General features: G+C 38.6%; 2 protein-coding genes, 3 long non-coding RNA genes and 2 pseudogenes across 27 annotated transcripts; 3 read left to right on the plus strand and 4 right to left on the minus strand.

Annotated features, from left to right (window-relative positions):
* The first annotated feature begins 443 nt into the window (after nt 1-443).
* On the plus strand, nt 444-32,279 carry LOC118968262 (uncharacterized). 5 transcript variants are annotated; one of them, XR_012131574.1, is made up of 9 exons: nt 444-1,165; nt 1,767-1,877; nt 6,722-7,310; nt 9,669-11,664; nt 18,146-18,293; nt 21,357-21,548; nt 25,025-25,285; nt 28,219-29,572; nt 32,155-32,279. It is a non-coding gene; the product is annotated as an uncharacterized lncRNA (long non-coding RNA). The 5 variants fall into 5 exon arrangements; XR_005055821.2 differs by having other exon boundaries at nt 9,669-10,307; XR_005055825.2 differs by having other exon boundaries at nt 9,669-10,307; nt 25,132-25,285.
* LOC108388228 (uncharacterized) lies at nt 32,123-97,374 on the minus strand. Of its 3 annotated transcripts, none has more exons than XR_005055827.2 (6): nt 97,159-97,374; nt 96,246-96,352; nt 43,402-43,450; nt 33,945-34,027; nt 33,111-33,293; nt 32,123-32,821 (listed from the first exon to the last, which is right to left on the minus strand). It is a non-coding gene; the product is annotated as an uncharacterized lncRNA (long non-coding RNA). The 3 variants fall into 3 exon arrangements; XR_001851040.3 differs by lacking the exon at nt 97,159-97,374 and adding an exon at nt 96,924-97,126; XR_001851043.3 differs by lacking the exons at nt 96,246-96,352; nt 97,159-97,374 and adding an exon at nt 95,987-96,162.
* Nucleotides 97,375-109,814: 12,440 nt separating this feature from the next.
* On the minus strand, nt 109,815-334,748 carry LOC108388251 (uncharacterized). Of its 6 annotated transcripts, none has more exons than XR_012131577.1 (3): nt 334,219-334,748; nt 329,905-330,148; nt 109,815-109,967 (listed from the first exon to the last, which is right to left on the minus strand). It is a non-coding gene; the product is annotated as an uncharacterized lncRNA (long non-coding RNA). The 6 variants fall into 6 exon arrangements; XR_012131578.1 differs by having other exon boundaries at nt 330,046-330,148; nt 334,219-334,739; XR_012131576.1 differs by lacking the exon at nt 109,815-109,967 and adding an exon at nt 219,747-220,384.
* A 53-nt stretch (nt 334,749-334,801) lies between these two features.
* PGRMC2 (progesterone receptor membrane component 2) lies at nt 334,802-362,805 on the plus strand. 3 transcript variants are annotated; one of them, XM_036997908.2, is made up of 3 exons: nt 334,802-335,244; nt 357,464-357,619; nt 362,298-362,805. In XM_036997908.2, the coding sequence occupies exons 1-3, from the start codon at nt 334,833-334,835 to the stop codon at nt 362,372-362,374; spliced, it is 645 nt and encodes a 214-aa protein (XP_036853803.1). In that variant the 5' UTR covers nt 334,802-334,832; the 3' UTR covers nt 362,375-362,805. The 3 variants fall into 3 exon arrangements, with proteins under 3 accessions (XP_036853803.1, XP_036853804.1, XP_036853802.1); XM_036997909.2 differs by lacking the exon at nt 362,298-362,805 and adding an exon at nt 358,852-358,983; XM_036997907.2 differs by lacking the exon at nt 362,298-362,805 and adding an exon at nt 359,007-360,220 and having other exon boundaries at nt 334,804-335,244.
* A 26,305-nt stretch (nt 362,806-389,110) lies between these two features.
* On the minus strand, nt 389,111-392,368 carry LOC108398279 (DDB1- and CUL4-associated factor 13 pseudogene; annotated as a pseudogene).
* A 143-nt stretch (nt 392,369-392,511) lies between these two features.
* Nucleotides 392,512-562,290, minus strand: LARP1B (La ribonucleoprotein 1B). Of its 10 annotated transcripts, none has more exons than XM_073237050.1 (20): nt 561,445-562,290; nt 554,965-555,023; nt 554,508-554,567; nt 552,688-552,874; nt 545,613-545,753; nt 540,800-540,943; nt 540,386-540,551; nt 536,876-537,020; nt 533,446-533,620; nt 528,632-528,804; nt 524,016-524,369; nt 474,696-474,819; nt 439,465-439,688; nt 438,843-438,949; nt 414,099-414,259; nt 413,576-413,720; nt 404,316-404,425; nt 403,498-403,625; nt 394,958-394,998; nt 392,512-393,723 (listed from the first exon to the last, which is right to left on the minus strand). In XM_073237050.1, the coding sequence occupies exons 1-20, from the start codon at nt 561,941-561,943 to the stop codon at nt 393,591-393,593; spliced, it is 3,276 nt and encodes a 1,091-aa protein (XP_073093151.1). In that variant the 5' UTR covers nt 561,944-562,290; the 3' UTR covers nt 392,512-393,590. The 10 variants fall into 10 exon arrangements, with proteins under 10 accessions (XP_073093151.1, XP_036853777.2, XP_073093150.1 ...); XM_073237051.1 differs by lacking the exon at nt 392,512-393,723 and adding an exon at nt 393,741-394,828; XM_036997882.2 differs by lacking the exon at nt 394,958-394,998 and having other exon boundaries at nt 561,445-562,289.
* Nucleotides 446,449-447,334, plus strand: LOC108398281 (ubiquitin-conjugating enzyme E2 D2 pseudogene; annotated as a pseudogene).
* Nucleotides 562,291-576,716: the final 14,426 nt, after the last annotated feature.

Here is a 576,716-nt window from a genome sequence, read left to right on the forward strand (position 1 = left end):
TTTTCCTTCTTGAATGGGGCCCTTTAACAAAAGACAGATTCATAAGAAAAAAGCAAACAAATGTATTTAATGTAAGTTTTACATGACATGGGAGCTACCTAAGGAGATGAAGACCTGAAGAAGCTGTTCAGCTGAACGTTTTGATACTAGGTTTGATGTGGAATGAAAAGTCATAGAAAAATCTGATAGGATAAAAGTATAAGGGAAGGGTAGTAAACTGGGGGACACTAAGCAAAGCCTGTTTATTCAGATTCCTCCCAGCACCTCTCCATCTTCAGAGATAAGGGTGCTCCGTTCCTCTGTGTATGGGAAGGGCGCCTCCCCATGTGAGGTTTTAATGACCTGCTTTAGGGGAGAAAGTCAGAGAGGCCTTCCAACACCTACTGTTTTTCAAGTTCCTTCAGCTTATAATATCCAATAAGCCACGGTGCCATATTTTGGGGTAGTATGTTCTGAACTCCACTATCATTAAACCATCAAATTTGTAAGTCTGGGATCATGTTGAAATCATGGGGGGCTGAAAGCCAATCATTTCTCATTCCTCATTACATTAACTGGGTGTGATCTTTGGAAGTCTTCTGTATCTATGCCAGGTATTAAGTTTTCACTTTCGGTTCCCAGAGCAGACTTTGGCACTCTCTGCACGTCTGTTTTGCCAGCAGCTCCCTGTTAGGCTGTGTCAGTAGGGGGTGCTGAGTGAGACTGCAAGGACAGAAGAGGGAGTGATTTGCTTCTTCCTCCTGGTTTTCTCTTTGCTTCCTGTTGGCCTCCTGTCTGCTTGTGGCTCCTGTGATCGTCACTCCAGCCACACTTCTTCATCCCAAATATGGGCGGAAGCAGCAGTTTCTTCTCAGAGAAGCGCTTGAATCCACTTCATAGTTTTCCAACACCTATAGAACCAGCTTCATTCTCTAGCACCACCCGATGGGGACCTTTTCCTTAACTGTCTGAGTCTTAGCTTCTTTAACACCTTCTCCTAAGTCTTGAAGTTTTAATAACTCCAACCTCTTACCTTTCATGTTATAGCCCTAAGAGTGTGAGGCAGCCGTGAAAATGACCCTCACAGACCTTTGGCTACAGAGATCATAATTAGGGTTGCTAGATTTCACAGATAAAAGTACAGGATGGATGCCAGTTAAACTTGAACAACAAATAACTTTTTACTGTAAGTATATCCTATGAAATATTTGGGTTATAGTTATACTAAAATTTTATTCACTGTTTATCTGAACTTCTAAGTTAACTGGATGTCTTCTACTTCATTTTGTAAACCTAAGCTTAATTGACCAAGGGCCCCAACTACTGCTCTTTGAAATACGTACATTGCCCTGTTTGCTCTGAGGCCAAGCCTCTGTCGCCGCCTGCTCCCCACAGTGACTGAGCACGCCAGAGCACTGAGGCAGGGTCCTGGGACCCTGGGATTCCTCAGACCAGCAAGTTTGGCTCACTGACTTTCCTGTGGTTTAGAAGAAACTTCCCTAGACTTTATGGTCCCTCTCTGCTTCATCCAGTTTAGACATCTAAGTCTGACAGCTTTCCGAGCTCCCTTTAGGTTTCCCTTCACACAAGAATTTCCCCTAATGAAATCCTTACAGGTTTAATCCTGTGTTAATATCTAACACAAGCTAGGCTAGCACAGGAGAGTAGCTGCTTCTTACAGTTAGTAAGCTGTGGTGCTTTAATATTCCTCTTCACCCTTTCAGTCACCAAATAAGCAATTTACTACCTTGCTAACAGTTCTTTATATTAAATCTTCTCTCTTCTAGTAATTGGTGTGGTTTCCATCTCTTGACTGGACCCAGACTGGATGCCCCTAAGCTTGGTGAGAATGCTAAACTGCTCCAGGAAGTCTAAGTGACTAACTCATGCCATTAAAGGTATGTGGGATGTTTTTTTTTAACTTCCCTTATTATTTAACACAGAGTTGGCAAAACAGGTTGAGCAAGGTGACTTTTATAAATGTCACACCAGACATCGGTCACATCATGTTTGATAGTTGGAGTGACACTTGGACACTGGCAAACAGAAGGCCTTTGCAGGAAGGTAATTATGAAAATGACTAATCTTGAAGCCATTCCCACTGAGGGTCATGTGCTTATTTAATCTGACAAAAGAAGATGACAGTAGGATGGGATAACTGTTCTCAAGTATTTGAAGGTCAGACATATGGAAACTGGATTAAACTGATTTTGCATGATTCCAGATGTTAGAACTGGAACCAATCAGCAGAGCTAGAATGAGACATGTGGGCTCATAGTTTGACAATAATGCAAACCTATATTCTTTGAGTGTTTGCTAAATATGTTATCTGGCATGAGTGGGAAAACATTTTTTCTGCTAATAAAATATATAGTTCTTCATGCTCAAAATTATGGCCTTACAAAGGATTTGTGATTTAGCTAATAAAATAAACTGCCTATGCCTAGTAAAACCAATAACATTATTCAGTTTTTGAATTTCAGATGACCACGTCTTCAACTCTAGCAGGCAAGTGTTGAATTTGGGGGACTAACTCTTGGTTGCTTTGTGCTGCTTAAAAATGTACCTCCCAGGAATTCTCAACAAAAATAGCTTAGTATAGGTGAAGAATATGTTTTTAAAACTGCTCCTTGAAATCACTAACTACTTCCATGTAGCAGGACCAGTTTACATGACCTCAGTTATGTGAGGAGTAATGTGTGTTAACTAGCACCATTTTACAACCTTGTATGGGTATATTTTAGCACCCCTTTTTGATTACTGCTTAGGGGATGACTGGTTTGTCTAACCCTTAATCCAGAATCTCCAGTGAGTAAAAATTACAGGAGAGTATGTTTCTGCCAGTACCTAAGAACTAGTTTCTAAGAGTGAATTGAGGTACTTTGCAAAGTAGGAAATTTCTCAACATTGAATGTCACTTACCACGGACATTATAGAAAAGAATCCTGCATTGGGAGGGAACAAAAACCAAAATAACAAACAGAAATAACTTCATAAATAAATGTAAATATATTTTGTTATACTTTAACATATTGTTAAGAGACTGGAAAAGCAGTCTTGTTAACAAATATTCTGTGATGCTTGAAGATAAAGCAAAAGACAGGGTTGCATGTCCTTTCAGTGTCATACTGAGACATTGTTCAAGAGGCCCACTTTAGGAATTTTTAGCTTTCTAAGAGAGTGTGTCTTGTTTGGTTTTATTTATTATTGACTAGAGCCCACACACTGTTGAAGGTACATGTTAACTTGTAGGTTTTTACCTGATAGAAATACAAATGATTTCTCTTTGGTGGGAAAATGATCTCAAAAGTTATGCTTCATTGCTCTATAGGATATTAACCAGATTTTTTTCTAACTTAAAAAAAACTTATTGCAATGTGCCTTTCTTGATGGACTATGTAAGTTTCAGTTCTTCAAGTGTTTTATAAACAAGCTTTATTATCTTAGTGGTGCCTTCATTAATTATATGAGTTGAATACATTTTTGACCTGTGTTCTTTCTGTGTCTTTCATGACAATCATGTTTTTATCTTTGAAAATTATATTTGATAAAGACATGAGTTAAAAGGTAACGTGGTTGTCCAGATGGTTAATAAAATATTAATAAATCCAGACCTCAGAACACACACTGCCCTAATCAGCTGACACCTATGGCATTTGATTCTGCGTACCTCACTTTTAGCATGGCATTGTCCAAACAGAGACCTACAAGAAGAGGGCAGCTAAGATGAGATGTTTTGAAATATTTTAGATGAAATACTGATATAGCTAAGGAACAAAGACTCAAGAGAGATGTGTTGTGACAGTTTTTAAGTTTCATCTTTCATTCCCTCAAATATGATAAATTACAGTGCTGCATGAATTGAGGAAAGTCATTAATCTTTCTGGGTTTCTGTTTCTTTACCTGTGCTATGAACTGGGGTAGCTCTAAAATCATAAGATAATTGTACTCAATATTGAATAAAAAAGGAAGAATAAGATTTGTTTTGTGCATATCCAAAGAGCATGACCCTCTGGTTAGAAGTTATAGGAAATAGATTTTTGGCTGAGTATAAGGAAAGCTTTCTGACTATGAGAACTATTGACAACTACAAGCTGTCTTCTGTAGTACTGAGTACTGAGACTGTTTTGGGAGATCCACTGAGATACTCAAGTGGACTTACCTGCTGGTGCCATTAAGCTGCATGGCCTGAGAAGTGTATCTCATGGTCTGATTAAACCCAGGCATATCTTTCTGTCTCCCAGAATGAATTCCAAATGACTAACTCGACATTTCTAAAGGCTTTTTTTCTTTTTTCTGATTTTGTGGTTTTGTTTTTGTTTCTGTTTGTTGGCCAACTCCGTTAAGGCTGTCTGTGTTTGGATTAACTCATGGTTAAGCACACTTGTATCCTGGAGAAGATCACAATGGTATGCAAGAACCAAATACATGCATTTCCTCCCAGTTCTGCACTGTGGCATTGTGTGGGTAGCTTGAAAACAGCCCTTATGGGAAATTCACACCACAGAAATAGGCAAATGCCACACATTAGGCCATGGTTTTGGAAGAGCTGGTGTATCTAAACCAATGTGCCTCTTTTCACATCTGGGTTCAGGCACTGGTTAAGTTCATGTCTTGCCTCTAACCACTAGACTGGTCTCAACTGCATAGTCTAGAAAGCATCCTTGTGAAACGAGGTCTGGACTGTACCCCATTGTACAGCCAGACCCAGGACTGCTGAGCAGGTCTTGATTCCATGGTTAAGAGATGACCTTGTGTATAAATAATTCTAATATGCAAACAGCTGATTATTATAGGGAATTTGGCTTTATGATCTGACCATTTGATGATTTCTGCCAGGTGGATAATGAGGGAACTATTTTTCTATCAGGCGAGAGATGATAGCTAATCTAGTTTGATAGTCATTTTTTTGGGTCTATTCTGTCTATTTGTGAGCTAAAATTATTTTAGAAAATATCTTGTGTCAACTAAAAAGGAAAACAGCTCTTTGAGAAATAGACTGGTGAGTTTTTTGTTTCTATGTTCATTCATGACCTGTAGCTGAGGTTATAGAGCTGAAGGCAGCCAGTTCTCTATAGTTGAGAAAAGCTTTTATCTCTCTTTGTGTGTGTAAAACATTTTCTTACCTCTGGAGGATATTAATAAATTTGATTATGAAGTCTTCTAATTTAAAGAAACTCTCTTTTAATTTGACTCATAGAGTAAGTCAATTATTTATACTTATAACCTGCTCATATAAATCTAATATTTTCAGAATTCCAAAAAAATTAATTTCTAATAGTCTAAATATTCTAGTCACTTAACAAAAATTCTTTCAGAAAGTGCTAACCAGAAGTATATGATTATCTAAATGTATACATATACTATATAAAATAACACCTAAAAATCTAAATCCACATAAGATGAATCTTTGGATAAATCAGACTGCTTATATTGGTTTAATGAAAAAATTCTGTATCTTTTTCCTCTGATTTTAGTAGAGTTAGGTATAATTGTGCACTTTATTTTTTAAAAGATCTAAATTTGTTTTCTGAATTTCCTCAACTTCCTACACTAGTTTTTTGATTAAATAAATTAACATTACTACTTAATAATGTTAAGGATTATGAAAAAATGTAAAAATTATGTACCTAACCAAATTGAATTATAATTTTGGTAATCTTTTTGATATCAACAATCATTTATGTTCAATAGTATGTTAGCTGAAGTATAATTTCTGATATCCTTAAGTTAGCTCTAAAGTATTGAACTAACATTAAAATCAAGTTGATTAATGGATAATTTGGGAAACCAAGATTATTTCTAAGATAGAATGGTAAAACATTGATCACTGAAGTTTTTAAATATATATATACATGTGTGTTTCATATTGTACTATGCTACAGAGTGCAAACCTTGGATCATGCTAATGATAATGTTTATTTTTGCTTGTATATAACACTCAATTATTAATTACCCATCTCTCAGTTTTCTGTGTGACCTATGTTTGTTTAAAAGTTATTAATTAACATGGGTGATTAAGACTATATTAGGAGCTATGGTGACAGTAGTGCAAGCAATAATGAAGAGAAGAACAATGATCAAAGTAAAAGAATATTTTGTTTTTTCAAAGAAAAAGCGGATAGTTTTGTTCTAAAAGAACATGTGTGCTCAGAATATGAAACAGGATAGGGAAAGACAAAACTTGAATGGATACAGAAAATTGTAGGTTTACTGAACGTAAACCCTATTTGTCATGATTGTCTGAAGAGAAGCGATAGAATATGGTAAAATTTGGAAAAGTTCTCTCAGTTTGATGGGCTTTTCCAAAAGATAATTTTTTTAAAAAGAACTTGGGATCTTTTATTGACAAATATTGAGTTAATTAAAACTAGAATTTGGCCTTCTCTCTATTAATATTAGATGGTCTTAGAGCTCTTAACAAGGGGTAATGAGCAGTGATTTGACCTTCTGTGTAATCCATTCAGGTAGCGGAGATTTATATTCACCATAATAATTTTCTGTACTTTGTGTTGATTTTATCATTTCTGTGATTATGTTTTAAGAACAAAGAAGAAAGTTTCCTCATATCTGAAAGAGCCAAGATTTCTTAAAATCATTTTACATACTTCTATGTCTATTTAAAAATATGTTGTTATTGCTTTAGTGAATAGGTAACTAAACTTTTTTCTCAAGCACCTATGACGTATCTTACTTATGGACCAAATCTCTTCTGTTAAATCTGTTGCTTTTTCTTTTTCAGATTGGACCCTAAATTTTAAAAACCTGAAGTTCTCAGAGTATCTTTACATCTAAAACTATCTTGGAGATTTCCAAAGAAATTCTGGAAAATCACAAAGATGAGTTCTTTTATCTTATAAAAAATGTTAGAAATAATCAGGTTTGTTGGGTAGCTCAATATTGTTAAAAAAGCTCAATACTACTGCAAGAGCAGAACGGGAAGGGTTATCCAATCAGAAGGGAGGTGCAGCCTTCTCTTAGTTAAGTTTGTAGAGGTAAAATATTATTAATATAAATATTTCAGAGACTGTACACTTTGCAGGAAGGGCCTTAAGATTTGGCACTTCCATTGCTGTCCATAATATGTTCTTATCCTCTGGCAAATATTGATCGAACCATTATGAAACAAGCATGCATCAGACAACTTTGTTCTCCTCCACTCTAATATTGCTGGTCGCTGTAATAAATTAACCACAGCCATTCAGTCTTAGAGGTCATTTCTGCTTTTCTCTCATGTTTGCCTGGAGGCTCTGCTATAAGTTACAAGCCGGAGATAGGATCTTCAACAAAATAGTTTTAGAGCCTTGAGCAAAGGACTCTACTGGGTGCTTGTAAGTATTGATACTTCAAAGAACAGACTCCTAAACACCGGCTTCTGTGCTGACAGCCCTCGGATGACTCTCAGACTGTACCGTTCTGAGTCAGGATTTTCAGGATTCATTTTTTTGGTCTGGAAACTGATAATTTTGTGAAGCCAGATTGCTGACCCAAGATTCAGTAAAGCAAGAATTAATGATACAGGACCAAAAGACTGATGAGAGAAATGTAATAATTGTGGTTGTTTGGAATACTGTTGATATTCTTTAATGTTCTATTTTCTGATGTGTATATTATTATTGTTTTTTTAGGTAGCAGGTTTTCTTAAGGAATTCTTTTCTCTTAGGGGTACACACTGAAATATTCTCATATGAAATGATGCAATGTCTGAGATTGGTTTCAAATAAACTGGGTAGGACAGTGAATGGGGTAGATGAAATGAATTTGATCTGTGTTGATAGTTGTTCAGCAAGATGATGGGTACATGAGGGTTCATCATGCCAATCTCTCTACTCTTTTATCTGTGTGATATTTTTCCAGAGTAAATGCTGTTTAAAAAACCCATTATCACAAATTTTCTTGTGTTTTTAAGCTCTTCATAACCATTATTTAAGTACCTACATCTTAGTCAATATACACACAACTTTTTTGTTGAGTTTAGGTTGCTTTTAATTTCTTGCTATTATAAATAATACTGGAATATATCTTCTTGTGGATACTTTTCACAATATTTGAATTATCACCAGAAGAAGACTTGGCGGATCCAGAGGCATGACATTCTACAGCTCTTGATCATGCAGCCATTTAATGTCCCAAGTGTCTCTACCAATATACACACCCACCAGCCTCATTGCCATTGGGTATTTTACTTTGCCTTAATATTTTATAGTTTTGTGAGGAGGATAGTATCTCACTGTACTTTCACTTGAGAATTATTTCCAATAGGCTATTCCTATGCTGCTATTGAAGTTTCACTCTCTTGCACTCATTTTTGTTTGGATAATCATCCTTACTGGGCAGGGACTTTGATATCTGGCTGCTGTTGGTCATGATCCCTTGCCTCGGAGCCAAGTACATTCCTGGAGGTTCTAATGTGGTGATCCTGAAAATTTCTGGCTCTTAGTATGAGAAGATCTGGGTTAGTGGGAGGGAACAGGTATTGATTGGCACAATTGAAGCTCTGAGCCAACTGAATAGAACATTGCCCCAACTGGTGTCTGTCTAGAGCCTGGTGCCTGGGAAGAGATACTAGGGTTAACATGGGAAACTTACTTGAGGGATTACATGTTACACACCAATATGGCTCTCATTAAAACAGGGAGGAAGAGAAAGTGAGCTCTCTAGACTGATAAACCATCCACTGGCCAATATTTTTATTTTACAACTGGATATAGCAAATGTCAGTACAAATTAGTACATGATATGCTGAGAAACTGCCCTTAGTTTGACTGATTTTGAGACTACATTGCAGGCAGCAGGGTGGAGGGATGGGGGTGAAGTAGCAACTTTCTATAGGTGGTTTGAAAGTGTCAAGAGTAAACCACCTGCCAACAGGGATAGGATAAACAATGACTCACTTTTCTTAAGTCAAATTTTGTTGGATGCAATATTAAAGTTTTCTTCATTACTCCAGTATCAAATCGTCCTTGATGACAGCTTGAAAGAGAGAGACAATTTACAGGAAAAGAGAGGTAGGGCAAGAGAGTGGTAACTGGCTAACAGAGATCCTCTGTGAACATCTTTACTATTTTAAGGAATCTTTTCAAGATACTACCTCACCTGGTTGCTGTACTTGATAAATAAGTTTTTATTTATGAATCTGTCAGGAAAACCTGTGAAAGATTTTTGAAATGGGTAAAAGATGACCAGGTGTCTTTTCAATAGAAAACTAGGCATTCATTGTCTAGAAGACCTTAGGGACTTATCTGGTTTTATAAGGATCTGTGCCTCTCACTGCCTTTGACTAGGCTAATTTACAGCTCTGCAAATTATGGAAAACTGACAGTAATGCCAATGATTCTTGTCCACAGAGATGCAAATGATATTTGTCGTATAGAGATACATTTGATTTTCCCTTGCAGAAAAGAAGATTCCAACCTCTACATTTTATTGGCCTATGAAGTTTTGTAGCTATTAGCAATTTCATTTTCTCATTCCCAATTGTCTTTTTTTAAGTGTCTGTTCTTCAGATTTTTCCTTTAAACTGGTTGTAACATCTTACTGGTTTTCTCATTAATGAAAGAGTTCTATCAAATCCTTGGCACTTACTCATTTCATATTTGTACAAGAGTCTTAATTTTTAATAACCCCAACCTCAATTAAATATGTATTAATTCTTTCCAGCAGCCATTAATAATTTTTTTTTTCACTAGGAGGCCCCAGATTGTTTCTGGCATCAGTAAAAGGAAACCAGGCCCCAGGATCAAACTAAAGACCTCCCTCCAAAGCGGACAGGTCTCTCTCTCTCTCTCAACTCTGCTCTCAGGTAAAGCAATGTCTGAGGTTTGCCTGGAATAAGCTTGACTTTGTAGAGCTTCTAAGGACACGCATGAAGCCATTACCTACCCACAGAGGTCCATATAAGTACTCAAAATGCACAGAAAAATGGAAAGAAAAGATGGAAGAAAGAAAATGCAGTGTGATGTCCTGAGGTGAGCTGGAGAAATAGTGCTAACCCTTATACAGTCTTGTAGCTGAAGAGTGACATCATTTCTAAATGTCTTGGACTGATGTTTAGAATGGAAATAAGAAGAGAATAATATTGAGAATGTTGGCATGGTTTTTAAAGTTTCCCTCAAGGATCTGAACAGTGAAGTGTCTACAAAGGAAGAGACAAAGGTGAACCGAGAGAACAACAAAGGGTGGGACACAGACTTCAGCCTCCCCCACCCCCCTCCAGGGACCTTCTGCCTTAGGGCTTGGGGACAGAGGTATAGGTCATACTCCTGAGTTGTCCATCAGGGAGCTGATTTTCCACTGAACCTTCTCATGTCCATCCCAACTGGCAGAGGGTAAGTTTTTAAGGTGTTTTCTAAAGATAACTGTCCCTGTAATCCAAGGAAAAGCTCTAAAATTAAACTTCCTATGGGGTCTCTTCAGACGTTCTCCAGGTACTAACTTTAGTTTTCTAGCTCTTTGAGAATATACCACTTACAAGGAAAGCAACGTACCTTAGTGTTTAAGAGCCCAGCTTGTGGTGGGAAACCACCCGAGTTCTAATCCCAGCTCTATTATTGTCAGCAGTGTACTCACAGGGCTGGGGGTGCTGCTGCTTGAACTCTCTGTGTCGTGGTAACATGAGTCCCATGATCCTATCGGCTTCACAAAGATGCTGTGAGGTTTAAATTAGTTAAAGTAAAAGCACTTAGAATAGTGCCTGATACTAATGAGCACTTAGAAAAGTGTTGAATAAATGTTAGCTGTTAAAAAACAGTGTGTGAGTAAGAGCTGGACTGAAATGCTTACTCACTTACAAGCTATGTGTCCTATGGCAAGTTACTAAACTTCTCTGTGAGCCAGTTCCTCACCTACTAAATTGGGAAATAGTTCCTAACTCACAGAGTTGTTATGATGATCAAATGAGTTAATATGTGTAATGTACTTCATACAGCATGGATACAAAGTGTATGTTGTGTCGAATAATTATTATTACACCCATAGTTATTAGATATTATTTTTCTGTCTACCTTTTTAATGCAAACCTTTGCCTTCCTTTAAGAAAACTCTACTTCAATGGTGGACAAAAAAATGGGAGGATACCCAATAAATTAAGAGAATTATAAGAAATAGCAACCATTCACTTTGAACAAACCTTATTAGAATCCTGATTCAAACACACAAATGCTAAGAAAAAACAAAATGACAGTCATAAGACAATTGAAAATGTGGACACTGTAAACACTGAATAGGTATTTGAAGGTATGAAGAATTATTAATCTTTTTAAGTAAGATAAGATACGGGCATGTAAAAAAGTTCACCATTTTTTAGTTTGAGATTAAAATCATACATGCCTAGGATTTGCTACAAAGTTTTGTGTGTGTGTGTGTGTGTGGTAGAAAAATGGGATACAGTTAGCCAAATGTTGCAAATGGATGTTGGGAACATAGACATCCATTACTCTATTCTGCTTTCTTTGGGGCGCACCTTAATTAAAAAATAAGAAAGAGGAGAAGGAGAAAGAAAACAACTACAACCGCAGGATCTGGTCTTACCCTCAGATTCATCTGTCTTCACCTGGCCTCCAGACAATCAGTAAGACCGAGCAAAGTAGGAGTTATTCGGCCAAGAGAGATGTAATGGCACCTTCAGCAGGACAGCTGGAGGGCTTTGGCCTGCCAAACTGGACCACCTCAAGTTTTCCCTCCAAGGTGAAGTCTGAAGTGAAGATACATTTTCACGTCCCCTTGGGTAGTCTAGTGGGTGTCTGTTGTATACCTAACACACACACACATACACACACACAAAGTGCATGCACACACAAGATTTTTCAAGAACAGAAACTAATTTTCAGAAATAGTAGAATCAAAATCCATTTTTCCATATGCAACATAATCAGAGCTGCTTCTTCCCAGGAAGGAGATGGCTTTCAATGGAATTTTTATACAGAGCAATGTCAGTTCCCTTTGTTTATCCTTAGACTGTATCCTGAGACTTACCATTGCATAAGAAATGGGATCCACTCCATAACAATCTACCTCTCCATGGACACCCTCAGAACTCACAAAGAACCGGAAAAAGCTTTAGTATTTATGGGTTTTTTTTTCCCCTTTACCACCTAGTCCAAACCCTCACAACTTTCTGGGGTAAATATTATAGAAATGCCGAAAGATTTGCAGGTTTAAGCTCTTCTCCAAGCAAACTCCTGAGGATTGGGCAAGAGAGAACTGTGGGAGGTGAAAGGGGAAGACTGCATTTTCTTTCATTCACAAAAGTGTAATAGATATCACAGACTGTTGGAGCTGAAAGGGCCTTAAAGATAATTCTAGACCAACCCCTTCAATTTACGCTGAGAATGTTGCTTCAGGGGTCAAAGCAATTGCTACAGGGCATTTATAGTACATATATAAATGATTCTTCTTGCAAAAAGTTGGCTAATAACTAAAATCTTAAAAGTTGAGAAAATAATATACTTCTGATCTTTTATTGCTGTCCCAAATCTTTAACCCAAAGTTTTATGTACACTTAATTATTTATTACAGTTAACTTCAAAATCATCTGCGGTTTGGAGCTGCAGCCTCCTTGTCTCAGAAATCTGCAAGCGCTCTTTACCAGCAGCTTGCCAAGGGCAGAGCCACAGAGTGGCCCTAGGGCAGGCAGTAAGGGGAGCCTTGCCTAGAGAACGCTGAACTGTAATAAAACTAAGAGTTGGTCTGCTTTTTATTATCACCATTCTCTGCAATTCTAAACAATATCAATGATAAAATCGTCCTTTCTGAAAAAAGGGAGGCCTTTTTCTGGTCTAAATTCTAAATAACTGCTGCAAGTACTGTTAAATTTTAATATATTAGCAAGCTTCAAATCAGCTTCAAAAGTTTTGTTACATTTTCTTTAATAACCATTGCATTCTATACAGAAATGAATTCAGTGAGCTCCTAACTGTCCAACCAGCCTTTAATATACACGGACTCCGCCCAACACATTTGTTTTGTTAATAACTCCTCCAACCCCTGCAGTACTTTGTATGTCTGAATTTAAAATTTTGATGTTTAGTAAATAATGATAGCACAATGACTTTAAAGATGAATAGAACTTAAGTTACTTCAATTCTGCCATTCTGTGTGACCACTTGTTTTTATTTGTGCTGCACAACTGAAAGTTGACATGTGAAATATTTTATTGACTTTGAATGCTATCTTTAAGATAGAAATTTATTTTTGGTTTCAAATGATTTAAATGATTTTTAAGCCAAAAATAAATCAAGAAAATTAAATATTATATCAGTAATATAATTTAGTAGTTTACTAAATAAATACCTTTTACTCAAGCTTAGGTTTTATTAAAATGGGTTCATTAGTTATTAGTAATTTTTCATGTAAAATATTATTAGACTATAATCAACAGGTGAAATTTCAAGCTGTTAGGTAGATATAAACAATTGAAATATCTAAGATGCTGCTGTTACAGTGCCAGAAGATATCAGAAGGGTGATGTTTGAATGCCTCAGTCATTTTCACCAAGGACTAGACACCCTAAAGCAATGGATCTGATAATGCCAATATTAACTACCATGTAGTCATTTTCTTTCACTTTTGCCAAGAATAAAACCTTCAGAAAGTTATACCAAATAGAAATGAAATTTATGATAATTTTCCTAGAGAAGATATTTTAGCGAGAAATATGTGACTGGGAGACATCTGAAATGATCTCAAAGAAACTTTTAAAAATTAGTTTTTAAAATAATTATTGCAAATTTCTGAAATTTATTGCAAAATGACATTTTCATAAATTTCTGCTAAACTCATTATGTTTAAGACTTTCCTATTTGCATACATGTTACTTCATGCGAAATTACAATAAATCAAGTGTTCTGTGATTATGAATAACAATAGATTGATAAATCTGTTAAAATGTTTGTTAAACCTAAGCATGCAAAGAAGATCAATTTTCACAGAATCACTGACACATTGGTGACTTAATAACAAATACCACCATTGGGAACCAGAGCTGGAGAGGAATAAATGAAAAAAGCTAAGAGGGATTCTTCAAGACCTCTTAGAAGTAAGGTTTTAAAGACACCTGGCTAATCTAAGAATTTGAGCGAGGATGGGTTTATTGCAGAGTGCTGAGGACTGGGATCAGAGAAGTACTGTTTGTTAATGTTATGATTTCTCTATTTTTATCCCAGGATGGTGTGCTTGGGGCAATTACAGATATAAAAGTTCCTTCTCTTGCTAAAAAAGAGAGAAGGTCCTTCTAGAAAGCAGAAAGCATCTTTTCCCTATGTTCCCTCAACTCCTCCCTGCTTCCCACTGTCACAAAAATTTGTGGAGGGAAGTGTGCACATCTTCAGCATGTCAGCCCAATCCTTTTTGTGTGGGCAGAGAGCCTGCAACAGGGCAGTTGGTTTGCTCTTCAAAGGCCAGAAATACTTAAGTCTGACTCTGGGCTCTCACAGTATATCCATCACATATATTCTGCTGGTGTCTTTGCAAACATTTTCAACATCTCATGATTTTGTGAAAGTAGAACCCATATAAAGTCCATCCACCTTGTAGCCCAGTCTTAGGAAGGAAACTTTAGTCCAGTCCCCCAAAATAACTGAACATGAGTGAATATCTTTTTGTAGATTTTCTTAGGAAAATGACTCTGGAATTGGATTTTATTAAAAACACTTGGTAAATGTCTTAAAATTTTCTTTCTATAATTATCTCTCCTAGATCTTTCTCTTTTCTCTGCAAACTCTTCCAATTTGTTCTGAGATCCAGGGAATGCTAACTTTGGTCTTGCCTTGCCTTCCTCTGTCATATTCCAGAGCTATTATTCATTTCCATGTGGCTATAAATCTGGCTTTCCCAGTCAAGCAGCTATGGTTCTCTCCTTATCTAATACCTCAAATCTATACAAGATTATGGGGAATATTTGGCCACAAAAAGAATTCTGCTTTACAGAATTTTGGTGTTTCTGAAGAGAGGATCTTCCAGTATTTGAAGACAAGGAAAGCCAATAATAGTGATTTATATATTTGGCACTTGAAGACTACCAAGAAGGGAGATTTTTGCTTTTCCATTTTTGGTGTGTTGCAATGTGTTCTCACTAACACTTTCTGAATATGGGGGAGAAATAAGGAAGAATGAAAAATGAAAATATGGTGTGATAGAAGTTTTCTTATTAGTTCTGTATGTCATCCTCTGGCATGCCACATAGCCTGATGAAAGAGCACAGTCTTTGGAGCTAGATATTTATACTTAAGCTTGAATCCCTGCTCAGTCACTTTCTTTGTGAGTATTAATTATAACATGTCTATTATCAGTAAAGGAAGGGAAAAAAAGAAAGAAACCATTGTCTTCTATAAATGGAGATAACAGCTGCTTTGCAAGATTATTGTGAGGACTAAATGAAATAATTTTTGTAAAATATGTAGTATAGTACCTGTCATATAATAGATATTCAACCATAATAATCTATAGCAATAATAATGATAATAATAATGATTCGTATTATTGTTATTATGATTTTTTTAATGGAATTGGAGGGCCTCTGTCTAAACTTCTGTTTCTAATGTTTTAAAGTTACTTTACTACTACTGTTTGAAGCCAGTTTTACTTTTAAAAAATCTAGAATAAAAGCAATGCTCAACAAATATTAGTGATATGCAAGTATCTGAGAAACAAAACTTTCCGTATTTCAACGATTGGTTGCAATAACAGAAAATTTGAATAACCCCTTTAGGTGACTGTAAGTGACCTCCTCCATTCTCCCTCTAATTTGTATATTTCCACAAGCTCCCCCCAGTCCCCTCTTCATGACCAAGAAGAAGACCTAGAGGACCTTAGAGGGGGCTCAGAATAGTACTGCCTTGATTTTGGCAACATGCGTATTGTTTCTGCAGCTAACTCAGCATGCTTGAAATCATTTTAACAGCATAGTGTTATCATGTGGTTTCAGCAGAAAAAGTCCCTATGTAAAAATAGCACCTTCTTCCTCAGCAAGTCTGCTCCCTTTAATGAAAATAAGACTTTAGCTCAGACTGAGCCAATGCAACTATCAAGGAGTGAGCTAGAATCTCTTCTGCTTCAAACACTGTTAGCCAGATTCACTGACAATGGCACTGATAAACCACTGACAATACGAAAGACAATGGAGTAAAAGTCATGAACAATACAAGATAATTCATATCCAATACACAATAATTAAACAACAGGTTCCTAGAATGAGCCCTCAGACAATATGGTCAATGAGAAGAGTCAAAATTGCTCTACAGAATATTTACAGCAATATAAACAAACAAAAAAGGAGGAAAAAAGAATCAGTAACACTCACAAAATCTTATCCAATCCCCCCAAAAAGGAGGAGATAAACTAATCTAGTTCAAGCCATATGGCAACTTAGTCTTCTTGGAGAATGATATTTCATTCATTCTTACCAGCCTGCATTCAATCACACCATGTTTCATTTTGGCACTGGGAAACTTCTATTGCATTATTGATATGAATATAAAACAGAGCAAAGGTAGTTTTATTTTATAGTTTTAAGGAGAGACACAATTACGCTTTTAAAAATTATCCTGGAAAACACAGTTTCAGAAACTATTATTAGGCCATCAGCATCCTCTCATATTATCTTCAGAATTTCTACATCAAGCCTCATGATTTGATTAATTATGCTTATCATAGTTCCTTCAGAAGAGCAATGCCAAAGTAGTACATATGGCTACAAACATACAGTTGTGCAACTAGCCTATCACTAAGAGCTCCGTCAAGGACCCTGGCACAGGAAATAGCCAGAAGTATGTCCATCTTATGACCACCAGAAATTTCACTTCCATTGGGTGAAATCTACACACAGAACAGAAGAAACGTTAGGAGGAGCTAAGTTTAGTACCTAGGGGTCTCTGAGATCTTTTATCAGGAGGAATAAAGGAGAATTGCTATTTTATTTTATTTTATAATCAATTGCCCTGAGAAACCAGACCTTTCTTATGGAAAGAATGGTTGTTTTTTTTTTTTTTTTTGCGAACTCCCTGATACCTTGAGCAGAAACTCTTTGAAAGTTGTCTGCTGGATACCTCTGATTTATTACAACAAACAGATCTCTACAGGCTCATTCCCTTTGGTGTGACTGCAGTTTTCACTGGGGCACCAATACTGTTTGCAATGATACCTTTGCAGGTTCCTTATGTGCATCTGACCAGCCCCTATAACTACTATAGGAAAGCAATCCTAGAAGGTATTCACCTCTGTCAATTAAGAGAGACTACAAGGCCTTGCACACAGTAGGCATCCAGCAGATGTTAGTTAGCCCTGTGCTCCCTCCCTTTATCACCACTAGTCTCTTTCATCTAGAATCAAACGATCTAGAAGCTGCAAGCATTATACAGCTCCCAGCACTATCTGCTTAGTTTGCAGCCAAAATAGATTTCAGAGGAACTACAGATAAAATATTTGGTTGCAAATATTCAATTGGCCATTTGAAAAAGGTAGACAACCTCAAGAAATAAATTTAGTCGTTGGGAAAATCATCTGCCCAGAGGTTTACAATGAAGCTGTAGAAGTGAATGAGTTTACTAAGAGGACATAAGAAAAAGAAGATAGAACACAGCTCTGAAAATTGAAAAAGCAGTGAATGAACTGGGAAGGAAATGAATACTAATTGTAATGCTACAGGAGGTGAGTTTAAAAAAGGAGATTAACTGTGTTAAAAACTATAAAACATCAAGGAAGACAGGGACTGAGAAGTCATCATTGATGATTAGGAAGTAGCTGTTTAAACTTGTTACTAGAATAGTTGCTGCAGAAACTAGCTTGCAAGAATTAAGAAGTAAATCCAGGAGAAAGAAATGGAAGTGATGAGAAAAGCTATTTTTCCAAGAGTTCTGATGGTAGTAGGAAGAAGAGCACTAGCTCAGTCCATCAAAGGAGTAGCAGACCATGAGGTGCACATGCTGAGCTGTGGTAAGAACTATGCATGTGGTGAACTGTAAAATAAGCACAGGATCCTTCTATCCTTGTATGCCTGCTGCTTTGTGCTGTGGCTTTGTAGCCCCTCCCATTAAGATATGGAGTCTATTTTTTCCCTGCTATCTGGATTTGGCCACATAACTTGCTTTGGCCTTTGAAACATTAGCAAACATGACACAAACAGAGCTTAAAAAGTGCTTGCATAATAGATTCACTTTCTCCTGTTCCCCAGATGAACAAGACTGGGCTTGTTGGCTGGAAGATGAAGTGACTTGGAGAGAGGCCGCAACTATTTGAGCTAGGGCCCCACCCATGTGAATGGGTCTAGCTCAAGTAGAACCTGCTCAGACTAGGAAAATTTTCCAGTGAGCCACAGAATGGTAAGAGACAAGAAATGCTGTTATAAGCCCCTATTTGGGGATGGTTGTTACAAGGCAAGAGCTACCCAATACAATGAGATTCCTTCCTTTTGTGCTTATTCTCTGGATTGACTTAATTCTGAAGTAATAGTATGAAACTAGAGCATTGGGTGATGTCATCTTAGAAAACAAAGGACAATAAGACTTGCAATACCAATAATGTCCTATCTATCTGGTGGTCAGACTCCAAAATTCAGAAGCATTCTGAATACAGCTGTGAATTTACATAAGTGCCAATGTAAAAGATGCCCAAACATCAAGGAAATTCCTGGCCACAAGTCAATATGATTTGTTTATGGCAGATACACAGGTTATTTCCAAACCTTTATATCATAACCTATTGATAGAAAATTCTAAATAAATACGGTGACAGTTTAAAAAAGATTGGTGACTTGATTTTTACAACAGCTATCAGTTCACACAAAGTTAAAGATGATATATTATGAGATTATTGCTTAAAGCAGAAGGACTAGAAACCAGTACATATGTGGAACTTGGGGATAAGAGCAGAAGCCAATAGTGGTCACAGGCAGGGAGGACTATCATCTCCTCTGGGTGCCAGAAAGATTGCAGTGGGACCCTGTATATGTCACCAATCCCTGAGGACACCTTGTATCACTGCCCAGTGATACAGCTGATGTTCACAGCAAGGACTCCGAGCCATTAAGAACATGTTAAATGATGTTCCATATACTCTATTTAATGAGGCCAAGAAGAATGGAATCCACTTTATTACAATTTCCATAAAAAAAGCTGTTTTTTTTTAACTTGGTGTTTAAAAGGGCTAAGCTTCTGTTCACTGGAAAATTCACTTATTTGTGACATTTGATTTTCTGATAATACAGATTGGCAAGGTATTAATTTAGACATATTCATTAAATTAGACATATTTACACGTATAATGGATCCTAAGACTATAAATGGCAATTACTTCCAGAGACAGAAAGGAAGCCTTGTCCAGCAAATGGAGAGTAGAACAATGCTTTGTTCAAATTAGGAAATAGACATGAATTCAATTTCTCCATGGTTTTTTTTTTTTTAAACATCTGTCAGCATTCTATGGCTTCCACTGTTTTAGGTTCACATCTCCCTGGGGCCAGATACTGTCATTAACCACTTTGCCCCTTTACTCAGTAAGTACTGGAGTGGCCCTTGGTCTTGGTTCAGCAATTTCAGGCTTTAGATCTGCCTCCATAAAGAGCCCTCTTTTGTAAGCCTACTTCTTGAACTTCCAATTCTCCTCTATCATTACTGTTGTTTCCTGGATGTGGCATAATTATTGTCATTTCAGCTCTCATCACTAAAACATTCATTGAGGGCCAACATGCCAGTTTCCATGTAGAACACAATTAGTGATTCCTCAGTCCTTTGTCCCATCTTGTCTATTACATTATCCAGTAGGTCTAATTTTGGAGCCAAAGTCCCACACCCCAGGTTAAAGGTACCCATCCCCTTGTTATCCCTCCAAAGGTCATTGGACAGAACTATAAGCATATGTTTGGTGCTTTATTAAGTTCCCAAACTTTTCAATTAATTTTCTTACTTAGTCTAATATTCTCCAAATACCAGCTCTTCTGTTTGGGATTTTGCCTTGGATAAGAGCACTTCTCAAAGCAATGTGGAATATTTACTAAAAGCACAGATTTTAGTGGAAGACTTGAGCTCTACTCCTAATTCTAACCCATGTTAGTTATATGACCTTTGAAATTTGCTTTACTTCTCTGAGCCTCAGTATATTTATCTCTATAAGGAAGTCATTGCAACAGTTTCATTAGATAATTTATATATGTAAGTCACCAATATGCTTCCTGACACACTGGAGATACTTAGTAAATATTAATCCCTTTCATTTTCTCCTTTCTTCATTATAAATCTATGTTTGATTCAGGCCATTGTCCTTTGGATTTTGCTCCTTTAACTAAGGCCATGTATACTAAAATGTTTCCAATTGTTTTTATGAACTTTCAGCTTTTCACCAAGTATACAGCAATATGGGGAGGGCTGGCTTAGCAAATGCTAAAAAAACCCTGCTCTTTAATTATGAAGAGGCTGGTATTTGAGATCACAAATCCCCAACTTCCTTTCTGTATACATGCTCCCCACCTGTCATGTTACTCTTCTCCTTTAAACATCCCCAAATTCAAGAATGGTAGAAGCACTTGTAGGAAAAACCACTTTCTCTCTCTCTGGACATTCAGAAGTTGTCTTCCAAATTGGAATTTCTGCTCTCTACAATGAATTGTACATGGTCTTTTACTGCTGCAATTTCCTCCTCCATTTTCCCCCAAGGGATAAGAGACTGATTGGTGATATTAGGAGAGTACTGAATTAGCTCAGCTCCACCGGGCTTTCTCTTTAGAGACGCCTGCCTACAAGACAAGCTGACGTGCCACCCCAGCTTCAAGGCAGCATCCTGCATAGTCTGGAGGACCACAGAGTGAGAAGCAGACCACCATTGTCCATTCAGCTGCCTGGGTGTGTGCTCTGCAGATCTAATACACTCCTTCCATGGGCCCCAAGGTGGAGACTTGAGGCAAAGGAGTAGAAGGCCTGATTTCAGCCATAGTTCTTTTCTCCAGTCCAGCTTTTTTCAGCAAGAAAGCTGTTATTTAGATCTTCATGGATTCTTGTGACTATTTCTCATTTGGCATGTCAGCAATCTCAATGGCAACCTACTAGTGTGTATGGGATTCAGTCTGACCTCATGTCTTCCATTTTTTCTCACTAGTGAATAATTATTGTGAGCATATTGTCAGAGGAGAGCCTTAGACCATGAACTACCTCCAGTCTCACCTGCCTCATTTTATAGACAAGGACCATGAAGCTCAGGGAGAGCAAGTCACCCAAGCTCACTAGAGTAGACAGTGACAGTACTGGGGCTTGGGACCTAGGTGTTCTGACTCCTGGCCCCGTGCTTCTGCCAGAGAACCATGTTACCTCTTCTTAGCAAAGTATTATTCAGAGCAGGTCTGTGCTGGTGAACAAAATTCTCTGGTCCCTCACATTCTGACTCTCCCCTCCTAGGCTTCCATCCTGTGTTTCAGCCTGGCTCCACTTAGGACTACGTCTGGTCCCTTTATTCACTGAGGTACGAGGGCTGCATGTACTGACAGTCTGGGTATTCTCAACACATCTCCAGATCCCCAGGAGAACTGAAGAATCACAGGATATTATTTCTGAGTCTTCTAAATCAAAACCACCTAGTTTGGAAATAAGGTTGGTTGGCTTTTCTGTAAGGCATGTAAGGGCAGTGCTTACATTCCAGGAACTTTATAGTATCAACCCCTTTTCCACGGCTAAGCTCTGTGGAATTGTCTTTTTTAAATTTAATTTAATTTTATTTTGATATCATTAATGTACAATTACTTGAACAACATTATGTTTACTAGACTCCCCCTATTATCAAGTCCCCCCACATACCCCATTACAGTCACTGTCCATCAGTGTAGTAAGATGCTATAGAATCATTACTTGTCCTCTCTGTATATACTGCCTTTCCCATGTCCCCCTCTGCTACATTATGTGTGCTAATGGTAATGCCCCTTTTTCTCCTTTACCCCTCCCTTCCCACCCATCTTCCCAGCGCCTTTCCCTTTGGTAACAGTCCATTCTTGGGTTCTATGAGTCTGCTGCTGTTTTGTTCCTTCAGTTTTTGCTTTGTTCTTATACTCCACAGATGAATGAAATCATTTGGTACTTGTCTTACTCTGCCTGGCTTGTTTCGCTGAGCATAATACCCTCTAGCTCCATCCATGTTGTTGTAAATGGTAGGATTTATTTTCTTATTATGGCTGAATAATATTCCATTGTGTATATGGACCACATCTTCTTTATGTATTCATCTACTGATGGACACTTAGGTTGCTTCCATTTCTTGGCTATTGTAAATAGTGCTGCAATAAACATAGGGGTGCATATGTTTTTTTCAAACTGGGCTGCTGCATTCTTAGGGTAAATTCCTAGGAGTGCAATTCCTGGGTCAAATGGTATTTCTATTTTTTAGTTTTTTGAGGAACCTCCATACTGTTTTCCACAATGGTTGAACTAGTTTACATTCCTACCAGCAATGTAGGAGGGTTCCCTTTTCTCCACATCCTTGCCAACATTTGTTGTTATTTGTCTTTTGGATGTTGGCCATCCTAACGGGTGTGAGGTGATATCTCATTGTAGTTTTAATTTGCATTTCTCTGATGATTAGCAATGTCGAGCATCTTTTCATGCACCTGTTGGCCATCTGAATTTCTTTGGAGAAGTGTCTGTTCAGCAACTCTGCCCACTTTTTAATTGACTTATTTGCTTTTTGTTTGTTGAGGTGCGTGAGCTCTTTATATAATTTGGATGTCAACTCCTTATCAGATATGTCATTTACAAATATATTCTCCCATAAGGAATTGTCTTATTCTTCCTTTTTTCTCAACAATAAGGTCATAAGTTTAGAGCCCCTACAATGATGAAAGTGCAATGATATTCTACATCAGTATACAATTTTGTCTAATGACAAAATGAGACAGGAGTCTCATAAGAAATACATACAATGTATATATGCAGGGCAAGGGATGTAACTGTAGCTGACTTTCCTAGCTATACACTGCAACTATTTTCCATGATGCATGTCCATCATGTATTTTTCAACCACCCCAGCAAAGGCAGAGCATGCAGACTCTTTTGGAAGTACACTGCCTGTGCAACACGGATAGGATGCATCTCCACTTTCAGCTCCTGACAACCCGTGTTTAGTGCCACTTATTGGGCAGCACTAACAGCAGCTGGGACCCTGCCTGAAAGGCGGGGAGATCCATGGACTGAGCAGGATGGATGACTGGTCTCTGGAAGACCCAGGTGATGCAGACTCTCAGAGTGTGCATCTGGGCATGTTTTTGTCTGCGTGTGGGAGGAAAGTGATGGTAGCACAGGAAAGGGTGCTTTGCACTTCCTAGATGCTCTTAACTGGCAGTGGATACCTTCCAAAGAGAAATGGCTGCTGTAGTTACAGTGCAGAGATATTCCAGGGCAGAGCCTTTGTCCACCAACCTGAATAACTCATGATGAATTTCTTAGAGGGGTAATGATATTTTTTAAAAATATTCATCCATTTTATTTGTAATCTCCCTCCTTATCATCCCCAGCAGCCTAAATAGTGGACCAGACAAATACTACCCTTTATAAAGGAGTTCTTAAGTTTTGTAAAGATGTTCTGAAGCTACTAACAAGCAGCAAGGGGAAAAAGGAAAGTCTTTTTGTCCTGGAGACAATGAAAACCAAGCAGTTAGCCAGGTATGCTCCAATTCGGTCTTCTGGAACAAAATCTTAGAGGAAGAAGCAATGAGACAGGTTTCAGGAGAAATCAAAAAGCAGAGAGAATTGGTACCCTACTCCTAGGACTGGGAAATGCATCTCTTGTATAACTCACCAGCAGGCAAGCTGTACCTCCAATTCTAACTGCAAAAGCAGCCTACAATGCAAGGTGTTCCACTGTGGCCAAGAAGCCTCAGAGGAGTAAAAATGGTGGCACAACACAGCTCACTGCGGAGGCCTAAGTTAGCATTGCCAAGCTTCCTTCGTTAGCCTGTAGAGCCAAAACACCCAGGAGCTCCCACTAGCCCTGGAGCTGCAAACTGTAGACAGTGGGGGCAACTGGAGCATTTGCCAGAAGATGACCATGTAGAAGCTCAGTGACCCTGGGACAAAGGCTGCAGGGCATACCACCCAGGTGGGTCATAAATGTACAGCCATACAATGATGACAGTGTTCCCTGACTGACATTTAGAGCCAGACTCAGGAGTCACAGAGCCAGTGCCTCAGGCCCTGGTCAAGCTAAGAGAACAGATGATGTGGCAATTTTCCTGAAAATATAGCTGCTATCATTCCCTCTCATACCTGTATCTACAAAGACAAGGAGTCTGTTTTCCTTCCCTTTGAATCTGGCTGATGCCACACTTTGTCTTGACCAATTGATTGTGACTGAAGGGACATTGTGCCAGTAGGAGGCCCCAGTCCGGCAGCTTTTGCTTTTGTTCTCTTAGAAGCCAGTTGCCTTGCTGTAAAGAAACGCAGGCCACACTCCCGAATAATGAGAGGACGTGAGGAAAAAGACTGCGGAGGATAAAGGTCATCTTAGATGTTCCAGTCCAGGCCAAGCTCTCAGCTGAATACAGCCACATGAGTACCTCAGATAAACCAAAAGAAACAGAAAAATTGCCCAGCTGTGCCCAGTCAATCCCCAGAATCAGGAGAAATAATTGTTGTTTTATGGTTAAAATATTGTTGGTTCAAGCCACTAACTTTTGAGGTGGTTTGTAATCTATCATGAGATAAATTCACAAATCACAGATTTAATTGGTGGGATCCAGCCCAGCCAGAAACGAGCCTAGTCCAGCACTTTGTGGTGGAAACCAGCAAGAATCCAGAGGGAAATAACCTTTGGGTCTGAGTCCCTCTCTCCCCATCTCCAGGGACCCATGTGCCATTTTAGGAAAGAACAGTAAATAAGCGAGAGAAAACAAGTTGAAAAGAGTAGTGTGTCAGGTAGAGCAATGCCTCCTCCCCATCACACACACAAAGATGTCCAAATTCTAATCCCTGGAACCTGTGAAAATCTATATACATAGCAAGGGAGAATTAGGATTGCAGATGGAATTAAGGTTGCTGATCAACTGACCTTAAATCGGGGATTACCTGGATTGTCTTTGCAGGCTCAGTGTGATCCTGAGCATCCTTAATGTCAAAGAAAGAGACAGAAGAGTCAGATCAGAGGGGAGAGATGTGAGAAGAACTGAAGCCATTGTTGCTGGCTTTACAGATGGAAGAAAAGGGCCATACTCCAAGGTACTTCTGGAAGCTGGAAAGCCAAGTGAAGAGAGTCTTCCCTAGAGCCTCCAGGAAGGAACACAGTCCTGCTGATACCTTGATTTTAGCCTACGGAGACCCACTCTGGACTTTGGAACTTTAGAATTGTAAGATAATAAATTCATGCTGTGTTAGGCCACTAAATTTGCATTATTTTTTATGGTAGTAACAGAAAACTGACACAGGGGTTAAATTGTAAGTGATTAAATAATTGCTCAAAATAAGACTATCTGAAATTGAGACAGACTGAGATGGCTTTAAATGGAAATTTTAACATTTTTTCCCCTATTATCACCCAGTGTGAAGGCTGGAGAAGGAAAATCATTTATGGACAACAAAAAAAGCTGCCTTTCAGCTTCTCATACTCCTGAGCATTAGTGAGTTAAATTTGGGACCTTGGTGCCCCTTTGTTCCGAGGCTTAATGTTTCTGTTAAAACCGGGCTCCCCTTGGAAGAGTCACACATTAAACTTTCCAGAATGAGTGAGTTTATCTGATTGCTTCTAACCTGGAGTTGGGTGCAGGTAGAATGGAGGAAACAGAGCCAAAGCCTGAGCATCCAGATTCCTGGGAGGGGGGAAGAGAAAGGAGGCCGGGCTGGTCCTGACCCGAGGGTGCGGCAGACACCCCACCCCCACCCCCAGAAGTATTGCTGTCCCTGAGCAGGGCTGTTATCAGCCCCACCCAACACCGCTCTTGGCCAACAGTCTTGGAGGGGCCGTCGAGGGGCCGTCGTCTCTGCCTCACGCGGCACTGAGGGCAGGAGTTCATCATGCCCAGCAGCGAGACCTGTGGCTTCCTGTTACCGAGGGCTTCTGGCTTTCACTGCTGCGAGTCACTGTATTTAGGTTCCTGAGGTTCAGCTCTGTAACTGGAGCCCCCCACTTCATCACTGGTCCCTGACACTCCAAAGTCAAGGCTTTTTTAGTCAAAAGTTATTTTTAGTTTTTAAAATAGACTTTCTGCCACTATCATCAATTACTATCTTGGCTCTCAAAATGATTCTTAACACTATCATGTTAGAAACAACACTAAGTTAGAATGAAACACCACATTCTAAGCATGTCCCACACCACTGTAATGATTGCCAGGGGCTTAGTGTTAGGCTGGAGGAAGGAAAAACAAGGACATGCAAACAGAACAAAGAGATGCCATAGGGGGAGAACAGACCAGACCCCAAGGTCTGTGTCTTACATGGAAAGGGGACAGCTCTTCCTGAATTCCATCCTTCTGATGTGCCAACTAAGACCAGGATGTCAGCCTCCTACCTCTTGGAAGGAAAAAAAGTTTCTAGTTGTCTATCATGTCACCTTTAGCCAATCATACCTCTCCACACCCCGTAGGATAGCTTGCCCACTCCTCCCCCTCCTAATCCCTTATAAGCCCCCACCTCCCTGACCGGGTATGACTTCCCCAGCCTGTAATACCCAGACTGAGGAACATCACCCAGGAGTTGCACTCAAATAAACTACCTGGCCTTTTGTTGCCTCTCTTCACCTGCTTATTTCGGCTAAAATTTATCTTATACTTAGTATTTCAAAGACACACAAATACAGGGGGCACTTTAGAGCAACTACACAGGTACCTCCAGAGCTCTGGAGTTCACCCTTAATTAGCAGTAGTTCTTACTCAGACCAGGGAGTGGTAAATAAGCAGCACTGGAGGAGGGAGGGAAAAGAACAGTCTGGTGATTGCTGAAGTCACTGGGAGACAAGACAGCAGGGATCAGACATCAGACTAACTGCATTCAAAGTCCCCCTAACATCCTGTGACTCTTGGAGGTTACCTCACTGGGCCTCTATGTCTATATGAGAAAGAAAAGTGGGAGTGGAAACAATAGTGCCTGCATCATGGGGTCAATCTGATGATAAGTAAGTTAATTCATATAAGACATTTTGTTCTAGATAGAAAGTAAAGGCTTGATGAAAACTAGTTATTTTTATACAAAAGTCCCAAATTGAGAAATTCAACATTTTTTGCCAGGCCACAAATATTTTCCTCACTTATTGTCCATTTTTACCACACATGAAGATAAATGTTGAGCTGATTCTGACAGCCCTCTCAGGTGAGGTCAGTGTCCAGTGCTTATATAACTGGAGTCCCTAGAAACACCAGAGAAGACTGACGCTCTGTCCAGGTTCCCTTATCAAGGCAAGCTCCATTTGGTTCCCAGTCCCTGCCTTTCCCCATGTGGTTCCAATATCAAAATATTTAGTCCATCTGTCCCAATGGGGTTTGGACTTTCTCTTCATTTGTGCTTCTTGAAATAATATGCTCCTGAGGTACAGACTGTGCCTTCATCACTGAAAAAGGTCAAGCATTCATTAGTCTGTGTACAAACAGGACAACAAAGGAGCCCTTGTAAAAATGGAATGTTCAGCTTGGAGAGAACACAGAGGAGTTCCTCTTCAATCTGGCAGATTCCCTTGGACTTCATTCCCTTTAAATACACCAGGCTAATGTCACTGTGTCTTTCTGGATTCTCAAGCCTTACTTACAAATCTGCATGAACTGTTTCAAGTACAAGATTTTTCCTATATGCAGTCTGAGTGCAATTTCTTTTCAAATTCAAACACATTAAGAGTTTCTTCAGATAAACCAACCCTAGCACTATGAATAGAAGGTGTACTTTCCAGTGTCAGCCAACCACTTATCACAAAAAGGGAAATGGCTTTTTGCCTACCAGCAGCCATTTCATATAAATATTACCCCCATTATTTTGGGCAGCAGCCCATGGAAGCCTAGCCTCTCACTCATTTTCCTTTTTTGATGTGAGATGATCTTAACCCAACACAGAACCTCCACCACCTGGTTTTCACGTCCATCATGATGGTCAACTGCCTTGCACCTTAGCCTGCTCCCCTTCTTGAACCTTGATCCTTTCAGACACGATATATTCTCTCTGTTTGTAAAACATAGCCTCTGATTCACTGATACGTGTGGTCTGGGTTTTTTAAGTTTACAGATTTCCATATTGTCTCTTTCTAAGGTGTTGTTGGTACCACTCTTTACAGAAAATTTTCTTGCTTTCCTCACCTTAGGAATGAAGAAGAGATGCATGCCACAGCGAGGCACTTTCTAGCCAGCCAATCTCAGGTACATCCTACCCTGGAGAACATGTTCCATGTCCCTTCAAGGCCGGCAGAGTTAAAAAAAAAATCCACCTCTGATTGGAGAGCCCAGATTTTATTTCTGGTGAAGCTTGCAGGTGGTAAGGCTTGTTAAAGCAGTTTGATCCATCAGCCTCCCCTCTCTTGAGGCTCTCAGTATGAGAGAATCGTACATGAACAATAGTTGTTGGTTTTCTCCTTCTTTTTCCTCTTCCCCTCCTTCTCCTCTTCTCTTCCTCCCCCACCACTCCTCCCTGTTTTTCCTCTCCCTTCTTTTTCTTCTTAACCTGACTTGCATTATTGTCCAGAGCTGACCAGGGAAGCAGTGAGGTTTGGAAAAGGATCTACAACACATTGGTTCACTAAATACTTATTTTGCTGCTATGAAATTCTCCAGTGTATGGCAGGAAGTCACATCATAATACTTTTTTCAACTTACTGTCAACTTGTATTATTTTGTAACTACTGAAGTGAATGCCAGCCCTGAAATTTAGCCGTCTACCCTTCCAACAGGAAGGACAAAGTACATTTCATTCAAGTAAATAAAACAAACATCTGCTTTCATGGGCTGGCCCCAACTTACTTTTCTAGTTTCTTCCTCTACCACATTCCTAATTTGCCCAACACACACACACACACACACACACACACACACACACACACACACACACAATGCTATTAGCACATTCTTTTCCTCTAAGCTTAGAACAGTTTTGGAGCTCTAACTAGTCGAATACATGAATGAAATAAGCTGTGCAATTACACTAGGTGCATTTGCTCATACTTTCCCAGTTTTGGAATACCACCCTTTCCACTATCCTAATTTTAATTTCTATTCATCCTTAAGGTCCAACTTGCTGCTCTTTTTGAAGTCCTCATTGAGTATCACTCCTTTTCTCCTCTGTATATTCATAATGTCTTACTTCTTAATGTCACCTCACTTCACCTTTGTGTTTGCTTGGCTTCCTCTCCCTGTGCAGTGCAGGTTCGTCGTGGTAGGAAACATCTTTCTCATCTCTGTACCTACCACCTAGCATACTGGTTGCCATAAGGTAAGCACTGAAATGTTTAATGTGTTGGTCAACTCTTTGATAAGCTCTGGGAGAGTGACATTCCTGGCATGGGGGGCAGGCGGTGGCCATCAACCAAGATAAAGGAGCAGAGCAGGAGTTGAAGGTGACTGTGTGCCCTGACACAGATATCTGCGAGTCACCTGTATCTGCAGGTCTGGAGCTGAGGAGAGATCAAGACCAGACATACAGAGTTGGGAGTTCCTGGTGCAGAGGTGAGAATTGAAACCATGGGTGGGCACACTGAAGGAGAGGGTACAGAGTGAGCACTGAGGAGCCTGAGGACAAGCTGTAAAGAAAGTCAACATTGAAGGGTGGGTAATGGTCAGGATCCAGCAGTGGACTCTGAGAAGGAATGGTCTGAGAAATAGGTGGAGAACAAGAAGGCAGTGAGTCACGGGAGCTAAGGGAGAAGTCAAGCTCAAGAAAATGGAGTGGTAACTGGGGTCAAATGCTGTAGAACTAGGGCAACAACTAGAGAGGAGTGTAAGATCAACAAAGAATTTTCAAAGGAAGGAAGTATTTCTTTCCTTTGAAAGGTTCTCATTTTGTAGGATGAACCTAGTAGTTGATCATTAAAACCTAACAGGTCTAGGGGCTATGGGAACCAACCTCTCATTAAAACAATTACAAACCTCATGAAATTTTACCAAGAACACCAATATATCCAATCTGAACTTACCTGCTCCTCCCTATAAAAGGGATTATAGGAATATGATAAAAACTTTTGTTACTACATTAGAGTAACTGAGGAACTCCAATCATATGCCTTCCCTAAGACAAAGCACAAACACGTCAGTTATCCATGCTGTCATGCTACTCTACCAGAATCCCCTTTGCTCTTCTTGAAAGGTTCTGGTGCCTCCAGTGTTGTAGGAGGCACTAGGGTTAATGAAACCCTGTCTTGTTGTGGGGTCACTGTGGAAGGGTTCTCAAGGAAAACCTTTGAGGGCATGAAGAAAATTTTCTATCACCATGGGCCTCCAGGAGTAATAGAAGAGGAGCATTTGAAAGCAAAAGATGCCTTAGGATAAGCATTCTGATTTATTATTATGATAATAATGGTTATAACAACTTAATTTACAATAATTTGTATTTATTATATCTGTATTAAAAGCAAATATGGCCTTCTCTCAGAAATATAGTATATTAACATCAACCAAGAAACAATATTTTTTTCCTTATATTATCCTTATTTATTTATAGCAGTTTAGGGGGCTGTGATCCCAGGTATCTCTTCTTCCACTCATTCTTTAATCTACCCCCCCAATCCACTTATCTCCATCCATCTGTTCACCCAAATCCTTTTCAAGGCCCTCTAAATCATTTACTTTATGCAAGTTCCTGAGCCTACAAAGGTGAGTAGGACAAGACCCCAGACCTCAATCACCATCCAGTATATAGGAATTTGATCTAAAACATCATTAAAGTTGGGCCAGGGGTTGGGATATATATAAAATTCTTTTAAAACAAAATCCAAGGATATGCTTTAGGCAGCATCTCTGTACTTATTCTGTATGCTAATGCTCCCTGACATTACTGCTATCACTGATAAACATCAAAGGGGAGAGCCATATTCTTGGAGCTGATTTTTCCTACCCTATTATAAAAATAAATTATAAAAACATACACATATGTCATCGAAAGAACTTAAGGCTAATATTTCTATACAGGGACAAACGTTAGCATATTTTTAAAGTTCACAGTTACATTCCTGTTGGCAGTTATAATCATCCGTTGGTTTGGACTCCTTATTTTATGATAGCTATCAAAGTCTCTTGGTATGATGTAATCTGCTTAAATTTGACAAGAGTATGAGAATTTTCTAGGCAAAGAGTTCCTGGAGGAGGCTGTGTGATTCAATATTTTCATATAACCATCTTTATAAAGGCATAGCATTAACTTAAATCAACAAATAATGGGCTCCAGGAACAACGAAAAGCTATACTTGACCTCAAACTCATGAATGTTTTATGTTTTGGCAGTTGTTCCCTGAAGGACATTGGTCTAAGTCAGTATTTAGTTATAATTCACACCAGGCATATGCTTTGAAGGAAGACCATGGACACTCAGACAAAGCGTGAATGAGTTGAAGTTACCCATGTGGTTGTAAGCAGGCCTACCAGGGGCCCTGTGCTCCCCTTGGGAGGTTTTGGTGCCTCCAGAGTTGGAATGGGCACTAGGGTTAACCCTGATTGCTGCTCAGAGAAGTGAAAGATACAATGACTTTCATGAGGGTCTCTGGAGAAAGCTAAGTTTTCTCTCGCCTTGGAGGTACAGCCTCATAGACAAGTCCCTTTCTTGATCTGTTGACAGTTGGAATGTCATATACAGCATATTATGCTTCATTTAGTTCAAGGAGACTATTGGACACAGTGTCAGAACAGCAGGTACCAGGCCTGCAGGAGCTTTTATTCCTCCCATATTGGCAGTCCAATGGTAAAGACCAGTACTGGTAGAACACTCAAGCCACAAACTTCACTTTGCTCCTCCACTCACCCAGTGCGAATTAGTCAGCTCACCGGCTGGAACAACCCCAATTATCTCAGCTACGACTATGAAGGCTTTTTCTGGGATTTGGAATGAAGAGGACACGTGCATCAAAACTGACTTGTGTCTTCGTCATTCCAGATCCAGGCTGAAAGAGCAGTCCACTTTTGGGCATGCCATTCATATGGCAAAGAGGAAATAGCAAGAGAGCTGATGGGAACATACAATGACTGTTTACCACGTTAGGGGGCTATAATAAAAATACCATACAGTGGTAACTTAAACTACAAACATTTATTTCTCCCAGGTCTGGAGGTTGGGGAGTCCAAGATCAAGGTACCAGCAGATACAGTGTCTGGTGAGGGTCCACTTCCTGGCTCGTAGACAGCCACCTTCTCACTGTGTCCTCACATGGCTGGAAAGAGACTGTCTCTCTTGCATCTCTTCTGAAAAGGACACTAATCCCATCCTCCTGACTTGATCAGCTCCCAAAGGCCGTACCTCCAAATACCATCACACTGGCGGGGTAGGGCTTTAGTATGTGAATTCTGGGGAAAAACAACCCTTCAGTCCATCGCAGACTCTTAAAGCTTTTGCTCAGATGAGACATAGTCAAGGTCTCCCACACGCCAGTGGCCAGAGTACTCACATCCCCAAGCCTGACGTCCGAGGTACAGTGTGCACTCCCCCACAGGAGACACCACAAGCTGTGTAATCCTCTTTCAGGAAGGGCGTGAGTTGCTGGGAATGATAACAACAACACCACACCCTGCTCCTTGCTGCAGCCCCCACCTAATTCTCCAGCCCACCCCTTCAGCCCTGCCCTTTCCTGCCAGCCCAAGGAAGGTTCTGCGGACAGCTCATCAGAGGAAGCTCTACAAGAAGCGAGGCTGCGGCAGCTGTTGTTTTTACTCTTCCCTGTTTGTTCTCATCAGCCTCTGAGTGCAGAAGGCAGAGTGCGTTGGGAAGGAGACCTGCAGATGAGGTGGAAGACAAATGAGAGAACTGAGACCTTTCCCATCAACCAGCGGGGTCACTCGGGTGGTGCTTAGGGCAAGAAACAGGGGACCTTTCTGTGCATGGCTAGAGGGCTTGTGCCTGACAGAATGTAATTAAGCGCACTCCTCAAAGCCGTCACCCTCTTCAATTAATATTTACTGAGCACCCACGGAGACACTGGCCCTCTACTCAGAACTAGACTCTATTGGGCTGAGAAAGGCTCTAATTTGCACATTAAAAAGCACAGAGACAGAGCAAACCTACCTTTTTTCGCCTTCCCAGTCACCCTGGGAGAGAACCTCTTCTCTTCTTCATTCAAGTGTGGAATCCCAATTAAACATAGTAAACAAAGGAAACTTCTTGCATTGTGATTTTCCTCCCTCTTGCCTTGCTTTATTTGCAGTCTGGATTTATTGCACAAGAATTGCCTCCTTTAGGCAGCATCCCCTATTAACCAGAGAGATAAAAGCCGTAAAGGGAAGGGAACTCCTTCAGTTCTCTTTGCCAGTTGTGAGACAGAGCAGTGCCTTTACAAGGGAGGTTGACATCTGTTGCTGGAGACTGCCTGTCCTGCACCAGGGCTGCGCTCATGCTCAGAATGCAAACTGCAGCCATCAGAGACAGAACCCGTTTAATATCTGCTTGAGCCCATAGCAAATCAGCTTGGGCACTAGAAAAGAAATTACATAGTTTTAAAGCAGATGTATATCCTTAATGTAAGCAGTAAAACATGCGTTCTTCCTCCCTTAGCCTATCATAACTGTTAAATAGTGTAACTTAAGACAGGATGATTCTATCACAATTTCATGTAATATTTAGTCCATATAACAGGATGAAACTCAAATTAGCATCACATATAGAAGGCATATCATTTTCTCACGCATGGTACGATATTAGGAGCAAACAACATATGTCTCCATGGTTATAAACAAAGGTGTCGTGTTTGCAAAACAGATCCTATATGTAGAACAACTATAAATGGGATGAAATATGGGTTTTCGTTGTTTGAAATGGCATTAAATATTTCAATCGCATGATCTTTATCATCAGAAATGTTTTCCCCTTCCCTGTGAATACCAAGAATTGTCTTTGCAATACCTTTCTTCAGACCTGAGTCTTTGGCTCAGTTCTTCCTCTGTGACCTTGAGAAAATCAACTAATCCAGGCTTCTTTTTCTTCACCTGTAAAATAAAGATGTTGAGTTGGATGGGGGTTTCCTCTAGGTCTACTCTTCAGAACACTGTTTCTGAGGAAATTAAAGTGGGTAGCATTTTTTAAAAAGGATTCCATGGTCAAATAAGTTTAGGAATTGTGACATTAAACAAAATTAAACACATTTCTTTACTCAGAACTGTTATATACTAATAGCATTAATTGTGATTCTGCAAGTGGGAGATCGAGTATGCATTGTTTCCCTAATTTTTTTAACCAAAACCCTGGCCATCATTTCACAGAAGCAGTCTAAAATTAGACTTTAAAAACCCTTCAACTTATGATATTCTATGATCCTACTGCCTATTTCATCTGCCTAACTTTCTAATTTCTCTCCCCTATTTCAGGAAAAGAACTACCTGGGCTTTCTGATTCATTCATAAGTTGAAAGTCAGTTTGTTCTTCTTTTTTCCCCTGCATTTTATTTTGAAAATTTTCAAACCCACAAAAATGTGGAAAGGATAGCACAGTAAGCATATACTCTTTACTTAGATTCAACAATTGTTAACATTTTGCTCCAATTATTTTCTCTCTCTCCACACACACACATTGTATGTACTATATATATATATATATATATACACATATATATCTGTACTGCTGAGCCATTTGAAAATAAGTTGCAGACATCATGAAACTTTATACCTAGATTTTTCAAGATGTATTTCTGAGACAAGAACGTTCTCCTACATAACCTCAGAATCATTACTATTACTACACTTATATTCTGTATTTAAATTCCCTAATTAACCCCAAAATGTCCTCTATAATTATTTTTTTAAATTCAGGATCCATTCAAGATTCACACATTGGATTTGGTCATATATTCTTGGCTTCTTTAATCCAGAACCATATCCCGACTTACTTATCCTTCATGAAATTAACTGTTTTTTGAGAAGTCCAGGTCATTTATTTTGTAGCATGTCTAAGATTTTAAACTTGTGTGATTGTTTCCTCATAACTAGATTGTTTACATATTTTTGACAAAATATTAATAGGTGATGCTGTATACTTCAGACTGCAGTCACATGAGGAGGGACGTACCATCCTCTGTCCCATTATTGGTGGTGTTTGGAGTAACAGCCTGGTTAAGATATTTGTTGTTGTATTTCTCTGTTATGATAAGGTATCCTTTCCCCTTGGCAATTAATACATGATCTGGTAATTGACATTTTGAGACCTGTGAATAACTTCTTTCCCAACAACACTTCACCCAATGGCGTTAGCCTTTATTGATGATCCTTACCTGGACCAAATATTAAATTGGGATTACAAAATAGTGATTTTTAAAATCCTGTCTTCCTTTCTACTTCATTAGCTGTATTCCTCTGTACAGAAGAACTTTCCCTCTTCTCTCTTTCATTTCTATCTCCATTGCTGTCTCTTATCTCTCACTGAGTATTATATTTCATAGATCCTTTTTTTACTTAGTATTTTATAATATATTATTTCAATTCATCCTTTTAATATTTATTCAGAGACTACTTTGTGCCAGGTACTAATGTGAAATTAACCTAACATTAATCTTAGTCTCCTTTCCCTTTCCCTGCAGTACTTAAGCAAGCTATCTGCGGAGCATGGACAGGTCCTTGAACCAGCCACCACTTTGCCATGGAGTTTTGTCATGTGAGAGAGGGAACTGAAGATGGAGATGGGGATAGACAACCATCTCCAAACTGTAAATATTATTCCCTTTTTGTAAACTTTGGCCAGGGTACTCTGATTCCAGCAACCATCAGTGGCCACCTGAACCATCACACAGAAGGAAAAAAACCCAGCTACCACCTCTGTGGAGCAATGCCAGACCTGCCGCAGAAGGCAGGCAATTCCAGCACAGAGAGCTTGGCCCCGGCGCTTGGGCTTAGGATTCATGGAAGGAGAATCCTAATTTCTCTTTTAACTCTGAGCACAATATAGGTGATTTAATGGTCATCCAAGTCACTAAGAAGATGAGGAAATATTTCCATATCTTAAACAACTAACAGATTCTTTATCAAAGATCAAGGTCATCAAAGGTTCTGGGCAAGACGGGAGCCCCGGAGATCTTCCTTGGCCAAACACAGGCAGCTGGCCCCATGGTGGCAGCATCCTCACTTCTCCAGCAGGACCCAAATGATGGATTCCAAATATTTAATCACCAAACAAATAAGAAAACAGCCTTCACTGGCAGGATAAAGGACCCTCTCTTCCTGGGAAAGAACAGACTGATCCTCTTCATCCAATTTTCCAGTGGAAGGAGGGTTCTGAGCGTCATACAAGAGGAGACCGTATACAGCACAACAAGTCTCGGTGCCTTAGGGCCTTGCTGACTGTCAGAGGTCAGAAAACATATCCAATCCTTTGGACTTGATTTTGTTTCTCATTTGCATTTTATTTCACTTTGAGAATAGAAGCCTCTTAGAGGTGAAATTGTGCCCCCTCTGAAGAGAAAGCAAAGGAATTCATTCAGTTTGGCCACTGAAAATTAAACTAAGAGAAAACTTGCTACAGAAATTTAGCTGGCTTTTTCCTACAACTGCAGACCACATTCTCAAGGACAGCAATTGTGCATAAAACCAATATTCCCTCCCTCCCTCCTTTCCTTTTTCTTTCCCTTTTCCCTTCCCTTTTTCCTTCCCTTTCTTTTTTTCTTTCTCTCAGGTAGTAAATGTTTACCAAGCTGAGCATTGTGATATTGACTGAGGTACAAAGGCAGGCACTCAAGATGTTGTACACATTCACCTTTTTTCCTGGGATAGCAGAGGGTCCAGGATGGGATTTCAGGAGTGAGGCTGGGCATTAGAGTAGAGAAGACTGGCCCCTGACTATAGGAAGCACATCAAGGTGACACTGGGCGAAGGCAGCCCAGGGATTGAGGAAGGGCAAAGCATGCAGACCCAGAGTGGATAGAAAACATGAATCTGGACCAAGGGGTGACAACACTGAGTGAGCAAGGCCAAGCTAGCTGGCTGAGGCAGGGACTGGAAAGACCCGGAGACTACAGACTCCCAAGGCAGGAATTTGTGGGACGCACACAGGCCTTGGCCTCGGAGGGACCTCTGAAGGCACCCAGGCCTTTGGGACTTAGCAGGAACAAAAACGACTTCTCTTAAGGGAGAAATGTTTCCCACACCAAATCTTTCCCCAGTAGTTTAAGTCAGACTATACAAATCTTTTTTACTAATTGTATTTTCTGCCCTCCCTGAACACAACTTGCAACATTGTAATGAAAGAAATGTATTTCTCTAAATTCACTGTTAAGACTGAAATGCTCACAGGAGGTTAGACCAAACATCAGTTGTTATTTCCTTAAGAAACAACAATGTACATGTGATCACTTAAGCACAAATTTGTTTACATCACCACTGAGAACAAGTTTGGTCTGGATGGTAAAATATATTAAACAAGTTTCAGGGTTTATCTAGATTAGTAATTTAAATCTGAGGCAGTATTTTATCTTCTTCTATTGGCATTTCCCCCCCCCCCCACTATGTTTCTCAACCAATTGGAAACCCCTGAATCACTGGAAAATATTTAATGGGTAATAAGAATCACTTGAGTGACAAGTCCTATCTGACTAAATAGCCCAGCTATGTCTTTGCTATTGATATAAATGCTTCCATACTACATTTATATCATTTATATCCATTGTAAAAAAAAGGCATTTCAACAGTGCAAAAATAATGTGGCAGGAAGGCAACCCTGGGGTGTTATAAATATCAAGTAAGTCATAACTGTAATGATAATATTGGAATTTATCTTCAGAAGATAAAGTTTGAACTTATCAAGAGGCCACAAGTGAGCAATAAAGACTTCCATAGCGAGTGCAGATAAATTTCAGATTTTTGATAATCTTGTTAAACAGCCTATAGTTCCTTGTTCTTAAGGCCATCCTTTAGTTTTACAACTGCTCACTGCTTTTATAGTTCCTGCTTTGTTGCTTTTTGTTGTCTGTTGATTTCTGATAAAACACTAGCATGGTGGTGTGAGATCATCTCTTTCTTTCCTCTGCCTCCAGGTCTCCTTTTCCCTAATTCCTTTCCCATCTCCCTTCTCCCCACAGTCTCCTAACCCCCTTTACCTAGTAATAGAACCAAGGATGTACACAAGGAAAATAAAATGTAAATGAGAATTAGATATTTAAAAGAACAAGAGAGAGAAGCATAGCACCCATTTGCCCCCTTTTGTCTTCTTAAAATGCTTCACTCTTCCTTCAAGGCCATTGCACTAGTCTACTTGGGCTCCTTAACGAAGTGCCACAGCCTGGGTAGCTTACACAGCAGAAATTCATTTTCTCACAATTCTAGTAACTTGAAAGTGTGAGGTCACTGTGTCAGCAGGGTCGGTCTCCTGGGAGGCCTCTCTCCTGGGCTTGTAGGCGGCCGTCTTCTCCCTGTGTCCTCGCGTGCTCTTCCCTCTGTGTGTGTGTGTCCCATTCCCCTCTTCTTAGAAGGACCCCACTCATTGGATTAGGGTGCACCCTAATGACCTTATTTAAACTTAATCATCCCTTTTAAGACCCTATTTCCAAATACAGTCACATTTTGAGGTACCAGAGGTTAGAATTTCAACATATGAATTTGGGGGTGAACACAATTCAGCTCATACCAGTCACTCTCACCTACCTTTACTAAATACCACTTCTCTGCCACACTGTCCTACCCTGATGTCCACTGCCCATAGTCGTGGTGATCTCTGCTGTTATTTAGTGGTTGATTACATGTAATTGGGCATTTAGGGACACTGTCTTGAGTGGTCTTTAGATGAAAGTCATTTCTTCTCCACCAAGACCCACGAGCACAGGTATAGTATAGCTTTTATCCCCTCTCAAAGCTTAGAACATGGCCAGCATATTACTAGATAGGCTTACAATAAAACAAAAAACACCCAAAACAAATCTCAAATGAACTGAAATAGAAAGTGTCTTTCTTCTAGTTGCTGTGTGTTTGTACATTCTAGCCCTTTGAGAATAGAAGCCCTTAGAGGTGAAATTGTGCCCCCTCTGAAGAGAAAGCAAAGTAATTCATTTAGTTTGGCCACAGAAACTTGGACAATTTTCAAAACTCTGTCTCTTTGATATGATTTTTAAGTATAGTGATGTGAATATTTGGTAAAGGGGTCAGTTTCAATATTTTCATATATTTGGCTGAGCAAATTTTGTTCCTAGGGACATTAATTTTGGGCGATGATCACTAAGAGTTGCAGTAGTAACAATGTTCCCTCTTTCTGGAATAACTTTAGGCAGCTGTTGCACAGATACTGAAACCAAATCTTGACAATGGTTACTAGTGGGGTACACCTATATTTCGTTTTGCACAGTTTGATTTTTCCATTTACAGCAACCTCATATGCCCTTCTTAACTTCATAGACATGGTGGGTTAATGTTTTTGCAGTGACCATAACTTTTAGGAAGTTATTTGGCTCTTCACTTCTCCATAACTACATCTCACTTTGTTCATGCCTGAGGGGATGCCTATATATAGGTTATCCAGCTATATTCTCTCATTCAGCTGAAAAATTCAGTCCCAAACAAGAGCTAAAATTTATGTTGTTTTCCTGACTCTTTAGGAATGTAAGCAAATATCTACCTTATTGAAAAAATCATACTCCTCAGCATAAGAAATACAAGCCAGATGGAGGGAATTTCCAAATGGCCAAAATAACGGTTTATGTTATTTCCCAATACAGCTAGCTGCAAAGTGAAATTAACCCCCATTATCATGTAGTTGGTGATAAAAAGGGAAATGACAGGTAATGGAAATGCTGACGTAATGCTTTCTGAGCATCTGTGTGCTCCAGATATCTGGATGGTTGTGAGGGAGACTATGATGCTATGAGGCTGGTGCAAGGCTATGCACAGGAATGCTGCCTGCTTGCCTCCTGTTGTGATGAGCATGGTTTCATTTATTACCATGGGCCAAATGCTTTGCTCACATTACTTAACATAATCCTCTAATCCTCACAATGCTGTACTTCATGACGTGTATACTAGTCTCATGTTTTTACAGATGAGGAAACTGGGGAGTCAGAGTTTATGTAACTTTCCCCAAATTGTGCAGCATAAGCAGTGGGGAGAGAGGAATGCCAGTAATATATATTCCTGGAGAGTGTCAGACCCAATTTGCCCAAGACTGTACCAAGTTAAAGGCATGAAATCTGGGTAGGAGAAATGTTTGCCTAAGTGACAGCACAGGGGTTTCTGTCCTCTAAATTGTATTTCCCTAATGCAACTCCTTCAAGAGCTGTCCCTGTTCTCGCTTCCATCTTCTATGGGGAAATCGAACTGGCAGAATGATTGAGGACTTCACCCAAGAGGTTCTGCACTGCATTAGATACGATAGTCTCCAAACTGCCTGAAAGACAATTATTTATGTCATAAATAATCACGGTGCATTTCAGTATAAAAAAATTGCTCCCCTCAAAATCTGTAGGAACAATTACCACTTACAGTCGAAACCATTAGGGAGGGTGAGGGGGTGGCTTTTGCTTTCAAAAGACTGCAAGCATCTTTCCCAGCATCTCTGGTCCCCAAATTACAGTTCTCATTTGAAGTTCCTTTGGGCCTCTCCCTAAGCCTGCTTTTCCTGTGACCCTGGCTTCTGCAGGGGTTATTCTAGGCTAGGGAGGAGCACATCACCCTCACTGTCCCCAGCTCAGGCACAGGCGAGGGGAGGAAGAAAAGTACAGTTGCTCTCATGGTGAAAAATTCCTAGTGAGGCCCTAGCTTTCACATCCCTGGTTTCAGGAGATAGCCGAGCCAGACCTGGCAGGGCCACTAGTTGTCAGAGCCTCCTGTTGGTTCCCACCCTCAGCAAAAATCCTTTAGGGAAGCCAGCACAGCAGGAAACCTGTCATTAACAGCCACCATAGAGTCACATCAGCAATTCTCGAGAGTGTCGGCTCCACTATTTAATTCGGCTATTTACCTCATAGGGGAGAGCTTTGTTTGATTGTCAGAAAATAGAACACGTACATTTGTCCATCATAAACATGCACAGTTCTCCTGAGCACAAATAAAACAATCCTGCACATTGGTAAATGTGTTTGCATTATTTAACCAAACCAGATGAAGCATGTGAATAACCCTGCATATCAAGTACCATTGAGTAACTCGCTTGTAATCTGTCCTATACAATACAGCCATTGCCACTCATGCCGCTCACCCAATTCAGACCCTGGAAATGTACTATTTTTAGACCAGCTTTATACACCACTATTTACAAAGTGCACTGTTAAAGCCTTTGACCAGCAGCCAAGAAGTTGGGTAAGAACCTAGAAACCTGCCACGCAGATCAGCATCCTAATCAACCCCTGGACAGCCAGTGCTAAAGATCTGACTTTCTTTCCTTTACTTCTTTCCCTTTGTCTCCCTCCACAGGAATATCAATTTAAAAAGGCAAGGGGACAGAGAGGAGGGCCTTATCTGTTCCTGTCATTCAAATGGGTTGCTTTACTCACTCTCCTAGATTAACAACCCATTTGTCAACATCTTTGGGGTTTTAAACTGTTCTTTGTCAAAACCACTTTTGGAAAAGATTGGACCATTTGTTTACTTGGTGCCAAGTGACTGTAGCAGGTGCGTCACGGAAAACCCAGGAGTGGCTTCACGGCCCCTGGGGTTGGGTCACGGGACGGCCACTTTCCCGGCCAGCCCACTGCTGGCAAGTCCGCCAAGTGGCCACATGGGAAGGAGGGACGGAGAAGAAAAGAGTAGGCAAAGCATTGGCAAGAGGCAGGTGGTGGCTGAGGCAATCGTGAAGAGGAAGGATGACAACACCAGGGAGGAGATGAAGGGCCTCACATCATTTTGCAGCCAACAAGAAACCTGAAGGAATTAAGTTTGGCTCTGTTCCTACAACTCGAGAAAAGCTGAGAATGGAAGCAATGACTGGTCTAAGTCTGGACAAAATTTTTTTAAATGATTTTTGAGAGGAATCCAGATTTTGTCTCAATTCCTAGCTTCTGTGTAAATGGCTCGTTTTCCAAAATTCTTTACTTTTTTTCAGGTGACTTGATTTGTATTTTGTATAATGGGTGGAATCATTTGAGACATCCCTGGTGGCCTAAGATACTGAAGAGTTCATTTCTTGTTTCCTTTTGTCCACCTTCCTTGCAGTGACATTTTGTCCTTTCACTTAGCCCGGACCTGCCGGTGACGGCAGCAGGGCCAGATTGCAGCCTGGCGATGATGGCTCCCCCCACCCCTGCTCCTCTATGGGGGTGCCCTCATGTTGCCCATGACAGGAGTCCTTTCCCTTTACAGAACCAGTCTGAGGAGTAGAAATGGGGTTTGAATACATTAGAACAAAAGTGATCTCTGAATTTAAGGCATTTTATGCTTTTATTTATTTCAAATTCAATAGGGTCTTTATATTCATTATAATATTAGAGGTATTTGATGGAAAAGTAGTGTGCCAGATCATTAATAACAATAACAAAAGCAACTTCTGAGTCTCTGTGCCAGGCACTGTTTCATACATTTTGCACAGTATCTCTAACTTGGTATCATTTTCCCCGCTGTGTGGAACAATTGAGAATCAGAAGGGTACTTGACCAAGGTCAGTCAATAGCAGATCTGAAATTCAAACCTACATTTGTTTTGCCTTTTCTGCCACATCAGGCAACACCATTTGCAAATGTGAACCCATTCTGAGCATCACAGGGCAACTGGCTTTACTTTGATGAATCTCAATTCCATTTACTGGGTTCAATTAAAAGATGCAACTTGTTTATCTCAGAACTCTTACAGAAGAGTAATAGATTGTTATTTGGGTTTTCACTGGTAGAATTAGGTTTGTCTACTGCTACTTTTAATTTTTAGTATCTTCTAAGTATTCCATTTGACCAGATTCTTTTCTTGAATGTGGAGTGGAGAACATGGCCTCTAGTAATAGTGCATAAGGATGTCCTGGATTTCTTTACAGGTGCCTAAATAAATGAGGAGAGGATTTATCCTCAACTCTGAGCATTAGGCAGCACCACTATATGGAAGGCTTGCATGCACGCCAAGTTTGGGAGAAACCAACCACTGGACAAAGCTTGGGCAAGGGTTGGTGCTAAACAGGAAAGGAAACAAAGTTCATGAAGATGTGCAAAAAAAACAGGGAGCAAGTACTGAAAAATTTAGCATGAACAACAGTATTACTGTCATAGTGAATGTCTACTCAATAGATTATTGTCACTTTTGTCCTATGTATCCATTTATCGGTTGGCTACCATTACCTGGTAAGGGTAATGAGGGGAAATAAGGAGGAATATTGGTCTTAATATAGATTCTAGATAGCAAAAACTGCCTTTTATAGCTCTAAAACCAAAGCTTTTGGCCTCAACATAGATCGTACTTATTTCTATACTTATTATTACCTGGGTTTTTTTCATCTGCTTGTATCACCATGTTCCGTTTCTGTTTCGTCTGAAAAGAAAATGAAATAGAATTACCTCCTACACTTGTACTGCTATTGACATTAAATTTCATCGTCCTTTATTATGATCAGCAAAGTTACTCATAACACTGAAATTTGTTTTTTGCTTTCAAAGTTATAGCTCCTGCTATTGTTGGAATAATTAGTATTCCCTTGGCACTGTGTTCCACCTAAACTCACGGCATTTGTATACTATTTACCTTTCAGAAAAGCTGTTTTTCAAGAAGAAAAAGAAAATGGGGAGTACAGACCTCCAACAGCACACATTTTTTCTGCTCTCTCCTTGGCTCCTGAAGAGACCGTGTGAAGCAGAATTTCAGGCTGTAATTAATGCAGCTCTTCATGAGATAAGAGGTTCTTTTATCTACAGAAAAATTGCTGCACTAATTCTCAATGAGAATCAGAATGCTCTAGTTAATGCTCTTTTTACCAATGGAATTCACTTTTTCTAGTTTCTACATATTTACAGTACAATTTTAATATTTTGTTATAGGAACCTAAAGGTGGGTAAACATGCAATGTTTTATAAGGCTGAGACTAGAAACCTGAAATATTAGCATTATGTTTAGGTAAATGCAGAATAGGGATTATATAAAGAATTTCCAAATAATATCGACTCTACAGGAATGTACTTGTAAGCACAGACCTTAACTGGACACAACTGAGACCCAGCCCTTTCTGATGGGGAGGTTAAACAAATTGGGAAATCCATCCTCATTTGACATTTTGAGGAAAAAGAGCTGCAGTTCTTGGTTATGTCCTAAAGTGCTGTCCAAACAAGGACAAAACCTCTGCTATTTCTATCTTTATTTAAATATCTCCTTGTGGAATGCACATTGCAACTCCAAAACAATGTTTTCCTTATGCACGGTTCATGTGTGCGTGGAATGACTGGTAATGCATTGGCACTGGGCTTTATCTAAACCCATAGCATTTGTATACTATTTAACTTTTTCTCAAAACTGATTTTCCATGAAGAAAAGCAGAATGGGAGTACAGCAAATGACTAGAACTTAGAGCTCACGTGATTCTTCTCTGAGGTCCTGTCAAAGGAGACCCCACTGTAAAATAGTAAGGCCCCCTTCACACTGCTGATTCACTGATCCTTGGTATGGTCCTCATTTTATGCAACTACAGCTTATAATTTTGCTTCCCAACAAAACACTTGGCAAATACTCCTTATCTTGAGTAGACACTATGCAACGTTCCTAGGGTGGTATCTGAATCTATTCATCTTAGGTAAGGGTGTTGATTATTCTAGACTTGAATTTCTACACTCAAAAAATTCACCTAATGCCATTCTAAGGTGCTATGCTTCACAGAAAGACTTTTAAATCAATATAAGTATATACATACACCCAATACAGGTCCTTGCAATGTACACCAGGAGACATGTACAAAAATATTCATGGTAGCACTATTCCAAATAGGCTAAACTATTTGGAAATGACATAAATGATCACTGACAGGAAAATAAAGTGTGGCATAGTCACATATGGGATATTATAAAGCAGTAAAAATGGACTCCAGCTACATACAATAATATGAATGAATCTTAACACAATGTTGGGTGAAAAAGCAAATTCCAAAGATTACTTACAGCATAAAAGCCCCTTTAATGTAAAAAGTAGATGAACAATTTATTTAGTAGATATACATATACATCTAAACTTTTAATTGTTAATTCCTTAAACCAAAATGTTTTCCTCCTTTTTTAACCAAAGATGCCCATTTTTCAAGGACCAACTAAAGTTTCACCTATTTACAGCTTTCTCCAACATCTCAAAACTCTGGTGAATATACATTTGTTTTGTTTTGTTTTCTTTTCTTTTCTTTTATGGAGGGTATATCCTTCAGTGATCCTGGCTTATTCAAGGGTCTCAGTTCTCACTCACTACTTACCTGGCACTCCAGGCCTAATTTCCTGCATCCATGTGGGGTTTCATAGATCATATTAAGACCAGAAAACTTGCCTGACATTTGCTTGAATATCAGTTCATGCCTAGCTTTTTGTTTTTTCTTTCCTCTTAATTTTTAGTTCTTGGGGGTTTACTTTCCATTATGTTAAGCTCAACTATGCATTTAATGCTATTTTTCGGAAGGATCTTCATGTTATCTGATCTGTTTTATGCTACAATGTGAAATTCAAGGCCACAGTTTTAGATCTGGGTGTTGTGTCTCCATCAAGCCTCATGCACTTGGCATTCTAGACTGTTCTAGAAATAACTTTACCCAGGACTTAGACTTGGGATCCCTTTCCTTCCTTTCCTATGCCTGTGTCCTTGCCTGCCCAGAAGGGAGTATTAGCCAATAGCAGCCTCCTAGACCATGGCTGTAGCAATAATATCTCATCTTCAGTCCATCCTTAACATTGCTTCTAGGATAACTTTTTCTAAAACCTAGATCTGGTTATGTCACCCCTTATATAAAACACTACTCTATTAAAAAGGTGGGGGACTATTTTTATCAAAGAATATCAATGTTATAAAAGCCAAAGAAAGGCTGTAGAAATGTTCTAGACTAAAAGAGTAATAGGACACAACTAAATCAAATACTTTATCTTAGCATTCTAAGCTTATTATTTATCTTATCTTAGCATGCTGTTCTGGAAGGAGGAAAATGCTATAAAAGATGTTCCTGCTCAATCAACAAAATTGGCATATGAATTCCAGGTTAGACTAAAAGTACTATATCAGGGTTAAATTTAAAGTTGGTAACTGTTCTACAGTTATGAAGAGAATATCTCTATTTTTAGGAAAATACCCAGAGGTATTTTGGAGAAGAAGGTCATAATTGAACTTACTCTCAAATGGTACAGAAAAATATATTATATGTGCACACATATAGGCATGCATAATGAAAAGGAGAGTGAGAGATCAACTGAAAAAGCAAACGGGACCAAATATTAGTAAGTAAATCTGGGTAAAGGATACATATACACCAGTGTTTCTTATGCTGTTTATACTTGCAACATTTCTGTAAATTAGAAACTATTTACAAATAAAAATTTTAAAAAGAAAAGAAAACAAAAACCCTCTGCTATTTCCCCACTGCCTGAGGATATTTGTTAGACTCTAAACAGCTCGGCTCTGGCTCCAAACAAGCAGACCAGTACTTTCCAGGCCCGTCACAACAGACCACACCTCTCTGCCTTTGCACATGTAGGTCCCTATGATTGCAGTTTCTTCTGCCTCTTTTCTGCTCAGAAAATCCTCATTTACTCAAAGCCCAGATGAAAATTCTCTCTTCCCTGTTCTCTGAAAAATATTCTAGAAAGCTTTTATATGATCTAAAATTCAGATGATCAGAAAGCTAGAAAGAAACAATATAGTTTGTTTAAAGCAAGAAATGTGAAAAATAAAATATTTCGAGTTGGCTGATTTCATTTAACAATATTTTTTTTAACTTTTAAAGTTTTCTGCATGATTTAGAAGTATACATAGTTTCCAAGAGTTCATTTGACATGGAACTTGAATTTGAAGCATTCTACTATGCTATGGTATGTTGTATTATGTTACATTCTGGACATTCCATAAGACAGCATGATATATCATAATTATTTCTTTGAGTATTGGTTTCACCAGTCACAATGTGGGATGGGAACTATCTTATTCATCTTTATTTCCTTTCTGACTTTTGGCAAGTTGCCTAAGATGTACTGGAGTCTAAATAAATTGAATGGTCATTGTGTGAAACAACCTAATTACCAAATTTAATTTTAACATGCATATGCACACATCTCCTAAGTTTAACATCACTATTATCCTGGCAAATAAACAGCAAATACTTAGCAAAACCATTTTTACTGGACCTACTCCTTCCCATGGGCAATCTAATAAATAGACTACTTTTCTCCAGTTCTCACCAGGCAGAATGACATGTAATGGGTGGATGAGTAAATGTCTATAGGCTTATACATAGTGAAGCCTTTTAACAGCAAATTTACATAGAACCAAATCTAGTTATGGTCAGAATCTGAAAATCCCACCAGACTCAAAGCAATTTGTGAGTAACAAAATTCCATTTCAGAGCTATTTGTCTCTGGCCTCTTAAACTGTGTTTTAAAAATACTCCTGTCTGTAGGTAAATCAATCTTTGAACAAACATCAATATCTGGGTAACTAGATGAATGTGCCTCTCAATTTAGAAAGTAATTTTATACTCTTTTTTTTAATTTATGAAGACAATTATATTAGTGGATATTTAAATAAGTACTGTGGAGGTGGAAAATTTTCCCTTCTTCCCTTGTAGGTCCTTTGGCTGGTCTAATCATTAAATTGACATAAGACAGATGAACAGGAGGAAAACAAAATTACATACTCACGGGAGCCCCAAAAAGATAGGAAGACTCAAAAGGCAGCCAGATATATAATAACATCCTGGGCTGAAGAGAGGGATACAGGGGTCTAGGGATACAAAGAGGAGGAGGGCCACTCATAGGAAGGCAGAGTAGATAGTTAGAAAACAAATGCTGCCGTGGTAAGCAGATACATTCCTTAGGTAAAAGGTATCTCTGATAATAGCTGTCTTCCTAACATAGGCTCCCTTTCCAATGTAAATTTAGGTACCAAGGAAAAGTAAAGAGCTTTTCCTGAATGTGCTGGTTTTGATTGTCTTTCACTCAAAATAATCCTCATGCCCAAGTGCTATATTTTGGGGTGACAAATTCTGCTCCCCTTCAGCATCATCCATGTACTAGGTTTTCTAGAGAATAAAGAAAATACTGCTTTCTAGGATTTAAATTAAAGTTAAAAATCAAAGCAAGTTAATTTTTTATGGCCAAAAATCCATTGAAAATGACATATGGACAGCTTTTAAATTTGAGCTAAGAATGTCCTAGCATATCAGTTTTTTTCCTGGAATTTTAACTAATATTTGAAGAGGTAGGAAGAGATTCTTTTTTTAAAGAAAGAGTTAAATAACTGTTAAGAATTCTTTATTTCATAACTTAACTGTAATATTTTGAGTGTTATTGTGTTTTAGAACATTAAGTCTACAGAATCTGATATTAACTTAGATGTCTCAGACCACAGTCCTTCCAAATAAAAAGTCTTGCTTCTTATTTCACTGGATCTCCCATTACAATTCATAGCATTTGATTTATTTTCAGTATAGCTAGTATTTTCACAAGTTAAAAATTGAAGATGGACTGCAACCAGAATTCTTGAATTACAAAGCTCGATGAAGATGTTTGAGATAAGATACTCTGATCTACAATTAGGAACTAAGGAGGACACAGTGTTGACGTAGAAAGGTTGAGAAGCTTGTATTTGATTACCCCTAGTAAATCCTAACTCTGTGAGTTCTTAAGCCACAGCACACTATTTTCTCTCTCTTTTCACCTTTGCCCCATATATGACATGTAACTGGGAACCAGCAATGTCCTTCCTAGAAAAGAAGAGAACTAGAGCAAGCCTAACTGCTGCTGGCAAACATTTCCAGGTCTCGGTTCCAGAAGGAGGAACCCATAGGTGGAATTCATGGGGATAACACCAACTCAATGTAAAGACTTCCCAACATTAAAAGGTAACTGCATAATAGAATGGGTTGCTCTGGGAGAATCCAACTTTCCATCAGGGGAAGTGTTCAAGTTGTAGCAGATGACCACTATCTGCAAGGCTGCTGTCAACACTGGGTTCCAACACTGGGCCAGACACTGACATAGTAATCCAAAATCTAAGACTCTATAATTCCGTGATATTGGAGACTAAATGCTTACAATGTTATTGTCATTCAGTCTGGTTCCTGTTACTATAAAAGTCTTGCATGCCATTTTGTCAGGATAGGTTAAAGTTACTGGAAATGGTCACTGCACCTGGTCTAAAGGTCAGTTTCCTGATTTAGAAAGTGAAAGAAATGATGAGATGATCTCCAGAATCCTGTCTACTTCTAGCCCGATTCTGAACCCATAAAATAGGGCCACTGTATATTTACCTCTCTAACCCTTTTTGGATAATTTGTAAGAAATTTAACAAATGCACAACATTTTTCACCAACACTTACAACCTTTGGAATCCATTCATTTTCACTGATTCCATTTTAGTCATTTTGATTGCTTTTGTCAGTGGGGAAAGATAATGTCACATAATTAAAATAATAAATAACCTCCCCAATAATTTGTTTGTTAATCTTGTGACAGAACCTCAAGCTATATTTTGTTAGAACTAAATTAAAAATAGCACATAACTTACAGTTCCTGCAAGTTTTTACAATTAAAAAAAATGAGGATATGCTGCAACCAGAATTATAAGTAGAATTATAGGATTCTGTGATTATATTTTATATCAGATGCTCCAATCTACAATTAGTGACTAACGAGGACATGTTGTTGACTCAGAAAGGTTGAGAAGCTTATATTTGATGACCCTGAGTGAATCCTAATTAATTCCTTGAGTTCTAATAATAAACCACATACATAGCATATATATTATAGCATATATATGGCATCTATCACTTGCAGATTGCTGGGACCAGCATACTCCAGGCTGTTCAGGTATAGATACACCTCTTCTAGAATTACTACCATCCCATTCTCTGGAACTGGAATGTAGCTCAACCTCTGAAGATCCTAACACCACAAGCAGGATCCTTCAACCTCATTCTGTGGAATTCTTAACACCTCACCTGTGAGATAGCCAACACTACAGTAGGTGTTGAAGTCAAAGCCTCTGGGACCAGCAAAATGCTATGCTGTACAGGGGTTGAAACTGGTACTTTTGACTTAGGAACATACCAAGCAATGACACGTGCGGAACACCCCAACCTCAGGCCAGGTGACCAAGCCCTTTGACCACTAGGGCCCATGATCACTCCTATGACGGTCAACTTATTTCTTATTGTTGAATGCCCAAGTGTAAGTCCATCCCAGTCATCAGTCCTCTAGCTCTATTCGCCTGCTGCTCTTTGGACGTACCCTCTGTTCCTCCTCGTGTGCCCAAACTTCCACCATGCCCTCCATAGGCTCTATATTCAGCAAACTCTCCTGTATCATCAACCTCTTCTCTGAATAGGTCCTTCACTTTCTTGCTCCAACTAAAACCTGGCTTTTGCCAGGAAATCCCACTTCTGTGGACCTCTCAAGTGGTGGTTGCTTATTCCCTCACACAGCAAGTGGAGGGGCAGGTGGTGTTTGCTGCTCCGCATGGTCATTCCCAGACCCTTACCACACTGCACTCTTGTTGCTAGGCAGTGTCACACCCTCTGATGGCACCCCCTTTCCCTCCTAGTAGCTCTCCTCTCTGAGCCTCCGACTCACTCTGATTTCCTAGCAGTGCTCCTCTCAGCCCCAGTGATTTCAACACCCAGAGTTGACCCATGTGATAATCTGGCCTCCAGGTCTCCATCTCCCCATCTCTGATTTCTCTCCATCTCAGCTGGTCACTCTTGGACTCATACCCTGGATCTTAGCATCACCTGCAACTGCTCTGTTGCCAAAGGTGCTGATTCAAGTATCCTGCTCTCTGGCCACATCTGCCTTTCCTTCAGTTTGTCCTCCCACTATGCCTATTCTGTCTGACTTTGGACTTTCAGGCCATTGACCCCCTCCACTTGGTATGAATCCATCAGCCCTCTTCTTTCATGCCTTACTTCCTTACCCAGCTAAAACCCCACAGCCTGTCATTTCAAGAATACCCTGACCAGTACCCTGAACTCCCTAGTACTTCCCGCCCCTTCTGGCAGAATCCAAGCTCTGCATTTACCTTCCTTTCTTTCTCTATTTCTGCATCCAACCTGCCTTTTTAGAGAAAGTTATACAACAAGAAGGATTGTTGTCATTATAAATTCATGAGCACCAAATTCAGAGAGCAATTCAACATTGCCTAGCAAGCATCCTAGAGTTCCCTGATCTTGCTTTCTACTACTGTCTGAAATTCTTCTCTCTTCAACCTGCAACACTCAGCTTTCCCCGCCCTTCATTTCTCATCACTCTCTGGAAAAGGACCAGAATCCTTAACAATGCCTCCAAGTTTTTGCAAGCTTTCAGCCCTACTTACCTTTATGGCTTCATCTTGTATTGCTCTCACATTTTCTCCATCCACAATGGTCTTCTTTCAGTTTGTGAACTGTTTCCCCCACCAACAGAGCCTTTGCAGTGTATTCTCTCTACCTGTAATGGTCCTGTGCACCACTTTGCTGGTTAATTCCTCCTCATCATTCAGACTAGTGCCATCAAATTGAACTCTCTGCCATGATGCAAATGCCGTATACCTGCTCTGCTCGAAAAGGCAGGCACTGGGCACATATGGCTATGGAGTGCCTGAATGTGGCTAGTGTGATGGGGAAACTGAATTTTAAATTTTATTTAATTTAAATTAATTTAAACTTATTTCACACAGAGTTAGTGGTTACCAGTTTTTTCAGTGCAGCTTTAGATCTTCCTCAAGTCAGCCTTCCTTAGGACAGCCCCCGTCAGGGTTCAGGGCCCTGTCTCCTATGGTCCTTAGCCTTTCCTACAGCACTGTTTCAGTTTGTAATTACATATTCACTGTTGCTATTTGATTGTGTCTGTATTTACTCATGACTGTATCCCCAAAATATAGCATAGTTTCTGGCACACTGTATATATTTTTCAGTGTAGGAATGAATGAATGAACATTGTGAGAGGATGCAGGTTAACACCAATAATTTTTAGTGCAAAATCCTCATGGTCCAGAGAAAGAAGACTATGCTACTGGAGTTAGGGGTGCCATTAAGAGTCAATTGGACAACCCATCTCTTGATCAACTGACCAGTGCTGGAGCCAATGGATATAAGGATGGATAATACTGACTCATAGGCAAAGGCAAGCTCCTTGTCCTCAAAATGTAGGTATCATCTCATTATCCACATCCTATCAGGTTGCCACCTGCTAAATTTCAACTGTCAAAACACAATATCCTCCTCTAGCAAAGCTACGAGCCTGAGAATTTATTCTGATATACTCTGACTGCTACTGATTTTCTGTAATTTTAAAAATACGGGGGTAATATATTTAAAAGTAAAACACACTATTTCAACACCTGATTTACTCAATTTAACATACGGCTTATATCTAAATGTGCTTTAAAATATTATATATTCTCAAATAGAATTACAATTTCTCCTCTTTAAAGGTTACAGAATTAAATGTAGGCATGTAATTTTTTGTGGAAACAGACATAATATCATCTAGAACATCCCAAAATAGTCTTGCTGCATCTCCTACTGATATTTCCCTTGGGAAAAATTGAAAATAATTAACCTAAAAGAGGTCCTTCCATATCTGACACCTCAATTCTTCTAGTAACAAATTTGAAAATTCCTTTCAAAGTCAAAAAATTTTGAGGACTCTCCCTTTAAGTGCAAATATATTTTTAGTGTTCAGTTGAGTAAGAACACATATCATAATAAAAATTTCTATAAACTCAGTGATGTTCTGAAATTAATAATTGCCACAGTACTTAGATATATTTAAAAAATAAGAGCACAAATATATACATCATATTATTTATTTGCTATGCAAAAAAAGTTTGTAGTGGAAACACACACATGCTCCCCTATGCCTGTATCTCCCCCACAGTTTAGAGCCCTTAGGTGGTGAACAACTAGGAAAGTGTTTCATGCATATTTTGTTTCTGTTATATACATGATGGCTCAATATCCCAGGAACTGATCACTATTTAAAGCAGAAAGTAGAATCACTGAATGGAGAGTCTCAGGTAAAAAAAAAAAAATTACATCTAGTCTTATGTTGTACTTATTATATGTACTTTTGACAAGGGAATCACAGAACTTGGACACATTCCAAGAGTTTACCTGAGCTGTTTCCTACAGTGCAAAAAAATTGTATCTAAATTATTCATAATAGTAATAGCTGGATGTGAAGTTGCATTCAGCAATGGAACAATGCTACTATTTTACATTGGATTCAACATATTCAGAAAAAAAAAGTGTTCTCTCTTCAGTTATGACTATTGCCATTGAAAATTCTCAACTTCCAAAATTCTTTGGTTTTAGCTCCTCTTTTTGTAGGTGTGTTGAGAGGTACAAAAATCAGTGTACATTTCACAACAGACCAGTCTATCAGATCATATCCTAATAGCAGCACCTGCTTTTTATTGATTCAAATTGTACTTTAGCCACTGGGCATTCACTCATGATATTTCTTCCACTCTTTTTATGATAATGCTTTATAAAAATTTTGTTTTTGCATGTAAATGTCACCATTCTTAGAATAACTCCAGATCCACCTTACCTCATTATGATACATATAACATCAGTAATTCATGAGAACAATACCGTGAAAACATTCTCACTTAAGGAGCTTTTTTGGTTTTGCAGAACGTGGTACATTATATTCCTATTCACATAAACATACTTAAATGAGAACCAAAAAGCAAGCTTTCTGTAGGCAGCACTTATTAGGACCCAGCCATTCAACATTGCTCCCTTTGAAGTTAATTTTTCTCTATCTTCAAGCTCCAAGTCTGGAGCTTCTGGTTTTGCAAGGCATCTTAAATGAGTCATGGAGAAACAGCTGCTCTTTTAAGACCAGGTTTATTCAGGTTGTACTGACTTTGAATTTCTGAATCATAAGCCCACTTCCTTCTTGATCAAGTAAACTCACGACGCTCTGGCCCCTATCTTGTGGTCATTCATGAGTCAGAACTTCCACAAACAAATCCATTTTTGCCTATATTCCAAAAGGAAAACACCCTAGTTCTGAAGTCTTGTACTTTGCTGACAGACTTCTTTGTCTACTCATCTTCGAAGACACACAGTGGCAATTTGACTACTGAACCTGCCCAAATATCAAGGTGCATGTCCACTTTAATTCCTGCACATCCAGGTTACATGGCATGACAGGGAGAGTGCCGAAGTTCTCCTGAGCTCTTTATATCCATTGGTAAGTAATTCAGATTTCTCTGTTAATTTGAAATTAATACTAATCTTCTATGTATCACAACTCATAAAAGAATTATTTCATAGACTATCATAACATAATGGGTCCTCAAATATTTGTTGAATAAATGAATGAATGAATTTATGGGCTTGGGTGGGAAAAATAAAGACCAGATCTCTTTTCTGTAACTACAGCATTTACAGGTGTGGGGATGGCTGCCTCCTCCATAATTGTGTCACCCCTCTCCCAGCACCTATATGTGAAGTCACCATGTCCCGGGAATGGTGTTAAGTGCTTTGCACACACTACATTGTGAAATAGAGAAGTTGCCAATTGATTTTTCTGAAGCAGTGAAAACTTTTCTTTAAGATACAAACTAAAATCAAAGATAACCTTTGAGTGTTGTCCTATGAAGCAGTCGGCCACGGCAGTATTACCTGATGGCTTCTACCAACACCACCATGTTGCCATCCTATTCTTCTCTCTTCTACCTCCTTTGACAAAAATCTAAGGTAACTCAGGAATTTTCTAGTTCTTGGTATTTTTTTCAATGCTAGCTTTAAAAAAAAACACACATGGAACATATCAAGTAATTCCTTCTCACTCTATGAATAGCAATTCAAAGAATGATTTCTAAAGAATTATTAAAGTACCACAAGAATTTACATTATACTCCAGTAGGTAGTAATGGATTGAAAAGATTATCAATGATTCATGGTGTGGGAAAAAACCTGATTTATAGCTAATAAGGTTTTATTTGTAACTAATAAGACTATAAACAAAATCTTGGGTAGTGTAAAGAAATAACCCAGATTCTACAACTTGAATTACTGACTTTTTTGTTTAGCTGATCAGCATTTCTTCATCTCATTTGAATTTACAAATGTATGATTTTCTTAAGCTAAATTCTGCATTCACTTGGCATAAAATGTCAGCATAGCTAGGGAATAATTTTTCATTTTACATGAGAATACCTTTATCTTCACATAAAGTATGTGTCTTTGAAAATTATTTGAATAATTTGGTACCTTGTGATTAATATACTAGACTGAGATATATCTACATCTTATTATAGTCCACCAAAGGTTATACTGAGAAATATCTCAATATAACAAACATATGTATAAGTCCCAGCTAATATCTATTTCTAAGGAATGTTAGTTAAACCAAATTTCATCTTAGCCAAAGAACTTAGTCCTCTGAAGCTTTCTGCTACCTCTGTTATAACTGAATGTAAAATTTTCTATCTGGAATTTCAGGGGCAATTAAAACTCCTAATAACTCTTTTCCCCCTTGGCTGTACAATTATTGGTTGACAATTAATAACTTGGCTTTTAACCAACATAGGAAAAAAGTACTTCTTTCTCTTGTGATGACAGATGTCATTTTCCAGCTCTCAGATGCCAGTGGGAATTGTACCTGATAGTCACAAGCAACGAAGTTTAGTGCAGATAAAATCCTACAGACTGTTTTACATTAGGAAATTCCTTCCAATAAGAAATAACTAGAAACAACTTACTGTTCTGTTTAACAGGGAAACAGCTCTGTGACTGGCCCTCATTGCAGACCCCACCACGATGACATTACTTTAATACCAGCAATTCCTCAAGGTGGTGACAGAGCCCTGGGACAGAGCTGTGGAGGTGACTGAGCCCCAGATGTCTCCCAGGGTCCAAGGCTGCCCCACAGCCGTATGGCAGCTTTAGTGAGTCTCACAGGGAGGTATATCTAGCCTGATCACCATGGAGCAAGACAGGGTTTTGTAGAACATTCTTTTTCAGTCTCCTTAAAGAGCATAAGCAAGATACATGAAAACTAGAAACTGGCTTCTAGGAAATTTAACTTCTGAAAATGTAGGCATTATCTGACAATACAGTCCTTCACCAGCTGCTGCTATATAAATACAGTAATACATACAAAAGTTGAAGGACAACTTTGAGTAACACTCAGGACTGACAATAAGATTATAATGTTACACATCATCCTACACAAAGCAGTAATTTTCTTCTAAAGAATAGTTGATAAGTGCTACTGTCCAGTGAGGCATTTATTTTCAAACTAAGCCCAGTTAAGAAGCTGGGCCCCTGGCTGTAACACCTACAGAAACCAGCATACATTTCTTCCATGCCACTGACAGCCCAGCCCAGTGCTGAGGGCACAGCAATAGCTGAATTGTATTTCATAGGGTTTGTACTAACATGGCACCAAGCTTCAGAACTAACCACAGGTCTGCAAAGTGGAAGTCAGACCCACCCTACCCATGTGGCTGGGGATGTCCTTGTTTTGAGGACCTGCCCGAGGTCTCATCAGCATCACCTCTGACTCATACTTAGCATTCAAGAGCAAGATGGAGTCACCAACCATGAGGACCTGGCAGAAGGCCAGCCTGTTGGTACTAGAGCAATGCCTGCCGCAGAATGACTCTCTGGGCCAGACAGTTGTGGGAAATGGCCGACAGCTGGGTAAACAAGCAGCTCCTTTTTTGGTGAGCTGCAGAGGAATTAGGGTGGACAGCGTAAAGGCTTCAGATGCATGTTCAGATGACTCTGTGTTGCTGTGGGCTGCCAGAAAAGCATCAGAGACCCAGTATGGCACCCTTGGAGATGGGATGGCTCTCCCTCAACAAAGGCATTGGCAGGGAGAAAGAGGCAAAATGGCAAATTGTGTCCTCCCACAGAGTGAACCAGAGGACAGGCTCTATGCAGACACATCAAGTGTGAGAAGCCACTGGTCCGGGGCTTTCAGTTCCCCACAGTCCCTCTCAGAGATTGTAGGGGGCACTGCAGTGGCTCCCACTACACTGAATTCTGAACCCAGTGGAGAAGCAGAGAGACTTGCATCAGTCAGGAACCAAAAGACTCAAGACAGAAGCTGAAGGTGGCAGTCACGTAGTAGAGTTACCCCGACAGAGATGTATGGTTGGGTGGAAGTGTCCAGGCCCTGCAAGCCTCCAGTTGAGCCATTGTTGAGCTTGGTTTAGGTTCTCACGCAGTTTGGGAGTCTGAGACATATTTAGCACAGATAAGTTTAATGTAGCATCAGGAAGAATTACCAACTCTTTCCTTTATACCTTTTCAGAACAACAAAGTGACCTGGGTATGGGCAAATAGCAGTCAGCTGAGGTAAGCGCCTGTTTTGGGCACACATGCCCTTGTGCCAGGAAAACAAGAACAAGCATGAGCAGGAAAATGAAATCCGCAACACAATTCTTGATTTACAGCTGTGAGACAATGCTTCCTTTTCTTGGACCCCAGGCCCTGCAAACTGTGACTCACAGGAGGTGGGTGTGCAGCGGCCCCACAGAGAGGGCTGTCAGCGACAGGAGTACAATTACATCCCGCTTTGCCTGCTCCTGGCACCCCTGGGTCTCTTCCAGTTCTGTCCTAACCCTGTAACATGTGGGAAGCCAGTGTATTCTGATAGAATAGCATGGGATTAGACCCAAGGAGATTACTAGCAAAACACTTTCTGGAAAAAAAAAAAACCCTACTTTTTATACAGGAAGTGGTAAAGGAAAAGTTTCTTTGTTGGTAGCTGGAAAGCTTTTCAGGTACTGACTTTTAAGGAAAATCAGGACAGTCTGGCACACAGCTTTGACTGCATGGAAGTCATCTCTGTCCCTTTCCTTGAAGGCCTATCACTCTAAATTGAAGGCCCCAGGGTCCGTTCTTAAATAAAAACTCTTATGTTTGGGGGTCTTGTCTGAGCAGGGCCCACATAGGATCAAGAGAGGTGAACAATGTAGGCTCAAACCCAGTTGTCAGATTATGGCTCAGAGAGAGTGAGTCCACAGAAAGCCTTTGAGTAATGGCAAATGAAAGGTTTGGTCTAAATACAGGCTTCCAAAAGTAGAAATATGATTCAGGAAGTGGAGAGTTGAAGAAAACATACTAGCCAAAATGAAAAGAGTGGACAGAGAAGTAGAATGACTCTGGGGAAGAGGTTCTCTGAGGAAAGCCATGAGACTGGGCTCCTGCGGCTTCTCAGCTTCATTTTAAATGAGGGCCCCACATGATTCCCTTAGTACAGGTTGGGGCAAGGCTCCCATGGGTCCTGGCCTGCTCCCCGAATTATGTGGAGAGGAGCAGACTATACCCAGACTTCTCTTACCTCAGTGTCAGATACATGTGAGATGGGGGTGGAGGTGGAGCATTTATAAAGGAGCCGTGTAATTGATTCTTGGGAACTCCAGCCAATGGAACAGACTGGCTGTAAGGGATTATGTAGTCGAGTGTGACAATCAGTACCGACTGTGTCAGACCCAGAACTAGGCATTGGGGATGCTAGATGAGTAAGACGTGGTTCCTGCAACTGAGAAGTCATCACCGAGGAAGAAGACAGATGAATGAACTGAAAATTATGATTCAGTACATCTTGGGATATAGGTAAGACCCAGGGCTGCAGGGCCAAAGAAAAGGGACACTTCAGCCAGATGAGAAGGTCCTGGCCTCGGTCCCACAGAACAGAACAGCTCACAAGATTCCTGTGCAGCTTGGGACTTGGGCTTGTTCCAAGGGTATCACCACCTCCAGCTGTCTTGATCTTCTCCCTCTCTCTCACCGGCTCCCACTTCAGGTCTCTCCAATCCTGTACACGTTCCTTTCCAACTCTACTATGCCCTAAAGCTGCTGACCTAGATTTTTTTCTTTTCCTGCCAAAGCATAGCCTACATTTTCCTACATTTCCTCCCTACCCTCTCATTCTTTACCTACACTTGGTATCAAGTTCTCACCCATACCACTTTGCAGTACCCTCTGTCCTGGAGAAGAATCGCCAGTGGTTTCCTTACCTCCAGACCCAGTGACCCTCGGTGACCCTGCAAGAGCTGACTCCAGTAGCTGCCACCCTGCCAGCTGAGACTTTCTCCTCCTTCAGCTTCTTTGCTGACAGCCACTCTACTCGTCCCATGCTTCTCCTTCTCTGCTTCACTGGCACTGAGAGCTTATTCCTGGCCTATTGCTGTCTTCCAAGAAGCAGGCAATTTAGGGTCACAGAGGGGTCCCACATAAAAGCCTGCTCATGAATCTGATGATGGTCCCTTTCCCATGCCCCATGTGGGCATGTTCCCCAGTGAACAGTCACGGGGAGCCCACCTATGTCAAGTTCCAACTCTTCTCCATGCCGACAACACCCTTAACCTTAACTCTAGTTCTGATCCTTCAGTTTATTTCTCATCCAGCAGTTCCCACTGTGTTATCAGTCAGGCTCACATCTGTGTTCATCTGTGCCTCTGAGCAGCGCAGCTCCGTGCAGTGCATAGGCTGGACACAGTTGGATCGGCTGGACGGTGAAGGAAGCAACAAGCTATCCCAGCCCTTCGCAGAGAGCCCTACCTTGTCACTTCTGCCTTTCCTTCCTGATTCTGGTTCTGGCACATTGTTCTTTTCCAAGAAGCAGATAATTTAGAGTCACAGAGAAGTCTCAAGTGCAAAGCTTGCTAAGAGATCCTTGTATCACCTCTCTAGAGAGTGGTATTGTTGTCTAATGCCCCACCCCCACCCCATTCTCTTCTCAAGGCCTCTCTGCGTTCTTGGTGACATAGAACAAAAGTGATCAGCTCTCGTGGCAAGAACTATTACTCATTGTTCTGTCTTGTAGTTGAATGGCACTTGGACTGACATGCATAGTGATTTATATATACTTCAGCTTCACCATGCCCTTTCCCATGACCTTTAACCCCAAAACAATCAGTAACCGCAATAATAATAGCACTGTGATAGGCCCGGCACTCTGCTGTGCTGCCCACTATATATATGCCCACTACCTTTCCGAATCTTCTCTAAAACCCTATAAGGCAGAGAACATTCTACAGAGGATGACATGGAGTTTTAGGGAGGTTGGAGCTGGCTCAAGGCAACTGACTCTAGGATAGAAAAGTGAACATCCATCTCAGTGCATTTCACCACACTGTGTCTTGTGTCTACTAGATTCAGTAAGGGGTCTGGAGTTGATTCACTTCTACAAATAACGGAGTGTCTGCTGCATGCTGAGCATTCAAAGATTTAAAAAGACTAAGTCCATGATCTCAAGGAGCTCACAGTCTGGAGGAAAGGCACCAAGATGAGACTGACTCCTGGGAAGTAAACTAAGACTTTCAGTTGAAAGGGCTGTATTTATACAAAGTACACATGGTTCAGTCTTATAGGTCCCTGCCCTTGAAGAAGATCCCAGCTGCTGGAATTTTGCCTAAGCCATGTTCAGATTTAGCTTCCCCTCCTCTGTCTTTCTAAAGCTTATACTATACATATAATTTCCATTCAAATTCAAAATCTTTCCGATTATTGTAGTGAATGCAATGTTATTCAAGGATTTTTTTTTCCTGAAAGAGCACCTATCTGACATGCATTTTTAATTTTATGTGCAATATGCAAATGTCATCACTGTAGTTGTTAGCTGCAGTGCAGAATTGCAATTAACTATGGAGCTGTGCATTTTAGTTATATGCTAATGGTAATGAGATTTTCATAAAGCAAGTCCAATTACCAGCCCTATTTTTTAACTGCAAGAGCTAGTGCAAAGCAAAGGTGTTGACTTCCTTTGGAATAAATTACCCTTTGTCCTTGGCTCCTTCATCATATTCAATCATCCTAAAAAGTAACTCCTGCTCCTTTGAATATTTCATCCTGCCTTCCTCTACAGTATAATATTAATGGAGACCATGGGCAAGATTGTTTAGAAACCAATTTATACTGTGCAGACAGTGGGAAAATGTCCTCCCAGTGTAAACTGCTCCAGCAGAGGAGCAGAACTGTGAATAGTCAAAGTAAACAGGACCTGGAGGAGGCTGGAGGCTCAGACAGACAGCAAAGATAAACCATCAGAGAACACATACAGTGTTACCTTGGAGTGAGGAAGCTGCACACTGCGAGTGGGCATTTAAACCCAGATTCATGATCAGATGCGTTACTGGTTGAGAAGAACAACCTTGGAAGGATAGTCATTCATTCATACCAAACACCACTCTAAAGGTTTCTGTGTGCCAGATGCTGAACTAGGCACTGTGGGCTCAAATACAAAATAAACTGGTGGGGGCCGGGGGGTTGAGGTGGGCACGTGAAGACTTAGGGGTTAGAAGTGAAGGAAGGTTTTCATGCTAATTTCTGTACTGATTGTTTTATAAAAAGAAAGTGTTTGTTAATTACTTGGACAATGAAACAATGAATAAGCACAGTGCCTGCCTTCAGTGAGCTCAGAGTTGAATAGAATGATACAAGCATGGCAAATAATTGTGTAATGAAGTGTGACACATGTTATGTACTGGTTTACAGGGGATAAAATGAAGGAAAAGGTCAGTGTGAGGGCAGTGAAGCAGCACAGGAAGTTCACAAAAGATGGGGAGGTTCTTGAGCTGAGCCTTGAAGGTGAATGGGTGTTTGTTAGAAGGATGAGGTGGAAGGTCAGTCCAGAACAGAGCAGCAGAAAGAAAGCACAAAGATGTGAAACAGCCCAGGTTACTGCAAGCTGTTCAGAGCAACTGGAGCAATATGGTGTGAGATGGAGCAGAGGTGAAGGATGAGGCTGCACAAGGGGAGCCGCTCAACGGTGATGGCAGGAGAGCAAACAATCAGGCTTGCCTCTCAGAATTACCAGTGGGGCAGCCAAGTGGAAGTTGTTGGCAGGGTGGGTAAATCACCCGTGCGTACTTCCTTTTTGGCTGCCTTTGCAAAAAACTTTCCTCTGTTCAACTCAGAATCTGAGACAAATGATCGGGTCACATTTTCTCTCAAGAGGGTGTTTTCTGTGCCCTTGTTTTGAAGGCTATTAATCAATAAGTCCTGTTCTTATTTTTAATATTTTATTTTTTAAGAAAATATTTTCAATGAAAGTAGAAAGAGAATACAGGCGATAGGGATGAAAGCTTGATGATGGGGATGTACAGTCTGAGTATCTTCTAGACAAGGTAAAAGGAGCATAGAGACAAAAGCACAAGAGGAGAGCGAGAGTGAGGAAAACAAGGGAAGAAAGGATGATGCACATTCTGCCCGACACCCACTATCATTACGTGTGGGCAGTGAGCCTAGCTTTCCTTCGTCTGTGCCTAACCCTACCCACAGCCCCTGTCGCCTCCACCAGGGAAAGGAAAGCCAGGAGTTGGAAAAGGACAATGGGACATGGAATCTTCCAGAGCTAAGTTAGTGGAAACAGACTGTAAATATACACCAAGGTTAGGAAAAAGATAGTTATTTCAGCAGAAAAATGAAGTAAGTTTAGCATAGCAATATTTTAAGAACATCCTAAGAATGTGGGTTTTAGAATCTGAGAGAAGAGATGTACCTGTTTGGGTTAGAAATGAGAATAATTTAAAGATAAATATGGTTCTATTTTACTCCTCTTCCACCCATGAGCCTCATTCTTATATTACTGTGAAAGCTCCAGTGATCACATCCTTATTCCAGGTATCTGAATACATGAAGGGACTCAAAGAATGGGGCAAAAGGCATCTACCCATTGTCTTTTCTTTTTTTTAAATTAAAGTATCATTGATATACAATCTTATGAGGGTTTCACAAGAAAGCCATTGTGGTTTCAACATTCACTCACATTATCAAGTCCTCCCCAGACTCCATTACAGTCACTGTCCATCAGTGTAGTGAGATGCCATAGAGGAATTACCTGTCTTCTCCATTCTGTATTGCCTTCTTAGTGACCTATCTATATTGTGAGTGCTAATTATAATGCCCCTTAATCTCCTTCTCCCTTCCCACCCACCTACCCTCCCGAACCCCTTCTGCTTGATAACCACTAGTCCCTTCTTGGAGTCTGTGTGTCTGCTGCTGTTTTGTTCCTTCAATTTTGTTTTGTTGTTATACTCCACAAATGAGTGAAATAATTTGGTACTTGTCTTTCTCCACCTGGCTTGTTTCACTGAGCATAATACTCTCTAGCTCCATCCATGTTGTTGCAAATGGTAGGATCTTTTATCTCCTTATGGCTGAATAATATTCCATTGTGTAAATGTCCCGCCTCTTCTTTATCCATCATCTACTAATGGACACTTAGGTTGTTTCCATATCTTTGCTATTGTAAATAGTGCTGCATATATATATATAAACATAGGGGAGCATATGTCTTTTCAAATTAGGGATTTTGTTTTCTTTGGGTAAATTCCTAGGAGTGGAATTTCTGGGTCAAGTGGCATTTCTATTTTTAGATTTTTGAGGAACCTCCATATTGCTTTCCACAATGGTTGAACTAGTTTACGTTCCCACCAGCAGTGTAGGAGTGTTCCCCTTTCTCTGCATACTCACCAGCATTTGTTTCTTAGCTTTTGGATATTGGTCATCCTAACTGGTGTGAGGTGATATCTCATTGTGGTTTTAAAGTCATTTCCTTGATGATTAGTGATGTGGAGCATCTTTTCATGTGCCTGTTGGCCATCTGAATTTCTTCTTTGGAAAAGTCTGTGTTCAGATCCTCTGCTCATTTTTTAACCAGGTTATTTGCTTTTTGGGTGTTGAGGCATGCGAGTTCTTTATATATTTTGGATGTTAACTCCTTACTGGATAAGTCATTTAAGAATATACCTTCCCATACTGTAGGATGCCTTTTTGTTCTGCTGATGGTGTCCTTTGCTGTACTGAAGATTTTTAGCTTGATGTAGTCCCATTTGTTCATTTTTGCTTTTGTTTCCCTTGCCTGAGGAGATGTGTTCAGGAAAAAGTGGCTCATGTATATATTCAAGAGTTTTTTGCCTATGTTTTGTGCTAAGAGTTTTATGGTTTCATGACTTACATTCAAGTCTTTGATTCATTTCAAGTTTACTTTTTGTATGCAGCTAGACGATAATCCAGTTCCATTTTCTTACCTGTCTTGCCAATACCATTTGTTGAAGAGGCTTTTGTTCCCCATTGTGTATCCATGGCTCTTTATCGTATATTAATTGGCCATATATGTTCTATTGTCTTTTAAGTAAATTTTTTAAGTGATCCTATACTATGATTCCACTTATGTCTCTGATCAGAGCTTTGCCATATTTCCATAGCAGATGGATTGGTTTCTAGTAGGAGTTTCACTCCGCTATGATGAGGCTGGAAGATTAAAAAGCTCAGTATACACAGACAAGTAAAGGTAGTACCAAGAAGTTGGTGAGCTTCTATCAGGTATCTTCTATTTTAATTGTGCAGTATGAAGTAAAGTTATCTGCTGAGAGTGAGGGGGTAAGAAATAAAGACAATGAAGTTTGACCAAGCAGACAGTGGGGTTAATCCAGGATTGCGGTTTTACTAGATAACATCACTGGGAGGACCAAGGATCAGGGTAAGTTAGAATATAGGCAATATATTCTGGGTAAGAGGAATTCAAGGCAAGAATGGTTGCTGGATAGACAGAAAGGAGAGAGGAGGAGTGAAATGAGTAAGTGGGGAGGATTAGAGGACATAGTGAGAGGGGCAGTTTTCTGTGGTTGTTATTTCAGAGAAGGAGCTATATCAGGTGATGTCTAGGTCCAGGGTGAAGCTGTGGGAATGGAAGGCAGATGGAATGGGCATGGGGCTGGAAGATGAGGAGGTCAAAGAGCTGAACTGTCAGTGGTTTGATGGGTCACATAGAAAACTGAGACAAACATTAAAGTCTTCAATAACTGCGAACAGCATCATGGAAGGGTAGTGTTCTAATGACCTGGTGCTTAAAGGAGCAGGAATTCTGAGGCAGATTTTGATGGTTTCTAACCAACAGTCTTCCCTCACCCTCTTGTCACTTTTTGTTGTTGCTGATAGAGCCTTCCCCCACCAGAGAGGCTACACACATGACTTCACTACACAACCCCAGTGCATAGGACTGGGGGCAATGTGCTGGAGTGGCGGGAGGTTATGGACTGAACATTTGTGTTCCCTTAAGGTTCGTATGTTGAAATTCTAATTCCCAATGTGACGGTATTTGGAAGTGAAGCATTAGGGAGGGAGTTAGCTCATGAAGGTGGAACCCTCATGAATGGGATTAGTGCCCTTGTAAAAGAAGCCCAAGAGAGAGAGAAATTTTCTCTCTGCACTGTGAGGATGCAAGTAGATTCACCCATCTGAAATCAGGAAGAGTGACCTCACCTGACACTAGGTCTGTGATACTTTTGACTTTAGACTTCCTAGCTTCTAGAACTGTGAGAAATAAATGTGTGTTGTTCAAGCCACCCAGTCTATGGTAGTCTGTGATAACAGCCCAAGTAGGCCAAGACAGGGGGCTTCTAGGAAAGAATTTCTTCCTGTTAATAAATTATAGATGAGGAGAATTATCCTTTCTACCTTTGGACATTGTAGTAAGCTAATAATGGTCCTAGGTACCAGATGCTTACCTCTGGAATTTATAAAAGTCACCTTGCATGTGAAAATTGTCTTTGCAGATATGATTAAGTTTAGGACCATGAGACAGGGAGATTATCCAGGTGGTCCCCAAATGCAATCGCAAGTGTCCTAAAAGTCTCTCATAGAGAGGGGTGGAAGGGAATTTATACAGACAGAAAAGAAGACACACGCAGAGGAGAAGGCAATGTGAGATTGGAGTGATGCGGCCACAGGCCAAGGAGTACTGACAGCCAACAGAAGTTGCAGGAGGCAGGGAAAGATTCTCTTCTGGAGTCTTCAGGGGGATTATAGCCATGCTGACACCTTGATGTCAGCTCAGGGGTACTGATTTCAGACTTCTGGCCTCCAACCAGTGAGAGAATACATTTCCAGTGATTTATCACCAAGTTTGTGATAATTCATTACAGCAGCTATAGGAAACCAACACTGACACAGCTGTGAGGGACATGATGTCTGGAGATTGCAACAGCCATCTTGCAACCATGAGGGAACAAGCCTGAGGATAAAATCCAACAGCTGAAGAAGGAAGAGTGGAAATATGGAAAGAGCTGCTGATTTAGCCAGCTATCATTCATGCTTTTGACTTCTTGTGATGTGAGATTATAAGTGCCCTCATTTATGGCTCTTTTAGTTGGATATTCTGTTAAGCACAACCAAAGGCATACGACTTGATAGAGGCCTATCCAAAAGAGTGGGGCAGTCCTGGGTGGGAAGCAGCAGTGAGTGCTGAGGACGGGACATGCCGCACCTCCTGACCCTAAGAACAGTATATAAAACATTGGAAATGAACAGCTCCCAGCTGAGTGGGGAACAGAGCAAATAATTCAGGGGAAAGTCAGAAGGTTGAAAAAATGTTTAGGGAAGAGGTTTAGGGACAGGGGTATTTGCTATTACACAACAGGCTTTTTAGAGGACAAAGTATTTGGGAAGAAAGTGAGGAGCAGGTTTTTTTTTTAAATTAAGGTGTCACTGATATATAATCTTATGAAGGTTTCACATGGACAACATTGTGGTTTCAGCATTCACCCATATTACCTGGTCCTCACCAGCCCCCTTTGCAGTCCCTGTCTATCAGTGTAGTAAGAGAGTCATTACCTGTCTTCTCTGTGCTGTACTGCCTTCCAGTGGGAGGTGTTCTTAGAAAAGGATTATGTGAAACAGTACGGAGCATTATTGTGATAAGATTATATAGAGTATAGGTAGACTGGGTAATAGGGAAACTTGCACTTCAGGCAGTGACCAAAGAAAACAAGAATAAAGCTTGGTGGATTTAACCAACCCCAGGGTTATCAAAACAGTATGTTTCTACCAATGCTGGGGCCAAAGTGGTTTTTAAACTTTAGTGTGTATAAGGTTCATCTGTGGAGTTTGTTGAGCATGTGAAACCTTCCCAGGCCCCAGCACCAAGATTCTTACTCAGCATATCTCCATATGGCCCAGAAATCTGGATTTATAATGAGTATTCTAAGTGACTCAACCATGGTTGATCCAGGACCACATTTGAAACACACTGTGTAGAGCAGTGGCTTTCAAATATTTTCAACTAAAATATACATTAAGAAATACACGCACACGCAGGCACATGCACAAGGTAGGTGAAACAAGCTGGCTTAACATAGAAGAAGTTTATGTTTCATTACACAAAACCCAAAGCAGATGTCCCAGGTCTGACGACTCTGATGGGTGGCACTTCTCCCAATGATGACTCAGTAGCCCAGGCTACTTCCACATTGTGGCTCTGACCTCTTGTGCTTCCACCATTGCCCTGGTGTCATTCAGGCCGCATACAGAAGGAAGAAAGATTGGAGGGGCCCATGGGGTAGAGTTTTACTTATTGTATCTGAAAGTGGCACTTCCCTGTGGATGTACTCCTGCAGCCAGATCTCAGCCACATGGCTGGTTGTAATGAAGGCTGGGAAATGTCGAGAGGCCCTCAGATACCGGCACTATCAGACACTCCACTTTAGATAGACAGAGATGTGTGCATTTAACTAAAACTAATGTGTGTCAAATTAATACTCCTACCACATGCAATGTCCTCTAATATTTTTCTATTTTGTTCCATTCCATTCCATTCTATTTATTTTTTAAAAAGCCAGTCTTCACAACTTGAGTTTTTGTTCTACAAAACAAATCCACAGTTTGGAAAGTGCTGTTCAGAGCATGCTGGCATTTGTTCAGAGGTGTGTGGCCCCGTGGTTGGAGAGGTTCTGTTTCCTTTGCACATTCAGCGCCCCTGCAGTCAGGCACACCCAGGCACTCAGTAAGTGGTCACGGCAGCTGCTCTGATGATTATGGCAGGGAAGAGGAGGGAATAGAGAAAAGAAACAAGGGCTCTTCCCTAACAGCTACAATTTTTTGCAATTAATGAAGTGTAAAATGGCCACCTTTTGATATTCGGTTCAAGACTAGAATTGTAACTTGCCACTGAGGTAAGGTGCAGGAGAACAAAGTGCTGGAGGGAAAATGTACATAAATTAAGGACAGGACATAATATACAGAGTTGTTCTGCTTGCTCACTGTGCGGCTGGCATCCTCCCCACACTTACACAAGCCGTGATTCATCAGATGTGCTAACTTTACCAAATTGTAAATGCTGGAAACCCAAAGCTGTAGAGGTTTCCAGAGAGGCTTCTTATGTGTTCTGATCTAGGCTACCTGGATGATTCGTTTTGGATCAATGAGCATCAGCTGCATTTCTGGAGCTGGGCCAGGTCAGCGAGGGGCTGCCCAGACTCTGGCCTCCCCCTACTTCCTGAACTCTTTCCGCCCTTCCTGCTGTTTCAGGCTTTGGTGTGACAAAGGAAGAGAGATGAGGAGAAGGGAAAAGAGGATTTGGAAATGGCATGAAGATGGAAAAGACAAGGGAGAAGGGTAGGAGACAGAAGAAAATAAATTGGGGGAAGTATTGCAAAGCAATTTTGACCAGCTGAAGAGAAATAAAATTAAGTAATTTTACTTCTCTTTCCACCTTAACAATGTGGATTTAAAATAGAGGATGCAGAAGACTTCCAGTATTGCAGATTCCAAAAGAATTCAGAATTAACTGAGTGCCTGCCGTGGCCACTTACTGAGTGCCTGGGTGTGCCCGACTGCAGGGGCACTGAATGTGCAAAGGAAACAGAACCTCTCCAACCACGGGGCCACACACCTCTGAACAAATGCCAGTGTGCTCAGGACAGCGCTTTCCAATTGAGTTACATAAATGAAAAGTACGGGAGGAAAATTCTAAATGCCATTAACGAATCACAGGATAAGGGCTGCTCATTCTAGACATGTTAATATGAGGCTCTTGGATTAAAAATTAGAAAGAAGAAATTATGGGGAAAAGCCAGTGAGAGTGCTAAACCAGCCAGAAACCTGGAATGGCTCTCAGCCCATTCTTACCCAGGGGTAACTTCAGCCCTCTGAGAGTCTGTGGAGGTGAGACTAGAGTCCAGGTTTCTATTTTTAATTCATAGTGTCAAGATAAGAGGTAAATATAAAGCTTATTAAGACTTCCCTTAAATGAGAGTTCCTGTGGCCGGGATTCTCACCTGGCCCTGGTTGACTAGCTCACTGCACACCTGTGGGCAATACATGGCTGTTGACTCTATAATAAGAGCTCCACCCAGTGTGCTGGGCACTACACGGTGGCAGGACTGCAAGGCGGCAGGAGAGCAGAGCAGAGGCTGGAGTGGTGGCAGCACCGAGGACAGAGGCCCAGAGGACAGCTGTGTGGGACAACTGTGCAGAGAGACCCAAAGGACAGCTATGTGGACAGAGGGGCCCAGAGGCAGAGACTGGCTTGCTGCCTGTAGACTCCCTCTGAGTGAATGGATTCTAGTGACTGACCTGCCATCTGGAAATAAACTTGGGTATAACCCTTTCAACCCAAGAACGTTTTGCTGTCATTTTCTTTGGTCACACTGAATTCATAGCAAACTTGCCTGGGGCTGAAACCCAATGGCAAGACGCTCCTCTACAAAAGAAAAACTGGAATTATTCTACAGGTGCCTCTGTGGATAACTCAATACCATCATTTTCTAAGAATAAAATTAGAAGCAGAAAACTGTGTCCTTATCCTTTTGACATCCAAAAATTACTGCCATCAAAGTACTATAGCCCATGAAATTACTTTCCAGGTTACACTCACTAGATTGAACATTTTCATTCTGTAGACCTGTGGGTTTAATGGAAAAGAAAAGAAAAAAAATCCCCTCACTTCATAAGACAACTGTTTCCATACACTGGCCCATTAATGGGATGCTAATGCATGTGGAAGTCATTAGAGAATCATAAATGCAGAACTGAGAAGCAGATCTCAAGCACTGATAAGCCCGGGTTTACTGTGGAAGGCTGGACTGTGAGGGTGTTGGGTCCAGGTAGCACTCTGTAGTCTGTGTTCCCCACACACTGCGGCTAAAGAGGTACTCAATTACAGACCGTGGGTTTTTTTAACTTTTAATCATATTACATAGTATTACCTTCATGGATTAGACATTAAACAGGAAGGTAATCTGGCTGCTAGAGCCTTCATCACTAGGCGTGTTGGTAATGTTGCCACAGTAGAGCCAAAAACTAATGAGTGCAGGACCTGCAGAAGTTGGTCTGGGTTCAAACCCAGGCCCCGCACACCCCATTACTCCCTGTGTGACCTGGGGCAAGTTGCTTAATCTCTCTGGGTCTGAGTTTCCAATTGTGTAAAAGGAAGATACTGACAGTCCATGCCTCAACTGAGCTGTGGCGAGTATCACCAGCAGCAGTGGTTCTTATAGTCTGGTGTTGGAGATGCAAGAAATGAATCTGGGATGGCAGTGCAATCGGGTGGTTTAGTCCAAACCTGCTGAGATATCCAGTCCTTAGGCCACCTCAGGCTTCATCCTGCAGAGTAAGAGAACCCAGTCAGCTCTCTCTGATGGTCCTCTGTATATCTGAAGTCACCGCAATGCACTGGGCCCGGAATGGCATCTACTGCCCAGCATGTGCATTTAGTGTCCCAGGAAGTCCTGATGCTCTTCTTCTGAACAATTCTCTGCAGGCACAGTGCTTTTAGGGACATAGAAGAGTTTGCAAGATAAAGCTCTATCTATAGCATATGTGAAGACTAGTTGGAGAGATTCTGCACACCCAGAAAATTCTGCAAACTTTTTACAGGGTCTAACAGAGAAGGAACCGTACGTATGAGAGGCAGTTAGCATGCAAAGATGAGTGAGAACTGATCTCTGCTTTCAAGTTTACAATTTGCTAATTGGAAGGATAAAGTTAAGATGAGACTGAGTGAGTTATGTCTGTCAAAGCAGCATAAGCCGATTGCCATGGAGTCTCTGAAGAGGAAATGCCATACAAGTCACACTTCTGTGGAATTCAGAATGTGTTCGATGTATAATCAGAGGGTAGCACAGCACTAACTGATTTCACAAATACCTAATGGGCATTTGCCAGGTACTATTCTGGGCACTGGGATAAGTCACTGCCTTATATCGCTGACATTCTTGTGGGCAAAAAGACAATAAACAAATACAAAAGCCCCAAAGTGTGTCTATACACACACACACACACACACACACACACACACACACACACACACACACGTATAATATGTCAAGGGGTGTTAAGCATTATAAAGAAAAATGAAGCAGGGTAGAGGCTTCAGGAGTGACAGAGGAAGGAGGTGCTACGTAATAAGTTGCTAATTACGAGGTAAAGGCACAAAGGGCAAAAAAAGTTAGAGCAGGTGGGAAATGAATGTGGACTGAAAGCATCATAGGAAAACTCTGGGACCTATGTGGGCGGGAGGGCAGCAGCAGGAGGAAGGGGAGCAGGCATTTCCAGACATGGGGTAAGGAGAGCAGAGGGGGCCGGACAGTCAGAAAGGAGGAGAGGAGGGGCCCTAGGGGAAGGTGGGCACCAGCTCTCAGGGTGGGGGACACACACTGCCGAAGGCCCAGAAGCCAGAGGCGCTGGCTGGATGTGGAACCACACAAGCTCTTGGTGTAAATGTCGAGAGCTGCTGAACCCTGGGAAAGAACATGAACAGTCCCAGTTCCATTTCAGCTGGTGAGCAGGAGCCAGGGCTTCAAGACCACAGCAGAGCCTGGTGACATCACAGCACCTTTTCTGTCTGACTTGCATGGCTGCTTTTTGTCCTAAAGAATCTCCAAATGGCCCTCTCTCCGTGTGGCTGCCAGCAGCTCACACCAGCATCCTTTCGTGCGGGTAATGTGCACAAGCCCTTGCTTCCAGGCCCAGCTCATGCCTGTCTGTGTTTTGATGAGGTGGACACTGCATCTATGCCCACCTATGGTGGCTGGGGCTGGGGACATTACACATGGAGTGGTGACACCAGGACCATACAGAGAAAGGGGAGGAGCTGGCCTGGGGGATACGCCCTCTCCAAGCAGGTGCACAGCTCCATGTCTGGGCCTTAGTTTTACGGCCTCTTCCTTTAGTGGCCACATCTTCTGTGGCCAGTATGCCCACTGCAGCAGCCTTTACCATTCCTCTGAGCTTTGCTGCTGCAAATTTCTGTGGGTCAAGCAACCCAATAAACAGGCTTTTAAAAAATACATAACATAAGCATAAATATGCCTGTGAATGAGAATTTAAGGAGGACTGTTCACACGTTGAGCTATTTAGGGGTACCCATCAGCCTTTTCTAAAATCTGTAGCTATATTTCTGTGGGTTGAGCTGGCTGAAATTCTAACAGGTACCACAGAATATTAGGTGTGAAGAAAATGTAATTCCTTAATGTAAAATCATAAGACCAAGCCTCATGGGAGTTTGCCTGGCTTACAAACTCAAAAGTAGGCAGTCTAATCCCACCCAGGTAAGTGTAAGATATGTTATTTCCTTTTTTTTTTTCTTTTTTTTTGTAATCAGGTCAGCCAAAAAGTTAGTATCTCTGACATGCAGATTATCTGATGAGTAGCTCTCTTGGAAGCCTGCTAGCTCTGTTTAAACTTTACTATTTCAATAAACTGTGAATAACCAGCACATTCTATGTCCCACTGAGATAAGCCTGCTGATCGGAAGTTTGTTTATTCACTTATTGAACAAATACATTCAGCAACTAATATGTGCTAAGTATGATGCCACGTGCTAAGGAATCAGAGGAGGACAGGAGAGGTAGGCCCAGACTCGCCAGCAGGTAGGCACACACCACACCTCTTTGGGCTTCTTAAACGGGTTTCTCTAACTCCTGCAGAAAGTCTGCCTCTGGCAATGCTGTAAGGACTCTGTTGTCATTAGTTCTCTTTTAGGTGCAGCACCCTATTTCTGCTATCAAGTCATCAGCCACAGAGCAGGGAAAGATTGTGTGGAATCATATCTTCAAAATGTTACAAAACCCTTTAAAAAATCAGACTTCAGGATGAAAATCATGAATATGTAAAACTACCTTTGAAATTCTCTGAGGGGGGTATCATGCTAGAAACCAACACACACCATGTACTCAGTTGCAGAAAACAAAGTTACATTTCTACTCATATGAATAGTTACACATCGGCAAGTCAGCTATAGCTGCCTCCCAGGTCACACTCTCCCAAGCACACACTCAGTAAATGAAGTGGCAGGAAGGAGCACCAGCACAATTCAAATGGGTTTTTCTATGTATTGAGAAAACACATACTAAGTTTCATAACTGAAGAGGATGTAGGATCCCATCTCCTCATACTCTTTGTTTCCTCATTTCTAAGGCTCTCCTAATGTTGGGCTCAGAGGACGCAACAGTTGGCTTGGGTATGCAGCTTTACACAGTGTACCCATGAATACTCACATCCATCCATCAAAGCTCACCAAAATCACAGGAGAAATGAGTTTAGTCTCTTAACTTTATGCATTTAAATGAGACTGAATCTTTTATCATGAGGTTGTAGACATTTCTAACCCTAAAAGCTACTCTAGAATCATATTACATTCGATCTTGTCATCCACTATTAAATAGGACACATGTTCAGTAAAAGCTTGTTGATGGTTGATTAATAAATTCAAAGACTATAGTTATAAGCTGAATTGGTCAGCAAGAACTGAGGCAGGTTATATAGTCATACTTTAATATGGACCAATATAGTATACAGAAATTCAGTCAGATAATGTGACTTTGAGACCCTACTCAACCTGAAATCCTATGATTTCTAGCCCAAACCACCCAGTATAACAGCAGCTTCATCTTTAGGGATAAAAAACTATTGATTCTTTTATGGAGAAATGGCATTATCTTCTGCCATCCTCAGTCTAGTTCTCAAAAATGCTATTTTTAGGAAGTCCCAGCTCGACAGGCAAACAGCAAGATGGGTTGGACTTGGTGTTAGAAAAAAGGAAATATATCTTCCTTCTACTGTTGAAAAGAACTACTCAGTCAAGTCGGGTAGGAGAGTAAAACCATTTGTGCTGCCCAAGGCACAGCTCAGTGAGACTATTAAAATGTAGAAACTGAGGACAAATCTATTACAGAAATGCAATTAGCTGTGGAGAGCAGTGTCTCAGAGCCATCCCCACGGAGCCAAGGCAACTTCTCCCAGTGACCAGGACAGGCATTGCACAGCTGCTCAGGCCTTGAGGGGCCTGAGGAGTGCAAGTGAGCAGAGGTGAGCATGTTCTTGCAGATCCCCAGAATCCAGCAGGTGCGTCCCTGTGTGCACATGCTGGCAGGCTGCCCGGAAGGAGCCAGCCCAGCTGTTGGGTCTAGAGGTCATCTATTTTTTGCTCCCAATAATACTGGGAGCAAAACCCACCTCTCCACCCAGTGAGGCATTTTCCAGACAAAAGCTCTTCTAAGCATTCTGTTCAGTGGTCATTGCGAATCAGGAAGTGCTGAAGGAACAGCAGGCAGACCATCTACCCTTTCAAGGGAGAAAGTTAATTTAGATGTTTTATGGGTAGTGACACAGAGATCCTTGCAACTACAGTCATAGTTACCAACCAAGACTTTCTAAATCATATTTATTATAAAGTGCCGAAGCTTTGGAGACTGTCTAGTTTTAGGAAGGAATCAGGAAAGTTTAAGAGACTTATTAAAATTACACAGCCATCTTGTGACAAAGCCAGGCTGAAAACCGGAATGGCCTGACTGCTAATCCAGGGATCTTGCCATCATACCTGTCAGCTTTTTGAGAATATATAAGACACCTGTCCCTTGTCACTGTCCAGCTATTATAACTGCCTTCCCTCAAGTGTCTGAAGGGGATGCTTCTAAGAGTAAATACCTGGAAAGCTTTCAAGTTTGGTTTAGAAGATTTTTGCCTTGCTGCCAACATCCTTTCTAATATTTTGTGTCATTCTCCTAAATATATTTTCTAACTGCAATGGTAAAAAATAATAATTCAAAAGACACAGAAATAAAAGAAATTTTCAAAATCCCCAACCTCTAGATTGAGCTACAATAAAGATTTAGTGTATATTCTGCCAGATCTTTACTTATATATATAATGTAAATATATATTTGCATATCTATTATATAAATATGTGTAAGTATATAAAATATATGCTATAATACATGAGTTGTCAACAATTTTATGTAGCAGGATAGAAAAACTCAACCACATGAAACTTTTGCTATTTTAGAAAATAAACATGCTGTTCATTCTTGGTAGATGAGAGATAACCTATTGACTATCTAAAGAGTGAGATTTCTTACAGAAATGATCAGCCAGGCCTTTGTTCATAAAGTGGACTCTTCACCACAACCTATGGTACCCCCACTTCTCCCTACCCAACTGTTAACATATTTTTTTGTTTTTGAAGTCCAAAGATGAGAATTTAAACTGGGATTAAGGCTGTGTATTTGAAGAGTGAGAAGGTAGAGGGGCCCAAACTTTGGGAGAGGGAGGAGGGAGAGCTGGTTTTCAGAGACAGAAGGATGGATGGGGGTGTAGCACATTCCTAAGGCCCAGGAGCTGGTAGGAGCCCCAGGAGCGATGGATGCATGTGACAAGGTAGATTGGGAACTCAGCATCCCTTACTGATGCCTCAGTAGAGACATCAGAGCCAAAGCGTGCACATGGAGAGCTAGGCATTGCCAGAGGACCTACCAACCCACAGACGGATTACAAAGGGCAGGAAGACCAAGCACACTGAGATAAACTAAGATGCCTGGTAATCAAGCACTTCATCCCTATTTTTCTTTGACCACTAGTCCCTAGAGTTCTTTTATGATCTCATCTGGGTGAAAGGAGCTCCCTGAAAAATGACTGAGATTAGATTTTCCAACAACTTTAATGGAGGGGGCTGAGTCTCATTGAAATGGATTTAGAAAAATGAAGGTATGTGATGACTCTTTTTCCTATGAGTTGAGCAGATCAAACATGTAACATATATGGGATATTATGTGATGTGATATGGTTTTATTTACACATCAGCATACCCAGTGATGCAAAAATTATTTCTTTCTACTTGTACATCTACCTCACTCTAAACACAAAAATGTATTCAAGAGATGAAATACTAAAAAGTAAACAGACCAGACATATTTTAGAGAAAAGGCTATAGGTATAAGCTGGGCAGCAGAGAGAACTGCGTGTCCTGTGTGTTAGAACAACACATTTAGATGTGATGAAAGAAAAGACAGAGGTAATTGATGCATAAAAATTTTGGTAATTTAGTTAAAGTTAAAATTAAACAAAGTTAAAATACAAATGCTAGATTAAAGAAAATCTGACATAGAAATGTCAGATAAGGGGTTAATATCAGTGAAATGCAAATAACTCCAACAAATTAATAAGAAAAAGATAAACAAGGTAATAGACATAAGAGCAAATAATATGAATAGAAAATTCACAGATGAGCAGACCTAAATGGCAATTAAACCCACAAAAAGATGTTTTATTTCACTAGATGTCAGGGAAATGTAAATTAAAAGAACAACAGTACATATATGCCTTCTTGCTCATTAGATAGATTTTTTTGAAAGGAATACTCTCATACATTGGTATTGGAAATTAAGTAAAATTTCAACACACACACACAAATATATACCCTTTAGCCCAAAAAACTCGTTTCTGAAAAACCTATAACACCAGAAATACAAAAACTATCTCTTCATAGCATCAGATAGGGAAAGATTCCTTAAGCAAGAAAGAAAAAGCACGAAACATAGAGGAACATGTTGATAAACTGGCTATGGTAATATTTACTTCTACATGCAAAATAATATCCTCAACATATTTGAAAGGAAAGTCACAAACTGGCAGGAGATAGCTGCCTTTCATATAATGATCAAAAGATTAATATCCAGAAATATTTGCTTCATCTATATCAAATTGCCAATTATCAATAATTTTTGACCTACAAAAATTGCCATTTCATATGATTCAATTCACTACAAAGAACTATTCCAAAACAAGAAAAAGACAACCAACCCAAGAGAAAAAAAACTGGACAACAGATATAAATTCACAGATGAGGAAAACCAAATGGCCAGTAATGTTTTGAAAATATGCTTAACTCGCTAAGAAGTCTGTGAAATAAAAACGATGCTGAAATCTGTTTCATATTACAAGGTTGACAAAGATTCAAAAGTATTGGTAAAAACATGGGGAGATGGGAATTCTCACACACTATAGGAGTGCAAATTCATACAAATTTGGCAATACTAAGTGAAGTTAATGAAAAGCACACCAACCGCATAGGTGGGTATGTACACCAATGAGAACCTCAAGGAGACATGTCTGAGGATTAATGAAGCATGGTTTATGATACTGAATAATTAAACAATATGAATAGCATTGCATTTTATAAGTAAATATCAGATGAGTTAAACTAGTAGAGCCAACCTGTCGAAATTAAGGAATTGGCTCTACATGTGTCAATGTGGACCTTAAGAGATACAATGTTGAATAAAATGTTTTTGGATTGTCATTTTTTTCTGTAAATTTGAAATATTTATAACTTAAAAAAAAAGAAATAAAAGGTTCTATATGTAAGACCCATAAACAAGAATATTTGTTGCAGGATTGTTTATAGAACTGGGACTAGTGCCAGTGCCTCTGACAGCACAGTAGTTGGGAAATCGTGGTACATCCCTACCATGTACTTTACTCATCTGTGGTTTGCAATAGACAAATTGGGCTTTTGTTTAATTTGACTATTAAAAACAATATGGCATTGATTTAGTATCTCGCATTGCTGAAGTAATGAAAAATGGGATCCTATGATACAGAGTGTCCTGAAACTGGCTGTGTAATATTTCATTGTATAGAAGCAGGTGACATCACATGTGAATGTTTGCCCACTTGCCTCATCCTGCTTATTAATGACACATTTTCTTCCTTCTGCCCCTCCTATGTCTTTTAAGGTTTGATTCAGAGATTCATTTACCAACCTCCAATTCCTCTATGATTATGGCTGGAACCTCCAGCCACATCATTTTGCAGGAGAATAAATTATGACAACAGGGTCTTTGGTTGATTTCTAATTACACAGAAAGGCCCTTACTAACTAACTCATCAATTTATGTGGGTGGATATGTAAGGAAGCACTTTGCAATTTCAGCTTTCTCCTTTCCCAACAAGGAATGTGTCACTCTACCAATTTGTATCTCTGTGTCCACAGCACCTTTCTTCAGAAACTTAGTTAACCTCTTGTCATTGTGCCCCTGTGATGCCAGGTAGGAGATTAAATTATAGATATTCTTAAAGCATCTCTGCTGAGATAGAAAAAGTAGGTAACATGTATGGGACAATACTAATAATAGATAAATGGCTAACACAGGGCCCCACATCTCTGGACCTCTTGTGCTATCTCCATGAACTCAGTTCAGTACAAATACAGTCCATGAAGATTGTTGCTCTGTCACCAAGGTTACACCATTATTTGAAAGATTAAACATTCACACAGTTCCTTAAAGACATTCTGCTCTCTCTCAGCTCTCCCTCTGGGTGATATTTTAAGCACGACCTCTATACTTTGGATGTGTAGTCTACTGATGTTCAACAGCTGTGAAAGGATCACTCATATACCACACTATGGTCTTCCAAAGCCCTTGTCATCTAGAAATAAAATTCCATTTCTTAGGAGGAAAATGAGAGTTGCATATTATATATATATAAAAAAAATGTTGAGAGTTTCTTCTCACCACAGCAGATGGGATCAAAATCTCCCAAAGAGGCACAGAGACAAAGGGAAATGATCTGAAGCTGCCTGGTGAAAACAGGTCACATTATTCACCCTTCCCCCTCTTTCCCCTCCACACCTCTGCAGGAAGGGCGCGTTCAGAAAGGCAGCTGCACACACGGGCTTCCCCAACCTGGGAAACAGGACTCAAATTGATCACTACCATCAGCACACTGGCCATTTGCAAACTGCTCCCACTTGAGTGTTTAAAAGCGTTTTTTGGTCAGTTGAGGACAAAGGAAATGCCCTTTCCTGTGCTGGAAGAAAACAAGTTAACAACTTCAATTGCTTCCCCCGCAGTGGCTAGCTGGCTTCTGAGATCCTCACCGTGATGGTTTGCAGTGCTATAGGGCATTCCTCCTGTGTGCTGACATGGCCAGACAGAGCGTTAGTTGTCAAGGTGGGGGTAGCTAGGGGGCATGGACTTGGCAGGGGGATCTGTAAAACTCAGAATCCATTTCTCAGAGGTCGAATAACATTAGATGTCAAATGTAGCATGTTAAAGAAGAAAGTATATTCGTTTTAAATTATGTCCAATACATAGTACTAATGCCCACCCCAACTTTAAAATTACTCCCCAGGTGGGATGCATCGGCTGTTCTTTAAGATGCACTTTTAAACCTGAACCCTTTAATAATTCTGGCCTTCTATAGAGCCCCAATGCCCAAGGCCGCACTTTCTCCTCATCAGGATTCACTTGACAAGGCCTGTAACCTTTCTGCTGAGGAAGAACCTACTTGTTATTTTTCTCATGCTTTTAGATAACTGTCCTGAAAGGTAACCGTGATAGGCTTGTCTGGGACTGGGGAGTGTGAGCGCCCAAAGAATGGGGCAAGGGGGCCTTCCAGAACTCCACATTCCGATTTAAAATGCTGCTCTGACGGGCTGGGATGTCTCTGTGAATTAGTTCTAGCTTCAGGATCGGCTCACCCTGGGCGCCAAGAGCCCTGAGGGGTTACTCTGTTTCTCCCTGAAATTCTCTTAGGGGCCTAAAGCATACCAGTGCTTCCCAACAGACCTGGCTTTACATCCTCCCTGATTGTACTTGGAGATTGTGGGAAGCGCAAGGTCGGGCTGAAGATGGAGAGGAAGGGTCTGGATACTCTGGGAGGGAGGGTCATGCCTGTGGCTCTATCTGCACACCGGCCACGTCACCTCTCGTTTGGGGCTGCCTCTGTTACCTAGGATCCTCAGGCTTCCCCACTGTTTACACAGCTGTATAATCCAGGCACTCGGGCCTTTTTCGTAGTCTTGCTATAACTAACTCATAACTCACCTGCCCGGGTACATATTTGTGATTTTGTTTATTCAGCATTTTTTTGGCAGGTGAGGGGGAAAAGGATTCCCTCTAGAAAGTGAGCTTTCGTTACCATTAGTGTCCCTGGCAGACCCTGGCATTCCAGAGATAAGTACAAACTGAATCTTCCGATTATAAAAAGTACTTAAGCAGCCTATTCAGATTTTGAATAATAAAAGTTAAATGCAGTCTTGAACTTCTTCCCAATTCCTGTAATTTATATAAAATTTGTGGAGAAATTCGATACTATGACGCATTCTGCTAAAGAGTTTTAGTGCTCACACCTTCAGGAGTACTTCTACAAACCAAACTAAGTCAGCACGCTTCATTCCGACATCCTTAGGCTCCTCGGTTAGGGCAGTGGTGTTGAGGAGCCGGATGTCAGGCCCTTCTGCCGACAGTGAATAAGAACCAACGGGGAATGCCTACTGCCCCCTGCTGGTGAAAACGAGCCAATATTCCTGACACCTCTTGGAGACATTGCACTGAAACCACAGTATCAGCTTCACGAGACTTTAAATAGTTTTAAATAGTTCGCTTTTGAAAAAACAAATAACCTAACACTGAGCAGTAAAAATCTACTACTTGGTTTTTCTTTAATTATACTCCCATATCTCTTAGTTTTTGTTTGCGATCAAGTTGATTATGATTCTGTTTTAAATTTTAGGCTTTTCTACACCAAACTGTTAACTGGTCTTAGGTACTAAAGCTCCTCTTATTTGTAACAATAGACACATGTATAAAACTATTCTTACCGTGTCCTTTTGATTCTGCATCTCCTAAGTAATTACATGGAAGGATTTTGTGGCTGTAGCAAGTGCTGAACGTGGAATCCTATGTTATAGTTGAAATCTTAGTGCTGGCATTATTTAGCTGTTAAGACTCAGGTGAATTACCCAATCTCTTAGATCTCACTTGTGAAAAATATAAGGATGATAATATATAACACAGAGGGTTATTATGAGGATTAAATGAGATTATGTCAATAAAAATGTTTCTCAACAAGCTATACAATTGGAGGGCATTACAACTAAAGGAGTAGGTAAGTATGGAGTTGCCCATGTAACTATTATTGGACAGGTATATGGAGCAAGCACCCTAGAGCATAATAAGAACTAAACATTAAACTTTAGATACTCTTTGAGATTAGCATTATTACCATTGTTTCATATTTAATTCTTACCGTTCTCTGGGGGACCACACTCTGTGGAGAATCTAGATGTAGGCATTCACAGACTACTTGAATCTCAAACTAAAGTGCATACATAATAAAAACTTCTCATAGACATAACGGAAGAGTCACTTCGTGAAGCATTCTTAGAAAGCACTTTCTTCAATAACATGGCTACCAGTTTTAAATTAGCCAAGTGGGGAGGCTCTCAGCCAATCTTCCTCCTCTGGGAACAATGAAAAGTTATTACACTGAAGGTTTTCATGAGGGTTGTGCTTTTTGACAGAGGTTTTTCTGCTATAAAGGGTCTATTATTGATAAGACAAACATGATCAAAAAGTTAGAATCCTGGACATTCACCAAAATTGGCTGGCTGCTGCTGCCCAAAGATTTTTTTATTCCTTTCAATCAATGGTCTATAATCGTTATTTGGATTTACTTCTTAGAATCCTTGGTTTGTAATCCAATTTTAAGTTTTGCACTATTCAATGCATAAAGAATATTTTGTAATTTTAAAGAGTCACAAGAAGTGAGCCTCAACATACCAATTTTTGTTTTTGTTTGTTTGTTAGGGTGGAAGGATTGTCGTATCTTATTTTGCACTTAGTCTGCCCAGGAGGTTTTTCTCTGCTCACATTTCATTCAGAGCATACTTAATTTAGTGTACTGCTTTGATTGTATAGTAAACACTGCAGAGAACCTATGAGGGAGAGTCACCAGCAGGGAAGGCAGAAATGAGCATTTCAAGGATGCGCTGAAACCTGTTTCAAATACAGCTGACCCTTGAACACGGGTTTGAACTGCACAGGGCCACTTACGTGTGGAATTTTTTCAATAAATATCTTGGAAAATATTTTGGGGATTTGTGACAATTTGAAAAAAAAACACCATTTCTTTTCTCTAGTTGACTTTACTGTAAGAGTACATACAACATACAGAATATGTGTTAATCATCAGTTTATGTTATCAGTAAGGCTTCCAGTCAACATTAAGCTAGCTATCAGTTCTCCTAACCCTGCATTGTTCAAGGGTCAACTACACTGTGGTATCTCTAACTCTCTGGAGAAAAAAAAACAGTGGTTGGGAAATTAGCTTAGTACATAGCTATAAGGAACGGGGCATCTCCTTTTAAAAATAAAGCTTTGACCATTTTAAGAGAAGCTTTAAAACACAAGTTCTTGAAACCATGCCAGCAAAAAGTGTACCCCTTTTATTTCTATGGGACAGTAATGGGAACCGGGCCTTTGGCAGGCTGCCCGCAAACTGTAGGCACTTGGCTCAGGCTGTTGCCGACTCCTCTGGGAGGGCATGTCCTCGTCTAGTGAAAATCAGGAACATGGAGGACCTCTAGGGCAGCAGACTATTCCCAGGACACACAAAATCCTGCAAAAAATGAGCTCTGCTGTCTCCCACACTGAGTGACACTGACAGGCAGGACTCGTGAGGCAGCATGGCCACAAACACCTGGTGCACCTATGTTGCTCATGTTGTGTCAATGGGAGAACCACAGAGATGTGCCCAAGGAATTCCTGAGATCACAGGCTCATCATGTCCTCTCTGATGCCCCGCCGAACCACTTCTACATGATTTGTTATTGTTCCAGCTGAACCCCATTTCTTTCCCCTCTCTTGTGGTTTTAAGAATGAAAACCCTGACCATCTCTTTTTCTTCATCATGACTACTTTCCCAAGTGACTTGCTGAGTCACATTTGCCTGATTCTACTGACTTAATGGAGTCTATTTCCACCAACAAAATCTAACTATGCATGACCACATAATTATATCTTTTTACATATGGAGCTCCTTAATTTCCCATCAGTATTAATTTATTAAGTAGGAGTTATCTGTATTTTACTGTTTTCCTAATCTGAAGTATCATCTAATAAATGCCAGCCATATAAACATCACAGTTTTAATATATATTAGGAAGTAATAATGCCCAATAGTGCTTTTTATTTACCTTTCCAATGTTATTGAATTCCTATGTAAGAGTTTCTATATAAGTTCACTGTTATTAACAAATAAATATATGGTTGGATTCCTGAATACACTTGAATTTCAGTGTATCATTTCATGCAAAAGAAATATTCAGACCATGTTTTTTCCTATTCTTCCTATGTAGATTGTCCTTATCTTAGAAATGATTAATATAGAGTAACTATAAATAGTTGATGCATTTTCTGTGTGGTTATTTTTTTTTGCTGTGGGCTTTAACCCATTAGAACTTTATAATGCTATAAAAAAAACTGTAAGAATACCCTCAGTCTGGAATTTTTGTGATCCAAATTTTCCTCCATTTTGGGGAGGAATAATTATTCAGAAGCCTTGTAGATTAGTCATTTCTTAAGAAGTTAGATCATTCAGTGCTGTGTCTCAGCCAACTTTCTAAGGTCAACAAGATGCTATGGCACGTTCCATTTGACGTTCCCCAGCAGAAAACCACAGCATTCTCACTATTAATGTCTCTTGACTTTTCTACTTACAAGTAGAAGCATCTTGTGACCCTTTGTTTCTCTGTACATCTCTGAGAAACCAAGGACTGAGGGCTTAAGAACTTTTTAATTTACCTAGTTGTTAGATATAATCCTAGACTCTTATATAATGTATGGACTGCTTATCCATTTTGTGAGATTCTTAAGCACCAATTATGTGCAAGTTATCAGGTAAAGTATCAGGGAGACAAAGTTTAATCAGTCAGGTGTGTCCTTAAGGGGCTTATGGTCTGATGGAGGAGAACAAATACAGCAAAACGCTATGATGTAAGGTAAAAAGTAGGAAGTGCCATATGAGAAGTAGAGACAAGATGATTTGAGGGTTCAGGAAAGACAGATTATTGAATTTTGTGTGCTGGTGGCAGAGGGGAAGAAACTGATGATTAATCTGAGAAGAAGGTGGCATTTAAACTTGCCCTTAGTGGGTAGAATTTAAGCATGTGCAGAGGAAATATAAATGTAGACACTATATTGAGGGAAAAGCATGATTAAGGGTGTGGAGCTCAGAAAATATGGTGTAATAAAAAAAAGTTTCAGGTAGTTCAGTTTGGCCAGAGAACAGGGTGTATAAATGAAAAATCATGGAAAATAAAATTGGAAAATTACTTTGAGAGCAAATCCACAGGGGTGTTAATGCCAGATGATGGAAGTAAGCTCTGTTTTATAGACTTGGGTGCCCACTGCAAGGGAAGCTATTCTGAGGTATGTTGGACTAAATTGGGAAGGAGAGAGCCCAGAAGTGAGAATACCAACTCATCAGGTATATTCTATAACGGTCTGATAAAAAATAGCTAGATTCTCTAGAAAACAGAGCCTGACAGAAGGACTAAAGTGCTGATACGTTGTCTGGGAAGTGAAAACCTAGGTCAGTGAGGCTGAGGAAAAGGGAAAAGGAAGGAAGTGTACGAAGCAAGGCAAAGTGCTCCCTGCCAGAACTGGCCTCTGCTTGTGATGGGCCGCAGTGAGGCGCTCACAGGTCTGTGCCTTTGGCACATAAGACATCTTGGAATGGGAAACAAGGAGAAATCATGCCTGGCAAGACAAGGAGAGGGAGTTTTATCTTACCAGCTACCTCCCACTGCCTGTTCCTGGTTGGTCAAAATTTGTCCCACTGGAAATTAACTCCCTCACATTTCCAAGTTACATCAAGTAACCTCTCCAACTACTAGGGATACCAGACCCCCACATCCTGACATACAGTCTTTCTTCCAAGTGTGGAAGGGACAGGGAGACTAGAAACTCCAGATGAGTGTTGTTTGGCATGTGTGTGTGTGTGTGTGTGTGTGTGTGTGTGTGTAGTTGAGAGGTGAGGAGTCAGGGGGATTGCAAGACATGCAAGACAAGTGGCTGGTCAGTCTCAGTCAGTGGAACTTTGTTGGGTGGGGGAGTATCGGGGAATGCTATCTGAGTATCTGAAGGTCCTAGAGGTAGGCAGTGGCCATGATATATACGTAAGCGGTATGTTGGAAATAATGATTCACAAGAAGAGAGGGACATTCATCATACCACACTTAAGGAATAATTCTTTTGGTACACAATCATGTTCCTTGGGTTAAATTATTTTCTCTGCAACATTACTTAAAGAGTCACCTCCCTCTCAAAAGTGGAGACTCATTCATTAAAGATATTTCTGTATATTACCTGAGTTAGTCAGATTTAAGTATTACATCTCTTTCATTCCAATTCTATGATTCACTATCATAAAGGCTTAGCAAGTACGGCCCCACCTTTGGAAGAAGGGTTCAGAACTACATACTATCTTATTCAACATCATGAAGCAACATTTATCATCTGAGGATGGGATTATAAACACCAATCTGGACATAATGGAGCACACTTAGCCCCCTTGTTTATAACTGTGAAGAAAATAAGGTCACAAAAGAGCCCTCTGTCCTTAAGAAAAAATTCTCAATTGCAAGTCATTTCTGAGTGTCAGTGTAAAATACAAGAGCTCACCCTCAAGACTGAAGAGGAAAAGACCTTTTTCCTACTCTTTAAAAAAAACTACCAAAAGCTGATGTTAGCCAAATTTATCCTCATTTTTTACTTGGACTTTTTTTCCCCTAATCTAAAACAGGCCTGGTCCACCGGAAGAGGAATTAGAATTATGGTCAGACAGTCAAACCTCAAGTTGGTCTGCCTCCCTGTGAAGCAAATAACCAGTAACAACTCACTTCAAAACTCAGTCTCCTTAACGTAAAATGAAGGTAATGATACTGACGCTGCCGACCTCAGGGACTGTTCTATGAACTGTATGAGACAGAACTGAAATGCTCGATGCTTTCCAAAGTGAAGTTCCTGTGCTTTCTGTAGAGTCAGAGACAGTCCACTTTAATGGACCAAAGTCAAAGCCTGGCTAGAAGCTGACAGCCAAGACGGGCTTAAGGGCTGGGAAAAGGAGAAAATGCCTCAAACCTCTGCTCCACTCACAGTGTGGAAACTACCTAAAACACACTGCCCGAGACAGGGTTAAACTGATCCCAAATGTTTCAGGAATTTTAATGCCCTTCTAAGGGATTTAGCCAAGCCTTCATCTACTAAACATCATGCTGCTAACCCACTGTTTGTAGGTTTTCCCAGTGCTCTGAAGATTCTCTAGCAGCATTTGACTTGCTTTGCCTTTGATTTCAAATCTCTGCTTAGCCACTTGTTATGTGTGTGACCTGGAGCCTTAACTCATCTGAGCTTCCGCATCCCCCTCCAGCAATTGTGACTAAAAAGACCTCATTTGTAGGATTGTTATAAAGTTAGAAACAATATTCCTAATACATCTGATAATGGCTGGTATTTGGTAAATAGCAGTTGTAATCATGTATTATTGTAATCGAGTAGAAAGAACAACTGCTTTGAAACCAGGCAGTCCTGCATTTAAATCAGCTCTGTCACTTCCAAGGGGTGTGACCCTGAGCAACTTAAAAATTTCTGAGTTTTGAGACCATAATGTTTTCCGAGTATAATTATGAGAATTTCAGAGGTATCTATAATGGACAGAGTGATGGGTCCCCCCACAAGTTATAGCCGTGTCCCAATCCCCAGAACCTGGGAGTGTGTCCTTATTCGTAAAAAGGATCTTTGCAAATATAATTAAGGTTCCTGAGACAAGCACTTCCTGGATTTTCTGGGTGGATCCTAAATCCAATGACAAGTGTCCTTTCAAGGGACAGATGAGGAGAACACAGAGGCAGAGATTGGAGAGATACGGCCACAAGCCAAAGAACCAGAGAGGAAGATTCTCCCCAAGAGCCATTTGACAGAGTGCAGCCCTATCCACACCTTAATTTCAGACTTCCAGCATCCAAAACTGTGAGAGAACCAAATTCTATTAATTTAAGCCACCAAATTTGTGGAAATTCATTCTCACAGCCCCTGGACACTAATGTAGTGTCTAATGCAGAGTCCCTGGGACGATGCTGGCATGTGACAAGTGCTCAGCAAATGGTTCCTCACCTGTCTGCCCGAGCTCCTCAAGGAGTAAATATCTGTATAATTCCAGGGGGCTTCTGAGAGTCTGTCACAAGGCAGCAAGGGCACGCAGTTAGCCTCAGTCCATGCAAGACAGAAGCCTGACCTGAGTTTTGTTAGCGCCAGGCTCTAACACAGGCAATGGACAGCAGGGTTCTCCCACTTTGTAATAGCACAGATCCACTCCATGCATTGAAGGTATCGTTCTCCTGAAACTCTCATGGCCCCAGAGATTTAGAATTTAAAAATAACAACAAACCTCTGTTCAAAGGAATGAACAATACATGTAAAATTTCTTCTGGTAACAATAGCCTCTCTCATCCTGAAGTACCATAAAAATTCAGAGAGCAACTCTACCTAGTTGTGGAAGATAAAAGAAGAGCCGCTGAAACAGGCAGGCAGGCCACGGCCGAGGAGCCGCCTGCTGTCTCTGGGCTGAAAAGGCCTGCCTGCTAAGGCAGAGGTCCCCGAAGGAGGGGTGTGTGGGCACAGACAGCTGACTTCTGCAGCTCATGTTGCTAAGCTCAGCCTCTGGAGGAAGCAGGACCTTTCACAGACCACCCCCAGGGGCTGCTGTGGTAGGTGCGACTGTTGAAGCCAGGTGCCTGTCTATGGTGGGGTCCAAAATTTACACAGCATGGATGAGAAGGAGTAAGTATGGAACATTTTTTTAAAGTTTCTCTAACAGATTCTTACTTCCTCATGAATCACCATCCTTACTGGTCCGGCTGCGCATGCCAGGCACTCTTCGAAGGACCTGAGATACAAAAACCATTTAATCCTCACACACCCTAGAAGTACTGCTAGTAGGATCCCCCTTTTGCAAAGGAGCAGCCAATGTCAGAGAATCGAGTTATTCGCCCAGGGCCCCATAACTCACAAATGGAGCAGACTGGAGCCTGGGTCATCTGACTCCAGTGTCCATGCTGTTTGTTCCTACGCTAAACTGTGAGAAATAAAATTTAAAAATTGCCAACTAAAATGACCTACTCGTGTCAGGTTTAAACAATCTCTTTCAGATACAGTCAATCTTTTGGGTGCAGGCTCAGCCACATCCTCGTGTCTATGGAAGAGGGGCCCTTGTGGCCCTGCCAGTGTCTTGGCATCTGGTGGACGTTACTACTGAGAGTGTGTAGGTGGGAAGCCCATGGCCTGTTCTCTGTCGGCTTCTTTACCTGGCTGGTCTCCGGCCCTGGCAGTGTCTAGTAGCTGGCTTCTCATGCCATGAGAGTGGTTTTAAATGGCCCACAGGGCACCTCTTCTGCAGCCTGCTGGAACCGAGGAGGCTGTGGAGGTGTGTCCACTCTCCAACTCAACTGTGTACTCCCCCAGCTTTGGCACTGAGTCCTTCAACCTGCTGAGCAGGCTCCTGGTCTTCTCTAGACCCCCCAGAAACCTAGGAATCCTTGTAATGCCAACATCAGCGCTGACGAAAAGGAAAGGATTTTCTTTGTCCTTTCCCAACTCTCAACATGCTACCAAGCCATTTCCAAACCACCAAATGCTGCTCCAAAAGGACTTACAGATTTCCAATTTGCGTTCAGGGAGGCTGAAATGTAAACATTACAACTCAGATGTGCAAAAAATGTAGTTTTCTCTTACTTACTATTAAGGATTTCAAGTTGCTATGGGGTCCCCTTCCCACTCAGTAGGATAGATATTTTTTTTTTTTATTTCAACCTCAGTCTCTTTTGCTTTCAGGGAAATCTCTTTCAGCTTAATTTACTTCCTTTAAGATAAATATTTGATCAATTCAAAGTTAAACCCCCTATCAGTGCTGATTCTTCCAAACCCTTCAAGGTGGCTCTTTTCTACCCCCTCCTTCCCAAGATGGCCTCTAGGGAGGGATGGAAGTGAAAGTGGGAACATTGGTCTTTGGCTAGGAAGTTTTTGTTGGTCTGGTCTGGTCTCTGAGTGCCCTCTGCTGGTGTCCACCAAGGGGTGGTTACTCTTCGTTGGTCTTAAGGGGTTTATGCTGGAACCCAGTGTTGGACTCTGGGGTCCCCACCATTCGCCCCCAGGTATGTGTCCTCTACCCTTGCGATTTCCTTGTCTTCTCCCTAGGTCTCTGCAGATTCGCTGTTCTACTAAAACCTCTGTGAACAACTTTCAGGTTCACATGGAACCACAAATTTGGAGGTGGAAATAATTTAAGGCAGTAGCTAAACCCTCAATGAGACAGGTTTTTCCAATAAATATGGTATAAGCAGCCTTTGGCTTTTCCTGCATTGGCTGTGGAATCATTTTTGCCATTGGTCCCTAACATTGAGGCACCTCTAAAAACAATCCCATGGTGTAACTGGACAATTTTAGATGTGTTGTACTTTGCTGATTTGTTCTTAGTAATGTAACTAACAAGCCTGGTTCCCTTCAATGGGTCTATTAACTGTGTGATACTCTTTAATGTATTATTTTCTGTTTAGACTGACTCCACAGTGGAGTCTGTTGTTTGCAACTCAAAACCTTGAACAATGCAGCACCCTCTCCCCCTCCCCTCATTCCCCCTCATCTCACCACGTAAATGTTTGTTTATAAAATTTGTGTTTATAGAGTTCACATAAATTACTGAAAGAAATACTATAAAACTAGAGGGTCTTCATTTTAAATAAGAGACATTAACTTGAGCTATCTCTTGCCCAAAAGAAAAATTCATTAAGGGAGGATACTAGAAGATGTGTTGCACTCTGGAAATCAGAAAACCTTCAGGAGACAAGGAAGTATCTCTCTTTTCTTTCTTTCATGCTTCTCCATGCACAGTTCCTGAGTTCATATTACCTACATTTCTGCCACAAGTACAGAATATATATTTCTTGGTGCCAATCCCAAATTATTGAAAGAAAGATCAAGTCTATACAGAGTCAAATTATCCACCATAATCCAATGTGTTAAGGCCAGAGGACTGCACAGCATAAAAATATGGCTGTGGAGAGAACCTGAGTACTCAGAAAATTAGGATGACAGACATGCCGAATCTCACTCACAGAGATCTGTATTTAGAAAACTTACCAGAGTTCAAAATTTTCTAATGCTCAATGCTTGAGTGGTAACCAGGGCTCTGTGATTCAGCTCAATGTATTCTGAAGCTGCTGAAGCTTCTAAGGCTTCTGTGATACTTCTGGGGAATCTCTGGGTGGGGGATTTTGCTAAACCTTTACAAACCAGCAGCTTTGCCTAATGGCTATGGTAACCATTATCCTATCTTCCCATGAGCTTTTCCCATTCATGTCCCCTTTTCCAGTGTTGTTACCATAAAGCATCTGTGACATGAAGCTTGTCTGAGAGAAGTCCAAACTCAAGGTGAAACACTGTAGGATGGACTGGTCTGACTTTTTCCTTTTCTAGAAATTATGTTGAAGATCCCAAATAAGCCATGGCGGTCATAGTATAAATATACCTTGTAAGAGGGCACCAGAAAAGTCAAATCAAACATATAAACATATAACCAGTTTTACCAACCAAAGTTCTCACCAGACACCTCAACTGATGTTAGAGTTCAGGTCCTCAGGGAGGCTGGGATTTACTGGTTTAAGTGGTATTTAGAGTTCCTGAATGACACTAAGAACTATGATCTAAAAACTCTAGGGCTCAATCATGCACTGAGTAACAGCATAAGATGTGGCATTTCCTACTGTCTCAGAATTATGGCTAAAGCTCCAAAGCTGGGGATAGTAAGTGCTAGCACTCACACAAAATTTTTTTTTAAGTCTTAATAAAACATGGAAAAATCAGTCCAGCAATTACCATCCCATTCAGACTATAAGACTAGACATTCTGAAACAGATTCTTAGAAGGGCCCATGTACCAACAGAGAGGTCTTTGGCACCATTTCTCCAAGAGGTACACATGTAGGGACAGGCAAGCCCACAATGAAGGGAAATGGTTACCTTATTCCCTATCTGAATACTGGCAAAGCTTCCCAAACTCAAAGGTCCAACTTCTGCTTCCCCAGGCAGAACTGATACACTGAAGGACCCTACAACCACCAGATTCTGCATGAAACAATCCAATTACACAGCTAGACTCAAATCAAATAAGGGAAAGCCTCCCACCGAGGTTGGGAAAGCAAAGCCAAACAGAAGCAGCACATGGGGGCACAGATGTAAAAGGCAGAGTTACTCTGCAGGCAGGTGCTGACAGTGGCCCAAGAACTGATTGTGGGCTGGAGCAATTAGACTGAAGATTACCCATGGCACAAGGAGATGCTAGCTGTAGGTATACTGCTAGGGGTCACAGTCAGTCAGTGTCAAGGACTCTGAAAAACTCCAAAGGTAGAGAAGTGAAATTATAACAACACTGATGGGTAAGAGACACTTCTACCCAGTCTCCAATCCCTCTTCCCTGGCTCTGCAGAGAGAAAGAAAAGAGAATCAGAAGCAGCAAATGAAAGAAAAAGAACAAGTGGAAGAAAAGACCAGGCTTCCTTTCCCTCCTGGGGTCACTGAAACTGTGGGTTATGCCAAATACGGGTGCAGGGAGACTTGAGTGAACCTTAATATTGCACCTGAAAGTGGCTGGAAAGCTATGCATGGGGAAAGGAGATCCAAGAGCATGTTTTCAGGCAATGACAGGAGAAGAATAAATTCCAGGGAATGCTGGCCATTCAACAAATAAGTTACTCTCACCCAGAAGGTAGGCAGCCTGACTCTGCTCCATAGTTGTTTCAAATTATTGTGCATAAACTTGGGTGAGATTCCATGTAGAAGCCTGTAAATCAGCATGGGACAAGGAACTAAAGAAATCTGGCCTCCAAACAAATTAAAAGCACATCCCATGGTTCATGTTTTTTACATAGACTTGTAGATACCATGGCCCAAATTGTATCCATAGGAAACATACTTGAAAAGATATCTGATATAACCAGTTAGTGCAAAAGGTGCTTTCTGGGGATCTTTGTCATAAAGAAAGTGGCTCTGCTAAACTGTCTCTGTTTCTCGGGGATTTCTAACTCTATTGAGAAAGTAATGCATTTTTGAACTTCAATCATTTGGATACACTGGGAGAAAGGGCAATACGTAACTGACAGGTTCAACAGAACAGCAAACTGTGAAAGCTAGTCATAGAACTCAGGGAGTGGATCATTTTGTCACTTTTGTATAACCACAATATCAAACAACTCCAGCCCATATGCAAAGGAAGGACAAAAATTAAGATGAATGTGAATGAAAGCCATCACAAATCAGCGGGCCTCCGCATGCTACTTAGCAATGTGTCATGAACACTGTATTTTCTTTTCTTTGTAGAATTAGATGCTGAACCTAGGATATGAAGCCATTTTAATAAAATCTTTCATTTTCTGAACTACTGATCTTAGACAAAATTCTTCTTACAAGTATTTATCATTTTGAAAACAAATGGTTATTCTGGAGTTATTATTCCATAAGAATTATGTGTTGACATCTAGGTTACTACAAACTTTAAATTCTTAAGGGTTTAAGTAATGAGGCCCAAGGTATCTTGTATTTTCTCAGCTGTTTCAGAAGTAAGTCAGATGGGGGCTAGCTGAAGGAAAGGGGTCCTCTTTACCTTGAAACTTTCATTAGAAGCAGACAAACTTTTGGTGGATTCTGCATTTTTGATAAATGAGTGAGTGCAACAGCGATTTCATCAGCCTTTCATAGATAGCTTACATTTACAGGGCACCTGGTAGTGTTCAGAGAGCTTCACAAAAAGTGCAGCTTAAATCAACTGAGGAAGTCTAGCTGCTAGTCTCTTACAGACTGGTGTGAGGGCTCCAACAAGCCAGTCAGTCTCTCTGAGCTTCAAGCTCCTTTTATAAAATCAGGGCATTTCATAACCCATGTCAGTGTGCCTTCCAAGTCTAAGATTCAGTGGTCTTGCCCTCTTAACAGCCAACCGATGCAGTACAGCCACTCCAGCAAATGAGCAGAGAAGTTGGTGAAGCTTGGCAAGCTGAAGAAAATGTTTATGGACTCAGAGCATTGTTAAAACTGATGTGTAAGTAGTTCAGACAAAGCAAAAAGGAAACCATTTTTCTGAATATTGTTCGTGATGAGTATGCAATTTACTTCCTGAATAAAGAGGGAGTATTTTCATGGCTGGTGTAAGTCCAAACGTGACATAGTTGTATGCAATGCATTCTGGCTGTTTTAAGGTGCTAAGAAGTTTAGTGACAAGTGCTTTTCCGTTTCTTCATTTTAAAAAATTATTAGCCTTTGGGATTGAGGAGATGTAGGGGGAAGCTCGAGCAATCCTTTCAAGGGTTTCTTACTTTGGCACACGGAGAGTTCTTAAGAGGAAAAAGAGAGTTTTTCAACCATGTAGTTTCCCAGGAACAGGAAATTCATACCAAAACATTTCCATTCATTTTGAAGTAATCACAACACCACAAAACCCAAGGGCCCATACTGAAAAAGTCATATACAGATCTTTTGTATTTTAGCCAGTATTCCTTGCCATATTGTTTATTTAAAACATATGCATACACCTGAATTCACACATATGTAGGAAATGTAAATGCAAATATCTTTTCACATACTTATTACATGTATACTAAAAGCAAGTTTATGTAACAAGATTAGTCAAAAATATGCAGTATAGAAGTTCTAATCTTGTTCAAATCACCCTAATAAAGTAGGACAGTGATTGCCAACCAGAGTCCTGTGGTACTGTGTACATCAGAGAAAGCTTCGTAAGTGTGCTCATAGATTTTGAACAATGTGAATTTTGGCTACATAGGAGTATGGAGGCTATTACTGTGATGTCCATTGGATGGCCCATGGAGCTCAGTGGGCATAAGGAACATGATGTGGAACAAATGGACAACTTGCTGGGAGTGGGACATAAGGTGGTGGTACCATTAAACCAAAACAATAAACCAGACCAAAAGGGAGAACTTTGCCTTTAGGGGCCTGAAGAGAGTAAGTCAGATCAACACACTGTTCTGTTTCACAGAAGCAAAGTGATGAAGTGGAACGAGTACCAGCTGTCGTATCATACAAGTGGTTGTTTCATAATTACTGCTGACTTGCTAATTTTCAATTTCTTCAAGTGGACTGACAAAATTCCTAATATTTGCAAGTATGTTGTAAATACAAAAAGTGTAAGAATCATCATAAGTGAGCATGTGGGGTTTGATCCTGGCTTTCCTGTAATGCCTGAACACTGACACCCCTCATCCTCTTGTATGTCTCATGGGGGCTGCTGGGCCAATCCAGGTGCACTCATTTTGTAAAGCCACAGAATAAGGCCCCACGGAGGTGGACATTCCTACTATCGCTCATTCAAGTAAAAGGGTCCCTGGCTAGAAAAAAGATCATGAGATGGGTGGGGAGGGAACACTCATCTCTTTCTGGGACTTGGCCTGAGGCCCCCACCAGGTGGTAGGGATTGAGGATTTCCTCCGTAGGAGGTACAAGCAGGGCAGGAGCTGAATCCTGCAGATTGAGAAACCAGATCATCTGTTTTTATATTACACTTAGATTATCTCCCTTTGGTTATCCCAAAGTCTCTGCTTCCTAAAAATTGTGTTTAAAAGTTCCAGTGTGGTCACAGTTATGCTGTGTGCTTGGAAAAATTAAGGAGATAATTGGGTCTGCCCTGGGCCTGAGCTGTGTTGGAAAGGGAGTATCCCACAGGGATCAACATTGTGACAACAGCCTAGTAAGAAACCCCAGGGAAGGGGGCGTCATGGGAACAGACACCGGCCAGGACACCTGGGGGTCCCTCCCAAGGTGCAGCGGTTTCCTGCACTGCTAAGTCCTGATGGATCAGCTTTGAAACCAAGAGGTCTTGCAGGTTCCTTTATGCACATGTACAGGAGGATGGGGAAGAGCTGGCTAGTAAGTTTGGCACAGGAAAGTCATGTTCAGACCTAAAATATCACAACAATGACCAGCAAACCCTCAGCATGAGACACTGACAGAGGTTAAATTGCTGAAGGAACATTAACCCATTCATATTGTACTGTGGAATTATTTGGAGGCTTTGAATTTAGTATTTGCATGTAGAAGTGACATTTATCCCTTTTTTTTTAGCTCTTAAATAAGAGAGTGTGGAATAGGGGCAAATCCTAGGATTTTGTAATTCATAGTAATTAAATTTCTTAGCTTAAATTCTTTTATCAGAATTGTTGCAGTGTTAGTTGCAAACAAAGCTGGCTATAATTCCTAAAATCAAGCTGGAATTCGAGCCCGGTAGGATTTTTTGTTTGTGGGAACAGAAAGGGAAGCCAAAGTGAAATACAGAAATGACAGGAGAATCCAGATTAAATTAACCTTCTTAAAAACCAACAAGGGTGATCCCCCAAAATCACCACAACCTTTTGTCTGTCAAGTCAATGGCATTGAAGCACTTAGATATACAGGCCAGGCTAGAATTCAAACTCCTAGAAAACCACAGACTCACATATGTACCTATAAATTCTTTCCTTAACAAGCATAAAACAGTCCTCCGAATAGCAGACAGCAGTATCACAGTATTTAGGTCCTACTCAGACTCACTGATAATTATAATGTTATATGACTTAGGATAATCTCCATGTAGGGAATATATTGGTTGATTAAAAAAAATTATAAAATGCATTTCTATATATTAGCTCCAAAGTTACGACTGGTATTTATTCTAAAAAGAAGGTGGAAACTTTCCTTCTTTTCCCCAACCCCAAAGTTACCCCAAAGATATAAAGAGATTACAGTTTGAAAGGCTGAAAACTTTTAAATTATAAAGAAATAACAATGTATAAATTATAATTACCAGTCCTCAAAATGCATCACTAATCAAAAACATTGCAAATTCCATTATTACACAATGCTGCTTTCTATCAAGCATATGACACTGTTTCATGTATGTTGGGATTATTTTCCCTATTAATAAGAAATTGGTATTGACCCTTCTACATACTTTTTAGGGGCCCTTGATGAGTCACAGCACACATTTTAAAGTGGTTGCCAGGACAGAACAGGAGACAGGACCTTAGCCGGATGGAGCAGGAACTGAGTCAGTGGCCAAGGTCACATTAGCATGAAGCCCCATTTAGTGAACTCAGCTAAAGAGCTCGTCTGTGGTGACTCACGTAAGCAGGGGTGTGGCAAGCAGCCACATTCTGTGCCTGTCAACTCCCTCTTTCAGGCTGTATTAGAGCACTTGGCATCACTCTTACCTTAACTTGTGGTCAAATGTTGTTAGAGGATGATATTTTTCTTTCTTCTCGAAGTGTAAATGGCACGTCCATTGATAGGTTAAGTGAATGGACTAGTAAACAGAAATCTAAGGATTAAAAATCATTTGTTGTTACAGCTGGAAGGAATCGATTCCAACATCAATACTCTACAGATGAGAAAACTGCAGTGTTAGAGGGGTTAAGTCCCTTGCCCAAGGTCATGGAGTTATTAAGTGTTGGAGTTGGGACTAGAATTACATCTTCCATCTCTGAACTGGTTTCCACGGCAAAGGCTTCTGGACTTCACATGATATGTGGAGGGAAACAGTTGCAAGGGTAGAAAAGAATAAAGTTTCTTTCAAACTTCTTAAAAAGTAATTTTTATTGGTGTAACTGGGAGCATTGCCCTGGCAAGTTTCTTTTGTCCACCTCCTCCATACAAATCCAAAGGTCCTGAGAGGTCTGGGCAGCCACAGGAGCATCTCCGAGGCTCAGGCTACTGGCAATTGCACACGTATCCAGGGCCGGGATTCCCCATGAGGACAAGTGCCCCTAGCAGTGCCCTTCACGCCCCTGGAGACCCCCACTTCATGCTGGGCAGTGGGTGTCAGGCAGTGATTTACCACTGGTAGAGATTTCAGAATTTAACTGTACTACTTCATAGGCAAACAACTGTACCTGCACACAGAGGAGTCCTGAGGTCAGCCCTGCACAGGCCCGTTTCAGACAAAATACTCCCAGTGAGGTGCTCAGCTGGTAGGCTTCCTGAGACGTAACTCAATACACGCTGCTACCGAAGGTTACCCAAAGTATGGGGTGTGCCCAAGGACTGCAAACCCAGATCCACCCCAATCTTTTGCTTATAGACCCTCCCACCACCACTCTGTCATCCGTTCAACACAAACATACATACCGTACGTGTGCACGCACACATGAGAAAGCAAACACCACAAGCAGTTTTGAAAACGAAGTCAGAAAAGGGTCCTTGGCTTGCATATGAGTCTTTGTCCTCTTTCCCTCAGCTACTCCCTCCTCCCCAACAGGTATGGGCCCTGGGAATGGCCGTGTCTCTTAGATCTTTTCATCTAGTCAGGAATAAGCAATCAAGCCAAGGACATTATTGAGTAAAATGTGTTTGGGCCTGGATTTGCTAGAAGAGCTCTTTGGACTTTCCCAGAGCTCACCCAATTACTGAACCTACTTGTATTTAGCATTTGTGTTTGCTGGACAGAACCCAAGAGGAAGATATTATTATTATAGTGAAGTTAAACAAGGTCATTTCTGGCCTGAGTCTATGTCAAGAAAGGTAACCTGTTTTTCAGGGTGGTGTGATCAGTATTAGGCAATAATCTTGCAAGCCATCTTGTCTGAGGAGGCCAGCAAGATCACAGAAGGCAGTATCCAGTTTGCTCAGAGACAAGCTGTTTCCTAATCAAGTTTTCTTATACTTGGAACTATGGAAATATTTTCAAAGGTATTATTCTCGGCAGGTTTCCAGTCATTCAACATTTCCAGACTTCTCCAAATGGCTTCTGAAATATTTGCTGTTTGTTGAGAGCAGCTTTCAGGATGAGGTAATTAAAAGAAACCTATCAATTTGAGATTTTTTTTTTTCCATGAGTAAATAATGTTGACATACTGTTCAAATAAACCCGCAATTTACTGCAATCTGTTTTTAGACAAACCCTCCACTTTAACCTCCAAATGAGAAAAACGAAGAGACTTTTCTCTTCTCATTTAATCAAGAACATATGTTCAAAGATAATACCGGAGGCTTATTCTGGGAAGCGTTCTGCTCTTTCTCTGACTGTGGCGCAGCGAGCTCACAAGGCAGCCTCGATACATAATGAAAGCAAACGCCACCATGAATCTCTCGCCTGGCGGAGGTCACTTCAGAAAAATCGCCCACTGCTCCAATAAGCACCGCTACGCTGAGACACACCGACGGGCAGAAACGCCAACTGTGATAAACACCAGCAGGTTTACAGCAGACAGAGGCCGACCCAGGCAACTAGGAGAGAACGGAGCTGGGTTGAAGCAGGTGTGCGTGCGAGCGTGGGTTTGCACATGACCTCGCTGACCCGTGTGTTCTGGCTGGGCGAGAACGAGCAAGCTCACCACGAGAGTAGATGCCTTCCCTCTTAGGAGAGCTTGGGAGGCACCAGTTTTCATTACACCTAAAAGTACACACAATGGCAGGAGACCAAAACAGTCCTCAAAAGTGAGGCTTTTAAAAACATCTGTGAGGGGCTTTGCGAACCTTAAGAGAGTGAGAGAGAGGATTCAGAGTCCACTGCTTTTCATTTCCAGACTGCGAGTCATAAAAAAAAAGTGTATAAATCCAGATCGCCAGAATATGCTGACCTGAGTCTGGGTTTACTGACACCCGAAGTACATTTCATGGGAATTAGGTTTAAGGATCTACCTGATCATGGAGCTTGAATGGCTTTTCTCCCATCTCAGGAAGCCAGAAGTCCTCGGGAACCTGGAATGGGCTTTTCTGACAGCAAAGGTTTACTGTAGCGTAAAAGAAGTTATGGAGATTTCCCCACAAGGCATAATAAGGATGTGATCACTATAGGCACCCGTGGGCCCAAGCAGGTTACCCACCAACATCCCTTTTAAACACCAAATTATGGACTATCGGGCCACTGCTTCAAGGTTTCCACAAATGTTACACCTTGACAAATTCCCAAATAAAAGCCATAAAACCAGTCATTTTTTTAAACCTGCATGAGTGACACCAGGAAAATTAGAGCAGTGTGGCAGGTCACTGTGAAATGATGCCACCATAAAGAAGCTTATGCTGCTGTTGTGGAAAGGCAGCTAGAAGGTTACTTTCTTTCAGGTCTAAGATTGGATTTTGTTCTTCCTCCAGTCCCCTGCCTTCCACCTCCTTGCTGCAAAATGGATCAGTCTATAATAAGTAGTAGTTATATATCATAAGGCAGAAATTCCTTTCAGTTGCTCCACTATAAAAAAGCATCCAGATTTAGAACTTGACAGGAACCAGTATCGCCTGCCCCCAAAAACCGGCAGAAAGTTTGTGTGTGTCATTCAGCCAGCATGAAGTCTGGGTGTTTTAAAAGCTTTAATTTGAAGGGGATAAAAAACCTGGGCGTTAAGCAATTTGGCTGTGGATATTTAATGCATCAGCTATGCTACAGAATTGGAGCCCCCTATTTAAAATGAGAAACTGAAAATTTACATGCTCTGTAGGCAAGGTGTAAGTAAACATAGGATGGTTAAGTAGAAATCAACTGAAAACCTGCAGAAACACCATTAGAAGGACTAATGACATGTTCAGAAGTAGCATTAAACAAATGTTATGGTGTCATCTGCAGGTGGTTAGAACAGGTCTGGCATTAACTGAGCCAGAGCCATGCCTCCCAGCATTTAGAAGAAGACTCCACAATGAAGCAGTGGCCCAGATAGGTACATAGCTCCTCAGTGGCACATAGGTCCTCAGTGGGAGCACCAAGACTGAGGCCCAGTCTCCTGCTCTCTACTTTCCATGCTAGCACACCTGTGGCAGGCAGAATAATGCACACCAAAGACAGCCTCCAGAACTGGTAAATATGGCATCCTCCATAGCAAAGGGACTCTGCAGATAGTAGGGAGGATTTTGAGCTGGGAAGAGTGCCCTGGATTATCTAGGTGGTCTAGTGTAATCATAGGGGCCCTTAACAAATGAAAGAGAGAGCAGGAAAGTGAGGGTCAGAGTTGGAGTCAGAGAGAGACTGGAAAATACCACAGCACTCGCTTTGAAGATGGAGGAAGGGGCCACAAACTAAGGAATGCAGGTGGCCTCTAAACGCTGGAAAGGGCAAGGAAACTGTTCTTCCCTCCAACATCCAGAAGGAGCACAATCTTGCTGACACCTTGATTCTAGTCCGAAGACACCTTTCCAGACTTCTGATCTCCGGAACTATACAAATGCAGATTTGTGCTTAGGCTACTAAACCTGTGTAATTTGTAAACGGCAGCAACAGGAGGCTGACACAGAGGCACCTGGAGACACTCCACTTTGGCTCCAGACCACTGTGATAGAGCAGGCTTCACAATAAAGTGAGCCACACGAATTTTTTGGTTTCCCAGTTCATATAAAAGTTATGTTTACACTATTCTGTGGTCTATTAAGTGTGCAATAGTATTATGTAAAAAAAATGATGTATATTCCTTAGTTAACAAATACTTCATCTCAGGGGTGGAATTTGAGGTTCCTGATTTGGATAGGCATTTCTCAGAGTGCCTCAAGTCCCCCTATAGACATGTGCTTTGGAATCAAAGAGACCTGCATTTGACTCCCAGCTTCACCCTTCAGTAGTGATGTAACCTTGGGAAAATTAAAACTCATGTTCTTTATTTCTGAAATGGAGAATGTAACTGTAATCTTGCTCCATAGTGAGAAATTAATGAGCTTTTGTATTTAAAGTGTTTAGCACAGATTGTATGTGATCCATACAATCACTCCATGTGCAGTGGTGATAGTGGGAGTAATGAAGGTCCTCGGCACAGCCGTACCTGTAACCTCCAATTTCAAAGCAGTGTAAGCCCATTGCAATCCTGTGAGACCAGAAGTTTCAGACTCTGAGTGTTAAAAGGAAATATCCATCCTATGTGCAACAGCAGCAAGCATTTACACATTGCCAACCATGTAGCTTCTTCTGAAATACTGGGGATTATCAGGGTCAGACAAGTCATAAGAGACAATATACAGCCCTGTCCAAAAGAAATTCATGGTTTACTATGAAGTGGATATAAATACATAATTACTGGCATTTATCACTCTGTATTGAAGAGTTATGCACAATTAAGGGTGGTAAAAGGACCCAGGAGACAGTATCTTTCTAAGAGACTCAAGACCAAGATCACAGAGAAGATGACTTTTAATTTGGGTCCTGAAGGGTGAATAGAAGTTTGCCAAGCAGAAAATAAGAGAAAAAATAACCAAGCAGAGGAAACTGTATAAGAAAAATGAAGTAAAAATATATCATAAGGGAACATCTTCTAAGCATAACTACAACATTGAAACCATTGGAACAAACTAAACCCAGTTTAACAAGTTAAGTCCATGGCCAGTTGCTCTGAGTCATCAACAGCCTGACTCTCTGGGCCTGCTGCAAAGTGATTTCAGGGTCACACTAAACAATTCTTCCTTGACTAAAAATGATATCATGAGAATTCACTGATGCCCATAGTACAATCAATACTAATCAGGTAATATGTGCTGGCCTTGAGATAACGAAGCATCCAGAATCCTGATGTATGAATTCATACCTAATCAATACTGCCTTCTATGAGTGAAAGATTTTTTTTCACAATCCAAAGCATTTAAGTAAGATGTTGAAAATAATCAATAACTTATTAAATCCCAGTTACCTCATTAAAACAAACTATTAATCACTTTTGTTGCTATTACATCCGGACCACAGACCTGACTTTATATTTTGTAGCAGTGCATGCTCACAGGTTTACTCCATTCACTAGAGGAAATGATGCACAGAATGACCACACACGGCAGCCACGATGGTGCTATGACAGGAAATGGACTTCCAATGCATTATCAAAGAAAAAAAAAAAGCCCTGCAGTTGAAAAAATGAGAAAGCTGTGACTTCATCTGGGAAGTGGTAAAACTTAATTGCCACAAGCAGGAGAGACTTTATGTTACTGAAACAACAATAATCACTGGAAGTATTTCCTCCTGAAATATCTTGACTACCATTCTCATAACACCAAGAAATAAAATAATACTTCTAGTTTTAAGATGGCCCATTTGGGGCCATATGAGAGTACACATTAATGTATGTATATATTTTGTGAAATGGAAAAGTTAGAGCCACTCAACCATCTTGTTAAGTACATTCCTCAGCAAATAAAGACTATCTCATTGAATTGTTAAGGGACTTATTTCTGTAGCAATGGTTAAATTTTTAATTTTTAATGCAAATTTCAAGTTGCCTCTCCTTTTGCCCTTGTGCCATCATTTCCTTAGGAATTTTGAGAAAAGTTTGAGCTATATGCTTATGAGTTTGTGCATACATTACTTTTGTTACTAATGGAAATGCACCTTCAGTTTAAAAGTAGGGTCATCATCATGTGAGTTAAACTTGAGAAAAACTGAGTTAAGCACTTATCTCACTAAATCACATAAGATTTAGGTATTTTCTGGTTGTCTCTGAATAGCATTTCTTAAGAAATTGTGATCATTAAACCCAAATAATAAAAAATAGCCATTTTATTTGGAGGTGGTTACTATTTGTGTATATATTGTTCACCAGCAGCACTTACATGTCAGTCTTCTGTGCATGCTGCATGGTATGTTGAAAGGACACAGATGCTACATTTATGAGTCCTAAATTTGACTCCTGTCTAACCACGCTCACACTGTGTCATTAGACATACACTTCACTTCTCTAAATCAATATTCTCAGAGATTAAATGGGGATAGGTAATGTTTTACCTGCCTACCTCACTGGATTATTCTTTATGATCAAATAAAATCATGAGTGAAAGAATCTAATAATATCTGGGACTCCAATTTGTCAGTCTTAGGTGATTTTGCAGTAAAAGAAACACAACAAAGAGAAATCCAACAACTGAAAGTTAAGATTATTCTGATATTTCCTTTACCTCTTCAAGGGCATTAAGAGAGATTTAATTTATAACTCAGCACCATTTCACTTGATTCCCTTGTCCTGCCTCTCAAATTCTCTCATTTTCTATGGTTGTTTTTGAGCCTCTTGCTTTATAAATTACTCACTCGTAGCTATGCACCCAACGTCTCTCCAGCAGCCAGGACTCGAGGCTTGTCTGTCTGTCTGTCTTGAACCCCTTTGTACTACCCCTTTCTCCTCAAGCTCTTCAGTACATATGTCATTTTAGCCTCTGCCTTCCTGCCACCCAGTGTCCCCCAGACCCTGCACTGCAAAGCCCAGGGGAGAACCCAGGAGCAGGAATCTTCCACACAACACTCCCACCCCCACTGAGAGGCATGGGCTGAAAAGGAGCAATTGAGAATATTCATGCAGTAATATTTTTATCTTTTTTACACATTAATATTTTCATTCCACCTAATGTTCTTGATACACATTAATTATGTTATTGTTTTTTACATTTTAGCTTAAGTAATAAGTTCTTCTTTTTCAAAATAAGAAAACCAAATCATGAGGAAATAGCCAGCAATTGATCCAGAGCAGGCCCCCAGAAGTTGTCAAGAATGTAGGTAGGATATGGGCCTCAGTTTTTTCTACTTTACAAAGCAGTGGCTCCCAAAATCTGTTCCAAGGTACCTTGGAGATGCTTCTAAAAAATAAATACAAAGATGGAATAGCAGGGAAATGCTGGATTCTCTCTCCCTTCAGAAAGGTCCACAGTGCATATTAATGACTGAGATAAGTCCTGAGATAAAGAAATCTATTCACAAAAACAGAGATTAGAGACTTAAAAGTGAAAAGCAAAATTTTAGAATATTTAAGACAATATCTTTATTATCTCTGGGTAGAGAAATATTTCTTAAATTGGAGAAATTGGTAACATGAATCAGAAATTGGGAGAAGAAATTTACAAACATTAAGAATTACAATGAAGAATACATAAAGAACTCCTATTAATAAGGAAAAGACAACACAAATAGCAACTGGGCAAGAACATGGACAGCACTTACAGAAGAGGAAACTCAAATGACCAATAAATACATGAAAATATGATCAAACTCACTAATACCAAGAGAAATAAGAATCAAAATCACGAGATGGGCAAAAAATTCAATTTAGTCTGACATTACCAAGTGCTGAAGAGGATGTGGAGAGATGTATTCTTAAAACCTGCTGGAGGGAATGAAAACTGCAACTGTCATTTTGGAACACAATTTGGTTTACCTTATAAAGTTGAAGTTGTGCCTACCCTCACATCGGGTAATTCTCTCTCTAAGCTTATACCCTAGGGAGATTTTTGCACATGTGCTCCAGGAACCATATGTAAGCAAGTTCATAACCCCACTGTTTGTGATAGCAGAACACTGTAAACAACATAATATCTATCAGACAGGATAATAGCAGTGAAAAAGTACTACAACTGTGCACATCAACATGCATGAAGGCCAGGGACATAGAGTGAAGAATAAGTCCCAGAAGAACACCTACAGTGTGTTATCGATATAAAGAAAATTCAAAAGCATGTAACATTTACAAATGTATTATTTAAGGATGTATATTATGGATATTAAGGATATATATTATCTATTAGAGTATTTATTATTTAAGGATATATAATATATAATATTATATATTAAGGATATACATATACTATTTAAGGATATATATATTGAACAATTATGCAAAGCAAAACAAACACAAAATTCAGAAAACTAGTTATCTGGGATGAGAAGAGGACAAAATCAGAAAGAAGCAACCAAGGGGATTGATGGGACTGTCACTGTATTTATTAGAGTGGGGTTTTATTATTCTTTGTACTTCATGTATGTTTTTGTATAGATTTTTTGTATGCATGAATGTTGCATGTGTGCTTTCCAGATTGTAATTTAACTCATTTAACTTAGTACTCATAAATCTTGCCCATGTAATCCTTTTATCTTCTCACACGTGACTCACACCCTGTTGAGTTCAGTTTGGGAAACACTGCTCTAGGCTTTATAACCTTGCTCTTTTGGGAAAGAGACTTGAGCCAGTCAAGATTCGTGGCCATTACTCCAGCTGGGCAAGGATGCAGCCACAGGCACAGAGCTCTCCCTGGATCTAAGAGGCCCAGGGAATTTTTGTGCATTTTCTCATAGGTATTTATCAGTCTCACTTCAGGTTTAAAAAGTGCTAGTCTTGGAAGTAGCAGGTGGTCAGTTGATCTATACAAAAGTAACTGATATTCGAGACTCGCATGTCCTTGGAATCCACTTTCCCTCCCCATCCTGTCCAGATACCCATGGCAGCGGGAATGACACTCCAAGCTTAGATGCAGATTCTCCTAAGAGTAAAAATTACTCTGGAGAGGTCACTGTGTTCTGGGGTTTGCCGCATAAGTACCTACTCAGGGGTGCCATTTTCAGAGGCAATTGGTCTGTGCAGCTAATGCCTAATAATCTTCAAATATAAATAGCTCCTGCTGGGCTTTTGATGTTCACACCTTGGTCGACTCGTTGAGAGATACTTTACAGCTGGTTGCACTGCTGGGAAACCAATATATTTCTCCCCCACACCTTTGCTGATAAAGGGCTTTCGAATCGGTGATTGTAGGAATATGCAATTCCCATCCATGACTACTGAACTTTGGTCTTCCATTAGTATCAGGTGTAATGAGGTCAGGCTAAGATGGGATCATGTGGCCTTAAACTGCATTGATATCTATTACAGTGGAGCAGCCTACCATACTTTAAACCCTTGGATCTGAGGGAATATTTCACTTTTGCCAACTTTGTCTTCCATTGCCAAGACTGATTTCAGCATAATAGTCCATCACCTGCTAAAGTTTGTTCTGCTGCTTCTAATTCGGTATCTTGTAACCAGACATTTTATACTGTGCAAGTCCCGCAGTCCCCAGCAACCCAGCTCAATGCTGGTCAGGCCCATAGAGCTCCCAGCTGTGTGTTTCAGCCCTTGCTTTTCTGTCAGTCACACGCTCCCCTTTTAGACATTGCCTGACTCAGCCCTCCCTTCTTTGAAGGGATGGCCACAAACATGCCGGGGTCTCACTGTTTTTTCTCTACTTGCTTCTTCTAGAAACCTCACTTACACACAGTTTCTAGCTGAAGAGTAGGTCATGAGAAGCATGCACTAAAGTAGAGCCAACACATTAATGGCAAATTTGTTTCCATGAAGGGTTAAATTGCGTGAGGTATCCTCACCACAGTGGCTTCACTCATGGCATGGCATTTGAAGGGCAGGCGGCTGATATTTTCCTGAATCCAAGGGCAAGAAGACAGCTGGGCAGCAGGAAGATACTGGAATCAGGACCTGGAAAGTAATCCAGACTCTGCCTTGTGTCTCGTATCACATTTTCTCTTTGCACATCTCAGTCTCTTTTCTCTTTCTCTGCTCACCAGATTCTCTGATCCCCAGAGCAGAAGTCATGATTGTCCCAGTCTCATGGGGATGTGCCATATTTCTCCCAGCCCTAATTCCAGATCGCCAGGGTTGTAATTTTGATTGGCCCAGCTTGAGTCAGCTGTCCGATACACTGCAGCTGGAGGTCAGGGGCATGTTCAACCAAATGGTTCTGAGGGCTATTTCCTCTGAATTTGCCCAGTTAAAAAGGTTATTATGGGCCAAACAGATACTCCAAAATGTGTCCACTATAGGCACCTATGCTTAAGAACATGGTATTTTAAGAAATCATAATGATGCATTCTTTCATTTCTTTGTTAACAAATATTTAATGAACCTCTAATTTGTCAGCCACTGTGCTAGACTCTGAGGATTTAGAAAATGAGGTCCAGCTCTTCAGTGGGACAGATAAAAGAACAAAAAGCTTGCAAATAAAGTAATAATTGATTGGCATAATTGCTATACAGAAATTTGACAGGGTGATGTGATAGAGTATTTGAGAGGTACATGTGGAAGTGTGCTTACTTGGGGCCTTTGTGAAGAGGTGAGGTTAAATATCTAAGGAAGGCAGGTGCAAAGTTGGCCCTGAGAGGGAAAGAACTTAGAGGCCACAAAATGAGTTTAGGGAAGTGGACAAGATGCAGCCCACACAGGCCCGTGTGCACCATGTTAAGTGACTGGATTTTATTCTAAGTATGGTAGAAAGATGTTAATGAAGACTAGGCAGGAGAAAGAAGACACAATCTGATTTATGTTTTTAAAAGATGGCTTTAGGGTGGGACCTTAGACAAGCAGGAGTGGAAGGAGAGAGGCCGGCTCTGAAGCTGTTAGGGTAGCTCAGGAGACAGAAAGCAGATAAACCTTTGGACAAGGGAAGTGGCAGTTACTGGGATGGACAGAAGAGCCCAGATTAGAGATGTATTTTAAGGTAGAACTCCTGGAACTTGCTGAAGAGTAGGATTTGGGGAGGAAAAAAAATTGCAGTTGACCCCCAGCTTAGGTTTGAGTGGCTGGGTGGATGGTGAGCTATTTTCTGGAATGGGGCAGACCGGAGTGACCAGCCAGGTGCTCATCACAGAAGATGCCAGAGCAAGAACTCTACACCCACAGACATCAGGGTCCCTGGATCTTGATCTTTCCATTCTCTCTGCAGCTCAAGGGTGCCTAGACCACCATTGTAATCCCACCTCAGTTGCCCTGGTCTGCCCATCCAAGTCACCTTAACCACCTCCCCACCATCAAAATCCATCTACCTTCCAAAGCCTTTCCTTCTCCCTAAAGAGCTTAGAGGAAAAGGTCTCAGGGTTGAAGCAGTATTAGGAGGCAGTAAATTAATCCAAATATCAATTCTCCACCTTCTGGCTTTCTGCATAGTTGGGGCACATAGCTCAAAGTGCCTTATCAGCTTCCCTGTTGAATATGATTTGTAGGAAGTCTCCATGACTTAAGTCATGGAGTTTTCATTTTTAACACCAAAACAAATCTCTATATGCAGAGCACTTAGCACAGTGCCTAAATTACGTTAAGTGTTTAATACACATTCGGTATCATTATTCTTAGTGTTTCTTTTACCTATTTTCAAAGTAAATTTATTACCAGGTACAACTTGCTGCTTATACAGAGATCCTGGAATTTTTAAGTTTTTTTTGACTCTAGATCTATAGACTAGGAATGTTTAGTAGCAGTGTAATTACTCAGGCAAAAAGTTCTACCATATTCTATTTTTGCCCAAACTAAAAATGAAGATGGATAAAACAGAGGACCTGTTTCTGATTTATGAAGTTATTTGTATGAAAAGTCTTATCAAGATATAAAACTATATTGCATTTAGTTATACATTTAATTCTTTGTTGAGAAGAATAAAATTATATGGAACAAGAACTATTCCAAAAATTTAGGACATATGTTCATTGTCCAGTGGAGATCAATAAGGAGTTTACATGTATTTCCTGCCAAAGACTAGCTTGTTTGGCATGTAGACATGACTTAGAGGTTAAAGACAACAAAATAATGTTTCACTGAGGAACATTCTGGTATCTCTTTTCCTATAAATTTCTAAGTCTGGAGAAGACAGAATATGTCCTCTAAATAAAGTTAACAATAACTCTTCCAAGAGATTAGAACTTGTGTAACATGATTCCCTCTATTTCCATCTTTCCCAGCAATGTATTCTCTCTTGGAAGCCATCTCACCAAACAGGAAGATCGTAAACTCTCAGAGTTAGGAGGTACCTTAAAGGTCAGCAATCCAGCTCTCCAATTGGATAGAAAATAAATGAGAAAAAGAAATTCTCCCTGCTTTTCTAGTTCTATCCAAGAACTGTCACTGCTGTTCCTACCCTCCCACATTCAGCTGCTCTTGCAGGAGAAACTAACAATCCTCTCCTATCAATGGGCATAGCTTCACCATGTTTACAGAACCCAAACAGTCAGACTCCCCTGAACGGCCTTCTCTTAGTCTAAGTGGATTTTCCATTTTCAGGAAGTTTCCATGAACCACAAATATCTAATAAATCCTAATGTCAAAGAAGCAGGGTATGGTAGGCAAAATAATGACCCCATAAGGATGTCTACATCCTAACCCCCAAAACTCGTGAATACATTATATTACATGACAGGGGGAAAATAAGGTTACTAAGGAGTTAACTTTGAGATGGTGAGATTATCCTATTCTGGATTATCTGAGTAAACCCAGAGTAATCACAAGGTGGGAGACAAGAAAGTGGGATCCAACTTGGAGAGAGACTGGAAGAAGCTACCCTGCTGGCTTAGAAGGTGCAGGAAGAACAGGAAGGGGCTACAAGCTAAGGGCTGTGAGCCTCCAGAAGTTGGAAAAAGTAAGGAAACACATTCCCTCCAGAGCCTCTAGAAAGAAATGCAGCCCTGCTGGTATATGGATAACCCCAGTGGGACTTGTTTCAGACTTCTGACCTGCAGAACATAAGAGAATAAATTCGTGCCATTTTAAGCCATTAAATGTGTGGTAATTTGTTACAGCAGTAATAGAAAACTAATACACAGGTGGGTAAACAATGGAGGGTAATAAGAGACCTCATTTCCCCCCAGGTCCTCTTGGAAACCTCACAGAGCAAACACCCAGATGGAGAGCTGTTTGTCTTCAGGGGCCCCCAGGGGTCAGCCAACAACTCCTCAACTCCTGTGCTTCACTCGGGCATACAAGTGTGACAGTTCCAAAGGCTAAGTTAGTCTCGGAATGCAAAGAGGTTTAAGTCAGGAAAAGTGAGGGGGCATTATATAATAGGCCAGGTCTGAGGCAATAGAGCAGGACCCGAGGAGTGGCAGTGCAAGAAAAGTCATGACTATCAGGCTTAGCCCCACTGCCACCAGGCCCTGGCCACGCTGGCTTCTTTCTGTTCCTAGAACCCAGCAAGCTCATCCAGAGCTTGGTCCTTCTGCCTGGAAAACCTTGTTCCTGGATAGTGCGTGGACTTTCAGACCTCACTTTAAATGTTAGTTCCCAGCCTGCTCCACAATAACAGTCAGCCTGGCAGTATTCTGTCACTTGCTTTAATTCTCTTAGCACTTTCCGGTATCTGATCATTTTCTTGTTTATATATTTACTTATGATCTCTCTTCCCCAGCCAGAATGTAAGCTCCATGAGAGCAAGGATCTTGTCAGTTTTCTTCACACATTCATCCTCAGGGCCTGTATCAGTGAGAGAAAGAACAGAAGAAAAAAGTTAGTTGGGAACATAAAGCCAGATGAGTTTGGTTTTTAGTATGTTGGGTGTGAAGTAACAGCAGGAAGTCCTGTTACTTAACAACAGGAAGGTTCTACTGTGCATTTGATGTTCTTCCTAAACTGGCTGCATTCTCTCCTCCAACTACCTCATTTGGTGGCACCACCATTCACGCTGTTGTCCAAGCCGGAAAGCTCAGAATTCATCCTGGACTCCTTTCTCTCACTCATTCCAACATCCAATTAGACCAATTTCAAATTGCCAAACTTAAATAAGAGACATATTTTTTCTTTTATAAAAAAAACAAATAGCCTACCCTTGCTGTCCTTTCCTTTGATGGTGTCTGTATGTATGCTATCTCACAGTTGTTTTGGAAAAAACAGAAACAAAAACACTTATTCAGTCCCTTCAAAGAAAAGTTAACATTTTAACAACAAAGTGAGAAAATAACCACTTTTCAAAAGAAACTCCTTCTGAAGAGAAATTTGAAAATAGACATTTGGAAATAGTTCCATCATTTTATGATTTTATTGACAAAAATGATATAAGGATATCACATGTACAAACATTTATAACAGAACACTTTAAAGACATAGGATACAGAGCTTACTAACCTACTTTAGAAATGTTTTAAATAGAGATTCAGCAAGTATTGAACCTATTTGTTAATACTATAAAAAAATATGTACCCCTTCCAGTTAGCTTACAGGAACACCTGATTAATACGTGGGGCAAGAGAAACTTACTGATTTGAATTTCAACAACAATGTTTGTAGAATTACATATAGAACTAGAACTAGGCTCATGATTCAGGAAGTGGGTTTGCATTTGGAGATACATTGCTTTATGAAGCCTTTTCTACCGACATCAGCCATTAAAACCAAACCAGATAAGAACTTAGAAAAAGACCTACAAATTGTAGTATCACAAGTACAAAGCAAGACGTAAAAAAAAATTATAAATATTCAATGAGTTTTTGTTTATCATAAGTACATAAGATAAAAATTTTTCTAAAGGTTTTAGAAAACCTTTTTTTTTTATCTTATCCTTTTATAATTTCCATTTTGGAAGATGTTTTTAAATGGATATAATATATTTGTTCAGCAATAAACACATGCCATTTATGTGAACAACAACTACATTGGGAGTGTGCGGCTAAGGTTTCCTTACCCACAAGATGCCCCATCACGGCTCTGCAAAGCCAGAGGAATCGTGATAAAATACACATGGACCCACAGCGTGGAAACCCTTCCACGGCATTCCATCCCACACAGCCACGGTCCTCTCATGACCAACAAGAGGGGTAATATACACGTACAGAGGTGTGCCATCCCCTGGTGTACCCAGATTTGAGGAAACCTGAAAATCTTGGTAAGGAGGTAAAATGCAGAAGCAGTTTGTTAACACCACGGCCAGTTGGATGAGGTGAAAGAGAGTCATTCTCAAGCCCTGGCTCCTAGCCCTAGCCTGATTCCTTTCTTTCTCTCTCTTGCTCTCACAAAACCATATGGCATGCCAGTGGGGGAGAGTCACCACATTATAGGGATAACCTTGAATTTGTTCTAATTTAAGCTATAAGGAGTAAAGCCATCACAAACTTAATACTTTATTAGTAGTAGTACATTATTTGTCTGCACCCTGGTGAGTCAAAAAAACTCTGACTTACAGAATGAAATCTCATTCTCTTAGCAGTATTCTTGACCCCACTGTCCTCTCAGGTCTCACCTGTCACCAACTTAGGCCTTGCACTTCATGTTCTTGCCTGCACATGCTGTTTCTCAGCTTGTTTACATAGTCCCCTTTGCCCAAATGTACTCCATTCCCCATCCCCAACTGGCTAACTTCTTTTCTTCCGCTAAAACTAATCTCAAACCACCTCTTCCAGTAAGTCTTTCCTGACAAAGGCTGTTCGCTGGCCCTCTGTTACAGTCCTGTCATACTTTTGCATAACTTTGTCACTATACTAAAATTATTTATGAGCTGGTCATCCCCACCAGACTGTGAGCTTTCTTTTAGGATGAGGATGGAGTCTTACTGGTAAGCACAGTGCCTGGCATGTAGCAGACATTCCATAGATGTTTGCCGAATGAGTGAGAGAGCGTGAGCAAGTGAATCAGAGAGCATCTGTAAGCTGCTGGATATTTGGGATTGACAGAATCTAAGGTTAATCTAATGACAATACATCTTCATTTCATTACTGACCCTTCAGTGCCTAAAAATTTGACTTCAATGAGAAATTGCCAAAGAATGAGAAATTACACGGGAAGTAGAAATGGGTGAAGGGAGGTCAGTGTAAAGATATAGAGGAGGAAAGGACCATGGATAGGGTCCCCTCATCCCACCCTCTCAAACAAGGCCACTTCTCCTCCTTCAAGGTATTCTACAGAGCAAAGACCCCTGAGGTGGCCTGTGGCTAGAGAGGGCTAGGTGTCCTAGCACTATCACACATTAATTTCTTAGTTCTGTATTGTCCAGAAGTCTGAGGGATCTCGGAGGAGCCAGGAAGTATGGATGGTGGAGACAGGCTCTCAGGGAATCCTGGACTGTAGCTATCTTCCACCAGGTATGAAGCAATTTCAATTTCTTAACAATTGGTACAGCCATACCAGTGAATATCAGCCTAATATCAGCTTACCTATAGGTAAATCAGAGGTAATATTGTCTATACCCCTGCATAAAAGCATAATGGCCCTTTTAGAAGCTGAGGGTTTTTTACTAGCTAAGATCCCTTTCCCTCTTGACATCTGAGAACACTTTCTTTCTCAGAACTCAGGTGGATAGAGCAAGCTTTAAGTGAGCATTGGGTGATTTTTTTTCACTCTTTTTGTTCCCCTTGAGAATCTGCTTGTAATTGTGTCAGTTAGATCTGTGTTCTTCTCCTTAGTTAGCAATGAAATGAAAACTGATTCAGGCCTTACCATGTGGGGGACTTTTAGTCACAATAAGCAATAGCTTTACAGTTATTTGCATTCTAAGCTTCCTCCTTTGTGTAATTGGAAGAGATTTTGATTCAGTCCTTAACCTAGTTTTTACAGAGGCTCCACCAAATGCCTCAGACCCAGACACACACTATCACTCTTGGCTAAATAAATGAGATGGGCTTTCATCAGAAATGATCAGTCCTCTTCCCAGAGAGAATTTCTATGTTTCTAGCACTTAATGGGGCTTTTTCCTTCCCACCTAATGGATTTATTTCTCACTTGATTGTCCTTTCCACATTGCATCTAAGCTGCAGCTATTTCTCATGTGGAGCTGGCTTGGTGTTTTCATTTTCCAGGATTGATTCACTCTCAGAAGATGAAAAGTGGGGGGTTCTGAAATCATCTCTGAAATAACCTAAAATAGCTGCAGTGTACAGTAGCTGATTAAATTATTTTGAAGAGAGGTTTATTTTGATGAAAGCTTTAAAAATCTCTGCAGCGAATGTAATCACCAATGTTTGTCAAAGTGCACCTAACCACCTTCATGACTTGTTAAACATGTAAAGTCCCAGATCCCATCAAAGGACCAAACTTCTCATGGTAAGGGCCTAGAAACCCGCACTTTTTAAAAAGTAACCTTTTAAAAGTATAATATACATACAGAAAAGTGCACATAACATAAGCAGACACCTTGCTAAAGTTTCACAACTAAACCCATCTCTCAAATCAGCACTCAGATCACAAACCAGAATATCACTAATATCCTAGAAGATCCCTTCTGCTCCTTCAGTCACAGCCTATTCCCCAACCCTAAGGTTACCCATTATCTTAACTTCTAATGCCAGATATTAGTTTCATCAGCTTTTTTTTTTTGGTAGTGTTTATAAATGTAATCATACCGTATATATGCCTTTGTGTCCAGCTTCTTCCATCAATTACATTGGTGAAATTCATCCATATTGTTGCATGTAGTTACATGTTGTTCTTTCTTTTTGGCTGAATGGTAGTACACTGTGTGATTTGACTGATATGTATTCATCCATTCAATTTAAATCTAAATTATAATGAGATACTTTTACATAACCATCAGAATGGCTAAAATTAAAACATAAAATACCAAGTGTTGATGAGGTGGTGGGACAGCAAAACTCTTACACACTGACAGAGGAACTATAAATTGGTATAACCACTTTGGGACACTTTTCAGTGGCATCTACTAATGCTGGGTATGTGGCTAACTGATGATGCAGAAATTCCACAGTTAGATTTATGCCCAACCAAAATACATACATATGTCACCACAAAGATACAAACTAGAATGTTCACAGTTGTTCATAATACTCAAAAACTTGGTAGTACCTGAGAAGTCCATCAACAAGGTCATATCTCCATTTTTAACACATTCACCAGTTGATTCTTTTTTTTTTAATTTTGGTATCTTTAACATACAATCACATGAGCAAAATTGTGGTTACTAGATTCCCCCCATTACCAAGTCCCCACCACATACCCCATTACAGTCACTGTCAGCATAGTAAGATGCTATAGAGTCACTACTTGTCTTCTCTGTGCTACACTGCTCACCAGTTGATTCTTACACACAAAAAATTTTTGTGAATCTTGGCATTCAGTATTCTGAAGATTTGCTTTGTGAATAATCCTCAGAATTTCAATAACTATCAAAATCTGTAAGGTCAATATGTTTGAATCTGTCAAAGAAAAAAGATTTTTTCATCTTTAAATCTATAACAGGGATTCAAGTAGGAGTTAATACTTGAGCTGCCCATAACTTTGGAAACTGAGCACTACAGAAAAGAGTGCTTCACAAAATGTGTTACAATTTTAGTTGTGTTCTCACAGCCATGGACTTAGGGCAGCTGCTGGTATTCTTCAATCACACCATCACTGCTGTGAATGGATATTTCATATACTGCTGTTTTCCCATGAAGTTCCTGTGACTAAATAAAAGCTAGGATTTGTAAGCTCAAGAAGTAACTGAAGAAACTCCATTCTTAAAAACTTTGACAAGAATCAACTGAGCAACCTTACTCTGAATGTGTGAGTTTATTGCATGCTGAGGGCAGCTGACAGATTTGGAATAATTATTTACATAAGGGACTACCCTTCAGATGAGTTGCCCTAAATAACATACAGATAACTCAATTATTACTCCTAAGGAAGCAGAAAACATCCAGGAAGCAAGCCACCTTAAAGATGAACAAAGAAACAGCCGTTCTTACTCCTCAAGATTTTCAGGCTAAAAATGGTCTAAACAAACTCCAAATGCAAACTATTTGGAATCACCAAATGTTTAGAACTGAAAGAGATCCTAAAGGAGAGCTATGAAGAGGAAAGGAGGCTCTTACATGGATATAATCCAGGAACCAAAATTACACATGGCTGTGACTTTAAAATAATATTCTATAGCCAAATTCTTAGGCATTCAATACAGTGGCTGAATTTAGACTATGTGAATATCTTGGCAGTTAATAAAAAAGCACAACAAACTTAAGGAAAGTTTAGCATCTTTGGGTGTTAAGCCAGGAGCCTACCCTTCTGAAACTAGAGCCATCAGATATTGTTCCTTTCGTTATGTTTATAATGAACTATTCAGAGGTAATCTACCAAATTACAAGGTGAAAGAGCCTACTAATTAGGCACCAATATCTCCGACCTAAGGTTCAGAAGGGCACAGTGGTATTTAGGACACCTATAGGCTTGAGGGAAGGTGAGGGTCAGCCTGAGCAAGTGAAAGGAGAGTGTAGTCCCTGGGCCTTGGGAAACAACGCCTTCTATGTGCAAGTGTGGGTGACGTGACAAAATATGGAGGAAGAACTCTGGGTGTAGCAGCAGGCAGTTTAAAGTCTAAGAGTAAAGAGGAAAAAAATCACCCCTCCTTCCATCATGAATCTGCTCAGTCTCAAGAAAGATGGCAAATACTTAAAATATCAACAGGCTTGGTCACTTACAAGAAGCAGCCCATCTGGGAATACACATCTAATCCACCCTAAATTCCAGGACATGATTCACTGGGGCCCTTAAGATCGCACTTAACTCTCAGGCAGTGGAGTCACAAGCAGGGAGTGGGAGTGGGGCCAGGAGGTGATAATGGCTGGCCTGTGCACATGACATGGCAAGTCTGGGCTTTGGAATGTCCTGTCTTTGTGGCCTCTGAGGACTCCACACCCCGCCATTCACTGTCACAGAACAGTGGCCTCAGAGGGCATTGTCAGGTGAATGACTCTCTTTGTTTTGGCAGTTTTTTGTAGAGAAAAGAAGTTGACTCTTTTTAGGACAATGAAATGATTCCAGCTATGGTGAATTTTTTTCCTTTTAACTGGAAGCTAACCTGGCAGTTAGCTGTTCTTGGAGGCAAAAGGTTTATCTTCATAATTTAGTTTACTTGGACTGCACAGGAGTTTTCTAATTAAAAATGGTCTTCAACAGTGTTACTAGTGAACTCACTATATAACATACAGCTTTGCCCACAGAAGCCAAGGCAAAGCAAGAACAGCAGCTTTGGCCCACTGAGGCCCTCCCTTTCTGAGCAGGCAGTGGGTGTGGGCACATATGGGTTGTCCTGTGTTCCTGAGCTCTCATGAAGGCCCCTGGACTTCTCAATAGACCTGATGGGCTGCCAGCAGGGGAGGCCAAGCATCAGTGCCCAGCAGACTGTGCTCCAGGGTTTGTACCCCATTCTTAATGCCATCTTGGTACTACCCTGGCCCAGGCTCGAACTCACTTTCCCCTTTGTGGGTCAACCAGAAAATCCAGTTAGGGAACCCCTTACATTTCCAGCAAATAGGGGAAACTTGCAGATGGTCTGGACTAATTGCCATCAGGGCCATCCTGGTGCAGAGCCAATTCCTGCACGTTTGAGTGGTACTGGGAGCTGGGCAAAGGTACACAGGGACCAGATACACAGAATACAAGCCCCGTGAAAGCAAGTGTTTGTGTGCTTCATTCAGCTGTGCCTCCCCAGAGCCAAGAACAGCGCCTGGCATATACTAGGGTCTGGATCAGTGTTTGGTGGGTGTGGAGCTGATGCAGAGACAAGAGCATGAATCAGGGCAACCAGAGCTCAGCCGTGTGGGAGTGGCTCGCACAAGCTGGAAGCAATATGAGAGCCGTAGCTACACCTGGTAGAATTCAACACCTACTGCAGGCTCCTTAAGAACTAGATAATCAAGGTAAATCCTCTGTTATTAGTGTTTTTTCATTAATTTGGTAAACATTTTTTGAGCACCTACATTGTACTAAGCACTGTCTGTGTGCTAGGCACACCACAATGAGAAAGACAAAGTTCATGTTCTTATGAAGTTTACATACTAGTAGGGAAAACAGATTAGAAACACACTGGTATTTCGGAGAGTTTTAAATGCTAAGAAGAAAATAAAATATCATTGAAACAGGACAAGGTGATGAGGGAGGAGCAGTGCTACTGCTTCCGCTGGGAGGGTCCAAGAAGGCCATTAGGAGGCTGTAGAGGTGGTGCACTGAGCAGTGGTCAGCTTTAGATACAGTGAGCAGCTGCAGGGCTGTGGACGGATGGCAGGTAAGCTAGGAAATAAAGTGAGGGATGAAAGTGACTGCTAGGGTTTTGACTAAGCAATGCAGTTGATGGTGGTGCCATTTACTGACATGGGGAGGTTGAAAGAGAAGCAGGTGCATGGGGTGGGGGTAGAATCAAGAGTATCTCTTAGCCACGCTGAGTTTGAGGGTGATGGTTAGATACCCCAGGGTCTCATGATGTCAAACAATAGCTGGATATATCAATCTAAAAATATGAGCAAAAACAGGGCTAGAGATAGTGACAAAGGAGTCAAGAGCAAATCCATGGTATGTGAAGCTCTGGGCCTGGACGAGACCACCTGGGGCAGAGTAGCTTAGCATCACTAGCAGCCGCTACAGAGGTGACCAGCTCTGGGGTTACTGGAGAGCCCCCCAGAATCCTGCAAGCTCATAGCTGGGCTTCCTTCAGACCTATTCCTGTTTCTCTTGCTGACGTAATGTGAACAAATTAGGGGAAATTACAGGGACAAAACATCTGATCAACATGAAACTTCAGGGATAATGAAAGTTCCTTTTTAAACTAGATAATCTAGAGGGAAAAGCAACAAATAAAATATAAAAACAAAGCACAAATAATCATTCTTCCCTAACTTGGTTTCAAGTCTGTTTTCCTGCTGGAGCTAATGCCATGTGAAATGCTGGGGGTGGAGGTGGAAAGGAGCCTCCAAACATTCCTTTTTAATGACATGATTTTTTAGCCAAAGAATCTAAGAATCTTGGACAGAAGGACTTAGAAGATAAGGAAAAAGGGCAAACCATTAACATTTAGGTAACATAAACACAGAGCCTTACTGCTTTTTACACTTTAAACATATTCCATCCTAAAACTATGATGTTTCAAATCATATATATTTTATTTTCATTTTAAATTGTAAGGTCTCATTGTATTTACTGCAATAAGCTTCAACAGCACATCCGTAATTATGAGAAGAAAACTAAAGCTTAAGGTTCTATAACAAATGGATCTAGTTTTCTATTTTGGGTAAGTAGGCAGACTGCACATTATATTTCATGACCCGAATCTCCCAGAGTCCTTACATGAAACCTAAGCCATTTACATGACCCTACTTTGAAACAGGGGAATCTTGGGGTGCAGCCAACTTTCACGAAGCAGATCAAGGAATCTCCATGATGCTACGGGACTCTAGTCAGAGTCTGCCATACACAGGCCACCATTTTCCCCTCTTATCCAGTTCAAATATAAAAAGAAATAAAGTAGGAGAGAGAGAGGGAGAGAGGGAAGAGGGAAGGAGGGAGGTATTCACCCCTAGGGGGGAAAGCTTTTTCCTGTAATAGTTAAATCTCGATAAAAAGGCAAAGGAAGAATGGTTCCTCTCACTTTATACCAGAAAATGACAGATTTCTTGATCCTTTACTCTAAAACCACTGCAACATGAAACTGGATCTAAAATTCCTACTTTCGCCTTTTTTTTTCTACTTTCACCTTTAATCGGGAATTGATTTGAGTGTTCCTCACCATGCTCTCCTTTTATTGAAGAGAGAGGAGAGCGGTCCGCTGACCTGTGCATCCTGAGGGCAGCACCACACTACTGCTAATGAGCTGACACAAGCACCCCGTTTTCTCTCACTCTCAACTGTCTGCTCTTTGAACTTGACTTTGTCCATTGCATCCAATATATTGCCAAGTTTTATCAAGTCTACTCTGAAATCTGCCTGCTTTTCTCCACTCTCCGCTACATGCATTATAACAACTAGAACCATCTTACTAAAGAGAATTCTAAGAAAACCAAAGTACATTGTTATCAACTCCAAAACTTAAAAAAGAGCAAGTTCTTTCACACCTCTACTCTGTGCACACTCTTCCCTCTTATCACACTTGTTTCACATGCCTGTGTCCCCCATTTACATGTTCCATGTTCATACCTCTCTCTAGCATCATACCTAATGGAAGAGGCCATAAGTAGAATATTTTTTAAATTCCTCCCAATTTAAGTACTTTGGTAGATTGATGGCATTAATGGCCGCAGTACTCCACTTTTGCCATGTAACTTGGCAGTGCCCTTATGCTTTGGGCAGAGCGTTCTGCCCCACCCCTGACTCTGGGTTCAGAAGGTGAATTGCTTTGGCCAGTGGAATGTTAGCAAACATAATTCAGCAGAGGCTTCTAAAAGTGCTTGCACATTTCCACTTGCACTGCTCTGCCTCTGACATTGCTGTGAGAACACGTTCAAGCTTACCTGCTGGGTACCATGTAGCTTAGCCAAGTTGCCATGGTCACCCAGCTGAGGCCATCCTCGAGCAGCCCACCAAACTCCAGACATGTGAACCAGCCCAACCAAATCAGCAGAGCCACTGAGCCAACTCACAGCTCACTGCGGATTCATGAGTAAGTGCGGCCCAGAGCAAAGTCATGAGCTAAATTAGGGATCAGCCAACTATGACCCACTGGCCAAACCTGGCCCACCACCTGTTTCTATACAACGCATGGGAAAAACACGCTGGCCATTAAATTTCATGGTTAAAAAACATCAAACTAACATTTCATAGCATATGAAATATTATTTCCTAACATGAAAATTATATGAAATTCAAATTCCAGTGTTCTTAAATAAAGTTTTATTGGAACATAGGCACATGCACTCATGTATTTTCTGTGGCTGCTTTTGCACTACAAGGGCAGAGTTGGTTACTTGTGACAGTTTGCATGGCCTGAGAAACCCAAAATATTTACTGTCTGGCCCTTTAAAGAAAAAGACTGCCAACCTCTGAACTAAAATGTTTACTGCTCTATGACCCTGGGCTCAGTGGTATTTCATTACACAGCATCACTATAGCAAAAGTTCACTGATGCATCCCCTCTGAAAGCTAATTCCTTTTTCTAGTCCCACAGCAGATGCAGCAGTGAAGGCCCGCGGTCAGAACGAAATCAGCCCCATGCCCCTCAGTACCACAGGCATGGAGCTCATGACTAGGGCTCTACAGATGAATGCCAGTACATCAAATAATGTCACCTTCTTCAGTGGGTCCCATGCAGAGAGCAGACAACAGCCCTCCTGCCACAGTGACCAATGAGGATTCAAAAGGCCCCTTATCCTGCTGACAGGGCCACAAAACTGATCAGCCACAGATTCTGTCCATTGCCAAATCCCCAGAGGCCAAGTTGCATAGGAGCAGAAGTAGGGAGAAGAAATCTGAAAAATGAAAAGAACTGAGTATTTACCTAAATTATTACATTGTACTAAGTTTACCAAATTGGACCAAAACTTAATTCCCACCCTGGGATGCAATGGTAGAAACATGGGAGGAACATTATTTCAATTAATAAGGAAAAATTAAGACACTACATTTTCTTATCATCTCTTGGTATAATATGAGTGAATTTTGCTAACCTGATAGGAATTTTTGTGGAATGAATGAATTATTAGTAAATTCCCCACCACATTGCCATGTACTGTTCCCGCCACCTTCTGGCATTTCTATTTAGTCAAGGTATTAGTCCAGAAATAACCCATTCCTTCTCTTGAACTGCCTAACTTCAAGGAACAAGCAGCAACTTCTAGGTCCAGCTCCCCTCATTCAGAAATGTCTAATCACCCTCCCCTTCCTCTGGTCTTTTGACTCAGGCATCTAAGGGGGTCTCAAAGCTTAGATAAAAGTACGTGAAACAGACTGGCATCCTCCAGGTTAGAGAGACTTGGATCTTTCAGTAGATTTTGGCCTTAAACCTATACTGAATATCTTCTGAGATTATAACAAGGCAGTTTTCCCAACAGGGGAAAAAAGTCAGATTCCCACATCTGGAGTTTGACCTTCGTGCATGCTGTCATTTCACCCACCACAGGAAACTTTTCTGGGCTGGGCTGAAACATGTAACTTCTCAACAGTGTGGCTGGTAGCAATCCCACCCAGCTGTGTGGAACGGGAAATGACAGGGTAATTAATATTCTGTTAGAACTTCAGGGGGCTCCAGAGCTAGCCAGATTTCAGGGTGACTCATCATGTTAGAATCAAGCATGGTATTGTCTGTTCACTTTTGCTGATTCACTTGTTAGCCCTAACAAATGCTTACCTGGGTACAGTGGCAAGGTCTCAGGTCAGTCTTTCAAAGGCATTACCCTTTAGCACCAGCCATGTCAGTTCACTCTGTGGAGAAGCTTCTGTAACGAGCCATGGATGGTTTCCAAATGTGTAAAGGACTGTTTTATGGAGGGAAATGACCAGCCTCTTTCCTGTGTTGTTTTATATGAAAACAGCATGGACCACAACACAACTGACATTTGAGAAGAACCATAGCATTTCTAAGCTGGAAGGGAGCCTTAGAGATCAAGCTAAAAGTGCTTTCCTAAGACAGAGAGAGGGCACATAGCATACTGGGAAGAGTCTGAGTCAGGCGTCCTGAATTCATGTCCCATGTATGCCATTCATAGTGGAATTATAAGTAGGAGGTTAATGTGCCTATTAAATACCTTTGAGCAAATTGCTCGACTCTGTGAGCTTCAATTTCCTTACCTGTGAAATGAGGAATGATTACAGCACCCACATCACTGGGCTATTGTAAGGATTAAAGGAGATAAAGTATGAAAAGAACACAGTGCTTGGCAAAAAGCACTCAATAAATAGTAGCTATTATTAAGGCTGCTAAGGCAATCCATGGAAACCTCTTTTCTGGAAACAGATAGAACCCCCATGTGTTTGGAATTAGATGGGTAAAAGGTAGAGAAACATGACTGCAAGATGGGCATCAGTGGAGGTGGGGAGGGAAGAAGAGGAATAGTTGCCCAGGGTCAGGATGGGTCCTCAGGCCCCAGGTAGGGAAGGACCCACCTTTCTGTACTGGCTTTAGGTCTGCTGAAGACAGTCATTCATTAAAAAAAAAAAAGACCTGTGTTTCAGAGCTCTGCTCAGATTTCCCTTTAAGGGCCTTATTTAAGTATACACATAAGGCAGCACAGACCAGTTTTTAAGATTTTTTTTAAAAAGTCTGGCCAGTAATGTCATGCAGGAACTGATACTTATGTGTGACTGTTAAGTGCACTCTTTTAAACCACTAATTCTTATTCCACAGAAAGTGGTCTTTATGTCAGAGTCCTTAAGAGGTCTAACAGCTTGTATAACCAGCAAACCTCATGGTTAGTTAGCAGCTTTCAGGACTTGGATTCCTGGTGGTAAACAAAAGAATTCCAAAGGCCACAATCCATAAACTCTCCATAGAAACATATGGAACTACTTAAGTAGGTTGGCTCAGGGTTGTTGTTTTGAAAACAAGTATCCTCAGCCAGAATCTCCACTGAGTGCTATTTATTGAATGATTTGAGAAGGGCAAGACCCCATGGGCCCTATAGGGCTTGCACTTCAGCAATTTCAAAGGTTTTGTAGATATCACTCTAAACCCATACTTGGGAAAGGATACCAGAAGACTGTACATTTGTATCCATCCCACCAAAGGCATGGAGTTCATTTATTGAGGAGACTGCACTCCTTAAATAGCCACCTAAAATCTCTGATTGCCTAATTTTATACCTCCAATTCTGTCATTTCTTACTGTAGAACTTTTTTGATTATAGCTTCCCACCCAATCAGGATTCAACTGGTCACAGACTGTCTTTTGTACCTTGATAATAATGTATCCAAATTTCTATTATATGACAGATGATTGCAAAGCCAGTCTCCTATGACTGAACTGTAAGTTCCTTGAGAACAGCAACTTTTGTCTACTTCTTTTCCATATCCCTAGGATTTGTCTTCATAGGCGTTTGAAAATTCTTCTGTAGTATTTTTAAAAAATTTTTAATTGAAATATAGTTGATACACAATATTATATTACTTGCAAGTATAAAACACAGTAGTTAAACAGTTATACACCTTATTCAATGCTTATCCCAAATAGTGCATTTATGATCTATCAACAGAGAAAGATGTTAAAGAACCACTGACTATATTCTCCATGCTACACTTCCATTCCCATGATCAATGTATATTATGATTGAGATTTTGTGCCTCTTTATCCCCCTCCCTCACCCCACCCACTCACCCCAACCCCTGGTATTTATATTTCTCCACCTGGCTTATTTCACTTAGCATAATACTTTCCAGGTCCATCCATACTGCCACAAATGGCAATATTTCTTTCTTTTTTATGGCTGAATAATATTCTATTGTGCATATGTACCACATCTTTATCCATTCCTCTATTGACGGACACTTATGTTGCTTCCACACCTTGGCTATTGTAAATAATGTGGCAATAAACAAAGGGGTTTCATATATCTTTTCAAATCAGAGATTTTGTTTTCGTCTGGTAAATTCCTAGAAGTGCAATTACCGGGTCATATGGTATTCCTATTTTTAGTTTTTTAAGGAACCTCCATCCTGCTTTCCATAGTGGCTGCAGCAATTTGTGTTCCCACCAACAGTGTAGGAGGGTTTCCTTTTCTTCACATCCTCACCAACACTTGTTATTTCTTGTCTTTTGGGTAGAGGCCATTCTAAGTGGTGTGATGTGATATCTCATTGTGGTTTTGATTTGCATTTCCCTGATGATTAGTGATATGAAGCATGTTTTCATGTGCCTGTTGGATTATTGTTGTATTAATAAAATGTAATTAATTAGTTAAAATTACAAGTTACTTACTGACTTAATTAGGCTCAAGCCATCCTGACCTTTTCAGTCAGTGGTATGATTATGACTAGAACTCAAAAGCTCTGATACTCACTCAGATGAGCTGCATCACAAGTAAACCCATCATGTAATTGCTCTTGCTCTCTAATGGCAGATTATGTGACCATCAAGTTGAAGATACAGGATAGCTTTGGGATCCGTTGGGCATCATACTTCAAAACACAGACAGACAGACAGCCTTTCTGGCTTGTGCTGTTTGAGTGATTTCTCTTGGTCCCAGAATAACACAGATGTCTTTCTCATTTTAAAACTAGTAATGATGTTTTTTTCTCATTATTAAAGTATTACTCATGATATTCTCTTTGAGAAAAATGCAGACTATGATAAATCACACTATAAAAACCTAGAAACACAGGATAAAATATAAATTTTAAAATGTTTTATATTCATAGCTAAGCTCTCAAGAAAGAAAGAGAAATCCCCAGGCACCAGAAACAAAGAGGTAATTGAAAACAGGACAAAGTTTTAAAGTGTCAACTCATGATGCAGCTGCATTGTAGTGATGGAGGGTTTATTATTGATCTATTCACTAAGGTCTTAGAATTTTACATTCCTGTGGGAAATACAGTGGGCTTTAGACCCAGCTAATTGAACTGCATAAAAGCTACAACCCTTAAAGACCTGTACGCTATGTGAAAGGGTAGCCTAAGGAAAAATCCATAGGGAGATACCAAGGAAATTAAAATTTAATTAGATAGGTTAAACAGTAATTAGATAAAGCAAGAGAATTCAAAAACTGGAAGACAAATTTGAGGAAATTATCCAGAAGGCACAAAGATATAAAGAGCTGGAAAATAGTGAATGATTAAGAGATATAGAAGATGGATGAGGAGACCCAATACATATATATATATATATATATATATATATATATATTTTTGGGGGGGGGCAATCCCAGTAAACTTTAGTTTAAAAAATAATGAAACTTATATCTGCATGTTAATACACATTTGTTCTTATAACCAAACATGATGCAACATCACATTTTAATTTGTCTAAAATCATGCTTTTTCTTCTCTTTAAATCTAGATAGTGTCTTGTCACCTTTTTTCATTTTATTTTATTTTTTATTTTGGTATTATTAATCTACAATTACATGAGGAACATTATGTTTACTAGGCTACCCCCTTCACCAAGTCCCCCCCCCACAAACCCCATTATAGTCACTGTCCATCAGCGTAGTAAGATGCTATAGAATCACTACTTGTCTTCTCTGTGTTGCACAGCCCTCCCTGGGCCTCCCCCTACATTATACATGCTAATCTTAATGACCCCTTTCTTTCCCCACCCCCTTATCCCTCCCTTCCCACCCCTCCTCCCCAGTCCCTTTCCCTTTGGTAACTGTTAGTTCATTCCTGGGTTTTGTGATTCTGCTGCTGTTTTGTTCCTTCAGTTTTTTCTTTGTTCTTATACTCCACCTATGAGTGAAATCATTTGGTACTTGTCCTTCTCCACTTGGCTTATTTCACTGAGCATAATACCCTCTAGCTCCATCCATGTTGTTGCAAATGGTAGGATTTGTTTTCTTCTTATGGCTGAATAATATCCCATTGTGTATATGGACCGCATCTTCTTTATCCATTCATCTACTGATGGACACTTTGGTTGCTTCCATTTCTTGGCTATTGCATATAGTGCTGCGATAAACATAGGGGTGCATCTGTCTTTTTCAAACTGGGCTGCTCTATTCTTAGGGTAAATTCCTAGAAGTGGAATTCCTGGGTCAAATGGTATTTCTATTTTGAGCTTTTTCAGGAACCTCCATACTACTTTCCACAATGGTTGAACTAATTTACATTCCCACCAGCAGTGTAGGAGGGTTCCCCTTTCGCCACATCCTTGCCAGCATTTGTTGTTGTTTGTCTTTTGGATGGTGGCAATCCTTACTGGTGTGAGGTGATATCTCATTGTGGTTTTAATTTGCATTTCTCTGATGAGTAGCGATGTGGAGCGTCTTTTCATGTGTCTGTTGGCCATCTGAATTTCTTCTTTAGAGAACTGTCTGTTCAGCTCCTCTGCCCATTTTTAAATTAGATTATTTGCTTTTTGTTTGGACCCAATACATATTTAATTCCAAAAATGAAAAATAGAGAAATGAGACAAAGGCAACCTATGAAAAGATAATGTCTGAAATTTTTCCATAAATGACTAAAAGATTTGAATCCTGAAGTTCAAGAATCATAAATTCTGAGAAGAATAAATTAATCTAAACCCAAAGCTAGTCATACATAATAAAACTTCACAAATTCAAAGGCAAAGAAGAGATATCAAAATGCTGTCCAAAAAAAATTATTAACCTAGAATTCAAAACCCAGCTAAACTCTCATTCAAAAGCAAAGGTGAATAAATATGTATTTTTTAAAAGACCAGGAAAGTTTACTGTTCACAGATAATGATGAAATCGGCACCTCCATAATTAACTAAACTTTATGGTATGATTTCTAAAAGTTAAAAATTGACCTGACAAAAATTTACTGATGTTCTACTCCCTTGAACAACTATTGTGACCCCTATATGGACCTTTAATGACATATTTCTCTATTTCTTCAGAATAAAGAATTCCCCTCTTTTAAAATATATGTTTGAATCTATGTATATATATATATTTGAACTCTTTCGGCTTTCTTGCACTGAAAATGAATAGTTGACTCTTTCAAAGTATGTTTAAAGTACTTTGTGACTACTAGGCCCTTCCTTCCTTGTGGGTCCTAACATATTTCTTGGAATGGGTACATACATGCATGGGAGTGGAGAGGTAAGTAGTTCTGGTCTCCGTTTGTTCCTCTTTTCACTTCTTCCTGCATAAAGATCTTAAATAAATGGCAAAGAAGGCATACTTTAAAATTCTAAATTCATATGTTTTCCAAAACAAGGACTCTGACAGAGAGGATACTAAGGAAATACAAAGAAGAAAACTAACCAAAAGTAAAGAAGTGGAATACAAAAAGCAAAGGTTCTCAGAGTAACTAATAAACACATGTCTGTAAATTTGAACAAGCATTAGTCAGAGTTCTTCAGAGAAACAGAACCTAACAGGATGCATGTATCCAGAGAGAAAGAGAGGTAAGAGGAAACATTATAGAACTCCTATCATCTATCATTTGCAAGCTGGAGAACCAGGAAAGCCAGTGGTATGATTCAGTCTAAGATCAAGGGCCTCAGAGAGTTGGGGACCAATGGTCAGTTCCAGTCAGAGTCCCAAGGCCCAAGAACTAGGAGCACAGAAGCCTGAGGGCAGAAGTCAGCTACGTTAGCTCCAGCATAGAAAGAGAACTCACCCTTCCTCTCTTTTTGGTCCATTTAGGCTCTCAGGGGATTAGATAGTGCCCACTCACACTGGTGAGAGCCATCTTCTTTATTCAGTCTAGTGATTTAAACACTGATTCCTTACAGAGACCCTCCCAGAGACCCCTGGAAATAATCTTTCACTAGCTATCTGGACATCACTTAGCCCAGTCAAACTGGACACATAAAATTAATCATCACAAGCATTTAAAGTATTAAAACAATAAGAACAAGAGTAATAATAATAATTTTAATAGTGATAAAAGCTGTTATAAGTCAGCTTCCAGCCATGGAATAGGAACTATCCTAAGTCTTTTTTTTTTCAGGCTTTATTGAGATATAATTGACAAATCAAACTGTATATATTTAAAGTGTACAATATAATGATTTGATATATGTATATTTTGTGAAATGATTACCATAATCTGATTAATATATCCATCACCTCATACAGTTACCTTTGTATGTGTCTGCTGAGAATACTTAAGATCTACTCTCAGTAAATTTCAAGTATATGATATAATATTATTAACTATAGTCACCATGTTGTACATTACATCCCTAAAACTTAATCATTTCATAACTGAAGGCTTTTACCCTTTGACCAGCATCTCCCCATTTCTTCTACCTGTTAGCCCTTGGTAACCAGCAACCGTAATTCAATGTTCTGTTTATATGAGTTAGACCTTTTTAAAGATTCCACATATAAATGAGATCATACAGTATCTTTCTCAGTTTGACCTAGTTCACTTGGCATAATGTCCTCTAGGTTCATCTGAGTAGTTACAAATGGCAGGATTTCCTTCCTTATCATGGCTGAATAATATTCGTGTGCATGTGTGTGTGTGTGTAAACTGCACATCTTCTTTATCCATTCATTCCTTGACAGGCACTTACATGCTGGCCTGGCTGGCTGAGTGCTGACAGCCTCTGTTTGCTTTCTCTAGGGCAGTAATGATCCTCAGGTTTGTGGGCTTTCTCCCAACCCTGCAGAGCCAGGCTGGATTTCTGCCTGTGCTCATTAGCTGTGTGTAGAGGTTCATACCTAGGAGTATGCACAGGGAGCCAGCCATAAAGTTGGCGGCATAGGGCCTGTGGACCGAATGGGGGAATATAGAGACAAGGTGTCCTCAGCAGCTCATGGTGGGCTTTCTGGTGGATTTTGTGAAGCAGTTAGTATGATAACATCCCTTTGATATATTCTGAGCCCTCTGTGCTATGCTCCCAGCCTCTTCTCACCCTTCAGTTGTGCAGATCACCTCAGTATTCTGGATGGGACAAGGAAGAATCAGACATCTTTGGCAGTGTCCAAACAGCTGGGTATGCCAGGCACTTAGTCATATGCTCTCACTTTCTCCCACAGGAGAAAGGGTCTCTTGGTACTCAGCTGTGCTACCTTGGCAGGTGAGTGATGCAAGACAACTGAAAATTTTCCTCCTACCCTCTTCAGTGAGTCCAATCTCAAATTTTTTCCTTCAACAGTATACTAGCACTCCTTCCCTGGACTCCCAGACTCCCACAAAGGTACTCTTGTCTGTGGGTGATTGTCAAAATTGGTGTTCTTTGGGGAGAATATGGTACTATGCTGCCATTTTGCTGACAGTACTCTCCATCCTGTCTTTTTTGGAGGGAATTTTAACTGCTTACATAGATGACAAATGCATGAAGAAGTCAAACATAGAAAAGAGGCAACCCAGAGATTAGCAATAGCAGGTAGCTGGGCTAGAGTAGCAGGGTTCAGAAGCCATGCATTAAAATCAAGACAAGTTTTCTCAGCTCTAACTGGGACCATGCAGCAAGTAGGAGCTTACTTCCAGTGAGAGCTGGAGTCACGGAGGGTCCTCAGCCACAGTCAGAGATGCTATAGGAGGCACCCCATCTTCTGTCAGAGTCACCCACTGACTAAATTTACTCAGATATCAGAGGGCAAAGGGAGTCTGCAAATGGAGTTGCCTGTAAGAAAGGCAGGAAACGGATCTGAGAGCAATAGGCAGCTGATTAACACACTAAGAGCGACTAAGTTAAGGTTTAAAAGAAGGATAAAATTAAATAAGTAATAAGAGAATAAGATAGGAAATAAGTACAGAAGGAAATAAAAAATTAGTAAGAATGAAGAAAATTTGAGCAATACACTTAGAAGCTTCATATAATTCAGAGTTGCTAATAGATGTGCCAGGTACCCTGGAATGTCAAGAATCAGTCAGTAATTAATCCCCCAGTCCTCAGGGTAGTCTAGCTCAGCCTGGCTGCCTAGAGCCTCATTCAAGGCTCCTTGGAGGCAGACTGGAGCAGGACACTTTACAGAGTGCCCCACAGTTCTTGGAGGAGCTGAGCACAAGGGGCATTAGGGAGCACTCACTAGTCTGCCACATGCACTTTTCGTGGCCCAGTTGCTCTTCCACCTGGAGGTGTACTGTGCTAACAGGCACAGCAGGGCCAACCCTTGCCCACTGAGTACAAGGGCCAGTGGAGCTACAGGGAAGTCGGTGTTCCAAGTGCCAAAGGAGCAAGGAATGTAGCCCAAACTGAAGCCAGAGGGTGGTGATAGGGGGACAGGACTTCTGGTAGGTGCTCTTCCAGGCAGTGGACCCAAATACCTGTCTTCATATATATTACTGCATTGCTGTGTAACAAGCAACCTCAAAACATGATGACTTAAAACAACCACCACTTCATTATATCTCATGATCTTTTGGGTTAGGACATTGCGCAGCGCTTGGCTGGGAAGTTCTTTTCTCCACAGGAGGTATTTTGGGCTCCCTTGGTGGTATTCAGCTGGTGGCTGGGCTGGATTGGGCTTGGGGGAGGGCCCAAGATAGCTTAACTCACATCTGTTATCTTGGGATGGCTGGATGACTGGACCAAGAGGGACCCCTGCCTCTCTGTATAGTGTCAGGTCTTCTCTGCATGGTCTCTCCAGCAAGGTTATCAGATTTCTTACAAGGCAACTCAGATGCCAGGAGGCCAAAGCTGAAGCTGCCAAATCCTTTTAAAGAACAGGCCTGAAAGTACTATATCATCTTCCCTACTGATTTGGTCAAAGAATTCGCAGGCCAGCCCAGATTCAAAGAAAGAGTAAATAGACCCCACCTCGCAATGGGAGGGTCAAAGAATTTGTATCCATCTTTAATCCATGACTGGTGCCTTTGTGTGTTTGTGACTAATGTGCACTTGAATGATCTCTAAGCTATGGGCAAGTGACTGCTCTACCAGGACAGTTGCACAGTAAAACTTTACTAGAATTTTTAACCACTCACTATATGAAATTCTGTCTGAATTTGAAGTCTGTTTGTCCTAGATATAAGCCAGGGTTCAATTCCAGCAGCAGAGACACTAGATCAGAGTGGGATGGATGGATAGTTAGATGATAGGTAAGTTGATAGATAAATTGTTACAGGGATTTGACCTTACCCACCTGTCCAACTTTCCCAGCATACAAAATGGCTTCTGCTTCACTTTTACCCTCCAAATCTCAAGTAAAAATGCCTCTTCTAGACCATCCTAACAGGAAACTCACAGGAAGGGTCTTGTGGAAAACGCAGTCCACCTAGCCAGCTTGACACATGACAGAGCCTTCGTGACCCGTCACAAGAAATTCAACATTACATTTTTCAGTGAAATGAAGGAAGAGCTTTGGATGCTTTCAAAATAATTTCAACTGACTTATTTTTGAAATATTTTAATATTTTTTGTCATTTATTTGTGCAAAGTTTCTCTTTTTCTTTTTCTTTCTTTCTTTTTTTATAAACCACAAAGAATTTGTAAAGATTAGAAAAGATCATTATTAAAAAGTCTTGATCAAGAATGACAGATATATGGACACATCTAATACAAAGCCTGATATAAAAAGGTTATGTTTATGGAAGCAAACTAGAGTTTCTCATGTAAAATTTTGAAACTGTTTTATCAAGGTATAAAAAATTTAATAGTATCTTATTTAATGTTTTATACTTTTTCTTATAATTATATAAAATAAAAACTGTAATAAATATTTTACTAAACCCTACACAACATTTTTTCAAATCAAGCCCAGTTTATGCTACTGTGCTGTACAAATGCTACAGTTTTTCTATATGTGCAATGGCATGAAAAGGATTAGAATAACTGATATAAATTGACATATATAAATTTGTGTACCTAACAAAAAAAATTCACATTCTGTTCAAGTGCACACTGTATGTTTGTAGAGACTGACCACATTTTAGGGGACAAAGCATATATCAACATAAAGCAAAGAACTGATACCATATATACCAAGTTCTTTGACCATAATTCAATTAAGTTATAAATCAATTACATAAATCAAAGAAAGCAAAAAGAGCTCCACATATTTGAGGATTTTAAAACATGCTTTTCCTCTAGGCAAAATCTTAATCAACTTCTGGTTTTAATCTACTATCCAGAAGAAAAAGTCTGAATACACACATTTATGACATGAAGTTTTTGAAAATGTCTTTAAGTAAATAATTGACCAAAGAATAAATAAATAACAATGGAAATTACAATATTATTAGTACTGAGTTACAATGAAAACCCTACAAAAAGTGTGATGTACACCTAAAGCTACACTTGAAGAGAAAGTCATTGCTTTAAATACATGTATTTGAAATAAAAGATTAAAAATTAATTAAATTTAACTAAACAAACAACTTTAGGGGAAAAAAATAGCCAGCAAAGGCAAATTGAATAGAGGAAGGAAAATTATAAAAATAAGACTGAGAAGTAATGAAATAAAAGCAATGAAACAATAGAATCACAAAACCCGAAGCTGTTCTGAAAACAAACTTCTGAAAAAATTTTCAATAAAAGAGAGAATAAAAGATACTATGTATAAAAGGAAACCTATTTACAAATATGGTTGATATTTAATAGTCATAAAAGAATGCTTTGAACAGCTATATTATAATTTAATATAAATTAATTAGAAAACAAATGAAAAGGACAATTATCTTGAAACAAATGTAGAACCAAAGTGAACCAAAAAAAATGAAAATCATAGAAAAAATAAACCATTTAACTGAAGAAACTGAATCAGTAATTAAAATGTGCCCATTAAAAACACCAGGCCCAGTTTTTTAAGGGCATTCTACCATACCTTCAAGGAATAGACAAAATCATGCAGAGAATAGAAAAAAAAGGAAAGGAATCTACACACAAATGTATTTATTTCATGAAGCAGATAAACATTGATCCCACAGAACAGAAATCAATCACACCCTTGAGCAAAGACCCAAAATTTCTAAGTAAAATATTACCAAATGGATTCCAGCAATGTATTTAAATATATATACTATATTATTTTTAAGTCTTCACAAACCTATATTAAAGAGAAAAATATATAAACATTTCAATACATGCACAAAAAATATTTTATAGAATTCAGTCAACTTCTTGTGGTTAAACTGATAGCTATTAAAAAACAAAAGAGAACTTCCTTAACCTGATAAAAAGTACTTACCAAAAACATAGTATTATATTTAATGGTGAAATTCAGAAACATTCCTGTTTAAATTCCAAAAAAAGAATACCCATTATCCTCACTTCTAGTTAATTTTGTTCTGAGGGATATAAACAGTACAGTAAGAGAGAAATTAAAGTGGTAAGGGATTGTGAAGGAAGAAGCAGAATTATAATTATTTGGAGGTGATGGAGTTTTGCAAGTCTGATGAACTGAAATATCAACATATATATATAAATAGCATTCTTACACATCAGCCACAAATAATTAGAAAATGTAATTTAAAAACATATTCCATTTACAATAGTATTAACAAAAAGAAAAACAAATAAGGATCTAGGTATAAATTAAACAATAGATGTGCAAGACTATATGAAGAAAAATTATAAAAATGTTTGAAAGATTGAAAGAAAAGCTAAATAAATGGAGATACATATTTATTCCTGGATTGAAAAATATATTATCATAAATATCTCAGTTATCCTCAAATGTTTCTATAAATTATTGCAATTCTAATCAAGAAGGCTTTTAAGAGAACTTAATAAGTAAGTTCCAATACATACAGAGGAATAAAGTATGATGAATAGACAAGAAACAGTTCTGAAAGACAGAGTAGACTTGAATAAACAGAAAGACATCTTCTGTTCTTGGGTAGGACAACTCAATATTATGAACATATTAGTTCTGTGTTGATTTATATGTATTTGGGCAATCAATGAAAATACCAAACATCTTCATGAAGTTAGACAAGTGGATATTAAAGTTCATACAAAAAAAACCCAAACATAAAAGTCAGAAAAACACCAAAAAAGAAAACCAATGGAAGTGAGAGGAGAGTAGTCCTATCACAAAAAGCCTCTATAATGAAACAGTGTTATGCTAGCACAAGAATAGACAAACAGACCAGTGGACTAGAACAGAAAACCCAGAAGTAGATGCAAATTTTTATGGAATTTTAATATGTGATAAAGGTGGCACCTCAAATCACTGGTACAAAGATGTATTTTATTCAGAAATGGTTCTTGAACAACTTGGCATTCGTTGGGAAAAAAATCAGTTAGAACTGTAATGTACACCATATACAAAAAAAACTCCAAATGGAAAAAAAATGAAACCATACAGGTACTGGAAGGAAGTGTTGGTGAGCTCCTCCTCAGCCTCGGTGTGGAAAAGACTTTCTATGACGCAAAATCCAGGAGCACCATGAGAAAAGGTTGATAAACCTGACTACATAAAAAATGTTTTAAATTGCATGACAAAAAAATAAAGCCAAAAGGCAATTGACAAATGAGAGAATATTTCCAACATATAGTACATGCTAATACACCTAAAAATGACAAAATCCTAAAAATGGAGGGACAAAGGATTAAAACCTCACAGAAAAATGGGAAAAAGACATAAACAGGCAATTCACAAAAAATAGATATAAAAATCTTCAAACTCACTCATAAAAGAGAAATAATATTGAAACAATATTGTGGTACCATGTCACACCTCTCAGATTAGAAAAAATTAAAAAGCATGAGGACAGAATACGTTAAGACTATGGGGAAAAGGCACTTTCACACAGTGTTGGTAGTAATGTAAACTGGAACAGCCTTCTGGAGGGGAGTTTGGCAATACCTAACAGAACTACATATGTACTTACTTTTTGACTCAGTAATCTCACTTCAAGGAATCTACTGCAGATACACCCCGAACAACACACAGAAAAAAATGGATGTCCAAGGTAGGTTACTGTAGCATTGTTTATAATTACATAAAGTTGGAAACCACCAAAATACATATGAGAACGATTGAATAAACTACAATACATTCATACAATGGAGCATTGTGCAACAATAAAAAAGAATATGGAAGAGTTCTGTGACTTCCAGGATATATTAATACATTTTCTTAAAAAGAAAAGTGCCAAAGAGTATCTATAGGTCTACTATCCATGTAAAAAGGAAGTATAAGACAATACACATGTATCTGCTCATTTGTGAACATGTAAAAGAAATATAGGAAAGATAAACTTTATCTTTAAGGGGGTAGGCAAGAACAGAGTGGGAAGAAGGGGAGAATAGGAACAGGAATGAAAGAAGCAGCAATATTTCTCTGAGCATAACTTTTTGCATAATTCTGATTCTTAGAACAATGGTGTGGTTAATTTTATGTGTCAACAAGACTGGCCATGAGGTTTCTAGATTAAAGATTGTTTCTGTGTGAGGATGTTTTCAGATGATGTTAACATTTGAATTGGTAGACTCAGTGAAGTGGATTGCCCTCCCCAAGACGACGGGACATCATCCAATCCTTTGAGGACCTGAACAGAACAAAAGGCAGAGGAAGATGCTCACCCCTTTTTCTTACTTCACTGCTGAGCTGGGACATCTCACCGCATCTTCTGCTGCCCTCCAACTGGGACTTAAACCATAAGCTCTCCCGGTTCTCAGGCCTTCATATATGGACTGAATTACAACAATGGGTTTTCTGGGTCTCCAGTTTGCAGATGGCAGATCATGGGAGTGCTCAGTCTCCATAATTGTGTAAGCCAATTCTTCATAATAAACATATATATCCTCTATTGGTTCTGTTTCCCTGGGGAACCCTAATACACATGGTAATATTACACATATCAAAATAAATAAATAAATAAATAAAAATCAGCCAGAATGTGATGGAAACCACAAATGGAACATAAATAGTAACTAATGAACTGAACTGTATTACAAATGACTACCGTAACCAAAATGAGGGGGATGATGAAGAAAAAAACTGATCTAAAAAACTTTGGAAAAGAGTACTTTGACTAGATACTATAAGGCTAAAGACCAAAGGAAACTTACATAAATTCTGTACTCTAGGTCAGTATGGGTTGATAATTCTGAAACTACTTTATGTGTATATTAGGATAAAAAGATTAAGTAAACATACTGAAGATAGTACAGCTAGGTTTCTCACAATCATCACACAAAAAAAGCTACAAAAAAGAAGAGGGAAAAGGCTAGAATGAAACTTGTAGTGTTGAGTGAGGTAAGAATGCATGCACATAGATAGATGTAGAAATAAATGTGAATATATGTATTTCCTGGCTCTGTTGACTGAGAAGTACTAGAAACAATGACATACTGTCGCAGTGAGTGTACCTGGTGCCCAGATCCTGGTTCACAGTACCATTCTCCAATAAAAAGAATCAAGGCTACAAAATGAATCCCAGAGAAATGGTAGACTCCAGGAGTAGAGTAAGGAAAATAGAAAATGGTCTGGAACAGACTATGCTGACAAGTAAGAATGTACTAAAAAAAATAAAAATAACTGGGGCATGTTGAAAGATCAGAGAAGCAATATGAAGGAGTTCCCAAAGACCAAAGCTGGTTCAATTTGAGCAAGAAAATGAAAAATGAAGGTATCAGTTTATGACCCATAAGTCCATACTAATATAAATTTAAAATTAAGAAAGAAAATGGGAGAGAAGGGATAGCTCTTTCTTACAATGGATTTCAATTGACAAATCTAGAGGAAATTATGGGAAATAGAAAAATCACCATTAGGCAAACACCACAGAAATACATGTTAAATGCAAGAAGCATCCAATGGATGTTAAGATTAGTGAGCAAAAAGATGGCAAGAAATACATATTTACATAGTCTCCAAGTATCTCCCCAGAAGATGCATGTTGATTGCAAAGAAAAAAATAGTGGCTTCACAGTTGAGAAACTTGGCACATATCACCTTAACCAAGTGATAAAGGCTAACACCAACTGACATCATATGAAAGCTGACATATTGACATCCTGATATGATGTACTAAGATGGGTGTATCACTGGCAAGTGGTGTCCTTCCCAAAAAGGCATTACCTCAAAGTAATAATGAAAAAACAAAAGGCCATTTCAAATTAAGGAACATAAACTGACCAGTCCTTATCAAAAGTGTGGAGACCATGAAAGACAAAAGAAGATTAAAGATATGTCACAGTTTAGAGAAGACTAGGGAGACATGACAACTCAATGTAACAGAGAATCCTGGAGTGCATGATGGGCCAGAAAAAAAGGAGCTAGTGGGGAATCTGGTGAAGCCTGACAAAGATGTATTAGTAAGATGGCAATATTATATCAGTGTTAGCTGCCTGATTTCCATATTCTTATTACAGTTATGTAAGATGTTAACATTAGAGGAAATAGAGTAAAGGATTCACAGCAACTCTCTGTCCTGCTTTTGCAACTTTATTTAAATTTAAAATTATTTCTAAATAAAAAGCTTCTTTAAAAAATAGATTTGAAGAAAAGTAAGACAATGAAGTTTTTCTCTGCACAAAGCTTGCCTTTCGAGATGATTGCTTCACTAAAGAGGTTAAGAGAGTCAACTATGATTCAGATCCTATCAATTCTTTTTGTTCCAGATTAATTCCCATTTTCTCCTTCCTAGTACATAAGTTGTCATGGCATAGACTAGGAAATGGACAACTGCAATGAAATATGATTTATATGGGGGAAAGTGAAAGGCATTGGTTTAATAATTGGAAAAAGTTCCCATTTACAAAAAGAAATGATCATCTTAATGTTAATGTTTGTTTTTATGATCCTTTTCTAAGGTGCAAATGCCATAAGGTCCAAGAGTCAAAATCACATAGAGTGTGATTTAGAGATAAATAAATACAGTGACAGAAGGGGAAACTGGAGACTCAGGGAAGGCATTCAAAAAAATCAGCCAGTGTCTGCGTGATGAGCAGTCAAATGGCATCTTTGGTCAGAAGAAGCAGCTTAAGCCACTTTCTCACTTCCATTTAGTCTAGCATTATTTTTTAAATGTCAAATATATTGCTGTAATTATTTTTCATGTTTCTAAAAATATACCCATTTACCTTGGTTTTTTATCACACTTGTCAAAATGATGAAGAACACAAGAACATACCTAGTGTTCTTCAGTACCCTGTAGACAAAAATAAACACACCTTGGTCCTTCCATATCTGTGACGTCCTAAAACTCACGGTCAGTTTCTACGCCTGTCTAGTGTCATTTATTTTTTATTGTGTCTTATTTCCCTAGTGCTATAATCTTTGGGGTAAACATCATGTCTGGCCATGATGGTGTCCCTAAGGCGCCAATGCCTTGTGTACACAAAGTAGATGTTAACTAGAATAATGATGGCTTATGGGCTGGGGCTGATGAGATGTTAGAAATTTTGGGTGATGATTAGGGCTGTATAACTAAGTATCAACATTCATTCATTTTGTGGCTAATTATTCACTGCATATGATAGGTACTAAGTGGTATGTTAAGTGGTAGATACAGTGCTAGGCGTGGGAATATGAAGATGAATACAAATAATACTATATGCTTAAATAGTACATACAATGTCCCAGGCACTATTTTCAGTGATTTACTTATATTAACTTATTTAGTCCTCAAAATAACACTGTCAGGCTATTTTAGAGGTGAGGAGATGAGAGGTTAACTAACTTGCCTAAGGCTGACAGAGGCAGAGCCAGGATTGGATGGATGTACCTAGTAGACTATTGGAGATATTTGCCCAGAGAGATTATGTGGCATGTAGAGTAAGAAGAATGTCTGTAACCACAGCCTGATGCCAACTCACAGAGAAATATGTTCTTTAACCCAATTTGAGTACTTAGATACAAGGCGATCTACAAGGATTGTACTTTAGTCCATGCTTTACACTACAATCAAGCTTACACGTAAAGAATCTGGCATCTCACTAATAAAGTAAAGGCTTCCAGTTTATGGATAAAATCAAGAAGAGTAAACTTTGAAAACACACAGGAGCGCACACGAAAAATAGAAAGTTAAACTTGCAGTAGTGATGAATCCTTTCTCTTCAAGAGGCATATAAATCGTAGAAGTTAAACCATGAATAGTATAGAAGTTTCAGCTATCCAACCCAATGTGATGGGGTTTTTCCATTTTATAATAACAATGTAGACGTTAATTATGCTCCAGTTCCATATCTGGCTCATAACTGATAGGACTGTCCACCCCACTTCATGGGTAAGATAGGTTTATTATCAGCCATAGTAAAATTAGTGGGTAAAATAGATATTCAGATAAACAGAAAAGAGAATGGCTTCCCACCAAAATCTATCAGCAGAGAGAAAACAAACAAACCAGAAGTTTGGGGAAAGGAAAGTAAGTCTATGGTCTGTTCACAGTTCCAAGTTCTGCAGGCCTTCTGAGAGAATATTTTTTCACTTTCCATGTATTCATGCTGCTTAGAGACCCCTGAATTCCTGTTTTGAGGATTTTAAAAAAATTAAATTACAGATATTTCAGCAAGAATCCTGGGACATAAGAGCTTCTGTTAATAGAAGATCTTTTATAATATTATGACATATTTTGCTACTACCTCCTTCAAAAATATAAAATAATGACATACATAACTATAGAACCAAAGAAGTAATTATGAATCAGAAGATAGAAAGAAGCTGCAGTGCTTTCTAGTCCTATCCATAAAATTTGATCAACTGTAACGGTATGACTGAGAATTATGTAGGAAGAAGGACTATTTTGGAAATAAGGGAACAAAGGCTAAAAGGTAACAAAATCTCAGGGTTTTATATCAACTATATCTCAATAAAGGAGGAAAATACTAGGGATTACAAAAGCAAACTAAAAATACCTTTCATAATAGATGTAATAAACACAGCTGTCCTATAACTCTCATTTCCTACTCTTCCTACAGCTTCTGCTAAGTGGGCATAACCACAGAGGACATCTACTACAAAGACAGCCAATCCACAGGCTTATCAGCAGTCAGTGACCTGGGATCTGAATAGAATAGATGAGTTGGGCCAATCAGATTCCTCCCTCAGGAATCTGAACCAGAAGACTCTAGGGAAGTTTTCAGTTAGCAGTAGGACATGTCAGGAAGTGCCGTGATGTACAGAAGTCTGGAGTCCCTATTATGGGCCACATGCAAGCTGTGGTTATGAGGGAGCCAGGCAATAGAGAAAAGATGGCACAGGCAACATACAAAAGAATGTTTTGACTATGTGACCAGAGAGAGGAATAGGAGGGAGGCAAGACTGGCCTTGATTCATGACAGCTTCCCTTTAGACCCAACTACAATCCAATTACTGTCTTTGGATTTAGAAACTTAAAGTTCCTTATAAGTAAAAGAGCCCTAAACAAAACAATGCAGTCGAAGGTTAGTACACTTCAGGTCAATCTTTTATACTTTATCTGCACTAACTGATACTCGAATAAAGGCCTTTGATTAATCAAGGAAGCAATTTTCTATAAAGGAAACTGGTTTCACTGCTATTTATGTAATCTTGGGCAATTCACTTTTCTCCTAAGCCTCATTTCTCTCATCTATTAAAAAAGGGGATATATTTTAGGCTTGTTGCAGAAATAATAACAATGTGTATAGAACATCTGGCCCTCGGGCACTCAAAACTTGGTAACTGTCATCTTCATCAAAATAAAACCTAAGACTTGTTCAAAGCATTTCCACTCTCTATCTAATTTGATATGCTTTACAGCCTTGATGTCCATGTGACAGATGGCTTAGGACCAGAGAGCTAGCAAGTGAAATAATGTAGACTTGAACACAGGTTTTATGATTGCTGGTCCATTTGTTTTTTCACCAGACATCCTCTTATTTCATCTAAGTCCAGAGAGTACACTCATGGATTAGGAAAAAAACTGCAATTAGAACGTTGAAAATTTGTGGAGAGAAGGGTCCTGATTATCCTCAGTTCTACAGAAAAATCCATTCCAATAATATTCCCTTTCCCTAAGCATTCTTGATTTGAGATTTTACAGTTCTTTGCAATACCACAAGATCAACAAAATGCACACACTTACAGTTCCAGGAGATGCTGGAAAGAGTGGTACTTTCTAGGGTAGATGAAGAGAAATTCATTACATTAGACAATCCCAGAAGAATGACACGAGAGACCGAAACCAACACAAGCAGGTGGGGAAAGGGAGAGAGGGGGATGGGGAGGGAGGGAGGAAATTATTTCTGGCATACCTAATTACTACAGAAACTCACCTCCTAATCCCCAGGGTAATTCACACTTTTATAGATCAGTATGTCAAATTACTTTTTCAGATCGTAGTAAAATCCTGAAAGTTTCAGATTTAGATAGTGAAGCAAACTTCACATGAGATGACACGGCAGTTCTAACATAAGTTAGATGCTAAATCTGTTTTCAAAGTTTCCCTTTCATATAAAATATGAAAGATTTTAATTATTGTACATAGTTACCTTCTAATGATTTTAATAACTGAAACTATTAAAACCACAGCCAGGTCCTAGTATAGAAATCCCCTGAGGGGCAAAACTTCCACTTCATGAGGATTCTGTTTGGCACCTGGAGCATCATGAATACACAATACAAAGAGCACACGGCTCCCTGCTCACTCTTGCCGTCACCCCTGACAAGAAGATCCAGGTCAGAGGAGATGACACACACGGGGCTCTCATCTAACTGGTCCAGGGCCTCAGGTTCCTTGATGAGATGACCTCTGAGGTCTCACCTAGAGCTAAATTTCTAAACTCCATGAATTTTCTGAGTCACTCCTTCCAATCAGGTTTAATGAGAATATTAGACGACTGAACTGCCTCATGAGTCCAGTCAATGTTCATTACCTTGCATGTCTTGTATGACCCCAACACCTACAGTGATCAGAGGTTCAGGGTTAAGAGCTTGAGCTTTGCCATTTACCAGCTGTGTAGCTCTAAGAAAGTAGCCTAATCTCTCTGTGCTTTAATTTCCTCAGTCATAAAATCGGGTAATACCTACCTCATAATATAGTTGTGAGGAGTAAATGAGTTAATGAGTTTAATACACATTAAATAAATACTTAAAAGAATGCTTATGACATTATAAGGTTTCAATAATTGTTAGCTGCTCTTGTCATTGTTCAACTATGCAACATTCCTTAATATATGCATATACAAATTCTACGGAAACATCTGCCACCAGGAAGAAAAGATGAAATTCAAATGTGCATAAAGATCAAGGACAGGAACATATGAAACAATACATTACTTGCTGCAGGCTGCATCTGTTCAACTGAGCTGAGACCAGCTTCACATTGTTCCATGGTTGCCCTGCACTACCAGCCTCTGTTTGCAAATGGAAGGTGCTTATTATAAGGCAGAGTGTGGGTAAACCAGGACAAATCCATGCCTACCATTGGTCAAAGAGCGTGGCCATGAATTCCTAGTGTCTCTGCATTAGAGCATATTAGACATGATACACTTCTAACAGGTGTTAAGAGTCTGGAGAAAGAATTAAGGGCATAATGGAGAGCTGGCTTCAGGGTATCTCTGTGAAGTGGTCTTGGGCCACTTTTTGAAGGCAGGTGGGAACTGAGCAGAGCTTTCCGGATGGGAGTAGTGGGATGTGTGTGCGCCTGGGCAAGAAGTTTGGGGAAGTCCACATGGAAAAAGGCCAAATAGTGTTGCCAGGAAAAGGGACCATGAAATAGGGTGTAGCAGCAGATATCAGGAAGATTTTTAGCTTATTTTGCCAATTTCCAGAGAAATAATCTCTGCAACTGGGTGTGCTTTGTTGTCAGGGTAGCTGCCTTTTAGGATTATATTTAGAATCTTTTTCTTTTCTTAGAAAACCTCAAATGATTGGAACTTCCACAGAATGTTTAAATAGGTCACAAAAACCAATGCTTTTTTCCTTTCAAATAGACCCCTGAAACTCTAGATTCCAGAGAACTAGATGTTAATTCCCTCATTCTCCTGGGAAGACAGAATGGCAAATTCAACCTGCCCCACTTCTGCCTCTCTCCTCTCAATTTAAAGGCTCTGAGTCCACTATTCAGTAAAAGGAAGTAGCATTTTCTCAGAAAGAAAACCAATTATCCAGGTAAAAGAAAGCTGGGTGAGGATTTTTAAAGGTTGGAGACTTCTCATAGAACACAAGGCATTTTATATCACTCTAGAGAGATAACCAAGGGGATTAGAGGGATATTACTATAGAGAAAAACAATAACATTTAAAACTGCAAACCCCATTAACTTCCTTATATAGCAGCCAGTAGTGGTGTTCAATATCTGTTGCCACAGCCTAACAGTTAGATGTGAACCTTGATTCAATCATAGAACTCTTTCATCCATGCTGCTCATATAGAAAAGAGAAAACAAAAATGGAAATTTAGGAAGGATTTTTTTTCCCTTTCAAAGTCCATCCTAGGGTTCAGGGAGAACTTTAAAGCAAGATTTTAATTAGGAAGAAATTACCCTCACTGGGTCCAGCACTTCCTAGCATCCTGCTTCACAAGCTATGGGCATGTTTTCCACATTGTGAAGTCATGACTTCCCAGCTTCTTCATTTGATTCTTGTTTCCTTTTCCAATCAAGGGCAATCTTGCCAGAGATTTTCACTTAATGTCACTTTACCAAAAAGATCTTGATTGAGAATTTTGGAACTTTTAACAGGAAAGCTTTCCAGGTTATTGTAATCCAGGCTTCAAAGCAGTAGAAATTGAAAGTAAGAGAAACAATTATAGTAATCTATAAGATAGCTGCTGTTAATCACCTCCTCCCTGACTCTGGGTTCACTCTTTTCCTGTTAGCTTACTGATGAGATTCTCTTAGGCATTCCAGCCAAGACCATGGGATTTATAACAACATGATATAGAGAATAAAAAAGAAAAGAAGATAACTTCTGGGTTCCAAGCCAGGAGAAAAAGAGAATGGAGTAGAGAATATAGGTAAGGGATTGATTTTTTAATGGGAGAGGATTGGTTTATGGCCAGACCACCCTGAACACACCCAATCTCACCTCAAAGGGAGGATGGAAGTAAGCTGAGAGGCAGTTAGAAATATGAGACTGGAGAGACGACGTGAAATGCAGCTTCAAAGATAGGGAAACAGTTAAAGCCATGAGACAAGCGCTCCTAGAGAGCGAGTAGCTAGCAACACACATACAAGTTAGTATGCCTATCCACGTATGCAGGCACATATGCCTACAGATTCAAGGCCTGGTTTTTGGGGGTACTCAGGAGCAGGGGGAGAAAAATAAAAAGAAGGACATGGTGAAGATAGGTTGGAAAGGCAGGAGGAGAAACTCCAAGATGTTCCCAAAACAAAGAAGAGTATTTTACTCTGAGGCAAACACTAACCAAAAGAAAACTGGTGTTCAACTATTACAATATCATACAAAGTAGACTTAAAGGCAAAATTCATTGTTTCAGGTAAGGCAAAATTCATTTTTTTCAGGTAAGACAGTCATTATATGATAAAAGTCATCTTACAAGGAAAATAGAATAATTTTCAAGTTGTACATGATGAATAACAGTCTCAAAATAAAGTAATAACAGAAAATATCAAGGAAAATAAATACTCTACCATCATAGTGGGAGATTTTCACATGCTTAAGTCAGTAAATGACAACCTTAAAAAATCCAAAATATCATTAAAATATCTCCAGTTTTAACTATCAGTTTCCAAATTCTTTAGTAATGGTCTTTAATATTGTTACCCCACTCATCTTCTTCTACTTGAAACTTTCCAACTTGAAACACAAGCTCTGGTCAAGCCAGTTCACCAAACACACCTTCTTGGTCTCACTTGTATTCCTCTCCTCACGCTATGTCCTTAGCTCATGTTCTCTCCCCTCGATAGATGTTTTTTCTTTGTAATTGTGTGAGAAGCTGAAGTAGGATCGGCAAAAGTAGATTTCTAGATATCATGGACAGAGGAGGCTCAGAAAGGTCGTTGTCTCCAACCGCAGTGCTGCTCTCTGGGTTCCACTGGGAGGTCGAGTTTGTTTCTAGCCCTCCCTTCCAGTCGGGGGCCCTACTTCCAAATGTCTAAGGACTCAGCGTGGACAGAGTTTGGGCATGACAATCTGTAAGGAATATGGAGAAAAAAAGGATCAGAGGCAAGGGTCACCTCTTTTAGGAGAAAGTTGGTGGTCCAAGAAGGTGAGGCAGAGGAGCAATAGTGTCTGGGATGTCACACTAAAATGTGACAAAAAAGAGAGGAGCCAGAGAATAAGGTGAAGGCCCCAGGGCTTGTATGAGGAAGAGGATGTAAGTTGAGTCTGATGGGGATAAAGTAAAATCAGTTATATTGTGAAGTTTTAGGACTGATCTCTTAAGCCCACCACTTCTGGCACTTACAGGGGCCATGAAATGACTCAATATCTTGGGACAGACCCTTGGCCTTCTGTCTCTTCTGACAGGTAAGCCTTTACCAGAACTTAGGTACAGTTTGAACACAAGACTTGAGGAAAAAGGTGTACTGCTTTTCTCTTTCCTTCTTGCAATTGTAAGGCACCTGTAAATAGTCAATGCTTACAAAGGGACAAGTCATGATAAAGATAATGCTCTGTCCAAAACGTCTCCTAAGGTCAAGAAAAGCAGACTAGTCAATCACCTTCCTGTACCAGCTTGTGGCCCTGGTCCCATTATCATTGTCAACAGTTTACGAAAAAATACAAATAATTCAAAGCTAAGTATCAGTTGATAGTTTTAATAAACTCATAATCTTACATCATGAAAACCATGTTCTTTGCTCATGTTATTTGTTATCTAAAACAAGAACAACAATAATAACTTACCCTGTAAGATACACCCTTAAAGAGAAATTGCAAAACCCACATAATGTCAAAAGAGGCTATTTTCCAGAGTCAAAAAGCCATGCAATGAACCTTAGGGTATCTCTATATTCAGAACACTGTCTAAGAATCAGGAGATGTTTAATAAATCATAATTATTTATACAAATCATAGATGGCCCTGCCTCGTCCATAGCCTCAGAACAGGTGGAAGATGCCAGAAAGACAAATTTTCTCAGGTGTAGGCTGAGATTGCCATCAGCACCAGCAACTGGAAGAGGGATATTAAAAAGGGTTTTAATTCCTTGACATTGGTCTTGGTGATGATTTTTTGGATTTGATGCCAAAGTCAAGGCAACAAAAGCAAAAGTAAGCAAGTTGGACTTTATCAAACTACAAAATTTCCTCACAGCAAAGAAACTTGTCTATTGTTATTCGTAATAGGCAAGGTATGGTGCCTTGCCAATGGGTTTCAGCTCCAGGCAAGTTTGCTATGAATTCAGTGTGACCAAAGAAATTGACAGCAAAACATTCTTGGGGTGAAAGGGTTATACCCAACCTTATTTCCAGGTGGCAGGTCAGTCACTAAAATCTCATTCACTCAGAGTGAGTCTGCATGCAGCAAGCTGGTCTCTGCCTCTGGGCCTTTCTGTCTGCACAGCCGTCCTCTGGGCCCCTCTGCCTGCACAGCCATCCTCTGGGCCTCTCTGCCTGCACAGCCATCCCACACAGCTGTCCTCTAGGCCTATTTGCACAGACATCCCACACAGCCATCCTCTGGACCTGTCTGCACAGTCGTCCCACACAGCCATCCTCTGGGCCTCTCTGCACAGTCGTCCAGCACAGCCACCCTCTGGGCCTCTGTCCTTAGTACTGCCACCACTCCAGCTTCTGTTCTGCTCTCCTGCAGCCTTGCAGCCCTGCCACCATGTTGCGTGCAGAGCACTGGGTGGAGCTCTTCATAGAGAGTCAACAGCAATGTATTGCCCACAGGTGTGCAGTGAGCTAGTCAAACTGGGCCAGGTGTGAATCCTGGTCACAGGAACTCTCATTTTATCCATGTATGGAAATACCCTTAGTATCCAGCAAAGGATGAGTGGATAAAATGGATAAAGAAGATGTGAGATATACGTGTACACATGTATGTATATTCGCACATATACATACACAATAGAATATACATACCATTCCAAATACAATGGAATATTATTCAGCCATGCGAAAGGAAATCCTACCACTTGGGACATGGATGGCCTTAGATGGTATTATGCTAAGTGAAGTAAATCAGACAAAGAAAGACAAATAATGTGGAGTATCACTTATATGTGGAATCCTAAGAAAAAAGAGTCATAGAAACAAAGAACAGAAAAGTACCTGCCAGAGGCTGGGGCTGAGGGTGGCAGACATGGAGACATTGGTGAAAGGGCACAAACCTTGAGCTATAGAACAAGAAAGGTCTGAGCATCTAATGTAAAACATGATGACTATAGTTTCTGACAGTATAACATTTAATTTAAACCTGCTAAGAGAGTAGAACTTTAATAATCTCACCAAAAATAAAAAGATAAACAAGTGAGGTGATGGATGTGTTAATTAACTAGATAGGGTGACTCCTTTCACAATGTATACATATATCAAATCACCACAATTTACACTTTAAGTAGCTTACAATTTTATTTGTCAATTATATTTCAATAAAGCTGAAAAAAAGGTGTTAAACTCCCTAAGGAACCTTCTAATGCTGAATCTCTAGTTTTTAGAGTATTATGAAAACTCTGCTGAAAAGAAACACAGTGACAGAAAGTATGAGTACCATTGGAGATAACAGCAGAGGCTGAAGAGGATTTTTCCCACACTGTGGCTGATCAAGGTGGACATAAATGGTATTGAGGAAACGGGATAAGGCCCAACAGAGAGAAGAATGGTTTTCAGTTGGGTTCCACCTGACAGGAAGATTTAGTACCAAACTCCACATTATACAGGATTCCTCGATCCATAAGGATTCCCATGCAACTCAAAAATTGATTCTGTTGCAACATTTAGATGGCTCCTGAGGTATAAGACTAATAACTGTCCAGATTCTTTCTTGGTTTAATACCAGTTTTCTGTCTTGTTTATGCCAGGCTCTGTGTTGTTTTTGTAATTTACACAATAAAATGTCATCTGTTCAAAGGGGAAGATCATTGGTGGGTTTGCAGGTGCCTCTCAAATACTCCATTCATTTTTAATGGAGTACTTGACATCCTGCAAAGTTCACACTCATGGGGAAGAAATTGCACAGCATGAACTGGAAAAAAAATCCACTGCCTATTCCTCCAGGAAGATGCTGTTAACATGTGGTGACTAGTACATGACATGTTTCATAGGACAGCTCTGAAGATGGTCATGCCTTTCAGCACAAAACAAATTGAAACATAATCATAACCCCAGTACCACTGTTACCAGTGGGTGGCATTCTTTGTGATTATATATATATCATTGTTTTCAGGCCTGCCAGGGTAAAAACTGCCATATTTAGAATGGCCATTAACTTCAAGTTTTGAAAATAAAAGTGATGTACAAAAAATAATGTTTTTCAATTAACACTTTATTTGTAGTTTATGAAAGTCAAATCATTATGATGGATGAACATTGTGGGAGTGTCCAAATATCTTCCCAACACTGTAATGGCATGGTGTTGAATATTGTTCAAAATGAATAGGCCATATTGGTAAATATTTTGAAACCTATTCTTTAAGGTTTCAATTTATTGTCAAAAAAGCGAAGATATGAAAAGTCAGATTTACAAAATAGATACATTGGAGAGAGGATGTTATTTACATTTTCTTCAAGAGTTCCTCACAGAACTACTTCATAGCAAAGCCCTGTGATGACATGGAGAACTCACAGGCCTCAGGTAGGTTCCTGCTATTAAGTGCTTTTGGTAATTTTCTTCTGTCAACATTTGGGGGGGATCAAAAAGACAGGTTTTATTTCTCTTTTGAAGAGTGAATCTGTGAGAGATTCTCAAGATGGAGGCATGAGTAGGGTGGCGGAAATCTCCTCTCAAAACCATATATATTTTGACAATACAGAAAATACAACTACTCCTAAAAGAGTGACCAGAAGATATAGTACAACAGCCAGGCTACATCTACATCTGCGAGAACTCAACATCTCATGAAAAGGGTAACATACAAAGCTGTGACCTGGTGGGACCGGAACACTCCCCTTACCCCAGCTCACCAGTGGGAGGAAAAGAATCAGTGTGGGGAGGGAGTGGAAGCACAGGACTGCTAAATAACTAGTCCTAGTAATCTGCACCAGGAGCATAGACACACATTGCATGGTGTACTGGATATTAGAGGAATGGAAAAGTAAAATCCGAGACTAAGACTGCGAACAGGTCCCCACAGCTGGCTGCCCTGGGACAAAAGAAAAGCGGGTGCTTTAGAAGTCTTAAAGGGACAAAGGTTTAACAGGTGGACAAAACTGTCCCTGGCACGCACAGCCCAGCAGGCTGGGAATCTTAAGGAACTTCAGGCACCCTAACCCCCTGGGTGGCCATGCAGTCCGAAGCTCTTCACGGAGATAAGCAGCCTGCTGTTCATTCCTTCCCACTGGCACTGCAAGCAAACCAGCTGACCCGCCATTGCTGCAGAGCAGCCAGGGAGCAGACCTGCCCACAGCAACCACACAGAGGCTTATCCCAGTGCACAGCTAACCAGGCCAGACTCAGAGGCTGCCCCCTGTGTACAGCTGCCTGGCACATACAGCAGAGAGATGGTGGAGAGCCGGGAAGGCACAAAGGGGCTTTATTCTTGGGGCAAACATGCGCTGATCACATGCAACCACTGCCAGTGCTATTGGCCATCCTGAGGGCCACCTTGCCCACAACAGCTCAGGGGATTAACTCAGCGGCTGCCCCCTGCACCCAGTTCACTGGCACAGGCAGAAGAAGCTGGTGCAGAGTCTGGAAGGCAGGTGAGGGCTCTGCTCTTGTGGAGAACATGTGCTGATTGCCTGCAACCCCTGCTAGTGCCCTAGGCGATCCCGAGGATCACCCTCCCCATGGCTACTCAGAAGATTAACCCAGAGGCTGCCTGCTGTGAGTGGTTGTCCAACACAGGCAGCGGAGACCAGCACAGAGTCCAGAAAGCACAAAGTAGCACCATTCTCAGGGGAGAACACACGCCACTCACCTGTGACCCCTGCTAGTGCCCTAGGCCATCCTAAGGGCCGACCCACCCACAGGAGCTCAGGGGATCAACCCAGAGACTACTCCCTATGTGTGGTTAACCGGCACAAGCAGAGGAGACAGGCAAGGCGACCAGCAAGTGGGAAGGGACTTTGTTCTCCCAGCTGACACATGCACCACTCGCCAGCGATCACTTCTATCACCATGAAAAGGCAGAAGATCTGGTTCAGTACAAAATCACTCTAATGCAAGAGAAAAGGCCAATCTAATGAGACTGGAATAACCAATCTTCCTGAAAAAGAATTCAAAATAAAAGTCATAACAATGCTGATGGATCTGCAGAGAAATATGCAAGAGCTAAGGGATGAAGTCTGGAGGGAGATAACAGAAATGAAACAAACAATGGAAGGATTTAAGAGCACACTGGATGAGGTGAAAGAGACTGTTAATGGAATAGAAATCAGAGAACAGGAAGACAGAGAAGCTGTGGCAAAGGGAGATAAAAGGGTCTCTAGGAATGAAAGAATATTCAGAGAACTGTGTGACCAATTCAAACGGAACAATATTCGCATTATACCGGTACCAGAAGAAGAAGAGTGAGAAAAAGAGACAGAAAGTGTTTTTGAAGAAATAATTGCTTAAAACTTCCCCAATCTGGGGAAGGAAATAGTCTCTCAGATGATGGAAGTCCACAGATCTCCCAACACAAGGGACCCAAGGAGGACAACACAAAGACATGTAATAATTAAAATGGCAAAGATCAAAGACAAGGAGAGGGTATTAAAAGCAGCCAGACAGAGAAAAAAGTTCACCTACAAAGGAAAACCCATAAGGCTATCATCAGACTTCTCAACAGAAACCTTACAGGCCAGAAGAGAATGGCATGATATATTCAATGCAATGAAACAGAAGGACCTAGAACCAAGAATACTGTATCCAGCAAAATTATCATTTAAATTTGAAGGAGGAATTAAACAATTCCCAGACAAGCAAAAGTTGAGGGAATTTACATCCCACAATCCACCTCTACAGTGTATTTTAATGGGATTACTTTAGATGGAAGTACTCCTAAGGCTAAATAGATGTCACCAGAGAAAATAAAACCACAGCAAAGAAAGCAGACCAGCCAAATACTAACTAAAGGCAAAATAAAATCAGCTATCCACAAAATCAGTCAGTGGAAACACAAAAGAGTATAGAATAAAACACCTAACATACAAAGAGTGGAGGAGGAAGAAAAAGAAGGGAGAGACATAAAGAATCATCAGACTGTGTTTATACTAGTGTAATAAGTGAGTTAAAGTTAGACGGTCAGTAAAGAAGCTATGCTTGAGCCATTGGTAAACATGAACCCAAAGCCTGCAATGGCAATAAGTACATATCTATCAATAATCACCCTAAATGTAAATGGACTGAATATCATTTAAATCTCCGATCAAAAGACACAGAGTAATAGAATGGATAAAAAAGCAAGACCCATCTGCATGCTGTCTACAAGAGACTCACCTCAAACCCAAACACATACACAGACTGAAAGTGAAGGGATGGAAAAAGATATTTCATGCAAACAATAGGGAGAAAAAAGCAGGTGTCAAAGTACTCATATCAGACAAAATAGACTTCAAAACAAAGAAAGTCGCAAAGACAAAGAAGGACATTATATAATGATAAAGGGGTCAGTCTCACAAGAGGATATAACCATTATAAATATCTATGCACCCAACACAGGAGCACCTACATATGTGAAACAAATATTAACAGAATTAAAGGGGGAAATAGAATGCAATGAATTCATTGTAGGAGACTTCAACACACCACTCACTCCAAGGCAAAGATCAACCAGACAGAAAATACATAAGGACACAGAGGCACTGAACAACACACTAGAACAGATGGATCTAACAGACATCTACAGAACTCTACACACAGAAGCAGCCAGATACACATTCTTCTCAAGTGCAAATGGAACATTTTCCAGAATAGTCCACATACTAGGCCACAAAAAGAACCTCAGTAAATTCAAAAAGATTTAAATTCTACCAACCAACTTCTCAGATCACAAAACTATAAAACTAGAAATAAACTGTACAAAGAAAGCAAGAAGGTTCACAAACACATGGAGGTTTAACAACATACTCCAAATAATCAATGGATCAATGACCAAATTAAAACAGAGATCAAGCAATATATAGAGACAAATGACAACAACAGCACAAAGCCCCAATTTCTGTGGGATGCAGCAAAGGCAGTTCTAAGAAGAAAGTATATAGCAATACAGGTCTATTGAAAAAAGGAAGTACAATCCCAAATGAATAGTCTAAATTCACAATTATTGAAACTGGAAAAAAAACAACAAATGAGGCCCAAAGTCAGCAGAAGGAGGAACATAATAAAGATCAGAGAAGAAATAAAATTGACAAGAATAAAATAATAGAAAAAAATCAGTGAAACCAAGAGCTGGTTCTTTGAGAAAATAAACAAAATAGGTAAACCCCTAGCCAGACTATTAAGAGAAAAAGAGACTCTACACACATAAACAGAATCAGAAATAAGAATGGAAAAATCATGATGGACACCACAAACATACAAAGAATTATTAGAGAATACTATGAAAATCTATATGCTAACAAACTGGGTAACCTAGAAAAAATGGACAACTTTCTAGAAAAATACAACCTTCCAAGACTGACCATGGAAGAAACAGAAAATCTAAACAGACCAATTACCAGCAATGAAATCGAATTGGTAATTTTAAAAGCCACCCAAGAACAAACCCCCATGACAGATAAATACACCACTCAATTTTATCACACATTTAGGGAAGACATAATACCCATTCTCCTTCAAGTTTTCCAAAAAATAGACGAGGAGGGAATACTTCTAAACTCATTCTATGAAGCCAGCATCACTCTAATACCAAAACCAGACAAAGACACCATAAAAAAAGAAATTACAGACCAATATCCCTGATGAACATAGATGCAAAAATACTCAACAAAATATTAGCAAACCAAATTAAAAAATACATCAAGAAGATAATACATCATGATCAAGGGCAATTCATCCCAGGGATGCAAGGATGGTACAACATTCAAAAATCCATCAACATCATCCACCACATCAACAAAAAGAAGGACAAAAACCACATGATCATCTCCATAGATGCTGAAAAAGCATTCAACAAAATTTAACATCCATGCATGATAAAAACTCTCAACAAAATGGGTATAGAGGGCAAGTATCTCAACATAATAAAGGCCATATATGACAAACCCACAGCAAACACCATACTTAACAACAAGAAGCTGAAAGCTTTTCCCCTAAGACTGGGAACAAGACAAGGATGCCCACTATCCCCACTTTTATTCACCATAGTACTGGAGGTCCTAAACATGGCAATCAGACAACACAAAGAAATAAAAGGCATCCACATTGGTAAGGAAGAAGTCCAATTGTCACTGTTTGCAGATGACAAGATATTGTACATAAAAAACCCTAAAGAATCCATTCCAAAATTACTACAACTAATATCTGAATTCAGCAAAGTTGCAGGATACAAAATTAATACACAGAAATCTGTTGCATTCCTACACACTAATGAAGAACTAGAAGAAAGAGAAATCAGGAAAACAATTCCATTCACAATAGCATCAAAAAGAATAAAATGCCTAGGAACAAACCTAACCAAGGAAGTGAAAGACCTATACTTTGAGAACTACAAGACACTCTTGAGAGAAATTGAAGAGGACACTAATAAATGGAAATTCATCCCATGCTCTTGGGTAGGAAGAATTAATATTGTCAAAATGGCCACCCTGCCTAAAGCAATCTACAGATTCAATGCAATACTTTTCAAAATACCAACAGCATTCTTCAACAAACTGGAACAAATAGTTCTAAAATTCACATGGAACCAAAGAAGACCCCGAATAGCCAAAGCAATCCTGAGACAGAAGAATAACACAGAGGGGAATCTCACTTCCCAACTTCAAGCTATATTACAAAGCCACAGTACTCAAGACAATTTGGTACTGGCACAAGAACAGACCCATAGACCAGTGGAACAGATTAGAGAGTCCAGATATTAATCCAAACATATATGGTCAATTAATATATGATAAAGGGGCCATGGATATATAATGGGGAGATGACAGCCTCTTCAATAGCTGGTGTTGGCAAAACTGGACAGCTACATGTAAGAGAATGAAAGTGGATCATTGTCTAACAACATACACAAAAGTAAATTCAAAATGGATCAAAGACATGAATGGAAGTCATGAAACCATAAAACTCTTAGAAACAAACTTAGGCAAAAATCTCTTGGACATAAACATGAGAAACTTCTTCATGAATATATCTCCCCAGGCAAGGGAAACAAAAGCAAAAATGAACAAGTGGGAGTATATCAAGCTGAAAACTTCTGTATAGCAAAGGACACCATCAATAGAACAAAAAGGCATCCTACAGTATGACAGAATATATTCATAAATGACATATCTGATAAAGGGTTGACATCCAAAATACATGAAGAGCTCACACACCTCAACAAACAACAAGCAAATAATCCAATTAAAAAATGGGCAGAGGATCTGAACAGACACTTCTCAAAAGAAGAAATTCAGATGGCCAACAGGCACATGAAAAGATGCTCCACATAGCTAATCATTGGAGAAATGCAAAATAAAACCACAGTGAGATATCACCTCACACCAGTTAGGATGGCCAACACCCGAAAGATATACAACAACAAATGCTGGCGAAGATGTGGCGAAAGGGGAACCCTCCTACACTGCTGGTGGCAATGTAAATTAGTTCAACCAGTGGAAAGCAGTATAGAAGTTCCTCAAAAAACTAAAAATAGAAATACCATTTGACCCAGGAATTCCACTCCTAGGAATTTACCCTAAGAATGCAGCAGCCCAGTTTGAAAAAGACAGATGCACTCCTGTGTTTATCACAGCACTATTTACAATAGCCAAAAAATGGAAGCAACCTAAGTGTCCATCAGTAGATGAATGGATAAAGAAGATGTGGTACATATACACAATGGACTATTATTCAGCCATAAGAAGAAAACAAATCCTACCATTTGCCACAACATGGATGGAGCTAGAGGGTATTATGCTCAGTGAAATAAGCCAGGCAGAGAAAGACAAGTACCAAATGATTCCACTCATCTGTGGAGTATAAGAACAAAGCAAAACTGAAGGAACAAAACAGCAGCAGACTTTTAGAACCCAAGAATGGACTAACAGTTATCAAAGCGAAAGGGACTGGGGCAGATGGGTGGGAAGGGAGGGATAAGGGGGGAAAAGGGGCATTACAATTAGCACACATAATGTAGAGGGGGTCACGGGGAAGGCAGTATAACACAGAGAAGACAAGTAGTGATCCTACAGCACCTTACTACACTGACGGACAGTGACTGTAATGGGGTATGTGGTGGGGACTTGATAATGGAGGGAGTCTAGTATCCATAATGTTGCTCATGTAGTTGTACATTAATGATACAAAAAAAAAAAGAGGGAATCTGTCTCAGCCTCCTCCCTCTGCAGAGCTCCACATCTGAGAGTACAACCAAGAACCTGAGGCAAGTGGACCAGCTGTCTTTGTACCTTGTGCAAGAAAGGGCGCCCATTGTTAGTTCACAATCTTACGTCTTCTGTCAGCTTTATGTCAAAAACCACTCACCAGCATTTCAGGGGCCCTGTGGCAAGATTTTCTCATTATCCTGGGCACTCACTCTCTTCTCAATTAAGTTTATGCCTCATGCAAAGCATATGGGTATTGGATTCTGAATTCCATTCCTGACTCTATCACTTAGCAGCCAAGGAACTGCGGTATCCTTGAGTTCAGTTTTCTCATCAGTAATGGGGGTGATGATATCCAATTCACTGGAGAGTTGGAAGATAAGTTAAATGTTGATAAAGCATCCAGCCCTGGGTGTGTCATATAATAGGTGCTTAATAAATGGGAGCTTTAATGAATGGGAGCTCTTATACTATGTGTTTCCCAGGTGTCTAATTTCATTCTTCCATATGTTTTGTTTTTCTTTCTGTTAATTATTTCCAATAGGTTCTTAGTTGATCGAGAGCTCCTTTCTCTTAACCTTCTTTTCCCCCCATAAACCCCTCAGCTCTTCTCCTTTCTCCGCACTCACAAGCTCAGTGGATCGGCATTCCCATCCCTCTCAGGAAGAACCATCACATCACTCTCTTTAACCCCACATGGAGCCAACACTATTCCCATAGAACAGTAGTACATCTCCATGTTATTATCTGACCCTAGGCAGGTTGAACAGGGTACCAAACCCACAGTGACTTTTAGGGAACAGAGAATGTCAAAAAATTCCTCAGTGCATTTAAAATGACTTGATGTATAAAAAGTTCAGGTAACTTTCAGGATCAAGTGTGCAGTTCTTTAGAAGTGGTTCATAGGTCTAAAAAGAAGTTCTAAGCAATATTTGTCTTTTCACAATGTACTAAGCCTTCTCTTGAATCGGAAAGGAGACAAATAAAGGTACCTAAAATTTCTTGAGTGTCTATTTTGTTCAAGGCATTGTGCAAAGTGTTTCAGAGCCAATATGCTATTTAATCTTCATAACTACCCTCATAAAATGATAACTTGTTATCCTTACTTTGTGATGGAAAACTGAGATTCCAAGAGATCAAGTGGCTTACCTCAGGCACAAAGCTACAAAGTGGCAGAGCCAATAAAAGTCTAAGACTGACTCACTCTTTATGGTACAGAAAGCTTCATAACATGTAAAACACAATAAAACATGTTGTTCTATTTGACTTAAAGATTTTTTTTTCCGGGGTATACTGAGTGTAGTAGAAAGGAAAGCCTCAATAAGCGGCTTGTGTGAGTGAAAGAGACTAACGAGGGATATGATAAAGTCATGGCTGAGGAGCCCTCAATTGCGTTCTGAGGAGGTGAAATAAGGAGGACTATAGAGCTCATTTCATTGGGTGGGGTTTGCATATTTGCATCCAGAGCTGGATTGCCTAGGATAAGCTAAGCCCAGCCACCCAGCATTCCTACATTCATTCAACACATACATAATGAATGATTACTATATGCTGTGTTCTGTTTGAGTGCTGGAGATAATGGGTTTGTTCAAACAAACCATTTTGTTTGAACAAAATGACAAACAAAAAGATCTCAGACTTTCTGCTAAGTAAGTATTTAAAAATACTTAAAAGTATGTCATGCCAGTATGTCGCCAAAGAGGCTAATGCAGAACGCTCTTCATCTTATAGACTAAAAATGACTGACCTAACCAACAATGTTTTAACATAGCTGAGATTAAAAGAAAAGATATCCCAGGTTATCAGAAATAAAAAGGAAATAGAAAACTGAAGTAATAACAGCTGCCCAGGGAGGAGACTAGTAACTAGGGTTTTAATAGTGATGGGCCGCCCACAGGTAGCTAGAACTGAAACCCCTACATAAAGCGGTACCACAAAGTTAAACACCCACAGGGAAAGTGACTGAGAATAACCATTCATCAGCCCAGGGAAGTGACAAAGAAGCAAGGGAGCGTGCTTTTTCCCAGAGTATTTGGATGAAAAATAAAAACCACTGGTTTTCTAGTTTGGGAGTTCACATTTGCACTGAGATGCTAAAAATGAACATAAAAACTGGTCCCAGAGTGGCCTGTGACAGAGGCAATCTAAACCATTTCCTAAGACACACGGACATCATAGAAAAACATTTTCACTGAAGAGGAGTTCACAAAACATATGCAGAAATAGTCTACCTTATGAGAGAGTGAGCAGACACAAAATTTGTGAGGATTAATACCCCTAAAGAGTTGAGATAGTAAAATAATCTGTTATTTTAAAAAGTTATTTTATTTTAAAAAGAATGTCTAAAATGATTTTTAAAAGGAATGAATTGACTATATATGAAAGGAACTAGATACTACAGGGAAAAATTAAGAATATCAGTTTGTCGATGTGTCAAATGACTAACCTGCTGTGAGTATCAAAATGTTCACCAAAGTATTAACCTAACTTGAGTGTCATATGTCTAATTCTAACTCTGCTTCCATCTTATCATTCTGTAATTCCTTATCACATTCAGATAACAAGTAATCACCAATTTGATAACCAAAATTGGGAGTATTATTAGTGTTTCAAGAACTTCTCAATTCAATGTTTTCTTCTTTCTTTGAATAACTGGGGACACTGAGGAACAAAGACATCCACTGAGTTTGCCTATTATATTAGTCAGGATGAAGGCTAAACTTTTGTAACAAAGAGCTACCTAAATAAAGAGGCTTAAAGAAGGTAGACATTTACTCCTCTCCCAAGTAATGGTCAGGCAAGTCTGTTCTGGCAGGGCAGCTCTGCTCCACCAGGTCACTTAAGGACCCAGGTTCCTCTCATCTTATTTCTCCACTATCCTTAGGGCATTTTACCTAATCTGCACAAAGCTGGATCACAAAAGAGTCCTGTTTCACTTCAAGGGCAAGAGGCCAGACCAAAGGGGAACAAAGGCCAAGGTCTGGAAATGGCACACATCACTTTCACTCTCATCACCCGGCCTGACCTCAGTGACAGGGGCCTCATTCAACTGCAAGGGTACCTGGGAAATTAGTTTCTAGCTGAGTGACTGTGTAGCCAGCTAAAACTCCATTGCTCTGGAAGAAAAGGAACATGTATTTGGGGATCTGGTAGCAGTATGTCACAGCTATAATTTAGAAAATATTGGGACAAAGGTAAAAAACAGATAAAAATGCCCTCAAGTAGCCTGCATTTTAGCAGAGGGAGACAAAAAATAAATGAGGCAAAAAATACAAAATAATGAGTACATTATAAAGTATGTTAGAAGGTGATAAATACAAAGGAAAAAAAGAAAAAGTAGAGGAAGGGAGCTCAAGAGTGTTGAAGGTGGGAAGTTGGCCAGGACTCAAGCTTATTGAGAAGGATGTTCATTAAATGAGAGGGCAACATTTGAGCCAAGGCCAAAGAAGATGAGAGTTAGCCGGGAAGATCTGAGCAGAGAAGTTAAAGAAGAGGGATGGCTGCATTATAAAAGCATATGGTGGGTGCCCTCCTAACATGCCCAAGGAAGAGAAAGGAGGCCAGTGAGGCTGGAAAAATTCACAGAGATGGGATCAGAGAGGATTGTAAGGACTTTGGTGTTCCCTTTGAATCATATTAGAAGTATTCACTTTGAATCAAAACTGGAGAGTTTTGAGTAATAGAGTGACATGATCTGACTTTAAATGTTATAAAGGCCCACACTGATTGTTGTCCTGAGAGTAGATTGTTGGGGGAAGGATGGGGGGGAAGGGTGGAAGCAGGTAGGACAGTTACAAAGCTATTGCAATATTGCAAGGTGAGAGATGACGGAGGTTTCTATAAGAATAATAATGGTGAAGGGCTATGGATATATGTATAGAAAGCAGAGCCCAGGATATGATGTAAGATATGAAACCACGGGAGAAGTCAAGGATGACACCATGACACTTGGGGCTAAGTAAATGGGAAAATGGAGATGCTATTAGCTGAGATGAAGAAGACTAAGGGAAGGGTTGTGTGCAGCTTGGGGAGAGATCAAAGATTCGGTTTTGGAATAATCCACTTGAGATGTCTATTTGACATTGAAGTGAGGATGCCAAGTAATCGGCTGGATATATAAGCCTGGGGTTCAGGCAAGAAGTCTAGTCTGGAGTTACAATAATAAAGCCAACAGTTGTATATGTGCAGGCAATATTCTAAGCATTTGACATATGCTAATTCATTTAATCCTCACAACAATACCAAGAGGTAGTAGGAAATAGTACGATCCCTTATTTCACGGACCGGGTATCTGAGACACATAGAGATTAAGTAACTTGTCCAAGGTCACAAAGGTATGGACCAGCCATGATTTGAATCCAGGCAAATCCATGCTTTGAGCCATATGCTGTAGTGCAGGTAATAAATTTGAGAGTCTTCAGCATATGAAGAATATTTAAAGCTATGAGTCCAGGTGAGATCAACAAGAGAAAAATGATACCAAAATGACGGTCTGTGGAATTTGTTTAAAAATAAACTGGAGTGAGATGGAGCTAAGTGGGTGGGAGCATAGATGAAATGAGCAGCCATGAGTAGATGAGTGTTGAAGCTGGACAAAAGGCACATGGAGGTTCGTTATACTTTGCTACTAAAATTTTCCATAATAAAAAAAGTGAAAACAAAAACAGGAAAATAAGGAGGAATTATCAAAGGAGACAAAGAAAAAGTGACAGTGAAGCAGGAACAAAACCGGGAACATGATACCCTGGAAATCAAATGTTGCCATTGTCTATTAGTGCATAACAAACCACCCCAAAAATTAATGGCTTAACTAAACAACAATCATTTATTATTCTCAGGAATCCGCGATTTGGGCAGGGCTCAGCGAGGACCCGTCACCTCTGCTCCCTCCTGCAGCTTCGGCCGCCAGCCAGGGTGACTCTTGGGCCTGAGAACCCCTCTCTACGTGGAAATGGAAAACCGCTGGAGGCAGTGGAGAGCAAACTCTACTTTATGAACATCTCTTCACTAAGAGCAAAGCATGGGAAAGGGGCACAGGACTTCAGAGCTCTCTGAGCACATCACCCTCCCGGTGTCTCCAGGTGCTCACCAACCCAACTCACATGGTTGGCAAGTTGCCTGGAGCTCAGCCAGCACAGTCCTTTCCTTATCTGGGGTCAATCCCCAGATTCACTAAAGATAAGTAGTGCAAACAAGAATTACTTGAAACATCTTCAAGCATGTGCCTTACTCTCAACTGACAAATGACCCTTCAGAGAACACTGAGAAAGATTCCACTGATGCTGGGATTCTTGCCTTTACAATAATTACAGGAAATGAAGAAACACATTTGTTATCTAGGTCTTTGTAAATGCCAGGAGAGCCACTGCACTTTACAGGAAAAGATATCTGAGTTTTGTGCATACCCTTTGGTCACACTTCCTCCTTGGAACTTCTTTGTAAAATACTTGAAATAGCTGCAAGAAGATGGGGAGAGGGTAAAAAGATGTGCACAAATTTTTGTGTCTCTGGAGAATAATACGCAAATAGCAAAAACCAGTTTTTCCCTGATCTTCTTACTCGTGATTCAAAATAGTTCTGCTTATGTGTTTTTACAAAGTTTTCACCATGGGTGGGCCATGCAGTTTTTCCTCATCCGTATTCGAAGGCACTGCCCGCCACTAAAGCCCCCAGAGTTCGCTGAGAGCCTTTAACACTGAGACCCAGCTTCCAAAATGCTCTGACTCTTCAAACCAGGCAAGAGGTTGGAGTGCCAGTGCTGCCGCTGCCCCCAGTCACACCTGGCAAGTGCAGAAGAACCGGTACAGCTGAGTCTGAGACAAGAGGGTCACCTCGCATGCCCGTGAACATACATCACTGGGAGTGCTCGGCTACTGCAGAGGAACCAAGGAGAAAACAATTTTTAAAAATATCTGGGGAGACCCAAAAGGCAAATTTTGCCTTTACCTCTTCATTTTTGCTAATTTGAAAATACAAGGTGTATCTGAAATCATCAGATGTGACTTAGTGAATGTTTTGATCATGATGCAGTATTTCTGCAGGTTATACTTTGCCTGTATTTTATTATTTGAGAACAGATTTTTAACAAAACTGCTTGTTTAAAAATAATAACAGTAAATAAACAGGCCAATTTTTCTCTGTGGTGAAGTCTTTAAGGGCATCATCCCAACAACAGGTGCCCATCAGTGACCCATGTCATTGGCCAAGAGCTGAAGTGTTTCTCAGACACTCAAAGAACTCAAGTAAGTCCCAGGAGCAGGTACTAGTCCTCTTGTCGTCAGCCTTCCACTAGTGCAACGTAAGCCAAACCACAGTATGTTGATGAGGCACTGGAGAGCAGACTCTATTTCACTGCCAATACAAATACACTTTGAGTTCTTTTCTTCTTTCATCTCTACCCATCTCTTGTTAGCGCTCACCACCCTCTCCTTTGTTTCGAGGAGATTCCTCATCTCCTGATTTTCCTTTACCTCTCATACTGACCATCTTTACTCCAATTCTGCGTCCAGTTTGATGTGTGGGCTTTTTTGTCTACCACCAAACAATTCTGCAACACCAGCTGGGTGTTCTATAATTTAACACAATTCTGATGCTGTCTGTCTGTAGACAGCATGACACCCCACAGGTTAAGGATTCAGTCCTACAAGACTGTCCCCACTCCAACCGCAGATGTCAGTCACAAGTCCAGGTGCCACATATGCTTCTTACCCACAGGCTACAGATCAGAGATTGCAACGAACCCCTCCTTGGGTTGATTAATTTGCTACAGCAGCTCACAGAACTCAGAGAAACATTTTACTTACTAGATTACCAATTTATTATAAACCAATGGAAAACCACTGGAGGCAGTGAAGAGCAAACTCTACTTTATGAACATCTCTTCGCTAAGAGCAAAGCATGGGAAAGGGGCACAGGACTTCAGAGCTCTCTGAGCACATCACCCTCCCGGTGTCTCCAGGTGCTCACCAACCCAGAAGATCACGTCCTTTTCAGGTCTCTATGGAGGCTCATCACAGAGGCATGATCGATTTAATCATTGGCTATTGGTGACTGAACTCAATCTTCACCCCCTCTCCCCTTCCCAGAGGTAGGGGTTTTAGGACTGAAGATTCCAACATTCTAATCATATGGTTGATTCTCCTTGCAATCAGCCCTCATATTCGGGTCAACCAGGAGCTTTCCAAAAGTCATTCATTAACATAACAATACACCTTTATTGCTCTCATCACTTAAGAAATCTCAAGAATTATAGGAGCTCTGTGCTAGAAACTAAAGCAAAGATCAAATATATATTTATTAGAAATCACACTTTTCTCACAGACTCTTCTTCAGTTTCTCACACCTTCTCCTCATCATCAGTCCACTTCTGTCTCCATTCTATGCACTCTCAGTGGCTTCCTCCTCATTTATGGTCTTAGACGACGCTGCTGCGTCCTTACTGGTGGTGGTAAAAGCAGCAGTAGGCAGAGGAACAGTGCCAATGTCAGTGACAGTAGCAATAGCAGTAAGCAACAGAATGGCAGGATTGTTTTTAACCTTGGCTATTGTAGTAGCCTTCTAAAACTTTTTCTTACCTTTGGTCTTGCCTGTTATTATATCCTTCACATTGCTGCCAATGTAATTCTTCCAAAGTAGAAATCAGATCATGTCATTCCCTTTCACTCTCCTAATTCCCAGTGGCCTTGGAAATAAAATCTAAATTCTTAGTATGGTGTAAAAGGCCTGTCACCACCCAGTCCCATCGATCTTAGCCCCCTACTTGCCCTTTACCATTCCTATCCCAAACAACTTCCATTTTGTGAAATACAGCATGTTATTTCTCCTCTCTATTCCTAGAATGCCCTTCTCCTTACCTCCTGCTAGACTCACAACCAAACTGACTCCCATGTATCCTTCTAGAAACAGCTGCAGTGACCCCAAGTCCCCAGAATATGTTAGGTGCCCTGCCAATGTGCTTCTTATCTCACAGCACATAATAATAATAATTATTATTATTTACTCTTTGTTGATTTATGTCCCTCTTTCCTGTGTTAGAGATACTCAACATGTTAGAGATACTCACGTTAAAGAATAAACAAACAGGGGAAATATAGCTCAATCATGTACTAATACATACATTGCTTATCTTTTTCTGGTTCCAACTTGTTTCACTCCTGTTAAAGAAAAAAAAAAAGACAACAGACCCAAAATGGAGTCACTTGTGCTAAGCCCCATGTTAGCAAACCAAGATTTAATACCTAATCTAATCGCAGTTTCAGCTTCTCTGAGGATGTGACCTTTAACCAGTCAATCTGGAATGACTTGATCAACATTAGTGAGGTAATCTGCATGATAGGCCCCCACCCTTCCCCCAAAGGAAGGTGATCTTGCCTGAAACAATCCATTCTTAGTAAGAAATTTCCTTTTTCCACCCCCTTCTGCCTATAAAACCTTCCATCTTGTACAACTCCTCAGAGCTCCTTTGTATTTGCTAAATGGGATGCTGCCCAAATCATGAATTGTTGAATAAAGCCAATTTGGTCTTGAAATTTACTCCATTGAATTTTGTTTAATACCCCTCAGGTTGCTCATAATCTAGAAAGGGAGACGAATGTAAGTAGATCATCCTAGTATAATAACTTCAGAGGATTCAAGGACTCCCTGAGGCTCATCCAGGAATCCCAGGTTAACAATCAATTAAATAATGAGGAAATAGACACAGGATAAATGAGAGAACATCATTACTTGGCATATAATGACATATGTCAGAGCCTTGTCAGAGCATTTGCTTTATAAAATAAGGCTTGAAGAGTACTGGGCCATGCCTGTTCTCCAGATGGACGGTAACCCACTAGGCAGCACCTTTGGAGAAAGGTCACTCAACCAGTTTTGAATTCACCTCATCAAGGGCTTGAGGTACCTGGTAAAATGCTTTGTCATAAATCTTTGCTTTTCTGGGATTTACCACCCTTTTAAAACTTTATCTTAAAAATTACATGTTAGCTTTTTATTCCTCTGGATTTTATCCACATAAAGCCTCAAGAGCCTTCCTGGGTCCATGGTGCTCTGGCCATTTTTCATGGGAAGTTTCCATTCAGGCTCTCTGATCTTGCTTCCCTCAACTGGTTTCTTTTATACTTACCTGGCCCTACTTTCAGCGACCTAATTGACAGGGTGTGATTCTTCATGTCCTCAGCTTTGTTCACCACTTTCCTTAGTCACAAGCCTTTTCTTCTACACCAAGTATTATTTGTTTTTTTTAATCTCACCACCTTCCTCTAGTCTAGACCAGGTGCATAGTACTGGGTGGCGTTTTCCACCTTCCATATCATCAGCTCTCAATCTAGTCTCACTATTTTATGATCTCACCCAGGCAGCAGCTTCTACTCTAGTTCATCCTTAAATGCAATCTCCAAAATCCACAAGTATTGCACATCTATGACTTTGTCTGTGATAAGAAAGAGTATTAGAGCATCATACAGCATTGGAATCTGGGTTTCTACGTCCCATTTCCTTTTGTAATTGGTACAATCCTTGTGTGAGCTAACCGGCTCAATTGTTTAGAGCTGTCATTTCAAGCTTGTGAGCTGTAGAACCTCTTAAATAAATCTTAATGGTGGCAAGTAACACTTAAAATGCTGACTTGTTCTGACTGATGTGGGTGTAAAGTCCCATGCCCCCTTTGCCTCTAATTCCCATCATCCCTAGAAATTCTAAAGACTCTCAAGGTTGCAGACCTACTGGGTTAGAGAAAATTCTAATAAAACCCAAGTGGTAAACTCCACACCATTAGGCCAGGTTTTGCCACGGGCTGTACAATATCCCAGAAAGCAGTATGACAATGGCTGTGTGGGCTGACTATGGAGAAATCACTGCCAGGGTTCAGATCCCCAATCCCCCCAACTCACTATGTGAGGCTCATTGAGCAATTAACCTCTCTGTGTCTGAGCTTTCTCATCCGTAAGATAGGGATCATAGTGGTTCCTGTTTCTTTGTTAAAAGGATTAAATGAGTTCATAGGCAGGCAGAGCTTAGAAGAATGCCTGGCTGACCCAGAGAGATGGTAAATAAATATTTGCTACTATAATCTTCCAAAATCATACCCTTCTCCAGATAAGACCGAGGGGCAAAGTAAGAGTGACTCAGCATAGTCCTTCTGGTATCACAGAACACAGCCTGTGCCATCTGTCAGTACTGACGAACTTGTACATTGGGTACAACAGACTGTCCCTTTGTAGACTATGTTTTGCAGTACCTGATATGGTAACTCAGGGCAGTAAAAGGGATTATTGGCTTCGTCCAACAGAGTGACTGATTCCACAAAGGAGTTTACTTTCCAAGGTTTACTATAGATTTAGGTCAAGTGAAAGATTATACATATTCATAGCTTTTCAATGGAAACAGACTGGGCCATTTGATTAGACTTGTAAATCTAAGGTTAACAGAGAGTTGAGCATTGCACTTCTAGGCAATAGGGTACTTGGCATGTTTGTATATTTCTGAATCTGTCCTTTGTTTATAGCTACAAACACATACCATTAATTTATGATTTCCCCCTTCTATAGGCTTCACCAGGGTAGCACAAATAGAGGTTAATCATTAAATGCAGAGGATTTGAAAGCAGGACATAAAATTTAAAGGTTATACACTGAGGAAAAAAAAATGATGTAAGAAGTAAAGGCAATAGAAAATTAGCTGCTAAATCTTCAGGATAATGCATTTTTACAGGTTGCTTTTAGTAATATTTGCTATACTGTAGTTTAATCTGTGGTCCTCCAAGCTAAGCAAAGTAACTCCCAAGGGAAGAAGGGGAAAGCCTCTCTAAGTAGTGTAAATAGGTCTTCTAAATGAAAAAAAAAATCTGAATCTTGTCTTTCTTGAGTTTGAGTTTTCTATATTACTTTTCACTCAGCAAACCCACAGGGAATGTAGAGAGAGGAGATATGGACTCAATTTCCTGAGTGCCTACTTTCCCAAAGAAAACCTGGAATGAAAAGATTGGACCTGAGGTTCTTCAGGCCCAGCCCTAATCAGACACCAACCAACCAGTACAGGAAATGTAGGAAGAGCACTGTGGGCATCCTCATGCCCATGCCCCTGATTAGAGTGAGCAGAATTGAAGGTGATCCTGTCCACATTCCCTTAATGTCAATTCCAAAATCCAGAAAGCGCTGCAACCGAAAGTTTTTCCGCAATTTGAGACAAAAATTCACTTGGTGGCAAAATCTGACCTTGTTGACATGTAGCCAAGTATAGCCATTATCTGTCTCACTTTGGGAGACAATGCATACATTTTGTGGTGAAATATGATTGTATTTGTTTAGGGGGTGCTGACCCAGACCCAGGAGAAATTATACTGGATATATACCATTTCACCTTTCTAAAATCTGAAAAAGTTTGAATTCAAAAACATATCTGACCCCATGGGTTTAGATGAAGTGTGGTGGGCCTATCCTAAGTGTTCTGAGGTGGGAAGATGACAGAGAAGAAAGGCACATTCTGATACTGCAGAAGGAAACATGAACTGCAGATCTAGAAGGGTGGTGTGCTCAGATGGATGGGAACTCAGAGGGAGCTGTTAGTGTTATCCATCTCAGCACGAGGAGCAGGAAACCAGCAGTGAGTGACAGAATCAGTCACCAGCCACACTCCTTGACCAACTGCCCATCACTGCCCACCAGTACCAGCTGCAGCACAGGTGAGCACAGAATCAAGGATACTGCCACACCCACCCTCCTGAAACCCTCATCTCAGGACCACTGCAGTGCTTTAACCCGCATCTTCCTTTATTTTCACTCTTTCACCATCTTTCTAAACAGTTCCTCTTCTAGTTTTACCAAGTCCATACTAATTGCCACTCATAATTCACTGGTAGTGACAGTAAATTTAGGAAATCTGAAAAGAATAAAATTGGTTTCATTCTGGTTATACTTGTCTTATTTTTTTTATTCTGGATTCAGACTTCCTGGGTTCAAATTATGGCTCCACCACTTCCTAGCTATATGACTACAGATGAATTATTTAATCTCTTTATGCCTCAGTTTCCTCATTCATAAAACTGGCATAGTACTATCTATCTCTGTTTTGAGAGGATTAAATGAACTAATATCTGTGAATCACTGAGGACAGTGCTTGGGATATTGTGAGTACTCCCTAAATGTAAGCTACTACTATTTCTGCAGGTGTCTACAACTGTCTCCTAAATAAGCTCCATACACTGATAAGCTTTTTTTTCTTTACAGAATTCTTTATATCCAGTTTTCTGAAATGGTATCATAAAGGAGATTTAGTGGTCAATAATTATTTGCTAGATATGAAGATAAAGGAGAAGACAACAATAAAAAAAATAGATGCACAATCAAAACTTCAGTATGAGGTTACAATCTGCTTCATTAAATTGCCAACTGTAACATTCTGGTCATATGCAGTTTCTGCCCCTCCTCTTTCCTCCTCTTACTAATTTGTTTTGTAATCTGAGCAATGATATAAAAAGAGGATAATGAAACATTTGATATACAAATTTCAAAATCAAACCATCAGGCAGGAACAAATCTTTGAGAAAGTCTTTCAAATTACATACACTTTTTTATTTTCAGATTACCCATCTCTTAAACATCAATGCAAATATTAGTCACATTGTCCAGCTAAGAATGCACTAAGAACAATGAACTCTGTATTAAATTCAACCCCAATTACTTAAACACTGTAACTAGAAATCTTTCCAATGACATAACCTTCCCCAGTATCCTACAAGGCTGTTCCATTCAAAGTTAGACCTTGTAGTACATACTCCTTCTTGACCTTCCCCAAAACATCAAAAACAAAGCCTGTCCAGACACAGAGGTCATCTCCTCCAATGGATTCCCAGTTTCCAGGTGCATTTCCAGTGTGCTCCACCCTGAGCCCACTGTTGTACTGTAGAGGCTGGGAGTGGGAGCCCACACACTCACCCACTCCTCTCTCACCTTCTGCTCTGATAATGGAATTAATGTTGGGGCTGCTGTGACATTTTTTCCCCTACAGTCAGCCTTACTGGGCCAATCACATTTGTCTCAGTTGAATTTACCTCCACCCTATTTTATTTATCAAAAAAGTATTCACCCAAAAAAATGCCCAACTTAAGGAAGAAAAAAAAATCACAGCTAAATGTGGGTTTAAAGCTGAAGAGACTTGAGATTGAAAAACTGCCAGTTCTTACTGCTCACTTACTCACATGAGGGTTTACAGCTCCTGAAATCATGCCAGGACTTTGAAAATGAAAGCTTGCAGTTAGAAAACGATGGCTCATGACAGCAAAGATCAGTCATGTGATAGGCCAAGCGTTTTCGGTTATTGCCTTCCTCAATCAGACAGGGCTCAGAAACAGAGGTTAATCGGTCAGATAGCATCCACAGGGGCTGAGGGCAGCAGAATCTGGCTGCAGCAATTAATCATATAATTGCTTTCTGATTCATTTTAAATGTCTTTTAAAAAGATATTAAAGAAAAACATTATTGAAAGGACATTTTAGACTATTTAATAAAGATCCAGTATATCCTTTGTGAACTAGAAAATAAATGGATCTGTAGCCCAACTTTGTTCAATGTTTTCTTGGGCAACATTCACTTATACAGAGAAAGGAGCGACAGAGTCTCTGCTTCAGACAGAAGAAACAGTATCTATAAAACACTTAGGAAAGGAAGATGGGTGTAAATAAAAACAGGTTTTTTGTTTGGCTGCTTGCTTTTTTGACTAAAGAGTAGGATGTATGACAGGTTGATGGGAAAGCCTAGAAACATAGTAAACTAGACTTTAGAGGGCCTTGAATATCAAGATAAATAAGCCTGGACTAAATGTATTAGGCAATGAGAGTCACTGATGATTTTTTCTAATTGAAATATAGTTGATACACAATATTATATTGGTTTCAGGTGTACAACATAGTGATTCAACAACAGTTACATACATTACAAAATGCTCACCATGATAGCTTCTGTAATTAACTTCTGTTTCCATACAAAGATATTACAGTATTATTGACTATGCTATACTTTTCATCCCTGTGACTTAATTATTTTATAATTGGAAGTTCGTGCCTCTTTATCCCCTTCACCTATTTTGCCTGCCCGCTATGGCAACCACCAGTTTGTTCTTTGTATTTATGAGTCAATTTCTGTTTTATTTGTTAATTTATTTTTTTTAATTCCCTATGTAAGTAAAATCATATAGTATTTGTCTTTGACTTATTTCACACAGCATAATACCCTCTAGGTCCAAGCATGTTATCACAAATGATACGATTTCATTCTTCTTCATGGCTGAGTAATACTCCATTGTATACATGTGCTGCATCTTTTTTATCCATTCATCATCTATCAATGGACACAGGCTGTATCCATACCTTGGCTATTATACATAATGCCCCAATAAACATAGCAGTGCATATATCTTTTCAAATTATTTTGTTTTCTTTGGATAAATACCCAGAAGCCACTGAACATTTTTGAGTAGAGAAAATAGCATGAGTAGAGAATAGTGTGAAATATGGGGTCCAGCAGCCCTGGGTTACAATTCTAGCTTTGGCCCGCATTAGCTGGTATGAGCACATTATGACCTTTCTGGAGCTTCCAAATTACAAAATTGTAATATTATTATAATGGAAGTAATATTACCACTTCCAGGGATATGGCAACATTAGAAATAATATATGTAACCACTCAACCCAGAGTTTGGCCCAGAAAAGTACCTATTAAATGGTGTTAGCTGTTACTACTACTGTGCTCTGAGTAGGAAGATTGAAGGGGAAGAGAGAGGAGGAGGGAGACCAGAGAGGTCCAGGTAAGAGGCAGAAAGGCTGGACTGCAGAGAATACAGGCAAGGAGAGTGGCAAAGAAAAAACAAGGAACACAACGGAGATAGAATTCAAGGAAACAGAGACTAAGAAAGATTAACTTGCCCCAAACCCAAAGACTGGTCATAACCGAGGGAGGAGGAGTGGCCACAGAGATGCCCAAAAGTAAGCTGAGAGAAGCAGCACACAAGTCTGAGAGGTGCAAACTTCTATGGGGAGCCGAAACAAACAATATACATAAATAAATGCCAAACACTGAGCTTGGATTTCTGGAATGACTATGGAAATAACCAAAACCATATTCCTCTCTGTAATGATCCCACCTGAATTCCTAATAATAAGAGCTGCTCCAAGACCAGTTTTCAAATCCACAGGGCCAGATGATTTGGGCCATGACATTACTCTGCACCATTCACAAGGCACTGCCCATGTTCACTTTCCATGCACACCTTCACCATGGCTCACCTCTTCACGCCCCTCCGCCACAGACATCCCATCATTCCCAGAGGCACTTTCTATGAGCTTCATCGCCATCACTCACTTTATGATCCTCTCAGCACAGGTAACTGCTGATGCTCTCCCCACCTGGAACTGCTTTCTCCACAGACTTGCCTGCTTAGATAACAGGTAGAGAAATACCTGGCCCTTCAGAGCAGCAGGGCAGCACCTAATATCTCACTGCACCTGGCATTTTCATTACACACATGTTAGAAGTTTCCTCAGGAAGCAGCCTTATTAATTTTGTGCCACTTCGCTTGGCAGGGATTAATATTATGAACATATACATACAGGCCACAGCACAAGCTTCTGTCCTCGTCTGGGCTGTTGAGGTTTTCAGCTATGTCAGCTCCACATAATTCACAAAGGAATCAACCCACAGACGCTTCCTAGCCATGCATGTGCCTGCCAGGACACACAGGGGAAACTTTATAGCCTATAGAAATGGAGTTTAATATTGCAGTATACCTTTTGGGATGTATGTCTAATTTGTTAGAATGTGCAGGAAAGCTGACAAGCCACTTTGCACCTTTTTGGAGGCCTTTGTTCTGCACCAACCGTTGCACTGCCTTTCCACTCACCACACTCCCTACAGGCGTGCTTGCTCTCCCTACAGGAGTGCTTCCACCTAGTTCCATCTAGACTCGCTCTTGAGCATATAGTTCTAGTTAGAAGGCTATGGTGCATTTTTGTTCCTGCATCCCTTTCTTCTTCCACTAAAGTTGTTTCTCTTGAACATCTCTGAGAAAACATTGAATATGACTTAACTTTATCATTAATTTGGGGACAAATGTCATGGCTAGCTTATCTCCAGTTAATGATGTAGTATTTCCTGTGCAACCTAACCAACTCCAGAATAACAAAATTCAAAATACAGTGGTTTGTAGATAACAAGGTATTATGCTTTACAAAGGGAGGTAGGACTTGGGGAGGGGATTAAGGACAATGTGAGGTCAAATGTTTAGAAGTCAACTCATAGACAGGAAAGTGTTCCTTTTGGATTCTTCACAATATCTTTAATTTCAGGGGCACGTGGCACAGCACACCTAAGGACTCCTGGCGTAGCTGATTCTCCAGTGGTGCAAATATTTCTCTTCATCCAAGTGCCTCTTGGTTTAGAGGAGTGGAGACTGATATCTACGTTAAGGTTTCTAATTTTTTATTTCTGTGTACCAGAGTATAATTAATGATAAACATCTACTATTCATTTAGTGCTATTTCTATTTTACTCCTCTATCACTATTCTGTGTGATAATTAATGTATTATTATTAATCCATTTTCTCAAAGAAGAGACTGAGCCTTAGAGAGCTTAGATAATTTAACAAAGGCCAGACAGCTGGTAACTAGGAAAACTAGAACTCGAAGCCAGGTCTCTTTTATACCAGATTCAGAGTTTAGTTATTATAACTTATAGGTAAAATGGTAACCACAAATGACATCCCAGGAGCACTTACTGGAAAATTCCAGCTTGATATCCATGATAAAGAAAAAAAAAGCCTCAGTATTTATTTCTTTGCATTTGACTCCATACACTCTTATAAGAGTTTAATAACTTCAACCATTTCAGGAAAATGCTCATCAACTCTGTGGTACTTACTGATTTCTTAGTCTATAAAAGGTACATAGCTAATTAATCACTAAATGGGGGAGATTGGGTGTTAAAAGAAAGATGTGGTCCATTTCTCAACTGGGTAGATAAGCCCTAAATATGTGTTATGTATATATTTAGATGATATCAGAAAAGTCATAGCAAAGCTGGATGAGATTTATTACCCAACTAACAATACGGGGCAACAGTGCTAAAGGCTGAGTTGGGGGAGGGAGACTTCTCTCCAAGTGGCCGGAGTTAGAGAAGATTTGACTCTTACTGGTTGGAAAGATGGGACTTGAGGTGGGAACTGACAGATGCAGTAACACTTGGTGAGGTTAGAGATTGCTGGGAAGTGGAAAAAGCAGGAGAACTGAGAAGGAATCTCTGGATAGGTGATGGGTACGCTTGGCTCCAGAGCTCTGTGTCAAGTACTCCAAGGTTCTTGATTGGAATACAGTGTGGGCTCAGTTAAAATGACACATTGTTTTAGGCTGAATTGTGTCTCCTTAAAATTCATGTCCTGAAGCTGTAACTCCCAATATGGCTGCATTTGGAGACAGGGCCTTTAAAGAGGTCATTCAACTTAATAAAGTCATAAAGGTAGGCCCCTAATCCAATAGGACTGGTATCCTTACAAGAAGAGGAACAGGCACCAGAGATGCCTGAACACAAAGGAAAAACTATGAGAGTACATAGCAAGAAGGCTGCCACCTGCAAGCAGAAGAGAGAGACCTCAGGAGAAAGCAAACCTGCTGATCCCTTGATCTTGAATTTCCAGCCTCCAGACCTGTGAGGGAATACATTTCTGTTGTTCAAACCACACAGCCTGTGGTATTCTGTTATGGCAGCCCTACTGGACCAATGCATACACCTTCAGCTATTTCACATATAACTTTCCTTCCCTGGCTGGACCTGACATCCCTCCCCTATGCTACTCTTGATCCTAACTGTCTTAGCTTAAAACCTGCAGTAGCAGGTTTATACTGCTAATTCCATTTGGTTATCATGCAGGCCTCGGATGGAATGCTTGAGTCTCAGAAATAAGCTGAAGGTGATTTAAAGCACTGCACTTCAAATTCCCTATAGTGAAGGACCAGTCATCCTCTCTTCTTTTGCCCACAGATACATGATCCTACTGCGCATGTCAGGCAGGCAGCAGCAGCGTCACGCGACTCGTCATGCAAATTTAACACCACCTTATTCAATAGTGTCCCCTGAATAGGTGCCTGGATGTCACAGCCAAGCAGTGGTGTACCAGTAAATGCTTAGCACCTGATTCCTACAGGTGGAAGGAGCCCTGGTTTACAGCATTTGCTCATTTTCATGATAAAAATATCTTCTGCCATGGCTGATTTCAAGCTACCAACATGAAGTACAGTGACAGGGGCAAATGGCAGTCAGCTGTCCAACTAGTACCACCCACCTCCAGTACATCATGTGGCAAACCCAGTTACCATAAAGCTTCGAAATACTGTCATTTCTGTACTTTTGCAGAAGGCAGATCACACTTCACATTAACACTGACTTAAATTTCTCAAGTGTAGGACTCCCTAAAGAGGTGCCCTCAAGTCCATTATCTCATTATTGTATTAGGATAAATCCCAGAGCCACTAAAGTTTTAAGAAGATACTTCCAGAAAGGGCATGTTATCCATAATTAGCTATGAAAAAAAGGTCAGGAGTTCAGCTCTCGTCTTCTTTCCCTTTTTTATCCCTCCATCCAGAAATGCTATCTCAAAGACCTTCTCCCTATCTCCGCTTTTACTTTTTCCCCCCGTCTCTTATCTCCCTCTCCTAAAGGATTGTTCTTCCCCTTTCTTTGCCTCTCTTTAACATCATAGTCAAGTGCACTGGTCCACTCTTTCTCTGACAACTTGGCTTTATTGTAGGGAAGGGATCCTAGTCTTTGTTATAAGGAGCAACGAGGGGATAAACCCAGTCAGGCAACTCAAGAGTGATCCAAAGCAGTCAACAGGGCTGCAGGATTAAAGAAAGACAATGGAGAGTTACACTAGCCCTCTTTACCCTTGCTTTTTCAGAACCAAGTCAGCTGTGTCCCTTTTTTTCTTTTTTTCAAACACAGAGCTAGACATTAGCAGAATAGACAAAGCCTGCGACATACAGAAAAGGGATAAACGGTGATTAGAATGGGAGTGGCCAGTGTGACATCCAGACAAAAGGTAATACAGCTGCCCCTGGGAGGTGGCTGCAAGAACAGAAACAAAAACATGGGCACAAGCCATAACACCAGATTTTGAAGTAAAATCAACAAGATTGGACCACTGATTAGAGATGTAACAGCAGTGGCAAGGGAGGAAGACAGGGCAAGGTTTTGAACACTGACTGCAGCCACATGAGTCATACTGTTGCTCATCTCCAGCTGAGTTACTCAAATGAGAAAGGGCCTTCAAACACTAGGAGCCTACTGCACACAAAGTCTAAATTCCTCTACAAAGACTGCCCTGTTTTGCACCAAGCTATCAGCATGCTTGGACTCCTCATCATCCAACAATTTATTGAACAGCTACTATATATTATGTTGGATCAAGGAATCAAAAATGGGGAAAAGGCACAGTTCCTGACTTTGAGGAGTTCAGAATCTGAAGGCAGTCACCCTCAAGGAAATCAATACAGATACGCTCAAACTCCATGTTCTCTTCATCTGAAACCCTTTTTGTTTATTGATTGCTCATGACATGCCAGACACTGCTCCTGGCCCTGGAGGCCCAGTCTAATTTTTCTATTAATTTCCCAGTCAGATCTGTAGATGTGGATTTGGGACTGCCTGCATAGACAGCTGGGACCACAGGGAACCTCAAAGAAGAAAGACCAAAGAGCAAAAAGAGAACCAACATTAGACTCTTGGAGCGGTGCCTGTATTTCAAAGACTAGGAAGAGAGAGAAGAGCCAGATGTGGCCAGAGGAATAACCAAAGAGGGAAGAGAAAAAGAGTGAGTCACAGAAGCTGGGAGTGGGGAGTTTCAAGAATAAAGGCAAATCTGAACCATGTTCAGTGCTGCACAGAGGCCAAGGGAGAGAAGACTGAGAGAGGCATCAGACAGCCACTCATTTCAGGTGATACATGGCAAAGATTAATGACAGGCTGAGGGAAGGAAGCTCAGGGAGAGGGACTTTAGAAGATGCATAACAGAGCAAGGCGGTGCTTTACAAAGACTCTGGAGCAGGAATCGGGAGGGTACAAAATTCTGGGCACGACTGGAAGTGTTGGCCATGGAGAGAAGAAAGATGCTTCTTCCCACAGGACTAGAAAGAAGGAAGGACAGACCAATACGCAAAGACACAGGATAAAGGGAGGTAATCAAGGCTCCACGGGGGTTTGGAGTTAGAGAGTCCTGTGTTTGAATCCCAGCTCTCCACTTAATTTCTGTATTATAATAGGTAAATTGCCCAAGCTCTCTAATCCTTAGTTTCTTCATATTTAAGATGGATTAATAATGTCTTTCTTGGATTAATAATGTCTTTCTTATAGAGTTGTAAAGATACACTGAGAAAATATATATACCACAAGTTCCCCCCTTGCCTTATCAGTCTAAGGTACATACAGGGTATCATAAATAAATTTTACTGGCCCTTGCCCCTATCTGTCCACACAGGATTGTCACTTTCTGCAAAGGATTCTTGAAAAAGTGCTCACATGTGAGTACACCTCACTGAGCTCCAGTGGGTTAGCTAAGCCTCTGTTGTCCCCAGACTGTTGCAGCTGAGGTCCTGGAACAAACAAGATACCAAATCCAAACACTCTGCCTTGTACTGCAGAGTTTTGCTGAAGCAGCCTTTTCAATTCTCACTTAAGGTCTTCCCCCGACCAACCCTCCACCAGCCTCAGCCAGGGCCTGGAATGAAACACGGTCAACAAGAGATATGCATGCCTATCATTATCCCTCCTCTCCCATAACCAGCTTTGAGTCAGGTCGGGTCACCTCTCTGTCCTTCATAAAAACCACACTTTTGCTAGACACCTCATGATATGTATCCATTCCCATCTGGGTTAGGATAGACCCTGGCACACAGTAGGGTCTCACTAAAAGTTAGTTCCCTTTCTCCCTTAATTTAGAACAATAGTTTTATTTATACTTCTGATTTGGGATGTCCCTTCTGCCATCCTCAGTATCTCTGAGTTTGACTCAGGTGCACAAAGACCTTATGATAATGTATAGTGGTGAGCTGGCAAATGTTTAACAACCAGCTTTCTGGGAGAATAAGCCTGATTTTGTAGTGTTTGCCAATTTCCATGGTGTAAACATTCCCACAATGGCTGCTTTCAGTCTATCAACATGACATGAACCTTCTTGCAAAATTCCTGAAAAATCTAACAATCAGTTCTCCCACCTGCTATGAGTTGCCTCCAATATGCCACTAGATAGGTTACCTGGAAGTGTTGGCTAGCAGCACATTAAAACAGTGTTGAAGTTTATGTCCATTTAATAAACCCCAGGCATATCCAGCTACCGCTTTGTAAAGACAATATCCCAACCCAATTACACTGCAATTCACGGGGATGAATTGCAAAAGGCACCAAGTCTCATCTAGAGATCTTCACTATATTCATGTGGCTTGGGAAGGGATTGTACTTAAATGACATTTTGGCATTTTGAGGGGAACAGGCACACCCTGATGGGTGAAATCTCAGGGATGATCAGTGAACAAAAACACTGTCACCAAGTAAGTAAACAGTGACAAGTTTATAAGATGCTGTTGGCAGTAGCTGGATTTCTCAGTGCTGAACACTTGAGTTGGGTATGGTGGGAGCGGCTGGTTAGCCATTTGTCAGGCAAAGTCAAAACAGCCCTCCAGCTACAGCACAGACGGCAGACTGCAGCTCGTCAGCATTTTATTTATGACTCTTAATTAGCAAGCAAAAAAGGAGGGAAGAAGTTCCCAGCTTGTGATATACAGACTTATACATATAGATTTTGCCCAGTAATTGTCTTTGTCAACATAATGTAAGTCCTCACAACCCCAAGACATAGATATTATAATTTACATTTTATAGACAGGAAACTCCATCCTGAAAGGTAAATGTAATTATCCTAATTTTACCAAAGAAGATTCAGAAAGTCCAAGTGATTTTTCTAAGACAACACAGCTAGGACATGGTAGAGCTGGGACTAGCAATCTCAGAGTCTAATGCAAAGGCTCTTTAAATTACACCATGGTTGGCTCTTTCCCAGCAAGTTAGTAATAGTTCATTGACTTGGATTAAAAGAGTTGACTACCAAATTCATTACACTTTTGAACAAATTTCTCATTGTTATTACTAGAATTAATTCCTTGCAGTGAGGAGAATCATTGATTGAATAAGGAGCATAAGACGACTGAGTGAATAAGTGAGGTCGATGCCCTGTCCACTTTTGAAGAATCTGGGGTCTTACTTTGTGACTGACAGTCTAATCAGGCACAGGAGAGGAAACAGAGAGCAGACGGCCATAGCCTATGAGTCTGAAGGGACTCTGCTCTATGGAGAAGTCTTTGAGCTGCTGGGCCTTTAAGTGATTGTGAGGTATAGGGCATCAGAAGCATGAGCCAGCCTGCCAGCTATAAACACGGCAGATAGCTTACATCAACCATCCATTTACAGTCTAAGCCTCACTAAAAAATGAACTGGAAGGCAGCAATTTCCAAGCTTGCAGAGGAGGTGTGGTCAGCATTATGGAAGTCACCAGTATTTCTGGCTCTCCTCTCTCGCAGGACCACAGGAAGACTTTCTCCATCCCCGAGAAGTTAAGCATGGCCGTGTGACTTACACTGGCCAATGAAATACGATCACACATAATGGGCGTCACTCTGGGTGCAAGAGCTACTCAAGAGTTAGCACACAGTTCCACGCTTGCTTCCCCGACGCGGGGAGCCTGGCAGCACACCCTGAGATGACAGCCTACCAGCTGGATCCCAGAGTCCCTGTCAGGCAGGGTCTCCACTGAGTTTTACAGCTGTTGTTACCACAGCAGAATTTCACGATCCTGATAGGACAGGAGAATAGTTTGGTACGGTTAACTGAGAAGAAAAGTAAGAAGAAGTCATAGGGTGAAGATGCCTGGACACTCTGAATTCCACTAGAAATCTGGGCCTATGAGTTCTGGACAACCCAGGATCTAAGGTGTTGGCCTTCCTGAAGTGGGCAAGAGCAGGTCAAAGTTAGAAATCAGTGAAGGTCAAAGTGAATCTGCACCTTCAGGTTTCCAAACATGACTGGAAAGGATCTAGACTCCTTGAAACCTAATAAGAAATCTCCTGAGCTGTGTGTACATGGAATAAAGGCTGAGTCAAATCAGCAGATACCACTCAATACCAACTCCTTGTGTAATGCTGTGTTCGACACTGCAGGAGCTGCTGAGGAGTATAGAAGCCCTTTCTTTCTTTCAAGGAATTTAGAATCTAATTGGTGAGCTCAAACTTAACATCAGTTAACATCAAATAATAAAAGTTTTAAGTAAAAGCTTCAGTTAATGATAAATGTGATGCCACAAAGCAGCGCGATCAGTGACCAAATTCACCAAATATAGAAATCCCTATCGATGAGCTGAAGGGATTCAATCACCAATGAAAACCCAATCGCAGTTTGTACCCGCTTCATCCTCACACCCACAGTTAATATATTTCTGTCAGCGCCTTGTGGCTGAAAATGGAAGAGATGGAAGGGACATTCAGGCCCTCAAGGCAAATAGTTGAAGAGGAAAGAGTTCCTCGAGTTCTTGGTGGCTCAAGCAAAAGTAACCAAAAACAGGCACACTGACTGGTGAGGCGAGGCCTGCTTTGCTTTGTCACACGCCCTCGTTCTAACAGGGAAAGGACTAGGGGAAGGTCAAGGCCAGAAAGGCAGCAGCTATGTGGTTGTCACATTTATGTGCCTCCAGGCCCTGCCCCCACCCCTGCTCCAGATGGCTTGGCTGAAACAACCACGGGTGCTGCCAACTCACTGGGCAACAGGTGAGGAGCTTATTGCTGCATAGTTATGGCACATGGACATAGCACTTGAGAATCTATCTTTGAATTAAAATGTAAGTTTGAGATCTTATTAAGGAAAACTTGCTAAGAAGGAGACTGGTGTCTGATCCAATCACTTCCCTCCCCCAGCCCGGCCCAAACAAACTTGTGCACTGCAAAATTCTGACATCATGGTTCAAATGAAGGTTCTGTTCCCTTTCTTCAAGTCTCTGGAATCATAGAAGACTGAGTGTAAATTACCACCTTTAAGTTCATTCTCCAAGGTGCATGACTGAATTCCTGCAAAGAAGACAAGAGGTGAAGAGCTCCTCACTAAGGTTTGAGCAACCTACCAGGGCAGCAGTATTCAGACATCAGGACATCCAGCATCATCGAGTCTGAGAAATACTGCTGCTCCTTCCTCTGCATGGAGAAAGGGGCAGAATGGCAAAATCAGTGCCTTCCACATCCACAGCCCTCCTGAAAGAAATAGCTGTGCCCACTGGGGAGCACCCTGGGTGGGTCTTTAATAAAGGTGACTCAGGACTGCCAATCATAGTTTAGCTCATCCCCTGGGAGGTGGTCTGGCTTCCAAAGCTCTGTTCAACCAGGGACTATCTGTTTATGTTATTAACTGAGCCAATGAGACATTCTTTCTCTCCCTCCCACCCCTTTCTCCTTCTCTTTCTGGAAATTGAATGGGAAACAGAGGGAAGATAGTCATTGAGTTGTTAGTGGGAACAGATGCTGAAAAAAATGTGTACAGAGAGCACATGCCATGTTGGAAAGCAATGGGACAGAGGGTTTGAGAGTGCCAAAGTCAAGACTAAGCTGAAGGAGAGAGCTAATGAAAAGGTGCACGGAACTGAAAGCTAAGGGAAACAGTGGCAACAGTTCAGGTGGACACAGAGGCCATGTCCCTGCGATGGGTTGGCTGGGGGTAGGTACTCCCATGGCTGAGCTGTGTCAATCCCCTAGGCCCAGATTCCTTGTGGCCTCCTGAAGTCTAGTCTCCCATGAGACTCTCGTCTCCTGTATCTTGCCAATAAACTCCATCACCAAAGTCGTCTTGGTGTGTCCCAGCTGTTGCCATCAAACCGCCTAACACACATGCAGAGGGCCAGTTTCCACAGATACCTAGATGCTGGCCAATCTAGACCAGTGCAGATACTCCCTCATCCATGTTGCCAGATGCTTTTCATTCCAGGTATCTGACACATAACACGTCGGCTGTATTGTTACTTATTTGTGTAGGTTTTGCTGCTCTCTCAACAGCTATTTGTGCTGTGGAATATTTTTAGCATGAGATGGGGGAGGGGCCTGGGAGAATGACTGGAGAAGAAGAGAATCGTTCTAGGTGGGGATGGTGTCACGTTCTCGACGCTGTGTTAAGTGCTTTGCATACATGCATGCTCAAAAAAATGACTGTCGACAGTGCAGTCTTAATCCCACCTTCCTGTGTTTATAAAAGACAAGTACAGGTAATTGAAAATGAGCTCTCCAGGGGAATCTCTGGCAATTGAAACTCTTCTTCCCTCAGGAACAAACCGGGGAAGCCGGAAGGGTACCCATGTGGTCTTCATAGAAAGATATCACCATAGGGCAGAAGATTTCAGGGGAAAAGAAAAGAAAAACCTTAACAAATCCATTTAAAACAATCCATGCAGCTGTTTCCTGAACTGTCTGGAAGAACTAAGATGCAGAATGCTCTAGCTCCCCTCCCCCCAGCCACACAACTGGCTTTCAGGTGACGCCATGAGGAGCCCTCCGCAGGGAGCGGTCTGAGGGCTGCAGCCAGCCAGCACAGCGTGGCGTGCTGCCACCTCTTGGCTGTTCAAGGCCAAAGCAAGTCTCTGTCCTACAAGGGATGTATTTCAGTGATATTATGAAATGTTAACGGGCAATCTGTTCTGAAATAATTGCTCAGTGTGTTGGCCTCCTTTTCTGTTTCAGAATTTCAAAGGCAGTGCAGGCTGAAAGCAGTGCCAGCCTGTTAGTGGTACCTATGCTGATTAAATCCTGCCCATCACAACCACAGCCACACAAAAGCTTTTATTCTCAATTAATAAAATGCAATTAATGGTATCACTGAAAAATCCCTGCCACTTCAATTTAGAGCTATTTAGAGCTTCAATTTAGAGCTGTGTGCAGATTTTAGGATATGTATTTTTTTTTTCAGCTGACACAATGGTCAGCATCTAATTTCTGGGATACTCCCAAGTTTCTGTTAAGGAAAATAGAATGCTTGCCAGAAACATACACAATAATGACAACTCCTTTTCCCTTCCTTTACTACACACACACACACACACACACACACAGTCTCACACACATGCAGCCCAGTTCAGTTCCAGCTATTCAGTGGCCACACTGTCTCCCTGCCCTGTGGGAAACCTAGTATGTCCACATTAGAAATATCAATAGGGTGCTTTGAAGTAGGATACAAATTCTAAGGCCTTATTGCACTCGATGGCCCTTTTGAAATACTTATATTGATTGGCCCAGTTCCTGAGAGGAAATAGGTTGTTTCTCTTATTCTCCCAGGTATAGGTCACTTAAGCAGTTGGGTTGCCAATTTTGTATTCTCACATTTCCCTAAGGACAGTGAGAGGATGATTTAAATGGCAACATTAGCTGCTTTAGGGTAGATTTTCAAAGCTACACCAGGGGACTTAAAAGCGCAAATCCTGTTATTGTTACAGGATTAATGCAAAAAGTCCCAGAATACCACTTTGGAAATGCAGCCAAGGAATATTATTTTAATGTACTGTATGTTATTTTTAGACTCAGCTATAGCCCAATTATCAGCTGGTGTATCAGAAATGAGACAAGACAGATAGCTGCCTTTAATTCAATATCCTAATGAGGTTTGTGGTGTTTGTGTTTTCTTACCATTTAGATTTTGGATATTTAGAGGAAAAAAGTAAGACAGAAACTACAGCAGCTACTTTCTACCTGCTCTGTTGCTATAGAAGCTGCTACTTAAAAGTACTGGTTCTGTTAACTATTTCAGCATCTTTTTTTCCCTAGGAGAGGCAGGTGGCAGGAGAAGGAGGTACTGAATCCTGGGGACCTCTTGACCACATTATAAAAAGCTGCAAATCAACCACAGCATACTAATGATTCAGTCTGGGTTCCTGCCATCAGTCGTTTCTATTTCTGCTTTTACACATCTTAGATTGTTGTTCAAAAGTAGCTATCTGCAAAAGGTCTTCCAGCTGGAGTAACTTTGCTTCCAAGTTGCCCTGTGGACATCAGCCAACATTTATTGATTCTTTAGATGCTGCTGTTAGGTTTTATCAACCTGGGCTTGCCTTTCCTTTTGGCCTCTGAGTAACTGGGTATATCGGAGATGACCACATTACTGTCTCTAGGCTGTTTCTAGGCTGCTAGATGATGGCCCCCTAGAAGAACTCCTGATTTTCAATTAGTCAAGAAACCTTCTATACCAGTAGTTCCTCTTAGTGACCTTCAAATCCCAGAGTATCTTCCATGATCTCAAAAGTATCTTTCTGAAAAGGACAAGCATGCTTGCACAGACCTGTTTCTGTGTGGGGCATATTCCCACCTCAATAAACTTGGGTTTACCTATGTCAAAAAGGAGGGTTTACCTAGGAACTCTCCCCACTATTGGCAGCCAAAGACTTGTGGACTCCAGAGCCATCTCAGGAAACAGAACTGAACCTCTTTTGCACCGTGAGTGCCTACCAAAACCTTGCTTTTTGGAGCAGTAGTGAGGAAGAATGAAATGAGTAACATTCTAAGAAGTACTTAGCAAAGTGCTTGGCACATTGTAGGCTCCCCTGAGCTAAGGAAGCAGCAGTATCAACAATTCTAAAAAAATTGTCTTTTATAGTTATGTGCATTTTTCAATTTACAAAATCATTTTTGTAGATTATCTCACCAGCAATATAGTGATAAAGCTTGCTAATGCTTGTGGTAGGTACCTGTGTATTTAATGTGGAGCTAACTCAAGTCACATGTTGGCTTTTCCCTGTAGTTTGTACATAGAAGTTGGGCTATAAGTAAGACTGGAATGAAATTCTCCATTTCATTTTCTAAGGCACTGTTCATATCATAACCATTATTATCTATGTTTCTTCATCTCTGAAACAGAAGTGATAGGATTCTAGACACTGAAAAAAACAGAAGTGTGCTCCCAGTTATGTAGTTGAATACTTACTATTGGTACACCACAATAAATTAGGCACTATAATATAGTTTATGAACAGTTCCTTCCCTCAAGGAATACCCATTTAATAACTATGAGGATGCTTGAATACACCTATATTTTGCGAAGAATAAAAACTTACCAGCACCTAGCACAGTAGCATACCCAATATCCTGCAATTACACATACATACATGAGTGAACACTTTGGATCACTAAAGATGAGTTTTATTGTCAGTGGAAGAGTCTGAGAACTCACTGCCCCATCTATAAAATGAAAGGACTAGCTCTGTGTTAGAGTTAGTGTAAGAATGAAATGAGGCAGTGTGTGGGAAGGACTGTGGTAGGCAGCCTTCTAAAATAGCTTCCAGTAATCCTTGCCTTCTTGATTTCATGCCCTGGGTAAGCCCCTGTCCTTAAGTGTGAATTGGTGATGTGCTTCTAACTAAGAGAATCTGATGAAGGTGATGGGATGTCACTTCTGTAATTAGGTTACAGAAGACTGACTTCCACCTTGCGAGCACTCTCTCTTGCTGGCTAGTCTCCCTTGCCCTCTTGCCTGTGAGATGTTCATGTGGCAAGGGACTGAGCGAGAACTGTGACTAACAGCTTCTGAGGAATTAGGGCCTTAGTCCAACAGCCCATGAGGAACTGAATCCTGCCAAAAACCATATGAGTGAAAGCAAGTTCTCCTTTAGTCAAGCCTTGAGATGACCACAGCCCTGGGTAACACCTTGACTGCAGCCTAGTGAGAGACTCTGAAACTGAGTCAAGCCATACCCAGACTCCTGACCCTTAGAAACTGAAAGATTATAAATGTTACTTTAAGACAGTCTGTTGTGGGTAATTTGTTATGCTGTAGCAATAGGTAACTAATACAAGGTCCAATTGTATTGCACCATGGCTGAATTAAAGTATGCAGTATATAAAGCTGTTTTATTTTATAGTGGGGTTGTCAATTATAGTTGGCTTATATATAAGACTAGTTTTTAAAGGTAGCAAAAATAATCATAGACTTCCCCTTACTAAGGAGAAGAGCTAACTAGTTAGTCAGTGGAATGACTGAAATCCCTTCTGCTGGTAATCTCAGCAAAAACCTGGAGGTAGTCCTGTTTGGCAGGCAACTAGCACCAAACAGCAGTGATAAAGGAAGGTCTTCAGTTACACAACTGGTGGGCACAGATGTAGTTAAATTCATCACTGCCAAGCAGGGGTTGAAATGGCAGTGGTCTCCTGGAGCCACTTTAGTAAAACATTGGGAAACGTGGTTGTTTAGTGTGAACCCTGGCCTTGCAGAAATTAAATGATTCCCTCAGCAGTCCTATTCTGAACTGTTCTCATTGCCTGCTGTAGACAGTTGGCTCTTAATCCATTTTATAGAAGCACTTTCTGTTCCTTGGATAAAAGGAAGTACATAAATTTCAAGTGCCATATTACCATACATGCATGGTTCTGTTTGGGCACAAGCATGTTGTTCTTGTCATAAATTCTGACTCAGTATGGGAGCTCAGGATTTACCATCTCACTCTTTATAGTTACAAGATCGACTAAACTGATTACAAGAAGAAATATGTAAGCTTTGAAACTGTTCACACCAGTGATGTGGTTCAGTAGCTTGTAAAAGAGGCAAAAAACAGCAAGCCAAAAGAAGGGAATTTCAGGAAATAAAATGCTCTTAAAAACACAGGGTTGGTCATATTCAGAACCCAGGAGTAGTTGGCTATCTTTGGAGCCTGGGATACTCACTCCACTTCCTATTGTGCTGTGGTTCTTGGAAACATGGGTTTACTACCCGGTAGCCTCCCTCCATTACACCAGAATTTCCAGTGTCTGCCATCCTGCCTACCAGTGGTACCCGCCTCCAGTAAGAGAGGGGGGATTGCTCTGGGGAATGAGATTTCCTCCAATCCTCTATATATCTTTATATCTTTATCTACAGAGAGTGGGGGGAGGAGGGAGAGGGAGAGAGAGAGAGAGAGAGAGAGAGAGAGAGACAGCAGGAGGGAGACGGAGAGAGGGATGGCGGGAGGGAGAGACAGAGAGAAAACGTGTGTAACGTGTGTGTGTGTGTGTGTGTGTGTGTGTGTGTGTGTGTGTGATTATGATGGTTTGGTTTGGTTTTAGCCAGTCAAGAGCAATCTTGAGCCCCATTTCCGGGTTCCTTTTGCCCTTCTCCAAGACTTGGGGCAGGATAGTGTAGCCAGTAAATAAAAGGCTATGTGGGTAAGCCACAAGAGTACAAACTCTAGCCTCAGTGTGTACTAGCTGTGGAGCCTTGAACAAATTTTTTAAATCCTCTAAGCCTCAGTTTCCTCATATGAAAAATAGATATATTTACCTCCCTCATAAGATTGAGGTGAAGATTAAATGTGATGATACATATAAAACACTTAGCATTGCAACTGACATAAAGTAGATACCATATAAATGTTATTATTTATAATATTCTTGTTTTACATGTTATTAATCCTCTTTTTATGTGTCAATCAGCTCTTTGAGGACAAAGTATGTTGGAATTTTAGGCTTGGATATTTACACAGTTGGGTATTTTTGAGTAATTTTTCAGCGAGTTTACCTAGGCTGAAAAAAAATCCCTGCCAGGCAGTCCAGAGGATGTCCTCTTTTCTATTCAGCCTACATACCTTCCCTTGGTGATCTCATTCGCTTGAGATACTAAATACCACTGCTGGCCAACAACTCCTAAATTTCTATCTCCAGCCAAATCTCTTCTTGAACTCCAGAATCTGAAATCTAACTGTCTCCTTGACATTCTCATTAGGATGGCTAGTTGGTAATCTCAAAAGCAACACATCTAAAGAGAACCTCTGATCTGCCCAAAAAGCTCTGCTCCACCCACAGTATGTCAGCGGTAATCCTATTAATGTGGGTGTTCAGGCCAAAAACCTTGGAATTCTGTTTTTCTTTCATAACCGGTGTCAGGAAGTCTCATTGGTTATACCTTCAAAATATATCTGGATTTAGGCCATTTCCAGCAACTGTCTGTCAAATGTCTGTCACCATCTGTCAACTCCAATAGCCTTCTTTAGATATAAAACTATTTTGAAATAATTTAACTACATACTCTGAATCTTTTTAGAGTAAGTCTTACCACCCCAAGGACTCTCTATGGTGTGTTTGCCAAAATCAACAACAATGTCTTATATATCTAGCATATAACTATTAGAATTAGGAAATCAGGAAAATTACAGACAAATATCCCTGATAAACATAGATGCAAAACTACTCAACAAAATATTAGAAAATCGAATTAAAAAATACATCAAAAAGATCATCAATCATGATCAAGTAGGATTTATTCCAGGGATTCAAGGATGGTACAATATTAGAAAGTCCATCAATATCATCCACCACATCAACAAAAAGGACAAAAACCACATGGTCATCTCCATAGATGCTGAAAAAGCATTTGACAAAATTCAACATCCATTCATGATAAACACTCTCAACAAAATGCGTATAGAGGGTAAGTACCTCAACATAATAAAGACCATATATGACAAACCCACAGCAAACATCATACATACCTAACAGCAAGAAGCTCAAAGCTTTTTCTTTAGAATCAGGAACAAGACAAGGATGCCCACTCTCCCCATTTTTATTCAACACAGTACTGGAGGTCTTAGCCACAGCAATCAGACAACACAAAGAAATAAAAGGCATCCACATGGGTAAGGAAGAAGTCAAACTGTCATTGTGTGCAGATGACATGATACTGTACATAAAAGCCCTAAAGAATCCATTCCGAAACTACTAGAACTAATAAAACTGAATTCAGCAAAGTTGCAGGATACAAAATCAATACACAGAAATCTGTTGCATTCCTATATACTAATGATAAACTAGCAGAAAGAGAAATCAGGAACACAATTCCATTCACAATTGCCTCAAAAAGAATAAAATACCTAGGAAGAAACCTAACCAAGGAAGTGAAAGATCTATACCCTGAAAACTACAAGACACTCTTGAGAGAAATTAAAGAAGATATCAATAAATGGTATAAATAGATAGATAGATAGATAGATAGATAGATAGATAGATAGATCCCGTGCTCATGATAGGAAGAATTAATATTGTCAAAATGGCCATCCTGCCTAAAGCAATCTACAGATTCAGTGCAATTCCTATTGAAATACCTAAAGCATTCTTCAATGAATTAGAGCAAATAGTTCTAAAATTCATATGGAACCATAAAAGACCCCGAATAGCCAAAAGAATCTTGAGAAGGAAGAATAAAGCTGGGGGAATTATGCTCCCTGACTTGAAGATCTAGTACAAACCCACAGTAATCAAGACAATTTGGTACTGGCACAAGAACAGACCCATAGATCAATGGAACAGAGTAGAGAGCCCAGATATAAACCAAAGCATACATGGTCAATTAATATATGATAAAGGAGCCATGGATATACACTGGGGAAATGACAGCCTCTTCAACAATTGGTGTTGGCAAAATTGGACAACTACATGTAAGAAAATGAAACTGGATTATTGTCTAACTCCATACACAAAAGTAAACTCGAAATGAATCAAAGACCTGAATGTCATGAAACCATAATACTCTTAGAAGAAAACACAGGCAAAAATCTCTTGAATATAAATATGAGCAACTTTATCCTGAACACATCTCCTTGGGCAAGGGAAACAAAAGCAAAAATGAACAAATGGGACTACATCAAACTAAAAAGCTTCTGTACAGCAAAGGACACCATCAGCAGAACAAAAAGGCATCCTACAGTATGGGAGAACATATTTGTAAATGACATATCTGACAAGGGGTTAACATGCAAAATATATAAAGAACTCACACACATCAACACCCAAAAGCAAATAAGCTGGTTAAAAATGGGTGGAGGATATGAACAGACAAATCTCCAAAGAAGAAATTCAGATGGCCAACAGGCACATAAAAAGATGCTCCACATTGTTAATTATCAGGGAAATGCAAATTAAAACCACAATAAGATATCACCTCACACCAGCTAGGATGGCCAGCATCGAAAAGACTAAGAAAACAAATGCTGGTAAGGATGCTGAGAAAGGAGAATCCTCCTATACTGCTCATGGGAATGTAAACTAGCTTAACCATGTGGAAAGCAATATGGAGGTTCCTCAAGAAACTAAAAATAGAAATATCATTTGACTCAGGAATTCCACTCCTAGTAATTTACCCAAAGAAAGCAAGATATCAGATTCAAAGAGACATATGCACCCCTATGTTTATTGCAGCACTATTTACAATAGCCAAGATATGGAAGCAACCTAAGAGTCCATCAGTAGATGAATGAATAAAGAAGAAATGGTACATATACACAATGGAATACTATTCAGCCATGAGAAAAAAACAAATCCTACTATTTGCAACAACATGGATGGAGCTAGAGGGTATTATGCTCTGTGAAATAAGCCAGATGGAGAAAGACAAGTACCAAATGATTTTCTCCATTTGTGGAGTATAACAATGAAGCAAAACTGAAGGAACAAAACAGCAGCAGACCCACAGATTCCAAGAACAGACTGCCAGTACCAAAGGTTTGGGGTGGGGGAGGTGGGTGGGAAGGGAGGGAGAAGGAGATTAGAGGGCATTATGATTGGCACACATAATGTAGGAGGGGGCATGGGGAAGGCAGTATAGCACAGAGAAGACAAGTAGTGACTCTGGGGCATCTTACTACACTGATGGACAGTGACTTCCATGGGGTGTTGGGGGGACTTGATAATATTGGTGAATGTAGTAACCACAATGTTTTTCATGTGAAACCTTCATAAAGTGTATATCAATGATACCTTAAGAAAAAAAGAAGAAAGAAAAGAAAACAGAATTAGGAAATCAATATTGATACAACAATACTTTCTGTGCTTGTAAATTTCCCCTCTCATGTGCAAGACACTCTGTAGGATGACTTCTGTCTTAGTCCATCCAGGCTGCTATAACAAAATATGACATACTGGGTAGCTTAAAAACAGCCAACATTTATTTCTCATAGTTCTGAGGATAGGATGTTCAGGATCAAGGTGCCACCATGGTCATGCTTTTGTGAAGCCCTCTTCCTGGTTCATAGTCAGCACCTTCTTGCTGTGCCCTCATGTGGTGGAAGGGGGTTAGGGAATCTCTCTGGGGCCTCTTTTAGAAGGCACTAATCCCACACCTTCATGACTTAAGCACCTCCCAAAAGTCCTAACTACTAACACTATCACATTGGGTGTTAGGATTCCAGCATGTGAATTTTGGTGGGACACAAACATTCAGGCCACAGCAACCTCTAACATGGTACATCGGATGTTTCCTCATGATCAGGCTCAGGCAATTCATCTTAGCAAGAATTCCACATAAACAATGGTGTGCCCTTATCAGGGTATCATCTCAAAAGATGTACATCAATCTACATTACAATGGATCACTTGGTCATACTGATGTCTGTCAGGTTTCTCTAATTAAATTCACCATTATTTTCCTTTTGTAAATTGATTAATATTTAATGGGGAGCTATTCCTAGATTATGTCAAAATATCCTGAACCTTGTGAAATCATCATCCATCAGCATTAGCTGATTGACCACTTCAGTCAAAATCAACCACATCTGAGAAGGTTGCCAAATGGAGATCCCCTATTTACACTAGTCCTTCTACATTTGTTAGTTGGCATTCTACAGTAAGGACAAGCTTTCCCTTTTCACTTACTTATTTATAGATATGGATTCATAAATTCTTACTTCATTTAGTAGGTTGTAATCCATTATTATCCTTCTTTTATGCTAAGATTGTCTCTGATTTGGCCAGTAGGAGGCCGTATATCTTTTTGAAATGTTCCCATTATTCACTGAGCATTTCTTTATTTTCCAGGACAAAGTGTCTGAGGCTCATCTTAAACTTTCTATGCTCCCACCTGGAATAAACTACTGGCCATTTCTCCAAGGAGCCCTGGTTTTTTTTTAGTGCAGGATGATATTTAACAACCAGTATCTGGGTGCTCATTGTACTCACTGTTACCGTTACTAGGGTGTCATTGCTTCTAAGCCCTCTCAGTGGACAGAACCAGGAGATATATATATCTATATTCATGGACACACAAAACATATATCTATAATGAGAGAGAGATCAAGAGAGACCAGGAGTTCATTCTGATACCTGCAATTATAGTCACTTATTTATTTATTTATTTGTAAAATAATTTGCTTAATCTTTATTTCTATTGACATACAGTTGATATGCAATCTTATATTAGTTTCAAGTATACAGCACAGTGGTTCACCAGTTGCCCATATTATTAAATCATCACCCCAACTAGTGTGGTTACTATCTGTCAACATAGAAAAATTACAGAATCATTGGCTACATTCTCAATGCTGTACAACCATGTCCATGACCAACCTATATTATGATTCATAATTTTTGTCCCCATTTATCATCCTTCTTCCCCATCCCCAACCCCAACCCCACTGTAACCACCAGTCACTTCTCAGTGTCTATGAGTCTACTGCTATTTTACTCATTTTGTTTTGTTTTGTTTTTAGATTCCAAAAAAAGGTGAGACCATATGGTATCTGTCTTTCTCCACCTGGTTTATTTCACTTAGCATAATACCTTCTAGGTCCATCCTGTTGTTGCAAATGGCAGGATTTCTTTCTTTTTTATGGCTGAATAATATTCCATTCTGTATATGTACCACCTTTTCTTTATCCATTCATCTATGGATGGACACTTTGGTTGCCTCCATATCTTGGCTATTGTAAATAATACAGCAATAAACATAGGGGTGCATATATCTTTTTGAATCAGGAATTTGGGGTTTTTTTGATAAGTTCTAGAAGAGAGATGACTGGGTCCTGTGGTATTTCTATTTACAGTTTTCTGAGGAACCTCCATACTGCTTTCTACAATGGCTGCACCAATTTACATTCCTACCAACAGTGTAGGAGGGTACCCTTTTCTCCATATCCTCACCAATACTTGTTTTTTCTTGTCTTTTGTATAGTGGCCATTCTAACTGGTGTGAGGTGATATCTCATTTTGGTTTTCTTTTTCATTTCCTGATGATTAATGATGTGGAGCACCTTTTTATATGCCTGTTGGCCATCTGTGCTTTTCTTTGGAAAAATGTCTGTTCAGGTCCTCCACAGATTTTTTTAGTTGGGTTATTTGTTTTTTTGGTTGTTCAGGCATATGAGTTCTTTATGTATTTTCGGTGCTAACCCCTTATCAGATAAATTGTTTACAAATATGTTCTCCCATACTGTAGGTTGCTTTTGTTTTGCTGATGGTGTCCTTTGCTGTTCAGAACTTTTTAGTTTGATATAGTCCCACTTGTTCATTTTTTAGTTTGTTTTCCTTGCCCAGGGAGATATGTCCAGGAAAAAAATTGCTTGTGCTTATGTTCAAGAGATACTTAAATCATCACCCCCAATAAGAAAGGGTATTAGCTCTTATTTAAATGTTTGGTAGAATTCAGCTGTGAAGTCATCTTTCCTGGACTTTTGTTTGTTGGGAGTTTTTTGATTACCAATACAATACAACAGTTTAGAGTTGCTTCTAGTCTTTCTCTTTTCTATGCTCCAATATTATACTTTATTGTATATTAATTGACCATATATGCAAAGGTTTATAGCTGGGCCCTCTATTCTGTTCCATTGATCTATGGGTCTGTTCTTGTGCCAATACCATACTGTTTTGATTACTGTAGTTTTGTAGTATAACTTGAAGTCAGGTAGCATAATATTCCCAGATTTGGTCTTTCTCAAGATTGCATTGGCTATTTAGGGTCTTTTGTGGTTCCATATGAAGTTTAAAATTATTTGTTCTAGTTTATTGAAAAATGCTGTTGGTACTTTGATAGGGATTACATTGAATATGCAAATTGCTTTGGGTAGGATAGCTATTTTGACTATTTTGACAATATTAATTCTTCCTATCCATGAGCATGGGATAGATTTCCACTTATTTGTGTCTTCTTTAATTTCTCTCATGAGTATCTTTTAGTTTTCAGAGTACAAGTTTTTCACCTACTTAGGTTTATTTCTGGTATTTTATTCTTTTTGATACAATTGTAAATGGAATTATTTTCCTGATTTTTGTTTCTGCTAGTTCATTGTTAGTATATAGGAATACAACAGATTCCTGTGTAATAATTTTTTATCCTCCAACTTTGTTGAATCCAGTTAATAGGTCTAATAGTTTTTTGGTCAAGTCTTTAGGGTTTTCTAGATATAGTATCATGTCAGCTGCAGATAGTGACAGTTCTACTCCTACTTACCAATTTAGATGCCTTTTATCTCTTTGTGTTGTCTGATTGTCATGGCTAGGACCTCCAATACTATGCTAATAAAAGTGGTGAGAGTGGACATCCTTGTCTTGTTCCTGATCTTAAAGGAAAAACTTACAGCTTTTTGCCATTGAGTATGATGTTAGCTGTGGGTTTGTTGTATGTGGACTTTACTATGCTGAGGTACATTCCCTCTATACCCATTTTGTTGAGAGTTTTTATCATGAATGGATGCCAAATACTTTTTCAGCAGCTGTTGAAATGATCATGTGGTTTTTACCCTTCTTTTTGTTAATGTAGTATATCACATTAATAGACTTATGACTTGTATCACCCTTGCATCCCTGGCATAAACCCCACTTGGTTGTGATGGATGATCATTTTGATGTATTTTCGAATTTGGCTTGCTAATATTTTGCTGAGGATTTTTGCATCTATGTTCATTAGGGATATTGGCCTAATTTTTTTTTGTGGTGTCTTTGTCTGGTTTTGGTACTAGAGTGATGTTGCTTTATAGAATGAGTTTGAAAGTGTTTCTATTTCTTCCATTTTTTGGAATACGTTAATAAGGATGGGTATTAGCTCTTCTTTACATGTTTGATAGAATTCAGTTGTGAAGTCATCTGGTCTGGACTTTTGTTTGTTGGGAGTTTTTTGATTACCAATACAATCCAACACTTCAGAGTTGTTTCTAGTCTTTCCGTTTTCTATGCTCACAAATTTCTTCTCAAGCAGTGAAAAACTTGGCTTCCATTATCCTTGTTTTATTTACTTATTTGTGTAATTGATTCAATAATTTGCTCAATTTGCCCCCACCATGCTGGCTATCCCTTCTGTGTTCCACTGCCACATCCCCCCCTCTCTGCAGTATTCTCAGGTGCTGGCCCACCAGCTTGTACCTCCTCAACTCTAGTCCAAACCCCTACATAGTTCTCCAAGCCCCCTCACTGCCCCATGTTTTCAGCTGCCTTGCTGTCTCCTCCATGTGGAAGGGAAGGAAGGAGATAGGGTTACAGTAGCACCCACCACCCCCAAAATTTATTCTCATTCAAGAGCCAGAGTGATTCTGATAAAATATAAGTCCAATCATTTCCATCCTCTGCACAAAACCCTCCATGACTATCCATTTCACTCAGTAAAAACCAAAGCTCTAACAGTGACCTAGAAAGTCCAACATGACCTTGGATTTGTTATGTCTCTGACTTCATCTCCTACCATTTTACCTCTCACTCACTCTGCTTCAGCTGCAGTGTCCTTGCTATTGTTCAAACATGCCTAACATGCTCCTACCTTAGGGCCTTTGTACTTGCTCTCCTCCCTAACTACAATACTTCTCCCCATAGAGCTACATAGCTAACTACCTTATCTCTTTCAAGTTTTTGCTCAGATGTTACCTCAGTGAAGACTACCCTAACTATCCTTTTAAAAAGCTGATCCTTCTAAGCCCATTTGACCTTCCTTTTTCTTTATTTTCCAACTCTATGTTTTTCATTGCATTTACCAACTTCCAATATGTTACATAATGTATTTAAACTTTATGTTTATCATTTGTTATCTGGCCCCCTCCTTCTGATTACCCCCACTATAATGTAACATCCTTTGGGACAGGGAATTTGTTTTTCACTGATGAACCCCAAGCACCTAGAAGAGTATCTGACACATAGAAGGAACTCAACAGATAACCGTTGAATAAGTTAATTAATTAATTAATTAATTAACATGAGCATTATTATCTCCATCTTACTTATAAGGAAACTGAATCTCAAAAAATCCAAAATAATTGTTCTAAGATTCACAGAGGTTAAAATAAATTGCCCAAGGTCACATAATAAGTTATTCCTAAAATTCTATCCTAAAATTATTTAATTTCTAAACCAGATGACATTTTGATAAATACTGATTAAAATAATTGAGTAACTCAGAATGAGCACCTCCAAGGCACCTAACTGAGAACCAAAAGCATTCTAAGGGCTATGACAAGATGACTTACTGTGTATTAGATATTGGTATTTCTTCAAGGAGAAAAACTTATTTTTTGCCACATGTTAAGAAGCAAAGTAAGATAGAGGTTCTTGAGAAGATGGCAAAAATCTGAGTCACTGTGATCCTCAAAATGATTTACTCTACATTTTTTAATTCTACTTCCCTTATTGGGTCAGGCCTAACTCCTGCTAATGAAGCACATCCCTAAGGATAAATGACTTTCCATCTCTTTCCCATAAAGAAAGAATATCTCAGAGTAAAGGGGTTTTATACACAATGATGTTCATCATGGCATTGTTTATTACAGCAGAATAGTAAAGGCAACCAAATGTCTACCATATGGGAATGGTTAAGTAAACTGTGGAATATGTTCTTGTCAGGAATTGGACTTGTACCTGTGGACCTCCAACTAAGCTCAATGCTAGATCTATACAAATTAAACTATAAAGACAATAGAGTACTTACTATGTGCCAGGCAATGTTTCAAATCATTTACATGTATTATTTCTTTTAACCATCACAAGAACTCTATGAGACAAGTACTATTATTAACACTATTTTATAAATTAGGAATCTGGTGCTCAGAAAAGCTAAGAGTCAGAGAATAGACTACTGAAGAAAATGGCCTTTCCATTATGCTGGAAAGGTAAAAACACTTGGGCTCTCACTCCACTTTCTCCCTTTTATCCATCTGGATCCAACAGGACAAAGAAGACACATAGTAATTTGAAAAGGAATGGTTAACATAAAGAAATATTAACTAGATCAGAAGATTGAAATAAAAAGAAATTGGCCACTAAGAAATTAAGAAAACTCTAAAACTCTAAAAGATAATAAGGAGCGTCCACTACTCCACAGGGCTAAGATGCAGTGACAAGGAAGGACCCAAGCCTTTCCCCAACCAGGGCTGAAATCCAGATCTCCCAGGAGAAGGCAGTCAAAGCTCAATGAATGGCAGAGAAATCAATATGGTCTCACGTTAACCAAACTTGCTGGAAATCTGCTCTCTGGAACTTGTTAGAAATCCATTCTCTAGGGTGTCAGGAAAACTGCCCACAGGGAGATGTCTACATAACCACCCAAGATGAGGTATATGGGTAAGCTGCTGGCCACTGAATGCTGCTGATTATCATGCACAGCAGGAGCCAGATGCTGGAGAAGCCACATACTCTCCAGGAGCCTGTCTAGGGAATAGGCCAGACTATGAAGCAAAATTCATTTCTCCTGCAAGGTCTCTCAAACACTCTCTACTGATAAGGCTCAACATGGTACCATCTGGCAAAGAAAAAATATTTAAAGGTTATATCAATTTTCTCACAGCAGGCAATGAAGAGTAAATTAGCAACAGCAAGGCGATAAACTGAAGAACTGTAGAATATGACATCCTCCAAGGCAAGAACAGCACCTATTTTCACTGAGTCTGGCTCCAGGAAGGTTCAGCATTGTAATAATTATCTTCAACAGAAGTGTAGAGTTTGTTGGTATAAATGCTTCCAAGGATACAAGAAGGTGGTAAAGGGGCTGTGGAGTCTTCCAGATCAAGACTACTATGGAGAGTGTCAGCTGAAGCCACACACCTCACCTGGACCAGTGAAGGGCAGGAGAAGCTATGCTGAGATGTGCTACATCTGCTCCCACCTTCTATGGATACCTGGTTGTTCATAAGATTTTGTTCATTTGTTTCAGACTTTTTTTAAGGTTTTAAATTTTTTTATTTATTTATCTTACTGACTTTTTTAAAATTGAAGAACAGTTGACATACACATAAGATTTTATATTGCTGCCTAACTAGTTTGGGAACATAATCAAATCTGACTCTATGTGTATTTTGTAGTCTCCTCTACCAAGCTGTGTCCTTCCTAAAATGCTACAGCATTCTATGGAATGTTATGTAACCATTAAACAGGCTATTAAAAAGAGTTTATGGTCAAATGGAAAATGCTTATGTAATAATTCAAGCGAAAAAAGTAGGGTAATCTGTGAAACAAGCAAAATATTGTAATTACAAATATTGTAATCTGTGAAATGAGCAAAACTGCATAAGAAAGAAAGAACAGAAGGAATCATTCCCCAAACAGGTCATTGTTTCTAGGTAAACTCAGAGTTAATTTTTCTGTCCTTATTTTACAAATTTTACTATAATGAGCATGTATGAGTTATAACTTTGGGGCAAAACTATTTAACAACAAATATATATTTTTTGAAGTCTTTAAATGAGCCAGGAATCCAGAACCTGACAAATAGAGTTCTCTATTACAGTATCTGAACCATTTCTTTATAGTTTGCTCAGGCTAAGGTGGCTGGGACCTGATAGTTGTTTGGCCAACTGTGATTAGATAAATCATCTACCAGAAATGAGATAGAAAAGGGCAGTATATTTAGAAAACAAAATGAATCCCATTTCCTAAACATTAAAAGTTATTGAGACCCATACAGATATCAAAGTAGTATATGAGAGAAAACCAAATATAAAGAACTTACCAGCCAAAGATTGAAATTCAGCCATATTTAAGCAAAACCACCAGAATTTGAAATGTTGGCAATTTTCTTGTTTAAGAACTAGATAAGCCAATCTCTTTAAAGTTCTAATAGCAGTTTGGAGGAACTCCCTAAACACTAAACTCTCAGTTTAGGTCCCTATTCCCTGGAAATTTTTATTTTAATGTCCCAATACAAAGCAATAATTACCTCCAAACCATGGCTCCTGCTAAATATTAAGAGTTCTGCAACTCTAAACTCTAGGACATGCTCATAATCCCTTTGCAAAATCTTGGCAGCCACACCTCTTGTGCAATCCCATAGTAACTTGCAAGAAAAAACAAAAAACTGGATAAGAGGGAAGAAATTCAATATCAAATAGTAAGGATTATAAAATGATAGAATGAGCATCCGACTGCTCATTATCTGTGGATGTCCCTGCCCAGTCCACCACTAGAAACAGATAATCTGAAAGGACCAGCCAAATGAAACCTGCTGGGAGCAGCAGGTGACCTCAAGACACATGAGGATCTCTTTCAGTCCTGGGACTCCAGTATTTGGCAGAGGTCTGTTGTACAAGGAATATGACAGAAAGAAGTACTCAGCCTACAATAGAATGAAAAGAAGAAAAGTTGAGGCTGTGAAGGAGGAAAGATACTAGGTAGGGTTACCCCAGTTTGCCAAGAAATGTCCCAGTTTTAGCACTGGAAGTTTCACATCCCTTCACATCCTTGGCAATCCTACAATCATGGACAAACCAGAATGTTTGGTCACCCTACTACTTGGATCTAACAAAAGATTCGTTTCCATGCAAATTAAAAGCTTTAATTGACTCAGCTTCATGAACCCTTGCCAGGGAGATAACTAATTACTTCATTTTCAACTAATGACACTGATCTCTGCCCCTTCCACTCAGTTCCATCTAAGTATATTCTCACTATCACCCCACCCCTTCCACTCAGTTCCATCTAAGTATATTCTCACTATCACCCCACCCACAAAATATCTGGACTCCATAGGTCCTTCTAATTGGAGATCAGGAGCAATTGTGTGTGATTAAATCTTTGGTCCTGCTTAGAAATATTTGAGGAAAAAGCTTATTTTTCCCATTACTAACTATAAAATGGCAAGCTCTGCAGAAGAAAGAATCCCTCTCTTTGGTGGGTTCTCTAACTATAATAAGAAATGTATTCCTGAAATCCTAATAAACTCAAAGGCCCATATGATTCTGTTTTTGATTAGCCTCCCTCCAGGAAGCATAATTCAATAACCACATTATTTAATAATCATCTTATTATTTGCTTGCTTCTTTTTTAAAGGCAATAAATGGTATCCAAATGCATGACCTACACAATACTTTCCTATTTTCCCTGCTTCCTCTCATCCATTTCCTTCTGATGTTTTCATCTCTCTCTCCACCACCCTCTGTATCCCCAGAAAATATCCTTCTCCATACCCAGCCTTCTTCTCTCCCTACACTTCAACATATTAGCCTAGCTCCCATACAGAGCATTCGTAAAGACGTGGGAGGAGGGGAGACATTGGGTTGGTAATTACAGAATTCTCTCTGGCAGGCTAGGGAAGACACGAAGTTTGAAAACATTCCCATGTCAGCTATTTTTGTTCCACAGCACACCTAATATTGATAAGTTTCTGACACAGACACCTATAGCATGTTGGTGCAGAAAAGGATGACAGAATTCATGAGTCCAATGTCCTAATTTTAACAAATGAGGAAACTAACATTAAGACATTAAATAATTTGTCCAAGGTCCTCAAGCATCCTCTCTATTGTTCTACGCTATATGTGCTTGAATCCTGTGGTTATCAAAAGGAAGGATGATTGTCAGTGCTCCAGGCAAAGGCCACCAGAAACATACCTGTCACTAAATAACTTAGGATTATGTTTGCTACAGAAAGGGAGAACACACAGCACTTGGACCACAGCGTGTCTGCTGAGAAGATGTTAAAGAGGATTTATTACAGAATTTGGGTTCTGCTGGACATTTGAGGGAAGGATTTCAGGAAGCAGGCTTTGCTCTGTATTGGATGCTAGCAGTTAGTGGGAGTACTTCTATGACTGACTGTCTAAATAAATATTATCTAGAAAGAGAGAAAACCAGATCGAGGCTAATGCTGTAACTGGTAAAGAATCAGCTCACTCACATTAGACAGAATAAAGAAATGTTTGGTCATGTTTGGAGATGGACAATGCCTACACGTTGTCTGTGTTCAAACATGGTTACACAGTGGTTTTTCTTTTCTTAACCTCAATGGTCACAGAGTGGCCTTGCTTGATGTTGATGTTTTGCGAAATTGTTTATGTGCAAGAGGAGAGAACCAAGACCTCTCTGTATTAGACCAGCTCTCAGACATTGAGGACTGCTTTTCTCTTTCTCCTAAGAATAAAACTACCATCTACTGAGAAATTTTTATGTCCCAGGAAAGTTTTAACTTTATCACCAACCCAGGAGGTAGGTACTATTATAATTCTAATTTTCATATGAAGAAATGAAGACTTCATGAGGTTGTTCATTTGCCCAAGGTCACATACAGCTAGGAAATGGTAGAACAGGGCCTCAAAACTTGGCAGTCTTTCTCCAGGGTCTGTACTCTGACTGCTCTGTGGTACTATCAATGTAAAATGGAATATTGGGGAGAAGGGCAGTTAATTTGTGGAGATCTGGGACATTTTTGCAGTAAATACAAGGGAGAGAATAAAGTGTTAGGAATTGCATGACTGGATGAGGGGACATTCAGGATGGAAGAAGAGAAAATACCGAAAAAAAACACCTGTGTCATTTTGACCACAAAGTCTTCCTTGGGAATAGTCTAATAAAAGAAAAGCTGACTTCTTGTTCCCTAACTAAAGAATGGCTTTTATGACTTAGAGTATTACTTTAAACTTCACTCTCTGTTTTCAGTATGAATTTAAATCAACTGGCAGAGAAAAGGAAAACTGCACCAAGTCCTCTGGCATCACTCAGAGCATCTCAGGTAGTTAAATGGTAAAGCAACATTGTTCAGGGCTTTGCGATGGAAGTTGCAGGTACCTGGCAGTACCAACGACTTAATCATCATGATTAGGGGAGATCTACAGTTATTAATAGCATTATAAACACATTCATTTTTCAGAATCACCTTACAGAGTGAAATGACAGAATGAAACTCAGATTAACAGACAAAGGCCCCCATTCCTCTGTTCCCACCCACACTCCCAGCTCCTCCTGACTTCAGTGGGTGTCTTGGGCACATAGAAAGAATAGGAGCAGGATACTGATCTATTTCTAGTATTCAAAAGAATTCTTCTCTCTGTAAATTCCAATGCGGCTGAGATCCTAACATTACAGCAGCACTACATTCTGTGCCCACCTCAATAGATCCAAGGAACAGCACTGAGAGAATATAAACTCCTTTCCTAAACCAAAGAAAAACAGAGTTCTTTCAGGTGCAGGCTGGGAGGTACTGGGCAGGTAGTTTGATAAAAAGGAAGAAAAATGGGAAGGTAAAGGCTGCTCCTCAGTTGCTCTTTCACCAGTCTATTCTTTTTTTTGAAATACAGTTGATATATAGTATTATATGGGTTTCAAGACTCACTACTCTGTTCTTACTAAATATCCCTCTTTTCAGGTATCGTTCAACAACCTATTGTGCCTCTATTGTGTGACAAGCAGTACGCTAGGCTCTACGAATAAAAAGTCAATTAAGACTTCATGTCTGCCCTCAAAAATTCTTAGATTATGCCTCTAATTTGTCTTTGCACCACGTCTTGCACAGTGCTTGGCAGACAGCTCCTGCTAATGGCAGTGATGACGTTGACCACGATGACAATGGAAGGCACAGCTGTCCACAAGTGTAAGTGGCAAATATGGAAAAAGCCCATCCCAAAGAAACTTTTGTTCACCCAAAAAGTATTTACTGGGCAACTATTTTCTGGTTAAGATGTTGCCCTGGACTGTGTGAGAGGAAGAGAAAAGGTTTCCACCCCCAAAGGCCAGATCCTACAGGCTCACTCTGGAATGGATAGAGATTCTCAGGTCAGCCTTTTGTTCTTTCAGACCTCCGAAATGACTGATGCACAGTCAGTTTGGCCTTGCTTTCCTGCTTACCATCATACCTCTAGGGTGGGTTGAAAATTGGCCCAGGAAAGCAGCAAGGTATAGGTCAAATAACAACAAAGTTAAGTAAAATTGGCCCAGGGAAAGCACCATACATCCCACATTTTCATCCTGTGCCCACAGCAGGTCAGCAGCATGTGAAATACCCAGGAGCTCATGCCTGTAACTTAGCTTCAAGCAGCACAAGGCCTTAAAAAAATATGTATGTAAGGGAAGTCACTTGACTATGTCATTAATCAAGTAACCTATTTCATTCCTAAGTGTCAGCAAGCATCGTGTGGGCAAAGCACTGCAGGGTTAAGTGACAAGAACGTGAATAATTTCTCAGATATTTTCCAGGAGCAAGTAAAATCACTGACTATGGGATGTATTCTTTGCAGATGCCTCTGCCCAATAAGGATCATACCCCTGCCCACCTCCCTGCCCTGGTTCCCCCCCAGCTCCCCAAAGCGCACTGTCTCCTCTGCTTTTCTAGACTCCCAGACAGTCCACCTCATGCAAACTTCCCCATACCCTTTATCAAGCCCTGGATTCTGCATTTGCTCACTTGTCTCCATTCCAGGCGAGCCACTATCTTCACATTTGCTACTGTAATCACTATTGAACCACAAAGGTGAGGACAGCACAGCATACAGAAGGGATAGTCCTGGATTAAATCGGGGGTTCTTAACCTCAGTAATAAAGAAAAGCAGATAAATCTGTGCTGACTGGGATAAGAAACTCAAGAATCTCTTTATTAAGCCTCTTTTATCAATCAAAAGCAGCCCAGGAAAGAAATGAACATTTCTTGAGTATTTACTATTTGCCTGGTTCTCTGTTAGCTGCTTAATATCATCTATTTATCTTCACATCATTCTGTTAAGTTTGGTATTATTATTCTCAATAAATCCTACAAAACCTTTCAGAGACTAAAAGAAAGAAAACAACTGGCCCAAGGTCACCCAACTAGTAAGCAAAATATCTGGGCTTAGAGCCCAAGTCTGTCTGATGCCACAGCTTTCACTACATCCCTTAGTCGTTTATTCTGAAAATGTGCAAAGGGTGACTCGAGGTTTACAGACCCTCCCTCAGGATCATAGTCCATAGAGTCAACAAGGCACACTTACGTCTCCTATGAACCTGACACAGTAGCAAATGGAGTCTAACCTCTTAGATTATATAAATACATTTGTGATTTTCATAAAGCAAAATAGCAATTATGTACTTGAAATATTTATAAAATAAGTCAACTACATTTGAGAGAAAATGTAAAAGCATTGCAATTAAACAGATCACACACACTGCAGGGTGTTTTTCTAACAAAAGAAGTAAGGAATAATGCTGCTAATAAAAACAATGATGATCTTGTTTAAATGTTCTAATAACTCATTTAGCACTGTTCTGAGTGGAACTGTATATTAGTAATTTCAAATAAAGTCTTTGATGAAAGATTAAATATATCTTCTGCTTATTCTCCTCTGCAAAGCTAGTGATTCAAGTGGGCTAATTTGTTCCCTTTCTTCTAGTAAAATGTTTTAAGAGATCTATAAATGTTTTTCTTCTTCTATTCATATTGTAAGAGGAACCAAGTGAATAATAATGAGTAAGGATAAGGAGTTACACTGATGCATTGGGAAGCAATGGGTATCCCCCCACACACACACGCATGCAAACACACACATACATATGAACATGCTTTGAATTCTCATTTGGCCTTCTAATACGAAATGGGCAGATATGACATCTTAAATATTCACTCAGGAAAGTACATTAAGTAGGAGCCAGCCTAGAATAATTTCCTGCTCACATTTGAAAAAATTATCGTATGAATTAATAAAGAGAAGGGCTTGGTTTGGTTTGGTTTTCAGAAAAGAGGGAATCTAAAAGTGTACAATACATATTTAGCTCTTCCTGCAGAAATAAAGATTGGCTGATTAAATTCTAAACTGAAAATTTTCTCTTTGACACTTCAAACTTAATATATAGTATCTATAATGCTTCTAAGCTCTTGTGAGAAAAACAGACCAATCCATTTTAGTCTCTTTGGGGATGTAGGACACACAATGATAGATTAGAATAATCACATGCTGTGAAATGTTTCACCTAAATGAACAAACCTACACTTAGGCAACATATCAGAATGGTCATTTAAAAAAAAAACCCTCCTTTTAGAGGACAATATTGGATATAAAGACCTTTGGCTGCAGAGCTGTGCTGAAGTTCTCTAATGCACAGCAAAATGACCATAGCACTCCTCACACTTCTTGTAGGTAATTTGCCTTCTCCACAGCATCTATGGACATCCTGAAGAAAGAGATAACACCTTATTCCTTCTTATGACCACCAGCCCTAGTATTAGGCATTTAATATCTGTTGAATATAATGAATGAATCCATCGATCAACATGTGGTCTGAAGTAATTTCTTAATTAGTATTCATATTTCTAATTTTTTCTTCATCAGATATTATCTGAAAAACATCCTAATTTCAAAAAAACAGGTCAAGTATTGTTTCTGGAACTCACAAAGCCAATTACTACCTAAAACATGTTGATTCAGGCCATCCCCGCTCCAAAAATGAGTATCAAAGCAGATCATATTTTCTCTGCAGGGAAGATTCAAGGATGGCAAAGCCACATCTCAGAGCCCCAAGCCCATTTCCTGAGGAGGAGAACTACAGTGAAGAGAAGCACAAGGATCTCAGGTAGTCTACTTGCTCCAAATTAAAGTGAAATGAAAACCTGAACTCCTCAAAGAGATGCAAACCCATTTGGAGGCACAACATTACCCATAGCCAAGGAAAATCTACATGGAAAAGCTCTCTCTCTCCCTAGATAATCAAACCAACTAAACATCCCAGTCCTTTAGAATAAAAAGGGTCTCCTTTAGGGGTGACATTAGAGCCATAAATTCAGGCTCTCTCATTATAAAAGGGACTGACTGACTTCAGTCGGTTTTTGGAATTACTAGATCAGGACTTATCCCCTACCTCCAAGTTGAGGGCCTCCCTGCCTCCTAAGCCTATCTGTTCTAGGACTTGCCTTAGCCTCTTCCATTTATCAGCCATTTCCCCTGTAACTGCTTAGCCTGAGTCCTGACCATAACTCTGATACTGACTCCTGCAGCTTCATCTACATCAGCCCAGAGTCCCAGTCCATTTTAGATCCATAGATCTGGTCTCAGTGTTTTGACACTTCCTCCAGAAACTCATGATACTGTGAACACTTAGATTTGCAATTGTACATTCTGCACTGTAGTTTTATACTTTAGGTTGAAAGGATTTCAGCATGTTGGATAGAAATGGAAGAAGGGACAATCAGGGGGCTATCATCAGCCAAACACACACACATGCGTGTGGAAGGACACACACACACACACACACACACACACACACACACACACACACCACACACTTCCTTGTTAATGAGAAACAATCATGCAATTTAAGCCTTATCTGAAACTTGTCAGTCTCTTTCAGTGTTTTCTCCTTAGAAATACAGCATAAGATAAACCTACCATTTTGGAATAACCCTTTAGTAGGGTGATTGAGTATTCTTTTTTTAAAAAAAAATTCACTGCAGATCCAACAAAAATAAATCAGTTCATCAGAGAAACAAAGAGTAGAGTGGTGGTTACCAGAGGCTAAGTGTGGGCGAAATAGGAGACATTGGTCAAAGGAAGTGTATAGCATGATGATTACAACTAAGAAAACTGTATTATATACTAGAAAATTGCTAGGAGAGTAGTTCTTAAATGTTCTCACCACAAAAAAGAAACAGTAATTATGTGATGGGATGGAGGTGTTAGCTATGAGATAATCATTTTGCAATATATAAGTTTCATACCAACCCACTGTATTCCTTAAATATACACAATGTTATATAGCAATTATATCTCAATAAAGCAGAGTGGAGGGGGGCGGAGAAAAAGAAACCAGTTCATATTATAGCAAGAGGAATTTAGGTTACTTACAAGAATTACCCAATGGTGAGAACTTGTTAGCAGTAGCATGGTAGAGTGTAAGGGAGGAGGGTTCCTGATTTGAGGAGCTAGGTTGGCTTTATCACAGATTAGCTATGACCTTAATCAAGCTATTCTACCTCTCCAAGTTCAAGTTGTTGTGATGTTTAAATGAGGTAATATAGACAAAGTACTTTGTATATCAAAAAATTTTTTTAATATTATTATTCTCATGGTGTGAATCCAGCAAGATAAATAACCCAAACCCAAACCCAAATTTCTCATTATTGACACACAATTTACCTGAGCCTTCACTTTCACCAGAGAAGAACTGCAGACTGGGATGAGGGATGTTTAAAGTTCTGTTTTGACAAAAAGAATAAGGAAGGGAAGGGGTAGTTCCAGGAACGTGGCATAGTGTCAGGAGACGGTATAAGATAGTAATAGGAAGTGGTTACTCTCCTCCACTAATGATGATCTCAAGTGTGGAAGGCCAAACAAAAACATCAGGATAAAAATGAGGCCTAAGAAAAGATATTAAATGATCACAGGACAACTTTAAATTAGCTCAAAACTCAAAGCCAGTTAGACGGTAATGCAAGGCACTAAAAGGACTTCTAGGTTTGAGTTCAGAACCATTATCAATAACCTTTGAGGAACAACAGCCTGTAGGAGGGAGGTCAGAATACTGAACAGAATAGTGCCTGAATTTTCAAAGAGGGGCTTCTTCCAGAAATGATAATCCACTGAACTTGACATAAGTCCTCAGAATATTCTACAATGGATCACTTCAAATGACTTTTGGGCATAATTATGATTCAGAACAAAAAATATTATCAACCTTGACATGTGAAAGCAAATTAAAGCTGAGAGGAGCTAGGTATATATATAGAAGGCAAGAAGGGAGGGAGGGATATCAATATCCTCTTCTTACACAGTGAATAGTCAAGAGATTACATCAATAGTTGATTGACCAAAAGAGAGGTTTAAGTCCATATTTTGAGTAAACAAAAGTAACCCTTGAAGAAATAGTGATATAATTACATTGCAAAGAGAAAGAAGGATGGGGGTGAAAGAGCTAAATCTTCACCCTCTATTGCAGGATATCAATATAAAATAGGATCTACAGTGGATGAATCAAGAATTCATAGTAAATATGTTTTTAGTGATATGGGGGTTATGGCCAAAAGAACTAAACACAGAAATGGTTAAAGGTAGGTCTTCTAAGAAGTGAGGAGTGGGATAGAATAATACTTCCCGGTATAGGCCCTTCCACACTACTTACTTTTTCAAACCATGTTCATGGATTACGTACATTTTTAAAAATTGGTTTTGAAATTATATATGAACAGTTTAGAAAAAGCTGCTATTAATCTCTACGGCTTCCTATAAGCTTACCAAGAACAATTCATCCCTTAGTAGCCTGGATAAAATAGGAGGTTGGTGGAAATATATAGCATTTATTTCTCTCCACCTCACACAGTATCCAGAATATAATATGCATTCAACAATTATCCCCTGAATGAATGAATAAATGAATGATGACACTTAGTTTCAGCCTTTAAGTTTCAAATAAAGTCTTTGTGTGTACAATAAAGTAATGTGTGAGGAAGATGATTAATTTGAGTACATGTGGCTGAATCTTTCCAATCCAAGAGCCCTGAAGTCAGGCATTGGCCATAATTCTAGATCTTTCCCAGAGACCACCAGCAGCTATGAATCACTGTTACCCAAATCTGCCAACAGTCATGCTCATCCCTGGCCATAGAGACTTCATCCTTCATGGACCCAGATGTGACTCCAGCACCACAAAAGCATACCCAAGTACCAAGGGGAAATTTCTCTCTGCACCTGTTAGGTGCACTTAGCAATCACCCAACCTCCGCTTAGAATGAGTCTTTTAAGCAGCATGAAAATACTACTTTGTGTTGAGCTTACTTTTAAATACTGTGGCTCACTGTTTGTAATTTAGTATATAACCTGGCTTTGAGTTTCTTTGCTGCCAAAACATCTCCAAGGTAGGTCTCCCAGGCTGAAATGGACAATTCTGACAGTTAAATTGAGAGGTAAAACACTTCATCCAAATTCAGAGTAGAGTGAATTAATTTTCCAAGTCTAGCTGGCTCTTGAATGCCTAATTTTGCTGAAGAAAATTCTCCAACATCTGGCTCTTTTTTTCCTGTGTAAGGACAAGCATAGGGGGAGGAAAGTAAGCCATCTGTCCTGAAAGTAACTAACTCATTCCTCTTAAAGCTAGGTGGAAACCATAACTCTACAGGCTTCAGAAGAAAGCTTTAGAAATAGCCAATAAAATAATTTAAATATACCTTTGATACAAAAAATGTGTTCACTTTTATGATTGAAAGGAAATATAAGACCTGAGTATCCACAGAGGAAGTCACTTTTGAACTGGGTTTTGAAAGATGTACAAGATTTCACCATGTAGTGTGTGGAATGGAAAATCATACCAGGGAAAGAATAATATGAAATCTTAAAAATAAATAAATACAAGGTAATTTCTGACAGCTATTCAGAATCTCCCTTATGAAGCAAAATTAAATTACCATAAATGACTCTACCCAATTAGCTATGCCCTCTCCTATAGCCTCCCTTACCATCCCACCCACTGCTATTCCCACCCACTGATCCCCCGCTCCTCCCCTGAAACAAACTTACCACATCAAAGTCAAAAACTGTGGCTCCAAGATACCAAGTCCAGGTTGACAGGAGCAAAGCTGAATAGCTTTCTAAAGCCAGACTCAAAAGCTCTGCCATTTGAGTCTTAATGTCATTTAGTGATAAATGATCCTTTCCCCACAGTTTGCCACTGTTGTTAAACAGGGATCTTAACAGGGCCCTCCCACCTGCACTCTACCTTTGTAATTCGTACATCTGGTCCCTGTGCATATATTTCATGGGTGACTCACATATAAGCTAAGTGATAGGTAACCAAATTACAAGGCTATAAATACATCAAGTAGTTACCTAGAAAAAAAAAAAAACCTGAGTAGTTTATGAAGTCAGCAATATTCTGACACCGGATCCTTACAGCAGAGCTTGGTTTTCTGTCCCTCCCTCCTCCTCCCCACTTAGGTAATTTGATATTATACATGTCTCTGAGTATAAATCACAAATGAATTATAGAAAAAGGTAACTTGGGCCTGAAAGACTTTAATTATAGCAACAATATTTTTATTCACAAGAAGTCTTATCTGGATAATCTCCAAATAGTCTACATCTCTCCAGAGCATTTGGAAACAGGCACAAATTACTGATATGTAAAGTAAATCTGGCCATGTGCTAATTGACTTCTCTTGGTGTTATCATTTTATTTTTTCTGTCCAAGTAGGTTTAGCTACTAAATCTTAGAAAGATATACACTGGATAGCATTTCCCAAAGTATGCAATCAAAAGGACCAAAATTAATAGGAAACATTATTAACAGTGAAGACAACCAACACTGAATGGAAGTGTACAGTTAACACTGTCAATTTCTACCCTCCAGTTTACTCTCCTCACCAACAGCAGAACTACTTTAATTTAAATTTTAAAAATTGTCCTTCTTCTGCCTAAGAACTTCTGTTAGCATGAAGACTAACCATTTCATCTGAACTCCTCCTGTATTATTATTTTTCATGATGCAGTTTGACACCTCATTGAAAACAAGAACTACCACTGCAGAAACTAACTAAACCTTAATAAACAAGATGCCTGAATGTGTATGTGTGTGTGTGTGTGTGTGTGTGTGTGTGTGTGTGTCCATATAAAGCTTCTGTGAGCTTCCTGATATTTATAGCTTAAACTCTAACCTCCTTGATATGACATAGGGCGCTTTTCTCAATCTGACTCCAATATTCCCTTATGGCATCATCCCCTGCCTCTCCCCCTCAGCACCATACTTGGGCTTAGCTTCTCTGACCTTCTGTCAGGGCAAAGATTTGCTCTCCTCCTAGGCACACTGCCTAGACATTTCTGGAATGATGACCTCACGTGACAGAAGTTAAGTCTTGAGACATTCCAATGAAGGTCAGAAGCGGAGACAAGAATGAGTTGTGGAATGCAAGGAACAATAATCAGAAAACAAAGACATTGTAAAAGAATGGGAGAAAAAAAATTAGGCTTAAATGTTTTTTTTAAACACTAGGACATGATTGTGGGTAATGTTTATTTATTCATGGGAATAAAGGAAAAGGGATGGATTTTGCTCTGGTAGATAAAGAATTAAAGAGTTGGTCCCAAGTATACTGTGACATCTAGAACAGAACTAGTTGCATAAATCTACACATATCCCCTAACCAGTATCTCATGAAGTAGGCTGTTTTCCTGGTGATGATGGGTCAGCACACAGCCAACACCACTGTCCCATCCTTCATGGTTTGCTACTGCCCTTGTCACAAAGAGCCGGCTCTCAGTTGAGCCCATCATTAGATAGGACAAGAACCATGGGGAATCTGTGTTGCTCCAGTCAAAGCAGACTTCCTATTCGGAGCTGGCTCTCTGCACACCCAGATCCCCACACTATTGGGATTAGGTCAGATCACCATGTGGATCAGAAAGTACTACTCAACGAGGAGGGGCCCATGTCTGCAGGACTCCCAGCAGACTTTCAGACAGATGAGATGCCAAGAAACCTCGCTTCTTAAGGTTGAATGAGCTCATCAGAAGTCAATATTCACAGAGTTTTACAGAGACTTACAGGAAAGGCCTTACCATAGCAACCTCACCAAAGAGATAGAAGCCCCAACTGGTCAAACGACTTGCATAGAACATGTGGCAAGTCCACAGGAAAAAGGTGTTTTCCTGGGCCAATGTAGTGCTTCAGCCTCAGAACTGTATCATCTCTCCTTTTAAACATGCCCCTGCTCTGTGGATTAAAACATGTTCTCAGAAACATGGAATGGTTAAAGAATGTTTCCGTTTCTCTGGACTGCCCTCTCTTACTTGGTCTTTTCTTGTGAAAGTTATAATGAACACCTCTTTATCAGTAAGTAGGGTTGGCCTAATGAGATCAGCTGCCCCAAGAGAATTGTCTCCACTTATAACAGAAACCCTGATGTAGAAAAGCAAATCTCTCCTGCAGAAAAAGTGGAATCAAGACCAAAAGGAGAGCTAAGATGCAAAGCCTGGTCTGGGTTTCCTCTGAGGCAGATTGCACTTCTCTCTCTAGCCGCAGCCAGGAGTTACCAGAGTGGGGAGGAGAATGGCATAAACATTTCTATAGGATCACAGGATATTTTTTTAGCTAAATAAAGAAACTGAGGCTAGAAAGGTGACATGACTGCCTGAGATAACACATGAAATTATTAGCAGAGCTTTGACTGGAATTCAGAGTCCTATTACCTGGTTTATTACAAAAATAAGCACAGCAGAGAGGTTTCTGAAGCCAGGCTCCTGGTCTGAATGCTGGCCTGAGGCTAACCAGCTGTGTGACCTTGGGTAGGTTTTTAAAGGTCTATACTGTTTCCAATGTAAAATAGGGGTGACTGATTCCCCCATGGGGTTTTGTAAGGTTTAAGTGAGTGACTGTTGATAAGTGTTTAGAATGGCAATTATTGAAACTTGGAAAACAATTATTGTTAGCCTCATTTTAGCTTAGGATTCTTCCTAAATTTTTCAAATACCAAATGAAAAAACTGACTGGAAAAGAGGAGGAAAACACCATGGAGCTGGAAAACAAGTTCTTCATATAAAGCCCTTGCCATCCCAGTCTCCTTCATACCTCATGATGCTTTAAGGCAGGCTATAGTATCTTTCTCTGTGTCTAGTTCTTTGCCAACTAGAGCTAAGCACTTCTTTTTTTAACTTTTTAAAATTATTATCCCAGGATGCATCCTCTCAGTGACAGCATTACTGGTCATGCCAATCTGTACAAAATTATCTCTTACCCAGGATGGTGAAGAATTATCCAATGAAGTTGTACAGTTCCTCTCCTCATCTCACCAAGCCTGTCTATCTCAGGGGGTGACCGTTGCATTCCCTGAACTTACTTTGGGCTAGTAAAGAAAACGGCCATTACATGAGTGACTGTGAGCAAACGAGAGTGAGTAAAACGCCCTTCCCTGAGGACTCCTCATCACAGTGCAGGAGTCCTGAGAAGGCACACACAGGAACAAACAAGGTCTTAGAAGAAGACAGTGAATTCTTGCAGTGACTTTAGGAAGCAATGGTCTGGAAATTTCTAACACTGTGCATTAGGGAGTTCGGTTGGTACTGGTATAAATTTGAGAAATGCTAAAGAGTAACTGGAAGAAATAGAAGGAGAGGAGGCAAAATGAACAAAATGCCAGATATGTCCATGTGCCAACGAGGAAAGCGTGAGGAGGTGAGGTGTAAGAAGAAGTCTGTCACAGTGGCCAATAAACCGCAAGGGCCAAATGTTTGGCTTGAATAACTCAGAATCTGCTCTGCCTGCAGCAGGGCTTGGCAATGAGTCAGCAAATCCAGCAACAAAATTTCTTTTTCAGGAGCCAGAGACAGTCCATTTACATACATGTGCACATGCACACACATGTGCATGCATACACACACATGCACTTGCATGCACATACACTATCTTGTAGATATGTCCTTTATCAGCAAGGAGAGAAATATGGCATTTCTTATGAGGTTTCCGAAACCAAAAATAACTTAAAAAAATATCAGGACCCATTTGCCAAGAAATGAAAAGATGTACTTAAGCACCATTTGAATATTCTACTAAGAATGTCTTACAGCAATTTCTTCTATCCCTTCCCTTTGTAAAAAGCAAAACAAAAACATGAAAATGTAATGTTTTCAACTGTTTCAAAATGTTAACAGTAGCTTTATCTGAGCTGTGAGATTACAAGGTAACCTGTCTTTCCCTTTTATTTGCTGTTTATTTGTATTTTCTAACTTGCTTTGTGTTTATTGTAATACTTAAAAGATATGTTAAAGATAACAACAGAGTGAACAAGAGCAAAACATCTCCCATGAGCAGCCTTGCTGTTTTACCATGTTCCCTCAAGTGACACCTCACTGAAGCAGCAAGCATCAACTACAGTATCCTCTAGAAAGGGCAGGACAACCAGCGAAAGGCAAAGGGATTCAGAACACAAAGGAATCACAGAGATGATTTCAACAGTCTTGCAAGAAAGCTGAGGTGACTCTTAAAGATACACATTAACATCCTGAGCAGGCTCCATGGGGCATCAGTACCTGCCAGTCCTATGAGTGGCAGGAGCCCCTGAACTATCGCTGGCCCCAGGTGGGCCCTGTGCAACTCAGTTGCGATTGTCCCTCTTGCAGAAGTACACACAGTTCCCACTCTGCACATGAGTTTAAGGGCTAATTTATCAAGTGTGGATAAAGGATAAGACCCTGTGCTGTCTGATAGTGTCATTTTCAAAGCAAAGGCTATTTGGTTGCAGGCATCAAGCAGACTGTAAAACAGCCATGCCCTCCAAAATCCTTCCTGCCCCATTAATGGGAAGATATGTTAAAGGACCCACTGCAGAGTCTCACTGTGGTTTCAGGTGACATCTTCCTTACCTCCACTTGGTGCTCCTGATATTAAGGAAACCACAGTATCAGCAGCCCTGACCCTTCCTTTAAGAAGTGCCTTTGTTGCCAAACAAACCTTCCCAGGACTGGCTGTATTGCCATTCAATTCAGAGTCATCAGTTCCCACTAACTACTAGTATTTCACATATACCGGAGATCACACTAGCCTCAGTTGTCATGTTACAGGATCTTAAATGTACCAGAGGTGACCAGCAACCTCATGCTGTCCAGTCATTTCAATACACATGGCCCCAAACCCAAGGCCACCAGGGCAAGTGGAAAAAGCAAGGATTGAGGCAAGAGAATGGCTGCTCTGAGGAAGGAATGAAGGTTGGAGTTGGGGACCACAGTCCAGTGGACAGTTGGAATTAAAAAGGCACATTTGGGCTCACATCAGGTATCATATCTCAGAGGTCAGGTGTCAGGAACAAATAGGAGACAACAACTGTGCACAGACAGATGTTTATCAGTGACCAAACCCTGAACATGCATCTCATTTTCAGAGCTTGACCTCTAGCTGAATCAGCTACCTGGTAGTAATTATTTATACAACACTTACAGTTATACTCCCGAATCCCAGCCCTGCTTCCAGCTGGCAGCCCCCTTATGCTCAGCTTTCCTCACAGACGCCCGTATTCTAGCTCCATTTCATACGGCGACAGGGTGAGGAAGAGGCACCTACACTTGTGCTGGAGCCCCAGATACCAGCTACATGACCTTGGGCAAGTTACTTGATAAATTACAGTTTTATAGTCTATAAAATGGGGACAATAAGATTTCTTCATCCTAGGATTGTTGTGTGGATTGAATGCGATAATGTATGCAAAATAGAGTACCTGCCACATGGTAAATGCTTAGTAGATTTTATCAATAATGATGATGAAAAAGGATGAGGAAAAACATGATGGAGGATGGCCCTGTGTAACACTGGCCACATGCCCTGCCTCAGTCAGACTGCCACGGTTCTCAGCCAGGGGTGACTGTCTTGAGATTTGTTGGGAAGCCAGAGGGAGACGTAGGGGTGCGACTGACATAGAGTGGGCAGGAGCCACAGATGCTGCCACCCACCCTACAGGTACAGTACAGCCCCACCCACAGAGAGGAACTATCCAGTCCTAGGTGTCACTAATACCACGATTGAGTAGCCCTGTCTGCCAGGACTGGCATCTCCCAACTCCCTTGAGCCCCTGCTTTCCATGTGCCCCTGCATGGGGCTGGTCTCTAAGACCAGAAGCCTCCAGGACTAGCCCATCGCAGATGTTACCTGAGCCTCCCACTCTGTGGGATTCTTTGTCAAATGACCACCTGCCTTCACTGGCCTGACCTGAAGCCATAACAGCAGGGATAGAGAGAATGAAAAGGCCTTCCTTCTGACCAGCAACAGGCAAGAAACTGCTTCACACAGGGCCACAGCAGAGCCACGTGGGACAAGCACAGCAGCCAGTCAAGTGTACCCCCAGCACTGGCCCCACACTAGCCCGGACCATGAGTCACCGCCACATGCTGCTGCCTCCCGCCATGACCTTGCTTTATCCCTTCACTAGCCATAAATCTTCAGGAACAAAACAGCAGAGAACAGACTGGGAAGGCCCTGGCAGAACATACCTGGCAAATGCCCAAATCAAAATTCAGAGTTAAGTACCCAGACCCTGAATGAAGGCCAGTCACAGCCAACCAAGGCTCCCCCGAGCCATCTCTGTGAACCAGAGAAGGGGACAAATGGGCTCCCTCCCTTGGCATAATTTAAATTATGTGGCAGCAGTGAGCAGCCACTCCAGGAGAAGGAGCAGATGTGTTTTAGCAATACCCAGATGGCTGGGGACAAACTGAAGGACCTGTGTAATGTTTGCCCATAATTCATGCTTGCACCAAACCACATTACACCCCTCAAGAAATCTCCCTTGTGTGCCTGATGCCTCCTGTGTCAAATGGAATTAAAACTGTCTTCTGTGCAGTACTATGAGGAACAATTAACATAGGTTATTAGATAGCACTTTGGCTCAAAACAAAGCAAAACTGGCTTTTTTGTTCTTGCCTTTGCTGCAGCAAACCATCATGCTGGGGAAAAGGCCAGTGGACAGGGCTGTTGCCTTCTGCAGGGGAATTTACTCAACCCAGTCTCACTCCTGTCTTCCTCATCTGCATCAGCAGTTGCTAGAGAGCCAGAGAAAAGCAGATTCCCAGGCCACAGCAACAACCTGCTGAAGTGGAATTTCCATGGGCGCAGCTTTGGAAGATCCTGCTCAAACAAGTTACCCACTTGAGTCTTTTACCCACTGAGGCTTGAGAACCTTGTAACAGTGAATAAGCCCCATAACAGCATAGCCACTGTCACTATATCCAGCACTGAGAAGAAACCCTGCGTCCTTCCTCTTCTTTTCTCTACTGATGTCACCCAGTCATATGCAAGTGGAATTTCTGGACAAGAAGGGACACATCCAGAATGACTCACCAGAACTAAGCTATCCACCCCCACACTTATGTTTATAATACTGAGAACAACAAATTGCTATTTTCTTTTTTTAAGTTTTGCAATTTCTTTCAATATTCTTAAAGTTTAAAAGGACTGAGTGTTTCCCCTTTGCTGTTGGATTCATACTGCCCTCAGCAAATTCCTATCTCCATCACTTGTTACAGGAAACTAATAATAAACAAACCTAACCTGAAGTCAATCAATCTCTCCTCTCCTCCCCTTCTACAATTGTTTTGAGTATTTGTTATATGTTCCAAACATTCATATTTGTTGGCCTTACAATTATCTTGTGAGGAATTATCTCCATTTTACAGACGAGGACATCAAACCACTGAGACGCTACAGAAGTAATAGAATTGTTGTTTGACTAGGCTCTTTGACTCCAAACCCAGTGCTTTTAACAGCTCAAACTGAATAAACCCCATGCTCTAAGCTACTCTACTTCCTACTCTCTCTAAGAAATTATAACTCTAAGTAGCTACTAATTAAGTATAATTGTCTAGAGTTTAAATCGTCTAATCATAGCATACAGACCAACCCAAATAGAATTATTGGGTGACTACTAGACTCTTCCATTTTATCATTTAAATAACTTCACAAACTTCTAAGCTAATAACAATAGCTAATGTTTGTTAAGCACTTGCCACTGCAGAGGACTGTTCTAAGTATTTTAAATATTTGAACTCGAATCCTTCAACCATCCTTTGAGGTTGGTACTACCACTGTTCTCTCTTTGTAGCTGAGAAAACTGAAGCACAGAGGTGTTTAATAAGGCACACAGCTAGTAAATGAGTAGGCTGAGAAATGTACCCAGATAATTAGGCTCCAGAACCCATATCTTAACTAATCCACTTTCTGGTGTATTCCAGTATTAACATAATGAAAGCCACAACAATGCAGACAATCTTTCTAGCACCCTAGAGAATTCATATTGTTTCATACCATGATTTCTGAAATGCTATGGGAAATGGAGACCCTAAAATGCTAGACAACATGGAAGATGAAAGCTCTAAAATAGTATGGGATTCTGTCATAAATAAAGTCCCTGGAAGATTCCAGGTCTGCAGTGTGCTTTCAACTAAAGGCAGGGAGGAGCTTTGTGATGATTATTGCAATCTAATTTAAAGCTGAAGTCAGGCTGGAAGGAAAAAAAAAAATTGAAAATAAACTCTCTACTAAAGCTGTCAGCCTGGCTGTAGCCTCCAACTGTTTGAGTCACTAAACCATCATATTTAATGGTTACTTTTATAACACTAAGAAAGAAATACAAAACTCTAAATCAGAGTTTATTTCCAAAGAATGGCGAGAAATGTGTTAGAGTGCTAAGGAAGGCTAGAGGGATAGTTCCACTCTGCTGCCCTTCCTGGTGGTGATTCGGATGCAAGCATCAAGGAAAACCTCCTGTTTCAAGCTGCAAACGAGTAACCTTGGTGCCTGCTCGAAGGGAGTCCCCACCGTGTGTGTGGAGCCCCATTTCCAACACCTACAGCAACAGCGGCTTCTGTTCATTCGGCCCAGATCTTGATTCACAGATCATCTTTCCCAGTCAGTAAATATTTTACATGGTGCTATTGCCACCGGAAGTAAATACCGGGCAGCCCAAGTGAAAGTCTCCCATAAACCTCATTAACAAAGTACCAGAGCATTTACCTGCTAAGCCTCAATGATGTGGTTTGTCTCTGACTCTATGTAAGGCATCTTTTAAATTCTTCAGCACAGAGCATTCCAGGGATGCAACTATGGTTTGTCACTAATTGCAGAACCAAAAGATCAAATGCTAAGACCACATTTGGCCAGAAGATATTTTCAAGTATATTTATTAGGTAGTGTGATCAAACTAAAATCTGGTAAATAAAACCCCAGCAAACAAAAAACACCTCCTTTATCCTTAATCTCAGCTCTAGAGTTTCCTCCACCCCAGTTCTCCCAGATCAAGTTAATCTCTCCCTCTTCTGAATTCCCATGACATTCTGTTTATACCTCAATTGTGGCCCCGAACCTTTTGTGTTCTAATTATTCTTTTTACATCTGTCTCCCTACTATTTATCCTACAGCTCCTGGAGGGCAGGAGCCAGTGCCTTATCATCTTAATGTCCACGATACTTAGCAGAATTGGCAAGTAGGTACTCAATAAATACTTACTGAAGAAAAGAAAGTGATTTAAAATGAAGGGGGAAACTCACCAGTTCAATTCAAAATGATTATATTTATTAACAAACCCCCATGATACTGGGTCAATATTTCTGTGGCTCAATTTTCTGACTTGGCCTAGCTCTAATTCTGGTTCTCTTAAACTGCATGTGATCTTTACATCAGAGACTGGATCAGGTACCCAAAAGATAATGTAACAGACACATAAGCATATAGGCTTGCAATAAATCAACATACCATTTACTAGAATTCTCAGAGCAAAAAAATAACAAGTGTATGCGTGCCTCTGTTTTCCATTAGCAAATTAGGTATAATGAATCTGAGACTGTGACCTTTCTCCTAACTCTACCTAGAGGGAGGACAGCCTTGGGTGGCCATTCCCACAGTTCACAGGAAACTAAGAGAGGATGGATCATTTGTTCTCCATCATTATCCCAACTCTGCATCAATAACTTCAACCCCATTTGACACAAGGGCATTGCAACTCCATTCCCAGGTTACAGATGCCATAAGATCCCTTAATCTTGGGCAAGGGAAGCTTGGATAGAGGCAGGATCAGAAGAATGAAGCTCTGACCTTTGCTCAAACATGCCTGACTGTATTCCTGAGGTAGAGCCACATTCCAGAGTCCTTTCCTCTTATACCACATAGTATTAATCACCCTTTATTCCTAGATGACAGAGAAAATTTATTAACATGTAAGAATTCTCCAACCCACCTATAAGCAGAATAACTATCTTTTTCAGACTAGTTCATAAATCTTTTATGATACAGAAACAGAATGCATAGCACAAAAGACGTCCAAAGAGGTGTGAGAAAACAGGACCTCTAAACAGAAAAGCTTGGTCAGCTGGGAGATGGGGGCCAAAAAAGATTAAATCTAGCTGTCAGTGGTGGTTGTGTTGGGGTGAGTGTATGAAAGAGAATCGGAAAGAAAAAGAAGCAAGATTTTATGATAAGTGGCTGGCAAATAGCAAGTTCCCTTTTAATGTGCTTTGAGAGGCTCAAATGAAGATTGAAATCACTTTTAAATTATTTTTGGTCAAGACTGGGCTTATGTATAGGGAATTCATGCAGAGATTGGACGACATGGGCTCTCAGCTTGTTTTAGAGTTATACCTACTACCACCTAATACAGTAACCCCTTTCCAGTTTCGGAAACTTGTCTATGGTGAGAATCACTTTACTACACCCTTTTTAATTTGATCCATGAGGAACCAACTTGGATCCACAGAGAATAATTGGGCTCGTTTAAAAGGAAGATATAAAACTAACTTTTATGTTACATACTTACTATTGGTCGGGCACTGTGAAAACTGCTTGAATGTATTTGCTGCTTTATTTAGTAACACATTTTTTAAAATCCTGTCTCATCTCAGAAAGGCTGATAAGCAGCTTAAAGGAGTACTTAACACACACTAACACAAATGAAAAGTGAGAGCAAATTTTTAAAAAACAAAAACAATGGTGAGTGTGTAAATGAAGTCATACATGAGACCAAAAACGTATACCATAATGCATGCACACTTGGTACTGATGAACCACACATTTGGCTCTAGGCTTTCTAGCAGCAAGTTCAAAGAAGGAAAACCAATCAGGCATACAAATCACTAAGTCCATGAGATTAAAGCACAGCAAGAGAAGTGAAACTGTTCTTGGTATTGAGACTAAATATGACTTTCTCCAATGGAGAGAAACAATGGGCAAGAAAACCTCCTCTACAACATCCTTAAAATAGAATTCCAAATACAAGTTTCCAGCACTATTTCTTATATTGACATTGAGTATAAGCTGGTGACTTTATAGCTAACTAAAGGCATGTCTACACAGATAAGTTATATCATAATACTGCAAAGACTCAAAGAGGTAAACTTATTGGCCCACAGGCATACCCAATGAGGTACACACTCAGGTTTGGGGGTTTTGCATAGGGCCATCTTATTCCAAGGCCCAAGTTTTTTGTACCACTTATACTACTCTAGCAATGCCAAACCACATAACAAAAGGATTTCTCTTTATCAAGTTTTCTCCCCCCAAGTTGTCATGATATACATATATTTCCTGTTCAAAAACATGGAGAACAGATTTCTCAGTAGGCAGTACTGTAAACCTCTATTGCAAGAGAAAGGCCCTTGTCAACTTTGAGGTGGTCTCTATTCAGGATCAGTGTTTATTTAAGTATCCCTCTAAGTGTAACTTTAAGTGTAAGTAGGCAGCACCCATCACCGACGTCCCTGAACCGCAGCCTGCAGAGGAGGCTGTCCCCTGTGGGTGGTAACCAAAGCCTTGTGATGCCACAGGTGTCTTCCCAGGTCCCCCCCCTCCCCAGGACTGGTAGGTGAAGGCATCTCTGGAAACATTTGTGTCTCCTATAGGATGAAATAATAGTAAGAGCTATTCATGGGAAGGGGAACACGAAGGAGGCTGAGTCAAACGGAAGGGCTATCAGTGACAGGCTCAGAAAGCAGGAATATGCTGCACAGACTCAAGCAGCGAGGACCCACAGGCCCAAAAGGCCAGAGGAGCAAGAAAAAAACAGCTGTGTGTAAGGTAGGACGAGCTGGACAGCAGTCTTCAAACAGGAATAACACAAGAGCTTTGCAGAATCACATTCCCAGCCCTGCTCCACCTTACTAAAAAGGAATCCTAGGCCAACTGACCTCTGGGGATTCTGATGGGCAAAAATGTTGAAAACCTTTGAGCTAGAACTTGAAGTGAACATCAGTTTTTAAACTCACAAATATTTATTAAAGCCTTTGTATATATCCAGATTTTAAGCCAGTCCCAGGAAAGAGATGAGCAAAAAGCCAAGACCTGGTCATCAGAGCTTACAGTTCAGTGGGGAAACAGACACTAGAGAAAGAAACATAAACTTATAAACCTACACTTTTCTTTCCCCTACAATCAAGTCCGTGGGCCCACAGCTCAATATACTGAATTTCCCAGGGCTCCGGAAAATCAGTGCTAAGTATGAGAAGCTGCATTTTTAAAAAGGCATAACCTGAAAGGAGAAAAGCACCCTCTTGTGGCCCTCTGGGTGGTGGCACCTGAAAGAACCCCCAGTTCTAAGAGGCAGGAGCTTGTCCTGGGCAGGTGACTCAAATAGGCAGCCCTGTTTTGCTTCAGTCATAAATTTATCTTCTGTGTCAAATCAGCCATTTCATGAGAAAACATTTTTCTTTGTGTCCATTGCTAAGTAGTTTTACTTCTGAATACTTGGGTTCTTCAGCGTGGAGTCACGTGACACATTCTATAGTCAAGGCATCACTCTGAGTCCATTTCCACTCTCCCCACAAGTCAAATATGCAGCAGGGCCTGGAACAGGGAGGGAGGTATTCAATAAATATACAATCAATAAATAAATAACTGCACTCTGCCACCCAGCCCTACATTGCTTGCTTTGTGGGAGCTTGGGAAGACTGGAAAATAATTATATGGTTGAGCCCCTGAATTCCCTGAAAATAAATGACTTCTTAAGATGTAAAATGCAGTTAATGTCCCTTCTAAGAGTATCTATGGAAAGGATAATATTCACAAGGGATACACTTTGTGCTTGGAGCTAAGCCTGATATGGCTTAATTTGTGGTAGAGTAACATGTAAATTTATGATAATAAATTATATTATTTAAATGAAAATTTAAAAATAAGAGTCGCTCACTCATATCCAACTTTCACGAATGCTGACAATTCTTGAAGAATATGGAGGTCTGATTTGTATTCAAGCCTGAATACCAGTGTTAACCACAAGAGCCCAAGGACTTCTGGTTTCAAGTATGTAGATCAGAAGCCCAGTCAAACAGCGATATGGTATAGTTAGCATTTCTCGCACGTCTCTACTCAAGAAGCCATGAGGAAATCAGCTCAGAACAGGGCTCTGAGTTACAAGATGGCGCTGACAAAATCACTCAACACCGTGTCCCAGAGGTCACCAGGAAAGAAGGGAAGAACACAGAGGACAAGAAAAGTAGATTAGAGGGCATGAAAGAAGAATTAGAGGGGCAGAGAAAGAAAGCACGGAATCAAAAAGAAAATTCAAGGAACTATTTGCTGAAGTACTTAATCCACAGAAAGTAAAAGTAAACAACCCAGTCAGTAACCTTGGAAGAAGGAAATTGATTTTGAGAGATGTTGATTATACCTCTAATTCTGAAGCTTATGAACTACTCTACTGAATTGAGAAATACGAGAGGCTGAGAAGTACTTGGGGCTAAAGATTTACTCTCAGTTGAAAAGACCACAGCACTCCAGAGGAGAGACGACTGGCTAGATACCATCACAGCATCACCATAGTCCCTTACTGGGTTCCACTTCTGGAGCTGAATCTCCTCTGTCCAGCACATCTGACTAAACTCAAGGCATCATTTTAACACCTGCCCCTGTTGGGTATTTGCAAGGGAACTAATACTGACCAAAGAAACAGCTTCAGTACCTCCAGATAAATCACATCAAATCCTCATTATTCATAATTTTGGAATCCTGTCTCTGAGGTTTGCTGCATGCAATAATCCTACATAACTCCCAACCACCATCATCTTTCAATATAAGCAAGCAGTGATTATAATTATTAGCTTTGGAGTAAAAGACTCAAGGGTCTGAACTCTTGGTTTTTTAATCAGTAGCTGTGCAAAGTTGGGCAACTTTATTTACCTCTCTGAGCTTTCATTTCCTCAGGATTAAGAAGCAGATTATAATAGCATCTACCTCATAGGATTATAGTAAGAAACATATAATATTACATAGGTCAATCTCTTAGCAAATGCCTGGAAAATAATAAGCTTCCAATAATTTTTTAGAAAATTTCTTACTTCAGTCCGAAGATATCAAATGACTTCCCTGAGGTGACACAGAAGCAACCCAGGACCATTTGCTCTTCATTAGCATGAGCAGGTTTCAATTACTAGTTGTGTTAATTTATATTTATCCCTTCATCTAGTCTATTAGTAAATGTGCTAAATTTAAAAAAGAGCCTTGTTTCATCTTTCCTAAACATTTCAACCTCTTTGGAGAAATAATTATTAATCATCATTCTCTGTTCATAAACACTCAGTTAGGCTCACATCCAAATATCAAGCATTCAAACTTGTAAACGTTGAAGTAATTTTGCCAGTAAAATTTCATGAGTTCCCTCATAAAGTGTTTCAATTAACTCCATTTTGCTAGATGTGATTTTAATCCTTAAAATAGCAATTAATCTTAGCTGGTGTTGTTTTGGTTTTCTCTTTAATCAAAATTAAAATATCCTTGAGGACAGAATTGAGGTTTCATTTCCTTCACACACTACCCAATATTTGGCAGGGTATTAAACCTAAGTAATGTTTAATATTTAATAATAAAGATTACTTAATAATAAAAAATATATATAATTTAGTAACAAAAATTTATTTAGTAATACAGATGTTTAATATCTATCTAACCAGGTTCATTCTTGGTATCTTTGAATACAACTATGATAACCTCTAGTTCAGGATAAGGAAACACAGTCTCTTTCTTAAACTAAAGGTTAGGATTACAAAACAAAAGAAAATGTTAAGAAAGTTGTTTCAATCAAAGCAACTGCTTTGAGGCCACTGTGATAAAAATCAGACTTCACAGATAATACAGTGAACCAGCCATCTTAGCTTCCCATAACCACCATTCTTGGCAGTCCGCATAGTGAGAAAATGAGAACTTTAATACTGATGAACACAAAGTAATAAAAGCTATATATTCTAAATATCATCAGTCCATGGGTACATATGAGATATAGTTATCTCCCCTTTCACTCATTGGATTCAAACAGTGAACACCTCAACACCTTTCTGATTACATGGCAGCCACCACTGTGCCATCATGGACAATCATAGGACCTTTACTCTGCCCACCCTTCACACTACACTTTAAAGTCACAGAATTCAGCCCTTACCAGTCTATGGACATCCCAAGTCCTTGTTTAGGGTTCACTGTGCCTAATGTTCATAAACCTATAAACCCACAATATCCAGAATAGTATCCTGTTCCCTTCAGTGCTCACTTGGCCACAGCCCACGGCGGTCCTCACAGTGCAGGAGAAAATGTCACAGTTTTGGGTGTATTCACTTACCAAATCCACATGTCATAATATTGTGATTACAGATACATGCTCTAGGATCAGGCCACCTAGGAGGGAATCCTAGCTCTAAAACTCAGATGAACTTGGGTAAATTACTGAACCTGTCTGAGCCTCAGTTTCCTTATCTGTAAAACAGGGATAACACTATTATCTCGAAGGCTTACTATAAGGAGTGAATGAGATGTGTAAAGCAGCCACTATGGTATCTGGCACGTAACAAACACTCAATAAATGTTCATTATTGTTATACCCTGAGAACAACGCACTGGGGAATTATTTAATGACTAGCTGCCATATCTAGCAGGAGAACTCAAAAAGTAATCTTTCCATTGGTACCCATTATTCTAGGCTATATCACCTAATTTAATATTCACAACAACCACTGAAGTAAACATTGTTCTGTTTTTATGGGCTCAGAGAAGTTATTTACCCAAAGCTAATCTGTCTACACAGCCAGTAGCTGTCCAAAGTCCCTATTTCCTCCAGTAAGCATAGTACCCCTCACGCTTCAGATTCGAGACCTTTTCATTGGTGCCGCAGTTACACTGAAATCAGCAATATACTCGTATGTTTGAGGTCCAGAAAGTTGCCTGGCTCGGGTCTGTTTTAGCTTCTGTCCACAGTTCATAAGGGCACAACCATCTACACAACTGCCAGATTGTCACCTTTGAAGGTTTATTTATTTTGAAGAGAAGGATGTTTTTATAAATGTAACAAGTGTGACCCTCTGGCACTGATGACCTCCCAGCAGGAGCCCAGCAGCTGGTTTATCTCAAAGACTTTGGACCAGTGGCTCTTCCAAGCCTCCCTGGAGGGAAAGGTTCTAAACAGTTAATCCTTTCTGAAACACTGACTTCCTGAATTGAGGTTAGGGGTCCCCTTGTTTGGAGGAGAAAGGGAAGGCCTGGGATGAGGTCTCAGTTGCTTCTTTCAGCCTCTGGCATGTAACACTCACCAGGGCTGCATATGTGGAGAAGTCAGGCCCATCACTCAAGGCTCCACCTAGCCTCAGCTCTGCTGAATTAGTGCCCTCCTCTGCACCACCTTTTGTGCCCTCACCCACCAGGAAGTGCCATCTTTTATACTTTGGAAGGCTCAATCCCAGCAAGACATTTCCTAAATCTTTACATACCTCTCAATAGAAAACCACACTGGAAGGAGTCTGAAAGGATCCTTTAGAATCCTGTCTTCCAGTTTCTGTATTCTCTTAAGGGTTAGGTACAAAGTTTTCACCCATTCTCATTTCTGAAGTCAGAATGTATCACATAATAGATGTGTACATTTGATGTGGAACTATCTCTTTTTCTCAAAATTGTTATTACTACATGATGCATCAACATCTGCAAACTGCTTAGAATTCAGTAAAAGCCAAATAAAGACCATATCTTCCTCTGGGTTCCCTTGATAATTTGTATGTTCCTCTGGCATTATTTTTTAAACTACTTGTTTTCATATTATTCTCCCCTATTAGTTTGTAAATGCCTGAAGAGATGGAACTTGGTTTTATTCATCTTTGTAGCCTCAGCAAAATGTTCAGTTTCTGAAATACAGTATGACCAGCAAATGTTTCAATGGCTGGGTAGGTAGATGAAGAGACAGTCAGACAGATAGAATCCTCACAGATTTTATAAAGAAGCAGGTGCTTGAACAAATCTAATCTCTCCTTTATGGTGTCATCTTTTCACTGGATTACAAATTTAGGGATTAGATAGACGATAATACCATGAACCAACCTCTCCCATTCCTTTTACCCTCTATGGTACTCCTAGCTGTTCAAAGGGCAAAAACAGAGACCAAGACTCCTCATTCCAGCTATTTTCTTTACAGATAAGCAAGTTTCTTTAAAAGAATATGTTTAGTCAATTTAAAGTTTAGGGATATTTTAAATGCCATCTCATTTCCCTCTTGGACAGTCCCACTTTGCAAACAATTGTAATACTAATATTAACTATGATAAAAATAGCTGGCAATTGGCTGACTTCTTCCAGAGCAGGGGAGAGAGATGGCACTGGACTGCAGTTTGTTGTGGGTCTGTCTTGAACGTTAATGGTGAAGTTGAAATGGATGCTAGTATCATGAATGGAAAAGACCTGCCTGCAGGAGGGTGTCCAATCTGATGTATAGCAAATCCCATTAAACGTGCATGGCTTGTTATGGAACAGACATCTCATTGCTTTCTGACTACCCAAGGGGCAGCAAAATTTGCAGCAGCCATGGGGTGTTCCAACAGTTCCTGGACAGTTGCCGGTCACAGAGAGAAATATAATGTGCCTAGAAAAAGAGAAGCATGAGAAAGGAGCTCAGAAAACAGGCTGTCAGAACAAAGGCCATCTGAATCTAAAGGTTTGTGGATTGTGCCACCACTAACATCAGAAACAGACACTGCTTCGGAATATGGGGAAGAAGTGAACAGCAGAAGGACTTAGATTATTGAAAATGAGTGTAAATCAAGAAAATGAATACTGAAGTGGCATGCACAAAAGAAAAAAAGCTGAGAGGAAAAAAAGTAAAAAATCTTCAAAGAAGTGGTCTGTTTGCATTTAAAAAAATGAACCAGTAAAAGTCATCAGTCTTCTTCCAGCTCAGACTACCTACAGTTCACCAAAAGGGATATCACAGTCTTTGTTCAGTAAATTTAGTTACTACTTACCAAAACAATGAAAATGAGAAAGAATATTATTCTCACCAAATCTACAACTGGAACAGTCTTGAAATCCCTGCAGCTTCATGTTCTTTACTAAAGGAAGATTTAATTGCCAATCACACACCAAATGATACAAACAGTTACTAGAATTGGGAGAGAGAGGTCAAACAAACAACATACAGCTGATTAATACCATAAAAAGATGGCATGGAACATCCCTGTAATGTTGAAAGAGTAATGTAATGTGTCCAATATTTAGCCAAGCCTACAGATGCTTGGCACCATCAACACAATGTTTACAATGCAATGGAAAATTTAACTTTAGTAAAAATTATTTCAAATTTTGAGAAGATATCAAATGTGTAATTAGGACAAAAAATAATGAAACTAGTAATTACTATGTGGGATAGAGAATTCAAACAGATTTATTTAATGGGTAATAAGAGATATAATCATATATAAAATTTCTTAAATAGATAGTTCAACTAGAATGTACCATAGTCAGAAGATAATAAGTAACATTTATTATGTGTGTCATTGCACAACCCAGAGAAGAAAAACAAGTCTAAATAATGAGTGTTTCATTGGATTTACACCTTTTTAAAGTACATGTTTTGAATTAAGAGAATTGGAAAAAACTTTTTATCTTAGACATTGACTTAAAAGACTATTGAAGGCAAGCCTGTGATGATGGAGCTAATATGCTTAGTAAATAAAAGGCATATAAGCATGAAGTTTGGCCAAGAATACAGAAGTATTCTATGTGCAGTGTATAGCTCACAGTTTGAATTTGTCTCCGGAAGACATGCCCTCAGCTGTGTCAATATAATGATGATGTAGGACAGTACAGATTCCAGTGCAAGATTTTCTAGATATGCCCAAAGATGGAACAGTGAGAGTAAACTCAAATTATCTGATCTTGTAACAACTCTTAAGACGCACAGTGGGAACACCAGCTAAATACTGTTGAAGAAATTAAATTGAATTTCGAAAAGAAGAGTTCAGCAAAGCCACAGAAGATCCTGAAAGAACGAATCATGGACTTTAACAGGAAGTGAAATCAATTTTGAGTTTACAGTCTCTACAGTTATTTAGTATGAACTGTTAATTTCTATTCAATCTTAACAAAAGCTTTTTAAAAATATGAGTATGGCTATTTCACTGTTAAAAGGACTAAAATACTTTTCAAGTATAGAGAAACAAAACCAAAACTGCATGCAAAATATGCAAGACAACCACATTCCAATAAAATATAAGGAAATTGAAGTGAAACAAAAATAATTTGCCTGACTTGAAGGAGATTTATATGTAAATAATCCTAAAACCAGTTTCTAAAAGGCTGTGTTTCTGTTTGTGTATCAGCCTATAATATCATTTGAAGAGAGATGTGAACAAAATTGAACAACACAGTGCTATTTGCAGTTTGCTTTTTAATATACCAGCATTGCAATTTGAAAGAAGATATTCTGCAAGGATCTAATATTGTTTAAGAGATGATAAAAATGATGATGATAAGTGATTGTGATTTATATGATCAAATTAAAATATTTGTCAGTGTCTTCTGTGGCAAGTGTATCATGTAACCCCATATAGCATTTGAATGTGGTAATGTCAAAATCAGGATTCATTTCCAAATCTGAGTATTGCTCTAAGAATTGTATTGATTATTTCAATTTCAACTGCCTCAGCAGAGCAAAGCTTCTCCAAATGAAAATTAAAAACTTGCTAAGATCTAAAAAAAAAAAAAACAGCTGATATTTATTGAGATGTACTCCATGCCAGGTACTGTGTTATGGCTTTACTTATATTGTCTCATTTAATTCTCATGATCATCCTATGAGTCTCAAACAGATTGAGCAGTCTGCCTAAGAAGATACAGCTAATTAAGTGGCAGAGTCAGAATCTGAACTTAGTTTAAGTTCAGAGCTCTACTATTTTATCTCTTTGATAAAAGCACCCACATTTTTCTTAGGTAGCTACTTTGAGGATTTCATTCTTAATGATCAACTTCTTTCATTCTGTCACACATGTGCAATATTTCAAACATGCTGATGCAAATTATTAAGCAGAACATATTTAGGAAATAATTTTACTCCTAAATTAGTCCCATGAAGTGGGACAGACACCTATTATAAAGAATCTTTGAAATGAGAGTCCATATGGGAAGCAGAACAGGAAAGCATATGGTGGTACTCCCCAGCAGTTGTCCCTCGGAGGGAGCAGTGAAGTCACAGGGATCATCTACTCTGTGTAAGGTAACACATCTTGATTAAATTTTTAAAGTAAGAAAAGGAAAGTGTAGCTTCTGTACTACTTATTTGAAGGTTACAGCATATGCAAGAGGCTGATGTTTTCTCTGACTGTTGAAACATATCGTATTTGTGCCTATTTAGGAATCAAATTTGGAAAGGGAATTCCTATTCATGAATTTCTGGTAGCTGGCTTTATTAACATCTTGGGACACTAATGTTGCCTCTAACCTAATTATTCATGCTATTTTCAACCACAGATTGTGTCACCACCAACTCAGTCCAAAGACTAAATTAAAACAATCCTTGGAAAATTCCAGTGGCATACTCAGAAGAGGGATATGACCTTCGAAAGGTTCACTGAAATGTTTGCTCATAATCCCACATTCTCTGCTCCTCACATGCAAAATCAAGCATTCCCAACTTGGACTATATTTGTGATCTCAAATTCTTTACTTACCTCCAACCTGTTTGGCAAATGATTTTCCCTGCTGGGACATGCCACAATTTGCCTAATGAACTCCATCTCATTAGAAACACTGCATTGACAGTGGTCATGAATAAGTTGTGCCAGGTGTTCACATATGCTGAATGCCAGCCATGTTTGGTTATTTATAACACAAAGCCAGAGCAATGGAATACCAACTCTTGGACAGCTTCTCTGGTTGCTACATTTTAACTCATACCACAAACTAATTAAAGATACTAAAAGTATAAACTTCAGTTTAAATTTTCAAAAGGGAGAAGAAGGAATGCAAAATGTATTGACCACTTACTAACAGCCAAGTCTTGTGCTGGGAGCTCTACCTCTTTAATTCCTACCACAATCATGAAGGAGGTATTGTTGTCCCCATCTTACAGGGAAGAAAACAGAGCCTCTGAAGGGTTAAATATCCTGCCCAGGTAAATGGTAAAGCCAGGATGGGAACCAAGACTGTGAACCCAAATTCCATGTTTGTTTTCAGTACCAAATCATAATTTCCCACACTGCCTAGTCCAAGACCAGAAGCATAACAATGGTTTGAAGGTACATATTCTGTAGTCAAGTAGCCTAGGTGTTTAATCTACTCCATCACTTTCTAGGTGGGTAACCTCCTCAAGTTACTTCACCTCTATAAATCTGTTTCCTCATCTTTAAGAAGCAGAGATCATTACAATGCTGCCTCATAAGTTTTAAACATTTAACAATAATCATGACTCTGGTCATTTTCATTTCCACAAAGCCTCCTCACCTGTTAAATAGAATAGTAACAACAATAGCTAATACTTACTACAAGCCAGGTACTATGCTGAGGGTTTTACATGAATTATCTCATTTAATTCTAACAATAATCCACTGAAATAATAATAGCTAACACTTCTTGAGCACTTACTATATACCAAGATCTGTTCTAAACCCTTACTCATATTAACTAGTGAGCAACTGAGGCAGGTAATACTGTTGCCCCAATTTTGCAAATAAGAAAACAGAAGTTCGAGAGGATAAGTGATCACCTATGGTCACACAGCTAGACAAAGATGAAGCCATGTCAAGGATTCAAGCAGCCAGATTTAGCAGCTCATAGTCTTAACCATGACTCTCATGTTCCTGCACCTGGGCTGGGCCATAAAAGAAGTATCTAACACAGTGCCTGTACTTAAAGAGTTTCCAAATGTATTGAAGCTGTAAGACCTACACTTTCACCAAATGAGGATACTATAATACACTGTAGCCAAATGTCCAAGATATGTAAAATACACCTTAGAGGCCTTGGAAGACAAATGAGGGGGTGAGGATGGTAGGCTGTGGGTACTAGGGAAGCCTTCCTAGAGAATATATGGCTTTCACTGAGCCTTGTCAGATTGGGTTAGTCAGGAGGTGAGGTGGGGGAAAGTATCTTTGGAGGGAGACTCAGCAAGTGCAGGAATATATATGTACATATAGGCTGTGTTTGGGGGAAAATGAAACTAGCCTAACAAAAGATGGATCTCATGTTGGAAAAATAAAGTTAGACATGAAGTAAGGACCAATCACAGAAGACCCTTGGCAACAATTAAAAAAATGGGACATCATTTACAAGAGGCAACAGGAAACATTAGATTCTTGAGGAGGAGAGTAACCTGACAAGAGGACACTGCAGCATGACATAGTGTGGGGAGATTAGAGACAGAGAGGAGGCTCCAGCAGGCACTTCAGCACAAGGTGGTAAAAGCCCTTCTTGACTACAGCAGTAGCAGCAGAAGACAGAAGGGCCCAAGCAGAGACACTGTGAGGACAGAATCAGTGGGGCTTAGTGAGAGATGATGCAGGAGACGATTAGAGAACAGGTCTGTGATGTCAGGATCTGTGCCTGGCTCAGTCAACACCTTATCTCCATGCCAGGCTCTGTTAATGACTGACTGACAGACACATCATAGATGCTAAAATCATGTTTTGTTAAATAAATGAGTGAGTTACATAGCTTCCAGTCCAGACCCTTTAATGTGTACTTGAGGAAACAAATCCTGAACGTTATATGAACTAAGCAAAATTATGTAAGTGTGAGCAGCAGAATATAAACTGAACCCCCAAATCCTAGTAATTCCAGAATTTTTTCTGCTATAACTTGTTCTCAATTTAGAAAATCATGGGAATTAAAACATCTGTGATATTGGTAACTGAAATTGCTACCAGTGGAGATATTACTGGGGTTCTTGGATAAGTATTAATTTGGCTTTGGACATGTAAACACTGATACAATGACAGAATCTCTTATTAGATATGTCTTATAAAAGATTTTTAATAAGGGACTAGAATAAAGTGAAAGTTAACTAGAAATAGATATATTTGATAATCATAAACATAGAACTATTAGTCAAAGGTATGAAAAACATGTTTTTGGGATATCATGAGTAAGAAAAAACACTTTGTTTTCTATTACTTTGATTAAATATTTTTTAGTCTATGAAAGAATTGTTGAGCAAACAGCACACTTAACTGCAATCAATATGTTAATGCTGTTGGAATCACTTCATTTGCTCATGTTCATTTTGATCTGCCTGCACATACAATGTTTCAAGGACTGCTGCCTTGACCAGGGTATACTGGTGACCTCTAAAAGCACTGCTGCGGCTCCAGATCTGTCTCTGTGGGTCCTAGTGCCATTTTTTTGCTGTATTTTAATTAGATCTTGTCAACTACTATTTCCAAAGACAAAACAAAAATTCAACTTTCCTGAGATTTACAGAATATGCCTGTGCCATAAAGGAAGCAGAGGCCTTGAATATTTTTGCTGCCTCATCCTTCATGAGTCAGCCCATATATCCCCTTCACTGAGAAGTCTGGCCTCAATCTAACTGTGATCCTCATACCTGGTCCCATTAAGTGCTGGCTTATTTCCTTCCCTCCACTTCTTCAGTACTCTACACATACTTCAGTTAGAGTATATGGCATGCTGCTTTGTAAGGGCTTCTGTATATACCTCTTCAATTAGTCAATTCCTTCAACTAGTATGTCTGTGAAATTAAGTCTTTTAATCTTCCTCATCTTCACGACATCGATGCTGGTACATGGCAGAAATTCAATTCACCTTGATTTGAGATGACTTTTAAAGCCTGGCCATCTGAAGAGTCAGGGCAACTGAGGCTGATCTGTTAGTTCATGGCAAGAAGAAACCATGTCCCAACAGATTCTCCAGCAAGAGGAAAAAATTCTTTCCCAATCATAAAAACCCAAATAAGGGCGAGCAGCTAGGGAGTGAGAGTGAGTATAGTATACATAGAGGGAGGGAACTGAGCCCCCTGGAGCAGAAGAGCAGAAGCTGGATAGGAAAGGGAGAGAAGGTTGGATAGATTGAGCAGGATCAGATTGTGGATGGTCTTAGAAGGCATGAATGAAACACAGTATTTTATTTTCCTATGGCTACTATAACAAATTATAACAAACTTGGTGGCTTAAAATAACACAAATCTATTATCTTACAGTCCTGCAAACCAAACATCAGAAATCTGTCTCACTTGGTGGAAACCAAGGTAGTGTTACTTCCTCGTGGTTCTAGGGGAGAATCCATTTTTTTGCCTTCTCCAGCTTCTACAGGCTACCCACATTCTTTGGTTCAAGACCCTCTTCCAACTTCTAAGCCACCAGTGGTCAGTCTTTGTCATATCCCTACAGTCTGACATATTCTTCTGTTACACTTTCACTTGTAAGGACCCTGTGATTACCTTGGGCCCACCCAGATAATCCAAAATAACCTCCCCATTTTAAGGTCATCTGATTATCAATATTAACTTCATATGAACCTTAATTCCCCTTTGCCATGTAACTAGCATATTCACAGGTTCCAAGGATTATGATATGACACGATTGGGGACCATTAGTCTGCCTACCATGTTCAGTATGGAATGGAAAGCTTCCATCCAGCTCTTAAAGTGTAAATGCCATAATGAAAGCATAGAGCTCTAGACTGACTCACAACTGAGTCACGATGAGGATTTTTTATTTTTTCCTTTGGGCACAAAGAATGTTTTTTAAAAATAGATAAACACTAGGTGCTTCATTCACATCCATATAGACAGATAACAAGAACACTTGAATCCTTCTCTGTGTCTAGATGATGCTGGGCCTAAGATATGGCCCCCTGCCTTGTCATACTGTGGGGGTGCCCACATGCATAATATTTTTAATAATTTTAATTCATTAAATGGAATCTGAATTCCTGTTAAACTGGTAGACACTGTGATTCCCATGACAATGAAAGGGTTGTGCTTTTGCATAACACTAATTAATAATGACAATACAGCTACCTTGACTGTATTTATCATCTTTCTTAGAGCTCAAAGAGTTTCAGAAAATGTATCCATTATGCCTACAGGGTTCTCAGCTGCAGTATCACTGTTTGAGTGTGGATAAAATGAGAGTTACTGTGGCCAGAAATCTCACCTGGCTGTGGTTGACTAGCTCACTGCACACCTGTGGGCAATACATGGCTGTTGACTCCATAAAAAGAGCTCCACTGAGTGCTCTGGCACAACACAGTGGCAGGGCTGCAAGGGTGCAGGAGAGCAGAGCAGAGGCTGTAGTGGTGGCAACTCCGAGGACAGAAGCCCAGAAGACAGCTGTGCGGGACAACTGTGCAGAGAGGCCCAGAGGACAGCTGTACGGGACGACTGTGCAGAGGCCCGGAGGACGGCTGTGCAGGACAGCTGTGCAGACAGAGGGGCCCAGAGGCAGAGACTGGCTTGCTGAATGCAGACTCGCTCTGAGTGAACAGGATTTTAGTGACTGACCTGCCACCTGGAAGTAAAGTTGGGTATAACCCTTTCACCCCAAGAACGTCTTGCTGTCGATTTCTTTGGTCACACTGAATCCATAGCAAACTTGGATTTTTAATAATTTTAATTCATTAAATGGAATCTGAATTCCTGTTAAACTGGTAGACACTGTGATTCTACCAGTTTAACAGGAATTCAGGGGCTGAAATGCATTGGCAAGACATTGAGATTAAAATAAAAAGTAATTTTCCAACATCAGTGAAAGGCATAAGGAAATTTATAAATACAATGATCTGATTGAAAAAAAATAGTAAAAAATTTTTTATATATGCAAATTGTAAATTCAAAGATGCATAAGTGAAACTTTCTGAAGCTGAAATTTGTGTCTTCAAATCACAGGTGACCACGTGTACATTCATTCACTCTTTTAACAAGCGTTTCATGTAAATCTGAAAGTACCAGATACCATTCTACGTATAAGGGTTCAAAAAAATAAGGCAGTCATTGTCCTCAAGGAGCTTACTGTAAGTAGGAGACAGACCATATACTTTTAACAAACATATTAACCAACAAATCATCTTTCAGGTAGTGAAAAGTACTCTGAATAAAAAGAAAAAAAAGTACAAGGTAAAGAGAGAGGAAGAATGTTATTCTAGTTACAGTGGTCAAAGGAAGGCCTGAGAAGATATCTGAATAAGGAGCAAGCCAAGTGAGGAAATGAGAAAAGGGTGAACATGACAATTTAATTCAATGAGCAAATATTAATTAAGCATTGACTATGGGCCAGGAATTGTTTACGGTGCTGGGTAAAAGCAAGTCTGAAGCCCCTGCCTGAGGCAGGACAAGCCTGAAGAGATCAAGAAAGAACAACAGGAAGTGCAAATACCACTGAGGTCTATTAATAAATGTCTTTACCAAACATATTTACCCACTAATTATTTGACAAGTACAATAATTACCAAAAGCACAAAATCCTAGTAGTAGAGGTCAAACTACTACTCCCACATTAAGGTTTTAAAATGTTTTGTAGTAGGACCTTTTGTTTAAGCAAAGTCTCATGTGGAATTCCAAAATATCAAACAAATAAAAATGACCTGTTTTACTGAAGGATTTGTGGATGTCCATAACCCTATCTTCTGGCTCTCCTTCAAAGTTCCTGCTCACATTCTGTACTGATGGTCTTTTCTTAATTTTCATAATTGTGCTATAGTTGTATAAAATGTTAACATTAGGACAAGGTGGATAAAGGATATATGGGAACTATATTTACTAGTTTCGCAACTCTTCTTTAAGTCTAAAATTATTTCAAACTAAAAAGTTGAAAGAAAAAAAATCCCACCCCTGTTACTAGGTAGCCCACTTGGGATAATGGAGACACCATCTGAAGCCATTAACCCTGCTAATTAGGCAGGTCTTGTTGATTTAGCCACGTCTCGTGACCTTCAGAAAAGGGTAGTTCCTTTCTGTGTAGCCTGTTCTGGTCTTTAACCATCCTCAAGAGCAAATAATTTTTCTTATGATTCTTTAAACCTTTTATGCTCTGGGATAAACTCACTTTTTCAAGTTTTGCAATAAAACGAGAGAATTAAATTACCTTATACAAAATAATACTTTGTGATATATTTACAGACCACATAATTTTCCTCAACCTTGTTTCTACAGTTAATAGCAATGCCTCCATCTTTACTCACAGGTCTTCTTTTTCTACATTTTAACCATTCAGGGGACTCTCTAAGTTTGTTGCATTTCTAAACTATGGTGTCCACACTTATCACTGGATTTTAAAATAAATAAACGTAAATAAAATTAAAAGAGTACCTAGTCATTGTTAAATACTTTGGGTGAGACGGGTGTATTATTATTCAGACTTCTTTAATACACAATATTCCTATTTGGATACTATTGCTATAACAACCTTGCCACATTACCATATTTTGTTTTTTCTTACACATCTTTTTCCTCACCACTTATGACAGTCATTAGGCCAAATGCCCCAGGCATTTGCTTCTAACCAATGAACAACCAGACTAGGAACTTCAAATCTTTCAGCAAGTCACAACTGCCAAAAATTCTCTCTTGCCAGGAGACATATTCCCTGAACTACATAAAGTACATTTTTTTTCTGAAATCATTCACCTGATATAATCAAACAATATGAAAAGTAAACCAACTAAGTCTATGACCCTGTCATTTGGACCTCTCCATGCTTTGGATCCCTGCCTGATAAATAATAATAGGAGTTTTTACCAACTTTGCACAGGTATTGCAAGAGTTGATTAATACTTATCAGACACCATCTGATGAGGGGCTCTGCAGCTGTACCATTCACTACCACCACAGGCTGTGGAATGCCAGAGTCCCTCAGGCCTAGTTCCTTGGCTCTTGGTACCATGACCGTCGGTGATTCGCTGGGACCCATCACTAGTTTGTGGCCCAACTGTACTTTCAGACATGCACACCAAGCGCCAGTAAGGCTATCACCCAAAGCTGAAAAGCAGTTTTTCTAATGCTGCAGGCTCATGCACAAGGCACCAAAATAGCACTAGAAATACTATACACATATTGCTTTATCCTAGACATCTGACACTTGTAAAGCTCATGCCAAATTTCTTGTCACATATGTGTCTGGAAGCCTTCGTGCTGAGAGGCATTTCTTATCCTCTGACATTTTAGAGGCTCATGGAGCTAGACAAGCACAAACCGCCTTCAAACAGGCATGAGGTAAATGCAAACGTCCTTTTTGGGTGACCTCTGAAGCCCTCACTGGAGGGGATCCAAGACACCCTTCAGCACATCTGTAATCCTTACGAGGTCCTAAATGTTTGAGCGTGCTTCTTTCAGTAAGTAAGAGTTCAACTGCCCTGGCTCTCCAAGGTCATCTGGAAATGATATGCCCATTAGCTAAATGAGGAAATGCTACTGCAGGCAAATCAACCATAAGATCAAACGATCCTCAGGGGTCTAAGGGCACAGATACTGTTTCTGGTGACACAAGCCACCTCCAGCTATTAAAATCAGGCTTCAGTCCACTCTAATTACTGTTGCAACTGACCTCCCCAAACAGAAACTAAGCTGGAATTTTTCCACATGATAACAATAGATAATTTCTAGTGATTCCCTTCTCTTCTTATCTTGCCTATATAATCATTCTGACAAAGTAGGTGCCATGGAGACCCCAAATCCAGTAACCAAGGAGCAGAGTTTTCTAGTAGGAGAGTTCCCAAAGTAACATATGTCAGGATAATCTGGTTTTAAATGCAAATTCCTGGGCCCTATTGAAGACCTTGGAATTAGAACCTCCAGCAAGTGAGACCTAAGAATCTGCATTTTTAACAAATTCCCAGATGATCTTTTTTTAACTTTTCATTTTCTCAGATAATCTTTACACACACTAAACATTTTTAAAGAGTGACAGAATTTTCAATAAATTAAAACTCACACAAACCCTCAGCTAGTCAAGAAAGTTTCCAGCCACATGACTATATTTATTAGTCATTGAATCAACTACTCTGAACTTACCCTCAAGTAAACAACTGCACTGAAGAGGAGGGACGTGTTTCATGATTTCTTCATTCTCTGAGCCTCATTTTTCATGCCCCTCTTTTGGAATAATAAGCATTGCCATAGGATGCTTCTGGCATCAACTGTCCTGTATTATTTAACTTTTTGTATTTTCTATTGCCACTATAATGGATTACGACAAATTTACTATCTTATTGTGTGGGTTAGAAGTCTGACACAAATCTTGCTAGGCTAAAATCAAGATGTCATCAGGGCTGGTTCCTTTCTGGAAGTTCTAAAAGAGAATCAATTTCCTTGCCTTTTCCTGCTTCTAGAAGGCATCCACAATTCTTGGCTCCTGGCCCTCTTCCCTCATCTTCAATCCTGTAGTCCTGCATCTCTTTGACTGTTCTTCACATTTCCTTCTGACTCTCCTCTTCTGCTTTCTTGTTTCACTTTTAAGGATGTGATTACACTGGGGTTACTAAAATAATCCAGCATAACCTTCCCATCTCAAGGTTATTAATATATGATTAAATCCAAAGTCCCTTTTGGCACATGAGGTAACATTTTCTTGGGTTTCAGGGATTAAGAGATGGACATCTTTGGGAAGTCATTATTCCACATACCACACTTTTCACATGTAATGTGAAGGATGTCTTCTTTAGCATTACTGCAAAAGCAGATTTTGAGACTAGGATTTGAGCACAAATCCCAGAAAGCAAAGTAAAGAAGGAAGTCAGGCAGTAAGGGAAGAAAGCCAATAAGGGATTTGATGAGCAGGATACCACTACAGGCAACGGACTGAATTCCTCCAAGAACTGTGTAGAACACGCCTCACATCTGTCCCATCAGGGGACAAAGAAACTGGGGCATGTATCTACCAACTTGTGTCATTTATTAGTTAGGAGCCACATTAACCCCTGTCACTTCTGGCCTGACTATGGAAGGGCTCCACAGCTGGAGAGTGTCCTTGGCAGACACACAAGAGGCCAAAAGCTTGCTTTCTCTGAGGAGACTCCAGAGTGGGCCGGAAGGATGGCAGCAGCTGAACCAAGGGACCTGGTATTTGAGGGAAGTGTGGTATTATGTATCAAAAGTTCAAATGACTCATCAATTCCACCTCCAGGGAATTTATTCTAAGGGCATAATTAGACACAAGTACAATGATAATTTTTAATATATTAAAGAATTGGAAATGATCTAAATTTCCATTAATAAGGGGTTAAATAAACTATCATGATTGCAATATAATGAGTCATAAGAAATACATATTTGGTCATTCATTATGACCAAATATCTATTTCCCAGGTATATATTTGTCTTCATCCACAGTTCCTAAAAACACTGCAGAGTCTTAAAGGTGAAATAGGTGTTTTGTCACATTAATGAGAGATTTTGGACCTACCCAGGGGCAGGAACTAGAGGTTGAATCAGCCAATAGCTAATAATTTAGTCAGTCGTCACAGGGAAGGCAGTATAGCACAAAGACAAGTAGTGATTCTATAACATCTTACTATGCTGATGAACAGTGACTGTAATGGGGTATGTGGTGGGGACTTGATAACGGGGGGAATCTAGTAACCACAATGTTGCTCATGTAATTGTATATTAATGATACCAAAATTTTAAAAAAAAGAATCTAAAAAAAAAAAAATTTAGTCAATCATGACTATCGTGACTATGCAATGAAACCCTCACAAAAGCCCCAGAGAAGGGCTTATCTCTGTCTTGGATCCTAATTCTCAGTTGGAGAGCTTCCATGGTTGGGGAACCAGAACTTATCCACGTGACACTTAAATAAACAATGTATTATTTATTAATAAATCTATCACAAAGATATTTTTCATTTAGAAAAAAAAGAATTACAGTGTGTCCTAAAAGATAAGCTATTTTTTAGGTCTAATACGATAATGTCTAATGTGTTTACATATACTTCTCCATTTTAAATCTGCATAAGGCTAGGGACAATGTATTATATGAGTACTTAGGGTATATTTTGAACAGTAGGTACTTAATAAATACATGTTCTTAAGTGATTTTCATCAGTATGAAATTCAGTAAAACAACATGAACAACCTGGGTCACAGCGAAGTTTTCACACTCCGTGAGATGAGTTCCTGGTGAGCTGAGAGGCATGCTGTGGCCTTATCAGGCAGGGGCCTGCCCCAGCAGGCAAGGGCAGGCCTGTCACTTCATGGACACACCCATATCATACCAGAGATGCTATTGGGAGCCTCACTCCCCTTATGTAGAAGAGAAAACCAACATAAGTGACATAAGTACAGCTTTAAAATTTTACAGCACAAACAAGTGGAATCTCTCAGTTTGTGAGAAATTAATACAATAATTTGTACCCTGAAACTCTAGGCCTTCCCCAGAAACTCTTCCAGTTATGCACAATGGCAGAGGTGCAGTACATAGAGGAAGGACAAATGGGAGAACAAGCCATGGTGGGCCCATAGTGCAACAGCAATAAGAATATTTAAGTGTGAGACTTCAGTCTCCCCTCCAGACCCCATGCCCCACTTTTATATCTAAAGGAAATTTTTTTCACCTGTCCAGGTTTCTCTTTGACTCTCCTTTGTTTCTCAGAATATGAATAAATAAGTAGATAGGGAAAAAATGGACAAATGGACAAGTCCCAGCTGATCTACATTTTAAAGAGCTGAGAGAGAGAGCAAGAGAAGAAAGGAGGGTGAGAGACCAAAGAATCATGTCAAATAGGTGCCAGGGAGAGTCTGAAGGTTTGGACGGTGTTAGTTGGAGATTCAGAGCTTTGAGGAGCACCTGATATTTATGTGGAAAGGAATGAGGATGACAGTGAAGTAGAGAGATTTTCAAGATGCCTTTTCTCCACTAAGAACACACATGCCACATGCAAAGACCTACTGAAATTGTATGCTTTAAATATGTGAATTATATGGTATGTGAATTATATCTCAATAAAGGAGTTCTTTATTTTTTTGTGTTTTGTTTTTTGTTTTGTTTTTGCTTTTACTGAAGTATAGTTGAATAAAGGTGTTTTTAAAAAAGGAATAACCTCCCAGAAAAATGCACACCCCACCTTGGCAGTTTACTGAGAAACTAAGTTTCTGGGTACCACATCTTCTCTTTGAAGTCATTATTGCACAGAAACTGAGCCATGGGGGACTTCAATCATGTTTGGGTTAGGATAGATTAGAGAAAGGATCCTTAAAGATCCTTTAGTTGAAGCTCTCATTTCAAAGGTGAGGAAATGAAGCTGGGGAGGTTAAGTAAATTTTCATTTTCACACAATAGTATATCTGGGAACACAGTAGTAAAGCCAGGAACTGTGGAGGTCTGATCTCAGGTCTTTTGAAATCTACCACTCCATCCCCACCCAACACTCTTCCTGCTATTGTTTACAGAGAGAAACAATTTGAGGATAAACACGTTTAAAGCACGTGGTTATTATGCCCATGGTTCAGTCCAGCTTTTTGGCCTTTAAAACAAATCAATCAGACTGGCATTAATCCAAACATCACCCAGCGAACAGCCTAGGACATGGAGATTCAGCCTTTCTGGCCCCAGCCTGGGAACTAATAAACCCTCACAATGGCAATGTTTCTCTCACCTCCTTTTGAAGATCAATAGGATGACAAATATGGTTTATTTGGGCACTTATCCATGTATCAACTTAGGCAGGGAAGTCAGAGCCCTATGACATTGGAATTTAGAGAATTCAATTTTTAAATAAGAAAGCTAAAACTACTAGATGTCACTAATGTAAATATCACCCATCTGTGAATCACATCAGAAATTTACAAAGTTTATTATGGGATTGCATCTCTGATGCTCTCCCAGGATGTCTCTGGCACCTGCTATGTGCTAGGCACTGATCTAGACATTTTACATATGGCATCTCTTTTAATCCTCACAATAAGTCTATTACATGGGTATTAATCACCTCATTTTGCAAACTGAAAAAAACTGAAACCATAATGGGAACAGGACCAAATAAGTAAGAGACAAGTTCAGATGCCAATACAACATGCTTAGGGCTCATGGAGGGTAGTCTACATGACGTTATTTAAGGCTGTACCCAAGAGTCCCCTGTCTCCTAGAAGAGTCACCCTGGTGCCTGTGACTCTATCATTAGCTTCATTCATTTATGACTTAAATATCCTTAAGAGTCACCTTTGAAACTAAAAATAATCTATGCATTGGTGACAGTGCACAATGTTATTCTACAGGACACACTGGAATCTCAGTGGCCTGACGTAATTAAAGTATTTCTTGCTCATGCAAAGTCTGATGCAGACATCTGGAATCCATTCAGAGGCTAGAAATGGGATAAGAAGAGCATGGAAGATGGAGGTGCAGGACGTCTTAGATTCACAGCATGCAGATCATGCCGGCCTGGAAGTGAAGTACATAATTTCCATCCACATTCTGCTGGCTAGAACTCAGTCACATGGCTAACCTAATTGCATAGGTGGCTAGGAAATGTAGGGAAGCAAAGAGATAGCTGAGCACTATAATCCCCACCTCACTCTAAAAGAATGACAGCTTTGTACATTAGTTAGCAAGGGTCAGTAACAATGGACACAAGGAGTTTCTTCTCCAGGATGGGACCAGAAAGAAAGAAATGGAAAAGGAACAGTGACGGAGACAAATGTACATACCCAACAATCTTGCTGGCTTTTGCCTGACCTGAGAGAGCAATCACTAGACCTCAATGTGTCTCTAGCTCATTGCTATGCTTCCAGTGTGTTTGGTTGTGATACGAATTAGATGTTATGTTACACAAGTGTAAATTCTCTCAGAAAGAGCAGAAATATTATTCATTTTAATAATAGAGGCAAATAGGTAGTAAAATCACAAGTAAGAGTAACTAAATATTTTCCTGACATGTTTTTCCATTTATTCCTACTATAAAACTCAACAACAACAAAACAAAGTGGCTCCAAAAGGAAACAATATATCAAATTTAATAATGCATTAAATTTTTAAGTCATATATTTAAAGGAAAAATTGTAATTTATTAAAGCAATAATCATTATTAGTACATGACCAACTAGGCCAGAAACCTGGCTTGAAACCCTCCTTTTTACTTAGTATAATCACTAGTATAATCACTAAGTGCTTTCAATTTTCTCTCCAAAAATAACTCTCAAGTCCATCATCTCCTCTTCATCTTTCTATTTCCAATGTTGCTGCCTCAAACTTTCTTACCTGGAGTGTCACATCACCTAGATGATCTCCCTGCATTCAGTCTTGCCCACTTCCAATCCCACCCTAGAAGGCACTACACTTGAAACTGCAGCATTCAAGGAAATCCTCTGGAAGCTAGATGAACATGCTGATTCCCAAGTTTTCACACAGAAATTCTGATTCAGTGGATCTTGGGTGCAGTTCAGGGTTCTGAATTTTTGATAAGCACTGCAGAAGTTTTAATGTGTGTGGTCCAAGAAATAGCAGATCCCTGCAAAATTTCAGCAAGAATCCTAAATCTCAATTGTCAGTCCTCTATTTAAAATAACTGAATGGCTGATCAGAGCCTATTGGATAAATTCCAAACCCCTTATCATGGAATATAAAGCCTTGATGATCTGAGCCTTGAATATCTTTCCAGCCTCATCTTTCACTATTCCTCCTCAAACCTTATACTTTCAGAACCATTAATGCCAAACTATTTGTATTTCCTGAGCATACTGTATTGTTTCGTGCCTTCATATTAGCCCATGTAGTTCTGGCTGCTCAATTTCCTCACATATTTTCTTCCTGATAAACCAACATTTACCTTCAAACTGAGATTGAGTCATTTCCTTTGTTAATTTCCTCTAATATGCCACCATTGACAGAGTTAATATCTTCCTCCTGTCTGCTTCTGACCTTTACACAAACTTCTAGGTCTGTACATCTTTGTTTACATTCCTCATATTCCCTGCCTATTTATCATCTCATCTCCTTGCTTCATCTCTCTGCCTGGCACGTGGAAGGCACTAAATAAACATTGTTGAATGATAGGTAAATAGAAAAACTGAGCTCCTCTGGAGACAGCAACAGATTCCTCTTTGGATTATCTTGTCCTTTAAGTATTTAAGTTCAGTTTATAGCATTTTCTCTTTCCTACATTATTCAAATTAATACTATGAGCACTTTTTGAAAGCCTCCTATTCCTGTCATTCTACAATAGTGCTTCTTAGAATCCTACATTTCCGTGATAAAAACTATGAGATACAGCCTTTCTGTGCCTTTTACTCTCTACTGGTCTTTCATTAATTTTCTTATTAATGTCACCCAGAATAGTAGAGGGATGAGTAGGCAACCAGAATCAACAGGAAGTACAAATAAATAACTTACACTGGTAATAAATGTTTCCCTCCCAACACAGCTAAAACTTCTTTTCCAAATAGTATAGTATCACATAGCGTTAAAATGATTTCCATACATTTCTGTTTCTACCTAATGGGCTTCTTTGGGCAAGTGCAGGAGAAAGTTAATAGTAGCCTAATACTTAACCAACATCCCTAGTCAATCAATAAGTTTTCTTTTTTAATTGCATGACGTAAGAACCTAACTCATATCCTGCGGGAGACTGTTAAGTAATAGAAAGAATGGACCCCTGTCTTCCTATATTTACCTTTGGATCTTTGTACTTAACTCAAAGAACTCCTCTGGACTCTTAAAGCAGGTTGTGACAATTGAAAATGTGGCATAAATATTGTAGACTTGATCACGCTTAGGTGAACCTAAAGACCTCTTTTGTATATTCATTAGAAGTTCAGGTTAGGATCTTAAGCTTACATGAAAAAATGTAAATATTGCTGCTTTATGCAATTCTGCACATACTATATAATGTGTAAATTTGTCTCTCAAAGGAGAAAATGTTATCATAAAATAGACAGTAAAACTCTTAAATTTGAGGGAGGAGCCAAGATGGCGGCATGAGTAGGGCAGCATAAATCTCCTCCCAAAACCATATATATTTTTGAAAATACAAGAAATACAACTATTCCTAAAAGAGTGACCAGAAGATAAAGTACAACAGCCAGGCTACATCTACATCTGCAAGAACTCAGCATCTCACGAAGGGGGTAAGATACAAGCTGCGGCCTGGCGGGACCCAAGCGCTACCCCCACCCCAGCTTCCCGGCAGGAGGAAAGGAGTTGGAGCGGGGAGGGAGTGGAAACCCAGGACTGCTAAACAACCAGCTCTAGTCATCCGCACTGGAAGCGCAGACACATGGTGCACAGGGGGCTGGATATAAGAGAAACAGAAAAGCAAAATCTGCGAGCAGGTCCCCGCAACTGGCTCCTCTGGGGCAAAAGAAAAGCGAGTGCTTTTTGAAAGTCTTAAAGGGATAGGGACCTCAAAGCTGGATGGAATCATCACGGCACACTCAGCCCAGAAGCTTGGAATCCCAGGGAACTTCAGGCACCCTAACCCACTGGGTGGCAGCACAGCTCTGAAGCCCCTCATGGCAATAAGCAGCCTACTGGTCATTCCTCCGGCTGGTGTAGCCTCCAACACAGTAGCCCAGTAGCCTGAGAGCAGCAGCGGCGGAGCAGCCTGGGAGCAGCCACACCCCCAGCAGTCACCCAGGATCTCCTCCAAGCACACAGCCACCTGGAACAGAACCAAAAGCTGTCGCCAGTGCGCAGCTGCCTGGCGCAGACCAAGGAAACTGGGGCAAGGTGCTAAGGGATGCCACTGTTGCAGGAGAGCACACCTGATGCACCTGCCACTCCCCGCAGGGCTCTGGGCGACTGTGACAGTGACCCCGCCCACAGCAGCTTAGGGATTAATCTGGAGGCTGCTCCAGGAGTGCAGGTAACCGACACGGGCAGAGGAGAAGGGCAAAGTGATAAGCAAACAGGAAAGGACTTTGTTCTCCGAGCTGACACATGGGCTACCTGCCTGCAGCTACCTCTATTGCCATGAAAAGGCAGAAGAATTTGGTACAGTCCATAATTACCCAGAAAATCCCTGAGAGAGGGCCTGGGGAGATAGATTTAACCAATCTTCCTGAAAAAGAATTCAAAATAAAAGTCACAACCATACTGATGAACCTGCAGAGAAACATGCAAGAGTTAAAGGAGCAAGTAGGGAGGAAGAATACAGAAATAAAATAATCTCCGGAAGGATTTAGAGCAGACTGGATGAGATGCAAGAGACTGTTAACGGAATAGAAATCAAAAAACAGGAATACAGAACACCTGAGGCAGAAAGAGATAAAAGGATCTCCAGGAATGAAAGAATATTAAGGGAACTGTGTGACCAATCCAAATGGAACAACATTCGCATTATAAGACTACCAGAAGAAGAGAGAGAAAAAGGGATAGAAAGCGTCTTTGAAGAAATAATTGTTGAAAACTTCCCCAAACTGGGGGAGGAAATAGTCTCTCAGACTACAGAGGCACACAGAACTCCCGAGAGACAGGATACAAAGAGGTCAACACCAAGACACATAATAATTAAAATGGCAAAGATCAAGGACAGGGAGAGAGTATTAAAGGCAGCCAGAGAGAGTAAAAAGGTCACCTACAAAGGAAAACCCATCAGGCTATCATCAGACTTCTCAACGGAAACCCTGCAGGCCAGAAAAGAATGGCATGATATACTTAATGCAATGAAACAGAAGGGCCTTGAACCAAGAATACTCTATCCAGCACGATTATCATTTAAATATGAAGGAGGGATTAAACAATTCCCATAAAAACAAAAGTTGAGGGAATCTGCCTCCCACAAACCACCTCTACATGGATGGCTCTAGATGGAAGCACTCCTAAGGCTAAATAGATGTCAATAGAGAAAATAAAATCACACCAAAGACAGAAGACCAACCAAATACTAACTAAAGGCAAAAAATACAATCAACTACTCACAAAAGCAATCAAAGGAAACACAAAAGAGTACAGAATAAAACACCTGACAAATAAAGAATGGAGGAGGAGGAATAAGAAGGGAGAGAAATGAAGAATCATCAGACTGTGTTATGAATAGCTTAATAAGACAGTTAAGCTAGATGGCTAGATAGTAAAGAAGCTACCCTTGAACCTTTAGTAACCACGAATCTAAAGCCTGCATGGCAATAAGTACATATCTTTCAATAATCACCCTAAATGTAAATGGATTAAATGCACCTATTAAAAGACATGGAGTAACAGAATGGATAAAAAAGCAAGACCCATCTATATGCTGCTTACAAGAGATCACCTCCAACCAAAACACATACACAGACTAAAAGTAAAGGGATGGAAAAAGATATTTCATGCAAAAAAATAGGGAGAAAAAAGCAGGTGTTGCAGTACTTGTACCAGAAAAAATAGACTTCAAAACAAAGAAAGTAACAAGAGATAAAGAAAGACATTACATAATGATAAAGGGGTCAGTACAATAAGAGGATATAACCATTATAAATATATATGCACACAATACAGGAGCACCAACATACATGAAACAAACACTAACAGAATTAAAGGAGGAAATGGAATGCAATGCATTCGTTCTAGGAGACTTCAACACACCACTCACTACAAAGGACAGATTAACCAGACAGAAAATAAGTAAGGGCACAGAGGCACTGAGCAACATACTAGAACAAACAGACCTAACAGACATCTACAGAACTCTACACACAAAAGCAGCAGGATACACATTCTTCTGAAGTGCACATGGAACATTTTCCAGAATAGACCACATACTAGGCCACAAAAAGAGCCTCAGTAAATTCCAAAAGATTGAAATTGTACCAACCAACTTCTCAGACCACAAAGGTATAAAACTAGAAATAAATTGTACAAAGAAAAGAAAAAGGCTCACAAACACATGGAGGCTTAACAACATGCTCCTAAATAATCAATGGATCAATGATCAAATTAAAACAGAGATCAAGCAATATATAGAAACAAATGACAATGACAACAAAAAGCCCCACCTTCTGTGGTACACAGTGAAGGCATACAGCCATCCAGGCCTACTTAAAGAAGGAAGAACAATCCCAAACGAATAGTCTAAAATCAGAATTATTGAAATTGGAAAAAGAAGAACAAATGAGGCCCAAAGTCAGCAGAAGGAGGGATATAATAAAGATCAGAGTACAAATAAATTAAATTGAGAAGAACAAAACAGTAGAAAAAAATCAATGAAACCAAGAGCTTGTTCTTTGAAAAAATAAACAAAATAGATAAGCCCCTAGCCAGACTTATTAAGAGAAAAAAAGAATCTACACACATAAACAGAATCAGAAATGAGAAAGGAAAAATCATGACAGACCCCACAGAAACACAAAGAATTATTAGAGAATACTATGAAAATCTATATGCTAACAAGCTAGAAAACCTAGAAGAAATGGACAACTTCCTGGAAAAATACAACCTTCCAAGGCTGACCAAGAAAGAAACAGAAAATATAAAGAGACCAATTACCAGCAACAAAATTGAATAGGTAATCAAAAAACTACCCAAGAACAAAAGGTCCAGGCCAGATGGATTCACCGCTGAACTTTACCAGACATATAGAAAAGACATAGTACCCATTCTCCTTAAATTTCTCCAAGAAATAGAAGAGGAAGAAATATTTCCAAACTCATTCTATGAAGCCAGCATCACTCTAATACCAAAACCGGGTAAAGACCCCACCAAAAAAGAAAATTACAGACCAATATCCCTGATGAACATAGGTGCAAAAATACTCAACAAAACATTAGCAAACCGAATTCAAAAATACATCACGAGGATCATACACCATGACCAGGTGGGATTCATCCCAGGGATGCAAGGATGGTACAACATTTGAAAATCAATCAACATCATCCACATCAACAAAAGAAAGACAGAAACCACATGATCATTTCCATAGATGCTGAAAAAGCGTTCGACAAAATTCAAAATCCACTCATGATAAAAACTCTCAACAAAATGGGTATACACGGCAAGTACCTCAACATAATAAAGGCCATATATGACAAACCCACAGCCAACATCACACTTAATAGTGAGAAGCTGAAAACTTTTCCTCTAAGATCAGGAACAAGACAGGGATGCCCACTCTCCCCACTATTATTCAACATAGTACTGGAGGTGCTAGCCATGGCAATCAGGCAAAACAATGAAATACGAGACATCCAGATAGGTAAAGAAGTCAAAATGTCACTATTTGTAGATGACATGATATTGTACATAAAAAACCCTAAAGACTCCATTCCAAAAGTACTACAACTAATATCTGACTTCAGCAAAGTTGTAGGATACAAAGTTAGTACATAGGAATCTGCTGCCTTCCTATACACTAACGATGAACTAACAGAAAGAGAAGTCAGGAAAACAATTCCATTCACAACTGCATCAAAAAGAATAAAATACCTAGGAATGAACCTAACCAAGGAAGTGAAAGACCTATACCCTGAAAACTACAAGACACTCTTAAGAGAAATTAAAGAGGACACTAACAAATGGAAACTCATTCCATGCTCTTGGCTAGGAAGAATCAATATTGTCAAAATGGCCATCCTGCCTAAAGCAATCTACAGACTCAATGCAATGTCTATCTAAATACCAATAACATTCTTCAATAAACTGGAACAAATAGTTTTAAAATTCATATGGAACCACAAAAGACCCCGAATACCCAAAGCAATCTTGAGAAGGAACAATAAAGTTGGGGGCATCTCACTTCCCAACTTCAAGCTCTACTACAAAGCCACAGTAATCAAGACAATTTGGTACTGGCACAAGAACAGACCCACAGAATAGAAGTGGAACAGAATAGAGAGTCCAGATATTAACCCAAACATACACGGTCGATTAACATATGATAAAGAAGCCATAGACATACAAGGGGGAAATGACAGCCTCTTTAGCAGCTGGTGTTGGCAAAACTGGACAGCTACATGTAAGAGAATGAAACTGGATCACTGTCCAACCCCATACACAAAAGTAAATTCAAAATGGATCAAAGACATGAATTTAAGTCATGAAACCATAAAACTCTTAGAAAAAAACATAGGCAAAAATCTCTTGGACATAAACATGAGCAACTTCTTCGTGAACATATCTCCCCAGGCAAGGGAAACAAAATCAGAAATGAACAAGTGGGACTATATCAAGCTGAAAAGCTTATGTACAGCAAAGGACACCATCAATAGAACAAAAGGCATCCTACAGCATGGGAGAATATATTCATAAATGACAGATCTGATAAAGGGTTGATATCCAAAATATATAAAGAGCTCATGCATCTCAACAAACAAAAAGCAAATAATCCAATCAAGAAATGGTCAGAGGAACTGAACAGACAGTTCTCCAAAGAAGAAATTCAGATGGCCAGCAGACACATGAAAAGATGCTCCACATCACTAGTCATCAGAGAAATGCAAAGTAAAACCACAATGAGATATCACCTCACACCAGTAAGGATTGCCACCATCCAAAAGACAAACAACAACAAATGTTGGTGAGGATGTGGAGAAAGGGGAACCCTCCTACACTGCTGGTGGAAATGCAAATTAGTTCAACCATTGTGGAAAGCAGTATGGAGGTTCCTCAAAAAGCTCAAAATAGAAATACCATTTGACCCAGGGATTCCACTTCTAGGAATTTACCCTAAGAATGCAGCACTCTAGTTTGAAAAAGACAGATGCACCCCTATGTTTATCGCAGCAGTATTTACAATAGCCAAGAAATGGAAGCAACCTAAGTGTCCATCAGTAGATGAATGGATAAAGAAGATGTGGTACATATACACAATGGAATATTATTCAGTCATAAGAAGAAAACAAATTATACCATTTGCAACAACATGGATGGGGCTAGAGGGTATTGTGCTCAGTGAAATAAGCCAGGCAGAGAAAGACAAGTATCAAATGATTTCACTTATCTGTGGAGTAAAAGAACGAAGAAAAAACTGAAAGAAGAAAACAGCAGCAGAATAACAGAATCCAAGAATGGACTAACAGTTACCAAAGGGAACAGGACTGGAGAGGATGGGTGGGAAGGGAGGGAGAAAGGGGGGTAGGAGGGAGAAAGGGGGCATTGCGATTAGCATGTATCATGTGGGGGGAGGCACGGGGAGGGATGTGCAACACAGAGAAGACAAGTAGTGATTCTACAGCATCTTACTATGCTAATGGACAGTGACTGTAATGGGGTTCGTGGGGGAGGATTTGGTGATGGGCGGGGTCTAGTAAACATAATGTTCCTCATGTAATTGTAATTAATGATACCAAAATTAAAAATTAAATAATTTTAAAAACTCTTAAATTTGCCAAAATACTGCAGACTAAAATAATATCCTAACTCGAGGAAGACACTACTTTTCAGCAAAAGAGTAGAATTATTACAAACGTCTTCTTTCTGACATCAAAACAGTAGGAATGATTATTCACCAGTGAATGATATTCACTGGTGGCACAGAGTTGTTTGAATGTGGCAAAAGTATCTCCAAAAATAGTCTTCACTCTAGCCATAAACCTGAAATCTTCCCTGCAAAGATGAAAACTGTCCACAGCAATCAACAGTAACACTCCAAATCTGACAGCCCCAGACACCCAAGCAACATGGCACTGGGCAGCTGGAGAGCCCTGCTAGCTTTAACCAGAAGATCACACAGAGCATCTCACTACCCCTCCCAAAGAATATGTGTCTTTAACACAGCAATGGACCAAAATTCAAAACTGTCTTAGAAAATACACATGTAGAGTTATGTAATATAAATAATGAAAATATGCTCTGGGGAGGGATAAGAATTTATAATAAAGTTTAAAACTATTTGTAGCATTGCCATAATTAAAACAAACAAACAAACAAAAAATAACAAGTGTTGATGAGGATGTAGAGAAATTGGAACTCTCATACATAGCCAGTGGGAATGTAAAATGGTGACGCTTTTTGGCAGTTCTTCAATAAGTCAGATATAAAATTACCATATGACCCAATTTCACTCCTAGGTACATAACCAAAAGAATCAAAAACCATAACTCAAAAAAATGCTTATATACAAATGTTCCCAGCAGCACCATTCATACCAAATAGTGAGAAAAACAGGAAAGTCTATCAACAGATGAACAGGTAAACAAAATGTAACATATACACACAAAGGAATATTATTCAGTCTTATAAAGGAATGAAGTACTGATACATGTTACATTGATAAACCTAGAAAGTATTATGCTAAATAAAAGTAGCCAGTCACAAAAGACCAAGGATTGTATGATTCCATTTATGTAATATATCCAGAGTAGGAAAATTTGCAGAGACAGAAAAATTATTAATGGTTGCTGGGGGCTGTGGGTAGGGGGGGGAAAGGGAGTGACTGCTTAATGTCTCCTGCTTTATTTTGGGGTGTTAAAAATGTTTAGAATTAGATAGTGGTGATAGATGTATCACATTGTGAATGTCCTAAATGCCACTGAATTGCACACTTAAAAATGGCTAAAATGGTGATTTTATGCTATGTGAAATTTACTACAAATAAAAAGAATCAGGAGGCGGAGCCAGGATGGCGGCGTGAGTAGAGCAGTGGAAATCTCCTCCCAAAAACACATAGAGCTATGAAAATATAACAAAGAAAAATCTTCCTAAAATAGAGACCACAGGACACAGGACAACATCCAGACCACATCCACACCTGCAAGAACCCAGCGCCTTGCGAAGGGGGTAAGATACAAGCCCCAGCCCAGCGGGACCCTAGCGCCAGTCCCCCCAGCTCCCAGCGGGTGGAAAGAAACCGCAGCGGTTTTTTTTTTGGTGAGTACTTTTTGGAAGCCTTAAAGAGACAGGGCCCCCGTTGCTAGGGAGGCAGGGTGGCAGGACCGGTGAGCGGGTGCCTGGGACCGGCGCCTGAGAACAAAGATTATCCCGCGTCTTTCCCTGCAGGACAGGTGGGCGGGTGCCTGAGACCGGCACCTGAGGACGGAGGAAATCGTGGGTTTTTTCCCCTTTTTTTTCTCTTTTTGGCGAGTGCTTTTTGGAAGCCTTAAAGGGACAGGGACCTGGGTGCTAGGGAGACAGGGCGGCGGGACTGGTGAGTGGGTGCCTGGGACTGGCGCCTGAGGACAAAGAATATCCAGTGTTTTTCCCTGCGGGACCGGTGGAAGGGTGCCTGAGACCGGCACCTGAGGATGGAGGAAATCGTGCGTTTTTCCCTTTTTTTTTCTCTTTTTGGCGAGCACTTTTTGGAAGCCTTAAAGGGACAGGGACCCTGGTGCTAGGGAGGCAGGGCAGCGGGACTGGTGAGCGGGTGCCTGGGACCGGCGCCTGAGGAAAAAGAATATCCCGTGTCTTTCCCTGCAGGACCGGTGGGCGGATGCCTGAGACCGGCACCTGAGGATGGAGGAAATCGCGTGTTTTTCCACTTTTTTTTTCTCTTTTTGGCGAGTGCTTTTTGGAAGCCTTAAAGGGACAGAGACCCCGGTGCTAGGGAGGCAGGGCGGCGGGACTGGTGAGTGGGTGCCTGAGACCGGCGCATGAGGACAAAGAATATCGCGCGTTTTTCTCTGCGGGACCGGTGGGTGGGTGGTTTTTGGAAGCCTTAAAGGGACAGGGACCCTGGTACTAGGGAGACAGGGCAGCAGGACCAGTGAGTGGGTGCCTGGGACCGGTGCCTGAGGACAAAAAAAAAAATCACGTGTTTTTTTCCTTTTTTTTTTTTTTTTCTGTACCACTCTCATTGTTGCTGTTGTTGTTTTGGTTTGGAGAGTGCTTTTTGGAAGTCTTAAAGGGGCAGGACAGGTCACTTAGATCAGAGGTAGGGAATCTGGGGATCTCTGGGTACGCTAAACCCCTGGGCAGCAGGAAGCACAGAGGACCCTTACGGAGATAAATAGCCTCCCGGCCGCTCCCCCTCCAACAGGGCTCCACCATTTTGGAGGAGCAGCCCCAGCCAGGCCACGCCCACAGCAACAGCGGAGATAAACCCCATAGCACCTGGGCAGGAAGCAGAAGCCCTGTCTGCACACAGCTGCCCAGCACAAACCACTAGAGGTCGCTATTCTCCCAGGAGAGGAAGGCCACAAACCAACAAGAAGGAAAGCTCTCCCAGCTGTCACTTGTACCAGCTCTGCAAACTATCTCTATCACCATGAAAAGGCAAAACTACAGGCAGACAAAGATCACAGAGACAACACCTGAGAAGGAGACAGACCTAACCAGTCTTCCTGAAAAAGAATTCGAAATAAAAATCATGAACATGCTGACAGAGATGCAGAGAAAAATGCAAGAGCAATGGGATGAGATGCAGAGAAAAATGCAAGAGCACTGGGATGAAGTCCGGAAGGAGATCACAGATGTCAGGAAGGAGATCACAGAAGTGAAACAATCCCTGGAAGGATTTATAAGCAGAATGGATAAGATGCAAGAGGCCATTGAAGGAATAGAAGCCAGGGAATAGGCACATATAGAAGCGGACATAGAGAGAGATAAAAGGATCTCCAGGAATGAAACAACACTAAGAGAACTATGTGACCAAGTCAAAAGGAATAATATTCGTATTATAGGGATACCAGAAGAAGAAGAAAGAGGAAAAGGGATAGAAAATCTCTTTGAAGAAATAATTGCTGAAAATTTCCCCAAACTGGGGGAGGAAATAATCGAACAGACCATGGAATGACACAGAACGCCCAACAGGAAGGATCCAAGGAGGACAACACCAAGACACATAGTAATTAAAATGACAAGGATCAAGGACAAGGAAAGAGTTTTAAAGGCAGCTAGAGAGAAAAAGGTCACCTATAAAGGAAAACCCATTAGGCTAACATCAGACTTCTCAACAGAAACCCTACAGGCCAGAAGAGCATGGCATGATATACTTAATGCAATGAAACAGAAGGGCCTTGAACCAAGGATACTGTATCCAGCACGACTATCATTTAAATATGATGGCGGGATTAAACAATTCCCAGACAAGCAAAAGCTGAGGGAATTTGCTTTCCACAAACCACCTCTACAGGGCATCGTACAGGTACTGCTCTAGATGGGAGTACCCCTAAAAAGAGCACAGAACAAAACACACAACATATGAAGAAGGGAAGGGGAGGAATAAGAAGAGAGAAAAGAAAAGAATCTCCAGACAGTGTATATAACAGCTCAATAAGCGAGCTAAGTTAGGCAGTAAGATACTAAAGAAGCTAACCTTGAACCTTTGGTAACCACGAATCTAAAGCCTGCAATGGCAATAAGTACATATCTCTCAATAGTCACTCTAAATGTAAATGGACTTAATGCACCAATCAAAAGACATAGAGTAACAGAATGGATAAAAAAGCAAGACCCATCTATATGCTGCTTACAAGAAACTCACCTTAAATCCAAAGATAAGCATAGACTAAAAGTCAAGGGATGGAAAAACATATTTCAGGCAAACAACAGTGAGAAGAAAGCAGGGGTTGCAGTACTAATATCAGACAAAATAGACTTCAAAACACAGAAAGTAAGAAGAGATAAAGAAGGATACTACATAATGATAAAGGGCTCAGTCCAACAAGAGGATATAACCATTCTAAATATATATGCACCCAATACAGGAGCACCAGCATATGTGAAGCAAATACTAACAGAACTAAAGAGGGAAATAGACTGCAATGCATTCATTTTAGGAGACTTCAACACACCACTCACCCCAAAGGATAGATCCACCGGGCAGAAAATAAGTAAGGACACACAGGCACTGAACAACACACTAGGACAGATGAAACTAATAGACATCTATAGAACTCTACATCCAAAAGCAACAGGATATACATTCTTCTCAAGTGCACATGGAACATTCTCCAGAATAGACCACATACTAGCTCACAAAAAGAGCCTCAGTAAATTCCAAAATATTGAAATTCTACCAACCAATTTTTCAGACCACAAAGGTATAAAAGTAGAAATAAATTCTACAAAGAAAACAAAAAGACTCACAAACACATGGAGGCTTAACAACATGCTACTAAATAATCAATGGATCAATGAACAAATCAAAATAGAGATCAAGGAATGTATAGAAACAAGTGACAACAACAACACTAAGCCCCAACTTCTGTGGGACGCAGCGAAAGCAGTCTTAAGAGGAAAGTATATAGCAATCCAAGCACACTTGAAGAAGGAAGAACAATCCCAAATGAATAGTCTAACATCACAATTATCAAAACTGGAAAAAGAAGAACAAATCAGGCCTAAAGTCAGCAGAAGGAGTGATATAATAAAGATCAGAGAAGAAATAAACAAAATTGAGAAGAATAAAACAATAGCAAAAATCAACGAAACCAAGAGCTGGTTCTTCGAGAAAATAAACAAAATAGATAAGCCTCTAGCCCAACTTATTAAGAGAAAAAGAGAATCAACACAAATCAACATAATCAGAAATGAGAATGGAAAAATCACGACAGACTCCACAGAAATACAAAGAATTATTAAAGACTACTATGAAAACCTATATGCCAACAAGCTGGAAAACCTAGAAGAAATGGACAACTTCCTAGAAAAATACAACCTCCCAGGACTGACCAAGGAAGAAACACAAAAGTTAAACAAAACAATTACGAGCAAAGAAATTGAAACAGTAATCAAAAACTACCAAAGAACAAAACCCTGGGGCCGGACGGATTTACCTCGGAATTTTATCAGACACACAGAGAAGACATAATACCCATTCTCCTTAAAGTGTTCCAAAAAATAGAAGAAGAGGGAATACTCCCAAACTCATTCTATGAAGCCAACATCACCCTAATACCAAAACCAGGCAAAGAGTCCACCAAAAAAGAAAACTACAGACCAAAATCCCTGATGAATGTAGATGCAAAAATACTCAATAAAATATTAGCAAACAGAATTCAACAGTATATCAAAAGGATCATACACCATGACCAAGTGGGGTTCATCCCAGGGATGCAAGGATGGTACAACATTCGAAAATCCATCAACATCATCCACCACATCAACAAAAAGAAAGACAAAAACCACAAGATCATCTCCATAGATGCTGAAAAAGCATTTGACAAAATTCAACATCCATTCATGATAAAAACTCTCAGCAAAATGGGAACAGAGGGCAAGTACCTCAACATAATAAAGGCCATATATGATAAACCCGCAGCCAGCATTATACTGAACAGCGAGAAGCTGAAAGCATTTCCTCTGAGATCGGGAACCAGACAGGGATGCCCACTCTCCCCACTGTTATTTAACATAGTACTGGAGGTCCTAGCCATGGCAATCAGACAAAACAAAGAAATACAAGGAATCCAGATTGGTAAAGAAGAAGTTAAACTGTCACTATTTGCAGATGATATGATACTGTACATAAAAAACCCTAAAGACTCCACTCCAAAACTACTAGAACTGATATCGGAATACAGCAAAGTTGCAGGATACAAAATTAACACACAGAAATCTGTAGCTTTCCTATACACTAACAATGAATCAATAGAAAGAGAAATCAGGAAAACAATTCCATTCACCATTGCATCAAAAAGAATAAAATACCTAGGAATAAACCTAACCAAAGAAGTGAAAGACTTATACTCTGAAAACTACAAGTCACTCTTAAGAGAAATTAAAGGGGACACTAATAAATGGAAACTCATCCCATGCTCATGGCTAGGAAGAATTAATATGGTCAAAATGGCCATCCTGCCCAAAGCAATATACAGATTTGATGCAATCCCTCTCAAATTACCAGCAACATTCTTCAATGAATTGGAACAAATAATTCAAAAATTCATATGGAAACACCAAAGACCCCGAATAGCCAAAGCAATCCTGAAAAAGAAGAATAAAGTAGGGGGGATCTCACTTCCCAACTTCAAGCTCTACTACAAAGCCATAGTAATCAAGACAATTTGGTACTGGCACAAGAACAGAGCCACAGACCAGTGGAACTGATTAGAGACTCCAGAAATTAACCCAAACATATATGGTCAATTAATATTTGATAAAGGAGCCATGGACATACAATGGCAAAATGACAGTCTCCTCAACAGATGGTGCTGGCAAAACTGGACAGCTACATGTAGGAGAATGAAACGACCATTGTCTAACCCCATATACAAAGGTAAACTCAAAATGGATCAAAGACCTGAATGTAAATCATGAAACCATTAAACTCTGGGAAAAAAACATAGGCAAAAACCTCTTAGACATAAACATGAGTGACATCTTCTTGAACATATCTCCCCGGGCAAGGAAAACAACAGCAAAAATGAGCAAGTGGGACTACATTAAGCTGAAAAGCTTCTGTACAGCGAAAGACACCATCAATAGAACAAAAAGGAACCCTACAGTATGGGAGAATATATTTGAAAATGACACATCCGATAAAGGCTTGACGTCCAGAATATATAAAGAGCTCACACGCCTCAACAAACAAAAAACAAATAACCCAATTAAAAAATGGGCAGAGGAACTGAACAGACAGTTCTCTAAAAAAGAAATACAGATGGCCAAGAGACACATGAAAAGATGCTCCACATCGCTAATTATCAGAGAAATGCAAGTTAAAACTACAATGAGGTATCACCTCACACCAGTAAGGATAGCTGCCATCCAAAAGACAAACAACAACAAATGTTGGCGAGGCTGTGGAGAAAGGGGAACCCTCCTACACTGCTGGTGGGAATGTAAATTAGTTCAACCATTGTGGAAAGCAGTATGGAGGTTCATCAAAATGCTCAAAACAGACCTACCATTTGACCCAGGAATTCCACTCCTAGGAATTTACCCTAAGCACGCAGCAATCAAGTTTGAGAAAGACAGATGCACCCCTATGTTTATCGCAGCACTATTTACAATAGCCAAGAATTGGAAGCAACCTAAATGTCCATCGGTAGATGAATGGATAAAGAAGATGTGGTACATATACACAATGGAATACTACTCAGCCATAAGAAGTGGAAAAATCCAACCATTTGCAGCAACATGGATGGAGCTGGAGAGTATTATGCTCAGTGAAATAAGCCAAGCGGAGAAAGAGAAATACCAAATGATTTCACTCATCTGAGGAGTATAGGAACAAAGGAAAAACTGAAGGAACAAAACAGCAGCGGAATTACAGAACCCAAAAATGGACTAACAGGTACCAAAGGGAAAGGAACTGGGGAGGATGGGTGGGCAGGGAGGGATGGGGGGGGATGAAGAAGGGGGGTATTAAGATTAGCATGCATGGGGGAGAGGGAGAAAGGGGAGGGTGGGCTGCACAACACAGAGAGGACAAGTAGTGACTCTACAACATTTTGCTAAGCTGATGGACAGTAACCATAATGTGGTTGTTAGGGGGGACCTGATATACGAGAGAGCATAGTAAACATAGTATTCTTCATGTAAGTGTAGATTAAAAATTAAAAAAAAAAAAAAGAAAGAAAGAAAGATAAGGGGGATTACTCCTTGACAGGATAAAACTATTGGTAAATCAAAGATCAACGCATGCTTTAAATATTCTTAATGTTGATCACTTAAAGGGTGTCAGATGATCAGCTATGGAGGTACACTTTTCTGATAATATTCCTTTCTCTTAATAAAAAAAAAAAAAAAAGCAGTTACTGTGTGCTGACCTCCAATGAGTTCTGCACAGTGGTATAGAGGGCATGTCAAAGTGTGGGCAAAGGGTCTGTTTGTTTCTATGCAGAAGATCAAGGCCTAGCTTGGATACCCAGAAAATGAACTAAGATACGATATGAGGAGGAGCTTCTGGCATCAGCACTCTCTGGAGGACTTGTGCCAGGGGGATGATCATCAAAAAGCCTCCACAGGGATCCGGACAATGCTGCGGTTGTGGCTGCATCCAGCCCACTGTCTCCGGGACTTGCCATAGGAATGAGGAGGGAGATGTCTAGGCTGGAATGTGCATACAGTGAGACAACGAATTTGACCGGATCTGTACTGTTGGAACTCAACCAGGAGTTGGGAGGGGTGCAAGTTGTAGCACTCCAAAATCTCATGACTATAGACTATCCACGGTTAAAAGAACATATGGGATGTGAACAGATCCCAGAAATGGGCTGCTTTAATTTGTCTGATTGTTCAAGTACAGTTGGACAATATCCATCATATCATAGATAAATGCCTAGGCATTCGCAAATGCCTAGGGTGCCTAAATGGTTTTCTTGGCTTCACTGGAGATGGATGGTAATTATAGATTTGCTTTGTTTATGTCACCGTATTCCTATTATGTTAATATGTGTGTGCAAATTAGTTAGTAGTTTAAAACCTATACATACTTAAGGTACTCTACAAGAAGATATGTCAAAGAAATAATCAATCCTCCCATGTTTCCTTCCATATGCTACCTCTATAGCTTTTCTTCTTCCTTCCTAATTACAACCCTTAAATAGAATTCGTGCCTCATATCGAATTTACCGAGTATCATAATTCCTCCAGGTGGTAAAGATACCTCGAGACAAGTGCTGGGCATAGAAGCCACAGGGCATAAATCTGCAAAGAAGTAAAAAGCTAACCTTTTCAAACAATATGGCTTCTCTCTCACTTACCAACTTTACATTTCCCTGTATGGCCCCGGAAGATGGCTGGTTAGCCAGAGACAGGTAAGATTCCTCAAGGGAGGAACAACCTAAGACAGGCACAGTCGCATGGGGGCCATCAGGTGAGAACTTGGGGATCAACAGAGGTGAGGCTCAGAACCTCACCCCCCCTGCTTTGAGAGAAATCTTCTGCATCCGTGGATGTCTTGCTGCCCTTGACTAGCCTGGATTAATACTTAGTCCATAGACACACACCTGATCATCTGATCATCTACATTTGCCCTCTTACAGCACTAAACTATGTTTTCTACCTTTATCTTGCATCTACCTACCACTTCAGCATTTTATTAAAAATAAAAATAATAATAATAATAATAATAGAGGGAGAAATGTGGGATCAACATATAAATCAAGTACAAAAATCAAATGAATATTCATATTTGACCTGATTGTTTATGGGTCATAATGCGTGATCAAAACCGAAAGTTTCTGTGATGAATGCCCTTGTACTGTTCACCATGTAAGAATTTATTCACTATGTAAGAATTCGTTCACCATGTAAGAACTTGTTCGTTATGCTTCAGAAGATTGGAGACTGACGAGAATTAGGCTTGAAATGGATTAATGATTGTACATTGAGCATTGACCCCCCTATACTGAATTTTATTGTTGTTAAGAACCATTTGATCAATAAATATGAGAGATGCCCTCTCAAAAAAAAAAAAAAAAGACAATCCTCACTGTTACCAAACATGTGGTGCAAAAAGTACTCATACAATACTGGTAGCACTGTACATTGAGTGTAATTGACTCAACCTTAAATAAAAGGCTATTTAGTAACAAAAAAAAAAAAAAGAATCATTTGGCAATGAAATAATTTTTAAAGATGCCATGCAATTCTGACATATTTCAGTAATATCTTTAGTTAAATACTTTAGTAAAAATACTTCAGTTGATGTACACTTACAAATACAAGCATTTATAAATTGCTTGAATTACCAAATGTCAGCCTTAATTTAGTTGTTCCATTTGTAAATAAACTTACCATGATAGTAAAACTTCACAGAATCTCAAAAATACATATTTGGTGAATATTTTTGTATTGCATTAAAAAGTAGCATTGCTCCAAAGTTAAATAACATTAATCCCAAATTTATAACTTTGCTTGGAAATATAATTACAGATATCTAGAGTCAAATGCCTAGGAGACCACAAAACTCAGAAATCTGAGCAAAACTAATGTCCTATTATAACTAATAAACTCTCAGCATACCAAAGAATTAATGGCCTATATAATTACTCCGCATTATTTATATGAAGATTCATATATAAATATGATATTCATCAATAAAATTTATGCTGAATGCTTATTATGTGTCAGGCACTATTCTAGGCATTGGAAATATGAAAGTTATTAAAGCAAAGTTCTTGCCCTGAAGGATCTTAGAGTAAAATGGAAACCATGCATGTTTTACATACTGTAGTTTTATGTATGCCAATAATGTCATCCAGAATAGTAGAGGGATGAGTAGGCAACCAGAGTCAACAGCAAGTACACATAAATAACTTACAGCCATTATCTTCCTCAGTGACATTTAAAGCAAAGTACCAATAAATCGTTATCATCATGTTGCCACCCAGACAACTGCTAAGAAACATAATGCTGGATATTTGAGTAGGTAATCACATTCTCCTGAACTCCTAAGCTCTGTTTTATTCATGTTCTGTCTTCTCAATTAATCAGAGGTGTGGGTAAATGTCTCATTTCAGGCTGTTATCACTGAGAAGGAAATGTTTGATATACAGAACCTTGTACCAGGCACTATGGACAACTCAGAGTTAATACATGACATCCCTACCTTTGTGCCATTTGCCATCAGACTGGGCAGAAATATGCCCATCAGAACTATTTAAGAGTAATAATAGAGTGATTTAAGATCCAAATACATGTGAGTCAATATAGTATAAACCAAGCTTCTAAGTGCTATGAGAACATGAATATGCCCTACTCACAACCAAAGCATGTATCTGGTGCCCACCACCTCACTGATACAGCATAGGCTATGGTTTACCAGCTTCCTTAAAGTCAAGAAACAGTTCTAACCCTGATCTATTTTTCTTCATATCACCTGTAGGTGCTAGGAGAGGAAATCTAGGACTTACTATGTTGCCAGGCACTTTGGTAGGCATTTTTATATCTAACCTCATAAAAACCCAAGCTAGTTTATCATCATCATCATTTCCATTGAATACCTGCCCAAGACCACACAGCAAATAAATGTGATGGTCAGGGAGGAGTCACTGGGCCCAGGTCTGATTTCAAAGACTATTTTTTCCACACTACTTTGCTCCATGATGCTACACTCCTTAGACAATCCTCTGAAGAGTTGATGCCCTAAAGTAATAGCTTTATCCAGAGGTGCTTCTCAGTACAATCACTAGGTATGTCACTCAGAAACTCTAGGGTTGGGGCCTGAGCCAATTAAGGGTTTAAGAATACCTTAAATATTCTACAAGGTAATTGTATATGCTCATCTGTTTATGAAGCTCTGCCTTCAAATATGCTGCCTGAGAAAAACATTGATTACGTAATTTAAGAAAATTTCACACACTGAAGGACAGGAATGTACAGATTAAAGCAGCTCAAGAAATGCCTGGTTTAACTGATGAAAATCGATCCACACCAAGGCACGGCATGATAAAATGTCAGAACACTAAGAAACTGGACTGTGAAGAGTCTCTTTTTTTAAGCCATACATACAGATAAGGAATCAGAATGGCTTTAGACATTGCAACAACAATAATAAAATCTAGGAGATGAAGAAACAATGGGTTCAAAATCAGAAGAAAATTATCCCCAGTCTAGAATTTTTAGTTCAGCCGAACTATTAGTCAAATATGAATGTAATATAAAAAAATCATTTGCAGACATGCAAGCACTCAAAAAACTAACTTCCCACACACCCTTTTCCAGGAAGCAGGAGATTGTCTTCCACTAAGATAAAAGAGTAACAAGAATATTTTTACAAAAACTAAGAAATTAGATCTTTTCTTAACAAAAGATCCAACACAGAGGGAGAGCAAAGAGAATGCCCAGATGGGTGATAAAGGGTGATACCAGACTGACAGCTGTGTGTCAGGCCACGGGTAATCAGTCCAGATTGGAAGGTCAAAAATCAAGTCAGGGACTTCTGTGAAGATGGGGACAGAGACAGAGCTTGAACCCACCTCCTCCCATCTTTACATAGAACCTACAACTACACCCAGAGCAACCATCTTGAGAAGAACTGAAGACTGAGTGAGCACCTCTGCACAGGGATAGACAGATCACATAAGGAACGGCACTAGAGTTGGAGACTTGGTAAGGAAGGGAATCCCACCCCCAGCACAATGATCTGCAGAGTGATGGGATATCACTGAGGAACCGGGACACAGATTCCCTGCTCTGGGGCATAGGAAAAAAACCACACTTTAAAGTGCATCTAGGATATGAGTGAAAAAAAGGCAGTTAATAGAACTAAAGCACTTTCCATTTGGTAGGGAAATGGCTGGAGCTCTTTCCAGATCAGGGATCTGGTAAGCACTATTGCTTGTACTCCTTCCCCACACACCAATTTCAGATTTGGTCTAGGCAGCTTCCCAGCCCCCACTCACACTTATAGGCATCAGCCAGAGAGTGAATTTGGGTTGCAGCTGCCCTGAGGGCACAGGACCAGTTGCCTTTGACCCCTGGAGAGTACACTCTGGCCACTGCTGCTCTTGAGCACAGACCCAGTAGCTGCGAAGGTGGGGCTTCCCTGCAACCAGCTGCTGCTTTGTGCCCGAGCCACTGGTGCACCTCAGACTACAACTAGGTCAGCAGCTATGGGAAAGGAGCTTCCCAGGGGCCATGCCAGGGCCTGGGACAGCACCATGGGTACAGAGCTGGTCACTGTCCAACCTTAGAGAGTGAAACTGAACCACTGCCGCATTGTGGGCATGGAGCTGGTAGCTGCAGAGGTAGGGCTTCCCTGCAGACCACACCTGGGCCTCCCCACCAGCATGGACCCATTGTCTCACATGATACACACAAAAAAAACTGGATCATTGTCTCACATGATACACACACAAAAAAAACCTCAAAATGGATTAAATATCCTAAATATAAGGCCTGAAACCATAAAACTCCTAAAAGAAAACATAGGCAGTAAACTCTTGAACATCAACATTCAAAATCTTTTTCGGGATATGTCTCCCCAGGCAAGGGAAACAAAAGCAAAAGTAAGCAAATGGGACTACATCATACTAAAAAGCTTCTGTGCAGCAAAGGAAACTGGCAAAATGATGCATTGAAAACATATTTGCAAATGATGTACCTGGTAAGGGGCTAACATCTAAAATATATAAAAAACTCATACAACTCAATACCAAAAAACAAATCTGATTAAAAAATGGTCAGAGGATCCAAATAGATATTTTTTCCAAAGAAGATATATTAGATGGCCAACAGACACATGAAAAGATGTTCCACATCACTAATAATCAGGGAAATGCAAATCAAGAGTATGATGAGGTATCATCTCACATCAGTCAGAATTGCTAGTATCAACAAGACAAGAAATAGTAAGTGTTAGCAAAGATGTGGAGGAAAGGGAACCATCATTTACTGCTGGTACGACTGCAAATGGGAGCAGCCACTATGGAAAACAGTATGTCAGTTTCTCAAAAAATTAAAAATAGAAATACCATGTGATTAAGCAATTCCATGTCTGGGAATTTGCCCAAAGAAAATGAAATAACTAATTTGAAATGATATATACACCTCTATGCTCACTGCAGCATTATTTACAATAGCCAAAATATAGAAGCAACTGAAGAATCCATCCATAGAAGAAAGGATAAAGAAGAGGCGATACATATTTACAATGGAATACTATTCAGCCATAAAAAAGAAACCTTACCATTTGCAACACCTGGATGGACCTAGAGAGTATTATGCTAAGTGAAGTAATTCAGTCAGAGAAAGATGAATATCATAGAGTTTCATTATATGGAATTTGAAAAACAAAACAAAAGAAGAAACAAACAAAACAGAAACAGACTCATAAACAAAGAGAACTGACAGTTGGTTACCTAGGGTAGGGTAGGGGAGATGGGTGAAATAGGTGGGGAGATAAAGAGGTACAAACTTCAAATTATAAAATAATTTAGTCACAGGGATGGAGGTATAGCATAGGGAATATAGTTTGCAATATTATAATCTTCATATGGTGACAGAACTACACTTACCACAGTGAACATTTAATAACGTATGTAAGTGATGAATCACTAAGTTGTTCATCTGAAACCAATATAATATTGTACATAAAACACATTTCAACTAAAAATGGTAATTTAAAAAAAGAAATCAAGTCAGAACTCTTCAGAAGAGATTGACCCAAGAAGTAAAGTCAAAAGAATATCTGATGTTTCTGAATATATTGAGAGGAGATACTGAAAATTTACAAAGTATGAGGCTGAGTTATATAAACTGAATGTAGGCAAACTTTTCTGGCAAAGGGCCAGATAGTGAATGTTTTAGACTTTCCAGGCTATAGAGTCTCTGTACACTACTTAACTCTGCTGTCTACGGTAAAAGTAGACATAAACAATATGTAAACAAATGGGCAAAGCTGTGTTTCAATAAAACTTCTTTACAAAAACAAGTAGCAGGCTGGATGTGGCCCATGAACTCTAGTTTGCTGACCTCTGATATAAAAAAAATCAACAAATTTATAAACATGGAAATAATTAATTCCAAGGAAAACTGAGTTGTACAGAGAGTAAATGTTATCATGGCTCAGATAAATGGGAATAACATTTACACAATCATAACTACTGGATAGTGATGCTACTAAACTATATATTAGGAGGAGGAAGGAATAGGAAATCTGTGAATACGTGATAGGTGTGCGAGGAAAGAGTAAAAGAAAGCTAAGCCTCATCTTTCATACTAGGAAATAACATCTAAAATGAAAATATCAAGAAGCAGCAGAGATGATCACTTTTCAGTTCAAACTGAGGCCAAACTTTGTAGAGTAAATGTAATGGGAGAGTGAGAATGAAGTGATAATACGCTAATGTGCTAAGGCATTTTTAAGTTGTTACTGAACATGTCTTATGGCACTGCCCACGTGGGGATTCTAAGAAAGGGGTGACTGCTATCAAAAAAAAGCTCTAAAACTTATCTCTCATCAACACAACTGCACACAAAAAAATCTGATCCCTCAAGAAGAATCCATCTGCTAACGACACAGGCACTGACACCAAACTCATTAGAGAGAGAAATGTGATGATGCACAGCCATTGCCAGTTCTGGGAGAACATTACAAAGAGGGGCAAAACATTCCACAAAACCAGTTGATAAAAGCTCAGTGTTTAAGACTGGACTTGGAGCAAATGTACAAAGAATAGAATCAGTAGTAAAAGACTCAGAATCTAGAAGAGAAGTCCCACGTCACATGGAGCAGGACAAATAGGATTCTGACCTAAACTCTTCTCTAAACTACCCCAGCTGTGTTCTCACCAGCTTCTTAGGGATGTTAAAACCCCTAGAGAATCTCTACCACCATCTTTTGGCAATCTAGATTCAATGGCTCCAACAATTACTTTTGACCTCTTCACAAAACCTCAAGGTAAGGAATTCTTCCAGGAATTATTCTATTAAGATATGTAGTAAAGTATAATCTTGAAATATTACCCCTTATGGCCTTTTTATTTTCTACACTTCCTTGGACCCTATACTCATCAATATGAGAAACATTGCAGAGGATCAGGACAGTTATATCAAGAATGAAGAGAACAGGGAATGAACTTATAATATATGAATAACAATGTAATAACAAGTTGGAAAGAGAAGAAAGGCAAATGATCCTCTCTCCTTCTCCCAGGTTTCTCTCTCTCTCTCTTTCTCTCTCCTTACTCCCCCACCACCCTCAGGATCCCTTGGGCTGGGATTGAGAGGAAAACAGTGTTGGGGGTGACTTTTTAGATAAACAAGAGGAATGGACCTAGAGGGGCCACATGGTAATGAATATCAGACAATCACATGGAACCTGAACCAATACTTACCAACCATCCAATACCATTCTAATGAAAACCACGTATCAGCCAAGCTAGAAAGCTACAGAATACAAGACTGCTACTGTCTACATATCATCCTTGATGCATCTAACAGATGCACACCCACTCATGCCCAAAAGCACACTGAATCCCATATACATTGCCCTTGAGGACATCTCAGGAAACTCATATATCCATGACACCCAGAGAGGCAGTGGATCATGAAAAGGGAGCCTTCTGCAGCATGTGAATTTGAATGGAACTAGACAGTAGTGAAAACTACCCCAACCACAGACACTTGGACTGCATGGGCTCTACTTCACTATGGAGTTACCCAAGCAGGCAGTCTTTAAGGAACTCGGTCTCAATAAGACTTATTTGTTCTATACATTCAAAAAACTCATACTTTATGTGTAAAGATATGCATTCTCCAAGTTTCCACTTTCCTAGGTGAAATATATCAAGGGGTAATTGAGTTCCCCTAAGAAATAAGCTCTGAAATTTAAAGTCTTGGTTAGTTTCTGATTTGAATGAAAGTTCATTAACAACAGAGTCCCCACCAGATCTCCATAAATGCCCAGATAAAATTGCTATTAATTCCAGACAGTTATGCAAGCATCTGAAAAAAACACAAAAAAAGGAATAATACTTCCCTTTGTGTACTTGGTACCTCTATAAACATGTATATGTTATTATTATAAGAAAATGTCCTTCTTAAGGGAGTCAACACCATTGTACATATAAGCAAAGGTTGAAAGTCCTGCTCAGACCCTGCATCTCTGTTCAACCAGCACCTATAATTTATAACCAGTGCTACATTGTCAACTTAGAGCTGTGCCATCCTTGTTAAGCCCCACCCCTCAAATTTAATAAGTACATTGGATCAGAGGTCAATAATCCTCTACTTACTCCTATATTTATTTAGGAATCTCCTCAGAGAGGAAAAATGATGTAGTAAGTAGCCTTTTTATAACAGAACAGGCAATGATCTGGGAATAAATCTGTTGAATCGAGCATATGAGGGAGCTCAGACCTTCTCTAACAAGTTGGAGATACCACCAAACAAGACACCTGCTTATTCATTAATGTTTATGATAGGACTGTGTATTCATGTGGCATCAGGTAAAAAAGATGGTTCCAAGTGATGGACAAGCATTGAAAAGGCCAACCACAAGCCATCAAATCCTAAGTGCAATATTGTGGCTTGGGGGAAATACAGTGGGAGTAGGAGTATGTGGGTTATAGACAGCAGCCACAGGCAGACAGGCTGATTTGTGTCTGAGGTGCCTACTAATAAATTTCCGGGTGCCTTTTACAACCTTACCCAAATTAGCTGCTCCAAACAGCGTTTGTGTTATCTGATTTAAATAGATTAAGTTATTAAAACTTAACAAAATGAGAGTCTTGTGGCCAGGATAACAAGCTCTGGAACAAAGACAAAATGTTAAGGGCTTAAAGCAAGCACTGGGAGGAACATGAAACACAGGGTAAGTATTTGGAGGGAAGCTGAACAAAACCTATGGCGAAGAATAGATATTTTCATCAGTGCATTTAAGGTCAAAAAGAATGACAGATTTTAGGGTTGTAAAGAACCTTAGAGATTACCTAGCTCAAGACTCCCTATTTTAACATATGAAGAAAATGAGCCCCAGGTAAGCTGTTACTTGTCCAATGTCACAAGAGTTTTCTTTATATCCTGTTTATACTCTCTATTATACTATTTTGGCCTGGACCTTAGTTCCTTGAGGACAGGGACTTTAGCCTTCTAGACTGCCCTTGATTTCCATAATCCTTGCTTAATGAGAGAGTTAATGGATATAAACTGGCCCAGTATGCTTCCTTTCTGCAAGTCAACCCTTTCCTTCCAGTTCCCATACACCATGCAAAGCAAGCAAATACTAATGAAACACGTTTCTTCTCATGACTTTATGGAAGAAACAAATAGGTAACCAGGTCTACCAGCAAGTCATTTTGTTGCTCCCAAGATGGGGAAAGAGTTACACAAGTATCACCCCTTGGGAAAGCTAAAATTCAGGCCTAGAGGAAGATGAAAGGCTAATATGGTATAAATGCTACAAAACAAATATGCCAAACCAGACCTTCTGGTGGGAGAAAAAGCCCACACTAAACAGTTGGTAAACACTTGCGCTGAGGCCCAGGTGGGTGAGTCACAAACATCAGGTGAGAAATTAATTTGAGGAAGTCATCTGGGTAAGTTCATCAGTTTTGGTGATATAAATACCCTTCACACTTTCAGCAAATATTTACTGAGCACCTACTCTGTGCCCAAAACTGATTCAGACCTTTAAGACAGAGTGGTGGAAAAGCTAAAGTCCCTGCCCTTAGTCACTCAGATGCAAAGTCACAGACCTGCTGACCATTCCATCCCCTGCCTGTGTATTGTCCAGCATCCTATGTCTATTTGGATGTTTCTTCCACCCTTTTTCCTCTTTACATTTGCTTCCAGAGCCAGCACATTACCCAGACAGCCATCATCTCAGGCCTAAACCAGTTTTCAAAGTGATTTCTTTATCTTCTTTTGATCTAAAATGTACATCATGACCAGATCATACTTTCAAAAATCCTAATTTAAAGGGAGGGAAAAGGGTGGAGAAAAAGAAAGGGGGTATTATGATTAGCATGTATAATGTGGGGGGGCTGCATGGGGAGGGCTGTGCAACACAGAGAAGACAAGTAGTGATTCTACAAATCTTACTATGCTGATGGACAGTGACTGTAATGGGGTTTGTGGGGGGGAGTTGGTGAAGGGGGGACCCTAGTAAACATCATGTTCTTCATGTAATTGTAGATTAATGATAACAAAATTTTTAAAAATCCTGATTTATTCTTGTTAGTTCAGCCTACCTCAAACTCCCAACTGCCATGTTCAATTTCTGTCTTCACTTTTATTCAAACTTAACCAACAGAAATACTGCTCAAAAGTAATTTTAAACTCTACTAATATTTTTTACCTATAATTGACATATCCTATAAGTTTACACAAGAGAAAAAAGATTTATGAGATAAGCAATTGTTTCATTTATGTAATTTAAGTTTCTGGAAAAATTATTTTAAATCAACATTAAGTAAATAGACATTAATTTTTCCATAGAAACAATGATATTATAAATATTTTCACTCTTGACTGAGAAACCAATGCCAATTATTTTTTCTTTTTATAGGTTAAGATAGTGGAAAAAATATTTTAAGTCAAACCAGTGTAAGTATGATTTTCTTTTCTGTGGAAATAGCTATTATGTCTAACCAAGTATCTACTGAGCACCCCTTTAAGGAACCATATATTCTACACCATCTGTTCTCAACTGTTATCTCCCTGAGCACTATAAAATATAAAGATTCTAAAGTGTATGTAAGCAATGAAGGTAATACAGCATAAGAATGCATTTAATATAACATGCTATATAAACTAATTGTATAATTTTCTTTGCCTACCTGATAACTTCTACTTTATTTTCACTGCAGTAAAGCAGGAGGTGAGAGACACCTTCACCAAGGACAAAGAACTAAGGAAGCTTACCTTGAGTCAATTCTGACAGCATCTTAGAGAAAAGAGAGAGAAACCTAGGGCTACTTGTGACTTTTTTCAGAGATACTGACACAGACATATCAAATTGTTGGTGCCCCTGTTTCTTTCTCAAGAAAAATTTCTCGTAGTAAACTTAAAGAGTTAAGTACTCGAGATTAAATTAAAGGTTTTTGTGTTTTGAAAACTTCCTTGAGCAGCAATATCACACCTCCAATTAAATTTTCACCTCTCACCCCTTCGTACTTCATAGTGTTTAAAGACCCACAGTGTGGTGAGCAAAGCACGTCTCAGCATGTCTGACTTGGACCAAGTGAAGCAACTCTCTCTACCACATAGCTGAGGTATTGCTCACTTGCAGTTATGGAAGACAGCCAGCCTTCAACATGTAATCATTTAGGTGAATTTTTACAGATGGATTATGTCCTCAAGTTAGCAGCAAATATTTTTCACAAACATATGAAATTGTTAAATACATATGTTTTTGCTCCTGTGTATATCAAAAACTTTTAAAATGTATGTGCTTGTTGACCAGTAATAAACTCAGTAATTTCACATACAGTAACTCTTTCCTAATAAGTATCAGGTAAGCAAAGATGTATTTATAAGAATGTTCATCATGACATTGTTTATAACAATGAAAAAAGGAAATAATCTAAGTGTTCATTAATAAGGAAATAATAAATAAGGACTTTTCCAAGCAGTGCAAAACTGTCTTAGACTGGGCTCCTTCCAGAAAGCAGAGGACAAGGGCTTGCATTCAGGTCGTTTATTTTGAGAGGCAAACCCAAGGAATAGTAGTGAGGGACAAGGAGGAATGAACAGAGAAGAAGAATCAAATACAAAGTTGTATTATCAAACCAGGAAGAATGGGAAACTGGAGCTGATCTGACTGGGGGCCCCTAAGGAACCAGAATGTGCCCTTCTGAATTGTCAGCCTATGTGATAAAATTGGGGAGCATTTACCCACGGCCTTTCATCCCCCATTGGTAAAGGTTTTTCCATGAGGGTTAATATCCTCACACTTCCAAGTCTGCCTATACTCAAGGGCTAAATGGGTCCCCACAGGTTTCCCACATGGGGTGTGAGAAGCCACAGGGCACAAACAGAAATACATGGTACAGCTAAAGCAGGTACCCTCTGCAACAACTATGCCATGGCTGGACTAAAATTGCAGCTGAGAGGATGTGAGGTATGAGAGCTAGAGTTATGTACCACAAATACCATGTGCCACAAAAGTGATGATACAGTTCTATTATCTATTGACATGAAAGATGTCTAATATTGATAAGGGAATACCAAAGTTATTATAACAAGTTACAAAACGCTTTCTATAGTATGATCCTATTCATCTTAGTTCGCTAGCTTTAGTTTCTACTAACAGAGTCCCTCAAGGTAGCTTTTAAAGGGAAGAGGGTGGTATAGTAGAAGAATCAATGGAGTATAAGGGAAATGGGGATCTCCGAGGAACCAAGCCATAGACAGCCCTCAGGAAAATGCGAAGCTGCTCAACTTAGAGACAGCTTGGATACTGAGCACTCTCCTCTTCGCTTGCTCTCTCTCACTCATGACCTAGTTTTGCTCTTCTCTCACTGCTGACTGGCTCCCTCACCCTATTTGTACCTTTAAATCTCTGCTCCCTCATCTAAGACATGGTTTCTACTTCTTTACAGCCTTTATGTCCCACTTCAATTTTACTGGTTGTTTATAAATGGCATTCCCTCTGATTGGAAGATAAATATGTCAGATCATTTGTTAAATACCTTCAATATCAATTGTGTATACACATATGCACACACACATATGTATTTTCCATTTATGGAGGTGGGAAGAGACAAGGAAGGAAACAGAGAAGAAATCATCAGAGAGTAAAGAACCTGAACAAGAGCCAGTGAAGGAACTATACTTGTCGTTGCACACACAAATACAGTTTATGCATACAGTAGCACTACAGAGGAATTTCCTTTAGCCTGGACCAGAAATAACTTTTTTTCCTTTTAGTCTATGCATGGAATATGGTTAGTAAAAGAAAGGGAGAATTTGACGGTATTTGTTCTCTCCATCTCCAGAGAATGTATTTCCCTGGAGAAAGGTGAAGAGAAAATAGGTCATTTAGTACACCTTTCTACAATATATCCAAGTAGTTAGGTACTCAAATCCTCATTACTAAACACAAAGGTCTCATAGCAGCATCAACTTTCGCCTTTTTCATATTAGGTAAAGGGTAGCATGTTCCTTCTCAGTATCTGGGCCTTATTCACATCCATCACAGCTATTTGCAGTTTCTATTCAGAGTTCCAAATTCACTTTAAAAAACAAGTCCTTATTAATAACACTCCTAAAGAGGTCTCACCAGGCCTTCTTAGTACGTCAGACAATTTTTAGCTCTATGGTTCTTCCTAATTTAAAAACAAAATGAATTTCACACCATCACTAGATGGTGTCTTCAAGTACTTTAACTATTACTTATAGCTGATATCTATTGTTTTGGCCTCCTATATTCATCATGAGTCTCCTTAAAGGAACCAACCACCTTCCTAACAATTTCAGGCCATGTGGTTTGGATGTCTTATCACCACTCTTAAATCTAGAATGAGCCATGACTAGACAAAGTTAATCAGCAGACTCAATCCTCTTATGTAAAGTGATTGATTCAAGGATGAGCACGTAACTTACTTCAGCCACCAAGAGCCAGACTAGGCTTTTGTTCACCTGCTAAGGATGAGGATCCTTCTCCTCCCCAAGAGCCTTGAACTCTTGGCAGAGTGATGTCTCAGAATGCTGCAGCCTTCTTCCAACCACAAGAGCAGATTACATCTAAGAATGAGGCCTACCCATGGAAGAGAAAAGCTGAGGTGAGACCCAGCCCTGGAGATGTTTTTGGAACACTGTAGCAAGCACCAGTTAAGCCATTTCTCTCCACTGGACTCGCCAGTAACAAAAACCAGTGGACACCTTTTCTATACAAACTTAGGTTCAGCTATCTTCACTGTCAACCAAAAACAACTCAACCGATATGCGGCTTGTAACATATAGATGCTGATTCATGTTTATGACTTCTTTCTGAGAACATATATGTAGAAGAAACCCAGTCAGAAGTAAGCCTGGCCAATAAAGTGTTCTGTATGGGGGGCGCTTACCTGGTTTTGAACACTCTGGACCACCAAATCTTTAGCTTAATTAAATTGGATTCTTATGGTATATTTATTCTTTATAAAAAGACCTTAAGTGTTCTTAATTTCAGAAGTTTTATAAAGACATATTTGTAGAGAATGATAACCTACCTTTTGAAATGAGAACTATAAACAAAAAAGAAAACTATAAAAAATTTAACTAAATTTGGCTACCAAAACAGTCTCATCTTATCCAGAATCCTTTTCGCCTTTTTTCATATTAGGTAAAGGGTAGCATGTTCCTTCTCGGTATCTGGGCCTTATTCATATCCATCACAGCTATTTGCAGTTTCTATCTGGAGTTCCAAATTCACTTTAAAATACCAAGCCTTTATTAATAACACTCCTAAAGAGGTCTCACCAGGCCTTCTTAGTACTTCAGACAATTTTTAGCTCTATGGTTCTTCCTAATTTAAAAACAAAATGAATTTCACAAACAGAATTGAAATGTCAAGTTTTACTACCATCTGGATTTAAAGACTGCAAGAAAAACTAGGTTTGGGTTGTTTTATTTTTGTAGTCAGAGCGAATGTTACAGTGCATTTGTTTTCAGACCATTTACCTCTCTACCCTGCATTTCACTCAAGGGTAATAGGTATTCAAATGAAAAAGAGGAGACCATCCAGAAAATTCTAAGAAGACTATAAAATTCAGTAGTTGCATTTGATATAATGGAAGAAAGATCTTCCAACTCCTCTTCATCATTGTCATGAGTTTAAACCCGATCTGCTCACTGCACTGAATTTAGAACCACAAATGTGAGTTAACAACTTGGCTCCACTACTCCGGGGGTTTACAATCTGATATATATACAGACATACAGGATATACCGGCAAGTTAACGAAGGCTTTAGGGTCCATCCATTTAAAGCACAATGCAGCTCCACTGCCTCCAGGGCAGGAGAAAGAATGACAGCATCTGAGAAGCCTCAGGAGAGAGAGAGATCTGACAATGGAGATAAGGGGAGGTAAATCTCTCCAGGTGTAGGCAGCCAAGGCATTACCTCAGGGAAAAGTCCAGGACTATGACACATGCAAAAGGTAGCTGTATAATTCCTTATGCTGGAAGAGTCCCTACAGAGTGCATTGTTTGATTGTCTCAGGAACTTCAAAGGTAAAGGACTTTGAAGGTAAAGGACTCCCTACCAAATTTTAGAGACATGGAAACTAAGAGCCCAAGAGATCATGACTTGTCTTCTGTAATTTGTGAGAAGCAAAGCCAGAACCTCCACCACAAAATGCTGCCTTGACTTTTGGCCAATATTCTGTAGTTGGAAACCTGACTCCAAATGGTTTAGTTTCTTCCCCAGTGCAGCATTCCCTATATACTTATTTATTCAGCCCCAACAAGTTATGTTCCAATCACTGTACTAGATTCTGGGGATACAGCAGTGAACAAAACAGACAAGGTCCCTACCATCATTAATCTTATATCTAGAGGGGAAATGTCAATTTTTTTATTTGCACTTTTTAGTATGCTAAAATATATAAAACATAAAATTTACCATTTTAACCATTTTTAGGTATATGTTTCAGAGAAATACATTTATATTGTTGTACAACCATAACCACTATTTATTTCTAGATTTTTTTTTCATCTTTCAAAACTGAAATTCTGTACTTATTAAACAACAATTCCCATCCACCTCTTTCCCCCGCGATGATAACTACCCTTCTATTTTCTATCTCTACTAATTTGACTAATCTAGGCACTTCATTTAAGTAGAATTATGCAATATTTTTCCTTTCCTGTGTGGTTAATTTCAATTATTTGACTTCGTCTTTAAGATTCACCCATGTTGTAACACATATCAGAACTTTCTTTTTTAAAGGCTGAATAATATTCCATTGTGTGTTTATACCTGTTAGTCCAGGAAGAGGAAATCCCAGGGCAAAATACCTCTAAAAACCGAAATCAGTCAAAGGGAGAAATAAAGTTTAAAACCCGTTTATTGCTTACAAAACTGCAGTCTGGCCCATCTCTCTCTTTACTACTCCAGCTGCAGCAAAACCGGCCCTCCCCCTCACCTTTCAGGTACAGATAGGCCCTCCTTGCCTGGTATTACCCACTGATATGGAGATGAACTTCTCTCCAACCCTGAGGAATGATACAAACGCACTAAAGCCATACTTCTTTCCACCTTTGAACGCCTATTGATATGCAGATGTACTAAAGCCAGGTGAGATATTCTGAAAATGTTACAGTTTTACCCACAATACCACATTTTGTTTATCCAGTCATCCACCAGTAGACATTTGGGTTGTTTCTACCTTTTGGCTATTGTGAATTCCACTATGAACTTTGGTATATCAATACATGTTTGAGTCACTGCTTTCAATTCATTCCAGTATATACCCAGAAGTGGAATTGTTGGCTCATGCTGAGACAGGGACTGTGGGTATAGTCAGAATAGGGTGAGGACCTCCGGAAAAAGCAAGGCAGGAAGGATTCCACCTTAAAGATAAGATTGTACTTTAATACCCAGGAAGTTAAGAAGTTAGAAATTGTTAACTTACTCTTTAGCAAACAATACCTCAGCCCATCTTGGGGGTGGGGCAGGTGGCCTTGTTTGATATGCTCCTAGACCAAGACACCAGTGAGACAGGGACCATGGGCTTAGACAGAGTAGGGTCAGGGCCTCCAGAAAAAGCAAGGCAAGATATTTACAGTCAAAGCAATGTAACAATGTGAAGTCTCTATCGAAACTATGTTCAGCATTATGCAAAGTCAAGGTCACACTAATTTTCTAGGGTAAATAGAGTAGGAATATAGACATCTTCAATAAGATCAGTTAAAGGTCAAAAGGCCAGGAGCAACTCGGCCTGGAATGTTTGAGTGTTCTGCAAGGTATCTCAGCATAACCCGTAACTTCACTGTAAACAGCCCTAGCAAACAGACAACAACCCAGCCCACCTTGAGGGCAGGGCAGGTGGTACAAGTCCACACCCTAAGCCCTCAGTTCCCAAAAATCCTCAGCTACCTATAAATTCCCTAGACAACACACCACCCCAGGCTCTCTTGTCCCCTCCTGGTGTGAGCCAGGAGCTCTTTCCTCTCACTGTACCTCTCAATAAAAGCCTCTGCCCTGGCTTTCCTACCTTGGGTGTTTGCAAAATTCATTCTTCAACTCTGCAAACAAGAACCTCGGCATCAAATGGTAAGTCTATTCTTAACTTTGTGAGAAATGACATTTTTCACAGAAGCTGCACCATTTTACATTCCCACTAGTAATGCACAAGGATTCTAATTTCTTTACGTCTTTACCAACACTGGTTTTGTGTGTATGTGTGTGTTTACATAAGAGCCAACCTAATACGTATGAAGTAATATCTCATTACGGTTTTGGTTTGTATTTCTCTAAGGCTTTATGATGTTGAGCATCTTTTCATGCACTTATTGGCCATCTGTATATCTTCTTTGGAGAAATGTTTATTCAAATCCTTTGCCCATTTTCAAATTAGGTTGTTTCTTGCATTGTTGTTGAATTAAGAGTTCTTTATATATTCTGGATATTAATCCCTTATCAGATGTATGATTTGCAAATATTTTCTCCCATTCCATGGGGTACCTTTTCACCCTGTTGATACACAGATTGAAACAAATAATTACAAGTGTTGAGACTCCAATGAAAGTAAAGGTATAAGGATAAATAATAGGAAAACTCATCCAGATTGGGAAATTGAAGGCCTCTCTCCCTCTTTCATTCACTCAACAGCCATTGCTCTAGGCACTGGGGATACAACAATAAATAAAATAGACAAAAGGATAGATTGTATTAAAGATGGCAACGTGAGAGGAGAGACAGAGGCTTCCTCCTAAAACTGCATACAATTAGAAAATATAGTTGGCACAACTAATCCTGAGAGAGCAACAGGAAAGAGGACGGTGTCAGATTGCACACACCTGGAGAAAAGAGCAGACATCACCGAACGGGGTAACGTACCAGAGCTGTGGCTCTGCAGGACCCAAGCCCTTCCCTCACCCCAGCTCACTGGCGGGAGGAAGAGAAACGGAGCAGGGAGGGAGTGGAAGGCTTGGGACTGCTGAATACCTAGCTCTGGAGATCTGCTCTGGGAGCACAAACCTACATTTCATGGTGCTTTCATGAGACTCAGATGACTATCGGGTTGGAAAGTTAATACTGGCAGAGCTCCTGGGGAGACTGGGATTCCAGCTGCTTGTGGAAAGCAGGGACCCATATCTGGCTGCTCTGCGACAAAAACTGCTCCGCCTACTGGTTCAGGCAATGGAGACAGGCACAGCAGCCGGGAAGCCGGGAACAGCTCTTTCCTCTCCTCAGGCACCAATACCACTCCCGTGCGATCTCCAACATTGCTTCAGGGCCTGAGCAGCTCCAGAGACTGCAGCTTCTGGACACTAGAGGGCACCATATACAAATATGAAATGCTAAAGGAACCTCGTCCAGAGTGAAATTATTAATACAACTCCTGAGAAATATTTAAATGATATGGATCTCATGACTCTGCCTGAAAGAGAGTTCAAAATAAAAATCATCAACATTCTAATGGAGGTACGGAAAGACATCCAAGAACTCAGGAATGAATTCAGGTCAGAGATCCAATCGTTGAGGAGCACGATGGAGGGTATTAAAAGCAGGTTGGATATGGTGGAGGAGACAATAAATGAAATAGAAACTAGAGAAGAGGAATACAAAGAAGCTGAGGCACAGAGAGAAAAAAGGATCTCTAACAATGAAAGAATATTGAAAGAACTGTGTGACCAATCCAAGTGGAACAATATTGGCATTATAAGGATACCAGAAGAAGAAGAGAGAGAGAAAGGGGTAGAAAGTGTCTTTGAGGAGGCAGTTGTTGAAAACTTCCCCAATCTGGGGAAGAACATAGTCTCTCAGGCCATGGAGATCCACAGATCTCCCAACACCAGGGACCTAAGGAAGACAACACCAAGACACATAGTAATTAAAATGGGAAAGATCAAGGATAAGGACAGACTGCTAAAAGTAGCCAGAGAGAAATAAGATCACATACAAAGAAAAGCCCATCAGGCTAACATCAGACTTCTCAGCAGAAACCTTACAGGCCAGAAGGGAGTGGCATGATGTATTTAATGCCATGAAGCAGAAGGGCCTGAAACCAAGATTACTTTATCCAGAAAGATTATCACTTAAATTTGAAGAAGGGATTAAACAATTTCCAGATAACAAAAGCTGAGAAAATTTACCTCCCACAAACCATCTCTACAGTCTATTTTGGAGGGACTGCTATAGATGGAAGTGTTCCTAAGGTTGAATAGCTGTCACCAGAGGTAATAAAACCACAGTAAAGAAAGCGGAACAATAAATTACGAAACAGATGCAAAATTAAATTAACTATCCTCAAAGTCAATCAAGGGATAGACAAAAAGTACAGAATTTGATACCTAATATATAAAGAATGAAGGAGGAAGAAAAAGGAGGAGAAATAGAAAAGAACCTTTAGATTGTGTTTATAACAGCATACTAAGTGAGTTAAGTTAGACTCTTAGATAGTAAGGAAGTTAACCTTCAACCTTTGGTAACCATGAATCTAAAGCCTGAAATGGCAATAAGTACATACCTATCGATAATCACCCTAAATGTAAATGGACTGAATGCACCAATCAAAAGACATAGAGTCACTGAATGGATAAAAAAGCAAGACACATCTATATGCTACTTACAAGAGACTCACCTCAAACCGAAAGACATGCACAGACTAAAAGTCAAGGGATGGAAAAAGATATTTCATGCAAACAATAGGGAGAAAAAACCAGGTGTTACAGTACTAGTATTAGACAAAATAGACTTCAAAATAAAGAAAGTAACAAGAGATAAAGAAGGACATTACATAATGATAAAGGGCACAGTCCAACAAGAGGATATAACCATTATAAATATATATGCACCCAACACAGGAGCACCAGCATATGTGAAACAAATACTAACAGAACTAAAGGAGGAAATAGAATGCAATGCATTCATTTTAGGAGACTTCAACACACCATTCACTCCAAAGGACAGATCCACCAGACAGAAAATAAGTAAGGACACAGAGGCACTGAACAACACAATAGAACAGATGGACCTAATATACATCTATAGAACTCTACATCCAAAAGCAACAGGATACACATTCTTCTCAAGTGCACATGGAACATTCTCCAGAATAGACCACATACTAGGCCACAAAAAGAGCCTCAGTAAATTCAAAAACATTGAAATTCTACCAACCAACTTTTCAGACCACAAAGTTATAAAACTAGAAATAAATTGTACAAAGAAAGCAAAAATGCTCACAAACACATGGAGGCTTAAGAACATGCTCCTAAATAGTCAATGGATCAATGACCAAATTAAAATGGAGATCCAGCAATATATGGAAATAAATGACAACAACAACACAAAGCCCCAACTTCTGTGGGATGCAGCGAAAGCAGTCTTAAGAGGGAAGTACATGGCAATCCAGGCATATTTAAAGAAGGAAGAACAAACCCAAATGACTAGTCTGAAATCACAATTATCAAAATTGGAAAAAGAAGAACAAATGAGGCTTAAAGTCAGCAGAAAGAGGGACATAATAAAGATCAGAGAAGAAATAAATAAAATTGAGAAGAATAAAACAATAGAAAAAAATCAATGAAACCAAGAGCTGGTTCCTTGAAAAAATAAACAAAATAGATAAGCCTCTAGCCAGACTTATTAAGAGAAAAAGAGAATTAACACACATCAACAGAATCAGAAACAAGAAAGGAAACATCACGATGGACCCAACAGAAATACAAAGAATTATTAGAGACTACCATGAAAACCTGTATGCTAAGAAGCCGGAAAAACCTAGAAGAAATGGACAAGTTCCTAGAAAAATACAGCCTTCCAAGATTGACCAAGGAAGAAACACAAAATCTAAACAAACCAATTACCAGCAAAGAAATTGAAGCGTAATCAAAAAACTACCCAAGAACAAAACCCCCGGGCCAGATGGATTTACCTCGGAATTTTATTGGACATACAGAGAAGATAAAATACCCATTCTCCTTAAAGTTTTCCAAAAAATAGAAGAGGAGGGAATACTCCCAAACTCATTCTATGAAGCCTACATCACCCTAATACCAAAACCAGGCGAAGACACCACCAAAAAAGAAAATACAGACCAATATCCCTGATGAACGTTGATGCAAAAATACTCAACAAAATATTAGCTAACCAAATTCAAAAATACATCAAAAGGATCATACACCATGACCAAGTGGGATTTATCCCAGGGATGCAAGGATGGTACAACATCCAAAAATCCATCAACATCATCTGCCACATAAACAAAAAGAAGGACAAAAATGACATGATTATCTCCATAGATGCTGAAAAAGCATTCGACAACATTCAACATCCATTCTTGATAAAATCCCTCAACAAAATGGGTATAGAGGGCAGGTACCTCAACATAATAAAGGCCATGTATGATAAACCCACAGCCAACATCATACTGAACAGTGAAAAGCTGAAAGCTTTTCTTCTGAGATCAGGAACAATACAGGATTCCCACTCTCCCCACTGTTATTCAACATAGTACTGGAGGTCCTAGCCATGGCAATTAGACAAAACAAAGAAATACAAGGAATCCAAATTGGTAAAGAAGAAGTTATACTGTCACTATTTGCAGATGACATGATATTGTACATAAAAAACCCTAAAAACTCCACTCCAAAACTACTAGAACTGATATCAGAATACAGCAAAGTTGCAGGATACAAAATTAACACACAGAAATCTGTGACTTTCCTATACACTAACAATGAACTAATAGAAAGAGAAATCAGGAAAACAATTCCATTCACAATTACATCAAAAAGAAAAAAATACTTAGGAATAAACCTTACCAAGGAAATGAAAGACCTATACCCTGAAAACTATAAGACACTCTTAAGAGAAATTAAAGAAGATACTAACAAATGGAAACTCATCCCATGCTCTTGGCTAGGAAGAATTAATATCATTAAAATGGCCATCCTGCCCAAAGCAATCTACAGATTCAATGCAATCCCTATCAAATTACCAAGAGCATTCTTCAATGAACTGGAAGAAATAGTTCAAATATTCATAAGGAACTACAAAAGACCCCATGTAGCCTAAGCAATCATGAGAAGGAAGAATAAAGTGGGGGGAATCTCACTCCCCAACTTTAAGCTCTACTACAAAGCCACAGTAATCAAGACAATTTGGTACTGGCACAAGAACAGAGCCACAGACAGTCTCTTCAGATGGTGCTCGCAAAACTGGACAGCTACATGTAAGAGAATGAAACTGGATCACTGTCTAACCCCATACACAAAAGTAAATTCGAAATGGATCAAAGACCTGAATGTAAGTCATGAAACCATGAAACTCTTAGAAAAAAACATGGGCAAAAATCTCATGGACATAAACATGAGCAACTTCTTCATGAACATATCTCCCCAGGCAAGGGAATCAAAAGCAAAAATGAACAAGTGGGACTATATCAAGCTGAAAAGCTTCTGTACAGCAAAGGACACCATCAATAGAACAAAAAGGTACCCTACAGTATGGGAGAATATATTCATAAATGACAGATCCAATAAAGGGTTGACATCCAAAATATATAAAGAGCTCATGCACCTCAACAAACAAACAGCAAATAATCCAATTAAAAATGGGCAGAGGAGCTGAATAGACAGTTCTCCAAAGAAGAAATTCAGATGGCCAGCAGACACATGAAAAGATGCTCCACATCGCCTGTCATCAGAGAAATGCAAATTAAAACCACAATGAGATATCACCTCACACCAGTAGGGATCGCCACCATCCAAAAGACAAACAACAACAAATGTTGGTGAGGATGTGGAGAAAGGGGAACCCTCCTACACTGCTGGTGGAAATGCAAATTAGTTCAACCATTGTGGAAAGCAGTATGGTTCCTCAAAAAGCTCAAAATAGAAATACCATTTGACCCAGGAATTCCACTTCTAGGAATTTACCCTAAGAATGCAGCACTCTTGTTTGAAAAAGACAGATGCACCCCTATGTTTATCGCAGCACTATTTATAGTAGCCAAGAAATGGAAGCAACCTAAATGCCTATCAGTAGATAATGGATAAAGAAGATGTGGTACATACACATAATGGAATATTACTCGGCCATAAGAAAAAAACAGATCCTACCATTTGCAACAACATGGATGGAGCTAGAGGGTATTGTGCTCAGTGAAATAAGCCAAGCGGAGAAAGACAAGTACCAAATGATTTCACTCATATGTGGAGCATAAGAACAAAGAAAAACTGAAGGAACAAAACAGCATCAAAATCACAGAACCCAAGAATGGACTAATGGTTACCAAAGGGAAAGGGACTGGGCAGGAGGGGTGGGAAGGGAGGGATAAGGGCGGGGAAAAAGAAAGGGGGCCTTACCATTAGCATGTATAATGTAGGGGCACAGGGAGGAATGTACACCCAGATAAGACATGTAGTGAGTCTACAGCATCTTACTATGCTGATGGACAGTGACTGTAATGGGGTTTGTAGCGGGGGACTTGGTGAAGGGGGGAATCTAGTAACCATAATGTTCATGTAATTGTAGATTAATGATAATAAAATGAATTAATTAAATAAATAAATAAATACTGAATTCATCCAAAAAAAAAAAAATAGACAAAAGTCTGGGCCCCAAGGAGCTCTCGACCCAATGGTATATATGAAGTACCATCATAGTTGAAAGGTGGAGAACAAATAGGAGTCTGTTGGGAGTAAGTAGGAGGAGGAAAGGGGAGAAGAAATGAGAATAGAAGTAGCACTCCAGGGACAAGGGCAGCCTGTCTGAAGGCCAAGAGAAGAGTGAGAAGATGACATGATTATACAAAGGAATGAATTCTACCAAGACTTGAGGAGAAAGAATAGCAAATGGTAAGTGGCAATAGGTAGTAGGTGCTTTTGTTAGATCTATTTTTTAATGAGGTAAGCCATTGTTCTCAGCTGTACTGTTCCTGGTTTCAAAGCCCAGGGCAATATCAAGCCTGTTTTCTAGTAATCCTGGAAATGCCTTGACCTACCTAGTATCATTTAATAAATCCATTTTTATTTAATTTAGGCAGACTATTGGAATGGGTACTGTTATTCACACCCAAGAATTCTGAGTATTATGCCACTCAGTTCTTGACTACTTTTGTGTGTTGACCTCAATTTCCTCTCATGCTGACTTTCTCCACATGGCAGAGAAAAGGACCATGAGCAGCCGTTAATTGGCATTTTCCAGCATCATGACCCAAAAAGCAAGCCTCCTTCCAATTCAGCACCAAATAAAAAATCCAGGAGAATAGCATTGGCTGTCATTAATACAGGGCTTACTATGAACACACAATATTCAAGATACCTTAAATACATTAACTCATTTAATCCTTACAACATCTCTAGGAAGCAGGTATTATGATTTCCCTCCATTTTTCATAGAGGGAAATGATGCTATGAATTTCCCAGTAGAAAGTGACAGAATCAGAATTTGAACCTAAGTAATTTGACTCCAGAGTCTATGCTCCCAATGCTTGGGCATCCCAACATAAGGGTTGAGTAAAGAAAAGAATCAGCAAAGGTCCAAAAAGATCAACCAGTGGAGTAGTAGAAAATCTGGAGGAAAATGTAGTGACTTAAAGAGAAAAGAGTTTCAAGAAGGAAGGAGATATTTATGTACTCAATAAGGAATCTGCAGTTACTCTTCAAAATTTGCCATATACTCAATTATCTCCAAATATGAGGAGAAAACTGTCCATTAGGTTATTGATGGCTGGTATATTATATGCTTTTAAGAGTATTGCAGCAGAATGGTAGGTACAAGTGGTACACTTGGAAGGGGCTTATAAAAGGGAAAATGGAAAGTGAGAAAGTAAAAACAGGAAATATAAACAAATAGTTTGAGAATTACATGAAGAGAGGGAGAGAAATGGAACATAAGAGGGAATGTGGGGCCAAAGGAGGCTTATTTTTATTAATTATCAGTAATAATAACTGTTTATATTGTGTTAGGAAAAAATGAAAACAACAATGCAGGAGGGAGAAGACAACTCCAGCACTGAGGGCCTTGAGTAAACAAGTGGGATGTGATCAGACACTAATGGAGGGGCTGGATATTAGGAGCAAAAGTAGCACTATCAATGTAACAGATTAAAAGTAAAACATGTGGAGGTTAAAGATGCTGGTAGGTTGGTAGGTTTAGTCATGAGAAGATAGGTAGTTTGTAGTTAATTGTATTTAATTGGTTATGATTATTCGCTAAGTATAAATGGGAAAAAAGTATGGAGGTTTGAGAAGAGAAGCTGTCCTTGAGTGTAGTATTGGAGTAAACGTGCCAGGGAAATAGAATAGCATTGTCTGGCAGCATCAGATAGCATTTGGGATTTCAGGTGGAAACTTTAGGCAGGCCCAGACAGCATGGTTGTAGAAACTTTCTCTATAAATATCACTTTCTCAGGTGTAGTCACAGTATAGGATAATTGGGTTCACAAGGTTTGGGGTTTTTTTCAGATGAGTACAATGTAGGGAAAGAGGAACAATGAAATTGAGCTTTTCTTCAAGGATATGGCTTTTCTGCCAGATCATGGAAACCAGCTGAGCAAGAAGGAAAGTAAAAAAAAATCAGTGGGGTCAATGGATAGAATTTTTAATCCTATAGGGTCAAAGAACAGTTCCAAGTGAACTGGTAGAAAGAGACTGAGCTGAAGATGGTGATCAGATAGTGGGGCAATGCTTGCTGCCCAGATATTTTGAAGGAGGTGAGGCTATTGGTAATGACCATCAATAATGTCTATGGTATGACCATGGGACTGGCAAGGGGCAGCTGCAGTGGAGTGGAGGAGATCACTGGAGTTGAGAAGCTCAGGAAATTGAGAGACAAGGGTGTTGGGTGGACCATCTACATAGAAAAGAAGAAAACTAACAAGATTGTAGGAATAATGGAGGAAATAAAGACAATCAGATGATAAAGTAACCAGAGAATGATGAGAGATGGCAAAAAAGATTCTGGAAGATGAAAACTATTAGGGAAGAAATTAGCTGATCAAGTTTAAAGACATGAGTACAATGGACTTGGGATTTTTGAAGTCAAAAGAAAGACAGATAGTGTGGAAGGATCAATAGGAATCAAGACACCTACTCTACCTATGAGTCCTGAAGCTAATAAGGAGTGAAAGAAAAGACATCTTCCATTGAGAGGGACAGCCAGGTTGCAGTCAGAGGAAGAAGGCAAAGCAAAAGTTCAAAGAAGAGTCTGGAACATAGGAGAGTTTGTTGCTGGCAAAGCAGAAATTTCAGACGGTACAGTGGAGGAATTTGAAATTACAATTGAGCACAGGAGATCAAGTCAGACTGAGGAAAGTAGAAAACAGTGTCTGGAGAAACAACATGTGATGATGATCATCTGAGAGGTTTGGACTTCCAGTGCTGACAGAGGTAACTGGGACATGGGGTATGTTGGGAGTAGTGGAGGAAAAGCTGGAGGAAGGTGAGTAATCTCCAAAGTACTGAGCGGGTAAATGTGGGTTGTTATTTAGCCCTTATCTTACCAGGGGTGTTTGGGCCTGAGGAAAGAAAGAGGGTCTCCTAGGGAACAGCTTATCTTGGGCAGTAGGCAATGAACACTTCTGGCTGGGGTAGGAGCTGTCTCACTGGGAGCACTAGTTACTGCTGAGACCTCCAAACCCTGGTCTCATTCTTCATTGCAGTGCTGTCACAACATGAGCACCAGTGAGCTACCTGCTCCTCCGGGTGGGAGGTGCAGACTGAAGGGCCACAGTCAATGGCAAAAAGTTTCATGGCAACTAGGAAATGAGCTCAGGTGAGGAGTTGGAGCCACTAGTTTCTCTTCCTCTGGAGAGGAAAGATTCTAATTATTTTCTTGCCTCCTGGAATTCTTGCATTTAACCAAGTTTACTTTGCTTTCTTTTGTCCCAATAACCTGAATTGTGTTTCTCTGAATTCCAGAAAAGTCCTCCTCTTCCTTGAACATTATTTCAACAAACGATATAAGATCAGCATAACTGAACTACCTTCATGGAACATTTCAAACAAACTCCATTAATATTAGAGACTTCAGACAACTACTGCTCCTTTAATAGCCTTTGTTCCCATTTTCATCAAAACAAAACAAAAAATATGTACCCAAAAACACATGACAGATAGAAAGAACAGGATAGACAGACTGGCAGGTAGACAGACAGATGGGAGATAATAGATAAATGCGAATAATAGATAAAAAGGAAGAGAAGGAAGGAGAAAGAAAGGGAAGAAAAAAGAACAGAGGAGAAAAGAGGAAAGAAAAGGAGGGGGAAAGAGTGGAGGAAAAGAGAGGGGAGGAGAAGAGATAGGTAAGATTTGGGTAACCCTTTGATGGCTAAAAAAAATGTCTAGTTATGCTTTGGATTAATCCAGTCCTCCAATTTTGTGAAAAGGATAATCTTATTTAGAAATCTATTTAGCAGAATTAAAACTAATTTCCTAATTTCCCATCTTCTATATCCAATAAATTAGTTCAGCTCCTAGACAACTAGAGAGATACGAAGTAGGAAAGGCCTAAAGGAAGAGTCAGAAGAATATTCTGAAACTGTCTTCTGAACCTCTGAATCAGAACTGATCTTAAAATCTGTGGGGGTAAAGAATCAGTTTAGAGGCAAAGCCAGAGAGTTCTAGTCCAAAGACCTGCTATAAATAGAATCTGAACCCTGCTCTTGCCAGGAGAACAAGATTCTTAAATCAGGATTAATCTTACTACAGTGATGAGGAATTGGCACTGTCCTCTCAAGAAGGATGAGCCAGTGACCGTGGCAGCTCAAGAAAGTAATCAGGAGCAGAGTTTCAAGGGCCGCTGACTAAGAAGTCTTCACTTAGAATTCCCATAGTAAGTTCATTCCCTCAGTGGCCTATACTGTCCCTATTCACCCTTTAAATAAGCACTGTGGTTTTATTCTTCATTATATAAGGTGTATGACATTCCAGAGACTTAGATGAGAAAGTAGATGTGTTCTGGGCCATAAGTTCTCAAACTTTGATGTACAGGTGAATTTCCCAATGAGGAGAATCATGAAAACAGTAAGCTCTCAGCACTCAACACTTAGAAGCGATGGTTTCAAATACATTACCTCACCTCATCCTCATGTGAAATCTCTGTGAATTACGTAGTTTCCATTCTCACTCTACAAATGAAGAAACTGAAGTTGGAAAAGGTTAAGTAGCTTTTCCAAATGACTCCATTAATACATGGTAAAGCTGGTGTTACATTCAGGGAGCCTGATGACAGATAGTGTGTTGTATCAACTCCGTAAACATCATCCTATCCACTTAAAACCAAAAGAGGCCTCCACAATTCAGAAGAAAAGGAGTTTTTTTAAAAGTTAGTTTATTGGGGAGAACTTCTCACAAATCTAAGCTGCTTTCTTACTAAACAACACACACACACATATACTCATACACACAAGGGCACACACACAGAACTGTAATCCAGCCAGCATTCCAGTTAGACTTTTATAAGACTCCCCATCCCCTCCAGCCTATTCTCAAATGTTTCAGTCACCCCTCCTCTCCTTTCCACCTGCTCCCAACATGTTTATCCTCATCCAAATGTACTCTACCTACCAACCATCTTATTTTACTTAATCTACTTCTTTAATGTGTTTTCCAAATCTCCCTTCTAATATGACTAAGCATTCTTTATGCTTTCTTTACACATCTCGCACACTCACTTTCCTGTATTCCAAAACCTTTATTTAATAATTTTTCTGCATCTCAGGTGAAGGTTATCTTATTTCCCCACTATCTGCCATCTGTCTTCATGATTGTCTTTGGACTGAAAGGATTCTCCCCAGTAGCTTTAGAACCAGGATCCCTGCCTTTTTCCATATCTAGTCATCTACCAACATCCTTGGATCTTCCTCTGTACTTGAGAAGATCCATGCTTATTGATGACCCTGCTATCAGCGGCCTTTCTCCCTTTCAATCCCATCAAACTCTTTTCTTCACTCCATCTCATCCTTCTTTCAATGTAGTAAGCCTGGGTTTCTTCATCATCAATACTGCCCTGTTTCCAAGATCTTAAATTGAAATTCAATTCACTCTTAAAAGATTGTAACCTGCCATGTCCCAACTTTCCCATTTTCATCCCACTGCCCTTCAGTCTTCTTAATAGCCCATATTCCCATAATCTTATCTCAGTTCATCTTGATTTGCTTCCTTATACAGCCTGGTCCAATAGTCAGATAATTCACTACCTCTTGAATCCCCTGCCCCTCAGTCTCCTACCCTTCCTACTTTGTCAATCACTGTCTCCCTTTCTCCCTGCTTACCAAACTATCTCAGCCCATTGCCTCCAGTTCTTCACTCACTTATTCTTTAATTTCAAAAATCTGGCTTCTAAACACATTGCAATGCTGATGCTATTTTCTCCCCATTTTTCTGGAATTCATCCAGCCAGTTTACCACCAAGTGGAGAGAATTTTCCTCATGTTTCATATCTTTGCTCCCTCTGCAGCACTTGACACTACTGGCTGGATAAATGCTACTTCTAGAGCTAGCTCTTTCTTCTGAGACATGATGCTATCCTGATTCCCTTCTTCCCTCTACTTGTACCTTATCTGTCTTCTGGACCTTTCTAATCTTCCACTAATATCCAAAGTTTGGTGTTTACCAAGACCATATTTTTATCTTATTTTCACCTTTTATTTCTTCACTTATGGATGTAATCTATTTCTCACAGAGTAAGACTTAGAGTTTGAAGACAGATTTGACTTAAGTTTTGCCTCCTACTAGAACAGGGTCGGGCACATCAACAGGTGATGAGATGAATGAACTGTGAGAACATGAGCAAAGCAATCAACCTCCCTGGGCCTCAGTTCCATGGTGTTGTTATAAGAACTGAAAGCTATAATATAAAAAGAAACTTACCTAGGGACCAGAATATAGGCATATAGTATAATAAACAGATATTCTGTCCCATTTCCCACACAAATGACTTCCAAACCTAAATTTGGAAGCCACACTCAAACCAGAACCCCACACCCAAATGTACCTATCTACTTGACAGTCAGTTGGCCCTTCAATCTCAACAATTTGAAACTACCCCATCTTCTATCCTAAACCAGTTCTTTTCTTTCCCTTCCCTATTTCTGTAATAATGCTTTCCATTCTCCCATTAAGGTTTCAAACCACAGAAATCATTGTTATTTCTTTTTGTTACCCCTTCCCATATCCTAATACCAAGTCCCAAGACTACTTCCAAAATATCCTTCCATGTTTACTTCTCCCACTGCCAAACCTCTCATTCAGACCAGCACCAGCTAGCTCTTCTTGAGAGCTCCACAACAGCTTCTTCAGTGGGCTGTTCACCTTTGGTCTCTTTCTACTTCAATTTTGCAAAGTTCATCTTCCTAAACAATTCCCTGATCATGACATCTCCCTGTTCAAAAGCCTATCATAGGTCCCTCAGGCTTACTGAGTAGAGCAGACTCCTTAGTCTGGCAGAGCCCTGCACATACAACCATACTTGTTACTACATGTTTTCTTAACACATCCTGTGTTTCTCACCTTTATGTCTTTGCCCATGTGCTTCCTTTTGCCTATAGAGCTTTCGTCCCCAGTTACAGTGACTGAAATCTAACCTAAGTCTAGCTCAAATCTTTTGTAGTCTTCCCTGATCTTTGGAGTTGGATTTGGGTTTTTTTTGCCTAGTACTTCCTCAACAGTTTTATTTTCATGACTCTTACTTTATTCTGTGGTAATCAAGGACTTTTATATCTGTCTTCTGTACTATGTTATAAGATCCTTCAATGCAGGGATCATGCCTTGTTAATCTGTATATTCCCAAAGGACCCAGCAAAAATCTTTGCATGTACAACACCATCTGTAAATATCTGTTAAGTTTCCTTGTATATATCTTTAAGAAATCACACACTGGAATTTAATGCTTTTGAAACTGGGCATTACGATATTTGTCTATGTAGACAAAATGTAGATTTCAAGTCTTCTTAGTGACAGATCTCTTAGGAATTGACAAAAAGACCTTAGAAAAAGATATTTATCATAGCCATGAAATGTCTTTCTCACCCCACTTTGGCCTTTCTCTCAAGTCATAGTGATGGCTGAGTTTAATGGATGAAATGATCAACTTAGAAAACAGTAACTGTTGTAATCTTCTTTCCTAATTAAAAAGATAAGAACATACTTCCCCTCTGAAGAGCCTAGTATATGAGAAATGAAGAATGTTTCAATTCAGAAACAGCAATGCCAGGGATAATTTGTCAAAGTTTCAGAATGCTTTGTAAAACCCATGATGGACTTTCAACACTTGTAGCTGGCATGTCCCCAAAGCTACATGGTATAGCAGAAGGGCTTTGAACTTATCCCAGCTCAACTACTGATAGGTTATAGGACCTTGTCAAAATTACTCCTTGCTTTTGGCTTCAATTTCCTATCTGTAAAATGAGGAGGTTAACATATCGGGCAAACTCAAGGGTTCCTTCCATCCCTGACTGTCTCTGACTGAGATATAAAGTGTCTGCTCTACAGCCATTTGAAGAAATACAGCAAAAAGGCAAATAATCTAAGCCCTATCATCAGACCCCAGGAGGCATCTAAATCCTATCTTGGTTCCTATGTATCAAAGATATATAAACTCTCTGTTCTCAGTTTCTTCATCTGCAGGAAGGTTATAATGATAATAACAGTAACTGCTTCATAGGGTTTTTATAAGGGTTAAAAGAGATGCATAAATTGTTTAGCACAATGCCTGGCATGTAACAAGCACTCAGTGAATTTAGTGATTATTAACATTAATGGGATCTCTTTTCAAAAAGAACAAATGTTTCCTGAGAACACTAAATGAACTACGTTCTGCAGGTATGTGCCCAAGCATGTCCTGAGGCAGCCAGGGAATAAACTTGGACTTCTGAATGCAGAGGTTACAAACTGGCAGCCCACAAGATGTATGCCCCATGAATGTAAAATGGTGTGAATAGTGTTATTGTTGTTATTTGACTGAATTAGTTGACAACATTTAAAAATCAGAGTTTCACATTGCTGGCTTCTTTTGATAAATTCCTGAAGAGCAGTATATAACTAGAGCTTCCCCTTAAAGCTCCCATCACTCCTTATTGTCTACCACCCAGTCTGTTCCACTCATTTCCACTTACATGCTTTGCCCCTCTAGGAATTGCCCCTCTAGGAATTTTGATCCCTGTTCTAGGGGATGAGGACAGCTATTCTTTTCAATTATAGAGAGTTCACATTTTTCCACTATGTGCAGACAGTGTAAGAAGGAACCACCACACAGAGGGAAGTGGAGCTGAAATGTGTGGCATCAGAGAGAGACTAATATCATTTGATCCCTGGATCCAGCTCTGCCTGAAACCCATATACCTTAGGTTTCCCAGTTAAGTGAGTCATTAAAATCTCTTTTTCAATGGTGGGAACTTTATTTGGGTTGCTGTCCCATGCAATCAAGAAATATAACCACTTCTATGACTAGAATGGCCAACTAATCCTTGTTTTATCACTGAAAGTCCCATATTTGAAACTGTTCAGTCCTAGATAAAATGGGGTAGGTGGTCAGCTTATTCAAGGCAGAGTTATGATTCAAAGCCAATGGCTGTCATCAAAGTCTAGGTTCTCCATCTCTTCACATCTCTCACCTTCATTTCCAAAATCCATTATTATATTACCAAAATATGGCCAAGGTCTTGGTTTCTAATACCATTCTCCTATAAAATGAACTATGGCTCCTTGGAGAAATGGCTTATTCTAGACCTGAAGCAGAGGAGCATATCCTGTAGTTACAGAAAGTAAGGAAGTTCTCAAAAATCAAAATGATGGAGGCACATCAAAAAGACATGAGAACCAACAGAAAGAGCTCCCAGTGGCAGAAGCTGGAACAATGTGAACAAAATAAATAGCAACATACTGTACTGTAACACAAAGCATAAAATAAATAATCCATGGGTCCTTAATGATATAAATACATGGTTGAATAGACAGAGAGGAGACAAATCTCTCTCATAGAGAATTCCAAAGAATTTATATTAATACTCTGCCCACCAAGAAATGGAACATAACTTTGTACCCTTTTCCCCCTTTAGAATAGGTTGGGCATAATGACTGGCTATTCCAAAGAGCATATATGGAAAAGGAGGAAAAAGTAACTTTGCAGTAGAGAAACCTGACTAGCTTGGCCAGGTCATCAAGACTAACATTAATATGATGAGTCATGTTGATCGTATGTAACCTTAATATGATATAATGAGAATGGCACTATACATCTGTGATTTTCTTTCCAAAAACCCATAACCTCTGTCTAACCATGAGAAAAACATTGAAAAAATCCAAATTGAGGGACATTTTTCAAAAAAAGCTGACTAATACTTCTAATACTGTCAAGGTCATCAAAGACAAGAAAGTCTAAGAAACTGTCACAGGCCAGAGAAGGCTAGAGAGACATTACAACTAAACATAATGTGATGCCCTGGGTGGGATCCCAGAACAAAAACAAAGAACAGAGAAAAACTGGTGAAATTTGAATAAAGCATTAAGTTTAGTAAATAATAACGTACCAATGTTTATTTCTAACTTGTGATGAATGCACATAGTGATATAGGATGTTAACAACAGGAGAAACTGGGTGAGGAGTATACAGGAGTTCTCTGTACCATCTTTGCAATTTTTCTGGAAGTTTAAAAATAAAACTATCATTAACTCATAAAATTATTTTTTAAATAACAGACCAGATCATATTCTAAAGGAAAGCCCTACTATGAAGAATGATGTGATTTTATCTATTTCAAAAATTTAACATAAAAAATAAACTTTAAAAAGATGGATTTTATTATGGCTTCTCTCTCACTTACCAACTTTACATTTCCCTGTATGGCCCCGGAAGATGACTGGTTAGCCAGAGACGGGTAAGATTCCTCAAGGGAGGAACAACCTAAGACAGGCACAGTCGCAGGGGGGCCATCAGGTGAGAATTTGGGGATCAACAGAGGTGAGGCTCAGAACCTCACCCCCCCTGCTTTGAGAGAAATCTTCTGCATCCGTGGATGTCTTGCTGCCCTTGTCTAGCCTGGATTAATACTTAGTCCATAGGCACACACCTGATCATCTGATCATCTACATTTGCCTTCTTACAGCACTAAACTATGTTTTCTACCTTTATCTTGCATCTACCTACCACTTCAGCATTTTATTAAAAATAAAAATAATAATAATAATAGGAGAAATGTGGGATCAACATATAAATCAAGTACAAAAGTCAAATGAATATTCATATTTGACCTGATGGTTTATAGGTCATATTGCATGATCAAAACCGAAAGTTTCTGTGATGAATGCCCTTGTACTGTTCACCATGTAAGAATTTATTCACTCTGTAAGAATTCGTTCACCATGTAAGAACTTGTTCGTTATGCTTCAGAAGATTGGAGACTGACGAGAATTAGGCTTGAGATGGATTAATGATTGTACATTGAGCATTGACCCCCCTATACTGAATTTTATTGTTGTTAACAACCATTTGATCAATAAATATGAGAGATGCCCTCTCAAAAAAAAAAAAAAAAAAAAAAAAAAGATGGATTTTATGTATTTTATACAACTTATATAAAATAACATTTTATTTTCTTTCTACTCCTTCTTATATAAAATGACATTTTATATAAGCCCAGTATCATTTCTCTGGACAACTTTTCTTAGTGTAACTGCAAGTTACTTGTACCTTAGGATTTGATCGACCTACTTAGAATTTTGGTTCTTCCAATCACTCATTAAACTTACAAACTAAATTAATGCTTGTTCTTACATGTCTTGGCAGAACAAATTAATACTATCTGAACAAATTAATGCCTTTGGCTCCTGACTTCTGTGATTTTGGCAGGTTATACTTTCAGTTTCTAAAGCCTGTACACAGGCAAATCTTTAGGTAGGGATATGCTCTCCTATCAATACACATACAGAGTTACCCTTAATGAGCATTGGAAGAATGCTGAGAGGAAGAGCAGACCTCATCATGCCTTCTTGTCAAAGCAATGAGAAGCTGGCCCAGTGCCCTACTAAGAAACTTAGATGGAAACAAGAAACACAAATCCTCACCTTAAGGAAGCAACTCGTTCACTCAACACTTTTCTTAACACCTGAGCTAAGAATACAGAAATGACAGACACTGAAGAGCTTCCATTCTTATTTCAGGGGCAAAATAGCAACATGTTGTTAAACAAGGAGGTGTAAAGATGTTAAACAGATGAAACTGAGCTCTTGGAATATGCAACTGGGTATTTAACAAGCACGTCAGAAACAGTGAGTAGTAGGAGTAAATAAGCATTTCATGAATCAACACTGACCATGTGCCTCCCATTGATTGCTTCTTCTGGACCCAGCAGACAGTACAGAGTGATTAAGACACAGTCCATGCCTGGAGGGCACTTGCTGTCGAGAAAGTAGGATAAGGGAAGTACACCATTAGTTACAAGCACAAAGTAGAATATTACATGCCCCAAGAAAGCACAGAGTGCTCCTAAAGGTCAAAGAGGAAAACATTAAATTTAGTTACAGATAGAGGTCGATAGCATTTTGAGATAGGCTTAAACTATGGTATGAACTAGACAGGTTTGGATGCGGGTATTACAGGTAAAGGGACAGCCACGCAAAATCACTCAAGTTTTCCTGTTTACATAGGTATGTCAGTCAGTCTTGGGAAATGTGGCTATGAAGGAACCAAGGTAGATGTTAAGTCTAGGGGAAAGAGTGGGATAAGGATCATGATATTTATGTGCTCTTGATGCATCTCTCCTCAGATCACTTATCAACTGTAAGGGGGAAAATAGTAACTGTACTATGAAGAACTCAGAAAACACTTAAATCAAATGATCAATATTAACATGACCAATGAGGAGCTGATGGATATTATGTGACTCCAGATGTCATACCCAACTAAGACATGACATTTCTTTAGTTGTTTTCTACCTAGCAGTCTAATCACAAGGCAATCTGAACCTAATCATGAGGAAACATCAAATAAACTGAAACTGAATACAACATAAAATAACTGGCCCATTTTCTTCAAATACATCAGTGTCACAAAAGACAAAGAAAAGTGGGGAATCCTTTCAGATTAAAAGAAACTAAAGAAACAAATGACTAAATGTAATATACGATCTTGGGCTGGATCCTGAATTGGAAGGGGGTAATGCTAAAAAATGACAATATTGGAAGAACTGACAAAACTGAAATATAGACTACATATTTTTACAAGTTTTATATCCCTGTTAAATCTCCTGAATTCAATAACTACTGTAGTTACATAAGAGAATATCCTTGCTTTTAGAAAAAATACACTAAGTAATTATGGGGTAAATAGGCATGATATGTGCCACCTACTCTCAAATGACTCAGAAAAAAAATATCTGAGTATATGGAAGACAGAAAGCCAGTAATAAATGCAGCAAAATGTTAAAAACCAGTGACTAGAAGTAAAGGGTATATAGGGCCAGGGGGAGTGCTTGGTATCATTGTTGCAACTTTTCTGTAGTTTGAAATTATTTCAAAATAAAACCTTTTTTTAGAGTAAAGGCCCTATAAACCATAATTAAAATTATTTTCATGCATAAAAGTTTCATAACCAATTTCTTTTAAGATGGCATATTTTTTACAGAGGTGCAAATTACTATTTATGTAGTACTTGAAAGTTTGTGGACTCTTTTTCCCTTAATATTGTGTTATTTAAACATTTCCATGTACCAATTGGGTCACATATCAAATCATTTTTAGTAACTACATAGTTCTCTACTACATAATCATTCTTCTACTGGACATTTCAGTTATTTCCAACTTTTACAATTACACTATCGCTACTATGAACATATCTTTAGAAATTACTTTATTTCCTTTGGGACTATTTCATATGGGTTTTAGAATAATTCTATAAAACAAAACAAAAATTATGTTTTAGATGTCAGACTTAAATGGTCCATTTTGAAAACTGCTCATCAGTATATTGGGACTATGTGCAGACAACAGCTCTCACACACACATATGCACATACACCATTCACCAAGACTGAGGAGCAAACCAAACGCACAAAGAGAAGGATGAGAAAGGAGCTACTCTGACAGATGGCTGCTGTGCTGAGACACGAGTAACTCAGTTGGAAAGCTTTTCTGATAACACAAAGTTAAAACAGCAAATGAAATTTGCCATGCTTAGATGCACTGGTTTTAGTATGTCTGATTCTTACATAAATTCAACGATTTTAATATAAAAACTGCTTAGTTAAAAAAAAAGTACTTTCCCAATAAATGTGTCTGGGGAGCTTGAGCATCAAACGAATGAAGAATAATCTTGGATGTAATGAGACTTATGTCAGGCTAAAGACCAACTGAGTGATAACTGTAAACAAGGAACACCGATTAGCAATTTCAGCAATTAGGAACTGGTTTGTAAAGGGTAAGAAGAACATGGGGAGTAAAAGGAGGGATATAATAAAGATTAGAGCATAAATAAATAAAATAAAAAACAAAACAATAGAAAGAATCAAAGAAAGCAGGACCTGGTTCTTTGAGAAAAATAAACAAAACAGATAAACCCCAAGCCAGACTTATCTAGAAAAAAGAGAATCTACACACATAAACAAAATCAGAAATGAGAAAAGAAAAATCACTATGGACACCACAGAAATACAAAGCATTCTGAGAGAATACTATGAAAAATTATGTGCTAACTAACTGGATAACCTAGAAAGAAACATTCTAGAAAAATAAAACCTTCCAAAGCTAACCCAGGAAGAAACAGAAAATATGACCAATTACCTGCAAGGAAATAGAATTGGTAATCAAAACACTACCAAAGAAAAAAATCCCTGTACCAGATGGTTTCACAGCTGAATTTTATCAAACATTTAGTGAAGACCTAATACCCATCCCCCTTAAAGTTTTCCAAAATGTAGAAGAGGCAGGAATACTCCCAAACTCATTCTATGAGGCCAGCATCACTCTTAATACCAAAACCAGGCAAAGACACCACAAAAGAAGAAAATTACAGACCGATATCCCTGATGAACATACATGCAAAAATACTCAACAAGATATTAGCAAACCAAATTTTAAAAAATCACAAAGATAATCCATCATGATCAAGTAAGATTTATCCCACAGATGCAAGGATATTACAACATTTGAAAATCCATCAACATCATACACCACATCAACAAAAAGGACAAAAACCACATGATCATCTCCATAGATGCTGAAAAAGCATTTGACAAAATTCAACATCCATTCATGATAAAAACTCTCAACAAAATGGGTATAGAGCGCAAGTACCTCAACATAATAAGGGCATATATGACAAACCCACAGCCAACATCATACTTAACAGTGAGATGCTGAAAGCTTTTCCTTTAAGATCGAGAACAAGACAAGGACTTTTACTCTCCCCACTTTAATTCAACATAGTTCTGAAGGTCCTAGCCATGGAAATCAGACAACACAAAGAAATAAAAGGCATCCAGATTGGAAAGGAAGAAAGTAAACTGTCCCTGTTAGCAGATGACATGATATTATACATAAAAAAACCATAAAGAATCCACTTCAAAACTACTAGATCTAATATCCGAATTCAGCAAAGTTGCATGATACAAAATTAATACACAGAAATCTGTAGCATTTCTATACATTAATGATGAACCAGCAGAAAGAGAAATCAGGAAAACAATTCCATTCACAATTGCATCACAAAGAATAAAATACCTAGGAATAAACCTATCATAGGAAGTGAAAGACCTATACTCAGAAAACTACAAGACACTCATGAGAGAAATTAAAGAAGACACAAATAAATGGAAACACATCCCATGCTCATGAATAGGAAGAACTAATATTGGCAAAATGGCCATCCTGCCTAAAGCAATCTACAAATTCAATGAGAGAATACTCATCTTATCAAAATACCAACAGCATTCTTCAAAGAACTAGAGAAAATAGTTCTAAAATTCATATGGAACCAAAAAGACCCCAAATAGCCAAAGCAATTCTGAGAAGGAAGAATAAAATGGGGAATTACACTCCCTGACTTGAAGCTGTACTACAAAGCCACAGTAATCAAGACAATTGGTACTGGCACAAGAACAGACCCATAGACCAATGGAACAAACCAGAGAGCCCAGACATAAACCCAACCATATATGGTCAATAATATGATAAAGGAGTCATGGATATACAGTGGGGAAATGACAGCCTCTTCAACAGCTGGTGTTGGCAAAACTGGACACCTACATGCCAGAGAATGAAACTGGATCACTGTCTAACCCCATACACAAAAGTAAATTCGAAATGGAACAAAGACCTGAATGTAAGTCATGAAACCATAAAACTTTCAGAAGAAAACACAGGTGAAAATCTCTTAAATATAAACATGAGCAACTTTTTCCTGAACGCACCTCCTCAGGCAAGATAAACAAAGTAAAAAATGAACAAATGGGACTATATCATGCTAAAAAGCTTCTGTACAGCAAAGGACACCATCAGCAAAACAAAAAAGCATCCTACAGTATGGGAGAATATATTTGTAAATGACATATCCAACAAGGGGTTAACACACAAAACATATAAGGAATTCACACACCTCAAGACACAAAAAGCAAATAGCCCTGCTAAAAAATGGGCAGAGGATATGAACAGAAGTTCTCCAAAGAGGAAATTCAGATGGCCAACAGGCACATGAAAAGATGCTCCACATCACTAATTATGAGGGAAATGCAAATTAAAACCACAATGAAATATCACCTCACACCAGTCAGGACGGCCAACATAGAAAAGACTAGGAACAAATGCTGGTGAGGATGCAGAGAAAGGGCAACCCTCCTATACTGCTCATGGGATATAAAATAGTTCAACCACTGTGGAAAGCAGTATGGAGCTTCCTCAAAAACTAAAAATAGAAATACCATTTGACCCAGCAATTCCCCTCCGAGGAATTTACCCTAAGAATGCAGGGTCTGGGGGAGTGCTCAAGATGGCAGCTTGAGTAGAGTGGTAGAAATCTCCTCCCAAAACCATATATATTTTGAAAATACAGCAAATACAACTATTCCTAAAAGAGAGACCAGAAGGTACAGTACAACAGCCAGGCTATATCTACATCTGTGAGAAATCAGCATCCCACGAAAAGGGTAAGATACAAAGACATGACCCAGTGGGACCCGAGCACTCCCCCTACTCCAGTACAGCAGGGGGAAGAAAAAATCAGAATGGGGAGGGAGTGGAAGCACATGACTGCTAAATAACCAGCCCTAGTAATCTGCACTGGGAGCACAGACACACATTGCATGGTGCACTGCATATTAGAGAAATGGAAAAGTAAAATCTGAGACAGAGACTACAAGAGGGTTCCCACACCCCACAGCGGGCTCCCCTGGTACAAAAGAAAAGTGGGCACTTTAAAAGTGGACAAAATTGTCCTGGCACACTCAGCCCAGCAGGCTGGGAATCTTAAGGAACTACAGGTGACCTAACCCCCTGGGTGGCAACACAACTACGAAGCTCCTCACGATGATAAGCAGCCTGCCCTTCATTTCCCCCCCACTGGCACTGCAAGCAAACCGGCTATGCATTGCTGCAGATAAGTGGATAGCAGCCCCATCCACAACAACCACACAGTCTTCTCCAAGCATGCAGGTAACTGGGACAGACCCAGAGGCTGCTCCCTATGCAAAGCTGCCTGGCACAGACAGAGGAACCAGTGCAAAGTCCAGAAAGTACGAAGGGGTGCCATTTTCTCAAAACACACGCTGCGCACCTGCAACCACTGAGGCCATCCTGAGGTCCGCCTGACCCACGGCAGCTCAGGGAATTAACCCAGAGATTGCTCCCTGTGTGCGGGTAACTGGCACAGGCAGTGGAGAAGGGCAAGGTGAACAGCAAGCAGGAAGGGACTTTGCTTCTCATACATGCAACTCACCGATGATCACTTCTATCGCATTAAAAAGGCAGAAGAATCTGGTTCAATCCAAAAATCACTCAAACGGCAGACAGAGGGCCTGGTGAGTTAGATATAACCAATCTTCCAGAAAAAGAATTCAAAATAAAAGTCATAACAATGCTGATGGACCTGCAGAGAAATATGCAAGAGCTAAGGGATGAAGTCCAGAGGGAGATAACAGAAGTGAAACAATCAATGGAAGGACGTAAGAGGAGATTGGATGAGGTGCAAGAGACTGTTAATGGAATAGAAATCAGAGAAGAGAGGAATACAGAGAAGCTGAGGCAGAGAGAGATAAAAGGATCTCTAGGAATGAAAAAATATTAAGAGAACTGTGTGACCAATCCAAGTGGAACAATATTTGCATAATACAGGTACCAGAAGAAGAAGGAGAAAAGGAGATAGAAAGTGTCTTTGAAGAAATAATTGCTGAAAACTTCCCCAAGCTGTGGAAGGAATTACTCTCTCAAACCATGGAAACCCACAGATCACCCAACACAAGGGACTCAAGAAGGACAACATCAAGACATATAATAATTAAAATGGCAAAGATCAAAGACAAGGACAGGGAATTAAAAGAAGCCAGACAGAAAAAAGTTCACCTACAAAGGAAAACTCATCAAGCTATCATCAGACTTCTCAACACAAACCTTGCAGGCCAGAAGAGAATGGCATGATATAACTAATGGAATGAAACAGAAGGGTCTTGAACCAAGAATACTGTATTCAGCAAGATAATCATTTAAATTTGAAGAAGTTGAGGGAATTTGTCTCTCACAAACCACCTCTACAGGGTATATTAAAGGGACTGCTCTAGATGGAAGTACTCCTAAGGCTAAATATGTGTCAACAGGGAAAATAAAATCACAGCAAAGAAAGCAGACCAACCAAATACTAATTAAGGGCAAAAAATAAAATCAGTTATCCACAAAGGCAGTCAAGGGAAACACAAAAGAGTACAGAATAAAACACCTAACATATAAATAGTGAAGCAGGAAGAAAAAGAAGGGAGAGAAATAAAGAATCATCAGACTGTGTTTATAATAGTGTAATATGTGAGTTAAAGTAAGACAGTCAGATAGTAAAGAAGCTACCCTTGAACACTGGGTAACCACAAATCCAAAGTCTGCAATGGCAATCAGTACATATCTTTCAATAATCACCCTAAATGTAAATGGACTGAATGCACCAATTAAAAGACACAGAGTCACCGAATGGATAAAAAAGCAAGATCTATATGCTGCATACAAGAGACTCACCTCAAACTGAAAGACATACACAGACTGAAAGTGAAGGGATGGAAAAAGATATTTCACACAAACAATAGGGAGAAAAAAACAGGAGTTGCAGTACTTGTATCAGACAAAATAGACTTCAAAACAAAGAAAGTAAGAAGAGATAAAGAAGGGCATTACATAATGATAAAGGGCTCAGTCCAACAAGAGGATATAACCATTATAAATATCTGTGCACCCAACATAGGAGCACCGACATATGTGAAACAAATACTAACAGAATTAATGGAGGAAATAGAATGCAATGCATTTATTTTAGTTGACTTCAACACACCACTCACTCCAAAGGACAGATCAACCAGACAGAAGATAAGTAAAGACACAGAGGCACTGAACAATATTCTAGAACAGAATGACCTAACAGACATCTACAGAACTCTACACCCAAAAGTAGCAGGATACACATTCTTCTCAAGTGCACATGGAACATTTTCCAGAATAGACCACAAAGGCCACAAAAAGAGCCTCAGTAAATTCAAAAAGATTGAAATTTTACGAACCAACTTTTCAGACCACAAAGGTATAAAACTAGAAATAAATTGTACAAAGAAAACAAAAAGGCTAACAAAACACATGGAGGCTGAAAAACATGCTCCTAAATAATCACTGGATCAATGACCAAATTAAATCAGAGATCAAGCAATATATGGAGACAAATGATAACAGCACAAAACCTCAACTTCTGTGGGACACAGCAAAGGCAGTTCTAAGAGGAAAGTATATAGCAATCCAGGCATATTTAAAGAAGGAAGAACAATCCCAAATGAATAGTCTAAAGTCACAATTATTGAAATTGGAAAAAGAAGAACAAATGAGGCCCAAATTCAGCAGAAGGAAGGACATAATAAAGGTCAGAGAAAAAACAAATAAAATTGAGAAGAATAAAACAATAGAAAAAAATCAATGAAACCAAGAGCTAGTTCTTTGAGAAAATAAACAAAAACAGATAAACCCCTAGCCAGACTTACTAAGAGAAAAAGAGAATCTATACACATAAACAGAATCAGAAATGAGAAAGGAAAAATCGGACACCACAGACATACAAAGAATTATTAGAGAATACTATAAAAATCTATATGCTAACAAACTGGATATCCTAGAAGAAATGGACAACTTTCTAGAAAAATACAACCTTCCAAGACTGACCATGGAAGAAACAGAAAATCTAAACAAATCAAATACCAGCAACAAAATCAAATTAGTAATAAAAAAAACCACCAAAGAACAAACCGCATGACAGGTGAATACACCACTCAATTTTATCACACATTTACGGAAGACATAATACCCATTCTCCTTAAAGCTTTCCAAAAAATTGAAGAGGAGGGAATACTTCCAAACTCATTCTATGAGGCCAGCAACACTCTAATACCAAAACCAGGCAAAGACACCACAAAAAAAGAAACTTACAGACCAATATCTCTGATGAACATACATGCAAAAATACTCAACAAAATATCAGCAAACAGAATTAAAAAATACATCAAGATGATCATACACCATGATCAAATGGGATTCATCTCAGGGATGCAAGGATGGTACAACATCTGAAATTCCATCAACATCATCCACCACATCAACAAAAAGAGGGACATAAACCACAAGATCATCTCCATAGATGCTGAAAAATCATTCGACAAAATTCAACATCCATTCATGATAAAAACTCTCAACAAAATGGTTATAGAGGGCAAGTACTTCAACATAACAAAGGCCATATAAGACAAAACCACAGCCAACATCATACTTAACAGCAAGAAGCTGAAAGCTCTTCACCTAAGATGGAGAACAAGATAGGGATGCCCACTCTCCCAACTTTTATTCAACATACTACTGGGGGTCCTAGCCATGGCAATTAGACAAAACAAAGAAATACAAGGCATCCAGATTGGTAAGGAGGAAGTCAAACTGTCACTATTTGTAGATGACATCATATTGCACATAAAAAACCATAAAGACTCCACTCTAAAACTACTAGAACTAATATCTGAATTCAGCAAAGTTGCAGGATACGAAATTAATACACAGAAATCTGTTGCTGTCCTATACACTAATGATGAACTAGCAGAAAGAGAAATCAAGAAAACAATTCCATTCACAATTGCATCAAAAAGAACAAAATACCTAGGAATAAACCTAATCAAGGAAGTGAAAGACCTATACCATGAAAACTATAAGACACTCTTAAGAGAAATTAAAGAGGACACTAAAAAATGGAAATTCATCCCATGCTCTTGGCTAGGAAGAATTAATATTGTGAAAATGGACATCCTGCCTAAAGCAATCTAAAGATTCAATGCAATTACTATCAAAATAACAACAACATTCTTCAGTGAACTGGAACAAATAGTTCTAAAATTCATATAGAACCACAAAAGACCCCAAATAACGAAGCAATCTTGAGAAGGAACAATAAAGCAGGGGGGATCTCACTTCAAAACTTCAAGCTCTACTACAAAGCCACAGTAATCAAGACAATTTGGTACTGGCACAAGAACAGACCCACAGACCAGTGGAACAGAATACAGAGTCCAGATATTAACCCAAACATATATGGTCAATTAATACATGATAAAGGAGCCATGGATACACAATGGGGAAATGACAGCCTCTTTAACAGCTGGTGTTGGCAAAACTGGACAGCTACATGTAAGAGAATGAAACTGGATCATTTTCTAACCCCATATACAAAAGCAAATTTGAAATGGAGCAAAGAACTGAATGTAACTCATGAATCCATAAAAGTCTTAGAAAAAAACACAGGCAAAAATCTCGTGGACATAAACATGAACAACTTCTTCATGAACATATCTCCCCAGGCAAGAGAAACAAAAGCAAAAATGAACAAGTGGGACTATATAAAGCCAAAAACCTTCTGTACAGCAAAGGACACCATCAGCAGAACAAAAAGGCATCCTACAGTATGGGAGAATATATTCATAAATGACGTATCTGGTAAGGGGTCGACATCCAAAATACATTAAGAACTCACGTACCTCAATAATCAAAAAGCAAATAATCCAATTAAAAAATGGTTAGAGGTTCTGAACAGACACTTCTCCAAAGAAGAAATTGAAATGGCCAACAGGCACATGAAAAGATGCTCCACATCGCCAATCATCAGAGAAATGCAAATTAAAACCACAATGAGATATCACCTCATGCCAGTTAGGATGGCCAACATCCAAAAGACAAAGAACAACAAATGTTGGTGAGGTTGTGGGGAAAGGGGAACCCTCCTACACTGCAGGTGGGAATGTAAACTCATTCACACATTGTGGAAAGCAATATGGAGTTTCCTCAAAAAACTAAAAATAGAAATACCATTTGACCCAGGAATTCCACTCCTAGGAATTAACCCAAAGAAAACAAGATACCAGATTCAAAAAGATATATGCACCCCTACGTTTATTGCAGCACTGTTTACAATAGCGAAGAAATGGAAGCAATCTAAGTGTCTACCAGTAGATGAATGGATAAGATGTGGTACATATAGGCAATGGAATATCACTCAGCCATAAGAAGAAAACAAATCCTACCATTTGCAACAACATGGATGGAGCTAGAGGGTATTATGCTCAGTGAAATAAGCCAGGCAGAGAAAGACAAGTACCAAATGATTTCACTCAACTGTGGAGCATAAGAACAAGCAAAAACTAAAGGAACAAAACAGCAGCAGACTCCCAGAACCCAAGAATGGACCAAAAGTTGCCAAAGGGAAAGGGACTGGGGAGAATGGTTGGGAAGGGAGGGATAAGGGGAATAAGGGGCATTACAATTAGTACATGTAATATAGGGGGGCAGGCACGAGGAAGGCAGTATAGCACAGACAAGAGTAGTGACTCTATAGCATCCTACTACACTGATGGACAGTGAGGTAAATGTGTATGTGGTGGGAACTTGATAACGGGGTACTCTAGTAACCATAATATTGCTCATGTGATTAATGATATCAAAATTTTTTTAAATGACTTTAGGAGGAAAAAACTTACTAAAACATGTAGTTTCAATTAAAGATTCTAATAAATTAGCCTTTCAAGAATAATTTTGAAAATGCTTTTAGATTCCCATACACAGAAGGTATTTGTAATTTTATTCTATCTTGATCTTAGTATGAAAAATTAATTGTAGCACACTGTATTTAAGTGATAAACCTATCTGGAATGGATGATAAAAGTATAGTTGAAGATGACAGTTTTACTGAACAGAACTGTGGTGTAAACTGTTGAGTGCTAAACATTTTAGAATGCTTCAATCACTTACCTTTGTGATCTCTGAATAAAATAGTGTGATAAGTCAGAAAAAAAAAAGAGCATGGGGATTTGTGAAAAACAGAAAATTTCTGTCTTTATGGAAATATACGCATCCATACACACCAAGGTGTTTCATTGCTCACAGCTGTGAAATCTGTGAATACATATGAAATATAAACACTTGAATTCTTATTAACACACACACGTGAACAAGGGCAAATGTTTTCAGAGAAGTGCCCAGCACAAAGGAAGGTTCAGAGATAATGGAAAGATGTGTATTTTGGCTTTTAAATTGGTAACATAGGCACGTGCATTTGTTGAAACTCTCAAATTATTCACTTGAGATGTGTACATTTCATTCCATGTAAAATAACGTCATCTTACACCACCAGACCTGCTCTATGACTTAAGCAAGTCATGTAACCTCAGTTTCCTTATGTGAAAAACAAAGGGATGGTGTGAAATGATCTCTTTAGTATAATCCCTAAATTCCCTACCAGGTTTAATAGTCTAATTGACAATTTTTTCAAAGTAGCAATAAATTTATGGAAATGAATAACCTCATTAGGACTTTGAGAATTTTAACTTTATATCATTACAAATAGAAATTCAAGTGCTATGGATAAGGCAAATGTTCTCTCTGGCCCCATTCTGAGAATCCCAGAAACCCTGGAGCAGTATATCCGACCAGGCTTTCTGTTATTGCTGCAGAGGCATTGTGGCTCCGTGGCTGGGCACGAATACTGTGCAGAAATGCTGCCCAGAAGCACCATTAGCCAGTTAAGTCTTGTTGAAGTCACCAAAACTCCCCATACTTCAGTTTCCTACCTGAAGAAAAAAAAAAAGAAAGAAAAAATAGCAACTATTCATGAGGTGATTGTGAGAACTAGATATGATACACATAAAAACTTTAGCACAGAGCCTGACACCCAGGAAGTATCATTATTATTGATAAACTGTTCACTATTTCATAATAAAATTATCTTGCTTCTTTCAATATAGTTGAAGAGTAAGTAATTAAAACATTCTAACTCAAAAAAGTCACTCAAAACACTACACTAAATACAAAGGCACTGGGGAAAACAGAGCTCTTGGAATATTTAATCATTGACCTTGAGCCCAAAAGCTTCTTCACTATCATTCAATGCAACTTGTAGATGGAAATCAGACCCATCAAAGTTCAGTTACCAATATTTCAAATTTTTATTTAATATGAAGTATTAAATGGGTTAGAAAGAAGGGAAAAAAATTCAAGAGAGCCACATCCAGCCTTGTCTCCATAGGTCTGTCGCCAAGACTGAAAATCACCGAGCAGTCACGATGCCTAAGGATCCCAAACAAGAAGCTTTTCAAACACACAAACTGATGAATGACTGAGCTTTGAATCTAAATTTATAGGTGGGGATACAATGTGCTTGATCTATTACTCATTTTGCATTTACTCTGTAAAATATTTTCATTTCCTAATGCAGAATACTTCAATAAAGAAAAAAAGCCTGCCCAGTTGGATTTAGATTTATTATGTCAGTAGCACAGAAAGACATGGAAACTAAACTTCCAACTGACATGGGGGAAAATAAAATACCATGTTCTCTTCCAGTCAATTTTTCACCTTTACACACAGTGATAAACAGCCTGTGCCAAAGGTCCTTGATTCTGTGTACATGAAAGGGCCTTAACTGGCACCCCTTAGTCCACAAGTTAGCAGCCTTAAATAATGAAAATGTAATGAGCCTGACTGCAGGTTTGTGAAGTTTCTGGATCTGTGGGGAAGAGATGCTCCCTCTCCTGGGCTGGGCCCTGTACTGGCAAGTGATCTGTTTGCTCCCTTAACAACCTACTGTGCAGAGTACACACATATCATGACCTACTAGAGATGAGAGAGACTGAGAGGATAGGGAGAAAGGCCTGAACTTGCACTTTAACCAGTCCCAAGCACGTTTCCCTGGCCTTCTTGGCTGAACACCGTATCAACAAATTTTAAGAGCAATGGCTGACCTCAGGTAACAGAGTGAGCTACAGCCCTTGTAGTGTGATTTGAAGATCCCTCTGCCCAAAATTTCCCTTCAATCTCCTTTAAGGCTGCCTGATAGCCTGTATCTCAGACTTATTCCTTTAGTTTAACATGCATTGTCTTAAAATATAAATGTCTTTGGAATGGTTTGTTAATGCAGTTAAGTCATCAATAAGTCATTCCCACTTTGGCATGAGTTCATTTCATCCATTCCTTTCCTTCTATCAGCTAGCTGAGATTGCTAAATCTGAAAGATGAGAGTTAGTGGGTCATGCTTTATTGATATTCTATTTTATCTTTTGACTCAGGAGGAGAATTTAAAAAGGAGGGAAAGATGATTGTGGAGCATGGTACGCTAGTGTGGAATGGGGGTGGGGAGAGCAGAGAGGGCTCTGATTCCCCAGGGCAAGGGGAGGGACCTGGGAAGTGAGTGTAAACTCAAAATCCCCATTTTGGGACTAGCCTATGTCAAGGTATACCACTCCAGACCTGGGCAATGACCTAAAGTTGCATAAACTCTGCTTATCTTTCAAATTAATACCACTGGGATTAGTGAGGGAGCTATTTTTCAGTGTATAAACTGAACTAAAAATAAACCAACAACCACATGAAAAAAGCATAAGAAAAAACTCTAAGTACATACACACACACACCCCACCCTGTACATAATTATAATTTCAGTGAGGAACAAAACTCCAAAGTTGTGAGTGACACAGAGAAAATAAGCCCACCTTTGTATTTCTTCATCTTCACTGAGCAGACGTAAGGCTGTGGTAGTCTTCTGTATAATGACATTGGGTGGGAAAGATTATCTTCCACATGGCCTGCTCTCCTGTGCTACTTTTCACATAGCCATGGCCACAGCTATATTTGGAGTGGGATAGGCCAGAATGTATGCCCAGCTGTTGGTTGCCCGAGGATGGAATTGCTGGCCACCTCTCTTTGAATGTGGGCTAAGCAAATGTGTGAGCCAGCAGCTATGAATCGGCTTCAAATAAACTGCTGTTTATTGCCTGGACTGTACAAGTTACCACAGTGCCAGTTTAAAACAAGCTATCCCTCAGAATTCTGATTCAATAGGTCTAGAAAGGGCCCAGGAAACTGTATTTTTCACCTGCACTTGAGATGATTTTTGTAATCAGGAAAGTTTCATAAACACCAAGATAGGACATCTGCAATTACAGAAAGAAAACTAGGAAGAGGGAGAGGCCAGCAGAAGCTGTTACTCTCTTGAGTCCGGGGTATGCATGCATTACTGTCCCTCTTGGAGGATAAGGTAGATCCTTACTTCATGCCCAACCCATTGCCTATCTTGAACTGAGAACTTTCCATGATGTCAACAGGACACAGAAATCAAAGACAAAGAGGGAATTCAACTCTTAGGTGTAAAGGCCTATTAATACCCACACGCCCTATGTACAATAAAACACACAATGAAAATCTAGTATCACACAGCTGTTCTTCTAATGTGCTGACAGTAAAGTCATAGCCCCACCATCACCACCAAAAGAAAAAAAAAAGATCCATCTCAATACTACATTGGTGCAGCCAGAGTTCTGAGATAACAGACTGAAGCTGGTTAATGCAGCTGGTTAAATGTGGAGACCATTAAGAGCCAGTTTGAAGTATAATCCTCAAATGGAATACAACTTTTCATAAGAATTCCTATACAACAGAAGTGCATAAGGAAACCCATCCAGCAGCTTTATAAATATACGGTGTCACAGTGTGAGCCTGGAAGAGAACCGAGGAAAATAACAACAGTAATTATATGGAGCTAGGATTATAAGTGAAGTTTTTCTATCTTTATTTCCTTTATTTTTATTTAAATATGGTTGAAATAAATAAGAAATAGGAATAGTTCATGCATTATTTGCTATTCACCCATCGCTATTTTGTCAAAAAGTCAGTTTTTTGCCAATTGAGTCAGTTTACTACTTGCTTTGATTAAAAGATACTATATAGTCCATTAATACATCTCTTTCTAATAAACTTTACTAGACATGGAAATATCTATGAGAAGCATTGAGAGTCATATCCCAATTTCAGAAAAAGTATTTTATACAGTATGTAATTAGAATCATGTATTTATTAAAATAGCACTGGACATTATGAAAAACTTAAAATATGCAACAGAAATCTCTGAGGCAGAGGGATGGAAGAGGTTAGAGTTGAGGGAGTAAGGATGCTAGAAAGAGGAGTGGGCAGGACCTGCTGTGTGGGACAGGTGGGCTGGGGCAGGTGGGCCTCCAAAGTGTGCTACAGTTAGTCCCAGGCACCCTTTCCCCAGGACAGCAGGGCTCTCCAGCAGCAATGTATAGTTGAAACCATCCCATCTGGGCCTCATGATCCTTTCTTAATGATCATTTTGAGAGAAGGAAGAAAGAATGCCCAGAGATGGGACAGGGAGAATTATCCCACAGAGGATCCAGGCTCCAGAAAGGAGAGTCTGGGGGCTTGAGAATGACTGGAAACAACTAATATCAGAAGGAGGGGCTAGAGACCAGCCCTGTGATGGCTGGGATAATCATGGCCAAGAGCGAAATGGCAGAGAAAGGAAAGGATACAGACCCCAAAGAGAAACCACAGGACTTGCAGCCTTGCTGCTCTGTACCTGCGTGCAAGCAGACAGACAGACAGACCCTACCACCTGAGGGTCCTCAATGAGGCTGTTCTCTGGCATGCTTCACTGAGCTTGCACTGTACTGTCTGGCATGCCTGAGGATTTTCTTGTTTGATCACAGCTGACTAAAAAATCTGCTTGCAGAGCATTTGTTAGTGGAGATAGAGCTGTGCAAAAGAAAGGTGCTCCAGTCCGGGCCAGTGGGAAAACTGAACTTACTCATCTCTCCCAAATTTTAAAAATATGATGTTTGAAATTTGTACTGAAACCCAAGATGGCTTTTTTTCCCCCACTTTATTTTACAAAGGATGGCAGGGATCCTAATGACAACTTTTGTGATTAATATTTTCACAAAAAATTTAGAATTAAGTTGTAATCAATTAGAAATTTCTCCTATATTTTGGTTTCAGGTTTGATATTCTTCTTATTTTGAGGATACTGATTGGGTTTTACTTTTGTTCCTAATGAAAAAAAAGAAAAGAACAAAATCTATTTTAATTCTAGAATTTACTCTGACCCAAAAGTCAGTCAGATTTCTTCAAACTCTCATCTAGGATACACCCATCAGCTTTAAATGAAACTCATATAGGGGAAAGATAGTTCTGTGACATCATACCACCTTAGCCCAGATAACATCTCCCCACGTGGTATTTCCCTATAGTTGCCCAAGTACTATAAGCAGCAGATTTGGAAAGGGAGATATTTTGGAAGAATTCTAGAAAGTAGAAAGGCTAGATAAGTGGTTAATATATGAGTTAAGTTCAATTTTGCAAAGTCCATGAACTTTAAGTCCATTCTATTTGAAGTTGAGAATGCTTTCATGTTATACATTATAAAATAACAGCTCTCATGCACTGAATGCTTACATTGTTTTAAGACTACCTGCGTAAGTATTCCAAGTGCTTCTCATCCAAATCCCATAACTACCTATGAACCTGAAAGTACCTTACACTTCAGGAAACAAATGCCTAGAAAAACCATGTCAAGGCTCAAGGTCAAAAAGCTAATCAGTGGTAAAGCCGGGACTTGAATTCTCTCTTGACTCCAGAGCCCATTTACTCTGCAACCAACCCCTCCCCATCGTGTGATATACTAAACACTCTAGGATCATCTCCTCCACTTCTGCCCTGAATTGCATCCTGTTCTTTGTGTTTTGAGTTGTCTCCCTAGGGGCTGCACATTACTTGAAGACAAGTTCCATGGTTATTTATGCTTCTAGCCCCAGCACCTAACAAGAAAACTGACAGAGTAAGACTTTACAGTATGTTGAAATGAGACAATTTGGAGAAAATACCAGAATTGAATGTTAATTATTCTCATATAGAATCTAACATTATATATTTATACTTTCATTTTATATAATTAGCATTGTTGATATAGATGAATTGAGTCTATTTTCAAGTTACTGTGCTAGAGCTTTTTGGCTGTAGTAAGCAGCTGTAATGTTTGAGGCATTAACAGCAGCCAAATAACCACATAAAGGGGAAATATACATTGAATACTATATAAAATAGAACCAAATGCTAATTATTGATTAAGCATAAAGGCCAAAATGTGACCAACTATCATGAATATTTGAGATTTCCTATTTTAATAGTCAATGTTCTCCTTTCCCTACAGGAACACACTATCGTATGTTTGCACATATTCCATTGAAGGCAAAAGTCCTTGGCACCTCTCCTGTTCCAGATTCCCTATTAAGCCAAGGTTTTCTTTCTGAAAGTACTCTTAACCCTTCACTTCAGAAAGTTCCTAGCAAAACAGTCAGGACATGCAGAAAATGTGTACTAACAGAGACTTTTCCAGGAGCACAAAGAAGTGAGGAGCCCAGATCCTGAGCAGGAGAGCAAGATAGCACAGTGGTAAATCTTGGCCCTGCACCTATTAACTGTTGACCTTGAGCAAGTAACTTAACTTCTCTTGGTCTCAGTTTCCTCATAATAAAGTAGAGGTGAAATAGCCCATACTTCATAAGATTTTGGGGAGAATTTGGTGAGAAAATGTACATAAAGCACTCCCCACATTACTCGGAACATAGTATGTGGCCAATAAACACCAGCTGTTGCAATATCAGAAGATTGCTGAGAGATGGCAGCCACGTCTCACACAACAGAACAGGCCTATGGACCAGCTTCAGTACAGGCAAATACTGATCCTCGGTTCAGCCCTGCAGTAGAATGTCAGAGAAGTCCATATGGTCCAGACTGATGCAAATGGTAAGTTCGTAACTGAGTGACCTAGGAGAGTTGCTTAAACTCACTGGGCCTCAGTTTCCTCGTGTGTAAAATGGTATTATTAATAATAGTAAGTAACCCATATGTTATTACAAAGATTACACACATACATGAACAGGTCTGGCACATAACTATAAATTAGCTGCTATTATTATTACAGGCCACCCAAAGCCCTCACTTGCTATCCAACACCTCTATATTAAAGCAAACAGAGAAAGGTCGTCCTTTGTAGTCACTGAGGAAACTCTGACATATCTTCCTTCATGTGGGTAAAATTGTATATTTCTGGAATATCTCACCTGCCTTTAGTGCATCTGCATATCAATAGGCACTCCTCAGGGGTGGCCTTTAGTGCATCTGCATATCAACAGGCACTCCTCAGGGGTGGCCTTTAGTGCATCTGCGTATCAACAGGCACTCCTCAGGGGTGGCCTTTAGTGCATCTGCATATCAACAGGCACTCCTCAGGGGTGGCCTTTAGTGCATCTGCATATCAACAGGCACTCCTCAGGGGTGGCCTTTAGTGCATCTGCATATCAACAGGCACTCCTCAGGGGTGGAGAAAGTGTTCATCTCCATATCAATGGGTAATTACCTGGCAACCAAGGGCTTATCTGAACCTGAGAAGTTGAAGGAGGTCTTGCTAGCTTCTGCCAGAGCAGTAAAGAGCCCCGGACTGCAGTCTGTAAACAATAAACGGGTTTTAAACTTTATTTCTCCCTTTGACTGACTTAGGTTTTAGCAGTATTTTGCCTCAGGATTTCCTCTCCCCAAAGTCACATCTGTGGTAGTCAGCAGGATCTCTGAACCCAAAATCTGTTAAAATGGGTGTGACCTATGGGAGGGCTGCTCCTAGAGATGGTGGGAAGATGCTCAGAATCCCCTCTGTGGATGGTGGGGAGGCCACAGTGCATGCAGCGGCAGAGGATGCAGCTTTACCTGTAATTATTCTCCCCAGCTGTGAGGCTTCCAATTGGGAGCCCCTAGTGGGGAATTGGTCTAGGGTAAAGTACCTCCTAGAGGGGTAGGGCCCTCCCCAGAACTGGGAAAAGGTGTAAACACCAGAAGCTGAAGAATTAGTCCTCCGTGAGTTGGAAGACTGCTTGGAGACTCTAGGCGGCCATGTAGTGGCTGGCATTGTAGGGTCTCTTTTCGTTAAGATAATGGAAAATGTTTTACAAGAGAAAGAGGATTCTCAAGAGGGTTAGTGATAAGAGAGAAGAACTTAGGCAGAAGCAAGACACACTTCAGCACTGCTTGGAGGAGCTGGGTGATAACCTATGGGATGCCATTAAGAGCACGGAAGGAAGTACTGGCTACAACTGAAAGAAGAAGTGCAAAAGGCCCTGTGAAGGTCTCAAGGGCCCAGATGTGGGTTGATTTGATAAAGGCCAGGGTAGTGAAAGAAAAAACTTGATGGGCTGCTCAACAGAATCTTTTTAGAACTGTGGCACCAATTAAAACCAGAGCAGCGGTTTCAGCTGCTGAGGTCCAGGACCTCATGCCTCATACCACAGCCAGTACTTCCTTCCATGCCTTTATTGTTTCAACCCCACCCCCACCACCAGATCTGCTAAAGTACGAGTAGCCTCACATATGGGTTGTCCTATGTGGGGGACAAGAGTAGTCACTAGGGACCCAAAGAGAGAAGGACAAGTCAAGACCTCATGCCTGGCCAGTGTCCCTGCAAAACTTTCTAGGAGTCAGTACTCAGGATTCGCCTCAGCCCTCACCCCCAAAGGATGATGACTGGGCATTGTGGTTCAACTGAGTGGGTGGTCAAGGATCCCACCTTGGGGAACATGGTGGGGACTGGAGGCCACATGTAGAATTAGCAATTCATTGGTCCCCTGTGAATGTACAACATGTCCTGGCACTGGTGGACAAAGGAGCTGAGTGTTCTCTGATTTATGGCAACCCTGAATGTTTTCCTGGGACCCCTGCTGTGATGGATGGCTATAGGAGTAAGGCAATTAGACTGAAGAAAGCCCAAATCTCAATGGGGATAGAGTGTTTACCCCCAAAGGAGTATACCGTGTACATTTCTCCCATCCCTGAATATATTTGGGGGGTAGATATTCTGCTGGGCCCGTGGTTACACACCACTGCAGGTGAGTTCAGACTGAGTGTATGTGTGATAAAGGCAGTTCTGAGGGGGCATGCTAAGTACCTACCAGTAGCTCTGCCTGTACCTTGGTGGGTGACAAATACTAAGCAGTATAAATTGCCTGGGGGACACGGGAAATTGGAGAAACTCTACAGGATTTGGAAAGGTAGGCATCATAAAGCCCACTCATAGTCCTTTTAATTCCCCAGTGTGGCCAGTGAAAAAGCCAGACGGCTCCTGGCATATGACCATGGACTACAAGGAATTGAATAAAGTCACACCCCCTTTGCATGTAGCTATCATCTCTATAGCAGAAATTGTAGATGTCCTCAGCTGTAAGGTGGGAACATATCCATATGTAGTAGACCTTGCTAATGCTTTCTTCTCTATTGGTACAGCACAGGAAAGTCAGGAACAGTTTACCTTCATGTGGGAGGGCCGGCAGTGGACATTCACTGTCCTTCCACAGTTACACCATCTGTCATGGACTTGTAGCCCAGGACTTGGCCACATGGAAGAAACCACAAACAGTGTGGGTTGTATCACTACATTGATAATATTACGCTTACATCTGATTCTCTTTCAGATTTAGAAGGGGCAGTTCTTAGACTGTTGCAAAATCTACAGGAAAAAGGATGGGCTGTGAACAGCACCAAGGTTCAGAGACCTGGTTTGTCTGTGAAATTCTTGGGGGTTGTTGGGTCAGGTAAAATGAAAGTTGTTCTTGAAGCAGTCATAGACAAGGTCGAGGCTTTCCCCACCCCTACCACTCTAGCAGTATTAGACAAGAGCTTTGGGTCTCTTGGACTACTGAAGAGTCCTGCACTTGGTACAAATTCTGAAGCCCTTATACCAGTTGGACAAAAGGGCATCAGGTGGGACTAGAAGGAGACATGTGTAGCTGCTTTTACTGCTGCCAAGTGGGCAGTCAAGGCCATACAGGCCTCAAGTGTAATGGACTCATCAAGGCCCTGTGAACTAGATGTTCATGTAACCGAAGATGGTTATGGATGGGGTCTTTGGCAGCAGCCTGAACAGACACGTCAACCTATTAGATTCTGATCACAACTATGGAAAGCAGAAGTCCGGTACACCTTGATAGAGAAGCAACTGGCTCCTGTGTATCACATCTTGCTGGCTATGGAGCCCACTGCTGGAACAGCTCCTACCAAGGTAATAACCACCTACCCCATTGCGGGGTAGGTGCGAGACTGGAACCAAAGGCCACAGAGTGGCATGGCACAGACACCTACACTGGCCAAATGGGGTGCTTATTTACAGCAGTGCAGTGCCCTCTCTACTAGCCCCTTAAGTGGAGAACTCCAAAGCTTATTGGGGCCCATGACCTATACCAGGGGAAAGCAGGAAGAACTTGCTTTTGAGCCACTGGTAGCCAAGAGTCCTTATCTGAAGGGAAAAGCCCCTATACCTTAAGATGATTTGTATACAGACTGCTCCAGTCGTGGGCAGCCCCTGAGGTGGAGGGATGTGGCTTTCCATCCTAAGACTGAGACAGTATGGATGGAGGATGGAGAGGGGAAAAGTAGTCAATGGGCTGAGTTGCAGGCAGTATGGTTCGTGATCACCCAGGAGCCCTCTCCTATAGTTGTCTGCACTGACAGCTGGGCCATCTATTGGGGCTTGACCCTGAGGCTACCAACATGGTACCATGGCAACTGAATGGTTAGTCACCAGCCCCTTTGGGGGCAGAGTTGTGGCAAGACCTATGGGCCTCTGGTCAGACTAAGACTGTTACTGTTCATCATGTGACTGGTCATTTGCCTTTGGCATCCCCAGGGAATGATGAAGCAGACACATTGGTCCAGGTGCACTGGCTAGAAGGAAGCCTGCCTCTGATGTGGCCCAATGGCTACACCAACATTTGTTGTATGTGAGGCAAGAACAAATGTGGGCTGTAGCCCATTGGTGGGGCTTGCCATTGACCTTTGAAGAAGCAGCAGAGTCTGGAAGGAGTGCCTTGTGTGCTCTAAGGGGGCCAGTAGCCCTTGCCAAGTGGCAATATAGACTATATTGGGCCTCTGCCCATATTAGAAGGATATCAGTATGCCATGACTTGTGTGCACATGGCTACTGGACTACTGGTTGCTTTTCCTGCACATCGTGCAGATCAGCAAACCACCAAGAGGGTCCTAGAGCATCTCTTTGCAGCCTACAGCCAGCCACAGGTGATTGACAGCAATCAAGGCACCCACTTTACTGGACATGCATTATAAGTATGGATGCAGCAATTAGGAATAAAGTAGAAATTTCATGTATCATATAACCCTACTGGTGCAGGCATGACAGAAAGGTACAATGGTTTGTTGAAATCTGGCCTGAAGTAGGACACCAATAGTCTATGGGCTGGTCAGTTTGCCTATGGACAGTGCTACAGCATTTGAATGAGAAGCTACGTAAAGGAGCTTTGAGCCCTATGGATATGCTAACACATCTTGCTGCCTCTCCTATACAACTGTATTTGCAAACCAAAGAAGAGTTACTAAAGCCAGGATATGGCCAGCAGAGCAACATCTTGCTGCCCGCCCCTACTTCATTAAACCCTGGAGACACTGTTGAGTGAATGTGGCCCTGGACATTTTGACACATGGACCAGGAATGGCTGGCCCTTCTAGCACTTTGGGGAAAAGGCCTGGAAGCTGGCCTTGTGTGAATTCCTGGAGTAACAGCAGAGTGGCCCCCAAAGATCACAGTAGTGTACCCAAAATGTCCAGGAAGTAATAGCATCTTACGGGGAAGTTTTGTTTTCTCTTTATGGACAGAGCATGTACCTCCCATAGTCCTATATATCAACCCATCTGTAACTCCCACAGCAAAGGAGGTGAAAGTCTGGTATACTAAACCAGGACTACATCCCATTCCTGCCACTGTCCTATCACAGGACCACACTCTTGCATGTATCCTACCTGATAGACAAGATTTGCCTATGCTGGTGTCTTTAAAACATGTACTTATCACCCTTAAGAATATTTTCTCCTACAGTTCTTATGGCCTGGATGTGCCCCCTGGCTGCAACTGCTGTATGATGATTGCTCCGAACCCTCTACCTCTTCAGTTACTGCCTGCTGGAATAGGTAAGCTGTGGACTTAATCTGCATAGGACTTTCAACCTAGCTCAATTCTCTGGCTTGAGGATTATCATGATTTTATTGCTGTTGCTATTGTATGTCATTAGTCTAGTCACAATGTTCCAGTTTTCTCACCCAGGGACCACTGCTGAAGAGGGGAAAAGAGTAGACTGTAAGGCAAGATTTCTGGAGGGGTAGCCTGTGGGTAAAATTGTAATACTTCCAGAATATCTCACCTGACTTTAGTGCACCTGCATATCAACAGGCGTTCCTCAGGGGTGGAGATAAATTCATCTCCATATCAATGGGTAATTACCTGGGCATCAAAGGGCTTATCTGAACCTGAGAGGTTCGGGGGAGGTCTTGCTTGCTTCTGTCAGAGCAGGAAAGAGATAGCACAGGACTGCATTTGTAAGCAATAAACAGGTTTTAAACTTTATTTCTCCCTTTGACTGATTTCAGTTTTAGAGGTATTTTGTCCCCGATTTCCTCTCCCTGGAGTTACAGTATGTTTTTCAAATAGTCTAAGAAATACTTTGCACTCTGTATCTCTGTTGGAAGAGGTTAGAGATCAACATATCAATAGGCCCCCTTTTGCTTTTAAAATATTTATTATTAAATTGAAAAAGGCCTTGAGCAATATGTGACAATGTACAAGAATTCATTTTCCTCCTACAAAAATCTGGTTCTTCTGCCTCTGAATTTGAGATACAGAGAGAGAGAGAGAGAGAGAGAGAGGGAGGGAGGGAGGCCTGGCTTTACTGTTTTATTACGTAAAAATGGCCCCAAAAGGGTTTACAACTCTCATTTGATTATTCTTACTGTAGGTTACGGACTTTAAATAAAACTTCCATCACATGCAAAGGAAGTACAAGCTACACCCTCAACAGTTGTATAGTTTCTGAATTAAGTCAAGTAAAGTAAGGAAGCATCCGAGATAAGGCTGAAACACACCCTTCCCGCTGGTGATCTGCACTCCCTGATAAAAACCAGTAATTAAAGTCAATCCTGGTCTACAGGAGGTTCTGGCAAAAGGCAACGTCTCCATTTCCTCTATAACTACCCATAGCAGCACTTTCAGATTCACTAGGTAGCTCCCTCCCTCTCCCTCTCTTTCAGTCTCTCCCTTTGTCTCTCTGTCTCTCTCACTCTTGTGTGTCTCTCTCTGTGTTGGTCACCATCACAGTGACAGTCTGGGAAGAAGATGAGGAAAGAGAAGACTCAATGCTTTTTATACTCTTTACATGCAGAGCCCTGCTGTATACACCTGGATACCCAGCAACAACCAGCTCTCCCACCATCCTTTCCTGGCAAGTTTCCAGACAGGAATGAAATGACCCCTTCAAAAGACAGTGTCAGAGACAGCCACAATGTCCACCCAGACCCTGCACATTCCAGAGTTCCTCCAAGTAGTATTTAATAGACACTGGAGACCTCAAACTACTAAAATTCTTCTGACAGACTGCTGCCTTTTAAGCTGGACTGGGAAGAATATTTGAAGAATTATAAATTCTAGCTCCTCTAGTAATGTACATTATTCATCACCCAAGTTTGTCATGCATTGGGAAATCACTGCTTTAGCAGCTGCTCAGCAGCCTATGTAAGATAAGACAGCGTGCTCAGTCCAGTTCCAGACAACCAATGTGTAGGGCACAAATCACCTGTATTGGGGACAGCTTTGGACTCACAGTGTCCCCATGAGACTTAGTGTGTAGCAAGACAGGCCAGAAGTGGGAACCTGGGACCCCTGAAGAGCCCAGGAGCAGAGCTGGTAATGGACAGGGTCCCAAGAAGGCTGACTAGTATTTAGGTTTCACAGTAGTTAAAAGGAAGAAGATCTAGAGCCCCAGGCAGCATACAAAGCCAGGAAGGAGACAGCTGGGATTCGGTCACGGGACACGGCAAAAAACAGTCACAAGTCTCAGTGAAGGGAATCACTTTAGGTCTATCAAGAATTAACTACAGCACAGATAAATAAATACACATAAATACACAAAACTATGTATGGGAGGAAAAACTCCTGTCTAGAAATTATAAGATTAGGTATCTGGTCTCATGTTTATCCCTTACAAGCTGCATGATCTTAGGCAAATCACTTAAACTCACTCAGCCTTTTTAGCAGCTCTAAACGGAAACAATACCTGTCATACCTGTTGCACAATGTTGTAAGGACCTGATGAAAGGACAGATGTGAAAGCAGTTTATAAACCCCAGTGCTCTAGACCTGTGAAACAGCATCTTCTCTCCTTCGCTGCATGTTTGAGGGAAGCTCAGGACTTACAAGAGGAGCAGGTGTCTGCAATGCTGCAACTTTCACCATGGAGGGAAGTGGGGAGCATCTGAGCTGGCAAAGTGTCAGAATCTGTGTAGATTTAGAAAATCCTCCTTCAGACTCTAATGCCCTGCTGTCTCCCCCACTCTGACAAACATACACTGAGAGTCATTCCTGTAGGCCAACAGGATTTTCAGTTACTCTGCTTTCAAGAAGATATTTGATTACTCCATGGTAAGTTGAAACTCGAGGCCTGGAGACCACAAAGTCCACAGATGTGCTTTCTTTGGCCTACAGTTTGGCCTACACAGGATATAATGCCCCCACCCCCAAATTACATATATCCTGTACAGTTTTTAATATTTAAGAATCAGCAGATTTCCATAAAAGTTTTTCTAGCTTCTCTTGAAAAATCAAAAATATCTAGCAACACCTGGTTCAAATTCCCACAAGGCACTTGACTAACTTAATGTGCCTAGTCTCCTACACATTTGAGTTAGGAACCTTTGCTACGTGAGGGCAAGAATGCTGCCTTACTTTTACAGCCCCTTCTCCCTCCGAGGATAAAGTGAAGGTTCCTGTGTCCAGGATTCTCACCTGGCCCTGGTTGGCTAGCTCAGTACACACATGTGGGCAATGCATCCTTATTGGCTCTATATACAGAGCCCTGCCCAGTGCTCTGGGCAACAAGGTGGCATGGCTGCAAGGCTGCAGGAGTGGTGGCAGCGCCGAGGACAGAGGTCCAAAGGATGGATGTGCAGGCAGAGAGGCCTAGAGGCAGAGATTGGCTTGCTGCATGCAGACTCGCTCTGAACAGACAAGATTCTAGTGATTAACCTGCCACCATGGAAATAAAGTTGTGTATAACCCTTTCACCCAAGAAGGTTCTACTGTCATTTCTGTGGTCACATTGAATCCATAGTGAACTTGCCCAGGGCTGAAACCCATTGGCAAGACACCCTCTCTCTATCCCCATCTCTCTCTGTCTCTCCTATACAAACACACTCACCATCCTGCACATTGTCTTATACACAGCTTTTAACATATTATTAATTTGAATTCCTGCATAAAGTCTGAACCTTTCAAGGCCTAAGCTTGAATGACAGCAAGACTTATATACAAGCTAGGAGCTGGTTTAGTCTTTTCTCTTGTCTACTGGATCTAGATCTCAGCAGGTCTATGCTGCCTCAAAGGAGGAGGTGGGAGGGAAAGAATGAAGCAGATCACATGGTCAAACATAAATTCTCCTGAGATCACTTCTCCTATTTAGCTTCTCAGTCCCAGATGTCCTAAATTTAGTTACTATCTGAGAATGCTATCAGTTGAGCTACTCGACAAACTGCCTTCACTGACTGGTTCCATGATCACCAGTGAGGGCAGGGGGCAGGCCTGGGCAATGATGCTAGGTCCCTCCTGACCTTTTTTTCTAGAAGTTCATTAATGAAGACTTGAATAAATTCTATGTACATTTTGAAATCCACCAAAATGCTGGCCAGACTCGTCTCCCTAATGTCCACCCCATACCCATGCATGCTAGATCTTGGATCCTTGGTCCTAAGCATGGTTTGTGCAAAATGCCCTCAAATTTAATTTCCACTAAGAGTTTAAATGTTTCTCTTTTCAATAATGAAATATGGGCAGTTCATTCCAGAGACTCAAAAAGGATTCAAGTCTTTAAGGCCAAGAAATTTTATCCTTCTTTTATGCGCTGACAGCAAGGAGAGTTTGTGATGCCAAAAGGGGTACCAAGCTAATTTGTAAAGATCTAACCTAATTAAAATATTATTGAAATATGACCAGAAAGAAACACTGAAATTAACTGTTAGAGGCCTCCCCTGTACTGTCAAAATGTAGCCTCAGAGCAGCATTATTATCATTTCCATTTTATGGAAAAGGGCCCTGACACTTGTAACAACCTCCCCCGGACTATACAGCCGTTATCAAAAACAGTCAAACTCACTCTTATGCTCACAGCCTCCCTGTTAAAAATTTATCTTCATCACCCACAAGTCTTGTATCAAGGGCCTATCTTTACTCTAAACTGCATATAAAAATCTTAAGAACTTAGAGGCTGAAGATGGCCCAAAACTCAAAACATAAAATAGATGACCCCCATGGTGATTGATTCTTACTCCCAGGAGAGAGAAACAGAAAATTAGCACACAGTGAATCAGAGCAAAGACATACAAATACAGTTTCATAAGTGACAAATGACTCCCAGGCCAGAAAGGCTTTGCCTGAATGTAACAAAAGTCCCAAGAAATAATAGGTCCCTCAGAAAGAGATTGGGAGGTAGCAGCAAAGGTAGAAGAAGTTGATACAAAAGTCATAAAGCCATCAAGCACCCTCCAAGGAAGGTCTTGGCCAACTTTTCCAGTCTGTCCTTAATGGAGAAAGATGCCTAAAAACCTGTCAATTCCAGGAAGCCCAAAAACCATGAAGAGAAAGACCAACAAATGTGACCACGTAAAATTTAAACATTTCTATAAGGTAAAAAATGTTTTTAAAAAATCAAAAGGTGAACACAGGAGAAAATACTTGAACACATGTCAGAAAAAGGGTTAACATTACTACTACTATAAACATACCCCCACCCCCCAAATGATCAAGGTCAGGCAACCCAGTAGAAAAAATGAGGAGAGGAGGTGAATAGACAAATCATAGAACAAGTTGCTCAAAACATATAGAAAAGTTCTCAACCTCACCTGTAGTCAGGAAACATGCAAATCAAAACAAAAGGTGCACCATTTTTGCTGACAACAGTACCAAAAAACCCCAAACCCTAAAAATATCGGTATCATCAGGAATAGTGAGACTATAGGAAAATAGATACTGTCTACATTTTTGAAGGGTGTAAAGATGATACATAATCCTTGGAACATAATTTGGCAGTATATAATAAAAATAAGTATGCCCTCTGACCTTAAATCCCACCTTGGAGAATTACACATCAAGGCATTTTAAGTAGCAGTGAAAAAAACAACATTCATAAATAGGGGAATGATTGAATAAATTGTGGATATCCATATAAATACTGTATCATTATTAAAAAGAACAAAAATAGCATGATTTGGGAGACAGTAAAAGGCAGTGGCAAGCAGTGTGGACTAAAGAGCCACATTGCTCAAGTTCAAACTCCAACCTTGGGCAAGTTGATACATCTCAGTTCCTCGTCTACCTCAAATGGTAGTTCTGTGGTAAATGGGATAAAGCATAGGGTCGCATCCAGCAGGTACTGGAATGATGCTCATAATATTCTGTTTGGGGTTGGTGGGTACATTTATTAGATATAGCACAGCATCTAGCACATAATGTTTTAAAGCACACTGTATATATATATATATATATATATATATATATATATGTGTGTGGTGGTGAAAGGAAAGAAGAAAGTTTTAACTTTTTCTTTGCAACTGTGTTATTTGGCTTGTTGCAAAGAATATGTATTACTTTTATAGTTTGGAAGAATAATCCAATAACATTTTTTGGAGGTGGGGTGGGTGAGGGTACTAGCAGGAGTGGGGAGCAAATTCTGGAAACTGAGAAGTTTGGCAAGTCTAAAGCACAGAGCATGCAATGGAGAGCAGGAGGTATGAGGCTAGGGCGTGGATAAAGGAAGGGTCATGTGTTCAAGAAGGAGTGTGGCCTTTATCCAGATGTTGTAGAAAATTCTATGGAAAAAAGGAATGCAAAGCACAAAACTGTGCTGCAGCAATCTGAAAGATAAACTCTGCCTCTCCACCAAAACAAAAACTTTCAGTGGCTCCCTTTTACTCTTTACAGGGATAAAGTCCAAACCTAAGTCCAGGATTCTTATCACCAGCCTTTTCACTCCACCCTGCCCCAACCTCAAACTCCATCACAGCCACATTGAACGGCTTGTAGTTCTTAAAGAGTGTTCTGCTCTCCCAGGTTCCAGACCTTTGCTCAGGCTGCAGCTTCTGCCAGGAGTATCCTGCCCCCCTGTCTTTCCTGGTTCTGCCTGCTAACTCCTCAAGCTCAGCTAAAACACCCCACTTACTGGGAAGCTCACCTCAGTAACCCAAGGCTCAGTTTCCCTTCTATGTCTTTCCATATCACCCTGGCATCCCCTAAAAAGAGGACTTTTGACAGTGATTTGTAATTGTCTGTGTATTGTCTGCCTCCTCGACTAGACTGCAAATCCGTATGGGCTGGTACTTGATATTATTCCTTCTAGATTCTTCAGTACCTAACACAGAACACAAACATAGTCAGAGATCTACAAATATTTGTCAAATACATGAATATCTTTAACTATACAAACCATCTACCTGATTGCCCTTTCTTGTATTCCATGTTTTCCCAAAAAGTTTTTTATTTAATTCTCTGCCTTCTGTATGTTAGTTAGCCCATAGGCAGAAAACCACAAGAGATCATATTAGTACAAGTCTAGATCAATATAATGATTATATTGTTCACTGAAACTAATAATTGGCATAGGGATTTTATATGTCAATCTTATATCTTGGTTAATGTAAGTTCTGCCCTGGAGGAAAAAGCCCTTATATGCTGGCAAAAGCAGACGTCTCAGCACTCAAAACAAAGGGCCACAATGCTGAACTATAGCACATTTCTGTGGTAAAGGCCTCTCAGGAAGACTTCCAGGATACATATGGACCTTGATTCATTCACACATTCAGCAAATATTTAATAGCCTTACACCAAATGGCAAACTTCATACTAAGCTGTGAGGAAATAGTGGGGAACAAGACAGGGGAGCCCCACCATCATACTACCACATTCTACTATGGGTTAGCACAAAAACTGATAATAAACATGTAAAAATAAGGCAATTTCAGGTAGTGCTGAATGCTATAAAGAAAATAAAGCAAGATAGGGAATGATTAAAGTTGAAGGAAAGAGGGTGAGTGCTCTTTAGATACATGGTCAGGATAAGGCTACTCTCAGGGGGCAGACATTTGAGCTGAGACCTAAGTAGTAAGCACTTTCTCAGTCAGCCATGAGAAAACCTGGGGACAGAGAATCCAGGCCTTGGGAAGAATTCCTGTCCATGTGAAGAGCAAATCAAAATCTCCAAAGTAGGAATGTGCTTGGAATACTTAAAAATAAAAAAGCAATATGGCTGGAGCATAATGAGCAAGGAAGGTGATTTGAGAGTGATCAGAGGGTAGGTATACAAAAGATCACACAGAACATGAAGGAGTTTAGATTTTATTCTAATTTCAGGGGAGAGATATTAGTGAGGTTTAGGTTGGGAAGTCTAATTTATATCATTAAATGGCTAATAGAGAATGAACTCTAGGAAGTCAACAGTGAAAACCAAGAGGCCAGACAAGAGGCTGTTGTAATGGTCCAAATCAGAGCTGCCAGAGGCTTGTACTAGGAGGGTAGCAATAAACACAGTGAGAAGTGGTTGGTCAGATATGAGATAATATTTTGGAGGTAGAGTCAATAGGACTTGATGTTAGATTGGATGTTGGAGGCAAGATAAAAAACAAGTATCAAAGCTGTGATCTTTTGGGTCTTCTCATCAGAAATTCCCATACCTGATTGCTGCTAAAAATCATTGTTCTAGAGAACTTCCTTTCAATAACAAAATTAAATACCATCAAAATTTCTTCCAGTGTATGACAATATTTGAAGGAGCCACACTAATTATTGTAAAGGATTCAAGAACTGTTCATTTTGTGTTAAACTAAAGCTTTAAACTTCTGATTTTTTTTTTTTTTTTTTTTTGGTGGTGGTAGGGGGAAGCCATCTGAAAGGCAGCTCATTTTCTAAACACCCAAGTGCTTACAAAGCATAGGTTTGTGTGCCTTTGAAAGTGGCATTTCCTTGCAATATTAGAGATCTATAGGCCCAGAATCTATATTCAGTTTTCACTTTCTTATTTTGCTTTACAGTCTTATTTTCTCATATGATGGCCATATTTTATTTTATATCATTGTTTTATGGATGTTAAAATCAAGACTTAGTAGATTAGATAACTTATAGCACAAGGAGAAACAGAATGGCAAGCTTGATTTCCTTAGTTAACCCCTTAATGTATTGATTAACCTTTTGTGAAACTCTGGAGATGTTTTAAAGAATTAACTGTTGAACACTACAGAGCAATTATCTTTCTCCTAAACTTAACTCTTCTGATGTTTTATATAATTGCCCAGTGACAGTCCCTTAGAAAATAACATTTTGAAAACAAAATATACTTATGACTATCCACAAATTTATGAAATATATACTAAACATTATTAGAAAAAAAAGCAAGCAGGATTCACAGTGTTTATTGTGTCAGTATGCACAGCACTGTTCAGGATTGAGAGTGTTCAGGGTTTAGGGGATGCAGTAAACGATACCCTTTTCCTACCAAGTTATGAACAACTGAAAACAGGCAGAAGAGTAGACAGCAACTATCACTCTTAAGATAAAGTTGATGCTGGAGATAAGGTGGCATGTCACAAATGGGTTCCCAACACTAAACCGTGGGTCTAGGCAGACTTACCAGAGTCACTCTGACTGTCACAACAGGACAATGGAAATTCTCCCCTCTGCCCCCTGTAAAGACCCGTCCCTACAATAACTGCAGCACAAGGAGCAGACCAGAAGGCTCGATTCCTGATGGCAGACTGGCTCCAAGAGTAACACTGGCCAAGGGCTGAACTTTCCACACAGTTCTAGCATCTCACTCAATGGGGAAAGGCCAAGAGGCCAGGAATGTTAACAGAACTCCCTTCAATTACACCATATTCCCCACTTAATTTTATTCTCTTAACCAAGCAGTCTTCAAACCAGAGTAAGTCTATGCTGGGATTCAACAAGCACTTTCCAAAGAGAAAACAGGCACAGATAATTTTAAGGAAATCAGTGGCATTTATTCACCTTTACCTACTCTTTCCTAAAATTGAGCTACCTCAAATATGACTGAGGTTGAAACGTCGCAATTCTATTTTTCCAAATCCCTTTAAAAATCATTCTTTTAAAGATGCCACACATTACTAACCATAAGGGAACTGCAAATTAAAACCACAATGAGATATCACCCTCACACCAGTTAGAATGGCCACTACCCAAAAGACAAGAAATAACAAGTGCTACCAAGGATGTGGAAAAATGGGAACCCTCCTACACTGTTGGTAGGAATGTAAATTGGTGCAGCCACTGTGGAAAGCAGTATGGAGATTCCTCAAAAAACTAACAATAGAAATATCATTTGACTCAGTAATTCCACTCCTAGGAATTTACCCAAAGAAAACAAAATCCCTGATTCGTAAAGATATATGCACCTCTATGTTTATCACCACACTATTTGCAATAGCCAAGATACGGAAGCAACCTAAGTGTCTATCAATAGATGAATGGATAAAGATGTGGTACATGCACACAATGGAGTATTATTCAGCCATAAAAAGAAAAGAAATCCCCCCATTTGTAACAACATGGATGGATCTAGAGGGTTATATGCTCAGTGAAATAAGCCAGGCAAAGAAAGAGAAATACCATATGATTTCACTTATTTGTGGAATATAAAAACAAAATAAAATGAATAAAATAGCAGTAGACTCATAGACACTGAGAAGTGATTAGTGGTTACCAAGGCAGAGGGGTTGGGGCAGGTGGAGGGGAGGGTGAGGAGGATAAAGGGGTGTAGTAATTTGCAATGACAATATAAGTTCATCATGTGGACAGTAGTACAGGATGGAGAATACAGTCAATGATTCTGTAACATCTCTCTATATTGATAAATAATCACATTAGAGGGGTTGAGGATTTAATAATATACATAACTATTGAACCACTGTGTTGAACATTTGAAACCAACATGGTTGTATATCAACCATACTTCGATTAAAAGAAAAAAAATCATTCTTTTCACATTTATAAGAGAGAGGCATCCCCCCATCCATCCCTGATTTTGTTATGGCAAATTGTTCCTACATGGAAAAGTCTACAAAGCACCATACAAAGGAACAATTCTAAATATTGATGCTAATATTTAATTTAATCAAGGCATGATAAGCCTACAGAAGGATTTCCTGGCTTTCCTTACAAATATTCCTGTGAAAAAAGGCATGGTGCTAGAAATTGGGTATTTTGGTCTGTGCTGGGGTGTTTTGAGTTCAGATCTAAAGTAATGTGGTAGGAGATATGATCATTTTTGTCTTACACCATTTCTTCTTCCATTCCCTGATGATGTCAAAGAATACTGTTGAGATAGCAAAGAGAAATACTGAAGAGGCCTAAGCCTCTGTTCATCTGGGTAACAGATTGAAAGCAAGGCTTCGTGCTCCATATATCTCAGAATTCAAATATGGAAGACTTGTGGAAAACATTCTGGGAAATACCAGTCAGCTACAAGGCACACCTGCTCAGTAATGAAAAAGAGTGTAAAATCTTTGGTGTAAAATCTCATTCTCCTATGTCTCAGTTGCATATTTCAGATGATTTCAAGGAAAAGCATGTTGAAAATTCCACATTTCCTTCCAACAGATTAATGTTGCATGTAAAAGGAACATACATTAGAAGTAAGGTAATGTTTCATATTTTTGCAATTATACACTCACTGAAGAGAATATTTTCATTAATTTCTGCCTAAAGATTATGAATATGGTAAATCTATATTTTTTACCCAAACACTTCTGTTCCTTGTCACTTGTAACCATTTCTTACCTCATTATTCATCCCTCTTTTATGTAATAAACTTAGATTTAGATAGTTTTCTATTGTAAATAATGTACTTAACAATAATAATTCATTCATCTTTTGTAAGCCCTGTATCTATTAGTCCCCCAACATATTTTTCCCTTTGTCATCTAGCAAAACACTACATTCACCTATAGTTCATGAACTAATTTAGGAGAAGAGCTCCATGCATTTCATTAAGAGACATATTTCCAATAAAATTTTAGTTCTCTCTAGTAGTTATGCATAAAAGTTTATAATATAGTGTTGATCAATTATGTATTAATAGTAACTATAATAACTCAATACAACCAAAAGAAATTTTTGACAGAACCTTCTGGTCATAGAAATCTTTAAAATAAAAAAACAAGTTTTTATTAAATAAAAAAAGAATGATAGAGGAAGCAGTAAAACATATTTGCAAATAAAATATATTTTTAAACTTTTGTGGGGAAGTAGAATGAAAATATAAAAGAGAGAAAAAATAATGCAAAATTTGTGTAAAAATGGATAATGGTGGAGTATGCAATTTGTACAGGATGTGATTTCATTAAGTGCACTGTTAAGCAACAGAACCCTTTCTTTTTGTAAATATTTGAATTTACACTACACCATAAATTACATTTTTGAAACTAAACGTAGGACAAAAACTTTTTTTATATGTCAACTTAAAAATTATTTTGAGGGCTTTGTCAGCAAAATGTATGAAGACCACTGCCTTAACCCTTTCAGCTTACCTACTGAGATCCACTGGGAAATGGCTATTCCCCTTGGGTAGGAATTCAGCAGTCAGAGTAGTCCTGCTCATATCTGCATAAGGCCACTTCTCTAATACTGATTATGCCTCTTTGGTGGGATATCCTGGGGCCACTGGTATAGATTTTGTTCCCAGAATGGCCTGGATGAGTCAGAACCATACATCAATTAAATTAACTCCAATGCTCTTCTGTACACTAGCCTGTAATTCACAACCTGTTCTATTGCCATCTCAAATTATGACCCACCACCTTGTTCAACATTATCAGAAATTCTAAAAAAAAGATCAAATGGTAACATACTCTAAAAATTAAAAGCCAAAAAGATGTCCTCAATTTGATTATGACACGCCCTCCCATGTGAACTCTCCAAGGAGAAATGAAAAGTTCAGATATTAAGTTATCTTGCTCTTCTGAATTACAGCAGAAAGTAAACAGTACCAACTTTGTGTTAAAGTCCAAAATTCCTAATGTCCAACAATGAACTCTTTTGCTCACGTGAATTAAAGTTCAAACAACAGGTTTTATCATTCATTGGCAGTGAACTTAGCTCCCAAAACTGAAGGTCCCCTTCCCGCAGAAGGCCTATCCTGTTAAACTTACCCCGAGCTTCTCTTGGCGTGGGCAGGCCCCTGTGAAACTTGTGGTATGAAGGAGCAGAATAGAAAGCATACTTTCTGTGGGTTGCCTGGCTCCCATGAGAAATGGGAGAAGAAGAAGGTGGGCTACACATGCCAAACTTACACATCAGGAAACTTGCTAGTAGCACTGGAATAGAGTGTCAAGTGTTAGTTAGTGGCACCCGCTCCATACAGAAACATCTGATGTGACAAGGAAGTGTTTTCCCCTAAAAGGGAGAAATAGAACAGAATTATAAGAAACAATCTTTCTCATTTAAAAAATATTTATTGAGCTCAAGTTTCTGAGCTAGATTTGCTGGGAGATTCCTAAGTAAATCAGAGCTGGATGCTGCCTATCAACCAACATTAACATTTGTAACAAATTCACTTATATCAATGCCACGCATTTTAGGTTTTGTTACAGCAGTGTCCTACTTCTGGTACCAGTTTTTCTGTTAATGCAGATTAAGCTTTGTTTGCTACCAAACCCCAAATATCTCAGTGGCTTAGAATAGTAGAGATGCATTTCTCATTCATACAACCCTATGTGTTAACTGACATCTCTCTTCTCTTTCCGGACTCTAGGACCCTGGGTGATGGAAGATACCACTATTTGAAACAGCCACAAATTCTTTGTCCTCTTCCCCTTGATCCCATCAGGAGGTAGAGTTTATTTCCCTTTCCCTTGATACTGAGTTGGCCCTGTGACTGCTAAATAACCAATAAAATGTGTTATATCTAGGCCTAAGACTTACAAAGACCTGGAAACTTTTCAGAGTCCACCATGTAATGTTAGGCTACTATACTGGAGAAGCGATGTGAAGCAATGCCCTGGGATAACACTGGGAAGAAGAAAGGCTCAGTCATTCTAGCATCCCAGTCAAGCCTCCAAATGACTCCAGCTCCAGATAATACCTGGCTGAAATCATATGAGACCCCAAGGAAGATTAGTCAACTGCCCATGAGCCCATTCAACCCACAAAACCATTAGAGATAATAAAATGGTTACTGTTTTTAGTCACTAAGGTTTGGGGTCGTTTGTTATACAGTATATCAAAAAGACTCTGACATTGTGCCAAAAGGAGAGAGAACACAAGAAATTGTGCATGGGTTCTTAAAGCTTTTGCTCGGAAATGACAAGAGATTCACTTTCAGTCATATTCCATTGGCCATGCTGAGTTCAAAGGAGATGGGCAATGCATATTTACCACTGGTGTGGAAAAAGAAATGGAAATAATATGGTGGCAAGTACTAGTATCTCCCAGAGAGAGGTCAAGGCTAGAGAGGCACATCTTCTGTAGAGACGACAAGTAAATCAGTAAGTAGATAAAATGGCAAGGGAAAAAGAATAACAAGAAAAAAATGTGTTTGATAATAGATGCCTACAGATTACCTCTGGGAAAAATAGGGATGGATATAAGGAGAAAAGAAGGTAGAAAGGAATCATTAAAGAAACATCTAGAAACAAAAGGGGAATATTTAGGATCCAAAGGAGAGTGTCAAGAAGAGCATAATAAAAGGCCAAAATGGGTGGTATAAGTAAGGAATGTATAGAAACTCAAAGAAGAAAGAGAACAGTACAGGCTGATAAGAGTCACAGACCTGGGACAGAGGTATAATTAGAGAAGGAATTGGAAGGTAACAGAATTCGGATGGTTCGAAAGGAGACAAAGGCACTCTCAGTAAGGAAACAGCTAAAGTCACAGAGTAGGCAATGAACACAGCAATTGGAGAATGGACCTTGTAAAGGAATCATTTCATTGCAATAGAGGGTACGTGTTAGGCCTAACAGATAAAGTGCATTAGGTTTGCTGTGGAAAGGAAGACAGGCAAACCATTTGTGGATTTATGGAGGCTTTTCAGTGCTAACTATGAGTTCTGAGTCTCCTTTAAATAGCTGAGTACCACTGGAGATACATGGTTGAGTAAAGGAAATCAGTACAGGAGAAGTCCTTAATGTAGGAACAAAGGAGTCAACCACAGAGCAAGTCACCAGCCAGGTTACTGAAGTACTCAAAACAAGAGTGTGCTACTGAGAGAAATTGTTACCTAAGGGGGAGAAAAGAAAGAAATCCCTCCTAGAACAGTTCAAGGGGCTTAGAATGAGAACAAGTTGCTCACAGGACTCAAAAAAATAAAAAAGAGGAAAGGCTTCAGGTGTAGAGAAGTTGAAATATTTATTTTACCAAAGGTATACAAGAAAATGTTTAACGTTTTAACTTCCACGGCAATGTTGGTTACCTACCCAGCATTCTCCACCCTAACATAACTGCAGAACTGCAGTACTGCTCATTTCCTTTCTTCCCTCAAACCAATTGGGGAAAAGAAACCTACACACACATAATTCAGCTCCAAGGTAATCCTTGGAGTAAAGGAAATCAGTATACAGGAGAAGTCCTTAATGTAGGAACTTAAAGGAGTCCTTAAAGGAGGCTAAGCCAGTGGTTCTCAACCAGTATCATCTCTCTAAGGAGTATGTGGGGAGTGGAGGGAAAGAGGGTTTTTGGTGTCACTGCCTGGGGTGTGCAACTGACATCAGTGGGAAGGGAACATAGAAGCTAAATGCCCAGCAATGGCCAAAACCATATTCCTACATAAGAACTGCCAAAGGCCAGATAAACAGCAACTAATCATGGTAGTCTCATGCTCTTTGTCAGTTACTGTTTTAGGGATTAGCTAGTGACCCAGCTCTGATCAGTAAGATAAAAGCAGAGGTCTGTTATGAAGCCTCTGCCTACTGATGTCATCCCAACGGTATGCCACTTGGGACTGCTATAGCCTCTTCTCCCCCAATCAGTTTCTTCCCAATCTTCCTATGTCCACACTGGCACCTCCATTTCCCATTATCAAGTCTTTAAACAGCTTTAACTAACATTAACCTTAAAATGCCAATCATTCAGATTTGCCTGGGATAATCTGATTTTACTGCTATTCTCACACTGTAATAGTGCCCCCTTTCACTTCCAAAGTATTCCAGATTAGAAGTGGGTACATTATATGGTAATTTACTTATTTCCAAGTAAATCCTGTTCACTTGGCCTCAAGAAACTACCTTTAAAGCAGGGTTCAGCAAACTATGCTTGAAGGCTGTTTCTCTCCTCCAAAAAGCAAAATATGGTTTTTGTTTCTAAATGATTGAAAACTATCAAAAGAATATTTTTTAATACCTAAAACTATACTAGTATTTCAGTGTCTATAAATAAAGTTTTATTGGAACACAGCCATACTCATTCCTTTAAGTATCATCATCTATGGCTGCTTTCTCACAAGTTAGAGTTGAGTAATTACAGCAGACATATAAGACACTGTTTGGACCTTTACAGAAAAGCTGGCAGACCCCTACCCTAATGCCACCATTATTTCTGACTTTCCTGACTTCTTGCACAAACATATTAGCCTACTAACTGGTTTCCAATTCTTTTCCCCACTCCAGTCCTTCATCGTGTTTAATCTCTCTAGAGAACTTTTGGTCCTGTCACTGTCCCTTCAGTATTTTCAGTGCCTCCACCAAAAACGGTAAAAGTCCAAGCCTATACCTTGATACTAAAGACTACAAACTAGTTTTCTAGACATTGCCCCTCTTCACTACTTAAAGCCAAAATGAACTACCTGCTGTTTCCCTACGAGGCACTCTTTAGTTCATACCGTAAATTCCCACTGCTTGCCCATGTTTCTCCTCCATTCCATCGGTTCCGGAAGAATAAACGAAAACTGTTACTCCTTTGATACATGTGCATTCCCTCATCATGCCAGTAGTTCACAGCAGGTTAATTCTTGGGGTGGGGGCTGGGGAGTGGGACTCAAAGACCGGTAGGGAGAGACCACGTCAAATGAGTTGAGTGGTGAGGTGAAAGGGTCCGTTATGAGCCTTCAGAGGTGACATTTACTCCGGAATTTTAAGGACTCAGGAGGCTAATTAGACTCTGAAAGAACCAGGTAGATATAAGGAAACTATTATAAAGCTGAATGAGCGAACAGAAGGCCCACCTCATCCTATCCACTTCCCTACCGCCGAAGAGATTATGATTTACGAAATAACGCCTTTAGTCTAAAACCTGGGAGAAAATTCTACAAGAGCATCCTTGACCAAAACCACCGGAGAGTGGCTGCTTGGTGCCTGCGCAGACCGCACGTAATCACGGATGCCAAACAACCCCAGTGGGGGCTCCGTGCCTTCTCTCCGCACCAAGAAGACTCCAGCTCGTCGCCAAAACTTCTGGGCGGTACTTATGTCTCTGCGCCCACGCTCCCGGTTTCTGAACAGGGGCAACAGCGACCAGGGGAGAAAGAGACACACCTCATAGGTTTGCGACAGCAGTTAGGACTGTCGCGGACTCCCATAAGCCACGAACACGCCCCCGCATAAGGGTGCTCGACTGGGCCCGCCTCCACCGCAGCTAACGCGCACGTGAAACTCCCCGGCGGAGCGAAAGCGAAGAGGCGGGAGTTTGCAGACGTGAACCCAGGCCCGGGAAGGGAAGCGGTCCCCGGGCGCATGCGCAGTGTGGGGTCTAGAAGGAGCGCGCCCCTCGGAGAGGTTACGGAGGAGAGCGCGTGGCGCTCCGAGCCCCACGCATGCGCTGTAGTGTCGCCCTACCCATGCGCGCGCGCGTCTGGCGCCGCATCTTCAGGCCCACCCCGTTCTTCTAGCAATCTCAAGCAAAGAGCGAGAGAGCAAGGCAGTGTGGGGCGAAGTGGGCGGGGAATCGCGCGCGCGGGCTGCCAGCGAAACAAGGTAGGGGGAGGGAGAGAGCCAAGACAACGTTTCCCCGCCAACACCCAATCAGGAGCAGGCCCGACTCCACCCCCTCCGCTCACATTATTGGCTAAGAGGCCCGAGGTGGGCGGGGCTACCGTGGGATTGGGGAGGGCAGGGGGCGGGGAGAAGGAGGAAGGCGCTGACGGGCAGTGATGGCGGCGGGTGATGGGGACGTGAAGCTAGGCACCCTGGGGAGTGGCAGCGAGAGCAGCAGCAACGGCGGCAGCGAGAGCCCGGGCGGCGCAGGAGCAGAAGGGGGTGGCTGGGCGGCAGCGGCGTTGGCGCTTCTGACGGGGGGCGGGGAGATGCTGCTGAACGTGGCGCTGGTGGCGCTGGTGCTTCTGGGGGCCTACCGGCTGTGGGTGCGCTGGGGGCGGCGGGGTATTGGGGCCAGGGCCGGGACGGGCGAGGAGAGCCCCGCCGCCTCTCTGCCTCGTATGAAGAAGCGGGACTTCAGCTTGGAGCAGCTGCGCCAGTACGACGGGTCCCGCACCCCGCGCATCCTGCTCGCGGTCAATGGGAAAGTCTTCGACGTGACCAAAGGCAGCAAGTTCTACGGCCCGGGTGAGGAGGCGTTGGAAGGGGAGGGGGAGGACCCCCCCTCAAGCGCAGCCCCCATCTGATGGGGAGGCACCGGTTCAGTTTGTCCGGGCTTGCGACGCCTGGACCCCTGCGCCTCGGCTGCAGCACAGGGCATGGCCCGCCCCCCTCGCGCCCGTAGCCGTGGGCACCCCCAGCTTTTCCCCGAAGTCGGGGTCCCAACGTCGCCCCAGGAGCCAGCTCTCCGCTTTCGTCTTTCTTCATCCCGTTTCTCCTCAAAGCCTTTTATTGTGCAGAGTTTTTCAAAATAGTTGTCGCCAGTCACGGTGGCCCTCAACCTTCCCTGAGCTTTCTGAACCCTGGGCGAGTGGAGGCAGAAGGAGGAAAGATTATTCTAAAGTAGGCACTTAAAGTTTTAGGCCCTGTAATTCACAGCTTTCCTTTCTTTACCCTTCTTTTGCCCCTTTTCCTGATTCCCCCTTTTCCTCTACTACTACCCATAAGGCCACGTTTAGATGCAAAGTTGTTTCTAGTCCCGACTCTGTCTAGTCGGTAAAGCCTGGACATATCAGCAATACCTCACACACACCCTTCCCTTTTTTAAAAAAAAACACTTTTAATTTGGAGATGCTGTCCAAGATTAGCAATATTTGTGGGATGAGGACAGACCAGAATGCAGATCTTAATAAAGACGGACAAGGGTGTTCGCCCTCAGTTTGTGGGAGGGGGAGCACATAGAACCAGCAGGCATGCCTGGCTAGTTTTTTTTCTTTTGTTTTTTTGGTAGTAGGAAGGCAAGTATTCAAATATGCGTTGATAAGGACTTTACTGTATTTTCTGGGAGGAGAAAATTTAAAAGACCTGTAAACTCATTCCCCTACACCCCAGAACCATGTAGGTAGGGTAGTTGGTTTAGAAGCCTTTCTTTTGCAATGTAGCTATAGCATACATTTTGGATTATGCTAATAAACCTAAGTTCAAACTCATGGAACCTGTTGGTACACCATGAAATTGAGCAACATTGTACATCCTGGTTATGTAGTAATTCAAAGATTTAAAAATATGACTACAATAAAGAATAAATAATAAACTTAGAGACCTAGAGTAACCTGTTATATTCGAAAGAGTACATCCAAGGTTTAAAGTCAAGGGGGTTGGCAAGTTTAAAAACAAATTAGTGTCCTCCTTGATTTAACCTGTTAGTATCTGAGATTTATTGACGATTGCAAATATATACTTCTGATCTGATTTCAGTGCTTGATGCTTAGAAGGTATTTTAGAAGTGCTTTGGTTTGTTGTTTGTTAATTGGAGTAGAGGTAAGAAATCGGAGATTTTCCGTGAACTATTTTTGAGGTGCTTGTATTTTTGCATGTATATCTACATTCAATCTAGATAAGTCATAGATAGCTTATAATTTATTTCTGGTTATGTAAATGTGAAAACCAGATGTCTACCCACTTAGATCAGCTGAGATGGTTAATACTTCTTTTGTTTACTTAGCAGTATGTGGAACAAGAGACTAGGGCCATAGTACAGTATTTAAATGGACAAGTCAAATTAGTTTTTTTTTCAGTTAAGAATTTAGACAGTATATTGTACCTAAAGTTTGTCCCCCATTGATATTAACAAGTGTGTTCATTGATGAGAAACTGTAAAATTTTAGATTTTTAATATAGATCTCCCCAACTAAAAGATACACTTTTTTGTAGCCCCTGTCTAAACTGACAATGAAGCAAAGTATTAGTGCAAAGAAGCCTCTTAGTCCTAACACATTATGCCTTTCCGCTTTCTGAAAATAGTACAGGAGATAGCCAGACACAGTTTACCAGCCTCAGTGGCAAATGTTCTGCAACAGAAATTAAAAATTAAGATGAAAGTCATAGGTGTAATGTAGAGCCTTTGTGTCGCTCAAGCAGTGGTGGGGCTGCTCCATTAACAACAGAAGTCAGTTTTAGGTTGGCTTCCACCAATTCTCAGTTTCTAATGAACAGCCTCAGAGTAATATTCAGTTATTTATTCTAGGTATTTATTGATCAACAACCTAACAGAGATACTCGTAATAGTTCATAAATGAAAGGAACCTTTAAGGTAGCCAGATGATCTATGGGCTTGGGATCTGTCGATACTTCACATTAATAGAAGATAAAGCCCTTCCCAAAAGTCTTGAAGCCAAATGTCTGGCTATGAAACAGATGTAAGTTCACTGTGGGTTTTAATTTTTATTTTCGTACTCAAATCAATTAAGAAGTTCTGTGGCAGACTATTTCAGAAGCAGTAATCCTTATCTGAGAATCTTAGCTTGAAAGAATGAGCAAAGGGAGCCAAAAAACCTAGTTTCCATGCCTAGCGATTACCTACTCCCATTTCACAAAAATGGTTATAGAGTTAAAGATTGTTTTGTGAGGTTTTTTTATGCTGAAGATTCTTTTCTTTTTAGTCTTCCATTTTTAAAGTTCAGGTTCTTAAAAAGTTAAATATTGACAGTTCAGTGGAGTAAACACGTGTTGGCAAACAGCTGGCTACATTTGTCAGTATTAAATTTAGTAACAGTTCAGGCACTTGGCCAACATGAGAAAAGTGGTAGTGTGAGAAACAATGAATACAATGGTAGGAGGAGAAAGGGAACCAGGTTTGTTAAGCATCTACTACATCACATCAGATCCATTAATTTGTCATCTTCACAGTGGCTCAGTGAGATTAGCAAGTATTTCTGTCCTTCAGGTGGAAGTCTAAGGTTTCAGTGGGCCTGGGTCACACAGTCGTGGCATTCACATTCAGATGTATTTGGCCACAAAGCCTATGTACATTATTTCAGGTAGTGTCAAGAGGACATCCATGAAGGAAGAAGTCAGGTTGGGCCTGGTCTATATGTTCCAATTCCTGCTTATACCAAAACTACATTCTGGTATAAAGTTTACTGTTATTTTTTATACCTTCTCAGGATTTCCATAAGGAATTAAAGCCTCAAAGAAACACACTTTTGTGGCTTACGTTGTGCTGTCCAATATGCTAGCCACAACCCCACGTGTCTTAAATTTTTAATTAATTTAAATATTAAAAATTGAGTTCCTCAGTCACACTGCATTTTAAGTGCTCAGTAGCCACAGGGCTACTATATTAGACACTGCACTTTATAGGATATTTCCATGTTCCCAGAGAGTTCTTTTCAACAGCATTGATTCTGGAGGTCAGGTAGGAGGAGGACACTCCACTTATTGAACTTTACTTCATTTAATTTTCAAACCACCCTGAGAGATAAGTAATATTCCCATTTTATGGATGTGGAAACTGAAACTCAGATTTTGCCCAAAGTCACATAACTAGTAAGTGGTAAAGCTAGAAATCAAACCCAGTCTAATGGTCTTCACAGGCCATCCGTTCCCTTTGTATCACAACATAATTTCACATGTTTCCAGAGTGATAATAGATTAGGAAGATTCAAAACAGTATAATTTTTAATAATTTGAGTTGATATCACTTCAGTGCAATTCTACCAAAACAGTGTTTTTATTTATTCTTTATTCCTCATACAGAGTATTTTTTGACATATACCAAAGCTGTATTTTCTCCAACTTACTTTTAAATTCCACTAGAAAGAAAAAGAAGTCATATATAAAAAAGTACCCCATGAGATGCTTAGTAATTGACATTGGGGAGAGGAGCACATATACCTTTCAAGTATTTTTCCTCCTTTTTTAACTTTATCTTCAATATGTTAACTTTTATTTATAGTTGCAGAATTGAAGTTGAAGCAGGATTTGGAACATATAAACCAGGCCCAACCTGACTTCTTCCTTCATGGATGTCCTCTTGACACTACTTAGCTCTCAGCTCAGCTTCTTATTTTGAAGCCAGCTGGGTCTGTTTGGCATTACCCATACACATCCATTACCTGCCAGTAAGATAAAAGAATCAGCTAAGTTTTCTGATGAATTCTGATACTCTGCTCAAATTTATTCTAGCTATTTCTACAATACCTATTTGCTTGGCTTCTCTGACTTCAGCATCATTTCATTGTTTTTGATCTTTGAGGGAATCATATTTGTGTTAAATACTAATACAAAGAATAAGAGGATCACGTAAAGCATGTCTGAGACCAGATGTTCCTTAAGCTGGAAAAAATGAGTAGATTTAAAAACACCTGGAATTAGCCATTTAGTTCTTTCCATAGTTCTTTCAACAATCTGTGACATAGGCCACTCCTCTCTTGTGTACTGGTGACACACATCATTTAAGTAACGGCTGTACTCTTTAGAACCTACGTCTTGTCTCAAGTTCTTTAATAGAGGATTTTAGCTCCATTTTTAAATACTAGGAAGGAATTGCCTAGATTTCATTACAGTATTACTTAAATAGGATGTTGTGAGAAAGGAGAGTTATCGTCTTCAAATAGATGTGTCCCTACCCTCAATGGACTATGGTGTATTGAGGAAGAAAGATAATAAACAGCATTCAACATAATTATAATACATAATTAAATATGTTATGAAAGAAATGAATGGAATACATAACATGATAATAAAGGACTTTATGTAAATTAGTTAGTTATCTTATTTATTTAGTAATATAATAAGTTACTTTAGTTTGGAAGCCATCTAGCAGCAGATCTGGAATTGATCATATTGTGTTATTTGACAGAGAAAGAACTATCCTTAACTTTCATTGACTTTTTCAGATTTGACTCCAGCCTTCATTTGATTAGTATTACCTCATTGTTTCTTTTTCCATTCTTTTACTTTTTTTTTTAAGTATCGTTAATATACAATCTTAGGTTTATTTCCAAATGTACATCACAGTGGTTCAACAGTCCCTGTGGTGAACTTATATTGTGAATGCAAATGAGTGTGCCCTTTATCCCCCTCCCCACCGTGCATGTCCCAACCCCTCCTCCATGGTAATCACTAGTCACTTCTCAGTGTCTATGAGTCTACTGTTGTTTTGTTCTTTCTGTTTTGCTTTGTTTTTATATTCCACAAATAAGTGAAATCATGTGGTATTTGTCTTTCTCTGCCTGGCTTATTTCGCTGAGTATAATACCCTCTAGATACATCTCTTGCTGCAGATGGGAGGATTTCTTTTTCTTTTCATGTCTGACTAATATTCCACTGTGTACATGTACCACATCTTTATCCATTCATCTATTGATGGATGGACACTTAGGTTGCTTCCATACCTTGGCTTTTGCAAATAGTGTGGCAATATTGAGGTGCATATATCTATTTGAATTAGGGATTTTGTTTTCTCTGGGTAAATTCCTAGGAGTGGAATTACTGGGTCAAATGGTATTTCTATTGTTAGTTTTTTGAGGAACCTCCATACTACTTTCTACAGTGGCTGCACCAATTTACATTTCCACCAACAGTGCAGGAAGGTTCCCATTTCTCTGCATCCTTGCCAGCATTTGTTGTTTCTTGTCTTTTGGTTGGGTAGTGGCCATTCTAACTGGTGTGAGGTGGTATCTCAAAATTTGTGGTTTTAATTTTCATTTCCCTGATGATTAGCAATGTGGAGCATCTTTTCATGTGCCTGTTGACTATTTGTATTTCTTTGTAGAAGTAGTATCTGTTCAGGCCCTCCACCCATTTTTTAATAGGGTTATTTGTTTTTTGGGTGTTGAGGTGTATGAGTTCTTTATGTATTTTGGATGTTGACCCTTTACTAGATATGTCATTTATGAATATATTCTCCCATACTGTAGGATGCCTTTTTGTTCTGCTGATGGTGTCTTTGCTGTACAGAAGCTTTTTAGTTTGATGTAGTCCCACTTGTTCATTTTTTATTTTGTTTCCCTTTCCCAAGGGGATGTGTCTAGGAAAAAATGGCTCATGCTTATATTCATAAGAGTTTTGCCTACATTTTCTTCTAAAGGTTTTATGGTTTCATGACTTACAGTCACATCTTTGATCCATTTCAAGTTTACTTTTGTATATGGAGTTAGACAATAATCCAGTTCCATTCTCATAACATGTAGCTGTCCAGTTTTGCCAACACCAGTTATTGAAGAGACTGTCTTTTCTCCATTGTATATTCATGACTCCTTTATCATATTAACCATAGATGCATGGGTTTATATCTGCACTTTCTATTCTGTTCCATTGATCTATGGGTCTGTTCTTGTGCCAGTACCAAGTTGTTTTGATTACCATAGCTATGTAGTAGAACTTGAAGTCAGAGAGCATAAACCCCCCAGCTTTGTTCTTCCTTTTCAGGATTGCTTTGGCTATTCAGGGTCTTTTGTGGTTCCATGTAAATTTTAGAACTATTTGTTCCAGTTCATGAAGATTGCTGTTGGTATTTTGATAGGGATTGCACTGAATCTGTAAATTGCTTTGGACAGGATGGCCATTTTGACAATATTAATTCTTCCTATCCATGAGCATGGGATATAGTTCCATGTATTGGTATCTTCTTTTATTTCTCTCCTGAGTGTCTTGTAGTTTTCAGAGTAAAGGTCTTTAACCTCCTTGGTTAGGTTTATTCCTAGATATTTTATTCTTTTTGATGCAGTTGTAAATGGAGTTGTTTTCCTAATTTCTCTTTCTGCTAGTTCGTTGTTAGTATATAGGAATGTAATAGATTTCTATGTATTAATCTTGTATCCTGGAGCTTTGCTGAATTCACTTATTAGTTCTAGTAGTTTTTTGGTGGATTTTTTAGTTTTCTGTGTACAATATCATGTCATCTGCTTCATCCTTTTACTTTAAACAAATCTGTGTTATGTTTTATTTTCCCCTTATATAACAACACATAGCTGGATTTAAATACCTTACACGTTTTCTCCTCTACTGATTTGAATGTGTTCTATTTCTGTTATTTTGGTGATTTCCTTAAGTTTTTTCCATGGGCACTATCCTTCTGAACAATATAAGAATGTTAGCAAAACATTTTAGTGTGAATTAGAAAAAAAAGTCTCTTGAAGATACTTTACTGCCATTTGATAGAATATTTTTAATGGGTAAAACTACCATGAATACAGATGTGGATGATGTCCCTTGGAATTGTGTAGTACACAGTCATGTGTTGTAGCCCTGCTTAGAAAGCTTAACTCTAATTACTTCCCTATCCTATTTTCTTTGTTATTGCTATTAGGCTTCTAGTTCTACTGTATATTTTCAAATACTACTTCTAAATTGGTTAAATTATTATTAGCTTTTTTTTAAGTGGTTGTCATTTAAATTATTATTACCTTTTTTAAATAGTCATTTAAATTATCAACATAGTTATCATTTTCTTTATTCATTGTCATTTCTTGCATCTCATTCCCTTGATCAAGGTTCAGTTTTCATGTTAGTGAGGTATATCCTATAGGTTTTTTTAATCGGTAGAAAAAGAATTCTGTATCTGTTCTCACTCAGGAATAATAGGGTAGGTTTAGGATATAAAATTTTAGATTGTTGTTTTACTTCAAATCTTCAGTATTATTATGCCACTGTTTTCTGTAAGTCTGTGTTTGGTTTACTTATTATTCCTTTGACGAATCTGTTTTTTCTCTTTGGTTATAGTTAAGACGTTTTTCCCTTTGTCTTTGGTGTTCTGCTCTTTGACTAGGATTTGTCCAGGTGGGGATCTGATTTTTTTTTTTACAATGTCCCAGAGTACTGAAATCTGGGAATGTGTGTTATTTATTTATTTTAAAAAATGTGAACCCATTATCTCTTCAATTATTGCCTCCCCCATTGTCTTTATTCCTTCCTCTAGAACTCTTAATAAATACATATTAACTTTTCATTCTATTCTGTATGTCTATTAGTCTTTATATGCTCTCCATTTTTTTAATTTTAAGCAATTATACTATAGTTCTTTAATATGCTTCTCTTTATCTTATTCTTGGGATACCGGTTCTCATATCTGTTGTATAAGCTCATTCCTCCATGGTGGTTTGTTTTTTCATGCAGTTTGTAATTTTTATTGGAAACTTACCTTCAGCAATTACTGTCTTTTGTTTCGTGGGATGTTTTCTGTCATGTACCATGATCCCTGGGTTGTGGAAATGTTTCTGTAGAGTGGTTTTGGGTATGTTTCAAAATAGGAAACATTTAACTCCTTTGTGGAAGTTAAAAAAACAAATAAAACTATTTTAGTAAGTCATACATGCTCAAGATAGAAAATGTAAAAAGATATATAGTGAAAAACAAGGCTCCTTCCCCCAACCCAGCCATCATGTTCCTGTCCCTAAAGGTGAGGAACTAGTCTGAGTATTACTGTTCCAGAGCAATTCTCTACTTGTACAAGCATGTGGCTGTGTACTCCCCCTACAACAACAGACCTATTTTAGCTATAAACATTTAACAATATTTTACTATCAGTGCAGGCATACCTCAGAGATACTGCAGGTTCAGTTCCAGAGCACCACAGTAAAGTAAATACTGTAAAAAAGTGAGTCAAATGAATATTTTGGTTATAAAAGTTATGTATACACTATACTGTAGTCTATTAAGTGTGCAATAGCATTATGTCTAAAAAACAATGTACAGATCTTAATTTAAAAATACTTTATTGCTAAAAAAAATAACCATCAACTGAACTTTCAGTGAGTCATTATCTTTTTATTTTTTTGGGTAGAGATTCTTGCCTTAATGTTGATGGCTGTTCACAGATCAGGGTGGTGGTTTGGGCAGCTGTGGCTATTTCTTAAAATAAGGCAGTGAAGTTTGACGCATACATTGACTTCCTTTCACTTAAACACTTAGAGGCCAGTGTAGAGATATTAATTGGCCTGATTTCAATATTGTGTGTCTCAGGGAAAAGGAAAGCCCCAGGAGTGGAGAGGGAGATGGGAAAATGGCCAGTTAGTGAAGCAGTCAGAACTCATGATAGTAAGTTTGTTGTTTTATATGGGCATGGTTGATGGTGCCCCAAAGCAGTAACATCAGAGTAACATCAAAGAGTATAGGTCACAGATCACCATACCAAATATAACAGCAGTGGAAAAGTTTGAAATATTGTTAGAATTACCCATACATAACAGAGAGACACAACTGAGTGGATGCTGTTGGAAAAATAGTGTCAGTAGACTTGATTCGTGCAAGGTTGCCACAAAACTTTCAATTTGTTAAAAAAACAGTGTGTACAAAGCACAGTAAGACAAAGTATTCCTATATAAAGAGAGCTATCTCATTCTTTTGATTTATGCATAATATTCTATTATGTGAATATATATAATAACAGCCCACTATTAATGAACATTTGTTTCAAATGTTATTACATTACTGCTATAAATATTCATGTACATGTAATTTTATGCATCTGAGTAAAATGACCTATAAAATAAATTTCTAGAAGTAAAGTTACTGAGTCTTAAGATATGAGCACTTTTAATTTGAGCACTAATTTCTGAATTGCCCTTCAGAGAAGTTGGACCAATTTACACTTACATGAAAATGCCTATTTCTCACCCCCTTGCCCAAAATGTGATATTAAATGTCTTGGTCTTTGTCGATCTGAGAAGTTAAAGTGGTATCTCAATATTGTTTTAATTTACATTTCTTTTTCTCTTGATGCAGTTGGACATCTTAAAAATGAGTCATTTATGTTTCCATTGCTACAAATTATCTGCTCAGATACTCTTCACCACAGTTTGTCATGATACTGGTCTTTTCTTTACAGATTTTAGGTGTTCTGTAACAAGTGAATTAGCTTTTGCTACAAAATTTTTTCCTAGTTTGCTCTTTTACTTAGTGCTTTTAAACCATGCAAAAATTTTTGGTTTTATTATTGAAACTTATCTTCATTTTATGGCTGCTGGGCTTTGTATCACACAGCTTTTTGCACTTCAAAGATTATTTTTAAAAATCTGTAGTTTCTTTAGTACTTAATAGTTTTGGTTTTGGAAATGGGGATCCAACTTTTGTTTTTTATACAGAAGGCTATTCATTTATCCCAACATAATATTTTTTTTTTTACCAACATTTGCGATGTCATCTTTACTGTTTATTAAATTCCAGTAGATGTTTAAGTCTGTGCTTTTTTCCACCTTGGCATTCTGATTTTACATGGGCTCCACTCCCATGCGTCCACTCCCATGTGTAACACAGGCCTGGGGTTTTAATTTTTCGTCTTCCCTGCTCCCACCTCACCATGGACCCTGGGACCAAGGTCATGAGCTCAGCCCATAGTACTGCTGAGAGCTTTCTAGTTTGCATTTCAGAAGCAAGACTGAGTTTGCAGTCACTCTTAGAATTATAGTATTAAAGAGATTATCTAGTTCAGCCTCCAACTTTAGACACGTAAAATTCTTTCCCCATTTCATACCAAGGCCTCTAAAATTTGCCCAGTGTCACATGTTGGGGGGAGCCTCTAGAACCCAGGTATCTTGGCTTCTTGGGAGATATTCATTCAGTTTTGTCATGCTGCCTTCTTCTTAAAAATCTTAGAGGACTTCCTAGACCTAAGTATAAAAAACAATATTTGTTAGTTGGATTTAATTTAGTCACTATCACGTTTTGCTTCATTTGTTCCAAGACCCATTATAATCTTATTTGGAGTAAATTACTCAATACCAATTAGATGTTTTTAAATTTGCTTTAAGTAATCACAGAAGACGATTGTCAAACAGGCCAGATAACTGGGCTGCTTATAAACTTTAATGAGTTAAAGTTTGTCTTGAGAGCTATGGTTTATATACCATGGAAATAGCTAAAATATTCATTCTGGAATTTTCTCCTCTTCATAAATACTAATGTGTAGTATAGTCATTCTGTAATCACAAAATCATCTGTTACATAAGATATTTTACTTTCTCCTATAATTTTCTGGTCATTAAGTTACTTTGCAAAATATTGTTTTATGATGACCATATGTTTTTTGCCTTTTCAAAAATATGTTACCCCATTCTACCTGATGGTAGATTTATTGGTTTTTGAACTTTAAAAGTCTATTATCACAAGTTGTGTTAACTCTTAAAATGAAATCTGAATTGTAACTAGTATAATGCCATTTTGGTATATTTAACAATAACTTTGAAATAAGTTGTTCTTAAAATGACATCCTAGAATATTATTAAGTACATCTAAGAGAATCAACTTCAGCTGAATAATTGTTTTTCATTTTTGTAGCAAGAATTTTATTGACATCATAAATGCATTTTCATTTCAGCATTTTATTTCATCTTTGATAAAGCAACAGAATATAATTCTCCTAGTTATTAATGAAAGTTAATGTCAAAATGAGTCTTAGTAGTTAAAACAACCTGATTAGTTTATATAAACTAGCCTCTTTTTTGTAAATTATACCATACCTAAAGACCTAATACCATTTAAAATGTGCTTTCCTTGGTAGCTCTGTTATTTTAGTATTACAGGTTGCCAAGTGTAGTTATCAAAATACTGGAATTACTAACGTTTAGGTATGTTGATGTATTGGGGTAGTGGAATGGAAGGTCCTGATGCCTTCTCAGATAGGCTTCTGGTTGTATTGTGAATGCTGAGAAATGTACTTTAATTAGACTTCAAATCCCTTCTCTGAGCATCCTCTCCAATTCCATCTTCAGTTCTAATGTTACATTCTTTATGATCTTAAAGGAAAAAGCAAAGAAAACTGTTACCAAAATATTTTTTTCAGAAGTTAAATGCTTTCTGAGGGACATTCTAAACATGTAAAGACAGCTTGATATTGTTTAGAGAGTGGTGAAATATGTTAATCACTGAATCATTCTTTTTTATACAAGAGTTAAAAAACACTTTGTCTAGAATTGGGCTTGGATTATTAATTGTTGACTCAAGTTCACTCTTAATAAGTCAGCCATCTAAAAAAAAAGAAAGAAAGAAAAACCCGTGTTCTTATGAAGTTTTGTTTTTACATTCATTCAATACTGAGGCCTTGTTAGGGAAATTGGCAGAAAATTTCACTAGAGAGTTCACTGGTATTTATTAGTATACTCAAAAGATGGAGGGTTTTCTGATTGCTGTTTTTTATAATGATCATTTTTCCTTCTCTCCATTTTACCATTTAGATGTTTTTATGGTTTATACTCTGAAGTACCCAAAAGTAGATTGACTTTTGCAGCCAGGGAGGTCAATATTGCAGTAAAATGCTAAGAAAAGTTGGTAGCTAGCTTTTTTGTTAATTCTCTTCCATTTTGATTTAATGTATTCTAAAATACCCATTCCCCTGGAATTTTGTAGTTAGTGGAACATTCCACTTTTCAGGATCATCATTCCATCTTTGGGTTTTGGTCTTCTGTTTTCTCAAGGTGTAGTATGTTTGGGGTAAGTAAAAAAATGGAAATAATACTTCTCAATTGTGTCAGTAATTTTAGGCAAGTCACTGAATGCTTCTGCTCCTGTTTATCTGCCAAGTTGGGAGGGCAGAAATTGTCTTCTACTTTGCAAGACTGTGGGGAAAGACAAGTCAGAGTGCTAGAAAATTCTCTAAAAAGTTCAAACTATCATTTTATAGTTGTATCCCTGATCGGTTTTATTTTTCCTTTTGTGTGTTTGACTCATTGCTATTTTAAGTTTGTAATCATTGCTCTAGTTGGCAATAAGAGGCCATATAATGTTTATAGGTATTACCATTGTTGTTTCTAAAGAAAAAAATTCACACTAGTTCAATTTTTACGCTTTCCATCTCCTGAAAACAGTCATTGCCATAATGCATATGGAGTTATGCAAAAAGGAAACAAAAAACAGACACAGCTACTGTATGGTGAGCTACTTTTCTTTTCCCTAGGGATTGTTCTTGCTCAATTTTAAAAGTTAACATTTCTCCAAAATTATTAATGCCAATTTAATGAACGTACTCTGTAAGATTTTACTCTGTAAATAGAAAGATTATTGAATTTCTTCCTCTTAAATGCGTAATACCCTTTTGAGTGTCAGTTGAGATAATGGGCAAGGTTGGAAAGCTGTAAATGTTGGCCAATTGTAAATAAATAGTGTTCTATTTTCTTAAATAGAAGATGAATTTAAAAGTATAAAATGGTAACCTAAATTTATATTACTAGGAGAATGATTGAATTAATTACAGGTATACCCATTCAGTGGGAAAATATATAACCATTAAGTGATAATTGTAATAGTACCTAATATTAAGTAGCACTATGGAAGATACTTAAGAATGGTAAAAGCAGGATAAAAAGATACTAGCAGTACTTTGCTATTATTTTCATGTTAATATATCAGTAACGTAACAATGCTGCTTATTTAAGTTTATTGCTAATGCTGCTTCTGATTCCATGGTTCATGCCATAAACTTTTCAGAGAGTGGGTTTCTTACATCCAATATGAAAGGAAAGGAGCGACACATAGCAGCAATTCACCGGAGAGTTCTGCTTTATTAGGGAAAGGTGCTGGGTTATATAGGAAGGGGCATGAATTGATTGAGGTGTCACTTCTACGGGGCTGGTGGCTGTTGGCTAGGTGCTGGGATTGGGAGAGGGGCGAGAGGTGATTGGGCTTCAGGTGGCGCCGGCGGGAACTGAGGACCCCGAAGAGAAGCCGGAAGTTTGCCATCTTACTGCTGGGGACCCTTCATTCCCCCCTTTCTCCTCTATGGGTTTGTGGACGTTGCTTTCTCTCTGGCTGCTTCCTGCTGAACAGGGGCGGAGAAGGGAGTGAGGGCTTGAGGATTGGGAGGAAAGGATTGACAGGACTCTCCGCAGTAAGGACGAGTAGATGTGGACTTCTTCAGGCTGGAAATCAATGAAGGTTCCCTGTAACTATAGGTTGAGGACCTGTTGATTCCAATGGTGCCAAGAGGATACGGGTGTCAGGAGCCAGGCGTCTGCGGCCATTGTTTCCAGGAACAGTTTTTAGTGAAGAGAGGGGTCCATCTCAGCGTGTGGTGAGGAGGTCACGTGAGGGTGAGGGATCTTCTGTGGCCAGAAGCTGGTAGTTCCTGAGTAAAAGCTGGTTGAAAGCTTGATTAGAGATTTTTCTGACTTGGGATTTGATGAACTTTATTATACAGGGTAAGAAGAGACAGGCGAGAAGAATGACTATTATGGGGCCTGCAATGGGCTAGAGCTAGGTGAGGAGGGGGTTTGTTAGTATTGAAGAGAATGGTTGGAATTGGAAGCAGAGTGGAGGCTGGAGGCAAGGTCAGTGAGTTTGGTAATGTTAGTTTCTACAATGCCGGAATAGCAGCACTCTTCTCAGAGGAAGACACAGGTGCCGCCCTTCTCAGCTGTAAGTGGATCTAGGGCCCGCCGGTTTTGAAGGGTGACTTTAGCTAGCGAAGTGACCTGTCTTTGGAGAGAGGCTAGGGAATCGGCAGTGGATGTCAGGGCTCCCTCAAGTTTGGCGTTGAGATCTCTAACTGCCTATAGAGAGTGACCAAAGGCTTCTCCCGAAAACTCTGCCCCAATGGCTGAGGTGATCAAAGAGCTACTGACCATGATGGGAAGGAAAGCAGCTCTTTTTGTGCGCGAGGGCAAGGGAGGTTGGAGCTCAAGGAATTCTGCCATGCTGTAAAGTGTAAACTGTGGGATTAGGGTGACGAGAATGCAGGGTGTATTGGAGTTGAGAGGCACTGAGTTGAAAAGACTGCTATTACACTAAAAGAAGTGTCCCGGTTGCGTAAAAGTCTTAGAGCCGGAGGTAGGGATGTAGATAGAGAGGCAGTGAAGTGCGCTGGAAGGGGGTGGAGTTGGGCTTACACAGTGGTAGATGGTGAGATTATCTGCGTATTCTGGTTCCCATAGGGGTATGTCTGCCAGGGGGCAGAGGGGTTGTCTTTCTGCATGGAAGGAGTAGTTGGAAATATTAAGGGGCACGGCGGCCAGCAGTGGGCGCTGTAGTGATGCGCACAAGAAACAATTGGCTGTGTTAAGGGTGTGGTTGAGAAAGATGGTGGTGTCCTGAATGAGCTGTAATGAAGAGTAGGAGAAATGGGAAGAGGGGCGGGGATAAGAAGATGAAGAGGCACTATCAAGAGTTTGGATAATGACTTTTTCGGAATGTCTGCTATCTGATGCAACTTGAGAGATCTGGGAATGAGAGGGAACATACTTTCGAGAGATATGAAGGGTACTGTGGGGGGTCGAGGACCCCCCGTAGTAAAATGAGGCTGTGACTCTGGCAGCCCATCGAGAGTCCCAGGGATCTGGGATTGATAAGGAGAATGAGCCATTGGGATATTTCATGAAACGGTTGGAGGAGTAATACTGTGGGTACTAGAAGTTACCCATGTAGTGAATGGTGCAAGACCAGCAGGGACATCTCCTGTAGGTATCTGGCCATCGCCTGCAATAGGCTTGTTTTTGGTCATAGAGGAAGCAGAGGTAGGGAGAATAAGGGTAGCTGCTAGTGAACACTTCAGTGGAGGGAGGAAAGTGGAGGTATAAAGGCTCAGAGCAGCTTTTCAGAGGGCAGTCTGGTGTGGCAATGAGGGCAGTAACTTTTGTTTGATGCTGTGTGTAAGTCTGTCTGACTTTGAATCGCCATACAAAGGAGGCTGGGGTGGCGGGGAAGACAATAGGAATGAGGAAAAAAAGCAAGAGAGCAGTAAAGGAGGAAAAAGTCATGATTCGGGTATGGATGGCAAAGGGGGTGAACGGGGTTTTGGAGGAAAGAGGACAGTAAGGTCAGGAGTCTGGAGGGAGGGAGGGAGAGTCTGTAAACTTTTGTAGGTTAAGAGATCTTTTAGGTGATGTGGGGACAGAATGGTAAGGGGCGCCCTGAATGTCAGTTTATGAGCTGCCTTCTGCAAGAGCTGTCTAGCGGCTAATGCTCGTAGGCAGGGGGCCCATCTCTGAACTGTGGGGTCTAATTGCTTGGAGAGATAAGCTACTGGGGCAAAGGATGGGCCATAATATTGGCCTAGGACTCCTAGAGCTTGACTGGACCTCTCATGAATGTATAATGAGAAGGGCTTCGACAAATCAGGAAGATGGAGAGCTGGGGCTTCCACAAGGGCTTGACGGAGCTTAATGAAGGAGTGTCGAGGTGAGGAGGATAATGGTTTTTTAGGGGGGGCTCTTGCTGAGGTCGTATAGGGGTCTTGCCAACAGGGAGCAGGGAGAAGTTAGGGATCTACGCTCTAAAATATCTAGCCAGGCTTAGAAAGGAAAGGATTTCTGTCTTGGTTTTGGGAACAGGCAGGTCAGAGAGGAGCTATTTTCTGTCTAAGGTAATGGACTTTCTTTGTTGAGATAGAAGGAATCTGAGGTAAGTGACAGGAGGGGAAGAGATTTGAGCTTTGACGGGGGATACTCGGTAACTTCTGGAAGCTAGAAGGTTAAGTAGGGAGGCAGTGTCAAGTTGAGACTGTTCTCACGAGAGACTGCAGAGTAGAAGATTGTCCATGTATTATAATAAGGTGGACTTGGAGTGATCGTGATGAAACTGTTTGAGGTCCTGAGCTAGGACCTGTCTAAAAATATGGGGACTATCTCAGAAGCTTTGTGGCAAAACTGTCCAAGTGAGTTGTTCAGAATGTCTTGTGTATGGGTCCGTCCAGGTGCAGGGGTTTAGAGAGATAGAAAAATGGGTCCTTGAGATCTAGGACTGAGAAGTGGGATGCTGAGGCAGGGATCTGCAATAAAAGACTGTATGGATTTGGAACTAAGGGATGAATAGGGACAACGGCTATGTTGATGAGGCAAAGGTCTTGGACAAGACGGAAAGATCCGTTGGTTTTTTTTAACAGCTAATATGGGGGTATTAAATGGGGAGTGAGTGGGTCTGCTTGAATGATGGGTTGGAGGCTTATGAGGGCTGAAGTGGTTAGGGGGTATTGGGCCTGACAGATATACTGAGAGGGGTCACGTAATTTGATAGAGGCAGGGGGACATAGGGCCACGGAGGGGCTTGTAATGTCCTAAACTTGGGGATTTACAGGGTGTATGAGGGCAGAACCGGAGCTTTCATTTGGTAGAGGGGGGTTATTGGCTATGAGGGCCATCAGAAAGGGAGTACTGGGGGCTGTGGGAGTGGATATAGTTATGGAAAGGATGTCCCATCTTAGTAAAGGGATGGGACACTGGGGCATAACCAGGAAGGAGTGGGAGAAAGGTATGGGATTGTCTTGGATTGTGCATAAAGGGGGAGGGGGGTTTAATGGGAAAATCTGTTTACCTCTTACCCTGACTATAGGAGTAATGGCAGGCATGGTAAGGCCCCGGTATTCTCGCAAGACTGAGAAGGTGGCTCCTGTGTCTAGGAGGAAGGAGATGGGGCGACCGTCTACTGTTAAAGTAACCCTGGGCTCCTGTTGATGGAAATGGTCGGGCGAGAAGCCCCCGGGCCCCATCAATCTTCTTCTGCCAGCCCCACTACGGCGGGCTTAGGATGGGGGTTGTTCGTCCAGCCTCCCCTTCGGGTGGTTGGGCAATCAGACCCTCAGTGACCCTTTTTGTGGCATCTGGGGCATGGGGTGGTAGGAGATCTGGGGGAGGGGCACGCCCTTGACCAATGTCCCTCTTTTCTACACTTGAAACAAGCTCCTGGGGGGTCTTGTTTGTAGAGGGGCGCCCAGGTTGTGGTTTTATCAGCTGGGCCAACATTTGGAAATTGGCCTGATCAACCTTTTGTTTACGGCACTCTTTCTCCTCCTCCCGCTTATGGAAGACTTTAAAGGCCACTGTTAGGATCTCAGTCTGTGGGGTAGCGGGGCCCTGTTCTAACTTTTTGAGTTTAGCTTTAATGTAGGGGTAGCCTTGAGCTAGGAAGTTTGTCATAAGGACATGTCTTCCTTCAGGTGTTTCTGGGTCCAGGCTGGTATACTGTAATAGGGCTTGAGTGAGTCTGTCTAAGAACTCGGAGGGGATTTCATCTCTCTTTTGAATTATGTCTTGGAGCTTTTGAAAATTGACTACTTTACAAGCTGCCCTTTTTCAGACCTGCTATTAAGCAGGAGGCAAAAATATCTCGAGAGCGGAGACTCATGGCGGTGTTATAATTTCAGTGTGGGTCTTGTTCGGGGACAGCAGTGGGGCCAGGGGGATAGGTGGGGTCAGTCCTGTGGATTTCAGTAGCTTGCATTTGGGCGAGTCCTAAACTCGTCTACGCTCTTCAGGGAGGAGAGTATTGGCCAGGAGCATGAAAATGTCATGATGTGTGAGGCTGTAAGACTGGAGGGTCTATTGAAACTCCCTGATGTATGTCATGGGATCAGTGGAAAAGGAACTTAGGCATTTCTCTAGTTAGGCTAAATCTCTTAAGGAGAAAGGGATGTGAACGCGCACGATGCCTTCGGATCTTGCTACCTCCCGGAGGGGGGTGATAATTTTGGGAGGCTCTCGGGACTGAGTCTGAGGGGGACTGAAGGGTTCTGGCTCAGTCTGTGGGGGAGTGACGCGGTCTAGCCGTGCCTAGTTGAGCAGGTCCTGAAGTGCAGAAGGGGGGCAAAGAAAATAAAGAAAGATAGAATCGGACCCACATGTCGCCAGCTAGCAGCCCAGCTGCTTGCCTCTGCTCCTTTAGTTGGGCTTGAACTCATGACTCTGAGGTTAAGAGTCCCATGCTCTACTGAGCTACAGCAGGGCTCCAGTTAATGGCTTATGGAATGCGTTGTTTTCTATTCCTGCCACATCGGCAAGTGGGGGAAGGGCATAGCTAGAAGCAGGGGCGGTGTTTCTACACATCTTCAAGGTCTCCCTATTTTCAGAGTGAGGAGTCTTGGCAAGATATGTTTTTGTGGACAGATAACTTCTAAGGACTGCACCGGTTGTTCTCTAGCTTGTGCTTTCCCATGCTTGTGCGTTCAGACATGGGGGGAGGTGCTTTCCCATTCTCTCTACAAACATGTGAGAAGACAAAGGCGGTCCCTAACAGGGGAGAAACAGGTGATGAGGGCAAAGACGGAGGAGGCCCCTGGGACCTAGTTAAAGGGGGGCTGAAAGGCTCAGGCTTAATCTGCAGGGAATGAAGGTGGAGGAGGTGAGATGGGGGAGGAGATGGTTGGGGAGGAAGGGAGAAGGGCTGTTGTAGGAGAAGAAGGGGAAGGGAGTGAACAGGAGGCTTCTGCGGGGGCGGCGGCTTGCAGGCTAGGAGAACTTGGGAGGGGGTGGGGAGAGGAGGAGGCGGAAAGCTTCGATATAGGGAATCTCCTTCCATTTTCTCAGGCGCTGGCAGTAGTTAAAAAGATCGCAAGTGATGTTAGGATCAAGAGTTCCCCCTGCAGGCCATTGGTTTTTATTGTCTAGGGGGTATGTCGGCCAATCTTGGGAGCAATATTTACGGAGAAGTTTTGGTTTTAGATCAGGCATCAGGGAGAGGGTAGCCAGATGCTTAAGCAGGCATTCAAGAGGTGAACTTTCAGGGAGGAATGAGGAGGCTCCCATGGCTAAAGGACAGAGAAGGAGACAAACAGGGGAAGACGAACGGAGATCCTCGGACTGGAAGCAGACCACAAGGAGACAAAGGGCGTCCCCGATGATCCTTGGTGGTCTGCGGAAACTCGTATACGAGTCAGAATTTCTTGGGAAGTGTGGGTCGTCACCCAGACTTCCCTAAGAAGGCAGAGTGCCGGAGTCACGAGGTACCTAGCGCTAGGCGTTTTCAGCGGACGGAGCAGAAGGAGGAGGGGGGGAAAAGGGAGCGTTCTCATCCACAAAGGAGTCACCTCGTTTATGGCTATTGGAGGGGGGTGCCTGAGAGTCAGTCGCAGCCGTGAAGGCCTGAGGCAGGGATTTATAACTGTCGGAGGAGGGGCCTGAGCGTCCGCCGCAGCCGTAAAGGCTTGAGGTGGGGATTTATGGCTGTTTGGGGAGGGGCCTGAGGGTCCGCCGCAGCCATGAAGGCCTGAGGCGGGGAGAGTTCCCTCCTCATCCCCGAGCGTCAGGGCCTTGCCGGACGATCACGGTCAATGGCACTGCGATAGCTCGGGGAAGAGTGGCCCACCCCGGGGAAATTTTGCTTAAAAACTTTCAGCACTGATGGAAGGGATGGTGAATGCGTTTGACTGTCGGAGGAGGGGCCTGAGCGTCCGCCGCAGCCATAAAGGCTTGAGGCGGGGATTTATGGCTTTTGGAGGAGGGGCCTGAGGGTCCGCCGCAGCCGTGAAGGCCTGAGGCGGGGAGCGTTCCCTCCTCATCCCCAAGCGTCAGGGCCTTGCCGGACGATCACGGTCAATGGCACTGCGATAGCTCGGGGAAGAGTGGCCCACTCCGGGGGGAAAACTTACCTAAAGGCCAGAGAGGAGTGGTGAGTGTGATGAGCCAGCGCCGGAAAAAGAGGACGAGGGCAAGCTGCTGCTGGTGTTGGGGGAAGACGGGGCCCAGTTGGGGTGTCCCGTCTCCCGGGTTTCGGCACCAATGAAAGGAAAGGAGCGACACACAACAGCAATTCACCGGAGAGTTATGCTTTATTAGGGAAAGGTGCTGGGTTATATAGGAAGGGGCATGAATTGATTGAGGTGTCACTTCTACGGGGCTGGTGGCTGTTGGCTAGGTGCTGGGATTGGGAGGGGGGCGAGAGGTGATTGGGCTTCAGGTGGCGCCGGCGGGAACTGAGGACCCCCGAAGAGAAGCCGGAAGTTTGCCATCTTACTGCTGGGGACCCTTCACAATCAACTTTATGGTGCACTGCTTTCTGCAAGTCAAATTAATGTCCATATACATTCAGGTTTTACCTACTTAAGTAGAATTTGAATTCTACTCTCAGAGGTACAGTTTTTGATGTATACTTTTAAATTTCCTAAATGCCCTCAAATATGAATATAGGTATAATTATTATTCTGTTCATTGAAGAATCAAGGAGTTACCAGTTTTTTTCTACTTGTTTCTCATTAGACAATACTCTCTTAACTGGATAATAAGCTCTCCGACTGACCACTCACTCTGTTGCTTATAATAATTAAGCCAGTCATTCTGATTTTAAAATTATTTTCTCTAAATTACTTTTATTGTCTATGGATAACTTTCAGACTCAGGAAAGAAATTTTTTCTTTTGTGAAATTATGTATTTTGGAAATTATTTGTTAGCACATAATTCTTTTATTTTATTAGCACTTAATTCTTGAAATATTTTACACAGAAAAATCTACATGGTCTTCTCTGCAGCCTAAGATGAAGATAGCATTAACTCTTAAAAGATTTTTATTAATAAAAATAATATTATCATTTTGTAACATACTGTATGTGTGTATATATTTCTGTGTGTGTGTGTGTGTATACACTTCTGAGTTGCTTTTATTGGTTAATATATCATGGACTTCTTTATATGTATATGTAGTTACTTCATTCTTTTTGAAAGGTGTGTACTACCCCATTAATTTAATGTACTATAATTTATTTAACCAATTTCTTTATGTAGAAAATTAGAATTGTTTCAGTTTTCTTTGGTAGTATGTGTTTTAAATAACTGAAGTGTCTTTTTTATCATATATTTGGGTGGAGATTTTGCTTACCTAAGTGAATCTGTTTAAAGTAAAGGGTCAAAATTTACAGTTCTTCCTTATTTGGAATTGCAGCTAAATTTCTTCATTTGAAAGAAATATTTTATGTTCCGACTTCATTACATGCAGCGTGCTAGGCATTGAGAATGAACAAGACTGTTGCTCCTGTCAAGGACAGACTTTGAGAATGGCTCGCTTCTGTCAGCATATAAATCATGCGATTCCTTTCTAGAGAAGATGTTTCCCAATTCCTTGGACAAAATGCTAATTGGGTTGTATGAGTCAGAAGAGCTATTCCTTAAAGCCACTTGCTGTGACAAGTGAAAACCATTATTTTTTTTAATGATTTTTCATAATTTATATAGATAACTGTGAGTATATTATGACAGATGATACTTATTTTTGAAAATGGGTCATATTTCTGATAAAACCATTCAGCAAATATTTGTTGACCATCTATACATGCTGGTCACTGAACTAGCCACTGGGGTCCCAGCGATGATAATAGTCTGCTCTCATAGTTACAGCCTGCATTGGACAGGAGGAAGAAAATTGTTTTAGATCCACAATTCATTTGAGTCCTTAAATAGTACATAGGCAATTGATTATTTATAGATGCCACAATTAACAGCAATCAGTAAAGTATAATTTTCCTTAAGCAAACTAATTCTCTAAGTTTCCTCTTCTCCACAATACCTTACAGTCTTCATCTTTGAATACAAATTGTGTTATCTGAAATAATTGAAATTTAAGGTTTAAATTTTCAGTGAAAAGCTTTACTTTGGTCAGAAGGCAGATTTCTAAGAAATTTCTTGTCATCCCATCTAATCTGTACATGTTTTGAAATTAAGGCTGTATACCAAATATAAGGAAGGTATTATGAGGTTTATTTTATTAGCTTTTTCCTTTGAGGCTTTCTAAAGTATTTTTAGGTAATCTAAATTATTTCTTTTCCCCCCTCCCTAGCTGGTCCATATGGAATATTTGCTGGAAGGGATGCCTCCAGAGGACTAGCAACATTTTGCCTAGATAAAGATGCACTTAAAGAGGAATATGATGATCTCTCAGATTTGAATGCTGTACAAATGGAGAGTGTGCGAGAATGGGAAATGCAATTTAAAGGTACCTTCATTTTGTTGGGTTCTTTCAGAGTATTAAATTAATGGCCAAAAAAAGTGTATACTATTTCCCATTCTTTTAGAGCCTATGGATGTTATCTGTTTTCATCACCATCATTATTTTATGATAAACAGTTAAATATCAATATGATTGTTACTTATAAATCCATATTATAAAATTGACTTGTTACAGACTCTAAGTCTAACAAACATTATGACATCTTTAGTCTTACAAGGCTTGTTCAGTAAGTATAGTTTTTTTAATATAGACTTATTTAAACCTGAATTGATTAATATTGATACTATAGTTATAATTTATTCCAAAATTATTGATCTTACCCTCAAACCATAAAGAAAAAATGTCATCCCCTTTAGTATACCCTGTGACATTACCTCATGTGTGACACTCTGGACAGCTATTTATGTGACCTATGAATCCCTTGAAACAGTTCTTTTGGCTTCTTGGCACTTGTACTGGTTCTGCCCTATGAAGCTGCCTTCTTCTCTTACCCTCTTGGTTTATCATTTAATCACTTAACCCAGGTTCAAATTCCTAACCAAGAAATGACTATACACATATCACCTTAGATCTGACTATATTCTAAATTAAACACCTGGCAACATAAAAATAAGCAATATTACAGAGATCTAAGAAGAGAGTTTGATAGGAGAAATAATAGTGGTGCCAACAGGGGCCTCACATTGAGATCTCAAAGAACACAGGATATTAAGTAACAAATGACTTCATTTCTTCATTTGATTTTTTTTCTTGGGGACTATTAGCATATGCCATATTTTCTCTCCAGGAATATCTCCCCAGGATCTACTTATCATGTGATTTTCCATCTTATGTATTCTTTTCCCTACCTTCCTTAGCACCAAAAAAGTCAACATTTCTTTTTTTATGATCTTCTCTGATCCATACTATTAATCCTGTATTTTATTGCAACTCAGTTCTATACAAAATCCAGTATATGTATAAAATTTAAAGAACTATTCTGAGACTCCCAGTGCACATCACAGTTAGACCAGTGTCAGAGTACATGTCACCAGACCTAACCCAAAAGCCTGGGATGGGTAGGTCTGAGGTGGGTCCTGGACATGCATATTCTTTAAAAAGCTCTCCAGGCGATTCTGCTGCTGTGCTCTTGGTTAGGAACCATAGTGTGGGACATCTCTGCAAAGCACAATCCCCAAGCTTTATAAATTCCCTAATCCTGTTTTCTTTTGTTCAAGCCTTACATGAGTACAAAGACCTGCCAAGGTGAGCAATAGGAGAAATTTTGGCTTATTCTGTGCAATTCTAAAAGAAGCAAACACCTTCTGTGCTGTATAATGGACTAGTGAAACACATTTGATTGCTTTTGATCTCCTTTTGATGTATCTTTCAGAAAAATATGATTATGTAGGCAGACTCCTAAAACCAGGGGAAGAACCATCAGAATATACAGATGAAGAGGATACCAAGGATCACAATAAACAGGATTGAACTTTGTAAACAACCAAAGTCAGGGGCCTTCAGAACTGCAACTCTTACTCTTTCACAGAATGTCCAGCGTCCTTGGGTTGGTTCACCTGCTGCAAAAAACATTCAACAGATTGTGTACAAGCTAAATGAGTCTCCGGTGAAGATTTGAATACTAGACCTTATTTCTGCTGCCACACTCCCTTGTTGCAGTTGTTTTTAATGTCTGGTGGGGCTTCATCATCCTAAAAAGGAGACAGGGATTTTTTAAAGAGCAAGAAAGTCATGAGGTTACTCTTTCTTTTCTTTTTTTTAAATCAGCGACAACCAGATATGTGTTTGCTACTTAAGTGTACAAATCTCCTCAAAAAAAACAGCAAGGGACTGCTGTTCCATGTGCTGTGTTTCTGTTTTAACATTGAGGGCAAGAGGAGGCCTGGGCAGGAGAGGTGGGAGCACACATCCATTGGAGTAGTTTAGGCTACTGAAACATGACAATGTGAATTCCCAGACTTTCTTTTTGCATTTTGTTAGGGAAAAGGAAAAAACCTTTGTTTCTAAATCTTTGGAAATTCGAAGGGGTTTCAAGTGGATTTAAGTGAAAGCTATTCCCCAACAGTAAGAACATTTAAAACTAGTTTTATTCCTTCCCTGCCCCTACATCAAATCAATATTAATTGTGCCTTATTTCACTTATATAGACTTGAATTATTTTTAGGGAAAGCCCCTATGTGAATTCAGAAGTCACTACAAGCAGCATTAAGACTGAAATTGAAATATTCTGTTGACTGCAAAACCTTGATGTCATTCTGTGTATATAGAATGTAAAAGGAATATTCAGTGTTACTGCCATATATGTTAATATACACAAACTTAATTAGCATTGTAATGGCCAAATGCATTCCCCCCATGCTTTTGTCTTTTCAAAAGAAAATTGAAAAACAAATCAACACCTCTGTCCCCCAACAGCTGCCTCAGTTTAGGAATCTGACTCACGTCTCACTGGTGTGGGTTCATGGGGCTGTAGTATGGGTGTTGTATGGGTGTGTCTGACTGTGTGTGAGAGCGCCTTGGAAGGGACTTGCAGATACTGTAAATACCAGTACCGTTTTAATAAAGCATGTACAATAAACCAAATAAGCTTGAGTTGGACTTTATATACAAACTGTAAGCCAGTGCATTATGACACGGTAGTCAAGATTGTGCATTTGATTCAAGATACGGAACAATCTCGGAAATGAAAAGCAGGCACTGGTGTGAACTAAGTCGTACACATTGTACCACATTCACTAATTGTAGGAAGACATGTTCCACTTTGTGGAACATTCTTGAGATCTGAGGTAATTCAGGTAAGGATTGATTTAAAAATGTACGTATTTTTACTTTATATTTTGATGCCAACTGATTCTACTAGAAGTAATAGCACTCCAGGTGGTAGTTATTGAACACAAAACAGTAAAGGATATTATGATGATAGGTATTCTTCTATTACTAGTTTGGAAAAGCCCTTTCTAAAAGCCCTATATGTATGTCAGTTACTTGATTTTATCATCACCAGGCTGTTCAGGTTTTTGGTTGAGGACAAGTTACACCAAGAAAGTTTTTTTAACAACTCACTAGTTGAAGAATAAGACTTATCCTGCTTTGTGAGTATAAATGATGCAGAAGCCCTCAAAGAAAGGGGAACTTTTAACTGCAATAATAAGCTGAAGTATGTAAAATATTACATTCTATTTTATGCAGTCTTGGAGTGTTTGTAGAAAATGATGAGCTTCAGCCAAATCTCTGCTGAAGACTGGATGTAAAGACTGAAGAGTGTTGATAAATGTGTGTTTTTATGTAAAGTATTTTCTAAACAAATTGTTAAAGTACATGTCCTCTGTAGTAAACTGATACTTCTATATAGGAATCATTTGAGCCTAAAGTTCAGAAATAAATCTATACTTGTGAATAAAGAAACCCTAAATATTCATTGCAGTAAAAATTATGCGGTCTGTTAAGAAAAATGAGTACTTTCATGTTTGGGACTTAAAATAAACAGTGTTCTACAAATAATTCCTCAATTTCAGTCGAATGTTTCTCATTCTCAGGTAGTTTGACGGGCAGTGTTTGAGAAAGGGGATGGGAGCTGTGGTGGTATTTTTGCTGTTTCCTCCCTTAGGCACTATTTCCCTAACTTGGCTGATTGTTTGAACCTAGAACTATCTGAAGTTCTTGAACTACAAATTTTTGACCCCCAATCAAACCTAACACCCTCTGAGTCAGAGTTGAAGGAGAATGGGTCACTACCTCTATTGTCAGAGAAGTGCCCTGAGTAATCTTTATCAGCCACATTTTAGGAAGACCACACTAATCTTTTCAAATTAAATTATGTCATCCACTTGAAATGATTTAATGGTCTAATTCCCTGTATTTTTTGGGGTTTTTTTTGTATCATTCCCTAAATAACTTTAAGAGTTTCTGAGTTAAAAATCAGGAGATCTCACATAAAAATCTAAAGTGTGATTTTTTAAAAATAAGATTCAGACTTTCATCTTTTGATAGCATCTTCAAGTTGGCATGTCTCCCAAATCTATACTGTGTAGTAGCCAGTTTCTTTCCATTAGGAAATGAACCCATTTAGATACAAGATCAAGTTTTTAAAACCTTGACTATGGTGCTAAGGCTGCTTATATTATTCCTGATGGTAAGTCTACCTGTGTTTTTGTTTGTTTTTAAGTCTGCAGATCCAGCACTACACCTGCCTCTATCCACAATCTTTAGCTAAAGTTAACATATTGAACATGGTGAAAAGTGTTCTCTTGAAAACTTGCCATTGAATCAGACTCTCCTTATCCAAGTATTCCATTACGTCTAATGGTAACTGAGAATTGCAGCAAATTGCTAGAAATGTATGCCATTGGCATGTTAACTCATTGAATAACCATACAGAGCTTTAATGGTTTAGAATAAGCTGGCAATACTATAATAAAGAATTTGTAAAATTTTTAAGTTCTGAGCATAGTGGAAATAACAGACATTGAATATTATAGTGATGGTGATGGTAGTTTTCTTCTAATGAGTTAAAAGTGGCAAATGCTGAAAGGCACCGTTGGGAGTGCATATGTTCTGTTAAGGTCAACTATCAATTTGGTAGATGATATTAACACGGATGATGATCTGCTTGTTGTGGCAGCTTTCAAATAAAGACCACCCAACTTCTCTTTGCTGTTTTTAGGCAAGACATCATCCTCAGGCTATGTCAGAAAGCCTGTATTTCTTCATGCAAGTCAGACTTTGAAGAGACTGAGCTAGATATCAGCTTTGCATTTGTTCTACCGTCGTTAATGACTGAGACCATTTGGGCTGCCTGCTGACTCCAAGAGAGCACTTGACGTGCTGTGAACACTGGTTTATTCTCAAGAGATTTTTCGATCATACAGTACCTGCATAGTACCCAACTAAGCCAAATCATGCAGTTTGGTGTAAGAAGACTGATAAATACTTGCATATTTCTTTTGGAAGCATTTTAATGCTATGTAGTATTGTTCCCAAATATAATTGCTAGTGAAAATGCAGGATATTCTGTATATGGTGTAACGCCAATTTGGTTAAAGTAGGAGAGCAAAGTTTGGAAACTGGGTTAACAATTTAAAAATTAAAATATTCTTTTGCCTGGTTATAAAAAGTAATAAATGCTCAATGTACAGAAAAAGATTAAGAAAATAAAAATTAAGTAAAATTAACCTTCTCCTACATCTCTCTCCAGTCCCTTTCTATGTATACAGGATTATGGTGTATTCTCTAAAGTTTCAGACTTGAGATATCCATCCAATCACTGCTGGTGTTCCTACCTGGAATCTCAAAATGAATGCATCATCACTCCCAAAAACTTGCTCCTGCTCTTATGCTCCCTGTCAGAGAGATACTGCTGTACTCTACTGACTTGTCTTCTTAACTCTCTTTTTGATCTCATCAAATTCATCCACTCTGTTGGTGATCTAAAGTGTAAATACCTGATTTTCCTACTGAAAGGCCTTCAGTGGCTCCATCTTGCCTAAAGAACCAAGATATGGCTCAGGCCGTCTTCATCAGCTCCTACAGCACTGCCTGCTACATGGGAGGGCATGTAGTTTGCAGAATGCACCCCTAACTGCTTACCGACTCCATTCTTCAGTTTGGATTATACACTTTGCCACACCTTCCCAAGTTAACTGCCCTCCTAATTTGCTCAGTCTTAGAGACTCAGGCTTAGACTCAATACCCCCAGACTGAATCAGGGAGTCCCCATTCCATGCCACTGTAATAACACACTTGTGTCACTGAATTTACTATGGTGTGTTAAGAACATCTCCCTCTCCAAATAAGCTAGGGACCAGAGCATACTCAAATTTTAGGCCCAGTGGTTTTCCCAAACAACAGTGCAAGACGCACAGTATTTGCTCAAAACGTTTTTATTAAATTGATAGACTACTCTCAGTTTTTAAACTGGGCCTCCAAGGAAACATTAAGGACTGAGAAGAGAACCTAGGAGCTATATCCGAATGGACCACTTACTGGTTTTATTTATTGGCCTTGCTAGTAAGAATTTCAGTTTTTATGCTTAAAGAAAAAGGCTGGAAAAACCACTTCATTAGATGACCTCTAGTACCTTTACAGTTTATGAATATGATTCAAGGATAGAACCATGCAGTCTTACAAATATTGATCCATGCATGCTCCATGACTGTAAAACACACATCTGTCTTCCTGACGACCAGTGAGGCCATAGGCACCGCAGGGCAGCCCTGACCCCAGTGCCTGGCTAATCAAAAATGTATGTCAGTGAATTACATCTCACAGGCTTCATCAAAGGGGTGGTCAAAGGAAAAATGGAGGAAAGGAAAGGACTCCTATTTTTTTTCTTAAAATTACAAACACTCCTCAATGCCTTTGGGCTGAGCTCCCTTCAGCTATGTCCCCACCCCTACCACCCCCACCACAGAGGTACTGACTACAATTCTAGTGGTAATTTATGAAAAGACAAGTTAAAGTGAGACAAGCTTAAACTGACCTTGCCCAAGACAAACTGCAATGGAATAAAAACACCGTGAAACAGTCCGACCTGCTGTACTTGACTTGGAGGAAAAGCCTTATTTGTGGAGACCTTTGCCCTTACAACTGTGCTGACAGGAGACAAAAGCAAGATAAAAATAGGAATAAATCACCTTCCTTACATAACAAATGGCAAGAAAAGTACTTTGGTGCTTTCTGTGTTTCAGCCATGTCTGAGGTGGGAAGAGTTTAAGGCCTTGAAGGGGTTCTGCTGCTTGGAGCAAGCGTCTGAACTCTGAGCCTGCTTTTCCTCCTTTGTGGAAAGGGGCTGCTGATACCTACCTCAGAGGTGGGAAATAAGAAAAGCCACCAACTCCGCGACATGCTTCACACTATTCCCTTCTTCGTGTCTTCGCAGTGGAAGAAAGACACTTTAAGTATCTTTTCAGGTGTTATATAATTGTCATATTTAAATAACAATTGGAATAACCTACTGTTAACTAAACTGATAATCCTAAATCTGAAAAATGTTTACTAGCTCTCCTACATTTTGCATTCCTTCCCCAGAGGGCCAGGTGAAAGGATAATCACGAGGGAGGTGCTGCTCTGATCCTCCCAGCATTCCCCTTGGGCTCCTCCTTAAGTGTACCCCCTTGTAGGGGCAGCACCCGTATAGGGCAGGGCACAAAGCAAGCATTCAGCAAATGTTTGCTGATTAAATAAATGAATCAAACTTTTACTTGCCATAGCAGGACAAACTATATTTTACATTTTTAAAAGGTGGGGGAAGGGATTCTGTATTATCAGCATATATTTATATGTCTCTCTTCTCCCTCTCTCTCTTAAGTCCTCATCCAGTTGCATGAGCTCTTAAGAATAGAATCTATCTTTGTGTCTCTAGTCCTAGGACAGTGTTTACTTGTAAATATGAATGAATAAATCAGTGAATGATTTTAGGTCTATCCTAAAGCAACACTTACTCCTTAGGTGAGTTCGAGAAACACAAAAGCCCCTGAAGTGTAAGGCTATGTATGACCTGAGATAAGGATGACTCCAGCTTCTTCTAGAGCAAACCCACCTCTGTGAGGCTGGGTCAGAGCTAGTCAGCTTGTGAATCGTTTCGGAAAACTGAGGACCAAGGCAGATGCATACGGGACATTCTGCCATCTCCCAAACTAAGAAGGACTCCTCATCCTTAACGAGATGGTCTTTGAGCTGGTATTTCTTCCCAGTCACATGTCTAAGCTGATGCAATTGTGTTCCAAAGGTTATAAGAGAAAAGTTGCTGGTGATCCTATCTGAAAGAGCCAATGCCTTGTTTCTGTTTATGTGGCAAAGGTTTACACAACAATCAGCCTCTTTAGGAAGTGTACACACAGCTTGCCTGCCCAGGTCCTAATGGGAGACAAAGCATGAGCCAAGCTGTGGTCAAGCAGAAAACACTGTGCACGCTGAGAGTAACATCACAGTCAGCCCACTTGCCAGGGCGCTCAGAGGATGACAGACATATTGTGCCTTATAAGAAAGAAGTACAGGAATCTTAAGTCCTGCTGAGCATTTTCAAGTGGATCCCAAGGCTAAATGAATGGTGCATTTCTTCATCCAAATGTAGCTAGTCAAGGAACAGGATGGATGGACCATTTCAGTGGACCCAGAAAGGACACTGAGCTTTTCATTTTTACCAATGTTATTGTAAACATGCCAGTTAAGAAGATAAAAGTTAAAATGGTGCCCTACCAAACGTGCTGTCACTTGCCCGGCTAACCCCTCAGGGCTCACATTTGTCTAACTCAGTTGGCACATGGGGGGTCAGCAGATTCGGTCCAAATCCATCCCCCACACCAGATCTGAGTCCCCAGAGAACCCTGGAAGGGTCAGGGCTGGCTGGTTTTTTTTTAGGATAGAAAATGAGGCAACTCCAAAAGAGGAAAAGGCCAAAATAACATTTTTCAAATGAAGAACTCTTCCCTAGCCTTCATTCCTGGAAGCGTACACTTTCTTTACTGGTGAGATCACAAGAACTCAGTGTGTAACCTCCGAACTCTAAGGCATTGATTCTTCAGAGGATGTTACAAACTCCAACTTTACCCTGCCCCAATGGTATTTAAAATTAGACCATTTTCCCCCAAACTGGCTTCATTTCTGAACACTAAACTTTGCAGTCATCAGGATTTCATTTGCAGTTAAGTTCAGTTGAGGCCTTATCTTCTTGAAATAAATTATGTACCACTGTGTGCTTCACATAAAGAAGGGATAATTTCACAAAAGTCTTACTCATTTAGGCTTTAGACAAATAAGGGCCCTGGGCTATTCAAAGATCCCTCTCATTATATGTCTCCTCATACATAGCAGGGCCTAGATTCAGGGACTCTAAAAATGGGTTTCTTACCTGGGCATCCACCAGGATGTTGAAGCAGCCAAGAAATAACTCACTGGGAAGAGTCAGGCAAGAATCCTCTCTGGAAGCTCTCAGTCCTTTTAGGACATCCCTCAAGGACATGAAAACTGTTCAACACAGCCTCTAACATATGGGGCAGGTGCATATTCAGACCATATACTCAAGAATATTATAGAACATCTTCCTTTTCTTCTGACCCAACTCTATCTCTATTTCAAATTTGCATTTTCCATTGTGATGGATGTAAAAAGGCCCCAAATCCTTTGCAGTTCCTCACCAAGAGATGAAATTTATTTCCCCATCCTTTGAATCTGGACTGGTCCTGTGACTTGCTTTGATCAACAGAATGTAGAAGTGCCATGTGACTTCTGAGCCTCACAGCTTCTGCTCTTACACTCTTGGAAAGCTTCCACCATCAGGTGGAGAAGACCAAGATGAAAAACTTGTGGAGACGGAGAGAGAGCCCCAGGCGTGCCATCTGTCTGAGACACCAGACTTGTGAGTGAGGCCACCTTGGATGGTCCAGCCCCAGGCAATCCCCAGGCCAGAAAGGCCAGCCCACCATTCTAGCTAAGCCCTGCTTATTGTCAAACCACAGAAACTGAAAAAATGAGTAACAGTTTTTAGAGCCATTAACTTTTGGGGTGATTCATTATGCAGCAGTACATAACTGAGACACCACTGGTGGTTGAAACCATAACCAGTCAATTCCAGAAAAGTGAATTTGGTTTAAATTCAATTAAAAATTTCCTCATCTACAGCCTTCTACCTGAAGTGGTATCTGAAGTTCCCATATATAGGTCCCTATATCTAAACCTGAACAAGGCACTTAATATGCTCAAGGTATTATATAAAACTCTACAACCAAGAGAAAATACACTTTCTTTTTAAGAACAAATGAAAAAAATCTACAAAAATATTTCTTGGATTAGATCAAATGGAAGTCTAGATAATTCCAAAGGATTGCTGTACAGACTAAAGTATCTGACCGTAAGATAGTAAATGTATAAGTTAATGACCAAACAATACTTTTTAAATCAATGTTTAGAAACTGAAAAATATTACCAAATGTAAGGGTTTCAAGTGATAATGGAAACAATATATGCCAAAAATCTATGAGATTCACCTATGCAGTACTTGAAAGTTTATAGCTTTAAATATATTTTAGGAAATAAATATTAAATTATTTAAGCCTAAGCTATTTTGGTTTGGACTTTCTAGAAATTGCCATCACATGATATTCATTCATGGAGTGAAGGAATGGTATTCACATGATATTGGGCTCTCAGTTTTTATAAAGGTTGCCATCCCTCCCATTTCTTGATTTTGAAAGTCTATGGACCTTCTCTTGCACAACTACAGAGAATATCTGGATATCAGGCCATGCAAAATTTTAGGTATTCTCTCCTCAATTTTTTAAGAAAAATTACAGTTATTGAGGTATAATTGACATATACAATTGTAAGATATTTAAAATGTTCATTGTGGTGATTTGATATAGGTATATATTGTGAAAGGATTCCCCATATCTAGTTAATTAACACATCATTCAGGCTCCTGCTCAACTTCTATCAAAAGTCCATTTGAAGGAAATATGCAAGGAATACATCTTGAAGAACACAGTCACTCATTTAGAAATCTTACTTTTATTCCCTAGGTTATCATAGAGTCGTGTATGGAATTTGTGGTCTTTCAGATCACCTTTTTGAATTATGTGTACTGTTACACCTGTGTTTCACATAGAGAAATGGGTAGATAAACTACAGACAAAACCCACTGTTGTGCTTATGGAGGAACACTGTTAAAAATGTACATGTGTCACTTGATGTCCACACATGAAAACCCACACAAATGTCTTACATACCTAAGTTACAAGAAAAGTCCTTTCTCCTAAGAAACTGAATTTTGTTTTATGGAACATGAAGTTTTAACCTGTCGTATTTCTCTCTTTACCTTGGCTAGTAAGCAGCTCAAAAAAAAAATATTTGCAGTCCAATTTTAATAACCATATACTATTTATAATCCATAAATCTGCATGATATCCTAGCCTTTATACCTTATGTTTTTTAAATCTCCATTTAGCATAACATTAAAGTTCTTGTAGATTATCTCAATTCCTTTACAGAGTGAACTAGGGAAATATAAAAAATACAAAAAAGAATGATATTTTGAGGAGTGCTTGAACTAGAATGTAATCTTCATATAAGGCATCCATATGGTCTTCCAAGCTGGCGAGTTATATCTGACAGTAATTTTACTCCATTTAGCACTTTTCAGTTTTCAGGACAGAAACATTAGCCACAGAAGTGGCTTACCTGACTAGTCAGACTCTCTAGAGGTTGTCAGTTGGTTAAACAACAGGCAGGTTGACATTAGGTGTGTCTGTAACCTCTGTTGACCATTCAGTCAACTCCTCCCCAAGGGGCCCACCACCCTCCCCCGCCTTCACTGAGCAGCCCTTTTGCACACTGTAATTCTCTTTCACAGGATGCCAGAATGTTCTTAATCTTATTATGAATCAGATCATTTTGATAACTGCTCCTCTTGAGGGAAATGGGATTCCCCAAATCTGGTCAAATAAGTCAAATACTGAAATTACTCTTCCTAGACAGAAACGTAATGGTATAATTCAAAGTGTTAACATGTATATAGAATCTTAAAAAAAAAAAAAAATGCAGCATTGGACTTCTTTCGCTTTGTCTTTAAATAAGCATGAAAGATCACTTCCACTACTTAATAATAGTAAAAACATTTTGTATCTCTTCTTTAAGTCCTGGGCCCAAAATATGGAAACTAGTTCCTTTTCTCTCCCCTGACCTTTTTTTTTTTTCTATTAGTCACTAAATCACAAATGTATGCTTCCTGGAGAAATCCTTCAGATTTCTTCACTTAACAGAATGTGAGGAGGGCATTATAGTCAGGAAGATCAAAAAAGACATGTTTGGGTACTTGGGGTAATCCAGTGAGAAAATTGTGCTGGTGGTGTGGGCAACATTAAAAGAGCATGTTTAAACAGCACTATGCACATATCACAGTAGCCGAAATGCAGAGCACTGGTCACACCTCAAGTGCTGTTGAGGGTGGAGAACCAGGGGACTCTCCTCCACTGCAAGGGAGAATGCCAAGTGGTACAGCCACTTGAGAAGGTGATTTGGAAGTTTCTTATAAAACTGAAGGTACTCTAACCATACAACCCAACAATCCCAATCCTTGGTACTTACTAAAAGGAGTTGAAAACTTAGGTCCACACAGACTTACACATGGATGTTTATAGCTGCTTTTTTTATAGTTGCCAAAACTTGGAAGCAACCAAGATGTCCTTCAACTAGTGAATGGATAAACTGGAGTACATCCAGACAATGTAGTGTTTCACCTCTCTAGGGCTCTTTAATTATTTTCATTGAGTTATAAAATGGAGATTATCCACCCGACCTGTGTACCTCATGAGGATATACTGAGGCTCAAGAGACATACATGTCTGGCAGTCCTTGCTATGCAGTGAAACACTGTAACATGGAAGCTACAAACATTCATAGGACGGGCGGTCACCCATCTTGGAGAGCTATGAAGCACATCATTTGGTCACATTCATCAGTTAGTTTTAGCTGATAGTTCTTTAACTCATCACATTTCATTTCAACAACCAAGAGGAAGCAGTGCTCTGAAATAGAATGCTTTAGTCTGTTTCTCATAGGCAAGTGTGAGGGCCCTGTGAGAAACTTGAAGGCCTGTGGGAGAGGAAATTCACAGGCATCTGCGAAAACCTCTCATTCTAGTTCCTCAAACAGAAAGGAAATAAACTATTGCTTATTCATTGATGAGACTGCCTTTGGCTGATGAAATAGCAAGGGCTAGTCACAACAGGAGGTCTTTTTAAAAAGACAAAACAAGCAAAAACCTCAAAAGCCCTCCCCATTAGCTGTTGGTTTCACATAGAAGCAATTGCCAGGACTGGCAGCAAGTTGTTTGGGGGCCCTCTTGACAAGATTCACACACAATCCACAGAAGGTAGAGAGAAATCTCCTCATCTCTGCATGTTAATTAAGGAGGACAGATGGCCTTGTGATTATTCAACCATATGTAGGTCAAGACTAAATGAATTAATAAGCAACTTAATTCTCAGCTGCCTCCGAGAGCTTATGGGTAATCTATGAACAAACAATTGCCGTAGTATCTGGGGAAACAGGAGATGGGAACAGGGAGATTAAATATCCCTCACTGCACACTAAGTTCCACAGCCTGGGAAGGAACATCTCAGTACCTGCACCACACATTACCCTCTATATTGTATTTGGGATATTAAAATAAGCCAAAAGCTATAAATGTTAGTGCCCCACATATCAGTTGTATAAATGCAATCCATAGGGTCTCAGTTTTCCTTAATCACTTTAAAAGGAAAGTGATTTCACTTAATCACTGAGAAGCAAAGGTGGTAGAGCCTAGAGCCCTAAGGAGAAATGTACAGGACAGGTAACACATGCTGGGGGCCAAAGGAAGGATCAGGGAACAAGTTCTGAAGAGGCTCAGAGGAGCAAGGGGCTGCTGGAGGCAGAGCTTAATGTGAACCTGGAAAGGCAAATGGGCACCAAGTGGGGCTGGGAAAGGACTAGGATAACTGTGTGCAAAAGGGAGGTGGCTGTGCAAAGCAGGAAAGGCCTGCAGTATGACCAGCTGATGCAGGGGCCTTAGGAGAGATCAGCTGGTACAGGTGATAGCAGCAAACAGCCCTGGATGGCAGTGCTGCTGGGTTCTCAGAGAACCTAGTCTTTCCTCCTCTCACCATTCCTGCAAGTGTCCAGAGAAGAGAGACACTAAAGCCCTCCAGGAGTTTTGCTAGGAAAAGAAGTTTTCTCCATCCTCTTTGCTTTCCATTCCTCCCCATGTGAGTGACTGGTGAGATGGCAAAGGACTCCCGCTGCTCTGCTCAGAGCCTCTCAGGTCGAACTCCCTGGACTGCTGGCCAGCTTTCCCTCTTCATCTCCACTTGCTCTTCCTCTCCACTTACCCCTGAGGAGGCCTGCATTTGTCCAGCTGTCTCTGGATGTGCAAATTAGATTTTCTGAGCAAAGGGATGAGTACTAAGCCCAATTGTCAAAACCCATGTTACTGGTAGTCACATATTTTGCTCCCCTTCTGTCTGATTCCTGGGTATATCTGAGTTGCTTTGAGTGTGGAAGGGGAAGAAAAGGAGCATAATTTGTGATCTGCTTAAAATGCAAACAACCAAAAGTATGAGAAAGATATACATTGAGGTTCTACACTATTTGGCTTTTCATCAAAATCAAAAACGGTTACCAGTGAACTGGAACAAATAGTTTTAAAATTCATATGGAACCACAAAAAACCCCAAATACCCAAAGCAATCCTGAGAAGGAAGAATAAAGCAGGGGGGATCTTGCTTCCCAACTTTAAGTTCTACTAAAAAACCACAGTAATCAAAGACAATTTGCTACTGGCACAAGAACAGACCCACAGACCAGTGGAACAGAATAGAGAGTCCAGATATTAACCCAAACATATACAGTCAATTAATATATGATAAAGGAGCCATGGACATACAATGGGGAAATGACAGCCTCTTCAGCAGCTGGTGTTGGCAAAACTGGACAGCTACATGTAAGAGAATAAAACTGAATCACTGTCTAACTCCACACACAAAAGTAATTTCAAAATGGATCAAAGACCTGAATGTAAGCCATGAAACCATAGAACTCTTAGAAAAAAACATAGGCAAAAATCTCTTGGATGTAAATATGAGCAACTTCTTTATGAACATATCTCCCTGGGCAAGGGAAATAAAAGCAAAAATGAACAAGTGGGACTATATTAAACTGAAAAGCTTCTGTACAGCAAAGGACACAATCAATAGAACAAAAAGGCGTCCTTCAGTATAGGAGAATATATTCATTAATGACAGATCTGATAAAGGGTTGACATCCAAAATATATAAAGAGCTCATGCACCTCAACAAACAAAAAGCAAATAATCCAATCAAGAAATGGTCAGAGGAACTGAAAAGACAGTTCTCCAAAGAAGAAATTCAGATGGCCAACAGACATGTGAAAAGATGCTCCACATCACTAGTCATCAGAGAAATGCAAATTAAAACCACAATGAGATATCACCTCACACCAGTAGGGATCACCACCATCCAAAAGACAAACAACAACAAATGTTGGTGAGGATGTGGAGAAAGGGGAACCCTCCTACACTGCTGGTAGAAATGCAAATTAGTTCAACCATTGTGGAAAGCAGTATAGAGGTTCCTCAAAAAGCTCAAAAAGAAATACCATTTGACCCAGGAATTCCACTCCTAGAAATTTACCCTAAGAATGCAGCAGCCCAGTTTGAAAAAGACATATGCACTCCTATGTTTATAGAAGCACTATTTACAATAGCCAAGACATGGAAGCAACCTAAGTGCTCATCAGTAGATGAATGGATAAAGAAGATGTGGTCCATATACACAATGGAATATTATTAAGCCATAAGAAGAAAACAAATCCTACCATTTACAACAACATGGATGGAGCTACAGGGTATTATGCTCAGTTGAAATAAGCCAGGCAGAGAAAGCCAAGTATCAAATGATTTCACTTATCTGTGGAGTATAAGAACAAAGAAAAAACTGAAGGAGCAAAACAGCAGCAGACTCACAGAACCCAAGAATGGACTAACACTTATCAAAGGGAAAGGTACTGGGGATGACGGGTGGAAAGGGAGGGATAAGGGGGGAGGGGAGGGAAGAAAGGGGACATTATGATTAGCATGCATAATGGGGTGGTGCATGGGGAAGGTTGTACAGCACGGAGAGGACAGGTAGTGTTTCTGCAGCATCTTACTCTGCTGATGGACAGTGACTGCAATGAGGTATGTGGGGGAAACTTGGTGTGGGGGAGTCTAGTAAACATAATGTTCCTCATCTAATTGTAGATTAATGATACCAAAAAAAAATCAAAAGGGGTATATGATTCATCATTAGTAATAAATCTTAATTTCTCAGTCTTGTAAAGCTTAGAAAATACATTTCTTTTAAAAAGTATACATAGGGGGGCAGAGCCAGGATAGCCGCGTGTGTAGAGCAGTGGAAATCTCCTCCCAAAAACACATAGAGCTATGAAAATATAACAAAGAAAAATCTTCCTAAAATAGAGACCACAGGACACAGGACAACATCCAGACCACATCCACACCTGCAAGAACCCAGCACCTTGCGAAGTGGGTAAGATACAAGCCCCGGCCAGGCGGGACCCGAGCGCCCCTCCTCCCGGCTCCCGGTGGGTGGAAAGAAACCGGAGCGGTTTTTTTTTGGCGAGTGCTTTTTGGAAGCCTTAAAGGGACGGGCCCCCGTTGCTAGGGAGGCAGGGTGGCGGGACCAGTGAGCAGGTGCCGGGGACCGGCGCCTGAGGACAAAGAATATCCCGCATTTCTCCCTGTGGGACCGGCGGGTGGGTGCCTGAGACCGGCGCCTGAGGACGGAGGAAATCGCGCATTTTTCCCCTTTTTTTTTTCTCTTTTTTGAGAGTGCTTATTGGAAGCCTAAAAGGGACAGGGACCCCGGTGCTAGGGAGGCAGGGCGGCGGGACTGGAGAGCGGGTGCCTAGGACCGGCACCTGAGGACAAAGAATATCCCGTGTTTTCCCCTGTGGGACTGGTGGGCGGGTGCCTGAGACGGGCACCTGAGGACAGAGGAAATCACACGTTTTTCCCCTTTTTTTCTCTCTTTTTGGCGAGTGCTTTTTGGAAGTCTTAAAGGGACAGGGACCCCGGTGCTAGGGAAGCAGGGCGGTGGGACTGGTGAGCGGGTGCCTGGGACCAGCGCCTGAGGACAAAGAATATCGAGCATTCTTTCCCTGCGGGACCGGTGGGTGGGTGCTTTTTGGAAGCCTTGAAAGGACAGGGACCCTGGTGCTGGGAGACAGGGCAGCAGGACCAGTGAGCGGGTGCCTGGGACTGGCACCTGAGGACAAAAAAAAAAAATCGCGTGTTTTTTCCTTTTTTTTTCTTTCTGTTCCCTCTCTCATTGTTGCTGTTGTTGTTTTGGTTTGGAGAGTGCTATTTGGAAGTCTTAAAGGGGCAGGACAGGTCACTTAGACCAGAGGCAGGGAATCTGGGGATCTCTGGGCACTCTAACCCCCTGGGCAGCAGGGAGCACAGAGGACCCTTACGGAGATAAATAGCCTCCTGGCCGCTCCCCCTCCAACGGGGCTCCACCATTTTGGAGGAACAGCCCCAGCCAGACCAAGCCCACAGCAACAGCGGAGATAAACCCCATAGCAACTGGCCAGGAAGCAGAAGCCCTGTCTGCGCACAGCTGCCCAGCACAAGCCACTAGAGGTCGCTATTCTCCCAGGAGAAGGCCACAAACCAACAAGAAGGGAAGCTCTTCCAGCGGTCACTTGTACCAGCTCTGCAAACTATCTCTATCACCATGAAAAGGCAAAACTACAGGCAGACAAAGATCACAGAGACAACACCTGAGAGGGAGACAGACCTAACTAGTCCTCCTGAAAAAGAATTCAAAATAAAAATCACGAACATGCTGACAGAGATGCAGAGAAAAATGCAAGAGCAATGGGATGAGATGCAGAGAAAAATGCAAGAGCAGTGGGATGAGATGCAGAGAAAACTGCAAGAGCAGTGGGATGAAGTCCGGAAGGAGATCACAGATGTCAGGAAGGAGATCACAGAAGTGAAACAATCCCTGGAAGGATTTATAAGCAGAATGGATAAGATGCAAGAGGCCATTGAAGGAATAGAAGCCAGAGAACAGGAACGTATAGAAGCTGACATAGAGAGAGATAAAAGGATCTCCAGGAATGAAACAACACTAATAGAAATATGTGACCAATACAAAAGGAATAATATTCGTATTATAGGGATACCAGAAGAAGAAGAAAGAGGAAAAGGGATAGAAAGTCTCTTTGAAGAAATAATTGCTGAAAACTTCCCCAAACTGGGGGAGGAAATAATCGAACAGACCATGGAATTACACAGAACTCCCAACAGAAAGGATCCAAGGAGGACAACACCAAGACACATAGTAATTAAAATGGCAAGGATCAAGGACAAGGAAAGAGTTTTAAAGGCAGCTAGAGAGAAAAAGGTCACCTATAAAGGAAAACCAATCAGGCTAACATCAGACTTCTCGACAGAAACCCTACAGGCCAGAAGAGAATGGCATGATATACTTAATGCAATGAAACAGAAGGGCCTTGAACCAAGGATACTGTATCCAGCACGACTATCATTTAAATATGATGGCAGGATTAAACAATTCCCAGACAAGCAAAAGCTGAGGGAATTTGCTTCCCACAAACCACCTCTACAGGGCTTCCTACAGGGACTGCTCTACATGGGAGCACCCCTAAAAAGAGCACAGAACAAAACACACAACATATGAAGAATGGAGGAGGAGGAAAAAGAAGGGAGAGAAGAAAAGAATCTCCAGACAGTGTATATAACAGCTCAATAAGCGAGCTAAGTTAGGCAGTAAGATACTAAAGAAGCTAACCTTGAACCTTTGGTAATCACGAATCTAAAGCCTGCAATGGCAATAAGTACATATCTCTCAATAGTCACCCTAAATGTAAATGGACTTAATGCACCAATCAAAAGACGTAGAGTAATAGAATGGATAAAAAAGCAAGACCCATCTATATGCTGCTTACAAGAAACTCACCTTAAACCCAAAGATAACCATAGACTAAAAGTCAAGGGATGGAAAAACATATTTCAGGCAAACAACAGTGAGAAGAAAGCAGCGGTTGCAGTACTAATATCAGACAAAATAGACTTCAAAACAAAGAAAGTAACAAGAGATAAAGAAGGATACTACATAATGATAAAGGGCTCAGTCCAACAAGAGGATATAACCATTCTAAATATATATGCACCCAATAGAGGAGCACCAGCATATGTGAAGCAAATACTAACAGAACTAAAGAGGGAAACAGACTGCAATGCATTCATTGTAGGAGACTTCAACACACCACTAACCCCAAAGGATAGATCCACCGGGCAGAAAATAAGTAAAGACACACAGGCACTGAACACCACACTAGAACAGATAGACCTAATAGACATCTATAGAACTCTACATCCAAAAGCAACAGGACATACATTCTTCTCAAGTGCACATGGAACATTCTCCAGAATAGACCACATACTAGCTCACAAAAAGAGCCTCAGTAAATTCCAAAATATTGAAATTCTACCAACCAATTTTTCAGACTACAAAGGTATGAAAGTAGAAATAAATTCTACAAAGAAAACAAAAAGGCTCACAAACACATGGAGGCTTAACAACATGCTACTAAATAATCAATGGATCAATGAACAAATCAAAATAGAGATCAAGGAATATATAGAAACAAATGACAACAACAACACTAAGCCCCAACTTCTGTGGGATGCAGCGAAAGCAGTCTTAAGAGGAAAGTATATAGCAATCCAAGCACACTTGAAGAAAGAAGAACAATCCCAAATGAATAGTCTAACATCACAATTATTAAAACTGGAAAAAGAAGAACAAATGAGGCCTAAAGTCAGCAGAAGGAGGGACATAATAAAGATCAGAGAAGAAATAAACAAAATTGAGAAGAATAAAACAATAGCAAAAATCAACGAAACCAAGAGCTGGTTCTTCAAGAAAATAAACAAAATAGATAAGCCTCTAGCCCAACTTATTAAAGAGAAAAAGAGAGTCAACACAAATCAACATAATCAGAAATGAGAATGGAAAAATCACGACATACTCCACAGAAATACAAAGAATTATTAAAGACTACTATGAAAACCTATATGCCAACAAGCTGGAAAACCTAGAAGAAATGGACAAGTTCCTAGAAAAATACAACCTCCCAAGACTGACCAAGGAAGAAACACAAAAGTTAAACAAACCAATTACGAGCAAAGAAATTGAAACAGTAATCAAAAAACTACCAAAGAACAAAACCCCGGGGCCGGCCGGATTTACCTCGGAATTTTATCAGACACACAGAGAAGACATAATACCCATTCTCCTTAAAGTGTTCCACAAAATAGAAGAGGGAATACTCCCAAACTCATTCTATGAGGCCAACATCACCCTAATACCAAAACCAGGCAAAGAGCCCACCAAAAAAGAAAACTACAGACCAATATCCCTGATGAATGTAGATGCAAAAATACTCAATAAAATATTAGCAAACAGAATTCAACAGTATATCAAAAGGATCATACACCATGACCAAGTGGGGTTCATCCCAGGGATGCAAGGATGGTACAACATTCGAAAATCCATCAACATCATCCACCACATCAACAAAAAGAAAGACAAAACCACATGATCATCTCCATAGATGCTGAAAAAGCATTTGACAAAATTCAACATCCATTCATGATAAAAACTCTCAGCAAAATGGGAATAGAGGGCAAGTACCTCAACATAATAAAGGCCATATATGATAAACCCACAGCCAGCATTATATTGAACAGCGAGAAGCTGAAAGCATTTTCTCTGAGTTCGGGAACCAGACAGGGATGCCCACTCTCCCCACTGTTATTTAACATAGTACTGGAGGTCCTAGCCACGGCAATCAGACAAAACAAAGAAATACAAGGAATCCAGATTGGTAAAGAAGAAGTTAAACTATCACTATTTGCAGATGATATGATACTGTACATAAAAAAACCCTAAAGACTCCACTCCAAAACTACTAGAACTGATATCGGAATACAGCAAAGTTGCAGGATACAAAATTAACACACAGAAATCTGTAGCTTTCCTATACACTAACAACGAATCAATAGAAAGAGAAATCAGGTAAACAATTCCATTCACCATTGCATCAAAAAGAATAAAATACCTAGGAATAAACCTAACCAAAGAAGTGAAAGACTTATACTCTGAAAACTACAAATCACTCTTAAGAGAAATTAAAGGGGACACTAATAAATGGAAACTCATCCCATGCTCATGGCTAGGAAGAATTAATATCGTCAAAATGGCCATCCTGCCCAAAGCAATATACAGATTTGATGCAGTCCCTCTCAAATTACCAGCAACATTCTTCAATGAATTGGAACAAATAATTCAAAAATTCATATGGAAACACCAAAGACCCCGAATAGCCAAAGCAATCCTGAAAAAGAAGAATAAAGTAGGGTGGATCTCACTCCCCAACTTCAAGCTCTACTACAAAGCCATAGTAATCAAGACAATTTGGTACTGGCACAAGAACAGAGCCACAGACCAGTGGAACAGATTAGAGACCCCAGAAATTAACGCAAACATATATGGTCAATTAATATTTGATAAAGGAGCCATGGACATACAATGGCAAAATGATAGTCTCTTCAACAGATGGTGCTGGCAAAACTGGACAGCTACATGAAACTGGACCATTGTCTAACCCCATATACAAAGGTAAACTCAAAATGGATCAAAGACCTGAATGTAAGTCATGAAACCATTAAACTCTTGGAAAAAAACATAGGCAAAAACCTCTTAGACATAAACATGAGTGATCTCTTCTTGAACATATCTCCCTGGGCAAGGAAAACAACAGCAAAAATGAGCAAGTGGGACGACATTAAGCTGAAAAGCTTCTGTACAGCGAAAGACACCATCAATAGAACAAAAAGGAACCCTACAGTATGGGAGAATATATTTGAAAATGACACATCCGATAAAGGCTTGACGTCCAGAATATATAAAGAGCTCACACACCTCAACAAACAAAAAACAAATAACCCAATTAAGAATTGGGCAGAGGAACTGAACAGTTATCTAAAAAAGAAATACAGATGGCCAACAGACACATGAAAAGATGCCCCACATCGCTAATTATCAGAGAAATGCAAATTAAAACTACAATGAGGTATCACCTCACACCAGTAAGGATAGCTGCCACCCAAAAGACAAACAACAACAAATGTTGGCGAGGCTGTGGAGAAAGGGGAACCCTCCTACACTGCTGGTGGGAATGTAAATTAGTTCAACCATTGTGGAAAGCAGTATGGAGGTTCATCAAAATGCTCAAAACAGACCTACCATTTGACCCAGGAATTCCACTCCTAGGAATTTACCCTAAGAACGCAGCAATCAAGTTTGAGAAAGACAGATGCACCCCTATGTTTATCGCAGCACTATTTACAATAGCCAAGAATTGGAAGCAACCTAAATGTCCATCGGTAGATGAATGGATAAAGAAGATGTGGTACATATACACAATGGAATACTACTCAGCCATAAGAAGTGGAAAAATCCAACCATTTGAAGCAACATGGATGGAGCTGGAGAGTATTATGCTCAGTGAAATAAGCCAAGCGGAGAAAGAGAAATACCAAATGATTTCACTCATCTGAGGAGTATAGGAACAAAGGAAAAACTGAAGGAACAAAACAGCAGCGGAATTACAGAACCCAAAAATGGACTAACAGGTACCAAAGGGAAAGGAACTGGGGAGGATGGGTGGGCAGGGGATAGGGGGGGGAAGAAGAAGGGGGGTATTAAGATTAGCATACATGGGGGAGAGGTAGAAAGGGGAGGGTGGGCTGCACAACACAGAGAGGACAAGTAGTGACTCTACAACATTTTGCTAAGCTGATGGACAGTAACCGTAATGTGGTTATTAGGGGGGACCTGATATAGGGGAGAGCATAGTAAACATAGTATTCTTCATGTAAGTGTAGATTAAAAATTAAAAAAAAAAAAAAGAAAGAAAGAAAGAAAAGGGGGATTACTCCTTGACAGGATAAAACTATTGGTAAATCAAAGATCAATGCATGCTTTAAATATCCTTAATGTTGATCACTTAAAGGGTGTCAGATGATCAGCTATGGAGGTACTCTTTTCTGATAATATTCCTTTCTCTTAATTAAAAAAAAAAAAAAGCAGTTACTGTGTGCTGACCTCCAATGAGTTCTGCACAGTGGTATAGAGGGCATGTCAAAGTGTGGGCAAAGGGTCTGTTTGTTTCTATGCAGAAGATCAAGGCCTAGCTTGGATACCCAGAAAATGAACTAAGATACGATATGAGGAGGAGCTTCCGGCATCAGCACTCTCTGGAGGACTTGTGCCGGGGGATGATCATCAAAAAGCCTCCACAGGTATCCGGACGATGCTGCGGTTGTGGCTGCATCCAGCCCACCGTCTCCTGGACTTGCCATAGGAATGAGGAGGGAGATGTCTAGGCTGGCATGTGCATACAGTGAGACAACGAATTTGACCGGATCTGTACTGTTGGAACTCAACCAGGAGTTGGGAGGGGTGCAAGTTGTAGCACTCCAAAATCTCATGACTATAGACTATCTATGGTTAAAAGAACATATGGGATGTGAACGGATCCCAGAAATGGGCTGCTTTAATTTGTCTGATGGTTCAAGTACAGTTGGACAATATCCATCATATCATAGATAAATTTTCACAAATGCCTAGGGTGCCTAAATGGTTTTTTTTCTTGGCTTCACTGGAGATGGATGGTAATTATAGATTTGCTTTGTTTATGTCACCGTATTCCTATTATGTTAATATGTGTGTGCAAATTAGTTAGTAGTTTAAAACCTATACATACTTAAGGTACTCTACAAGAAGATATGTCAAAGAAATAATCAATCCTCCCATGTTTCCTTCATATGCTACCTCTATAGCTTTTCTTCTTCCTTCCTAATTACAACCTTTAAATAGAATTCGTGCCTCATATCGAATTTACCGAGTATCATAATTCCTCCAGGTGGTAAAGATACCTCTAGACAAGTGCTGGGCATAGAAGCCACAGGGCATAAATCTGCAAAGAAGTAAAAAGCTAACCTTTGCAAACAATATGGCTTCTCTCTCACTTACCAACTTTACATTTCCCTGTATGGCCCCGGAAGATGACTGGTTAGCCAGAGACGGGTAAGATTCCTCAAGGGAGGAACAACCTAGGACAGGCACAGTCACAGGGGGGCCATCAGGTGAGAATTTGGGGATCAACAGAGGTGAGGCTCAGAACCTCATCCCCCCTGCTTTGAGAGAAATCTTCTGCATCCGTGGATGTCTTGCTGCCCTTGTCTCGCCTGGATTAATACTTAGTCCATAGGCACACACCTGATTATCTGATCATCTACATTTGCCCTCTTACAGCACTAAACTATGTTTTCTACCTTTATCTTGCATCTACCTACCACTTCAGCATTTTATTAAAAATAAAAATAATAATAATAATAGGAGAAATGTGGGATCAACATATAAATCAAGTACAAAAATCAAACGAATATTCATATTTGACCTGATTGTTTATAGGTCATAATGCATGATCAAAACCGAAAGTTTTTGTGATGAATGCCCTTGTACTGTTCACCATGTAAGAATTTATTCACTATGTAAGAATTCGTTCACCATGTAAGAACTTGTTCGTTATGCTTCAGAAGATTGGAGACTGACGAGAATTAGGCTTGAGATGGATTAATGATTGTACATTGAGCGTTGACCCCCCTATACTGAATTTTATTGTTGTTAACAACCATTTGATCAATAAATATGAGAGATGCCCTCTCAAAAAAAAAAAAAGTATACATATAGCACAAAATTCAAGAGGAATGGGGTAAAAAGTTCCCCTCCCACCTAACCCTCCAGTCACTCAGTTCGCATCCCCACAGACAACCACATCATCACTTTATATGTCCTGCTAGGGCTGTACTGTTCCTATACCAGCAGGTATGTATTTTTTTTTTTTTTTTACCAAAAGATGGAATTGTAGAGACAATGCTGTCTGCCTTGCTTTTTCCATTCAATCTATCTTGGCAATTTCTTATTCCTTAGAAATATCCTATTATTTCTCATCAACTGTTGAGTTGTCATACTTCATGGAATCCCTTTATATGGCCATACTATAACAACCCATCTCTTACTGATGAATATTCAAATTATTTCTAATTGTATGCTACAAAAATAATGCTTTCAGGGCTATACTGTATGTACATCTCTGCATGCACATGCAAAGGTTATATGTGTAGGGTAAATTCCTCGAATTGGAACTGCTAGGTCAAAAGTAAATGCACTTAATATTTTGAAAGCTATTGCTAAATTTTTAGTCACAGAGCTTTTGTAACAATTTATACTCCACAAAACATAGGTGAACCATATTTTTCAAAATATGGTTCTCTTGTGACTGATCCCTTCCTAAATGCAATAACTCTTGTGGTAAATATGAATTTTAAGGTAGCTAATGAAGTATTAGAAAGCTCAGGTAACACCAAAGCTGTTTTAACTGCATTTGCCCTATTTAACAGGCATGAACTTTGCAATTCCACAGCTTCTATTCCAGCCATGACACTAGCATTCATCTACTGTCTCAGTAAGTACAAACTGTAATTAGAGGTATTAGTAAAGAAATTGCCATACTTAATGTCTTGAATTCTCTCACAGATTTAAAAGAATTATGAAAGAAACAAACACAGGTGGTGGTTGACTCGTTAACTCTCTGGTATCACTTTGGAGCTACTTAAAATAGAAGTCACATGGAACACAACAGAGGCGATTCATGAAGTCCATGCTATTTATGGTACATATAAAATGATTACACCTACTTAAAAAGCAATCTTTTCCAAAGAAGAAATTCAGATGGCCAACAGGCACGTGAAAAGAAGCTCCACATCACTAATCATCAGAGAAATGCAAATTAAAACCACAATGAGATATCACCTCACACCAGTTAGGATGGCCAACATCCAGAAGACAAACAACAACAAATGCTGGCGAGGTTGTGGAGAAAGGGGAACCTTCCACACTGCTGTTGGCAATGTAAACTAGTTCAACCATTGTGGAAAGAAGTATGGAGGTTCCTCAAAAAACTAAAAATAGAAATGCCATTTGACCCTGTAATTCCACTCCTAGAAATTTACCGTAAGAATGCAGCAGCCCAGTTTAAAAAAAGACATATACACTCCTATATTTATCACAGCACTATTTACAAGAGCCAAGAAATGGAAGCAACCCAAGTGTCCATCAGTAGATGAATGGATAAAGAAGAGGTGGTACACATACACAATGGAATATTATTCAGCCATAAAAAGAAAACAAATCCTACCATTTGCAACAACATGGATGGAGCTAGAGGGTATTATGCTCAGTGAAATAAGCCAGACAGAGAAAGACAAGTACCAAATGATTTCACTCATCTGTGGAGCATAAGAACAAAGCAAAAACTGAAGGAACAAAACAGCAGCAGACTCACAGAACCCAAGAATGGACTAACAGTTACCAAGGGGAAAGGTACTGGGGAGGGTGGGTGAGAAGGGAGAGATAAGGGGGAAAATGGGGCATTACGATTAACACACGTAATGTGCGGCAAGGGGACATGGGAAAGGCAGTGTACAGAGAAGATGAGTGATTCTATAGCATCATACTATGCTGATGGACTGTGACCATAATGGGGATTGTGGGAGGGACTTGATAATTGGGGTAGTCCAGTAACCATAATGTTGTTCAAGTAATTGTACATTAATGATATAAAAAAAAATTTTTTTTAAAGCAATCTTTTGAGTAACTTTAAAGTTTGAGAGCTCTTTTAAGAAACTGCATGGCAGAGTAGAGCCAATGTAAGTTAAAACAAATTTGTGCTCCTTTCTCATTTTTCCTTTTCTACAGCCCTGCCATCCTACCTAGTGTCCTCTCAAATAGAGTCCTGTCCAGTGCCATTTTGCTGTGTAACAGAGCTTCTTTTGAATCATACTACTTGTTCTAAAATAATCCCTTTTCTCCCAAATGAAGTTGTTTATCCCTGTACCTAATTTTTTCATTCGCTCAGAAATAAGGGATTTGTTGAATTTATTTCCAATTAAGTGGCTAATTTTTTTCCCTCCTAGAAGTACTTCAGATTTTTAATAGTAAGAGATTAGTGCAAGATAGTAATTTACACATATTTTCATTTAAGTATTGGAGTAGATTTACATATTGGAGTAAAGTAAGGGTCATTCCAAGTAGAATATGGTGGCTGCAGATGGTTTAACTTAACTTGCCAACTGACACAGCAAAACCAGAATTTGGATGCAGAGCCACTTAACCCCACAGTTTCTTATTATTCCTTAGGAATATCTTACTAAGTCTGCACTTTGCTCCTTTCCATCAGTCTCCAAACATTTTTGCTTGAAAATCCCTAAAATAATTTTCATACAATATGTATCCCTAACAAAATTTGAAGTTGACATTACAACTTTTTTATTTCTATAAGCTGCAAAGGTCATAATTCCCAGCATATTATAAATCTTATGCTTATAAAAGTGAATCCAACAAAACACAAATATAACATTTAAATCCACTTTTTAAAATGAATGAGCAAGCTCTTCAACATTTAGAAAATTTATACCTTTCCCTTTTCTCCTTGAACTTGTATCTTGATTCCATTTTCTCCAGATTTTTACCCTACACATTTTAATATTTGAAAGTCTTGATTGTTGTAGATTAATCTAGAACAAAAATAAGCATATAATTTAAAATGTCATTTTCTTCTGACCATAAGTGAATCTAATTAGTAACTTTTTCTTCTGGATTGATCTACAAATATTAATACAATATTAATATTCAGACAACATATATACATTTAGGCAATTATTATAACATAGGTAGCAGATTTTTTAGTATTAGTTAAGGTAATACTAGCAACTGTAACAGATAAACCCCAAATTCTCAATAGCTCAATTCAATAGAAGGCTTGCTTGATTAGTCCCAAAAAGGTCTAGGTGGTGATACAGGGACATAGGTTCCTCACACCTGGGGCTCTTCAGTCTTCAATGTGTGGCGTCCACAAAGCTGACAAAAGAAAGAAGCACGGAGACAGATTGTGGGCAGTTCTAGACATGGAGCTCATTACTCCTCTGTCATCTGACACCCAGAACCAGTTACACTGGCAAACATAAATCAACAGGAAGATGGGCGTGCAGCCTAGCAGTGTACACTAGGGACAGGAGAAATGGATTGGATAATGCCAGTCTACACTGCAAGTTTGATTGGTAATGCATGTCTTGAGAGGAATCAAGATCTAACTTCTTAAAGAAATGTAATGAAAAAGAACATTTTAGTCTGCTTAAAATAAACCTCTCTGGCAGCTATTTTTTAAATAATGTGTCTTGTAAATAAGAAGAAATTTTCAAACATTTTATCAAATGAAATAAGGTGAGGATTGATAGTCATATATATATTTTGTACCTGATTAAAAATATTCTCATTGAATAATACAAACAACACCAACCAAACACAAAGGCTAACCCTTAACAGAAATATTTATAAAGGAAAATTCAGCATGTCTTATGAGTTTATGAGTCATTAAAGCTTTCACTTTTGTGTGGCCCATAATGGCTTTCACATCTAGAGGGCTATTTGGAATGCGTAAGGGCAATGTCTTTTTTTTATAAAGTGGGGAAAAGATTGCTAGGAATTTGAGCATATTATCAGATAGATTTTAGGAAAGATGGAAGTTGAGAATCTGAAATTGATTCCTTTAACATAATCTATGCCTATGTATACTCCTCTGCAAGCATTCATGCACTCCTGGGCATGCCCCCAGTTTGAGGACTGCTGCATTATACCATATTGCCTTGACATCCAAAGGAGTTCTTAAAAGTCTTGAATTCTCTCACAGATTTAAAAGAATTATGAAAGAATTTGATGCTTCCATGACCTTATTAGGACTTTATGCTCAGGTTCATGCAAAAGGAAGTGAGTGGCAGTGGGGAGGTCACTGAGCCTTGGAGAAGCCATGCTCAAGGAAAGGCAGGTCCTCATATCCTGCTCAGGGACTGGATACTTACACATTGAGGCAAAAGTCATAGATTGTGGTGATACTGGGAAAACATACTGAGCAAATTTGTTAACTAAATAAATAGTGACTTCTCTGAGGAAAGAACTAAAAGTGACACATTATAATAGCTCAGATTCATGATCTGGTGACTGCTTCATGGAATTTATATCCTTGTCAGGGCTCTAGAGTCGGGAGGAATAGCAACATCTAAGCACCCTACTAATTTTCACAGAGTAAGTGAGCCACCACAGGGGCAGAAAGTGTTTGAAACTTTATTATCATAGGACTATGAAATAATTAAAAGGAATCTGACTTTTCTTTACTAATTAAAATGTTCTAAGTAGATTACTTTCACATGAAGATTTAAAATGATATTCATAGCCAAATGGAGAAAATACTTGAAGACAATCTATCCAGCACTTAAGTGTTCACTGAATGCTACTGCATGCCAGACATTGTCTTTAATGCTTTACATTTAGTCTTTATAACACTGTGAGGCAAGTGCAATTCTGTAGATGAACTATAACTTAGTGAGGGGAGCCAGGATTCAAATCAACAAATAACCTGTCTCTAGAGCAGTGGTTATTATATTTATTTAGGATCATATATCCTAGCAGGAATCTGATAAAAGCTATCACTGTATTATCTCCCCAAAAGAACCCATAAGTATATAAAATTCTACATACTAAGTCTTGGGGTCTCAAAGTCCTTCTATTGACTCATTATAAGTCAGTCCCATCTTAGATTATACTGGCTGACATTCAACTGGAAACCAGAGAATTTTAACATTAAACATTACAGTACTGTGTTATGTTTGTGTTGTAATGAAGGCCTAATGTATCTTAAAACACCCTGAGAAAGGTATTCAGTTCTGTTGACTTGGCATACTACCTGGAAAAAAACAAAAGTGAAAAACAAAGAGCACATTTTTTTAAATACTAAAGCAAATATGTATAATATATTGGTAGAAACCATTCTGTTAACCAAGTCATATGTTAGTTGGTCAAGTGAAAACAGACTCATTGTAAACAATTCAGAAAATTGGTAAAAAAAAGTATAAAGTTAAAGGTGCTTCCTGTTTATTAACTGTGTAGGCTATTTCCTTCAACTTTTCTAAGACTAGAATACCATTATTTATGAAAACTATAGTACCTTCAGTTGACAATACTAGCCCTAAAGTAATGCAAAATTTCAAAGTGTATTCTGAATTCAGTGTTTAACTTTTTCTCTACCTTACCAAATTCTGGGAAACCAAGTAAACACATGAATGATATTGTTCCTTAATTACTATTTTCTCCCCAAAGAGGAATTACCATAGAGCACTTAATGTATGTGTTTAAATATTCCACTAGACCATTCATTACTGCAGAGGATGCCCATGATCCAAAAACTTTATAGTCTGAACCAGAAGAATCTAATCTTGATTAATCATTGCAGTTGAATTTTAGAGTCATTGTTCATGTGTTCCAATATTTCAAGCTGTTAAAGTTAAGATGAAGAGCTTGGAGTCTGGAGCCAGACTACTTGAGTTCAAATCTTTGCTCTACCATTCAACTAGCTGTGTGATAGCAATTTGTCCTAGTCATAAGAGTAAGATGTAATTTTAAGTTTCTCATGTTTCAGGCAGGATCCATTCATTAACTTGCTCTGCGATTTAACTACACAGCTTAGGTTACCCAGACATTTAAGCAGATGTATCTTAGTCTTCTCGCCTAGTTTATACTTCGAGAGTTAATCACAAATAATGCTAATGAAGTACATCAAATTTTTAAGCAAAATGACCCAAAAAAGCAATAGTATTTTATCTTTAACCATACATAAATCTTAATGCTGTTACTGTATTTACTTACTAATAACTAAGTATAGTTTGAAATTGCCCTAACGAGGTAACCATGACTTGTTGAGTGAGACACATATGACTCTTAGGAGTGCAAGAGTAATTGATACAATTATATGTCACCACAAGATGGAGTGGGAATGCTCCAACAAAAACATATTCTGTCAAAAGACTACACATCTAACATTCCATTCTGCCATCTAGTGGTGATAAAATTAGGTGTTACTATATTAGATCTGTTTTCTATGCAAGAATAAAATAAGCAGTTTCATAAGAGCTAAGAAATTAGTTGGAGAACAAGATTAAGCACAACAAAGAAAGTGGTAATATCATTTAGTATAATGTTAAAGTGAAACATGAAAGAATGTCAGGATGGAGTCCCAAACTGGCAAAGTGAGTTTAAAAAATAACTGTTTTTAAACTAAAATACCTATTGTAAAACCTAACTTCCTTCCTTAACTTCTTTTAGTATAAATTTTAAACTAAAGTATCTATTTTAAAACCTAACTTCCTTAATTGCTTTCAGTCTAAAGAATTGCAAAGGTGGATTAGACTATTCCTTTAAAAGGGCAAGTAGTTTGGATTTAAACATTTTTAACATTGCCTTTTTTATTTATAAAATTGAAAACTGGAAAATCATAAGGAAGGAATTATTTAAGGTGTCCAGTAGACTTACCTAAATTATAGATAGGGCTATTTATATTTATAGTAAAAAATGTTTTTCTTTTCATTGAATAACAATGCTTTTATTTGCTTGAGGTTTACATTCGGAATTTAAGGGGTATAATTTTTTTAAATTGTACCAAAAAAATGTTCATACCCTGTAAAACATAAAGTTAGAAAGCAAAGGATTAATATTCTTGATAGGTAAAAAAACTATAAATTAATCAGAAAAAGATAGTCACTTCAAAAAGGAAACAAAGGATATGATCAAGCTATCTATAATATAATTAATAACAATATAAATTATTACTCATTAGTAACCTGATTAAAATTACTTCAATAATGACCATAAATTAGTATTTTTTTGCTTTTCAGTCTATCAGAGAAAGATTTATAATAACCAGTGTTAGTGTGGATGTAAGAATGCAGTTACTGGTGGTTGAAAGTATAAGGCATGCAACCATCTAGAATGTGTAAAATGGGACTAGATTTTTACTTAAAATCTCAATTTCTAGGAATTTATGCTAGTAGGCAACACACATTTCTCCCATTATCTGAAAGTAGATTTTTCCTATGACACCTTTTTTTTTATTGTTCCTTTGACACCTGTTTTATTATCTTGACTCAACCGTAAGTTATAATTTATACAAGTTATATAAATGAAGGCTGATCATCCTTAGTCTCAAAAAGCCAAACATAAAGCACAGAAAATAAATGCAATTTAAAAAAGTTCTGGCATAATTCTTCTATATGTCATCTGGAATCATGGGAAGAATCATTGCAATCATTACCCAAAGTAATATTAAAGGTAACAAAAGAGATGTTTGGTCTTAAATGTAAATTCAAATGTACAGGGCCTGTAACAATAGATGAGAACAAAAATATATCTGTGATTTCTAACAGCAAAAAATAAATTAGTTTGTTAATACGATATTCTTCAGTGAAATAAGAAAGCAGATCAAGGATAAAATGTTGAACAGTCATATCAACCAGGCCATCTTTAAGAGTAATTTTTCAGAGTAGCTAAAATGAGCAACAATAAAGTTTTACACACATAACTGAACTGTTTGTTATTAAACTACAGCCAGTACTTTTATTTGTGGAGTTTGCAAATCAAAATGTAATAAATAATTATACATCAGGACTGGCAGGAATACCAAATATTATTTAACAACTGCCACTGTGTGTTTCTTTCTCTCTGGCCCAATGGACACAGATCCAGGCTTGCTATGTTTGAGATGATGATTCACTTCCTTTTGTTGACTAGCTCCTTTCATGATGCTCTGCTCCTGAATCTGGCTGTAGACAGATTTTGGTAGATGTCGATGACGAGCAACACGTTTTATATGAGGATGATGTTGAGATTTCTCCTTTAACTTCTGGTTATAATCTTTGGCTGCTTTTTCTCATGATGTGAGCACACCCAATTTTTCAGAAGCATTAGCTTTGCAAAGACAAATGTTCATTTCATCAGATCCACACATAATGTACTTGTTGTCAGAAGTCCATTTTACACAGATAACATGTTGCATTCTCTTTGTGTGATAGACTTCCCTGCTTCTACTTTTGTCCACAGGAAATATTCGAATAGGTTTATTGAAACTGGCAGACACAAACCAGAGGGAGAATAATCCACATCAAGCACTGCAGAGACATGATCCATATGTACCATTACAGGAATGTCCAGGGCACACATATCAAAAGTATGTAAGTTGTAATCTTCATTTGCTGCAGTAAAAATGAAAGCTTCCATAGAGTTCCAACAAATAGTATTTGTTCTCATATCTAAAATGACCTTTTTCAGAGGAGTAGCTTGCCTTATATCATAGATTACTATAATCCTGTCAGAAGCACAACTTCCAAGAGAAATGTCTCAATTGGGTTAAATTTCACACTATTTTATCCTGTCAAATCCCCAGGTCACTGAACAGATAGGACTGGTTCTTTGTTTATCCCCAAATGTCTACTTGCTGTCCACATGTGACAAAAACAGCTTCTTTCCAGTGATGATCAATTCCTGTATATACTATCTTTCCTAATATTGTACGCAATGGTTCTTCCTCTTCTCCGTAGCCTGGTCCATCCATTTTCCATTGTTTCACAGTTTTGTCATCACCAACCGTAAAAATAGAAGTCCAACAAAAGCAAGTATATACGCCTCATACAAAACCTTCCATATGCTTGTATTGTACAGATACATTTTCGTTTAGTCAAGTTGCAAATTCCAAGCTCTCCATCACATGCCCCAGAGAAGACAGTAGCCAAGCTCTTTGGATGCTTTGCCAGGCAACTGACTCCAGCTTGGTGACCATCCAGGGAAGCAAGGGATGGTTTTGCAAATACCCGTTCTAGTTTGGTAGCATTTAAAGCTCTCATTTGTTCTCGTGGAACCTCAAAAGGATGTAAGGTCGGATCATAGTTTCTTGGAACTCTCTGTAAGTCCGTCTTGGTTTCGTGGACATAGTTGTCTGGGTTCTGGCTCAGCATCTTCACCTTCATGTTGCTAGTTATCCCTGACCTCCTGTGACACCTTTTATAAGCAGAATGGCATAAAGTAAGAGCATCTGCCATTTTCCTTAAATTTGCATTAAGCCAATTTGCTTTTACAAAAGACCTGCATTAGTACCCATTTACACTGAGAAATTAAATTCTAAGAGGATTTTTGCTTTTATGAAAAAGCCATTACCATAGATAATTCCAAGTTTATAGAGAAAGATTTCCCGGTAAGGATATTATTAATTAAATCATTTATAACAACCCAAATCTGGTCACATACTAATATTCAACAATAGGCAATCAGTTAAATAAATTATGGTGCATCCATATGCTGGAATACTATGTAATTTGTAAATGTCATGGTGTTGAGATATTAGTAACATCAGAAAATGCTCATCTGTATTATGTGACAATTATAATGCCATATGTATAGCATGATTCCAATTTTCCTTTCTTCTTTTTTATAAAGGTACTTTATTTTCTTCTTTGTGCTTTTCTATATTTCCCAATGTACACGTATTACTTTAATAATCAAGTGATATAAAATTACTAATTTGTTACATATTACAATACTCTCAATTACTTATTTTCATATAAAATATACAATTTTCCAATCAAATTTATACTTGCATACTTAAGTGAATAGAAATAACCTTTTGCTAGATACAAGTTTCTGATGTATGCGTTTGACACAAAAAGGATACTGAGAAAAATTCAGATCATTTCAAGAGACCACTTAGTGAATTCACACGGTTTGGAAATTTCTCACTAAAAAGCCAGAACATATCTAGTTAAGGAAACATAGAAGAGTTTATTATTTTTATCTATTAGTTGTTTTACATTCTCTTTCCAACATCTCTGAGTAAAGTTAATTTTCTGAGTATTCAAATCTATTTTTTAAAATTGAAACATCAAAATGACCAAGTATTAAATACTATAAAACTGCAAATTAATCATCAATGCATGGGAAATAACCTAATGCAATCTGTTTTTACTGATGAATAGTCCATTTATCCAAAGAAGATTATACATATTTCAATGTTGTCATGCTGTAAGAACAAGCCATCAAAAGGAAAATAATTAGTGTATTAATGTAGCTGCTTCTGTCATACCAGAAAGTGTATGCACTAAAAGAATAGATAAGAGTTTATAACTGTTACTTCATTCACAAAATATAATGAATGGTCTTCTACTAGAAGAATTTGAACATTACAGCTTTTCAACTATAGTATAAACAAAAATAATTAAAAATCAATTCAAGTAATTTAAATAAGTGCTTTATTTTTTAATTCCCACCAAAACTTAAACTATCACATCAATTACAATAGCAATAAAAATTTGAAATCAATTTGCTCTAACTTTTGAAAACACAAGCATAAAACCAAACTGAAAGAAACAAAGAGAAGAAACTAAGGGCTCTTCAAAGATAATATGACTGCTTGTGACCTACCCACCTGCAGATGTACAAACAGCAGATGCATTCAAAACAGTGCAAGATTTAACTAATTTAGGAGAGTATTCCAACCAATCCCAACCTAGTTTCCGATTACTTGTGCAACTTTACATAAAATCAGAAGAGAAGTAAATCTTTCTAATATGGAACCAGCTGATGTCAATTCAGAACAGGTCATGCCAAAACAACAATATGGAGATCAAGGGGTATGACCAAGAGTGGGGGGGAAATAGCATCCAAAGTAAATATACTTCAATATAACTACAATGTATTTCTATTTTGTTTAAAAAAAATTTCCATTAAACTATATATCTAAAAGAAAAGCAAATGTATCACTTCATATTCTTTTTCTGAACTTAAAAAACACATACATATTATTCCTTTGCTTTTGATAATTTCAAATATGAATTGACATGGGGTAATTGGATTCTTGAAGAAAGCTCTATAGAAGAGATGAATACAACATACTGTATCTTCTTTAAGAAGTATGAGCTGAAATGTTAAAGCATTCCATGTGTTGTTTTTGTATATATTTAAGGAATGCCGTTCTTGTAAACACTGGCTTTGAAAAAGAAATACTGAGACCAAAACACATTCTAGAGGATCTCTATAAAGGTCAACAGATCTATTTTTCCTCATGAAATCAGGGATAATGTTCTTAGGATTTATCTTGCTGGAAAAAAATGCTACCACTTTTTTTTGATTATCACAATTAAACATCAGAAGATTTTTCCCAAATAAATACTGATGTAAATGTTGATTTCAAATGCAAACAACTTTCATAAGAGTCTATTTCTCAGGCATTTCACCATTTGTTGAGACAGAGGCAGCAATGTTCTGGTGTGCATTTTCACTGGACTCCTGTGAAGTATTCATTCTGGGAGAGTTTACTGGGACCTGAAGCTGATTGGCAGATGTAGGCTTAGCAGCATTTGATGACTTTGTAGAGGAATTAGATGGAAATTCCTCACCAGAAGTAGATGAATGTCTTTTTCTTCCCAATTCCTCACCAATAGGGGACTGCAAATTATGAAATACAACATAGTGATGATTTTACTATTTTTCCTCCCTTCAAAATCTAAGGCCAGACCTTTCCAACAAAACATTAATTATATTGGCACTTCAGTAGATTTTATTAGTACAGCAGAAACGTAATAGCAATTTAAGGCAGTAAACTTAAATGTTTAACTTGAACTAAATCAGCCTACTAGTATTCATTCTTTCACTCAACACATATTTATTAAGCTTCTCATATTAACAGAGTTTGAACTACATAGTAGGGCATGAGCATAAGGCTGCATTCTTTGTCTCCAAGAAAATTTTTCATAGAAGCTGAATTCTTTTTTATTCAACTTTTGCCAACTTTAAAGCATTTATAACTCCAGTCCTTTTCTCAGCCCTAAACTTCTATCCTAGGCTTGTTTGAATGGTAATGTTTAATTAACAGATAAATGAAAGCAGAGTGGGGGACAAAGAGATAACAAGACAAATAACCTTTAGCAAGTATAAAGGTTTCCCAGGGATTACTAAAACAAGGAAATTGGAGAACATTATTGATGGTACTAAATTTAAACATTTTCAAAGATAAATAATCCATAAAGCTCCTAAATCCCTTTAGACTGCAAACAAAGAGGAGACAGTGAAAAAGGTGTCTTGCATTTTTAAAAAGTCAGCTTTTTTGAGCCTTTGCAGTTACAGAGATTTGGGGACCCAGAATTTTTACCTCCAGAGCAATATTTTTATTTGGAGACAAGTTCAGACTATAACTTCTTCTCCAATCTTCCACTTTATTTAAAAACAGAGGTCTGAATTCTTAGCTTCCTTTCAGATAGAGCAAAAGTCACTGTTACGGAAGAGGGATATCTTTGTGAAAGAACTGGCTAAGCCATTCTAGACACAGAGCTTTTAATTCCAGAGACACTGGTATGTCTATTAACTCCATTCCTGTGCCACCAAATCTATTTACACAAAGTGCAAGATAAACACATCACAGTACTAAGCAGAGATGGGCCTAGCCTTCCTTTCAGCTCTCTCTTCTTTGTATGCTTCTTCTTTCCTCATTCCTTTTATCTCTTCTTCTTCCTCTTTATGTTCTTCTCATTTTTTTTTTGATACTTTCCTTTACCTGTTGGAATCCAATTGTTTAAAGCATACTCTCAGAGCCTGGGGGAAAAGGATGGGGAAGTAGGAAGGCAAGGCAGAAACCTCCTCCCACACACCCACCAAAGAAGCAACTACAGCAAATACAACTGACCCTGAGAATGATCTGAAGACTGCAGAACAGAACACCTGCACCTGGGGAAGAAGAGAAGACCACACAGAGAAGGGTAAAGTGGCAGAGATCAGAGAGCGGAACCCAAGCCCTTCCCCCATCCCAGCCCACAGGAGGGAGGAAGAGGAATGGACCTGGTAGGGGAAAGGCGCTCAGGAACTCTGCACAACAGGTCTTGCAGATCTGCTCTGGGAACACAAGTCCACACTGCCTTGGGTTCTGGTGATTAGCAGGGCTAGACACCAGGGAGGAGTTGGAGCACTCTGGGATGCTGAGACTCCAGCTGCTTGTGGAGGACAGGCATGCTCCTGCCAGTCTGGCTGACATCCAAATCAGAGATGGCTGTTTGAAATGGCCAGCAGCAGGAGGGGTGCCAGAGGGGCAAGGGTTGGACAGATCTCTCTCTGCAGGAAAAAGGGCAGGTGCACGATCCCTCCCTATCCCTCCCTTGGCCCGACAGTTCAGGCACTCTCAGGAGCCCCAGACACTCCATTCCCCTCGCTGTGGCTCAGCCGTCACATGTTTCCCTGCCTACTGCCAGCACATCAGCCCACTTGGTCAGGCAGTGTCAGACTTTGTTTCCTGGCAGGCAGAAGGAGGCTTTCCTAACTTTCTTGGCCCTCTCTCAGCCCAAGAGAGGAGGCCTGCAGGAGCCAGCTCCGAGCACTCCTTCCTCTCCAAGTGACCAAACCTGGTGCTGTGTGCCCTCCTGCTTCCAGGGGACACCAACATGACTCACTGCTGTGCACCACAGCACTCTGCTGCCATGCAACCTGCATTACAACTGTCCTACCCACCCTGTTAACCCAGCAGCGTCCCCATCACAGCAGAGCAGGCAGAGGGCAGTCACATCCACAAAGATCCCAGAAGCACGACTGCTTGGCTCACATAGGGCTGGCTGAATAAACTGCTATCTACTGATATTGACCACTGCCCGCTGGAGAGAAAGAAAGGTGGCCCCACCCATTGCCCACTAATAGCAACAGGGGCTCCACTGCAAAGGAAAACCAGGCACTGGAGAGGAAAAAGTATTGAGCTTCTGGGCATGACAGGATGCCTTCTTCTTAAAGCCATTACTCTCTAGACCAGGAAGCATATCAGATCCATTTAATACAAAGGAAGAAACACAGAAACCTTGACAAAATGAGGAGGCAGAGGAATATGTTCCAAACAGAACCACAGGACAGGTCAACAGACAGAGGGCTAAATGAAATGGAGACCACCAATTTTCTTAAAGCAGATTTCAAAGTACAAGTCATTCATATGCTCACTGATCTGCAGAAATGTATCAATGATCTCAGAGAAGACTTCAACAGAGGTACAAGAGCTGAAGATTACAGTAACTGAAATGAAACATACAATAGAGGAAATGAATAATACATTGCTGCAAGTAGAGGAAATAATGAGATGGAAATTAGAGAACAGGAGCACAATGAAGCTGAAGAACAGAGAGAAAAAAGGATCTTTAAGAATGAAAGAATGAGAGCTATGTGACCAATCCAAATGAAACAATATTTTCATAACAGGGGTAGCCAGAAAGAGTACAGGGAGACAAAGGGATAGAAAGTCTCCTTGAGGAAATAATTGTTGAAAACTTCTCCAATCTGGGGAAGGAAACAGATACTCAGGTCATGGAAGTGCAGAGTCCCTAACAAAAGGAACCCCAAGAAGACAACACCAAGACAAATAATAATTAAAATGGCAAAGATTAGGAAAAGGAGAGAGTATTGAAAGCAGCCTGAGAGAGAAAAAATATTACTTATAAGGGAAACCCCATCAGGCTATCAGCAGACTTTTGAACAAAAACTTTACAGTCCACAACTGATTTAATGGCATGAAATATTTAATGGACTGAAAGGGAAGGATCATCAACCAAGGCCCCTCTACCCAGCAAGATTATCATTCAAATTTGAAGGAGAGATTAAACATTTTCCAGATAAAGTCTCAAGAAATTTATAACCACTAAACCAGGATTATAGGATATGTTAAAGGGACTGCTGTAGGTGGAAATAGCTAAATACCCTTTCCTAAGGCTAAATAATTTTCAGCAGTGAAAAACTCACAGTAAAGGTGGTAGACCAATTACTTACCAAGCAAGCACAAAATTAAAACAAAAGTTGTAAAACCAACTATACACAGAATCAGTTAAGGGATACATAAAAAGTGCAGAATATGACATCCAATTAAATTAAGTGTGGAAGAGGAAGAGGAAAAAGGTACTTTTAGATTGCGTATGAAATAGTGCAATCATCAGCTTAATATAGATTGTTATATAGCCAGGAGCTACCCTTGAACATTATGGTAACCACAAAACTAAAGCCTATATAATAGATAAAAATTTTAAAAAGAGAATTCCAATCACAATACTAAAGAAAACCATCATATACAAGAGAAGAGTATATAAGAGAGAAAGAAAGGAACAGAGAGGAGCTATAAAAACAACCAGAAAACAACTTAAAAATGGCAATAAGTACAAACCTATCAGTAATTGTCTTAAATGTAAATGGACTGAATGCACCAATCAAAAGACATACAGTGGCAGAATGGATAAAGAAACAACTATATGCTGCTTACAAAAGACTCATTTCAGACCCAAACACATACACAGATTAAAGAGAAAGGATGAAAAAAGATATTACATGCAAATAATAGGGGTAAAAAAGCAGGATAGCAGTACCTGTATTACAAAATAGACTTCAAAACAAAGAAAGTAATGAGACAAAGAAAGATATTACATGATGATAAAGGGATATATAGCCATTAAAAATATGTATGAACCCAACATAGGAGCACCTAAATATGTAAAGTAAATACTAACAGAATTAAAGGGGGAAATAGATTGCAACACATTCATTTTAGAAGACTTTAACATACCATTCACATCAATAGACAAATCAACAAGATAGAAAATAAAAAAGGCAACAGAGGCACTGAACAAAACATTAGATCAGATGGACTTAACAGATATCTGCAGAACATTCCAACCAAAAGCAGAAGGATACACATTCTTTTGAAGTGAATATGGAACATTCTCTAGAATAGATCATATTCTCGGCCACAAAAAGAGCCTCAATATATTAAAGAAAAGGATTGAAATTGTATCAAGCATCTTCTTAGACCACAGTGGTATAAAACTAGAAATGAATTACACAAAGAAAACAAAAAAGCCTACAGATACATGGAGACTAAACAACATGATTCTAAATTATCAATAGATCAATGAACAAATTAAAATGAAATCAAGCTGTACATAGAGACATGGAAAAACAAAAATTAAACAGTCTAAAATTTGTGAGATGCCACAGAAGCAAAAGTACATAGCAATACAGGCCTACCTCAAGAAACAAAAACAATTTCAAATAAACAGTCTAAAATTCATATTTAAAGAAACTAGAAAAAGAAAAAATGAAACCGAAAGTTAGAAGATGAGACATAATAAAGACCAGAGCAAAAATAAATAAAAGAGAGAATAATAAAATAATAGAAAAAAATCAATGAAACCAAGAGCTAGTTCTTTGAGAAGACAAACAAAATACATAAAACACAAACCCAGACTTATCAAGAAAAAAAGAAAGAGGACACAAATAAACAAAATCAGAAACAAAAAAAGGAATGGTCACAAATGACACCATAGAAATCCAAAAAATTATTAGAGAATTCAATGAAAAATTATATGCCATATTTCCTGAAGGCATCTCCTTGGGCAAGGGAAACAAAATAAAAAATGAACAAATGGGACTACATCATGCTAAAAAGCTTCTGTACCGCAAAGGACACCATCAGCAGAACAAAACCGCATCCTACAGTATGGGAGAATATATTTGTAAATGACATATCTGACAAGGCATTAACATCCAAAATATATAAGTAACTCACATACCTCAACACCCAAAAAGTAAATAACCCGTTTAAAAAATGGGCAGAGGATATGAAGACACACTTCTCCAAAGAAGAAATTCAGATGGCCAACAGGCACATGAAAAGATGCTCCACATAGCTAATTATCAGGGAAATGCAAATTAAAACTATAATGACATATCAACTCACATCAGTTAGGATGGCCAACATAGAAAAGACTAGGAACAATAAATATTGGCGAGGATGTGGAGAAAGGGGAACCCTTCTACACTGCTGGTGGCAATGTAAATCAGTTCAACTGTTGTAGAAAGCAGTATGGAGGTTCCTCAGAAAACTAACAATAGAAATAACATTTGACCCAGGAATTCCACTCCTAGGAATTTACCTTATGAATGCAGGAGCCCAGTTTGAAAAAGACATGAGCACCCCTATGTTTATTGCAGCACTATTTACAATAGCCAAGAATTGGAAGCAACCTACATGTCCATCAGTAGATGAATGGATAAAGAAGGTGTGGTACATATACACAATGGAATATTATTTAGCCACAAAAAGAAAACAAATCCTACCATTTGCAACAACATGGATGGAGCTAGAGGGTATTATGCTCAGTGAAATAAGCCAGGCAGAGAAAGACAAGTACCAAATGATTTCACTCATCTGTGGAGCATAAGAACAAAGCAAAAACTGAAGGAACAAAACAGTAGCAGGCTCACAGAAACCAAGAATGGACTAACAGTTACCAAAGGGAAAGGGACTGGGGAGGGTGAGTGGGAAGGGAGGGAGAAGGGGAATAAGGGGCATCAAACGTGGGTGGGGGGCATGGGGAAAGCAGTATAGCACAGAGAATACAACTAGTGACTCTATAGCATCTTACTATGCTGATGGACAGTGAGTGTAATGGGGTATGTGGTGGGGACTTGATAATGGGAGGAATCTAATAACCACAAAGTTGCTCATGTGATTGTATATTAATGATACCAAAAAAAAAGAAAGAAAAATTATATGCCAATAAATTGGACAACTTAGGGGAAACTGATAAATTCATAGGAAAGTATAACTTTGCAAGACTGACCCAGGAAAAACAGAAAATCTGACAAAACCAAATTGCTAGTAATGAAATTGAATTGAACTGAGTATCAAAAAACTCTCATCAAAAGTTCAGGCAGGATCACATGGCTCCACAGCTGAATTCTACCAAATATTTAAAGAAGAGCTATTACTCATCCTCCTTAAAGTATTCCAAAAAGTAGAAGAGGAAGGAATAATTTCAAACTCATTCTATGAGGCCAGCATCACTCTAATACCAAAGCCAGAAAAAGACAATAAAAAAGAGAAAATTATAGACCAATATCCCTGATGAACATAGCTCCAAAAATCCTCAACAAAATATTAGTAAACCAAACATAAAAATGCATCAAAGAATCATCCATCATAACCAAGTGGGATTTATTCCAGGGATGCAAGGATGGTATAATATTCACAAATCAATCAAAACCATATACCACATTAACCAGAAGGATGAATACATGATCATCTCAACAATGCTGAGAAATCATTTGACAAAATTCAACAACTGTTCATGATAAAACTCTCAACAAAATGGGTATAGAGGATACATACCTTAACATAATAAAGGCCATATATGACAAACCCACAGCTAACATTATACTCAATGGTGAAAAGCTAAAAGCTTTTCCTCTAACATCAGGAACAACACAAGGAAGTCCACTCTCACCAATTTTATTAAACCTTAGCCATGGCAATCAGACAACACAAAGAGATGAAAGGCATCCATATTGGTAAGGAAGAAGTTACACTGCCACTGTTTGCAGATGACATGATATTATACATAGAAAACCCTAAAGACTCCACCTAAAAACTATTAGAATGAATAACTGGATTCAGCAAAGTTGCAAGATATAATACACAGGAATCTGTTGCATTACTATATACTCACACAAACTAACAGAAAGAGAAACCAGGAAAACAATTGCATTTATAATTGCATCAAAAAAAAAATACCTATGAACAAAACTAACCAAGGAGCTGAAGGACCTGTACTCTGAAAACTGTAAAATACACAAGACAGAAATTAAAGAAGACACCAATAAATGGAAATCTATCTCATGCTTATGGAGGAAGAATTAATATTGTAAAAATTGCCATCCTACCCACAGCAATTTACAGATTCAATGCAATCCCTATCAAAATAGCAACAGAAGTTTCCAATGAACTAGAGCAAATAAACCTAAAATTTATACAGAACCACAAAAGACACCAAATAGCCAAAGCCATCTTGAAAAAGAACAAAGCTGGGGGTATTACACTCCCTGACTTTATGCCATACTAAAAAGCTACATTAATCAAAACAGTTTGGTACTGGCACAAGGATAGAATCACAGATCAATGGAACAGAATAGAGTCCAGATATAAACCCAAAAATATTCAGTCAATTAATATATGATAAACAATCCATAAAGTACAATGGTCAAAAAGTCTCTTCAATAACTGGTGTTGGGAAAACTGGACAGCTACATGCAAGAGAATGAAACTGGATTACTGTCTAACTACAAACACAAAAGTAAACTCAATAGATCAAAGACCTAAATGTAAGACTTGAAACCATAATACTCTTAAAAAAATAGGCAAAATCTTTATTATGTTTTTATTAAGGTATCATTGATATACAACTTTACAAAGGTTTCACATGAGCAACATTGTGGTTACTACATTCACTCATATTATCAAGTACACTGCTACATCCCATTGCAGTTACTGTGCATCAGCATAGTAAGATGCTATAGAGTCACTACTTGTCTTCTCTGTGCTATACTGCCTTCTCCATGGCCCCCCTACATTATGGTGTTAATCATAACACCCTTTAATCCCCTTCTCCCTCCTAGCTCCTTCTCTTTGGTAACTGCTAGTCTCTTCTTGGAGTTTGCGAGTCTGCTGTTGTGCAAAAAACTTTTGAACATAAGCATGGGAAATTTTTTCCTGGATACATTTCCGTGGACAAGGGAAACAAAATAAAAAATGAACAAGTGACACTATATCAAACTAAAATGCTTCTGTACAGCAAAGGACACCATCAGCAGAATAGAAAGGCAACCTACAATATGGGAGACTATATTCATAAATGATTTATCTGATAAAGAGTAACATCCAAAATATATAAAGTACTCATATGCCTCAATACCAAAAAACCCACAAATAATCCAATTAAAAAATGGGTGGAAGACCTGAACAGAACTTCTTTAAAGAAATAACAATGGCCAGAAGGCACATAAAAAGATGCTCCACATTACAAATCATCAGGGAAATGTATATCAAAACCACAATGAGATATCACCTCATACCAGTTAGAATGGCCACTATCTAAAAGACAAGAAATAACAGGTGTTGTCAAGGATGTGGAGAAATGGGAACCCTCCTACATTGTTGGTGGGAATGTAATTGGTACAATCACTATGGAAAGCAATATGGAATTTCCTCTAAAAAAAACTAAAAATGGAAATACCATTCGACACAGTAATTCCACTTCTAGGAATTTACCATAAGAAAACAAAATCCCCAATTTGAAAAGACATATGCAGTCCTATGTTTATTGCCACATTATTTACAGTAGCCAAGATATGGAAACAACCTAAGTGTCCATCAGCAGATGACTGGGTAAAGAAAAACTGGTACATATATGCAATGGAATATTATTCAGCCATAAAAAAAGAAATCCTGCCATTTGCAAGAACATGGATGGAGCTACAGGGCATTATGCTCAGTGAAATAAGCCAGATAAAGACAAATTCCATATGATTTCACTTATTTGTGGAATATAAAAACAAAGTAAAACACAATGAGCAAAACAGCAGTAGACTAAAAGACACTAAAAAGTAACTAGTGATTACCATGGGATAGTAGTTGGCGTGGGTCAATAGGGATGGTGAGGGAGTTAAAGGGGCACAAAAATTCTCAATCATAATATAAGTTGGCCATGGGGATAGTAGTAGTACAGCATGGAGAATATAGTCAATGATTCTGTAACATCTTTCTATGTTAAGGGTAGTAACCACATTAGTGGGGATGAGGATTTAATACTATGACTAACTGTTGAACCACTGTGTTGTATATTTGAAACCAATATAAGATTGTATATCAACAATACTTCAATTAAAAAGTTGTTGAAAAAAGAATAGCATACTCTCCTGTCTCTACATATGCACAGAACAACAGAACATTCTATCCCTCATTTTATTATGTGGGAACCCAAATCCATGTTACATCAGCATGTTATGAAAACTATAGGATAAAAGTACATGAAAGGTGAAAATTTTTCAAAATGCTAGTAATTAGTAACCTACCCACATAAAAGATACTAAATCTATAAAATATTTAATTATAGGGTCATATAAAAATTAAAGTGAACTGGCAGTTGCACTATGGTTAGGATGTTAACATTTGGGAATCTGGGTAACCAGTATATGGGTATTCTCTGTACTATGTTTAAAAGCACCTATCTAAAAGTTTGATTTCAAAACCAGAAAGTTAAAATTTAAAAATAAAAAGTTAAAAAACAAGAATTTTATGATTAAAGTTTAAAAAATCACTGACAGTTCAAGATACAAGGGTAATAAAAAGAATACAGAAGAAAGACTTAAACTTACGTCAACATGGAAGTCTTCTAAACTTTTAAAGCTGCAGAGGTATTCCTGAAGTTTTGGGTCAATAGACTGCATCCTAGATTGAGAATATTTTAGGTAAGCCCAAAACTTTTCTAGTCCATACAGCTGACCTAATAATAGAGAAAATATACATGATAAATTATACAGAATTTTTTAAAAATGACTCATACTGAATATGGTCATACCAGCAATAAACAGTTTATACTTTATCTAGATCTTGAGAATAAGACATTGTAATGAGTAGCAGCAGTTAATAAGTACTGAGCAATTGATATGGAACAGGCATTTTTTAAGTTTTTTTTACATATTAAACTAATTCGAACCATATACAATACTGTAATATAAGTTCTGTTTTTATATTACTGATGAATACACTGAGGCTAACAGGGTTACATAACTTACTCAAGGTCATACAGCTACTAAGAAGTAGAAATGGGGTTCAGACCTAGGGAGCTAGCCCGGAGCCTACACTGTTACTGTGCTATTCCGCCTTTCTCAGCATATTGCTGATGTTACATAGGATTCTCACATAATGAAATATCAGTGAGTAGTCACGTTTGTCAAGGGAATAACGAAAAAATATAACTTCATAAAGGAAACACTTGGGAGTGGTTATTTTCTAACACCTCATAGGAAAGGCTCTCTTAGTATATAATGCCTCATCCTTCAAAACCTTAATAGTGGCTGAAGGTCTTAAATGGTATGACCTGAAGAAAAAAGTTATGAACTCCCTCCTTATTTATGTAGTGACTGTTTACAATTTTGTAATAGAGTAAGATAATTATTTTGCTTTGTTTTACCAGATTCGCAGTCCTTTTTGGTTTCTTCTTGGAAATCCTTAAAAATTTCTTGTCTGAATTTTTTTTCCAGTCCATAACTATAAAACCTGAACAGACATTCTAATCCATACCTGCAGTAAAAAAGGTTTATAATAAAATTTTTGCTATGACAATGAAAACATCTCATTTAGCAGCATTGATACAAGCAAACACAACACAAGTAATACCAAACAAAAAATAAAAGACAGACAGTGATGGTATATCCAGAAGAATGAATAGGGTTCTTTACAAGTTGCCAAGAAAAATAGGGTTACCAAGTACATCATTACACACTAACCTGTGTTCATTGCTTTGGCAGCTGTAAGTGATGCTATTCTTTAAGTTTGTATGAATCAAGGTTAAGGGAACTGAGGACTAAAGGAACAACAGCTCCAGATGGCAAATGTGTCCTGATAATACTCATGTGGGATCATATTATACTGTTATCAGTGGTCTCAACCTTGGCTACATATGAAAATTATGTGAAACGCTTTTAAAAAAAACACTGATACCCAGGCTTCACTCCAAATAAGTGAAATCAAAATCTCTGGCAGGGAGAGTAGGGTAACGCCTAAGCCTATTTCTTTCTGGAAAGCAGAATTGAGAACTTCTGTTTTTTATCAACAAAATGACATTTTAGAGGAACATCGGAATTCTCAGATCACTGGTAAAGACCAACAGACCACTGCAACATGTGGAATTTTACTCATTTTTTTAACAAATGAATTACAAAGATCATAACTATGAGCAAAATGCAACACAACTGCTGAAGTGAAGAGTAGGAGCAAATGACTAGCCTCTCAATGGTCATTTATTCATTTACCTCTCACTGTGAGATACCTTAGATGAGCAGAAAACATAAACAGAAGGAACTAAATTTAAACTGTAGGCTTATGATTACATCCCTGAGAATGGGAATAATAATATCCTACTTTTCAAAATAGATAATATTTGAAAAAGCACTTAGACAAGAGCTGGCATACTGAAGATATATACTAAGTATTATTCTCTTTTTCCTTCTTGAAGCCATCTTGCTGCTACTTTTAGTCAATGGATATACTTAGTACTGACACTCCTAATAAAAATAACCATTTATTGAGCACTTACTATATATCAGGTACTATGTTGAGTCTTCCACATGTTCAGTTTTGTTCAATATTTACAATAACCCACTGAGGGAATCTATAATAATTTCCTCCACTTTCAGATAAAGAACATAAAGCTACTGGCATTACAACTTGCCAAGGTCACAGTAAATGGGCTGCATCTCAAATCAAAGTCTGACTTCAAAGCCTTCAGGCACTTCACCACTGTTGTATATTTCCTAAGGAAGAGCTAATACAGTCTAGCCATGAACACTGTAGAAATAGACCCAAAGTTATAAAACACTGTTGAAAAGCTACTAGAGGATTCAAGATGGCAGCATGAAAGGTAAGACAGAGAACTCCTCCCAAAACTATATATAATATGAAAATATAGTTAATACAACTAATCATAAAAGAGCAACAGGAGAGAAGGCTACGCCAGACTGCATACACCTGGAGAACAGAGCAGATATCACTAAATGGTAACGTACCAAAGCCTTGATCCAGTGGGACCCAAGCCCTTCCCCCACCTGACCTAACTGGTGGGAGGAAGAGAAACAGAGCAGGAAGGGGATGGAAGCCTAGGACTGCTGAACACACAGCCCTGGAGATCTGCTTTGGGAGCACAAATCTACATTGCAGAGTGCTCTGGAGATTACTGGGGTTGGAAAGATAAGATAGGCAGAATACATGGAGAGACTGAGATTTCAGCTGTTTGTGGATGACAGGGATCCACAACTGGCTGCTCTCAGACAAAGGACAGGTGGGTGGTCTGAGAGGCTTCCTAAGCAGCAAGAGGGGGTGCTGAAGGGGCAGGGTTTGCACAGAGCTTGCTGCACAGGACAAGGGATAGGTGGACAAGGTTACCTGGGCATGCTCTGCCCAGCAGGTTGGGAGCTTTCAGGCTTCAGGAGCTCAATCCCCCTGGTTGGCCACTTAGCTCCGAGGCCCCGCACTGTGATACACAGCCTGCTGTAACTTCCTCATGGACTGCTGGCAATGGCTCACAACCAGCAGTCCTTGCCCTGACATGGCAGTCCTTGTCAGGCCAGCCAGAGGGGGGCCCTGCCTACAGCAGCTACAGACACAAAGTACAGAGGCTTACAAGAGGGTGCTCAGCCCACTGGCACTGACAGTGGAGAAAAGCACTGCAGCTGGGAGGCAGGAAACAGCTCTTTCCTCCCCCCAGGCACCAGCACTGCTCCCTGTGACCCCCGACATCACTCCAGAGATTAGAGCTTCTTGGCACTAGAGGGTCTCACATATAAATATGAAACATCAAAGAAACCTTGTTCAAACAAAAATCTCACAAACACCAGAAAAAGGGCCAAATGAAACTGAACTCACCAATCTTCCTGAAAGAGAGTTCAAAATAAAAATCATAAACATGCTCATGGAGGTAAAGGAAAATATCAAAGAATTCAAGGATGAATTTAGGATGGAGATTCAATCATTAAGAAATTCCATATATGAAATGAAACATACAATGTAGGGATTTAAAAGCAGATTAGATTTAGTAGAAGAGATGGCAAGAGGAACAGAAATTAAATAAGAGGAATACAAAGAAGCTGAGGCACAGAGAGAAAAATGGATATCTGAAAATGGAACAATATTGAGAGAACTGTGGGACAAATCCAAACGGAACAATATTTGCATTATAGGGGTAAGAGAAGAAGTAGAGAGAGAAAAAAGGATAGAAAGGGTCTTTGAGGAGGTAATTACTGAAAACTTCCACAATCTCGGGAAGGAGATAATCTCTCAGGCCGTGAAGGTGTCCAGATCTCCCAACACAAGGGATGCAAGGAGGACAACACCAAGACATATAATAATTAAAATGGCAAAGGTCAAGGAAAAGGACAGACATTTAAAAGCAGCTAGAGAAAAAAGATCACCTACAAAGGAAAACCCATCAGGCTATCACCAGACTTCTCAACAGAAACCTTACATGCTAGAGAGACTGTCATGATATATATTAAATGCAATGAAGCAGAAGGGCCTCTACCAAGAATACTCTGCCTGGCGAGATTATCATTTAAATTTGAAGGAGGGATTAAACAATTTTCAAATAAGCAAAAGCTGAAAGAATTTACCTCCCACAAACCACCTCTACAGTACACTTTGGAGAGACTGCTATATGCGGAAGTATTCCTAAGGCTAAATAGCTGTCACAAAGGGAAATAAAACCACAGGAAAGAAAGGACAATTAATTACTAAGCACATTCAAAAGCAAATCAACTACCCCCAAAGTCAATCAAGGGATAGACAAAGAGTATAGAATATGATACCTAATATACAAAGAATGGAGGAGGAAGAAAAAGGAGGAAAAAACCCCCACAACCTTTAGGTAGGGTTTGTAATAGCATACTAAGCGAGTTAAATTAGACTGTTAGATGGTAAGGGAATTAGCCTTGAACCTTTGGTAACCATGAATCTAAAGCCTGAAATGGCAGTAAGTACATACCTATCGATAACCACTCTGAATGTAAATGGTCTGAATGCACCATTCAAAAGGTATAGTGTCACTGAATGGATAAAAAATCAAGATCTGTCTATATGCTGCCTACAAGAGACTCATTTCAAGTCTCAAGGCATACACAGACTGAAAGTAAAGGGATGCAAAAAGATATTTCATGCAACTAACAGGGAGAAAAAAGCAGGAGTTGCAGTAAGTGTATCAGACAAAATAGACCTCATAAAAAAGAAAGTCACAAGAGACAAAGAAGGATATTACATAATGATAAAGGGGTCAGTCCAACAAGAGGATATAACTATTGTAAATATCTATGCAACCGATACAGGATTACTTACATATGTGAAACAAATACTAACAGAATTAAAGGGGGAAACAGAATGCAATGCCTTCATTTTAGGAGACTTCAACACACCACTCACTCCAAAGGACAGATTAACCAGACAGAAAATAAGAAAGGAGACAGACACATGGAACAACCTATTAAAACAGATGGACCTAACAAACATCTACAGAACACTCCATCCAAAAGCAACAGGATACACATTCTTCTCAAGTGCACATGGAATATTTTCAAGAATAGATCATCTACTATGCCACAAAAAGAGCCTCAATAAATTCAAAAAGATGGAAATTGTACCAACAGCTTCTCAGATCACAAAGGTATAAAACAAGAAATAAATTACACAAAGAAAATGAAAAAGCCAAAAAACACAGTCATAATAACATCCTCCTAAATAACCAATTGAACAATGACCAAATAAAAACAGAGATTAAGCAATATATGGAGACAAATGACAACAATAATTCAACACTACATAATCTGTGGGACACAGCAAAGGCCGTGCTAAGAGGGAAGTATACTGCAATACAAGGCTACCTCAGGAAAGAAGAACAGTCCCATATAAGCAGTCTAAACTCACAATTAACAAAACTAGAAAAAAAGAAGAAATGAGGCCCAAAGTCGGTAGAAGGAGGGACATAATAAAGATAAGAACATAAATAAATAAAATCAAGAAGAATAAAACAATACGAAGAATCAATGAAAGCAGGAGTTTGCTCTTCGAGAATATAAAGAAAATAGATAAATCCCTAGCCAGACTTATCAAGAAAAAGAATCTACACACATAAACAGAATCAGAAATGAGAAAGGAAAAACCACTACGGACACCACAGAAATAAAAAGAATTATTAGAGAATACTATGAAAAATTATATGCTAAAAAAAAAAGGATAACCTAGAAAAAATGTACAACTTTCTAGAAAAATACAACCTCCCAAGACTGACCAAGGAAGAAAGAGAAAAATCTAAACAGACCAATTACCAGCAACAAAATTGAATTGGTAATGAAAAAACTACCCAAGAAAAAAATACCCAGGCCAGATGGATTCACCGCTGAATTTTATCAGACATTTAGGGAAGACATAAAACCCTTTCACCTTAAAGTTTTCCAAAAAATAGAAGAGGAAGGAATACCTCCAAATTCATCTATGAAGCAAGCATCACTATAATAATAAAACCAGGCAAAGACACCACAAAAAAAGAAAATTACAGACCAGTATCACTAATGAATATAGATGCAAAAATATGCAACAAGATATTAGCAAATCGAATTCAAAAATACATCAAAAGGACCATACACCATAATCAAGTGGGATTCATCTCAGGGATGCAAGGATGGTACTACATTAGAAAATCCATCAACATCATCCACTACATCAACAAAAAGGAGGACAAAAACCACATGATCATCTCGACAGAGGCTGAAAAAGAATTTAACAAAATTCAACACCAAGTCATGATAAAAACTCAACAAAATGGGTATAGAGGGCAAGTACCTCAATATAATAAAGGCCATATATGATGAACCCAAAGCCACCATCATAATTAACAGCATGAAGCTGAAAGCTTTTCCTTTAAGATCATGAACAAGACAAGGATGACCACTCTCCCCACTTTTATTCAACATACTTCTGGAGGTCTCACCATCGCAATCAGACAACACAAAGAAATAAAAAGCATCCAGATTGGTAAAGAAGAAGTTAAACTGTCATTGTTTGCAGATGACATGATATTATACATAAAAAACCCTAAAGAACCCACTCCAAAACTACTAGACCTAATAAACGAATTCAGCAAAGTTGCAGGATACAAAATTAATATACAGAAATTTGTCACTTTCCTATGCACTAATGATGAACTAGCAGAAAGAGAAATCAGGAAAACAATTCCACTCATAACTGCATCGAAAAGAATAAAATACCTAGCAATAAACCTAACCAAGGAAGTGTAAGACCTATACTCTGAAAACTACAATATACTCATGAGAGAAATTAAAGAAGATACCAATAAATGGAAACACCTCCAGTGCTCATGGACAGGAAGAACTAATATTGTCAAAATGGCCATTTTTCCTAAAGTAATCTACAGTTTCAATGCAATCCTTATCAAAATACCAACAGCATTCTTCAATGAACTAGAGCAAATAGTTCTAAAACTCATATGGAACCACAAAAGATCCCAAATAGCCAAAGCAATGCTGCGAAGGAAGAATAAAGCAGGGGGGATTATGCTCCCTATCTTCAAGCTCTACTACAAAGCCACAGTAATCAAGACAGTTTGGTAGTGGCACAAGAACAGACCCATAGACCAATGGAACAGACTAGAGAGCCCTGATATAAACCCAACTATATATGGTCAATTAATATGATAAACGATGTGAAAATGACAGCCTCTTCAACAGCTGGTGTTGGCAAAACTGGACAGCTACATGCAAGAGAATGAAACTGGATTACTGTCTAACCCCACACACAAATGTAAACTCAAATGGATCAAAGACCTGAATATAAGTCATGAAACTATAAAACTCTTAAAAGCAAACATAGGCAAAATTCTTGAATATAAACATGAGCAACTTTTTTCTGAACACATCTCTTCAGGCAGGGCGAACAAAATAGAAAATAAATAAATGGGAATACATCATGCTAAAAAGCTCCTGTATTGCAGAGGACACCATCAGCAGAACAAAAATGCATCCTACAGTATGGGAGAATATATTTGTAAATGACATATCTCACAAGGGGTTAACAAAAAAAAAGTATAAAGAACTCACATGCCTCAACACCCAAAAAACAAATAACCCTATTAAAAAATGGGCAGGGGATATGAACAGACACTTCTCCAAAGAAGAAATTCAGATGGCACACAGGCACATGAAAAGATGCTCCATGTTGCTAATTATCAGGGAAATGCAAATTAAATGACAATGAGATATCACCTCACACCAGATAGGATGGCCAACATAGGAAAGTCTAGGAACTACAAATGCTGGTGAGGATGTGAGAAAGGGGAACCCTCTTACACTGCTGGTGGGAATGTAAACTACTTCAATCATTGTGGAAAGCAGTACAGACATTCCTCACAAAACTCAAAATAGAAATACCATTTGACCCAGGAATTCCACTCCTAGGAATTTACCCTATGAATGCAGGAGCCCAGTTTGAAAAAAGACATGAGCACCCCTATGTTTATTGCAGCACTATTTACAGTAGCCAAGAATTGGAAGCAACCTACATGTCCATCAGTAGATGAATGGATAAAGAAGGTGTGGTACATATACACAATGGAATATTATTTAGCCACAAAAAGAAAACAAATCCTACCATTTGCAACAACATGGATGGAGCTAGAGGGTATTATGCTCAGTGAAATAAGCCATGCAGAGAAAAACAAGTACCAAATGATTTCACTCATCTGTGGAGCATAAGAACAAAGCAAAAACTGAAGGAATAAAACAGTACAGACTCACAGAACCCAAGAACGGACTAACAGTTACCAAAGGCAAAGGGACTGGGGAGGGTGGGCCGGAAGGGAGAAAGGGAATAAGAGGCATTACAATTAGCACACATAACGTGGGTGGGGGGCATGGGGAAGGCAGTATAGCACAGAGAATACAAGTAGTGACTCAATGGCAGCTTACTACGCTGATAGACAGTGAGTGTAATAGGGTATGTGGTGGGGACTTGATAATGGTGGAATCTAGTAACTACAATGTTGCTTATGTGATTGTATATTAATGATAGCAAAAAAAAAAAAAAAAACTACTACAAGCATACACAGAGTACGGGAAAATAGAAGAGGAACTCCTAACCTAGACTTGGGTAGGAATAGGATCAGAAAAGTTGTCAGAAAGTTCTTAGAAATAAACGGAAATTGTTTGTATAAACAGCAAAATATGCTGAGATTAATTTTTACAATGGCTTTTAAACTTCTCCAAGACCAATAGAATAAAAATATTTTACTTTGTGGCCAAATCGACACAACATTCACAACATGTACATAAAAGCATACATAAGTTTTGCAAACAATTCTTAAATTTGTATATATGTATGAATTGTGAAGCAAGTTTACAATTTTGATCTAGGTAAAAAATAGATTTATTTTTACACAAGTCAATACAAATGTAAACTTCTTTTAAAAATTTATTTGCAGCATCTTGTATTCCTCTTGAAGATCACAATATCTGATCAACAGTATATTCTTATCTGAGACTTAGAATAGAAATCCATTTTTAGAACTTGAAGAAAAGTAAATCTAGGTAAATACTGAGTGGAAAATTATTTTTATTCTCTCTCTTCTTCCTTTCTCCTCTTCCCAGGAATAGGTTGCTAGCATTAGCCCACTTTATATTCCTTCTTACTACCCTCTTAGTCTGGTCTCAACTCAGTACTATAGGCACTCTCAAAACCTACCCTAATATTTCTCAAGGATGCAAGACCTACCTGGACAAAAAGAGTCAGCAAAGCAGAGGGAGGAAGAAATGAATAAGCAGAGATAAGATTATGTACAGATGTCTAGCGCTAGAGAGCTTGATTCATTCAGAGAACATGGAGTTCAGTAGCACTGTTACCTACAGAACTAGTAGGAAAGAAGGAGATTGGACAGGTGAGTCAGGACATACCATGAGAGACTTTACTTTTTCTTGGATCAAGGAATCTTTACAATGGGTTTGGCTCTGAGCATGTATCAATTAGGAGATGTATATGCACATGCAAGGGAAGTCTGTAATAGTGGGGGCAAGAAGAAAATTCTCTTTCAAATTTCATTTGCCTTTATGTCAGCCCCTAAGATGGTTCCAAATGGTTCCAACCTCCTGGTATTCACAACCTTGTATAGTCCCTTCCTCCACTGTTCCAGAGCTGGACTGTGTGAACAACACACTACAGCAGAAGCGATGGTATGTCACTAAACTGAGGTTCCATCTTGGAAATTCTCCCTCTTTCTTAGATCACTTGCTCTGGATGAAATCATATCGTAAAATGTCCTATGGGAGGCCTATGTGGCAGGAACTGAAGCTTCCTGACAACAGCCATGTTAATGAGCTTGAAGAGGATCCTGCCCCATTCAGCACCATGACTCCAATCTTGTGAGACTTCTGAGCCAGAACCACCTAACTGAGCTGTTCTTGGAATCTCGACCCTTACAAACTGTGAATTCATAAATGTTTGTTGTTTTCATCCTGTGAGTTTTGGGATAATTTCCTATATAGTGACAGGCAAGTAATACAGCTCTCCCTCTAGGGATGTTGTGTTACTTTTGCAGTTCAAAACTGGGCTACTACAGTACCAGCTTTTAAATTGTTTTTTAAGAATGTCCTCCAAGTGTAAAAACATGAGAAAATAGCTCACCTATAATTTTCTTTTGCATCTTCCCAGGCAAGTTGTCTGAATTCCTCATACATTTTTTTATTGAAGTAATCTCTGAGGAAAAAGGACCAGAAACGGAAGAGGGTATTCATTTCTTGGGACTGGCCAATTCCCAAGCGTGTTCTCTCTGGAAAAAGTTAATAGAACATTTTTTTTCATTAAAGATACTTACTGAAGTCAAAACAGCAGATGTTTAACATAAGGCAAGTTTAAACACATTAAAAATGTATTTGGGTATCTTCTAAATAAAGGACGAACATTAATCCATTTTCTGACTCACTGCTCAAATTTAAGCATTAGTTAATAATATCAAAAATACACTAAACTATAATTCCTAATGTGTCTAACCTACAAATACATGAATAAAGATATATATAAACACAGTTACTTAAGGTAATTAAAAATATTACAAAATAAAAGAATAACCTATTAAGTGCTACAATTTGAATTTTTTAGGATTATGCTTTAATTTTAAATATAATTATGTAAAGGACAAGCATCTTACCACTTAGGCACCTCCGATGATACTTGTGGTATACATGTTGGGTAAAGCCATTTTCCTTCAAAAGCTCATGAGAAGGGTGCTGGAACTTTGGGAATGAATGAGGAATATATCCGTAACTTCCTACTAGGGGTGCACCTTCTGAAGGTGAAGCATTTGAAGTGCTGTTTGAGGAGGGGGGGAAAAAGCCTTCAAACTGAAATATCAAGAATCAAGTATTTAAACCAATTTGCACTATTTGTTGATTACCGAGAGTCTGAGCAGTGGAAAAGACACTAGTCCCTAAAATTTTCCTACACTAATGACATAAAGATCCACATGTACATTGCTATTTGGGCTCAACACACAGTTAAATTCAGATGCTGATAAACAACATAGTCACAAACTCTCAAACTACAACAAACTGAGTAACTTACTGCAATTCTACATATCAATTTTAGTTCTGAAATGTCTCTTAAATCTGTCTTTTTCTTTTTATCTGTACCCATTAATCAAATTTAGGCTTTCCTCCTCTTTCACTCGAACTAACTCATCTTGTTTTTCCAATCTCCCTTCAGAAGACGATATAAAGAAATGATTCTCAACATGCAGTCTGGATGCTTGGATGGGTTCCCAAGAGCCTTTCAGAAAGTCTGCAAGGTCAAAACTATTTTCCCAATAATACTGAGATATTATTTGCCCTTTCCAGTGTGTCTACATTTGTACTGATAGTACTAAAGCACTGGTGTATAAAACTGCTGATGCAAATTAAGGAAATGACACCTAACTTGACTTACTAGTGATTGTACTATTCACCTCTGTGCACTTGCAATTTTTCAAAAATGACCTTTCAGTTTAAGATGTCCTCAGTGAAGCAAAAAAATTAACTTTATAAACTCTCAACTCTTGAGTAGATATCTTATGGTGACAAAATGCAACAGCTTTAGTTTAAAAAAATAAAGTTCTGAAAGTGTGTCACAACAATGTGAATACTCATAGCACTACTGAATTGTTCACTTAAAAATGATTAAGATGGGAAATTTTATGCTTATATGTTTTTAGAAAAAATGGGATGGAAGCATAAAGCACTTTTGTAGCATATCAAATTACAATGATGTTGTTATAGACTAAATGATGAATTTCAGTGTAGTGGTAATTTCAGGAGGTAATTAAGTTACAAGCACACAGCTCTCATAAGTGGGTTAAATACCCTAGTAAGAGACATGAGAGAGCTTGATTCCTTTCTTTGTGCTCTCTACCATGTGAGGATATAACAAGAAGACTATAAGAGTCTATTTCAGTTTTGTTTGTTTTTTAGATTCCATATATAAGTGAAATCATATTGTATTTGTCTTTGTCTGTCTGACTTACTTCACTTAGCCTCTAGGTCCATCCATGTTGTCACAATGACAAGATTTCATTCTTTTTTTATGGCTGAGTAATATTCTGTTGTACATGTGTACCACATCATTTTTATCCATTCATTATAGATGGACATTTGGGTTGTTTCCATATTTTTGCTATTGTAAATAATGCTATGACAAAATCAGGAGTTCATATATCTTTTTGGATTAGTGATTTTGTTTTCTTCAGGTAAACTTCCAGAAGTGGGATTCCTAGGTTATATAGTATTTCTATTTTTAGTTTTCTGACAAATAACCATGGTTTCCATTGTGTCTGCTCCAATTTGCAATCCTACAAGCCAGTGTGTGAAGGCTCCCTTTACTCCACATCCTTGCTAACACTTGTTATTTCTTGTCTTTTGGATAGTGGCCATTCTGACTGGTGTGAGGTGATACCTCACTGTGGTTTTGATTTACATTTTCCTGACGATTTGTGATATTGAGCATCTCTTAATGTATTTGTTAGCTATCTGTATGTTTTCTTTGGAAAAATATCTATTCAGGTCCTCTGTTGATTATTTTTTAATTGTAGTATTGTTGATATACAATCTTATATTGGTAACAAATGTACAACACACAGTGGTTCAACAGCTACTCATAATATTAAATCCTCACCTCCTCTAGTGTGGTTACTATCTATCAACAGAAAAATGTTACAGAATCATTGACTATATTCTCCATGATGTAATACCATCCCCATGTCTCTATCCATTTTTTAATGGCAATTGTTTGTTTGGTGCTGAGTTGTATGAGTTCTTTATATATTTTGGATATAGCCCTTTATCAGATATATCATTTGCAATTATAGCTCCCATATGGTAGGTTGATTTTTTTGTTTTGTTGATGGTTTCTTTTGCTGTACAGAAATATTTTTAGTTTCACATAGTTTTACTTATTTTTCCTTTTGTTTCCCTTGCATGGGGAGACGTATCCAGAAAAAATTACTAATGATGTTTAAAAGTTTACTGCCTATGTTTTCTTTTAGAAGTTTCCTGGTTTCAGGTCTTATATTTAGGTCTTTAACCCTGAGTTTATTTTTGTGTATGGCATGAGACAGTGATCCAGTTTCATTCTTTTGCATGTAGCTGTCCAGTTTACTTAACACTATTTACTTATGAGACTGTCTTTTCCCCATTGTATATTCTTGCCTTGTCTTATATTAATTGACTATATATACAAAGGTATGGGTTTATTTCTGGGCTCCCTATTCGGTTCCACTGATCCATGTTATCTGCTCTTGTGCCATTACTATTCTGTTTTGATTAGTATAGCTTTTTAGTATAGTTTGAAACCTGGGATTGTGGTACATTCAGCTTTGTTCTTCTTTCTCAAGCCTGCTTTGGCTATTTGGGGTTTCTTGTGGTTCCATAAAAAGTTTAGGATTATTTGCTCTAGTTTAGGGGAAAATGCCATTGGGATTTTGATAGGGATTGCACTGAATCTGTAGATTGCTTTGGGCAGTGTGGCCATTTTAAAAGTAATGATTCTTCCTATCCATGAACATGGAATAGCTTTCCATTTATCTATGTCTTAGTTACTTTCTTTCATCAATGTCATATTTCTCAGCATATAGGTCTTTCATTTCCTTGCTTGAATTTATTACTAGGTATTTTATTCTTTTTCATGCAATTGTAAGTGGGATTGATTTCTTAATTTCTGTTAGTTGCATTTTGTTTTAAATACAAATCTATATTTAGACTGCTTTGGCTACAATAACCAAATACAACAGCCTGGGTGACTTAAATAACAAAAATTTATCTTCTCAATGTTCTGCAGGCCACAGTAAAAGGGCAAAGGACCAGTAGCATTGGATTCTGATGAGGCCTTGCTTCCTGGCTTACAGAGAGCCACCTTCTGAATGTGTCCTCACATGTCTTTTCCTCTGTCTATATGCAGTGAGATCTCTATAGTCTCTTCCTCTTCTTATAAGGATACCAGTCCTATTCAATTAGGGTACCATCTTTATAACTTCATTAAGCCTTAATGATGTTCAAAAAGGCCCTGTTTCCAAATAAATTCATGTTGGGGGTTAGGGCGTCAACATGTAATTTTGAGGAGACACAATTCAGTACATAAAATCATCCTAGTGGGTGTGAAGAGGATTCTTATAATGGTTTTTTTACTTGAAGTTCTCTAAAAATTATGATGTTTAACATCTTTCCTTTTTTTAAAAATTTTTATTAACGTATGATTGATATACTCTTATGAAGCTTTCACATGAAAAAATAAAGTAGTTACTACATTTACCCATATTATCAAGTCCCCACCCGTACCCCAGTGCAGTCACTGTCCATCAGTGCACCAAATTGCCAGAGATCCACTACGTCCCTTGATACACTTTTCTCCCCATGATCCCCCTCACCATGTGTCCTAAACATAATGCCCCTCGGTCCCCTTCTCCCTCCCTCGCTACTGGCCCTCCCACACCCCTCCCCTTTGATAACCACTAGTTCATTCTTGGAGTCTCTGAGTCTCCTGCCATTTTGTTCCTTCAGTTTTGCTTCATTGTTATACTCCACAAAGAGGAAAATCATTTTGCATTTATCTTTCTCCACCAGGCTTATTTCACTGAGCATAATATCCTCCAGCTCCATCGATTTTGTTGCAAATGGTAGGATGTTTCTTTCTTATGGCTGAATAGTATTCCATTGTATATATGTACCACATATTCTTTATCCATTCATCTACTGAAGGACACTTAGGTTGCTTCCATATCTTGGCTATTGTAAAAAGTGCTGCGATAAACATAGGGGTGCATATGCCTTTTTGAATCTGAGAAGTTGTATTCTTTGGGTATATTCCAAGGAGTGGGGTTCCAGGGTCAAATTGTATTTCTATTTTTAATTTTTTGAGGAACCTCCATATTTATTTCCACAATGGTTGAACTAGCTAACATTCCCACCAGCAGTGTAAGAGGGTTCCCCTTTCTCTGCATCCTCACCATCATTTGTTGTTCTTAGTCTTTTCGATACTGGCCATTCTCACTGGTGTGAGGTGATATCTCATTGTGGTTTTAATTTGCATTTCTCTGATGATGAGTGATATGGAGCATCTTTTCATGTGTCTGTTGGCCATCTGAATTTCTTCTTTGGAGAACTGTCTCTTCATATCCTCTGCCCATTTGTTAATCAGGTTGTGTGCTTTTTGGGTGTTGAGGTGCATAGTTCTATATATATTTTGGATGTCAATCCCTTGTCAGATATGTCATTTACAAATACATTCTCCAACACTGCAGGACGCCTTTTTGTTTTGTTGATAATGTCCTTTGCCATACAAAAACTTTTCAGTTTGATGTAGTCCCATGAGTTCATTTTTGCTTTTCTTTCCCTTTCTCGAGAAGATGGGTTGAGGAAGAAGTTGCTCATGCTTATATTCAGGAGATGTTTGCCTATGTTATCTTCTAAGAGTTTTATGGTTTCATGACTTACATTCAAGTCTTTAATCCATTTCGAGTTTACTTTAGTGTATAGGGTTAAAAAATAATCCAGTTTCATTCTCTTGCATGTAGCTGTCCAGTTTTGCCAACACCAGCTGTTGAAGAGGCTGTCATTTCCCCATTGTATGTCCATGCCTCCTTTATTGTATATTAATTGACCATATATGGTTGAGTTTATATCAGGGCTCTCTAGTCTGTTCCATTGGTCTATGGGGCTGTTCTTCAGCCACTACCAAATTGTCTTGATGACTGTGGCTTTGTAGTACAGCTTGAAGTTGGGGAGCATAATTCCCACTGCTTTATTCTTCTTTCTCAGAATTGCTTTGGCTATTCGAGGTCTTTTGTGGTGCCATATGAATTTTAGGATGATTTTCTATAGTTCGTTGAAGAATGCAGTTGGTATTTTGATAGGAATTGCATTGAATCTATAGATTGCTTTAGGCAGGATGGCCATTTTGACAATATTAATTCTTCCGATCCATGAGCATGGGATGTGTTTCCATTTATTGGTATCTTCTTTAATTTCTCTCATGAGTGTCTTGTAGCTTTCAGAGTATAGGTCTTTCACTTCCTTCGTTAGGTTTATTCCTAGGTATTTTATTCTTTTTGATGCAATTGTGAATGGAATTGTTTTCCTGATTTCTCTCTCTGCTAGTTCATTGTTAGTGTATAGGAATGCCACATATTTCTGTGTATTAATTTTGTATCCAGCAACTTTGCTGAATTCATATATTAGATCTAGTGGTTTTGGAGTGGATTCCTTGTGGTTTTTTATGTACAATATCATGTCATCTGCAAACAGGGACAGTTTAACTTGTTCCTCGCCAATCTGGATGCCTTTTATTTCTTTGTGTTGTCTGATTGCCGTGGCTAGGACCTCCAGTACTATACTGAATAGAAGTGGGGAGAGTGGTCATCCTTGTCTTGTTCCTGATCTTAAAGGAAAAGCTTTCAGCTTCACGCTGTTAAGTATAATGTTGGCTGTGCGTTTGTCATATATGGCCTTTATTATGTTGAGGTACTTGCCCTCTATACCCATTTTGTTGAGAGTTTTTATCATGAATGGATGTTGAATTTAGCCAAATGCTTTTTCAGCATCTATGGAGATGATTATGTGGTTTTTGTCCTTCTTTTTCTTGATGTGGTGGATGGGATGATGTTGATGGATTTTTGAATGTTGTACCATCCTTGCATCCCTGGAATAAATCCTACTTGATCATGATGGATGATCTTTTTGAAGTATTTTTGAATTTGGTTTGCTAATATTTTGTTGAGTATTTTTGCATCTATGTTCATCAGGGATACTGGTCTGTAATTTTCTTTTTTTGTGGTGTCCTTGCCTGGTTTTGGTATCAGAGTGATGCTAGCCTCAGAATGAGTTTGGGAGTATTCCCTTCTCTTCTATTTCTTGGAAAACTTTAAGGAGAATGGGTATTAGTTCTTCACCAAATGTTTGATAAAATATAGCAGTGAAGCCATTTGGTCCAGGGATTTTGTTCTTAGGTAGGTTTTTGATTACCAGTTCAATTTCGTTGCTGGTAATTGGTCTGTTCAGATATTGTTTCTTCTTGGTCAGCCTTGGAAGGTTGTATGTTTCTAGAAAGTTGTCCATTTCTTCTAGGTTATCCAGTTTGTTAGCATATAATTTTTCATAGTATTCACTAATAATTGTATTTCTGTGGTGTCTGTAGTAATTTTCCTTTCTCATTTCTGATTCTGTTTATATGTGTAGACTCTCTTTTTTTTCTTCAGAAGTGTGGCTATGGGTTTGTCCATTTTGTTTATTTTCTCAAAGAACCAGCTCTTGCTTTCATTGATTATTTCTATTGTTTTATTCTTCTCAATTTTATTTCTTTCTGCTCTAATCTTTATTATGTCCCTCCTACTGATTTTGGGCCTCATTTGTTCTTCTTTTTCTAGTTTTATTAACTGTGAATTTAGACTGCTTATATGAAATTGTTCTTCTTTTTCAGGTAGGCCTGTATTGCAATATACTTTCCTCTTAGCACAGACTTGGCTGCGTCCCACAGATTTTGTGGTGTTGAATTATTGTTGTCATTTGTCTGTATATATTGCTTGATCTCTGTTTTAATTTGGTCATTGATCTGTTGGTTATTTAGGAGCATGCTGTGCAGCCTCCATGTGTTTGTGGGATTTTTCATTTTCTTTGTGTCATTTATTTCTAGTTTCATACCTTTGTGGTCTGAGAAACTGGCTGGCACAATTTCAATCTTTTTGAATTTACTGAGGCTCTTTATGTGGCCTAGTGTGTATTCTGGAAAATGTTTCATGTGCACTTGAGAAGAATGTGTATCCTGCTGCTTTTGGATGTAGAGTTCTGTAGATGTTCATTAGGTCCTTCTGTTCTATTGTGTTGTTCAGTACCTCTGTCTCCTTACTTATCTTCTGTCTGGTTGGTCTGTCCTTCAGAGTGAGTGGAGTATTGAAGTCTCCTAGAATGAATGCATTGCATTCTATTTCCCCTTTTAATTCCGCTGGTATTTGTTTCACATATGTGGGTGCTCCTGTGTTTGGAGCACTGATATTTACAATGGTTATAACTTCTTGTTGGATTGACCCGTTTATCATTATGTAATGCCCTTCTTTGTCTGTTGTTACTTTCTGTGTTTTGAAGTTTATTTTGTCTGATACTAGTACTGCAACTCCTGCTTTTTCCTCTCTGTTAGTTGCATGAAATATCTTTTCCCATCCCTTCACTTTTAGTCTGTGTATGTCTTTGGACTTAAAGTGAGTCTCTTGTAGGCAGCATATAGATGGGTCTTGTTTTTTTTATCCATTCAGTGACTATATGTCTTTTGACTGGTGTATTCAGACCATTCTCATTTAGGGTGATTATTGATAGGTATATACTTATTGCCATTGCAGGCTTTAGATTCATGGTTAGCAAAGTTGAAGGTTAATTTCCTTACTATCTAAGTATCTAACTTAACTTACTTAATATGCTATAACAAACACAATCTAAAGGTTCTTTTCTTTTTCTCCTCCTTTTTCTTCCTCCTCCATTCTTTATATATTAGGCATCATATTCTGTATTCTTTGTCTATCCCATGATTGACTTTGGGGATAGTTCATTTAATTTTGCATTTGCTTAGTAATTAGCTGTTCTACTTTCTTTACTGTGGTTTTATTACTTCTGATGACAGCTATTAAACCTTAGGAACACTTCCATCTATAACAGTCCCTCCAAAATAGACTATAGAAATGGTTTGTGGAAGGTAAATTCTCTCAGCTTTTGCTTATCTGGAAATTGTTTAATCTCTTCAAATTTAAATGATAATTTTGCTGGATTATGTAATCTTGGTTACAGGCCCTTCTGCTTCATGGCATTAAATACATCATGCCACTCTCTTCTGGCCTGTAAGGTCTCTGCTGAGAAGTCTGATGTTAGCCTGATGGGCTTTCCTTTGTATGTGATCTTATTTCTGTCTCTGGCTGCTTTTAACCATCTGTCCTTATCCTTGATCTTTTCCATTTTAATTACTATGTGTCGTGGTGTTATTTTCCTGGGTCCCTTGTGTTGGGAGATCTGTGGATCTCCATGGCCTGAGAGACTATCTCCTTCCCCAGACTGGGGAAGTTTTCAGCAACTACCTCCTCAAAGACACTTTGTATCTGTTTCTCTCTCTCTTCTTCTTCTGGTATCCCTATAATGTGAATATAGTTCCATTTGGATTGGTCACACAGTTCTTTCAATATTCTTTCATTCTTAGAGATCTTTTGTTCTGTCTGTGCCTCAGCTTCTTTGTATTCCTCTTCTCTAGTTTCTATTTCAGTTATCGTCTCCTCCACCATTTCCAACCTGCTTTTAATACCCTCCATCATGCTCTTCAATGATTGGATCTACAACTGGAATTCATTCCTGAGTTCTTGGATATCTTTCTGTACCTCCATTAGCATGTTGAAGATTTTTATTTTGAACTCCCCTCAGGAAGAGTCACAAAGTCCATGTCATTTAAATCTTTCTCCAGAGTTATATTAATTTTACTCTGGTCCAGGTTCCTTTGGCATTTCATATTTGTATATGGTGCCCTCTAGTGTCCAGAAGCTCTACTCTGGAGCTACTCAGCCCCTGAAGCAATGTCGTGGGTTGCAGGGGAACAGTATTGGTGCCTTGGGGGAGGAAAGAGCTGCTTCCTGCTTCCCGGCTGCTATGCCTGTCTCCACTGCCTGAACCAGTGGGCCAAGCACACAGGTATAAGCTTTTGTCCCAGAGCAGCTGGATATGGGTCCCTGCTTTCCACAAGCGGCCAGAACCCCAGTCTCCCCAGGAACTCCAACTGTCCCAGCTTTCCATACTCCTCACAAGAGTATGAGGAAAGCACCATGAAATGTAAGTTTTTCCTCCTAGCGTAGATCTTCGGAGCTACGTATTCAGCAGTCTCAGGCCTTCCACTCCCTCCCTGCTCAGTTTCTCTTCCTCCTGCCAGTGAGCTGGGGTAGGGGAAGGGCTTGGGTCACACCAAGCCACAGCTTTGGTACATTACCCTATTCCCTGAGGTCTGCTCTTTTCTCCAGGTGTATGCAGTCTGGCACCGTCCTCTGTCCTGTTGCTCTCTCAGAATTAGTTGCACCAACTATATTTTCTAATTGTATACAGTTTTAGGAGGTAGCCTCTGTCTCTCCTCTCATGCCACCATCTTTCATTTAGCATTTCATGGGCTTACTGGCGATTTCTATATCTTCTTTGGAGAAATGTCTATTTAAATCCTTTGCCCATTTTTGCACGGTTTTATTGTTATTGTTGATTTGTTAGAATTGTTTATATATTCTGGAGAGTAATTTTTTATCAGACATATGATTGGCAAGTATTTTCTATTATTCGGTAAATTGTCTTTTCACTCTGATAGGACCCTTTGAGACACTAAAGTTCTTAATTATTTGAACTACAATTTATCTATTTTTCTTTTTGTTGCCTGCGCTTTTGGTGTCATACTCAAGAAACCACTGCTAAATCCAGAGTCAAGAATATTTTCTCCTATGTCTTCTTCCAAGAGTTTTATAGTTTTAGTTCTTAAGATTAGGCTTTTAGCCCATTTTCACTTAATTTTTTTGAATATGGTAGGTCTGGGTTCATCCATTTTCATGCTTGTTATCCAGTTTTCCCAGCACCATTTGTAGAAAAGACATTCCTTTTCCCATGTAATATATGTGGGGGTTTATTTCTAGATTATGTTCTATTCTATTGATCTGCATGTCTCTCCTTCTGACAGAACCATACTGTTTTCCGGTTTTATTTTTTTTTTTGGTATCATTAATATACAATTACATGAGCAACATTATGGTTACTATACTCCCCCCATTATCAAGTCCCCACCACATACCCCATTACACTCACTGCCCATCAGCGTAGTAAGATGCTATAGAATCAATACTTGTCTTCTGTGTGTTATACTGCCTTCCCCATGCCTCCCACTACGTTATGTGTGCTTATCATAATGCCCCTTATTCCCTTCTCCCACCCTTCTGAACACCCACCCCCAGTTCCTTGTGCTTTGGTAACTGTTAGTCCATTCCTGGGTTCTGTGAGTCTGCTGCTGTTTTGTTCCATCAGTTTTTTCTTTGTTTTTATATTCCACAGAGGAGTGAAATCATTTCATACTTGTCTTTTTCCACCTGGCTTATTTCACTGAGCATAATACCCTCTAGCTCCATCCATGTTGGGACAAATGGTAGGATTTGTTTTCTTATGGCTTAATATTCCATTGTGTATAGGTACCACACCTTCTTTATCCATTCATCTACTGATGGAAACTTAGGTTGCTTCCATTTTTTGGCTATTGTAAACAGTGCTGGGATAAAACAGGGGTATATATGTCTTTTTGAAACAGGGATCCTGAATTCTAAGGGTAAATTCTGAGTGGAATTCCTGGGTCAAATGGTATTTCTATTTTTAATTTTTTTTTGCGGAACCTCCATACTGCTTTTAACAATAGTTGAACTAGTTTACATTCCCAACAGCAGTATAGAAGGTTGCCCTTATTCCACATCCTCGCCAACATTTGTTGTTTTTTGTCTTTTGGATGCTGCCCATCCTAACCAGTGTGAGGTGATATCTCATTGTGGTTTTAATTTGCATTTCTCTGATGACTAGCAACGTGGAGCATCTTTTCATGTGTCTGTTGGCCATCTGAATTTCTTCTTTGGAGAACTGTCTGTTCAGCTCCTCTGCCCATTTTTTTATTGGACTATTTACTTTTTGTTTGTTGAAGTGCATGAGCTCTTTATATATTTTCGTTGTCAACCCTTTATTGGATCTGTCATTTATGAATATATTCTCAAATATTGTAGGATGCCTTTTTGTTCTATTGGTGGTGTTCTTTGCTGTACAGAAGCTTTTTAGCTTGATATAGTCCCACTTGTTCATTTTTGCTTTTGTTTCCTTTGCCCAGAGAGATATGTTCATGAAGAAGTCACTAATGTTTATGTCCAAGAGAGTTTTGCCTGTGTTTTCCTCTAAGAGTTTTATGGTTTCATGACTTACCTCCAAGTCTTTGATCCATTTTAAGTTTACTTTTGTGTATTGAGTTAGGCATTAATCCAGTTTCATTCTCTTACATTTAACTGTCCAGTTTTGCCAACACCAGCTGTTGAAGAGGCTCTTATTTCCCATTGTATATCCATAACTCCTTTATCATATATTAATTGACCATATATGCTTAGGTTAATATCTGAACTCTATTCTCTTCCACTCATTTATGGGTCTGTTCTTGTGCCAGTAACAAATTGTGTAGATTACTGTGGCTTTGTAGTAGAGTTTGAAGTTGGGAAGTGAGATCTGCCCTGCTTTATTCTTCCTTCTCAGGACTGCTTTGGCTATTCGGGGTCTTTTGTGGTTCCATATAAATTTTAGAACTATTTGTTCCAGTTGGTTGAAGAATGCTCTTGGTATTTTGATAGGGATTCATTTATTCTATAGATTGCTTTAGGCTGGATGGCCATTTTGAAAATATTAATTCTGCCTAGCCAAGACCATAGAATGAATTTCCATTTATTAGTATCCTCTTTAATTTCTCTAAAGAGTGTCTTATAGTTTACAGGGTATAGGTCTTTCACTTTCTTGTTTAGGTTTATTTCTAGTACCTGATATAGTCCCAGTTGTTCATTTTTGCTTTTGTTTCCCTTGTCCAGGGAGATATGTTCCTGAAGAACTATTTTATTCTTTTTGATGCAATTGTGAATGGAATTCTTTTCCTGATTTCTCTTTCTGCTAGTTCATCATTAGTGTATAAGAAAGCAGATTTCTGTGTATTAATTTTGTGTCCTGCTAGTCTGCTGAATTCAGATATTAGTTCTAGTAGTTTTAGAGTTGATTCTTTAGGGCTTTTTTATGTACAACATCATGTCATCTGCCAACAGTGACAGTTTGGCTTCTTCCTTACCAATCTGTATGCCTTTTATTTCTTTGTGTTGTCTGATTGTCATGGCTAGGATCTCCTGTACTATGTTGAATAAAAACGGGGAGAGTGGGCATCTTTGTCTTGTTCCCAATCTTAGGGGAAAAGCTTTCAGCTTCTTGCTGTTAAGTATAAGGTTGGCTATGGGTTTGTCCTACGTGGCATTTATTATGTTGAGGTACTTTACCTCTATACCCATTTTGTTAAGAGTTTTTATCAGAATGGATGCTGAATTTTTTAATGCATTTTCAGCATCTATGGAGATAATCATGTGACTTTTGTCCTCCTTTTTGTTGATCTGGTAGATGATGATGGATTTTCGAATGGTGTACCATCCTTGCGTCCCTGAAATGAATACCACTTGATCATGGTGTATGATCCTCTGGATGTATTTTTTAATTCGTTTTGCTAATATCTTGTTGAATATATTGCATCTATGTTCATCAGGGATATTGGTCTGGAGTTTTCTTTTTTGTGGTGTCTTTGCCTGGTTTTGGTATTAGAGTGATGTTTGCCTTGTAGAATGAGTTTGGAGGTATTCCTTCCTCTTCTAGTTTTTGGAAAACTTTAAGGGGAATGGGTAATATGTCTTCTCTAAATGTCTGATAAAATTCAGCAGTGTATCCAACTGGTCTCGGAGTTTTGTTCTTTCATAGTTTTATGATTACCAATTCAATTTCATTGCTGGTAATTGTTCTGTTCAAATTTTGTTTTTTCCTTGGTCACTCTTGGAAGGTTGTATTTTTCTAGAAAATTGCCCATTTCTTCTAGGTTATCCAGTTTGTTAGCATATAGATATCATAGTATTCTCTAATCCTTTTTATTTCTGTGGTGTCCGTCGTGATTTTTCTTTTCTCATTTCTGATTCTGTTTGTGTGTGTAGATTCTCTTTTCTTCTCTTAAGAAGTCTGGCTGGGGTTTATCTATTTTGTTTATGTTCTCAATGAACCAGCTCTTGGGTTCATTGATTTTTTCATTCTTCTCTATTTTATTTATATATTCTCTGATCATTATTCTCTTCTTCCTATTGCTGACTTTGGGCCTCATTTGTTCTCTTTTAACAGTTTCAATACTAGTGAATTTAGACTACTCATTTGGGATTGTTCTTCCTTCTTTAAATAAGACTGGATTACTATTACTTTCCTCTTAGAACTGCCTTCACTGTGTTCCACAGAAGATGGGGCATTGTGCTGTTGTTTTCATTTGTCTCCATAAATTGCGTGATCTCTGTTTTAATTTGGTCATTGAACCACTAATTACTTAGAAGCATGTTGTTCAGCCTCCATGTATCTGTAAACCTTTTTGCTTTCTTTATACAACTCATTTCTAGTTATATACCTTTTTGGTCTGAGAAGTTGGTTGGTACAATTTCAATCTTTATGAATTTACTGAGGCTCTTTTTGTGGCCTAGTGTGTGGTCTATTCTGGAAAATGTTTCATGTGCACTTGAGAAGAATGTGTATCCTGATGCTTTTGGATGTAGAGTCCTGTAGATGTTCGTTAGGTCCATCTGTCAGCGCCTCTGTGTCCTTACTTATTTTCTGTCTGGTGGATCTATCCTTTGGAGTGAGTGGTGTGTTGAAGTCTTCTAGAATGAATGCATTGCATTCTATTTCCTCCTTTAATTATGTTACTATTTGTTTCACATATGAAGGTGCTCCTGTGTTTGCATGCATAGATATTTATAATGGTTATGTCCTCTTGTTGGACTGACCCCTTTATCATTATGTAATGTCCTTCTTTATATCTTCTTACTTTCTTTGATTTGAGGTCTATTTTATCTGATACAAGTACTGTAACACCTGCTTTTTTTCTTCCTATTTTTGCATGAAATATCTTTTTCCATACCTTCTATTTTAGTATATCTTTGGGTCTGAGGTGAGTCTCCTGTAGGCCACATAGAGATGCATCTTTATTTTTAAGAGGGCTTCTCTCATATTTATTGATCAAATGGTTATTAACAACAATAAAATTCTGTATAGGGGACTCAATGCACAATCATTAATCAACCCCAAGCCTAATTCTCAATAGTCTCCAATCTTCTGAAGCATAACGAACAAGTTCTTACATGGTGAACAAATTCTTACATAGTGAATAAGTTCTTGCATGGTGAACAGTGCAAGGGCAGTCATCACAAACTTTTGGTTTTGATCACGCATTATGAACTATAAACAATCAGGTCAAATATGAATATTTGTTGGATTTTTATACTTGATTTATATGTGAATCCCACATTTCTCCCTTATTATTATTGTTATTAGTATTATTTTTTTTAATATAAAATGCTGAAGTGGTAGGTAGAAATGCATCTTTATTTTTTATCCATTCTTTTATTCTATATCTTTTGATTGGTGCATTTAGTGCATTTACATTTAGGGTGATTATCGATAGATACGTACTTACCGCCATTGCAGGCTTTGGATTCGTGGCTCTTTACTATCTAACTATCTAACATAACTCACTTACTATGATATGATAAGGCCGCATATAGATGCATCTTTATTTTTTATCCATTCTATTACTCTGTATCTTTTGATTGGCACATTCAGTCCATTTACATTTAGGGTGATTATCAATAGATATGTACTTACTGCCATTGCAGGCTTTGGATTCATAGCTTCTTTACTATCTAACCATCTAACTTAACTCACTTACTATGATACGAATAGCAAAGTCTGATGATTCTTTCTCTCCCTTCTTTTTCTTCCTCCTCCACTATTTATATGTTAGGTGTTTTATTCTGTACTGTTTTGTGTTTCCCTTGACTGATTTTGTGGATAGCTTATTTTATTTTGCATTTAGTTAGCATTTGGATGGGCTACTTTCTTTGCTGTGGTTTTATCTTCTCTGGTGACAGCCATTTAGCCTTAGGAGCACTTCCATTTAGAGCAGTCCCTTTAAAATAGACATGGTTTGTGGGAGGTAAATTCCCTCAACTTTTGCTTGTCTGAGAATTGTTTAAACCCTCCTTCAAATATTTTTTTCCCTCAGCTATTTTTTATTTTGGTATCATTAATCTACAAGTACATGAAGAACATTATGTTTAGGGCTCCCCTCTTCACCAAGCCCCCCCTACATACCCCTTCACAGTCACTGTCCATCAGCGTAGTAAGATGCTGTAAAATCACTACTTGTCTTCTGTCTTGCACAGCCCTCCCTGTGACCCCCACACACTATACATACTAATCATAATGCCCCCTTTCTTTTTCCATACCCTTGTCCGTCCCTTCCCACCCATCCTCCCCAGTCCCTTTCCCTTTTGTAAGTATAAGTCCATTCTTGGGTTCTGTGATTCTGCTGCTGTTTTGCTCCTTCAGTTTTCCGTTGATCTTATACTCCACATATGAGTGAAATCATTTGGTACTTGTCTTTCTCCACCTGGCTTATTTCACTGAGCATAATACCCTCTAGCTCCATCCATGTTGTTGCAAATGGTAGGAACTGTTTTTTCCTTATGGCTGAGTAATATTCCATTGTGTATATGTACCACATCTTCTTTATCCATTCATCTACTGATGGTCATTTAGGTTGCTTCCATATCTTGACTATTGTAAATAGTGCAGCGATAAACATAGGGGTGCATCTGTCTTCTTCAAACTGGAGTGCTGCATTCTTAGGGTAAATTCCTAGGAGTGGTATTTCTGGGTCAGATGGTATTTCTATTTTGAGCATTTTGAGGAACCTCCATACTGCTTTGCACAATGGTTGAAGTAATTTACATTCCCACCAGCAGTGTAGGAAGGTTCCCCTTTCTCCACAACCTCGCCGACATTTGTTGTTGTTTGTCTTTTGGATGGTAGCCATCCTTACTGGTGTGAGGTGATGTCTCATTTGGTTTTAATTTGCATTTCTCTGATAATTAGCGATGTGGAGCATCTTTTCATGTGTCTGTTGGCCATCTGAATTTCTTCTTTTGAGAACTGTCTACTCAGCTCCTCTGCGCATTTTTTAGTTGGATTATTTTCTTTTTGTTTGTTGAGGTGTGTAAGCTGTTTATATATTTTGGATGTCAACCCTTTATTGGATCTGTCATTTATGAATATATTCTCCCATACTGTAGGATGCCTTTTTATTCTATTGATAGTGTCCTTTGCTGTACAGAAGCTTTTTAGCTTGACATAGTCCCAATTGTTCATTTATGCTTTTGTTTCCCTTGCCCGGGGAGATATGTTCATGAAGAAGTCGCTCATGTTTATGTCCATGAGATTTTAGCCTGTTTTTTTTCTGAGTTTTATGGTTTCATGACTTACATTCAGGTCTTTGATCTATTTCAAATTTACTTTTGTGTATGGGGTTATACAGTGATCCAGTTTCATTCTCTTACATGTAGCTGTCCAGTTTTGCCAGCACCATCTGTTGAAGAGACTGTCATTTCCCCATTGTATGTCCACGGCTCCTTTATCATATATTAATTGGCCATATATGTTTGGGTTAATGTTTGGAGTCTCTATTCTGTTCCACTACTCTGTGGCTCTCTTCTTGTGCCAGTACCAAATTGTCTTGATTACTTTGTAGTAGATTGGATTTGTAGTAGAGCTGGAAGTTGTGGAGAGAGATCCTGCCCACTTTATTCTTCCTTCTCAGGATTGCTTTGGCTATTCAGGGACTTTGGTGTTTCCATATGAATTTTTGAACTATTAGTTCCAGTTCATTGAAGAATGCTGTTGGTAATTTGATAGGGATTGCATCGAATCTGTACATTGCTTTGGGCAGGATGGCCATTTTGACGATATTAATTCTTCCTAGCCAGGAGCATGGAATGAGTTTCCATTTGTTAGTGTCTTCTTTAATTTCTCTTAATAGTGTCTTGTAGTTTTCAGGGTATAGGTCTTTCACGTCCTTGGTTAGGCTTATTCCTAGGTATTTTATTCTTTTTGATGCAATTGTGAATGGAATTGTTTTCCTGATTTCTCTTTCTATTAGTTCATTGTTAGTGTATAGGAAAGCCACAGATTTCTGTGTGTTAATTTTGTATCCTGCAACTTTGCTGAATTCCGATATTAGTTCTCATAGTTTTGGAGTGGAGTCTTTAGGTTTTTTTATGTACAATATCATATCATCTGCAAATAGTGACAGTTTGACTTTTTCTTTACCAATCTGGATTCCTTGTATTCCTTTGTTTTGTCTAATTGCGATGGCTAGGACCTCCAGTACTATGTTGAATAACAGTGGGGAGAGTGGGCATCCCTGTCTTGTTCCTGATCTCAGAGGAAAAGCTTTCAGCCTCTTGCTATTCAGTATGATGTTAGCTGTGGGTTTATCATATATGGCCTTTATTATGTTGGGGTACTTGCCCTCTATACCCATTTTGTTGAGAGTTTTTATCATGAATGGATGTTGAATTTTGTCGAATGCTTTTTCAGCATCTATGGAGATGATCATGTGGATTTTTTCCTTCTTTCTGTTGATGTGGTTGAAGATGTTGATGGATTTTCGAATGTTGTACCATCCTTGCATCCCTGGGATGAATCCTACTTGGTCATGGTGTATGATCCTTTTGATGTATTTTTGAATTTGGTTTGCTAGTATTTTGTTCAGTATTTTTGCATCTATGTTCATCAGGGATTTTGGTCTGTAGTTTTCTTTTTTGGTGGGCTCTTTGCCTGGTTTTGATATTAGGGTGATGTTGGCTTCGTAGAATGAGTTTGGGAGTATTCCCTCCTCTTCTATTTTTTGGAAAACTTAAAGGAGAATGGGTATTCTGTCTTCTCTGTATGTCTGATAAAATTCTGAGGTAAATCCATCTGTCCTGGGGGTTTTGTTCTTGGGTAGTTTTTTGATTACTGCTTCAATTTCATTGCTGCTAATTTGTCTGTTTAGATTTTCTGTTTCTTTCTGGGTCAGTCTTGGAAGGTTGTATTTTTCTAGGAAGTTGTCTATTTCTCCTAGGTTTTCCATCTTGTTAGCTTATAGGTTTTCATACTATTCTCTAATAATTCTTTGTATTTCCATGGAGTCCGTCGAGATTTTTCCTTTCTCATTTCTGATTCTGTTGATGTGTGTTGATTCTCTTTTTCTCTTAATAAGTCTCTCTAGAGGCATATCTATTTTGTTTATTTTCTTGAAGAACCAGGTCTTGGTTTCATTGATTTTTTCTTTTGTTTTATTCTTCTCATTTCTTCTTTCATCTTTATTATGTCCCTCCATCTGCTGACCTTAGGCCTCATTTGTTCTTCTTTTTCCAATTTCTATAATTGTGACATTAGATTATTCATTTGGGATTGTTCTTCCTTCTTTAAATATTCCTGGATTGCTATATACTTTCCTCTTAAGACTGCTTTTGCTGCGTCCCACAGAAGTTGGGGCTTTGTGTTGTTGTTATTTGTTTCCATATATTACTGGATCTCCGTTTTAATTTGATTGTTTATCCATTGATTATTTAGGAGCATGTTGTTAAGCCTCCATGTGTTTGTGAGCCTTTTTGCTTTCTTTGTACAATTTACTTCTAATTTTATACCTTTGTGGTCTGAAAAGTTGGTTAGTAGAATTTCAATCTTTTTGAATTTACTGAGGTTCTTTTTGTGGCCTAGTATGTGGTCTATTCTGGAGAATGTTCCATGTGCACTTGAGAAGAATGTGTATCCTGTTGCTTTTGGATGTAGAGTTCTATAGATGTCTATTAGGTCCATCTGTTCTAGTATGTTGTGCAGTGCCTCTGTGTCCTTACTTATTTTCTGTCTGGTGGATCTGTCCTTTGGACTGAGTGTTTGCTAAAGTCTCCCATAATGAATGCATTGCATTCTATTTCCTCCTTTAATTCTGTTAGTATTTGTTTCATATATGTTGGTGTATTGGGTGTATATATGTTTATAATGGTTATATCCTCTTGTTAGACTGAGCCCTTTATCATTATGTAGTGTCCTTCTTTATCTCTTGTGACTTCCTTTATTTTGAAGTCTATTTTGTCTGATACTAGTTTTGCAACACCTGCTTTTTTCTCCCTGTTTTTTGCATGAAATATCTTTTTCCATCCCTTGACTTTTAGTCTGTGCATGTCTTTGGGTTTGAGGTGAGTCTCTTGTAAGCAGCATATAGATGTGTCTTGCTTTTTTATCCATTCTATTACTCTGTGTCTTTTGATTGGTGCATTCAGTCCATTTACATTTAGGGTGATTATTGAAAGATATGTACTTACTGCCATTGGAGGCTTTAGATTCGTGGTTACCAAAGGTTCAAGGTTAGCTTCTTTACTACCTTACTGTCTAACTTAACTCACTTATTTAGCTATTATAAACATAGTCTGATGATTATTTCTTTCCCTTCTTATTCCTCTTTCTCCATTCTTCATATGTTGGGTGTTTTGTTCTGTGCTTTTTTTCGCAGTGCTGCCATCTAGAGCAGTCCCTCTAAGATACCCTGTAGAGGTGGTTTGTGGGAGGCAAATTCCCTCAACTTTTGCTTATCTGGGAATTGTTTAATCTCTCCTTCATATTTAAATGGTAATCGTGCTGGATACAGTATCCTTGGTTCAAGGCCCTTCTGTTTCATTGCATTAAATATATCATGCCATTCTCTTCTGGCCTGTAAGGTTTCTGTTGAGAAGTCTGATGATAGCCTGATGGGTTTTCCTTTGTAGGTGACTTTTTTTCTCTCTCTGGCTGCCTTTAATACTCTGTTCTTGTCCTTGATCTTTGCCATTTTAATTATTATGTGTCTTGGTGGTGTCCTCTTTGGGTCCCTTCTGTTGGGATTTCTGTGTGCTTCCATAGTCTGAGCAACTATTTCTTCCTCCAGTTTGGGGAAGTTCTCAGCAATTATTTCTTCAAAGACACTTTCCCTTTTTCTCTCTCTTCTTCTTCTGGTACCCCTATAATACAGATATTGTTCCTTTTGGATTGGTCACACAGTTCTCTTAATATTGTTTCATTCCTGGAGATCTTTTTATCTCTCTCTCTGTGTCAGCTTCTATGCATTCCTGTTCTCTGGTTTCTATTCCATCAATGGGGTCTTGCATTTTGTCCATTCTGCTTATAAATCCTTCCACAGATTGTTTCACTTCTGTAATCTCCCTCCGGACGTCATCCCTTAGCTTTTGTATATTTCTCCGCAGCTCCGTCAGCATGTTTATGATTTTTATTTTGAATTCTTTTTCAGGAAGACTGGTTAGGTCTATCTCCTTCTCAGGGGTTGTGACTTTGGTCTGTATCAAATTCTTTTGCCTTTTCATGGTGATAGAGATAGTTTGTGGAGCTGGTGAAGTGATGGCTGGGTGAACATCCCTTCTTGTTGGTTTGTGGCCTTCCTCTCCTGGGAGAACAGTGACCTCTAGCGGCTTGTGCTGGGCAGCTGCACGCAGACGGGGCTTCTGATTCTTGCCCAGCTGCTATGGAGTTTAGCTCTGTGGTTGCTATGGGCATGGCCAGCCTCAGGCTTCTGCTCTGATATGGCTGAGCCGAGTCAGAGGGGAAACGGCCAGGAGGCTGTTTATCTCCGTGAGGGGCCTCTGAACTGCCCTGCTGTCCAGGTGATTAGGGTGCCCAGAGTTTCTTGGGATTCTCAGCTGCTGGGCTAAGTGTCCCAGGACGCTTCCGTCCAGCTGTGGGGTACCTGTGCTTTAAGACTTTCAAAAAGCACTCGCTTTTCTTTGTCCCAGGGACGCCAGCTTCGGGGACCCACTCACAGGTCTTACTGTCATGTTTCCCTTGTTTCCAGCACCTCACACATGCACTGTGTCTGCGCTCTTGTGCGGATGGCTAGGGCTTGGTGTTTATCAGTCCTGGGCTCCCTCTCCCAACCCACTCCAACTCCTCTTCTCCCGCCATGATCTGGGATAAGGGGCACTCGGGTCCCTCTGGGCCGTGGCTTGTTTCTTACCCCCTTCACATGGTGCTGGGTCGCAGGTGTGGATGTAGTCTGGCTGTTGTCCTGTGTCTTCTGGTCTCTCTTTTAGGAATTGTATTTGTTGTATCTTCAAAAATATATGTGGTTTTGGGAGGAGATTTCCGCTACTCTACTCACGCCGCCATCTTGGCTCCCTCTCTCCCTCCTTCAAATTTAAATGATAATCTTGCTGGATACAGTATCCTTGGTTCAAGGCCCTTCTGATTCATTGAATTGAATATATCATGCCATTCTCTTCTGGCCTGTAAGGTTTCCGCTGAGAAGTCTTATGATACCCTACTGGGTTTTCCTTTGTAGGTGGTCTTTTTTCTCTCTCTGGCTGCTTTTAATACCCAGTCCTTGCTTTTATCTTTGCCATTATAATTATTATATGTTTTGGTGTTGTCCTCCTTGGGTCCCCTGTGTTGGTAGATCTGTGGACTTCCATGGTCTCAGAGACTATTTCCTACCCCAGATTGGGGAAGTTTTCAGCAATTATTTCTTCAAAGACACTTTCTACTCTTTTTCTCTCTCTTCTCTGGAACAATAATGCAAATATTGTTCCATTTGGATGTATCAGCTGGAAGAACAAAGTCCCTTCCTGCTTGCTGGTCACCTTGCCCATCTCCGCTGCCTGTGCTAGTCAACTGCACACAGAGAGTAGCCTCTGGGTTAAACCTCTGAACTGCCATGGGCAGGGTGGCCCTCGGGATCACCTAGGGCACTCACAGTGTTTGCAGGTAATCAGCGCATGTTTACCATGAGAACAGAGCCCCTACATGCTTCACAGACTCCGCGCCATTTTCCTCTGCCTGTGCTGATTCAAGAAGACATATGCTCCCTATTTTATCACAGCACTATTTACAACAGCCAAATCATGGAGGCAACCTAACTGTCCTTCAATAGATGAGTGGATAAATAAGATGTGGTGCATATACACAATGGAATATTATTCAGCCATAAGAAACCAAATCCTACCATTTGCAACAACATGGATGGAGCTAGAGGGTATTACAATGAATTAAATAAGCCAGGTGGAGAAAGACAAGTACCAAATGATATTACTCTTCTGTAGAGTATAACAACAAAGCAAAAATTGAAGGAATAAAACAGCAGCAGACTCACAGACTTCATGAACGGACTAACGGGCTGGGGAGAGTGTTTGGAGAGGGAGGGAGAAGGGGATTAAGGGGCATTATAATTAGCACACATAATATAGGTAGGTCAAGATGAAGGCAGTACAGTATGGAGAGGACAAGTAGTGACTCTATAGTATCTTACTATGCTGATGGACAGTGACTGCAATGGGGTGTGTGGCGACTTGATCACATGGGTGAATGCTGTAACCACAATGGTGCTCATGTGAAACCTTCATAAAATTGTACATCAATGATATCTTAATAAAAATATATATGGTTCAATCAAAATTATCCAATGTGAACTACAAAGAAGAAAAGAATAGAAAAAAGATCAGGTCACCCAAGAGCTATAATGTATTAACAATGGTCTAATGCACATGTAACTGGAATCCCAGAAGAAGAGGGGAAAAAACAATAAGAAAATAGAGCAAAAACTATTTGAGGAAAACTTTCCTAACTGAATGAAGACAACTGTAAGTCCAATAATTTTAGATAACCACAAGCAGGATAAATATTTTGTGTGTGCATGTGTGTGTGCACACACATATGTATGTATACATATATACCTGTATCTCTAGCTCTAACTAGATGCACTGTAGAATTTTATACTCAATAAGAATATCTTTCAAAAATGTATCCTGATAAACAAAAGCTGACAGTTCATTGCCAATAGACTGCATAAAAAAATCCAAGAAATGAAGAGCATTGCAATTGGTAAAAATGCAAGTAAATATTTTTAAAATTTTTGTTCTCATAAAATTTGTTTTAAAAGGTAATTGTTTAAAGAAAAATAATAAAGTATAGCATAAAGGGTGGGAAGAAATGGAGCTTTATTATAGTAAAGTTTTTATACTATACATGCAGTGATATAATGTTACTTGAATGTAGACTGTAAGTTAAAATATATATTCTAAACCCTTGAAGTCCAGTAAAAAAATGAGATATAACTATGAAGCCAAAAGTAGAGATACAATAAAGTCATTATAAAATCTCAACTGATCCAAAAGAAAGGAGGAAAAAAGCACAAAGAATAGATGAAAGAAGTAGAATAAAAGATGGTAACTTTAAATCCAATCATATCACAGTAATTACATTAATGTAGATGGTCTAAAGCTATGAATGTTGATAGAGGGGGAGGCTGGGTGTGGAAGGCCAGAGGACTCAGGGGGGTATAAGGGAACTTTCTGTGCCTTCTACTCAGTTTTGCTATGAACCTAAAAGTGCTCTAAAAAATGAGATTATTATACAGAATTCACCAATCATTATTATAAATACTTCAAATATTTATAGAGAAAAGCTATTATCTCTGAATTAAGCTCCAGAAAGGTAGGGACTTTATTTATCTTGCTCCCTGCTGTGTACTCAGTCCCTAGAAAAGTACTAAACACATTATTAAGTCCCTGCTTCCCTCATGCATTTTACTTGTGGGGGAAGGTGGAGTGGTGGCTGGGAATAAATAAACGATTATATAATGTATTAACATCAAAAGGTATAATGTGATAAAATATGAATCTTAAGAAACATTCACAATTAAACATTAGAATTAAATGTTCAAACTAAACGTTATTGACTAAACATTTTTCAGTATTATCTACTGATCCCTAAATATACTGCTCTGATTAAAAAAATCCACCTGGGAAACAAACTCTCAAAATTACTAAGAACAAAAATAACTATTATTTTACAATAGCTGTACAGAAAAACATATACACATTTTATCTTTTAAGGACAATATATCTGATGAGAACAAAATGTAAAAGTACCAAATGAGTATCACTGGAAAGGCAGACTTGGAGATTTTCAGATCATGATAAACTCACATCTTTTCTTTGAATGAAATTAACTATTCCCTCCCTTCTGGTAACCAGTCAAAAACACTTTTCCTAATGCTAGTTTCAATTGTAAAGACAATTGAATAATTATCCTGAAAGTATCTATACAAACACAAAATAGGTTTTCAAGACACACAAAGCAATTAGCAGTAAATCTCCTCTGCATCCACTCTACAGGACACATCATACCACTCTATCTCGCACATAACTGGAACTATTAAAAGGTTTGCTCTATCATCTCTTAGGAGTTAAATAATATCCTATTTAAAAAACTAAAGCTAAAAGAGAAACTACTTACTACTAAAAATCAGCTCATCTAAATTTCCCCAAAAAAAGAACAATTTCATGTTTTATTTCTATATTCCTTATATATTTTGAGTAGATTGTTTAGTATATTAATTCACTAAGAACCCACTGTGTCAGCTAAGAATCTGAAATCTTTCCAAAGCTAATTACTTTCACAGACTTAACATTTTTTTATCTAAGAATACATATTTGTGGAAACCAGTTTAAATGGAAAATAACGTTCTTCTGAATTATTTCTTAATATACTTACCCAGAAAACTATCCCATTTATTTCCCCTTCTTTGACTTTTTTTTTACTATTTTCATTGTTCTATAATTTGCTAATACACTAATTTTTAAATATTCCCAAATATCTAATTAGTAACTTTTCAACAAACGTAAAATTAAGAACAAACAAATGTTTGACAAATACAGTACCTGACAGAGGATGCTCTTGGCCCATGATCTCTGGAATCCATCACCCAGCCAACATGATACTCTAGAGGGGGATTTGTACTGTGTCTTGTTTTTCTCTTTCTTGGACTCTGAAGAACAACAGGTCAAACATTGCAATCACTTTCAGTAGTTTAACCTTCACAAGTTAATTAAAACCCTCTGACTATAAAGCAACTGAAGCATTTTCATACTGTGGATGACACACTGTGAAATCACATGAAGTCACAAAACTCAAACATTTCACATGCGAGTTACAAAACTTAACAAACATGGCCCTATGCTAGATTTCAACAAAAAGCTTCAAGGAAAAACAATTTAGCATTTGATTCTTCTTCAGATCTTCTGATCATTTTTAATTACACTACCAGATTGTAAATAAGTTATTCTTTAACCTGAAAAAACATCGCTATAGGAAAGTACCATTTTTAAATGAATTCTAGGAGTTAAATATCCTATTTAAAAAACTAAAGCTAAAACAGGAGAAAACTAAAGCTAAAACAACTGAAAACAGAATTTTTTTAAGGTGATGAAAACTAAAAAGTCTAATTTTGTAATTTGAAAGAATACAAAGCACAGGCTTTGTATCCCAGGTTGTTTCATGTACCTTTACATCAATGGCTTTCGGTTCTTTAACAGGGTAAAATCTCGGAGTTTTGTTTGGATCTTGTAGCCTGGGTGTTCGAGGTGTTTTGTGTGTCCTTGTAGGGTAAATTCTAGGAGATTCTGGAACTGCTGTATGCAGTGATTGGGCCATTGTTATTGAAGATATTTCTGAAACCTCTAACAGCCTCTGAGCTAATTCATCAGTCCAATCTGCAAAATAAAAATCTGTTAAAAGTATTTAGAGGCTAGGAAAATATTTTACTTGACAACAAAGATTATTCTGAATTTCTCTACTCTCAAAGGAATTTTTCATTAGAAACTAAAATATATAAGAATAAAAGTAACACTTATCTACCCATAACCTAGCTTTACTGAATTTTAGTTTTGCTATATCTGTATCCGAATTTTAAAAAATATTACTCAGCCATAAAAAAAAAGAAATCCAGTCATTTGCCAACAACATGGATGTACCTAGAGAATATTATGCTCAGTGAAATAAAGCAGGTGGAGAAAGAAAAATACCATATGATTTCACTTATTTGTGGAATGTAAAAACAAAACAGAATGAACAAAACAGTGTAGACTTATACAGACACTGAGAAGTGATGAGTGGTTATCATAGGAAAGGGGCTGGGGTGGGTGGGTGGGGAGGGCAAGAGAGATAAAAGGGGCTCAAACATTCTCAATCATAATGTAAGTTGGTCACAGGAATAGTAGTACAGCATGGAGAATATAGTCAGTGATTCTGTAAAATCTTTCTATGTTGACAGATAGTAACCACACTAGAGTGGGTGAGGATTTAATAATATGGTAACTGTTGAGCCACTGTGTTGTATATTTGAAACCAATATAGGATTGTTTATCAATACTTCATTAAAAATTTAAAAATTTAAAAAAGAAAAATAGGCTCAAATCTACTGTGTATCCTTCTCTAATCCCATTTCAGTTTTCTTCCATCAGAGATAACCAAGCTCTTAAAATTTGTTATTTTTATCTATTGCTATATATGTAACAATATTACTTTGCATAATTAACTTTATATAAGGGAGGCATTATATGTATAATTTTGTAAGCTTTTTCAGTCAATATTTTGTTTGTGACTTAATGCTTCAAGTTCTATTCAAATAGCTTTGGTATATTCATTTTCACTGGAGAATATTATGCTATTATACAAATATATCAAAATTTATCCATTCTCTAGAAGGTACACATTTATGTTATGTCCAAACTTTCAATATAATCAATGATACTGCATTATACATTGTTGAATATGCCTCTTTGTGCAGGTGTGAGCATGTCTAAAGTGCTTATATCTGAAATGGAAATGCTGAGTCAAATGGCATATTCATCTTCTGACTTACTGAATACCCACTGCCAAATTGCTTTCTACAGTGGTTTCACCAATTTAAATTCCCACCCGCAGAATGTAAAATTCCCAGCAATTTAAGAGTAGCTTTTATTCAGACTTTTAAATATTTTTCATCTCACAGAATTAACATGGTATTTGCATTTTCTTGGTTATTAGTGAAGTTGAGCATATTTTCATATATGTAGTTAGCTCTCAGATTTCCTCCTTCATAAACCTTCCTTTCATATACTTTGACTATATTTCTACTGGGTTGTTCTACTTACTAGTTTGTGAAAATCTTGGGGTAGATACTAAGTAAGCAAGCAGAAGTGTTAAATATGTAGGCTCTATTTCTATGTGGTTTATCTTCAGACTTACCAACTTCTTTTGATTCATATAATAACTTTTTGCTCAGTCATTCAATAAATATTGAGCACCTACTATATACAAAGCACAGTTCCAGACGCAAGTTTGTAAACCCAAAGTGAACTTAGCCTACTTTATTTCCTAGTCTCCCTGTCTTATCATTTCCCATTCCAATCCATTTTCCTACTGTTACTAGAATGATTATTCTGAGGAGAAAATTAGGTCATTTCACATTTCTATTTAAAACCCATCAGTCTTTCCTATTTTCCTCTAGGGGAAGTGTAGGCTGCTGATCATGCTGAATAAGACTTCCTGATACTTCCTCATCTATTCTCAGTCTCTACTTCAATCTTGGTGCCCCAAATGGTAACCTGCTTGTTGTTCCTGTTATCTTCATATCTTTTCATATGCTTTCTCCTCTGCCTGCCAGCCTTTTACCCTCACCTTTACACACCCAGTTGGATTCATCTCCTTCCTATAATACCCAGCACAGATGTAACTATCCCTGAGAATGTTAAGCATTCCTTGACCATCTTCTGGAACAGAGTTAATGAGCTCATTTTTGTGTCACTTCTGCATTTTATCCATTTATTGATTTATTAAACTAAAATTTATTTTCTTACATATCATCATATTGGATGCTAAGAGCAAGTCCCAGAGGTTCCATGGAAGGAGGGCTCCAGTTTTATATTTGTATATCAGTACCTATAATAGTGCCTAAGAAAAAGTATATCTCTACCAAACAACTGAAAAACTTAATTGTATTAATGCTGTTTTCCTATGTGCCCAAAAGATATAATCTCAGTGAAAAATCTATGATCATACACTGAAAATATGTTAAATCCAGAAATTTTGAAAAAGAAATATTTAAAAATCTAGGAGCAACAACTCAAGAATAGTAGTAAGCTTTCTAGCATCTAGATTATGGTCTCTAAATACCATTTCCCTCTGATCCAGTCCCCTAAGAGAAATAAAGCCTAGAGCACAAAGTATAATGTGTGCCTAGGAAGTTTTAAGCCACAAAGCAGTGCTGATAAAAAACAAAAATACTAGCACAGGAGGGCAAGTACCTCAACATAATAAAGGCCATATATGACAAACCCATAGCCAACATCATACTTAACAGTGAGAAGCTGAAAGCCTTTCCTCTAAGATTGGGAAAAACACAGGAATGCCCACTCTCCCCACTGTTATTCACCATAGTTCTGGAGGTCCTAGCCATGGCAATCAGACAAAACAAAGAAATACAACCAATCCAGATTGGTAAGGAAGAAGCCAAACTGTCACTATTTGCAGATGACATGATACTGTACATAAAAAACCCTAAAGACTCCACTCCAAAACTATGAAAACTAATATCGGAATTCAACAAAGTTGCAGGATACAAAATTAATACACAGAAATCTGTTGCTTTCCTATACACTAACAATGAACTAGGAGAAAGAGAAATCAGGAAAACAATTCCATTCACAGTAACATCAAAAAGAATAAAATACCTAGGAATAAACCTAACAAAGGAAGAGAAAGACCTATACACTGAAAACTACAAGACCCTTTTAAGAGAAATTAAAGAGGACACTAACAAATGGAAATTCATCCATGCTCTTGACTAGGAAGAATTAATATTGTCAAAATGGCCATCCTACCTAAAGCAATCTATAGATTCAGTGCAATCCCTATCAAAATACCAACAGCATTCTTCAACAAAGTGGAACAAATAGTTTTAAAATTTATATGGGACCACAAAAGATGCCAAATAGCCAAAGCAATCCTGAGAAGTAAGAATAAAGCAGGGGGGATCTCGCTTCCCAACTTCAAACTCTACTACAAAGCCACAGTAATCAAGACAATTTGGTACTGGCACAAGAACATACCCACAGACCAATGGAACAGAACAGAGATTCCAGACATTAACCCAAACATATACAGTCAATTAATATATGATAAAGGAGCCATGGACATACAATAGGGAAATGACAGTCTCTTCAACAGCTGGTGTTGGCAAAATTGGACAGCTACATGTAAGAGAATGTCTTACATTGGATCATTGTCTAATCCCATACACAAAAGTAAATCTGAAATGGACCAAAGACCTGAATGTAAACCATGAAACCATAAAACTCTTAGAAAAAAAACATACTCTTAGAAACGGCAAAAATCTCTTGGACATAAACATGAGCGACTTCTTCATGAACATATCTCCCTGGGCAAGGGAAACAAAAGCAAAAATGAAAAAGTGGGACTATATCAAACTGAAAAGCTTCTGTACAGCAAAGGACACCATCAATAGAATAAAAAGGCATCCTACAGTATGGGAGAATATATTCATAAATGACAGATCTGATAAAGGGTTGACGTCCAAAATATATAAAGAGCTCATACACCTCAACAAACAAAAAGCAAATAATCCAATTAAAAAATGGGCAGAGGAGCTGAACAGACAGTTGTCCAAAGAAATTCAGATGGCCAACAGACACATGAAAAGATGCTCCACATCGCTAGTCATCAGAGAAATGCAAATTAAAACCACAATGAGATATCACCTCACACCAGTAACGATTGCCATCATCCAAAAGACAAACAACAACAAACGTTGGCAAGGCTGTGGAGAAAGGGGAACCCTCCTACACTGCTGGTGGGAATATAAATTAGTTCAACCATTGTGAAAAGCAGTATGAAGGGTCCTCAAAAAGCTCAAAATAGACATACCATTTGACTCAGGAATTCCACTCCTAGGAATTTACCCTAAGAATGCAGCAGCCCAGTTTGTAAAAGACATATGTACCCCTATGTTTATTGTAGCACTATTTACAATAGCCAAGAATTGGAAGCAATCTAAGGGTCCATCAGTAGATGAATGGATAAAGAAGATGTGGTACGTGTACACAATGGAATATTATTCAGCCATAAGAAGAAAACAAACCCTACCATTTGCAACAGCATGGATGGAGCTAGAGGGTATTATGCTCAGTGAAATAAGCCAGGTGGAGAAAGACAAGTATCAAATGATTTCACTCATCTGTGGAGTATAAAGACAAAGAAAAAAACTGAAGGAACAAAACAGCAGCAGACTCACAGAACCCAAGAATGGACTAACAGTTACCAAAGAGAAAGGGACTGGGGATGATGGGTGGAAAGGGTGGGATAAGAGGGGGAAAAAGGCAAGGGGGCATTATGATTAGCATATATAATGAGGGTAGGCACAGGGAGGGCTGTACAACACAGAGAAGACAAGTAGTGACTCTACAGCATCTTACTGTGCTGATTGACAGTGACTGTAATGGGGTTTGTGGGGGGGACTTGGTGATAGGGGATGTCTAGTAAACATAATGTTCCTCACGTAACTGTAGATTAATGATACCAAAATAAATGAAAAATAAAATAAAATAAAAATACTAGCACAGATCATGAGGACACAGTAGCAAACTGTAGGAGACACCTCCAACTTTAGTGATAGCTCAAAAATGAAATGATCTGTCCACTAAAAACAATGACTGAAATAGTCTAAAAACATCAAGTCAATAAGCTCCATGAGTTCTTAATGGTACTTTAAAAGTTAATCACATTTGTAGCTTGCTAGGTCACCACCTCATTATTCTAAAAACTGGTAAGTTGAATACAAAGAAAGAAACAAGCATTTATCATTCCTTTCCTGTAAAAATTGAATTTCAGGATAACCAAAGAGTTGATAAAAGAACACTCTTTATGAAATTCTAGGCAAGATATTCAAGAGTTGATAAAAGAACACTGTTTGTGAAGTTCTAGGCAAGAAATTCAGAAGAAACAATAGAAGACTATTTTGCAACTCCAATGAAATAGAAGATACAGGGAATATTCATTTATGGCTCCTAAAACTATTTCATATAATGTTAAAGGGAGATTCAACACCAAAGACAAGATTGATCAAAGAGATAATTGATAAACCGCACTTTATGAAAATGAAACACAAATACTTCTCTGCGAAGAACACTGAAGAGAATGAGAACACCTGACAGATTGGAAGAAAATTTTTGCAAAAAAGACATCTGATAGAGGATTGTTATCCAAATTTTAAAAAAAAGATGTTAAACTCAAAAGTAAGAAAATAATCCAACTAAAAAATGGGCCAAAGACCTGAACAGATACCTTAAAGAAGATATACAGACGCCAAATAAGCACATGAAAAGATACTCCACATCATATGTCATCAGGGAATCGCAACATGAGATGACAATGAGAGCTTCTACAGCACCACTATTAAGGCCAAAGTCCTGAACACTGACAACACCACATCCTGACAAAGACAGCTAGGCACAAGAACTCTTAATTATTGGTGATGGGAATGTAAAATGGTCCTCCTTGGATAACAGTTTGTAAATTTCTTATAAAATTAAACATGAAAGTTCAGGAAAAAGGATGGCAGAGTAGGAAGGCAAGGTGTAAAACTCCTCCCACACACACACAAAGGAAGCAACTATAGCAAATACAACTAATCCTAAAAATGACCTGAGACTGCAGAACAGACCGCCTATACCTGGGTAGGAAAACAAGCCCACACGGAGAAGGGTAAAGTGGCAGAGCCACGATCCATTGAGACCCCGGCCCTTCCCCCATCCCAGCCCACAGGAGGGAGAAGGAGGAACAGAGCAGGGAGGGGGTAGGAGCTCAGGAGCTCTGCACACCTGGCCCAGGAGATCTGTCCTGGGTACACAAGTCCACACAGCATTGGGCTTTGGTGCAGAGAAGGTCTAGGAAGAGCTCTGGGGGCTGAGTGGAGGACAGGCATCATCCGGCAGTCCTGCTGAGACCCAAAACCGGAGGTGTAGTTTGAAAGATTCACCAGCAGTAGGAAAGGCACTACAAGGGTGAGGGTTGGATGAAGCGCTCTCTGCAGGAGAAAGGGCACATAGACAACACGTCCCTAGTATTCCCTCAGCCTAAAAGTTCGGGCAAGCATGGGGGCCCTAAACACTCCATCCCCCTCACTGGCAGCTCAACCCAGCACAACTGCCTGCCTGCCTGGCCCACTCAACCCAGAAGCCTCAGGATTTTCTGCCTGGCAGGTAGAGGTATTATTTCCCAGCTCTCTCACCCTATCTCAAACCAACTGGGGATCTGACTGCAGAACTCAGCTCCAGGCACTCCTTTCTCCTCATAGGTACCCCAGCCCACTGCCATGTACCCACATCCAGCAGCCATGTGGCTGCATGTCTGGATAACACCTGCCCCCCCCCACTTCCTCCACCCACCCAATTAGTCCAGCAATACCACCATCACTGCAAACAAGCACAGGGTGGCCCCGCCCACAACAATTCCAGCAGAAGCACCACTGCTTGGTTCACAAAGGGCTGACTGAGGTGAACTGCCATAAGGTAGACTGATACAGACCACTGCCCACAGAAAGAGAGGTGGTCCTGCCCACAGCCCACCAACAGCAACTGCAGTTCCACCACAAAAGAGAACAAGGCAGTGGTGAGTAAAGAGTCTTGAATTTCCGGACACCACAGAATGCCTTCTTCATAAAGCTATTACTCTCCAGACCAAGAAGCATAGTGGATCCATCTAATACAAAGGAAGAGACACAGAAATCCTAACAAAATGAGAAGGCAGAAGAACATGTTACAACCAGAACTATGGGTAGGACATCAGAAAGTGGGCTAAATGAAACAGAGATCACCAATCTTCTTGATAAAGATTTCAAAGTAGGAGTTAAAAATATGCTCACTAACGGAAGAGAATCCACAAGGAATTGAATGACCTGGCACTAGACCACCCACCCCAGCACAGTGCTCAGCAGGTACTGTTGGAGATGATATGTTCCATTGGCAAGCTACAATAATGGGGCCAAATGACAGTCCCTATCAGGGTGGAGTATTTTTCTTGACATTTTATTTCCTAACAGATTACCCCTTCAAACCACCTAAGGTTGCATTTACAACAAGAATTTGTCACCCAAATATTAACAGTAATGGCAGCATTTGTCTTGATATTCTACAGTCACAGTGGTCTCCAGCACTATTTCAAAAGTACTCTTGTCCATCCGTTCTCTGTTGTGTGATCCCAATCCAGATGATCCTGTAGTGCCTGAGATTGCACGGATCTACAAAACAGAGAAAAGTACAACAGAATAGCTTGGGAATTGACTCAGAAGTATGCAATGTAATTAAAGAAATTTTTGGGTAACTTCTACAAGTAAAGATAGGGGAACTCTGAAAAAAAATATGCTCACTAATCTGTGAAAGTATTGATGATCTCAGAGAGGACTTTAACAGAGATAGAAGAGTTGAAAAAGAGCCACTCAGGGCTGGAAAAGAAATGTACATGGAGGGAATGAATAACAGAATGTGGCAAGTAGAAGAGACAATGAGGTGGGAATTAGAAAACAGGAAAACAAGGAAGCTGAGAAACAGAAAAAAGAATCTCTAGAAATGAAAGGATGCTGAGGGCTGTGTGGCCAATCCAAACAAAAAAATATTTGCACAGTTGGGATACCAGAAGGAGAAGAGAGAGACAAAGGGATGGAAAGTCTCTTTGAAGAAATAATTGCTGAAAACTTCCCCAATCTGGGGAAGGCAGTAAACACCCAAGTCCTGGAAATGCAGAAGGCCCCTAAAAAAAGGAACCCCAGGAAGACATCACCAAGCCATATATTAAATTAAAATGACAAAGATTAAGAATAAGGAGAGGGTACTGACAGCAGGCAGAGACAGAAAAATTATTACTTATAAAGGAAACCCCATCAGGCTATCAGCAGACTTCTCAGCAGAAACTTTACAGGCCAAAAGGGAGTAGCATGAAATATTTAATGTACTGAAACAGAAGGACCTTCAACCAAGAATCCTCTACCCAGTGAAATTATCAGCCAAATTTGAAGGAGAGATTATACATTTCTGAGATAAACAAAGGATGAAGGAATTTACAACAGCTAAACCAGCATTACAAGATATGATAAAGTGACTGCTGTAGATGTAACTGTTCTTAAGCCCAAATAGTTTTTACCAGTGATAATAAATCCACAGTAATGGTAGCAAACCAATTACTTACCAAGGAAGCAAAAAATTAAAACAAAAGTAGTAAAGCCAACTATACACAAAATGCAGATTATGATATCTAATACATAAAATGTAGAGGAGGAAGAAGAAGAAAAAAGTACTTTTAGATTGTGTTTGAAATAGAGTGATCAATTTAATACAGACTTATACAGTTAGGAAACTATCCATGGGCCTTATGGTTACAACAAACTCAAAACCTATAATAGATACATTAAAAAATCTAAAAATAGAATTCAATCATAACACTAAAGAAAACCATCAAATAACAAGAAAAGAATATAAGAGAGGAAGAAAGGAACAGAGAGGAACTACAAAAACAACCAGAAAACAAGAAAATGGCAGTAAGTACATACATATCAATAATTACCTGAAATGTAAATGTACTGAACACACCAAACAAAAGACACAGAGTGACAGAATGGATAAAGAAACAAGCGCCATCTATATGCTGCTTACAAGAGACTCATTTCAGACCCAAAGACATACCCAGTCTGAAAAATAAAGGGATAGAAAAAGATATACCATGCAAATGGGAGAAAAAGGCAGAAGTAGCAGTACTTATATCAGACAAAATAAACATTAAAGTAAAGTAACAAGAGACAGGGAGGACACTACATAATTATAAAGGGGTCAGTCCAACAAGAGGATATAACCATTATAAACATGTAGCACCCAACATAGGAGCACCTGAATATATTTTAGTAAAACAAATACTAACAGAATTAAAGGGGGAAATAGACTGCAACTCATTCACATTAGCAAGCAGACTTTAAAACGCCACTTACATCCATAAGATCAACCAGACAAAAAGTAAGGTAACAGGCACTGAAAAACACACTACATCAGATGGACTTAACGGACATCTACAGAACATTCCAACCAAAATCAGCAGGGTACACACTTCTCTCAAGTGCATATGGAATGTTCTCCAGAACAATGACATACTAGGGAACAAAAAGGGCCTCAAATTTAAAAAGATTGAAACTGTATCAAGCAACTTTTCAGACCACAATAGTATGAAACTAGAAATAGATTACACAAAGGAAAAAAAGCCCACAAACACTTGAAGGCTAAACAACATGCTCCTAAATAATCAATGGATCAATGAAGAAATCAAGCAATACATGGAGATAAATGAAAACAAAAATACAAGTCCAAAATTTGCAAGATGCTGCAAAAGCAGTTCTAAGAGGGAAGTACATAGCAATACAGGTGTACCTCAAGAAACAAAATTAATCCCAAATAACTCACAACTAAATAAACTAGTAAAAGAAGAACAAACAAAACCGATAGTTAGTAGAAGGAGAGACATAATAAAGATCAGAGCAGAAATAAATAAAATAGAAAAGAATAAAACAATAGAAAAAAATAAGTGAAACCAAGAGCTGGTTCTTTGAGAAGAACGAAATAGACAAACCAGACATATCAAGAAAAAGAGAGAAGACACAAATAAACAAAACCAGAAATGGAAAATAAAAATAGTCACAACACAAGCAGTGACTCTATAACATCTTATTATGCTGATGGACAGTGACTGTGATGGAGTATGTGGTGGGAACTTGATAATGGGGGGAATCTAGTAACCACAATGTTGCTCATGTGACTGTGTATTGATACCAAAAAAAAGTAAAAAAAAAAATAGTCACAACAGATACAACAGAAAAACAAAGATTTATTAGAGAATTCTATGAAAAACTACATGCCAATAAATTCAACAACCTAGAAGACATAGATAAATTCCTAAACAAATACAACCTTCCAAGACTGACCCAGGAAGAAACTGAAAATCTGAACAGAGTAAATTACCAATAATGAAACTGAACCGGTCATCAAAAAACTCCCAATAAACAAAAGTCCAAGACAACATGGCATCACAGCTGAATTCTATGAAACATTTAAAAATGAGCTAATAACCATTCTTCTTAAAGTATTTCAAAAAGTAGAAGAGGAAGAAATACTTCCAAATTAATTCAATGAGGACAGCATCAATCTAATACTAAAACCAGACACTACAGAAAAAAAAATTACAGACCAATATCCCTGATCAACATAGATGCAAAAATACTCAACAAAATATTAGCAAACTGAATACAAAAATACATGAAAGGATCATCCATCACGACCAAGTGGAATTTATTCTAGGGATACAAGAACAGTATAATCAAAAATTAATCAACATCATGTACCACATTAATAAAAAGGATAAATATCACAGATCATCTCAATAGATGCTGAAAAAGCATTCGATAAAATTCAACAAACTCTCAACAAAGTAGTAGTTGAAGAGACTGTCATTTCCTCCATCATATATTCATGGCTACCTGTGATAAAAACTCTCAACAAAATGGGTATAGAGGGCAAGTACCTCAACATAAGAAAGGCCATATACGACAAACCCACAGCCAGCATTATACTTAACAGTGAGAAGCTGAAAGCTTTTTCTTTAAGATCGGGAACAAGACAAGGATGCCCACTCTCCCCACTTTTATTCAACATAGTACTGGAGGTCCTAGTCATGGCAATCAGACAACACAAAGAAATAAAAGGCACCCAAATTGGTAAGGAAGAAGTTAAAATGGCACTATCTGCAGATGACATGATATTATACATAGAAAACACTAAAGACTCCACAAAAAAATATTAAAACTAATAACTGGATTCAGCAAAGTTGCTAGTACAAAATTAATACCCAGAATTGTTGCATTCCTATATACTAATAATGAACTAACAGAGAACCAATTCCATTCACAATTGCATCAAAAAGAATACCTAGGAATAAACCTAACCAAGGAGGTGAAGGACCTGTACTCTGAAAACTGTAAGATGCTCGTGACAGAAATCAAAGAAGACACCAATAAGTGGAAATCTATCTCATGCTCATGGATAGAAGAATGAATATTGTCAAAATGGCCATCTGCCCAAAGCAATTTACAGATTCAATGCAAAATCCCTATCAAAATACCAACAGCAGTTTTCAATGAACTAGAGCAAATAATACTACAATGTGTATGGAACCACAAAGGACCTTTAATAGGTAAAGCCATCCTGAGAAAGAAGAACAAAGCTGGGGGTACCACTGCCTGACTTCAAGCTATACTACAAAGTTACAGTAATCAAAACAATATGGTACTGGCCAATAGAACAGAATAGAGAGGCCAGATGTATACCCATGCATATACGGTCAATTAATACACAATAAAGTAGCCATGACTATATGATGGGGAAATGACAGTCTCTTCAATTACTACTGGTGTGGGAATACTGGACAGCTACATGCAAGAGCATGAAACTGTATTACTATCTAAATCCACACACAGAGTAAACTCCAAATAGATCAAATACCTAAAAGTAAGACATGAAACCATAACACTCTTAGAAGAAACCATAGGCAAACATCTGTTGAACATAAGCATAAGAAATTTTTCCTGACCACATCTGCTTGGGCTTCCCTTGCCCAATAAAATAAAAAATGAACAAGTGTGAGTACACCAAGCTAAAAAGTTTCTGTACAGCAAAGGACATCAGCAGCAGAACAAACAGGCAACCCACAGTATGGGAGAATATATTCATTAATAATTTATCCAGTAACGGGTTAACACCCAAAATACATGAAGAACTCATATGCCTCAACACCAAAAAAAACAAACAAATAACTCAATTAAAAAATGGGCAGAGGATCTAAAAAGACATTTCTCTAAAGAAGAAATACAGATATCCAACAGGCACATGAAAAGATGCTCCACATCACTAGTCATCAGGGAAATAAAAATCAAAACCACAATGAGATATCACCTCACACTAATCAGAATGGCCAATATCCAAAAAACAAGAAATAACAATGTTGTCGAGATGTGGAGAAATGGGAACCTTCTGACACTCTTGTGGGAATACAAATTGGTGTGGCCACTGTGGTAAGCACTATGGGGGTTCCTCAAAACACTTAAAATAGAAATATCATATGACCCAATAATTCCTCTTCTAAGAATTTACCTGAAGAAATCAAGGTCTCTGATTAAAAAATAAATACATACACATATGCTTACTGCCCCACTATTTAAAACAGTCAAAATATGGAAGCAACCAAATTATCCATTAATAGGTGAATGGATAAAGATGTGGTACATATATACACAAGGGAATATTATTCAGCCATTAATAAAAAGAAATCCTGCCTATTGCAACAGCACGGATAGGTTTAGAGGGTATTTTGCTCAGTGAAATAAGCCAGGTGGAGAAAGATAATACCCTATGATTTTACTTATTTGTAGAATATAAAAACAAACAAAACAAAATGAACAAAAGAGCAGCAGATTCACAGACACTGAGAAGTAACTGGTGGTTAGTATGGGTGAGGGGTTGGGTTAGTGGAGGAGAAGGGGTATAAAAGGGCACAAAAATTCTCAATCATAATATAAGTTGGTCAGGGGATGAAAGTGCAGCATGGAGAATATAGACAATGATTCTGTAACATCTTCCTATGTTGACAGATAGTAACTGTACTAGTGGGGTGAGGATTTAATAATAATAAGGGTAACTACTGAACTACTGTGTTGTATACTTGAAATCAATATAAGATTATATATCAATGATACTTCCATTAAAAAAAACACACACATACTCTTACCGTACAATCTACCAACTGCCCTCATTGGTATATACCTAAAGCAGCTGAAAACTTATGTCCACATAGAAGCTTGTGCATGGATGTTCAGAGTAACTTTATTCATAATTGTCAAAACATGAAAGCAACCAAGATATCCTTCAATAGGTGAATGGTTAGATAAACTGTGATACAACCAGATAAAGGAAGATTATGCAGTGCTTCCAGGAAACCAGTTATCAAGCCATAAAAGACATGAATGTACCTTAAATGAATATTAGTAAGTGAAAGAACCCAATCTGAAAAGGTTACATAGTGTATGAATCCAGCTATTCCACATTGTAGTAAACAAAAACTATGGACATAGTAAAAAGATCAGTGGTTGCCATGGGTTGAAGTTATGGTAGGTGAGGGATGAAAAGGTAGAACACAGAGGATTTTTAGAGCAGTGAATATACTAGGTGTGATGCTATTATGATAGATACATGTCATTATTCATTTGTCCAAATCAATAGAATGTACAACACCAAGAGTAAACCCTAATGTAAGCTATGGACTTTGGGTGATTATATAATGTATCAACATAGGTTTATCAATTGTAATAAATATACCACTCTGATATGGAATGTTGCTATGGGAAGCAAATGCCTTCACAATATGGGTGGGTTTGGGCAAGGAATAAATGGGAAATCTGCAACTTCCTCTTAATTTTGTTTTGAACCTAAAACTGTTTTAAAAGGAAAAAGATGAAGGAAAAATTTATGATGAATGTATCAGGGTAATAACATCTAAATCCAATAACCAATCATAGCATCAGTGAAAGTGAGCTTCTACAACATTATATGATGCACTAGGAAGTAAACAACTCTTCCCAACAAAGAGTCTTACCACGACAAAATTAAAATCCTGAGTATACTAAATTTTCTATATCTTAGTACCAGTTCACAAAAAACAGAGCAGATAAAGGAACATATTAAATGATATGAAGATATAATTAGGTAAATTTGGATCACAAGGTATCCTACAACAAATTAACCAGTTTCTTCAACAAATCTTTGGCATGGAAAAACAAGAGAAGAGGAATGATCACAGATTAAGAGTGACTTAATGGTCCTATCAATCATGCAATGTGTGTACCTTGACTAGTCCTGATTCAAACAATTTGGAAAAGATACATTTTAGATGATCAGAGACAACCAAACATAACTTGGGTAGTAGATTTTATTAAGGAATTATTGCTAATTATATGTGAAGTAATGGTATCATGAAAATTTATACATATATGTCAATATTTATATAATAAATACATAACATTTGTTTATTAAATATATGTATTTTTTCATGAAACCACTATTAGATATATTAATATATGTATGTACATAAACTAATATATATGTATCAATAAGAAATGTGCAGTGTAGTATACAGAAGAAATGATACATTTGAGATTCAGTAAGAAATGCCCAAAACAGATGGGTAATAAAGTACAGATGAAAAAAGAATGTCAAACTATGAACAGTTGTTGAAGTTAGATGGGTACATGGGGGTCCATTAAACAGTTCTCTCTGCTTTTATTTATATCTAATCATTTCCATATTAAAAAGTTCTATTTCAGTTTTACATTAATTTTATTGTAGGTTTGAAACTGAATTTTACTAACAGTATATACATGAATTTTGTGAAAACAAAGAGCTAATACTTATGTTATCTCAAAAGAAAAATTTTATAAAATTTTTATAGCATATATACTAATCATGTACCAAAACTAACCATTGGTTATTTTATGATATATAAATTAGACCTCAAAAAAGCATATAATAAACCAATTGATATGAAACTGTCAAAAAATAGTTAAGATAATTGCAAGTACATGGAATATTTATAGTAAATACAAAATTTTTATTACTAAAATTAGAAGTAATTAGGGAAAAAATAAAGCTGCTTTTTAATCAACTATAAGACTAGGATGATATATGAGTATTTTTTTAGATAGTATAACTTTTTTTAATCAAAATAATGAGCCATCTCTAATATATTAATGTTAAAATAGTTTTTTCATAATAGCCAAAACTGGGAAAAAAATCCAAATATCCATCAACTGTCAAATGGATAAACAAAATGTAGTATGTTCATACTATAGAATACTACTTAACAATAAAAAGGAACAAAGTGGAGATATCAGAAACATGGGCTATCCTCAAAAATATGTGTCAACTGAAAGAAGCTGGACACATGCCTACATATCATATGGTTCCATTGATATGAAATTTCTAAGAAGTTCAATAACAGACAACAGACAAAAAGAGAAAGCAAATCACTGTTTACCTCAAAATGAGTGTTGAGACTAACTGCAAATGATCATGGGGGATCTTTTTAGTGTGCTGGAGTTGTTCTAAAATTGAATTGTAGTGCTGGCATACAACCACACAAAAATTTACTGACATTCATCAAACTATATACTTAAACTCAGTTAATTTTATACTATGTAAATTAGACCTCAAAAGAGCTGTCAAAAACAAAAGACAAGAGGCCAGGCCATCTGATGTTCAGTGAACCTCAATTGTGATTGTCTACCATATAGTTTATGCTCAGAATTTATCAGAGAAGACTGATATTTCAGAGGACTGATTTTTAAAGTGTAGTACCAAGAAGCATCATCAGCATGCTCAACTCTCAGGTCCACCCCCACCTTCAACTCACTAAAACAGAAACTCTGGCTACAAAGCCCTTTAATTTGTTTTACCAAGGTTTCCAGATAATCTGATACCTGCTAAAGATTAAGAGCCACTGGATGAAGGAGTATGGTAACTTTCCTTCTACTTTAGATTCTCCAAATTTTATTGCTACCAAATCATTACACAGCTGCATACCTGTACCACATGAACTTTGTTCATAGTCCTTATTATCTGTATAGACAAAAACTGCTTTTATAAAAGCAGAACTCTGTATTATGCTATTGGTGTTCACTGAAGGCTGATAACAAAAAATGTTACACAAGGACTGGCATTTTAGGGTTTTTTTAACAAATAAAATACCACATAAGCAGAACTCAGCAAAATGCCAGAAAGTAAGTATTTTGACTTTTCAGGTTTTTGCCATTGTAGCACAGCCACAGACCACATGTACATAAAGGGTGTGTGTCCAGATTAGACCATGGCAGGCAAGTCTTGATCTCTGGGTCACAATTTGGGGATCACTGAACCAGAGCAGTCAGACAGATATGGATTAAAATGCTGGATTTACATTTTACTTTCAAATAAAATAGATCATTATAACTATATTTCATATATTTAATAAGGCAAAGAAAGTATAAAAATAGCAAAAAGAGATATAGATATTTAAAAAAAATAAGCCAATCAAGCTTACAGAGAAGAAAAATACAACAGCTGAAAGAACTATTCCAGGTGGTTATACAAATGGATTAGACACTGCAGAAGAAAAGACTTATTAATTTGAAGACACAGGCATAGAAATCACCCAAAATAAAACACAAGAAGTAAAGAGACTAAAAATAAAACAGAGAAAAACAGAACATTAGTAAATTATGGTACTTCAGGTAGCTAAAAATAGATGTAATTGAAGTTATAAAGGAGAAAGAAAAAAAGTACAGAGAAAATATTAATTTCAAAGTTTGAAATGCCTGGAATTCTTCCAAATTTGATTTAAAAACATATACACACACAGACCAAAAACTCAAAAAGCCTCAAGAATATGAAAAAAATTACACCAACCCAGTCACAATTAAATTGCAATTAATTTGGTGATAAGAGAAAATATCAAAAGAAGACAGAATCAACAACAGCATTTATCCAATATGAACAACAGAGGTGAAAAAGGCAAAAATTTAACCAAGACAACAACAAAAAAACGAAAGATCCAGGAGAGGAGAAAGAGTACAGAGCTAAAAAAAATTTTTTTTGGAAGAAACAATAGGTAAAATATTCCCAAGTTTGCCTACAGGCAGAAAGTTACAGATTCAAGAAACTGGAAGAATCTCATTCAGGATAAGCCCAGCAAAATCCATACCCAGACGTATCATACTCTAACTGCTGAAAACTTAAGACAAATAAAAATTCTTGAAAGTAGCTAGAGAAAAATAATTCATTAAATATAGGGGAACAACCTGAATGACTGCAACCTTTTTTCTTTCATATCAGAAACCATGGAGGACAAAAAGAAGTGGCATGCCAGTTTTAAAGTGCTGAAAGAAAAGAACCTGTCAATCCAGAATTCTACATTCAGTGAAAACAATCTCTCAGAACGAAGGTGAAATAAATATAGCAAATGAAGGAAAATTAAGATAAACAATAGCCAGCAGAATTACTCTAAAAGAATTGCAAAGGCAAGTATTTCAATCAGAAAGAAATTATACCAGAAGAAAACTTGGAATATCACAAATAGAGGAAGAGAAATGGTAAAATTTTTGATATATAAAAAAATAGATTATTCCCCTTTTAAGTTATTTGAAACATACTTGATAGTTAAATGAAAAAAAATGTTCAACACTGATGGGATTTTAAATTATGAAGATATGACTATAGTACACAGAAACTTATTAGATGTATGGTTTCTACACTCCTATTGAACTATTAAAATATTGGTTCTAAGTAACCAGTGCAAAGTTCAGTGTGTATTTTGAAATTCCTAGAACAGCCACTTAAAAAAAAATACAAAAAAGATATTGGCCAAACTCAACATTAAATTAAAATGCAATACAAAAAATATTATGAATAACCCAAAGGGCAGAAATAGGGAAATAGAGAAACAAGAAACAGAAAGCACAAAATGAGTACTAAATTGGGATTATGGAGGATGAGAAGTCCCATGATCTGCCATCTGTAAGCTGGAGAGTCAGGAAGCTAGTGTATAACTCAGTTTGAGTCCAAAGGACTGAGATTTAGGGGAGTCAATGATATACATACCAATCTAAGAACAACAGAAGAGCTGAACTGTCCCATTTAAATGAGGCTGCAAAAAAGGGCAAATTCCTCCTTATGCCTTCTTTTGGCTCTATTCAGGATTTCAGTGGACTGGGTGATGCCATACCTCTTACTTAATTACTATCTTACTTCTACATAACAGCAATAAAGAATATGAAAATAAACATTTTAAAGCACCATTTCTAATACCACCAAAATTAAGATACTTAGGGGTATAGCTAGCAAAATATGCACAGAACACACCAAAACCTATACAACACTGAGGAAAAATAAATACCAAAAAAAACTTAAATGGAGAAGCAAGCCAAATTCATGTATTGAAAAATTCATTATTGTAAAGATGTTAATTTTTTCCAACCAAATCTGTAGATTCAAGGCAATTCCAATCAAAATCCCAGCAAGAGTTATATAAATCAATAAGCTGTTTCTATAATTTATATAAAAGGTAAAGAAACTGAATAGCAAAAACAACTTTTTAAAAAAATGGATGACAAACAAGATTCAAGATGGTGGCGTGAGAGGTGAGACTGAGAATTCCTCCCAAAACCACAAATAGTATGAAAATTTAGTTAATTGCTACAACTAACCCTAAAAGAGCAACAAGAAAGAAGGCTGAACCAGACTACATGCAGACCTCACAAACAGTGCACACCTCATGAACACAGGGTAACGTACAAAAACCTTTATCAGGTGGGACACAAGCCCTTCACCCATCCCAGCTCACTGGTGGGAGGAAGAGAAACAGAGTGGGGAGGGGGTGGAAGCCTAGAACTGCTGAACACCAAGCCATGGAGGTCTGATTTGGGAGCAGAAATCTATGCCGTGTGGTGCTCTAGATGCTGGGGAGCTCCGACAGGTGGAGTGCTTGAGAGACAGATTGCAGCCATTTGTGAAGGAGGAGGTCCACACCCAGCACTCTTGGACAAAGGAAAGGCAGGCAGTTTGAGAGGCTTCCTAGCAGTGAGAGGACTGCTGAGGGAGTGAGGTTTGCACGGAGCTTGCTGTGCAGGGAAGGGGAGAGCTGGACAAGGTTGTCTGGGCACGCTGTGCGCAGCTGGTTGGAAACTTTGGGGAGCTGCAGGTGCCCCATACCCCTGGCTGGCTACTCAGCTCCAAGGACCCCACTGTGACACGTAGCCTGCTCTGCCTTTCTCCTGACCTGCCAGCACCGGTTCACAAATGGGCAAACACTGCACTGACATCAAGTCAGCCAGAATGAGGCTCAGCCTACAACAGCTTTAGACACAAAGCACAGAGGCTTACACCTGTGTGCTTGGCCCACTGGCTGTGACACTTGAGACAGGCACCAAAGACGGGAATCAGGAAACAGAACTTTCCTCCCCCCAGGCACCAGCTCTGCTCCCTTATGACCCTCAGGCTCACTCTAGGGGCTGAGCAGCTCCAGAGACTGGAGCTTCTGGGCACTAGTGGGCACCACATAGAAATATGAAATGTCAAAAGGAGATGGTTCAGACCAAAATCTCACAAACCACAGAAAAAGGGTCAAATGAAACTGAACTCACAAATCTGCCTGAAAGAGAGTTCAAAATAAAAATCATAAACTTGCTCATGGAGGTTCAGAAAAATATTCAAGAACTCAGGAACAAATTTAAGTCAGAGATTCAATAATTAAGAAATTCCATATCTGAAATGAAACATACAATAGAGGACTTTAAAAGATTCAATGTAGTAGAAGAGACAGTAAACGGAACAGAAATTAGAGAAGAGGAATACAAAGAAGCTAAGGCACAAAGAGAAAAATGAATCTCGAAGAATGAAAGAATATTGAGAGAACTGTGTGACCAATCCAAAAGGAACAATATTAGTATTATAGGGGGTACCAGAAGAAGACAGAGAAAAAGGGATAGAAAGTGTCAGTGAAGAGGTAATTACTGAAAACGGCCCCAATCTGGGGAAGGAGATAGTCTCTCAGGCCTTGGAGGTGCACAGATATCCCAACACAAGGAACCCAAGGAAGACAACATCAAGACATACAATAATTAAAATGGCAAAGATCAAGGATAAAGAGAGACTTTTTAAAGCAGCTAGAGAGAGAATAAAGATCACATACAAAGGAAAACCCATCAGGCTACCATCAGACTTCTCAACAGAAACCTTACAGGCCAGAAGGGAGTGGTATGATATACTTAATGTAATGAAGCAGAAAGGACTTTAACCAAGATTACTACACCTGGCAAGGTTATCATTTAAATTTGAAGGAGAGATTAAACAATTTTTAGATAAGAAAAAGTTGAGAGAATTTACCTCCCACAAAACACTCTACAGTGCATTTTGCAGAGACTCCTACAGATGGAAGTATTCCTAAGGCTAAACAGATGTCACCCAAGGAATAGAAAAGGAGCACAGAATATGATTCATAACATACAAAGAATGGAGGAGGAAGAAAAAGGAGTTAAAAAAAAAAGAACATTTAGGTTGTGTTTGTAATAGCACATGAAGTGAGTTAAATTACACTGTTAGATAGTATGGGAATTACCCTTGAACTTTTGGTAACCACAAATCTAAAGCCTGTAATGGCAATAAGTACATACCTGTTGATAACCACCTTAAATGTAAATGGTGTGAATGCACCAATCAAAAGACACAGAGTCACCAAATTGAATTAAAAACAACTCCCGTCGACATGCTGTGTACAAGAGACTCACTTCAAACCCAAAGACATACACAGTGAAAGTAAAGGGATGGAAAAAGATATTTCATGCAACTAATACGGAGAAAAAAGCAGGAGTTGCAGTACTTGTATCAGACAAAATATACTTCAAAACAAAGAAAGTCACAAGAGACAAAGAAGTACATTACATAATGATAAAGGGGTCAGTCCAACAAGAGGATATAACTATTATAAATATCTATGCACCCAATACAGGATCACCTACATATGTGAAACAAATACTAACAGAATTAAAGGGGGAAATAGAATGTAATGCATTCATTTTAGGAGACTTCAACACACCACTCACTCCAAAGGACAGATCAACCAGACAGAAAATAAGTAGAGACAGAGGCACTGAACAACATATTAGGACAGATGGACCTAATGAACATCTACGGAACACTCCATCCAAAAGCAACAGGATATACGTTCTTCTCAAGTGCACATGGAACATTTTCAAGAACAGATTATATACTAGGCCATAAAAAGAGCCTCAGTAAATTCAAAAAGACTGAAATTGTACCAACCAGCTTCTCAGATCACAAAGGTATGAAACTAGAAATAAATTACACAAAGAAAATGAAAAAGCCCACAAACACATGGGGGCTTGATAACATGATCCTAAATAATCAATGGATCAGTGACCAAATAAAAACCAAGATCAAGCAATATATGGATACAAATGACAACAATAATTCAATAACACAGAATCTGTGGGATACAGTGAAGACCCTGCTAAGAGGGAAATATATTGCAATACAGGCCTAACTCAGGAAAGAAGAACAATCCCAAATGAACAATCTAAACTCACAATTAATGAAACTATAAAAGGAAGAACAAATGAGGCCCAAAGTCAGTAGAAGGAGGGACATAATAAAGATTAAAACAGAAATAAATAAAATTGAGAAGAATAAAACAATAGAAAGAATCAATGAAAGCAGGAGCTGGTTCTTTGAAAAAATAAACAAAATAGATAAACCCCTAGCCAGACTAATCAAGAAAAAAAGAGAGTTTACACACATAAACAGAATCAGAAATCACAAAGGAAAAATCACCATGGACACCACACAAACACAAGTAATTATGAGAGAATACTATGAAAATTATATGGTAACAAACTGGATAACCTAGAAGAAATAGACAACTTTCCAGAAAAATACAACCTTCCAAAGCTGATGCAGGAAGAAACAGAAAATCTGAACAGATGAATTACCAGCAAAGAAATTGAACTGGTAATAAAAAAACTACCTAAGAACAAAATACCTGAACCAGATGGTTTCACTGATGAATTTTATCAAACATTTAGTGAAGGCATAATACCCATTCTCCTTAAAGCCTTCCAAAAAGTAGAAGAGGAGGTAATACTCCCAAACTCATTCTATGAGGCCAGCATCACTCTAATACCAAAAACAGGCAAAGATACCAAAAAAAAAAAAGAAAATTACAGACCAAATATCCCGAATGAACATAGATGCAAAAATACTCAACAAAATACTAGCAAGCCAAATTCAAAAATACATCAACAATATCACCCATCACGATCATGTAGGATTCATCCCAGGGATGCAAGGATGGTACAACATTCAAAAATCCATCAACATCAACCATTACATCAACAAAAAGGACAAAAACCACATGATCATTTCCATAGATGCTGAAAAAGCATTTGACAAATTTCAACATCCATTCATGATAAAAACTCTAAACAAAATGTGTATAGAAGGCAAGTACATCAACATAATAAAGGCCATATATAAAAAATGCACAGACAACATTATACTTAACAGCAAGAAGCTGAAAGCTTTTCTTTTAAGATCAGGAAAAAGACAAAGATGCCCACTCTCCCCATTTTTATGCAACATTGCTCTGGAGGTCCTAGACACGGTAATCAGAGAACACAAAGAAATAAAAGGCATCCATATTGGCAAGGAGGAAGTCAAACTATCTCTGTTTGCAAATGACATGATATTATACATAAAAAACCCTAAAGAATCCACTCCAAAAGTACTAGATCTAATACCTGAAATTCAGCAAAGTTGCAGGATACAAAATTAATACACAGTAATCTGTTGCATTCCTATACAATAATGATGAACTAGCAGCAAGAGAAATCAGGAAAAAAATCCATTCACAATTGCATCAAAAAGAATAAAATACCTAGGAATAAACCTTACCAAGCAAGTGAAAGACCTATACACTGAAAACTATGGGACACTCTTAAAAGAAATTAAAGAGGACACTAATAAATGGAAATTCATCCCATGCTCTTGGCAAGGAAGAATTAATATTGTGAAAATGGCCATCCTGCCTAAAGCAATCTACAGATCAATGCAATCCCTATCAAAATACCTACAGCATTCTTCAGTGAACTAGAGCAAATAGTTCTAATGCTCATATGGAGTGACAAAAGACTCCGAATAGCCAAAGCAATCCTGAAAAGGAAGAATAAAGCAGTCAGAATTATGCTCCCTGACTTCAAGCTCTACTACAAAGCCAGAGTAATCAAAGACAATTTGGTAGTGGCACAAGAACAGACCCATAGACCAGTGAAACAGAGTAGAGAGTCCAGACATAAACCTGAGCATATATGGTCAATTAATATATGATAAAGGAGCCACGGATATACAATTGGGAAATGACAGCCTCTTCAACAGCTGGTGCTGGCAAAACTGAACAGCTACAAGTAAGAGAATGAAACTGGATTATTGTTTAACCCATACACAAAAGTAAACTCAAAATAGATCAAAGACCTGTATGTAAGTAATGAAACCATAAAACTCTTATAACAAAATAAAGGCAAAAATCTCTTGGACACAAACATGAGCAACTTCATCATGAACAGATCTCCCTGGACAAGGGAAACAAAAGCAAAAATGAACAAGTGGGACTATATCAAACTAAAAAGCTTCTGTACAGCAAAAGATACCATCAGTAGAACAAAAAGACACCCTACAGTATGGGAGAATATATTCATAAATGACAGATCTGATAAAGGGTTGACATCCAAAATATATAAAGAGCTCACATACCTCAACAAACAAAAAAGTAAATAATCCAATAATAAAATGGCACAGGATCTGAACAGACACTTTTCCAAAGAAGAAATTCAGATGGCCAACAGACAATGAAAAGATGTTCCACACTGCTAATCATCAGGGAAATGAAAATTAAAACCACAATGAGATATCACCTCACACCAGTTAGGACAGCCAACATCCAAAAGACAAACAACAACAAATGTTGGCAAGGATGTGGAGAAAGGGGAACCCTTCTACACTGCTGGGGGAATGTAAACTAGTTCAACCATTGTGGAAAGCAATATGGAGGTTCCTCAAAAAACTCAAAATAGAAATACCATTTGACCCAGGAATTCCACTCCTAGAAATTTACCCTAAGAATGCAGCAGCCAAGTTTGAAAAAGACATATGCACTCCTATGTTTATCACAGAACCTATTTACGATAGCCAAGAAATGGAAGCAACCTAAGTGTCCATCAGTAGATGAATGGATAAAAGAAGATGTGGTACATATACACAATGAAATATTATTCATCCATAAGAAGAAAACAAATCCTACCATTTGCAACAACATGGATGGAGCTAGAGGGTATTATGCTTAGTGAACTAAGCCAGGCTGAGAAAGACAAGTACCAAATGATTTCACTCCTCTGTGGAGCATAAGAGAAAAGCAAAAACTGAAGGAACACAACAGCAGCAGACTAACAGAACCCAAGAATGGACCAACAATTGCCAAAGGGAAAGGGACTGGGGAAGAAGATGGGAGGAAAGTGAGAGATAAGGGGGAAAACTGGGCTTTATGATTAGCACACATAATACAGGGGGTTGGGGACATGGAGAAGGTAGTGTATACAGAGAAGATGAGTAATGATCCTATAGCATCTTACTACACTGATGGACAGTGACTGTAATGGGGTATGTGGGGCAACTTGATAATAGGGGGAATCTAGTAACCATAATGTTGTTCAAGTAACTGTACATTAATGGTATCAATATCAATATCAATATATATATATATATATGGATGACATATATTGATTTTCACAGTGTAACTGCCAAGTTGTGCTTGTGGCAAAGGGATTGACATAGAGTCCAAAATTAGATTAATACATAAATAGTTCATTGGTTTTAGACAAAGATAAAAAGGCAATTCAATGGGAAGGAACAGTTTCCAAAACTTTTTGCTTAAATAACTGTGTATCTGTATCCATATTTATATACCAAAGAGAAAATATATCAACATTAGTAGAGACCTGACTTACATAAAAACTAAAAATGTAAAGCTTCTAAAAGAAAATCTTCTGACTGAATCAACGTATCTTAAACACAAAGCACAATACAAAAAATTTTTTAAAAATGAAAAACTGTACTTCACTAAAATACTAACTTCATCTCTTCAAAAGGTACTCTTATGAAATGAAAACATAAGACCCATATTGTACAAATTACATATATAATAAAGGACTTGTATTCAGAATAAATAACTGTGAAAGCTCAATAAGAAAATAAGTCAATAAAAAAGTCAAAAGATTTGAGCAGATTGGGGGGCGGTGGGCTGGAGGGATTGGGCAGGTGAGGGATGCACATGGGGACTGGCATCTAAGACAGGATATCAGCAGCCAGGGTATTAAGTAACTAGTTTAAGATGCCTTCTCTATGCTCCCCTCCTTCACCTCCACCAAAGCAACCCAATGAGAAAGTATTTTCTACAAAGGATGCTAGAATAACTAGATATCCACTTACAAAGAAAAGCACCTTGATCAGATACCTTTCCGGAAAGGATTAAACATGGCAGCATGAGAAGTGAGACAGAGAACTGCTCCCAAAACACAGATAATGCAAAAATAAAGTTAATACAACTAATCCTAAAAGAGCAACATGAAGAGGTGGTGCCAGACTGCATACACCTGGAGGAGAGAACAGACCTCATGAAACAGGGTAATATACCTAAACCTTGATCCACAGGACCCAAGCCCTTCCCCCATCCCTGCTCACCAGTAGAAGAGAAATGGAGTGGGTGGGGAGTGGAAGCCTAGGACTGCTGTACACCCAGCCCTGCAGATCTGCAGAAGCATGAACCTACATTAAATGGTGCTCTGGAAATTAGTGGGTTTGGAAAGTTAAGACAGGCAAATTCTTGGAGAGACTGAGATCCCAGCCATTTGTGGAAAACAAGGATCCACACCTGGATGCTCTGGAACAAAAGAGAGGTGGGCAGACTGAGAGACTTCCTAACAGTGACAGGGTTACTGAAGTGGCAAGGACTGCACAGAGTTTGCTGCTCGGGACAAAGGAGAGGTGGACAAAATTGTCAGGCATATTCTGCCCAGCAGATGGGGAAATTTCAGGAGCTTCAGGCACTCCATACCCCTGGCTGGCTGGCTACTCAGCTCTGAGGCACCCTACTGCCTGCTGTGCCTACCTCCTGACCTGCCAGCACCTAGTCACAAACCGGCAATACCTGTTTGGTATTGATGGAGGCAATACCTCCATCAGGACAGCCAGAGGGAGGCCACGCTTACAACAGCTTTAGACACAAAGCACAGAGGCTTACACCTCCACTGTGCCTGTCCACTGGCTCTGACACTTGAGACAGGCACTGCAGATGGGAATCAGGAAACAGATCTTTCCTCCCCCCAGGCACCAGCTCCTCTCCCCTACAACCCCCCAACCTCACTCTAGGAGCTGAGCAGCTCCAGAGACTGGAGCTTTTGGGCACTAGTGGGTACCACACTGAAATATGAAACATCAAAAGAACATGGTTCAGACCAAAATCTCACAAACCCCAGAAAAAGGGTCAAATGAAACTAAACTCACAAGTCTGCCTTAAAGAGAGCTCAAAATAAAAATCATAAACATGCTCATGGAGTTTCAGAAAAATATTCAAGAACTCAGGGATGAACTGAGGATGGAGACTCAATCACTGAGAAATTCCATAGCTGAAATGAAACATACAATGGAGGGATTTAAAAGGAGATTAGATGTAGAAGAAGAGATGGTAAAGGAAGAGAAATTAGAGAAGAGGAATACAAAGAAACTGAGATACAGAGAGAAAAAAGGATCTCCAGGAATGAAAAAATATTGAGAGAACTGTGTGACCAATCCTAACGGAACAATATTAACATTATAGGGGTATGAGAAGAAAAAGAGAGATAAAAATGGATAAAAAGTGTCACTGAGGAGGTAATTGCTGAAAACTTCCCCAATCTGGGGAAGGAGGTAGTCGTTCAGGCCATGGAGGTACACAGATCTCCCAAAGTAAGGGACAAAAGGAAGACAACACCAAGACATACAATAATTAAAATGGCAAAGATCAAGGATAACAACAGACTTTCAAAAGCAGCTAGAGACAAAAAAGTTCACATATGAAAGACAACCCATCAGGCTATCATCAGACTTCTCAACAGAAACAGTACAGACCAGAAGGGTGTTTTATGATATATTTAATGCAATGAAATAGAAAGGCCTCAAAACAAGAATGCACTATCCAGCAAAATTATCTTTACATTTGAAGTAGGGAATAAATAATTTCCAGGCAAAAGTTGAGAGACTTTACCTCCCACAAAGTGTATTTTGGAGGGACTGCTATACATGGAATTGTTCCTAAGGCTAAATAGCTGTCACCAGAGGAAATAAAACCACAGTAAAGAAAGCAGAACAATAGATTACTACGCAAGTGCAAAATTAAATCCACTACCCTCAAAGTCAGTCAAGGGACAGAAAAAGAGTAAGGAATATAATATCTAATATACAAAGAATGGAGGAGGAAGAAAAAGGAGGAAAAAATAAATAAAAGAACCTTTACATTCTGTTTGTAATATCATACTGAGTTAAATTACACTGTTATATAGTAAGGGAATTATCCTTGAACCTTTGGTAACCATGAATCTAAAGCCTGCAATGGCATGAAGAACATACCTATCAATAATCACCCTAAATGTAAGTGACCTGAATGCACCAATCAAAAGACATAGACTCACTGAATGGTTTAAAAAACAAGACCCGTCTATATGCTACCTACAAAAGACTCCCCTCAAACCCAACCCAAAGACATACACAGACTGAAAGTAAAGGGATGGAAAAAGATATTTCATTCAATAGGGAGAAAAAAGCAGGAGCTGCAGTACCTGTATCAGACAAAATAGACTTCAAAACAAAGAAAGTCACAAGAGACAAAGAAAGACATTACATAATGATAAAGGGGTTAATCCAACAAGACGATATAACCATTATAAATATCTATGCACCCAACACAGGATCACCTACATATGTGAAACAAATACTAACAGAATGAAAGGAGGAAATAGAATGCAATGCATTCATTTTAGGAGCCTTCAACACACCACTCACACCAAAGGACAGATCTCCCAGACAAAAAATAAGCAAGTAGACAGATCCACTGAACAACACATTAGAACAGCTGGACTTAATGCACAATTACAGAACACCACATCCAAAAGCAACAGGATACACACTCTTTTCAAGTGTACATGGAATATTTTCAGGAATAGATTATATACTAGGATAAAAAAAAGAGACTCAGTAAATTCAAACAGATGGAAATTGTACCAACCAGCTTCTCAGATCACAAAGGTATGAAATTAGAATTAATTTACACAAAGAAAACAAAAAAGCCCACAAACACATGGAGGCTTAATAACATTCTCCTAAATAATCAATTGATCAATGACCAAATAAAAACAGATCAAACAATATTTGGAGACAAATGACAACAATAATTCAACAACACAAAATCTGTGGGACGCAGCAAAGGCCATGCTAAGAGGGGAGTATATTGCAATACAGGGCTACCTCAGGAAAGAACAATCCCATGTGAACAATATAAACTCACAATTAACAAAACTAGAAAAAGAACAAATGAAGGAGGGACATAATAAAGTCAGTAGAAGGAGGGACATAATAAAGACTAGAGCAGAAATAAATAAAATTGAGAAGAATAAAACAATAGAAAAAAAGCAATGAAAGGAGGAACTGGTTCTTCGAGAAAATAAACAAAATAGATAAACCCCTAGCCAAACTTATTAAGAAAAAATAGTCTATACACATAAACAGAATCAGAAATGAGAAAGAAAATGACTACAGACACCACAGAAATACAAAGAATTAATAGAGAATACTATGAAAAATTATATGCTAACCTAGAAGAAATGAACTTCCTAGAAAAATACAACTTTCCAAGGCTGACCCAGGAAGAAACAGAAAATATGACTAGAACAATTACCAGCAAGGAAATTAAATTGGTAATCAGAAGACTTCTTAAGAACAAAATCCCTGGACCAGATGGTATGACTGCTGAATTTCATCAGACATTTAGTGAAAACATAATACCCATCCTCCTTAAAGTTTCCAAAAAGTAGAAGAGGAGGGAATACTCCCAAACTCATTCTACCCAACCAACATCTCTCTAATACAAAAAACAGACAATGACACCACAAAAAAAGAAAATTACAGACCAATATCCCTGATGAACATAGATGCAAAAATACTCAACAAAATATTAGCAAACCAAATTCAAAAATACATCAAAAAGATCATCCATCATGATCAAGTGGGATTCATGCCAGGGATGCAAAGATGGTACAGCATTTGGAAATCCATCATCATCTACTGCATCAACAAAAAGAATGACAAAAACCACATGATCATCTCCATAGATGCTGAAAAAGCATCTGATAAAATTCAACATCCATTCATGATAAAAACTCAACAAAATGTGTATAGAGGGCAAGTACCTCAACATAATAAAGGCCATATATGACAAACCCACAGCCAACATCATACTTAACAGTGAGAAGCTGAAGCTTTTCATTTAAGATCAGGAACAAGACAGGACAAGGATGCCCACTCTCCCAACTTTTACTCAACATAGTTCTGGAGGTTCTAGCCACAGCAATCAGACAACACAAAGAAATGAATGGCAACTAGATTGGCAAGGAAGAAGTTAAACTGTGCCTGTTTGCAGATGACATGATATTGTAGATAAAAAACCCTACAGAATCTACTCCAAAATTACTAGATCTAATATCTGAATTCAGCAAAGTTGCAGGATACAAAATTAATACACAGAAATATGTGGCATTCCTATACACTAACAATGAACTAGCAGGAAGAGAAGTCAGGAAAACAATTCCATTTACAGTTGCATTAAAAAGAATAAAATACCTAGGAATAAACCTAACCAAGGAAGTGAAAGACCTATACCCTGAAAACTACAAGACATTCATAAGAGAAATTAAAGAAGATACCAATAAATGGAAACACGTCCCATGCTCATGGATAGGAAGAATTAATATTGTCAAAATGGCCATCCTGCCTAAAGCAATCTACAGATTCAAACTAATCCCTATCAAAATAACATCATTTTTCAATGAACTACAGCAAATAGTTCTAAAATTCATATGGAACCACAAAAGGCTCCAAATAGCCAAAGCAATCCTGAGAAGGAAGAATAAAGCTGGGGGGATTAAGCTCGCTGACTTCAACCTCTAGTACAAAGCCACAGTAATCAAGACAATTTGGTACTGGCACAAGAACAGACCCATAGACCAATGGAGCAGATTAGAGACCCCAGATATAAACCCAAGCATATATGGTCAATTAATATAAGATTAAGGAGCCATTGATATACAATGGGGAAATGACAGCCTCTTCAACAACTGGTATTGGCAAAACTGGACAGCTACATAATAATTCAGTAAGAGAATGAAACTGGATTATTGTCTAAGCCCATATACAAAAGTAAACTCAAAATGGATCAAAACCTGAATGTAAGTCATGAAACCATAAAAGTCATAGAAGAAAAAAAAAAACTCTTAGAAGAAAACCTAGGTAAAAATCTCTTGAATATAAACAGGAGCAACTTTTTCCTGAACGCATCTTCTCGGGCAAGGGAAACAAAAGCAAAAATGAACAAATGGGACTACATCAAACTAAAAAGCTGTGCAGTAAACGACACCAACAGCAGAACAAAAAGGCAATCTATTCTACAGCATGGGAGAATATATTTGTAAATGACATATCCGACAAGGGGTCAACATCCAAAATATATAAAGAACTCACAGGCCTCAACAGCCAAAAGGCAAATAACCCTATTAAAAAATGGGCAGAGGATATGAACAGACACGTCTCCAAAGAAGAAATTCAGATGATCAGCAGGCACATGAAAAGATGCTCCACATCACTAATTATCAGGGAAATGCAAATTAAATGACAATGAGATATCACCTCACACCAGAAAGGATGGCCAACATAGAAAAATCTAGGAACCACAAATGCTTGCGAGAATGCAGAGAAAGGGGAACCCTCCTACACTGCTGATGGGAATGTAAGCTAGTTCGACCATTGTGGAAATCAATATGGAGGTTCCTCAAAAAGTAAAAATAGAAATACTATTTGATCCAGGAATTCCACTCCTAGGAATTTACCCAAAGAAAACAACTTCTCAGATTCAAAAAGACATATGCACCCCTATGTTTACTGCAGCACTATTTAGAATAGCCAAGAAATGGAAGCAACCTAAGTGTCATCAGTAGATGAATGGATAAAGAAGAGGTGGTTCATATACACGATGGAATACTATTCAGCCATAAGAAAGAAACAAATCCTACCATTTGCAACAAGATGGATGGAGCTAGAGGATATTATGCTCAGTGAAATAAGTCTGGCAGAGAAAGACAAATACCAAATGATTTCCCTCATTTGTGGAGTATAAGAACAAAGCAAAACTGAAGGAACAAAATAGCAGCAGACTCACAGACTTCAAGAAGGAACTAGAACTAGCAGTTATCAAAGGGGAGGGGTGAGAGGGAGAAGGGAGTTGTGGGGGATTGTGATTAGTGTGCATGGTGTGTGTGGGGTCACAGGGAAGTAAGTGTAGCACAGAGAAGACAAGTAGGGACTCTGTGGCATCTTACTACACTGATGGACAATGAGGTATGGGGGAGACTTGATAATAAGGGGAATGTAGTAATCACATTCTTTTTCTTGTGAAACCTTCATAAATGTATCAATGATACCTTAGTAAAAAATACAAAATAAAAATTTTTTTAAAGGATTTGAGCACTTTACCAAAATTATCGGGACAGCAACATAAGTAATGAAAAGATGCTCAACATTGTTAGTCACAATGAGATACTACTACATACCTATTAGGATAGAAAAAAAATTTTTAAACTAACAATATCAAATGCTGGTGAGCATATGGAGTGAGTAGAATCCTCACACTTTCCTAGCAGGACTGCAAGGTGGTATAGCCACTTTGCAAAACAAGAAGTTTCTTATAAAGGTAAATATACACTTACCATATGACCCAGCAATCCCACCCCTAAATATTTACCCAAGTGAAATGAAAACTTATATTCACATAAAAATTTGTAAACAAATATTGATAGCCACTTTATTCATAACCACCAAAAACTAGAAACAACCCACATGTCTCTCAACTAGTGATAAACTAACTGCTTACATTCAGGCAATGGAATACTACTTAACCAATGTAAAAAAATGAACAACACACAAAAACATAGATGAATATCAAATGCATTATGCTAAATGAAAGAAGCCAGACTTAAAATGTCACATACTATGTGGATTCCATTTATATGACATTCTAGTAAAGGCGAAACTATAGGGATAGAAAATAGAAAACAGGCTGCCAAAAGGTAGCACAGGGGCTGACTACAATGAATCATGTGACAATTGGTGTGGAATAATAGAACTGTGCTTTAATTTGAGCAGCTGGTATTTACATGACTGTATGCATCTGTCAAAATTTCCAATGGTACATACAAAAAGTATGAAATTTACTGAAGATAAATTATACCTTAAATTTAAGGGAAGAAATCAAAAAGATAACTCTGGATCCTTTTAAAGTAGCCAGAATGAAAGGAGGGAGACAGATTGGGAGATTCTGTAATTAACCAATGGGTGACTTTTCCAGGGATAGAAGCAGAGATGAGAAGTGGTTAGATTCTAGATCTATTTTACAGAGTAATGGATGTAATCTGCCAAAGACTGGGCTATGGCAGTTAAAAAAAAAAAGGGATCAAGGTGACACCAAGATTTTTTTTATTTCATTTTTCATTGGAAAACTTTTTAAAATTAAAGTACAGTTGATATACAATCTTATGTTAGTTTCAAATAAACAATACAGTGGTTCAAGTTACGCATATTATTAAATCCTCACCCCCTCTAGTGCATCTACTGTCTATCCACTTAGTTACAGAATCATTAACTATATTCTCCGTGCTGTACCACCATCCCCGTGACAAATTTATATTGTGATTGCATTTATTGTGCCCCTTTATCCTCTTTACCCTCCCCCAACCCCACCCCAACCCCTCCCCCTTGATAACCACTATTCCCTTCTCAGTGTCTATGAGTCTACTGCTGTTTTGTTCCTTCTGTTTTGCTTTGTTTTTATACTCCATAAATAAGTGAAGTCATATGGTATTTGTCTTTCTCTGCCTGGCTCATTTCACTGAGCATAATACCCTCTAGAGCCATCCATGTTGTTGCAAATATCACTATATAAAGAGCTCTGCTCAGTGCTCTGGGCAGAAGCAGAGACGGGGGTGGATTATGGACCTGCAGACTGCTGGACGCACACGTGATTCTAGTGCTCAACCTACCACAAGGAGAATAAAGCCAGGTATAAACGCTTTTACCCCAGGAATGTTCATTGTCATTTCTCAGTCTCACTGAATCCATAGTGAACTTATCTGTGGCTGAAACCCTCAGGCAAGACACCCACCTAATACATATGTGGTATCATAGTAATTTTGCAATAAAACAAAAAACCAAACCTTGTTGGTCACCAATGAAAGATGTTAGGGAACCAGCTCATTACTTTGAAAGCTAATAAACAAAAGGAAATAACTTTCCTGTAAAAACCCTATGTCAGAAAAACAGTGGCCAACTAAGGGAAGTTCTCTTTATCTACTAAATTAAGAAACAATAATAAAAATAGAATTATCATCATTTTACAGTCCCTTATGAAATAAATGTGCCAAGCAATGATTATCAATGGTTACTAATGCATAAAAGAACAGACAATTAAGCATTATGTGCCTCCTGGTAGAAGTATTCAATACTACCTATATTCTTGCAAAAATTTGAGCCTCAGTCTGATCAAGGCCATGTATAAAAATAACAATTATAGAAAATTGAGGATAGAAAACAGGTTGAATGTCATAGGGATGTAATCCCGGGAAAATCCAGAATGTGCGAAATTCTACAGGACATACCATCCAGTTTCTTCAACAAGAAACTGCAAGGGAAAAAAACAGTAGTAACCTGTAGACTAAAAGAGAAATATCAGCCTATTGCAGTGTTTGGAACTAAATGGATCCTGACTTTTTTTAATGATGAATGAGGAAATTTGACCAGTAGCTAGATATTTGATACTAAAGAATTACTATTAATTTTAGATGTGATAATGGCACTATTAAAAGAGATAGTTCTTATCTTTTTAAAGACACAGAAGTATTTAGAGATGAAAAAATATAATATGATTGGAAGTTTGCTTCAAAATAATTAAGTGGGAGGTAAAGAGAATGAGTGGAGTCAAGCAAATTAAGTAGTTAATGGGAGGCAATGGGTACATGTGGGTTTCACTATATAATTTGCTCTATTTTGGTATATATTTGATCCAAATTAAAAGTTTTTCTTTAACCAGTCTTCAGGAAACTCTGTAACAGAATTTTTTCCATTTGCCTGAAAATGTCAGATTCAATTTATGACCCTCCTAAAGGTATTTACATTTTTCACACAAAGATAAGGTCTTAAAAGAATGGTGCTAGTGGTCTATTTAATGAGTCAGCAAATCAGTGAAAATTTTCCTTTATTTCAAGATAAACATTCCCAACAATCTCAAAACCAAATGAGACACATAAACAACCAAATCTGACTGCTTTTAAGTAAGTATCTGGGTTAAAGCATGATTTGTTTTTATAATAGATGACCCTTAGTGACCTTTGTGATTACCTGCCTATTCACCAAGAGTAAGTAGGATTCAAACTTCATCATGTACTACAAGGTTGTCTCACCAAATTAATCATCTGTATTTTTAAGTGTTTAAAATATTTTGAAGTTCACCAAAGGATAAATAAATTTGAGTTTTAAAATTCTAGTCTTTTACCAACTATCTATTTCCACAAATAAGAAAGCAAACTTTAAAAACAGCTCAGAACTGCTTTAATACTATGCAGACACTTACACAAAAGCAGATTTACATACCTTGCCTGGACTGTGAAGGTGCTACAGGAATTTCATGGTTTGGCTCAAAAGGAAGTTCAGGTGTTAGGTTTTCAAACAGCTCTTTACTAATGAGATTTAGCTTCTTAAAGTTCTCAACTTCTTGCTGAAGTAGAATGGAGGAATTTAATTACTAAACTGGCTAATAGAGTAAACAACAGACAATAATTGTTACCAATGTCAGAAAATGAGTTTTTAAAACAGGGATTAACAGAATAAAGAAGATGTTATAATAAAGAATGTAATATTATACTTAATAACAATTAATATTCAGAATCTAAAAAGGGCACAGAGAACCCTAAAATATTATGAATACTTTATAATTAATATACATCATAAAAGCATACTCCCAATCATTAATTATTTGTTGAGCATTTATACACAAGACCACTAGGGTATTACAGAGGTTAAAAAGTAATCTAATGCATGTTCCATAACCTTAATGAATTTACAAGTTAGATGGAAAGAAAGAAATGCACACATAAAAACAAGTAATATTAGGCAGTATATGAAAAGTGATAATCTTTGGTATAAGAATTAAGAATATCAAGTAGACATCATAGAAGAGATGACACAAAAGCAGCTCTTGAAGAATGAGAATTTAGAGAAAGGAGAAACATTCCCTATTAGGTAATGTGAGCAAAGATGAGAAGTATGGAATAAGCAATCATTCATTAGAAAATTCAGTAACTGAGAAAACTGGAGTAGAACCAGTGGCAAAAAGAGCTGACAAGGAAGTTGGAAAAAACTATTATAAGATCTTTATAGTAGTCCAACTTTTTATTTCATTGTCTATAATACAAAACATGTGATAAGGGTACATCTATATATATAGCCCTGGAGATTCATTTCCAAATCTCTTTTCTAATTTAGCAGCATGGAGGCTCAGTAGGTCTGAGGTGTGAGCCCAAAGAAAGAATAGGCCCATCCCTGCCCCTGGGCTCCCAAAGCTTCTTTTTTAACTGTTGTTACATAGTCACTTAGATGCTCCCTGCCCTGCCACTGTTACAGCTTCGGAAACCATTCTCCATTGGAAGGTCAGCGGGCCATGGTGCATGAAGACCATCCAGGCCTAACCTAAGCTGTGGAATAAAAAAGGAGTTTGATAAAGAGGCACAAAAATCTCAATCATAGTATCATTTGGACATGGGGATGGAAGTACAGAATAAGAATATAATCAATGGTTCTGTAACATTTTTCTGTGTTGACAGTAACTGTATTAGTTGGGGTGAGGATTTAATGTATGTAACTGTTAAAACTGTTGTATACCTGACACCAATATAATACTGTATATCAGCTATATTCAGTAAAAAAAAAAACTTCATAAAAAAAAGGAATTTGAGGGAATGCTTGCATTTTACTACTTCTTATAAGTTTTCCCCAATAAACTATCACATCTACATCACTCAGTGCTAATGGATCCATGATGCTTTACATAGCAACATCCACAGAGGGTTTATGCAGGTAAAAAACATAACAAATGTCAGATAAGCCAAATTAAATATCATCATTACCTTACTCTTAGTAGTTAATCAAACAATCTTTTCCTTCTGTATTTAAACAATCTTTTCCTCTGTCTTTACTTGTCAGCTCACACCATTCATTACTGTTAGTCTTTTAAACAGGGATCTATCTTTGCATGAAAATGCCTTGGATGATTACCTCAGCTCTTGCCCCTATACCAAAATTGCTTTCCCAAAAGTCAAGTGGTTATATAGTTCTAGAGCCCCACAAAGACACTTAAAAGTCTTTGCATATAGTTAATGATTAAAAATCTACAAGTAAATGCGGTCACTTGTGGACAAGAAAGTAATAAGAGAAGCAGATCAAAGACAGAACCAGTGAAAACCACATTTAAAAAGCAAGCAGAAATTGTACATTTGTAAATGGTTAAAATGGTACATTTTGTGTTTATATTTTACCACAATAAAAAACACAAGACATAACAAAAAGGCAACCAGACCGTCTTGTGTCATAAAGTATGAAAAGTGCTAAACAGACACAGATGATTTGTATGCATGAGCCATCTTGAGAGAGCTCTAACCTGACTAGATTTGAACATCAAAATGAATAATCACAATAATCACAGGAATGCAAAAGAATCTATTCCAGAGTCAATAATGACACCAAAAAAAAAAAAAAGGGTGAAGAAGAAAAAAGAAAGTTAAAATACAAAAGTAAAAACTGGAGTGAAGGGGAAAGTTCTTTTTCACAGAGGAATGCTTACCAACTAAATTAGAGTGAATAATGGAAATAGAAAATTGATCTTATAATCCCCTTAGTGATTGATTGAGGCAAAAATCATCAATGGGGGCTAAAACCCTGAGTGAAAACTATTGAGGATCACAGATTCAAAGTTTCACTCCAGAGATCACTTAACTGCAAAGGGGAAAAGGTATCTTTAACAATGATGAAATATGCTAGACACCATGATAATCAAATGACTAGTTCTGGAACTCACATCATTACCTCTCCTGAGGTGATGTACTAAAGAGGGCACAACATCACCTATGTAATATTCCTGACAAAATATTTAACCTGAAACTTATGTGGAAATACTGGGCAAACCTAAACTGAGAAACATTTAAAAATTACTGGCCTGGACTCTTCAAAAATGTCAATGTCATTAAAGGCAAAAAAAATTAAAAATAAGAGGACTAAGGAACTGTTCTAACTGAAAGAATTTTAAAATTATATAACTCTAAATGAAATGTGTGATTCCTGGTTGGGGATGGTATTGAAAAAAAAGTTATAAAAGACATTTTGAAGACAATTGAAGATATCTAAACAGAGACTGTTAGATATTGTATCAGTGCTAAACTTCCTGTATTGATAACTTATGGCCATGTAGGAGAATGCAGTTGTTTTTAGGAGATACACATTGACGTAGTTAGGGATAAAGTGGCATAATGTCTACAACTAACTCAAATGGTTCAGAAAAAAACACACATATGTGTTATGTACTTCTATATATGTATTATACAGAGAGGGAAAAAAAATGCAGTAAGATGTTACCAATTGTTGAACCTAGGTGAAGAGTACACTGGTATTCACTGTATTATTCTTGCAACTTTTCTGAAGGTTTGAAATGCTTCAAAATAAAGACTTAGAGGGATTAAAATATAGATGTATACTACAGATACAGAAACATGTTTATAATGTATATAGAAAACTAATACACCTTAATGATGTCTTTCAAAAGTATACATCTCTCATTCATATTGGCAAGAATAGAAGAGGAAGAAGTCGAAGCAGCAAGGTTTTCCCTCGGCAAGTTTCTTGAGAGAACACTTGCACTTCAACTTTCTCACCTCCTGTTCGTGGAAGTATGAATGGTGATCTGGATGGTAACGAGGGGGTGAACAATGTGTGAAAGATTTTTTTAAAGGATGAATATGACCGTAGAGTATGAAACCAGTGGAAAGAAAAATTAAAGGTACAGTTACAACAGAGTATGAACCTTTAGAGATCATGATCTCAGAAAACATTTCTTTTCTTGGCTTCTTCAAGTGAAATCAAGTAAAATTACACTTTTTTCCTCCTAGTAACTATTACGAGCATGTCTGCCCCTTTTGTTCCCTCTCTCCTGTTCTTCAATATCTTAAAAGTTTGATCATTTTCCAGCTTTAATTCTCTCATCTATACTAAAATCTACATTTCTTATCATCTCTAGTACTTAGAAGGAAAAGGACATTTTACATAAATAGACACCATGACACCAATTCATTTCCAAATCTCACTATCATTCCGTCCCAGTCTTTCCTAGTCAGTGTTCCTATTTCTATCACACTGTACTATCAATTGTTTCTTTAAAATCTCTTTCCAACTTTGGCACTTCATTCTCATAAAGCCAGGACCATAATCAGTCGTTAATGAATGCTCATTAAAAAATATAAATGTTATCTATCTCTTTGGGTTAGCATTTCATTTCACCCTAGTTATTATGAGTTTTTAACTCAATTTTGGCCTCCTGCTACTCAGACCTAGACTAATGCCTAATAGATTAAACAGTATTTTGATCATACCACTTTTCTTTATAAAAAATTACTGAAATTCTGTCAATGAAGAAGTAGGCTTGAATTTTAGAAGCTACATGATTACGTTGTAAAAGCTGACTATAATACCATCTTTGAAGGAGATACTTTAGAAACAGATTTGTTTTTCATTTACTGACATATATAGCTTTACTACTGAATTCTTGGTCACTCTTCTACATTCTTTGAAACACAAGATTTTCGTTAGCCACTGTTCTCGGCAATAATCACAAGGCTTTAACATTTATTCACCTCTCTTTTCTCCATTTTACCCCCTTGTACGTCAAGCCAACTGGCTACCTTTCCTAGCTGGACTACTTATTCCGTTTTGATTTTGTACATGTTTCCAAATATTGCCTAAAAACCAAGGCAAAACTCTTGCATACGTCACATAGTACAATTTTGATAAAAGTTACAGGGAGGCCGGAAGATGACTGGTTAGCCAGAGACGGGTAAGATTCCTCAAGGGAGGAACAACCTAAGACAGGCACAGTCGCAGGGGGGCCATCAGGTGAGAATTTGGGGATCAACAGAGGTGAGGCTCAGAACCTCACCCCCCCTGCTTTGAGAGAAATCTTCTGCATCCGTGGATGTCTTGCTGCCCTTGTCTAGCCTGGATTAATACTTAGTCCATAGGCACACACCTGATCATCTGATCATCTACATTTGCCTTCTTACAGCACTAAACTATGTTTTCTACCTTTATCTTGCATCTACCTACCACTTCAGCATTTTATTAAAAATAAAAATAATAATAATAATAGGAGAAATGTGGGATCAACATATAAATCAAGTACAAAAATCAAATGAATATTCATATTTGACCTGATGGTTTATAGGTCATATTGCATGATCAAAACCGAAAGTTTCTGTGATGACTGCCCTTGTACTGTTCACCATGTAAGAATTTATTCACTCTGTAAGAATTCGTTCACCATGTAAGAACTTGTTCGTTATGCTTCAGAAGATTGGAGACTGACGAGAATTAGGCTTGAGATGGATTAATGATTGTACATTGAGCATTGACCCCCCTATACTGAATTTTATTGTTGTTAACAACCATTTGATCAATAAATATGAGAGATGCCCTCTCAAAAAAAAAAAAAAAAAAAAAAAAAAAAAAAAAAAAAAAAAAAAAAAAAAAAAAGTTACAGGGAGGCAAAATTTTCAACCATTGTCTCAGCAGTGGTAAAAAAGGAGAAATCTCTCCCACAGAAACCTGAGCAAAGAAATCAGGCAGAACTCCAGGGAAAGGGCAAGAAAGAAGTCACTTGCTCAAAGCTGACTAGTCTACACCTTAAACCGAATATACAAAAGAGACTCCTAGTGCCAGCAAAACAGAAAGGGGGAACACAAAGGGCCTTGGGCCTAGAAACTCTGCAAGAACAAGGACTTTCAGTTTGTTTTCCTCAACAATGTATACAAGTGCCTATCACTATGGTTGGCCCTTACAGATACTCAAATATCTGTTAAATGAATAAATGGATGAATAAATGAACAGACAGGACTGTTCTGAAGAACAGACTTGAACTGAAGTCAAGAAGAATGTGGTCTAATGGAAATTATTTTTTGTGTCATTATCTCTTGGTCAAGAGTACTGAACACAACAGTGGGTTCTAGATAGAGTATTTGGCTATATATAACACAGAATATTCTTTATTTAGGGCCTAGTTCAAGCCCATTCTTCTCTAGGAAGTCTCCCTTGTTTATGCCAACCTAAAGCTCACAAAATTCCTTCATCCAACTATTTTTAAATAATTTTATTATAAAATATCTTGTATAAAACATTTGTATACAGTATAAAAATTAATACAGTGAACACAACCTGTTACCATTATCTAGGTTAACAGAACACTATACTGTATTCCTCCCCACAGGCACCAATTCAAACGGAACAATACCTGTTACCATTATCAAGGTTAACAGAACACTGCCTATACTAAAAGCCCCTTGTTTGTCCATCCAGTAACATTCTCCTCCTCCTCTCCAGAGGTACCACTACATTGACTTTGGTGAGGATTATTTCCCAACAGTTCTTTCATTAACCACCTATGGAAGTATCCTTAACAATATATTTTGTTTCCCCCATTTTTGAACTTCATATTAATAAAATTATACACTGTATATTCCATGACTAACAGCCACCAATTTATTTTTTATTTTTGGATTTTTAACATACAAAAATATAGTATTCAAAGCCCTATAAATATCTATACCCTAGTTTCAACAATCATAATTTTACCATTTCTTACTCAATTATATTGTCATCATTTAAAAAATTATCCCTACTTCTATATCTTCCATTAATTGATTTCACTGCTAAACACCATATCATTGTATAAAAAGACACTACTTATCCATTATACTGTTTTGGACATGATATGAGGCTATTAGACAATAATGATTTGCATAAATGTTTCACAGTGCATATATTCAAAAATTTCTCTGGGAAAAGTACACAAATACATATATGCATATACACACATACCTAACAATGGAATTGATGCTTGTTAGGTATGTGTGTGTAAAATACATATGCATGTAGAAATGGTATTGATGTTTCCTAGGATGCATAAATGATCAACATTAATAAGTAATACTAAACTAATTTCAAAGATAGTTGTAGGGAGAGGATTAAAAATGGCAGCATGAGAGGTGAGACAGAGATTTCCTCCTAAAACCATATATAATATGAAAATATAATTGATACAACTAATCCGGAAAGAACAACAGGAAAACTGCATGAGACTGCACACACCTGGCGAAAGAGCAGACCTTATGGAATAGGGGGATTGGAAAGCAAGACAGGAGGAATTCCTGGAGACACTGAGATTCCAATCACTTGTGGAAAGCAGGGATCCATATCCGGCTGCTCTGGGACAAAAGAAAGGCAGGCAGTCTGAGAGACTTCCTAACAAGGAAGCCCATAGCAAGAAGGCTGCCAAAGGGGCAAGGACTGCACAGAGCTTACTGCTCAGGAGAAAGGACAGGTAGACAAAATTGTCCAGGTGCACTCGGCCCAGCAGGTTGGGAGCTTGCACGATTTCCAGGTTCTCCAGTTCCCTGGCGCCTACAAAGCTCTAAGGACCCCCTCTGTGATAGGCAGCCTACTGTGCCTTTCTCTCAGCCAGCAGCACCTGGCTTGCAAACCAGCAAATCCTACCCTGGTGACAGGCCAGCCAGAGGAAAGGACTGTCTACAGCAACTACAAACGCAAAGCATTAAGGCTTATAACTGTGTGCTAGGCCCACTGGTTCAGGCAGTGGAGACAGGCATAGCGGCCGGGAAGCAGGAAACAGCTCTTTCCTCCCCACAGGCACCAATACCACAACCCTGCAATCCCTGACATTGTTTCAGGGGCTGAGCATCTCCAGAGAGTGGAGCTTCTGGGCACTAGAGGGTGCCATATACAAATATGAAATACCAAAGAAACCTGGTTCTGAGTAAAACTAATATAACTCCTGAGAAAGATGACATGGACCTCATAACTCTTCCTGAAAGGGAGTCGAAATAAAAATCATTAACATGCTCATGGAGGTAAGGAAAGATATTCAAGAACTCAGGAATGAATTCAGGTCAGAGAGCCAATTGTTGAAGAGCACAATGGAGGGTATTAAAAGCAGATTAGATATGTGGAGGAGACGATAAATGAAATAGAAATTAGAGAAAAGGAATACAAACAAGCTGAGGCAAAGAGAGAAAAAAGGATCTCTAAGAATGAAAGAATATTGAGAGAACTGTGTGACCAATTCAAACAGAGCAATATTTGCATTATAGGGGTACCAGAAGAAGAAAAGAGAGAAAAAGCCTTAGAAAGTGCCTTGGAGGAGGTAATTGCTGAAAACTTCCCCAATCTGGGGAAGGAGATAGTCTCTCAAGCCATGGAAATCCACAGATCTCCCAACACAAGGGACCCAAGGAAGACAACACCAACACATATAGTAATTAAAACGGCAAAGTTCAAAGATAAGGACAGACTCTTAAAAGCAGCCACAGAGGGAAATAGGATCACATACAAAGGAAAGCCCATCAGGCTAACATCAGACTTAGCAGCAGAAACCTTACAGGCCAGAAGAGAGCGGCATGATGTATTTAATGCAATGAAACAGAAGGCCCTCGAACCAAGATTACTTTATCTGGCAAGATTATCATTTAAATTTGAAGGAGGGATTAAACAATTTCCAGATAAGCAAAAGCTGAGAGAATTTACCTCTAACAAACCATCTCTATAGTCTATTTTGGAGGGACTGCTACAGATGGAAGTGTGCCTAAGGTTTAATAGCTGACAGCAGAGGTACTGAAACCACAGAAAAGAAAGTAGAACAGCTAATTACTATGCAAATGCAAAATTAAATTAACTATCCCCAAAGAAAATCAAGGGATAGACAAAGAATACAGAATATGATACCTAATAGATAAAGAATGGGGAGGAAGAAAAAGGAGAAAAAGAAAAGAACTTTTAGATTGTGTTAGTTATAGCATATTAAGTGATTTAAGTTAGACTGTTAGATAGTAAGGAAGTTAACCCTGAACCTTTGGTAACCACGAATCTGATGTCTGCAATGGCAATAAGTACATACCAAATGGAAACCAACCTAAATGTTAATGGACTGAATGCACCAATCAAAAGACATAGAGTCACTGAATGGATAAAAAAACAAGACCCATCTATATGCTGCCTACAAGAGACTCACTTTAAACCCAAAGATATACACAGACTAAAAGTGAAGGGAGGAGAAAAAAATATTACATATAACTAATAGGGAGAAAAAAGCAGAGTTGCAGTACCTGTATCAGACAAAATAGACTTTAAAACAAAGAAAGTAACAAGAGACAAAGAAGGAAATTACATAATGATAAAGGGATCAATCCAACAAGAAGATATAACCATTATAAATATCTATGCTTCCAACACAGGAGTACCTACATATGTGAAACAAATACTAACTGAATTAAAAGGAGAAATACAATGCAATGCATTCATTTCAGGAGACTTCAACATTCCACTCACTCTGAAGGACAGATCAACCAGACAAAATAAGAAAGGAGACAGAGTCACTGAACAACACATTAAAACAGATGGACCTAACAGACATCTACAGAACTCTACACCCAAAAGCAACAGGATATACATTCTTCTCAAGTGCACATGGAACATTTTCAAGAACAGATTATATACTAGGCCACAAAAAGAGCCTCAGTAAATTCAAAAAGATTGAAATTGTACCAACCAGTTTCTCAGACCACAAAGGTATGAAACTAGAAATAAATTATGCAAAGAAAATGAAAAATCCCACAAACACATGGAGGCTTCACAACATGCTCCTAAATAACCAAATAAAAACCAAAATAAAACAAATAAATAAAACAAATAAAACAAAAAACCAAATAAAAACAGAGATCAAGCAATACTGGAGACAAATGAGAACAATAATTCAACACAGCAAAATCTGTGGGATGCAGCGAAGGCCATGCTAAGAGGAAAGTATGTTGTAATACAGGCCTATCTCAGGAAATAAGAACAATCCCATATAAGCAGTCTAAAATCACAATTAATAAAACTAGAAAAAGAAGAACAAATGAGGCCCAAAATCAGTAGAAGGAGGGACATAATAAAGATTAGAGCAGAAATAAATAAAATTGCAAAGAATAAAACAATAGAAAGAATCAATGAAAGCAGGAGCTGGTTCTTTGAGAAAATAAACAAAATAGATAAACCCCTAGCCAGACTTATCAAGAAAAAAAGAGAGTCTACACACATAAACAGAATCAGAAATGAGAAAGAAAAATGACTACAGACACCACAGAAATACAAGAATTAATAGAGATTACTATGAAAAATTAAATGCTAACAAACTGGATAACCTAGAAGAAATGAACAACATTCTAAAAAAATACAAACTTCCAAGGCTGACCAAGGAAGAAACAGAAAATCTGAACAGACCAATTACCAGCGAAGAAATTGAACTGGTAATTTAAAAACTACCTAAGAACAAAACACCTGGACCAGATGGCTTCACTGCTGAATTTTATCAAACATTTAGTGAAGACCTAATACCCATCCTCCTTAAAGTTTTCCAAAGAGTAGAAGAAGACGAGAACACTACCAAACTCATTCTATGAGGCCAGCATCACTCTAATACCAAAACCAGGCAAAGACACCACAAAAAAAGAAAATTAGAGACCAATATACCGTGTGAACATAGATGCAAAAATACTCAACAAAATATTAGCAAACCAAATTCTAAAATACATCAAAAAGCTCATCCATCATGATCAAGTAGGATTTATTCCAGGGATGCAAGGATGGTACAACATTCGAAAATCCATCAACATCATCTACCACATCAACAAAAAGAAGGACAAAAACCACATAATTATCTCCATAGATACTGAAAAAGCATTTGACAAAATTCAACATCCATTCATGATAAAAACTCTCAGCAAAATGGGTAATAGAGAGCAAGTACTTCAACATAATAAAGGCCATCTATGACAGGATAAAAAATTAATACACAGAAATATGTGGTATCCCTATACACTAACAATGAACTAGCAGAGAGAGAAATCAGGAAAACAATTCCATTTACATTTAAAAGAATAAAATACCTAGGAATAAACCTAACCAAGGAAGTGAAAGACCTATACCCTGAAAATTACAAGACACTCATGAGAGAAATTAAAGATGATACCAATAAATGGAAACACATCCCATGCTCATGGATAGGAAGAATTAATATTGTCAAAATGGCCATCCTGCCTTAAGCAATCTATAGATTCAATGCAATTCCTATCAAAATACCAACATCATTCTTCAATGAACTAGAGAAAATCATTCTAAAATTCATATGGAACCACAAAAGACCTCAAATAGCCAAAGGAATTCTGAGAAGGAAGAATAAAGCTGGAGGGATTATGTTCCCCAATTTCAAGCTCTACTGTAAAGCCACAGTAATCAAGACAATTTGGTACTGGCACAAGAACAGACCCAGCGACCAATGGAACAGACTAGAGGGCCCTGATATAAACCCTATCATATATGGTCAATTAATATATGATAAAGGAGCCATGGACATACAATGGGGAAGTGATAGCCTCTTCAACAGCTGGTGTTGGCAAAACTGGACAGCTACATGCAAGCGAAGGAAACTATTGTTTAACCCCATACACAAAAGTAAACTCGAAATGGATTAAAGATTTGAATGTAAGTCATGAAACCATAAACCTCTTAGAAGATAACATAGGCAAAAATCTCCTGAATATAAGCATGAGCAACTTCTTCCTGAGCACATCTCCTCAAGCAAGGGAAACAAAAGCAAAAATGAACTCATGGGACTACATCAAACTAAAAAGTTTCTATATGGCAAAGGACACCATCAACAGAACAAAAAGGCATTCTACAGTATGGGAGAATATATTTGTAAATGACATATCCAACAAGGGGTTAACATACAAATTATACAAAGAACTCACACGCCTCAACACCCAAAAAGCAAATAACCCATTTAAAAAATGGGCAGAGGATATGAAGAGACCATTCTCAAAAGAAGAAATTTAGAGGGCCTGCAGACATATGAAAAGATGCTCCACATCACTAATCATCAGAGAAATGCAAATTAAAATCACAATGAGATATCACCTCACACCAGTAAGGATGGCCAGCATCGAAAAGACTAAGAACAACAAATGCTGGCGAGGATGCGGGAGAAAGGGGAACCCTCCTATACTGCTGGTGGGAATGTAAGCTAGTTCAATCATTGTGGAAAGCAACATGGAGTTTCCTAAGAAAACTAAAAATAGAAATACCATTTGACCCGGGAATCCTACTACTTGGAACTTACCCAAAGAATACAACCTCTCAGATTCAAAAAGACATATGCACACCTATGTTTGTCACAGCACTTTTTGCAACAGCCAAGATATGGAAGCAACCTAAGTTTCCATTGGTGGATGAATGGATAAAGAAGATGTGGTACATATACATAATGAAATACTATTCGGCCATAAGAAAGAAACAAATCCTACCATTTGCAACAACATGGATGGAGCTGGAGGACATTATGCTCAGTGAAATAAGCCAGGTGGAGAAAGACAAATGCCAAATGATTTCCCTCATTTGTGGAGTATAACAATGAAACAAAACTGAAGGAACAAAATAGCAGCAGACTCAAGAGACTCCAAGAATGAACTAGTGGTTACCAAATGGGAGGGGTGTGGGAGGACGGATGTGGAGGAAGGGAGAAGGAGATTGAGGGGTATTATGTTTAGTACACATGGTGTGGCAGATCACGGGGAGAACACTGTAGCACATTGAAGGCACATAGTGGATCTGTGGCATCTTGCTGCACTGATGGACTGCATTGGGGTATGGGTGGGGACTTGATAATATGGGTAAATGTAGTAACCACATTGTTTTTTCATGTGAAACCTTCATAAGAGTGTATATCAATCATACCTTAATTAAAATTTAAAAAAAGACTGTTGTAACAATTTACCTCCAGCAGTCGTATGTGGGTTCCTGTTATATCATCCCTTAAAAAAATTTAATATTGTCAGGCTTTTTAAATTTTGAACATGTAACAATTATGATTTTCTGCTTCTGCATATGATGGAATAACTGATGCCAGCCTACATCTCCCAATGAAAATAACTATAAACTGATAAAATAACTATTTCTAGCATTGGACAACTAGAAATGGAAGACCATGATCTCTGAGAAAAGAAATTCACATGGTAGACTCCCCAATCACCCCATCTTTTTTTTTGGGTACAATTTCCCAACCATGGCATAACAAGCATCAGCCCAAGTTGAACTGAGAAGGTAGTGCTTAATATTCCGGGAACTGAAGCACTGGAATCTGTGGAGCAGAGCCCTAAAGGCGGAGCTATGCAGAGTTGGGGGAGCGGTAAGTTTGAGTAAGGGTCAGACCCTTGTGAATCCTTGGCTGAAGGCAGCACTGTATACATGGCAGATAAAACTCCCTAAGACATACCCAAAAGTAGCTGCTAAGGAGCTGAACTAAACAGATAAACTAATAGTCTAAAAGGGTTGGGAGATGGTGAGCATACAGACCCAGGTGAGAATGGACACCCCTTGTTTGCCACTCATAAATACCCATAGCATCCAGGTGAGATATGCTTTAAAAGTTAGACTATACTATATAATAAGGCCCACATGTTAAAGTTAAGACCTACTCTAGACTCCACAGCAGAGCCTAATAAAAAAAATGTGACAAGATGTTGAGGGAAGACTGAGTTTGAAGGTTAAATTCTGTCAAGCTATGGATGTTTCCACAAATCTGACCAAAGAGTAAAACCAAGCCCACACTATTCCTAGTTAGCCAGTCAATAGAACAAAAAGTAACATTCCTCAGAGGAAGATGACATATCTATAAGGTCTCCAGTATAATATCTACAATGTCAATGTCCAGTAAAATTTTTTAATTATTAAATGTGAAAAGAAACAGGAAAATATAAACCACAGTCAAGACAAGAAGCAGTTAATAGAAACTATCTTCCAGATATCTCAAATGTTAGATTTTAAAACAAAGACTTTAAAACAACTATTATATATTTATGTTTGATAAACATAAAGGGAATGATGGTCTTAATGAGTAAACAGGGAATCTCAGCAGTAAAAATATAAATTATGGAACTGAAAAGTTTGTACTTGGATGAGCTTAAAAAAGGAATAGAGATGGTAGACAAAAGATAGTGAAACTGAAGACAGATTTGCAGACATAATCCAATCCACAGAAGAGAGAAAATAGATGTAAGAAAACAGAGAGCCTCAGAAGCCTTTGAAACTATCAAATGGCATAACATACATGTAATTGAAGTTGCAATATTTTTTAAAAATGAGAAAGAAAGTAGGAAGAAGTAATTTTTCCCAAATAATTGGGAAAAACTGAAATTTTCCCAGCTTTGAAGAAAAACATCAAATTATTGGTCCAAAATTTCAGTTAACCCTATATTGAGTAAATTTAAAAAAAAAAAAACACTGAAACACATTAAAGTAAAATTGCTGAAAATCTACAGATTTTTTACTATATGGAGGGTCAGCATCCCTAGTCCCCACATTGTTCAAGGGTAACTATATACTGTATTTCATAACAGATACAAACATATTTATCTAATATATATGTATGTATCTTATATACATCTAATATTATATATATATACATCATATATATATATATACACACACATATATGCATCTAAAAATCAACTACAAAATTCATGAAGCAAAAACTGAGAGCTCTAAAGGAAGAAATAAACAAATTTCAACCACAGTAGATTTTAACATCTCTCTCTCAGTAAGTAGTACAAGAAATAGACAAAAAGTCTATAGGATATTTAAGATTTGAACAACTGTCAAACGACCTGGCCTAACTGACATTTATAGAACATTACACCTAACAATTGAAGATTATAAATCATTTCCAAGTGCACATAAAATCTTTCCCTGCAATAGACAATATGCTGGGCTGTAAAATAAGTCTCAATAAATTTCAAAGAGTGGAATTTTAACAACAAAGAATTAAATTATAAATCAATAAGTGAAAGATATCTCAAAAATCTCCAACACTGAACTGTACCTTTAAAATAGTAGATAAGGTAATATTTATCACAATAAAAAAATCTTTTAACCTCCCAAATACTTAGAAATTTAAAAACATACTTCTACATAATTTCTAAGTCAAAGAGAAATTATAAACTATTTCAAACTAAATGATAAAACAGCAAATCAAAATTTTCAAGATGCAGTTAAAGTAATGCTTAGAGAGAAATTTATAGCTTTAAATGCTTCTAAAACAAAAGTTCACTAATGAATAATGTGTTTCTACCCTGGGAAGCGAGAAAACAAGCAATTAAATCCAAAGTAAATTGGAGAAAAAAATAATATAGAGTAGAAATCCATGATACAGGAAACAGAGAATATAAAACAGTATTGTATGAAACATTCTTCACTGTGGTTTTAATTTAGGTCTCCCTGATTCATAGGAATGTTAATCATTTTTCATTTGTCTATTAGCCATTTTGCATTTTCTCTTTTGCAAAATGATGTCCAAGACTTTTGACCATTTCCTAAAGGCGCTTTCTGCCTTTGCCTACTGAGTCACAAGAGTTCTTTACACATTCTGAAAAATCATTTTTGGCTGTCTATCTTCTAAAATATGTTCTCTCAATTTAAAAAAAAATCATCTTTCTACCTTCCACATGGTATTCTCTAATGAATATACTGATATTTAACAATACAAAATTCATCAATTTTAACAATATAAAATTCATCACTTTAACTTTATGTTCATACACTTAGGTAAAAAGCCTTTCCTATGTGCAAGTCACTGAGATATTTTTTTAGTTTTATTGTTTTGCTTTTCACATTTAGGTATCTAATTCAGCTAGAATTTATATGAATGTCATTTCAGACAGGGATCAAATTTCATCCTTTCCCCTTAAGAGTATCTTACTAACTCAGCTCACTAAGGGGTGCATTCTTTCCCTGATGCTCTGAATATAGGTACCTATGTCACACATCCTGTGTCTACATATGAATAAGATGTTTTTGGTTCCTTGTGCTCTCAGATTACTTATATATGCACTGCCAACACCTAATTATTTTAATTATTACAGCTTTATAAAAAGGTTTGATATCTGGTATGGCAAGCCAACCTTGTGCTTTATCTTTTAAAAATTTCTTTGCAACTTTTAGCTTTTCATACTTCCATATTAATTTTGGAATCAGCTTATGCAATAGAAAGGAAGGGAAAAAATTTTGGAGAATGCAATGAATTTATAGATCCAGATGTTGAGGACTATCTTTACAGTATTAATTCTTGCAATTTATAAAGAGAGCATCACTATTTAGATCTCTTAATATCTTTTTAATAAAATTTATGCTCTCCATAAGCATCTTACACATTTTTTATAAGTGAATCCCATTTACTTCATATTTCTGGATGCTATTATAAATAGCTTTTGTTTTGTTGGTTGCTGGAAGAAATGCAAAAATATTTTTACATATTGATTTTTGTATTTAGCAACCTCACTAGAGTCTAATAATGATTTTAATAATTTACTTTTAAATTTCTAGGATTTTCCAAATAATTAATTTTTTACCATTATGTGTGATATTAAATCCAGGTTCCTTTGCAGATACTTTTTTTCAGGTTATAAGAATGTACATCTATTTTTAAATTCTTTTTTCTAAGTGATAAATAACCTATTACGGTTATATTTTTCTCTTCTAACTTCTAAATGAGGCAAGTAGTTTTCCAACATTAGATTAGCCTCACATTCCTAAAATAAATTCAATTTATTAAACTAATATTTCATGACTTTGAGAAAATTCTTAGCCCTATCTCTTTATGTATTGCCTCTGCCCCATTTTTGACTAATGTAAGGCAACAGGTATATACACATGCTTATGTTCAGGGATCATGGAGCCAATAACCTAGATAGGAATCAGACCAACCGGGGTGTTTTGTTTTGTTTGGGGAGGAAAAGGAACTAGAGAAAGGGGTTTTGAATCTAGAAATAATAAATCCAGTTTTAGGCATGTTGATTTTTAAATGACTGTAGGACAAACATGATGAAATGTCCTAGGAGACGGCTGGATACATTGTTTCTGAAGTTCAGGATCAAAATCTAGTCCAGAGATAAAAGAGCTGGGATTAAAACATACAATGATGAATAAAGCCCTGAGTAGCAAGATTGCCAAGGGAGAGAAGAGTTAAGAATACAGAGGTCTTACATAATAAGCCTAGCATAATCACTGGCATCTAAAAAACAAACAAAAGATAAATAAATATATAAACCTAACTGAAAAGAGTGGCTACAGAAGTGGGAGGAAAAGCAAGAGAATGTGGTGAAATGGGAAAGCTGGTAAGTTTCAAGAACAGCTTTAAATGCTCAAGACCAACAAAGATCTATATAGGATTTTATCCATCAGTTCTAGAAATAAGTAAATAATCTCAGTTCTGTCTTCCATTTTCCTGTGTCTGGTCTCTTTGGTCTAAAGCCTCTCTAGTAAAATTTCTACAAAAGAAATAGTCTCTAGTCTTCCACTGTTCACCAGGAATCCTTTTCTTATTCTAAAAAAAATGACTTTTTGTCTACATCATTCTTGACCTTTTCACCAGCTCCATAACCTCGACCTATATTTCACTGAGAAAGTTAAATCATGAGAAGGAATTTCCTCACATTTCCATCACCAAATCTACAAACCCATCCACACTCATGTTCTACTTCTCCCCTCCAGATAAAGAACAGCATCACTTTGAAAGGCCAATACTTCTATATCAATGGTTATCAACTAGGGGTGATTCTGCCCACAACTCCCTTCTAGGCACATTTTTTATTGTCATGGGGGTGGGACACTGGCACTTACTGGGAGTAGAGGCCAGGGATAATGCTAACTATTCTGTGTTGCCCAGGACAGCCTCCGTAATAGAATTATCTCATTCAAAATGTCAACAGTGCTAAAGTTGACAAACCCCACTCCATATGCTGAATACTATCCAGTTTCATACTCTCAAGAATTTCAGTTCCACTTTCCACTCCCTCCTGTATCTTCAACTCTCCCTTTCCACTGGACCATCACATGTAAAATGTTCCAGTAGTTTCCATTCTTTAAAAATATATGATACACAGACATAAACACATACTTACATACACACACACACACATCCAAACCTTGATTCCTCATCTCTCTTCAAGTATTGCCATTTGTCCAATAACGTATTATACCAAGCATCAATATTGATATTATTCAACATAACATTCAATACTTATATATATTTTCATGTACTACACTAGTTCCACTTTCATTTCTTCATTCAGACTTTTCCCACAATCATTCCACTCATACGATTCAGCAAGTTTCTTTTTTTCTGTTTGTGAAAAGGCTCATAACTAAAGTCAACACCCAATTATGGTAGTCATCCTAGATTTTGTCAATGCCTAGATTTTGTTTTAATTATTTCCATCCACCCACCTTACTCCCACCAACATCACCATTGTGAATTACTTGGAGATTGCATTATCAGTAGTCAGTCATATTCACTACTGCATTCTCAGTTCCCAGGATGGTCTGGCACACAGCAGGCATTCAAATATATGTCAGTGAATCCCTGGTAAAGAGTAAACTTATTACAAAGCTACTGTATTTGAAATATTTGTCTCCCCTCTATTTGTATAATTCATTATTCCTAGTCCCATATAAAACCATATGGCCTTTGTTCTTTCTTACATATGTCCAGTCTTTTACAGTTTTCACAAGTCTTTACAACCCTATGAGGTACAGAAGGCAAGAATGATCCCCATCTGAGGTTCAGAGGAGTTAGTTTTGGTTCAGAATTGCAAAGTGGAATTTGCAGGCAAGTTGACTACTGGTCAGAAATAGGCCCCAACTTTGCCAAATAGGTTCTCAACTTAGTATTCTGCAATGACAGAACAGAGGAACACCTCAAGTGATGGTGGTGAGGTGAAATTTAGGTGACTTCCTTTGGCAAGTCAGTATCTGTCACTGTCTCTGGTCTGCCAAGTAATGATATGGCATCTCCTGGTGAATTTGTACACCATTTCCAGCTATATACCAAAAACTTCACCATAACTGAAGTTCCTCTCACCATCTGCAACAAATACAGATGAGGGCTCTTCTGCATTTGTAAGGCAAATGAGGCTGTCAGCAAAGTCAGAGTGAACAGTAACAGCCAGAGTCTCCAAAGGTTCAAGGGCTCCACAAATTCCAGAACACTATGTAGGTCAAGGCAGAAGAGAACCTACCTCCAGTGTTCCCTCTCAACAATTTGCCTGCTGATGGTCTGGTTCCAGCAACTGGAAATGTTTTCTCATACAACACAAAATCAGTAAATCCAGGAACTCTGGGAATTGACCCTTAGACCACCAATGATAACTTCACATAATACTCTAAATACTGGACAAAGTAGGCATACTGCACAACAGCAAATACTATGAGCCTAAAGATGACATTAACTGACTGACCAGTGTGATTCAGAAGCTTCCAATTTGAAGATTCTTCATGAAATGCTGAAAACAAAGGCATGAGCATATTTAGGTTTCCACACAAGCAGCTTGGACTCAGGTTACAATGACTGATAAACTGGTTGTAATGGTGTCTCTCCCTTGCCCTACAGATTCAAACTAAAGATTTCTTGTTACATGGGGCTATCAATGAGAGAGAGCAAACTGGACAATTCCTGGGCCTCATGAGGCCAGCCAGCAATGTGAGTCACAAGTTGCAGAGGTCCACCAGTACATTTCTGGGATGGAGGTCCTACTTGTACATCCTGTTAATAAAGCCTTAGACACTGCACAGGTTTACAGCACCACCTTAAGCAGACCACTGGGCAGGAAAACAAACAGCTGGATGCAAAAAAAAAAAAAAGAAGACTCAAGCTACCTTGATTTTAGCACAAGGAACAATGACCTGGCAGTTCCAAGAAGTAAGTCAGCTTTAGCTTGTCTCTTCTTGTCCCACACTTCCCCATTCATCTTGTCTGTTTTTCGTTCTGTTATGAAATATGCCATATAGAAGTATGTATTAAACATACATGTGCAAGTTATTTAGAAAACTAACACTCATAGAACTAGAAACACAAAGCTGTTATTATATTAGATGCAAAGCATATTCTGCTCCCTCCCCTCAAAAACAACCTCAAAAACAACCCAATAATTCCTAACTTTTCTTTATATTACCTTCTATGTTATGTATACAGTTCTGAAAAAAAAAGTTTTATTTGACCTGTTCTTTTGCATTATGGAATCATACTCTGTATGTAACCTTTCTTACATATGTGGAGCTGCCGTTCATTTTCACTATTATATAGTATCATGTTATTTACCACAACATATCCATTCATTTTCTGATGTGCATTTTGGTTATTTTTAATTTGTGAATACATTGAACAATTCTGCTATATTGTTATATATTGTTCCTGATGAACATTTCTCAGTTCCTCTAGGACACTGCTGTCCAATATAAACATAACGAAAATGACAAGTGATTTTAAATTTTCTCATAGCTATATTCAAAAGTTAAAAAGGTGACATTCTAACATTTTACTAACCAAGTACATTATTTCAATAAGCAATAATTACAGAAATTTTTGAAATATGTTCCATTCTTTTGGTTACTAAGTCTTCAAAGTCCAATATTGTATATCCAAAGTACATCCTATTCTGAAAAAGCTACATTTTGAGAACTTATAACCACATGTGGTTAATGACTATCATATTTGAACAATGCAACTTGAGAGCATATTCCTGCCTAGAGATGGTGAGCATATTGGTATGGTTTTACATTTATTTCCAGATTAATACATTTCTTATTCCAAATATCCCCAAACACTTCTCTCTGATATTTTAACTTTGCTAACGTGGGGTTTATGAAATACTTCATTTTAATTTAATCTGCATCTTTTTGATTAATAATGTTGATCTTTTCCAGATTTCAATCATTGGGACTTCCTCTTTTGTGAAATGCTTGTTCATATCTTATAATGTTTTCTGATAAATCTTTCATTGATTTGTACTTTATACATTTGTTTCATAGTATCTATCAAATCATGAATGGAAAACATCTTTACTTTGTGGACTACATGTGCACTTTTTTATGTTTAAGTCAATTTTTTTGACCTTGCCCTTTTTGCATCCACTTAATAAAACTTTCCCTAGTCTGAGATCATGAACTTCTCCAACCACCAGCAGAAGAGATGCAGAAAAAGAGAGAGGAGCACAGCTCCACCAGCTACTTCTGATTTAAAAACTGACAGTGCAATTGACCAAGATTGCAGGTGGCCTAAAGAAGCTGATAGGCTCCAGAGAACCAAAATGGAAACAAAGGACCTCAATTCTACACATAGTCCCAAAGAACTGAATTCTGCAAACAATATGGATGAACTTGGAAGTGATGCTCAAATAAAACATATAGATAAGAGCCCAGGCTGGAACACCTGGATTTTAGTCTTAAAGACCTGGAGTCTTTAAGTCTGAAAGATCCAATATGGTAAGACAAAAACCTTGATGAGTTCACCAGGACTTCTGATCTATAAAATAAAATAATAAATGTGTTGTTTAAGCTTCCAAGTTTCTGGAAATTTGTTATAGCAGCCATAGAAATACATAAAATTCTTCATAATTGTCTTATACTAGACAATGAAATCTTATATGTTACTATTTCCAAATATCTGATGCTATGTAGAAATTTTTAAAAAATAACCACCTAGAAAACGTGTTAATAAGCACATGATAATTCTAGTCACTCAACCATAGATACTTTGGGATATTCTATTTGCATAGCCTTAAGTTTTTACTTCTTCCTTTTCAGCCCATATCCTTTTTGTGTTTGGAACAAAGACATCCAATATATTTGATAGATTTGACAGTGAGGATGTTTGTCGTGTTCTGATTGCAAGATATTGCTTGCCTTCAACATTTCACGAATCAGAATAAACTGTTTTGTAGGGGATTTTGCAGAAATCCTTTATGGAATTAAATCTCTTTTACTATGTTTTTTAAAAATCTGTGTATGCATGCTGACTTTATCAAATCATTTTCTGTATTAAGTGGTCACAATCTTCACTATGTTCATGAAAATTGTTTTGACTAGTTTTTCTAATGTATAACCAACTGTCATTGTTGAAATGAAAAATTGGCTCTTACTTTTTTAAAAAACAGTGAATTTGATTTGATAAGGTTCAGAATATTTATACCTAGATTACTTGTAATGCTTGACTCTCATTTTGTGAATTTCCTTCATGTTCTCTCCAGATACCAGTATCAAGGTTATGCTCTTCTCATAGAATAAGTGAACTACTCCTTCCCTCCCCCGACTCATTCATTAAAGATCTGAGTACTATTAACCTTTTCAGTGGAAATATTTGTGCATAGCTGGAATTATTCCAAATTTAGAGGAACTCAATTTATCTTTGAGTTTGAAGATTTTTTTTTAATGCAACTTACTTTCTTACCCAGGTTTGGTAAGTTATATATTTTTCTAGAAATTTTTTCTTAACAAAATGTTCAAATTATTGGTCTGAAAACCCTTTTAAAACTTCTCCATGATTATTAATTACATCCCTATTTTCATTGCACTAATATATGTGCATTTTCCTCTTTCTTTGTACTCATAAATGTATTTTGGTCTTTTCAAAGAATGAAGTGTTGCTACGATTAGTCCTTTAAATGCTAACTTTAAATCAAATTCTGTTTATTATTTACGTCCATACACTTTTACGGGGGTTTATTTTGCCAATTCTTTTTCTAAGTTCTAGCTTCTTGAAAGCTATAGCAGATTCTATTATTTTTCACAGTCTGCATCCCCTAGATTAGAGGATTATGCATATCTACTCATTGTAATCACCTTTCATGTCTTTTGAGAATATACAACCCCATAGGCTTACCCATGTAACTTGCTTTAAGCCAACCAAATGTGAACAAATGTACATAAAGAACATCTAAGCAGCAATTCTGAATATAACTGTATGCTTTATCTCAGCCTCTTCTTGTTCAACCCCTCCACTATGTAAATAAATAAGCAAGGGCTATTGGGGGCTGTTCTTTCCACATAAATTCCCAAAATAAGAAGACACTCTGAACAAAACAAAACACACACAGAGCCACAACAGCCAACCCACAGCCACTGTCAAGCCATATGGGGAATTTTTACTTTAAGCCTTTTAGATTTGGGGGAAAGTTTTTATACAGCAAAGATAATACTGGTGACTGGATTATTCACTTTGTTTTTCCTAATATTTGCTTTTAAGCTTATCTCTTAGGTTGCACTTCTTAAATTCAGTTACCATTCCACATAGATTTTCTAACTTCCACTATTAATTCTTTCTTCAGTGAGTTATTGAAAATACATCTTTGTTCCAAAACTTACAGGGTTTTATTATTTTGCTTTTAACTCTTATTTTTTTTTATTAAACATTAACTTAATTCCACTAATGTATTTGATATAATATCAATGCTTTGAAATTTGCTCTATAAACCACTGCAGGTCAATGTAATACAGATACTATCAAAAAGATCATGTACTCTGCAGTTGTTAGGTATAGAGTTGTTTTTCAAATTATTCTTTTTATTGTTTTATTCCTTATTTACTTATGGGGTAAATTAAATCACACTATGTAGATTTGCTCGATCAGCTTTTGCTTCGTGTACTTGAAGACTTGATATTAAGTGCATCAAACTTTAAGTTCTACTTTCCTGATGGATTTCTTCACTTGTTATCATTACAAAAGGACACTCTTTAGAACTAGTAATGTTTTTTGTTTTCAAATCTGTCTATTCTATCTCATGAATATATGTACAACTCTGTTTGGTTACTTTACTTGTTAAGCAGCTAGGTTTTCTAAGTTTTACTTTCAAATGGGATTAAAAAATAACAAAAATCACCTTCCTAACCATCTTTTAGGTGTACAGTTCTATAGTGTTAAGTATATTCACATCGTTGTGAAATTCATATCCAAAATTGTCATTTAGCAAAACTGAAACTCTATACCAAATAAAAAATCTCCCCATTTCCACCTCGCAAGCAGCAATCACTCTACTCTGTTTTAATGAAATTTAGTACTTTACATAACTGGAATCATACAGTATGTTTTTATGACTTCATTTAGCATGTCCTCCAAGACCATCAATGTTGTGGCATGTGACAGATTTTCCTGCTTTTAAAGGCTGAAAAATATTTCACTGTATGTATACACCACAGTTTGTTTAGCCATATATCTGATGGACATTTAGGTTGTTTCTACTTTTTGGCTATGAACGCTGCCACTGAATATGAACATGGATGTGCAAAAAAAATTTTTTGAGGAACTGACATGCTCTTTTCCATTGCAGCTATACTATTTTATGTTCCAACTAAAATGCACAAGCGTTCCAATTTCTCCACATCCTCTCCAACAACTTATTATTTTCTCGGTCTTGCTTTCTATTTTGAAAGCACCATCATAATGAGTATGAAGTGATATTGTGGTTTTGATTTGCACTTCTCAGATGACTGTTGATGTTGAGAACACTTCCATGTGCTTATTGGCCATTTGCATATAACCTTTGGAGAAATGTCTATTCAAGTTCTTTGCCCATTTTTTTAAACTGAGATTTTGTTGTTCAGTTGTATTTCTCTATATGATATTAACTCCCTTATCAGGTATGTGTAAATATTTTCTATTTTGTAGGTTGCCTTTCACTTTGTTGATGGTGTCCATTAATACACATAAATTTTTTATTTTCATGAATTGTAATTTGTCCTTTTTTGTTTTATTACATGTGCTTTTGGTGTTATATCAAAGAAATCATTGCCAAATCAAATGTCATGAAATGTTGCCCCTATGTTTCCTTTAGAAGTTTCATAGTTTTAGATCTTAGGTTTAAGTCCTCAATCTTTAAAGCTTTACATGCAGTATGAAGTAACAGTCCAGCTTCATTTGGAAGTTTCTAGATATCCAGTTTCCCCAGTGCCATTTGCTGACAAGATTGTCCTTTTTCCACTGAGTGGTCTCACACCCATGTTGAAAACCATTTGACCATATAGTCAACTTAAGGGTTTATTTCTGGGCTCTCTATTCTATTCCACTTATCTGACTTTATGCCTGTACCACACTGCTTTGATTACTTGTAGTCATCAGTAAAGTTAAAAACTATTTTTGGTTTTTAAGGTTCCCATGAGATTGCATATTTTAGTATTTTAGTATTGCTTTTCCTATTTCTGCAAAGAATGCCACAGAGATTTTGATAGGGATTCCACTGAAACTGTATATCACTTTGGCTAGTATTGACTTCCAATCACATTTACAAAGGATGTCTTTTCTTTTTTGTGATGAACATTGTAACTTTATTTTTTATTACATTTTTATCAAGGTATTATCCACATACACTTTTATGAAGGTTTTACATGAAAAACTGTGTGGTTACTACACTCACCCATATTATTGAGTCCCCCCCCCATACTCCATTGCAGTCACTGTCCATCAGTGTAGTAAGATGCCACAGTCACTACTTTTCTGATTAGGATGTCTTTCTTTTCTTTTACTTTTTTTAAAAAACAGCTTTATTAGGATATAATTCACATATGGTACAATCCACACCAGTATACAATTCAATTGTTTTGACTATACACAAAGCTTTGCAACCACCACTACAATAAATATTACATTTACATTACTACAAAAAGAAATCCCATACCCATTGGCAGTCACTCTATTTCCTCCTAAACATCCAGTTCAAGCCCCACCCTAGGCAACCACCAATCTAATTTCTGACTGTCGTGGACATTTCATACCTTCATATAATGTGGTATTTTGTAACTGGCTTCTTTTACTTAGCATAATGTCTTCATGTTGTAGCATGCATCATTTCTTTCCATTGCCAAATAATATAGCATTGTATGCTTATACTACTGTTGATTTGCCCATTCATCACTTGATGAACATTTGAGTTCTTTCCATTTTCATAAAGCTGAAGTGAACATCTGTATACAAGTTTTGTGGGGACATATTTCTCCTGCATGTACATCTAGGAGTAAAATTCCTTGCTCGTATAACTCCATCTTAACACTGTCCAGAGCAGTTCGACCATTTTATATTCTCACCAATGGTCTACAAGGATTCCTGTTTCTCCTTGTCATCGCCAATAGTCGTTGAGTCTATCTTTTTGATTGCAGTTACCTAGTAGGTGTGGTGGTTATCTAATAGTGATTTTTTCATTTCCCTGATGGCTAATTGATGTCAACCAACTTACCATGGACTTATTAGCCATCTGCATATCTACTTTGGAGCGATGTCAATTCAGACTGTTGCTCATTTTATAATTGGGTTATTTGTCCTTTTTACAATTGAGTTGTGAAAGTTCTTTATGTATAAATACAAGTCCTTTATTAAATATGATTTGCAAATGTTTTATCCTTTAGTAGACTATTTTTTAGAGCTTTTGCAGTATCACAGAAAAATTATGTAAAAAATAGAGTTCCCATGTACCCTGCACCCTCCTTCACACAAGCCTCTCCACTGTTAATGCTCTGTCACATTTGTTACAATCAATAAACCTGCATCTCACATCATTATCACCACAATTCCATTGTTTACAAAGGTGCCACTTTTGGTGTTACACATCCCAAGGGTTTTGATATTATGTATGACATATATCACTATCATACTATCATACAGAATAGTTGCACTGCCCTAAAAATCCTCCCTGTTCTACCTATTCATCCTTCCCTTCCCTGCAATCCCTGATCTTTTTATGTCTCCATAGATTGCCTTTTCCAGAACATTGAAAAATTGGAACCATAACATATATATAGCCATTCAGATTGGATTCTTTCACTTAGTAATATGCATTTAAGGTTCTTCCATGTCTTTTCATGGCTTGATAGCATGTTTCTTCTTAGCAGTGCATAATATTCCATTGTTTGGAACTAACACTTTACTTATCCATTCACCTACTGAAGGACACCCTGGTTACTTCCCAGTTTTGGAAATTATGAATAAAGCTGCACTAAACATCTTTGTGCAGATTTATGTGTGGACAAAAGTTTTCAATTCCTTAGCATAAGTGCCAAAGAAGGGAAAGTAGATCATATGGTAACAGTATGTTTGGTTTTTTAAGAAATCACCAAACTGTCTTCCAAAGTGGCTGTATCATTTTGAATTCCCACCAATGATGAATGAGAGTTTCTGTTGCTCCCCATCCTCACCACCATTTGGTTTTGTCAGTGTTCTGGATTTTGGCCATTCTAATGTGTGCAGAAGTATCTCATTTTAATTTACATTTCCCTGGTAACATGATATGGAGCATCTTTCCATGTGCTCACTAGCCATATGTAGATCTTCTTGGGTGAGGTGTCTTTTCAGGTCTTTTGCTTGTTTTATTAATCAGGCTGTTTTTGTACTGTTGAGTTTTAAGAGACCTTTGTTTACTGTGGACAATAGTCCTTGATCAGACGTGTTTTTTTGCAAATATTTTCTCCCAGTCTTGTTTTCTCAATCTGAACAGTGATGTTCACAAGGTTTTCATTTTAATGAAATCCAACTTATCAGTTTCTTCCATCAGAGGTCATGCTTTTGGTGACATATCTAAAAGTCATCACCCAACCCAGAATGATCTAAATTTTCTCCTATGTTACCTTAGATGAGTTTTACAGATTTCTGTTTTACATCTAGGTCAATTTCCATTTTGAGTTAATTTTTGTAAAAAATGTAAGGTCTGTTGTAGTCATTTTTTTGCATGTGGATGCCCAGTTGTTCCAGTACCATTTGATGAAAAGACTATATTCACTCCATTATACTGACTTCCCTTTTTTGTCAAAGACCAATTGATTATGTGAGTCAATTTCTTGGCTCCATTCTCTTCCATTGATCTGTCAATTCTTTCACCAATACCATAGTATCTTGACTGCATCTTTATAACTCTTTAAGTCAGGTACTATCATTTATTCACCTTTCTCCTTCAGTATTTTATTGGCTACTCTGGGTCTTGTAACTCTCCATATACATTTTAGAATCAGTTGGCCAACAGCCACAAAACAAATTCCTAGATTCGTAATTGGGATTATACTGAATGTAATGATCAAGTGCAGGAGAACTGACACTGCTGATTTTCCTGTCCATAAATGTGGAATCTCTCACTTAATTCTTCTTTGACTTCTTTCCTCAAAGCTATAGTATTTCTCATATAGATCTTCTACATTATTTTATTACATTTATTTTATTTGGGGAGATTTAATGTAAATGGTATTGTAGGTTTTTTATTGTCCTTTCACTTTCTACATGCATCTTTTGAAGTATAAAATTTAATAATTTTTGATGACATCTACTTTATCTTTTGTTGCTCCTGCTATTAGTATTATAAGAAACCACTGTTAAATATAAAGTCATAAAGATTTCTTCAATGTTTCCTTATAAGACCTTTATAGTTTTTGCTGTTCTGTTTAGGTGTTCCTTTTCAGTTAATTCTACTACATGGTGAATTAGGATGGCATCTAACTTCTTCTTTTGCATGTGGATATCCACTAGTCCCATGATCACTTGTTGAAAAGTCTCTTACCCTATTGAAACTTTTAGCTGATTATGTCAAAATTTAGTTGATCATGACACATGGATTTATTTCTCTTTCATTGGACCGTATCTCATGCTTATACTAGAGAAAACACTGTCTCACAGGATGAAACCTTCAACTTGGTTCTTTTTCAAGATATTTTTTGTGTGTATTCTGGGTTTCCATTAATTTCTATGTGAATTTCAAATCACACTGTCTATATATATATATATATATATATTTGGTATCATTAATCTACAATTACATTTATGGTTACTAGACTCCACCCCTTATCAAGTCCCAACCACAGACCCCATTGCAGTTACTGTCCATCAGCATAGTAAGATGCTATAGAATCACTACTTGTCTTCTCTGTGTTGAACAGACATATCTGGGCACCTCCCCCTATATTAGGCCTGCTAAACATAATGCCTCTTATTCCCCCTTATACCTCCCTTCACACCGATCCTCCCCAGTCCCTTTCCCTTTCATAACTGTTAGTCCATTCTTACATTCTGTGAGTCTGCTGTTGTTTTGTTCCTTCAGTTTTTGCTTTGTTCTTCTACTCCACATATGAGTGAAATCATTTGATACTTGTCTTTTTTCCGCCTAAACAGTACAACAATTAACATGGGGGCGCATATGTCAAACTGGGCTCCTGCATTCTTAGGGTAAATTCCTAGGTAAATTCCGAGATGACTTACATTCAGGCCTTTTATCCATTTTGAATTTACTTTTGTGTATGGGCTTAGACAATGATCCAGTTTCTTAAATGTACATGTCCAGTTTTGCAAACACCAGCTGTTGAAGAGGCTGTCATTTCCCCACTGTATATCCATCGCTCCTTTCTCATATATTATTTGACATTTCTCAGAGCATAATACCCTCTAGCTCCACATTGTGGCAAATGGTAGGATTTGTTTTTTTCTCATGGCTGAATAAAATTACATTGTGTATATATACCACCTCTTCTTTATCCATTCATCTACTGTTGGACACTTAGGTTGCTTCCATTTCTTGGCTATTGTAAACAGTGCAACAATTAACATAGGGGTGCATATGTCAAACTGGGCTCCTGCATTCTTAGGGTAAATTCCTAGGTGTGGAATTTCTGGGTCAAACGGTATTTCTATTTTTAGTTTTTTGAGGAACCTCTATATTGCTTTCCACAATGGTTGAACTAATTTACATTCCCACCAGAAGTGTAGGAGGGTTCCCCTTTCTCCACATCCTCATCAACATTTGTTGCTCTTTGTCTTTTAGATGGTAGCCATCCTGACAGGTGTGAGGTGATATCTCACTGTGGTTTAATTTGCACTTCTCTGATGATTAGTAATGTGGACCATTTTTTCATGTGCCTGTTCGCCATCTGAATTTCTTCTTTGGAGAAGTATCTGTTCAGATCCTCTGCCCATTTTTTAATTTCCTTACTTGCTTTTTGTTTGTTGAAGTGTGTGAGCTCTTTATATATTTTGGATGTCAACCCATTATCAGATATGTCATTTATGAATATATTCTCCCATACTGTAGGATGCCTTTTTGTTCTATTGATGGTGTCCTTTGCTGTACAGAAGATCTTCAGCTTGATATAGTCCCACTTGTTCATTTTTGCATTTGTTTCCCTTCTCCGGGGAGATACATCCATGAAGAAGTCACTCATGTTTATATCCAAGAGATTTTGCCTTTGTTTTCTTCTAAGAGTTTTATGGGTTGATGACTTACATTCAGGCCTTTTATCCATTTAGAATTTACTTTTGTGTATGGGCTTAGACAATGATCATTTCTTAAATGTACCTGTCCAGTTTTGCAAACACCAGCTGTTGAAGAGGCTGTCCTTTTCTCACTGTATATCCCTCGCTCCTTCCTCATATATTATTTGACTGTATATGTTTAGGTTAATATCTGGACTCTATATTCTGTTCCACTGGACTGTGGATCTGTTCTTGTGCCAGTGCCAAATTGTCTTGATTACTGTGCTTTTGTAGTAGAGCTTGAAGTTGGGGAGCATAACTCCCCCTGCTTTATTCTTCCTTCTCAGGATTGTTTTGGGTATTCAGGGTCTTTTGTGGTTCCATATGAATTTTAGAACTATTTGTTCCTATTCATTAATGAATGCTGTAGGTAATTTGATAGGGATTCCATTGAATCTGTAGATTGCTTTAGGCAGGATGGCCATTTTGATAGTATTAATTCTTCCTAGCCAAGAGCATGGGATGAGTTTGCATTTGTTAGTGTCCTCTTTAATTTCTCTTATGCGTGTCTTGTAGTTTTCAGAGTATAGGTCTTTCACTTCCCTGGTTAGGTTTATTCCTAGATGTTTTATTCTTTTTGATGCAATTGTGAATGGAATTGTTTTCCTGATTTCTCTTTCTGCTAGTTCATCATTAGTGTATAGGAAAGCAACAGATTTCTGTGTATTAATTTTGTATCCTGGACCTTTGATGAATTCAGATATTAGGTTAGTAGTTTTGGAGTGGAGTGTTTAGGGATTTTTATGTACAATATCATATCATCTGGAAATAGAGACAGTTTGACTTCTTTACCAACCTGGATGCCTTGTATTTCTTTGTTTTGTCTGACTGCCATGGCTAGCACCTCCAGTACTATGTTGAATAACAGTGGGGAGAATGCACATCCCTGTCTTGTTCTTGATCTTAGGGGAAAATCTTCCACCTTCTTGCTGTTAAGCATGATGCTGGCTGTGGGTTTGTGACATATGGTCTTTATTATGTTGAGGTACTCGCCCTCTATACCCAATTTGTTGAGAGTTTTTATGATTGTATATTGAATTTTGTCGAATTATTTTCAGCATCTATGGAGATGATCATGTGGTTTTTGTCCTTTTTGTTGATGTGGTAGATGATGTTGATGGATTTTTGAATGTTGTACCATCCTTGCATCCCTGAGATGAATCCCACTTGATCATGGTGTATGATACTCTTGATGTATTTTTGAATTCAGTTTGCTAATATTTTGTGGAGTATTTTTGCATGTATATTCATCAGGGATATTGGTCTGTAATATTCTTTTTCGGTGGGATCTTTCCCTGGTTTTGGTATTAGAGTGATGCTGGCTTCATAGAATGAGTTTGGAAGTATTCCCTCCTCTTCTATTTTTTGGAAAACATTAAGGAGAATGGGTATTATGTCTTCTCCATATGTCTTATAAAATTCATCAGTGAATCCATCTGGCCTGGGTATTTTGTTTTCAGGTAGTTTTTTTACTACCAATTCAAATTTGTTGCTGGTAATTGGTCTGTTTAGATTTTCTGTTTCTTCCTTGCTCACTCTTGGAAGGTTGTATTTTTCTAGGAAGTTCTCTGTTTCTTCTAGGTCATCCAGCTTGTTAGCGTATAGATTTTCATAGTACTATTTAATAATTCTTTGTATTTCTGTGGTGTCCGTCATGATTTTTCCTTTCTCATTTCTGATTCTGTTCATGTGTGCAGATTCTCCTTTTCTCTTAATAAGTCTGGCTAGGGATTTATCTATTTTATTTTCTCAAGGAACCAGCTCTTGATTTCATTGATTATTTCTATTGTTTTATTCTTCTCAATTTTATTTATTTATTCCCTGATCTTTATTATGTCCCTCTTTCTGCTGATTTGGGGCCTCATTTGTTCTTCTTTTTCCAGTTTCAATAATTTTGACTTTAGACTATTCATTTGGGAATGTTCTTCCTTCTTTAAATAGGCCTGGATTGCTATATACTTTCCTTGTAGAACTGCCTTCCCTGCATCCCACAGAAGTTGATGCATTGTGCTGCTGTTGTCATTTGTTTCCATATATTACTTGATCTCTGTTTTAATTTGGTCATTGATCCATTGATTATATAGGAGCACGTTATTAAGCTTTCATGCATTTGTGAGCCTTTTTGTTTTCACTGTACAATTTCTAGTTTTATACCTTTGTGATCTGAGAAGTTGGTTGGTAGAATTTCAATCTTTTTGAATTTACTGAAGTCCTTTTTGTGGCCTTGTATGCAGTCTATTATGGAAAATGTTCCATGTGTACTTGAGAAGAATGTGTATCCTGTTGCTTTTAAGTGTAGAGTTCTGTAGATGTCTGTTAGGTCCATCTGTTCTAGTGCGCTTTTCAGTGCCTCTGGGTCCTTACTTATTTTCTGTCTGGTGGCTCTGTCCTTTGGAGAGAGTGGTGTCTTGAAGTCTCCTGCAATGAATGCATTGCACTCTTTTCTCCTTTAATTCCATTACTATTTGTTTCATATATGTCAGTGCTCCTGTGTTGGGTGCATATATAATTATAATGGTTATATCCTCTTGTTGGACTGAGCCCTTTTTCACTAAGTAATGTCCTTCTTTATCTCATTACTTTCTTTGTTTTGAAGTCCATTTTGTCTGATACAAGTACTGCAACACCTACTTTTTTCTCCCTACTGTTTGCATGACGTATCTTTTTCCATCCCTTCATTTTTAGTCTGTATATGTCTTTGGGTTTGAAGTGAGTCTCTTGTAAGCAGCATATAGATGGGTCTTGCTTTTTTATCCATTCTATTACTCTGTGCCTTTTGATTGGTCTATTCAGTCAATTTGCATTTAGAGTGATTTTTGATCAATATGTACTTATTGCCAATGTAGGCTTTGGATTCGTGGTTACCAAAGGTACAAGTGTAGCTTCTTTATTATCTAACCATCTAACTTTAACACACATACTATGCTATTATAAACACAGTCTGATAATTCTTTCTCTCCTTTCTTATTCTTCCTCTTTCATTCTTTTTATGTTAGGTGTTTTATTCTGTACTCTTTTGTGTATCCTTTGACTGTTTTTGGGGATAGTTGATTTTATTTTTGCCTTCAGTTAGTATTTCGTTGGTCTGCTTTCTTTGCTGCTATTTTATTTTCTTTGGTGACATGTATTTAGCCTTAGGAGTGCTTCCATCTAGAGCAGTCCCTTTAAAATATCCTGGAGAGGAGGTTTGTGGGAGGCAAATTCCCTCAACTTCTGCTTATCTGGAAATTGTTTAATCCCTCCTTCAAATTTAAATGATAATCATGCTGGATACATTATTCTTGGTTCAAGGCCCTTCTGTTTCATTGCATTAAATATATCATGCCATTCTCTTCTGGCCTGTAAGGTTTCTGTTGAGAAGTCTGATGATAGCCTGATGGGTTATCCTTTGTAGGTGATCTTTGTTCTCTCTCTGGCTGCCTTTAGTACCCCGTTCTTGTCTTTGATCTTTGCCATTTTAATTATTATAAGTCTTGGTGTTGTCCTCCTTGGGTCCCTTGTGTTGGGCGATCTGTGAGCTTCCATGGTCTGAGAGACTATTTCCTTCCCTAGCTTGGGGAAGTTTTCAGAATTATTTCTTCAAATACACTTTCTATCCCTTTTTCTCTCTATTCTTCTCTGGTACCCCTATAATGTGAATATTATTCTGTTTGGATTGGTAACACAGTTTTCTTAATATTCTTTAATTCCTAGAGATCCTTTTATCTCTCTCTGCCTCAGCTTCTCTGTATTCCTGTTCTCTAATTTCTATTCCATTAACAGTCTCTTGCACCTCATCCCATCTGCTCTTAAGTCCTTCTATTGATTGTTTCATTTCTGTTATCTCCTTCTGGACTTCACCCCTTAGTTCTTGCATATTTCTCTGCAGGTCCATCAGCAATGATTTTTACTTTTATTTTTAATTGTTTTTCAGGAAGATTGATTATATCTAGCTCATCAGGCCCTCTCTCTACGATTTTCTGAGTTATTTCTGACTGGACCGGATTCTTCTCCCTTTTCATGGTGTTAGAAGTGATTGCCAGCAGGTGATGTGTGTGTAAGCTGGAAGAACAAAGTCCGTTCCTGCTTATTGGTTACCTTGCCCTCCTCTGCTGCCTGTGCCGGCTACCCACACACAGGGAGCAGTCTCTGAGATAATGTCCTGAGGTGCCATGGGCGGGGGGCCCTCAGGATAGCCTACGGCACTGCTGGGGGTCGCAGATGTGCTGGGTGTGTTCTCTTGTGAGAACGGCATCCCTTTGTGCCTTCCAGACCTTGCTCCAGCTTCCTGTCTGTGCTGGGCAGCTGCTCACTGGCAGCAGCCTCTTGGTCTGTCCTGGTTAGCTGTGTGCTGGGAGAAGACTCCATGTGGTTGTTGTGGGAGGGGCTGCTCCATGGCTGTTCCACAGGTGTGGCAGGTCAGCCAGTTTGCTTGCAGTACCGGCTGGGGGGAATGAACAGCAGGCTGCTTATCACCATGAGGGTTTCGTAGCTGCTTTGGCACCCAGGGGGTTTAGGTACCTGAAGTTCCTTAAGATTCCCATCCTGCTGACCTGAGTGTGCCAGGACAATTTTGTCCACCTGTTAAGCCCTTGTCCCTTTAAAACTTTTTAAAATGCCTGCTTTTCTTTTGTCCCAGGGGAGTCAGCTGTGGGGACCTGCTCATAGCCTCTGTCTCGGATTTTACTTTTCCATTTCTGTAATATCTAGTATACCATGCAATGTGTGTCTGTGCTCCTGGTGCAGATTACTAGAGCCAGTTATTTAGTAGTCCTGTGCTTCCACTCCCTTCCCGCTCTGATTCTTTTCCTCCCACCGGTGAGCTGGGTGGAGGGGAGTGCTCGGGTCCCGCCGGATCACGGCTTTGTATCTTACACTTTTCGTGCTGCTGAGTTCTCACAGATATAGATGTAGCCTGGCTGTTGTACTGTATCTTCTGATCTCTCTTTAGGAATAGTTGTATTTGTTGTATTTTTAAATAGATATATGGTTTGGGGAGATTTCCCCCACCCTACTCACACCGCCATCTTGATCCCTCTCCAGGCTGTCAATTTCTGAAAATAATCCAGTTAGGATGTTGACAGGGATTATACTGAATCTGTAGACTGATTTTAGATTGTTACTACCATATAATATATATTTTTCCAATACACCACTGTCAATATTTTTGCTTCCTTATCTTTTAGAGGTGTCACATGTAAATAACGAGTGTATTTACATACACTCTGACAATATTTACTCTTTTTTGCTACTTAAATATTTGAGATGAAATCTACCACCTTACATTTGTGCTAGAAGTCCCCTTTCCCTCTTCTCTTATTCCATATTCCTTTTTTCAAGGTTATTCCCTTCAATATTACTTTAAAATGGGTATCCCTAAAACTGCAACATGAAAACTTTGAAAACCAAAATTAATAACTTCTTGACAGACAAAAGTACCTTTAAATATTGTTCATTCATTGTTCTCTCCTAGATCATGTTAATATTGTACTAAATATGTAAGACATTGTTTTATACAGTTAATATTTAGATTTATTCACATATTTATAACTTGGTATGCTCTGCAGTCCTTCCCATATCTCTGGCATCAAGAAACACTTTTATTCTATATTTGGAATTTTTTAAGTGTATTTTTAAAAAATCTAAGCATTGTTGATATACAACACAGAGGTTCAACTGTTACCCACATTATTAAATCCTCACCCCAACTAGTGCGGTTAATACCTTTTAACGTAGAAAGAAGTTACAGAACCAGTGACTATATTCTCCATGATGTACTTGCATCCCCTGACCAACTTACAACTAATAATTTTGTGCCTCTCTATCCCACTCAAACACCTTACCCACCCATCCCAATACCTCCCCGATGGAACCACCAGTCACTTCCTAATATTGTAAGTCTACTACTGTTTCATTCATTTTGTTTTATTTTTACATTTCACATGTAAGTGAAATCAAATGGTGTTTGTCTCTGCCTGGCTTATTTCACTTAGGTAACACTGTCTAGGTACTTCCCTGTTGTCACAAATGGCAGGATTTCTTTTTTTTTTATGGTTGAATATTCTTCTGTGACTATATCCCATATGTCCATAACCCATTCATTTATTGATGGAAGGTTAGTTGCTTCCAATCTTGGCTACTCTAAATAATGGAGCAATAAACATAGGTGTGCATGTATCTTTTCAAATCAAGGATTTTGTTTTCTTTGGGAATAAATCTAAAAGTGGAATTACTGAATTGTATTGTATTTCTATTGTAAGATTTTAAGAACCTCCATACTGCTTTCCACAGTGGCTGCAGAAATATACTTTCCAATCAGTAGTGTAGGAAGGTTCCCTTTTCTACACATCCTCGCCAATATTTATTATTTTTTGTCTTTTGGATAGTGGTCATTCTAACTGATGTGAGGTGATAGCTCAGTGTGGTTGTGATATGCATTTCCCTGGTGATTAGTGATAATGGGTACTTGTTGGCCATTTGTATTTCTTCTCTGCAAAAACATCTGTTCAGATCCTCTGCCCATTTTTTAATTGGGTTATTTGTCTTTTGGGTGTTGAGGCATATGAATTCTTTATGTATGTTAGATGTCAACCCACTATTGGATAAAGTATTTACAAATACATTCTCCCATATTGTAGGTTGCCTTTTATTCTGCTGATGTTGTCCTTTGCTGTATAGAAGCTTTTTAGTTTGATGTAGTCCCACACTGTTCATTTTTTATTTTGATTCCCTTGCCAAGACGTGTCCATGAAAAAATTTCTCATATTTATGTTCAAGAGACTTGTAGGTATGTTTTCTTCAAAGAATTTTATGGTTTTGTGTCTTATATTCAGGTCTTTAATCTATTTTGATTTTACTTTTGTGTATAGAGTTAGACAGTAATCCAGTTTCATTCTCTTGCATATTGATGTCCAGTTTTCTCAAAACCGGTTATTGAGACTGTCTTTTTCCATTGTATATTTATGGCTCCTTTATTGTATATTATTCACCATATATGTCTGGGTTTATATTGGGCTGTCTATTCTGTTCCACTGATTAATGGGTCTGTTCTTGTACCAGTACTGTACTGTTTTCAACTAAAGCTTTGTAGAGTACCTTGAACTCAAGGAATATAATACCCACCGATTTCTTCTTCTTTCTCAAGATTGAATTGGCCATTCAGGGTCTTTTGTGGTTCCATATGAATTTTAGGATTATTTGCTCTAGTTCATTGAAAACTGCTGTTATTTTGATAAAGATTGCATTGAATCTGTGAATTGCATTGGGCAGGATAGCCATTTTGACAATATTAATTCTTCTCATCCATAAGCATGGGACACATTTCCATTCACTGTTGTCTTTAATTTCCCTCATGTGTCTTTTACTTTCCAGAGTACAGGTCTTTCCCCTTGGTTAGGCTTATTTCTAGGTATTCTTTATGATGCAATTGTAAATGGAGTTTTTTTCCTGATTTTTCTGTCAGCTAGTTCATTGTTTGATACATAGGAATGCAACAGATTTCTGTGCATTAATTTCCTATCCTGCCACTTTGCTGAATCCAGTTATGAGCTGTATACTTTTTTGGTGGAGTATTTAGGGTTTTCCATGTACAGTATCTTGTCATCTGTTAATAGTGACAGTTTAACTAACTCTTCCTTACCAATTTGGATGACTAGATTTGTTATAATCTTCTTATCTTGTGTGATTGTTGTAACTAGGACTTCCAGTACTATGTTGAATGTAAGTGATGAGAGTGGGCCTCTTGTCTTGTTCCTAACCTTAGAGGGAAAGCTTTCAGCTTTTTGCCATTAAGTATGATGTTAGCTGTGGATTTATCATATGTGGTCTTTATTATGTTGAGGTATGTTCCTGCTATAACCATTTCTATCATGAATCAATATTGAAATTTGTCAAATGCTTTTTCAGTGTCTATTGTAATTATGATCAGGTATTTATCCTTATGTTAATGTGGTGTACCACTTTGATTTGTGGATATTGTACAATCCTTGCATTCCTGAGTAAATCCCATGTGATCACCAAGGATGATCCTTTTTTAATTGAGGTATCATTGATATATAATCTTATGAAGGGTTCACATAAGCAACCTTGTGGTTACTACATTCACCCTTATTATCAAGTAAACCCTCACACCCCACTGAAGTCACTGTCCATTAGTGAAGCAAGATGCTACAGTCACTAATTGTCTTCTCTGTGCTATACTACCTGCCCCGTGACCCCCCCCCCCATATTATGTGTGTTAATCATAATGCCCTTTAAAACCTTTCTTTCTCCACTCCCCACTCATCCCTCCCACCCTCTTCCCTTTGGTAACTGATAGTCCCTTCTTGGAGTTTGTGAGTCTGCTGCTGTTTTGTTCCTTCAATTTTGCTTTGCTGTTATACTCCACAAATGAGTAAAATCATCCAGTACTTGTCATTCTCCACCTAGCTTATTTCAGAGAGCATAATACCCTCTAGCACCATCCATGTTGTTGCAAATGGTAGGATTTGTTTTCTTCTTATGGCTGAGTAATATTCCATTGCCCATATGTACCACATCTTCTTTATCCATTCATCCACTGGTAGACACTTAGGTTGCTACCATATCTTGGCTATTGTAAACAGTGCTGCAAAAAGCATAGGGGTACATATGTCTTTTTGAATCTGGTATCTTGTTTTCTTTGGGTGAATTCCTAGGAGTGGAATTCCTGGGTCAAATGGTATTTCTATTTTTAGTTTTTTGAGGAAACTTCATATTGCTTTCCACAATGGGTGAATGAATTTACATTCCCACCAAAAGTGTAGGAGGGTCCCCCTTTCTCCCTATTCTCACCAGCATTTGTTGTTTCATCTTTTCTATGTTGGCCATCCTAACTGGTGTGAGGTAATATCTCATTGTGGTTTTAATTTGCATTTCCCTGATAACTAGACATGTGGATCATCTTTTCACGTGCCTGTTGGCCATCTCAATTTCTTCTTTGGAGAAGCGTCTGTTCATATCCTCTGCCCATTTTTTAAACGGGTTATTTGCTTTTTGGGTGTTGAGGCATGTGAGCTCCTTATATATTTTGGATATCAACCCCTTATAGGATATGTCATTTATGAATATATTCTCCTATACTGTAGGATGCCTTTTTATTCTACCTATGGTGTTCTTTACTACACAGCTTTATAGTTTGATGTAGTCACATTTGATTATGCTTGCTTTTGTTTCCATTGCCTGAGGAGATGTGTTCAGGAAAAAAGTTGCTCATGCTTATATTCAAGAGATTTTTGCCTGTTTTCTTCTTAAGTTTTATGGTGTCATGGCTTACATTCAGATCTTTGATCCATTTCAAGTTTCTTTTGTGTATAGAGTTAGACAGTAATCCAGTTTCATTCTCTTACATGCAGCTGTCCAGTTTTGTCAAACCAGTTGTTGAACAGGCTATCATTTCCTCATTGCATATCCATGTCTCCTTTATCATATATTAATTGGCCATATATGTGTGGGTTTGTATGTGGGCACTCTATTCTATTCCATTGATCTATCGGTCTGTTCTTGTGCCAGTACCAAGTTGTCTGGATTACTGGGGCTTTGTAGTAGAGCTAATTTTAGGTTTCATTATTCTTTTATTACTTTCTTTAGTTGTGAGTTTAGTCTATTTATTTGGAATTGTTCTTGTTTCTTGTGGTAGGTCTGTACTGCTATGTACTTCCCCCTCTGAACCTCTTTTGTGGTGTCCCACATATTTTGAACTATTGTATTTTGTTTTCATTTGTCTTCATGTATTGCTTGATTTCTGTTTTAATTTGGTAGTTAGAAGCATAACATTGATTACTTAGAAGCATGTTTTTAGCCTCCATGTATTTGTAGGCTATTTTGTTTTTCTTATGTGATTTATTTCTAATTTCATACCACTGTAGTCTGAGAAGCTGCTTGATAAAATTACAATCCTTTTTAATTTATTGGGGCTTTTTTGTGGTCTGGTATGTGATCTATTCTAGAGAACATTCCATGCACATTTTAGAAAAATGTGTATCCTGCTGCTTTTGTTTGGAATGGTCTGTAGATATCTGTTTAATCCATCTGATCTAATGTGTTGTTCAGTGCCTCTCTTTATATTCTGTCTGGTTGATCTATCCAGTGATAAATGGGGTGTTAAAATCTCTAATATGATCGTACTTCTATTTCTCCCTTTAGTTATGTTAGTATTTGTTTTACATACTTAGGTCCTCCTACACTGTGTGCATAGATATTTATAATTGTTATATCCTCTTATTGGACTGATTCCTTTATCATTATGTAATGTCCTTCTTGTCTCGTTACTTTCTTTGAAGTCTATTTTGTGATATAAGTACTTCTTTTTTTTCTACTCCTGTTTTTTTCCCTTTCATTTGCATGAAAATCTTTTTCTATTCCTTAATTTTTCAGTCTACATGTCTAAGTCTGAAATGAGTCTTTCGTAGGCAGCATGTAGATAGGTCTTGTTTCTCTATTCATCTGCCACCCTATGTCTTTTGACATATTCAGTCCATTTTCATTTAAAGTAGCTATTGACAGGTATCTACTTACACTATTTCATTAATTATTTGCTGGCTGTTTTTGTAGTTCCTCCCTTATCCTTTCTTCCTCTCATATACTCCTCTCTTGTTTTTTGATGGTTTCCTTTAGTGTTATGATTGGATTTATTTTGTTTAAAGTTGTGTGTATCTATTATATGCTTTAGGTCTGTGGTTACCATAAGGTTCTTAGTTTCATATACATATATACATATATAGCAGTCTGTAGTTAATCGATGGTCACTCTATTACAAGCACAACCTAAAAGTACTTCTATTTTCTTATTCTTCCTCCTCCACACTTTATGCATTAGATGCCATAATCTACATTTTGTGTGTGTGTATACCTTAACTGATTTTGTATAGCTGATGTTACTACTTTTTTTTAACTTCGTAATTGCTTTAAAGTAATTGGTCTATGGCCTTTACTTTACAATTATTTTCACTAATGAAACATATATAGGCTTAAGAACTTTTCCATCTACAGAAGTCCCTTTAACATAGCTTATAAGGCCATTTTAATGGTGGTGAATTCTTTAAAAACTTTTGTTTATCTGGGAAACTTCTAATCTCTCCAATTCTGAATAACTTTGCTGGGTAGGGAACTCTTGGTTGTAGGTTCTTCCATTTGAGTACTTAAATATTTCATGCCACTCCTTCTGTAAAGTTTCTGCTAAGAAATCTGCTGATAGCCTTATGGAGTTTCCCTTAGATACCTGTCTGCCTTTCTCTTGCTGCTTTTAAGATTCTCTATCTTTAATCTTTGCCCTTTTAATTATTATATGTCTTGGTGCTGTCTTCCTAGGGTTCCTTTTGTTAGTGGATCTTTGTGATTCCAGGACCTAAGTGTCTATATCCTTCCCCAGATTGGGGAAGTTTTGAGCTATTATTTTTTCAAAGAGACCTTCTACTCCCTTGTCTCTCTCTTCTACTTCTGGGGCCCCTATTATGCAAATATTGTTCTATTTGGAGTTGTCATACAGCTCTCTCATCATCATCTCAGTTTTTGAGATTCTTTTTTCCTCTCTGCTCTTCAGCTTGTTTTCCTGTTCTCTAGTTTCCATCCCATCAGTTATCTCCACTGTATTTTTTAATTTCAGTTATTGTATTCTTCAGCTCTGAGTGGCTCTTTTTCCTATCTTCTCTTTGTTGAAATTCTCATTAATTTTTTTCCCCAGGTTAGTAAGCATATTTATTACTGTCACTTTGATATCTTTTTTAAGAAGATTGGTGATCTGTTTCATTTATCCCTCTTTCTGGTGTTTTATCTTTTCCTTTTGTTTGCAACATATTCCTCTGCCTCTTCATTTTCCCTGGGTGTCTGTTTCTTCCTTTGTATTTGTGGGGAAGTTGGGGTTCCTATAGCCAGGATCCTCACTGAACTTAAACCACCTGATGATGTAACTGGCCTGCCGCTTCCACACCAGTGGGCAATAAGCTATTGTTGCGCCATATAGAGAGCTTGGCCCAGTGCTCTGGGCAGAGGCAGAGACACTAGTGCTCGACCTACCGCCGGAGAACAAGCCAGGTAATAAACCCTTTCACCCCAAGAACGTTTTGCTGTTGATTCCTTTGGTCACACTGAATCCACAGCGAACTTGCCCAGGGCCGAAACCCATTGGCAAGACAATTGGCGAAAGTCAGCAGGGTTCATTGTTGACCAAGGAAAAAGACAAGCTGCCCTTATGGGAGGGGTGCTTCAGCGGGCTGCCCCTGTGAATGGGGAGACAGTGGATCGTCCCCCAATGGGTATGTGATCTGAGGTGGCTTGCCTCCTAGAGGACTGGGCCCCACCCCAGGACTGGAGGCAAGTGGAGGTGAGACCTGAGGCAGTAGGGGTGGCTCTTAATATAGTAAGCAGATCCTTTGAGAAGCAGAGTGCCCGTGAGGCACCAGGGACTGTGGTTTGGCTGCTTCTCACAGTCTTAAAAAAGATCTACAGAGGAGACCCAAGGAATGGTGGCATGAGAACACAAGCTGCAGACTTCAGTAGATTCCCTGAGGAGGGAAGTGGCATTGTTACAAGAGGCGGCATGAGAACACGAGCTGCAGACTTCTGTGGATGCCCTGAGGAGGGAAATGGTATTGATGTGGGAGGAGGCGGCACGAGAACATGAGCTGCAAACCTCTGTGGATTCCCTGAGGAAGGAGATGGCCTTGATGTGGGAGGACACAGCTACTGGACTTCTGGTTGCTTTTCCTACCCATTGTGCAGACTAGCAGGCAACCAAAAGAGGCCTGGAGTGTCTCTTTGCTGCCTATGGCCGACCACAGGTGATTGAGAGTGAGCTGGGCACCCATTTTACTGGACATACACTGCAAGAATGGGTGCAACATCTGGGAATCAAATGGAAGTTTCATGTGCCATACAATCCTACCACAGCAGGCATGATAGAGAGGCACAATGGCTTGTTAAAATTCAGACTAAAGTCAGATGCCAATAGTCTGCGGGGATGGTCGGTCTGCTTATGAACCATACTACAGCGTTTGAATGAGACCCTGAAAGGGATCTTTCAGCCCCGTAGACATGTTAACACATATGGCTGCCTCCCCCATACAAGTGCAAGTACAAACCAAAGAAGAATCACTGAAGCCAAGATTTGGCCACCAGAATAACATCTTGCTGCCAGCACCAACTGCACTGAACCCTGGAAACTCCATTGAGTGGACGTGGCCTTGGACCTTTCGACACATGGACGAATGATGACTGGCTCTTCTGGCACCTTGGGGACAAGGCCTGGAAGCTAGTCTCCTCTGTATTCCTGGAATAACAGCAGAGTGGCCACCAAAGGTCACAGTAGTATATCCTGAATGGCCAGAAGGTAAGAGCATCTTACCGGGGAGTTTTGTTTTATCATTATGGCCAGTGCATGCACCTCCAGTAGCACTACATATAGACCCTTCAGTAACCCCCATGGGGAAAGGAGTAAAAGTATGGTATACTAGACCTGGAAGGGACCCCTCTTCCTGCTACAGTCCTATCATAGGACCACTCTCTTGCATGCATCCTACATGATGGACAAGATTTGCCTATGTTGGTGGCATTAAAACATGTGTCTTATACCACTAAAGTCTTTGTGAATTGGGAACTTCCTCTGGCTTGAGGATTATTACAATTTTTGTTATTAGGAACCTCCTCTGGCTTGAGGATTATTATAATTTTTGTTTCAAAATATTGTTGTATCTTAATTTTTATTATTTCTAAGTTGTTGTTATCCTCTGTTGCTATTGTGGAATCTGGTTACAGTGCTCCAGCTTTCTTGCACAGGGACCGTTGCAGAAGATTGAAAGTGTGTAGATTGTAAGGCGAGAATCCTGGAGGGGTGGAGTGTGGGGAAGTTGGGGTTTCTATGGCCAGGACCCTCACTGAACTTAAACCACCTGATGATGTAACTGGCCTGTTGCTGGGCTGCCACTTCCACATCTGTGGGCAATAAGCTATTATTGCGCAATATAGAGAGCTCAGCCCAGTGCTCTGGGCAGAGGCAGAGACGCTAGTGCTTGACCTACTGCCGGAGAACAAGCTAGGTAATAAACCCTTTCACCCCAAGAATGTTTTGCTGTTGATTCCTTTGGTCACACTGAATCCATAGTGAACTTGCCTGGGGCTGAAACCCATTGGCAAGACAGCATTCTACAGATCAGTCATGCCTCCTGGTCTAGAGAGTCATGGTTTTATTAAGAAGGCATCCTATGGTACTTAGAAGCTCAAGACTCTTTGCTCACCTGTGCCTGGTTCTCCTGTGTGGTACAGCTGCAATTGCTGTTGGTGGGCTATGGGCAGGGTGCCTTTCCTGCTTGCCAGCGGACAGTGGCTGGTCTGATCTGATAGCAGAGGCTTACCACTCATCTCAAAGGGCCCTTTGCATGCTGAGATTGTTGTTGGCAGTGCTGGCCTCTGCCTGCTGGGCAATGGCTTCACTGCTGGGCTGGTGGGATGGGCAGGATGGGTGCATAGGGAAGTGCAATGCAGGCCTAAGCCACGAGTGAGGGAGATGGGTCATTTGGAGCTGGCTACCACAGGCACCTTCCCAGTTGGCCTGAGAGAGAACCAGAAATCTGGGAAAGTTTCCCACTGCCTGTCAGGCAGCAAGGTCTCCTTCTGCCTCCAAGTGAGCAAAGTCTGGTCACTGCTGGGCAGAGTGGGTCAGGCAGGCAGATGGGTATGCATTGCAGGACTGAACCCACAGAATGGGAAGTGAAACTTTTGGAGGTGGTTCCCATGAGCATCCCAAGATTCTGCTTAGCGAGGGCTTGGGAAACATTATCCACCTGCTCTTTCTCCTCCAGAGAAAGTTCCCTCCAATCCCTGCCCCTCTGGTACACTTCCAACTGCTGGTAAATCTCTCAAAACTACCACCACTTGGTTGGGTTTTGGTGGCATTCCTCCACAAAGGACAGGAGTCTACCTCCCAGAGTGGTCCAACTCTCCCTGGTGTCCATCCCCATTAATCACCAAAGTCCAATGCAATGTGGACTTGTGTTCCCAGAGCAGATCTCCAGGGCCAGGTGTGCAGGATTCCTGAGTGCTTATCCCCTCCCTGCTCCATTCCTCTTCTCCCGCCTGTCGGCTGTTATGGGAGATGGGATTGAGTCCCAACTGATCATAACACTGCCATGTTATCCTTCTCTGCGTGGTCTTCTCTTCTTTACCAGGTGTGGATGGTCTGTTCTGCAGTCCTCAGGTCATTTTCAGGATTGTTTGTTACTTGCTATAGTTACTTCCTTGGTGTGTATATGGGAGGAGGTTTCTGCCTTGCCTTCCTACTGCCATCTTTTCCCAAGATCCCACTTGCAATTTCCTTTGAAGAGGCTTTGCTGGTTGCAATTTCTCTCACTATATTTCACTCTCTTACATGAAAAATGTTTTTGTAAGACACAGAAGTATAAGTTCCTGGTTATTTTCCCTTGGTTTATTAACACTATCATTCTATTGTCAGATGCTTTCAACAAAGTCAGCTGTCAGTTATTCTCTCACTCTTCTTTCTTTTAAAGTAATCTGCCTTTCTTTCCGACTACTCTACTCCGGTACCTCTCCTCAGTTCAGAAAAGGCCCTAGCTATTACCACTTAAAATACTGACTCTGCTCCATTTTCCTTCTTTTCCTTTTTGAATTCCCATTAAATGTGTATCTTAGACTCTATGTATCACTCTGCATTCCATGTTTTTTGTTTGCTTTTCCCTTTCTTTTTTCAGAAATGATCTTTATCATAAAACCCATTAAATATTATACAGCTTAGTTTGAAATGTACCAAATAATAGCAAAGACTGTCTAGAATATCATTCTAAACCCTCTGTCATATAGTCTATATGTCCCTCTCCAGTGAGTTCTAAAGTTTCTTGTGAAATGTCTTCCAATTCACTGATTCTCTTATTGTATCTAATCTGTTAATGTCTTAAATTGAGTTCTTCATTTTGATCTTAATTGTTTTAATTTAAGGAAGTTTATTCTTAAAATTGTTTTTCTCTGAACCTATTTTTATTTCTTTTAACATAGCATACTTGCTCCATACTGTTTAATAATTCCCTAAGTTATTTTAGGATATGGTTTTGCTGCTGTTACTTTTGATCATTCTCACATGTAGTAACTTATTTCCTTGTTTCAAGTATTAATGTTGTGAGTTGCTCCCTTTCCTTATAAAATTTTTTGAGTAAATTAGTTGAGGTCTAGGATAAAGGTGAATGTCTTCACAAATGAGCTACATTTGCTTCTGCTAGGTTTCTGGGAAAGTAACAAACAACAATCACTTCTAAGTTTACGAAGAGTGGTTGCTTCAGTCACCCATATAGTATGAATTTGAGTTGCACGATTTTAACTTTGAAGCCATTTTTTCCCTCCTTATTCTGCTCAGCACAACTAGGGAAATAGGTGAGGAAGGAAGTTCTCTTTCACTGAGGGTCTACTTCTTTTGGGCACCAATTTAAAAGGATAAGAACTCCTGTTAGAATCCCCAACACTGACTGGGAAGCTCAGTTTGTGTCTTTTACCCCTATGTTTTGGCGGCTTTTGCAAAGCTGGATTCCTCAAACTCTCCAAATTCCAGAATGGTCTCCAGAGCAAAACTGGTTTCAGTACTCCATTTCTCTATGGTTTTATTCTGATTAACATCTTACCTTGCCAATCTTCAAGGATTTTCAGTAGATATGTTCCTATGTATTTATGGGTCATTTAGTTGTCTTCAGCAGTAAGGACATGCCAGAAACAGAAAGGCTATACTCACTCATTGGTGCAGTTCAACTTAGCTTCTGGATCCAGCAAGACTCCTTTTGCAAAGTCAGAAATTGTCACCAAACTACTATCAATTTGACATTCTTTCCATTTATATCTAACTCCATCTGTCCAGTTTCTGACACATCTGATTATTCTCTCCTCTTGAAGCCACTTTCTGGTTTCCACAATACTACTTTCCTACACAACACCTAAATGATCATTCCTCAGGGCTCAGATCTGGGTCTTCTCATTTCTACATTCCTTATGCCACCATTCTACCTAAAATTAACAACATCAATCTCCTGGACTACTTTAACAGCCTCCAAGTTGGATTTCTTCTCCAGTCTTGTTCCCATCTAATTCATTCTCTGCCACAGTAAACTAAAGCAGTCTTTTAAAAATGAAAGTGAGATCAGGTCCTGTTTCCTGTGTAAGAACCTCCAAGATAATGCATTTGAACTTTAGAAAAATTCCAAAATATTTAACATAACCCACAAAGCCTTATACGATCAGCCTTCTGCCTATACATCTGTAACTGTCCTATTATACACTACTATAAACTTTTTTTCCAGTTCCTCAAATATATCAAATTTTTCCCACCTCAGATCCTTGACACTTGCTATTTCCTCTTCCTAGAATACAGTTTACCTGCTCTTTGCATAGCTCATTCTTATTCATACATCAGATCTCACTATAACTGTGACTTTCTTACAGGCATTCCCTGATAACCCAATCCAGCGGCATTCTGTCATTTTCCCTTAGCGTATTTATCATAATTTGTGATTAAGTGCTTATTGAGGGCTTGTCTGTCCTTCCAATTATTTGTAAGACCCAAGCATGTACAGACCTTATTGTTATCTTCCAATTCCATGCCTGGGTCCTAGCATAGCGTATGGCACATAATAGGAATTTAATAAATATATATTAAGTGATTGCTTTCTCTCCCTTTAAGCAGATCTACAGGAAAAGTACAATTCTTATCAGCATTTACATGTGGAGCACAGAATTAGAAAACAAGGGGATAAGTTTAGATGATAGTAATGTACATAGGATCAGCCTAAAATAAGACATACTTATGAATATACCCATAATGCTTAGAGCCAGAGAGCCAAGATTACTTTCCCATGACTAATATTTAAGGATAAGGCAGATGTTGGTTTTTAACTAACTCAATATATAGCTTTTAATTATTGATGTTTATGCTTTAGTTAAAGCAAATAAATAATCACCTATAAATATAACGTTTCTCAAGGTACCTTGAAAGTTCATTATTTGGAACTCTGAAAATATTTTCCTACAGAACTAATAATATATATAGTGGTTAGGTTCCTTTGTTCATAGTGTTTAATATACAGTTCATAACGTTCAATCTGTAATTCATTTATCCATTTTAACAAAAATCGAGCACTACATTGTGCCAGGAACTGTTTTAGCCCTGGAGATAGAGTATTGTGTAAAGACAAAAATTCCTTTCTTCATAGATCTTACATCCATGTGATCAAAACAAAGAAGTACAACATACAGAATGGTAGACAGTGAAGAACAAAGTGGGATAGAGATAGGGAATGGAGTGAGTACAATTTCAACTTATTATTTGTTGAATTTATCTTTAGCTCTATTTCAAAAAGGATTTCAGTTAGAAATTACTTACAGAACCTAAGTATAACAAACACAATACCAATGCTTACTCAAGGGAAGACTTTTAACCAAGAAACTTTGTAAGAACACACTTTCTCAGAGCAGTAGGACAGAGAACTGCTCAGGCTCTGAGCCACTGACAAGCTACAACTTGAGGGTGACAGCAGTGGTGGAAAACCCAGGAAGAAAAGAAATAAAGAGCTAAGCAAGAAAGCACACTTACTGAAGATAGGAACTTCCATAAACAGCTAATCCCCTGTATCTAACCACCAGTTAGTTGGCAGGCTTTTTTTTTCTACAACTATAACTATTTCTGATGATATTTCTTTCTTATTTAGCATACTATACCTTTCCTCACTATTCTATCCCAAAAACAAATATTTAATGCAGGGGTTTCCTAATGAATTTAGTGGTAGAAAAAGATCCCTTTTAATCCTTATGTATACCATAAAAATTCTTATCAAAGGAATGTAGACAGCCAGTAGACTACTCCAGTGCTCTCATATTTCACCCTAATAACGGGATAGGTACCAGGATGTGGGGTAAAAATGCAAGAAGATAAATTGGAACAAGGTTTCTGTTAGCACCTATCAAACAGCACATATAGCATAGTAATGACTGGACAACGACAATCAGCCAGTTTAATCTTCTACCCTTATCCATAACCAGTCTACTACCACAGACAATGTGAGAAGGATGGAAGGGGTCAACAAAGGAACCCCCCTCTAAAGCCCTTCTCATATAGCTGGGATGATTATACCCAGTAAGGAATAAACATATAAATCAAGCCTGTCCATAATGTCAATTTTTAATCCTTTTTTATGAGAAAGAGATTTTTTATTATTTTCACCTGAAAAGAACAAGGATTTTAGTCAATGAGTGATAATTTTTTTGTAATTGAAGTATTCACTTAACTGTAATTTTAATAAAATGAAATTATTTCTCAGGTTGTAACTATGAAATATATTTCTGGGAATTTTTCAAATTAAATATAATTTATTTATATTCAAAATTCATAAACTGAAACCTCTAATTTATGAAAATATAAGAAGCAACATATAATCAAAACACACCATCAGCAGAAAAATGTGCAGAAACAATTACCTTTATGACTGTGTGTTTATCTTCCATCCACAGATACTGTTCATAATAATATAAGCCATCATTGATAACTTTAGCAAGTTCTGATGTAATTTTTGCCTGAGACATGTGGTTGCCTGTTCGGTCTCTTCCAGGATGTTTTCTCATGTAAGGTGATGTTTGAGTTACAATCAAAATCTTGTTTAAATCCTCGTCATCAATTTCATAATCTGAATCATTATCAGACCAATCAGTAAATGTGTTTTTTCGTCCTTTTATTTGTTCCATCTCTTCATCAAATAAAAAATCAAGTTCTTTTTCTTGTTCATTTGGAGGACATAGTTGATTTGATGCCTCTTCATGGAGAGACACTGATTCCTGAAGAAATTGGTATTTTACATAAAAACTTTTCTATTATTTTTTTAAATAAACATCACATAATGTTACAAAGAAGTCATATAAGCTTGTATGCTCAATGACTAGTTAGAAGCTAAAATGTAAAAGAAAATCATGCCAGTATTATGCTGGCCTAACAAATACAAAGTAATTGCTAGGCTCTAAGTTTAAGACTAAAGAAAAGCAAAGTTCAGTAAAAGAAGGATTATATTAAAGACTCCTTTAGTGTTAGAATGGTCCTTAGCTCATCCATTACAACACACCCATTTTATTTTATGGCTGAGGGGGGGGAAAGGCCTACAGATGTGTAGTTGCTTGCCCACAATTACAGTATTAGAACAACCGATGGATGTCTTTTGACTTTCAGATTCAGTGATCTTCACTGGTGTGAACCCTTTTCCCTAGTCTGAATCCTAGCTAATCCTAGTCTGAATCCTAGCTAATCTCATTCCTATTCAACTTAGCCCAACTTTCATGTTAAATTCTCCCTAACATGCACCAAATTGTTGAATTTCCACCCTTCTTAAAAAAAACTTAAAATAGCTTCCTATTAGATGACATAACAAGTCCAAACTTTCAGATCCTAGATCCTCTAAAATCTAACCTAGTCTAGATATCCAAAACTCTCAAAATAGGGAAATTGATCTCTCAATGTTGTCACCTTAACATGTCATCCTCTGTCCTATCCCTATCCTTCAACAAATGCTAACTCTCCTTCCCCTAGAAAAAAACAATCTCTCTTTCAGAATTCCTCTTCATATAGATCTATATTCATTCACTCAGTCAATGTAATCTGGATCTTTACTATGAGCCGGGTGCTGTTCCACACAGGGGTATATAGCAATAAAAGAGTAACTCTGCCCTGATGAAGCTAAAATTCTAGTAAATGAAGTTTGTACATATTTCTACTAAAAAAAGTAAGTTTTAATACATTGTAAATATAGCTAAAAGCAAAAACTATATACCTTGTTATTAACACTTTCAAGTACATGAAAAAGTATGAAAATAAACAACAAACTATTAATAATGGTAAACCCTAGGCAGAGCCTTTGCTTTTTACTTTATATTGGTTATATTTAAATTTCTGTTATAAGCAGCATTTTTTGTAATTTGTGAAGAGACAAGAGATATTTGGTTGAGTATGACTTGACTGAACATACTTGATTGAAATAATGATATACAGTAATGAAAAGAATAAACCTATGCCAAAAGATAAACAAATATTACTAACAGAAGTCAGAAACTTTTATGACTTTCCGGAAAGCAGAAAGCAAACCCACTGTAATGGTATACCAGACTAGAGGAAATAGCAACCTAGAACCCATATACAGGAAAGCTGTGGAGAAAACAGACAGCACTAGTGCCAGTGGAATCCTAGAATGTTCTGAAAACACAGGTACAAAGAGCAAAAGAAATCAACTGTTACAGCAATCAAAAGATATCTGGAAAGCCAACGACAGGACACAGCTGAAACAGGAAACCTCACACCCTTATCTGAGAACATGAAGCCATAAAATCTGCTCCCAACTAAAAGCCCCGGAATTACTTTTTAAACAAAATAAGAGTTGCCAAGAAAGGGCTCATGTTTTAGGTGCTGGACTTGGAGAGAGATTGAACATATTATTCTATACTTATAAAAAGAAAGGGAGGTGATGGGGAGATAAGGTAATTTTACCAATTAATGAAATACGCTATGGAATTCTACCTCCCACAAAGAAGTACTCCTTATTTTAGCAGTTCTGGAGATCCAGAACCAGCAGGACTATTCTCTGCCTAGGTCTAGAAGTCCAAATCCACAGGACCTTTACATTTAACCAAGAGTGTGCAATCATACCTCACATTCAGGAAAATGGCTGGCCCTCTGGAGTAGCAGATCTACAAGGCCACAAAAGAAACCTATATTGATTTACCAATGCTATTATGAACCATCAACCAAGGATCATCAGCTATAACAGGATAGTCATCATCCTAAGAGAAAGACATTTAAAAATTTGACAGAAATATCAGAACATAACCTTTTTTAAATCCCCAACTCCAGAACAGTAGCCAGATGATCGATCCAGAAGGTTCAACATCAAATTTTAAAAAATGCAGGCAGTTGAAAAAAGAGAAACATTAGTTTCCAAAAAATGAAAGACATGAATACTTAGCACAATGAATAAAAACACACCAACTCCAAGGTGTTTATCTGAAATTTCCAGACCAGGTATGAAGAAATAATCATAAAAGCCTCAACAAAAAAATCACTTGATACACAGAATCTGAAGGGATCAAGTCTCACAAGAGGAAAACTGACCAAGATGATAATGGGAAAATACTTTCTGATTTCTAGAGAAAAATGGTATCTGACCAAGATTTCTATATCTACTATAGAATATGTATCTTTAAAAGATCATTTTTTAAGAAGTATGTTGACCTCAGCAGGTATCTCTGGAATATGTAGGCCCCCAGAACCTACAATCATCTTTCCTCCAAGCTAGATCACTCTGTAGAATCAGAATATATTTCAGATCTTACTAACAGTACACTATTCTTTAGCCATCATACTGAAAGGTCCTACATTTTATACCATTCTCTTTCCAATTGTAAAGCCAGATTCCCACCTATATGCTGGCCTTATATTGCACAATCCAATATTTACCCTTCAAAAAACCTTTTTCATCAAATCAGAGATGCTATCAATTTTAAGGGGAAAAATTATTTTAGAAGAAATGTCAAAACATGGAGATTTTTAAATGTGGAAGAAAAAATGCAGATAATGGAATAAATGAAATATGTACAAATTGTTGTGAGTCTAGGACCCTATCCTACTTAATTATCAAGGTTTATAAATACTTATATTTACAAATATGGAAATTAATTAAGATCTTTAGAAAATCTTGTTTTAAAAAAGCTCTTTAGTCTTTTAAAATGTCCCCTGAGTAGGAGAGGGGGTAAAACCTCACCAAACTCTTGCAACATTTAAAGTATGCTATATTCAACCACCATGCTAATTAACAAATTCTCTTTGATCAGAGTTTCTCAAACTCAAGCACTATTGATAATTCTTGGGGGAGGGGGACCATGGAGCAGAGGTGGGGAAGGGGCTGGTGGGGGGGTTGTCCTGTGCACTGTAAGATGTTTAGCAGCATCCCTGGCCTCCACTCACAAGCTGCAGCAACACTATCCCAGTTGTAATAACAAGCATCTTCAGACATTGCCACATGGCCCTGGTTAAGCAAAACAATACTCCCCACTTCCCCAGTAGAGAGCTACTTTCAAATTCTTCATGCTTCTTTTATTCATGCCCTGATATTAGGAATAAAGAGCCCTGTTTATAATAATCTTCAATATGATAGCTTTCCTCATCCTTCCCACATGTTGGCCCAATTATTTTAGTGACCTTTTCCTTATAGAGCTTACTTTCAATATCTGAATCCTTTAAATGGCACTTTATCCAGGTTTATTTTTAGTGAACTTTTCACTTTGAGATAATTGTGCATTCACAGACTTGTCAGAAATGATAGAGATCTCACGTATTTTTTTACTTGCTTCCCCCATGTTAACATCTTGCAGAACTGTAGTACAATATCACAAACAAGGCAGATATTGATACAATCCATCAATCTTATTCAGATTTCCCCAGTTTTACTTGTACTCATTTGTTTATGATTTAGATCAGAGCAGTTTTTATCACATTTCTAAGTTTGTGTATCCAACCACCAGTCTAAATACATTGCAGTTCACAAAGATCTCTCCTACTCTTTCATAACCACATCCATGACACTCCCTCACGTGCCCCCAATAAATCATTCTTTTCCTTTCCTACTGTTCATTAAATCACCAAAACATATATAATTCTGATATGTACCCTTTACAAATAATTATTTGTTAATGAAGTTTACAAATAATTAACAAGGATACAAATAATATAACAAGGTTCTAAATTCAAAATTTACAAAGATTTTTGTCAGCTTCAAAAAACTGAAATATTCAAATTTAAGTCACAAAAAGGCCAAGCCAAAATATTATGAATTCATATTCATAAATAAGATAAATTTTAAAAATTGACACAATATAACTTATTTTCAACTACTGAAAAACCCCTCCTAAGTTTTTCCTGAGCCAGTGGTTTCAATTTTTACAATTTTTAAAACTTTTTCCAAAGTTTATTTATCTACCTGAAAAACAGAAAACACAGAGGCCTTAAATTCCACCCAGAATAATCCTATTACACTTCACTTGGTTTATTTAAAACAACTTACCTTCAGTTTCAGTGGGGATGGATGATGTCTCTTTTTCACTTCTATCCAAGGTTCTGAGTCCAAGCCAGGCAAACTGGTAGACAAACCTCTAGACATTGCTTGAAGATTACTTGTTTCACTGTTTTTCTTTGGGCTCAGTAGACTTCCAATTCTTGGAGAATTTGGGGCAGACTCTAAAATTTTAAGTTAGTTCTATAGTTAAAATAATGGTTTTGTTATTTATAGTTTTTTTAACTTGGGCTTAATTTTCACAAAGACATAAGTAAATCGCAATTATAATTTTTCCAGTGATTTTCAAATCTAGAGAGCTTTTAAGATGTATTCAAAAACCCAATGAATAATAAAGAAATGTCACCAACCCTTCTGCAGACCACATTCATTCAAACCTAAGACTAACTATTACATTACATCTCTTTGGGAGTCAATTCTCTGTGAAATCTTAGATCGCGATCTATTAATTACAGTTAAATTATGGAATCTCAAATTTTATTAAGCCACAGTTAGGCTAAATGAGCATTTTATTCAAGGCAAAATCATCCTTTCACTGTTCTACTAGCATCTATATGCTAAGGCAGCCATTACTTCTACTTTTCACATTTCCGTTGCTTAAGGTTTACCTAAAAGCAGTGTGCCCACTTTGCTTGTATGAATATAATAATGAGTGGAATATCACACCATTAATGTGCACCACCCTGACAATAACACTTAACATATTTTAAAACTTTGTTGAAATTAAAATGCTTTTTCCACATTATCTTTTAGTCAAAATAATAATACACTCAATCAATAAATTCTGAATCAATTCCTTTCTATATTTCAAAAGCCAAAGAATATTTGAGTATCATGCAATATGGACTTGTTTTGGACAAAAAGTGTTTTAAAAAGAAATTTATATTGTAAAATTCTAACCATCATTTACTCCTCAAAGCCAATTCCTTGAATATATTGCAAAGCTGAATAACACATAAAGAAAGCTGAAGTAAATTAACACCAACAATCATTTCACTTATTAAATGAAAATGCAAAGGCATATTCCAGGAGTTTGGGTTTGAGAATTATATTCTTAGATTTGACTTTCTTCTAGTACATGCCAGAGTCAGACAGATTTATTATGTACTCCATGGATGAACAGTTAGATCCAGGATTCAAACATCAGATTACTTACTAAAGAAGTAATTATTTCATAATAGAAAAGGCTCTAAAACTGTGCTGGCCAATACAGTAGCCACTAGTCATATGCAACTACTGAACACCTGAAATGTGGCTAGTCCTGAAATGTGTCCAGGATAAGTGTAAAATACAAACCATATTTTTAATATTTGGTACAAAATAAAAGGTAAAATAGATCCATAGTTTCTATATTGATATATTTGGACATATTAAAATGTCAAATATTAAAAATAAACTCATTTGTAGCTTTTAGGCTATTAAAATTACTAGGATTGCACATGTGGCAAATAGTTCTATTGGACATTGTTGTTCTACAACGTTCTTAATGGTACTTGTATTATCAACTGATCTACAGAAGTAGGACAAGTGAAATATTGGGTTTGGGCTGTAACTGTTAATATTAAAGTTACAGGAATGGAAAAAACATTAACTCCTGAGAACCCTATTCCTAATATTATGGATTATCTATGTTCACGCAGTGAATAAAGTTTTAAAAGTATACTAGAACCACCATCCTAGCAACTGTGAGAATTAAGTAATTACTATGCATAGTTTATGTATAAATTACTAGAACAGCACCTGGCACATGGTAGGAAAATCAGAAGCTACTATTTTTAACAAAGCAATTCAATCTTTAAACACCTACTTAAGTTTACTATATAATCACCTCTAAATACCCTTCAAGCTTGAATGTTTCTAACATGAAGTCAAGTATTTCATTATATTCACAACACATGAGCTTATAAAATATATTACATTAAAATACCAAAGAATTTGGGTAAAACAAGAAAATTAAGAAGTTTTAGTTTTTAAAGGGTATTCACCTTGTAATTAATTCATACATATGCAGTGCCACTTTAATGTAACTGTTTTCTTTTTTAATGAAAAGATTTCAAATTATGTGTGTAGATTTAAGGGTAATGATAAAGTCCTGATCTTCCAAGAAATAATGAGTTTGAATAGGACTTGGATTACTTGACATTAAACTTATAGACAAATAGAAAATTAGACATACACTTTGACAGTTACAGGTTCTAATTTGTGAGAACATAGAAAAAAAATTATTGTTGCTGTTTTCACTAATTGAAAATCGTCAACATGACTCTCCAGAGATAAATCACTATATTCCATGATATCTGATTTTTTTTATCCACTCTAAATCACAGTTCTGAGTAGTTATACAGATGGATTTAAAAGGATTATATACTTTATGTGTGGCACATTCAAAAATACTTTTGTATATCAACTTGTAAAAGAAATCCCACAGATTATTCAATAATTATTAGTGATTTTCCTAAACATTTTTCAAAAGCTAGAAACACAAAACATCAGGTACCTGAACTCTCAATTTTGGTGAATGAAATCCTTTTACTTAAGAGCTGATAGTGTAATACTATATCCATAGACCAGCAAAACCTAAATTTCAAAACTAAAGTCTTACCATTCTCACAATCAACCTTTTATGGTTCATTAAGGTTTTCTGTTCAATGCAGAGGTCAACCCATGTTAGGCTATTCAACCTCCATAAAGGGAAAAACAGAAATTTTAATTTTTTGATGAAAAGGACCAAAAATGTTTAAGTATTACACCACATTCCTCAGGAAGTATACATCAAGGGTTAGTTTTTGAAACTTAAGGTCTCCTCATTTGAGATAAAACGGATATAGATAAAAATTTCTTTTCTCTAGCCATAGGTACAGATAAACATAATCTACACCTCCTATTCCTTATTTCCGTTTCAAATTTTTGGTTTAATACTACACTCTACTGAATTTAGGAAACTAAGGCTTCCTTATCAGAGGGGAATTATTAAGGTCAGAAATTTAAGGATTCATGGGAAAAGTCTGAGTTTACACATTATTCCTATGATGTAATGGGCATTAGCTCTAAGAACATTCCATCTTTCTATATACTTTCATTATCCATCTAAATTCTGATGTATCATCTAAAGAACCTAAATTTTTGACACTTAAATATACATTGGCTTTTTCAGGTACTATGTATGTGCATGCAAATGAGTATATATTGTTAAAAAACACAAAAATGTACAAGACATTTTTATTTTATTCTTGTAATTTTATTAAAAATGCATAAATGATTAATGGACAGGCATTACCAACTTGACTGACCTATCTTAGCTATTCTGTGGATAAAGTGTTTTCTATTTTATCTAAATTACCTAATGCCTGTTCATAAGCAGGTTGAAAATATCATCTTGGACCCAACATTTATACAATAAATTAATCTAACTTATACAATCAGACATTATACATTTTCTAAAAAAACTAAAAGCTATCTCTTTTCTTCAACTTTTAAAACACCTGTCCAAGTTGCTTGCTAGGTTTAGAAGCACAGAGGGTTGACCATCAAAGAAACACTAAATAAAAATACCTGAGACTGTCCATCAGTGCTTTATTGATGGCAGGTCTCTCATACTAGTGTATCAAAAATACATTTTGAAGAGTAAAGAAAAAAATACTCTTGTTCATTTCTTAAATTTCTTATCCTTTAGTGTCCACATTAATAAATCTTATAGTCCATGTGAAGTATTAAGACAACTTAGGAGTCATACAATGTACACTATACTGAAAGACAAATCAAATAGCAAAGGACCTAACAATCTGGGAAATGCCACTCAAGCCTCTCCATTTCAGCTTTATTGATCTGGACACAAGTACATAAGTCTGGAAGAAAAAGATGGAAACTTGGAATACTTCCAGAATTATAAGTAACTTTCCCACTGTAAATAAAAACAGCACATGCAGCCCAGGCTCATTACACACAAACAGGCAGCTCCTATAGAATCAACAGCAGTCTTCTGGTCTGTCTCTCATCACCATCACAAAGGTGTTTATCTCCATTATAGTGTTGGCCCAACCTCCTCCACAAGAAGTTGGGAGTAGATATTCTTGCACAGAAGTAAGTCTGGTCACTTTCATTTCTGCAGCACAATTTGTTCCAGTATTTATAATCTTTCAGTCAGTCACCTATTCCTCTGCATGTTCCGATCAAATGACATCCACGAGCATCAGTAGATGATCACCCTGACTGAAAAAAGTTTAAGCACACATATTTTTTCCCAAGAGGGAATGTCTTAAAAATGACCCAGGAAAAAACTTTTAACAATAAAGCAGTTTTTGGAAATTCTAAATACCACCAATTCTTTAATCTATAATTACAATAACTTCATAAGAGAAAGCCAATTCTACTTTACAATATAGACATCTTGTCTTTTTAAGACAATGTTGAAGCACATTGGTTAACAAAATTAAAGGAAGTCTACTCCACTACTGAGTATAAGACCTTCAGACTACTTCAATCCTACTAGACTCTTCCAATCTTACAAGGGGGAAAAATGGCACAATGTATTTATAATCATTTAGTAAAACAGAGAAGATAGTTAGAAATTCCACACATAACAAAGTAGAGTAATAATTTAAGAATAAAGCAGAGCTTCACTCATAATTCTTAAATATAATTTATAGCTCTGTGTGGGAGGCATTATAAATAGAATTTGAAACATCAAGAGTCACTTAGTTACCTTCAATTTTCCTACTGAATCTACATAAACTTTAAAAAAGGATAGGTAAATTGGACCAAAAAGCCCACTGTTATTCTGTTTACTCTAAAAGAAAAGCTATTACCTGTATGTGAACAAAAGGCTTGGCCTGGTACAAACTCTGGGCAATCAATCAGTTGAGAGAAGTCTGTTTGTGGCACATTATGTGGAAGAGGGCCTGGAATTGGCCATTTTTCTGGTTCGATCTTTTTCCTCATTCTCTCATCTACAATTTCCACTTCTGTGCTATCTTTCAACGCCTATAAATAAGAATTTTGAGCTATTAAAGAACTTTCATTCAAAAAGTTTTAATTGCATGTCCTATACTTCTGATAACCTAAAAAAAATTTTTAAGTCTGCAATTAGCAGACATTACTATGGTTAAATTTCTAAAAATACCCATGAATTAACTACGTAGAACAGAACAAAATTTAAATCATTTGCCCCTGTGAAGTAACAAATATCCTGATTTACCATGTACCAGACAACTTGGTTTTCACAATTACAACAGCCATTTAAAGATTGTACTTCAATCTACTTTTACTATAATTTTTGCTGTCAATTTTTTCTCTCATATTTCCTTTTGTCTTCCTTTAATATACTACCAAATAAAATGTAGGCATTATATTTTATAACTGCAATTAAAACCACCATTAACTGAATAAGAAACACAGTTTCCTCACAATACCCCATAAGGTAAGTAAAAGCCTATTTCATAAATGAGGAAACTGAGACTCAAAGAAACAAAGTAACTTAATAATGATCATAGGATTAGTATAAGGTAATACCAGGACTCAAATCATTTATTATCTGTCCACCACTAAAAATCTTAGCCACTAGGCTATGGTGCCTCTGAAGGTGCTGTAATTTAAGGATAAAATAAAATTAGAACAAAATTTCTTCAAAATAGAAATTTTAAGGTAGTGATCTGAATTTTAACTGAAATTCAAGGGTGATCACCTTTGTATTTAGGAAAAATACAAATACGATATAAAAACTTAACATGTACCCTTGTTAACTTATGAAAGTTAAAATTTAGTATATTTCAGTTGGAGAACATAATACATGTACTACTTTAAGGATCTTACATTTGCTCTTAATAGTAGTATAACACTTTTCAAATTATATTCTCCATAACTGGACATTATTCTAAAATTAGTATTAAAATTATTTAAAACAAACTGGATGGGAATCAGGATACTCACTAAAAGAGAACAAAGTCTGAAATACAGAATGAAGGAAATAAGGAAGAATTCTATGATAAGGAGTTTGAATTGCTGATAGCTGGGGTTTTTTTCCTACCATGTATTTTCCTAGTTTTGTCCAATGAACAAGTTACACCCCAATAGCAATCAAGTATACCCAGCATCCAGATCTTGCAACAACGCGAATTTCAAAAACTATATAGATCAAAGAGCCAGGAAACAGAAGAATTCCATTTACACAAATACCAGAACAAACAAAATTAAGCTATTTTAAAAGACTGAGAAAAGTGGTATGGAGTGGGGATGAGGGTGGAGAATTGACTGGAAAGGGAGACTAGAGAAGTTTTAAGAGTAATGGACTATGTTTTGTTTGGAGCAGGTTTATACAATTTTCAAAACTCAAACTGAACATCTAAGGTATCTGCACTTTACAGTATGTTATTTATACCTAAATTTTAAAAAACTCCTTGAGATTTTCCTATGGGTTTAAATTTTTCAAAATACTGTTTTGAAAAAGACTGCCAATAGTGATGGCTAGAATGTGGAGCAAGTTAAACTCTCCATGGTAGTTTTAACTGGTTCAATACTTTGGAAAAAAGTTTAGCAGTATCTACAAAAACTAAGTGCAAATATATACCTAAGATATTGTGATATATATCTGTGTGTATACCACATATATGTGATACTATGATACAGTATCACAGATTCAAACTGGAAAGAACCCAGTGTCTATCAACAGGCGCATGGAAAAATAGGTTATACAATGGAATATTATCCCAAAATGAAAAATAAACAACTGCTACACACCAACAACATGGATAAACCTCACAGAAATAATGAGTGAAAATCAAATATAAAATAATACATATAACTGATTATATGAAATTAAAAAACAGGTAAGAACTCTGAAAAGCAATTAATCTTTGAGCAAAGCAAAGGTACTGACTAGAAGAGGATACAAGGGAGCTTCCTGGGATGTTGAAAATATTCTGTATCTTAATCTGGATGGCACAGATTATGTAGATAGGTATATACATAGGGAAAAGTCATCTGTAATGTTATGAATTCTAATATATAAGTTATGCCTCAATTTAAAAGAAAAAATGGAGGGAGAATATCAAAGTTCTTTATATACAGTTGTAGAATGATCTTCCAAATAAACATAAGATGTTCAACATCACTAGTTATTAGGAAAACACAAAAAAACCACAATGAGAAACCACTACCTATCTACTATTCAAATAACTGACAATACTGAGTGTTGATAAGGCTGTGGAGTATATGGAACTCTCATATGAAATAGTGGAATGCAAAATGGTTAAACCCACTTTGGACAATAAATTGGCAATTTCTAATAATTAAACATACACTTACCATAACTGCCAGCAATCACAATCCTTAAAATTTCTCCAACAGCAATGAAAATATATGTCTACACAAAGACCTTTATGCTTTACTCATAATCTCCAAAACTGGAAGCAATTTAAATGTCTATCAACAGATGAATGGATAAACTGTGGTACATCTGTACTGTGGAATACTAGTCAAAAATTAGAAAGAACTAACTACTGATGACATGTAACAAACATGAATAAATCTCAAAAGCACTTCGCTGAGTGAAAGAAATCAGAAATAAAAGGCTACAAAATTGTGTAACTTATTTATATGATATTCTGGAGAAGGTAAAACTACAGGGATAAACACTAGATCAATGGTTCCCAGGGAACTGTGTATGGAGACAGGTACTGGCTACATAGGAGCACAAGAATACTCTGCCAGAACTCATAGAACTATAGAGCAAAACTACAGAGCAAAAAAGGCATATTTGATTGTATGTATGGAGGAAACAGAAAATGAAAAATGCTGAAACCATTTCTAGAACAGGACAGACAAGAGACAAAAATATTAAGAACACAACTGGAAAGATTTTTAAATCAGCCTTTTGTAGCACATGAAAAACTCTGAAATTTTTAATAAAGGGGAATACATGTATTTTAGAGCAACCTAAAGAAGAATAAAGGACCATGAACACTCAAGAAGGTTCAAGTTTGAAGCATCAGGTCAAAAATAAATGGAAACATCATTAGTAATTCTTTCAGGGGTTTCCAAGGTTAGATATTTACTTGGGTTTTATAAAAGGGAAAAAAGCCATGAGATGCAGTCTAAGCCTAAGGCAACTACAGATTGTTTTTGCTTTTTTTCTCACTTTTTTTTTAACAGACTTTGTTTTTTGGGGCAGTTTTAGGTTCACAGCATGTCTTAACAAAAAGTACAGACTGTTTTGTAACTGTTTCATAAATGAATAATCACCTCTAAAATGAGATTAAGGTTTGTAGTGAGAGCCTGAACACGGTGGAAACCAGCAATCAGGGAAATAGGCAAGAAACCTTGTTCATCCATCTTTCTCCTAAGAAAAAAGTCCCGTTCCAAATTTTCTATACTGAAGTAATATTCACTGAAAAGAGAAATAAGTAAACATAAATTTCATCCATTTTTTCGGTAGGAAATGAAAATACTATTGCTTACAGCATCAACTGCTATAAAACTTAATTTATTAACATATACAGATTTAATGCAATATAGACATGGCAAATGTAAGGAATAACAGCAAAACCCTACTGATTTAATTTCTCTTATACATGAGTAGAAAGAAATTTAGAATACTGATTATCTTTCAAAAAACATTAACTACTTAGAGGTCAGCTTTACCTAAGTATAAAGAATAAACCAGCATTCTACTTAAAATAGTTCAATAATTCATTTTTTAAATGAGTCAATTAAGTGAAAAATTTCATTACAAAGTTACTTTAACTTGCTTCATTTAAACATTAAATAACAAGCTAAACACAAGTCAACAGACTGCCTTCCAACTTATTCCCATCACTGGGAAGAATGGTCTACTGGAAGTACCCTTCGTCAAGTTTACAAAGTAGATTACAGTTTGTTTTCCAAATTGTCAGGGTATTGGACATTGTTTAATAATTTCTGAACCCTAGTAAACAGCACAATGTTTAGTAAAAACAATGAATAGATGTGCATAGATGCACACACACACAATTATATACTTGAACGATTCAAGATCTCCTCCTTTCTTTGACAGAATAAAAGACATTAAAAGTAAACAGAATATAGCTGAACAAGGAATACCTACAACACCATGAGGTACATGAAGGAAAAAATACAGAAAAACACCTTAATCTTATTAAAGCACAGAAATGTAAATAGACAAATGGTATGATCAATAACTACAAGTTCCAAGATACAAAGATAATATTAAGACTATATTTAACTATGCCATTTGAGAAACACATTTAAATTACGGCCTCCATATAGAAAAATGAGAATAGGATTCTAGAGAGATGGAACAAGAAGAAAAATGGAGAAAATGGAGAAAATAATACAAAAGAAATACATGATATTAATGATGATATGGCCCATAGTTTAAGTAACCCTACTGTTTCCAAATCAAAGAATAAGTTTTCAAAGACAGGTGGCAAATTATGAGAAAGCCTACCAGCTCATATATTTGGATGTAATGCTGGGTGACTAAAGATATGCTCAGAGTACGTAGATCAAATTCTAACTTTGAAGAAATAATCACCCATAAATGAAAACTGACCTTGAGCTACTTCTCACTTGGGGGAAAAAAATCTCATTTTGGAAATGTAAATACCAAAATTGTTTCTTTATACTCTATTTATCCAACTATTTATATCAGTGACTACTAGTGACATCTCAGTAACACTCGTAAATTATTACTCTTCTTAAACACTGAAGAAAAATATCTGTGTTGAAGAAATGAACATTCTGACTTTTCTTATACCTCAAGAGCCCTTATCATAGTGCCTGGCATGTGGTAAGCACACAATACATGTGTTTTGGTTTTTGTTACTCTGCAAAAGCCCTTTTCACAGTGCCTCACATAGACAGGCATATAATATATAAGCTTGAATTCTAAATTTTCAGACATTAAGACATTTGATTTAATTACAAGTTAAAACTCTTCTTAGATGCAAACTTTCTGTATCATTAATAAGATATATTTTTTATCTAGTACTTTGTGAAAACCACAATACCTACATAAATTCACAAATCACCCTATTACCTATAGTATTTATTTTTTAAAACTTCAAATGGACTGCAAACACAGTAATCTCTAAATCTGAATGCCATGACTGTCCTAGCTAGAAATAATCAAGATCTTAAATCTTTAATATTCTGACATCAAAAATGACAAATATGTATTTTCAATTAAAATAATTTTTAAAACACAACCATCCATAACACAGTTAAGCCCCTTACTTCAAAATACATTTAGCAAAATTTTCCATAAGTGCAAAGAAGTTTTTCAGTAACTTCTCAAAGAGAAAAATCTAAACCCTTGTCAATGAGCCTATCTATGTATAAGAACCCTCAAATACACAAAGTCAAAAGCATGACTCCTCAAATCCAGATGTCCACTAATCAAAGAATGGTTAACAGTAAAGAGCCATTCTAAACCTGATGGTCTAACATCTGCCAAAACCCTACTGCTAACACAGTAACAACAACAAAAAAAGAAGTCATGCTCATTGCTATGTCTAACATTTTGTTCGGTGTCCTAGGGGACATTATCATGTCCTACCTTAGTAGCTCTGGATTCTACACTGCATGACCAGAAATTTTGTCAACACTGAAGTAGTTCTGCTCCTCCCTCACTTGTATGATCACTTTGGAGGCCGATTATCCTGACATGGAGTTTCATGTCCACTGTCAGGTCTCAGAAGGGACCTGGCAGCAAGAGTTACAAAAAAGACAGGAATAGTGGTCTGAAGTTGACAGCCACATGCCAGGCACTTTCTGCCCATAAAAAGGCCCTTTTCTTCAGTGTTTGCATCAACTGTAACAAAAGAAGCAAGAACAAAATAAACAAATTGCTTCATATTATAAGCCAGTCAAATCCACCATGCAGTCATCCCAGAAAGATGCCTGGCTGATGCTGATGAAGAAATTATTTTCTAGTAACGGAGTACAGGGTTCATTTTCTTTTTAAATGAATAATTCTTATGCTTTTTGAAAATTAGCCTTTTTCCTTCACCTTGCAAGGATTTTTAAAAATTCTAATTTCAGGAAATTAGTTATGCAAACCACTTAGGAACATTTTTCCATCGCTATATAAACATACTATATAAATAAGAAAACTTCCTATATAATACTAATATGCAGAGGAGTTATTTTTTCTTAAAGGTAGAACAAATGTTCTCCTAACTTCAACTTCAGTATTCAGAAAGCAACTATTATGAGAACTAGAGTAAAAAGTCTAAACTAAAAAAGACTTGGTAGTCTCCCTTTAATATATGTCACAAAGAAACTTAAAAGTTAAAATACAAACTTAGAATTCTGAAATCAACTGCTAAAAAAGTCAAGCTAACTATCACCATTTTTTGCCACTTATGTACATTTGTAAATTTTAATATAAACATTTATTGGCAAATAAGCTAAGTTCACTTGTTCAATTTCAAATACATATACAGTTTTATATTCTTGTATTTAATCATTCATATTATGCTATGACATTTTAACCAATATCCTTTAAGCAGAGAAATACCTAAACAATAGAGAAATAGGAGTCTAAGATAACAACATGAACCAAATTTTTATAAAATACATATTACTAACATTTCCTAGGAAAAAAATACAAATAAAATACTAGTATAAGCCTCCAATTTGACTAATCAGGAGCTTAGAAAATGTGTTATAATATAGTCACTGCCAATGATGTTAAAATTTGATATTGCAACAGATTTTACTATCACATCTGCTTCTGCGTGATTGACTTACATTTGGCGCTTAATATACTCTTTAAGCAGTGCTTCCTCCACAGGATACACCTGTATGCCTGTACCATCATCATAGTAATACATCATACTGGTATTAAATTCTGTTGGAAGTGCTTGATCAGTACTTTCACCATGTTCTCGATAACCATATGAATAATCAAAGTTCACTTGATGTGAATAAAGAAAAAGAAAGGTGATTACAGATTTAAAAAAAAAAACAAGAAATAGTTTACAGCTATAAAGAAAAATCCAAAGTGAAGTACTTCAAAGGATAATAAACATTAAAACCATCTTTATTATCAGACAAAAGAATTAATTAAACCATTATATGGAAAAGTGGGAAAAACTAACAGAGTGCTTTGCACACTTCTTTCAAAGTTCTTCTAATTTAACAAAACAAAAAAGCATGTCATACATTGAGGATTTCCTTGGCCTCGGCCTCTTCCCCGTCCTCGGCCTCTTCCTCGGCCTCTTAAGGAACCTCGGATATTACCACCCTCACTTCTCATGCTGGCAACTTCATCTTGATGATCTCTTTTTTCTCTATCACGCCTCCAGCCTTTTAAAAACAAAAAGATTTTTGTACACTCTAATTTTCAACTATGAATAACATGAATATCTTTATGAAAACATGGGTAACTATTCTTTCCACTTTGTAACTAACTGTTAGTAATCAAGCATTCTTCAGGTAGATATAAACTTAACAGATACCCTAGGAATTTGTCAAAATTTCTCTGGCATAAGAGGGCCATAAAAGTACTGACATATAAAGTCGACATTCTAATAAGTAAAATAACATTCTAAAAAGATGCAGAGGTCCTTTGCTAAGATTTGACTATTAAAGATTCAAGAAATTCCAAGATTACTGAGTATGTACTATATACAGTAAAAAAATACTTTCTACAAAATGTTTAAGGACAGGATGTTTCTATTAAGTAAAAGTTGCTGGTTTTAAAGAAAAAAGGAAATGAAAACACAAAACAAACTGGGAAAAGATATGTGCAGTACAATATAGGAATTATATCCAATATACATACAGAATCATACAAATCTCTCATGTGCACATGCACACACACAGCAATTCAGTGGGGAAAAAATGACTAACACATACAGGCAAATAAGGGAAATGCAAATGAACGATAGATACAGAAAATAGTACTCAGCCTCACTGGCCATGAGAAATGCAAATTAAGACAATGAAAGAGTATTTCATTTACCCTAGTCTGACAAACATTTTAAGGTTCTATAATATCAAATATTGACCAAGAAAGAAAAGGTAGAACATTTGTATACTGCTGTTAAAAAAGTAAAACAGACATAAAGAGTAAAAACAAGAACATCCACTTTGACAAACAATTTGGAATAATCAAGTAAATTCAAAGGTATGTATATCCTAGAAAACAGGGATTTTCAACTTTGGCACTGTTGACATTTTGAGCCAGATTGACATTTTAAGCCATTTTGAGTGTGGAGGAATGCCCTGTGTACTATAAGATGTTTAGCATCATCCAGGACTTTTACCCACTAGATACCAGTAGCACTCACCTGGCTAGTTGTGAAAACTAGTATTATCTTCAGAAATGTCAAATATCGTCCTTAGGAGAAAAAAAAAATCACCCCCTCTTGGAACCACTGCTCTATATCCTATAATTTCTCCTCAATGTCCATCTATCTTAATACGGTCTTTTACAAACATTCCTACCTCAACCCACAGCAAACCTTACTGTATGTCACACTATAGTATACACACAATCTTTTTGTAATTTAAATAACTATCATGAAAAATTATTATGTGAAGCACTCTATCAGTTTATTGAAAAACCTGATTATGACTCAGCACATCAATTTCATAACACACTCACAGGTTATAGATTGAAGAAATTACCCTAAAGAGCCTCTTGTACACGTTACTAGAAAACACACATTAAAATGTTCATGGTAGCACTTTAGTATCAAAAAACCAGAAACAATCCAAAAGTCCATCAAGAGAACATATTTTATCAAAAAGTAAAACACTCTTTAGCAGGGGGAACAACAACAAAAACCAGGGGAATACAACCAACGTGAATGAACATAAGAAAACAGATTAAGTGAGAAAAAGTAGTGCCAAAGAACATGGGAATGATTATGTATACATGTGTCAAAATTCACTGAGCTCTACACTAAGATTTGTGCATTTTATTGTATATACCTCAATAAAAATTTTAAAATTTAAAAAAAAACATGTGAAAGGAGTTATATTCGATATCAATTTCAAAATCACTGAAAAAAAAATATTCAGGCTTTTTTTTCTGAAAAGAGAGGCAATGAGATGAAATTGTGGAGGGCACACAGGGAAGTTCAAAGGTAATGGTAACAAGTATTTCTAAACTGTGTGCTGGCTTCCCAGTGTTCATTACACTACTGTCCTTTATAACCTTAAATATGTTCTTATATACCCAATATTTAATAAGAAAAAAGTTTAGTCATGAATATATACTACTTTAAGAACATTAAAAAGTATCATGGTACCTGCAAGTTATTTTCAAATAATTCAACAGATAGATGAATTACATACAGCAAAATTACTAAGTCTAGATGGTGGTTAGACATGTATTCACTATAATTCTTTGAACTTTTTGTGTGTCTAAAGTTTTCATAATATAATTGAAACTTTAAAGTGGTAATATTATGTTCACAAAATTTTCTTAATCCTTCTTTGCCATTCACAGGGCAACATGCTTTAAAAATTATCAAACTTAAGACTTCAAGAGAAAACTGTAAAACCAAATGCTCATCCAATTGTTTCCACATATCCTCCTGTCTTCTTCTGCTTTCTGAAATAATGTATCTGAGTAATGATATTTGATGAGAGCAATACCATTAAATGAAAGAATGATAGGACACATCATGATGGATCACGCTAACACCACCTGAACCAACTCAACTTTAACACAACTTAAAGTGAGACACCCAGACATTTTACTTCTACTGCTATGATATGTTAAGACACATACACTATGAAGTATTCCTACCAAAACCAAAATAAACCTGAACCTTATCAAACCTCTAGCTCTTATTACCATTTACATACAAAAAAGACAAGTGAACATGTTGGAGAATATGACAAAGCCATCAGCCAAATTCAAAATATGGGAAATTCTGTGAGACATATACTCTAACAAATAGCAAAGAAAAAAAACATTGCTGGTGAGAATGTAAAATGGTATAGCCAATTTGGATAACAATTTGGCAATTTCCTATAAATATACACTTAACCATGCCACTTGACAATCTACTCCAGGTCTTTACAGGAGAAACATATGCCCACACAAACACTTGCACACAAATGTTCCAAGCAGAACTACTCATAATAAAAGGCAAAAACTGGAAACAGACAAATTACCCATGAGTAGACGAATGGATAAAGTGGTATTCCTTTCAACAGAAAAGTATTCTGCAATAGAGGCAGAAACTACTGATATACAGAATGATAGTGATGAGACTGAAAAACATTATGCTGAGCAAAAAGGAGAGAGAGTGATTATAGTGCATAGTTCAATTTGTGTAAAATTCTAGAAAAGGCAAATCTAATCTGACAAAAAGTAGATACATGGCTGGGGGAAGTGAAGGTAGTGTGAGTTTACTTTAATATATGTAATTTATAGCTCAGTAAAGTTGACTTTAAAGAAAAGGACCCAGATAAGATTCCTCAAGGGAGGAACAACCTAAGACAGGCACAGTCGCAGGGGGGCCATCAGGTGAGAATTTGGGGATCAACAGAGGTGAGGCTTAGAACCTCAGCCCCTGTTTTGAGAGAAATCTGCATCTGTGGATGCTTTGTTGCCCTTGTCTAGCTTGGATTAATACTTAGTCTATAGGCACACACCTGATCATCTACATTTGCCCTCTTACAGCACTAAATTATATTTTCTACCTTTATCTTGCATCTACCTATCACTTCAGCATTTTATTAAAAATAAAAATAATAATAAGGGAGAAATGTGGGATTCACATATAAATCAAGTATAAAAATCAAACGAATAATCATATTTGATCTGATTGTTTATAGTTCATGATGCGTGATCAAAACCGAACATTTCTGTGACATGACTGCCCTTGCACTGTTCACCATGTAAGAACTTATTCACTATGTAAGAACTTGTTCACCACGTAAGAACTTGTTTTTTATGCTTCAGAAGACTGGAGACTGTTGAGAATTAGGCTTGGGGTTGATTAATGATTGTGCATTGAGTCCCCTATACAGAATTTTACTGTTGTTAACAACCATTTGATCAATAAATATATAAATATATAAATAAAATATTAAAAAAAAAAAAGGACCCAGAAATGACCCAGAAGAGGATCACATTAGCCTCATCTGGGACAGCTGAAGCATCAAATTAAACAATCATGGTAACAGACTTATAACCCATTGAAAAAATTAATAAGATGTTTACATAAGTCCACACTGATAATGGGAAGTTGTTCCTTATAGAGGAATGCCAACTAATAAATACAGAAGGTATGATGCAGTAAAAAAAAAATCTCAGCATTTGCAACTATCATGGTAATAACTGAATCAAGCAAGTATCATCAATGGAAAACTAAAGGTCAAGTGAAAACTCTGATGAGAAACTGACTTTTCCACAGTCTCCAATTCTCTCCCTACCAACTACCTATTAATCACAAAGGGGAAAAGAATATACCTTTATAATAAAGAAATCTGAGTACATCGTCCTAACCAAGTGCTCAAAGTTACTATCACTAATAAAATAAATCACAATCATGTGCATTTCCATGTGATGCACTGAAGAAAACTACTTAACTTTTGTAGTATTCCTGCCTAAAATTCAAAACCCAAATCTAATCATGAGAAATATCAGAAAACCCGAAGTGAAAGATATCTACCAAATAACTGTCCCATAGCCCTCAGAAAAAAAATCATTGTCATAATAGATAAAAGCAGAACAAACTGTTCCAGACTAATGGAGACTAAAGAGAAAACATACCTAAAAGCAACATGTGATCCCAGATTAGATCCTGGAAAAGGGGGAAAAATTGTAAAGGACAATATTGGGAAAAATTTGCCTGTGGACAGTCACACCTTATTGCTATTCTTATGATACATACTCTGAAGGTGATTAGGGCTTAAGGGAAAATGTCTAAAACTTACTCTCAAAAAAGTTTGTATTTATTAAAATAATTAAAACTAAGCTCTAGCATTTTTTTCTTAGAATGTAACTTACTTCGTGTATCATTTCTCCTATTGTCATGTGATGATTTATTTGCTTCAGGTTGACATCTTGAACTGTTCCGGGATCCCGGTCTTTCTTGACTGTCTGGTCTTACATCATCTAAGTGGAGTGGTACCCACTTGTGCTTATTAGCTTAAACAAAACAAAATCATTTAATGACAATGCACAATTTTCATTAAAGCTTTGCAAATCTTAAAGGACTCTACATTTGATTTAAGTGGAAGACTTAATTTGTCCTTACAATGATTAATTGCCAAATATAAAATAATTTTCTTCTCACACAGCTCCTTAATAAACTTGGCTGTACAAATAATATTTCTAAAAATCAAATGAAAAGCCAGTGATGGAATAAAATTGTAATTCTCTCACTTTTAAGTGAAATGCTCACTTGTCTGCTTAATTCTGATAGATGAGCTATTCACATATAGTACACATACACACTACTTCTGCCAACACTGATTTTTATGATTTTTAGGCTTTAGAATGAGGTATACCTAGTAAGACATCATAATCTATACATTTCAAAGTTTGGTGACCCAAAACAATTTTAGTTTCAAATCACTGTCTGAAATATTGATTTATCTAGCATTAAATACTAGTCAAAGAGATATCTCAAAATTAAGTTTAAGATCTTACTGTATTTGATATATTTTTACTGATACTAGGCATTTTCCTAAGTTCTTAAGACAAGAGTTACAAGCAATTTAACTTTTGTTGTTGACCAAATGATACTGTGATTGCTATATTAGCAAAATTTTGAAAATTACTTATTTCAGTGATTCCACAGTTAAGGTTTCAAAATGTTCAATCCTCTGCCCTATATTTTTCACTAAAACAAAAAGATCCACAGACAAAGGAAAAACAACCAAGATAATTAAGGGAAAGGGAAAAGCGTGCAACTATAGTACCTTTTTCCTAAAACTCCTGTGAACTATGGACAAATGAGGAAAAGAGAATATGAAGAAAATCTAAAGACTCTCTAAAGTCTATATATACTATAAATTTTATCAATGAATTTCTTTGGCATAAACAAACCCTTCCTTTGAAGATAAAAATGTGTGTTTTAATGAGTCAGTTTATGACTTGATTATAAGAATTTAACTACAAACACCTGGATTTCAGTGTTGGTTAATCAGTTTTAATTGAAGCAACTAACATGGAAGACAAATTTTAGAGCAGGACAGGTCTGTCATCTGTATGATAATAGACAGCCAAAAAGACTACTTAGGTATCTAAGAAGCAAGAAAAAGATAAAGTGATAAAGTATTTAAGAAATGGGGAAATTATTTTCTAACAACCACATGGTTATCTTGTTGGCACCATTTTTGAGCAATTAGCCTTGGCTCATTGTATCAAGTGAGTCAAATGCTTATACCCTCAGCCAAGGATTAGGTTATTCACTTAAAAAAAAAAAAAAAGTCTAACCAAAGAAGTGAAAGACCTATACCCTGAAAACTACAAGTCACTCTTAAGAGAAATTAAAGGGGACACTAACAAATGAAAACTCATCCCATGCTCATGACTAGGAAGAATTAATATCATCAAAATGGCCATCCTGCCCAAAGCAATATACAGATTTGATGCAATCCCTATCAAATTACCAGCAACATTCTTCAATGAACTGGAACAAATAATTCAAAAATTCATATGGAAACACCAAAGACCCCCGAATAGCCAAAGCAATCCTGAGAAAGAAGAATAAAGTAGGGGGGATCTCACTCCCCAACCTCAAGCTCTACTACAAAGCCATAGTAATCAAAACAATTTGGTACTGCCACAAGAACAGAGCCACAGACCAGTGGAACAGATTAGAGACTCCAGACATTAACCCAAACATATATGGTCAATTAATATTTGATAAAGGAGCCATGGACATACAATGGCAAAATGACAGTCTCTTCAACAGATGGTGCTGGCAAAACTGGACAGCTACATGTAGGAGAATGAAACTGGACCATTGTCTAACCCCATATACAAAGGTAAATTCAAAATGGATCAAAGACCTGAAACCATAAAACTCTTAGAAAAAAACATAGGCAAAAACCTTTTAGATATAAACATGAGTGACCTCTTCTTGAACATATCTCCCCGGGCAAGGAAAACAACAGCAAAAATGAACAAGTGGGACTATATAAAGCTGAAAAGCTTCTGTACAGCAAAACACACCATCAATAGAACAAAAAGGAACCCTACAGTATGGGAGAATATATTTGTAAATGACAGATCCGATAAAGGCTTGACGTCCAAAATATATAAAGGGCTCACACGCCTCAACAAACAAAAAACAAATAATCCAATTAAAAAATGGGCAGAGGAACTGAACAGACAGTTCTCCAAAAAAGAAACACAGATGGCCAACAGACACATGAAAAGATGCTCCACATTGCTAATTATCAGAGAAATGCAAATTAAAACTACAACGAGGTATCACCTCACACCAGTAAGGATGGCTGCCATCCAAAAGACAAACAACAACAAATGTTGGCGAGGCTGTGGAGAAAGGGGAACCCTCCTACACTGCTGGTGGGAATGTAAATTAGTTCAACCATTGTGGAAAGCAGTATGGAGGTTCATCAAAATGCTCAAAACAGACCTACCATTTGACCCAGGAATTCCACTCCTAGGAATTTACCCTAAGAATGCAGCAATCAAGTTTGAGAAAGACAGATGCACCCCTATGTTTATCGCAGCACTATTTACAATAGCCAAGAATTGGAAGCAACCTAAATGTCCATCGGTAGATGAATGGATAAAGAAGATGTGGTACATATACACAATGGAATACTACTCAGCCATAAGAAGAGGGCAAATCCTACCATTTGCAACAACATGGATGGAGCTGGAGGGTATTATGCTCAGTGAAATAAGCCAAGCGGAGAAAGAGAAATACCAAATGATTTCACTCATCTGTGGAGTTTAAGAATAAAGGAAAAACTGAAGGAACAAAACAGCAGCGGAATTACAGAACCCAAAAATGGACTAACAGGTACCAAAGGGAAAGGGACTGGGGAGGATGGGTGGGCAGGGAGGGATAAGGGGGGGGAGAAGAAAGGGGGTATTAAGATTAGCATGCATGGGGGGGAGGGAGAAAGGGGAGGGCTGTACAACACAGAGAAGACAAGTAGTGATTCTACTACATTTTGCTATGCTGATGGACAGTGACTGTAAAGGGGTTTATAGGGGGGACCTGGTATAGGGGAGAGCCTAGTAAACATAATATTCTTCATGTAAGTGTAGATTAAAGATAAAAAAAAAAGAAAAGGGGGATTACTCCTTGATAGGATAAAACTAACTGTAAATCAACGATTAATGCATGCTTTAAATATCCTTAATTTTGATCACTTAAAGGGAGTCAGATGATTGGCTATGGAGGTACACTTTTCTGATAATATTCCTTTCTCTTAAAAAAAAAAGCAGTTCCTGTGTGGTGACCTCCAACGAGTTCTACACAATGGTATGAAGAGCATATCAAAGTGTGGGCAAAGGGTCTGTTTGTGTTTATACAGAGGATCAAAGCCTAATTTGGCTACCCAGAAAATGAACTAAGATACAATATGAAGAAGAACTTCCAACATCAGCACTCTCTGGAAGAGTCATACCAGAAGATGATCATCAAAAAACCTCAACAAAGATCCAGGCAATGCTGCAGTTGTAGTTGCATCCATCCCACCGGTTCCTGGACTTGCCATGGCAATGAAGAAGGAGATATCTAAGCTGGCCGGTGCATACAGTAAAACAACAAATTTGACTGGATCTATACTGTTGGAACTCAACCAAGAATTAGGAGAAGTGCAAGTTGTAGCGCTCCAAAATCTTACAACTACAGACTACCTACTGTTAAAAGAACATATGGGATGTGAACAGTTCCCAGGAATGGGTTTTAATTTGTCTGATTTCTCTCAGACTGTTCAAATACAGTTGGACAATATCCATCATATCATAGACAAATTTTCACAAATGCCTAGGGTGCCTAACTGGTTTTCTTGGCTTCACTGGAGATGGCTGGTAATTATAGATCTGCTTCGGTTATGTAACTGTATTCCTATTATGTTAATGTGTGTGTGCAATTTAATTAGTAGTTTAAAACCTGTACATGCTTAAGTTACTCTACAAGAAGATATGTCAAAGAAATAATCAATCCTACCATGTTTTCTTCCATTTGCTACCTCTATAGCTTTTCTTCTTCCTTTCTAATTACAACCCTTAAATAGAATTCGTGCCTCATATCGAATTTACCGAGTATCATAATTCCTCCAAGTGGTAAAGATACCTCAAGACAAATGCTGGGCATAGAAGCCACAGGGCATAAATCTGCAAAGAAGTAAAAAGCTAACCTTTTTCAAACAATATGGCTTCTCTCTCACTTACCAACTTTACATCTCCCTGTATGGCCCCGGAAGATGACTGGTTAGCCAGAGACAGGTAAGATTCCTCAAGGGAGGAACAACCTAAGACAGGCACAGTCGCAGGGGGGCCATCAGGTGAGAAATTGGGGATCAACAGTGGTGAGGCTTAGAACCTCACCCCCCCCTGTTTTGAGAGAAATCTTTTGCATCTGTGGATGTTTTAATGCCCTTGTCTAGCTTGGATTAACATATAGTCTACAGGCACACACCTGATCATCTACATTTGCTCTCTTACAACACTATGTTTTCTACCTTTATCTTGCATCTACCTACCACTTCAGCATTTTATTAAAAATAAAAATAATAATAATAATAAAGGGAGAAATGTGGGATCCACATATAAATCAAGTATAAAAATCAAACAAATATTCATATTTGACCTGATTGTTTATAGTTCATAATGCGTGATCAAAACCGAAAGTTTCTGTGATGACTGCCCTTGTACTGTTCACCATGTTAGAACTTATTCACTATGTAAGAACTTGTTCACCATGTAAGAACTTGTTCGTTAATGCTTCAGAAGATTGGAGACTGACAAGAATTAGGCTTAGGGTGGATTAATGATTGTGCATTGAGCATTGACTCCCCTATACAGAATTTTATTGTTGTTAACAACCATTTGATCAATAAATATGAGAGATGCCCTCTCAAAAAAAAAAAAGTCATGTAAGTGCTCACTGTAAGGTAGATTGTTGGTTTCACTATAAAAGAAGTTGACTGATAATCACTGCATCATGAAATGTTCCCTCCCATGCCATATCACCTCTATGAACTGATAAAATGCTTCAACAGGTTCCCATGGTACTCAACTAAAATGCTAATTCCAAGTTACCAAGGCCTCTCATAATGTGGACCTTACCTACCTTTCCAATAGCATTTCCTTGCCCCTCTTCACCTTGCCTCAGCTACAGACCTTATGACAATGTAAGGAACTTTCGGCCTAACAGCCTCTGAAGATACTTTTGCCTACGTTCAGAACACTGAATGACTGACTGTATATGCTTCAATAAAATCATCTTTCCCTAGACATGTGAAAAGTTTTGAAAAGAATGTGGAAAAGGATGTAAACAGAGTCTCTTTTCCCTCAACATTTTTCTTCAAAGTGCAATTTAATGGGGGAATGCTTCAAGAAAAAGAGTTGACCAAATTACTCTGTTTTCTCTTAGGGAGTATTTTCTCAGAACTCCCAGAAACAAAGGGAGCAGTTTCAATGCACATTTAAAAAACAACAGTTATCACACAACTTTCGAAGAATATGTCTATACTTACAGCTATAAGTGGAACTTCATTCATTCTTTCACACAAGTCAAATGCAAAAAGGAAAGCCAATAGTTCAAAAATGTTATGCAAGCAAATCAGCAACCATTGCAGATAGTAGCGTGAATAAATCCAAAATACTCTTTGGTGACTACTAGGAGTCGATTAAATACAATTCTTCATTATTGCAACTTTCTTCAAAAAGTTAAAATAAAAAATGAAGATATAAATAAACTTGTCTTCCTTGATTATTTGACTGAGCCTCACCCTTAATGACATTTTCCCCAGGACCATCTAACTTACAATTGCCAAAACATGGAAGCAACCATTGACAGATGAATGGATAAAGAAAATGTGGTGTGTGTGTGTATATATATATATGTGTTTGCATGTATATAAAAGAAATACTATTCAACCATGAGAAAGAAGGAAATACTAGCATTTGCAACAACATGATGGATCTTGAAGGTATTATGCTAAATGGAATAAGCAAGACAGAGAAAAAAAAGCACTGTATAAGCTCACTTATATGTGGAATCTTAAAAAGGCTGAGCTAAAAAACCTCACAGAAACACAGAACAGATTGGTGGCTGTCAAAGGCAGGGGTGGGAGAAATGAGAGAAGGTGGTCAAAAGGTACAAACTTCCAGTTTAAAATTTTAAAAAGTAAGATTAAAAATTTCTGGGGATGTAATATGTACAGCATGGTGATTATAGTTAACATTGTATTGTATGTTTGAAAGTCGTTAAGAATAGATCTTTAATGCTGGCATCATCATAATTCAGAATGGCAGTCATAGTCACTATCTATAGTTAAAAGAATGAGTGAAAAATAAATGTGTGAGAAAATTCTGTCAAATTACAATAGTAACCAATAGAAGATCCAAAAAGAGGGATTTTGCTGCTTCGGGAGGAAGGAGGAAGAGTTAGGATATTTTAATAAATAAGTTAAATCCTCTGATATTAAGGTAAGGAGCACTGTAGATGTTCTCTCTTGATAAGTCAGGAAGGATATGAGCATATTGATGAAATATGGAAGTAATATTAAGAAGAAACAGCCAAAAGATGTAAGTGGTTTGCAACTAAGCACAGGAAGGAGTGGGGAGGGTGGCTTTGCTTTTTGATGTATTGCCTTTCTCTGTACTGTTGGATTTTTAAATCATGTGTTATGTATCATTTCACATCCCACAAAAAAAAAAAAAAGAATAGATCTTTAAAAGATCTGCACAAGAAAAAAAAATTGTGCCCATAAGGCAATGGATATTAATTTAACATTATGGTAATCACTTCACAATATACACATACATCAAATCATTGTGGTGTATACTTTAAACAAATATAATATTATGTTAATTATATCTCAATAAAACTTGGGAGAAGGAAAGAAGTTATAGATGAACTAACCTCTCTTTCGTTGATTATTTGATTGAGCCTCATCCTCACTGATAGTTTCACCGGGACCATCTAATTTTGTTTCCCGGCTTGCTTTACTCTCATTGTTACTTCTCTTTTCAACCTTGTCTTCTCTTTCTTTTCTATTCTGTGGTTTCTTATTTCCTTGGCTGACACTCTGACACTGCAAAATGTTTTTCTGAATGAAATAATTTTCATGAACATTTTCACTAACCAAAATATTATGTAATGCTCCTTACCTAAATATTTCAAAGCAAATGACAACTTTTACCAAATATTTTAAAACAACTTTTCAAAAGACACTGTTAAAAGTTAAGCCACAGACTGGGAGAAAATATTTGCTAAGTATTTGATAAAGGATGTGTATCCAAAATATATAATGAACCTTCAAAACACAAAAATAAGAAACACCTCAATTCTTAAAAATTATATGAACAGGTGTTTCACCAAAAAATTATACTGATGCAAGTATATACGAAAAGGAACTTGACATCATTAGTCAGAAACATGCAAATTCAAACTACAATGTAACACCTCACACAGCTAACTAGAAAGACTAAAATTAACAGACTGAGCACACTGATACTAGTGAGTATGTGGAATAACTAGAATTCTCACACTGTTGCTGGGAATCAAAAGTCTGACAATTTCTTTAAAAGCTAAACAAATAATTACCATATGATCCAACCATTCTACTCCTAGGTGTTTACCCAAGAAAAATGAAAGTGTACATCCATGCAAATTTTGTACACAGATGTTTATACAGCAGTTTTATTTGTAAAAGCCAAAACCAGAATCAACACAAATGCCTCTCAATAGGTGAATGGACAAAAGGCACTGTATCAGTGTACTATGCAGTGAGGACTATGCAGTAGCTCAGCAATAAGGAATGAACTACTTATACCATAATGGCCTAAATCACAAAGTAATTAAGCTGAGTGAAAGCCAGAAAAAGTGCATACTGTATGACTCCACTTACATAAAATTGTAGAAAATGCAAATTAACTATAAGTGATGGCAAGCATTTCAGTGGTTGCCTGGAATGATGGGGGAATGCAACAAGGAGAGTTACAAAGGAGTGTGGTGTGTGGAAATTTTGGGGGTAATAGTCAAGTTCATAACCTTGATTGTGGTGGTTTCACAGGTATATAAGTCAAAACTTACCAAATTGTATACTGTATATACGTGTAGTTTATTATATGTCATCTATGCACCAATTAAGCTGTTTAATATATATTATCTACAACTACACACAAATAATACCGTACAAAGTACAAACAGCAAAGGGTATGATGTGAAATGAAAACATGTAACCAGATAACCATATATGCTACTCTTCTAAAAAGCCCCTTGATAAAGTATCTCAGAACCATCTTTCAGAACCCCTTTCATAGTTAAAACTAAAAGTCCATTTATTGAACATATGTATATATAACACACATATAGTTAGCTGTTCAACACACTGAAAAAATTATAAGTCAAAGAAAACATATACAGCATAAATTCTGAAACACAAAATGGGCTTCAATAAGACATATTAAAAATTAATCTCTTTGTAGATATTAAGTGAAAATGACGGCACAGTATATCTTCCCCTTCCAAATGTAAGGTTACCTCCTATGATTATAACCAGATAAAGTCTATGTGATGAATAAAATCCGGTATCTGAAAAATGGGTAAGACTAAGCTGCTGAGATTTCAGTACCTGTTCATGACTGCAATCCTTGAAATGTGAAGTAAAATACACTCTGCATGTTGAAATGAAAATATTTTCCCTGTATTGAAAAAAACAATCATGAAACGATACTTACTCCAGTGTTCACTAATTCACTTGGTGTTGGCCAATCCTCCATATCGCTGAAATCACTAGCCTAAGAAGTAATAAATAGGTGTTACATCCGCAAATTAGAAATTCTAGATAGAAAAAATATTTTCTAAAAGTGAGAGCAATTTTTAAATCACATACATTTAACATATGCAGGCATTTGCCAAATTAATCCAAAAGGCTATCTAAACAACGTATCACTGAAATAATGCTTTGGTCTTATAATCCAACTTCTAGCACTTTTTAATGACATTGACTAAATTGATATAATCAGGATAAAAGAGGCATATGGGGATTTGGATAAAGGCTACAATTCCCTAGTACATTAACTTTAAACTAGCAATGTTACAACCAGAAGAAAAATATACTGTAATTTGGGAAGAGTTCCTAACATCAATTTTCAAAATCAATATAGTCAAGAACTATTTTGTGTAAAGACATACCTTGTTGGATTTCTTTGTCTTGAGTTTTCCTGCTTTTATAATTTTTGGGGAACTGAGCTCTAAAAAAATACATAGAATTGTTTTTACAACCAATTCATTCAATATATTAAACAAAATAACTATGATATCAATTTCACTAAGTTAGTGTAAACACCATTCCCAACAAAACCCAAAGTTCTGATATTCAAGTTCCTAACAAGAAATCAACTACAGTTCAAACACAGACTCAAACTGGTCTTCAGTGTTCATATCAAGAAGTAGGAAATATTAACAGGTTGCTTATAATGATCTGATAGACCAATCCTTTCGCTTAACAGAATACAAAATGAAAAAAAAAAGGAAAAATAACATTTTAATACAGGAAAGTTAACAACTCTATTCCCACTGGATATATTTTTCTATACAATTAATACATTTAAATACACGAAGGAGCATCCAAAAAGTAAGTCTGAAGACTTCAAACTATTTGTTCTTGAAAAGTTTGGCAACGATCATAGTTTGTATCTAGATTCAAGCCACAAAAAAGAGAACAGGTCTCTATAACAAGACCAGCATGGTATCTATCACCACTTGGCCCTACTTGGAATAAGAACACTGTGGGTGACAATAAGTTTTACACTGTCTTTTAGTTTGGTTCACTACCTAGTCAGATGACCAATATCATATCGTCTAGCAAAACATAACCTAAAGTAAATATTGAAAACTAGAACTTGGGACGTGCATCCACAGAAAGCACAGTAATTCAGCAAAATATAAATACCATAAATCATGACAATGACCAATGCATTGATTAAAGCAATCTTTGAGTTAAAGACCAGAAGTAGATTTAAGTAAGGTACAGAGCAATTATCAAAGGAAATGGGATGAGGGATGAAAACTTTACCATGGATGAGCATAAAGGGATTTTGAATATGGTAATTCTATTTCTAAAGCAGAAAAGCAAGTAAGTGGATATTTGTTTTTTTCTTTTTTGTACTTTAGGTACATGTACACATGTTACATATATGAAAAGGTGCATAAGAATAATATATTTCATTAAGAAAAATTAGATGCAGGAGATAAAAATAAGGGCAAACAAAAAAAAAAGGGGCAGGAAAAAACCCAATTTAATAAAGAACAATATTTGCCTGTATACTATCTAGAATTTGGTCTGTTTCTGTAAATAGCGTATTTCAAGAAAGTAATACACTAGAGAACACTTGGGAGACTAAACCCTCAACAAAGTGGAGAACACATCTCAAAACACTGCTAAGTAAATTATGTGCTTGGTAGTTATAAAATATAGCATTATACAAACTATTTGATGTAATGTAAAGTGATGAGCTAGTCACATAAGTTTTATTTAACTTGATTAAAAATCAATTACATTAATAATCACAAAATTAAATTCAAAAATAAAAAATTATTCTGACCACATAAACTTTTTAACTGCAGTACTAAATAATACAATCATGATATTAAACTGGACAAAAAATACTTGAACATAAGAATTAATAAGCTTTCCACTGATTTAAAAATCAATATGGGTCCATACTCTACCCAACCATTGATTGTAATCTCTAGCTAAAAGTAAGTAAAGAGGTTATCGAAGAAGAATCTTGAACTTAATTTCTTCATGTTTAAAAAAACAAGGAAAAGAGATTTTGATTTCAGATAATTCTTTTGGACTCAAAAATGTTGGATTTTTGTTTAGATTTAATCCCCAACTTTAATTCCTCCTCAGGAAATGTAATAGGAAAAGGTTTACATTTAACTCTGTGGCATATATAATGCTTACATTTTATTAATGAAGTACCTCTATGCACATTGCAATTGGAATATTTATATATATCCCACTGTAACTTAATCTCATCACAAAGTATTTGACAAACTTTGTTTGCCAATGTGGCTAGATACTCTAGGATAGGAAAAAAGAGCAGTTTCTTAACTCTGGTCACAAACTGTCCATAAGCGTTAATTTACCTTTCCAAGAGGAAGACTTTCCAGAAAAATTCCTGTTTCTAAGTCCTAATTCCACTCATGAAAACAATAAGCTTCCTGATAAATGAATTTAGGGAAAGAATTTATTTGCAAAGCCAGCACCTTTTCCCCTTTCTCTTTGGGAGCTAGCTATCCACAAAAATCAAGCATTCTTGTCTGCTCCTCCATGCTGTCAACTTCACAGGAACAGACTCCCCAACAGAGGTAGAAGGGGGACCTGTGCAATGCCAATTGTGTGGGTATGTTTGTCTAATTCCTAAGGAAGTCCTTTGTGCTGCTCACTTAGACCACCTCATCAATCCAGTCTTTTTCAATTAAAAGGATGATACTGAGCTTTAAAAATAAATAAATCTGAGTAAAACTACTCAAAAAAGAAATGCAAAATGGCCAAACATGAAATTACATTCAATTATACTAACAAAAAAGGTAAACAAAACACTTTTCACCTATCACACTGACAAAAAACAGAACATCAAGTGTTGGTCAGCACTTGTGATAAATGAAATTTCTCTTAAGATATTTGGTAAGACCATGAAGTAGTATACTCTTTCAAGGGTAATCTGTCATTTGAAATGAATATACCTTTTAATAAAGCAATTCCATTTCTGGGAAATTAGCTGAAATCAAGAAAGGGTACAAAGATGTCTGTATAAAATGTTCACTATAGATTTGCTGATAACTGTACTTAAGAAAATAACATTGACATTCATTAATATGGGATGATTACATTATGGTACAGCTATACAAAATAACGTAAAATTGTTAGAAATAAGGTAAATCTGTATGTATTGATGTGAAAAGAAGTCCACCATGTTTTAAATATAATTTTATGTGCACATATAGAGAACAGGTAAAATAAGCCTAAAAAAGAAAATTTTTCAGTTTTTCCATGTTTTAACTTAAAAGGAAGAAATCAGCCTGCCTGTTATTAAATGAGTGCTTAAAAAGGGTAAAAAAGAAAAATGACTTCTCACACTCTAAAAGTGGGAGTATCAATTTGTAAAGTCACTTTGGAGAAATCTTCTCAACTAATATCCTATGACCTAGCTATTCCACTTGTCATCTGTACTAGAGAAAGGCAGACATAGATAAAGAGGTGTGTATAACAACGTCGTCTGAAACAACCAAAAGGTTGATCAATAGGTAAATGACTAAATTAACTACATCAGTTGTATTTATGGACCACTTCAAAGCAATTTTTTTAAGGGAGTTTAGATTAAAAAAGATAAACCTCATCACAAGAAAAAAATGTTTGTAACTATGTATGGGGATGGATGTTGACCAGACTTAAGTGGTGATCATTTCATAATGTATACAAATATTAAATCAAATGTTGTAGACCTGAAACTAATGTTATATGTCAGTTATATCTCAATAAAAAAATCTCACTAATTATAAAGAGAAAAAAATAAAGGATCAACTGAAACTTTAAATGAAAAAAGGAGGATGATATTATGTTCTAAGACACTATTTTTGAAAGTAATTACATAGAAAGCTCTGAAAGGATTCAGTAAGCTGGTAACATCTTTTTCTGAAGGGTCATAAAAGTTCTGTTTTTTTAATAAGGAGAATGCACTTCTGTACCATTTATACAACTCAAAATGTTATTAGGGTAAAACGTAAGCTTATTTGAGGTTTCTGGGAAGCAGACACTGGGAGGAAAGAGAGTTGATGTCATCAGAGAAGACTAAGAATGAAAAAGATGGAAAAGTCAATATTTTTATATAACATGTTTCATGAGTAAAAGAACTGAAATTACATTAGAAAGCTAATTTTTAATATGCAAAATGTAGTCATGGCTACAGTTAAGTGATTATTAAGTCCCATACTGTGATTTTAATAAAGATTTCCAAAATAGAATTTTTAAAAAATACTTTAAAACACTTCAAACAAGATTAGGACAGATTGGGGGGCAATTCTTTCTGGTCTCCTGACTGAAAAGACTGCACTGACACTATCCTAGGTCTCTTGGGTGGGCAGGCTTTGACGGAGAAGAGGGCCTTACCTAGTTACCAGAAACAGCAATACACAGGCCAGAACCATCCCAAAAGTGGAGAAACTGTCTCACAAGGGCCAAAGAAGCAAGAATGCCTTACTTACAGATCAGTTAGAACTGCAGGTTCTGACAGAAAAAATTCATGATGATCAGTACTGAAAGACTCTCCTGGTTTCCTATAATGTTTCTATCTCTGGTAACAAACTTTCTGGCAAAATTTAGTGGATAGAATCCCTATACCTCGTTAAGTGACAGTAAATCCAGGTTTGGCCAAGAGAGATGTGTTTTAAGTCTGTTATTCCAACATAATTAATATTCTTGTCTTTCCCTCTCAAGAGTATCCAGGTTTTTAGGATAAATTATAAAGGTCCCCTGGCTATGCAACACAGAGAAGACAACTAGTGATTTTACAGCACCTTACTACATTGATGGACAGTGACTGTGAAGGGGTATGTAGGGGGGTCTTGGTGATGGGGAGGAGTCTAGTAAACATAATGTCCTTCATGTAATTGTAGATTAATGATACCAAAATAAAAAATAAATAAATAAATGTTTTTAAAAATTATAAAGGCCCCCTACCAAAAGGACTATTTATACTAATTTAACACTCCCTAGTTTGCACCTACTCGGAACCTTAAAGGTCCTCTGCTCCTATATTATTCTTGAGGTTGCAAATTTACCTACAAAATAGGATTCTAACGTGCCCAGATTATACAATGGCACTCTAGCTTTTAAGAACTGGAAGATATTAATATATCCACTTTATTCATTAGGAGGCTCAGAAATCTTGTCAGAAGTCAACTAGCTGGTAAGTAACAATATCTGGACTAGAACCCAAGTCTCTCAGAACAGTGCATTTCTACACCATAATCTTTTAAAGTCAACTGCAAATAGAAGATGTGTTAGGACAGTGTAGAATCAGTACTGGGGAGAGACTATAAAGTTACTGCAAGTCTGAAGAATGGTATGCATGCAGGCACAGAAAGTGTTGCCTACAGAGAGACACCAGTAACACTGAAATTCCCATGAATCGCACATACATCAAGCATCACCTTGGTTCTTAATATCCAAAGATTAAGATCCCCAATGAAGGTACCTGTAGGTTGATTATATTAAACAAGGTCATTTCCAGTTAAAATTCCTGAGTCTCACCTTGAAAGTTTTAAAGCCTGTCAAATTTATTTTATAATCAGAGTTCTTCTTTTTTTTGTTTTTATTCACTGAATGTAACATGTGTGTCTAAGTCTAGAAGTAGGGAAGTATGACAGCCACTGAGAGTGATCAGGGCTTTCTCTTTGCTAAATTTTATAGAGGTTTTTGCTCTTAAGATTTTTATTTTCTTCAGTTAGTAATAGCAGTAAAATGCAGCTAGGAATGATGGTGGTATTATATTTAGAGCAAATTTTTTCTGCAAGTGTCAAAATTTACCAAGAATGGATTAGTATTACCATGCAAAAGCTAAAAAAGATCAATCAACATTTACCTTTAATATTAGAGTTCCTCTTAAGAAACATTAATATTTCAATATAATGTATTGAAATACATTAAAAAATGTATCAACTTACATTTTACCATACCCTTTATCTCATGATTCTCACAACCTTGTAAACATCTCAAATTTTCCCCATTCTGTTAACCTTTAAGAAAAAGTGAAGATTTGCAAAACAATTGTAATTTCTATATCAAAAGTTCAACTAACTTGCTACAATTTAGCAAGTCAAACTAGGAAACAGTGCTTTTTGTCTTAGTTTTGTTTAGTATTTCCATTTAAAAAAAGAAAAAAAACCTCCAGTTGCTACACCCAAAATAAACCACCAAGGGCCACACTGCATTGGTCTGCATTCAAATGTAGTGGCATAATCTAATCTTTAAAGGTTAAGAGGACTAATTGAATGTCAGAAGACTACCATTTACCTAATATGCAATCAACTCTCATGTCAACTATCCTATTTCAATTATTTTCCACGACAACCTTTACTCAAAGCATTTTAGTAACATTTTAGCTCCACAGTACACAGTTCATTTGTTATATGCCGTTTAGCAGCGTTTTGAAAACAGATCTTCGGCTAAGCAATCACTTAACATTAAAAAATCAGTATCGGGCTTCCACTTAGAAATAAATCCCCTTGCTCTGACTTGCTTCATCCCTTTTTTAAAAGTCCACAGAAACTTCTCTATAGGATGAACTGCAGTATCTACCGAAACCTAGCTTTCACAGTCACTAACACGTGGGAGCAAGAAACAATCGAGGCCGTGGCAGCTGAGAAGCTCAGCTACTTTACCCACTCCGTGCCCCTACCAGTCAAGGAGAGCCGAGGTCCCACCTCTTCCTGCCGCTCCCTTCCCCGATGCCCATTTATGTAAATAGACAGAGTGAATGACACCTTGGAACTAAATACCTCCGACTGACAGGGACCGGAGGCCTGCCCCTCCCCCAGCCGCGGCCGCCAGCGAGGGGTCCCTGCACACACCCTGCCGATGCCCCCCTCAGAGGAACCACAGACCTGATTCCAGGGATTCTAGTACGGGTGGCAGCGAACAAGTCCCTGCGAGGGGCAGGTGCTGGGAAGGTTTTTTCATCCAAGGGTTCTCCTTAGGCGGCGGCGGCGGCGGCGGCGGCAGCTTTTCCTCAGGGCCGGCGGTCTCCTTGGGGGCGTCCGCGTTCGGCGGGCCCCGAGACAGGAGTGGCGGCGGCTCCCCGTTGAAGGGATCCCCCGGCCCGTGCGCCCTGCGCGCCAGGTGCAGCGCTAGAGGCCTCACCGGCACGGCCTCCTGGGGCACGCTGTGTCCCAGCACCTGCGCCGGCGACGGCTCTCCCCGCGCCCCTGCGCTGCTGGCGGTAGCGGCCCTCTCCTCTCTCGCCGTCTCCTTGCCTTCCCTTCCGTGCAGGGGTACCTGCTGGGCCTGCCGGCTCGCTGAGACGGACAGCGGCTCCCTCTCAGCAGCCATCGCGGGCGACTCCTCCCGGGAGTGAGCAGAGGGCACCGGGGAGCGAACAGACATCGTCCCCTTGCCCCAGCCGCCCCAGCCCTCAGGGGTCTGGGGTCAGGGAGTCCGGCTGCCCGTCTCTCCGCCGGGGCTGGACGCAAGAACCCGAAAGTCCAGCCGCCGTCACCACCGCCACCCACGTCGGCCGAGGCCGTGCAGCGTCCGGCGTACCGCTCCTCCCTGCGTCGAACGAAGCGCCAAACGCCCGCTGGCCCAGCGCCCCTCCGCGACGCACGCCCCAAGCCAGCCAACACGCGCAGGGCGCCGCAGCCAGGGGCCGCGAGCCCTCACCCGGCGCGGACCGCGTTGAAGATGCAGCGAGCCGAAGCTGGAAGACCTCTAGGGAAGACGGGCAGGCGCGCGCCCGAAAAGCGGGTAACAGCTTGCGGGGACGGGGCGGGGCGTGGAAGGGGCGGTCCCAGGGGACGGAGCAGGGGCGGGGCCTCCCTGAGGAGAGTGACGTGGCTGCTCCCCAGCCGCTGCCCGCGTCAGGCCTTCGCCTACCGTGCGAGGCAGACGAGCCGCCCGGGTGCAGCCGGGCCTGAAGGCCGCCCCTGCTCCAGCGGCCAGCGGAGGAGGAAGCGACGGCGAACGGAAAGATTTCCCGCCTCGTTAACTATGGCAGCCCGGGCTGCGGGCGCGGGGGCGTGGCTCGCACCGGGCCTCTGTGACTCGCGGCGGTGCGGCGCAGAGCTTCGCGGGCAAGGGGCGGGGCGGGCTATGCACGTGGCTCCCGCGGGCTGGCGCTTTGCCTCAGGCCCTGTAGCAGAGTTGTTGTATCGGAGCGGGACGGGATCTTCTCCGCCAGGTACCCTGGGCACCTCTGCAAAGGGCCGGGGTCGCGGACTGGGCCACTTTACCCCCTGAGTCGGTCGCCTCGCAAGGCTCTTTGGGGTGCCGCGGTCACCTCGAGCCACGTCTAGAATGAAAACAGTGTTATCTGTAGGTAACTGTTCACAAAACCTTTGCCCAGGCAGTTGGTTTAGTGCACTTTCCCATCCCTTTTTCCACCCACAAACTGAAGTATTTTTTAAAGTACTTTTGTGTAAAACAAAAAGTTAAAAACAAGTGAAGATATTTGGTTACAATAACCATGTACCAAACCTCCTTGTGGAATGGATACAAAGAAGGTACAAGTATGGTTTGATTATATAAGAGCTTTTCACTTGGCACTCATCTGGTGGGTGATGATACTGGTTTCGAGTGCGTGTGTTTGTGAGTTCAGGTTTTTGTTCCAGCGCAAGGTCGCTGAAAATGGGTTTGGCCCAGTGGACATTTTTTTCGCAGAGGGATGGCTCGGCTCCCTCCACAAGGGTATCCACCAGCCATTTGTTAGAGACTTGGCAGTGGGTCCCTACGGGCTTCCTTCAGGACTGCGGAACTCGGCAGAGAGTTTGCAGGGGCTCACCTCCCACGAGCCTCACTCAAATCACATTTAACTTGAGGTTAATTTTTTTTTTTTACTTAAAAGTTGTATGATTTCAGCATTTTATTTAAATAATAATAATAATAAGGGAGAAATGTGGGATTCACATATAAATCAAGTATAAAAATCAAACAAATAATCATATCTGACTTGATTGTTTATAGTTCATGATGCGTGATCAAAACCGAACATTTCTGTGATATGACTGCCCTTGCACTGTTCACCATGTAAGAACTTATTCACTATGTAAGAACTTGTTCACCATGTAAGAACTTGTTTGGTATGCTTCAGAAGATTGGAGACTGTTGAGAATTAGGCTTGGGGTTGATTAATGATTGTGCATTGAGTCCCCTACACGAATTTTATTGTTGTTAACAACCATTTGATCAATAAATATGAGAGATGCCCTCTCAAAAAAAACTAAAAAAATTAAGGAAACTTTCATAAAGCAAATAATTCTTGACTTGGCTCTGTAAATTCAGTGATCTTAAAGTGGAATGTACATTAATGAACAATTAAATTAACCCCAAACAATGTAAAAAAAAAAAAGTTGTATGAGGCATACATTTTTTATTTTCCTAAGGCTAATAAGCTATCCATATGTTACATCAACTGTCTCAACAATGCCTTTCTTGTTTTCCCATATCACTAATTTCCAATTTACTTAATCCTAAACAACCTCCCAACCTGTTTTCAATTAAATAATGACTTTATTTCCACCTGTATTCCGAGAGAGGCGCCATCTCTACTAGCTCATTATTGGTGAAGCTTTGTGTTAAGTACCAAGTAGATGCTCTTCCTGTTATAATCAGCCCTTTGGAGTCCTGTCAAGTAATGCTTGACTCTTTTACAAAAGCTTGTCAACAAGTTCACGATTGATATGACTCAGAGTACATTCTGTTTTACCATCTACTCAAATACATACAAATTAAAGACATTCATTTGAGAAAAAGATTATGTACAGTGGTTCTCCAAAGTTAGATTCATATGGGCTACCTAACCATGATTGGTGGTTTTGTTTGTTAGTTTTTTTTTAATTGAAAAATAGTAAGGGTGCTTTACTGAAGAAATACAGATGGACTTTCTTACAAATAGGTTTTACTTGCAGGAAGAGAAGAACTGAGGGTAAATGTATTCAAAAGTTCTCTAAAGAATTCAACAGTGGGTGTTTGGGATCTTCACTGTAGTGCAGCACCACTAATGTCAGTGAAGGAAATTAGCAATTTGTTGTTCCTCTTTTAAATGCATATTAGTAACTGTGATAAAATGAGAGTTCCTATGGCCAGGATTCTCACCTGGCCGTGGTTGACTAGCTCACTGCATATCTGTGGACAATACATGACTGTTGACTCTATAAAAAGAGCTCCGCTGAGTGCTCTGGCACAACACAGTGGCAGGGCTGCAAGGCTGCAGAAGAGCAGAGCAGAGGCTAGAGTAGTGGCAACGCTGAGGACAGAGGTCCAGAGGACGGCTGTGCAGGACGGCTGTGTGTGATGGCTGTGTGGACAGAGGAGCCCAGAGGCAAAGAATGACTTGCTGCATGCAGACTCGTTCTGAGTGAATGGGATTTTAGTGACTGACCTGCCACCTGGAAATAAATTGGGTCTAACCCCTTCACCCCAAGAACGTTTTGCTGTCTATTTCTTTGGTCACACTGAATCCATAGTGAACTTGCCCGGGGCTAAAACCCATTGGCAAGACAGTAACTCTTGGCTTCCACATAACTGCCTCTTGGAGACAACTTCACCCATGTTCTACTTGCCCCTCCGTATCTGCTTTCTGCCCTTTTTCAGAGAAGGCTCACCTGTCCAGATTGTACCAATTGATTTCCTTGCCCTCTTTGGTATCTCGATGGGTTCTCTTGGTGGAAAGTACCTGCAGGAGACTGGAGGCCATACGGCAATGAGGTCATAGTCCTTATTCCCCAAGCTGGGTCACCAAGGATTGACTTCTGAGCCCTCTCTTTCAGTTAATTTCTCCAGTCCTTCCCTTTGTCCTTTCAGGCCTGGGAGTAGCAACCTCTAGCCCTTGGGGTATTGCATTACCTCATGTTGGTTTCCCTGACTCTTGCTTGCACCTCTATAAATGGCCCTTTTAATAACTTTCTTCAAATATGCAGTTTGAGCTTTCTATCTGATTTTGATGGGACCCTGACTGACCCAATTTGCTGTTGCTGAACCTCCATCATGTTAAGTCATTTGGCCTCTGCTGCTAACTGCCAGATTCTTTCTCTGCTTCTTAGTTCAAAATCGAGGAAGAAAGACTAATTGCCTCGGTTTCTTTTTTGTAGCCAAAGTCATTATCCACCCTGTGGATTATTTGCTGTTGGGTAAGGTCCCCATCTAGCCTGAAGGAACAAGTTATTTGGCTCAAAACACTGCCATCAAGTCAGTGGGTGTGGGAGAGCTGGTTGTAGGAATGTGGGAGATGTACACCCTCTAAGTAATTTTCTTCCCTTTTCCCTATCTTAGTGAATGACACCACCTAACAATTCACATAACCTAAAAATCATCCCTTCACCCCTCCCCACCTTTCCCTTCACCCTCCATGATCCATTCATTTATAAATATTTCTTAAGCATCTACCAGGCAGTATTCTAAGCACTCACCAAGATCAGTCAGTTGTACCTCCTAAGTGTCTGTTAAATTCTGCTTTTTCTACTTGCCACCACACTGCTCTAAGCTGCCATCATGCTTCTGTAATACTGTTACAGCCTTTTAACTGTCCTCTCTGCCACCACTTAGACCTATTTGATAAAATGATCATGAGGATTAATGTGAAAGTATGTATAAAATGCTTACCAAGAAACCTCAGGTCAATAATATACCTATTTTTTATTGCTTTTAAATATGAAGATTTAACCAAGGTAAGTGACCTTAGCTTTACTGAACTACTGAGGTTAGAAGCCTGATTTTTCTTTTTTCTTTTGTAATGGAAAACTGGAATCTAGAGCATAGGTTTAGGGTTATCTTTTCAAGGAAGGGGAAGGGTCCTCTAGGTCCCCAAGAGTTATGAAACACCTAAAGTAATTATCCTTATACAAACTTGATGATCACATTGTTCAAGGGATCTTTTAAAAGCTGAATCTTGTTTTTCTGTTTAGAATATGCTAATATGCCATCAGATGATTGAGCCCATTCCTTCTCCCCGTCCCCCTGGTGTCTCAGGAAATTAAAGTCCCATGACAACATCAAGATCTTTTTTTTTTTTATTACCAGTGCAATTTAGGACCAGGCTGGTAAAACCTAAAGTGCAAATAGCTGTACTATATGTATGCTAGAGAAATTTCAAAGAATGCTGTAGATATAATCTGTTTCAAAGTCCTACAGTCCAAGGAGAAGATAAAACAACCCAGATATTTTTTTTACCTTCCTATTAAATAATGACTTTAAAAAAGCAGACTTTTAACAAGATATATTGAACAATCATCAACTCTGAGTTGCAGAGCCTTGGACCCTGTTTATCATAAAAATAGCTCTCATTGTGAGCTAAATATTTGGATGTGTACTAAATACTTCCAATTATCTCTTAAGATTCAAGGCAAGGTCAGTGTGTGTTTGAAAGGCTTTGCACCTTCCCTTCAATAAACACAGTATTCAATCTTATAGTAAAAAAAAACACCTTTAGAAAATTTTGCTCTTTTTAATTTCCTGTATCATACAAATAGGTGAAAACACTATGCTTGCTATACAAACATAGTTTCAAAACAGATCTAGGCTTTCAAACAGATTGCTGTTCCTAAGGAGGTAGTAGCTCTCTTTACTTTAGGTAGGTATTAATGGGCTGCTATAACAGAAGTAGGAACTCTCAAGAGTTTGTGTTTTGCCTAAGAACTATCAGCCAATAATAGGATTGCTACTCAAAACTGTCTGATATTTCCTGCCACACTTTTTAGTCATTTTCTTTTTTACAATTTGTAATAATACAAATAAGAAAATATTTAATATTTCTAAAAAGCACTCTAAAAATAAACCCAAGGAAGCATAACTTTTTCTCTTCCAGTTTTCAAAGAACAAGGACTTTAAAACACTAGGGTATAGAAGGGGTTAGTAATCTTTCTGAATCCTTCCTACTATCCAGCTATATTTAACATTAGTATAACCTTATTTAATACTGGCACACATAATGAGATCTTTAAATTCAAGTTAAGTTGAATTTCAATGGTTGCCATCAAAAAAACCTTTGTAGAGGAGTTAAGGAAAAATTTTTATCAGCCTTTTGATACTTACCATAGCTTATTTCAATCAATTAATAAAATTCACTGAGTGCTTATTTGCGGCCCAGTAGCAGGGCTAGACCACAGGGATATCCTAGTGAGCCAGCCAGTCAGCTCAGGAATTTACACAGAGAGGCAGAATGCGTAATGCAGTGGCTTTCCCATCTCATGACTTGGTATGTACAACTGAGCCAAAAGTTCCACAAAACAGTACTTATTCTTACTAAATGAATACATTTGTATGTAATCTATTATCCTTCATTTCACTTCTTTAAAACACTAATTTCTTGACCCAAGTACATTGTAACCTATGGTAAAAAAAAAAAAAGAAAGACAGTGGCACAGTAGTTAAAATGTAATTAGGTTATCTGGGTTCAAATGCCAGCTCTGCCACTTCCTAGCAGTAAAAATGAAGGAAAATTACTTAACCACTCTGTGATTTAATTTCCCCATCTGTAAAATGAGAATAATGATTGTACGAACTTTGAATGGTTGTTATGAGGATTAAAAGGGTTAGTTTATTTCAAAGTCAAGAGTGGTGCCTGACAAATTAGTAAGGGCCAAAAACTACAAGCCGTCATCATCATCATCATTATCATTATTTTTATTTTTTTGGAGGAGACGGACAAGCAACCTTAATAATTGCAGATTGTCGATAAGTTTTATGAAGAAAACAAATCAAGGAGGTAAAATTTAAACTGAGAATTAAAGGATAAGAAGGCTATAGGACAAGTACTCCCTTAAGATGAAAGGAGCCTGGTGTTTTAAGGAATGAAAGATGAGTGAAGCTGGAGTGTAGTTTCCTAGACCTGGTAAGAGGATTGTGGCTAGCACGCAATAAACAAGGAATGGCCAGAGATGAGGTTGGAAAGATAGCCAAAGGGCAGAACTTCAGGGGCTTCTAAATTAAGAAAAAGTTTGAATTTTGTTCTCAGAGCAATGGGAAGGCACTGAAAAGTTTTAGAAATTAATACTCCTGTTACTGCCATATGGAGAATGAGAACAGTGGCAAAATCCAAAATGAGAAAAACAGAGAAGTTGTTGGGGTCGTCCAGGAATGAAATGATGGTCTGGACTCAAGTAGTGGCAGTACATAGGCAAGAAAGTGAACTTTTAAAGATTGATTTTGGAAATTAATAGGACTTGTTGATCTGATAGATATCGGAAGTAAGATAAAAAAATCAAGTTCTAAATTTCTGCCTAGAATAACTGAGATAGGGGAGATAGTGGTGTAAGTATAGGATTTTTCCCCATCTTAGTATCCTTAGTATGTGATTGAAAAGAGAAAAATTTAAGAATTAACTGTAGGTGGTACATCCTGAATGTAGACTCTGAGAGAATCAAAGTGTAAGCAATAAACAAATGAAAACCATGTTCAACCTCATTAGAGATCAGGGAAATACACATGAAAAACACAATGAGAAAATAACTCATGAGAATGAAATGTCTGAAAAAAAGTCAGACACTACCAAAATTGTTGATAAGGATGGAGATTAAGGGAACTCTTATATATTGCTAGTATAAATTAGTACAACCATTTTTAGAAAACTGTTTGGCAGTAATGACTACAGTTGAACATATTTCTGACCCAGTCATTTACTACCGGGTATATGTATATACCTAACAGTAATGCATGCATACAAGCACCAAAAGACATGAACAAAATGTTCATAGAAGCACTCTTTATAATAACTCTTAACTGGAAATAACATGAATATCCATCGACAGTGGAATATATAAATGGTGGCATAGTTATACAATGAAATCCTATACAGCTTTGAAAAATAAGCTAACTATAGCTACAAAGCAACAATATGACTGTCATAGACATAATAAAATGTTAAAAAAGATGCAGACACAAACCAATACACTATCATTTACACAAAATTAAGTTCAAAAATATCAAAATTAGTCTATGGTGTTGAAAGTCAGAATAGTTGTTCCCCTGGGAAAAAGGAAATTAGGGAAAATTTTTGAGGAATATTATTAATTATTCACATTAAATGACCAAACAGATTGCCTGTGAATATTCAGAGGATCATAACTGTTTGTTTATGTTTGAATAATTGCTCTGTGTATATACTTAGTATTCTCATCTATAAAATCTACCTTATAAAGTTGTTGTGACTATTAGAAGAATTAATATATATGAAGTGCTTGATTTGATACACTGCCTAGCCTATGATGTTAAAAACTGTTGGAAGTCTTAGCTATTGTTTTTACTACAGGTATATGGTGATAGGGGACACCTTTCTAAGAAATTTAGACACTGTTCTAAAAAACTTAGAAATTAATTGACCAGGGATTTAATATATATTAATATATTGTTAGTATTTTCTTGAAAAGAGAGTGCCCTGGACTCCTAAACTTCAACATCTTCTCAAAGTGGTGATATATGTACACAAGCATAAAGATATCTACTAACTCCCCTGTTCTTCATTACTCTTGATTCTATGATGGCCAAACCTGGCTTCTCATCAAGACCTATCTACAGAGAACTGATATGTATATCAGTGAAGAACAGAGTCTAGTTCATTTAACAGTATTCATTGACAAATAATAACTTTGAGATTTATTGCATCAGTTTCTGCTAAGTTAATCCTAGAAAGCAGATCTATTTTTTACTTTTTTCTTTTGGTTTTCAAACATGAACAGAAATAGAGAAAATAATTAACTGTCATTTACCCATCATCTAACTTTAAGAGTTAACCACATTTTGCCATTTTCTCTTATTTGTATACATCCTTGTATTTGTTTTCTACTGCTACATAACAAATTACTGCACATTTAGTGGCTTTAAACAACATAAATTTGGTAGTTCAGTTCCATGGGTTAGAAGTCCAACACAGGTCTCACAGGGCTAAAATCAAGGTGTTGTCAGGGCTGTGTTCCTTTCTGTAGGTTCTAGATGGGGAATACATTTCTTTCCTTTTTGTACCTTCTAGAGGCTGTTCTGTTGGCTCAAGGGTCCCTTCCTCCATCTTCAAAACCAGCAATGGTGGGTTGAGTCCTCCTCACATCACATTTCTCTGACCTCTACCGTACAACTCTCCCTATGCCTCTCTCCTGCTTTCTTCTTCCACTTTTAAGGCTCACATGAATAGATTGGGCCCATCTGTATAATCCAGGATAATCTCCACATCTAAAAACTTTTAATCACATTTGCAAAATCCCTTTCATCCTATAAAGTAACATTCAGTTTCCAAGGATTAGAGCATTTTGGAGGGACCATTATTTTGCCTACTACAACAACTTCCAGAAACACACACACACACACACACACACATAAACAGTGTTGTTTTTTTCCTGAAATTATTTAAAGTAACTCCCAGACACAAAATTTTTTTTCTTCATCTTTAGTCCAACTTCAAGCTCCATACTCAACCATATTATTAAAATCACCAATGACCTAATAAATTCACTGAATAATGTTCAGTCTTCATTTTCTTTTCCTCTTGGCTTTATCAGTATTAAATACTCAATGATAGTTAATCATTAACACATTTAACACATATGTACTAGACACTATTCTAAAGGCTCAAAACAACCATATGAAATAGGGATGATTTTTGCCTCTTTTTTCACCTGAGGAAACAAAGTGGATAAATGGCTTACGTAGGACCATACAGTTAGAAAATGCCAGAGCAAAGATTTGAGCCTAACCAATCCAGCTTACAGTTCTCCAGCTACTACTCTTAACCACTATTCAACACTGTACTGCCTCTTTTTCTTTAAACTTGTTCAGCAATACTAAAAAAATAGCTTGTGGTGATTTGTTTTTTTAAATTCAATTAATATATGCATATGGTAAAACCAATGGTACAATATTTATAGTATTTATAAAGAAAAAATTCTGCCTCACACAGTCCTAATCCCCAAAGTTACCATCTTTCAACTTTTGACTTGCCACTGTAAATCATGAGGATTTAGCACACTTACATGTAAACCCATCCTCTAGTCTCCCCTCTATTTTTGATATTTGTATTGTTTTCTGTTGTTTACTTTAACTAACATTTATGTTAACTTACTCTTACATTAATTTTAGACAGAACATCTATATCCTCACTCTGTAAAATGAGTAACCTGTATTCTATCCTCCAATTTTTGTTGGTTTTTCTTTAACACTTTAACTTTCTTTATGGTGAAATATAGCATACAAAGAAAAGTTCCCCCCAAAATCAAAACCCACAAATGTTCAAATTAACAGATAAAGTGAACAACCATGTAATGGCTGCCCAGATCAAAGATTAGAGCCAGCATGTGTCCTTCCCATTCACAGCACTTTCTTCCTTCTTAAGAGGTAATCATTTCCTTTCTTTTCTTATAGATTTGCCAATTTTTAAAACTATATATAAATGAAATCATATGCTAAGTATTGTTTTGTTTCTTCTTTCATTTTCAATATTATGTTCTTAAGATTCATACAAGTTGTTGAGAGTAGCTGTAACTCATTCATTTTGTTGCATTGTATGACTATGTACAGTTTTTTATCCATTCTGTTGTCAATAGACATTTGAGTTACTTCCAATTTGGGGCTATTATAAGTATTTACATTACTAACATTTTTCTTTCTAGGGTATCATTTTAGGAATAGGAATCCTGAGTCATTGGCATATCTTCATCTGTTTTAGATATTGCCAAACCATTTTTCAAATTTTTGTACAATTAATATTCCCCTGGCAGAGTTTGAGAGTTTGCCACATCCTGGACCTTTCTTCTTTTCATTTACATTGACAAGAATGATCATTTATATCCTACTGTGTAACCATAATGCACTACTTTATGCTTTGTTCATAGGCTTATTCTAAAATTTAAGAATCCACAAACAGCTTTATATTATTTTATGAGTATACAGATATTCCTCACAGCAGAACAATGTAATGTGCTGGGATTGCATTTCCTTCTCTGTGGTTCCAATGTCATGATTCCCTAGAAACAAATGGATTCATATCTTATACTCCCATCCGAAAGGGTATCTTGCCACGACCCTCCTTACCTGGGATGACTCAGGAGACACGGGCCCACGCAAGAGATTTTATTATCTGAAAGAGAAAGTGGCTGCCCCCAGAGAGAGAGGGAGCAGCAGCCTGGTACAAAGCGTTGTGCCTTTTATTGTGGCAGATCCGCTTGGCCTGTTGCCTTGGGGGAGGGTCGGGATGTTTAGAGATAAGGTGGGACAAGCCCAGGGAAGCTCAGGCATGATTCTCACCGGCTTATGTGCTTGGGACCATGGGGTAAATGAAGGATAAATTACTATATTCTTACACCATCAATATAAGATAATCAGCAAAGTCCAACTAACTACATTTTAGATTTATATATACATGGTTGTTGGTTTTTTCTGGTACAGTTTTTGTTTCCCCATTAGTTCCTGACTGTTCCTATTTTCCTTGTTTCCATGATCCCACATTCTCATTGTTTAACTCCTATTTTTCTAGTCACTTCTCAATCTATCTAATTCTTTGCCTGAACATAAATTGTTCATGGAGGTGCCCAAAACTATGTCCGAGGTTAGCAGATTTTCAAAGCGTGCTCCTTAAACCCCTCGGGTCTTCGACATCCTTTCAGAGAGTCAATGAGGGTAAACTATTTTTGTAATAATATTAAGATGTTATTTGTCTTTTTCCCCATTTTGACATTTGCACTGATGGCACAAAAGCAATAGTGGATAAAGTTGCTGGCAGCTTAGCATGAATCTAGATGGTGGCACCAAACTGTAGTAGCAGTCATTGTATTGTTCACTGTTACACATTAACGGTTTAAAAAAATAATTGCAGGCTTTACCTAAAAATGTTCTTGATGGGGCACTAAAATTATTAATTTGATTAAAACTTAGCTGTACAAATAAGTATGTTTTTGATAGTCCACATGATGAAATAGGAAGTACACGTAAATCGTTTCTGCTGTATATCAAAGTATGATGATTGTCTTGCAGAAGAGCACTGAGATTGTTTGAATTGTAAGCAGACCATCTACTTCTTTTCATAGAACCCATTTGTATTTGAAAGGAGCCCTGACAACAAACTAGGTTTATTCTTGCTTAGGTGATTGGGCAGATATTTGCTCAAAAATGAATGATGTGAGTTTGCTATGCCAATGGAGACAACTGATGATATTTTTTGCCAGTGATAAAAGAAAGCTAGCAAGAGAAAATTAGAAGTTTGGAAAACTAACTACCACCTTAAGCTCAACAGCTTCCCAATGCTTAAAAACTTTTAATGAATGTAATTTTTTGACGGAGTGTACTGAGGAGTGTCAACATTTGGCAGGTCTGCATAGCTCCATGAGCCAATATTTTTCAGATGACTAAAAATATTACAAAATCATACATTTTGTAAGATAAAGGGTAAGAAAGACCATTAGCTTCCTTTTCTGACTTAAAATGATTTTACTATTGTTGCATGTTCCTTAAATATGAACAACCATATTTATTACTGTACAATTGCTTGATTTCAAGGCAATCATAAGCACTAGTGAAAATATATAACTTAGAAAATGATCCAGGGTTATATGGATTATCTGGATCAGGACTTAGCAAAGTATGGCCCAGAAGCCAAATCCTGTCCACTACCTGTTTTTATACAGTTGCAGGCTAAGAGTGGTTTTACACTTTTTAATAGTTAGAAAGAAAAATAATATTTTGTGATACATGAAAACTATATGAAATTTGAATTTCAGTTCCAGAAATAAATTTTATTGAAACACAGCATATTCACCCATTATGTATTGTCTGTGATTTTTGCATAACAATGGCACAGTTGAGTAGTTTTGACAGAGACCATATGTGGTGCTGTTATCACTTTGTACTACTGCTAAAAGGTGAATATCGAAAGACCAATCTTAACAATTCTGTAAATGCCTTCCAAATGATGATGAGTATGTTTAATTAAAAGCACTTCTTATAAATTTATATCAGTATTTGGCAGTTCTTATCTGTTGTGTAAAGACATTTTCAAAGTTGAAATGCGTAAAATCTCATTACAGATCAGCATTAACAAATGACTCTTTGATGACAAGTCTGGAGTATTTTCTGACACCACTCACCAATTCTCCAGTTTTCTGACTCTACACTAACTGGGTACCCACATTTGAATTCAATTCTGATACTACCCACAGAGTTAGCATCAGACCTCACAAGTTAAAGGTGCCCAATCATATAAGTCAAGCCACCCACACATTTCCCACACAACTACAAATCAGATGTTCCCACAAACTCATCCTTAGGTTTGATAATTTGCTAGAATGTCTCGTGGACTACACCCATCCCCTCATATTGGTCTTCATCCAGGGTTTTCTATCTCTTTGAAAGACACCTCTCATTAATCCCCCATTCTAACCTCTCACCAGTCCATTTGCAGAATATCTCTGGAATCCATCCACATCTCTCCATAAAACTGTCATAATTTTAGTTATCATCAGCTCTCACTGTGGCCGCCACCTACGATTAGTGCCTCTCACTGCAGCCAAAGTAAATGGGCTGTTTAAAACACAATAAATCATATTTAATCTCCTCCCAATTCCACATCTCCCCACCATATGCACCACTTGAAAAAACCTTTAATGGCTTCCCATAGCTCTTTACATAGAGACCAAAATCCTTAACCTAGCTTATAGGACTGTGCATGGCCTAATTATAACCTTTATTAATATACTTTCAAGAACAAATTCCACTAAACAAATCAATTTTTCTACAGTGCAACTAAGTAAGTTTCATTTTCATACTAATTTTTAACTAAAATAATTTGGTGGGATCAATTCTTGTCCCTTTTAATTGTTTTTTTATATCACTAATGTGCAATTACTTGAACAATATTATTGATAATGGGGTTGTTAGACTCCCCCCATTATCAAGTCCCCACCACATACCCCATTACAGTCACTGTCCATCAGCGTAGTAAGATGCTATAGAATCATTACTTGTCCTCTCTGTATATACTGCCTTTCCCATGTCCCCCTCCTGTTATATTATATGTGCTAATCGTAATGCCCCATTTTCCACCTTCTCCCTCCCTTCCCACCCACCCTCCCCAGTCCTTTTCCCCTTGGTAACTGTTAGTCCATTCTTGGTTCTGTGAGTCTGCTGTAGTTTTGTTCCTTCAGTTTTTTCTTTGTTCTTATATTTCACAGATAAGTGAAATCATTTGATACTCGTCTTTCTCTGCCTGGCTTATTTCACTGAGCATAATACCCTCTAGCTCCATCGATGTTGTTGCAAATGGTAGGATTTGTTTTCTTCTTATGGCTGAATAATATTCCATTGTGTATATGTGCCACATCTTCTTTATCCATTCATCTACTGATGGACACTTAGGTTGCTTCCAATTCTTGGCTATTGTAAATAGTGCTGCGATAAACATAGAAGTGCATGTGTCTTTTTCACACTGGGCTGCTGTATTCTTAGGGTAAATTCCTAGGAGTGGAATTCCTGGGTCAAATGGTATTTCCATTTTGAGATTTTTGAGGAACCTCCATACTGCTTTCCACAATGGTTGAACTAATTTACATTCCCAGCAGCAGTGTAGGAGAGTTCCTCTTTCTCCACATCCTCGCCAACATTTGTTGTTGTTTCTCTTTTGGATGTTGGCCATCCTAACTGGTGTGAGGTGATATCTCATTGTGGTTTTAATTTGCATTTCTCTGATGATTAGTGATGTGGAGCACCTTTTCATGTGCCTGTTGGCCATCTGAGTTTCTTCTTTGGAAAAGTGTCTGTTCAGATCCTCTGCCCATTTTTTAATTGGCTTATTTGCTTTTTGGTTGTTGAGGTGCATGAGCTCTTTATATAATTTGGATGTCAACCCCTTATCAGATATGTCATTTATGAATATATTCTCCCATACTATAGGATGTCTTTTTGTTCTACTGATGGTATCCTTTGCTGTACAGAAGCTTTTTAGTTTGATATAGTCCCACTTGTTTATTTTTGCTTTTGTTTCCCTTGTCCAGGGAGATCTGTTCATAAAGAAGTTGCTCATGTTTATGTCCAAGAGATTTTTGCCTATATTTTTTTTAAGAGTTTTATGGTTTCATGACTTACATACAGGTCTTTGATAAATTTTGAGTTTACTTTTGTGTATGGGTTAAACAATAATCCAGTTTCATTCTCTTACTTGTAGCTGTCCAGTTTTACCAACACCAGCTGTTGA

This window comes from Manis javanica, chromosome 5 (assembly GCF_040802235.1).
Source record: "Manis javanica isolate MJ-LG chromosome 5, MJ_LKY, whole genome shotgun sequence".
NCBI classification, from domain to species: domain Eukaryota; kingdom Metazoa; phylum Chordata; class Mammalia; order Pholidota; family Manidae; genus Manis; species Manis javanica.

What these genes read in the sequence shown, in the direction of transcription:
- PGRMC2 (XM_036997907.2), top strand. Translation starts at nt 334,833, where the DNA reads ATGGCGGCGGGTGATGGGGACGTGAAGCTAGGCACCCTGGGGAGTGGC. An exon ending in CAGCAAGTTCTACGGCCCGG is followed by an intron (nt 335,245 to 357,463) that starts GTGAGGAGGCGT and finishes CCCCCTCCCTAG; the next exon opens with CTGGTCCATATGGAATATTT. An exon ending in ATGGGAAATGCAATTTAAAG is followed by an intron (nt 357,620 to 359,006) that starts GTACCTTCATTT and finishes TGTATCTTTCAG; the next exon opens with AAAAATATGATTATGTAGGC.
- LARP1B (XM_036997882.2), bottom strand. Translation starts at nt 561,943, where the DNA reads ATGTCTGTTCGCTCCCCGGTGCCCTCTGCTCACTCCCGGGAGGAGTCG. An exon ending in ATAAACACACAGTCATAAAG is followed by an intron (nt 474,820 to 524,015) that starts GTAATTGTTTCT and finishes ATTCTACTTCAG; the next exon opens with CAAGAAGTTGAGAACTTTAA. An exon ending in CCAAGAGCATCCTCTGTCAG is followed by an intron (nt 414,260 to 438,842) that starts GTACTGTATTTG and finishes CTCCTCAAACAG; the next exon opens with CACTTCAAATGCTTCACCTT.